Source organism: Anas acuta, chromosome 2, assembly GCF_963932015.1.
Source record: "Anas acuta chromosome 2, bAnaAcu1.1, whole genome shotgun sequence".
In the NCBI taxonomy this organism is placed as follows: domain Eukaryota; kingdom Metazoa; phylum Chordata; class Aves; order Anseriformes; family Anatidae; genus Anas; species Anas acuta.
In genome coordinates, this window is record NC_088980.1 from 96,309,983 (window position 1) to 96,717,074 (window position 407,092).

A 407,092-nucleotide genomic window follows, 5' to 3' on the forward strand; every position below is an offset into this window, starting at 1 on the left:
GCCAGTCTGTGTTTTACCTACTCACAATAGGTGCAAACAGGTAGCTTTAGAGCTAAAACAGGGCTTTCCGCCTTGTATAAACTTCAGGAATGCCCCAGGGTGGACACACACATCCATTTAGTGATTGCCCTGACTTTCAGTAACAAAGTTCAAAGTGTCTCCTTAATTGCGCAGTGTAGTTCCTGATTTTATGAAATGGTGAAAGAAAAGCACTTCTCCATTCGCTAGCACACCTGGTGGGTGAGGACCCACAGCCTGCATTTCATTACCTCCTCCTGGTAAAGGAAGAAATCAACCCTTCTCTGTAGCTCAGCCGTATCAGGAAAAGCTCCTATTGACAGAGACTATATTGTCCATGTGGTTCCTGCTTTTGAACATCTGTGCAATCATAATGATTTCAGTCAGGAATTCCATATTTAAGGACAGAAAGCACTGTCAGGTCTGACATGCTGGGTAACACCAATCACATCCAGTTCTTGTGCTGAGTCAACAAGCACAGGATAGGTAATTCAGCTCTAAAGATTATTGCCATGACACAAAGACTGACTGTATTAAGTAGTTATTAATCACTTAGGCAAAAACCAAATCAAATATTTAGATTTACAAATAAACTGGAAAAAAAAAAAAAGTTCCATTTAGGGAAGTGATGAATTCGAAGCTGTAAGGAACTGGTCAGTAGGTGGCACAAGAACAGCACAGGACTTGGCTGCAGCTGAGCGAGTGGCTTCATTCTGTGCCATTAATGCTGTCTTTTTCTTTCCTAAGTATTTTATAAAACCTATTGCCTAGTGATTTAACTAACTAAAAAAAATCATTGCAGTGAAGCCTACAGAGTAAGTGGAAATTCTCCTCTAAACAATAGCTACTTCCTCCCTGAGTGCAGTGTGCTCTTGACATCCACTAACATCACTATACCTTATTACCTGCTTTCAAGCATTAAATAAGATTGATTTCCACTGTACATCAAAATAGACATCTGATATGCCAAAGCGCAATGCTCTTTTTAGCAGACTTGTGGTTTGTTAACCTGAAAAAATATTGTTTGAATTGCCATGAGAGCATCTCAAAGACTGCAAGAGAAGTGGGGGAACATAAGTGCACAATAAGCCCCATCTGCTGATGGAAAAGATTCATTAACTATGTTTGTTTGTCAGCAGCACGCTAGGAAAAAGGTAGCAGGCCCACATGTCAGGGCTTGAGGCACCAATTTCTGGACACTGCCATTTGCAGGGGGCTCTCTAGAGAAATAGCAGCCACTAGAAAATTACATTGGGCTGAGAGGTCAAGGATGAGCACTGTCTTGAGTGATTACTTTTAATTTTGGAAACTCTGATGACTGGAAGCTGTTGCCCCACTGTAGTCCAGAGTGGCTCTTGTTGATTGGAGTTACAGGAGCAACACAACTAGATGTAAACTGGCTCAGTGGTTCCTATTTCTACTGTGTAACTGCATGTCTCTTCCTCTCCACAGAAGTTTTTGAAGTGAAGTGCAGCAAGATATGTAGTGTGTGCTCCACCATGTGACTCTGACAAGTCAACATTCATTTACAGAAAATGGGTTGGAGAAAATGACTTGCATATTTAAGTTTTTCTGAATTTCTCTTTTGCACTTTGGTGCCACACGACTGCATTCACATCACCCCAAATGTTGTAATGAAAATAACAGTGAATCGGAACCAATCAAGCATAAAAATGTTGGCTTCTGCTTGCTCAAGGGTAAAAATAGATCTACAAGTATCTTATTCTAAGCTTAGATGAGTTTCTGATTAAAAAAAAAAAAAAAAGAACAAAAAGGAGGACAAACATCAAATATTCAAGAAAACAAGCTATCATCAGCACAAATATACTGTCATTGTAACATATTTTCCTTAAACAAGCAAAATTGAATGCTACATAGCTAGTCTGTAACATTATTCTTATTTATTTGTCTGTATGATTATAAAAATACAATTATAAGCACCATTTAAGCACGAAGTGCACCAGACCTGTCATACCTTTCTCATTTCAGATCTAATTGCTATCTCCAGCCCACACATACCTGCTGTTATATCTCATTTATTGCTCTAAATTATTTGCACCAGAATCACTGCAATGAAGGCATGAAACTGAGATCACAGCTGTGCTGAATTCTAATCCCAAAGTGACTCTGCACCACTTAAAGTCACCTCAACCAGTATTTCCTTATTCCTCAAGCAAAAGATGGGCAAGAGGGGCAGGAAGACTAAATCTGAGACATAGTTTATTTAAGGCTGGAAATATTCTGGGATTGCCTAAAACATGCTGACCCAGCAATCCCTTCCAGCCTGGTATAGCAATGATTTCTGCAGAGCCAAGACATAGCATGGTCAGCCCTTCTTGATGGGAACAGGAATAGATGATGGTGCCCATTCAAATATCAGAAGCATGTTGGTGAAGAAAATAATCTAGGTTAGCTGCTCCCTGTGATGCCAGTGGTGCAGTCCACCACAGCATGTGGCTAATTCACTCTGACTGGTCTCAAGATGAAGTTATTGCAAAATAACTCAAGACTTGGAGCAAATTCTTCATGGTTTCAGAAGTGTTTTTACACTACCCATTTCTTTCATTTCTGATCAACACTGAATGAATAATCTGATGTGACTGATGTCTGACAAAATTAAATGGAAGCCTGCAGAATTATATAGCTTCCCTTGACAGTGATTTGGGTTTTATTTTTTTTAAACTTCCAGACTGTTCTGGGTTGTCACTCTGAATCCTGTGTGAATTCCTAGTGTGAATGAGGTACGCACGGTCTTTAATGCAAATTTCAGGTGCAAATATCACTGAGATTTTCATGTTTCCAACAGGGATTCAAAATAGCACTTTTAGCCCAGACTGGAATGAATCCAATGAACTTTAAAATGAAGTTTAAAGGCATCTGCTGGCTATTGTCTATCATTGCAATGAGTGCAAGAGTTACCTGGTTACATCAGACCAAAAACTCGCCCACAGCCCTTTGGGTGACCCCACAACAAGATTCACATTTTGATGACACCCAAAACTCAGTTGGTCACCACTCTCCAGTTACACTGGATGCATTTGGCATGCCTTGCAGCCCTCCTGGCCACTGTTCTGTACTCTCACAGCAGGACCTTGAGTCGGGAGAGGCTCCAGAGGTCCTACAGGGAGAAAACTGCCTATGGGCCTGCAATGCATCTTGTACACTCCACACCTGCTTGCTAGCTTTGCTCTTAGGATGTGCTGGTGTGTGTGAATGGTGCCTTCTTTCTTGTGATCTAGGGAACATTTATGGTAAGAAACACAATCATATTTGTTGATAGAAAGCTTATAGGTAGGAGATCATGTGCTTAAGTTATAAACTCATTGGTGTAGAGGCCATTTTACTGTGGTACAAACAAGAGTTCCTGCTTCCACACATTGCCTGGGCCTCAAACACAGGCCATGCTTTTGTGATGCAGGTTTCTGTATGGCATCCTAATACACACTTTTGTGATGCAGATTTCTGTATGGTATCCTGATACCAAGGCGCCGGCTGATGCTCTGTCTCCCTTGCGTCGTCGCAGGAGCTCACGTACACAGCAGGCACAGGGAATTAGGATGAAATTACGCCCCGTCGTCTTCATGCATAAAACATGGCGCGACGAAGATGCTGGGATGGCAGGGCCTCGGCAGCTGCCCACCGCATTCTCCCCTCTGCCTGGGGCTTCTCCTGGGGCTGCCGCCGGTCTGCCCGGCTGGGAGAAGGGAGTCCCGGGGGGCTCCGGGGACGGGCACTGCCCGGAGCCATGGACCTGGCCCCATGCCTGCAGTGGGTGCGGACGCGGCTCCGTCGACACGGGGCCCGGCGACGGCGGCTCTGCAGTAAGTGTGGCATCCGATCCCTCCTCACACCCTTCCCTGCTCTGCCCGATGGGTCGCCTTTGGGAGAGGGTGGCTTGGAAGTGTTCCTTCTTAATGGATAGGTGCTTCTTCACATTTCTAACGGAGTGTTAAGAGGGGATGGTGTGGGGGTGGATGGGAATATAAAAAATGAAGAATGATACCACCACCACCATCTTCTTTTTATCAGCTGCATGAATCAAACAGGTTTGACTGAAGGACACACAACCAGATTGGTGGCTTGTAAGACTGTAGAGACAATGTTGGGAGCTTTCCTTCTTCTACTGGTAGAAGCTGTGCACATCACCAAGCTAACATATATATGGCTTTTCTGGAAGTTGCTGTAACATATTATTCCTCATTTCATCATGGTTTTACTGGAGGTATCTCGCTTGCCTTCCATGGCAGATCCTGTAGGCTGCTATGCGTGTTGCTGTGCAGAGAGCCATGTACTTCTAGCTGGTGTACTCAGGCTCCCATCAGATGGTGTCTTGGAGAGAAATGCTGCCTGTGGTTCTGTAGAGACTCAGAAAGGGCAATGCCCTTGGTTTAGGCCATTGTAGTGTCTAGTCTGTCAAAAAGAGAGGTAGCACAGCGGATCAGGAGAACAGGGCGTGTTGGCTGGCAAAGTGAAGCATCCACTCTCCTATCAAATGGGAGATAGATTGTAAAAGGGATTTGGAAAAAGGATGCCATTCAAAGCACTCTGCCAAGAGATAAATATGATAAAATGAGTATGCTGCCTGTCAACACCTCTGCCTAGAGTTCATGTCATTTCCCTTCCCTAGTTCAGCCATGTTATCTGGAGATACCAAGATTGGTTTGAATCTTTCAGTCTCTTAGCATTGCAGCACAGGTATCCCATTATCTTCTTAAATATTGTTTTGTCGTGAATTCAGCTCCAGTTTGTCTTTCAGATTCAAAATATTGTTGGTAGATGTCAGAAAGACTGATTTTCTTAGTTGTTGGTTAATTGCACTCACTTGCTCACGGGTTTTCAGCATTTGCTTCTCTGGTGCACGTTCTCTGGTGTGCCGCAGCTTAAGGATCAATTTTATGGTTGTTAATGAAGTAGACTAAAAAAAAAAAAAAAAGGAACAGTTCTGCTTCATGTCTGCTTAGGATTATATTTACCTTTCACATCTGAGGTTCCCTACTCTTGACAAATACGTATTTGGTAGATAGTTTGGGAATGTATATGGAAACTTGTTACCACAACATTAATCTTTAAACATTAAATATCCTATGAATACATATGTACCTTACTCTGGCTGTCCTCTGAGTTAACAAGAACTACTGCCAAAGGCGTGCAGCACTGCTAAGCTCAAGCTGTAAGAATGGGAAATCTGAGAACGGCAGACACTGAATAATTGAAGGAGGTTCCTTTGGTTGACAATGGTGCTGTCTCTGCACATCTCCCAGAGCCCCTCTTTTGTCTTGCCTCTAGCTTTTGGGCAGCAGTGCAGTACTGAAGAGAAAGAAAAACAGTGAGACATATATGTCTGAAAAATATTAATTAGTTGAAAGAATGCTTGTTGGCTTTGTTACTAGAGGTAATTTCTGTCATCCTTAATTAGATCGCTTTAGCCTGCACCAGTGAAGGAGCACGGCTTTCTGTGAGCTGGTGTGGCCTGTGCTGAGGCCAGTCACCAGGGTCTGGTACTCCTGGCTCCTTGTGTCTAGACTCTGCTTGTCCTCCCTAGATGCCTTCTGCTGAGACTGCTGATGTTCCAGGAGATGGGACACTGTTCTGCTTAAAAAAGTGCATTTTAGAATTAAACAAACAAACAAAAAGAATCTAGTAAGGAAGCTACTTCTGGCTGGTTTCTGTAGTCCCTGTGAGCACAGGCTGTCACTGTACGTTCTTGTTAAAGCAGTCTTTCAGAGGAACAGAGGGAAGATTTTGCAGTACTTCTGTGCCTGCCCCTGTGGCCCCATTTTCCAGCTGAGTCCCTGAAGGAAGCTCCCTGCAGGCACGTGTGCTCATGGCAGAAATGCCTCTTTGAACAAAGACATGCTTTCAAATGATGAGTAAAGCTTTCCTCTCTGTCCTGGTGGATCTGGCTGTGCCTTCCAGCTGAGGGAAAGCAAGTGCAGCTCGTGCCAGAGAAGCTCTCTGACATTCACAAAGCTTGCTCTCAGTTTTCTCCTCGCAGCAAGAGCTGACTCCATTAACATGGGAGAAATTGGAAAGAAAGTGTAAGTTCATGATAGTGCTGTAAAAAATGATAATGGAACTAATGGCATCTGCTCTTCTGCTGGATGCACCAGTGTTCAAACAAAAAAAAACTGCTGGAAAGCTTCCCTGGAGGAGGTCATCTCTGTATCACCTGCTCTGTGGTCTCTCTGGGGTCTTGTTCAGGTTGAATGTTTTTGTTTTTGTTTTTTTCTTTTTGTTTTCACTTGCCCAACCACATGTGGTTCAGGAACACAGTAAGAAATGTTGGTTTCCAAAGCTGTTGGCCGACTGCTTTGACTGAAACTGGCCAGTTGGTTCAAAAACATTGATGGAAAGACTGATTAGAGTGTCATCACATGTACGAGGTTTCCTCAGGAAAGCAGGCTAAAAAGCCTTGCTCATGTCAGTGTTGGAATCTAAGACTGAATAATGCTAATAATGCACTGCAGGAGTGGAACAAGTCTTAAAGCTGCATTAGGAAGAGTCTGAAAAACAGCTGCTTGCTGTTGTTCCCCAATATGTACTTGGCTTCTGGCCACCGAAACATGTCAAAACCCTGGGGAGGTGGTTTCTCTGTCTTTTTTCCTGAAATGTAGCAGATTTGGTTTGCATAAAAAAAAAAAAAAAAAAAAAAAAAAAAAAAAAAAAAAATTCACATAGAGGAAGTCTGGCCCTTGGTGTTACTGCCTGCCACCACTACAAACCCATCCTAGGGCATTGCTATGTACCAGGGGGCTGACTATAGCATTTGCACATGGGATACATATATATATATATATTTGCCAGAATATCTACACCCTTCTGCTGCTAATGCAGCTCGGACAGCCTGTAACTGTTAGCAAAATGAACTGATGGCAGGCAAGTTTTCTCAAATCTTTGGTCAAATGTCTACACTGGGTTTTGATTTGCCTCTCAATGGCAAACAAACACTCAAACAAGCAAACAGAACCATAAAAACAAACAAACAAAAACCCTACACCAATCAATTGCCACCAAAAAAAAATAAAAATAAAAATAAAATAAAATAAAAATGGAGAAAAGTAAGAAACCAGGAGCAAAAAAAATCATCTGAAAAAAAAATGGCAAAAGTTCAATTCATATGTGATCTGCATAGCTTCACATGATATCAGAATGTACTGTATTTCATGGTACATATAGTTGGTTCATAGGGGGAACAAAAAGGAGAAAAAAAAAAGTTATAGAAGTCAATGGTGTAAGTGAAAGCAGTGCAGATATATTGTTTATGCTCACAAATGGAAGTAATCTTCTATAGGCTAATAGATGAGCCATACTTTAAACTACCCTTAAATGGCAACAAAAAAGAGCTCACTGTTTGTCCTACTCATTCCTGGCAATAATGCAGCTTTAAATGGTGTTTTTGTTTTGGGAGGGGAGGAGGAGATTGCTTTCCTGTAGACAAGCAGACTTTAAGCAGTATTGGATACAAGAGCTATATTTTGCCTGCTACCTCGGGAAAATGTTCTCTGGAAAGCATGCTGTAACGGACCCAGCAGTGGGACGCTCCATGCAGCACTGTGATACGTGTGTGGGCAAAAAGCCTTTCCACTTCAAGGGGCCCATTGAGAACCGACTAAGACTGATGGATTTCAGAAACGTCAAGGGCACGGCTCTTTGTCTTTGCAGACCTTTAACGTGTGGAAAGAAGAATATGCAAGTATGACTAATGCTTAGCCATTGCTGTGCAAAACCTCTTCCCACCGAGCCTTTGTTAGCGTGGTACCCATGTGATGCCTGCACTTGGTTCTTCACCAACTGACAAATCACAGTGGGCTTCTGGGTACCTTTTGAATCCAAATTAGCATGCTAAGAATTTCACATCAACAAGCCTTTGAATGCAACCCTAAAGACATTTCCCTATTTTTTTTTTTTTTTTTTTTTTCTTAACGTCACCTCAACACCACTCAGTGGTTTTAGGTGTGTTTCAGAAAAGCTGGAACTGCTTTGTTATTCACTCATTGCAGTCAGGGACTCTGACAGCTTAATGGTGAGTCTGCAGCAGCCCCCTGATAGCACAGCTGGCAAAGAAAATGTACATTTGTATAATGCAATAATTCACACGTGCAAATATCAAGAGTTCCTAGGAAACAGGTCATAGCTGCAATTAGCTGAACAAGACAGACAAAAACTTTGGTAACTTAAAGTAGTAGGAATGGTTATTTTGTTTGGTTTTGTTTTCCCCTCTTTGGGAGGGTTATGCTCTGCTTCATGGTTTTAGACTTAGCATATAAACCTCCCTCCATTTCATCCTTTTGGATACAAGAAAGTCTCAGCAATTCTTGGATGAATAATTAGCAAGGATGAAAATGCACACACAGAGCAATAGTGGCATCCCTCTCTCCTTCAGTTAGAAAGTATGGTGTTAATGCAACAGTTATCTTGTTAGGATGGCACTGCTGTTCCTCACTGATACAACACAAGCTTGCCAATATCCTCTGAAGCCTTTTCAAAAATGTCTTGGCCTTAGGAGGCAGCTACCAAATTAAAGGAAGGTGCTCAGCCACTCAGCATTTCCCACCATGTGTGTGACCTACAGTGAGTTTTATCTGGGCTCACTTCTAGGGCAGTTCTGTTCAGCATTTTTATGAACGATCTGGATGCAGGAGTGGGACGTATCCTCAGCAAGTTTGCTGGTGATACTAAACTGGGAGGTGCTGCTGACTCTCTGGAGGGATGAGAGGCCTTGCAGAGGGATCTAGATACCTTGGAGAACTGGACAATCAATCAGCAGTGTCATGAAGTCCAACAAAGGTAACAGCTGGGTTCTGCACCTGGGCAGACAGAGTAATGCCAGGCACAGGCACAGACTGGGAGCTGAGTGAGCAGCTGAAAGGGACCCGGGGGTGCAGGTCAGCAGCAGGCTTGGCAGGAGGCAGCAGTGTGCCCTGGCAGTCAGGAGGGAGAACTGCATTTTGGGATGCATTAAACATGGCATAGCTAGAGAGAAGAGGTGATTCTCCCACTGTATTTACCATTTATGCAGCCTTATCTTGAGTACTGTGTGCAGTTCTGGGCTCCACAATATAAAAAAAGATGATAATGTCCTTGAAAGCATCCAGAGGCAGGCAACAAAGCTGGTAACAGGGCAACGTGAAGAAAGGCTGAGGACACCTGGGGCAGTAAAACCATTGCATTCATAGGAGAGGACTTGATGGTGAACATTTGGAAAACCCACAAGCCTCTTCGCAGCAGGTTACATTACCTAATGCCCTGGGATAAATAGCTTTGATAACTCCTTACATAAAATCCAAAGGAATTAAATCCCCAGTGGGCTGAGGGCCAACTTCACTTAATTCCCACTTACTGTGTACTACCAGAAGTTGCATACTCCTTGAGTTACACAGAGGGGGAAATGCCCCAGATCATTTCATGGCAAGTGAGGTGTGCAGAACGCCTCCAGGTCTGAGAGTAACACAGCCCCTCAGGTCCTTCTCTGAGGATGAAGGGAGGGGAGCAGTCTAGACAATTTACATGGCTGTGTCACTGCATTTTGCTGAGTACAGCCTGTCAAACTTTCCTGAGAGATATTCAGGTGTGCAGCTGTGGCTTGCCGCAGCAGACAGAAGGAGCCCAGCACCGAGTCCAGCAAAGGATTGCAGGGATTTGGTTCATTTTCCTTCAGCCCCCTAACTGCTGGATATCCCTTTTACACCGCTCACTTGTGCTCCTTTGGTAGGCAACAGTGAAAAACAAGCTCAGGCTCTTCCAGGAAACAATTCATCCTCTATATAGGGGAAGGGCTGAAGATCCTAGGTTCCTCCACTCTCCTCCCTAAGAACAGTGAAGGCTTAGTCTTGTCCCAAAAATTTGAGAGGGATAAAATTAGTCAAGGTAAATCCCACTCATAGTGATCTGCTAAAGAGGATTTCAACCCTAACTTTTTTCAAAATAGGTAGGGGATTAGCAGTCAGCTGAAGAAAATAATGAGCTGGTATGGAGCTGGTCATTTAAACTGAGTGGTTACAATGTCCACAACACAGGCACCACAAACCTGTGCCAAATATAGCAAATGGTTTACGTAAGCTTTTTAGCTCTGTTAATCCTTTTGATCTGAGTAAGGAGTGACATGTTGGAAAACTAAGCTGGAAAGCAAAGAGAAAGTGATGAAAAGGAACAACAGATTATGTCTGAGCGGAGCAGAGGATGCCAGGGCTAAAGAAATGCAAAATACACTACTGCCTAAAAGCAGTAGTGCAGGCACCAGGCATTGAGGGGATGCTAACCTGAACTATGATTTGGGAAGTCCAGATATAAACACGTAACTTAGTTTTTAAAAAGATCAAAAAGAACCAAATTTAGGTCTTGTCAGAGGAAGACTTAAACCCAAGCAGGATAAATGTGTCATCATGGTGGACTCTAAGGCATGGTGTTTATGCAGAAACGGTTTTTAGTCCACTGTAGATCCTGTCCCATGGGCAGCAGCTGCACTTGTAGGGCTTGTGATGCCACCGGATCCTGAAGTCCTCTGTGCAAGTCACTTTCAAAAGCCAGCATGGGATGTAGTAGTCCATGGCTGAACTCTAGTAGTTTCATGAAATAATTAAATATGTAACAGTTTTCACTTTACTTAGGGTTGCCCATTTTTTTGAAGTGAGCTTTCACTTTTAAATTTCATGTCAATTGTTCTCCAGCATATCCATGAGAATATGTTTTCCTATTTGTGACAAGCACAACTCTCCACTTTCAAAAAATTTACACCACTTGTTCTGATCTGAGTGAAATTGGCTGGGATAAGTTCTTTGGATGCATGCTAACGTTTCAGAAAACAACTATTTCAGAAGACAACTACAATTGAAAATTAAATCTTCAATTTTGCTTGTAACATCCCAATTTTAGGCCACTAAAACAATGACTGAAAAGAGATGAATGTATTCCAAGTATTAGGGAAAGAGCATGCAATAAAAGAATAGCAGTAACCTTGTCACCAAGTTTGCAAAACTGCTTAGCAAGAGTATCTGTTATATCTAAGGCTGTAGAGCCGTATAATGCTTTTAAACAACCATACTTCAGCAAAACTGGGCCCCTTTATTTAATAGAAAATCTGAGATCGAACTTGAACCTTTGTATTGAGACAATGGCTGTTGCATTCACCAGATCACAGCACGATAGTGGATGGACCCACAGCTGGGGAGAAGAGTTCAACCCACTCGTGGCCATTTACAGGTGGACATCGGCATTTCCTGACAGGAGAAAACAGCCAGGGACCTGAGAGCCCAGTCAGGTCAGAGGAATCAGCATGATGGTGGAAAATATGGAAGATAAAGTAGCTCCCACAACCGGCTTTATCCTACTTATACCTTTCTATTTAAAAACTGTGCTGAAGGGAGTTTGGGATCTGAGAGGGTTTAGTTTTGGGGAAGGGATGGGCTGGTGCCTAATTAAATCACTGCTTGTTTGGAGCGGTGGTACAAAGCAAGGCTCCCGCACTGAGTTTCTAAAGTGTAACCCAAAAATGTCAAATCGACTTGAAACAGAGAAAAAAAAAACTTCTAAGAAGAACATAGAACAACTCAGTTTGCCTGTAATTGCTTATATTTCGTTTGCTTTCCTAGTGCAAGAATGCTGGATAAACTCACTATGGTTTAAAACTTCAGTAATTAATATTTTACCTGCATATGTATATTGCTTTTTTTTTAATATATCCAGCTGTTCAGAAGCACCAAAGTACTTCACCAAGCTTTTCAGCAGTTTTTGTTGTTGAGATGAGGTTGAGCTGATGACGCATCTGTAATTAAAGTTAACATTATACTAGAAACCCCCACTACAAGGTGACCAAGAGCTGTAGGGAAGGGAGCAGATGTGAGGGAGGAGCCCTCTTGGTGGACTAATGGTTCCTCAATGCCACCTGAGCCCCAGCCACCAAGGATTTCTGCCCCTTCCTTTTGACCGATGACCCAGGTAGAGGAGGGGAAGGCAGGGCTCCCCCAGGAGCTGCTGCTCCTCACTCCATTGGGAAATGCCATCTGTTTAAGTCATTCACTGGGAAGCATTTTTAGGTACATTTGGAGAAGTCCTTTCCTCATCTGAGCCACGTGTTGCTGTAGGCCATAGGGCAGCAGGGAGGGGATCACTGGGTGACCACCTGAAGCATCTGTGTTGACCGCTCACTCAAGGTTGGGCTCATAGCTTGGGCTGATGCTGCTTGGTTACACTCTGTGAAAAACTTCATAGTTCACTTTACAGCCACAAGGGTAAGAGATTTTGAATACAGATATAAATAAGAGCTGAGATTCCAGAGAGCAAGTTAGCAAGTTTTAAGACAAAAAAATGCATGTAAAACTGAATCCCAGCCAGCCTAAATAAGTCCCAACCACAATACCTGGAAAAACACTTGTAACCTCGGTGAGACTGTAGGGTCTGATGACACAAGCTTGGTCAGAAGATACAGCTGAGCTGACAGAAGCTGGCCACCACTGGAAACCACATTAGTGCTAATGTGAAACCACATTTGCAGGTTTAGACCTCCTAAATATATCAAAACACCAATCCCTCTTTGCAACTACCAGCAGAAGGTACCTAAGTACCTTTGGTATGCATGACTTTGCATGTTTTCTCCTCATGCAGTCCTGAAGGACCAAGCCAAGACTCGCTGCCAGCCGGGGCTCCCACTGCAGGGCCAGCTTCTGTGCATGCTGCAGAAACAAGGTGATGATAACCTCTGTCCTATGCTCAGGAAATGTATTTAGCAAGTCTCTTGATGCCATTGCAGGTGTTTATGCAAGAAATGTGGTGCTAGACTGAAGCTGGAAAGGTATCTGCTAATAGCTCTGCTTGCAACATGCATCTCTCACTTTGGGTGCCATCAGTGCAGCTATCACCCACCTCTCAAATTCTGGCTGAGCAGCAGAAATATCAACCCATGCAATGAATATCTTTGTCTGTTGATTGGCAATGTGAGGGTAGTTTAAGTTTAAATAATTTTAGGGGATGTGCATGCTCTTGGTTGGGTCTGCAAAGGCTACTTCGAATACAGCTAAAACAGGAAAACACAATAACCTCCAAAAAAATCTGTTGCTGTAGCTTTATCTGCCCGTCCTAGTAGCCCTTACTTCCTCCCTGTTTGTTATGCCTCGTTATTGTCTAAGAAGACCACAACCACCTATTATTTGTCAGTCAGATCACTCATTTTGGATCAGTCATTACTACTAGTGTTAATATTTTTACTAACCGAGAAATGTATCTTTAAAAAATGCCTTCATCTTCGGTGGCATCTTTAACCTGTTTTAGTCATTTTGATACATGAAAATGATGGAAAAAAACTTTGCTTTAAAGAATTTGGATGCTATTGTCATAATGCCATTTGTATTCAAATTTGTCTATTCAAGTACCTATCAACGTAGCCTCAGAAAAGGTCAGAGGGAGGCCTGGTAGACTGAAATCAATCATTTACACTGTGCTACCCTGCTGAATTAATCAATTAGAGGTCTTTCTGGAGTTCTTTTGTGTCACTTCCAACACTTGTGTATTGCTAGGCTATATATTCAAAGCGTCATGCCACATGAATTAGCTTTTGTGGAGGAAGTGACTTTCTTTTTTTCTTAAAAAAAAAAAAAAAAGACTATTTAGTAATTGCAGGAAACCAGTCTTGTCTTGTCATATAAGAGCTTCCCTTAGTAAATGGTGGAAGATGTATCTAAATGAAGGCACTAGGCAAAGAAAATCCATACCAGCAAGATTACAGATTATGATATTTTTATATACAAAGATTTGGAGAAAAAAAAAAAAAAAAAAAAAAAAAAAAAAGGAACTGAGGAATATGACATTATTTGAAGCTGATTATTACAACCTTAAAGGTTAATTGTGTTGAAACACTAAGAAAAGGGACCTTTATGATCTCTTTCTGCATCCTTACGTGCCGTGGTATGCAGCACCATGCATCAGAAACTACAGAGTTCTTCTTTGTCACATGAAGGTTGAATTAAGCATTGTAAAAGTTAGAGTAAAGCATTGTCTGTTCTGGAACTATGACTGGGGGCCATTATCTTATTTTTCTGGCATGGAAAAATGTGTGCATTATTTTTGTTCCATGACACAATTATTTTGGTATTATTCTAATTAGCAACCACAATTGCTAATTAAAATGGAAGCAAGGTACTTTGTCTCTCAGATATTTTCATTAAAGGTAATTTACTTTAAAAATGCAACAACAATGAAAGAACTAAACAAAACAAACAAACAAACACAAACAAACAAACCACACACACACACCAAAAAAAGGTAACAGGTTTGCTATATCTTCTGAGCTTAAATGTTCTTCCAGCACGGGCTCCATGTGTATGAGAGCAACATGAGCATGCTGGATGCTCAAGCAGCAGGCTCTGGGTGCACCTTACCTGCATGGGAAGGGAATGGCAGAGCTGCACTTGTGCATGGCCCCAGCAAGCCCCTCTCCTTAAACTGCTCTCTGCTCCATCAAACAACTCATCCTGCAGCATGAGTCACCCTTGGAAGGCCTTTCTCTGACTTTTGTTGTTTTGTGGGTTTTGCTCTTGCTGTCGATGAAAAGCAGAAGCTTAAGGCCTGCTTGCTGTGGTGGCAGATGGCATTTAGGGATGCTTTATTCCTTGAAGGCAAAAATGAGCATCCAACTTATGACCTCATTTGCGCAGTGACCTTACAACGTGGCTGTGGCAGAGATGTTGAGTTGCTTATGCCAGACCCCCCTAATTAAGCTCTGTTAAAAGAAAGCACCAAAAATAAGGGGACTTTATTTATTTATTTATTTATTTTTATCTCAGTTACCTCATGAGGGTTATTCAGTCATCTGGAAACGAATACGTCTCCACAGAAATACTCAGGTCAGAGCTGCAAGTATCCCGCTGGAGGCAGGATAAGTCTAAAGAAATGGAAATAAATTATCTGCCCAATAAATCTATACACCCTGGTAGGTCCACTTGCATTACTAACACAGAATAGAGCAACTACCTTGGTCACAACTCTTGGTGGCACATGTTGTTTACAGCAAATAATCAGGGGCTCAAGAGGTCCATGCCCTGTGAGATAAACTTGACTGCTGTTCCTTCCAGTCCTCATGGGTCCCACAGGAGGCTGTGACTGCTTACTTTCCCTAGGAAGGGGTACGGAGCACAGCCTGCAGCCTGTCCTGCCCACCCTGTACCCCCCAAGCAGGGCTCATACCTCCTCTCCCAGGCACTGGGTCTGAGGATCACCAGTGGACGTGCAGTCAGCTCATCAAAGATCCATAAAAAATCCAAAATCTCCCAAGGGAACTTTTCCCTCTAAATGTCCTGAGGAGAAGAAATCATTCTGGAAGCTGGGGCTTCCAGCAAGGTAGGCCTCATGATCAGCTGTCTAAAATTAAGCAGAATTAGGTAGAAATTGCCAGGCATTGAAAATGAAACAACACAAAAGAAGCAAGCCCCCCTGTAAAGCTGAGGAACAGAGCAAGTCTCCTATTGTTGGTTTAGATGAGCGATTAAAACACAGTAGGAATTTCCTTTGAAGACCATAAAAAGACTAAGGACTAGAACTTAGTCTAAGTAAGCCTAAGGTTAAGCTTACAGTGGCCTCTTAACAAAGAGCTCAGCTATATGCATTGAAGGGATCCGTGCATCGAGCCTACCGACAGGAGAACCAGATCTTCACTCTGGCCCTACCAGCTGGGTCTGCAGTCTGCTATTGCCAAGGTCGTCACAATCAGCTGGGTGTATCTCTTGTGCAGACACACAGAATGAACAATTAAAACAAAACAACCTTTCTCAAAACTCTCATAAACTCTCCTTTTAGCCATAGGTCTAAAAGAAAGAGATCAACAAAGTCTGGCTTCTACAGAAAGCACCTTCATTACAGAGTCACCCCCTCTTGGGCTCAAAACTTGTCCCCACATCTTCACAGATGGCATGTCCTTGCTCTTTTTAATTCAAAGAGGTATTTTTTGTCTCTTAGGTATTCTTCCTGTGGTTTGGGGAAAAGAGGAAGGTAAGTCAGGTGCAGTATACCCAAGAGTCAGCCTCTGAGCAACTCTGCCCCGGTGGATGGTCCCTGGCTCGCTCCACCCAGGAGCTCTGTCCCTGGGCCACCGACCACAACTCGAGTGCCAGGAGGCCACCAACACCCCATAAACCTCCTGCCTCGGGCTCAGTGAAACTCCAGCAAATATGTCATGTTGTTGGGAAGACAGTGAGCTCAGAGAATTAGCAGCACTGACTGAACGAATCTATGTCTGGCAGAGCTTGTGACACATGAAGCTTTCCTGAAAAATTTATGATCTGTTGTATACTACCAGTCATGACTCTATGAAAGTGTTGCCTGGGGGAGGTGAGACCCAATTTGCTTCTCATTGCCACGAAAAAATAATAATAATGGAGCATTCATTATCAAGTCTGTCCAAAAAGGAAAATTTTAAAAAGAGAAGACATAGGTAGAACAGAATTTCCTCTTTCTTCAGAGAAAAGAGAAGCCTGCCTCATTCACAATGCCTTTATGCCTGTTTGCTCCGAGAAAGGCAGCTGACAATCATCACAAAAGGATTTCCTCATAGTGCTCATTCAACATTTCTGTAATACACATCATAATGTGACTGGATTTTGCTCCTAAATATTGTGTGGCTTTATTTAGAAATAAAAATTAGTAAAATTATCAGCTGAAACCAAAACAGTCATGCTGAGATGTTGCAGCTCATAAAGCTAAAACGCAAGATAAGACAAACAAATACGTTTTTTTCAGATAATGTGGCAGACTATAAGGAAGGCATGTCTCATCCCACTTGAGATGTTTTTCTGAGAGCTATGAACCTTACAAGACAGCAGCTCCCTGCTGGAGCAGAAACGTAGTGATAGCTGCACCATGGATGCTCCATGCATGGATGCTCTGTGATACCCACCGCCACTGCTCAAACATCTTCTTGGCTTTGGCAAAAATAGAAAGACCAAGAGGGAAGCAGAGTGAATTTCTTGCAACAGTGAACAACCCCAAATACTGTAGGAAGGTCAAGGTCCTCCTGTTAGCACTGCCCTGAGTGTGTACAGGGAAGAGTTTTCTGCAAAAGTGGAAAGTGCATGCACTGAGATGTGTATCTGGAGGTTTGTTTGCTCTATGGCTCCTCTATGTTTATTTGATTTGTGTGTCATCAGTAGTGTGGTCAAGCTTTGGGGTGATTTGGAGGAAGCTGACTTGTTCTCATTACCTTCAGTTCCTGATTTCAGATTAATCAGCCGCAATACTTTCATGTATTTTAAATGGTCTAAAAATCTTATTTTCTGACTTTTTTTTTATATTTAAGTGACTTGCCACTGTTTTTTCTCTGTGAAATATACAGAGATGCTATAAATAAAGACGCTGATAGAAATTAAATCTTTATCTTGTGTGAGTGATGCTAAGCATCCACGACATTCATTAACATTCATCTCCATTTCCCTTTTAGACAGAGCTGCTGGCACCATCAGGCATGCCGGCAGACACCTATAGCTATTGTTCAGAAGCACTGAAAGTATTTTGAAAATGTTGCTAATTAAAGCCCAGAGCCACAAGAGGATTTAGGTGTGGCCAGCACCGCTGACAATTGTGTATTTTGAATAATAAAGTGACACAGCTGCTTTGTGCTGTGCCAAACCACGTGCTGGTGCATATGTTGGGAGTACCATGAGCACACCCAGGAGACCCAGCTGCTCTGGGGATTTTTTTGTAGGTTGGCTTTTCTTGACTGAAGACCATCAAAGGGGTCATGGTGGGAACAGAGGAATACTGGTGTCAACACCAGGGTGGGTGGCAGCACTACGAGGCTCACATAAATGGCTTAATGCTGCAAAGGAGCTTCCTCCTGCTTCCTGGGGTCACCTGGACACTGCACTGAAAGCAGCCTCAGGTCTGAGAGGTGCTGAGATCCTCAGTATCCTCTCTGGGAGTCAGTAGTAAGACTTCAGATGCATGTGCTTACTGGTGAATATTTGGTGCCTATGACCTTTGAGGAGCTTTGGCTAGACTGGGTCTCAATGCCATCAGTGGACTGAGGTGTCCAGGTCCAACCCAAGTTGCACTCTAGGTTCAGGCATGCTTTTTTATTTTCCTTTTTTTTCATCTTGTCCTTTATGAATAAGCAACCAGAATCATACAAAAGAGTCAGTGGAATTCTAGTTTAACATTTTCTAAGTCCTTATTGACACATTTCCACTGCACTTCATTCACTGTCTTTTGTTGTGTTTAAAATTACGTTTGTAGCAACACACGATTCTGAAAAATAATGTCCTTTCCTTTTCTTCCCTCTGAAAGTTTTATCATTGTAACAATAGTCACAAAGGATTCAGGATTGGTAAAATTAACTTTGGAACCGATTTCAATTTGAAGGATGGTATAAAGATAGTTTCACTGATAACCTATGTATTTTCTAGTGACCCTTTACAAGTAGATTAGTGGTTGTTAAAAAGCATTTTTAAATTGTCAAGAATAAGGCCAAAGATTTGTTTTGGACTGAAAAACATTCTGCTGGGATACCATTTAGGTGTGAGAGGTTTTACTTGCTAACTGCTGACATTTAATATTTAGCAATAGGAACACTTAGGGAGGAAAACACGGGAAATCTATGAAGCTACATTAAGTTACCAGAGTCTGTGGGAGGACCAGATGCCACATATGAAGTAGTAACTTTGCAATTATGCCTAATTATACAAATTGTGTAATGGAGGGGTCAGGAACATAACCCAGTTCTGAATTTCAGCATTTTCTAAGTCTGTTCTCTAACTGCAAGGTGGTTGCTCTGCCTGAAATGAGTCTTCTCACAGCAGTCTGTATTGTTAGATACACACGCTGCTTTCCTCAGTAAAACTGTTCAGTCAATAGCTCAAAAGGCTCTGTCATTTGTTGGAGAAACCAACAAATTAATAGTTGCAGTGAGACCAGACCAAAGGGGACCTTCTCTTATTCAATTACAGAGGTAACTGCAAATAAAAGACATGTCTTGGGGCCCAGAAGCTCTTCAGGTTGGAAGCAATATGCTTTAACTGCAAGACAAACACACTCAGAGTTAAGCAATAGCTTCAGAAAATTGCAGCTTATCCTAACAATGCTAATCATTTAGATGTCTTAAGAGAAAATGGTGGCTTGTGACTAGTGGGAAACACTAGACAGAAATAGGGTGAGGAAGTCATTAGCCCCTGTAATAGAGATAGCAAGAGAGGGGTAGTTATAAAGGAATTAGTTGGGATAAGACATAGGGGAATTACTATGTGCTATGGAATCAAATTTTCTATTGCATTAATTATTTTTTAATATTAATAGAATTACAAATTTTAGTTTCCACTCTAGTCTTCAGAAATATTTTGTAGGTAGGCCTACCTTATTTTTTTAGGTTTGGGGTCTGTCATGAGATACAGCAAGAAAGTCCCTCCAGGATGAAAGCAGAACTTAAGCACGGAGAGTTGTTGCAGCATTAGGAAGAATAACCCATTACCTTCCTCCTGTGCCCTGGACAGGCACACAGTTTTTGGGACACTTCTCTATTTTACGTTGGCACCCAGAAAGAGGAACTGATAGTGCTACTTAACACCCAATAACCTGGTTTCAAGAACAAGCTAGCCCACAAAGAAAGAATAGCTCCTGAGTTCCTGCTATGGCTGCATCTTATACCTCAGTCCCAAATGCCCTGAATGCTCAGAAATGGAGCATTAAGAAAGAGGTTGTCCTCTCCCAACTCCTAGAGGCCACTGCATGCCACTGTCTGAGAGGTGTGCGTTAATGGAATTGACCAGGAATGAAGAATAAATTAGGGAATTTATATAAAAGCAAAGGAGGAAAGCCTGTCAGACCAGTTAAATCCCAAAGAAACCATCACTGGCTGTGACGGTCTTAAAGAGATTTTCTTCTTGGCTACAACTGGGTTTCTGTAAAGACAGATTGTTGTTTGATGGGTTCAAGGAGGAGAATGGTGGCAAGGGAAGGAATTCTTGAAAAATGCCTTCTCTAAGCATTGAATTCTACCAGCACATATTTTCAAGCAATGGGAAGATTTCTTTTTTTCCTTTTTATTTTAATTTACTTTTTTCTTGGAAGAGGGTGTTGCCAATGGGCTGTGCTATGGAAGCAGCATCCTGCAGTATGTTATTTGCTTCCTTCCAAATCAAAATATTATGGAGTTGTTATTGCATATCCCTGCTGCAATTCTGGAAATTTAAACCCCAGCATTTGAGGGATCACACTCCTCCCTGCCATGTAAACTTTCTAAGCAGATTTTCTGCCAAATTTTAGAGCGTTCCAATTTCAAGTTATTTTGATCTTATCTCCATCATGTTTCCTTAGTGTGTCTTATCATTAAAGATTCTTTATTGCAGTCAAAGATTGCGCTCAATTGCAGCCAGGCTCTGTGAGCACAGGCTGTGCCGTTGTGGAGCTCCCACGTTTAATGAAGATGGAGCTGAGCACAGCTGGGCTGTTCCAGTAAATCAGCCTGAGGAGAGCCACAGGCTTTCCAGCTTTGGTTTGAACTGCTAGTTTTTGTCTCAACTAACTTTAACTAGTTTAGGTATAAAAAGGAAAGTGTTCTGGGTTGTGACTAGCATCCCTAAATGATACAATAACTCACGTATGGCTTTTTGGAAATGCCCACAGCATATTTCAGATCAATGAAACTGAAATACCTCACTCACAAAAATAGTGTATCATGCATGAAGTGTGCTGCAGTAGGTAGAGGCACATATTATAACCAAGGAAACCTATGGAAAACCAGCTTTAGGTGAAGAGCTTTGGCACTTCCCACTGTCCCATGGAACGGGCAGGAGTTTGAAGTGCTAACATCCCAGACAATAACTTTACAGGCACTAAAAGCAGGGGGCTTCATTTATCCACCTCAGAAGCATCTGAGCTTGCTGCTCCAGGGTGATGACAGTGCAATGACCTGGCCTGACACTGAACAAGAGTCTAAAGAAAATACTCCGTGACAACAGGACATCAGTAGCTATACCACACCACACATAAGTGAGGGAAAACTGGTTGCATAACCCCACAAAACTGGACATCACACCCTTGTAAAGCAAGCAGTAGAAACATGCATGTAGCCACACCAAGTCCTGCCTCTTACTGCTGATATCCAGGAGTGGCTTTAGAGAAGTTTTAATGACCATTTCGCTTCATTCATGATGTTGATAACACACAGAAAGAGTTTGTTCCTGTCAAACCCCCTGTGATACTAATGACGCAAGCAAAACATTTCCTTTGGAGGGTTTTTCTCCTTGGGGGCCTGCTGGAATTGCTGGTCCGTGCTTTGCAATTTTGGGTGAGCGTTCCCTTGCTCACACCCTCTGCTCCCTGGGATTTCAAACCCTGCGCAAAACTGTGTTCTCCTGCTGGGACAGCCATGCAAATAAACAACTTGCTGCAATTTTATGACTTCCCTCAATTTTCTCAGCGAGACATTTCTAATCAGCCGTTAACGAGAGCAGTACAGCATAGCATCATCTGTTTGCGCTGGTGGTTGGAGAGCTCTGCTGCTTGCAGCTGGGCATTGCACATTCCTTAATGTGTCCTAACTTAGATACAAACCTCCTCGGCTTTCATTTGCTTGATTACTGGTTTTAATAATCCTTTACTTATGCAAAGCATTTCCTTTGCTTGTGAAAATGACCAGCAACAGATGATGTGGGATGCGGTTTAGCTGAATCAACCCCCTCATTCCTCACCACACGCAGCACAAATTTTGCCCCTCTTTGTCATGTACTGAATGAGTTTTCCCACCTCCACCAACGTGGGACTGCTTCACTCAGACTGTCTGCTCTCCACCGCACCCTCTACCTCCCGGCAGCTCGTTCCCCGTTGCAGCTCAATGTATGTGCACTATCAGATGCTTCCTAGCTCGAGTGGCCGGCAGCAAGCAGAGCTGAACCAGAGCCAAGTGCGCGGGCTGTGGCCACACTTAAACATCCGAAAGCTCCCCTCCTGGCAGCAGCACAGATCAGGTGTGGTTCATTTTGCTTGTGCAAGGCCATCTGCGAGGTCAGAGCAGGACGGACGGGGTGGGAGGATCCCCTGGCAGGGCTTGCAGCAGGCGCCGGGGTGGGGGTGAGTTCCTGGGGGCTGGGGGCCACAAGCATGGGCTTGGTTTCACAAGGCAAGGGGTCTGCTCACCCACGGGAGTCATCATTTTTGATTTCTGAAAGAATCTCTGCTCTTGCACCATCCCTCAGGCTGCTGACTGCTTTTAACAAGGAATTCAGGGGAAAGGCTTGAGGTTGCTGTGAATAAAGGCTTCCTAAATATCCTGTTCAGGAGAAGTAAAGGAAAATACAATATATCAAGTCAATATATTTCCTTTAAAATTGATATAAATACAAATTATTTGCTAAAAGGTAAATGCTGAATTGTTGTTTGGTCCTAAACTGCAGCAGGACAGATTTAAGTTAGACTTTATGTTATTTTTTTTCTAATAGTAGATGTCAACAAGCAGTGGGACAGGCTGCCTGGGAAAGCTCAGATCCCCAGCACCAAATATCTTAGGGAATGATTGAGACTGTATCTGTCAAGAGTAGCCTTGCCTTGGGGCAGGAGAATGAATTTATGGAGGTCTCTTCCAGCCTTATTTTTCTATGATTTTACTTTCTACATTTTCTCCTCTGTAACTCTGTCTTTAACTTGATGTCCCCTGTCCACGATGGGTGGCTGTCACTTATAGGTCCTGTCCTGGGACTGAGAGGCGAGGTGGGTGTTTCACAGAGTTTCCATGGCCAGGAATCTTCATAAAGTTACAAACAGTTGGATCAATTATTTTATTTTATTTTATTTTATTTTATTTTATTTTATTTTATTTTATTTTATTTTATTTTATTTTATTTTATTTTATTTTATTTTATTTTATTTTATTTTATTTTATTTTATTTTATTTTATTTTATTTTATTTTATTTTTTATCTCTCAGCATTTCTCCTTCTCTTCAAAGACTGACTTATTGTCGACCTGATCTGAAGGAGTGTTTGCCATGAGGCAGAGGTTTTGAGGTCCTCCTGCCGATTGCATTATCAGAGGTGATACTTGGTCACAGTCAGGTTCAGCTCTGAAAGAATGTTTTGCCAAGCAGCTTCAGCAAACTCTTCCATTCACTTCCCACAGATTCGTTGGTGACTTTGAGTAACCATTTTCTTGGTTGGTGCCTGAGCTTTGTCAACTCTCAAATGTTTATGAGAGAGTTATATGGCTGCTGAGGGTTTTCTGGTGAAATGGACCCTTACAGACACCCCCTTCCCCCAATAACCACAATTTTCACAGTGAATGGAAATTATAGCTGATGGTCATTTCTGCCTCTACCAGAAGTTGCGTAACTTCACTGAGATAGTTTTGCAAAATGCCCTGTGAGAAAGTTGCTGGGGATCATCTTGAAGAGATTTTTAACTTCAGGTTAACTTCAACTTTCATGTAGGATTTCGGCATCTCTTTCCGGCAGGGAGTGGCTCTCTGAGGCCTTCTGGCAGGGAGTGGCTTTCCCACCCAGCTGCTGGGTCTCAGCTGGGCCAGAGGCTTTATATTTAGCTGATACTAAATTCCAGTTCCCCAAATTCTTTCCTTCCTTGTCACTTTTCTCTTATTCCTCTCCTTTGGAGAAAAATCTGGCTCAGAAGCACTCATGCTGTAGCTCTGGTACCCATGGCTCTATACCACTCTTCTTGTGCAGCTCAGTAACCCCATCACTTATCTATAACTTACAAATTGTCTTCATGACAGCAGTGATAACAAGTTAAATGATGTAAGAAGTTACCCTTGAGTCCACCAGAGCCGCCAGTGCTCGTAGCCGCAACCTGAGGTGCCATCACTCACACAGCCTGATCATGGGGGCCTCAGCAAAGCTTTGCCAAACTCCCAGCCCTGAGAGCATGCTGATTTCATGGGGTTTGCATTCACCCTCCAGTGTACTGGAAATGTATTAGTTACTTGATTCTTCTTTATTTTGTTTTTAATAGAAAAAAAAAAGTGTCTTGCATTCTTAAATGAGAATTTCAACTGCACAGAAAAAAGTTGTATAGCTCTGTATTTCCACTATGGGTATTTTGTGGGTCCCTTTTTGTTGTTGCATGTCAATTTTTATTTTTGTTGTGGTTGGCATCTTTTTAAAGCATAGTGATAGAAAATCTGTCTTTGGATCCCATTTCCTGCCACCAAAATCAAAAAACAACTCCCACCATTTCAACAGCAGGGGAGAGACCTGGTATCAGTAAACAGGTGCTTAGAAAGCTATACCAATATTTTTTTATTTCACATATAGTTTGAACTTTCATTGCTTTCAGTAGGTCAGACTAGACTTAATTTCCCAGTTGCTCTGTGATGATTAAGTCTACATATATCCCAACGTTTTGTGTGCTTCATCCTCCCCTCCCAACATAAAGACAGCTGTAACAGGAAAAGTTGTTTCTCCACCCACCTTCAGCCTGTGGTTGACCACTAGGCTGTTTTGTACCCAGCAGCTGTGGATGCTTCAGTCGAGGGTGTGATGCTGTGAATTTTCACAACTTGCTCTGGAAATGCCGAGATTGATAGCATCATTATCTGTCCCCAACACTTGGCAGCCTCGCTGCTGAGGGTGGTGAGGCTTCGCGCTGCTCTCTTGGCTGTCACAAGGCACTGTTTAACCACTGGACTGTCCCAAAGAACATCACCAAGACCTTGCAGAAAGCCTTTGGATGAGAGATGTTTGCCAGCTGTGCTCCGCACTGCCTCTGTAAGCACCAGGGTAAGGTCTGGCAAAGCTGAGAGCAGGAGATCAGGACAGTGGCATAGTGCTGCCATGTGTCAGAACAGCTTCTTTGTCCTCAGAGAAACACCAGGCTAGCTCAAAAACCACATACTGATATCTGTGTGCAAGGTGCGTTATTGTTGGCAGGACTGCTGATGGCTGCTATCCTCTTTTCTGGAAAACAAATAAAATAAATTAATAGGTTTTTGAATATTAGCTTGAGCATGGCTTTCAGTCTGGTGTGTTTTGTGTCTGATGGTTCTTTGGCTTACAGGTGGCTTGGGAGCCCACAACCCAACTGCCAGGATTGATTTTTGGTGTATCAGGCCCTTATAAGCAGGTCTTCCCATGCAGCAGGGGACTCCCAGCCTGCAGGCTCTCTGGCCTTCAGTGAGCTACCAGATTGAGGACATGTTATACCCTTGGATCTCCCTGTTCCAGCCCTTTGCTTCAGCACTAGATACTCAACAAAAGAGCAAGTTACATGCTAAGAAACAAAATGCAACAATTCGTCAAAGGGAACATTGCGAACATGGTCAGAAGTGAAACCAGGCAAACTGAGCAGAGGAAAGCTTTGTGCAAAACTTTTGTGCTGTTGGCTCTTGGAACAGGTTTCTGCCAAAGGGAGGCAATGGCTGACCTGTGGGGCATGAGCAGGGAGAAGTGTGGAGGGAAAGCCCCTGGGTTTTTTCCAGCCAAGCAGATTTCTGCCACGCTTCCAGCAGTACATCCATGCAGCCTCCCCAGTAACACCTTCAGTGTCTCTGAGGCCACCATGAGTGACTACTGAGCCACCATCAACCATCACCACCAGCTATCTGAAGAAGGACTGTCTTCTGCCTCAGAAGGCCACCATCTTCTGGCTCCTCGGGCATGCCCATCAGACTGCTCCTCCCATCTCCGTGGCTTCGAGCTACTGGTTGTGAACAAAATTTTTTTGTTCTTTGTTCCACATCTAGACAAACCTCTTGGTGCTGATTGCAGGTACCTATATCCCCCCCACTAAGGAGCATCAGTGTGATGTGTTTGTCCTCCCTGCGGTTTCCTGAATGACATCCACATGCCTGCTTTCAGAAAGGGCTGACCTCTTTTTTTTTCTTTTTTTTTTTTTTATTTTTTTTCTTTCAAGTTGCTGAGGTTTGTGGTTGGTTTTGTTTGTTTGTTTTTGGTTTGGGTTCTTTTGTAGTAAGGAGAGGGTGAATCTCTAGGGCTATAAAGAAACCAAAAGGATGTGTCTTCACTTATCCACTTTTAAACTTTCATGAAACCCCTGGCCCTCTCTCCTGTTTATTATTATGGTCTGTATTTCTGTCATAAGCAGAAGCAAACCTCTGAGTTCCCAAAGCAGGCAAATTTGAACTGTACACTCTCTAAACCCAAGCATAATATCTTCTAACATTTCATTTGGATTTGGGCAGTAGATCCTAGACAGGAAATCAGACCTAGGTCTTCAAGGTAAGGCTCAGATTAAATCTTTCATTTTACACTCTATGCAGATTTTATCTCCTAAATATTTAGTTTTATCCCCTAACTGCAAACTTCCTGGCTCTTCATTTTGCAAGTGATGAGAACAGGTCTAGTCTGGCAACTGTGTATCTTCTGAACAGATCACACTGTGTGCTTGTGCTGGCAGTCATCGCTTCCTTGATGGAGGAAATTAAAGAAATGAAGTTTTTTACCATCTCGGTGATAAGAGAAATTCAATACCTTCCTTGCCTACGCAAGCAGAGAGTTTCTTTTTAATCGCACAGTACAATGAGCAAACAAGTCTACTTCCAGGTCTCTTATCATGGATTCACCGCACCTCCCACATCCATCACATAGACTACATGAATAAATAATGTATGAAAAATACCTCCTAGCTACAAGTGGCATCCTTATTATAGGAACACGCAGCACTTCATACTGAGGAAGACTGAGGAAACTTGTTGAAGTGAGCTCTAAAATGTTTCCCATAAGAATTCACAGAATGCTGGTACAAGGGAGAGATGGCTTTTTCTCAGCAGAAACACCACTGGACAATTAGAAATGTGGACAAAGATATTATAACATAAGATAACATGTCACCACGGGTGGCAGGAATGGCAGAAGGTGTAGGCAGCCCTTACTCCGAGAGCACTGGGGTTGCCGTCTTACTTGTAGAGCTGCTGCTGAATCTGCTGGGAGGTGGTTATGAGTGCACCCTGTTTCTGCAGCCACTTCAGTCCTTGCTGGAGGGTTGCAACCCTGTTGCTGGCTGTCAGTCATGCAGGAGTTATGGCTTTGTTACTGCATTTAAATTGCAGCACTCTCAGCAAAGATGAACCTCCCTGTCTCCAATTTCCACACCCTCTGGATAAAGCAGTGAGGAAATACCAACCTCACAGGAAACCTTCCTGGCTTGAACCTTAGCCGTAACACCAGGAGCTGGTGTGTCTGGCTTTTATTTGCATTACCAGGTTCTAGCCTGGGGCTGGTGCAGCCATTGCAGCTTCTGGATCTGGGGCTGCCCCTTTGCAAGTTCTGCCCACGTCTCCTTAGGTGGGGCAGAGCCAAGGAAACATCACAAGGAGATACTGCCCCGTGGGCTGTACAAGCCCAGCTGGTGCCAAGCTACTGCCCTGGCAAGATTTACGAGCAATGACAAAAAATAAGAGTCAGAGTGGTATAAAACCCAGTCGCAAAAGAAAACTGCATTAATGCAGTGCATAGGGTCGTTCATATATCTGCTGTTGGGTTTTGCTGCATGCCCATGAAGAATCACAGCTTCTACATGTTTGGGTCCCATAAGTGTGCATACATGACTGCCTGGACTAACGTAGGTGGTTTATACATGTAGGTCATTCAGTCGGTAACCAATACACCTTCCTATTGATAAAATTACTAAAAATAGCTAGCACTGTAGAAGTTTCCTTCACGTGGGTTTTTTGTATCTTTAGAAAATCTCCTCTTTCTGTTACTTCTCTTCTGCTAGCTATGTCATGTGGGCACCTCATCTTTCTTACACAAGCATAACTGCCTCTCTGCCTTCTGCCATTCAAAGTGCACATGAAAAGAGTTATTTGTCCTCAGCTAGAGTTACTTGAGTGGAGCTGAGTTATTTGAGTCATTCATTCTGCGACTGAGTCCTTCATGAGCTTCCATTTGTATCTCAAAAATTCATCAAAGGAATTATTTAGCTGTTCACAATACATCCGAAGCAGCACTGGTACAATATATCAGCCCTCCCTGCCTTAATGTACTTGAAACACTCAATTTCCCAAAGTACCTATGTGCTGTATAGGAGCAGGGAGTAGCATCAGGAATTAGCAGAGTTCACTGCTGATGGAAAAGAGTGTCACAATTCCCCGGGCTGGTGTAATTCTGGCATTTTGCAAAACCATTTTGAACTGCAAAGTAAGATGAAAGGACTGAAAGGGGATCTGCTGCTTGACACTTCTGTTACTGAGAAACAGCACTGAAAATTAAATTTGTTCCTGAACAGAGTCAGGATGTCACTGCGTGGGGATCAGATCATGTTGGCTTAGCCCTTTCATGACAGTCTTTGGATTGAATAGTCTCAGCTTTTCACTTACAGGTGGTGCAAATCCAAATGCTTTTTACTTTGTTCTGGCTGAAATAAAATTTTGTCCTTGCTGAAAATTAATTATTGACCATTCTGCTGCTTTGTAATGTATTTATGTGCTCTTGGGGACATCTTTCTTTTAGAGCATGGGAGACATCATCATAAACACAACTCAGGCAAGAGAAGTGTCCAGCTCTGCTTTGTGATGCCTTTCCTCCAAGTAACTCAGGGCATGCTACCTACAGGCAGCACTGATACATGTATGTCCATTAGCAGAGCTTCTGAACATTGCCAATAAAGATGACCCTGATCTTCAGGATGGGCCACTGTTCTTACACAAATATCTTTGCTTAAAAGGCTTTCCTTGAGTTCAGGTAAAACGAGTACCAGGCAAGCCTGCATGGACACTATATGACACTATTGTGTGTTAGGAGACATGGTCTGAAAGGCAGAGGCTGTCCCATGCAGCACAGCTTTGCTCTGCCTTCCCTGTTCTCAGGAAAGAAGGCTTGAGCAAGGGCTGCTTGCTCAAGCGTGCTAAGGCCAGGTGGAGTCACTTGGCTTTGACTGAGGGTGAGACTGAGATGAAGGAATGGGAGAACGTGGGCTAAAAGCTCAGAGTACTGCTATTCCAGTAGTTCCCTGGAGAGAGAACAGCAATTAACAAAGTAAAACCCACAGATTCATAGGGCTGGGTCAATCCTTCAATTGCTGTTATGCTGTCAACATATTTCGTGGTCCTCCTACACTGAGTTACTTTCTTCTCATACTTAACCTTGACCACTAAGGGAAAAAAAAAACAAAACACAACTGGCAACATCCAGTTTGGTGATTCATTCCACATGTTACTGCAGCTCCTAAAACACATTCTACTCCAACGGCTTAATTGCAGGCTTATGGACTGCCTCAAAAGTTGAGGTTGGGCCTTGAAAATAGAAAAAGCCTTACCCAGGCACACTTAGAGAGGTAGGTTTGCATCACAGTGGTGGTCAAATGGTCAGCAAGCTGACTGAACTGCTAAAGTAAGCAGGGATTCTTGGGGGTTGTATTAATATCTTAAATTCAGCATCCTTTTTCTTATTTTGATCAGTCACAAGGCCCCAGACCCAGCTCAGGGATAAGCGGGCACTCTGGGAAGGGATGTTTGGATGAGCTGGGATTATGCATCGTCCAAGCCTTGTGGAGCAAGAGGAGAAATAAGAGACAGACTATCAGTCAGATGAGGCACTCAGAGGGTGAATTTCAACAAATGTGAAGGAATTAAAAGAAAACTTCTGTAGAGAGTTCAGTTTCTCTCTCTCTCTCTCTCTATATATATATATATTGCCATCCGGATAACCTCTTCAGAGAGGTGTGTTGTCTTCCAGGAGTGCATGTCAGAGATGTTAGGGAGGCTCTGTCACAGCTCATTAAACCAGAGGGCTCCAATCCTCTCATCATCATTCAGGCTGGAGGGAAAGCCTGTTGACGTAGTCTACCTAGACTTCAGCAAGGCCTTTGACACGGTCTCCCACAGCATTCTCCTGGAGAAGCTGGCAGCCCATGGCTTGGACAGGTAGACTCTTTGCTGGGTTAAAAACTGTCTGGACGGCCAGGCCCAGAGAGTGGTGGTGAATGGAGTGAAATCCAGCTGGCAACTGGTCACGAGTGGTGTTCCCCAGGGGTTGGTGTTGGGGCCCATCCTCTTCAAAATTTTTATTGATGACTTGGATGAGGGAATTGAGTGCAATGTAAGTTTGCAGACGACACCAAGTTGGGACGAAGTGCTCCTCCTGTCCCTGGGTTATATGCAAAATATAACAAAACATGCAAAAGTACTGCGCAGTGAGTGTGATGGAGCACTGGAACCGGCTACCCAGGGAGGTTGTGTAGTCTCCTTCTCTGGAGATATTCAAGAGATATTCTGGAGATATTCAAGGCCCATCTGGATGCCTACCTGGGCAACCTGCTCTAGGGAACCTGTTTTGGCAGGGGGGTTGGACCTGACAATCTCTCAAAGTCCCTTCCAACCCCTACAATTCTGTGAGTCTGTGACTCTGTGATATATATACACACAGTCTTTGCTTCTGGGAAGAAAAACACAGCAAAAGCAGAAAGATTGGATTCACCTGATTCTGTGTTCAAGATCCAAGTCCTGGCAAACAGCTCATGAGCATACCCAGACTTATTTTGTGGCCAGCTACACTGTGTTTCAGCGGGTGGGTCTTTGCCTGTCCACCCTAAGTGTGAATCCCATGCAAGGGGTGTGCGGTGCTGGAGGGGCACACAGGGTCACATTCCACAGCGGTCCCCATCCTCACAAACACAGTGTCCCAGGCACCTCTGGTCATACCTGGAAACCCCAATGTGAATTTATCTGGCCTGCATCTTTTTTAGCCTCCTTTAAGTCTTGAATTTACCTGAAAATTTGCCATCAAGATTCAGAGACCAGATTGAGATCAATTTAAGATTTGGCTGATGAACCAAGGCTCAGACAGCACTGGCTTTGCACTGGATATGTCACCAGCTGCGTTTTTTCTCTGCTCTACTCTGCTCTAAAAGATGAGCAACTTCAGACAGGCAGCCTTCATTTTCCACATTTCTCAGATGTTTCTGAACAACCCAGTTTCACTGATCCACAGCTTGGAGCTCTGCTTGGCATTTTCCTCCAGGGACTGTGAGAAGGAGGAACACCCCTGGTGATCAATACTGCCGTGGCCTCTTTCACTTTTCTCACATGAAATGCTTGTTTATTAACTGTATTAATTAAATTAATTTAATTAATGGTTGGATTTAATTACCCATGGACTGGGCTTCTCCAGCTCATTACTTTTAAAGTCTTTCCACACCTTCCCCATCAGAGGCCTGGAGACAACAGTTCCTGGGGATGGAGAATTTTTGGGTTTGAAAATGTGCGACCTTCTGGTCAACAACTACCATCACAAAAAGCAGGTGGTTTGGGGCACTGAGCAAAACTGCTGTGGAGGCAGATCTCCACAGGGAGGAGAAAGATTCAGAAACTGCTCTGTCAGTTTGGTCCATATGGTGAAAACCCTTGCAAAAAGGCAACAGACTTCATGTGTGCCAGTTTTGACATTGCCATCCTGTTTCCTGCCTGTGCTTCAGCATGCTAATTGCTTGGAAAGGGGTGAGGAGGGGACAAGCAGAAGATCTTACTCTCAGATCTTCGTGTAGGTGCTGTTGCTAAGAAGCACGATGAAAAAAAAATTAACCTTTTTTCCCTTTTGGAGGAGGGGTTGTAGGAGAAGGCTTTGAAGGACAGGACAGAACAATCCTTTCAGCTTCATCTTGTAGACAGTGAGGGAGATGTTATCACACACAACGAGAGGTACCAAGGATGAAGTAAACCTTCCAGCCTTCTGGTGGACAACTGTTGCCACTTAGTGCTTTGCAGTAGATGGCATTGCAGTGTGGTAGAATGCAGCAACAGCCTCGGTAATGAGGAATGGGGTGATTAGCCTGCAGGTAGACCTGTTAACCCACCAGGAGGCTGCAGCTTCTGCGGCCAAAGTGGGGTGTCCTTCATGTTTCTCTCTGTCACGTGTGGGTCCCAAATGAGGGGCTGCAGGAGCCTGCTGAGAGCATGGCTCCCTGCTCTAGGAGCCCCCTGGTTCCACATCAGCACCAGCACCTGGGCTCCTCCATCCCTGCAGCAATCCCTGGGCTGTGACCTTTGTTTCCCTGCCTGGCTTCAAAGCAAAATGGGCAGCATGAACCCGCACTGAGATGAAATATTCTCTTCCCCTGAGCCACCCCCTAAAGCTGTTTCAAAGATGGCAGCACTCTCCATGCGCAGAGCATTAAGTAGGGCATGCCGGTGCATCTCCCACAATAGCTGCTTTGTCACTTGCTGGAAGTCGCTACTCTGCTATCACTTTGCTATGTCTTGTTTGTTCTGCAACACCAAAGCTTGTACCAAGGTTGTCAGATCAACCAAGCGCTGTCCTGTACTGGAACAAAGAGTCTGCCCATGGAGATGAGCTAGTTTGTTTCAGATTTTCCTTCTGGCCTGCTTATGTCATTTTCTGTCAGTTGCGAATATTATTTCTGAACTGCCTCTGTATAAAATACTAACACCTGTTAGCACTTGTAGTTCAGGCTGAGCTATTTTTTATTTCCTTTGAGAAGCCAGCTCCATGTTCCTCTGCTATTTGGGAGAGTCTCTCACTAGCCTAAATATGTTGGGGGAGTGGGGGGGGGAGGGGGGAGTGAAGGGGGTGGCCTCTACATGAGAGTTAAGTCAATTAGAAAAAGAAAATTCAGGGGTTGCAAATGGGAAAAAAATGCACGAAATGCCGCATGTTGCTGAAACCCGTGTTGTTATTTTTATTCTTCTGTGCTGTCAGGCTCTCTGTGAGGTAGTTCTCTCAGCAAACAAGGCCAAGATGAAAGAAAGACTGATTAACAAAATCGAGGCTGCTGAAGAAACACTGATGCAGTGGGTAATTATGTTATTTCGAGCCAGCTATATATTCATGTAGCAGTGCAGCAGGATGGGAGCAAAACCCTTGTCATGTATCACCAGTAGAAAGCCTTAGGTGCATTTTACAAGTGCAATTCGATCAGCATACCAAGGTCAACAGAAGGCACAATAAGTACATGCTAACCCATCCTATGAAGGTGGGAAAGCTGTTCTTTATGTCCTATCTTAACCTACCGTACCTTCATGGGATATGGAGTTGCAGATGCACGTACATAATTTTAGGGAGTTCCTCATTCAAAGCGGAGTTCCTCATTCTATGGCTATTATCATTGCTTGTCCACTCAGACACCAACATTTCTTCCCTAAAGATATGGATCGGGGTCTTCACTTCTTTCTTTGGTGGTCACCAAATCTTTTGGTGGAAGGGAAGCGAGAGGTGTTATTCATTTAAAAGCAACCAAAAACACTAATGCTAAATTCGTCTGCTGTGATCATTACACCGTTTCTGAACTGCTAATCACTTCAGCAAAAGTGAGGCACTGCTAAATATATATATATATATATTCCTCTTTTCTGTCCTACTTTGTAGGAGTAAAAATGAAGCAATCCCTCCAGGACAGCTATTAAGAGCCCTGTGCACATGCAGCCCTGCGCATGCCCTGTATGTCTTGCTCAAGGAGGAAGGCAAGCAGGGCGGGGATGCCTTGCGGTGAGGTTTCCTTTACCACAGGTTCCGTTCTCAGCGATGCTTTTATTCTGGGGCTGCAGGAAAAAAGAAAAAAAAAAAAAAGAGAGAAGTAAATCCTGCTGTTGCAATTATTCGGAGAACTCGATCCCAGAGTGGCACCGATGTACCAAGAGTCTGCAAGTACAAAGTGGAGACATTTTTCAGAAAGAGTTCTCAAAAATGGGCTGAGAGCCAGAACAGAACATCCTCATTTCAACTCCGCGTACTTAACACAAAGTTCTCATCTGCTACCACATTCACAACATGCAATATAGGAGAGCTTATCCAACCTTTGGAGATAAGCGTTTGATTATCGTTCTAAAACCAAGACAAGCTCCGTGCTTTGGTTCTGACACAACCCCACAGCTGACGGTGCCACGGTCACCTGCAACGCACAGGAGGGAACAAGCAACTGCAGAAGTCTAAAAAACATATATCTTGGCTTTATCGCAAAATTTGGAATTAAATGCTCAGCCCCCCTGTGACCTTGGTATCAGGTTTGAGTAACATATGGCCTGGAAGTAAGCACCTAAGTCAGGTTTCACAGAAATCAGCAGCAATTTCCTATACCTGCCAGGCCCTGCTGGTGGTGCTCTGCAAGACAGCAGCAGTCACGTTAAACAGTCATTTATAGCATCTTAAAAGACTGATTACAAAATGCATTGTGGGCAAGGGGGGAAATGCTGAGACTTGAGACCATCAGTGTCCTTGTGATGGAAGGGGCTGGGTCAGACTCTCTTAGAAAAATGCACACATGCAACTCTTTCTAGCTCCTACAGGCAGGGTCTGTGCCATCACACAACCAAAGCTGCCCATCCTAACCATGGTTTGCAAGAATATGACAAAATGTCTTTAAAGATTCCTTTGGCAGAAAATAAATAAATAAATAAATAAAATAAAAATGTCTTGGAAAATGCCTGGGGTCAGCACTGTGAGAAACCATCTCACAGCAGCAGAACGATGTGCTGGTTGAAGCTGAAAGAAGTAAAGGACAATTCCTGAACTCTTTCCAATGACTGGATAAACTAGAAATGGGGAGTGCACAAGGAAGAGCAGTAAAGTCCCCAAAGCTGAATTAACTTAAGGTGAGGGAGAAGCATTAATCTGTTTGTTCCATTTGTTTGACAGTGTGACCTAAGTGTCCAAAATAAATGATCCTGAGCTTTCACTCAATTTCTTGCGGTTTATCTGGAAGGTGAGAAGAGGGTCCCTTATCTATTGGAATTTACTTTGCCTAAGATGGAAGACATTTAGCTGAACAATGAGATGAGTTTTTCCCCTGTATTTCCTCCAAACCCCAAGAGAAGTAGCATTTGGCAAAAATGTTTGATTAATAAATGCTATGATACAGAAAACTGGGAAATCTTGTGGATTTGGCAACATCATTGCAGTATGGTGTAGACCTCTTTGGTTGATTTTAGAATTTGTTCACATTGGTAGAAAGATTACATGGTTGTTATGTAACTCTTACTAAAAAATAAGGTTTTGATGCTTACAGGGATTGAGCATATTTACTGGTTTTGCTGGGGGTAGCATCAGATAGTTTGCATGTTATTGTATGCAGATTGCTTCTCTTTAACAATTTATGGAAACAATCTGAAATGCTTCTGAGAAAAACCCATGGGATTTAATCATCAAAGGGTGAAAATATCCATCTTGTAGCCTTTGTTGATGAAAATGACCTCACCAGATCACAGAAGAATACGTATGAAAATAACTAGGAGGAAAGAATGAAGATCCAGAAGAACAAGATCTGAAGATTTCTTACATAAAGGCAAAGTTGATAGGGTTACTTAAATTAGTCGAAACAGCAGAGATATTCCCATGCCAACCACGAGCCACTGGAATGTGCTGAACCCTTCAAGCAGCGGGACAACATAGCTCTCAGTTAAGTGTCACTGAGAAAGAAAGCCAACAAGTAGAAATCAAGCATTACTCAATAGCTGCTCTATCAAAATAGCACTGAGCATAACCTCAAGAGATCCCCTACTCCCACCACCCTTCCCTAAGGCAGAATCAGCTATTCTTATATTATTCCCGATAGCTACTTGTCTACTCTGTTCTTCAAAGCTCTATGGATGCTTTGCAAGTTTAAAGCAGTTCTGATTCACTCAGCACTGACTCACTCAAGGACTATTTTGCCGCTTCACTGCCTTTACTGTTAGAAAGCTTTTCCTAACTTGTTTCTCCCTAGTTTCTGCTAGTTTCTTACCTAATTTGCCTCTTCTGTTCTGCTGTCTAAATCCATGACTCCTTGTACACTGGTTGAGAAGAGGTCTTCAGGACTGCTTTTATTATTTGTCTCAATCTCCTCTCCCTCCAGCAAAGGGATTCCAGTTTGTCCTGTATTTTCCTTAATTTCCAGTTTTCTAGCCTTCTGATCAGATGTTGTTCTTCTCAAATTTGTCACCAAATAGTCCCTCTTCTCCTTTAACTGAGATACCCGAAGATGGCATCCTACCTTGTCAGAGACCTTGCTGACCCAGACCACAGTGAGAGAATTACTTCGTGTTTGTTTTTGATCACACCTGATGGCACATTGTCAGCTGTTTTCAGGTGTTAAAGCTGACTCACATTTGGCTGCCTCCAGCCTCTTTTCTGGAAAAAAAAAATGGTACTTAAGCACCCATCCGTCCAAAATGCTACTTAAGCTACCAGTCTGCATTTGTGAGGTTAATTATTCTTGCTTGAGCACAGTACTTCACAGCTCTCTCTCTTGGATTGCATTTAATTCTTTCCAGACCACTTCTCCAGTTTGTCAAGATTAGCCTGAATTTTTATTCTGTCCTCTAGTGTATGTACACTCCTGGGAAGCCAGGCAAATGTGATGAGTGTTATCATATCTGTTCTATCATCAACAGTATTAAAGTACATTGGATAATTCCAGATCCAAGGCTGAGCCTTGCAAAATCATGCTCAGCCATGTTCTTTTTTTTTGATAATGAACCACTGGGAACTAGGTATTGAGAACAATTTTCCAGTTTATGCTCATTCTGTAGGGGTTTCCTCTAGTCTGTCTTGCTTTCTCCCTTCAAACTGAAATGGTATGTTGCCTTCAGAAGGTAATAATTTACTTTCATAGGCCAAGTGATGCTTGATTGAAAAATGGGTAAGAGAGCAGAAGAAGAAAGCCAAAGTTATCTTTGATGGGCCTGGTGGGATGTGGTAGGCGTTGTGAATTGCAGTGACACACTTGAATGGACACACATACAAGTGACCTCCAGGGCATGTGACGGATTCACTTCATGCAACATGGGAGGCACATGAAGAGAAACAATAGGGCACCAAAAACACATCAAGTTCCTGCTCACTGCAATGTCTGCTGGGGCAGCAACTGCAAGATATTGAGCAGACATCCCCACAATACCTGAAACTAAGGTGTCTGAGATAGTTGTGGGCACTGGCTGGTCCAGGGGAGCCAACACACAGTTCTTCAGCCACCATCACTTTTGCATAGTTCAAGTCCATTAAGCTGCATCCCAAACTGGCACCATAACCTCCCAGGCACAAGGGTTTGGATTTCCTGGAGGTCAGCTCATACATTTATCTCCACTGCCTAAAACAGTACAAGGTTCCTCAGAAATCACTGTCTTCTCCTGTGGGTGACCAGTTCCTGAACCTTGCCCTTTTTTTCAGTTTTCCAAAATAGATTATTTGTATTTTGTATCCTCATGAAGATCTGTGCACAGGTCTAAAATTTGTAAAGATGTGTGGAATGGGTCTGTCGTATCTTCTACTGGCCTGGCCTGCTGACTCTTCTCCCTCACAGCAAAAGGGAGCATTTCTGCCAAGTTTTCTCTGGAATTGAATATTCCCATTTAAAAAAATAAATAAATAAAATAAAAAGTTTCAAAGTTTGGCAAAGAAAAAATTATACTAAGCTCAGTCAGTCACTGACACAGACTGCCTAAATATAATCCGAGTCCCCGGAGTCCCTGTAACTTGCAAATGAGTTAAGAGCTAGACATGATATTGTAACTCAATCCTCAAGGTTTCTAAGGAGGATGTTTATGAGGAGAACTGACAATGCAGCAATATCCAGAGCAAAACTTATACAGGTACTTTAAGTGCATGTGAGCAGTCCCTTCCCACAACTGATCAGTAAGTAGCTTCAAATATCTTTCCTATGGCCCTTTCATACTTGCTCCACCTTGCTCCACCACGGTCATCTGCCATTCCTTTATCACCTGCCTTCCCCCCCTGCTTTTTTCTCCTTGTTTGCTGTGTAGATTCTCCCCCTCGGGCAATTTTCACTCTTCGATAGCCCCATAAAAAACAAAACAAAACAAAACAAAAAACAGAGCACTAACAAACCCTTTGGGGCATGACCTTGCTGTGTCTTGGGCCTTCCCCTTGCAATGGAGCAGGAGGGGATGTGTATAAAGCAGATGCTGACCCCAGGTCCAAACCTTCTCTCCTGCTGCTGTGGACATGTTGAATCTAACATAAGGGTGAATTAAAACAACCCCATCTGACAGTGATAAATGGCATACTTTTTTAGACCTTTTTAAAGAAAAAACATCATGGCTTGTATTTGCAAATAAAATGCCAGAATACTGGATTTTTCTCCTGGGTCAGAAATCCTTGTTTTCACCCAGCACTGCTGTCTGATACAGATTAGTTGGTGTAGTACTTCATACTTCTTGTAGAAAATACAAACAAGCAAACAAACCCCACAAATGCAAAATATTTTCTTTCCTCAGCATGGCAAATATCTTCCTCAGGAAGGCCACCTACAAAGTGGTAGAAATGCTGTCCAAGAACCCAGCCCTTCACCACTGAAGGCAATTTTCCTGTCTACACTGTGGTACTGAACATAATTCCACTCTCTGGGGCTGCACGTTAACCACGATGCAACTTCTGCCCTCTTCGCAAGTGCTAAATGGTTATTTTTATCCCGTATTTAGCACATGACTAATGCATCCCTCTCAGGCCCAGTGTCCTTTCCTGAGGACACTAGTAAGACCCAGAAGTCTCCTCTGGAGAAGACGTGGCTCTCAGAACAGCACACACGTGGAGGTTCAACCTACACACCACCCATCAGCAGGGGTGGCAGGACAGGTTGCTGAGCAGGGCATTGCTCAAATAAAGTTGCAGGGAAAGAGGAGTAGGTTTAGGGCAATTTAAAAAGAGCTTCTCTAAAGGCTGCTTGCTCGTGCTTGATCCACCCTTGTTTTTGACATTGCCCTTGTCGCCCCCGCTCTTTGTTGACAGGCTCTTAGAGGATGGGTGGTGGCTTTTTCTGATAGCAAGCATCAGATGTGGTTACATGAAAACCACATACATGAGGGCTTTACAGTGACTGCAGAGCTGATTAGGTTGTTTTTCTTTCTTTTTTTTTTTTTTTGGGTGTGGAGTGGGGCTTCATGAGCCAACAGGTGAAAAGAAAAGCTACTGGGATTTGAAAGAGCTCAACAGGTTTGAGACAGAAGTACTTCTCGTGCATTCAGAGAGCAGAAGAAAAGCTGAGGTGTTACAAAATAAAGCTGGGAGGAAACCACTTTGTTAGTTTGGATGGTTGGGGTCAGTGAACAGCAGAGACATGGGCACACAAACCCGCAGGGCAAAACTACACCTCCCTAGATGCAAAGATGGGGCAGGGCAAAGGGGGCCAGGCACCATAGCGAGGTGGGCTTTCTGTACATGATGAATTATCCCACCTCGAGGGAAGGAGCAGTGCAATTGCCTCGGGGATGGGAGGAACATCGAATGCTGCGGGCAATGTAGGTGAGGTTGCCATCAGGAACCGATGTGGCAAACGGGAACGAATCAAAGCGACTCGTCTTTGTGCATTAGCAATGGAGGCTGAGTCATTACCATTCATCACCAGCCCGGCTGGTGTGCTCATTCTGGTGACAGCTGTTTTCGGGAGAGAGGACAGCTTTTGATGCCTTTTAATTCCCAAAACTAAAAGAAAAAAGGGCTGTCAAGGTAACAGGCATCCGGAGAGGCTGAGGGAAAGCAGTGGGTAAGGAAATAACTTTAAGTCTCAGGGAAATGCAGCACAAAAGGGAACTGCCACAATCACCAGGATAGTGTGGCTCGCTCCTTCATCTTTCTGAAGGAAGCAGTAAATGGCTAAAACTTCCCAAGCCCAATTTACAAATGAGCTCCCACTCCAAGGGCAGCACAGAAAAGTTAGCGTTTGTATTTTAGTGAGCAGAGTATTTTCTCCAGGTTTCTTTCTGTAAGGTTGGCTGCAGGGTTTGAGTGCTTTGCACCTGTATGTGCAGCATTGCTCACCTTAAGACTTACTTGAATGGAGCCCACCAAAAAAAAAAAAAAAAAAGTCATTAAGATCAGCAAAGCCTTTTTTAGCCCTCCCTGGTCCTCAGAGGCTGATGTGCTCCGTGGCACCCCATGTCTTTACAGGGCTGGAGGTTTCTCTCACCCACCTCCTGCTGTTTCAAGGAAATGATAGGGCAGTGGCCGCCCATTGCCAGGAGCAGCTCTTGCCAGGAAGCGCTTTAATGCAAGGTACATCCTGTGGCTGCCCTTCCTTCTGCACTTCTCCTTTCCCTTACCCCCAGCAGCCTTCTCACGGCCAGCTCCCACCACCCCAGTGAGCTCAGCACTTCCACCTCTGTCCCCATGTGTGCTTTGGGGACAGCCACGGTGGTGCCGTTCCCTCCTTCCAGATCAGTGCTTTTTCTCCCCAGCTCTCATTTCTCCATCACTTTATTCCTGTCGTGACATTTCTTTCCTCTCTCTAACTGATCCCTTCTCCTGCTTTGTTTCCTCTCAGCATCCCATAGTGGTGCTTCTCTCTTTTTACCCCTTTCTTCATTTACTTCCCACTGCTCAAGAGGCCAGAGAGCCTCACTGAGGCAGAGGGATGCTCCCCTGGAGCTCTATAGGCTGGAGCCACCAGACCTCATCAGAGATGGTCCCCACCTGAAGAAATTGCTGTGTACAGACTGGACAGGAAAGAGGGTGAGGGAGGAAGTTTAGTGAGAAGTGTTTTCCCCAAGCCTGTCCAGCGGGGCCAGAGCCAAGTCTTCTCTCCCACTCACTGGCCAGCTGTCTCCGTTTTCAGCCCTGCAAAAACCCAGCGGTAGAGCTTTCAATAAATAAATAAATAATGAAAAACCTAGATTAATTAGGGATGAGCTCATATCTGGAATGACTCATCTACTGGAAGCTGCAGCGACCACCACCACTGTGCTGGGAATCTCACTTTCAAGGGTGTGGTGACACATGCAATTACGAGACAGGGTAATCAAAGCTCAGTCCACTGAGTTATGCTGACAGCGGAGATGTTACAGGCTACCAGTTTCAGGCCCCACACCTGTATGTGCATTCACATTCACATGCACATGAACAACATGTGAGCAGCCCCAGGGAGCCAGCAGGACTATCCAAGGCTCAGGCATTACCTGAGGCCCAAATGTATGTTTGTGCCAGTCCAGGGTAAGTCAGTTTGTGGGTATGGTCCTCTCACAAACTGAGACCTGGTGGGAGAGAGTCAACTTGCTTCATAAAATTCAGAAAAGGATGATGGTGTGTTGCAGAATCAGCAATGACAGCGATGTCCAAATAATGTGCCTATCACTGGTTTTGTTCCAGATGTTTTTATATCATTCAGAAAGGTCTTTAGGCTTGACAAAGCTCCAAAGAAAGTGACTTGGGAAAACCTATCTCCTCTCCTCTCCTCTCCTCTCCTCTCCTCTCCTCTCCTCTCCTCTCCTCTCCTCTCCTCTCCTCTCCTCTCCTCTCCTCTCCTCTCCTCTCCTCTCCTCTCCTCTCCTCTCCTCTCCTCTCCTCTCCTCTCCTCTCCTCTCCTCTCCTCTCCTCTCCTCTCCTCTCCTCTCCTCTCCTCTCCTCTCCTCTCCTCTCCTCTCCTCTCCTCTCCTCTCCTCTCCTCTCCTCTCCTCTCCTCTCCTCTCCTCTCTTCAGAGCAGTAGGGAGGATGCCCCACCTCAGGGGCTGTGGGTTGCGACGAGGAGCGTTACTTGTATGAATGAGCCTGTTTTCATTGGGGCAGATGCGGAAGCTGTTACAACCACGATGTTTAGGAAACTGGTGAAAGGAAGCAGTCTCTCAGTAGCGTAGGGGCTGGTTCAGGCACTCAGCTCTGGCTGCTGCCCCAAGCTGCGTCCTCGCCGCGATGCAGCACGCCCAAGAAGACCCGACTGCACCCGGAGAAGAAGATGATGCCTTTGGGGAAGGTAAAAATCATCTTTTATTCAACTAATCCTTCTCCTGTGCAGGCTAGGGGCAGTTTTCTAGCATGGGTTGTATTTCTTGGTAAATTTGAAGTTCTCTGTGGGCTCCAGAGAGGCAGGTTGACCAGGCTTTCTTTTTTCCCCCTGAGAGAATGGAGAACAAAGGCACACCAGATACAAAAACAACAACTTCCACATTGTTCAGCAGCTTACTTCCTCAGCGAGGAGCTGACTGCAGGAGAAGAAAGCTGGGGACCACCAAGTGTGTTTGCTACGGCAGCTGCAAAGCAGCACGCTCGGCACTCAGCACCGCAGGTGCAGCTGCCCTTAAAGCAGTCGGGGCTAAAGGCGCCTGCCTACCTAAATCCTCTGAGCAAAATTAGCCTCCTCCTCTCTGACCGCCACAACACGGGGCAGGGTTTCTCACCCCCACAACTGCTTGATTGCTGGCTGCTTGGAGCCCGTGCCACCGTGTACACGTGTTTCGAGCACTGCTAGACCACAGTAGTAAAGACGGTGAGATAAGGCAGTCTGGAGGAGAAGGATCTGGCCCACGATGTGTAATTTCTGCTGTTGCTCTCTGCTCCCCTCTGCACTTGAGCAGAGGCTGGGGGGGACAGCCCGCTCATGCAAATCTTCCCCCGGCCCCTGGCAGTTTCCAAGGGAGCTGAAGGCACAAAGAGCCGCCTGGATCGGCTCCAGAGACTGTGAACCTTTAAACTCGCTCGCAGCACAGCTTCAGCAAACCTCATTTAAACAAAGCTCAGCTGCGGTTGGTATGGAAAACTTAGCCGTGAATGGTGCCAAATCGAGTTATCTGAGCCTCAGTGAAAGACATCAGCGCAGAAAAGAAAGCAGCCTCAGTGATGTACTGTCTGCGTTCAAATACATTTCTCACGTATATATGACCCCGCTCCGCGCCCTGTGACACAGTCCTGGCTCAGAAGGGCAACGGATTTGCAGAAAGGAGAGGTCAGAGCATTTGCATTCAGGCAAAAATCCCAACAGGCCAGGGAGGAGCTGACACCACCGGGCAAACCAACTTGCACTGAAAGCTGTATTCCCTGTGGCTCGCCCCCACGCAGGTGGAAGCTGCCTCTCATGGTAGCCCACCGCCTGCTCCCATTCAATATGGGTATTTCCACGTGGGATTTGGGCTTCATTGCTGTTTCTGCAACCTGTAGTCTATGCTCTTCATCAGAAATGTAGGAGGGAAGGACAGAGATGTGTGCAGGTCATTTGGCATGTATGTTGTTTAATCTAAAGGGAAAGATACAGCGCCCAAGAAATCTGTTCCAGCCTCTCGGCTAGGTTGTTTCTGGCAGGGCTGACCCAGTAATAGAGGAGTCTGTTTTTTTGAAGGCAGGGATGTTTTTTGAAACCTCTCCATGATCATTCTTGGAGCAGGAGGTTGGACTGGATGACCTCGAAGGTCCCTTCCAACCTGACTCATCCTGCGAGCCTACGAGCTGGTGCCTGCCTCTTCCACCCACCTGCGTGCAGCTGAGGACAAATTCACCCCAGCTGCTCCCCTGGCCAGAGTGCTGGCTCCCAAGCCTGGGAAACCCCAGACTAACAAGGCACAGTGCTCACTTTCCCTTCAGCCCTCCTTCCATTCTCCTGAATGGCTCAGCACGCCAACATTACATTTTTGGCTGTTATTTCTGGAGCGTTGCTGACCCTGGACATCCCAGCTCGCTCTCCTGGGCTGGGTGGGATTGGCGTGGGGAGGAGCGATGCCTGCTTTGGTTACAGGGCAGGGTGCAGAGAAATGTGTAGTAGCAGACACAGAAACCTCTTCCAGCCTGCCAAAATCTTGTGTGGGTCTGCTGCTGGCCCCTGTAGTGCTTCAGCTGAGCTCCTGAGACCACGCAGATGCACCAGTGCTAGGGGTGAGCCTGCTCTTCTCACCCGGGGTAAAATGTTCATCCCCCCAGCTAGGGGGAGGAGAAGCACAGCTCAGCATCCACCCTCCCCTCAGTACGTTAATCCTGCAGGGGGCTGTGCCAGCGCCAGTGCTCTTAAGCGTGCTTAGGTTGAGACGGGAAATTAAACCCATGTCATTGTGTAACTATACAAGAAATCTATTTCTGTCAGAACCTTGCTAAATCTGGTAGCACTGATCTGGGGGCTGGGTGTGCCTTCCCTGGTGCCTCAGAGGGAATGCGAAGCTGTGACACCTGAAACTAAAAGCTGCAAAGACGTATGCACCCGGCAAGGCCTGGCTGTGGGTTTTCAGGCCAGATGGAGCCATTTCTCAGGTGCCCAGCTTGGACTTTCAGGGTGTGGGCTTTCTTGTATTTTTTTATTTTATTTTTTTTTCACATCTGGCATGATTTGGAAATGGGTAGTGGCACCCATATGCCTTTTTAAGTTGTCCCAATGGTTAGCTGCTGTCACAGTTAAAAACTGCTACATCTTACTTTTGGCATTAATTAGTCCTGGTTTTGGAGTTTGTTGCCCTCTTGTCTAGGAGAGCAAAGAACTTGCTCTTGCTGTAGGTGTGCCCCATAACTACCCACAGGCTGTGACCACACCACTCTTGCCCTTTGTCAAACAGACTGCTGTCAATGAGTGTTTCTTCATAAAGTGTGAGATTTAATCTTTTAAGCATTTTCATGGATCTGCTTGGAACCAGCCCCTTGGGGCTGTGGACACCAGCATGGAGCAAACTGCTCCAAGACTGCTACACCAGGGACAAATCCAGAGGTCACCTGATCTGTTCTTAATATATATATTAAGAACATATATATATATATATATATATATATATATATATATATATATATATATATATAACATATATATATATATATTAAGAACATATATATATATATATATATATATAACATATATATATATTAAGAACATATATATATATATATATATATATTAAGAACAGATCAGGTGACCTCTGGAGAACTCACTCTCTCGGTAGTCTTTTCTCCCAGCCCAGACACTGGGCAATCTACATACTCAGTCAGTCACAACATAAAGTTCCCTTTCAGGTCATGGGCATAGAGTTAAACCCCATTGGGACAGAACCAATCTGTGCAGGGCCTCACTAGATGCAGGCATCCTTGATGACTCCTCAGTTGGGTTACTTCTGTCACTCATGCTTGTTTTGAACCCATCCAGCATGGATGCCCCAAATTGATCTACCCCACTTCAAGTTTCTTAGTCGAGCTTTCATGCAGTACCAAGTCTTATTTCTCACAGAAGTCCAAGTTTAGTATCAACACAATTATTTTCTATAAAACCCTAATGAGTGCTGCGGGTTGTATTCCATCTCCTTTAATTTTATGGCTTATGTGGCTCCTACATCAGCTGTTCTGTGAGGAGGCCAGGCTGCCACACCATTAGTGACAGAGCATTAACTCATAGTTCTCTGGAAATCCTGTGGTATCTTACAGATCTTTTTATACAGCTGCTTCACCCTTACCTTTCCTCACATCTCCTCATCCCACTAAAGCCTGCCTGCCCTTTTCAGGAGAGAGAAGAGTTTTAGGCCAGGGTTTGGGATCCGCTTTGAGGCTTAGCTGAAATGAAATGTAGCTACCATTCACAGCTACATGCACCACCTGGTGTATTGTCATGTAGCTGCTGATGTTAGGGAAAAATGAGGATGAAATCTTGGGTGTTCTCCTGACCACTGTGAGAGCAGGGATCCTTGTCCTGCAGCCCACCTCCATCCCTACCTGTCCTTTCAGCTTGTTTCACGTGCCGGGTGATGGAAAAGGCATGCGGCACGCTCATTGCAGCACAGGGGAAGGAAAAGTTCCCACTCTTCATCACCAAGGTAACAGTGTAGACTTGAACTAGATAGATTTTAATACGAGATGTTTGGCCTATAAACTCAGGTTTGAGCACGTTTCTCTGGGAACATGGACAGACCCATGTAGAGGTTAGCGCCGAAAGGAGGCCACACTCTATGGCACAGCTCCGCCTGTTCCTGTTTATACTCACCTGCTTCACACAGCTGCTGCTCGGGGCTTTGCTCCGTGGGCAGGCAGAGAGCTGTGCAGGCGGGTTTGAGCTTTTCTGGTGTGAGGAGGTGGTGTGGGATGCCCGTCCCCACCCCGGACATCCCCACACCCGCCTGCCCCGCTTCCAGCTGTCCCAGGGCAGCTGGAGTCCTATTTTTAATGGGGCGTCACAGCAGGGATGATTGAGTCCTTCAGGCCTGAAATTAAAAAATAATTGAAATCAGAGGCACTTTCTGCTTTGTTGTCTCCCTATTTTTCAATTAAAAGTCTTTGATCTTTTTTTTTTTTTTTTTTTTTTCCCTTTCTCTGTCTGGATGGTAACTTGTTTGGTTTGCATTTGTCGGCAATATTTCCGGATCACTATTAATAACAACAGCAAGGGGAAAAAAAAAAAAAAAACAGGTCAAATAATAAACAAGTGGCATTTAACCAGCCCTCAGAAAAAAAGGAAGGTACTTACAAGCCAGAGAGAGGCCACAGACAGTGGTGCTCAGGCGACCTTCTAGGCTTTCCAAATCAGCATCTCGCCAAAGTTTGAAGCAAAATTGCCTTCCTTTCCATAATTTTATTCACATTTTTTTGATCGCCTCCTTACAAAGCTCCATGAAACACATGGGTTTTTGTGTGTGTGTGTTTTGTTGTTGTTGGGTTGGATTGGATTGGATTGGATTGGATTGGATTGGATTGGATTGGATTGGATTGGATTGGTCATCTGGTCCCTCTATTAAAGTCACAAAAACAGCATGTGCCCGGAGCAAGCTGATGGCACAAACAACACCACCCCTTTAGCGATGCAGGGCACAGCTTGCTGCCTGCGAAGCAGCCTTCCGCCTGTGTGTGTGCTGAAAACAAAGGTTTGTGGCTGCTGCACCAGGGGCGCGACACACAGAGCAACCCGCTCAGGAAGTGCAGGGTTGAAGGCTGTGAGTAAAAATGAGAGCAAACAGCACCAGGACGTGAATTAAAGGGACCGGACAGAGCAGCCAGGCGCTTGGCAAGGTCGGTGAGGCACCACAAGGCCGAGAGTGGGCTGGTCTCCTGATGGTAGGGTTGTTGTCAGGCCCTGCAGAGTTTCAAGCAACATTTCCAAAGCTAGGACCTGCCATCTAAGAGCAGGAAAATGATAGTAGGGTAACAGATGAGGCAAACCCACTACGAAATCCTCAGCACAACAGGTGTAATGCTGCATAACTTACAGATAGGAAAGGGGGATAATGTTGGCTCACTCTGGTTTAAATGCAAGGAGCCTGGAAATTGGAAAGTTCAGGGACCTGGAACTTGGAAATGATGGTAAAAACACTAAAAGACAAAAAATTAGGAGGAGCCTGCCTATAATTAATAATGATCCACCCCACAGAGAAGAAAAGACACTGAAAATGCTCAAGCCCCCTCCTTGACCCAGGACCCTCAGTGAAATGACCGCCCTGGGAACCCAAACCCCAAACTTCCCCAAAAGCCTGAGGTATGTGCAGCGTTGCACACGAGCTCTTGCAACACCTCCTGTTTCATCATGTCAGCATCGCTCAGCACGCGGACTCCATGGAGCAAAAGGAGTTTTATTCGTATCCTTCTCACCCCGTGCTAGCTCGGGGTGGTGGAATAGCTCCACTGGGAGTGCGGATGTGACCAACAAGGCACTGCGGTTATTTTAGCACGCTTGCTGTGACTTTGTAGAATGAGATTGAGAGCTCCCTGTGAGTTTCAGATCCCCACATACTAGACTTCCTCACTTGAGGAGAAAAAATAAAAAGACGTGAGAGGATGCAGCTAATGTTACGGAGCTAACAGAGGTAGCACAGAGCAAATGAGATCTTTTTTCTGCCTCAAACACCACAGCTTCTTAGCGGTGAAGATGTACGGAGCAGAGAGAGCGCAGCCCGCCTCCTCTAGGGAATCATTGACTTCTGTGGTGGCATCTGGAGAAGCTGCCTTGTTTATAAATGGGATGGTTTGGGGAGTTTTGGTTACGTCAGGACTGGTGGATCAGGCCATAACGCGCACTGCTCACACTGAGCTGGCACATTTCCTTCCCATCAGCATCTCGCAGGAAGATTTTAGAGATGTAGATAGATTTGAAGCTAGATAGCATCTCTGAGATCCCACAGCAAACATATGCGAGGAGTGCCACACTGGCAATGCGATCACACATTTAACGAGTGAGGCTCTTTTTTTATTAACAGAGGGGTGGAAACATTGAAAAGAATCCATATAAAAATATTGCCAAAGAGAAATGAAGCCACAGGAGAAGCAGAGCCCTTCAGCACTGTTGAACACAGCTCTGGAGCTGGATGGCTATAGTTTGTTTTTTTTTTTTTAATTATTATTATTTATTTTCCCACGGGGGGGGGGAACAAAAACAAACAAACAAAAAAAAACCAGGCAGTTTAGAAGGTCCTGAGCTGCTCTGCCTCTCCTGCCACTCTGGGGAGTTTCCTGCCCTTTCTATTCCTGATGCCGGCCATGAGCCAAGGAAGAGTTAGCTTAATCAGCAACACCAGCCGCTGATTAGTGCCAAGCTGCTGTCGTTAATCGCTTCCAAAAATCACTGCGCCGAAAATAGTACCCAGGGTCAGATGCTCAAAAACTGGCCTTGTTTCGCTGGTATCACGTAACCTCTGCTGCAGCACCAGGCCGTGCCCCCGAGGCAGCACTATTTCTCTGCTTTACAGCTCATTTCATTTGTGATTGTTTGTTTAAATTCATTTCCCCTCGCAGCCCCAGTGGCACAAGAAGCTGCCCTTCACCTTCCCTGGAGGAAACATGTCCTGCATGTGGTTAAACACCCTCATGTGGAGGGCAGGCTGGACCAGCAGGCAACCTGCATCCCCCAAAAAAAGACGCACACACCGTGCTGTCCCAAGGGCTCAGTCAGCACTGAGGACCCCCCTCTGCTCTGGAATCCCAGCCCAAATATTTGGCAGATGCTCTTCGGGCTCCTCGCATGACACAGGCAGCGTGTTCGGCGCGCTCCCCCGAATGGCATTTCATGTGCGCTGCACTTGTTTTGTATCTGCTATATTTATGCCGCAGAAATATGCACCGATGAGGAAAAGGGGGCTGTGGGGGTGTCTCGGAGGCAGTCGGGTTATGGAGACTTGCGCTGCAGTCACCGTACTGCCGTCGGTCTGGAAGAGATTTCAGGGCAACCATGGTTTTACAGAGGATAGAAATTGCTCGGAGCCTTATCCCAGAGGACTCTTCTTGGGTTTCTGCTGCAAAGACTGTCATGTGAGGAGCTGGCAGGAATCCAGATGGCCACCAATGCAGCCTTCCCACAGGGTGCTTGATTCTGTAATTGTCTGGCTCCTTCCCCTCCACCCCAGCCTTTGCATCTTTCTCCTACCTGACCATCCAGGGTGGCTGCCCCATCCCTGGAGGTGCTCAAGGCCAGGCTGGATGGGGCCTTGGGCAACCTGGTCTGGTCACTGAGCAGGCTGAGAAGCAGGAATGTGCTGACACCTCCAGCTCGTCCACGAAATCCTCACCACCAAAACTTGCCCTGGAGAGGGGCTGGAGCCCACTGGGGTTGGTTTTGAAGGGGGAGAGTTCTGGGGGAAAAATGGTGTAATTGGTGGCACCTGGTCCCCTAAGTTACGTTTGTGAGGGCAGGTAGGCTGTGTGCCTGTGAAGGTGCCTCCTGAAGGGAACTCGCTGTCTTCAGGTGCAGGGACCTCAGACCACCACAGGTGCAGCAGGGTGTGATGAAGGCTTCCCTTTCTGTCCCTAGCCCTCTCCCTCTGCTCCCATATCTTGCTTTTCCTTGGTATGCCACGTGTGCCCTGACCACCCGGTGGTAATACACCCTGTGTAATATCCCCACTGCGTTACATATGCTGCAGTCATTCCCAAAGACCCAGCAGTGCCAACTACCTGGCCAGAGGCCCCCGGAGGTTGAATCTGTCCCAGAGCCACCCCAGAACATCAGCTCGAGTGACCTGACTTTCCCATAAATCGCCCTGAGACCTGCAGGTGGAAAGTTTTGCAAAAGCGACACAAAGAAGAAAGCAAAATGAGGAACTTGAGGGTGGAGCAGCAACACAGTGATGGGAAGTAGAAGGGGGGAAATGGTTGCACAGTGGTTACAGGGTGCAAGTGGTGAAAAACAAGTGGGTATCAAAAGCTTCTAGAAGGAGAGCAAGGAGAGTTAGCTACAGGGTGACTGATGGTGAGAGCAAGTCGGATGCACTGAGCAGGTTCATCTGGCAGAGAAGGTAGAAATACAGGCACGGAGCCAACCCAAGGAGCAGGATGGGCAGGGTGAGGTGCAGAGAGCAGGAGAGCTGTGGCAACACAGGATATTGAGCTGGGTTAAGTGATTGTGGGTTGGTGTAGGGTCAGCCTTGCCCAGGTTGCTTAGGACAGATTGCCCAGTTTTTTGCTCATGAAAAAAAATGTACACAAATAATCTGCCTTAAGGGCTAGGGGGGCCTAATCTGCCTCAGAAAACCAAAGCTCCAAGCCACTGTCTGGTGGCTGCTTCCTCCAGCACGTTGGCTGATCCGAAGACACTAACGAGAGGCGCCCATGCAAATTGCCCCTGCATGGTCTGCTGCCACCAGCCCCCGCTTTCAGGTGTCTGAAATCAGACAGGACTGGGCTGGGCCTTTGTATCTGCACAACAGGCATACGTCCCTGTGGCACTCCAGGGAATGAGAAGCAATAACCCACACTTGCCAAAGCCCTCAAAAAGTCTTCTCTCTGAGTGTTTTAGGGGGGTAAGGGTCTGTAAGAGGTCTGTACCCCCCCAGACCTCCTTCTTTCCAGGTTTCTCTAGAGGGCAGCTGCATTAGTCCTGAAGGCCATTGCTTTGGTCTTCCTGTTCTGCTGAATCAGGATGATGGCAAAACTGAAGTATTTGTCATTACATTCCCCACCCAGAGAGATGTGTAACATAACGGGGACAGTACCTAAAGGGGCCTACAGGACAGCTGGGGAGGGACTCTGTGTCAGGGGGTGTAGGGATAGGACAAGCGGTAAGGGCTTTAAACTGAAAGAGGGTAGGTTTAAGTCAGCTATAAGGAAGAAATTCTTCACTCAGAGGGTGGTGAGGCCCTGGCACAGGCTGCCCAGAGGAGCTGTGGATGCCCCATCCCTGGAGGTGCTCAAGGCCAGGCTGGATGGGGCTTTGGGCAGCTTGGGCTGGTGGGAGGTGTCCATGCACATGGCAGGGGGTGGAACTGGGTGGGCTTTAAGGTTCCTGCTAACCAAAACCATTCTGTGATTCAGTGATGTGTATCAGCCAGAAAATCCTGCTCAGACCTTGCAAGAAGCCTTCCAGGTGTCTGGGAGGAGCACAGCATTTAGGTATGCCCTAATCTCTTCCTTGGAAATCCTGATTTGCTCTTTGGCCTGGGAGCAAAGGCTAATAGAAAGCAAAGTGCTCCTGTAAAGCCCAGCAGGTAATTTAAGAACTCAGGCTTAGATCTCTCAAGTATAACGTGGGCTGACATTGCTGGGAACTGGTGCTTGTAAAGGTGCACGGGAGCTGGCAGAGGATAAAGTGCATGACAACTGACAGTTGCTGTTTTGGAGAGGTCACCGTGTTTTCAGGAGACAAAGTCAGAATCAGCTTTGCTGTTGTCACTTAGAAATTGCGCTGGGGACATTCATGCTGACCTGTTTTTAACACAACAGCAGATTACGCTGCAATACAGTGAATAATTTATAGGAGCAGTAGCATGATCAGAGCCACGACACAATGGCAGCTTCGGTTCCTGCCTAGCAATGGAGGGAGGCAGAGCTCTCTGGCATTTTCCACTGAACTAGCAAAACAAGACACACGTGGGATGACTGACCCGATCCTTTCAAAAGCCTGTGTGTCAGGATGAATGCGTGTTCAGAAGGGCTATGTGGGGCAAAGATTTTATCTAGAGCATCCTTGAACCTCCTCAGCCTCCTAGCAGCTTTGACAAGCAACAGCCCTGGGGAGCAGGGAAGTGGGAATGCATATGTAGGGGTGAGGGTGAAGAGAGGAGTGAATAAGATTTCCGTGTTTGCTATGCAAAACTCTATTGAGAAACCAAGAGAAACAGCTCATACATCCCCAGCACATGTATTTGCATAGGATCGAGAACATTTCCTTGAAAGAGGAGGCTGCAAATGAAGGAGGCGTTCGCGTCTGCAACCTTAGGTTCCAAAAATCTTCTTATCTTCCGATACGACTGACAGGGCCAGGGGGAATTTGCAACATGGGGCACACAGGGTAATTGCCAGGAACCACCGTAGGAGGCTCAAGGTTGCAGTAAGATGCTGCAATTAGCAGACGACACTGGAAACCTTTAACAAATTAACCAGACTTCCACAGTGAGAGCTGCCACCCCCTAAAAGGCTGAAATGGACTCAAAAGCATATTAAGTATGCGTGATGAGACATTTATAGCTTTCAGCATTGCCACAAATATTCCCTCTTCTCTTCCCCTGACATTCCACAGCCCGAAGCGTGCAGCTGCCTTTTTCCAGAAAGCAACTTCTCCGCCTTGCCCCCCCCAACTCACGTCCCATGAGAAACACGTGAAGCAGGGGCAGAGCTGGTTCAGGCAGAGGAACATCACAGATGACCCTAAAAATGTACCCTGGGACCTAGAACAGCACCTCTGTGTCTCTGGAAGTGTCACCCCCAGGACCACTGCCAAGCTCAGAAGCTTTGGGAACCTTCAGGTCCCAGAGGTCTGCACACTCCTGCAAAGAGCACCCATTTATGATTTTTATGCTTTTGCTGAATCTGGAGTGGTTTTCTCTCATTTCTGCTTCTGAGGGCAACAGGGTGCTGTTTATATTCGGCATACAATATAAATACCACATGTTCATTATTACTGCTGAAAATTACTTAAGATTATAGGTCAGCTGGAACTGGCAGCTCAGATTTTTTATTCAGCGAGCTGCCTTTTTTTTTTTTTTTTTCCCCTCCAAGAACAATGCTTTGTGAAACCCAAACTCTTTGTTGTCATTTCACAAACTCCTCTGTACAGTATCATCCTGTGTGTGGCAGGTCTCTGTGCTCCGTCGACAACATTTGCATTTGAAAGGGCGAATCTGACCCAAATGGGGAAAGACAGGGGCGTACAGGGAGAGTACCAGTACTGCCACCTCCCAAACTGTCGATTTACCAATCCCACAGCCTTGCCAGGAGTTCCCAAAAGAAGCACCTCTAGTTGTTTCAGAGACACAAGGGAGAGCTTGTTAAAGGAATCTGCAGCAGCTTGAAGTGTTGGAAGAGGGACAGCAGATTGCATATAAATATACATATATATAAACATATATAAAACCCCATATAAACATATATAAAAATAGTAAAAGAATAAGACATGGGTGTTTGGTACTGCTGTTGGGTGATGTCTGGAGTAAAGATAAAAAAAAAAAAAAAAGAGCTGTGGAAGAGAAAGGGCAAAGTCCTAAGGCCAGCAATAAATACACTCAGGATCCTCACCTATACTGAGATGCGTTTATAGTAACTAGGACTGTATATTTTGGATGGAAGACTGAAACTGAAGAAAATTTCCTTTTCCCTACAATCTCCGGGAAAATGCAGCATTTCTGCTTTTTCTTTTCTTTTCTTTTTTTTTTTTTTCTCTGCTTGATGCAGGAGGCTCAAAGGAAGAAATGTTAGTCCCATCTGCTGGCGTGCTCCTTCCTCTTGGACCTGGCACTTAGGGACATGGTTTAGTGGGTGACATTGGTAGTAGGGTGACGGTTGGACCGGATGATCTTGGAGGTCTTTTCCAACCTTAGTGATTCTGTGATTCTCTATATTCACCTTTAACTGCTGTTTGCAGCCCTCAATGTACCCCAGTATAGGGTCTGCTTGCGTACAGGTTACTGAAGGCAGCGGAGGGGCCGGTGAGCATCCTATGGATGGGGAGCAGAGACCTGGAGCAGCTACTCCCTGTCCCTCTCCTTTTGCTCAAACCGACTGAAAATAATAATAGTAATAGTAATAATAATAGTAGTAGTAATGAGAATAGTAATAGTAATGAGAATAATAATAATAAATCAATAATAGAAAAATAATAAATCGATAATAGTAAATTAATAATAATGATACATGAATAATAATAAATTAATGATACCAATAATAAAGCCAGGAAAAATCAAACATACTTGGCCCGGGGCCACAAGGAGCTGATTGTTCCCCCCCAAAAAACTGCAAAGCCAAGGGCAGCGGCACCGGGACGAGCCGGGGGGCGCCCGCGGGACCCCGCACCGCCCGCGGGGGCGGGCCAGGGCAGCGCAGCGCCTCCGCCTCCCCTTCCTCCTCCTCCTCCTCCTCCTCCTCCTCCTGCAGCTCCGCAAGGAAAAGCCGGCAGCGGCTGCGCTGGCTTGCCAGAGCGGCGGGGCAGTGCGAGCGGGGAGAGGCTGCTCCCCATCCTCTTAAAAAAAAAAATATATATATAATAATAATAATTAAAAATATTGAATATTATTGTATTATCGCCGGGGATGGGGCGGCGCTGTGGCCGCGGAGCCCGGGGCTGCGGCGGTGGGCGAGCGATGTCCCGGGGCGGGCTGTGAGCCGCGGCAGCCCCGCCGACAGCAGCAGGTACCGGGGGCACCGGGAAGGGAGGGATGGAGGGAGGGGTGCGGAGCTGCCGGCCCCGAGGTGCTTCAGCTGAGCCCTGCCGCCGGGAGAGAGGCGTCGGGATTTGGGGGAAGGAGGTCGGGCTTCTGCTGGCTCCGTCGTGTGCGCTTTGGGGCTGGGGATGGGAAAATCTCGGCTGGGGGGTGTCGGTGAAGGGATAGGGAAAGGTGCCTGGGGGAGCTGGTTTAATGTTTTCGTGGAAGTGCTCAGCCGTCTTCCCACCCCCCTCTCCCCGAGTCTCCTCGGGTCCCGTCTTTCTGTTTCCAGTGAGCTTTTATGGTATTGCTGGTTTGAGGCAAGCTCAGACCCTCCGAAGTTCTCCGTTCAGTCCCTGGCTCGTTCCCAAGGACTGATGCAAACGTTGTGCACGCTGGCATTGCTCTTCGGTTTACCTCTGAGTGCCCTGGCTGCCAAAGGTCATCCAAATCCCACGCCAGGTCTTCCTATCGCTGCTTTGCTGTCCCTCATTCAAAGTTTCAAAAAAAACCCTTCTGGAAGCTGTGCGTGTGGCCACGCTGCCTCCGCGCCCTTTCGCACACCCCTCTGTTACCAGCTCAGTGTGTTTCCAGCCTGATTTCTGCGTTCAGTAATTAATCCGGCCGCGCTCTGCCCCGCTCCTCCTAATTACCGTGTTTCAGCTGCTGTCACGCAGCTGGAGCCCCGGGCAGGGAAGGCTCCCGAGCAGGAACATTATCTTCATATCCCCCTGTGGCTAATTAGGTTTCGCAAGCGTCGCTCTCCTTTCCGAATAAACAAAATAAGTGGGAGCAGACCCAAACGGGGGGCTCGAGGAAGAAGGGGCAAGAGGAAGGTGTCTTTCCTGGAGAGGTTTCCGTGCTCGCTGCCCAGCCTCCTGTGGGATATTCCCTGCGCTGGTCCCCGCAACGTGAGCTGGGTTTTTGGAGAACGGCGTCCGCTGGGACGAGCGAGCAGCCCGGCTTTGTGACCCTAGAGGGCACACAGGACAGATTGCTCCACTCCAGCCCCAAGGCTTCAGTAAGTACGGGAGGGCAGGTATCGGACAGCAGGAGCTGTCTGAAGGCACCAAGCGCGTCTTTTCTTCTATAAACTCAGCATTTTCTTAGCCGGTTACTAAATCCTAGGACAGTCTTTTAAGATGGTGTCTGTGCTGCCTCTTGGTGCAGGCAAGCACAGTGTTGAGGACTTTAAAAACCCCACATCCATAACCCGATGCTGGTTTAAATGTTGACATCCAGCTGCGCTTCCTCGGTAGGGTGCGGGTGTTTTGTTTGCTTGTGTGCTTTGGTTTTCTTCCTAAGGAGCAACAGGTTGTGTTTATTTCCAGGTTCCTGCTCAAAGAACGGAGCAATTGGCTTTTCTGTGTCTCTGTGCTTCTCTCTAAAATAACAGCACGGTGACATTTTGGGGGTTTTAATAGAACTAATATTTCTCAAGCATTTGGGAATGCATAATGGGAGAAGTCTGATCTGTGCAGGGGACATCCCCAGCATCCCTCGGTGACCAGGCTGCTCTACCTCCTTGCGGTCTCAAGGCCCGTGACCACTTCATTCAACCCTATTTTATTATATCACAGAGCAAATGCTGAGGGTACTAGCAGCACAAAGCATGGCCCCAGAGCCACACAGGGCTACCTCCTGCTTCTTGATGCCTTTAAACCCCAGCGAGGAGGAAGGTAACCCCCCGACAGCACCCACCGCGGGGAGAGGTGCCAGGGGGAGGCTGCCCTGCTTCCCCACTGGGAAGGAGTGGGAGCAAGGCGGAAAGCAGCGGTCCCTTTTGCCAAAAAAGGGATGGCTGCTCTGGCTTTTCTATTTTTTTCCCCCTTGCTATAAGTGTGGCAGGGACAAGCAGCTCGTGGACAACCCACTCGCTGGGGTGCTTTCCCACAGCCGAGCTAAGGGGAGGTGGGCGGCTTGTGCCTGCAGCACTCAGCTTCGGCTGCGGGGAGATGAGGAAGGTGGGGAGGAGAGCGGTGCCTGCACACACACACCGCTTGTCACAGAGGACCAGGACCTGAATTAGTCTCAGATGGGGGCCTGTCATGTCACTTTCAGGCTGTGTGGTTCCTGGATGGCTCCATTAACACAATGCTAAGAAATCTGACTGTCTTCTCCCCTCCCAGGAGCTCAGAGGTCACTGGCTTTGCCCTTTCAATTTACAGTGCTTGCTGATTTTCCAACTGGGGGTGTTGGCTTGTTGAAGTGTTTTCTTGGTAAGAGATTTTGGAAATGATGGTGAGCAAGAGGACTCACCAGCTCCTTTCTGCACAGGCTGTGGCCTGAGGGAGGGCTGGCTGCACCCAGGGGAACAGCAGAGTCCAAGCAGGGGCTCTGTGTGTTTGCACCCCGCAGTGCCTGGTGCTGCTCCCATCTCACTGCCATGCTTTTATCACAGCCCAGGGCTGTGTCCAGGGGGTTGCATTCAGTTCCCTGAGTTTGGGCTCTCCAGCTGTTGCTTTTAAGTGCCTTTGCTCTGGGGCTGGTGCTGTTGGGCAGAACAGTGCCCCCGCTTCCCAACATGGCCCAGGTGCCCAGGACCAGGCTGTAGCCCAGCCACGATCAAAAAGCAGATCCCGGGATGTGCTGCCCCACTCACCCCAAGGTACAGAAAAGAGCAGGTCCCCTGGCACTCTGAAATTGCTTTTTGGCAGCCACAAGCACAGACCTTGCCTTGGGCTTTGTATGCAAGCTCTGCACCCGGTGGCCTTTGTAAGAAGCGAGTCTTCTAAGCGTGACACAGGAATTATTTTTATATTTTTTTGTGTGTGTTTGTTTGTTTCTCTTTAAAGTTGCCTTTTTCTGCTGTATTTTTATGTTACAAGGGTACCCTCTAATTTTTACCCCCAACCATCACAAAAGGAATGAAGGATTAGCACAGAAGTATCTTAGCATCTTCCCTCTCTTCAATGGGAGCCACATATTGAAGTTGACAGTTCCCCGGAACCAGTGCAGCCCATGAAGTAGCCACAATAGTACATTTAATCTGCCAGCCCTTTTAAAGTATTGAGAGCACTACGGTCCCTGATGCCTCTTGTGAGCTGACCTTGCCTGGCAGAGCCAGACACCTCCTTACTGCTCTGCCAGCCCTCAAGCAGCCCCGTTAACCACTGCTGCTGGAGCTCCCTAGGCCAGGCAGCCTGCTGGTAGACCTTCAGCAGCACCAAATTGATTTCAAATAATCACTTCTCCAAGGCACTCTTGTTTTGTAATTCAAAAAAAAAATATGCATGTATACTTAGCTGCAGCACCCGGAGATCTGTCAGACTTGATCTTGTCCTAAAAATATCACTGATGGGAAAACCTCAAGCCATCCATCAACTCCAAAAAAAGCTTGAGGAGCTGCAGCAGAGAAAATCAGTCATCACTGAGGTTCTGTTTTTAGCTTTTCTGTGTTTTCATGTCTATGAGCATTCATGTCCACAAAAGCTCAGGCTAGACCAACCCTACGTATTCTTACTTAAACCTTTCTGCTCAAGCTGACACGAGGAAGGAACCCATTTTCAGTGAAATCTGTTGGAGACAGACAGGCAAATAAGCACCTGCAAATGCTCATGGGAGGTTCATACCTCAGCAGGTGAGCAGCCAAAACCACTTGGTTTGTCCCTTCATGAGGCATCTCTTCCCTTTGTCAAATTTATCGCACACCTGCTAGAAGACCGAAGCAAAACGGGGAGAAATGTGGTAGTCTGGTGGGCATTTTCTAACTTTATGCAAGAGGGAAAATACCTTTTCTGTAATTAAGTAACATGACATCCTCCATTTAAGTATTTAAGTTAAGAACATTTGGTTTTAAAACAAGAAGGAGGGCATGTGTTACACCTTTGTGCAATAGCATCCCAGCAAGCAGCCTTTGGCCAGGGAGTCTTCCTGGGTGTGGGGACATCTTCTTCTCTGCCCATCACTTTGAGCATCATTGGATTATGGCACAAACTGCCATCCCGTGCACTTCCCCAAATGTACAGGCATGTTTGTGGGCAATGGTGCTGTTGAAAACACTGCTGCTGCTCAGTCAAGTGCATAACGTGTCAAGTCCTGCATGAATGAGTGCCCTTTCCTCGTCTCGTTCAGTACGTCTGCGAAGTACCATTTGTTAGCTCAAAGAAGGGCTTGGGTTTCTGCACAGAGCTGATCGTGGGCTAGGAAGCAGTTGGCTGTGAGGTGCTCTTTGATGCATGAGACGTGTTCCCGAATTCTGCGTAACACTTGCAGACCATGCCTATTTAGATATACACCCGGTCTTTTTAATAAGAATAGCCATCTGCCAAAGTAAACAGAGGTGACTGCTTGGCTTATTAGATGTTTAGATTAATAAAACCAAGAGCTGGGAATGCTCACTAAGTCATCTGTTCTACACAAAACCAACCCGAGCCCGTATTAAAAATGGTAAGACTTCAGCTGTTGCCGAGGCTGCAGGATAAGCAGCTTAAAATTTTGCCTGCATATACCAGAGCTTCGCTGTCTGTGCAATCTGGGGGTGATGCTGCCTTCCTCTCCCCAGATGGCAGTGGGCCACAAAGCCTTGTTTCAAATGCAGCCTGGTTTCCATGCAGGCAGGAGAAGGACTTGTAGTGCATGCCATATATTTCATTTCCAAGCCCTGTGCTTCAAGCAGAAGCTCTCTGGCATCTTTTTAAGGGTAGAGCCAGGGAAGCATGGGGAAAAAGCAGACACTTGTTAGATAATAGCAGTGCACTGCTCCTGCCCATGCTGCAGCATCCACCTCATGAATGAGGAAGGTGAAGTGAAGGCAAAGGCTGCCATCTCTGCAGAGCAGAGTGCCTCGCAAGTGTGTATTTTGTGATGGAAACACAGGCTTCCCTCTGGCATGACCAGCATCCTGCCACCAGGTAGGAAAGCCGATTGCTTCCATTGGAAAAAGGACAATGGTGTTTTCCCTCAGAGGAAACAAGAAATGGGAGAAAAATTGTTGTATCCTCATCTTTCTGTGCCTGGAATGACAGCCCATTATTACTGTTATGTGAGTTGGAAAATGCAGAAATGCCAACAGGGGATGAAATGAGGAAAGAGTAGGAGGACAGAGGAGGACAAAGTGCAGTGCTTTTCCTATAACATTTTCATTAGCCCACAGTGGCTCCAGTGGGTTTCTTCTTTAAATGGCAAAATAGGGAAAAACAGGCCTGTCCTGAGATCCGTGCACCCTTAATTTATGTAATGAAAAGTTACACGAGGTAATTACCTTGTAGTTCAGCAATAATAAATGCTGTCAGATCTGTTTCATCTAGCCTTGGTTTATCTTTAATGTCTCTGTATCTAAAAAGTCTTAAACGGTAACTAATCTTATAGCATGGCTGGAGTGTGTGGCATTTGAAACTCACGATTTCTCTTTTTTAACGTTCACTACAGATAAAATTTACCGATTTAACTGGACTAGCTCTATTTGGAGTACACTTAAGAGTCTCATCGGGTTTATATTGGCTACATCAGTAGCAGTAAACTATGTCTGTTCGGGATTGTTCTCCAGCACTAATGGCAACAGGCACAGACCAGCCTGTACCCACGGCATTGCGCTGCCCTGTCCTCCAAAACAGAAATTAAACACGCTTTCAGGACCCTGGCAGCAAGGAGATAACTTCTCCCTTAAATTCTCAATATCTTCTTCAAATAGTTTCTGTAAATTCATGCATGTCTATAAAACTGTCCTTCCTCTTGCTGTGGTGGGCTGTGACTGCTAAATGTGCCACAGCCACATGGTGACAGGGAGCTGGGCCTCCTCTGCCTTCTGGCAGTCCATTTCCATTTCTGCAGAACAGACCCATTGGTTGTCCAGTTGGTTGGCAGATCCCTTCTCCAGTACCAGCGTCTTTAACATGAGCTTTCCCATCAACCTTTACCCTGCACAAGCTCCCCTTAGCACTTTTTCCTACATCAGATCTTTTTCATCTGCTTTTCACAGCTCCTTTGATGTTTGCAGCTCAAGAATATGGTGGTGGTTTGGGGGAATTTGAGCTATTGGGTGCTATTAGATAAGTGCTGTTGTCTCCTATAACTTTGAGAGCTTTTAAGGTTTGAAAGATTGCAGTCAGAAGAACTCCTCCATGCCTTTAAATAAAATTAAAAAAAAATCCAAGTTATATATGACATCTCTTGTCTAATATAAGGTTCAGGTTGTAAATGTAGATGAACTGAAGCCAAGAAATGAGAGTTACATCAGAGCACACAGCTTCTCTTGATTGTGCATGGACAGTGTTCAACTGCGGGGTGCACTAAAAGAGAGCTTCAGCCAAGTATAAATGAAGTAGCACGGGACTTTTATGGCAATGCCTTTGAAATGGACACACTTGTGGAGTGTTCGAAAAAAATAAATATATTGCTGCGGTACTCATACCTGGGACAAGAATGTCCAGCTTTAAGGACGATGTTCTGCCCTAAAACATGGAGGGATGCATCTTCAACAACATATTAATGGGCAGTGTGCCATTAAAACACTCCTTGAATCAGAACTAGCATGTAAACGTCCAAGGCATTTTAAGTCTTCCTAATCCTGTGTATTTAAAGAGGAGCAGCAAAGTGTTTGTATCTCATTAGCGCCTGAAAGGATTTGACAACAGTGATGTTTTACTTTCAGGGGTGAAAATCCTGGCTCTCTTGTTTAATTTATCTCACTTGTGCTTATATTAGAGCATACCTGGAGTGGATACTGAGCATGGCAATGGTTTGCCTACCCTGGCTGGAGCAAAATGAATAATGTCTAGAGTAGCCCACTGGTTACCTAGACTGTCCCACGCAGAGCTTGATGCATTTACTTTCTTGTACATGCAAAGAGGTGGCCTCAGCTTGCTGTCCTTGTCTGTGCTGCTGCTGTCTGCACAAAATGAGGGGTGTAAACAGAAGTACTGGTGCAAATAAAAGAAAGCCACAGTCTTAAGGACTATACTAAACACGGCTGGGTCATTGCTTTTGTCTCCTGACAGTGGGAAGGTTTTTATGTTCACTGCTTACAGGGTCTGAGAAAGTCAGTCCACCCCACTGCTTACACTTGACATACAACTTTGGGACGCTGCTTGGTGTCATCATGTATTTTGGCCAAAGACTCCCACTGGAGTTGCACGTAGTTACATCAGGGCAGACTTTGCCCAGTTGCTTTCAGACCTTACTTGTGGGCTCACCCAAATTTTAGACCTGTAAAGGGCAGCACCACTTGTGGTCACCTGGGGCTGCTAACTCCCTAACTCCTACTGTTAATGATGACAAAAATACAGGGCAGATTTATGACTTTTTGTGATCTCTGCTGAGAAACTGCAATTCCACCTGATACATACGGTCAACTGTGCAGTGGCTCTCTGCTTAGGGTGGAAGAGGTGGTGAAGCAGCCAGGTTGCTGCTAGATGAATTAATCCCTGCAGCCCGTTTTACATCCTCCTGGTCTTACTACTTCTCACAAGATCGCCCCTTTTAGTTTATCTCCTGATACAGGGATAGATAGCACCGTAACCCAAAGCCTTGCAGATTTACCCCCATGCTGCATTGCTGAAATGACAGCTGGTATGATAGAGGCACAGGTCACTCGCACCAAACCACTGTTACAAATGCAGTGAAAGGTGGATTTCAAACATGATGATCATTCTCAGCTGGTTTTCACAAGTGCTTTTCTTTATGTTATTTTCTGGCAGTTGAATGGTAGGGGGCTTTGATTTTAATTAATTCTTTAATTGACAAAAACAATAATCAATGATGAGTAGAATTAGAGTTGACTCCTAATCAAAGATCATTGTGCACACCAGGGTTAGCTTAAAATGAATGAACATGAAATCTAATTAGACAGCCAGACTCTGATCTCTCAGTTACACTCTTATATGCTATTACAAAGCGAGTTTTGCTGATCTACACTAATACCAATTGAATATGATTGCTCTGTACTCAGACTGCCGTAAGAGAATGGCATTAAGGGCGGCCCTGGGTGTATTTCGTGCTCGCAGTTGCTCCAGCTGCCTGTGCAAAACAAATGTTGGAACTGAAAAAATGAGGTCAGCCACTGTGAACCCATCTGTCATGTGTGGGAGCCATTTAGTCTCAAACTTATTTTCCTTGGGTTTATTACAGTGAAATAGCTCGTTTGCATTTCCCTCTCCTTATGTTTTCAGCGTGTGCTAAGCCAAGGTTAAGGAACAGGGCTGTAGGTGTTTCTGGGAAGGGGGGTTAAGCAGAGGAAAGGGCAGCTTGTGACTCCACATGCCGGGAGCTCTGGAGAGGGAGCAGCTACAAGCAGGCTCCTAATGGAGCAAGACGGCACGCTGCTTTTGCCTCATCCACCATCAGTCATTATTTGTGTGCTAGCGAGGCCATGAGAGTTAAAGCCAAAGGCAGGTTTTTCTGTAATAATAAAAAAGAAAGTTAAAAGTCCCCACGTTGAATTTGGCACTGTACTGGTGTAGAAGACTGATGTGTATTGGATTTATGGAGTTACATTGCAATAAGAACATCAAGTATGTACTCCCTGTGTATATACAAGCACAGATTCCTTTGCCATTCTGCCGGTGACCTGGATTGTTAGCTTTCTTATTATTACGATTATTATTGCTTTTTGGTTTATGTACTTCATCCAGTTTGGGTGGGAGGAGCAAAACAAACAGCACGAGCTATTCCAGATGGTAGACAACTTGTGTTTCTACTCAGGGTGTCTAGTGATGAGCTAGCAAATACTGCAGCATTTCAGTTGAAAATATCCTTACGTACGGCATTAAAAAATGTTCTTATGGAAATGAAAAAATAAGTATAAATCTTGCTATTAGTATCAAGTTTTGGAAAATATATTATTTGAAACAAAAGCTAAAAACCAAAAGCTAAACCCAAAGTACCCAAAGCTAACATTCATGTTTATTAGAAATAGGTAATGGCGCCTTGTGCTTGCTCGTAGGATTTTCTGCATGATCAAGCAGATCTCTCAGCTACGACTTAAGCAGGGCTAGGAAGGACGCACAAGCACTTCTTTGAGTGTTATAAAAACTGAATCCACCCAAACCGAAGGTATTAAAATACATCTAATGAAAGAATATATCAGTGCAAACAAAGCTGTTGGCGAGAAGCGAGCACACGCCTTTGGGGAGATCCTGCTGGTGGGTCAGCAGTGTGAGAGGCGAGGCTTGGATGTCCACAGGAGGCAGGAGACCCACCTCGGGCTGTGCTGGTTTAAACTAAGAGCTGCTGATGCATGAGGTGGGACAGAACTTGCCTCCTTCTGCTGGGGCAAGAATAAGAGGCTATCAACCGCTTTGATGAACCGACCCAAGCGTGACCCGGGTGCTCCCAGATTTCCTACTGGAAGGAGAGGGAGCCATCTCGGCTATAGCTCCTTCTCCATGCAGTACTGCTTGCCACAGCCATGCTGATAAGCCCACGTGGCTCTTTTTCTGTGTGCTATAATTAATGTTTGAAGCTCACAGATCTGCTGGCCTTTCACCGGCTGATGTAGGCTTGGGAATTGTGCTTGTCAGTGTAGCCATATGCTGCTATTTAGGAATATCTCATAGTTTTGGACTTTGATGGAACGAATGCACGTGATTTTGTTCTGGCAACCCAGAATAGTTCTTCAGATGGAGCTCAGATGTCTGCACAACTCTGGCAAATGCTACCCTGCACAAGAAGTAGCAGCCCAGTTGCTGGGAGCATAAAAACTGCCATCAAAGTTGTAATTGCAGTAACCCAATGATCAATAGAAGACACCCTTCTACAGATGCTTCCAGGGGATCCCATCCCACAGAAATGATCCTGATACACCAGGAATTAGGAGCCAGTGCTCTAACACATGAGTTTTCATCCTAAAAATATTGAAACACGTGCAAGAGAGTTAATTTTCTTGTGAAAGCTTTTATAATGCTTTTGAGTGCTCTTACCCATATATTACTGTCAACTTTTTATATTAAAAAATCATCCCCAAGAATTTCTAAATTGTCATCCAAGATGCATACCTCTATGCCTTCTAGGAGTCTAGGGAGCATGGAAACCATAAATTCCAGGTGGCTGTTTGGGCTACTGGCCATGCTGGCCTCGTATTGCCAAGGTAATTCAACTAACTCCGAAGGAAGAAGTTGGAAAATGGATATTAAAAAAGAATAGATTTCAGACTACAAATGCAAGTGGCACCAGCTGAGTGCACGCTGAATGAGCTTAGAATTGCACTGAGACTGAGTTTAGAACTGAATTATGCTCGTTGGGTTTATTCATGCAAAGCAGAAAGAATTGGCTCGCTGAGAGGACATGACTTCTAGGGTATAATCAGTTTCTTCCCTTGTTGGATTTATTCTTTTGGAGGTGCTTGCTTCTAAATGGGATTTTATTGCAATAAAGTGTTTTCACCTTTGTAAATTGGCCAGCTAGTCTGACTATCAGAACATAATCCTTGACACAGAGGAGAGGTGAACATATTCTTTCCTTTCATTATTCAACAAGTTTCCAGTTCATTTGTTAGACATACCCCATTGCCAGGTTTTCTGAAAAGAGAGGTTCCTAGTGTGAAAAACTGAGTCAATTGGCTTCTGCTGAGATAGGTTTAGTGGACCCCCTCACCTTACCTTACCCTAAACAATTATCACCAAATGTTTTCGGTTTGCAGAGCATAGATCAGCACAGGGAACGGCAGACAAAACATCTCACTATGGGGATTGCATCTTCTTAGATTCAGAGTGGGCCTTGAAATGTGTGCCGCACAAAAAAGATAAGATAGAAACGAAGGGATTATCAAGGATCACTTCAGCCCATTGAATCCACTCTCACATTCCCATTTAATCAAGGATTATACATAATCCAAAAGCATCCCCAAAGCCTCTGTGCAACGAACCCTCATACAGCTTCCTAACACCCTACAGCAAACCCTAGGCCCAGAGCTGTAACTGTAGATGCTACAAGGAGAGAGCAGGAACAATCACGGGCACCACCACCACTCGTGTATTTATTGCTATGTTTGCTAGCACATGTGAAGTAAAAACAACTTCCCTCATCATATGGTGGTCTCTAGGTTAGTCATGGGGAAAAAAACAAGCAAAAAGGGTCCACAAAAAAGTCAGTCTAGATTTAGCAAATGTCATTCTCACTGAATTTCACCTCTCTTAGCTGGAAGTTCACACTGTTTATCAGATATTTTGGCATTACGGGAGGTGCAAGTCCATTCAGAGGGTGACTAAAAGGGGCAGTCCTGTGGAAGTGATGGGCTCTGTGGTCCCTTCTCCTCTCATTAGCTCAGGCTCAGCTGTTCCGACTGAAAGGAGAGATGGGGCTTTTATTTCCCCGGGGACAGAGACATCATCAATTATCTGCCATTCCCTGCTGCACACTGTCAGTGAGTCAGGCAGTGAAAAATACTGATACAATTTCACCTTATCCCTTGACACTGCTGATGGGCTAATCATTCAGCTGCCACACACTTAGCAGGGGCAATACTAATTACACTAATTGTGCTTATACACAGCGCATGTTTATATTCGCTAGTAAGCAGAGTGGTGGTTTTTAAGAAATGAAACATCAGTTGTTCATCAGCTACATAGATTTTAAAATGTAAGTGTACCTGTTGGGTTCACTGATGAGGCAGAAGTCTCAGATCTCAAAAGCTTTTAATACCATTTGAAATGTACAGCATGCTTTAGTATTGAGAGAAAAATGCATGTTGTATCTAGAAGATGGTAGCATTATATCAGATAACTACTGAGGATGGACTGAGATAGTCAATTTGTTGGAGCATCCCCCAAATCCCCTTTGGGGTGTGCATCTGTAGGGACACTGGTCAGTTCAGCAGCAGATCTGAGTCAGTCCTTGTGTGATGAGCCTTACTGAAATTACCCTAGTGACTACATATATGCATATAATCAGCAAACAGCCCTAGTACTAAATTCAGAGGTAGGTTTGTTTAGTTGATCTATTGCTGCTAGCACAGAGGCCTATGAATGGTTTAACAGGCAGGAAAATAAATCCCCCTCAACAAAGCGTTTTCCAACAATGTGACAAATACTCATCATCCAAAGCATATTTGCTAGATGTCAGTATCATAAATAATCCACGGACACGGTGCCCATGCGAATCTGGGCTAAAAGGCTGCTGCTGCTGCTAAAGAGGGTCAGTGCAGCAGCATGAGGTCAGCTGGAAATGTCTGAGATGTCAGCAATGTAAGTTTAAATCTTAAGAACAGATTGTGTTTGTACAGTGGAGGCAACCTCTAACCTGATGAACTGAAAAGTAATTGAACCCAACTGTGAGATTTCATCATTTCTGACTCCGTTACTTCCTTTTATCACAGCTTTCTGCTGTACAGAAATTCAACATACATTAATCACCAAGATTATAGATAACATATATTTATAGAGAGAGAGCATAAGCCAATCTGGGCTCTGACTTCTGAACATTTTATGCAAAAACAAAGCACAAGTAGCTCCAGGCAGGTCTCCAGTTTGCATTTCAATTGCACTTCATCCACACTTCCTTTTGGTACTGTGTGGAAAGGCTTCACTACTAAAGCATTGCAAAGCCTCCTGGGCACTTCGGCAAAATAAGTAAAATAAATAAATCAGTAAATTCCTTTTTTGAGATTATTATGTTTTTAAGCTTCCCCAAAGGAAAAGAAAACCTAACGCTACCAGTGTGCATGCAAACACTCAAAGGTTTTGTTCAGACCTTTGCCCTTCACTCATGTTAGCACAGAAGATATTCACTGTGCGGAGGATGCTAGCATTTTTGTATGAGTTTTGAATCCAAAGTACCTGTGTTTTTATAGCCAGCGTGGTCAGGACTAGCACCTGGTGTCAGGTTTGCTCTTGCTGCCCTTATTTCCCGAGGAACAGCTGATGATTGTGGGGCTGAATCTCCCATGAGTGCCAGTGGGGTAAACCCGTCACGCCTGCCTCTGTGCTCCAGGAGCGGGGCCAGCCAGGTTGGAAGGGCCTCCAGCTGTAAAGGTCTCCCAAAATGGGGCCTCGCCACATCCAGGCTGCTTACTGGAATAACCTCTTGCCCGTGCTAATCCCCCAAACGTGCCTGGGGATCATTCAAGGAGGTTTTGGTTGGCGCAGCCAGCATGAGAGAGATCTCGGCGGCTGTTCTTCCCCAGGCTGAGTGGGGACAAGGAGAGCTTTCCAGGACTACCCGGGCAGATCACAGCTACCTACTGGTCACAGCAGACCAGAATATTCAACTTAAATACACATATCACAAAGCCAAGCTCGTATCTGTGAGGGTTGCCCAGTCACACGGGAACCGATCCAGTTCTCACTCCCGAAGCTGGGAGGTTGATGCCGTTTGGGTTGTGTAACAGGGAGAACTTCGCATTGCTAATGGCGCTGACAATTCTGGAGCTGGAAGAAATATTTTTGGCAGAGCTCTTACAGAAATATTCCTGACAAAGCAGCTCTTCTTGGGCAATGCAGTCCTCTCCAGAGAGAAGTAGCTTACCACGATGCCTAACGCCACCTCCGAGAGTATTTGTCCAGCCTAGCATTACAAATTAAACACAACTGGACTGCACACAACATTTCCCCACATATTTGCTTTTCCAGTGAGTGTTTGCCGTGGAGGCACCATGTAGCTCTGCTCCTTATCTTCAATAAATAAATCTGGTTGTGAAGGCTCAGGCTGCAGATCTGTGGTCCTCACAAGTGGCTGCTTCCTGGGCACTCAGCTCTGGACTGTTCTTCATCTGTGGGGACTGCTTTAAACGTGAGGCTGCTTTAAATGCATCCGCTCAGCCCCGCAGGCTGCAGTTTCACAAAGCATCAGCTCTGCTGCCTGCAGGCAGCTCTTGCCCTGCTATTCAGTCCTGTCTCAGCCTCAACCTCATCCACAGCTGTTGGAGGTGAAATGAACAGGGGGTACAGGACATGCCAGGGCTGCCTTTTAAAATAGATGGGGAAAAAAATTTTTTTTTTTTGGTCATTTTCAAGCTGGCCTAATTTCTCCATGCATATCGCAGCATGACAGCATTAGCACCCTGTGAGAGATGGAGGTGGTGGGTCCAGCAGGATGGAGAACCACTGTCTCCTCCTTAGTTTGCTGATCCCTAAGCTGAGGCTGAGTGCAAATGCTGAGCTGGGCACTGGAAATGAGCACACACACATACCAAGACCTTCCTCTCGTGTTGCCAAGGCCCCCTTCAATGTGTGAAACAGAACATGTAAAACCCTCACCATCTCTGCTGTTTGCCAAGAAAATTCAACATCCTTGCAGGCACTCTTGTGGTTTATTCTGAAAAGAGAGTGATGGATCTCTGTAGGCTGGAGCAGGGAGTCATTTTTGTGCCCGGTCTGACAGCCCCTTATGGGGCTGGGTCACCCCCTGGGATGCCGGGCAGTCCTTGCCTTACTGCATGCTTCTTGCCCACCTTTTTACCCTGATGTTCCTTCTGTTGTTTTTCAGGAATATCCTCCCGGCTCCCAGAAATCATGTCAATAGGATCACATTCATTCTCTCCAGGAGGTCCTAATGGGATTATCAGGAGCCAGTCCTTTGCTGGCTTCAGCGGGCTTCAAGAGAGACGCTCCAGGCAAGTACTGTGCTCTTGACGGGAAGCTTCTGCATCAGGTGCTGAAGAGGCGCTGGGGTTTGGAAGGTGGAAAAGGTGGAAAAAAGTTTTCTAGGCTAAAATATCTCTCTATATTGTGTGTATAATCAAGCTGTTACCCTGAGTCTTAACTACCAAATACTTCCCTTCCACCCTTAATGCAGGGCTTCCTCACATGCCTCAGAGTTGTGAGAACATTTCAGAGAACAACTTTAATTCCCTAATTTATACAGCGATCTTTTCACACGTAAAGTGCACAGAAGCATGCTACGCTTCCCACCGCCCCCAGCTTCAGACTGCCACTACCTAAAAGTCATTTTTCCCTGTGAATTCAAAGTGAGTCCCCTTCCTTCGTGGGGCTGCTTCAGCATCCTGCTGGGAGGGGGGGGCAGAGCTTGGGGGCAGAACCCTCCCGTGCATCGCCTTTTGGCTAGACAGGACTTCAGGCTTTGAGCCAGGCATTTCCCAAGCCAGAAAGAAACCCCAGAGGCTACTTTATAATTAGCTTCCACTCGTGCACCTCCACACTGCCAGCTCAGGTCAGTGATGGTTGTTGGATGCTGATCTAGAGAAAAGAGTCCAAGGAGGCTCCTACATGCAGCACAACTCTCCTCTATTTGCAGTCCGTGCTCAACACCAGCAGCATGATGCTGCCCTCCAGGCACACGCTTAACCACCCCCCGGTCTTCCTTAGGAGCCCTCAGGCTTTATGCCTGATATTATCTGGGCTCCCCTTTGTATTTAGCCTCTTTATGGTGACGTGAGGCAGGGCAGGCATGGGATGAGACAGAGAAAGGGCTGCTGAGCCTGGGACTTAAGCCGGCATCCATATCTCAGAAAGGCAACTGGCACATCAAAAGCTGACAGCAAGTCCCAGGCTGCTCAGACCTCTCAACCTGTAAACAAACACAGCCCTTTAACTGGCAGGCACGTAAGCAGAATCGCTTCTGCTAGCAGAGATAATATCAGGAAGATTTCTTTAAGCTATGCTTCTTTGAGATCGTTATGATTTATAGGGATTTCCCCCTCTTTAATGTTCGCTTTGCAGGTGTAACTCTTTTATTGAAAATTCCTCTGCGCTCAAGAAGCCCCAAGCGAAGGTGAAGAAAATGCATAATTTGGGCCACAAGAACAGCACCACCCCCAAGGAGCCCCAGCCCAAAAGGATGGAGGAAGTCTACAGAGCCCTGAAGAATGGCCTGGAGTAAGAGCCTTTATTGTGCTTGCCGACTGAAACTCTGTGACATTTTAGAGCCTAGAATGACATCTCACAGGAGCAGAGATCCTTAATCATAGGCTAGAAGAATGCACCTGTTGCAGTCTTCATTGTAATACTTTTGATTGGAATTATTTGTAGGGGAAATTGGAAAGAATCCCAATTCCACTAAGTTTGATGGGAAAGATCCCAAGGGCTGGGATTTCAACTAGATATTTTTTTTTTCTCCAAATTTCCTTGTGTCATATCAGAGGCTTGTATCACCCTTAAGATAACGTCTCAGATGATAATGGGGCTTTTACCAGCCAGATAGGAGAGCAGAGATTGGAAGGCACCAGCCTGTAAACTAAGCAGCAGACAGCTTACTTGGAAGTGGTCATTCAGTGACAGGAAAACACCGAGCTCTTATACACAGTTAAAAAAACGGCTCCTACTTTTTCTCTGAAAGGCAGCAGGGAAGCTGGTTTTAGGACAGATCAATGCAAATGCATTTTTGTCTGAATGCGCACCCAGGGAGAAAAGCCATTTGTTGCAGAGATTTCCTTTTACGACTCTCAGCAATCGTCTCTGTTACGTGCCGCAGAGCTCACGCCTCCCTTCTCTGGTTTGTGTTTACAGCGAGTATCTGGAAGTTCACCAGGCAGAGCTGGACAAGTTGACTGCTCAGTTAAAAGACATGAGAAGAAACTCACGCCTGGTACGTGTCACGCTTTTTATTGGGTAGATGCACTACAATCTTTCAGAGGTACTGGAGCAGTCACAGGCTGGGAGCGGGAAGTCGGGAATTTGCATGTGTGCCGTTTGTCCCTTCCAGATCTTGATTTTCTATTTCTATTCACTTATAAATATTGCTTTCTCATGTTTCTCTGTTGCTCTTATGCTGCAAAATAAATCACCATTTCTTCTTCTCTGTTGCAGGGAGTCCTGTATGATTTAGATAAGGTACGTTACTCTCTTGGACACTTGTTGCAAGAAGGGTTAATGGTTGTATGATGTATGGAGCTGGCATGGGAGAACTCTCTCAGCCAAATCCCTCAGTCAGGCCAACACCACTGAAGCTTCACAATCTGGGCATTCACAAAGAGCAGGAGAAATGCTCCACAGGAGTACTCAGTTGGAGGTGGGCTTGCTGGTAGCTGCCCCTTAGGATGGATCTGGCCTGCACAGTCCTCTCCCATCCCTGCTCCTGCCAATGCTGGGGAATAACAAGTTGAAAAATTGAAAATATTCTTCCCCCTGGGAAATTCTGAGTAAAACAAAAGAAAAGATTTCAAAAAAGAGTTTCCTGAGCAATCTGTCTTTTTTCAGTCAAAATACCAAGCTTGTTTTTGTTTTCAAAAACAGTTTATTCAGGAAAAGAATGCATTTTGAAATGCAAAACCTCATCAGTTTTAATACAGGTTTTCAAAGTACTGAAAAAATACAGTTTTCCAAGCCAAAAAGTCTCACATTCCTTAACAACAACAACAAACTAGGAAATTTTCATCAAGGAAAACCTTGATGACCCAACAGAAAGCTTTTGTTTGTTTGTTTAATCAAGTTTTTTTTATATAGATGCCAATGAGATCAATTTTTTCATCAGCAGATTAATCATAGTAAGGTGTTGTAGTCGATTCTGGATTTGTGGGCAATGAAACCCTGCACGTTTTAAGGAGTTTCTCAGGCTCCTGGGGATCCAAAGACATGACCAAAGCTAGTAGAGATGTTCTGCTGCTGCATTCAGTTGTGCCTCACCCTCTGCTTCTCTGTTTCCTCCAGCAAATCAAAGCAGTGGAGCGATACATGAGGAGGCTGGAGTTCCACATCAGCAAGGTAACAAGCATCCTTAGCATCTGTCTTCTGCACCAGCTCTTACCTTATGAGGAAAACAAACCCTTGGCCAAAAAGGTGCCCCTCCACTCCAGTGCTGACAAAGCCTCTCCCACATTCAGTATTTTTGCTGTAGTCACTTGGGGGTCAGAGACAAAGAAAGGGTTTGCAGCTTCTGATGTCCAGCTGTTCTCCATGCCCCGTGATGCTCCCATGTGTTTTCAGCCATACAGAGAACATGGGATAAGACAGCTGCTGGGGAAAGTCTCTCTCACAGCATGCGTATTTTCAAACTATAGGTAGAAATGGCGTTACAGCTGAAAACAATCTAGTTCAGCAGTTGTTCCCACCGTGCACCATGGCTAGACTGGAGTTATTCCCAGTTTTCACTGCTAATGCTTCTTCTGCGTGGCTTGGTGGGCCCACATCTGCTTGATTACATCGGTGAGAACGAGTCTATCATACCCAGTAGAGGTACTCATGATTTATACCAATACATTTTCGAGCTGGACAAAATCCACAGCATGTATTCTCTCGGTTATAAACATATCTGCTAGCTATTAGTTACTTTCCTGAGCCTGACAAAAGAATGAATTATTTCTGACGGATGAAATGTCTTTTGAGAGTTGTTTGAAAAGCGTTCATGCAGCTTGAAGTGCTCCAATTATGACAGCCCATCCAAACCTTTTAATTTCATGTTCTCTTACTCTCAGAGCTGAAAAAGTCACCAGGCAATAGGCTGAAAATTTGTTCCCCAAACCACCTTCTCTCTTGCTGGCAACATGAATGGCAAAATTACTGCTTGAAGAACATTTCCATTCACGTCCTTCCCACTCCAGCTGCTCAGAGCTAATGGTTTCTGTGCTTATAATAGGAACGAAAAGCACCAAACGAGAGAGGTAACGCTGGTCAGCCGAGCACATTAGTTCACTTTCTGTAACCCACAGCAACAGAGGCAGGAAGAGCAGAGGTGCATGGCCTTAAAATTCACAGTCTTGCTCAGGTGGTGGCACACTGGTGTTTTTGAGCAAGCCCCAGATGAGGGCTCTTTTGGCAGGAAGCTGTGCCGTGCTGAATGAGGGCACCCGCTGTCCCTAAAATGGGATGTGAGGAGCAGAGAGCTCGTCTGTCAGAGTGGATAAGTCCGTCCCCACCACACAGGACGCCAGCACTGGGTCAATGCTCCACACTAACAGCAGGAGTAAATACCAAGGGACGACTATTTACAGGAGCTGTCTTTAGCATGGGGAATGGTGTGGACTTGCAAGGGAAATAGTGGTGGATATGGCTCCAAGAATCTTTTCCCTGTAACTTTGAAATGGCAAAATGCTGCCAAAGCTTCTATTACTCTTTGATGCACTGCTTCACCTGCAAAGCAGCTCCCATGTCAGCTGGAGATCCCTCATTAGGCGCTTCAGCCATCAGGAGTCCAAGTTCACCTTGTAAAAATCAATGTCATGCTTTGAAGCTGTCAGGAAGAGCAGTGCTGCTCCAAATAGGAGGTGACACTTTCTGTTGGAGGTTAAGCAGGCTTGGAAAAGTGGGAATCACAGCACACCTGGGTGGTCACATCGGGATTATTCCTAATGCAGAAAAACAGTTATAGACAGGAAGCCAAGGCACTGGAAGGTTTTCACTGAGAGAAATTCTGCTGTGAAAATCCACTAGTGAGGACCAGGGTGCATGGGGCAGTCACTTAGTGTCAGAGAGAATGAAGGGAAACAGTTATTCTAAGTAAAAAACAGATACCATCCTATCTTAGAAGGGTTGCTAGAAGATGTATCTTTCTCTATTCTTTTCTCCCTCCTCACCCTGATAAAGTCAGATTAGAAAGCCTATGTCTCCTGTATCTAGCAGCTTAACTTCATATAGATGAAGTTATCCCATTGTAGACTCTCACTGAACAGTTTGGATGGAGTAAACATGTACCTTTAGTGCAGGGATTAGGGGAAAAAGGAAAACCAAAGCATGAGACACATAAATCCATCACACTCTGAAGCTAGATCCGGGTGAGACTATAAATTGCATGCAACCAAGTTTTGCAGAACCTCCAGAGCTGCTTACTAAATATCTGGAGTCTACATCATGCCAAGGACTGAAGGAGATCACTAAAAAGTTATGTGAGTGGCTGTGGGGCTGAAGCTCAAAATATTTTCTTCATTTGACATCAGCTGTTCCTAAGCTTTTCCTGATTCTGGCAACATCTCCTAGTTCTGGAGGATTAGTCTCAACCCACGGCTGGTGTTAGCAATCCTGAAGGCATTGCTGGCCCTGATAAACGTGCCTTTTAATGTGTCTGCTCCCATTTAGCAGTCTGGACGTTGCACGTGCCTCTGAAAGAGCTCTTCCACACCAATACATTTCAGAAGCTTGCTGCATTCCTGCCATACAGCAGCAATTGCACGTGTCCCAGACTCAGAGGGGGAAGGCAGCACCAATAGCTAAAAGGCATGCACAGGGCAAGCAGGTGAATTGCTGACAGCATCTACTGTTGCTGTAATGAGATTTTTGCAGCAGAAGTTATTTTTATCTCATGGTGTCAACTGTAAGAGTATCACAGATTCATTTGCTTGCCCTGGATCTAATGGTTTACCACTTGTTTGGCTTCGTTTCCTTGCATCACACACTACTTCAGTTTGCTGCCTTTATTTTGTTGAGTTCTCAAATGTTGATTTTTTTGTTTTGCTTTTTTTTTTTTTTCCAAATACATCTTTGTTTTTCTCTCCAGGTGGATGAGCTTTATGAAGCCTATTGTATCCAAAGACGTCTCTGTGATGGTGCAAACAAAATGAAGCAAGCCTTTGCAATGTCTCCTGCCAGCAAAGCAGCTCGAGAGAGTTTGACTGAAATCAACAGGAGTTACAAGGAGTACACAGAGGTACATCTTCATTAGTTCAACTGTTTTGCTCTTGCACTGTTGGAGGTCACGGAAACTTTGCCACTGGCTTCAATGAGATAAAGGGGTTAAAAGCAAAATTGGTGAAGCAGGATTATTATTTCTTAATTTATCCTCAGGTGAATGCCTGATATAAAGATGGATGACATGAGCCCAAAGAGCTCCTTGAAATAATAATTACAATCCACAAGGCCAGGTTTATACCCAGGAACCACTGCACGTTAAGCAGTAAATCTGCCCCTAAGCTATGTATGTTGCAGCTATATATGCTCCCTCCTACCCTGCAGATGCCAGGGAGGCAGGTTGGCTGGAACAAGCAGATACCTGCTGCATCCCATCCAGTATTACTTGCTGTGATCACCACCTATTTTATTAAACAGGCAGTAAATTAAGAAGGGTCTAATGGTGTTGCAAACATCACAGCACACAAACTGTGGCATCCTTCCTCGATCTGAAGGAAGAGCTGGAAGGGGTCCAATACCCACCTCCCACAGTCTTTTTTTCCTTAACGTAGTTCACGTTTCTTGAGAGATTAATGACATGCTAGGAGCCACTTTGGCGCGGAGCTGCTGCTGGCACACATCCTGGCTGGAAAGGACTGGGACAGTGACCAGGTTACACTGCAAGGGCCACAACCGGGTGTTGCCAACACAGGGATTAGAGAGCAACAGAAGAGCACGGGGTTACATTCAGCTTCGGTGCAAGCAGGCATAGCTCAGCTGCTGTTTTTAGGGCCAGATTCAGCTAAACAGCTCTGGCATATTGGTTTAATTGCAAAACACCCTTCATCTGCGTAACAGAAACTTTTATTTCCAAATAGACCTTAAAAAAGGAAAAAAACAAAACAACAACAAAAGAGGGTTTATTTGACCTCACTATTCTGTCTTTCAACACAGAACATGTGTACCATAGAAGCAGAGCTGGAAAACCTACTGGGGGAGTTTTGCATCAAGATGAAAGGTAATTTCATCTTTTCACATTTCCTTTCTTTGAACAGCAGAAGTCTGTGTACGTTACAGAGGGCACTGAGATGCACTAGTTTTATATGGACTTATAATAGGTGTGCTTTTCCCTCACCGCACCAATTGCTGAGCCTTCAAACCCTGACTTGCACCTCTGCCCACTGGAAAGGTTCCCAGAGCTGGGAACATCAAAGCTTACGGAGAGTTTCGAGATGATGATTTTTGTTTTCAAGGGAGATGTGCTAATTAGGCTCCCTAAACACCCTTCCCAACAGCCAAAGTGATTCAGTTTTGAAGGCTGCTGCACCTTGTGCCTCTATCTCCACAACCGTTTAAGAAGATGGGTAGGAAATTATGTGAATACCACAGAGCTGAAGTTCAAAACACTTTCTTAATTTGACAGTGTCTGTTTCCACTTCCTTTACTTTTGCCAACTTTCACTACTACCTCTTTAAGCAAGTGGAAAAAAGCAGACCCAAGGGTAGTTTACCACTGAAAGACCTAGGTAACTCTGTGGTAGTCATGGTTTACTCCTTGTCTTTATGGGTTTTAATAATGTGGAATCAGTTTTACCGGAAGCCCATTGCTTTGAATCACTGGGCATCACTAATGCTGTTATTCCTGTAACATTAAATGTCTTAAAGAAGTGATCATGGGGGGGAATCTTTTTTGGATTCCATTTCCCTCTATAATTACAGGCATGAAAATAGTCCTGTAAAAATAAAAATTAAAATAAATAAATAAATCAGGATCTAAACATTCATGCACTTGTAATTCTCCAGCTGAAATACTGGTGATAGACTTTTTAGAGCTCACAAATCTTACACAGGGGTTTGTCTCTGCCTGCCCTGTCACACATGGGAGTTAGTTGTGTCCAACTGTTGCAGTGCATGAGATGTGATCAGATTAGATCAAGTTAAAATTAGTCACTCCGTGCTCCCATCATAGAGAAAATAAGTGCAGCAGCTTTTGTAGGTCCCCTAGCTGCATCCCAGAGCACCAAACCTGGCATTTTAAAGCCCCCAGTCAGTTACTGGAAAGGCAAAGATGCACAAATGCAAAGTTATCAGACGAACACACAGAGATGGAGCCAAATATTTGTATACAGAATCCCACAGCAGTGCAGTGTGGACACAGTGAAGTAGACCCAAGGCCATGCAGTGCAGGAAGGGAACTGCACCAGGTCGTGTCCCTTATGTGCTGTGAATGCAGCGCAACATAGAGTTCATGGCAGCAGGACTTGTTGCAGAAGACATTGGGGCACCACAAGTGACTGAGCTGAAAAGGTCTGGACCCTTTTCTCTCTTGCATGCCCAAGTCCTCCAGCAAAGCCCATGGGCTGCAGAGAAGCCAGGGTGTTGTGCTCAGGTGCAGAAGCAGTGAACAAACCACAGGCAACAGCTACTTCTAAACACAGTTCTCATAATGTGAAGGGGCCCAAATTAGAAAATAGCAGAGAGAAATGCCATATCATTAGGTATTCTCTAATTAGGACACCTAGGATTTCTGCCTAGATAATTTCGCCTAGGAACAGGAATCCAGTAGGACAATCCAGCCTTTACTGTTGGCACAGCTTGGAGCAGCTCTAGCACAGAAGCCTAGAGATCACGTAGCAGGCTTCCCCTTTTCATTGCACTGTGGCACATCCATCTAGTGTTAGGATCTAATGTTAAAATCAAAGTGTTCCTCTCCCCCAAGCTTATCTGTTCCCAGCCACTCCAGTGACAGTTATTTTTATTTTGTGTCCTCCATTGCACAGGCTGAAAGCAAGCCAACCCACACAGCACTGTCAGGAAGTAAGGGGCCCACGCTGCTTTTGTGTTATATATAATTTTAAGAAGTCTAATCATTTTGCAAAATGGAGATAATAATCTTGCCAGCAGGCTTAGATTGCTGCTCAGGATTAGTCAGGTGTTGAAATTAAATAGGAAAACCCAGTATGGGGCCATAGAAGTCACTGTACGCCTTGTTCTGATGTGCAGGGAAGGGTCCCTACGCCTCTTTGAAGCTCCAGGGTAGCAGAAGGTGAAAAATTCAGCCGTTTCAGAGTAATACACTCGTCCAGCATCCCAGGGGCTCTGCAACACCCATCCCAGAGCAAGCACCAGAGCCCACCTGCCCCACCTCCTGCACCCAAGCAGAGCTGTGCATGCTGCAAGAGCCTTCAGGCGGCCCTGCACACAAAGGATGCGCCCTGACACTTTACCACAGCCACCTAATGGCTCAGCCCCCTACTTAATTATACTGACCTCTTGGGAGCAACCTTCCATCCCACCTGCACTGCAAGCCCAGGACGCTGCCTTTACAAAGCCACGCTGCTTGAAGCGGTACAACAGAACTGTTGGGTCCTGCCACACATTTAGTCCCCGAGAGTCACCAAAAGCATGTTTCCTATGACAGTACATATCCACTGTGCCCACATCAGGCTGGAGAGCCTTGAGCAGCACCAACAGCCTCGAGAGCCCATTTCTAGACCCAGCTCCCACCCCACTATCTGCGCCCCCCTGCCCAAAACGGTGCCTGGCAGGGCTGGTCACCACACGCAGGCCTTGGCTCCACACACCCCGTACACGGAGCCCCAAGCTGCGTCCCCCCCTCCCCATCCACCGAGCAGAGAAAGGGCCTTTTGTTTTCCTCAGATGCTCCCAGTGATGTGTCCCAGCAGAGATCAAATTCCCTTATAAAAGCATGCCTAGGGAGAGAGGAGCAGCAGCAGAGCGCTAGTAAGTTTAAATTATTTATAAACAGTAAATAAATTAGAAAGGAATGGGTAATATGAGCCCTGAGCAAAGGCCTCTCTGTTCTGCTAAGCAATGAGATGAGTGAAGAAAACTGTTTTCTGGTCAAAGAAATGAAAGAGAAGGATAACCAGATCACACGGACTGGCCATGACTGTGTACGGCCCAGCTGTAGCCCAGTAAATAAAGCCAACACTAGGGTTCACCTTGTGTTTATTTTAACACACACACATATATATATATTCAGCCATGGTATTTTAGGATAAATGCAGTCCAAAGGCCAGAAAATGTCACTCTCCTCTCTGCCATGACTTTGTGAATGTTTGCAGATTGGTTTCTCTGGGTGTTGCAGCACTGCAGGCAGCCTGATACAAGATTACAAAAATATCTGCAGCTGCAGTAAGACTGAGCAGCTACAGAAAATGAAGTAATTATTTATTTTTTAATAGCAAAACAAGTGCAATAGCTACCAAATGAGGAGATCTGTGAGGAAGAGGGATTCCCTCTGTGGAGGGAGAGGATGAGGTGACTGGAGAACAGCCCGTTGCATCCTGCAGAAGAGCAGATCGCAAGGCCAGGATGGGGGCTGTCACTTCCCTGGGATTTACAGAGAGCCACAAGCCCTAGGAAACTTTCCATTTTGTACTCACAGTGCCAGTATAGAAATAGCATCGTGACATCCTTTTCCGAAAAATTCCCAAACGTATGCCACAAGTGCTTTGCTGCACTACCTCACCCTTCTGGGGAAAGGCAGGAGAGATCTTGTGTTACAGATGTCAGCCACGGCTCTTGGTGTAGTTACTGCTGAAAGACACTCAGGTAGCGTGGGAATGAGCCTGTTATGGATGCACCAAGCAGAAGGAGCCCTTCTCACTGTGTTTCTGTTAAGAAGTTCCACCAAGGAGCCTGTGTTATAATGTATAGCTCGGTCTGATTTGGGTTAAGCAGCAAGCACCACATGATAATCAGCAGCTCGCCTACGCCTCACGATAGTCAGGGCGTTAAGCTCGGTTTCTGAAGCCAGATGACGTTAGGAAGCTTGTTTCTTCTTTTTTATATATATAATTATTATAGAAAAAAAAAGAATTATGCCTGGAGGAAAAAAAAATGCTGGGAAGCGCGAACCTTTGATATGCACGAAACCACAATGCAATTTTTTTATTATTATTATTATTATTTTTTTGGCATAAAATAGAGGAAAGAAAACCCACACGTCCCTGCAGGGTGCGGGCTGCTGCCCTCTCCTGTCGCAGCACGGCAGCTGCCTGGCACCGGGAGGGATTGGGGGTGTCCTGGGGGGGCTGCCCACCCACTCTGACCGCTGCTCCCTGTCTTTCCTCCCCAGGACTGGCTGGCTTCGCTCGGCTCTGCCCCGGGGATCAGTATGAGGTATGTCACCCTTGGTTTCTGGTTCAATAGCAAAAATAATTAAACGAGAGGCAAATTTCTGTCACTTTGTACTCCATGGTGAATAAAACTTAGGGACATCTACACGCCAAGGAACAGCTGTTAGCTCTCCTGTAAACTCTCTGAAAAACATTGCTCTCTGTCTGCCTATATTAGGACATCGGTCACAAGACCTGAAAATTATATTTGGAGCACTGGGTGTTAGCTACTCCATGAACTACAAGCTTTTTTTTTTTTTTTTAATAAACACAAGAAAAAAGCCCTATTTCTCCCAGAATTAGGGCATGCTTCTCACCACTCACCATCTTGTTCTTGGCGAACATTTCTAATACTTCCAGGAAAAAAAAAAAAAAAAGTATATACCCCATCCCATGCATGCAGATCAAATTGAAGAAGTCCTTGCAAACATCCTTTACTGGATGCTGAGGCTTTACTCAATCATCAAGCAGAGCAGCAGAAAGACACAGAAACACCATTTCTCGAGACCCCAGTGCTACACGCTGTGAAGCTGTGTCAATATCTCAGGTCACTGCAGTGCTCCAGTTGAGAACATCAAGAGCTGCACCTGCAAGGAACTTGCAGCAGCTTGCTTACAGGTTCCCTCAACCTGCATTTCACAGATGTCTTGATCATCAATTCATTTTTCCCCTGTCATGTGCATGCATGGACCTTTTCCTCCTGGCTTGATGGGAATGGCAACACCTACAGCACTAACTCTTCCAACCTATCTCAGACCCTTTCCCCAATTCTGTTTCTGATACTTGTGCATCAAGAGAGTAGATTTCTCAAGATAATGAGAGGATTTTTCTTTCTCAGATTTTTATGCGTTATGGTCGCCAGCGATGGAAACTGAAAGGCAAAATAGAGGTGAATGGCAAGCAGAGCTGGGATGGAGAAGAAATGGTTTTCCTCCCTCTCATTGTTGGGCTGATCTCCATTAAGGTATGCACGCTCACTCCTTTACCTGCAAGCAAGGCAGAAGCCAAGAGGCTGCCTTCACATGTACCATCAGCAAAAATACAGAAGCAGATCATTAATTTTTTTGCAAATGCATTATCATTAGTATTTCCAACACATCTACTAGAATGAAATGGTATAGGACTGCCTGATCTTAGGTGCTACAAGACTAATCAGTCTGGGAGCCATGTGGGAGAGGTTGCATCCCTAGACTGGTGGCTTTACTAACACAACCCTTGCCTCACATCACTTTCCAGCAACTCTTAGTTATTTGCACCAAAGCAAGGGAAAATTAGAAACCAGATTGCTAACAGTATTCAGCAAAACAACAACAAAAACAAAACAAGAAAGTCCACTGATGATAAATTTGTTAATGCTACTCAGGTAAGAGAGCAGCATCTGTTAATCTGAAGAAATAGATGTCTCTACTTCAAACACACGTAGGGGACAGTTGGGCATGAGGTAGAATATTCCTGAGGTCCAACCCCAGCACCCTGCACAAACAGGAGCACTACACAAACTGTGCCCCTGATATTTTTGCAGCTTTTTCCACAGCAGTTCCCAAAATTTCTTAGTGTCTCAGCCTCCATGCCTTGTCCCCTAGGGAAGGAACAATCCAGTAGTGACCTTTTCTCCCAGACATGAGTTTTTCCACCACTGCTCCATTCCCTTACTGCCCCAGACGCCCCCAAAGTTCTCTTCTGGTTGAAAAATTCATGTGCTCATCTGCTTTCCTACCAATATACCTCCAATCCAAAGATGCTCATTCCCTAATTCCTGTATAAGAACTGTTATCAAAATTAGTCCAGGAGTTTCTGCTTAGGCAGCTGAAGCTTAAGTAGTGTCTTGAAAATCAAGGGAGATGTCCAACTTAGGTACTGCAAAAGCATTGTGAAAAAAACACAAGCAGTTTCAAAACACCGACAAAATAATCCTGGATGTGCCAGACAGCAGATTTGCATAGCAAGTCAAGCTGTAGCACGTGGTGAGTCACTCTCCTAAATTTAACGATACAGATTTAAGGTGGAAGGCTTAGTAAGAACACTTCCCTGTAGCACAAGAGCTATAAATGAGAGCCCCGGTACTGTTAAGGTTAACATGTAAATTCTCACTCCTTTATGGGCTCTCTACAAATGCTTTCACAATGAAGGTTCAGGAACTGACTTTCAAATAAGTAGCCAAAGATTTGTTTGTAGATGAGCTGCACATATAATTGTCCCTCTCTGAATTTTCAGGCAGAGATAGATATGTACACATACAAGTTTGAATAGTACTGTGCTCTACTCTTACCGTAAAAGCATATATGGAACTAGTTCCCCACTAACAAATTTGTGTAAATCATCAACAAAGACCATTGTAGATGCAAACAATTGCACAGATTCAGAGTTACAGGCCACAAATAGACAAGATCTCCCTTTGGGAGTTACTAGGTAGGCAAGTTAGCTCAGGGGATACCCTGATGAAAAAATTGTCAGTACTGGAAGATAGAAAAACACTAAGTACACCATGCCTGTTATTGGTCTTTCCTTACGTTCTGCTTATACTCACTGTAAAATACCAAATACATAGCTGGATAACCCTTGGTCTGACCTAGTGTGGTTGTTCTCTTCTGACACTCATAATAAATAAATAAAATATACCTGCATTTTGTAAGCATAATTATATGCAGCTATACACTTATTAAAAAACAAACAAACAAACAAAAAATCTATTTTCCCCAAAGAGGCAACAAACATCCATATCTCAGAAGCCTTTTAGCAAGGGGTCCTGACCAGGAAAAATAAAAACATTACCTTGTAATTAAGGTTTACAATACCTTGTATAGTCCTAATTATCCTGTTCTTCTCTCCTACAGGTCACAGAAGTGAAGGGACTTGCTACTCACATCCTTGTGGGAAGTGTTACCTGTGAAACAAAAGACCTGTTTGCAGCTCGACCTCAGGTGGTTGCAGTAGATATTAACGACCTTGGCACAATAAAGCTGAACCTTGAAATCACCTGGTAGTAAGTAAAAATAGGTTGGGTAGTCTCTGGGTGAAGTAGCTGTTTAAAAAAAAATATAATAATTAAAAAAAAAAAAATCAACTGAACAGAGAAGGTCTATGTGGTCTCTTCAATCCTTGTAGAAGAAACTGGTTTAAAAGCTGGCTTTTGTGGGTTTCATACACAGCCTGAGGGTGGTGGGAAATCTCTTGGCATTGTCCACCTGCATTGGGAGGCATGGGTAAGCTGACAGTGTTAGGATTCGAACCCCATTTTCAGTGTCTTTTAATAAAATAGGTGACTGTTGCTCCTGAAGAAACGTTTAACTTCTGCAGTCATGTATGCTGTTTCTTGTAATGCAATAAACACGAAGCCAGCAATAACAGCAACTGGTTTCCTTTATAATGCAGCAGCTCTGTTAACAGTAAAGTACCTCTCTCATTATCGTGTATGATGCTTGACAACTCAGATCCATGAATACTTTGCATGTGAGAAGAATTATATCAGACAACGCACCATAAATGATTTCTGAGAGTAAAATGCTTTTATCAGAAATGAAAACCACACTTCTGAGCCTGCTGACTAATTAACAACATTTTCTTTTAAACACTTCAGTTGGAAAAAAAAAAAAGCAAGCTACCTCTGGGTTTTGATGTGCTAATAAACCACCTTTTCAAAAAAAAAATCTTTCCATGGACCAGAAATTCCTTCTCATTTAGCCTAACAACTTTATTTTTCCTGCCTGTGTGTGTGCAGCCCCTTCGATGTAGAAGACTTGACCCCCTCCACAGGAAATGTGAGCAAGGCATCTGCTCTCCAGAGAAGAATGTCCATGTACAGCCAAGGCACTCCAGAAACGCCAACCTTCAAGGACCACTCATTCTTTGTAAGCCCTGCTTAGCTTCATGTTTATGTAATGAGAAACCCTAGAGCAGTTCAAACACTGCAAAAGCTTCGTTGCTTTACACGTCTACGCTTTTTCCCCTGGCTTCAGCAGGCTACCCTTTCAAATACTTATAAAGCAAGCGCAATGCAATTCTAGCTGCTAATCCTAAAAGAAGGTGACCATGATCCTGGCATCCTTGAGGCACCGTATGGCCAACTACAGCACACCTATTCATCTTGCCCAACTGCTATAATACTTGAGTAATCTTTATAAAATGCGTGTTCATTTTGTAACGGTAGTGAAACAACCATTACAGCACTATTATTTTTAATGTATGCCATGGTAAAATTTGCCTTTGTACCAAAGAGATTCATACGGTGCTCTTGCATTTTGCATGAATCAAACTCTGAATGCTTAATCAGGTCTGTGTATTAACCTGAATAGGCCATCTGTAGAGATATGAATTTTACAAGTGTTACGTCCCATGCCTGTAATTTCAGTACTCTGCTACAAAGCATTCAATTAACTTGCCCTTCCTCACACCCTGTTTGCTTTTAACTGCTGAAGAAATGGCTGCATCCCCTGCAAGACAGGCCAAAGTTGGCAATCTTAGATGCTCTGCAAGACACTTTCTTTGACAAGCTTCGGCGCAGTCGCTCTTTTAGTGACCTGCCATCGCTCAGGCTAAGCCCAAAGGCAGGGCTAGAGCTATATGTGAGTCCTGGTTTCTGTTTGGTGAAGGAGTCTTTCAGTCCCCGCGTGGCATCTCCGTTCCCATGCATGCTTCGTGTGTTAATCTCTGTTGCAACTCGCCTATTTTGCTGACTGATGGAAGGGGAGAACGTGACTGTGAGCCCATGCTGCTCGCATTAAATCAAAGTTCCTCTTGGTGTCTACAGGGATAATGGTCAGAAGCCAACCATCTGGGGGAGGAGAGCAGGGCAGGAGGACAAACCAACGTGGTATTTTTAAAAATGTCCTGTCGTACAAATTGATGTTAGACATTTGACGAGTAACGTGACTTTCAGCAGTAAAGGAGAGGCTGAAAGCATACCCATGTGGGGCGAAAGAAGAAATGAACCTCTGAGTATCAGTATGCTTAGGGAAAAAAAGCTGCTGGGAAAATGATGCAAGTTTTGGACGTTTTAACCCTGTGTCCTTTGCCAACATGTGAATGCCTAGATTTCCTTCCAGCAAATTGTCAGCAAAATAGAAGTTGTGTTCATCTTTGCTGTGCTTTTGTGTGAGTTTGCCACGTAGTGAAGGCTAAAAGTTGTTTCAGGACCCATCAGTGTGAAATTGCAGGCTTTGATTTATTACATTCTGGCTCCAGATAGGGTCTCGTATTTTCGCTCCTTACTGCTTTTTGCCTTTTCTCTGTTCTAAAAATTGCATAAAATAATAGAAGGATTTGTACTACAGCTCTGAGATGGTTCAAACCTGATGACAGGGAAGAAGACAGCAGAAATGTTATAACTCTCTCCGGTGTGCAGTAAGAGAGTTTTGCATGAGGCAGTACTTCATTAAAGCAAAACGTGTAGGTCAGATAGGCAGGTTGTGACACCTGCAGTGAGTTTTCCCCATAGCTCAGCCAGTTTGTGTCTCCTAAGTGATCAGTGTCCTGGTTAATACACTATCACACAATTTCTTCTGTTTCCTTTCAGAAGAAAATGATGTTGAACATGACTTTTCTGTAGCTCATGTTCAACAGCCACATGCAGAACATACTTTCAACATAAAGAAATAGCACAGCAATATCACCGTTAAAATGCCATGACACTGGAAACTTTTTGGAGCAGCCTGTTTTACAGTTTAGGGATTACTATCAGAAAATCAATACAGCAGAAATCTATAAGAGGTATGAAAATGCAGCCAAGGTAGCTTAAGTGCAACCCCAGCAAGGAGAGCTGTCCTGTAGGAAATAGGGCAGTGCCCCAGAACTGACACCAGAGTCAATCTGCTAAGAGCAGTGGTGCTTGGGGCTGTGTTCTGGGACACACTTACCAAGCTCTTGGCTTACCCTGCCCACAAAGAGATGCTGAACCCAAGCTGCCCAGCAGAACTCCTGCTGAGGTCAGGGGTTGTGACAGATGCAAGCACAAGTTGGGTTTGAAATGTTTGTGTTTTTTTTTTTTTTCCATCTCTCAAGTCTTGAATGCTTCTCAAATCTTTTTGTCCCACCTGGAAACATAGTATTATTTTTTCTCTTTCCAGTTAGACACACAAAAAAAAACATTTTCTCTTTCTCAATTATCCTTTCAGTCAAACTTGCCAGATGACGTCTTTGAAAATGGCACGGCAACCACTGAGAAGCGGCCTCTTTCCTTCACTTTTGGTGACCTGCCTTATGAAGACCACATGCCCCCTGCCAACTCACCGGGGTCCTCTTCTGCTCATGTCAGCTCCAGCCCCGATATCGCCGCCACCCCCACCCAGCGCCGAGCTCTCAAGCCTTCCTCCAAGAGCTCAAGCCCAGACTGCAGCAGCAGTGACTCCCGCAGAGACTCTGTCCCCGAACCTAAGGACCGGCCATCACAGGGAGAGGCAGCAGTGGTGGAGAACAAGGCCGTCCCCAGGGCGGCTTCTGAAGTTTGCCGAAAACCCTCTGACACTGGGAGTGATCGTGTCTTTATAGAGACAAACGTCCCAGTGTCCCTCCTGCAGGAGACAGATGAAGGTTCAGAGCTGAAGCCGGTGGAGCTGGATACCTATGAGGGCAACATCACGAAGCAGCTGGTAAAAAGGCTGACGTCCGTAGAGGTGCCCTTGACCCTGGAGAGGTTGCCGTGTGAGGGATCCATCAGTGGGGAGTCAGAAGGCTACAAGTCTTATCTGGATGGAAGCATTGAAGAAGCCTTGCAAGGGCTTCTCTTAGCTCTTGAGCCACACAAAGAGCAGTATAAAGAGTTTCAGGACCTGGATCAGGAAGTGATGCATCTGGATGACATCCTAAAAGTGAGTACGTTTTCAGAAAATACTACCCTAAAGAAAATCTGAGCAGGGTAGAATCTCCTCCCATTCCTCGCAAACATCAAAGTAGACGTTTTGGAGACCAGTAAAATACCTCAGTAGCGATAGATCTGCTCCTCTTGGAGCATCCCTTCACAGTGTTGTGTTTTTAAACTCGTGTCTGCAATGTACTGGCTATAGCCTTTTATCCTCAAGCAATGGATTTTTTACTTTACTGGAAACCCGGGGGAAAGAGAAAAAGGCACCATGGCAGAAGGTTAGTTAAATTATTCCCTTCTCTGAAGAAACCACTTGAGAACCTGTTGCCTGTGCCATACTGGCAATCAGATTGTAGCCAATCTTCTGCCTTTAAAATCTACGGGTCACATCCTTGGTGGGTGTAGCTTGACATACTACCCCTGAACTTATGTAGAGCTGTGCAAATCTACACCAGCTGAGGATCAGGCCTTGTAACTGTAGAAGCCGAATTTTCTAAATTGCCAAACCGATTTAGACGTACAAGTCCCACTGAACGTTGCCATTCCTACCTTGCCTACATTTTTTTGCAAGCCTTTTCCTTTTTTCCCCATCCGTTTTTAAAGTGAGAGACATCCTGTCTTTATACCCAAATATGTTGAAGAAAGAAGTAGAGGGTTTTGCATGTGTGTTGATAATGTTTACTGCCAATCACTGTGACTCATATCTCCCCCATGAATAATAACTCACGATGCAGTACTGTGCAGAGAGTGTTATATGGGAAATAATCATTTCAAATGCTTCATATTCATATGCAAGTTGGTCTGCTAGTCATTTAAACCTCATCACTTAAAAACATGGCTGAAGAGAAAGGAGAGAAGCATTTATCTTTTTACAAAAAGAAAAAAAAAAACAACTTTGTTAACATTTTTGTTTCCATCAGTGTTTGCAGCTGTATGGTACTTCCCCAGGTTGTTTATTTTTTCTGACAACCTGCAGCCCCTGATCTTTGCTCTATACCCCAGTAAGCTCAAGCAGGCAAAGCTACCATTGCTATTATTTTTTAACATCGTGACTGCTCTGGAGCTTGAACAAAAGAGGTCAGCTGTCCAAACAGCAGAGGGACAACAGAGACTGTTCATTCACATTCCTTTTATCAGAAGCTACAAAGGGATGGACACAGGATGGGGGGAGAGGGAGGACAGACATGTGCAGGCAGAAATCCTGCACGCCAGACATGGCCACTTCTTCCAGATCTACTCTCTGCATGTGGCGTATTGACCAGCTTGCAAACCAACACTCGGCATCCCCAGCAGCTGCGCTGGGCTCCCCGTGCCAAAAGGTGGAGCTGGAATCCAGCTGCAGCTGAAGAAAGCCCTCTTGGCCGTGTCAGATGGGCACAGAAAATGAGAAGCCCACATATCGCTGTTTGCCCTTGCCTGAAGAAGCTGCACTGCCAGCCCCAAAATGAACAGTAGCTGAAGCCATCCGTGCTGCAGGGTAGGTGGGATACAACCCCTACAGAGGTGCCATGGAGTATGTTTGATCAGTTAAAGACTGTGTGGCCAGTTTAGGGCATCAAGTATTGTAAATGCTAGCATACAATTTGTGCATACAAATTAAAAACAAAACTCCAAGCCTAGGGTAGCTGAGCCTGAACTCGGAGGCCAACTTGATTTTTTTTTAACAAAACAAAGCAAAGTCCTGGCTCTTACTCGGGACTGGAAGATGCAGCTCTGGAATTGCACCGCTGGCTCCTGGCTGTTTCTGGTCAATGGCGTGGGGCTCAAGATGTAAGAAGTCACTGCACAAACCAAGGACAGGGTGAGCCCTCAAGTTACTGACTCATCATCTGCTCCTGCAAGGTGACCTGGAAGCAAGTCCATGGGCACGTCTGGATGAATCTCCACATGGGACCAGGGCCTTTGATACTTCCCACAGCACCAGCAAGGCTGCAGTCACGTTTCTTCCCAGCAGGGAGATAGGATGGCTTCCTCCCTCTCTAGGTGCTGTTGATTCACAGGTTATGATACTGCCTTTTTCTGTCACCCAGGCATCTGATGTGTGATTGCCTTTTCCTTGATAAGCCACGTGGCTTCAACGGCCACAAAAGTCCTCTCATCCACCTGCAGATATGGGACCAAATTCATTCCTGGCTAAGCTCCGCTAGAGTTGCATCTGGAATAAATTCAATAGTGCCATTGGATATATACATATAACTCAGCTCCTGTACCTGTAACAGAAATTATGGAATGTGCCTTTCCTTTTCACCTTTCATTGCATTAACTACCGTCTCTCCTTCTGGAAGATGCTGAAAGCTGCGTCACTTGGACTCAAGATGTACTCCTTGTTTCTATAAAACACGCCAAATCTCACCTCTGAGGGTTTTCCTTTGGGGAAGAGAGGGGGTAGGATGGGGAGGGGAGGAGGAAGGGAAGGGTTTTCCAGTTCTCAGGCGTTGATTGTGTATGCTATGAATATGAAGGTTTGAAGTGAAATACCCAATAAAATGAAGTTTAAAAAATAAAATGAAGAATTTTAAAGTTTTAAGCTTTATCATTTATTTATTTATTTTTCTTTCAGTAGTAGCTAATATCTGGGGTTTTCATTGGTTCGTTCTGCCTTTGCAGTGCAAGCCAGCAGTAACCCGAAGCAGGTCCTCCAGTTTAAGTCTAACAGTTGAAAGTGCTTTAGAAAGCTTTGATTTCCTGAACACCTCTGACTTTGATGATGAGGATGGTGGTGGTGAGGAGGTTTGTAATGGTGGAGGAGGTGCAGACTCAGTATTTTCAGACACTGAGATTGAGAAGAATAGGTAAGTTTGTAGTAAGTGCCAGCTATGCTTACGCCAAACTGATACCCTAGCTCTTTGTCACTAACAGAGGATCCCGGTGCACACATTATTCAAGGAAGACCAACTAATCCTTGAGGAGTTTATAGGGTCAGAGGGTTTCCTGTGGCTGCTGTATACCAAACCTTTAGCTTCCAGGATCATTTTCTTCCTGTTCAAATATGCATAATCTGCCCCCACTTCCCCCAAACATATGGGTGAATTAAATTAAGCTGACATCAACACTGGCAGAGCCTCTTCCTTGACATAGGTTTGGACCTGGTTTTCCTTGGATGTAATTACTAATTCCTCTGTGGTTTTTCCCCCCCCTCCCTTTGTCTTTTCTCTCTAGCCGAATGAGTCTTTGCAGTGGATTAAGCTTGTCAATAACAATAACACAGGGCCAGATTTAAGCAGCATGGTGTAGGTTTCCTTTGGAATGTAAGAGTGATGACTGGTACTCTGTCCATGGCCCTGCGTGTTACCTGCCCTTCTTTCATCACTTCTGGTCTTTCTGAGGGAAAAAGAAAAAAAAAAAAAAAAGAAAAAGAAAAGAAAAAAAAAAGCTGTGTTGTTTTGTGTCGTGGTTTGCCATTGTTGTGTGACCGTAAGATGCTGTGTTTCAATCATTAAATCCTAAAAGCATGTTTGCATCCTCGGCACTGACACGAAGCCCAACAGGCACACGTGTGGCACTAGGCATGGAAAAAAAGGAAAATTCTAACTTGGTTCCCTAAAATCCCATGCTTTCTAACAAGGGAGTGATACATCTCACATCTTATCATGGCCTGTTCAAAACAGTTTTGAGTACAAACAAGCAATGACCATTCGGTTCCCATCCATCTCGCTGTGCTGTCTCCCTCCAGACTAAGACTTGGTGGGAAGAAAAACTTAGAAAATTGTGCTGCTTGCTACACTGGCACTCTGAGCTCAGTTCAGTCTGCATGGATTTAAGATCTGGCTTTAACCAGGCGCTTCAGCCTAAGTTCAACTTAAGCAAAGGAAATTTAAGTTACTGTTAAGCTAACTTGGAAGCTAACGAAAACCTTTAAGTTAAAGTAGAAGTTAAAATCCCATTTTTTCCCCTCGGGCTGATCCCCAGAAAGCGTGGATTCCTGCTTCCATTTTTAGATGCGTGTGTGACTCAGTGCAAAGATCACAAGTGCTGACACTTCTGAACTTGCAGCCAAGCACGCTTGCAGTCTGGGGACTGACCTTGGGCTTTGCATTTAAACACAGGGAGGATCATTTGTACACGACAAAGTTGGAAATAATGATTTAAAACACAGTGAGAATAGCTTGACCTTCTTACAGAAACTACTGGCAAACTCAGCTGTACACAGTGTGCCTAAAACGGCCTATGAAAACATCATGTCTCTTACTCCAGCAGTGGTTTTCCTTTCTTTTTGCAATGAGTCCTAAATTTGGCACCGGGAGGTGCCAATAGCCTCGATTCGCTCTCAGCAGCTCAGTGCTTGAGGTGGCACAAGCTGTAACGCTGCTTCGTCCTGGCCAGCGGGGGAGATGATTTATCAGCAGAAGGGTGTTTTCTCCCGGGCTCTGCACCAACGTGCGACAGCAGCCACAGGTTAAAGAGGCTCACTTGGCATTGCTCAAGGCAAACGAGCCAGGGCTCCATGGAAGCGACCTGTCCCCACCCGGCTCTGCACCCGGGCACCACTGCTCACGTGTGACATGATGTCTTCAGCACCGGGTTTCTGGCTTTCCAAGGGCTGTGTGGTCCCAGCGCGCTGCTTTCGGCTCTTCTCCCGTGCTCGTTGCCCGTCTCGCTGCGTGAGCCTGTGTCTGTCTGCCACAACAGCCGCTGGCCCCCACTGACCTCCTCCTCCCTCCGCAGTTACAGGCCGGAGCACCCCGAAGCCAGGGGCCACCTCAGCGAAGCCCTCACCGAGGACACGGGTGTCGGCACCAGCGTTGCCGGCAGCCCTCTGCCACTCACCACGGGGAACGACAGCCTCGACATCACCATAGTTAAGCACCTGCAGTATTGCACGCAGCTCATCCAGGTACCACAACAGCTCCTGTTGTTTCAGTCCCGGGCTCAGAGCTCGGAGCAGAGCTGATAAGCAAACCACGGGGCACAGGTGCTGCTGGTGCAGATCAGCAGAAGGCAGGGGCAGGCACTGCTCTGGGCAAGGAACCTCTGCTGGCTTCACCAGGGGATGCTCCTGGCCAGGAGGTTGCTCCCCAGTTTAGGTATCTCAGGTTTTCAGTAGTAAAGGAGGAGCCCGTGGCCCCACTGGCTGACCCAGCCCAGGGCTCAAAAGCCTCAAAAGCAAAACCATTTCTGCAGCATGAGGGGGAGAAGAATCTGCTCTAGATCATCCGCATGCAAAGGCCACACCACAGCAAAGGCAGCACATAGCAGTCCCTCTGGGAGATCAAAATCATCCATTCATACTCGAGACTAACTAGCACAGCCTTTTAGCAGGGTTCTTCAGAACCTAAGCACAATAAATGTGATCTTAAACCTCCAGCAAGACACTCTAGCAAGTGAGGGCATCAGGGTTTTGTTGGTGAATCAAAACGTATCACAACTTCTCTTTACAATTATTTGACTCTTCAACCTTAGATATAATTAGCTATTTTTATTTTTTTTCCCCCCAAAAGCCCACTGAAGCAGTACAGAGCAATCCTGATTCCAGTACCCTTACTGCTGAGCTGGACACTCTGCTGACCCACAAGCATGAGAAAAAGGGTGGTTTTGGCTTAAATACAAGAACATGCTGTAAATATGCAGCTGGGGGAGGCAGGCTTGAGCTTTGTCCAGATTCTGTACGAATGATACTGAAGTGGACTGCTGAAGAAAATGCAGGTGTCAGCAGCAGGGAGAAAATACCAAGCCCAGGGGAAAACACCAAGCAAATGCAGGCAGCGGGGTAGGTGATCGGAGCTGAAACAGAGCAGAGAAAGAGCAACCTGTGGCTTGCCTCCAGGCAGGTACGTCCTGGAAGTCCATGGCCTACGCTGTGTGAAAATCAGACTAATACTTCTTTCTGGCTTTAAACTTCATGATGACAGATTCCCTTAGCTTACCAGAGTGTATAAATCAGAAATTATGCAAATGGGTACTCAGGTGTCTGGATCTGGACACAGATGTTAAAAGTAGAAGTGACAGTGCACATCAACCAGGACCATAAAATACCACAGAAATTAGAAACATTTGAGATTAAGGAGATCCTATTAATCCAGGCAATGAATTTGCCTTTGCGCTTCTTTAGGTAGCAGGTGTTTTGGAGGATTTGTTCTGAGGTTTCAATGACTCCTGTTCTTCCTTTCCCACTTGTCTCCATCAGCAAATTGTGTTCTCCAGCAAAACACCATTTGTGGCAAGAGACCTCCTGGATAAGCTGTCTAGGCAGATCCTCGTGATGGAGAACATTGCAGAGATCAGCACTGAGAACTTGGGAAACATCACCTCCCTTACCGACGGTAAGAGACAAGTCAGGGGATTTCCTCTGGAAAGGCTTTGTTTGGGCATGTGTGCCTGAGGAAATAATCACTGCACAGAGCTCGCTGTGACTGGGGGAAATGCCACCACAGCAAGGGACATCTCACAGCTACAAACAGAAGCAGCAGTCACCAAAGTTGATCTTATTCTGTCTTAAGCATGGCTATCCAGAAATAAATATCCTGCTTGATATGCACGGGTAATTGCTGCAGTGGGGTGGGGATGCTGCCACCTCTGTAGAGCCAAATTTGACCTCCACCTCTCTTTCCTGAGGAAAGATTGGGTCTGCCTTGTTCCATCAAAGTCATAATACAATTCCTCAAACGGTTTATCCCAAAGACTATTTTTAGCCATCTCTGTGGAGAACTATTTAGATATTTGTGTTGTTCTTGCATTTATTTTAATACCTTGGAAGAGTTTGGCAAACACTTAGTTATTCACCCTCATAAGCACTCTGGCAGGGTGGGTAAATATACCACGGTGTATTTACTTCATCAGAAAATTAAGGTAAAATTGAGTGACTTACCCAAGGCCACAGAGCAACGCTAGGACAAGGGCCAGCCTCATGCAGACCATTTTTATTCCCTAGTATTTCCCCTCATATTTCACGGTATTTAAAAGGATGAGACATCAGTGCCCAGAACTGGATCAGGAGCACATTTTCTCACATATTCCTGTGGGAAAAGGAAACAACGCATTACAAACTTGGGGTCAGCATGTGACCACTCTCAGTGAAGGTAAAGACACAGGGTGATCTACCAGTGGGATGGGGTGGATTTCCTCCACTCCTATCACCTTTTCTATTTAGGATGGCAGTGCTCCCAGCACATCTGTGTTTCATGGTTCATTTTGTTTTCTCCTGCAGCCATCCCAGAGTTCCACAAGAAGCTGTCGCTGCTGGCTTTCTGGATGAAATGTACCGGTCCTTCAGGAGTGTATCACACATCTGCAGACAAGATGATGAAGCAGCTGGATATTAATTTTGCCACCACTGTGAATGAGGAATGTCCAGGGCTTGCAGAAACAGGTACCACCTGCTGAAAAAAAATAAATATACATATATATATTATCTGTCACCAAAATGGAGAACAGTTGCATACTGGGCTTTACTCAGCTGTCAGTGCTTTCTTTTCCAACCCCTTGAGGTCTGTTTGGGCATGGCTCCAAGATCTCATTTGAAAACTAATGCAAAGACTCTTGAAAGAGTTTAGGCCTGAAATAATCAGATCAGAATAGGAGAAAAGGGTAAAAACATCATTTTAAGGTTTATCAGGTATTAGGAAAGCATATTCCCAAATACAGATTTGTAAGTGATACCATGACATAGGAATCCTCTCACTTAATCCTATTTATGTCCATGCCCCATTACATTTCACTGGGATGAAATTTATACGCATTCAAGTATGTCTACCTGATGATAGGTTGCTGTTTGGGGTGGGATGTACCACATTTTGATCTCCAGCTATGTTGACCAGCTCTCCCTGGGCTGGAACAGGGGTGACTTGCTCAGAGGTGGGCATGTGCCCACCCAGGGCAGTGATTCCCTCCCTGCAGCTCTCCAGGACGGTGTCTGAGGCTAGCTTTCTGCATGCCACACACTCAGGCAGGAATGCCAGCAGCTTTGTTCTCACTAACCTGTCTTTCTGTCCCTGTCTGCCTGCAGTTTTCCGCATCCTGGTGTCTCAGATCCTGGACCGGACCGAGCCCGTCCTCTACTCCACCATGTCGTCGGAGATCATCACCGTCTTTCAGTATTACAACTACTTTGCAAGCCACAGCGTTAATGATCTCGGAAGCTACTTGCTGCAGCTTGCAAAAGAAGGTAGGGTATACAAAATACAGCGTCTAACAGGGAACAAATACATTGACATCCTTCTGTGCTCAGCACAAAACAGTTCAGGCCTGAGGGTGATTTTAGAAAAGAGGGAGGAAAGGGGGCAAGGAAGTGTAGACTGCAATTCCTGGCAAACCAGGTTTTCTTCTTTTCGAGTTGAGAGGCAGTTTGGGCAACCTTGCCTAGTTTTCCCTTTTATTTGGGCACACTGGAGAGCTTGTTATCAAAAGCCTGGAAGGAAAAAGGCACTTCAGCCCACTCCTAAGACACATTAGTCCTGGCTTTTGGTGGGAGACATCAGTCCCCTAGGAAAAACTCTCACAAAGATGCCCTGGAAGTCAGTACATTAGCTAGGATATTGGGTTTCCCGTGTTCTGGTGAGGATTTAAGTGCCATAGCATTGCATCTAGCCCACCTATTCATACCCTCCTTCAAGAATGTGAGAGAAACCGTCCTAAACTAAAGCCCAGACGGTTCCCTGTGCAGACACACCACAATGCTGCAATGCTCACATGGGGATTTTTCATCTGTATTTTGTGTGTGTAGTAAAAACTGAGGATTTATGGTGGGGAAAGGAACAATCTGAAATACTGAAAGGATAAAAATAGTAACAAAGACCTTCCTCTTGCACTTCTAGCCTCTGTGGTTCAGATGCTGCAGTCTGTGAAAGATGGAAAACTGCATCAAAACGTGGCCAAAATAAATTCCAATAACCTCCCACCACAGCAAGAAGTTCTGAGAGCTTTGGCTTTACTTCTCAATGAAAATAAAAATGAAGTCAGTGAGACTGTGGCGTCACTTCTGACAGCTACTGCAGAAAACAAGCACTTCAGGGAGAAGGTAAGTGGCAGAAAATCACCGATCACACAAGGGACCAGTATAATCATGATTTTTTTTTTTCTCCTTGTGTGTCTCAAATGCCTACATATATAAAATAATTGCTCCAAGCCTGATTTAAACTGATCCAGAGGGATTTCCCACCTAATTCTTCTGCAAATAGGCAGGTTTATTTCTGTCATTATGTCAGTCTGCTTCTACCTGTCATTATACTAAACAGGTACCAAACCAAAATTGTGCACATACAAATGCTGCAGTCTCCATCTGTCTTCCACACTCCAACATTTCTGCTGTCCTGTCTCAGACTTGGCTTCATGGCAAGGCTCCAGCATCATCAATGCACAAGGACGTAGGTTTCAGGGTTGTTTTTTTTTTTCCCAGAGGAGTCTGGCATCTATGGGATCTTCCACCTAAGACTGGAGTCTAGCACAGATACTGAAGGCAACAAGCAGGGCCAGACTAAACACGGAAATTAAAGAGATGGGAGAAGAGGAATAAGAAGGAGTTAGGGGTTGATTTCTACCTGTTCGTGGCAGACCTTTCTCTACTATCCTCTTGTTCCTTGTCAGGAGAGAGGGACAGGAAGGGCAGTTGGAAGAGGAAAGGTGGCAGAAGGAAGGCACAGGGAAGAGAAAAAGGGAGCTCACCCTTTGCTGCTCTTCTCTGTCACTCCAGTCCAATTTTTGCTTGCCTTCCTACTTCATTTTCCATTTTTGCAGCCTCTTGATATCTCATGCCATCCTTCCAACTCCCATGTTCATGGAGGCAGCATCTGGGGGAAAAACAACCTTCTCCTGGAATGGATGTATGTAGCTGATAGATGGTTCACAGCCTATGGGAAAGACCACAAAGCGCCTTGTATGAAGGCATTATGCACCCAGCTGCCAACAAGTTCAGCTGCTCATGTGTTTTTTTTGCTCAGCAAGTTAGTAATTTTTAGGGCCAGGGAGTAAAGTGGTCTAGCGGCTCTTGCCAACCTTGTAATAGTTTCTTTCAGTCCCTCGGGCTGAGTCCCATCTCAGCCTTTTCTTCACTACCCCTGCATTAGAAAGACCAACTCAAGGGTCAGCTCCTGGGCTGTTCAGACCTCAGGTCCCACTTGCTCTTTACCGACTCATGGTAGAAAGGCCCTCAGGGGTGCCAGACTGTGCTTCTCATGGATGTGAATGTTTACTCATCAAAAACTGGCCCAAGACAACACATTCCCAAGGAGCCATAATGAGTGGCCTGGCCTGGAGCCCCTGTAGGGAGTTACCCATCACCTTGCCTGCAACCAGGGCTGTGTCTTGGTCCCACATGCACACCGTCAGGAGAAGGGCAGCAAGCCCTCTCTGTCCATCAGGGTAGCAATGCCTCCAGCCTGCTGCCCCACGCAGCCACATTTTCATGGTTACTCTTCTTTATCTGTTTCCAGGCCTTGATTTATTACTGTGAAGCCCTAACCCAGCCCAACCTCCAGCTGCAGAAGGCAGCTTGCCTGGCTCTAAGATACCTCAAGGTAAGAGACAAGGGATTCGGTTGTGGCACTTGGTGTTACTTTAACAAAAGGACAACAGAGAGGTGCAAATGACAAACTAGAAATTGCAATAGCAACTGCCAGAACCGATACTGTCCAATACATAATCCGATATTGAGCATATGTGAAAACCTATTTTTCTTGAACAAGATGCTATCAGGAGTCTCTCAGAGGCGATGATAAGGGGCATTACACCTCTGCTGCATACAGGGTGCAGTGGTGCTTTTTGGTCTCTCAGGAGAAGGCAGACTAAGAGTCAGTGGTGGAAATGGGAACCAGAGATAAAACTTGAGCAGTGTGTCTCAGTGCATCTTGAACAGTGAGAATTTATTTATTTTTATTTCCAATTACTGGGAAAAATACTGCTCAGGGAACAGACCTTCATCTTCTGGGATCTTCAGAAAAAAAAAGAAAAAAGAAAAAAGAAAAAAAAAAAAAAGCTGAAGCCTTCCAAGAAGATATCACTACCTGTGAAGGCTACAACTGATAGGTGCCTACCACCCATGTAGATGAGCTAACCCAATTGCAGTCTCATCCTCAGCACAGAAATCAAACAGATCAACCATGCATGATGCCAGCCTCCATCTCCAAGGGGTTTTGCAGATCACAGCACGCTCTGTGTTGCTTGGCTCCATCATTAACTTCAGTATAAAGGTGCAGTCACCACTATGCAGTCAGTGCAGACTTGCCTTTAGTCAAGCACGGGTATCTAGGTTCAATACAGGGTGATGAGATCTAAGGGCTGTGGTAGATAATAAGTCTTGATTGGGAGCATTGCAGAACCCACCTATGGCTCTTGGATCAACACAGATACTGACTGTAGCTGAGAGGTGCTCCCACATGGCACGCCACCTGGCCTTCCCTTTCACTCAGCACTGTTCCTGTCATATTAAATATCATGTCTAGAGACACCATGACAGCTGCACTCTCCGAAGGCCTAACATTTTTGTCGCAGAGCAGAACAGGATCATTCCTTGCTTTCTTCCCCAAAGAACAGAGAAATGGCAAAAATGTGGAAACGTTGGTCAGCACCGGTGTCAGTGAGGAGCCTACAGAAATACTCAAGTGACTTGGCTGGCTGGCCAAAATGTTGCTATAGACACAGTTACGCTGGTGAGAACAGGCTTCTCAGACCTCCAGGCTTGCCATGCTCAGTGTGAAACATCCCCTTGTTGCCTCTCTCCCATCCTTCCCACTGCCATACTCGTACCTTGGCACATTTATGGCCTTGTTCCATAGCCTCTCACCCAGGCAGAAGTGTCAGATGTGGCTGCTCAGTGATACTTACAGTTGTAGAGCAAAGGGTAGAAAATTTAGTTTGCACTGACAGTAGAAAATATGCCTTCTCCTAGATGTCCATCCTCAGGGGAACCCCTAAAAACTGCATTCCCCGTGTTCCCAACAAGGCCATCCTCTAGCATGAGGCTTGAAACATGGAGGTTCCCATGTTGGTTTTGGAAAAAAGGTGAACATGCAGAGTTTGGTGCTCCAGCAGCTTCCTCCTACACAATTTCCTGGCCAAAGCTGGTGGAGCAAGAGACCTCATCCTACATGAAGAGGGAGAAAGCAGGGGGGTGGGGATGCTGTCATGAAGTTTGGTCTGTACCAGTGTCTGGCAAACCTTTTTAAGATGAGCCCAAGGATGCGAGATGGCATTTGCATATGCATAGAGAGTAGGAAAGGAAACGCAGAGGTATAACCAATTCTTCTACACAACGTTCTTAAATTAAAACACATTGTAATATGTAGTGTTAATATGGTTCTCTTTCCAATTTCCAGGCTACTGAGAGTATTAAAATGCTGGTCACGCTCTGCCAGTCTGACAATGAAGACATCAGGAAAGTTGCATCTGAAACCCTGCTCTCACTTGGTGAGTTGCCTGCTTTAGAGCAGTACTTCATTTTCTTTTCTGACTGAGCAGCATGTAAGATGCCTGCAAGACACAAGTGCGAGATTCTAAAATGAAAAAATGTGTTACCTAGAAACTTAAACAAGTTTAAAATATATGTTCTTATAAGTTGTTCATTCTGGAAATCATGAAAATGAAGCAAAAGGAAAGAAATTGAGCTGTCTGACTCTGGAGGAGGAAGTAGAAAAGGAAAAATAGCAAAGGAGAAGTTGACAAAAGAAATACTTCACAGTTAATTTGAAAAACAAGATTAAATATTCCACACAACACATTTATTAAGGAAAACTGTACAAGGAAAGAGAGTGACTGGCCTGTTTTTATACCTCCTTATATCCTACATGTAATTGATGTCTCTCTGAGGTATACCACGGCCTCCTTTCACATTCATCCTGGAAATCACATAGGTACTGTGATTGTGTTGGATGCCCTGTTAGTTCCGCAAGCAGCAGTGATGCAGTGATTGCTAACCCAGAAATGCTGTGCTGATGTAGAAGAGCAGCATCTGTGTCCCACGTCTCATATGGAGATGTGGTTAGAGCCGCTTCTTTAAAGTGCCAGGAAGCGAGAAGTGGATAAACTTTATATTGTCTAAATTAGAAGCAGATAAACAACATCCGCCTCAAGCACATTGCAGCTGCAGCTGAGCACTGTAGGTCATTTAGTAAGACAAGTTTACAGATACTGCCATCTAATCATACAAGCCACAGCTGCTTCTGTTTTGCTCTGAATAAAATAAGCAAATGAGAAGAGCAAATTAAGGAGTAATTTGAACATTATTTTTTCCAAGTAACCTTTATGTAACACCTTGAGAATCACGCTTAATTTTTCCAATTAATTTCTGAAATTGCCTTCAACAATATAACAAATTTTAAGAAGGGAAAGCAGTCGGTATATTCTAACAGCAGAGAATCCAGTAGTTTAAATGCTGTATGGCAATGACACAGCATGCTATTATGCTTTAACGTTTTGTGTTCAGGTGAAGATGGGAGACTGGCATACGAACAGCTGGACAAATTCCCCCGGGAATTTGTCAAAGTTGGAAGTCGACGTGGAACTGAAGCTACCACAGGTTTTTAGGTGGAAAAAGAACCTGCCTGAGCTTAACAGTCGTGAAGTAATTTAGCACGTGAAGTAGAAGGAATACTTTGAAGAACTCTGTGAGAATGTCCCAAAATGTAGCAATTCACATCTTTGAGGAGAAGCAAAATCTAAAATCCAGCTGAAGAGTTCCTAGTGGCTCCTCTTCGCAGCTTATGATGGAACAGTTGGATGCTGAGGAACCATACTTTCTTGACTGATTTGTAGTAACGTAATTGCAGTTATTCAGCAAACTTCTGTGGGTTTTTAGAATCCGGCATCTTCATATATTTTACTGGGTATTATATTTACTTTCTTGAAGTTGTTGTGAAAGCTTGAGACGTGATATATATCTGAAATGGACTAGTAGGAGGCTACGTGAGCAGAACTACAAAGCAGCTTTCTCTGCAACTCCGAGCCAAGCATATCCTGCCTCACAGTGTCCCCAGCAACACTCCAGTGGCCCACAACACCACTTTGCTGTCTCAGTCCTGAAATATAGAGCAAGTTTTTTTTTTTTTTTAAGTTTTGCCTCCAGAAACAGTGTGATGTAAACCCCTGAAGGTGTCACTTTAGTGACTCATTCTAAATGCCCCTACTGGTCTTTTATTTCCTTTCTCTTGCCCTCCAGCAACGAACCATTATTAATCCAGAGATTTCTGAGGGGGATCAAACAACCACGTAGGTTTTGAAAAACTAAATGAAAAGGTGAAGTGCATTTATTTATTTCCAAGAAGTAGTGAGTACAGCTAATTGTACAAGTCCCCACAGCCATTCTGTCCTGCAAGTTGCAAGCAGGATTGGATTTCATACACTCTAATTAGCGGAGGATAGCTTCTATAGAGCGATTTCAATATAAAGAACTGGAACAAACTAAAGTGGACCTTGGAGGCAGTAATAAACAGTGTGAACTGAATGCATTTGCTCCCTTCACTGCAAGAAAGAAAGACAGTGCTTCAAGCTGTTGATTATAAGCCTTAAGATAACAGAGGAGGTAAATAGGATTTAACAGAAGAGTGTTCCTGTACTGTGTTCATTATGCATGAAATGCTATTTAGGTGTCAATTAAAGTATCCAAATTTGCATAGACTACATAGAAAAGATTGCAAACAATTCACATCAAAAGGAAGCCTTGTGCGCCAAACACATTGGCAGGCAGAGTTTGTTTTGGGTTTTGTTGTTGGTTTTTGTTTTTGTTTTTTTTTTAACTGTGAATGTTACAACAATGTACATATCTGTATATTTATAAATATATATATTCTTCCTTTAATTAAAAAAGTACGTTTTGTACAGTTCAAAATGCTTACTTGTTTACTGAGGCATAGCGACTCTTTATACAGAAGGTGAAACAACCATGTTCTGGGTTTTGTACCACACTTGTCCCATCAGCTGAATTCTTCCAAGGTGTTCTTTTGTACTGACTTTTTTTTTTTTTTTGCCTTTAGTTTTGTGGCATTTGTACTCACCTTATTTCCTATCACATTTAAGTTATAATAAAGATTATTTTTTAAGTACTAAGCACATCATTCCATATGTATAGTCCCTCATTCTACCAGCAGCCTCTCCTCATAAAAAAAAAAAGCTCATGTAAAGCTCATGTAACCATCAAACTATCGTGGAGATCACCTCCAATCCTCAGTAGTAACTACCTACTTGGAACTGGATTTGGGACAAACCCAAAGTTTTTGTCATATATTAAAGGAAAAGGCCTGTAAGGAATACTTGTCTTTTCTTTTCGAGCCTGATAACCCCAGGATTTTATAATACAAAAAAAGGTAGCTATATTATACAAAGTCAACCGCTAGACTTCCTACAATGTAGGAACTTTGTTTTATAACATATCAATGTTAAGACTTGGAAGAACATTAAGATCTGACAAAACAATAAAAATTAGAGCAAGTGAACAATACACATAGCAAAGATCCCTGTATGAGGGATCTGCATCTTCTTGAGCAGTGGGAGAAATGGTGCAATACTGGCTTATGCTTTAGTATGCAGAAGTAGTGCACTTTCATTTTTCTGCTGGCCAAGGGAAGGTAAGTGGCAAACTGATTTAGAAAATTAAAGAGAGACAAACCAGAAAGGTAGGGAAAATAGAGGGATGAAACAATAGTGAAAGTGACTGCTTAGTTGTACCTCTGAGGTGAAGCAAAGCACATTAAAAAAAAGCAAGTTTTAAATTAAAATGGTACTTTGGAAGCAAGGTGAAGACTGTGTCCTCTCAATGTTCCTTCTCCAATTGTATCACATGTCTGTGCACACCCTTGCTCCCATCCCAGAGCATCAGCAAGAAGCATACTGTTTAGAGCAAAACGTGGAATATTCTTATATTCCCATATCACACAAAAGTTCCTACAATATATAACACCTACCAAAAACCTTGCTTGGTTATAGTTTTTACATCACAGAGCAGAACATAATTTTGCTAAGGGAAAAGCAATGAAGTCGTCAGACCACAGGTACTGCATTCCGAACCACTGCTTAGTTAGATGAGCTTACTTTCAAGTAAACACTAGCACCCAAAATTTCTAGGTACTTCTAGTTTAAGTTCATAGCAAAACAACTGTGTGTCATTCAAGATACTTACCAAGGAAGGTTAACAAAAACAGGCTCCAAGCTTTGACTGATTATGCTTTCCCTCCTACACAAAATGAGACCTATCGGACAGAACGTGATCCTTTTCACCTTCAGAAAATTTTGGAATATGGCACAGATCTGAGGAACACACGACTGCCTGTAGAACAAAGAGCCAAAGCTGTAGAGAGCATAGGGTTACTCATATATACGGGTACTAAGTCAAACAGAGCTTATAATATGTTTGACCTACTTTTTCTTCATTTCAAATTGAGTTTATTAATGTAAAGCTGATCCACTACACCCTTCTAACCATTAAAAAAAACAAAACATATATATATATAAACACACACAGCTCACACAAAACTGGCAGGAGCAAATTGTGCTCTCAAAACCAATGTGGAAATTCACAAAAATTTGAGTGGAAGTGTTTAGTTCCTGTTGTGGTACCTGACAGTTGTCACTGTTAAATCTGGCACACAGATGTACAAATGCTAAATTTCATGTTGAGTACTAGCACTGTTTTAGGAAAAAGGTAAATAGATCAGAATCATATCCTGACATGATTCATGACAACATATGGGAAAAAACAAACAAACAAACACCACACTGCAAACAAAACCAAACAAATCCCAGAAGTTTCTCCCCTCAGTGCTACGAACTCCTGAAAAAGTGAGCCTTAAACCTTCCAAAACATGAAGGCAAATAGAAAAGAACAAACCCTTACATTTGTCTCATAACTTCTGTGTTCTTAAGCTCCCAGAGCTCACAATGTTGCCTTTTCCTAAGGCATTAATGCAAGAGCTCTCCTCTTTCCAGTGAAAAAAGCCCAAATGCAGAGAGGTGAATGTTAACAAGACAGACACTTCCCAACTAGCAAAGAGCGAGCTGGCAAGCAGTAATTACAAAACCTCTTTCTTAGGGCTGCAGCTGGTTGACTAACAAATTTAAAGGTCCCGGCCACCCCAGAAAAGTAGGTTAGGAAAGAGTTGCTGTACCAAAATAACTCAGCAGTGGTGGAGTCTGAAAAGCTTGCCAGGAAAAGTGTACTCAGGAAAATGGGTTTGCCTGACATTTTTGTTGGTGGCTTATTCGTGCTATTTTGTCCTTCACACTATGAACTGCTGTGGCTTTCACAACCCCACCATGCTGCTATATATGGACCCCTGATGTGCAATCGTACCTGATGATAGGATCCACTGCCTTCAAATAGCTCAGATGCCGCTGAGGGTACCACAGAGGTATTGTACATTGTACCCAAGGTATCAACCCTGAACATGACTGACCACAAGAAATGGTAAATGAAGTTGTCAGAACATCCTTATTTGCTGAACTACTGTTATTATGTGAATGGAAAAAATACATTCACAGTACACAAACATGTTCTGAATTAGAAGCTGATAACAATGCAATTCAGTCGCAAGAACAGAGCACTAGTAGCACATGGGCTTGGCAGATTTTCAAACCTTCTGCTCGAAGTCTCAAACCCAGTTCTGAAACGAAAACAATCTTTGATGGCCCCTAGGGAAAAGTAAATAAATATGCAGTGTACTTGCTTGCAAAATAAATAAATAAACAAAAATCAATGATCAGCTCAGCTATTTGTGGAAAGGCTGCAACACATGACAACGCTGCAGGCACTCAGGTAAGCAATACAATGCCAAACATCAAGAATTTCAGTTGCCCAGCCAAGCAGTTATTACGGTCTAATTCACTTCTCTGTGCATTGTCTTAAATACAATGGGCATTTACACTCTAATTGTTGTTTTTGCTAAACCTGTCCTCAATTAAAGTGTTCTTCCTCACACAAACCTCCCCCAGCCCCATGTTTGCTTGCCTCTGCTAGTCCCTGCACAGCTGTTTCTTCTTGAAACATCTGAAATCTGCAAACGTCCTGACTCCCAGCGCTTCAGTCTTACATACCTGAAATTCTGTCCTCAGGACAAGCACATCTTTTTATGGAGAAGTGCCAGGACCCAGCAGATGCATCCCACATACGGGGAGCCTCAGATTCTCCAGTGAAAGACAAAATCGTGGCCGTAGCCTGTACCGTGAAAAGGGGTCAGCACACTGGTCAGGTTGCTGTACAAAAGCATCTACGACTTCTTGGAAAAATCACATTCTCCAGTTAGGTTCCAGAACTCAGACAACGTTGTTTGTAATTTAGCTGCATATGAAATTTGTTTTTAGTGAAGTTGATTTTCAGCGGTTACACAGCTGTGTTTCAATGTTACATGCGTTTCCCTACATATTTCACCAGAAATAAAAAGGTCAGAAGTTTGTAATGGAACTAGTTATAAACCCATATATAATTTCTACACCCTTGACAAATCTTTCACTCATGCATACAAAGTTTTTATACTTACTACATAAGACAATTCTACTCCATGTTTAAAAAATCCTGAGGAATATTCAAGTCAATAATTAAAACCCAACCACTTTAGAACATTTTAAACAGCGATGAGTTGCAGCAGCGCTAAGCTCCCGACAGTGTTTTTATATACCAGTATTTCTGATATTACAGGGAGATATTACTTGATCGAGGCCCAATGCATCTGTGATGGATAAAGAACACGTGTGGGTTCAGTTCCCGTAGCACCACTCATCTGACAGCTGGTCTTCTCCTGCAGCATGCTTTTTCAGGAGTTTCTGCAGCAAACTTCTGTGATCATGACCTGAAGCTAGTAACACCGTAACAGCTTTGCTTTAGAGGCTTGCAGTGCAAGCCTACTATATTATTAACTGACCCGTACATGTGTTTTTGAAATAAGATCTTCTGTTATATTTCGAGCCAAATGCTGCAATATAGGCAGAATACATGAAGGACATGCAAGATTTACTTTGCACACAGTCTATTTCAACAGAAGGAAAGGTACCCAGGGGACTGTCTTGCCTTTCTTATTTAAATACAAAGAATCAAGAAAGCTCACAATTTAAAACCAATAAACATTCTTCGTGTCCATCTTAATGGAAATAAGAAACCAGAGCCAGATCGAGATGATGCATGCAAATTCTGGATTTATGTTCTGACAGTCCTTTGTTCTAACACTAACACCTGTACCGCAGCAGTTAGCAAAGGAAAAAAGCTGCAGAAGCTGCAAACATTGCCTTGGTTGGATTGGTCTGACTGGCAAAAAAATTACGCAAGAGAGCTTTATTGTTTTCTACAGCTTTGAGAAAATGTGAAATAACTCCAGCTGTTGAAAAACAAAGCCACCTCTGAAGAACAGCTATAAGCTACAAATAACTTAAACTAAACTGCACTGCCTAAAAGGACTGTTCCAACAAGTGAAGTTTTGTGTTTCTTCACTTATTACTACTGAATCTAAGAAATAGTCACTTGAATGTATTAACCATTTCTCTTGAGCAAAAAATCAGGGTTATTCTACAAAACCGTAATCTAGTTTTTTTTTTTTTTTACTTTATTTTTGTTAAATAGAGCGTTAGTGCAAGTTAAAGGAAATACACTTGCCACTCTTTCTGCACTGTGATGGAAAGGATTATGTTTAGTCCTCCAGAGGACAATTGGAAGGTGTAATCTTTTTATGTTTCCAGGAAAACATGATGCTTTACCAGATGCCAGATTAAATGGAAGCCAGAAGGCTTCCTATAATGGTTCTGACATTCCTATTCAAATCTGTTGTGAAACATCTACCAGGTGACACCCACATGGACTGAATGATGTACTAAAGGAATCTACAGAAACCCATCTGATAGCTCCACAGGTGTTTACACACACCCTGAAGCACCCATTTTGGCAGGGCCTAATCCATAAACCCCAATCCCTGATTATTTCAGCCCCCTGGAACTCACTTGACATTAAGCTCTTCACAGGGTATTGCAATAGCCACCATCTTTTAAAGCCTGTCCAGGGAAGCCTCTGTTATTTGCAGAACTGCTCAAAGTTCACTCAGGAGTAGAAAACCTGCCTTCAATTTATCCTCCTTTCCACCTCAGCACAAGCAACTGCAAACTTTTTCCATATGGATACCAGATCAAAAGTTTAAAAGTGTGCCTTTTTTCCTTATAAACACTCACCAGTAAACATACTGCCTCATGCCTTGGTAAACACCGCAACAATACTTTGAAAACAGACACTGAGTCTCCCCTCAGAGCAGCTCTGAAGCGTAGGCTGCTTTGTCTCCATCAAGCTTTCAGCACAGCTGCTGAAAGACAGCAAGAACATCCCACCTCATCTCTTCATAAAGTGCCAAGAGGCCTTGCAGAGGGACCTCAATGCGTTGGAGAGCTGGACAATCAGCAACAGCACAAAGTTCAAAGGTAACCGCTGGGTTCTGTGCCTGGGGCAGAGCACAAGGCTGCACCAGGGTAGGTTCAGACTGGATGTTAGAATAGATTTACCATGAGGTTGGTCAAACCTTGGAAAAGGTTCCTAAAAAGGTGGCTGATACCTGGCACTGTTCAAAAGAGGTTTGAATAATGCCTTCAGTAATATGCTTTTCCTTTTGGTTAGGTCTGAAGCAGTCATGCAGTTGGCCTCCAATGGTAGTTGTAGGTCCCTTACAACCAAACTATTCTATAAAAAAAGCAAAGTAGTTCCAGAAGACTAATACATTCCACTTAAGCTCTCACACATCTTAAAAAAAAAAAAAAGGCTACTTTAAAAGGCAGAGGTAGTGTTTTATGAAGTAAATCTAATTAAACCTTAGGATCTTTTTGAGTTTTACTACCCATTATTCAGATTTTTGAAGTCTCACCAACAGCACAATTTTTATTTTTTTGCTTTTCCTTTCTCCTATCCCCCCCAAAACAATTCTGTTCTTCACAATTCCACCCAGGCCCTCCCCCCAAAGTCAGGAAACTTTCATTTACAGTAGCCGCATCAGACTTCTGAACCTGGAACTAGCCATTCCCCACTCAATGAAGATGCTTGTTTTATTAAGGTAAAGATTTATTTATCATTTTTCACATGTCATGTCAGACCAAATGGTATTTACACAACAGTTCAAAATACACAGTATTCAGACTTAAAACAAGCAATTAACTGCAGCCTGTAACAAGCTGTACAAGCAGTATTCAAATACTCACTGCTACATAATTCCAGTTAAAAACCATGATCTGTAATGCTCCCACAAGTTTCTATACCTGAAAAGTTTTAGTATATCCTTTCAAGAGGAAGACTGCAGTTAAAAAAATGCATATACACAAGCCCATTTAAGGTCATCACTCCAGCTGTCAGTACTTTGCTTCACCTGAAGTATCATCTGATACACTCTCCCTTAAACCACATGATACTTGTAATGGCCCTTCTTCAGAAGTACTGTCTGCATCATCTCCAGGGTTAAATTCTTCATTTTCTTCTTTGGATTCCTCTAAAGCCAGACTTTCCAATGTCTCAAGATTGTCAGCTTCTTGCCCTGTTAACCTCTGGAAAAATGCAAAGGACAGAAAGTACCAAGTTCACATTGAGTAGTAACCAGTGAAATACTGCATGAAGGATTGAGCAACCAAAACTAATTATATACTACAATCATTTCCCTAAAATTAAACTAACACATTCAGTTCACTTTTTAACTAGAGATAAAGTTTGTGTCTTTCAGTTATTCTAGATTTGAATGTAACTTCTAGCACTTGATTAACAAACTAAAACAAGTTCTTAACCTAGTCTGATCTTAAGGCTCAGCTCCATTGCCTTTTCTTCAACTAAAGCCTTAAATGAATGGCTTAAGGTAACTACTGAGGGACCACCAGTAAGTTACCCACTACATTAGCATCTTAAGTCATTTAATTTCTGTTAGTTTCACTAACAATCAGCACTGCCTGAAAACCAAGAAGTCAGGTGGAACAGATCAGTGGAGTCTTAGGACTAAACTAAACTAAAAAAAAAAAAATGTACTAAGTTAAAGTTAACTTGATCAAGTTTACTTCTGTCTTAATCATGTAGTTCAAAATAATCAACTTAATTACCACCTCCCTGGTCCAATTGAAATAGTCTGCCAGGCACCTAGCCTCTTATCCCAGAGGAGAGAGTTCAATCCATACAAAAACCACCATTAACACTTTCCAGGTTCCATGGCTCTGGTATTAGTCTGTCAGTTTCAGGAGCTGTTACAATCTCTTTCTGTTTCTACAGAATCAGTGACAGAGACACCTGTCCATCTATACCTTCAGAAGTTAACCTACTTTAGGTCTGCAATTTAAAGTACAAAATAAACACGCATTTTTTCATAAAACACTAGCCAATAGAATCAGCCTTAGTTAGTTTTTGCACTGAGACACAGTTGTCTTTCAAAACTTTGCTTGAGGTGCAGAAACATGCTCTCCTGGCCACTAAAAGCTTACATTTAATAAAAAGCTCTGTACAAAAAAAACTCGGTGTAAAGTATCAATTTCCTTACACGAAGATTTTTATCTATTATGCACTTGGACAGAACAGAATTTCATTAAATAAGCTTTTTAGAGTAGTCATTATTTGTTAAAATATCCTTGTTGATTTCTCACATCTTTTCCTCTACAACACTGCGTTTAAGTAGTTTACGTACCTCGATCATGCTGGTCATATAATGCACGTGTTCAGCCAGTGACATTAGCTCTTCATTTTCTTCCTTTAGGCGGGCAATTTCCCCATCTTTCTGCTCAATTTCTTTGTGCAACTGTGTTCAAAAAACAAGATGTTAAAACATAAGGACAACAGCCAGTGGTACCAGAGTTCTTTATCTTTCACTAGCTACCTTCTCATTCTCTTGAAGGACTTCATACAGAGCCTTCCTCCTTTCTTCAGCCACTTCTTTCCAGTATTGAGATGAAGGACTTTCTGAAGTAAGAAGATACAGTAAGTCCATGCCTAGTACTAAATTCTGGAGATCACCTTAAGATACCTAACTTGTACACAAGTGTTCCTTACACTACAAGAATAAGATTTCTGTGTAGGTTTTTCCCCACAGGATTTGTTGTAAATTTACAATTACAGACATGAGCTTACAGAAGACAAAAATCCTACACTGTATTAATGGCTATGCAGGCTGAGTCTTCTAGAAGCTGCCTCAGGCATGACAGCATGCTGCATAAGACAGATGGTCACATTTACAACTCTCAGCCTTAACTTGTACTTTGTTAAAGACAGAAGTCTTATTCTCAAGTCACTGTCCACACTGAACTTAATCAGTCTCCCATTAAACTCAAGATATTTTATACTGGTCCTGAGAAACTAAGAGGTTTCTGCAGCAGCATACTACATCAAGACAGATTTTCATTTTAACTCAGTCATTTGAGAACTTGTAAATAAGCTAAAGTAATGAACTACTGGACTTCTCAGCACTGCACACCATGAGTTTATGGGAACTGGTATCTGGAACTACTGAACAGCTACCAGATATACATAGAATATATACAGATATAGTATTTACCATACTACAGAGGAAGTACTAAGTACTACATAAAAACACTAAACATTTATCTAACTGACAAAGAAACCATGCTTCAAGTTAAAATGCTATGCTCCCATTAGGATATAAGTGGAAGAAAACATTTCAAGAATTACCACGTACTTTTAATGAGATCTACAGCTTGAATGATATCATCTGTATTCTCATTTTCTTGCCCTTTGTCCACAAACACCTCAGCTTTACAAGTTGAGGAAGCAAACTTGTTATTCCAGAGTTTCCTTTTGACTGAAGATTTCTTCTGCAGAAGACATACAGGTTTAACTTCAGAGCGAAGTTTTTTAAAAAACAGTTATTTTAATAAGTCAGCTTGCCCACAACTTCAAGCAAGTCTACCAGTTCCAGTTTCTTTACTAGTTCAAGCTTACAGACAACATCTTTAATAAACATGCTTAACACAAGAAGTGTCAAGCATTTTTTCTGAAGTACTCTAAGATCACTAGTTTTTAATAATGTTTATTACTAAAATAGTAACCCTTGGTGGCTAGTAAGCCACTAGTTAGTGGATTATATGCTTTTTTCATTAAAGCTCAAAATCATTTCAATAAAAGTAGAAATAACTACACAACTACAGCTGATTTAATTCATACCTCATTACCTCTGCCAACCAGGCAACCTTTTGCTGAAGGCTGAATCATTTTAAGAGTCTGTCTTGGGGAAGCACTGCATGCAGTATCTGTGAGGTATTTCTGAAAAGACAAACATTGCTTCAGAGAGTTGCCACACTTTTCTACATAAACAGAAACTCACGAGTTTATCATGCTTCTAATTACTGTAACCCATTGCTCATCTTTTCAAGAAATGATACTCAAGCCTACTGCAAGGCTTGTACAAAAAAAAGATAATTTATAGTAGAGATTATCTTAATCATATGAAGTTATGCTCAGTCTCAGCCCTTAGCCTTCGTAAGGGAACCTGAAAAAGTCATAGCACAAATATTATGACTACATTTCAAGGCTGTGTAAAATGCAGAGGAACACATACACTACAGCTGAAGCTCCCACAGCTGTACTTGACAACAGCAGTATCAATCTCTGGGGGACAGAGACAAAAGTCACTGCAATTGCAAGTTTACTTGGCAAAGGCATTCACATTACTTTAAGCAGTACCCATTTTTATTACCCATGAACACACCTCAAGTGGCATTCATTTAAATAGATATGTTGCTTTGATTATCCACTAAACTGGAGTTCAGGGCTTCCTTGCTTGGACCCAGATGGGCTATTGTTTTGTATAAACAGTATGTTTATCACCTTTCTTGTCATGCACAAATACCTATTTCCTGCATTAAAGATTCCTGATTGGGTTGGTTACATGGCCACCATGGGACAGCAAACAATGGCAGACAACCAAGCAAAAACAGCCGGAATACAATGCCACGCCAGCGTGAGAAAGTTACTGATTCACACTGTGCTTCGTATGACAAGAGTTCGCCTTTCCCACGGTAGTTTCTGCCACCAATTACCCCGCTGTTGAACTACAGGACAAACACTAACTACTGTGGGAACAGGAATCACACCGTGTGGCAGACACTGCTTGCTGCTATTGAGGATTAGATTTAAGTGTACTCTGCCAAGGAACTATTGACCAATGCTTGAGTTAACCCATGGCACATACATATTTGAAAGTACAAGAAGCATGACCTATCAAATGGCTGTTTTCATTAATACCATAAATTCTCATTACAATCTCTCTACCCTTATGACAGAGGGCTGGTAGACTATTTTATACTGCATTTGTACAATTCCAATTAGGGTCTACATTTAGCCATGAAATAGTCTTGTACCAAGAGTAAGTGAATTATAAACTTCAGTAACTTCTAATCAGTTATCTCAAAAAAAGGAAGTTAGTGGAAACATCAATTCCAAGGCAACTATAGTTCCTTAAGCTGGCTTGGAAAGAAGCCTACCTACATACTTCAGTTAAAGCATGCTCTGGTCAAGATGGATTTAACTCTGAGTTTCTCCCAGTAAAGGATAAAGTTTACAGAGCCTATTCTGCAGAGCCCTTATGGCCAGACTGAGTCAGTACTTGAAGTGCAACAGGCAGCTGGCATCTAGAAGTCACATGGACAAACAGCAAGCTACCTCAGTGTCAAACTAAAAAGGACTTGTGGAGCATTTAAAAGAGTAGCCGTGAACACGTATGCCCAAGCAGGACACAGCATTCCCAAGCCACTCTTCACACCAGGACATAACCCAAGCCAACAGGAGGTAAATCAGGTGGGAACACACAGCAACAGGTTCCTGTGCATGCCTTTAGCAGATACAAAGCTTGTGTCAGACTGACAGGCAGCTTCCCAGATACTGGCCTGTACAGTGCCTGCACAGAGCAAGTAGTATGTTCTGGGCAACCTTGATAAGTTTCAACTTTATGTGGGAAGTAATAATACGTTTTAACAACTATTATCTATTCTTTACATGTGCCTGTACCTCAGTTGCAACACGTCAGAGAGTGTATACCTGCAAAGATCCCGACGACTTCTCCACATTCAACTTTTGTTTCATTTTGGAATTCATGGGGATCCCTACAGAGACAAAACACACAAATAAACACAGAGATGAGCACACTTGGCTGCAACACCACCTCAGAAACACCCTAATACCGCAACATCACCTCACGGCCTCCCACCACAGCGCACAAACCCCACCCATCTCACACAGTTACCGACCCCTCACGGCCCAGAACCGGCCGAGGAGAGCACCTGGCCCAGAAGCGGGCACCCCCCCGGGGCCACCCCCCTCACATCGCCTCACGCCCAAAATGGCGGGAGCGCACCCCTTCGTGGCCCCGCCCCCCGCCGCCGCGCAGCCAATGGGGAGCCGAGCCCGCAGCCCGCCAAGCCCCGAACGCCGCAGCGCTGCCGCCCGCCCGCAACGGCCCCCAGCGAAAGCGCGGCTGCAGCCCCGCGCACTCACGCCCTCCTCACCCGCCCAGCGCCCGCTCCCCGCCAGCAGCAGCAGAAGCACACACGCACTCCCCGCCGCGGACCGCACCCTATGAAGCGGCGCGGCTTGCGGGTTCCCGCCTCCCCTCCCGTCACGTGACCACGAGCCAATGGCAGGCGGCGCTGGCCCCTCCTTGCCCCGCCCCACCTGTGGTGGCGGGAGGGGAGGGGGGGGGGCGGTGTCGTGAGGTAACGCCGCTGAGGCGTTTTATTTCTCCTCAGGTTATCTCCTGCCGTCCTGCCAATAAACATCCGCACAGTGAAGGTCGCGCTCCTCGCAGTCAAGGTCTCACCGCTAGCCTTGGACGGCTATCAATACTTTTTTTTTTTTTTTCCAGGCAGTACAATGAAGCTATTAGAAATTATTATAATTACAGGCTGAATTGCATGTTAGTCTTCAGTGTGGAAATAAACTGTATGACACGAGGACGTCTTGAGAGTCGTGGTCTGACAAAAATAATAATAATAATAATAATAATAAATCCTAATAAATCTCTCTCAACAAGTACAAGGAAATAGAGCTGATCTCCCTTGCGTAAACTTGCTCAGTCTCCCATTCAGTGGTGACCCATTTAAACTCTAATTGTCCTCAACATCCTCTGGCAAAGTGTTTCCAGCGCTCAAGCAGCCATTGTCTGAAGAGCCCCCGCCTTTATTTTTTGTTCTTTTGAGCCCGATTCCCATAGCTTCACTCCATGTCCCCAGGCCCTGAACTGGAAATGATAACAACCAGCCAGTCCTCACCTACCTCCTCCTTTCACAGATCCCCCTCCAGTTCTTTCTCCCGGGTCTGCTCCATCATTCCTGTTCCTCCCGCATTTTTTCACTCAGTCCTATTCCTATTATCTTGAATAACACAGTGCCATCGGCAAACTGTCACCTCAGTAACCTTTGCCTTTAAATAAAGTAAGCTTCACGAAGAAAACAAAAATAACACATGCAGAAATGTCTAAGTTACTATTGCTTTGTTACAGTTGTAAAAAAGTGTTCATGCTTTGATTTAAATCTTGTTGATTCTAGAATAAAATTTGAAATTTCCATATTGCAAAACACTAGCAGATACACTAAACTCAACATAATTCTTCAACATAATTCTTTCCAGCATTAAATCCCCTTTCAGAAATATGTGGATATGGGTAAAGTATACGTGAAAATAGAAATGATTTTAATATATGAAATATAAATACAACAAAATATTGTTATCTAACAATATAAATAGTCAGTATTTTTAATAAAATACACAGCATGAACTGCATTATATACATTTTTAAAATTATATGTGTGCATAGATTTATATGCATGAAAGGCAATGCAATTTTACAAAGCAATTTTACGGCCGTGATACAATATTTGTAATGCTAATGTTCTCAAGCGAAACCTACTCAAAGATTGCCTTTTCAAAATTCAATTTTAATTTATAAAAAAAACTTTTCAGGTAAACTTACAGCTCAGAAGTGGAATAACTGCTTTTGGAAATGTTGGTAATTGGAAAGGGCCAAGGTAATGGGCGGTGGTTCTGATGTGACAGTTCTGTTTGTTTGTCCTTTTAATCTGTTCCTTGCTGGAGGCATACGATCTGGAGTTTTATTACAAAGGTGCCACTCCTCCAATTTATCCAGCTGAAGAACACGTCCTGTAATGAACCGCTGTGTCTCAAGAGTTTTCCTTCTGTTCAGTTTCTTCAGTTTGAAAGGGTTTGTAAAGAATCCCTTCACCATGTCAGAAGGAACACCGAGAGCTCATTATTAGAAGCTTATTCATAGTCTGACTGTGGGAACCAGCATAATTATATATCAAAAACAAACAAACAAAAAAATCTCACAAAAAGGTTTCAGGTTGAATTTTTTTGGTAATAATTTCCATTTTTTGTGACTGAAGGTTACATTTAATTAGGGTTTTTTACCAGAAAAAAAATCTGTCAAGTCCAATACTGGCAGAATATACATTTCTTCAGATTGAGTGCAGTATACTGCCATTTCTGCTTGTTTTGTTTCATAAAAAAATAAAACTCGGTGTGATGAATACTCATGACTATTTGCACTTCAAGTGAGCCTGAGCAAACACGCTGAGGTTTCCCATAGAGCTCAGCCAATTTGTTAGATTGTTCACGGCAGCGGAGAATGTGTACTTTTTAGGGCTTTTATACTGTATTGCTGTTGATAAATGTTATCAGTTCTTCCAGCACATAATGTGTATGGAAACTTCCTAAGCATTGTACAGCACCGGAGGGTTTGGACTTAGCTGTCTGAATCAAGTGCTGGCAAAATGGTATTTTATTTGACAGTCGTATTGTGCCTTTTGTCAAGGCCTTTCTTTTAATCCACAGAATTAGCAAGCTCTGGGGTACTTAAATATTCTTTCTATTTCTATCCACTATGTTTAGTGCAGGTAAATTGCATTATTATTTTGTATCTCATAAATTACCTTATTACAGAAATATCACAAATGCTTTCCTGGGTATTAGTATTTAATGTAAACAACTGCTGTGACTTTTCTAGATCCAAAAAATTACGGCGGAGAGGTTCAGGAGACCCGGTGCAGCGCTGCGCCTCTGAAGCATGTGAACATCTTATCTCACTCCTGCTCTGGGTGCAAGCCAGGGAGTGGGAGTGAAGCCCTGAGGCTGGGTTTTGGATCTCTGAATCAGAGATTCCCAAAAACGGGAGCTGTGGCTCTCGGGATGCCTTGCTGCTGTTCTCCTGTCTCTTCTGTCGAATAAAAGTGCCATTTATTTTAGGGGATGAGACGAAAAGCTGAGAAATCCTGGGCTGCAATGAATTATTCGCAGTTCTTAGTCTACATCTCGCTCAGCTGCCGTCTTCTGAGAGACTTGGCTCCCAACGTAGCATCTTTGGGGGATTCCTCAGAAGTACCTAGACAGCTCAGAAGAAAACCATGGGCATCCTGAGCGGACTGAGCACGTACCGCTCCTGCTCCCAGCCTGCCGGTGTGCCCATGGAAAGCTCCCCTGCCATCCAGCCCCTGGGTGACACTAGGTGGCAGCCTGGCCTCGCTTTGCCCAGCGCTTCCCCACCCTCACTGTACTGGTTTCCCTGCCTCACAGAAGGCTGTATTCTAATAAAACTCCAAGGGAAGGATTATATACACAACACACTCCGCGTGTAACTCACAAGGCAAAGCAGGTTTTTCAGAATGGCCACTGCTGTAAATTAAATCTCTCCAGAGAGTTTGCAGTTTCTTTCTGTGCGGAAGAGAAAATTGCCCTGTTAATAGTGATCATTAGTAATCTGAGGGGAAAGATTAAAAGCAAAATCTACATCTCACCTTCTGAATTTTTCCTCAGGGAGAGGGCTAGGAATTGATTAATCAAGCTAATTCCAATTCTGTTGACTGACAGTACTTAGAATCCTGTTTTCAGACTCAATAATTTAAACAAGTTGTTTGGAATTTTACTCTTGTCCTCTCAAGCACCTGCTGAGCAAACACAAAAACTACATTGGAACGTAACTACCTTTGTCACGCTGGTACACCTGTCTAATGAAGACAAATGCATTTGCACAGCACTAGCTGAGAACATGTTAAAAATGACACAGCACAGTAACAGAGAGTCAATTGGCTTTCAGATACCAAAACATTTTGTCCAATGGAATTTGAATCGCAGGTTTACGTACAAATTGCAGGCAGAGACCCTCACTTTTAATATGCAGTTCAGATATTCTCAGAATAAATGCTACAGTTTTAGAGATGAGACATGTATTTCTTAAACAAAACCAGACCCATGCTGTTTAAGAGATCCTGACCACCAGACTCAAAGAGGCAATTGTCTGTGCGCCCATGTTTGTGGATGCTGTCTTCCCAGCTAAGGTGCTGAGAACCTTTAGCTATTTTTGACATCGTAACTGCACATACTCAGCACTCCTAAACAGGTCAGAAAAGAACAAACTGGACAAGTGAAAAATGAAAAACACACAATCATCTTTATTTATATATGTATATATACACACACACACACTCAAATGCAATTATCAAGATAGAACAAACCCATCAAAAAGTAGGTGTAGTTCAGCCAAAGTTAAGGATCAATACCTCACATGCCCAAGAACGTATGGTCCATTTTATGACCAGCGTCCTACAGCTCGAAGGCGGGACGCAGGGAAATGATGAATGAAGCTTAATGCCGTAGCGATAGCTGTGCGGTGGATGCACAGTTGTCCACAGCATGCTGTAAGGAATGTTTTCCACATCAAACATTGCCATTTCTCTAGACAAAAGCATTCCTGTTATGCCTTAGAAACTAATGTTTGCTCTAAAGATAGAACAGAGTGAATTACAGTATACTCTGAAGTACATGAAAGAGTTTTAATTGCCACTAATTTGTCTTGTTTGAATTTACAAAGGAATACTAATTTATTTTTGCCTCATGCATAAACATTTGGCACTGAATTAATCAGAGCTCTGTGTTTGAAGTGAGTAGCTTCAGGGCTGATACAACTTCTAACATATGCGGCCAGTACAATACAAAAGGGAAGTATAAACAGAAAGATAACAGGCTCCATCTCATCTCCTCCTATCTACGTCTGTAACTTATATATCAATTTGTTACAATCCTTTAAAAAATAAAACTAATTATTAAGTTGGAAATTTAGAGCATTGGCATTAGAGTGCACTCTTGCCCACATGCTTATCAGAAAACTTTTAATTCTGAAAACAGGAGATAGAATCTGAAATCATATCAATTTTGAAAAAATACATAACCAAGGTATTTAAAAATAAATAACCAAGGTGTTTAAAAATAAATAACCGAGGTATATAAAGTTATCAATCCTCTTTAATTTGCAGAAAAGCCCACAACGTATCATGTAACCAAAATATGAAAAAGTACAGTGCTTAACTTCTCTGAAAACAGCACGAAAACAGTTAAATGGAGAATAGAAATGCAAGTTTATCACAGCGGAAAATAAAATATATATAGAAGCAACCAAATATTTCAGACTTGCTGTGCTTCTCAAAACTATGTTTCTCAAGCATCTCTCTATCTCCCAAGGAAAACTATAGCAATAACACATTTTTGTGACAAGGACAGCTGAGCACTGTCACCCCTCTGCTGCTAGACAGAAGCCCGTGGGGATCTGCAGACCTTCGATTCCCCAAGGGCTACAGGACTACAGTGCCACCGTAGCAAAGTCCTTCTCACACTGAGTGGAAGAAAGACGAAAGGACACCAGCTCATTTGTATGTGCAGCTTTAACCAAGCTAACCCAGGCCGCTGACCGTTTAGCTCAGCCTGGATCTAACATGCACAAGAAACACAGTTTTTTGCTGTGCTAATGGGATTGAAACCTAAAAAAGAACCCTTACGTATTTTGCATATACTGCCACAACCTACTTGTCAGGTTTGTTTTGTATACCACCCACATTTCTGCCTCCTTTCCTTCGTGATGAAGTTTGTACTGATTGAAACAAGATTTGAAGAGAGAGGCAGTCTCTCATTAGACCAAATGACACAGCTGTAAAAAACACGCTGGCACACAAGCACACAAGCCTCTTTTATAAATGGTACAGAGTTGCATAACCTCATAGAAGCATAACAATATACAATTGTCAAGAAAATTATACAATTGTCAAGAGAACTGCACAATTGTCAAGAGAATTATACAATTATACAATTGTCAAGAGAATTACAGATCAATATCATTTAAACATTTATTTTGCTAGGTCTTAACTCCCCTGTCATTCAGTAGCAGCAATGCTTCTTCAGTAATAATGTCTGTTATTTTAACTAAGATGTTGATGTATTATTTTTCTATTTTTTTTTCTATTATATGAGCTGTGCTTTTTTATACTATATAATGTCCTTTTTCCTACTCTGTGAGCTTTGTCATTGTGCACTGTGGAGACAAAGAAGCACAACGTAGGACAAGACAGCTATTACTTACTTATGGCATTCTTAGTGCAGGTATTTCTGTGCATATGCTCATATATATATGATAAACACACTTTAATCATTTGGTCTATTAATTTGTGTAAACATTGCCAGGATATCTTTACTAGCCAGTAAGAAAAAGTCCTTCACTGAGTTTGGTAAGGGAGGCATAGGAGGAGGAGCAGCAACCTTTGCACAAGCAACTCGGAGCAACTTTAGGCCCTATCCCCTTCTGAATTTCTGGGAGAGGATTTGAGCGGCCTCTTGAAAGCCCTCAAAAAGAAATACCGTTCTTGTGCCAGCATGACATTAGACACAAATTTTTGGACTCACTCCTTTGCCCAGGGCTGGGCAGCTGCCCGATCCCTTGTGCATAAGACAGGAGCTGTGGCCGTATCCCTGTCCTTACAGCTCCCTAGGGAGGGCAGCTGGAGTCGCTGGGCTGGAAGAAAGCTCCTTCCTTTCTCCTTGGCAGATGGGCGAGGTGCCAGTTCCCTCAGAGGGCTTTCTGTGCCGGGGCAAATCCCCTGGCAGTATCGGTCACGGCAGCACAACGTGGGTCACAGGCTGAGCACGAGTCAGAGCTTAAAATAGCAGGGGACAGAGATTGGGGTTTCAGGCTGCAGCACGGCAAACAAAACTGCTCTGACTGCAAAAGGGGGATCTAAACTCAGCTCTCGTTATGGCCGGGCTGGTGTTTTCATTAAATAATGTTGGTGTTTTGAAATAGCCCCAGCAACCTAGAGGTAATGTATTACTACTTTTTAGACACCTTGCTCTGCTCACGGGGTTGTTTTCACTAGGCATTAACACCAGGAGTGAGCACTCTTCCAGCAGCCCCCAAAAGGGTAAGAAATGGTCTGTTTCTGCCCTGTTCAAGACAACGGGGGAGTGTCCCTGCAACAGGGAAGGCAAGATGGAGTGTCTGACTCAGAGGGTTGGCTAATGGCAGGGGAAGACGAGGAGATCTAAGGGCCGAGGCACAACAGCTCCCTGTGAGACGGGCACTGGGAAGGTGTCTGAGGGAAAGCGTGCGAAGGAGAGGTGAGCTAAAGGGAAATAGCCAACAGGAAGAGTCGTGAGGCGACAAAGGAAACCAGCAGAGACAAGTAAGAGCAGAGTGCAAATAAAGAGTAAAAAAATGACTGAAATTTACAGGAGTTTATCAGAGAATGCCCATCGCCGTGCTCTGCGGGCTCTGAAACACAACCAAACAAGCCAGGCAGTGCCTGCACTTGCCTTCTGCTTGTCATCTTGTGTAACACCCTTCTGCTTTTTGTGAGTCACAGACACCACCAGGGGGGAGGTGGAAGAGGTGCCTTCACCCCAGCGACCTATTTTTGCCTGTAGTGGCAGACAGACCTTGGCAAACAGCAAGTCGCAGCCAGCACGAGGCAAACCCGAGCTCCCCGCCATTTCAGGGGCACCCTCCTCCTGGGCCATTTTGGGTGGCGAGGCTTTCCCTGCCATGCCTAGGGGGGATGAGGAGGAGTGGATAGTCAAATGCCCAGACACTGAGGTGAAAATGTGTTTGCTGCCTCCTCGTCTTTAGTCTTGCAATTTAGAGAAATGCTGGCACACGTGAACCGTGCCCTCGCTTCTCTTTTGTGGTGGAGGTGGTGTGAGGTGGGAGGTGTAAGCCTTCCCTTTAGCACAGGAATACAAACGCCTACTTTTCTTCAAGGATTAGGCTGAAATAGCAACTATTTATTTCTAAAAAAAATAAAAAAAAATAATAAAAAATAATAAAAACAACGCGCAGACCTCCTCAGCCGCCACAGAGGCAGGGGGCTGCTGCTGCCAGGGCTGTGCTTGGGGGGGGGGGTCACCACCTCACACGTTATGGTCAGTGACTGTTTATTTATTTTTTATTTTTGATTCAGTTTGCTTTGCACACACAGTTCACAAAGTGATTTAGGCGGAATTAAGCGAGAAGGGGCCGCCACAGGGCGACGGGCAGACACCACACAAGATGGGGGGGGTAGCGAGGGGGGCATCGCGTCATGTGCTTCCCCCCCCCCCCCCCCACCAAGTGCGTTGAGCAACCCCATCCGGGGCCCTGCGGGTCACGGCGGCGGGGAGGGGGGGGGGGAGCGGCCAAGAGGGACACATTTTTTGGCGTGGCGATGGGTCAGAGCCGCCCTAACGCTGCAGTTCTCGCTTTTTAATGGTGTTAAAATGCGAGCCAGCGGCTGACGAGCCACCTCAGAGCTTCACAGCGAGCAGAATACGATTCTGTGTTTATGCCCCCCCCCCCCGGGGTGCGCTTGGTACGCGCCGGCGGGCGGGCACTGCGGGCAGGGCGGCGCCTGCGTGAGTCAGGGGCTGCCATCTTGCGGGCTGGGTGGCGGCGCGCAGCTCCCGTCCCGACCCGTCCCGTCCCGTCCCGTCCCTCCGCGCTCCCGCTGCCCTCCGAGGACCACCCGGGCGAAGGGAGCCCTCCGCCGGCGCCTCTATGCCCGCCGCCTTCCTTCGGAGCCACTAGCGCAGGGCCCGCCGCCTCCTCCTCTTCCTCCTCCTTCTTCTTCTTCATCCTCCTCCTTCACCCTCCTCCTCCTCCTCCTCCCTCCGCCACCATTTCCCCCGGCCGCGGGGCGCTGAGCTAGGCTATGGGGACCAGGCTGGGGCTGAGCGGCGGCAGCGCGGGCGGCCCGGTCAGCGCGTCCACCGCCGCGGGGATGGGGGGGCTGGGCGGCTTCGTGGCTTTCTCTTGACATGGCTCCCCGCCGCGCCGCCAGCACCGCCAGCGCCTCCTCCTCCTCCTCCTCCTCCTCTTCCTCCTCCTCCTCCTCCTCCTCCGCTGCGCCTCCTGCGCCCGCCGGCTGCGGGTAGCGAGCGAGACACGGGCTCGGCCTCCTGGCGGGAGTCTCTCGGCCTCTCGGTTAAGTTTGGGGCAAGTTTCGGGAGGGGGGTGCTTTTTTTTTTAATTATTATTTTATTTCCCCTCTTTTTTTTTCTTCTGAAGAAGGGTTAATAAGCCTTTCCCCTCTTTCTTAACCCGGTCCGACGAATTCGCTAAAAAAAACCCTTCAACCCCCCCCCCCCCCCCTCTGCCAACCAAACCAAACCACCTCGCGTGGGGAGGACAAAAAAAAAAAATGCCTGGAGAGAGGAAAAAAATCACCTGATAGTCGTGGGGGTTGCTTTAAGTAAAGGGGGTGGGGAGGTTTAAAATTGCAGCCTCGGCTTGCGATTTAAAAAAAAAAAATCTTCTAAATTGATTTTTTTATTATTATCTTTTGTTGTTGGTTTCGGCACCGAAATCTGTTTGGCGAGAAGAAGCGGAAGCGAAACCCCGCTCTCCATGTCTCCCAAGTCGTGACCATGAAGTGAGAGGGGACAGGCCGTGCTACTGTGGGTGTCCCGCCGCAGCCTCTGCAGGGAGAGGCCCGGGGAGAAGCAGGAAGCGTTGGCCATGCACAGCCTCGGCTGACTGTGCTCGCTGTGGGGCTCAGCAGCGGCAGAGAGAGAAGGATCCCCGGGGGATCAGCAGCCCAGGGAGCCTGCGAGGTGTTGGGGGATGTAGGGCTCTCGCGCTGGGAAGGAGTCTGGGTTCGGGGCGGCGGTTTGGGGTTTAGTCTCTAGGTGAGATAATACTGGCCCTTAACCCCTTGCCAGCTTCTCGTCCGTGGCCATCATGATCCCTCTTCCCTTTGGCAGCAGTAGCCTCAGGGCAGCGATGTGCCTGATGATGAGCAGGGTGGTGTTAGAGGTGACTCCGCTGTTTTTTCTCTTTGCTTCCCTGCGAACCAGCGCTGTGTTGTCTGTAGTTAATTTTGTTGTTGGCAGAGAAATGTCATACTTCCCGGGATGTGCACTCCTCCTTTGCACCCTTTTCTCTGCTCTCCACCAAGTGTAATCGTTTTAAAGGAGGAAAAAAAAAAAAAAAACGGGCAACATAGCAATAGTGGAAATCTGAGAATAATAATCAGTAGAGTCATGAATCCGGCTGGGGTAAAACGCAATTTGTAATATCAGCTTCGGTTTTTTTTTTGTAAGCAGAACAAAAATTACCCCCCCCATGGATTGGGCTTGTGCCAGTTGCTTTTTATTGTACACATAAATTGTGATAAGATTTTTTTTTTTCTTTTCTCCATTCTCACCCACTTATTCCTGCGGCTAAACTGTTCAAATTTGTTTTCTTTAAATTTTTTTTTTCCTTAGTTTATTGTCAAACCTGTTTGTTGTCCAGCCATGGCTGGACAACTACTTATGTTTCTTGACCCCTCCGATACGACTTTCTCATAAAATACTGCCTGAGGTGCGGTTTTGGGTTGCACTCGCGTTTTATCTATTCAGTCGTATTAGCAGGAATAAAATGACTTGTTTCTGTTGTACTTGAGTCTTATGAAAAAGTGCCCATAGCTTAGCGACAGTTTCCAAAGGCTTTAGTACCACCTGTATAACAAAATGGGGGACCCAAACTCCCGGAAGAAACAAGCTCTGAACAGACTTCGTGCTCAGCTTAGAAAGAAAAAAGAATCTTTAGCTGACCAGTTTGACTTCAAGATGTACATTGCCTTTGTGTTCAAGGACAAGGTAACTTGTTTTTTGTTTCTCTGCTCTTGTGTTGCAATGCAAACCTTGAGTTGACTGTGAGGGGCCAAATCTTACTGCCTGATGCATCTTAAGGATAGATCCTGACGTTTCGTTTAATTTTTTTACATTTCCTTATTGCTAATTTGTATTGTATTTGACCAGTTCTTGTGACAGTTTGGCTTTCCTTTTCAGATGTTTGTCATTTTGTAATGCAGAAGGTGCCAATGCCTTATTAAATGATCAGTTGGTAACTTCTGTGTTGAATAAATATTTATCTGAGTTGATGCTGTACTTTATTCAGCATAATTAGGGGCTGAATGGTGTAATGGTTTGCAGTGAAACAGTTAAGATGAGAAAGACCTGGCTGGAATGATTGCAAATCCTACTGTATTTATCTGGCTAAAGCAGAAGGGAAAAGCCAGCAGTTGAAGGGAGTGGTTGCAAAAGGCAGTGTCGAAATGACCTGAGCATGTAGACACGTGAAACTGCTGCTGACATCTTGAAAGGGAGGGAAGAGGGGAAGTCCTCGTTTACATGACTATGTTGTAGTGGAAGTCTACTGGATGCTGTACATGTGGACAATACTTCTAAAGTTAACTTTGAGCTGGAGTTGCAAGGGGGTTTCCACTGGATGTGAAGAAAAGGAGATGCTTAAAATAACTGGGGCGAAGAAATGATGAGTGAGTGAAGATATAAATAGACAAATACGCAAAAGGAGGAAGTGAATGCACATGAACACTAATATTGCTTAATCTGCTCAAATGTATAGTTCTCTTCACTCCATGGAAGTTACGTCGTTCTAATGGAGACTGTTCTCTAAACTTAATTGGGAAGTTTCCCTAAAATTCTGAAGTCCAGTTCACTTTTGTTCATCAATTCTCATGCAAACCCTGCTGTATATAGTGACGTATTTCTAGGTATTATCTCATAGTAATACAGAGACTATTGAGCTAACTTGTATTGAGAGTACAAAAGTTTATTCTTTTTTTCCTTCTGTGCTCTTTGTTCTAACAGATACAGTTTCCCAAGAAATATTAGGGTGTAATCAGTGATAATAATCAGATTTTCTTAGCAGATATGGGTCCTAATATGATTATATCAGCATCTGATTGGTTTTAGTTGTGACATTCAGACTGCTTTGTAGAAATTCATTGCAAATGTCTGTTTTAAATCCTATAAAGTTTGCATATGCGTAAGTGAACTGAGGATATCTGTCCACCAGTTCGCTTAAAGTAGGAGGTTAGCTCAGCCTGGCTTGGTCAGCAAGTATTTGCCTGTTACGTGTGTTCTGGGCAAGAGGGAGTTGGGAGTTGGTAAAATATACTTTGTTATATAGTTTGTTAGTAAGGTTAATGCTTCTCATGAGCTATAAAATCATATTTTTTATATTATTACAGAAAATTATAAGTTCTGAAATTAGCAAGAACTGTTTAGAAAGGATTGTAAATCTAATGCAGTGTGTGCTTTCTTTTTCAGAAGAAGAAGTCAGCGCTTTTTGAAGTGTCTGAAGTGATACCAGTCATGACCAATAATTATGAAGAAAATATCCTGAGAGGTGTGCGGGATTCCAGCTATTCTTTGGAAAGTTCCTTAGAGCTTCTGCAGAAGGATGTAGTACAGCTTCATGCACCCCGCTACCAGTCTATGCGCAGGGTAAAGTTGTTTTCTGTACCTCCTGAGTTTTAATTTGGCCATTAAACATTTGTACTTTTTCTTGTGAAACTTAAGGCTAATCCTGCTGCCTTATTTTCTTAACTATTCTGGCTGAAAATTCTGAGAGCATGTTTTTGTGGGGTCTGGTTTGAAGGGTAATTTAGCATGTGTGTTCTGAAATACTGTTTAAATCTGTAGTGCTCATGCTTTACCATTAATCTGTCTCATTGAAACATGTTTTGGGAATTTTCTCTTCTGCCAGCCTTTTGTATTAATAGGCATGGATAAATTATTGCAACAACTCCTGGTTTACAGCTAAGTGGTTTTGTTAGATGAATATTAGAAAGTAGATGGTCTTTCCCAGGAATGGTGGTTTTCTTAAATCTGGAATTGATATTACCTGGATATTTACAATAAAATTCAATGGGAGACAAAGAAGACTTGAGTTGTTTTGGGAGTAATACAGACAAAATCACACAAATGTAGGAAGTACCACCTTTTAACACAGTGTCTGTATAGATGAGGTGCTTATCTGTATCTCCTAATGGATGGGCTGTTAATACAGAACTTTACTAATTACAGGATGTGATCGGCTGTACCCAGGAGATGGACTTCATTCTTTGGCCTCGTAATGACATTGAGAAGATAGTCTGTCTCCTGTTCTCTCGGTGGAAGGGATCTGATGAAGCCTTTAGGCCTGTTCAGGTATCTTTTTTTTAACCCAAATAATTAACATTTGGGGTGGGGGGAATCTTAACCAGTCCGTTCATGATATGCTCTGTGACTTCTGTGAATGTTGAAGTATGTGGGCTCTCTTTGTGTATAAATCACACAATCACTTGAATTCCAAATTGTGCTTCCTATTATTATGAATTGTGATCTTGGAACAAATTGCTTAAATGGAAGAGGATCTGAGATGAAATTTCTGCATTACAATTTTGCATCGAGAGAAACGTTTCAAACACTTTAACTCTTCAGTAGGCATCTTTGGCTATTTACATTCAAATTTTTGAACAACAATATGTGTATTGTTTTCTGTATGCACTCTGCAATAATAAGTTATTGGCAGAAATGTGCTGTATTGTTGATAACAGATGTTCTGTCAGCTGAATCTTTTTTTATGGAGGCGGTTAAAGTTGCACCTTTGTTTGAATTGTTAATATCATTATTATGACTAACATCAGTGTTGGCAGGATGAAACTAGGGAAATCTTTTAAGTTTTGTGCCAAGGCTCAAGGGTGTAGTTGTTGCTACGGTTCCCAATTTCTTTTTTATAGATGAGAAAAGAAAAGAAGCAGAAGTGGTTGTAAAGCCCCAGATTGAATGAAATTCATTGTTAGTGTTTTGAGTTTTCGCATGGTAAATATTCTATCATTTTATCCCTCACGCACCGCAGGCCAAGTTTGAGTTTCATCACGGTGACTATGAAAAACAGTTTCTGCATGTTCTGAGCCGAAAGGACAAGACTGGAATTGTTGTCAACAACCCTAACCAGTCAGTGTTTCTCTTCATTGACAGACAGCACTTGCAGGTAAACTTACCCTGTTCTTCTCTTTTTCCTTTCTACCTAGAGTGAAAGCTTTTTAAGAATTGTCCTGAATGTTTTTTCTTAGGAATGTTAGTGGTTTTTCGTGGAAAAACTGATCATGTGTTCATGCTTGCATTTCAGCAGTTTCAGAGGAAACATGCTATAAATAGGACTCACGCATGCAAAAGCTAATTATAGGCCACAGATGTATTCATACAATTTTATGTTCTTGTATTAAAATGAAGTTATAAAAAAGAATTAGCAGTGTTTTGGAAAAATTAAAACATTGGCTTAGTTTGTGTGATCCTACATAAATTATTCAAGTGGGAAAATAACAAAAAGAATTTAGCTGTTACAGCATTTTGATCTGGTTGTGGTGTGTGTGAAATGGTGGCTTTTACATGCCTGTGGTGTTCACCCACAACCAGCAGCAAGCTGTTACTTGGGCCGGGTCTACTGTGGGTCTGTCTGTTAGTCTTGTGTGAACTTTCATGTTTAATAGCTTTTCTTTGGTTTTCATTGCCTCTAGACTCCAAAAAACAAAGCTACAATCTTCAAGTTATGCAGCATCTGCCTGTACCTGCCACAGGAGCAGCTCACTCACTGGACGGTTGGTACCATAGAGGATCACCTCCGTCCTTACATGCCAGAGTAAGGTACTGGCCAGCAAAATGGGGAAGATCACAGAATGCAGCAGTGAATTTCCACTTTCCTCACCACTTTATTCTTTCAGAATTTAGAAGAAAATGGACTCATGTTCAGAACACTATACATTGTGAAACTTGATCATCCTGGATTTTTTTTGTCATTTGTATCTCAGAACTTTAAAAAAAAATTTTTTTTAGTTGTTTTCTGCATGGACCTTGTGAAAGAGAGGATGCTCTGCACACTTCTGCACTGCATCAGCATCTTACTAAAATGTGAAATGAAGGGACTGTACACTGAAACAAATGTATCTGAAAGCACAAGGTGATCATTTGTGGTGGTGTTCCCATTTGTGCTGGTCATGTCCCCTAACATCTATGTTAACCATCAGTATTTGGAGGGTGAGAGGTGAATGTAACGGGTTTAAAAGCCTTATAGCTTTGCTGTTAATGATTGTATCAAAGAGCACTATCAGATTCATTTTAATGAACAGAGAAGTGGCTATTACAATAGAAAGTAAATGTGGGAAAGAAGTCTTCTTTTTTTTTTTTTAAAGCAAAAAAAAAAAGCATCTCATTTAATGTGTAGGCATTTTTTGCCTTTTTTATTTTGCTGGGCCATGTCTGAGTTTACTGGCACTTTGGTTTTGGATCTCTTTCCCCAAGTTGCTGTATAACTGTATGAAAGTATTCTTTTGAGTTGGATGCATTTATACAGATGAGGCAGACCTGGAGTCTGAAGTTGCTAAAGCAGCTAAAAATAAAGTAAAATAGTAGCTGCAGAAACAATGTTGGTAGAGGATTATTTTTTCTTGAGAGTTGAGACTTGTAGACTTGCTGGTGAACTGTGCAGGAAATACTGGTTTCTAAAACATTTCTTACAGAAAACCTGTTGAGGTTTTTTTTTTTTTTCTTTTTGGAATAGACATTATAAAACAATGTAAAATAGTGTTTGGAGTGTCAAAAGTTGGTTCTGACAGAACATTTTCAGATTGTGCAATGATAAAAGGAAGACTACTGTATAGTTTTGTTGACAAAGAAGGTTCTGCTTAAGGGTTGAGTACTTTACTGGAGTAAAACTGTATAAGCCTGCTCCCTTTGGATAAAACTAGTGCTTACCTGTTTAAAACTTGTATTTAGCTTTTGTTTGGAATTGGAAAAAATTGGAACTTAATAAATTAGGTGAAAGATGACTGGGTTTATTTGTGGGAATTCTATGAATTGAATTTTACCAGTGTCTTACCTCAGAAGCGTTACCTGTTGCAGACACTGAAAATACACAAACTGTAAAATGGTATTATGGCTAACGTAAAGATTAATGGCAAAGGTGTGCTTACGTATGCAGGGAACGTGTTTGCTTTGAAAAGTAGATGCCAGAAATAACTGCGTTACGGGCATGCTGTTGTATTGGTACATGGGTATTTCTAGTTCTTTGATCATAAAATAGTTTCATAGTAAGCGAATATGACCATTGTTACCTTGATTAGCAGAGCAAATACCCTCATACCTAATGCAAGAAGTCACTAAAGCGACTCTTGTTCTTCATTTTGGTATCTTCAAAACAACAACAAAAGCCTCAGTGTGGCTTAGCTGGATTTCTGCAGTGCTTTTCAAGTGTCAGCATTGGTGTGATCCTTAATTTATAGTTCTCTGTAATACGGAGAACAATGTGTTCAGTTTAATTGCTTTTGGTGTTTTGTATGGGCTGCAGAAGACACACTGGTTATTTGTCTACTCTTCATGACAGTGACCCCGGAGTTAAATGCTACTGCGCTTTTTTGGAGAAGAAATACGTATAATACTAATTGGTAAATGGTCTGTTCAACACAGCTAACAAATGCCATGTTTTGCTCTGCTATCAGATTGAATTAGATGGACATCTACATTGTGAATGCTGAAAAAAGGGTTAAGGGGAACAACAGGCTTGAGAGCATGGCAGTCTCAGACTGTATAAGTTTATTTTTAAATCTTTTGGCATCTTTGAAAGGCATCACTTTCCCCCCTTAAACAGGATGACTTCAGAGAGAAAAAATTAAATTTGAAATTGTCCCAGTCTTTCTTACTGGAGCATCTAGATTAAATTCAGACTGTTGTATTGGTTACTTTAGCAGAATGCCCTTTGGAAGTCAATGGAAGCAATGTTCATGGTTTTGGGCCTTGTCTCAGCTTAGTGGCTTTCTGGTAGTTCTTAACTTCAAAGTGTAGGTTTAATCTCACACAGCTAATGCTTACAACGCACAGTTTCTGTAAAGGTAATTACTTTGCTCAGTAGAGCTGTGTGTAAATACAAAAAGGCCTCTTGTATAAGACAGTTATCTTTGTTACCACATGCTGTCAGTTGCTTGTGTGGCTCCTGGTATCCTAGTACTAGGAACTGAAATATGCTCAGTATCACCTGGATATGTTTTACCAGGTCATTGCTTGAGGATTTGTCGTGCAAGCTTGGCAAGTGTGAATGGGGCAGGAATAAATGTGGAGGCAGCAAAAAGAAGTAGATAGAGGCCCATTAAATTTCTTGCATCTAGATGAAGTGTCTGGTGCAAGGAAGCTTGTGATAGGTGCTCCCTAGATAAGAAACATCTTAAGTGTCAGCATCTCGCCTGTGTATGGCTATACAGCTTATCTTGGCTTTTAAGGCTGCTTCAGCTGCATGAGTGTTATCAAAAATTGGTGGACATAGCTGGTTGTACAAGCCTTGTCCTAAGATAAGGAGTTGTAATAGGTCTGTCGCTGTCCCGCAGTTGGTGCACTTTGCCACGTCTCAAAGCAATAAGGTGCTTCTGGAAAGCTGGTTTATTACACTAGGGTTGCTGTGTTTAGTGATACTTCAGATACTAGTAATGCTGGGACTATTGAGTGCTTTGTGAAGAAAAAAAAAAGGGCAAAAACTTTAGATCAGGCTACTGATCTCTTGCTACATGTTGATGTTTTGCATTGCGATGCTAAACCTATTAGAAACAAAGCTGGTAGAAGATGAATTGTTAGTTTCAATCTTCTATACTTTTTTTTTTCTCAATCCCATTTCTAAAAGACCTGCTTGGCTGTACTTGAAACAGAGGATTAATCTTTACCACAGGTAGGTGTTGAGTGACCTTGTGAATGGTCAGGAAATGGCATTGCAGGAAATGGCACAGATAGAAACAGTGGAACCTGAAGAAGTGTTTCCAAGCTTGTTTTGCTCACCTCTTACCACTCCATGAAGAAGCCTAAACCTTACTGATCTTCAGACCCATCTGTTGAACCTGTGGTGGTGCCCTGCATTGGAAACTAAGCTAAGTTGCATTCCAAAATACTACATCTGCAGTAAGTGGCTGCTCTTAGTGGTGTTCAAATGTATAGTGCCTTGCTGGGACATGGTAAGTGTTCAAAATGGTATGTATTTCAAAGAGTATCGTGTTCTTGGTAGCATGTTTTAGTACGGCCTAATGTAGTAGTTTAAAAACACCTTAAAATTTGTTGTGAGTGCCATGAACTGCGTGTTGCGCATGCTCTTCTTTTTATGAGCTCTGCAGGTTTCCTTCCTTGCCCCACTTGGATTTTGCTGCCAGGAGAATGCTATTTCCTTGTGCTTGTCATGTGCTGAGTCAGTAACTTGTGTGGTTAATGAGCTCCATTTCATGTTAAATCAGGATCTCTGGGGGTTGGATGGTAAGAATAATCTCTAGAGTTTTTTTTTTTTTATTATTCTAATAGGCTGTTGCAGGTTTAATTTAAGATTACATCAAGGTTCCTGCCAGTAGCATGAAAGCTGTTTAAGTCAAGAATTTATGGAGTACATTTATGTACTCATGTAGCAGGTAGACATGTTATATGAATTTATTTCATTGCTCCTTTCTTTTATTAGCTTCTCCATTTTCAGCTTTGCTGTTAAGCTAGTAGCAAATTCAGCAGCTGCATAAGCCCGCAAATTCTGGGAGAGCTTTCTGGAATGAAGTAATGAAATGGCTATAACTGTTTTTGGGGGAAAAAAGTATAGCATGCAAAGTTTTGAGGCATGGTTACTAGCCTTAGTGGTGCTTACTTTATAATTCCTTTTGTGGAACAAATGAATCTTTCATTTTAGTAATCTTTACATACAAGCCACTCTTTCCCAAATAGTAAGGCCAAGATTATTACCTGTCCCTTAATACTACTGGTGCATGAGAAGCACACTTCATTGTGTAGGATTGGCCTTCCTTTGCACTGTACTACTTGATCCTATTTCCTTAGCTGTTCCCTGCTGTAGCACACAGGGGCTGGGTACTTTCTGTTTTGTATTTTAGTGTTCAAGTCTTCCTTTTCATGGTGCTCTTGGAAAATAGATGAACTCTTTATTGTCTGAAGTATTAGGAGAAATGCTGTTCCATCTACAGCAGTGGTGCTGCTTTGTTTTTTGTTTTTTTCCTGCAGCATATCTGGGGGTTCGTGAGGCTGACAGTACAACACCGACGCTATGGAGGGGTAAAGCAGCTTCCTTCCTTCCATTAACCTGCAGAGCAAGTGATACGCAAGTGTAATTTTTCTTCTGCATGACTGAAATGCTTTTTAGGGCTGAAGATATCTATGACCTAGTTTTTCTGCTTGAAAAACGAATTTACATATGGAAAGGTCCCTTAATTTGAGCACAGTTACTGGATGCCAAACCCCTGCTGAGCCTAGAGCATCTGCTCTACAAGCTGCTTTTTCCAGACTCCTGAAAAACTCAATCGAGCTAAAAGCAGCTACTGCTCCTTTTGAGCAAAAAATGTCAAAGATGCAGATTTCTTCCGCAGTGGTACAGCCTGGGTGGTAGTGTCTTAGTGAGCTAAAGTAGGGATTTTTTCTGGAGGACAGTCAGTGTGGTGGGTTTTACCAGAGCTTGCAGGTGATTTGCTCTTGTTAGGTGAGATCTACTGAAGCTGCAGTGCCCCCACAGACAGAGCTGCTCAGGACCAGGGTTAGGAGTCGTTCACTGAGCGCATCACAGAATCATAAGGGTAATAACTATCATTATGTTGTCTCTGAGCTCTTATGGAGCAACATGGGAATTAAAGCCCTTTTTCCTTCATACCCATGAAGAGTGAGGTAAGGGGGAGCTTTGGGGGCTTCTATTTCTCCTGACCAGATGGCTTCTGCAGATAGAGAAAAGATCTGAAATGGTGAGAGAGAAAATGCAATCAGAAGTTCCTACGTATCCCTGGCAGTGGCTCAGAGCCAGTAAGTTCAGCAGCACAGAACCTCGCTGCTGTTCACAACAGTGACTTCGCAGCCCGACTTTAATTCCTTCCCCCTCCCTGTTCCCTACAAGTGGCTTGTGCCAATTGGAGATTTGTAAACCAACTAACTCGTAATTAAATGGGCAGAGTAACCTAGGTGAGGCAGCTCAGCTGTGAGCCCCTTATATTGATTCCTCATCTTTTTCAAGGGATCTGTAATGCCATGGCACAACTTACGCAGGTGTCAGCCTGAATGCATTCATGCAACAGACAGCAGTGATGTGAAACCAGCACGAAACATTTTGCTGACCGATATATTGCATGCAGTGGAAAGCTGCAGATGCTTTAACTGATGAAGATGAACCTTGACGTGTTGTGTACCACGGTGTAAAAAAAAAAAAAAAAGCTTGGCCCTATGTGACCTCTAGATGTCAAGTAGTGTTGTGTAGGCATTTGGTATGTTAAGGGGAAAAAAAAACAATTTGGGATGAACAGTTTCATCGTTTGCAGCTGTGAGGTACAGAGCTTACAAATGTCAGTTATTGGGTATGTAATTTGGTGTACTAATCAGAATCACGAGAGGATCTTATCGAGTCACTTCATTTGCTTGTAAGGGGAGTTAAATCTGCTGTGATGGAACCAGGTCAACCCCACAGGAGATCTGCTCACTGTGATGCCAGGTGGAACCAAGTGCCGTTTGTCCTTAGTATTTTTTTACCACCATTTCCTTTCAGGCTCAGCTAAAATAAGATACAGAATTTTGAACATGCAGGTTGGAGTGGAAGCAGCAAAGAACACTTGGAAATGCTCGGTGACATTTGACAGCTTACTCCCAAAGCGAAGCAAGCTCATCGGTGACAACTCTTCCTAAGGTGATCTCCAACCCTAAGCTGTGAAATAAATGATGGGGTCCGTGCTGCTGCTGGTGGAGGGGCAACAGACAAGCATGGCTTAAAATAATCACTTTAATGAACTGCTTCTAAAACAATTGGCCCACATGTTAGTGATATCCCTATAACTAAAGGGGCAGTACTAAAATACTGTGTTGAATAGTCCGAAGGGAGAAAAGGATAGTTTGGCTATTTGTCGTGGTTCCGCTCGAGTGGGCAGCCGAGCTCCACCACAGCCGCTCTCTCACTCCCCCTCCTCAAAGAGGAATGGGGAGAAAATATGTGAAAGGGGCTCAAGGATTGAGATAAGGACGAGAAAATCACGCAATAATTAGTGTAACGGGCAAACCAGACTCAGCATAAGAAGACAGATAGTAAGATTTATTGCTCATTACTAACAAGCTAGAGAAGTGAGAAACAAAGGAAAGAAACCAAAAGCACCTCTCCCCCCATCCACCCTTTTCCACCTCCTCCCCCCGAGCGGCGCAGGGGAACGGGGGAATGGGGGTTATGGTCAGTCTACAGCACTTCTTCTCTGCCGCTCCTTCTCGGTCACTCTCGTCCCCTGTGCTGTGGGGTCCCACCCACGGGATGCAGTCCTTGACGAACTGATCCGGCGTGGGCTTCCCACAGGCAGCAGCTCTTCCAGAACTGCTCCAGATATGGGTCCGTACCACGGGGTCCATCCCTCAGGAGAAAACTGCTCCAACCTGGCTCCCCTACGGGCAGCAGCTCCTGCCAGATCACCTGCTCCTGCGTGGTCTCCTCTCCACGGGCTACAGGTCCGGCCCGGAATCTGCTCCGGCAGGGGTCTTCCACAGGCGGCAGCCTCCGTCGGTGCAGGGCCACCTGCTCCACCGTGGTCTCCTCCACGGGCTGCAGCGTGAAACCCTGCTCCACTGTGGTACTCCATGGGCTGCAGGGGGACATCCTGCTTCACCATGGTCCTCACCACAGACCGCAGGGGACTTCTGCTCCGGCGCCTGGAGCACCTCTCCCCCTCCTTCTACACTGACCTTGGCACCTGCAAGGCTGTTTCTCACTCCCTTGACTCTCCCGGCTGCTGTGTGTCGCAGCGTTTTTTTTCCCTGTCTTAAATATGCTCTCACAGAGGCGCAAAACAACATCGCTTATTGGCTCAGATCTGGAAAACAGTGGGGCCCTTCCCAAACATGGGGCGGCTTCTAGATCTTTCTCACAGAAACCACCCCTATGGCCCCCTGCTACCAAAGCCTTGCCACGTAAACCCACTACACTATTTCAGGAAGGTTTCCCTCGCAGCCTGTGACAGTCCTTGCCAGGCGTGAGTAGAAACAGGAGGATACTTTTGTTTACATGTTGAGGTTTGCCATTCCTAATTTGCCTGGACATTTTTCAATTGTAATTATGTAGATATGATGAATAGTATGTGATAGAATGAGAGCACTTAACTACGGTACCTTCCTGAGGCAGCCAGCTGGGACTGAGGGAACTCGTGTTAAGTTGCACTGGGACAGTTCTTACACAACCAGAGTTGCCCTGGTGCACAGAGCTCAGAGAGCATTCTCAATCCTTCAGCACGTGGATTCAGAACCTCCTTTGTTCTCACCCTCTGCCCTTTTACTTCTGGAAATAATCAAAATCACACTTGTGTTCCAATGACTTGTAATAGCTGGGGGAGCAGTCTGAATCCTTGCTATTTCTTTCGCCTCTTGCATTCTACTATACAGGGAACCTGTAGAAGACACTAGAGAAACTTGGGAAATGTGAGAAAAAGCATGGAGAAGAGAGTGAAGGACAATTAGAGGTGACAGAACATTTCATTAGAACAACCATAAACAGCAATTAGTAAACTCAGACGTGTCCGCTGTATTCAATCCTGTCTCTTCCTGCTAGTTATTCCAGAGGAACTGGTGATGCTAGATAAATAATTGATTTCCAGGCAGAGGAAAATATAAAGTGGGAAACAACCTGACCCAGTGAAGTGTATTGTTCTGGTCAGCAAAGATGAAGTTTGCACCTGTAGTAATCATCTCCTCAGATCTGCTTCAGTAAAGCGTTGCTTCTATAAATTGAATTTAGGGATGGTTCTGAACATGAGTCAAGTACAGAGGGGAAAAATCATAACGTGTTGCTTGAAGAGAGGATACTACTGTTAAAAGTACAAAGCTGCAGGCATGTAAGCTGTATATACTTCAGAGCCTCAGAGAGCTTCTACTGAGTACACCATGAGCAACTGTTTCAGACTTAGAGCAAAGATACACGTGGAGAGCCTGAGCCCATTGGAGGTTGTTTTTTTTTTTGACTTTAAACTTCCATTAAAGGGTTATTTCTATTAGCTGTTGCACTTGTTTGAAAACCATTTCAGAACAACTGATATATTAGTGAAATTGTTTATCTTTGGAAATCAGTCTGCATGAACAGGTTACTTAGCACAATTCATTGGAAAGTCTTTTGTTTTGGGAATGCACAAGAAAGTCCTAAATACATTTTCAGTCACAGAATTGAAATCACTAAGGCCAGTGAGTCAGCTTGCATGACAAAAAGATATTTGCACGTGCTTTACCAGTGTATTTGTGCATCTTCGCTAGAGCAGAACTAAGGTCATGGCTTATATAAACTTACACTGTGACACTGTGCCTGTAGCATTGTTATTTTTTGTAGTGTGATAGCCTTGCCAAGGATCATGTCATGTTTAAAAGCAGTTAAGCCTGTTCACAACACTGCATGAAGAGACAAGTCTTAGCCGATGAAACAGCAACTTAGCTCTACCAAATTCAGTGCAAGTCAGACAATCTACAACTTTAGCCTGATAAAAAGTCCTCAAATTATTTTCACACACCTCTAAGTCTCACCTGATTTTCAAACAAATGTAGACAGAACTTTAGGGAGGTAGAGTTGAGAAGCCCTGATGATGTAGCTGTACTTTCACATGCAGAAATCACAGAGAGGAGGAAGAAACTCTTCAGGTGAATTGACGTATGAGGGTTGCACTATACCCTCCTTCAACCACTCCATCCTGACAAGCTTTAACTTAACACAAAGAGGTAATAAAATCTTTAGAAGTTTGTTTTAGAAAGCTTTATTGAATATATTTTGTTACATCAGTGAATTACATTCAGTATTACCTTGCTTTACACTTTCCAACTGGTCTCATGTTATGCTTACAGAACTCTTCATCACCATTCTACAGAACAAATACTTCGTAAGCATACATTACTGTTGTTCAAATGTACTTGTGACCAGCCTGAAGACAGAGCTGCTTAGTCCCACAACTGTACCACAGTCAAAGGAAAACACATCTCTTAATGCTGTCATGCTGGCAAACCACACTGCTCTTCCAAAGGCTTTTTCTTTGTTACCTTGCCCCCCATGAAAAACATGCAAACAGATGCATTTCCATGCTATCTTGTTCTATTTTTCATCCCCGAATAGGCACTAATTTTAGGCATTTAACAACTTTGATAGTAATGAATTTGTTCATTTATCGTGAGACTGAGACAACTCACATTATATAGGTGATCAAAATTGTGTAGATAATGTCTTATTGCATAAATGTGAAAATGATTCTATACGGGATTCTTAATCCAACATTCGTATTTTTGAAGTCACTTGTATTAATTGCCTAGATACTTTGTATGTCTGCCTTGTGCAATTAACTTCCCTGTTGCCTTATTTGTTAAATCCACGGTGGCAAATGCAAGATTTCTTCCTTGCTTCAAAATCTGAGCTGTAATCAGTACCTCTTCTCCAATCTTAGCAGCTGAAGTGTATCTTCAATGAAGAACAAAATGAACAGGTAAGAGTCTGTACAGAGCACAAATCCACGAATATTCCTGCATTTTAGATTATTGTGAAGGGAATTATCAAAAATAAGCAATAGGCACATCTTTTAACTGCCTGCTTGAAAATCCCTGCTGCTTCAAGTCCTAAAGTCCCTCCTAAGTATTGCAGTAGTAGTTCAGTACAACAGTTCCCTGAAAACAGAGGATAGAAAGAAGCCCATCTCCTGGTTCTGATGAAAAGCCCTTTTTGGAACATAATCAACAGGGTACCAAAGATCTCAGTTACAAGCTCAGCTCCAAGTCCTATTCCAGCCACTGCTGGCTTCCTATGGCCTTTCTAAGCCAGCCTGGCTGGTTGAGCTGCAGGATGTCTCTGGAACAAATGTTCCAGAAGGTCATTTCTGTATGGAACCTAATTGTAAGTTAACTGCTTCTCAGACCCTGGCCAGAGAAAAGTCACGGAAATTTGGGAGGCTTTCAAACCTTCCTGGTTTAACTCTGTTTCCATTCATTACACAACTTTTTGTTTTCATTACGTGAGTGGGTGGGTGTGCTCTGACAACTCTCTCCGGGGAGTAAGAAATTATTCCACCACAAAAAGCCTGAAAAGGATCAGGAGGGATGTGGCCCAACCACGGTCTGAGGTAAGGGAACAATACTCAAACGTCAGAATTACACGGGAGAATGTGTAAGTGCTGGATATATACCTTCATCAACCAGATCACTTTTATGCATGACACCACGTCAGAAGTATGTCAGTCATGCCCACGGCTGGTGTCGCACAAGCCCCATTACTTGGCAGGGGGCAGGGTTTCAGTCTGCTTTCATTCTCAGAGGCTGCTAATCCCCTTGTGATTTAAATAAGTAAGTAAATAGCCCGTTTCTCCCTGTTCTTTCCATTACTGAAATAGCTTCCTCATGACAACTTTTTAAAAAGAGCCTTCCCCAAAAGGAAAAATCTTCTAGTACAGCAATATCTGATAGCCAACATCAACTGTTTATTGAAAGCAGCAGTCTGAAGCAATAGCTACAGCTTTGTTTAACCCAGATAATGTTTCCTAACTGTTATGCTACTCGATCATTTTGGATCACCTCCAGAGAGGGTATTTTCTTGAGATCTTAGGTCTTATATAATTGGGTAGGCATTTTTGATAGGGTAAGTAATTAAAATCTGGGCCTCTCATGCTGCTGCAAGGCAAAAAATGTATGAGCATTTCAAGTTTCCATTTCCAGTCATTTTCAGGTCATCACAGAGACAATGGAAAGGTCAAGTAGATGCTCCAGTCCCAGCCTACCAGTGGAGAAATCAGAAAGTGCTGGGGGGAAAGGAAGACATCTGGTAAAGATACACAGATCATTCCCCACGCCCTTTTAACATTTTAGACAGTTTTGATGAGGAGCTACTTCTCCAAGATTTTTAATGCTCAGTGTTAGTTATTCCAAGTAGGATTACTTCAGTTCCAAGCAGTCACAGTCCCTTCACTGAAAGTAACGAAGCAAAGCTGACAAGCTGTAATAGTGTGATCAAAGAAGTTTTCGGGATTTTTTCTTAAAGGCACTTTTTAAAAACTGCATTACAGGAAGAACTATTCTCAGTCTTTAACGGGTCTAGAATAAAGGAATGTTCCTCTCATGAGAAATTGACTCAATCTGTAATTTACCCTCCATATGAACAGAGCTAAAATGTTTCTTGTTTTAATCTTTAATGGACTAATACTATAAAAAATGTTTATAGAAAGCTGCTTGACCTACATTTTGTTGTTTGAGAACACACTAACGTATCTTCACAAGCAAACAAGTTGAGCCTGTTGTGTAAAACTAAAATTTACTGCCTAACATTCAGTGAATGAGTGGGTAACATCTCTTATGCACACATAGGAAATAAAAGCTTAGGAAACTCCAACTCAAATTTTGCAGCCTGGCAATATTGTCAAATACACTCTCCCTCACCCCCTACATAATTTCTCAAAGCAAGATTTCTGAAACCAAAGGCAATGCCTTTTTAAAGCCCGTATTACACCATAGAAGGGACGTGTAACGGAGTCAAAACCTTGTCGGGGAAGATAAGTTAGCATGTTCTGGCAAACACTGTGGATGATACCTACGTGATGTTCATGTCCACGCTGACCCCTGGTGCTGCTCTTTCCGTGTGCAGCAACGCTGCTGTTGATATCACATCCACGAGCGTGGCTGTCAAGCCTCCATGTAATGTGCCACCTCTGTTTGTATGTTCCTCCTCTACTTTCAATTCACATACGACTTTTCCTGGGGTTGCAGAAAGAAGTTTTATCTGTATAAACAAAAGAGGAATTAAGAGTTTACTGACAACAGGAACAACTCCAGATGCTGCCCTGAATCAAGTTGAAAGTAAATCCTGTTTCAATTTTGGATTTGTGAGACAAATTGAAAGACGAAAAATGTACTAATTTAACTGTCACATTATATGTTTCCATAAATTTTGACCAGAAGATTGCTTCCTTAGAAAAATTTGCATTTCTAGTGCAGATAAATATTTAAACCGACAATTTAACAAACCTTCAACACTTGCTATGCTCTCGGGAATTGCCTAGGAGACAGCATTCTGCTTTAATTTTCTTTTCCTTTAATCTGTTACTGAAAAGCCAGATTAGAGGGAACACAAAACTGCTTTGTACCATAGTTGTGAAGGTGTGTTTGTTAGCTGTGAAAATGGAAACGTGACCGACAGTAGTTTATTAATCTTTATACCGGAGCAACCTCAGCAAAAAGCTGTACTTTGGAAGGAGCGCTGGAAAAGATAATCAGATTGGCCTCCCTGAACTGAAATTTGTATTCCTGGGCAGAATCATACAACGCTGTGTCACACCATACTACAGCACCTTTTATTCTACAATAATGTATGTATACACTTTTATTCTAGCCCAGAGGTGTTACACAGAAAATTACAGTACATCTGTGGTACTGTGCTTCCCCATGTCATCAGCAAAGCTGGATTTTTGAGACCAAGAAGTTACTACATTTCAGTATTTTCAATTATTTTATTCAAGTTGCTTCAGCTGTTAGTACTATATTTAAAATCTGAAGGCATGTGCAGAACTGGGATAGGTACTATATATATATTTATATATTTACTCTTGCGGCTAATACTTTGAAGTACCTCTAGACTGCCACAAGTGAAATGTGGATGTATTTATTATAATTCCTACATTTTTTTCTAATTTTTTAACACCAAATTCTGTGTGTGGATTTTTTTTAAACTTAAATGTTTCCATACCATATCAAGCAGACTGACTTATTCTCTATGATCTTAAAAGAAATTAAGACTGAAATGTCTCCTATTTCACTATTGTTTATGTATAATGTGATAATAAAAGCTCAATTCCAGCTAAAATCCCTTTCTGGCAGAACAGTTTTTGCAAAATTTGTAAAGAAATGCTACCAGGATGAATGGTAATGGAGTACTCAGTCCAACTTCAAATGGAAAAAAAAAATGGAATTAAGCAGATGGGACATCGCTGAGGCAGCACCCTAGTATGAAAACAACACCATGACCAATGAAGATCCCAAGTCTTAGGTCAGCTGAGCTGTGAAGCAGTAACTGGAGGCCTATATTTCAGACAGAATTAGTGATAAGGGTCTTTTGCTGATGCTTGACGCTGGGAGCAGGCGGCTTCCACTGCTTTTAGAGAGTGCAGCAAGGCAAGGAAAGCATCTGGTCTCTGCTACTGCTCTGATCCAACACTCACTGCCTTCTCCCCTTGTCAGAAATAGTTTGGTATTTGAACACTTACACAGCTAGAGCTGCTGTTGGTACTTCTCAAAGCCCCCTGTGCTGTCCTCCCACACGTCTCAGTGAGAGGTACACTGCTCTGGCTTCCAGCTACTTTGCGAATGGGCTTTAAAACCCATAGACATTAAGCCTTATGTAGATACTTCACTGGAATTAAACCAGAAACTTGGTCTGATGCTAAACCTGGAAAGTTTCAGCCTAAAATCTGTCTTCTTCAGAATAGGAAAAAATTCAAGTCATATTGTAGTTATGGCAAGAAAGGTTTCGTGTTATCTCCCAGTGCAGCAGCAGATACTTCAAACCAGAACAAAACTTTTATTTTTATTAGGATTGCTTTCCTACTATCCTATTTCTAGAAGAGGATTGCAGAAAGAGTCAAAATGTATTCCAAAGCAAGGTAAGCAGCCCGCCTCCCAAGGCTCACCTCCTTCAAAAAGTGACCTTTTCGACCCAAACTACTGCATTCGTTCTCCACATAGTGAGATTTTAAGGTGAAAGGTGAGCAAAGCTACCCGGGTGAAGAGGTCACTAAGGACTGATTAGACTCGTCATAACTAGAGGACTCTTGTAATGACTCTTATATATGACCCGTATGTCTTATAGCTGCTTTCTTTAAATGTGTGGGATCACAGAGCTGTCAGGGAAAACATAAATTTTGAAGTGGCTGTATTTTTTAGGTACATTTACTTCCTCTCTGCACGTCACGGGTATGTAAACAAAGAGAAATCAGGGCACCAAAAGCAGGATCCCGGCGCTGCAAAATTTAGCGAGGATCCTCAGAGTGCCTCACGGGAAAGCCCTACACAACCCAGAGGTGGCACGACCCCAGAAGGCACGGCAATGTCCCTTGAGCTCTGTTTTTGGGATCATTAGGTAGCGTTACACGGGAGCTACACCGCTCAAGCACATCCCTCCACAGCAAGCCGTGCCTGGTACTTCCAGCCTGACTTCGAGGAGGGGCTGTCAGCACGGGCTCCTTTCTCCTTCCGAGCACGTTTTACCCCGCAGTCTCCCAGCCCTGAAGGTGATCATGGCGCTGGGTTATGGCGAAGGGAGAAACGCCCTCGCCTCGCCCCCTCGCAGCGCCGTACCTTGCGGAGCACCCTGTCGAAGCCCTGCGACTCCACCATGTACCTCATGGCTTCCCGCAAGCCCTCCGCCGCCAAGCCCGTGCCGCCCGGCATGCTGCCCCTCACCGCCGCCTCTCGTCCCCGGCCCGGAACGGCTCCAGCCCCTTCCGCCCGCCCCGTCCCGCCCCGTTGTGCCCGGCAGAAGCCATGGAGGTGGCGGCGGTAGGGGAAGAGGGGACCGCGATGGAGACGGAGGAGATGGAGCGGAGGAAGGCGCTGAGCGCCCAGTTCGCCGCCATCACGGGCTGCAGCGCGGCGGCGGCGTGCGAAGCCCTGGGCGGCCACAACTGGCACCTGGAGGTACCAGGGGGGCGGGACGGGATGGGATGGGATGGGATGGGGTGGGGGGAGCCGGGAGCCCTAACTCAGCTCTGCCCCTGTGCTTCAGAGGGCGCTGAACGCCTACTTCGAGCAGCCGCTGGAGGACAAGGACGAGGGAGGCAGGGAGCCGCCGCCACGCATGGACCCGGGGGGCTGGTGAGTGCCCGACCCCAAGATGCCCGACCCCAAGATGCCCGGCTCGTCCCGTGGTTATATTTCCATAAATCGCATCGCCCCCTGCATGTACACCCTGCAGAAGTCAGGGTTAAAGCCCCCCCCCTCCGTGCCTCTCACAGACCGACTGCCCCGCAGCACACCCACAGGGCTTGCTGAGATGAGGCGTGAGGGAAGCTGGTTTCTGGAGGGTTATTTGTTTTGTACATCCGCATTTAGTAGAAGAGCCCCTGTGGGCTTTGTTGGTATGAGTAAGCTGTGTTTGGTAACAGCATGCTTGTTTTTTCTTCATAGCGCTGTATATATGAAAAAAGCAGGCCTCCTAAATGTTAATGTTAGGCGGTCCACACCGAGTCAGAACACGTCTGTATGAAATTGTACAGGTCTATTTTTTTTTTTCTTCCTTTTGGCTTTGCCCTGCAGCTTCTGCCTTCAGCTGGGGCATGCGGGATGTGTTGGGAGGAGGTGATGGAGGCCTCGGAGGAAAGGGACCTGCTCAGTTTCAGACCTGCTCGCGTTTTGCTGCCCAGTGTTGGGCCTTCCCGGTGGGCTTTAAGCAAGCCCTTGCCCAACCATCTTGCCTTTGGTATTGGCAGCTTAAAAGCTGACTTACAGAAGTGTGCTAGGGCAGTGGTTGCAAAACTTTCAGGTCTGGTCTTGGGAGAATCCTGGAGGCTGAGTTGTGGTGTGTTACAAGGTAAAAGGGGGCTTGCGGTGCCTATCACCTACAGACAGGTGCTTGGCGTGTTGGCCTTGAGGAGGTGAGGCACGTAGGAGTGAAAAAAAGGTATTTTTTTAGCTGCTAGAGAGGAGCTGTAGTAGCTGGTCTATCTGCACTGCCTCTAGCATGACCTCTGCACTGCTGCTCATAAGCAGCGATAACCAAGCTGATATAGAAGAACAGGTTAAAGTTAGGTATTTGATAATGGAACGCTATTGCTGGTGTCAGTACTAGGCAATTTCATTTTCTCTAGGATTCCTGTTTTTCATTTTTCTAACAGAAAATGCCTTCTCCCTCCCCATACTGAATACGCTAGTGGGTATTAAGTGGATGGGGAACTGCTTCACTTGCTTTTTCCACACCTCTTGGGAGTCCAAGCAGACTTTGGTACTTCATCTCATTGTTATTCAGGTTACTGTATGAATATAAAATGGGACCATGAAAATTTTGAAAGATAACCTATCTAAATAGCCCTTAGCTCCCTCTGCTTTGTATGCTTTCCTTTTTGTGTTCTGTTTACATTATGCGTGTGGCAGTGGAGGCTTAGGTTGTTTGTTCAGCATGAAATTAAAAAAACACAATGCTACTCTCTAGGGAATAGATACATTTTGTTTCAAGGCCTTATTTCCATGTAAGCATATAAATTCTGTGGTTAAAAACAAAGGTCCGGTATCCCAACTTTGCCAAAATAGTCTTAGCTATCCTATTGAACATACTTTGTTTTAGATTCTCCCTTTACTGAAGGAATTCACATTGGGCCACGCTTTGGAGGAGTCGGGTTCCCTTTGGTGACGTGATCCCCGAGCAGTGGCTAGATTAGGCACTCATACTGTGACAGTACTATTCAGTCAGTCTTTATCAAGTCAACAGGGCCCAATAGGCCCCCAATAGGGCCCTATGTTTTTGAGGTGGGATTTGGGGGTGAATATTCCCAGAGAAAATGATTGTCAGTTTGTCAGAGTGAGTTTGCACATGTCTGCTCAAGGGGGACTCAAAAATTTTACCTGGTTATGAAGATGGGTGCATAAAAGCAAGTCATGGCAGCAATTCTTTGTTTCTAATATAATGGAGAGTGTTTACGTAACTAATATATACAGACTGCCTCCGGCAGGGTGAAAGAGTTGAATTGCTCAAGTTCATTGGATTACATTGGTTGCCATCGGATAACTTAAATCAGAATGGTAAATGTTATTTTGTGTCTATGAGGAGGAGGAAGAAGACGCCCTTAATTCTCCTATATTGTAAAGCACTATGTGATTGAGGTCCATATGTTTAGTTACTGCGCTTCTAAATTACATTAAGAGTTCAATGTATGTTAACTTATTTGTTGGGAATGTTTTAGATAGCCACCTGTAAGTTGTAATGGATGTAAACCACTGTACTTTCAAAGACATTAGAGGTAGTTGCAGGAAGAACAGTATTATGCATGTTGACAAACACGTGACTATCTTTTTAGTATTGACCTCACAGCAGATGCTAGCGATGCTACTAGTAATGTCAGCGACGCTGGTGCAGACTCAGGGCAACAAGATGATGACAGCAGCTTCTCACTGATAACCTGGAACATTGATGGGCTGGACTCCAGAAATCTACAAGAGCGAGCTAGAGGCGTCTGTTCTTACCTGGCATTGTAAGCATAGCTTCGTCTTTGTTGTGTTGTGTACCCAGCTTTAAAGCAGAAAGTGAGCTTCTCATTTTAGATACTTTAAAAAAGTCTTCATGCCCAAATTATATTAAAATTAGATTCAGTAATGCAGTACCCTTACAAATCCTAAATAGCTGAATAAAAGTTGATAATACTAGTTGGAAGAGGTCTGAACTTGCACAGCATTTCAAGGGTTACAGGTAGTGTGAGAACTACTTTAAAAATCTTTTTTAACGAACAATATTGTTTACATCAAGATGCACTCCCACATCAAGAGCATATTTCATACTTCCCACACATACGCAAAAAGAGGATGAAACTGGAAGAAACTTGATTGTTTTATTCCAGTAATATGAGTAACTTAATTCTAGAGCAAACCATTTGAAAGGTCAGTAAGGTTTTTTGTTTGTTTTGTTATTTGAAAAATGTCTCTCTTGCCATTACTGTTACTTGTCTATACAAAATAGCAATGTGCAAATTGAGATAAAAGCAGTAGAATCTGTGATCACCTGTTATACTTGCACCATTGGAAGCTTCACATTAATATATTTATGAGCAATTTAATAATTACGTAAAGTGGTGTATCTTCATACAGTAATTTATCAATGTTAATTAAACTGATTTAAACAAAATTTATTCTTCATATAAGAATATTCTTCATATAAATCCAGCAGAAAACCCTTAACTAAATCAAATTTTACTTCATTTTTATTAATCTGGGGTGACTTTATTCTTCATCTGTAAATAAGGCCTTAGGTTTGTCCTTCACTAGGTGATCTTGGAGGTCTCTTCCAACCTAGATGATTCTGTGATTCACCTTCTTAGAGCAGCATCGTAGCAAAAATTGTCAGGGACAGCTGTAACGTTGCATCTAAATGGGCACTTTCAGGACTGCTGTCCCACATGAACTGTTACTGATGGCACAGCTCTAAGGAATGAAGGAGCTTGGCGCTGATGAAACTGGATGAAGATCAAGACATAAATAAGTCATGCATTTTATTACCATGTCAGTACTGTATCCATAATAATCATTGTTTCATGCCTTCAACATTGGTGGTATGTCTATGCGCTACTAAATACAGTGGATAAGGTTTTTTCTTCCTTTTTTTTTTTTTAAATGAGGTGTCAAAATATGTAGGAAGATGAGGAAAAAATGCACCTGAAATCCCTGACCTTGTTCTGTTTGACATCAGAGTGTAACAATACTACCTTTCAGTAGTTAATTTAAAAATTTGTCTTGCTGATTTCAGATACAGTCCCGATGTCGTGTTTTTACAGGAGGTCATCTTACCGTATCTTTGTATTCTACAGAGTAGAGTAGCCAGTTACACTGTTATTCCAGGTAAGAAGTAAGCCTCAATTTCTTAAGACAGAAACTAGACAAAGTAAGCACCATTTGTAGCAGCTGAAAAGAGGAAGCTGAAGAAGGAAGGACTTGAAATACTTCCTGTGTTTTGATACCAGCATGTCATTTGATGCAAATTATCCCAACGAAAAGCTCGCTTGACTGGTGGTTTCCTTTGTATTTTTTCTGCATTTTGAAGGACTGATAGCAAGATTAGCGAAAGGAAGTGCTATAGATAAGTAGTTTGTTACACATTTGGATTAAAAAATCTGAAAAATTCACACCCACATTATGAACCTTTTAATTAATGATTTTGTTTATCTTACAAATTATTCTCCCAGTTCATAGTAAAGAGATCTAGTTAAGATCTTTAACTTCATGCTATATCAGAAGATAACTTTGACCTTTTCTTTCCTTGTTCCTCTTTAGGTAATATAGATGGCTATTTCACTGTCATTCTGTTGAAGAAATCAAGAGTGAAATTACTAAAACAAGAGATAGTAGGCTTTCCAACAACATCCATGATGAGGAACCTTTTGGTTGTGCATGTGAGTCAGTCATTATGTCCTGCAGCTGCATGTCTGTCTGTAAAGCAAAAAAATCACAGGAAAGGCTGGTCTGGCCTTACTCAAACATATGAACTGCGTTGCATTTGATGCTAGCAAAATTAAATCATTAAGTTACTGCCCACGCTTTGTTTTCCAGTCTTATAACTTCTGGAAACGAACTGGAAGCCTACTATCCTCCTATAAGTCATTTTTCTCCAATTTAAAATTAGTATTAACCAGCACTCTGTCATTCAGTAATTTACTTTGTGATTACTTTTTGTCTTTGAACTTCGTATCATGGTGTGGAAAGTAACACTGCTCTTTTGTTTCATGCACAGGTTAGCATATCTGGTAATGAACTTTGCCTTATGACTTCCCATCTGGAGAGCACTAAAGACCATTCCAAGGAGCGTGTGAAGCAACTGCAAATAGTGCTAAACAAAATGCAGGAGGAGTCTGAGTCCACCACTGTTATATTTGGAGGGGATACAAACCTCAGAGACAGTGAGGTAATTAAGCAACTTGGTTATTCTGAGGTGTTTTGGCAATATCTTCTCAGACTTTTCTGTTGTCTTTATGGAAAATGAACTACACAGCAGAGATCCGCAACTTCTTAGTCATGCTTTTTTGCTTAGTCGTGTTTTAAGAGTAAGAAGCTGAGGTATTGCTATGCTGAGGCTTTTGTTACAGCTGTAGCACAAAATGCTGAATTCTCAATATGTATTTCTGAGTAGGTGCAGGGGTAGTTAATGAAGTTTCAAATTTCAGAGCATATTCTGATTTTGAGATCATGATCTTTATTTGTTCGACTCTGATTTTCAGAGAGTTAATGCTAATAAAATAATTGAAGAGGGTGCTCTGGTGAAAGGTTTTGGGATTTGAAAATTCATCCTCCGTCATGGAGATACTCAAGATGAGAAGCCGTGTTTGGCTGCTGATCTTAAAAGTGAAAATTGTATATTATTAGTAAAGGTGAGGGTTTCATCCTTCCCTAATAGAGAAATTCTATTGCAGCGAGCTGGAATGACCTTGTTTCAGAGAACATGGTGTTGACCCCCGTACCTCAAAATTTCAGAAACAAGCACTTGTGTTGTAGCATATTTTGGATGTAGAAGGTATGACAGAAATTGGTCACGCTGTAGAGTCTACTGAGAAATACCAGAATTTAGAAATGCCTCTCATATATTTGTTTTTCACAACTGATGTTTTGCAGGGAAAAAAAAATGGTATTTTGACAACATAGTTCTGTTTTCTCCCCTCAGGTTACTAAACTAGGTGGCTTACCTAACAACGTCATGGATATGTGGGAGTTTTTGGGTAAACCTCAACACTGCCGCTATACCTGGGACACAAGCTCCAACACTAACCTGGGCATAGAGAATAAATGCAAATTGCGGTTTGATCGTGTTTACATTCGACCTGCAGCAGAAGGAGGAAATATTGTTCCACGAAGTATGGACTTGATCGGATTAGAAAAACTAGACTGTGGCAGATTCCCTAGTGATCACTGGGGTCTTTTGTGTAACTTTGATGTGATATTATAAGAAAGAAAAAGGATTGTATTGTTCGGTTTTAAGGGTTTTGTTCTTGTTTTACCAAAATTTTACTGTTGGAATTTAAGTAGGAAATATTTAAATTTTCAAGCATAGCGAATTCTCTGCTTTTGAATTTTGCTGGAATGTCTTCATTTAATGCCAGGTTTCCTTTTTCCTTATTGTATTCGTCTGTTCTTGAATCATGTTTTTAAACATTTGTTTTTAACAAAAACACATTCCAGTCTTAAAAGAGGAGGAAAAAGCTAAATAGAATTCCTTAATCACTAGGTGATTTAAAGAGTGCTTTTATTTTGTCATGTAACATAATCTCATAATAAATGCTGCTGCTTTTTGAAAATACTGTTAGTATGACTGCTTTGTTTGTTTTGTAACTATTTCTGTTACCCTTTACAACAGTGTCTTTTGTGGGGTGTTTTGTATTAGCTTCTTAAGTTTGTGTTGTAAATAGGTTTGTACCCCTTCAGGCAAGGCAATAAGGGAGCTGTGGAAAGAATGGGCAGATTCTCACAAACTAAGGGTTTCTTAAGTAAGAATTAAATACTGAATAGATTTACAAACAATGTGCCCTCTATATGATATGAAAATATGAAAAGGCTATATGTAATAAGGTGCATGGAATTTGTACACTTGGGATGTTATATACCTTGCTTTATGTTTATTAACCTGGGTATGAGTTGCAGGTTAAAAGATACCATCTTTCTGGTGAGCTTCTAAAAACAGAATGCTCTTAGAAAAGCAGCTCAAGGTCTAACTGACTTTGCAGAAGATAAATGGGCTTTCTTTCTCAAAGAACATTGTAACCGGTCTTGTGGAACCTATCATTTTATAGATGTGCAAAGTACCAAATGGTATCATACCAAGCTGATTTAAAATGAGAAGTCTCCTAAATTTCAAGCATGAAGTTCAGTGCACACGCATGGAGAGGAAGCACAGACAACCCCTGTCAATTGGTGTACAAAGTGCACCAAATGCCTGTACTAACACACAGCGTTCTTAATTACAAACAATAAACTATATATATGTTTGTCTAAAAATACATTTTTTTTCCTTGGGTCTTGGGGACTTTTCACAGTATAGGATAGGGGAAGGTGAATTTGTTGGTTCCTACTCTGAAAGAGGATCTTTAACCAATTTCATCCCAAGAATGGAAAGGCCAGAGGTACGTGTGTTTTTCCATTGATTCACGAGAGGTGACCTTACCAAACAAACAGATAAACCTCAGGATGTTAATTCATCTCCAGAGAAATCAGCTGGAGAAATCTCACTCTACATTCATTTATGCAAATGTCGAACCCCACGTTCCTCTTACTAAAGGTGAAAGAGGCCCTTGTCTTTTGGAAAGGGTGTCTGAATCCTAGTGTCTTGATCGCTCTCAGTGTATCCTTTTATTTTATAATAACTGAGTTTCGAAATCGAAGAGGAAGTAACTTTTTTTTTTTTTTAAACCACCGTTGAGCCCAAGATCTCTTTGTTTTACTCCCAAATAAATAATTCAATTAAAAAAGTAAAAAATAGATGCCAGAATTTATCTTCCTGGTTTAAAATGGGCCTGGCCCAGTCATGCCTTTGGATGTGCTGCATGTCCCTTTCTTCCTCACTAAAAGCAAAGAAATGTCATGAGGTTTGTTTTCACCATTTACATCTCCTCCCCATGCCGGGTAGTTACAGCCAAAGGATGCATGGAGAAGGTGATCGTAACTTTCCTAAAGTTCTTGGAGAGGGGAAAGTGCGATAAACTCATGCTTTGTCAAAATGAGCAGTTTTATGTCGTATCCTGCATTATGGCTAACTTTGCTTATGTGGCTGCATCTTCCCAACAATTTTGGAAGATAAGAAAAAAGTGGCTGATGGTTAGGATAGGTTTTTAATTTGGGGAGGAAAGAAGGAAAACTTGGGGGCTCAGAGCAGCAGGTGATGTAGCTCCATGCCTAAACTCCAGATTCATCTTCAGCACTGAGTATCTGCCCCCTGTTTTGATCAGCAGTCTTAACCTCTGAAATGGTGAGTGGGGACATAGCATTTTCATTAGGAACAAGCAGGGACAGAATGCTCTGTAAGGGCAAACTCATTTTTCTAATTACAAAGATGGGCAAGAAGAAGACTTTTTCAGTATAATTAGTGGTTAATCATTCTTTCAGAATGAGGAAATTATGCTCACAGCCTTTAAAACTCTTCTTGAACTACAGTAGAAATAATCAGACTTAAAAATTAAGATGACGTAAATGCTGCATGTTTCACTGACTATAGAATGTGAAGCACTATATATTTAATTAAATACACTTTGAACCACTTAGTAAGTACCCAAATTACTGACAATCAAGAGCAGTAAGAGCCCTTACATCAATTTGCCTCTTAATTTAATCAGTGATGTAAAAGATAAAATATCTGCTGAATGTGGCAACTAAAACGTGTAAGAAAGAGAACATAATTATTTAAAGGGGTAGAAACAGCAAAGCAAAACAAAGCAAAAGGTTTCTTAGGCTACAACTTGCAATTTGATTTCTTTTCCTGTTTCAGTGACCTAATACTATGGTGTCCATACAATCCAAAGGACTTGCACAAACATGAAAACGTGAGACAATGCAATAAGCGCTGGATGTTGAGGAAATCTGGAAATCATACGCTACTGGAAGCAACACTATTTTATAAGTACTTTGATGCAGATATTAAGATTATTTCTTTTTCTGAGGGCAGAGCCAGTCTTAAATACAGTCACAATAAAACGTCTTGCAATGAGTAAAAAAGCAAGAGATATAAATGGAACTAAAGAAATGTTAAACTTCTAGGGAGGAAAATAGTGAATGGATGGCTTTCCCAGGGTTTGTGTTTACTAAGAGTACAGTTAAGATTAATTAATGAAGATGCATAAAGAACACCTATTTATTTCTTGGCAACAAGGCATGCTGTGGAACATCAGCTCAAAGAAAAGAGAATCCCAGCAACTGCGAAGCCACCAGTGTAACACTGCCATTTTGGTAACAGCAGAGAAAACAGGAGGGTTAAATGGGTGTTGGAGAATATAGGGACCCCAAGTGAAGATAACACAAGCACAGCTGAGGGCAGGTAAGACAAAAGCTTTATCCCTATTTTTATCTTTATTTCTATATCCATGTACTTAAATTGTGAAGCTTTATCCATATTTTTATGTTTATTTATATACCCATGGATGTAAATTGACCTACTAACACAAATTGTTACCATAATACTACAGTTTTGACTAAGGAAAGGAGTGCAGGGGGCCTTGAGCCAGGGCTTCCCCGCCACCAGGATGTTCAGAGGGGCCATTAGGTGGTGGTGGTGGGCAGCACAGGTCAGAGGCAGGCTCCAAAAAGCCTCCGGATGTCCAGCAATTAATTGACAACTTCAGAGGGCTTTGGTCAAATGAAATGAATGGACTTACTGTGGAAAGGCAGCTGGAAGTAACCAGATGGGTATTTACCTGGTAGGCTATGTTTTGAAGCTTTGGTGGTCTTCAGATAGCACTGCAGCACACTCAGCCTATTATTTCATCAGCTTTAAGCCTACTCGTTCATCAGTGTTATGAAAGACAAGAACTGGCTCAGCAAGAAAACACCATCTCACCCTCAGCCATCCGTGGCAAACCTGCTTTCTTGGCCTGTTCCTCCACTTCATAGCATTTCTGGAGCTTGCAGACTGAGTGAACACCAGGTGCTGCTGATGAGCTTCTCGCCTCTGTCACTTCAGCATTTGCATGGCTCTGACACGTGGAACTCTGTCCTGTTTGTTCAATGGAGAAGGAAATCCGCATGCAAGAAAGTCAAGGGCACTGGAGCAGCTACTGCTGTGCAGAGAAAGGGAACAGAGAGGCAGCTGCTGCTCTTATCCTTTCCCTCCTGCTTTCTCCATTAGAATAATTGTTGGGAATTCACATTGTGCTTTTCACTTCAAATATGCACACTTCAGCCTCTGTAAGTTGGCCTAAACATATGCAAATCACAGAAACCGAGGAATCAAAATTGCCATGACTATATAGCATTAAAAAAAAATAATATATATATGTATATATATATAAACCGATTATTCCTTTAGGCACCTTCATATATATACAAAATAAAAATAAATCCAGTGTTATAGTTCAGAGATTTAATTCCTTGCTTTATACAGCAAGCACTTCAGTTATGGGCTCCCTATACCAAAATAAATAAATAAATAAATAAATAAAATGAGTAGCTTCAGGAAATGTCATTGTTAAAAAGTATGGGTAAGGTGGGAATCAGAAGGCAAGTAAAAAGATGAGGTAAAAACAGCTGTACATGTATGCTGTAGAGATGACATTTTTACATCTTTAGAACACTTTTCTTTTATACACCATTTTGTAACTCCTTCAAAATACCATTTTCCTGAGTCAAGTGTTGGTGATTCATGAGAGACAAAGCAGAACATGGCAACACACGGGCATTGCTAGCAGGTGGAACAGAGGATTTGGGGACATTGACAGGCTGGAGGTGCAAATTAGCCCAAGAACTTCACAATTAGAGTTTGAAATTCACAACTTTCTGTGCTTTATTTCACTTGAAGATGAAACCGTGCACTTGAAATGTTGCCCAGACCAACAAAGATAAACCACTTTTCTATGGAACAAGGGTAAGCAGAAAAAGGTGTATTTCCAAATGGAAATAGGCCAATTATTTTGGAGTGCAGTTGTAAAAACCAAAGAAATGCATGAACCATTTCTGCATGTCCTGCCTGCAAACACAACATAGTCACTCAGCAGAAAATGTAAATGAGGCAACTAGGACAGAGCAAAATTTGAGACAGAAATGCCTAATATTTTATTAAAAAGCTGTGTACAGGTACTTTTATGGTGATTTCAGATGAAGATACTTGTTAGCATGTGGGATTTCACCAGCTGAGCAACGTGGAGTCTCCAGCTCAATGTTTTTATGAAAATTGGTAAATTTATGAAAAGTGAAAAGAGGATGTGTAGATCTAGGTGCTCATCACAGAGTTGCTTACCTGTTCTGGGGAGAACATATGAATGAACTGCAAAGTCTCAGATTTCATTGCAATGAAGGGGAGTTTGTCAGATTTGAAAGGTCAGGCTAGCAAAGAAAGTAACTTTCTGTGGAAGGTTTTTGCAAATAAATTTTGTATTACAGTTATTTGCAGTCTAATTTGCCAGGCCAGAGGATATGTCGAATGATCTAACTCTCAATATACCACAGGATCAAGATGAAGTACAAATCATCATAGAGGATCCAATAATTCTGTTTCCATTGAACAGCTTCTTAAGGACAGTCTTTGGTCTTTAGATACACTAGTTTGAAAACAAAACAGTACTTTCTAAAATGTGTATTTCTCAGTGTCCTTTTAGTCTGGTGGGAGCTTGGTAGCTTTTCTTCTATCTGCCTGAGGTCCATTGAGCTGCTTAGACTGTACTCCTTCAAAGCCCAGGTCTTTGCAGCTCAGTTTATAAAATACTGTAGTTTCCTCTATTGACTGGCCGAAATAAAATAGTCTACGATGCATGAACAAGTCAAAATGAAATAGTAATATCCTTAGCAGTGAAAACTGGATTGGTAATACAATAATTGAACAGATTTATTGCCATCTCCTTGCGCTAGCCTGCTGAAACAGCCTGCTATTTTATTTAATCCCATATCAGAGGAATTATTGGCTGGTAATCCATTGTTAAACATCATGTAGAATGATGGATGAAAATGTCAGCTTTTCCAACTTCCTCAATTCGTACCTCATTAGCACATATTATTTATGATTCTCATAACAGGACCTGTAGGGATCTTCATGGGAAATGGAGACATCTGCTGTTGTTGAAATGAGATGAAATATACTGTAGTTTATGAATTAATAACTGGATGTAATAATACTTCCCCACAGTATTGATTGTCCTTACCATTTTACAAATGAATTGAATGCCTTAGCTTCCCTTGCAGTTCTTTCTTCTATATATTTCGCTGCTAATAATTCAGTGGAAAATATTAAAAAGCTCAAAAAAGACTATTTACAAGTTACTTTTAAGATATTAGTGGAGGAGTGGGGGGAAGAGTCTTTGAATATAAGGTAGTAAGAAACATTTTACAACTCTGTTGCTGTTTGCTGAGGAATCTGGGCACTTTTTCCCCCCATAAAGACAAATCAATATATTTCTCCAGCTATAGCAGAGTTACATTTTAAGGATACTTTCTATTGCATGTTGCCTCAAAGACAAATGAAAACAAACACTGATTCGTGGCCTTAGCACGGCTGATGGTGCAGCAGTAATCACGGTCATAGTGTCAACTGCTGCCTCGGTTATACTGCAGTTGAAAATCATTTTAAGTTTTAGCTCATAGACATCAATAAAGGAAAATGAGTAATAAATGGCTGCCTAGAGTGGAAAGGATTAGATCATATTTCAGATGAAAATTAAGATGAAATGTGGCTTTTATTTGCCTGTGGAATTTCCATTAACTGCATGGGAGGGAGGTGGATCAATAGTCAGCTGGCCATAGAAAACAGCAGCCAATGCAAAAGGAAAACTGCCATATTGTCGTCTTCATCAGGTAGTCTTCATTACACCAAACCAATTATGCATGTGTAAGCTGGTCAGCTAGGGGCTGACTTTTAATTCCTTCCAATTCTTCTAATGCCTGCTTTTATCCTGACTTCTAATTCCTGCTTTTATCTGTGGCCTTTGCTCACTTTGTTTAATTTGTTTTGTTTTGTTTACAGCTATGAAAAACCTTCAGTGTTTATCTTGGTTTATCCTTGTTATAGGTAATCCATTACTGGGAACTTTCTCTCAAGACTACTTTATTCACTCAGAAATTTTAAGAAAGTGCCATATAAAAACTTTCTTCCTGCTTAGTAAGAATATGCTGGTACCTTTTGTGGTTGTTCTTCTTCAAGCTTGACTGAACCATTTATTGTGTATCATTCAATAAGTCCTTGGAGAGTGTTTTCTTAAGAACATTTTTGTGCTTTTTTGAATGAAGAGGACTGCTAGCTGTGAAGAAAAAGCATTTTCGATGAGCTTCAGTCTTTCACTGACTGTTTTTCTTGTGTTGGGTAAGCCTAGCCAGCATCAATATCATCAGCCCAGTGGCCTGGGCTGGGCTCTGACCCTTTCTTCCTACTGCAATGAGAGATACTACATCCATTCTACAGTATGTGCCCTGCCTAGCCTTTAATTTCCCTCCCAAAAAGTGTAGAGGGTCTTACACTTTTTTTTTTTTTTTCCTCTCATACACACATCAATCCCACCTTGTCTTGAAATATCCATATATGTTGGCATCTTCCTATAATAATATCTCTTGTCATACATATAATGTCGTAATCGACAATATTTATGTCCACAATCACTGTGATTTCAGTACATTTTGAGATATTTTTTCTGTGTGGGATAATACATTCATTTTTATCTGCCTGTGAATGATTACTGGAAAATTGTACTTTGGTGCATGCAGTCTTTTTTTGGAAAAAGAGGTATGAAAAATATTTTTAGTTTTTCTTCATTGTTATGATGGAATGCAGATTACACATATAAATGATTTGTGATAATTTACAAAACTACTTTAACTACCTATATTTATAAGTGTTACAGCTCATGCAGTTTTCATCAAAACTGCTCTCCCTGTGTACCACAGAATTACTCAACAGCTTCCGCTTTCTTATTCGTATTCTTATCTTTATTCTGTTTGTTACTTTTTTTTCTTTTTTTTTTTTTCTTTTTTTTTTTTTCTTTTGTAGGCTTAGTTTAATCCACAATAAGGATTATTATTTTGTGTGTGTGTGTGTTTAATATATTCTTCAGTCAGGTAAATGCACTTCCTATGATAAAATCCAATGGTTTATAATGACTTTTTAGAGTTACATATACAATGTGGATTATTTTCTAACAAAAAGTTGTCATCGATCTTTAATTATCTTTGCCAAATTCATGTACTACTACTTTCCATCAAGTAGCCATTTTAGATAGATCAGGATACTTGTCATTGAAGGTGAAGGAAACTTCAGTGTTCAAATCTTATATCTCAACCTAGTGCTGTAAGAAAGGTAGCTCCATTTTTGCTTTGGTATACCACAACATCCATCTTTAAAGGGCTGTTTTAAATAAAATCTTCAAGAAAAGTCAACCAGTTCTGACTTTCACTGAACCACTTTGTCTTTGTGCAATGTCACCACTTCAAGACACTGCAATGCAATGAGAACATAGATGCCCTCCCACTGACAGTTTTTAGGAAACTTTTAAAATAATGTTATGGACATTATGTATGTTATGAAATAATGTTGCAACAAAGTCATGAGTGACATATCTGAAGAGGAAGCTATGGATAGCTCTGAAGCGCTCCCTATGCAACCACTGTCACCTGTACAGAACTAACGTATATAGCTTCTGTCATGAAAATATTCTGAATGTCAGGTGTGCAATAAGTGAAAACCTGGTAATGCATAACTTGGCAGAGGCCTTGCCATTGGCACAAGCCTAGAGAAGAACTCAACCAAGGACGTCTTTATGACCCAGCATCTGCTGCAACGGGAGACCAGGTAAATGATGGGTTACTTTTCCTCAGAAGTAATGCAGATCAAATACTTTCTAGGTCATAATATTTGCTGCAAGAAAGTCTCATGAAAATGCTGTATGCATCCAGTCCTGGCATGCAATGTAAGTTCTAAGTATTGCTTTTCTGTTCTTGTCTTTCAGAATCTGTTTGATGGTTCCTGGTTGCTAAGACACTGGTAATATGGTCTGGCCGAGTTTATTAAAATGTTTATAAAAGTGCTTGTAATTGTAGCAGTCTAAAAGCCTTGGCTGTTACTATAAGTACCACTCTTGGACTAAATCTGGTAACACTTTTTCAAAATAAATATTTTAAGCAAGTCTTGTGGTGGTGTGCATCTTTCTGATTAATTTATGCAACAACATGACAGCCTTTTTAATTGGTAGTGATTAGTGAACTTTCTAAATCTGTAAAACATCAAAAGGTTTAAACTTCCATTAAATACCATTCTATTTTTACACCACAACTCCCATTTAACAGAAGAAGAAATATATCAGCCTGCAGCTGCTGATATGGCAAACACAAAATAAAGGGTTTCTATTCCACCTAAAGTGCAGTAAGAGTGTTTCACCACATCATTTTTTATCTGATCTGTTCCAAACAGGAAAACTAAGAATATTTATCAGAGCATTATCTAGAGATCAACAATCTGTCTCTTGTTTTAAAATCTTGACATAAACATATCCAAAGATCAATGATTTAAGCTAGCATTGGCAGTCTGAATGGAGGAGTCAAGAAGAAATTGACTTCATTAGTTTCCTGGTCTGTTCCTCCAAGTATTTTACTCTAATATTATATTTGTTTCCATCCGCTACTTCAAATTAAAAAAAATTAAATTAACAACAACAAAAAACTATTTTTTTTTCTTGCAGATTCTTCTGCAAATTTGAATGTTTTGGCAATACTAACCTGAGTGAATTTGAAGATCAGAAAATACTTAATTCATACCAACAGCATGTACAAAATTGTGTGAACACAGCTACAAAACATGAAACCAAAACTGTAACCTTTTTAACACAGAATGAATCCCATAATAGTTTAATATTCAATCAGAAATTCATTTATTCTAGCTAAAACTTTTTTTTTTTTTTTCTGAAAAGGATTTTTTTCCATACCAGTGTCAGTAGCTGCACAATATTCTACAATATTTCATACTTTCCCTATACATTTTTACCTCAGAAAAGGTTTTCTTTACCTATATAAAAATGCCTCCAGCCAAACTGACAGATACTTATGTATTCACCTTTAAAACCCTATATTAAATTCAAATAACTCTTTTGTTCCTGCAGAACCGTACTACTCCTACAGAAATAAGAGCGCTGAGTGAGCAGTAAGATCACTGCACAGTGATGTCGCGGCAGACTGTGAACAATGAGAGGATGCAGTGCTCACTCCTTATTGCCTACCTGAGCCCAGATTTCAAGTCTTGAAGAGTTAATCTTTTGCAGTAACAACTACTCTCGATAGAAGCAGCTGACTCCTCAAGGAAGTTGGAAAACTGAAGAAGATACATATGCCAAAGTTTACCTCAATGTTCCTCAGATACTAAAATGTACCTCAGATTTCTGAGGTTTTTTATAAAGCAACAGAACTGAGAAGGCAGCCTTAAAATTGGCAGAAGGACATCCTGGAGACACTTTCACATGATAAGTGGAAGCCCGTGAGGCTCTAGGCAGGGCAGCCCCTGTGATAAGAGCAGGATAAATAAGCTACATATAATCAGAACTGTATCACAGGAGGTTGTCTGCAGACAGACAAACAGAAAGAAGCATGAAAAGGAAGAAATTAGATCAAATTAAAGTGCCATAGACTAAAGTGCCATAGACTAAAGTCCCATAGACTCCAACTGGAATTTGACGTAGTAAGTTATTAATAGGGAGCCATTACTCCTCATTTTATTTATTTATGTATGTATTTATTTATTTTTATTTGGGAAGGCATTGCCCTTTTGTCAAGATTAGTGCATTATAAAATATTTGCTCTACACAATATAAATGTCCCTACCTATTAATAAATCTCTGGAAAGAGACGCTAAAATTGAATTACATTAAATAGGAAAGTTCCAACAGAAAAGGAGACGTAATTAATGGGAACACAAACAAAGCAGAGACAGAGGAAAATGACATCCTTCCCATTGATCACTCTGAGGATTAATTGTTGACTTGGTATAAGGACATACCTACTATTACTGGTTTTATAGGGATGATTTCAGAGAATAAGAAATCCATGTAGCTATGAATATATATAGTAATGTATTGCTAGGAAATAATTACACTGATCATATACATTTATCTAATTAGTCAGTATAATTTTAAAGGCTAAAAGATAGAGCTTAAAATGTAATATACAACAAAGGCTTGTTAAACTCTTTCAGTATGATTGATAGATAGACAGACAGATGTTTTGATATTCATATACTCGGTTTACAGTGCCCAGGAAAAGCCACACTGAAAGTGAGAGATCCATTCAGAACAGCAATACCATAGAGATGCAGGAAATTATTTTTCAGATCTCATTCACATGATTGACAAAACGAGTAGAGGTACACAGTGAACAGGTGTTCTGGTCCTATCCATTTGCCAACATAACTAAGATCTCCATGGGTATCACAGCACTGCCTTCTGGCTTTCACAGACTTTCAGAGGTTTTGACTATTAATCAGGAATGTAAATATGAATTTATTTTGTTGAATCTTATAAACAACATATTACAGATAGAAGCATGTTTTTTCTCACAATAGGAAGTCTCTAAACAGACAAACGAACAAAAACAAACAAAAAGAAGTAAAATTCTTCTGTGCTTTTCTGTGCAGAAGAATTGGGCAGACCCATTCATTGGAAATAGTCCAGTGAAACAAAACACCTTATACCAATCGTCCAAAATCTTATCTACTCTTTGACACTGTTGTAAAAAACACTTTCAAATACTGTGTCCAACCTTGTTCAGGTGCTCAAGGGATTTTTAATTACAGTTCTCAAAGCTTGCAAAGCTGCCCAAACGAGCAAGCTTACTCTTTTCATCTGGCAGCACAACTACTCTTCTACCTCCATATCGTAGCATACGTTTAATTAAAGCCAATGCATATAATGGAGAGAGGAGATAAAAATCTCCTTCCCACAAATCAGCAAGGAAAACATGATTAAGAAGGTACTCCACAGGATGAAGAAAGTTATCTGTGTAGTTCCCCAGTTGCACTGGGAACTGGGTATCAGTGGGTAGGTGTTGTGTCTGTGGGGAGGTGTTGAGCAGCATAAATAGCTGCATGTATTAGCCTCATGAAATGCTTTGGAGAGAGGTGAGCTGTTGAAGGAAGATCAGCAAAAAGAAACCTACAGCAGATAAGGAAGGGCACAGAGAGAGGCAGAGAGGAGTTCTGGCTTGTTCTGCTGTTGGACTATCAATTGCCCCAGACATTTGCCAGATAGTAACAATGTTTCTTCATCATGATGAAGAGGATAATGTTGACTAGTGTAATCACAAAACAGCCATATCCTGTAGTTTATTCTGATGCTTACTTAAGCAAGTGTTAGGATGGAAAACACCAACAAAAAAAAATTCTTCCAACAGAATTTAATGTCTGACTTGAACTTGCACAGAAGTTAACAATGGTTAATCAAGAGCTGTTGCACTGCTTTTGAAAGTAAAAATAACCCACTGTAGTCTATGTTCATTTTTGATAGATACAGTGATCCATATAATTACACAGAGTAATGTTTTCGAGCAAAAGGGTAGGTATCAAAATAAATTAAAAGAGACATAGATAGTATGTGAAATAATTCTAAAGTATCTTTAATTACTGTTCCCAGATGATTTCATTTACTGCTTCAGACTACAAATAGTAGTCCTAACAGCTGGGTTCAGAAGGGTTACTGCATATTTCTGAAAGATAAAAAAAGCTCAACAAGTGCTGAATACCAGTGCTAAACATAAATTACTTTGTGATAAAATGCTGTGCAAATTAAGAAAAAAAATAGCAACAATCATAATTTCTTTTTCTACCACTGAAAAGTGAGGAAGAGGTCTCTCAATGAGTTGCAGAACAAAATAGTAAGGACGTCAGTTCAGGAGTTCTTACAAAGATTTAAACTGATTGCAAGGTACATCTAAGCTTCTTTATCTGGGTACCTGTGGTTCTTTGATCGTTCAGTTTAGCAGATAGAAAAGGGAGAAAACAGAATTTGAGAGATGATGCTGATGCACAGTAGCAAGTATTTAAAGCACAGTTCTAAAAAAACGAAGTCTGAAGTCACCTCTACTGACCTTAGGGAGTATAATAAAGCAGATTTTCTGCAGAATCTCAAGATTTCTCTCTTCCAGGGGCTGCACTGTATTTCAGAAACAAATAACCAACAATCAACAACAACATGCAAACAAACTCAAAAACAAAGGGTAGTTCATTAAAGCTTGAGAGGAAAGCTCAAAGGAAATTTTGTTGGAGTTTTTGCAGTTGCTTTTCAGGTTTGTCCTGGCATTAGGGTGCTCACATGGAGCTGGTTGATGTCATGCATACCTCACAGTGCTTCTCAAACAAGAGTCTGAAAACCTGGTCATGTCTATAGCGGAGATGACTCTTGAGTTAGTGACAACTTTGCATGAACCCACAACACTGAACTCATAACAACCTACAAATGTAGTTCAGTGCCCCCATAATCTATTAAATTCTTTCTCTTTTTAATTTGTGAGAAGTTACTGAGCTGTTGTCCCATACAAGATGTCTGAAGTCCACCTAGGAAAAAAAAAACTTTATAGGCACTACTTCAGTCTGCCTTACTCATTTAGGTTTCAACACTCATCACATAAAATCATATAAAAGGATTTTTCCCCACAATACCATCTCCAAGTTATTTCAATGTCTTCTGAAGTCTAGTGGCTGGGATAAGAAAAAAGATGAAGCTGTGAGATACTTCATGAACTCCCTACTTCTTCTGAAGTATCACAGCCCCAGGATTCCTACTTCAAGAATCTATGTTGCCAAGTAGTGATTTGCACATGAATGTCACTATGATTACTTGGCAAAGCTATTAATTGGCTTAAAAAAATGTGCAGAAGTAGCAGCCAATAATGACAATGCTTCCATTTAACTTTGTTTGGTTCAAAAGATATGATGTGACAACAGAATGCAAATTCTATTTTTGTGCATTTCCCAGTCAAGAGAAGTTGGTCTCTCACAGCCTAACTCCTTTAGTTTAATCCACGTGGGTCAGGACTTTGGATATGTACAGGGTAGAAAAGTTTCCAAAAATCTGATTAGTTTTAAATCTGACCTTGATTTATCCCTGATTTTATGATGGATTAATTGCTGACTCTCTTTCAGATCCATTTTGCTTTAAATCTACATGTTCCAAACATAGAGGAGAAGCTTATTTTTAATAATTCCTACAAGGACTTGCTACTGCAGAGAAAATATGTTTTAGAAGAAACATAAAACACCCAGTCTGACAATACTCAGTAGACTATTTTGCACTTAAAAGGCATTATCCCTTATGACTCTTGCTCTGAACTACTAAGTTTTGGTATACAGCTATCTACTCTGTAAATAATGTTCTCTCCTCTCCCTACTCCTTGAGAAATAATTACCAGTATTATGTGGCTGGGTTGTTTATCACATTAGCTTTGTAAACCCACTTCCTCATCCTCACATCCTCACATTTTACAGTTCCCAAGTCCTAAACAGCATTAGTACTTCCTCACCATAAACCCTAGTGTCTGTCACATGCAACTCTGTTAAAGAGGAAACCCCAAAAATTAAGACTTAAAAAAGAAATACAGAGAGAAAAAACTCATGCGTTTGATATTAATGAGAAAACTATTACTTGATTTATGTCTGCGAGTGTCCACCACATGCGTACAGGAAAGTGGAATATCATGAAACTAGTCATATCTATTGCCACTAATGAGTAATGTCAATGACGCTTTTAAACGCAAGAAGTTCCCACTGGATATACATCACAGCTAATTCCCAAACTACGGGTCCTTTACATGGGTTAAACCTGAACTATTACTTCATGATGTAAACTTTGCATTTCTGCTGGTTTTGCTACTCTGACTCCTTTCTTTTCACAAGTGTCACTATGGTTACATACAAAAGTGTATCACTTGTCATAGAATTGTAGAATGGGTTGGCTTAGAAGGGACCTTAAAGAAACACTTTATAAAAAAGAAGGAAAAGAGGGAGTCAAATTTTATCATAGGTGTGATTATCTACTGAAGTATGTAAAGTCACAGAAAGAAAAACCAAGGGCAGACTTTGGCCTGTCCATACAACAACTTTTCTTCTAGCAAGCTTATAAAGCAAAGTATGTTGACAGTTATTTTCAAAGTATATCCTTCACTCTGCATGATACCTTGCATAATTTCCCAGATAAAAAACATAAAATAAAATCATAAGGCTCTGCTACACTTGACCATTTTGACTATGCAAGCTTTGGTTGTTGATATACTGGTCCAGCTGTATACTTTTGGTAAGATTTTGGCTTATGCATGTAGTAACCTCACTTTTCACATTGAAATTTATGATCTTCTCATCATTTCCCAATCAAAATATTATCACTACATAACTACATAGCTAGCATTGAGATGAATCCAATCCTAGGCCTTAGTCAGTCATAGAATCATAGAATCATAGAATATCCTGAGTTGGAAGGGACCCTTAAGGATCATCAAGTCCAACTCTTGACACCGCACAGGTCTACCCAAAAGTTCAGACCATGTGACTAAGTGCACAGTCCAATCTCTTCTTAAACTCAGTCAGGCTCGGTGCAGTGACCACTTCCCTGGGGAGCCTGTTCCAGTGTGCAACCACTCTCTCTGTGAAGAACCCCCTCCTGATGTCCAGCCTAAATTTCCCCTGCCTCAGCTTAACCCCGTTCCCACGGGTCCTGTCACTGGTGTTAATGGAGAAAAGGTCTCCTGCCTCTCAACACCCCCTTACGAGGAAGTTGTAGACTGTGATGAGGTCTCCCCTCAGCCTCCTCTTCTCCAGGCTGAACAGGCCCAGTGCCAAATTACATTTATCACTGTTTTAGTACACTGAAATAACTGATGACAAAACTGGCATGAGTATCCCTGGAATAGCAGGTGAACATCATCTTCCTGCTCTCAGCCATTGCAGTACTGACTCAATGCAGCAAAAACATCTGACTTTGAAATGAAACCTAGAAATCAGAAGCATGCAGTTATCTAAGATGAGGCTTTATTTACCCATCCAAATGACGTGCTTTCCCCCCAGACTCTAGTGTGAAATGTAAAGTACATTCTGGGTCCTCACTACATCAAAATAATTTTGATTTATTATCTTTTACCCTTGTGTGTCACAGTCTGCTGGCTTCCCTTTGTTAAATGAGTTTGCCTGTATGATTTCTGCATGTTAATTTTATCTAAGAACAGTTATTACCCCTGCAAAAGGGAGTTCAGATTCTGAAACAAGCAAACAAACCTCCTCACCCTTATCTGAAAAGAGAGTATTTACCTCTTCTATGTATATAGCACCTTTGTTCCACCACACATTCCTTTTTTTTTTTTTCCTGCTCTGTTGGTCACTTTCCCATTTAGGGAAGTTTTCGCTCATTTCTGATATAATGGTACCTATCCTGGTATCATTTTGATGTAATGTTACCATCCCTTAATTTGAGAAATATCTCTTTTGACTTCAGAGGGAATTCATCCCTGAATAAAGGCATGAAGATCAGACCAGAAAAGTCTAGGAAATATGAAACACAACACTGAGCATTCTAAAAGGTCTCAGTGTAGCACAGTATCTAGCATTAATTAATACTGCTGGTGTAGTAGACCAAACCAAACCAAACCGAACCAAAAAAAAAGGAGGGGGGGAGGGGGAAGGAGGACATTTAGATAAATTCTCAAATTATATTTTTCCTTTTTTTTTTTTTTTTAATTTTATATTTAGAAGTAAGTCAAACTATTTGAACATTATTTTCCATTCCCTCTGAAAGTAGTTTTTTAGGAATTTTTCAAGTGTTATCCATTTCCTCAAAAATCTTGTTTTTTTTTTTTTCCTCTGGTAAATAAACTGGTTATCCACACATTTCTGTCCAGCTTCAAGTTGTACCATCCACTCAGGTAACAAATAAGCAGGCAATGTATTCTTATGACATTAATGAATTTGAATAAGAAACACGATCAGAAAATAAGTATTTGAAACAGAAAATTACGCTCAGTGTAGTGTTTAATTTAAAGGATTTCAGTCAGACTGCTCTGTTCCCTTGCAAAGAATATGTACCTTGACTTTACAAATATGCTGTCATATCTCAACAGGATGAAAAATAGTGAAATAAATCACAGAACAACATAAATGATTTTTGTAATGTGTTTCTCAGTGCTACTGAGCTGCCAATTTTCAGTAAATAGGCTGTTCAGAGCTATTACACTGCACCCTTGATGTTTTGTAAAAGCGCTTTGTGATTCTGCTAAAGGGGAATAAGCAGAAGCCAAGAAAAAGAACTGGCCAATTTAGGACTGGTGACAAAACCAGCAAAAATGAAAATGCATACTACCTAAAGCAGTTTCCAGTACTTTAACCAACATAAAGAGAGAGAAAGAAATCTGTTACTCTGACTGAGATAAATTATAGAAATAGCTTCATTTTCAGCCAGCAAGAGTGCCTGACCACAAAACCAGACATTAATGGAATTTCATTTGGACAGAGAGCAGCTGCTTGGAGAACCAAACCCATAAGGCTGGTGTGTGGTAAAACTGAAGAAGGTCTTTTAAAAAACATTTTACAAAATGATCCTGTTTTTCTGCACCCTTGATGCTGTAGCTCTAGGAAGAGGAAAACACAGCTCTGACAGTGATCAGCAGCAGCTGTCACATGCCCAGGGTCAGATCAAGAGCCACCAGCCTTTGCCCCAGAGGGTTCCAGCAGATACTTCCAACTTCTGTCATACACGTAGAGATTGAGACAGCTCTCACTGAAGGGGCAATGCAATTAATTGTCAACAAATTTTCATATGCCTTCTGAGATACATGCTGTTGCTATTAAAATGATAGCATTTTAATATCTGAAAAACAGTAGATAACAGAAGCTTTATACTACTGCATCTATTTTACATATTCTTCCATAAAAATAGTTTCCGCCTACGGCTAGTGAAAAACAAAAACAAAACTCCTGACTCTTCACAAAAAAAAAAAAAATAAAATAAAAAAAATTCTCACTACACTGTTCATAGTTTTTTCCCTTCAGGTTTTATGTTCATTTTGAAACATCTGAAACATAGCTGGAAGACTTTGGTGCTGGAAACTATTTTGTTCTGATAACAATCTTTGTTCTAATACATAAAGAGCATGAAGATAGGAAACAAGTTCTTGTTTTACCTGTTAGTAAACACTAAGAACATTACAGCAATATCTAAGAGTTTAACAGTTACGGGAAAAACTATGACCCTATTATACCACAGTTGCTGTAATTACTCATAAATGCTGAGAACACAGCTGGTATGAAGAATATATACAAGACACAAGAAACTAAAATACTAGAACCTGTTAGGGTACCTGATAACCTAATAACACAACTCCACGTCTCAGTGCTCAATTCCAGCACTGATTGCTTTTTTTTTTTTTTAAATTGATGTAAATTTTACTCCTCACTCTAATTATAATGAATAAAGTAATGATCAGCGCTGCAAAAAAATGACTTAGATTTGATGTTGACAAAGCATTAGTATGTGAATCTCTAAATCTGTAAGTGAGTGATGTGATATAAGTGATCAAATTGATTGAAATAATAATGTAATAAAACTAAAAAATGTGATGCAAAATTAAGATATGCGATACTAGACAGATTTATCCCTCCTTTCTCTTGAATAGCTAACTTATAAGACCTTCTTATGTCTCACCTCTACTCTACAGTATGTTCTCGAGCTTGGTAGGGGAGACTTTTATATATGCTGCCTGACCTACATTTCATTGCATGAATTTCATAGGAAATTGGTAAGTAATAATTCAGAAACTGGCACTGTATTTGAAGTAAGAAGATTTTTTACATTTTTATTTATTTATTTATAGTTTTATTTTTATTCAGGTCTGACTTTGCAGACTATCTCTTAATAGACTATGCCTCCAAAATATATGTTTCATCACCAAAAGGCAAATTTATTTTACTCTAAGTTTTATGATTCTTCAAATCCATTTTATCTCACTCAAATTTACAAAGATTTCTTCTCATTCTTTCCCGGATCAGCCCCTGTTGCTAACTTACCTGGCCATTTACTGCTTTGTTTTTTCAGGATTCTTGTGGGACATTCTCCTGGTTACTTTTAAAGTTCTGCAATAACTTTATTCTCTCTCAACACTTGTTGTTGTATTTTCCTGAATCATAGTTATTGTTTTGATATTGTTTCATTCATTTATAGTCCCTAAATTTTTCAATCTTTTCAGAATAAATCACACCTTGAAATAAACCTCCATATTGCCTATGTACCTGTTGCAGAGAATTGTGAACAATAAAGATGTTCTATTAGGAAAGTTAATGAAATTGTACATAATGATCTGAAAGTCATATTAAAAACAAACAAACAAACAAAAAAACTTTGCAAAATCCTGCATTTTAATGGAAGCACAACAACATAAACAGCTCACTGAAATATTTAAAGGAGTCACTACAGCTAGATAATCTCATGCTTTTTCATTGTCATAAAAAATGTCCATGCTATGTCTGTCTAGAAGTAATGTTCAACAACCCTGTACCCTACTTTAAACTCTCTTTCTTCTTTCTTGACTTTGCTGGCTCTTCAGACTAAGCTGTAGCTCTTGGGACACCTTGTCTACAGAGCTGGGTCCCAGACCCCAGTATTGCTATATCAGAAACAATAAAAACACATTTAAAATCTCATTCTTCCTCCGGCCCCATGGTACACTTCCATTTCTACAGTTATACATTCTAACTACTAGCACATACCACAGTTACTCCTTAGGTATTCATTAATATCATCAGCATTTAAAAGCTGTTTTGAGTAATAGAGCAGTGTGCAAGGAACATGCATAATTAGCTGACTTTGAATATTTATCCAGTTTTGGTGATTGAGACTCATGTTCTGTGTGAATATGACTGTATCCATACAGCACGTGCTGGGAAGTCTGGCCTAATTTGTGTGTAATAAAACATGGTTCATAACTGCAGAGCTCTGACTTACCTTGAGGTTGTTTTTCAGCTACAGGTTGTTTGCGACTGCGTGACTTTGCACTGGTGATCTTGGAGTGCTGTTCATGGTTCTAAGGCTTTTTTTTTTTTTTTTTTTTTTTTTTTTTGAGCATAGCGTCAGTTTGCAAACTGAGAATGAGAAAAAATGTAGTTGGAGGAGGACATCTAGTGACGTGATCTGTATTTACATGCTTAGCTATTGTGCAGCTGAGCCAGCTGGCTAGCAAGTTATAGAATTTTTGGAGGCACAGTGAGGATGCAGCTTGCTTTGCTATAGAGGAGTAGTATTGGCATTTTGGTAAAACACCATCCAAAACAACAGCAGCAATGTAATCACCTAGCTCTCAAATAAAGCTTCTTCAAATTAAATGTTGCAAAGATTTAGTGATTATTGCTGTACTTCTTGTATACAGGTATATCACTCCAGACGTGTATTATACTGGGATTAATCACCACCTACAAAAGTCATGTAGAACAGCCATTAAAATTCTGATACTTTTAGTGGTGAAAGCACACCACTGAACTACCAGCTGCTCATCATAGCAGTTACTCTGGAATACAGTGATAGTTCTTTTTTAAATACTTTCTTTAAATAGTTCATTTTATAAAATTCGCTAGAAAGCATGACGTGTTACACCTCAGATGAAAAATAAAGCAGTTGTTTTGCATTGCAACTCTCCTGAACAAAGTTTTATCACTGAAACACTGGAAAATAATAACGGTAAAAACCTCAGACAAATACAGTAACAATTCATGATACACAATAGTCATTGTTAGCATGTGCTATTGAACTGCATATTATTTGGAGGAAAAAAAAAGGCCAGATTTCACTAATATAAAATAAATATCAGTAACAAAGACCCATGAAAACATTCATAACTCAAATTTATACCATTTTGAGTGATACCAAAATATCACTTTAATATTTTTAGAAATAAAAGTTATATAAAATACATGAATACATTAAAATAATTAAAGAAAATAGTCAACAAATATGTATATATATATCAAAGATGTTGTTTAAATAAGGACTTATATATCTTCATATCCATGGGGAAAGTCTAAAATGATGTACACTTCCTTATATACTTTTGTATATAGGGGCTAAAACTCTCTGTACGAGTAGACCTGTAGGTGCATCTGTTATACAAGCAGTATAAAGAGCATGTCTCAGAAAGAAAGGATTGTCTCAAAATATGGCTGAAAATGCAGTTGCATTGTGGAGGAAGTAAGAGTTGATCAGTGAGGTCGCTCCCTTCAATGAATATATAACAACAACAACAAAATACTTGCAGCAGATGTATCTTCTGCTTTTGGATTTGTATGTATGTGCATGGGACTATATTCCTAGAATACATGTTATCAATGTTACGGGAAAAAAAATTACAGTGCAAAGCAACAACTACAACAACAAAACCAGCTCTGAAGAGCACCGTATTTAGAAAATAGCTCCTGGAAAAGCCCAGCATGGTGTTACCAGCAAACATCTCTCTACTATGGGAATCACCGCCTCTTACTCCATTTTGTAGGGCATATAGATGCTCAGGATCATAGAATCACAGAACAGTCTGGGTTGGAAGGGACCTGAAAGTCCATCCAGTTCCACCCCCTGCCATGGGCAGGGACACCTCCCACCAGACCAGGTTGCCCAAAGCCCCATCCAACTTGGCTTTGAGCACCTCCAGGGATGGGGCATCCACAGCTCCTCTGGGCAGCCTGTGCCAGGGCCTCACCACTCTTTGAGTGAAGAATTTCTTCTTTATGTTCAAGCCTTCTTTTAGATTAAATCCACTCCCCATTGTCCTATCCTTACACTCCCTGACACATTCCCTCCCCAGCTGTCCTGTAGGCACCCTTTAGGCACTGGAAGGCCACGGTAAGGTCTCCCCAGGGCCTTCTCTTCTCCAGGCTGAACAATCCAAATCCTGCAGCCTATCTTCAGAGGAGAGGTGCTCCAGCCCTGTGATCATCCTCAAGGCCCTCCTCTGGACTTGTTCTAATACCTCCACGTCCCTGTTCTGGGGGCCCCAGAGCTGAATGTAGCACTGCATGTGGGGTCTCACAAGAGTGGAGAAGCAGGGGAGAATCACCTCCCTTGTCCTGTTGGCCACACTTCTTTTGATGCAGCCTGGGATATGGTTGTCTTTCTGAGCTGCAAGCACACATTGCTAGCTCATGGTGAACTTTTTATCAACCAACACCCCCAGGCCCTTCTCTGCAAGGCTGCTCTCAATCCATTCTCTGCCCAGCCTGTATTTATGCTTGGGATTGCCCTAGCCTAGATGCAGAATCCCTGGACTTCCTTTTTTTTGGAAAAAAAGGTGGTTATATTTCCCCTCTTCCAGTCAGTGGGAACTTCCCTGGACTGCCACAGCTTCTCAAATATGATGGACAGTGGCTTAGCAACTAAATCCACCAGTTCCCTTAGGATTTGCAGATGTAACTCACCAGGTCCCATGGATTTGTGTACCTTCAGGTTCCTTTAATGAGCGTGAACCTGATCTTCTTCTACAGTTTTGCCCAAAGTCAGTCAGGAAGCCCATGACTAAGTAAGAAATAATGGGGTAACCACTGCGCTCGGCCAGCCCCTTTATAGTAGACTGGATTTCTCCTGCACAACTTTAGTTTTGATAAAAGCTCTGCTAATTATGTACAGTTTTTCAAGAACATGTTTAAACCGAACTGGTAATTGTCTGGGTTGAAGCTCTGGGTGATTCACAAGTGAATGTCAATTAAATCTCAGTCACAGGGCACATTCTGAGGGATTAAAAAAAAATCTGTTCACGTCATATTAGGAAATCACATCCCTGATTCTGGACTGAAACCCAGCCATTCATACTAGAACAAAACCAAAATGATAGCTCATGTTGGCATATCCAACACAATATGGCAACTATAAATCTGCTTTGACTTTGAGAGGAATTAGTCCTGTCCCACATAATATTATGCTTGTTATACTATATCATCCTTTCAGGTGGTCTCCTCTCACCTTCCTTCCTAATACAATTATTCATCAGAATATCTGATGTTTTCTGGGAAGATAATAGCAAATGATGGCCCTTCATAACATAAGGCAGTCCTCAAAGCATTTATTTTTTTTTTCACTGTCTTCTTATCACTGAAATAATCCTAATTATCGTAAACTTCTCTATAAAACCACTGCTGTCCCTGCTGCAGCCTGTTACAAAGGGGTGGTAGGAACAGCAGAGATCATCTTCCACAATTCTGCTCTTACCTGCCAGAGCTTTGAGGCTCTGAAGATTCTGACCCAGCACTGGGAAAAAGGTCTGTGGGAATACAAGTCCTAATGGGGATGAGCTGGTTAGATAGTGCAGGACAGAACACAAAACTGGTACCCGCTGTGACCATATGGTAGTATTAATTATTAATATTGTGAATCGATGTGCTCTGAGTACATTTACCATAATGATAGATCAAATTCAGTTTTCAATAACAAAATAGGGAAAAGGAGGACTTTGGAGGGTTTGGGAAGTAAAAGGAATAAATGCAAAATAGATTGCTTTTCAACATGCTATTTGTCTAATTTTTTTACTGCTTTCAATTATTGTCTTCTGATTCAGATTATCTTCTATTTCCACTAACAGCAAAATTTCAACAAGAACATAAACATTTGTACTTTATTAAAAACAAAAATGAACTAGGAAATATATATTCAGTGGAAATGAAGAGATAAAAAAGAAACCCTTCTCTCATTTCACTGCAGAGCCCAAAGCAAGTGTTTGAAGACATTTTTATGGAAATCAGTTGAACTCTGTACTATTGTCTATTTTAGAAGTTTCTCAATTATTAATATTGGGCATGTAAAGCATATGACCATTTGATACAGAGAGGAAATAACTTATTCTTTTTTCATTTTAGCTAATATAGTCCACTGAAATTGGCAGCAGCAAAATACTGAGTAACCTTTTAGGAAAAACTAATGTACCTTTCAGCCTTATTACCATAAATTATTCTTTAACTCAGTGAAATAAAAATTCCATTTCCCTTACACATTGACAGTTTCTTTCAGGGAAAGGGGAAGTTTCTTCAGCATGCAGACATTTTCATTCCAAAGTTTGCTAAACAGAATTACCATTGACATCTCTGTGAATATTACAGTCAAGCTTCTGACTTCTAATATTTTCAACCTGACAGATTTATTTCTTCTCAAATAATAAAATAAAATAAAATAAAATAAAATAAAATAAAATAAAATAAAATAAAATAAAATAAAATAAAGAAAAATCCCTCTGAAATATATAACTTCCTTGTATTTCCTGATTGTGAAAATTACCAGGTGCCATGCTGTGAGCATAGGGAGATTAAAGACCCTTGAGGGTGACCTTACGAACCACAAGGGTAGGGAATTGTGATATAGTGGTTTAGGCAATTTCATTGTAGCTGCTTGGTGCTAGAAAAATGAGAAATGGGTTTTCTATTACTAAATATAATGAATTCCCTTTCTGTCCTGTCACAAATTGTCAAACTTCATTAATGAGAAGAAAGATGTGGTACATAAAGAATAATATGAGTATACATAGTTAAAATGGAGAAATGCTGGATATTGCTAGAGGTGATTGCTGATTCTCTGCATCAAATATTGCAAAATTCTTCCTAAATAAGGTATTTCAAAATTAGCAAACATATCTATGTAATGCAACATCTATATTTTCAGGGTAATTTGTTATTTGCAAAAAAAAAAAAAAAAAAAAAAGGCTACATGCTTTTCAGGCACAGCTCAGTGGCTTCATTTCAGAATAATATTTAAAATATATTTAACTTTAAATCTGTGTGTATGCAATGGGATCAAGGAAACCGCTTTTAGCTAGAATTGGGTTTAAATACCTAGCTAAATCAAGTATAAAATACTTCATAATTTGCTACTACCACAACTTTAATTTTTAATTTTCTTTGTAATTGCTTTAAATTTGGTGTGGCTGACTCTGTTTTTGATGACATCAATAGCAGCAATTAATAGGAAATCTAAATTTCAGTTCTGTACAGGAAGGGTATTCCACCTTTGCAAAGTTTCCAGGAGCACCCTGCTGCTTGTGCCCAAATTTGACACAGTAATGATACTCTTTTAGGCAGACTTAGTTATCACTGAGTACTAGATATGGGTTCCCCCCTGCTTTTGAACCCCCCTGCTCCTCTGGGCATATGGAAGTGGGCCTTCCGTGGGCTGATGGCTCTTGGGATGGGACTGGGAGCAACCAGGGAAGGTATTATTTGGGTTCCCCCACCTGCCATTTTCTCTTTGCTCCTTCAGGGGTGTGCACAGGAGCATAACCTGAAAGAAAATGCATTTGTATTTTGATAATATTTGGAATGACTTATGAATATAATGTGTTATTATTTTTTTTTAAGCTATAAAACATTGTGAGATTTTCCCACAATTTTACAAAATAAAATCATTAATGTTCAATAAAAATGTATGTTGAATTTGTTAAAAGTAGGAACATTAGTTACAGTGTTCCACATTTCCTAAGTGGAGTATTTTGATTGTACCCTGTTCAAAACTAACAACTTGTTTGGAAACTTACCAGATATGCAAGTCTGAAAAGAAAAAACAAAACAACAACAACAGCAACAAAAACCAACCAACAAATATATCTATTTATTTCTCCCCCCATTTTCCTTTTTTTTTTTTTTTTTGTTTATTTGTTTGTTTGCTTTTGTTTTCAAGCAAGTAAGCTAAGATCAGGAATTGTTTACAAAGCACTATCTTCAATATTTAGTGGGAGAAGACCTTGCAGTGCTCTGTCAACACCAGCATCTTGGCTGCATGATAATCTTTAGCAACTGTGTGACTCCCTGTTTGGAGGTATCCTGGAAGAGCACATCCTTGAAAGAGCAGCTCCAACTGCGTCAGCCAAATCATCTCTACTGGGTACAGCTGTTTCTGTGGGGTGGCAAACAACTGAAGGGTGGGACTCCTGAGGATTAGCTTCTTTTGGGTGACTGCTGTTGTCCTGGTTTCAGATCGGACAGAGTTAATTTTCTTCATAGCAGCTGGTATGGTGCTGTGTTTTGGATTTAGGATGAAAATGCTGGTGACAACACACAAATGTTTTAGTTGCTGCAGAGCAGCACTCACACAGAACCAAGCCCTTTTCAGCGAGGAGGCTGGGGGTGCACCAGGAGCTGGGAGGGGACACAGGCAGGACAGCTAGCCCAGGCTACCCAAAGGGATGTCCCACACTAAATGCTGAACAGTAAAAGCAATAAAAGAAATACCACATGCATTTCTCTACTACTACTCTAAATCTGTGTCACACCCTCTTTAAAATACAACGTGCTTTCTAGGAACAGGAATATTTTTATGCATATTTGTATTTTATCAGTTTACTCCTACAGGCAGCTCAAAGTTCATATCTAAATGATCTTACAGACTGTATGCCTCCACTTAAAAACAGAAGAACAGTGAGAAATGACTATGTTTTGTGATAAATACAAGGGAAGGTGTTGGGAGAGCCTGAAGCAATGAACTTCCTTCCTCCCTGTAAATAGCAAAGGTGACAACATAATAGTAACTGTTCAAAACATTAATATGAGATGTAGAGAACAGTTTTGCTTATGATTCAAAGGTAACAAGTCAATACATAATTTACACTACATTGTATTTCATGTTTCCTGGGGACACAACATAACTTGCATAACACTTACTGACAGATGACAGATTGTATCCATAAACGATGCAAACGATGTTATGAAAAGTGCTGTTCACTATCAGTAAAATTAGTGCTCAAATAAAAAATGATTTTTTTTCTTATTTTTTTTTCAAGGTTATCAAGTTAAACCAACCCAGTCCAACGTAATTAAAAATGGAGCAAGAATTATAAACGTTATTATAAATATTAAACAAATATTCTACTGAACAGGGTGCCAAAAGGACAAGAACAGAACACAGATTTTGTTTTCTGTGTATTGTCACAGCAACAAAAAAATATAAGGTTTTCTCATCAAGTATGGCATAACCCTGAGCTATCACAAAAATAAACATAAAAAAACACAGCTTTTATATTATAGTTATTACAGCAGATAACTAATAAACTATGTCAGTCAGAACTGCAAGGCTTTATCTCATTTTAGTTGCTATGATAAAGTGAAGAAACATGCATTTAAAAAGAATGGGATCATATTAACTGTTAAATATTATTTAGATCTTGTCCCAGATTATTTATTTGATTTGGTTTGATTTGATTTGATTTTAATTATTGTTATTACAGAGTGGTGTATTTCACTGGCCAACTATCATAAACTCAGCCACAGATTATCTTCAGACTCTATAACATCTTTCCTCCACCATCTCACCTGAGGACGGGGGACTTCTTCAAGACACGGAGCTGTTTCTGCTGCCCCAACAGGCAGATGTTCCTAGCTGTGCCGAAAGTATAAAATAGCCTTTTACGAGTGTGAGGCAATGAGTGAGCAGAAGTAAAGCAGTTTATTATAGGAATGGTCAGCCTCAGGAGGAACAAGATTGATGGCCAGTATTAACAGCAAAGAAAAACCCAAGGCAGGATGCCAACTATTATACAACTTGCATGGCATGCATCTGGTAGCCCTGTCCCAAAGGCCACCTGAGATCTCATATATCTTGCTGTGCTGTGCTCAGATGACTGCAGTTTTTTCTCTTGCCACACACACCCACTGGGTAGAGATTTAAACAGGTAGTATTTTGTCTTTGCTTGCCTTGTCCTGCAAAAATGCCCATGAGGCAATTGTAATTTCTGGCTGAGAGACATCTAAAATGAAGTGGAGAGAGAATGGGGAGAAACTGGTAAAACAAATAAAAACATCCCAGGTTTATCTTTGCCACAAGCTAATATTTAAGACAATGGGCAGAAGGGCTATGTTCCTTCTATACCAGTTACTGCATATTAATGTGCATTAAACAGCCTAATTTAGTAGATGGCTGTGCCAGTCTTTAAGGTTGTGTGGGAGCTTCTTTGTTTTGTATTTTACCAATTTACTCCAACAAGCAGCTCAAAGATCATATCTAAATGATCTTACAGACTGTATGCCTCCACTTAAAAATAGAAAAACAGTGAGAAATGACTGTGAGAAAAACAAACAAACAAACAAACAAACAAAAAACAACAGTGAGAAATGAGATACGGCACTCAGGAAGAATTAAAAGTCCTAACTGTATTTATTTTCTGTAGACCTAAAGTGTAATCTGTCCCTGAGAAACCTGGTCCCCAGCAATTTATTTTTACTTGCCTTCTGAATTATGCTCATACTTTGAGGCAACAAACTATTCTTGTCAGCCATGAAAAAATCAGTCATATCTTATATAGGGAGCATTGAATTCATATGACAAACTTTTGTGTTCAGAATTGATCTACAGGACAAACAAGCTTGTGGAACACACTGAAAGTTAAAAAAAAATAGACAAAAGGAAGTCAAATACGTAAGCTGAGGAACTGGAAAACAATATGTACAAAAAAACATGGGCAAATGAGCCAGCCCTCAAAAATTTTAGCTTATTCTGAATCTAAAAACTTTTTTTACTCTTGCAAGCAAAAGTATTTCATTGTGTAAGGTTGACATGTCTTTGTTTCATGACCCAGAAGATGGCAGTAGTTCCACAGTATTACAAAGACATATAGAAGCTGTTTCCTCTCAAGACAGTCTGTGCCTTTTTTATAGCTAACTTCTGTTATTTTATCACTAAGGAAGTAAATATTCATCAGGATTACGTTGGTGCTAACATACAATTCATATCTAACAATTTAGGCAAAAAACATGGATTTTTGTTTTGTTTTGTTTTAATTTTAAATGAAAATAAAATGAAAACAGTTATTAAAATGCCCTATCAATGGCTTTCTAAAGGAACACACATATTTATTACTCAGCACTAGGGAGATGATAAAATCTGTTTTCTCTCAGATTGGAGAGCAGAAATTTGTGCTGCCAGTTCAAGCTTGAGCTAAGATATTTTTAAGACAGTGGTAGTTGAAGTTAATTTAACTGCAGCTGAGAGCTATGAGGAGACCTAACTATTTGAGCAAATGTTATTTGTGTCTGCTGGTGTGTAAAGTGAGGTACAGAGGAAAGCCTTTCTATTTTCATATTTGTGTTCCTATTCCTTTAGATTTCATTAGAAGTCTTGTATTTGGCTTTTTTCTTAGACTCCCCCCCCCCCCCAAATTTGAACTGTAACACAACAAAAGTGTTAGAGTCTCTTTTTGAAAGAAGTCTGTCATACCATAATTTCAGTGGAAATTGAAGATATGGGTCCTTAAGATTCAAAAGCCAGGTGACAACCAGAAAGACACTATCTGTGTTTTTATGTAGGTAGCAGCATTGTATTTTGTAGAGAGTTGGTATGGCCTGAGGCTTAGCCAGCCCACGAATCCCATGTGAGAGAGTACAAGAACACAAATGAATTATTTTCAACACATGTTGGCCACTATATATTGTAGAACACAACAGGTAGAAGTTCCTAAGTTGCTGGTGTGTTACTAAATTCAAAATACCATATTTGGTGAGTCAAGACCTCAACTATGCCTGACTGTGTATGTTTTACTGGGATGATGCCCCTTCTCTTTGCAAGCCTCTTATGGGTACTTAACACAAGAAAGACTTGAGTTTGATGGGGACTTTAGCTCTTACTCGATTAAAAGTAATACATTACTTTAATACCATCTTAAGGATTTCAGAAGGTTGTTTTTTTCAGTGGGTGTCTTTCAGACTTTATTTTTTATTTATTTAAACTTAGGAGCTGGCAATTCATCTCATTGTGATTAATACATTTCCCCCTGCTCAGTATGTGAACTGTAGAGTACATTAGAGCTATTTTGAGGACAATAGAAGAATTGTAAAGCAGCATTTGTGAAATTACTATGGTGAAATCCTAGCAAGTTTTTCTCTGACTGCTTCTCCTCCTCCTTCTTTTTTCTCTGAACTCAGTCAATTTCCTGTTGTGATGACTTGAGACTACTTCAAGGATGAGTAAAGAACAATTTAAAAGACAATAATCTCTCTTGACCTTATTTCTAAGTAAAAAAAAAATAATAAAAAAAAATGTGTTCAGGATAATGCCAAAGTCTTATCCAGCACTTCAGCTATCAGCAGCTGAATACATCTTCATTACCTTTGGAACGATGACTGGAAAGCTCAACTTCCCTTCCCAAATCCCCTTGTAAGTCTATAACTGTACTGAACTACAATGAGGAGCATATAAGGCATTAGAGGCTTGTGTCAAATCCTGAGAAGCCTGGTATTCACCCCTTTGAGAACAAAATTTCAAGTCTCAAAGCTTTACGTCCTTAAACTATTAGCAAGGGGTGAGAATGGCTTGCTGGAGGATGAATTTATGCTCCCTGCCTATGCCAATCTGTAAATAACCCAATTAATCATCAGTGTTAAAGTAATCCCAGACTTAAAAGATTCAGTGTCAGAAGGTGATGGTGGCTGATTTAATTGGGTCTTGAAAACACCTGAAAAGCAACAGAATGTGTCCCCATGGGTCTGGCATGTACTGGGTACGTATCAGGTGGCAGTTTAGATGACAGCAAGGACATTTCTTCCTGATACAAAACTGCTTAAGAAATGAATGAGTACAACATGACTGCAGAATAGAAGTAAAACAAACAAACAAATGAACGAACAAAAAAACAACAACAACAAAAAAAAACTTTTTTTTTTTTTTTCTAAGTTTGTAGAAGAGCTAATGAGTCTGTATAGCATCACAGCAGTTTTGGTCTAATTGTATTCATTTAGTGCTGCTCCACAACAGAAGAGACCACTGAAGCCCAGGTTTACACCCATGAGGCTGTTTCACGGCAAAGCAAAATTAAGCTCCAACAGATCTGGCAGTGGGAAGGGACACGAGGAGTCAGTCTGCAATCTCTGCAAATACAGAGCTGGAGCTTAAAGCCCTTGTTCGCAGAGGTGAAAATATGCATGCATTATCAATGGTTTATTCACAACCTAGAAGCAAATAAGTGAACAGTAACTCTTATATCATAGAAACATAGAATCAGAGAAGCACAAGGCTGGAAAAGACCTAGAAGATTATCTAGTAAAAAATTGATTAAAATTATTAAAATAATAATATTTATCAAATAAAATTATATTTATCAAAATTATATATTAACGATCTGGATGTAGGAATAGAAGGTATTTTGAGCAAGTTTGCTGATGACACCAAACTTGGAGGAGTTGTGGACTCGAATGAGAGTGGAAAGGCCTTGCAGAGGGATCTGGATAGGTTGGAGAGCTGGGCGATCGCCAACCGCATGAAGTTCAATAAGAGCAAGTGCCGGGTCCTGCACCTGGGATGGGGAAACCCTGGCTGCACGTACAGACTGGGCGATGAGACGCTGGAGAGCAGCCTAGAAGAGAGGGATCTGGGGGTCGTGGTAGACAGCAAGTTGAATATGAGCCGGCAGTGTGCCCTGGCAGCCAGGAGGGCCAACCGTGTCCTGGGGTGCATCAAGCACGGCATCGCTAGTAGGTCAAGGGAGGTGATTGTCCCGCTCTGCTCGGCGCTGGTGAGGCCTCACCTCAAGTACTGTGTGCAGTTCTGGGCACCACAGTATAAAAAGGACATGAAACTGTTGGAGAGTGTCCAGAGGAGGGCTACGAAGATGGTGAAAGGCCTGGAGGGGAAGACATACGAGGAACGGCTGAGGGCACTGGGCCTGTTCAGCCTGGAGAAGAGGAGGCTGAGGGGAGACCTCATCGCAGTCTACAACTTCCTCGTAAGGGGGTGTCGAGAGGCAGGAGACCTTTTCTCCATTAACACCAGCGACAGGACCTGCGGGAACGGGGTTAAGCTGAGGCAGGGGAAGTTTAGGCTGGACATCAGGAGGAAGTTCTTCACAGAGAGGGTGGTTGCACACTGGAACAGGCTCCCCAGGGAAGTGGTCACTGCACCGAGCCTGACTGAATTTAAGAAGAGATTGGACTGTGCTCTTAGTCACATGGTCTGAACTTTTGGGTAGACCTGTGCGGTGTCAAGAGTTGGACTTGATGATCCTTAAGGGTCCCTTCCAACTCAGGATATTCTATGATTCTATGATTCTATGATTTCATTAATCAAAATTATTAAAATATGCAGAAAGGGTTGCTGGATTTTCCTTTCATGCTCTGTATTAATATAAGCATAATTAGTTGTACTTGTACCTTGGAGCCCTGTGTTATTCTCTGTGTTTATGCAGTGCCTGCAGAACTTGGTCTGCCATGCACCAGACTGGGAGAGAGTTTAAAAGAGACCTTCACACACAGAGCCGGGATTGTAATACAGGGCCTTTGCTCTAACATAGTTGCCCATGGAAAGCTCAGCATAGAGATGGTGGAGCAAGTAGTAAGAAAGATATAGTTTCTTATGTATTCACTCCTAGCGTGATAGCTGAATAGTAGCTGAAGTTGTCTTTAGTTCCTTATGACTGGAAAAATGAATTTTTTTTTTCATTTTTCTTTCCACCTTTAAGAGTGAGGATGCAGGGATCTATAGACTAGTCTTGGTCCTCAGGAAGGTAATGCAGAAAATCCTTCTGGAACCTGTGTTCAGACACAAGGAGAAAAAGAAAATCATGATCCAGCTTGCATTCACCAAAGGCAAGTTGGGCCTGAGTAAGCTGATGACCTTCTATGAAGAAGTGAATGGCTCTGTTGACTAGAGGACAGTAGTGGATGTTTTCTCACCTAGACTACACCAACACTTTCTACAGTTTCACACAGTAACCTTACAACCAAATTGCTGAAATATGGTTTTCAGAGGTAGGTGGAAAACTGGCCGACCTGACAGGCTCCAAGGCCTGCAGCCAGCAGTTTGAATTCCCACAAGCAGCCAGTCTCTAGTGGCATCTCTCAGGGGTTGATGCTGCCACCAGTACTTCAAACATCTTTATTAAGGACCTGGATAACAGGACGCAGGGCTGCCTCGGCACATTCACCTATACCAAACTACAGGCAGCAGTTGATATGCAGGAGAGCAAGGCTGTCGTATAGAGAAATCTCATGAGAAATCTCAAAAGCTATTGTGAAGTCCTGCATCTTGGGTAGACTACTCCTATGCAGCAGAGCAAGCTGGGGGCAGCAGGCTGGAAAACAAATTCACAGAAGAGGTCTTCACTGACAGTGACTTGAACATCAGCCAAGTGTGCCCTTGCAGCAGTGAAAGCCAGCTGCATCATGGACTGTGTCAGCAAGAGCATAGACCTTGCTGCTTGCTATTGTGCTGCTAGCCCTTGCTCTCTCTTCCCCAGAGTGATTCTTCTCCTGGCATTTGAGGCCAACTCTGAAGTTCTGTCTTCAGTTTAAGTTCCCCACACCAAGAACAACATTGATAGACTGGAGTGAGTCCCATAAGTAGGTGCATTTAATATTTGAGACTCCTATGCAGTTTCATTTTTATCTGAAATAAATGGATTCTGTGGAAGTGCAACAGAGGTCACTTTGAAACCCTATGGGAATTAACTGTTAGCAGCTAACAGCTACTTTTGAGTCTAGTGCTATATTAAGGAAAGAATTCTCAGTTATAACTATTTTTGACCACTCTATAACACGTAGAAACTCCATTATCTTCTGTTGAACATCTAGGGCTTTTTCTTTTTATTGAAAATTCAAGTACAGCCAAAAATACATCAGCCTGGTCAATATGGAAATACCACAACTGGCACTTTCTCCTCAAGAGCTTCAGGGGTTGAAGGTGAAGACCTGCATAGTAATATGAGCACATCACTAGGGTAGAGGAAGGCATATTATGAAAATGAGAAGCTCCTAGCAAAAGCAAGTTGGAGGGTACCTTACACAGGTGCCTGTTGCATGCAGCCAGAAACTGTGTCGTTGTTTGAAAAGAAATAAAATGGTAAAATTGTATCTAAAAGCAAAACATTTGCAATACACTTTTGGGAAGGAATCATAGATGTTTACGATGATGGATTTTATTAACTACTTCAGTACAAATCAATTCAAATTCCTCAAGCTCACCTGCAACAACGCAGTGATGTGTTTTGTAAATGTGGCTGTTCAGTTAAATGGTTCCACTTGTACTGCTACGGTACATGAAGCTGAGTGCTAATACTGACTTCTTGAAACTCCCATGGGCAAACCAATCTTCTCAGTTGCTCAAGCAGGTATCTTAGTGCTATTTGCTCAGCTTAAGCAATTTACATTGTTTGCACAGCTCTTCCACTGAGGTATAACAGATGCCTAAGAGAACTATGGAGAAATAGAAATAAACCAAACATTTGCCTAATAAAGGAGACATTTTCTCAGATTTGCTGTGAAAGAGCATGTACTTTATTTAAACAAATCTGTTTTTTTCTACTCTAAGGAGTAATAGTTTAGCTTAACACTCAGTACATAGTAAAGCAATTACGTTTCATATCATGAAAGCAGGAATAAAACATTCATACTATGTATGAACTGTAATTAATTAGTACAATTTAAGCACTACTTTCATTTTGTCAGTGCTGAATGGGACACACTGAATGCTATGGAAGAAAAGTACAATCTCATAGCAATCTGTTGTCCTGAAAAAAACAGGGTAGCAGGTCAGAATGATAACAGAAACAAATGAAGCTCAAGACTTCACAAGGATTTAGTGTTACACAGGGGAACCTCAATTGCCAGTTTTGTACTCCTACATCAATTTTAGTACAACATCTAAGATCTTTTCTAAAAATCTGGTTCTTGATTTCACCTTGAAATCAGCCCATCCCAGAAATGCTCTTATTTATTATTTAATCTAGAAATGAAGAAGCCAAATAAAAGAAAATAATACATTTTCTTATCTTGCCTTGAATGCTTTCTTTGATCTTGCAAAAGAAGCCTTCATAAAACTGTGAACTAAAAAAGTGAGCTAAAAAGAGTTGAATTTACACTTATTTTCTGATTATGAGCATGTGTAGCTTTTTAATATTTCTTTTATATATATATATACATAAGCATTAAGAATTACAGTGTTTTGTTTTTCATAAACAATAACCTAAAAATGTAAGTGGATGCTTCATTCTCATACTTGCCCTTACACTCTCATGTGAAATACATATTCATAGCAATAAAAGAGAAATTAGAATAATAGGATCACAGAATGATTTGGGTTGGAAGGGACCTTGAAGATCATCAAGTTCCAACCCCCCATCATGGGCAGGGACACCTCCCACCAGACCAGGTTGCCCAAAGCCCCATCCAGCCTCTAGGGATACCTCATCAACACCTCTAGGGATGAGGCATCAACAGCTTCTCTGGGCAACCTGTTCCAGTGCCTCACCACCCCCTGAGTGAAAAATTTCTTCCTAACATCAAATCTGAATCTGCCTTCTTTTAGTTTAAAATCATTACCCCTTCTCCCATCATTATCTGCCTGAGCAAAAAGTTGTTCTCCATCTTCTTATAAGCCCACTTTAAGTATTGAAAATCTGCACTGAGGTCTCCCAGGATTTTTCTCTTCTCCAGGTTGATCATCCCCAGCTGTCTCAGCCTTTCATCACAGGAGAGGTGCTCCAGCCCTCTGATTACCTTTGTGGCCCTTCTTTGGACCCACTCTAACAGGTCTACATCCTTCTTGTGCTGGGGGTGCCGGGCCTGGATGTTTCCCTTTTTCCAGTCACCAGGGACTTCACCAACTGCCAGGAATTTTCAAGTTGATGGAGGCAGTCTTGGCAACACCATCTTCCAATTCTTTCCGGACCCATGGGGCATCAGGTCCCATAGCCCTGTACCTGTTCAGTTTCATCAGGTGGTCTTGAACCTGCTCTTTTCCTACTTTGTGAAGGGTTTTGCTCCACCAGCCCTCATCTTCAGGTTCATGGAAATGAGACAATGGGGAGCCTGACTGGCAGTCAATACTGAAGCAAGGAAGTTGTTAGGTACCTCAGACTTCTCTATGTTTCTCGTTACCAGTTCACCCTTCCCACCCATCATAGGGGGTACACTCTCCTTAGCCTTTCTTTTCTGAGCAATGTACCTATAGAATCCCTTCCTGTTATTCTTTGCATCTATTACCAAACTCAGTTCCATCTGTGCCTTGGCTTTCCTGATCCCATCCCTGAATGTCTGGACCGCATCCCTATGTTCTTCCCAGACCACATGTCCCAGTTTCCACTGCCTGTGCTCTCCCTGCCCTCTTTCTTATGCAGGGGGGTGGAAAGTTGTTGCACTCTCTTCACCAGGCCCATATCAACTGAGATCACAAACTCATCCAGGGTGTGGTCACTGCAGCCCAGTCTGCCTCCAATCTTAAGCTCTTTAATGAGTTTGTTTGCATTGGTGAGCACCAAATTAGAAATTAGACTGAATTAGAACAGCCACAAATCTAAAGTGACTGAAGGTTTGTGCTTAACAGATACTCTAAACCGGCCATTTGCAGACTTGGTGCATGGGTGTTTGCACTGGAAGGAGATTTTTATTAAGGAAAGGACATGGAAGTGGGTCTGAAACTCATTGATGTATGTCTTTCAAAATGATTCGCATTTTCCTTTTCTGAAAGCAATTTCCACAATGCATGCTAAGTTGCTGCAGATAAATATTTCTCTCAATCCACTTCATTTTCATCTTTGCTTTCACTGTGCTCAAGAAAATAAAGTGACTCATATCATCTATACCCTTCCAAGCAAAGAATTTGTTCTCCACATTTGGCTACCTCATTAAAGCAGCAAATCAGGTTTGGAGGTGAAAAAAAAGCGCAATTATCTTGGGTTTCAGACAAGGCAAGTTATTAAATAACAGCTGGGACACGGGTAAGGATATTTAATAACCTTGATTAAGACCTTCCTCTTTTTATTTTTTTTTCTTTTTCTCTCTCTCTCTCTCTTTTTTTTTTATCTTTATGCCATCTGTGGCTTTACATTTTCTTAGCATTGCATCTGCGTTTAAAAGAAAACACAGTGTGAGACTGGGTCTGGCACAATAAGTCCTGCAAATGTGTGTGTGTGTAGGTAGGCAACATAGCAGGATGATGTTTTCATCATGAAATTGCACATGACTGATTTTTTCAGTTCATGAGGTTGTACTAGTTGTATAATATATGCTCAAAGCAAAAACATATGTATTAATAGTCAACTGATACCTAGACTTTGTCAAACTAATAAATAAAATGTGCTCTAAAGAACAGATCATAAAATGTCATCCAAGTCAATTGCAATAAAGCGCGGCTGTGAAGGCAACACACAGAAGTCAGGGTACAGGACCTCAAACCTGAATTGTCATTTCATTCTAATCCTGACCTGCCTGTATGACTCCTCACAAATCATTTCAACTCCATTTCTCCTGCTTGGTCTACGTTATCTACATAGGTTGTAAATTTTCTTTTTAAGTGAAGGAGCTTATTAGAAAGAAGATGTGCTTTTCCTGTAAATTTTTATGGAAAGACAAGTAGCTGATGAAGGTGTCACCACTGATGGGAATTAACTACTTTATGGTGACAAACAACAGATAGGGTGATGTGAGAACAGATCCAACAGAAGACCTAGAAGGGATGGTAAGCATTTTATATTTGACATCATGTCTTTGATTTGATGAGGCTGCTTACAAGTTTCTATTTCAACATGTGCTTGTGTGAATTATGGGAACGATGTTTCAGTCTCACATTGGGCCAGTTACTGAGCAGTGCTGAACAAAGCTCAAGAAAATGATGGGAGCAAAATACCCTAGGAACTTTGTATCTGTCAAGGCTAACAGCTGTCCTTTTTGCTTATCAACAGCTCTGCTCCTTCTGGCTATCTTCGAGCTTGCAAGTTACACAAGAGGGAATTCTCTACGTGTAACCTGAATCCTCAGCCATGCTCATTTCTATTATCTCCTTTTTATATTTTTTATGCCCCTTGTTTTCTATTAAGCAATGAAGTCTCTCATTTTGCCTGCATTCACATCTGTGGAAAGAAGTCTTTCAGTAATTTCATTGCATGTGGGTCTTTCAACACTGCGATGCTAATATCCTTCCCTGAAGCAATCACAATTAAGTCTTTAGAGAGACTACTTTTAAAGTATACAATTACAGGAAGATCTTTGTAGATTTAAAAAGATTAAAGATTTAGAATAAGCCCAACAAATGAACTTTTTTTTTTTTTTTTGTTAAAATGAAGGTACCAATACGAACATAAGTTCCTCAGTGGGGCTGGAAAAAGCAAGGATCTTCTATTACAGTCTCAAGCAGAAGTAGACCAAGGCATAGCCAGTGTGCAGAAAGTTGCTCAGCATGCTGACTAAACACTGATGGGATACACATGCTTCTTTTCTGTGCAGGTGCATACTGAAGTAACCTTGGTGCATGACTTGCTTCTTCCTGAGAAAAAGTAAGCACTGCAGAGTACAATGGACACACAAAGGGCAATGAGTTCACCCTCCAAGGGAATGCAAGGATGTGTAAACGAGGGGATCTCAGATTGCTGTCTCAGGTGTGGTATTCTTCAATAATTTTAGTGACGACTTGGATAACAAATCGAAGGTCACTGTTACACAGTTGGTAAGCAATACTAACCTAGGGGAAAACAAACAAACAAACAAACAAAAAACCCCACAGAATTGAAATGGTCCTGACTAATCAGAGCTGAAATGCAATTCACTTCTTCCAACACAAAGAACTATTCATAGATAAGAATAAGCAAATATGAAATGTAAATGTATAAAATGTTGTGTTACTTTTAGAAAACATTATCTGACTTCACAGTCTATACAACCCTCAAGCTGAAAGCCCAAATCAGGAAGAATTACCACAAAGCCAGTGATGATTCTGTGTTTCTGTGTTGTTATTTTATACATTGCAATGGCAATAATGTGGTAATACTTTATTAAGGATCTTGACATATTAACTTAAATTTCAGCAAGTAGAATTAATTACTGGCTTCTGAAACACATTTAGGGTGCAGGTTCTTAAGGTATCTGCTCTTCAGGGATAGCTTTTTTGTCTACTTGGTACCAACAGTGCCAGCTATTCTAGGAACAGGGATCACAAGCTCATCCAGTTGTATGACAGATACGTATATTTAGATGTAAGTATATAGAGCACATTAATTTTATTTAAAATAGCTTTTACTTTTAAGTTAATGGGATTTTTCCTTTGAATAAGTTTAAAAGTTGCAGACATCAAGTGGGTATAAGTGTCATGACAACCAAGCAGCTGTATGTATGGCAGGTACAATTCGAGGAATAATCCCCATCTGTTAAATCTTACTTTTTGTTGTTATGGACACTGAAAGATTGAGAATTTCTAGAGCTGTACCTAACATATCAAACGTTGATCAGTTGGCACTAACTAACCTTAGGCACAACCACCACAACTTATTTGTTACGGTTAAAAAAGTGGTACTGAAAAAGTTGCAAAGTGTTGCTTCAACAAAGGTATGGCTTTTTTTTGTTTGTTTGTTTGTTTTAAAAAAGGTTTTATAATAAAAATAAATGCAGAGTTTATCATAAATACCCTATGGCTAGGTCACACATGCCATGCATATTCATAATATCTTAGGATCAATTACATCCAGCAGCAGTACTAAGCTTCGAGTCAGCAGAAAACCCAATCCACACCTTCACTTCCTTAATGCCTACCCACAGCAAGGGACTATCACAAATCCCAGATTTGAAGTCAGAAAGTCAGGGTGTATCAGTCTACAACAGCTCTGTTATTTCTGTGTGGCTCTGCATTATGGCAAGTAGACTCTTTTCTTTAAAATTGTATCCAGATCTCTTAGTGAGTTTGTTTTCTGTGTGCTTCACTATGTGCCATGGCATTTAAAGTCATATTATCCAATTGCAACAGGATAGATAACTTCAGAACACCACCACTTTCTGTTGGCTAAACGCTAAACATTCTTTCCTGCCTCCCCAGCTTACTTAACATGGCTGCTCTGTTGATTTTATCTGTGTTCTGTATCTTTAAAAAATTGTAGGCATTAAGGGATAGTTCATGCAAGAGAAGATAAATTAGATTTATTGTGATTTAGGACATAAACGGAAGTCGAAGTCCTCATTTAAAAGTGACAAGGTAGGATATTAATCAATGGGTTTTATGTGGGCATGACACTAATCAAACAATATCCTCTGCACAGGTAGTTCTATTGTGGGCAGAGCTTCCTTGACAGAGAAATTTTCTTGACAATTAAGAGGCCAAGGATTGGCAAGAGACATCTCATCAATGTTTTATTCACTGCTTTAAGTTTGAAAGTATATTTTTTTGAAGACTGCTTTTTCTCAAATGTGAGGTTTCAGTCTAGCCTAGACTAATTCATGTATCATTACTTGAATTCAGAGCTCTATCAGCTTTCATTATGTTGAAAAAGCATCTGTGTAATTTTTCTACTTCGAGCATTTTTATGCATGCACTGTTGTCTTGCCTCTTTTTTTTTGTTTGATTTCCTAAGTGACAATTACTGGAAGAAATTGGATAATAGCCATATCATCATATCTATAGCCTTAAAGTACATTTAATAACATCTCTCTCAATTGTTCTGTGTTTTATTAAGAATGACATTTCTCCCAAGAACTTTGGAGACACCAGATATTGAAATAAGAACAGTTTTAACTCACTTTTTATAACTTTTACTGTTAACAACATAAATATATGTCCTTTAAAACAGCAAAAACAACAGCAACAAAACAAACAAAACCACAACAAAACAACAAAAAATCTGTGACATGATATGTTATATATTAGCAAATTTAAATCTCCATGATAGGTAGTTGCCTCTTTGTGATGCACTTTTGCAAAATGGATATTTATTTGATGTTTATTTGATATTTACATAACAAATAATCCCTATTAAAATCTATCATCTCTTATTGCATCTTAGATGTGAATATAGCTAGTTTAGAAAATATTTACAAGCCACTGAAGTGGGATAAAATTCTAGCTAACTCACTAATATAGGAGAACCAAACATATTAGAAAAAATGAGTATGAAAATAGTAAATTTATATTATTTCCTAATTGATGATCTCAAAAAATGACAAATTATTTTAAATATCATTTTACACCACTTCAACTTTCTGCTATCTAGGAAGAACATTTCATTTCAATGAGTCTTACAAGGAACAGACACGCTCTTAAATGTTCCCCTGTGGTCACGCAGCCAGGTTTGTGTAAAACAAATGGTGGCCCTGGTCTTTTCTACAAGAAAGGGGTTCGCTAAAGGTATGCTGGTAGTTGCTTCAGAATGCTTAGGAACAGAAACAGTGCAATAGCGGCCACTGTTAGAGCTGCCCTGAAGCCATAAACTGAGCAGAAATCAGAGAAACAGATTTTGGAACAGGCAAGGTATGATTTACTGTTCTGTATGTATTAATGAGATAACATACAAGAGAAGCATTCATTTTTAGTCTTGTGAGAGTGAACGCTTTGCATTTAGATTAAGTTTACAGAGTATTTTTTTATATTGTATATTGAAAATCATTCAAAAGTTATTAGGTTATATGATTTTGTAATTTTTCTAATACTGATCTTAGAAATTTTAATACTTCTGTTTAACTGAGTTAGGAATATTGCCCTTAATGTAACAGACTTCAGGCATTACATTAGGATGAATTTGGGACCAGAAAGTAAGAGATACAACTAACTATATCAGTAAAAACAGATCTTAAAAATGAAGGAAAAAATCCCTTAATGGAAAGATGTATGATGTCATTGCTGCAGTGCATTGGAATAATAGAATATAGTCTACATTACTTCTGTTTTAAATATTAAGTGATTCGTGATGGATTTCATGAAACATTTTTCATTTAGTGTTTCATCATAATGTTGGTTGCATTTACTTTAAAGAAAGGTAAAGAATGAAATGAATATTAAAATGAATGTATGCATTCCTTGAGTAGTAAATCAAGTAAATCTGATATCAGAAATAAAATCTACATATTATGCTGGAAATAAAACTGAACATGGGTAAAATCCTGGCTTTGCTGGAGACAATGGCAAAGTTCCCAGTGTGTTCTAAAAGCAACAGACTAAATTCTGCTTTCATTAGCCAGGGCAAGAGGATGTAAAGTGTGATTTCGGTAGAATTGTTATGGATTTATCAGTGTCAATCAGAGAAAAATTTGGCTTAACAGCTTCGTGCTATGATGGAGAATGCCTACATTAACCATTTTTAATATCTTCTTGTTACATTGTCCTATTCAGCTCCAGCAGTGTCTTCATAGTAGAATGAAAATTATTAGTGGGTATTTAATGCATCACAAAAGATAAAATAGAAATTTGGAATTTGGAAAGAGAAATGTGACGAAACACGTGTTTGTATTCCATGTGCCCAATCATTGTAATACGATAGGAAAAAGAGAGCAGAAAGAAAGGGGAGGTGCAGTTTCACTCCATTTGTGAAATGCAAGAAAACTGATGTAGAAAATAAAATGGAATGGAGATTCAAAAAGGGCTCATGTAAAATAAAGGTAATGGGGGTCTCCAGAATCCTATTTGTAGCAATTTCTTTTAGTGGCCCAGCTGAACACACCATTTCTGCTTCAAATACTGTGCAATATTTAATTTGAATCAATAGATCTATAGTTATAAATCTAATTTTGTAAAAGCTTTAAGTGACAGGGGTGAGTCACATAGCAGGAGCAATAGCTCCTTTTGTGGGCACATTAACATCAACATGCCTGCCTTTGTCTTTCTCTTTGTAGAATATGAATCTTCCTGGTAAAGTGATCCTAAAGCAACATTATTTTCCTCATTTTTATTTATTAATTTATTTATTTTGGATTAGAGAGTTCCATCTTCCATTTCTGAATCCCTATTTATTTTTGCAGTGACCGCAGTGATGGCATTATGAACTGATCTAGAAATTTCTTATCTCTGTGAAGGAGCAGAAAAAATAACCTGATTCAATCAGTTGTGGTTAGAGTTTGGTTCATATTTTCCAATCTGCTTCCTTCATAAGAAAGCTTTCAAACAAGTACCAGAAGGTATAGCAGCCATAATAGCAGTGCTTGATATTTACCTTGTTGTTTTCTTTATGTTGTCCTTGTCAAATTAAACTCTTCTGATGTTTGTAATCTTGTGATGCAGATGTTATCTGCGTATATCCTATCCAAGAGATGGAAACAATCAAATACTCCAAGTTATCACATGCATTTTATAAGGTCAATGCATTTACCTTTCACCAAGTCTTTAAACTCATCAGGAAATGTGAGTTTTTAATGATCTTGGCCAAAATTAAGTGCTATGGAAAGGAAGAGAACAAGGGAGGGGGGACTTCTCATTACAAAAATGTTAGAACATCTGATGTAGACTGGACAATAAGCATTGCAAAGGTTTTCTGCTAGATGTGAGCAGGATTTCAACTATAGTTCAATGATTGGCTTCCTCATACCATAGGTGAAGTCAGGGGAGGCCAACACGTAAGAGAAAACTAAGGTTAGTTGAACCTAGAAGATAGATCCCGATTCTTACAGTGGATTCCATCAAAATCATCAGTTTTCTTGGGCCTACAAACAAGACAAACATTTAAGCAGTGAGGGTAAATGACCATTGGTGATATAATACATTTTTCCTCACTTCCAGTTTTTACATTAAGTGAGATTTTGGATTAGCTTTCCAAATGTCTCAGCAGCTCTCTCTCAGAAAACCTTACAGCAGAATTTCATGCCCTTGCACATTTACATGATCTGTGCCTACTTCCAATTACTCAGGTAGGAAAGGCTTGTAGAGAGTGTTATTTAGCTAATTTTAGTCATACAGGTCAGAAGAAACAGATGAACTTTCAGTGTATGAACCTGTCTCCCAGTCTGAAAGAGATGCCCCCTTCTCCTGTTTTAGACCAGAAAAACAACTTGTGTTCTCCAATGTTCCTGAACCCTCCAGCACATCATCTATTTTTTTTTCCAAACTATAATAATTTAACTAAAAATAATAATATAATGCTTTTCCTATATCCTTAGTCCATCCTCGCTGCCATTTACTTGCTGTAAACTCTGAGAGCAGTAGAAAGAAATTCTGAATGAAGCTTAACAACAGAGGGCAGTGTTAACTCACCATTTAAACCCGGTAGAGCCAGGGAACATCAATGTCCATTGAAAAGGTGAGATTGTATTTTAAACGTAAATAGCACAGGCCTTTGATTATCAAGTTTGGCATGCACTGCCAATAGCTAATTTGAGATAATTTTGTGGTAAATTATTTGATGAAAAAGTATATATTTGTATTGTATGACTTTTTTCTTTCTTTTTTTTTTTTTCTCTTCTCAGATTCTAGGTAGATAGAATGTAACACTTGTTAAGTACCCATTTTGTTTATGCTTTATTACAAGGCATTATAATACATTAAGATAAGAGATATCAAAAGCTAATGGATTTTCGTGGGATGAACAAAAACACAACAGAAAGACTGGTAGGAAAACAAATTTGACACTGTTCTCGTCTTAATGCATTTCAGTTTAGTAAGACTAATTCTACCTAATTCTATTAAAAGTGATTATTTACAGGTATATATATATATTTTCTTTCTTTCTCTTTCTCTGTCTTTTTTTTTTTTTTTTTTTCCTTTTGTCTTTTCCTAGTAATAGTGAAGTTATTGATCTCCTTATCATTTCTGGTACTACAAATCATCTTTTCAGGGAATAAAGCAAATACAAATCTTTGGTCACAGATAGGTAGTCCTGTAAGGGCACTCTCCAAGAAAGACAGTTTAAGCTATATTAGCTTAATTAAGCTATATTAGATATAGTTTAAGCTATGTATGTAAGTATACAAAACAAGACAGTTTTTTTTTTTTTAATGCTCATCTGAGAGCTCACTAAAAATATTTATTCATTTGCAAGTATCTAGTTTTATGAGTCTCAAAATTTTGTAGTAGCTCCACAGCAAACATTCAGTGAAGAACAGGAGCAATAATGCAAACCACGTTAAAATAAGCACCTTCTGTATTTCTCAGTCTTGCTGTATAGCTCATTATTTTTCCACAATCTACTACTCCTTCCAGAGTCCTGCCATAGTTTGGAGAGTTCATCCATGAACCTTCCCTTCTGGTCTTCTGGTACTGTTTCTTCAGTTCAGTCTAACCTTGACTTCCTTTTCATTATTCTGTGTGTAGACTAGGTATTGTCTAATAGCATTAAACAATGCTATTAGAACAGGTGGTTATGCTGTTTTGCTGTGCTATACCTGCATGAATTAGATGCCCCACTACAGTAAAATTAGATGTTTCTGCTTGTATATGTCCAGGTGAATGTGTATATACACATCACAGGCCAGCTGAAAAACCTCTGGTGCTCACTCCTCTGCCTGCTCATCTCTGTGGATTCAGAAGATTACAATAGAGTCTGATGGGAAATTACCTTTTCTTCTGAGGACACTTTAAAATGACTGCTTGCAGCCATCTTATCTACGCCATTTTTTAAAAGATTTTCATCAAATAATTTATAGTTTAATTTATGCTATCCATTAAAAACAAACAAGCAAAGGGAAAAAAGGAAGACTCAAGGAACTACAGGCCAGTCAGTCTCACCTCTGTGCCTGGCAAGACCATGGAGCAGATCCTCCTGGGAACTATGCTAAGGTACATGGAAAATAAGGAGGTGATTGGTGACAGCCAATGTGGCTTCACTAAGGGCAGATCATGCCTGGCAAACCTGATGGCCTTCTACAATAAGGTTACAGCAATTGTGGGTAGGGGAAGATAACTGACTTCATCTGCCTGGACTTGTGCAAAGTGTTTGACGCTGTCCCCAGTGATATCCTTGTCTCTAAATTGGAGAGACATGGATTTGACAGATGGACCACACTATGAAACAAAAACAGATAGCAGAGACAAGACCTTTCCACTAAACTGTGGTATAAAAATACAAACTGCAGCAGGAAAGATGGATTTGCCTATCAATAGGAAGGCACTTCCCTGAAGTGGGTGGGATTCCTTTACCCTGTGGTAAGATTTGCCAAAAACTTATGGCCTTCTCCCTATCTCCTTTTTCCACTTCATAGTTCTTGTTACATATATATATACTTCCTAGAATTTATATTAATAGAAAAGTTCATTGTTTAAAATATGAGGGTTAACATGGATATGTATTTAGAATATTTTTTCTAAAAATTAAAAAGACTCCACAGATGCAAGTGGACGTTAAAAAGACTCCACAGATGCAAGTGGACGTTAACTGCCTGCTGTTACAACAATTCATCTTCCATCCTGAATAATATGCTTAATCACGCCATAACAACAACAGCCAGCAGCATGTTGACTAACAGTGCCTGCATGCTGTTTAAAGACTGATTACATTGGTGCATGAAGACAGTCATAGGAATGGGTTTACATAGCAGCCAGAAACTTTATTAACATATAGAAGCTTTGGCTTCCCTGGTTTCTAAAGTTGTCACATATCAGTTATTGAAGAGCAGACAACACAGATGTTAAAAACTCAATAACAGATGGCAGTACTATGATATTGTTGTTTTCAGAGATTTTTGTAGCAATGGATATGGAAATAGGTTTTAAGATGTGAGAGGATTTACTTGATGGTTTCTAATAATGTAAAGAAGAGATGTTGGACTCCTGGATGTAAGAATGAGCTAAGCATCTACCCATCTACCTATCTATAAAAGATTATGTAATTCATGCTAATAGCACAACAACAGCATTGCACTGCTGGCTATTCATGTTAGGCTTGAAATACATGCAAACCAGGCAATGAATCTCCTTCAACATCAAGAGTCCTTATAGATATTTAAGATACTGTGATCCTGGAGACATTAAAAGGAAGATTGATATTACTTTTTTTTTTCTTTTTTTTTTTTTTCCAAACAGAAGGTATATTTTGTGTTTCTTTTCTTCTTTTCATAAATATTAATAGTTTGTACATTGGTAAGTGGATCTAGATGGTTTATGGGTTAAAAACTATGAGCATTTTATTGTAATGAAGGAATTACTCTTTTGTTATGAGCAGATAGCTGTTGTCCATTTAGTCCATTTTCCACAAAGACAGATAGACTCTAAGCATAGTAACAAACTGTTAAGGTAATGTTATGATGATATTGTTACAGAAGACAGTCATTACAGTAATCCAACTGCAAGTAAAGGTGTAAAAGGCTCTGGAGCATGGGTTAGAGTTTGCATCAAAAGTAAGACAGTATTTCGAAGGAATTTTGTCAAAGAAATGGCTCTAATGGAGAGTCAGTCATGGTTAGGAGAAAGAGTAGTGAAGCAAGAGCAGTGTGAGGGGCTTTTCTTTGTATAAGGATGCTTGAGGTATCCTGGTGGGAGGCACAGCCACAGCAGCACAGGAGTGTCACTTGTCTGTCACTGAAAGAGGAAAACAGATATCGTGGTCATATCAAGCTGCAAACCTGTTACAACAGCCGTGCGTGTTGCTCCATTGTAAAATCTGCTCTGTAAGATAACAGTGAAGTCTGTAAATCGTTTCTCTTGTGGTGTTATTGAATGCTTTGCTGTCTTTTACCAGTGCAATGAGCTGCATCCTTTATCAATCTGAGTACAGTCAGACAGCGAACATTTTCTTACGATTCTATTCACCACGTGCAAGTCTAATGGCAAGATAAATTCAGAAGCCTTCAGGAATGCTGAAGGAAGGTCTACATGCTCCTTGGAGACAAAATACAGTGCTATGCACTCTGTACATACACGTATAACAGATTATTAGATAAGGGATTGAAAATAAAGAATAAGAATAAAAAAAAAAAAAAGAAAGAAGGCATATGAAAAATATATTAGCCATATCTGTGTTGATCAAATATCTCACACCTCTGAACAGCCTGTAAGCAGCTGATATTTTTATAGCATGATTTCTCAACCCTCGAGCACTTTTCTATATCACTCATGCCAGACAGCCCTTTCAGAGAGCTCTTACTGCACTTCACTGGCCATTATCATCCATTAAGCAGAAAAAAGCCTAAGCCCTGTTAAGTTGTATCCAGCCATGCCTCTGCTTCTTTCTTCATAACAAAGCAGCAAAAAGTTGCAACCTGCTAATTGCAAGCTTAAAGCAGAAATGCCATGTTGGGAAAAAGGGCAGCTTGCTTTAGTTTAGTGGTTAGTGAATGGATTTTAGGTGAAAAATAAATCATTAAAAACTTATACAGTATTGTTTATTTCTGTTAACCTCCTTTCCCTGTTCTGGAAGGTATCTAACATTTCTAAGAGTTTTATGTGACTCATATAACTGCTATAAAGTAATGATTTTGAATATGTTTTATTCAAACTCTTCTGAAGTACAAATAACCCATCCAAAGATGCCACACAAAGAGGTTGAATTTAGGACATTTTGATCATTTCAATACGTATTTTAGCTACCAAGCTATTACTTTTTTGGATAGTGTAGTTCCTTTTTTTTTTTTTTTTTTTTTTAAAGTGAGCATCTGTGATACCAGGAAACATCAGGATAGCCTTAAAATGCAGGAGACGTTGGAAACATAAATACATATCAGAAAGTCAATTTAGTACCAAATCATCAGTAATATTCTGAAATGGACCATTACAGTTTGCCATTCCACGCAGACATTATTTATTGTGACATGTTAAATGGGTAACTTTAAATCTGTCACATAACCTCAGTACTGCTACACACAAGATAGAGAAATGAATATATATGTATTAGAGAGTGTTAGTATCTAATATTTCAATTGACAGGCATATCATGCTGATAATGTTGTTTAAAGGCCATTGGTAAGTAGAGCTAGTTTAACAGATGATTGCAAGCATGGTATTGTTATGGAAAGATGGGACTGGAAGATTTCATCATTGGAAAGGCAAGACAAGAATGCTGCCACTTAGGAGTGCCAGACATACCTACAAACTGAATAAGAGAAGAAATGGGAATATCTGGCTTGATAGCAACACATGCAAAGTGAGTGTCTTTTGGAGAGGAGAGGAAGCAATCACGATGACAACAAATTCCATAGTCAGTATGTATGAACAGCTCTGATGCAATCCCTTAATGTCCTCAGGTTGCTTTTCCAGTGTGTTATTAGATCAATCACATTGCACATAGACTGTCACTTCAAATGAAACAACCAGCCACCACAGAGAGACCAGAGTATTAATACTCTGAATGCAGAAATGTGTTCTCCAAAGTGTTTCAGAGTTTGGGGTGCTTGTCATTGCCTCCTTTGAGATTGTTAGCAAGGAAGGGAGTGAAAACAAATTACTTTAGCTGTAGGTCTCTCTTGTCAGGTCATAATTGGGTCTTTGCTACTACAGCAAGAAACTTCTGGGAAGTTCAAATGCTGACCTGTGGGACTGGACAACACCAAGGAAAGAAATGAAAAATCAGAGAGTGCTTTTAGCTAAACAGAAGTTTTAGCTTTATGGAGCTGAACACTGAAGATCCAGGATAAGTAAAGAGCTCATCTGAGTTCTTCTCTTCCAGTTACGGGAAATTAACTTTGAAAATTACAGGAAATTATTAGTTATAATGCATATATGTATAATTGATAACAGGGGAGGAGTTTATAGGTATTTTATAGCCCTTGAGCAGCATGATAAGATTCAGGATCCTTGCTGGTGGTTGATTTCTTTTATCTCTATCACTCTCCAGCTAGCTGATAAGCAGGCTACTTTTGCTTGGCCAGCTCCAGCTGGTACAGCAATAAAATGTAGCATTTCAGTTTATGCTTGTTTTCTGTAGCAGGTGCTGCTGTGAGATACCCATATAACTAGAACTACCAGTGCTTAGTTGTTTTCATCCAGGAGTAAAAACGTCCAGGAACACACAGGACAATCCAAATAATCTTGTTTTCATCATTTTCATCGCTAAGGCAAGCAATGAATTATTGTAGCAATCAAAGGAAAACCAAACTTGTAAAACAGGAGGAAAACTTATCCTGTTTTGTGTACCCACTATAGCACTAATTAAGATTCTTGTCATGGATATTACTGATGATATTAAGACATTAGGCAGAAGCAAAGCACCACATCATAAACTTTTATACTTCCCATGATGCTAATATTTACCTTGGTTAATGCATGCTTGATAACAAATAGATTTTACTTGAGCTTCTGTAGGACTAAGGGCCAGTAAGGACAGAGTTAGGACTAATGATTAAGTTTGACAATAGAAGTAATCAGTGTGGGAGGAAGCACTGTAGCAGCAGAAGCAAGTCCAGTTGGCTGTGCAAGACAGGCAGATGAGACACATGCAATAAGAGATTTGCAAACTCCCAGATAGATGTCACTCACAGCAGGAATTTACAGCAAGGTCCATATCACCTGCTAAAGAAACGAACTGTCATTTTACCCCTCATTGTGTAGAGTATTTCATGGGAAATAGTAATGTGAGGACTGCTTATGTGATTACTTTAGAACCATGTCACCAGTGGAGCAGTGGCCAATGTGAGAAATTATTTTCATACATATTTTTGTGTTTTGGATGTTCTTGTTCTTGTGTTTGGATATTCTTGTTGCAAACGGATGGTGCAAGGGAAAGAAAAGGCATGATAGCTTTAAAGCACATGTGAAATAACACAAAATTTATGGTGAGAACAGTGGGCTCCACAAAGGCAACAGAAGGCTATCAGCCATTGAACCAAGCAGTTCAGCTCATGTGTCCTTGTTAATGCTGCGCACTGCCCATGAAACGTGCCATATGTGGCTGGCAGTGGCCGCTGTCCTGCTGCTGGTTCTGCCATCTTTGTGTTTGCTTTGGCAGCTGCAATAGCATCATGGAGAAATATCTGTGGTTGAATAACCTTGCCTTTTGACGTTTTAGCAAATAAAGATTTATCTCATGTAATAGTTTAATGCATTCCTGGTTGCCAGGTGTCTCATGATCACTAACTGTGGTAAGAGCACTTCTGCTGGTAATGCAGAAGTAAGAGATGAGATCGAAACCTTAAGATGCCTTTATGGTTTGCTCTAAACCTAATGTAAACATAATGAACCCACGTTCTTCCATTGTAAATCTAAGACAAACTCATAGAAAGGAGGTCTCCTTTTTAGGGGGAGTCAAACAAATAATATTCAAAGGCCTGATTCTTTTCAACATTCAAAATTTATAAAATAAGTAGTAGGTGATGGAAAACAACTCTCCTGAAGGTCCTTCCTCTTTCTTCACACCTCTGAAATTCTAGTGCTTTCTATGATCTTCTAAAATTTCAAACTTCTAAAGTTTGAAAATTCTGATTTAGCTTGGGGTGACCATTTGCTTCATACATCTCTCTCTACTCAGACATCCCCACACACCATGTTAACTCTGCTCTTCCTTCCTTTTAGGGTGTACTCACTACAATTCAGTAGAAATGCCATCATATATGGAAAAGCACAGAATGCAGCAGTCGTCCATTTGTCTCTCCCTCCAGATATCAACACAACGCTCCTCTACACCTGAGCTTTCCTAAACAGTTTCTTTTTCCTGATAGTTCTTAAACACCAGGTCTACACATAGTTTATGCAAAAGGAGCCCCAGACTTCATACCAGTTAACAGGAGATGCTACCATCCCTTGGAAAATACTTTTTTTTTTGTACAAGTAAGAATACATAGAAGGATAAAGAGCTCCAAAAAAAAAACTTAAATACTGAGCAAGAAAACAAAAAAAACTAATATAGAGAGACTTTGGTCTCTGTCTGAATGAAAGAGAAAAACAGAATCAGGGTATATCCAAGCTCAAACCATATCCAAAACTAATAACGATGACCAATAAAAACTAAATAGAAAACTGATCATAAAATTCACCTATGAGATGTATAAGTCAGAGAGATTTCATTTTCACAAAACATTTGTTTTAATAAAAATAAAGGCATTGGATTAGGGCTTCTCCTATGTGCAGTATTTCTTGTTCCAGATTGTCATTTATTTCTGATAAATATGGAGACACATGTCTGGGAACAGGAATTGTTGCCCTATCACATTTCTGAAGTTGCTTTTGCTAACACAGTTTTATTATGAAAAATGACACAAATGTAATTGCTGAATTTAATATTTGCATTACTAGTCTTTAAAACTCTAAGAAAGAAATTTTCTCTCATTCATCTCAGGACCATTATCCCAGGGACCAAGATTTATTCCCTTTGAAGACAGTCAAAGAGACAAATAAGGAACAGCTGTTTGCACAAAGTTTTAAATTAATAAATAAATAAATACATGTGGTTCATTTCCATGCTGGAGACTTGGATCTTACACTAGTATCTGTTCCTATCATCCCACAGAAATCAAGGTTTGTTGGTTGTTTGCCCCAGAAGAAAAGCCAGTCCCTTTCAAATGTTTTCACTCCCACGTGGTTTCCCTTGTTCTGGTTTAATGAGCGAGGACCTGGGTTTGATGACAAAGGTGACTCTCCCAGGTGGCAGTTCAGAAGAAAGATGAGCAAATAGTTAGTGACACAGCTGAGAAGGTGCTCTGCTGCAGATTACTCATGTGCTTCAGAAAGCAATGTCATAATGCTCATTTTCAGGTAAAAATCACCCTCACTGTAAAATTTAAGTTTCTTTCAGTGTCCTCTATATCACATTCTGTGTATGAGCATAAGACATGTTTTAGCCAATATAAACTGATCTAAAATGATATTGCTACCAAATTGGTTGACCTCACACTTCCCCTGGCCATGAAGATACATTCCCATGTGATGGTGTTGTTTCAGGAGTTTGAAGAGCTTATTAGCCTGACTAAACACAAATCCTTTTCCTGCATATAAAGCTTGCTGTCAGTCATTGCACCAACTTCTACAGCTACACCAAGTTCTTTAATTGATAGAAGAGCAAGTGAGGGAACTCAAGACTGCAGTACAGATGGAGGCTCCAGCAGAGCCTCCCCAAGCAGAGCTACAGGCTGGGAGATGAGTGGTTGGAGAGCTGCCAGGCAGAGAAGGACCTGGGAGTGATGGTGGACAGTCGGCTGAATATGAGCCAGCAGTGTGCTCAGGTGGCCAAGAAGGCCAACGGCATCCTGGCTTGCATAAGAAACAGTGTGACCAGCAGGGCTGGGGAGGTGATCGTCCCCCTGTACTCGGCTCTGGTGAGGCCGCACCTCGAGTACTGTGTTCAGTTTTGGGCCCCTCGCTACAAGAAGGACATCGAGATGCTTGAGCGGGTCCAAAGAAGGGCGACGAAGCTGGTGAGGGGCCTGGAGAACAAGTCCTACGAGGAGCGGCTGAGGGAGCTGGACTTGTTCAGCCTGGAGAAGAGGAGGCTCAGGGGCGACCTTATCGCTCTCTACAGATACCTTAAAGGAGGCTGTAGTGAGGTGGGGGTTGGCCTGTTCTCCCACGTGCCTGGTGACAGGACGAGGGGGAACGGGCTAAAGTTGCGCCAGGGCAGTTTTAGGTTAGATGTTAGGAAGAGCTTCTTTACTGAAAGGGTTGTGAGGCATTGGAACAGGCTGCCCAGGGAGGTGGTGGAGTCACCATCCCTGGAAGTCTTCAAAAGACGTTTAGATGTAGAGCTTAGGGGCATGGTTTAGTGGGGACTGTTCGTGTTAGGTTAGAGGTTGGACTCGATGATCTTGAGGTCTCTTCCAACCTAGAAATTCTGTGATTCTGTGATTCTGTGATCCCTTTCCCCACTTTTGGTGGTACCATGTTCAGCTTGAAGGGATGGGGGAACCAGCCTGCTATCTCTAGTTCTGGTTAGTTTAGTAAAGGGAATACTAGCTGACTTTCTGCAATGACAGCTAGCACTTAAACTATGTAAAAAGAAACTCAAGATCTCATGTTTAGTTCAAACACTTCTCTTTTAGAGATTTGTTCTTCCTCAAAGCAGTTTGCTGCACAAAATTTCATTCCTTTTCTTCTTGTCATGTGAAACTGCTGTTTCATTGCTTCCATCCCTCAGATTCTTTCCGCCCTCAATATCATCAGTGAAATCACCTTAGGTTTATCCTGAGATAATTCAGGAGTATTTAACAGGCTAAGAATTGAAATTCAGGTCTCATGTGGTTCTGGTTTTGCAGTGCAAATTATCCCAGAAAATGTGGAAGAAGACTGCTGAAAATGTAAATTAAAGGAAGTTATTAGAAGAATCTGCACTCAGGAATATCAAAATAATATATGGAGAAAATGTGCAATGAGGCTGAAAATAAAGAACAAATTGATCCCATGGGTCAATCCTTCAGCTGCAGTGCCTGCGCCACACGTCAGGACAAATGTCTTTCATAAGGAGATAATCTGATAGATCTGTGGAGGGCAAACCATGTTACCGCTGCTGTAATGCCAGTAAATTCTCCCCCAGACCACTCCTGACAAGTGTGTTGTTCATTCCCACGCACTCCAGATGAGAAACAGACAGCCTTCCAGAGAGAGATCGCCAAGGACTTGCTGCAAATGAGAGGATGAGCTGCTAAAAGCTTTGTGCATATCGGTGCTTAGAGCCACTGAACTCCTCCAGATACTGACTTAAAGGAGATGAAAAAAGCTGCCCCTTGCAGAGTCAGTTCTGGAATTGGCAGGCAGTCACTTCTGAATAAACACTTGCAAGATGTGAATGGTGCTATTGGTTAAAGGATCCTAGGGCAAGGAGAGAAGTTTGCAGTCACTGAAGTGTGGAAGTCCTTTTGATTCAAGCTGCATGAGCATTGAGTGCTCCAGCAGGACTTCTGGCCAGCTCCACCAGTATTTATTCTTACTGCTGGGGAGTGTATGATTGATGTCAAGGGCTGAGCTTGCTCCATCTACATCATTTTGCCTATCTGTGCCAACAGATGTGAATAAAATGGGCAGCTGGCATTATTTTCTTTCATTGCCCCAGCTACCATTAATAAGGCAGCCTAAGAGCTGCCCTTTCTTTCTGCTTTTTCACCAGCTAACTCCTGGGCTGGGGTAACAGTGCTTTCCTTTCTCTTGGCTACATGCTGTAGCTCTCTACAATTTTGTTTTAACATGTTTAGAGGCTGGGACTATTTAATTTGTTCTCTAACATTTTTATTTTGGTTCCTGCTATGTGTTTTTTCTTTGTATGTCAGTCCTAAGAGAACAGCATTCAAAATGTGAAATGTGAAAGCATTAGGAAAGCTGTAAAAGTACAACGTGTTTTTCTCCTTGTATGCGATCTGAAAAAGTTGTTAACAACAAAGTCCAGAAAGGAGTTTCAAATTTGCCATTCTATTTTTTTTTTTTTTTAATTATTTATTTTAGTTTTCCAGAACCCACCCTATTCAAGCCAAGTGTTACCGTTTTGATGACATTAAAGGGTGCTTTTTGTAGCTAACAACAAGAGACAAACTGGTTTTCTTTGGTTGCAGTTCAAACAACTAGATACTCTGTTTTCACTTGGTTAGATGCAGGCAGCTTTTGGGTCAAGTCTGAAACTCCACTTGATTCATACAAAGGCATTAATAACTATGCAGTTATCACAGAGCCGTGATATATTTCAGTTTTGTAGCATCCCCGCTGAGTTCTCCAACACAGCCTGTTATTTCCAGACAGAGGAACCAGTGAAGCAGCAGATATGTGACTATGGATGGGAGAGAAAAACAGCAGTATGTTTATTTTATGTCTATTTTGGCAAGTGTATCCCTGTCAATATTTTTTGCTTGTAGAGTTCAAGAACTTCAGGAAATTATGACCAATAATAATAATAAACATATAAGATCTCTGATGTAGTTAGAAACATTCATAAGTATTGGTCTGGTTAGGTTCCAGGAAGAGCAGGCAATTCCACTTTTACCTGCAAAGCCTTACAGTATCATTCAGACAGCTACTTATGGAACATTTCAAAATCAGACATTCTTGCAGTTATGTGCCAGGTTGAGGAATAAAGAAGGCAGAAGGTCTTAGGGGAGATAACTGCTGAATTTATGCCTATGCAAAGTCAGAAGAGTGCTGCCTTCTGTTTAGCCCTGTCACTAGTTCTACATATGCATAGCTACAGTCTACGTGAGTGCACACACAGATAAAGAAGAAAGCAATACAAGATCAAGCTCAGTATCTCCTCTTTCACGGCTAACATGTGGCTACATCTTGAATCAAAACAGCTTTCTGTTGGTTGTGTCTTTCTTTGCTTGTTTAAGCATAATTGTGATGGAAGGAGGTATGGAAGCAATGAATTACACGAGGAGTTAAATTAGTATGGAATAAACAAACACTAGGTTACCACTGAGGACTTCTACTGTTTCAGTGAAAAACAAACATAATGGATTTATACCTTGGGTAATTTGTGTATAATAAAACTGATTAATGCTTCCTACAAAAATTAATGAGATGTCTCATTCATTTTTTACATTAATAATAAAGCAATTTATACAGGCTCGAGCTTGGAAATGCTGTTTAATTACTTCTATTATAGTGACATTATTCATCACAAAGTGTTGTTATTTGAAATCAAGTTCTAAAGCTTTAGTTTTTATTTGTTTGTTTGTTTGTTTGTTTGTCACCATAAAAGAGCAAGCTGGTTGTATTAGACATCTGTAACCCCAGTGGGGCATGTTTACTGCTTGTATAACCATCATGTTCTTGCTGTGGAGACTGGCTTTCAGTCTTTTGGTTTCATTTTTAATCTTAGAAATTATAGACTTTATCTGGTAAAGATTTACAGCCACAGACTTCTGCAAACATTCTTCTGAGAATTAAGTATTTCTCCATTGTCTTATTACTCCCTTTCAAATTAGCCCATTAAGCACCAAAAGATTATTCACACTAGATAAAGAAACATTGTAAAGCACTGCTGAATGCTTACCATCTTCTCTGCCAACATCTCAAACATAAAAAGTTAGCAGGGAGTTTTGTGTTTAGTTCAAGTAAATCAGAAAACCTGCCAGGGTGGCAAGCTGGATCTGCTCCCTGCCCCTCAGACGTATTTCAGGGCAGAGAGGGCAGAGACATTCTTTAGTACTTAAAATTGCACTAAGTCATTGCCCTGCTATGAAAATTTTCACTTTTTGAACATACTGAATGTTAATTTTAATGATTCTTCCTTTTCTCCCTTGTCACTGAGTTACTAAGGAAATTCCAGAGGGCAAATGGAAAGAAGAAAAAGGGAGTGATCCTCTCTTATTAGTTGCTGGAACAGATTCAATTTTATTACTAAAAGTTATTTATCTTTGAAGAAGACACATGCCAATTATCTTCAGTCCTTCTTATTCAGAAAGTGAAAATATTTGACATTTTATAAGCAGTCAGGAAAATTTTCATACCTCTTCATGAAAGCACCTACCATTTTCAAATACTCTTTTCAATACAGATAATTATTTAGCAGTTAGATCATAACAATCTTACTTATTTATCACTTAGAAATGTTGACATCCTGATACATTAAAGTTTTACTTCAGTAATTGGCATAATTAAAATATCTCAGTCAGGGGGCTTAATTTGAAATGTCTCTGTGAGCTAGATTAATTGCGTATTCACAGACTGAAAGTCACACAGAAGGTTTTATTCTGTACTGATCTAGTCTGAAATTAAATTTATATTGAACATACCTTGCGAGTGATTTATCCAAGAGAGTAGGGTAGTGTCTCTACTTTGAAGTGGGTAATGTTTCTAGTTTGAAGCAGAGGGATGTGATAAGGATACAGATCCTTTTTAACAGCTGATATATTAACACACAAAAGTCATTATGCTATTACTAAGCAGAGATGTCACGGAAGTAATGGGCAAAATATCTTTAAAACAGTGAAAGCTCATATGGACTGTTCTTTTATCATGTTTCCTTTGCCAGCAAAGTCGGCTTGTGAAGTTTCTGCTCCCGCCTCCTCTCAGCCCCATCTTTCCTGACTCCAGCAGGAGCCCTTTCCTATATGATGTGCAGGTACAACCTTTTATGGAGCACTTTGTCATTACAACGATCTCTGTCAAAATAATCATTCTTCAAAAGGAAAAGTATTTGAACATGGTCCTTTCACCAGTCTTCAGTACAAAAAAAACAGTGGAATTGGTGCAAATGAAGAACAGAAAAAGACACAATAGGGCCAGGTACAAAATGCCTCTCATGCAGTCTGCTTTCTCAGGAAGTAGGTCCAATGAAGCCAACATAGTTGAACTAGTGTGAAAATGAAGCAATTTAAAAATCAAGTGAGATTAGCTTCTAAATGAGATTATAATCAAGCTCCTTTAGCTTAATTATCTCAAGCCATATGCTTAGCTTTAGCCCTCTACAAGGGAAAAAGCAGGCACTCTGAGAAATGTCCTGTGAGCAGGTTCTGTCCCTCCACGCCTGTGGTTAAATACAACGTGTCTCTGTCCTCCACGACTGCCAGCTAACAGAGCTACACACCTGTGAGCTGGTGAAGAAATGCAGTGTTTCTGCAGAGATTTGTAGGTGCTAGGACACCTCCTGAAAACTTGCTAGCATCTCCTGAAAGACTATGCTAGAGGATACTGCCCTAGTGCCATATTTATGCTCTCACTGCAGACTGAACCCATTCTCTTAACTTGGTTTTTAAATGAGAACGGGGTTAGCACTGCATGCTTTTTTATTCACTGTCCCTGGAGGTCTTTGAAAGCTGTTTAGATTTAGAGCTTAGTGATATGGTTTAGTGGAGGACTTGTTTGTGTTAGGTCAGAGGTTGGACTAGATGATCTTGGAGGTCTCTTCCAAACTAGATGATTCTGTGATTCCCATGAGCAAAGAAAATTGACTTAGGAAGTTATGTGTTTCATATTGTTGATACAGTTTTGAGGAATCTTCTGGAGAGGGACAGTTTCACAGGAACTTCTGTGGTTTTTGGACACCAGGGCCCTGCCCTCCCCAGCACCCCTGTTCTTTGCTGTGCTTTCACACTGCCTCCTTCATGCTGGCTCCAGCACTCACCAGCCTACAGTGAGCTGTTTCAGATCATTAACCAAGCAGAAAACAATTCATTATTCTTTGTAGCTAAATATACAGTGCTTAGAGATTGAAAAAGAAATGAAATAAGTTTCAGAGCTTCAAGCACAATACCTACAGTTCCAGCTCAGCCATACCAGAAATCTGATTTTAAACCATTGTTACAGATCTGTAGAGAATACCCCACTGCTGTGATTTGAGCTGTTGATAGACTGTACTGCACAGCACAAGCAGAAATAGAGAACTTTGTGAATATATGATATCCTCATAACCAAATTAAACACTTAATTTTTCAGCTTAACTGCAAACCTCCTCACTGATATTAGACCTTCTTTCAGAAGACTGATAAAATCATTAAGCACCGGAGGCCAAAGAGCTGGGCTCTGCAGGCTGTCATAAGAAACACACTCATTCAGTAATGATTCCTTATTTATAATTACTATTGGGACTTGTCATTTAATCCGTCCTAAATTCATTACTGCCACATTGATTTTGTATCAGCCTGGGTAATTGATCAAAATGTCAAGCAACACCAAGTCAAATGTTTTACAAGAATAAATCTGCTACATCAAAAATATTACATTTATCAACCAAACTTACAGTCTCATCAACATGTGACTCCACTAGCAGCCTTTCTAGACCAAGATCAATGCCATTGATGAAGGACTAATCAGTTTATATATTTTCTTCAGTCTTGTTGACTATTGGTACAATGCTAGTTTTGTGCCAGCTTGGGGAGCTGGCTTCTTGGCCAGCTCTTGGGTAAAGCCTTTCTAGAACTGCTCTGTCTCTATTCATCACCCTATTCTGAGTGATAGTTTAGACAGACAATATTTATTCATCTTTCTTCAAGGGGAATGCATCATCTGTTTATTTGATTTTTCCCAAATGCAGAACATAAACATCAGTGAAAAATCTGACCTCTGATATATTCTTGAGAACTTTACAATACTCAATGACAGGACAATACCTCTAGACCATTATTTCTTTGTACCATCCTTAATGGTTTTTTTTTTTTTTTCTTCACTTATCAATTTTCTGTCATCTTCTTTGCATAACTTACAGTTTTTGATATCACTGTACAGATTTTTCCATTTGAATAGGGGTGGTGGTCTTGGTCTTATGGATAAGATTGTGATAGCTGGTATTACATGACCTTACTTCAAGCTAGCTATCAAATAGGCCAGCCAAAACACTTTTTATTAGCATAGAAGAGGGGTGGGGTGAGGATAGAAGATGAAACTTTAGTCATTAAACATTAAACATTAGAAGATTGAAAGAATGAACATTAGTTCTAGAGAATTTCATTTTTCTTGGATAAGTATTTTTTTTGCATAGCCTCTTATGAGAAGGAAGTTTATATGATCATGACAAGCATTTATTTGAGTGCTTGTGCATCTAGCTTTCCTTCCTTCAGACATCCACTAATATTTAAACCTACAGTTCAGTTTCCACTCAGTTTGGGTGAGATGCCCCCAGATTACCAACAAATTTATGAAGTTATATATGCTTATAATTAAAAAAAAAATATGAAAAATCAACAGTGTAGATAAAGCAGAAAAAGTAACTGCAGGGCTGACTACAATCATAATGTCCTGCTCCAAGAGATCTGTATGACGGAGTGGCATTATATTGTTCACAGCTGTGAGCAGAGCTGCAGCTAGAGTTTGTGTATTGTCAGATGGAGATCTGTGGGAAACCAGGCTTCCTTATTTCTTGTAGTCATGCATGAGAAGTACAGTTTGTTCAAAAATTGCTTCTCCTACTTGATTTGATCATAATTGCTTTCAACGTTGTGAATTGGCCATGAAAAGTACAAGGAATTTGTATGACCCCCTGCTATGTTTACTGGGAAGTTCTTATTTAAACCCTAACAGCTCAGTTATTAAGCTAAACCAACATATGCATGTAATAAACACTTCTGTAAAATAAGCCAGATGAATCACATGCAAGAAGTTTCTTTCTCTCCACTGAATTTTAAGGAAAAGTAGACAGTTCACAGAGAAACTCCACACAAAAACAGGGAAAAAGACCCTACCTAGCATGCACAGCAGTGCTCTGCCTTCCTTTATCTATGGCATCCAGACAGGAGTTAGGACATAGACTGGAAACAAAGGGCAGGACGTTACAGTCACCAGCGAACACAATGGGAACTGGTATAGTTCCCGTCTTTCCACAGTATCTTTCATCACAAAACAAACAAAGAAACAAAAAACAACAAAACCACAACCAACACTATGTGTAAATGTGTTGACATAGCTTGATCCAATCTGTTTCCAACCTGAAAAAAATATATGGGTCAGAACATACAGGTTGTGACAATTTACCTATCCCTCATCATAGATGAGCAGTATATAGTGTAGTAGTGACATCCTTGTATATAGGTATATGGGGGAGCAGTCGTTCAGCATAGGACATACAGTAATAATGGGTTATCTGGATTATGTCCAAGAAAACCATAATTTCCTTCTGTAAACCAGGAGGCCAAATATTGTAGTTCCCAACTATATAAAAAGGGCAGGTTGTGGGAGTTTTGCTTTCTAGAGCCAATTCTGGGTTTCCTATGTCATGGCTTATATCATTAAAAAGTTTTATGGATATGTTTCAGTTGATTAGCTTGTACAATACCAAGAGTTCCTTTGATAGCTAAGTATGTATTAATTACTGTTTTAAGTATGTATTAGTTACTACTGTTATACATCTTGCTGTGATTTGTTCATCTTTACTACACAAATTAATATTGTTAGAAATAGCACATTGATCAGCAAACAGTGTATTTTCTAATTAATTGCTTAGGCAAGTAATTAATTCTGGAAAGTTTTTGCTAAGTAGGTTAATATTTTTACAAGAAAGAGGAAAGCGAAGTTTCAGATAAAATAATTTGAAGCAACTTAACTCAATATATGACTTGATAAGAGTCTATCAACATGAGCAAGATAGGATTCAGTGAAAGGCTCCCTAAAGTGGAGAAAATGAGTTAATGATCTTTCACAGAATCTGAAAAATATTTTTCTGCTTAATGATATTTCCTCAAATTCTACTCCACAGAACTTGTGAAATTGCCCTACTAAATCATTGGACCTGGTCCTGTACTCCAGAAGAAAGAAAGAAACAAACAAAATAGAAACTAATAGAATTGGATACACTTGTTGGACATAGCAGAATTTAATATTTCATCTACACCAAAAGCACTTACATCACTGTAGTAGTGACAAATGATCTAGTGTATATGAAAGTTTAGTACCAACTAGCTTCAACTATCTTGTAAGAAAGAGTACTGTAAGCAAGCAGTGTTATTTTAAATTTTCAAATATTTTTATTAGTTTTAAATGTTTCCAAGAAAATAAAGAAGGATGCCTGTTCCATAGATTTTACATAGACCGTTAATTATGTGGAAAGGCTGAGCCTCCTGCTTCTCAGTTCTCTGCTGGGTTGGCAGCTGGAATGGGCTCCCTCAGCAGCCATGTAGAGGAAATGTCAGTGCAAGCAGGTTCTTTCAGGTTGTTTTTCTTTCAACTTTTCTCAATTATATTGTGTTCCAACTTTTCTCAATTATATTGTGTTCCTTTGGAACGAGGAGACCAGAACTGCACCCTTCAAGCTGTAGCCAGACCATGGATTCAAACAAGGGCATCATATTTGTTTTGTTACCTGTCTTTTTTTTTTTTTTTTGACCAGTCTTTTATTTAAATATATAAATTTTTTTAATTTATATATATATATGTATATATATATATATACACACACATATATATATATATATGTTTTTTTACAAAACGACCTCAACCAAACTCACTTTTAGCCACATGCTTCATGCTTCTGAATTCCAGCTATAGGAAACAGATTTACAGGACTTGTTACAAAACCAAACACCCTCCCCAAAACAAGGCAATACAAAACAACACCACACACAGAAACCCACAAAACCCAAACCATATTTCCAGTGGATCATTGTCCTGGTTTCAGCTAGTATAGAGTTAATTTTCTTCATAGTAGCTGGTGTGGTGCTGTGTTTTGGATTTGTGGGAAAACAGTGTTGATAATTTTATTTTATTTTTCATTTTCTTTCCTACTAAACCATCTTTATTTAAATCCACAAGTTTTACTTCTTTTTTCCCCCCAGTTCTCTCCCTCAACCCACTGTGGGGGGAACAACCCAACAGCTGTGTGGTGCTCAGCTGCCTGTTGGATTAAACTGTGACAATCATATTTATTGGGCATTTATTAATCATAGAATCATAGAATATCCTGAGTTGGAAGGGACCCTTAAGGATCATCAAGTCCAACTCTTGACACCGCACAGGTCTACCCAAAAGTTCAGACCATGTGACTAAGTGCACAGTCCAATCTCTTCTTAAATTCAGACAGGCTCGGTGCAGTGACCACTTCCCTGGGGAGCCTGTTCCAGTGTGCAACCACCCTCTCTGTGAAGAACCCCCTCCTGATGTCAAGCCTAAATTCCCCTGCCTCAGCTTAACCCCGTTCCCGCGGGCCTGTCACTGGTGTTAATGGAGAAAAGGTCTCCTGCCTCTCGACACCCCCTTACGAGGAAGTTGTAGACTGCGATGAGGTCTCCCCTCAGCCTCCTCTTCTCCAGGCTGAACAGGCCCAGTGCCCTCAGCCGTTCCTCGTACGTCTTCCCCTCCAGGCCTTTCACCATCTTCGTAGCCCTCCTCTGGACACTCTCCAACAGTTTCATGTCCTTTTTATACTGTGGTGCCCAGAACTGCACACAGTACTCGAGGTGAGGCTGCACCAGCGCAGAGTAGAGCGGGACAATCACCTCCCTTGACCTACTAGCGATGCCGTGCTTGATGCACCCCAGGACACGGTTGGCCCTCCTGGCTGCCAGGGCACACTGCCGGCTCATATTCAACTTGCTGTCTACCACGACCCCCAGATCCCTCTCTTCTAGGCTGCTCTCCAGCATCTCATCGCCCAGTCTATACATGCAGCCAGGGTTTCCCCGTCCCAAGCTAATCTTATCTGAAAGCTAATCTTAGATTTCAGTATAATTTCTCCTAATTTTCCTGGTACTGATGTCAGGTTTGTGGGACTGTAAGTCCTTAGATGAACAAAGCTCTTTTGGTAAAGTATTTTGTGCACAGGCCACCTTCAGTCTGCAGGCACTCAGGCAGCTCCAAGCAAGAGGTAAGCCACCTGTGTTATCAGTTCATGTGCTTCATCCTTGAGCTGTTTTAACAATTCAAGGTAAGATCAGTTTGGCCCAGGCAATTTGCTACCATCAATTTTGTTAAAATGCTGTATAATCTCTTCCTAAGTCACTTTAAGTTAAAATAAATCCTCTAAAGAGCCCCCTGCAAAGAAGAGCTCTAATGCAGGAATGTATTTATCTTCTCTGTTGTGAACTAATGTCATTTCCAGTTCAAACTCCAATCTTTGCTCTCTCAAAACTGAGCTGTAATGATATTTAGAATGTTGCCTTTCCTACAATAATTTTAGGATATCTTTCTGGAAAAAAGCAATAGAATTAAGGACTTAATCATGTCCTTGATCTGTATGTCACTAATGTTTTTAGTGCTTCTTTTATTATATTAAAGAAATAGTTTTGTTTGCTTCATTCTTGTTTATTATTATTATTTTTATTGAACTGTCAAAAGTAAAGCCATATTTGTTTTTGCTATGAATACAGTGGCATGTTATCCAGAGGTTTATTTATGTAAAATAAATGCAAATGATTAAGTGACAGAACTGGTAAGCAGAGGTATTTTGGTGGTCAAAATTTCTAGTTCTCTTTAAATCAAATGAAAGCAGCATCACATTGGGTTTATTTTAAATTGTAACTTGTAACTACTACAGCCTTCAGGCATCAGGATTTTGGGTTGCAAATATTACCAATAAAACTGCATTTCAAGGTGCCCAGGTCTCCTTTCTGTAATGTGCTTATGGATGGGCAGGTACTTCATCGTCAGTGATCTGGTACTTGCCACTGTCCAGCCAGGAGAGGTTTCTATGTGAACCAAAAAAAAAAAAAAAAAAAAAAAAAAGGGAAATTAACATGAGAGAGAGAGAGAAAGAGAGAGATATGCCCATGTAAGCTGCAATGAGAATGATTTAGGCAGTGAGATCAGCATTATTATTAATGTAGAAATTTTCATCTGAAAACATATCTTCTCATCTAAATATAAAATATGTTCTAGTTCATCCATCCATGCATTTCAGATGAGTGAGTGGAAAACAACCACTTCAAAGTGCTGGTTTTAAAAAGAAAAGAAAACAAAAGGAAATTAAAACCACAAGAGGAGTCCAAGCAGTTGGAATGTTTTTAATGATACCAAATACTAAGAAAAAGCAGCCTCTAGCTGCAGAAAATTGACCTCTCTTTGGAAACAGAGAGGTGGCACAGTATGGGGCTCTCAACAACCTGCCCAGGCACACAAAATGCTGAGAAGTTTCTGTGGCCTGGGCTTGCCTTGCTTTCTACTCTGAGGACTCCTGGCAGGTACAAAGTAGGTTTCATGTCAGGGGCTGTTATGGCTCATTTCTTTCTACTTAATCAGCAATGCAACTAAGGCAGAGTGCTAGCACTAGCTCCGTATTACTAAGTCATTTTAAATTTGCAGTCTTTCATGCTTGATTTTTGGCCCCATGATTACCCACTTCAAATTCGCCATTAAAAGCTGGGACCCTCAAAATAGTATAATGTAAATTTAGTGTCTCATCATTGCACCTGTTAAATATAAATTTATCTTTCAGAGTGTTTATTGAAAAAAAAAAAAGTATTTCATCCCTCTCTCAGACCTATTTATTTTATTGAATGTCATATAGATATTAAAAAGTTTTTGGTTAAAATTTATTTTCCCCCATTTGTTTCATCTTACCTGGGATGGGAAGATATCTTTGTACAGCCTTTACAGAGTCTTTCTTGATAGATACCAAGTCATGTATCACTTCAAACAATGTATTGTCTAACAAGTTCTACAGTGCCATTGACAAGGCTTACAGGAATTCATGCAGGTGAAAATGAACACTGGAATTCAGCCTTTCCCTTTGTGCTTCCACTGACTGCTTTTCTGAGTGCGATTACAGTGATGCATCACTCTCAGCATTCTCTGATACAGTTTAAAAAATAGTGAGAGCACAGTCTTACAGACATCAGATGAAAAACATTTTGTCTGGTATTTCCATCATTTTTTAGCATTTATATGTATTCACAATAGATTTTATCAGAATAATAAAACATATATCAATGCCACAGAATTCAAAAGAAAAAAAAAAAGGATATGATCATAACAAAAGACTCACAGAAATGTTAAAGTTTACATCAAAATTTTGCTTGCCAGTTTAATCATCTAGTAATTTGATTGTTTTGTAAGTAGCATGCTTTTCTTTACCTGCAAAACCATTCTAGCTTCTTCCCCTAAAGGAACTTTAATGTTTTCTCTTTTTATCTCAAAGAATAGATATGAATTGCCCATTTGCTCCACAAATTACCTGTTGGCAGCAAACCCAGATAGTTTTAACATCAAAGAATTTTTTTATGCACTTAATAGAATGTACAAGAGCCAAAGAAAGATAATCCCTCATCCAAGAAATGGCTATCTGCAAACACAGGTGGGATAGGAGACACTTAAGGTTAATGGCCCAGAAGAATGTTGCTCCAAAAATACATCCATCTTTTTCTTCTTTTGTGAGACTCCTAAAGCCACATTAAAGGTGTTAGTCTTCAGCTGCGGGTGAAAACTCAGTCTCAGACTATAAAACTTTCAGAGTTGTCACAGAAATATGTTCATTTTTGTTCTCCAAGAGCTAATTTCACATGGGAAGGTTAGCTGGACGTGGATATAAAAATGTCCCTACCAGTTCTCTGTGGAAATGAAAATCTTGTTTTCCTCTGAACATATCCTTTTTTTGGTGGAGCTGCCATGTTTCTTCACAGTTTACTAACTTTAAGCCATCAACAAAGAAGGGTTATTCTATATATATAGTACAAAGCTCCGGGAGCTTTGTACTAAAATAAACTTCTTATGGAAGCCTGAGCCTATAAGACCTTTCTACTACAAACACTTTGGGTACTGCACTTCTTTTGGTACAGCCAGTTTTCAAAAATAGTATAAAAATGTGCAGTGTAATTGCTAGAAGAGAAGCAGGTGTGACAATAACATTTTCATCAACAAATTAGAGAGCCTATTATTCCCTCCCTTTGAGGTCCACTGGCATTTTGATTGATTCTTGTTTGGGTGCAGATCCTCATCCCTGTAACAATACCAGTAGGAAATCATCCCTCCTTAGTTGCAAATATTGAATACCTGTCAAGATGGTAGCAATACAGCTTCAAAAACAATAAGTGTTTCTCTAAATGCATCATATTGAATGGTGCAGCACAAAATCTTTTGCTTTTCATTATCCTTTAGCAGTATTTATGGATGTCATGTTTCTAAATGTAATGACCATTTTTTTAAGAATGAAGACACCAATCAAATTTTCTGTTACCTGTCTAATACACAGTTTACCATTGAATATTGGATTATGAAGAGGAGGAACCTCATGGGTATGCTAATTTAATGCCTTGTTCTGTTTCCAATTTTAAAATAAATTCCCATAACTAAGCTCTGAAACTCTAGAGTCCTTCTTGCTGTGTCATAAAACGTATCTATTATAAAAGCAGAGTACAAAAATTGATGAAACACCTCAGATTTTTAATGTATTTTAAAGATTGCAAAAGATACAATTCTACAAATCATTATGAAAATCAGATTATGAAAATCTGTATTAAAAAATGCCATGTCTGTCATTAATAAGAAGTCTTATTGCTTTGGATTGACCCTCTATGGAGGAATTCTACTTCAAAACTTGTATGTATGTAGAAATGCTATCTTTTCCATGTGACTTATTTCTCTACATAATCACTCACTGCTGATTGTAATAAAGAAAATAAGTTCCTCTTTTTTATTGTGATTACTTGTGCAGAGCTGGTCTGGGTGGCACTGCACTTATATGTGTATATTCCTGTGCTTAACTGAAAGAATAATTTATTTTCCAAATCTCTAGCAGTGATAGATAAAAAGGAGGTGATTCAGAATATATTGACATAAAATGTTAATGAAAAAGTTAAGTAAATTCAGAGGACATAGAATTCATAGACAATGACAGAGAGACTTCTCTACTGACTTTTTCCTGTATCAATTTCCAGAAATGAACCTAATGTAAAACTCTATTTGATTTCAAAGAAAAAAAAGTGAATGATCTTAGCATTTTATTTTCTAAGTAAGGGTAGTTGGTTGTACTTTCCTGTTGCACCACTGGAAAATTAAAACATAATAACACACAAATAGATACTCCTCATCCTGAAACTCGTACAGAAGAATAAAGCTGACCATTCCTCTGTATTAAATATGCTCTTGCAAAGCTTAGAGAAACCTGACATTTCTGTTTTTCTGTTTCAACAGAAAAAGCTTAGATATGGCAGAGATTTAAAGGAACTCCCTCCTGCAGGTATCTGGGACACCCTGGAATCCAGGATTCAGTCTCTGAAGGAATGATGGAGGTTAGTGGTATTTGTGTACCTACACACTGTTCTGGGCCCAGCCTGAGTTACTCATGTCTAGGTCTCAAGGTCTCAATAGCTTTTTCAAATATATATATATATTTTTAAACAAAACAAAACAACAACAACAACTTTTTCACTCTAAAAAAATTGAATTTAAAGTTTGACATTCTCTTAGCATGGCAGACTGGCAGACTCGGCCAAAGGTGTAGTTTCCCCCACTTGCCTGTATTCTATTCTTCCTTCTCTGTCTCTGCTACTTTCTCTGTGGCAAAATTGGGTGATAAAAACACACTTCTAAAACTACAGGTGACTGAACAAAGAGACAGATCAGTATCTTCAAGGACAAGGTTAGAGTTGGGAGCTCCCGAATATCATTTCAGCTCAACAAGGACTAGCATTATTTCCACAAATAAGTAGAAATAGTCAGTAGCACAGGTATAAATGAGGGGATGACTGAGCAGAGTGAATTTCTACAAAAACAGATCTGAATAAGGTACTATATCACAGTCCAAGATAGAATGTTTTAACGATAGTAACGATAGTAAAGATTAAGGACAAGTGATGGGCAAATTAGATGAGGTGAGGCAAGGCAGATATCTCTCAGACTTCCTCTTTGTTAGCTATGCTTTCCATACAAGATTGGCTATATCTTATTTATGAATAATGCTGTCCATGCCTTGCACTGACCTGTCCAGTGATTTGTTTCTGTACTGTATGTCACAGTCCTCCTCAGTTGTGATACAATGTGTTAAGGAAGTACAGTCTGCCTTGTTGCATTCCTCTAGAAAGCCACAGCATTGGAGTCACATGATATTTAAACAAATACTTAAATCAATATAGAAAATGCTGGGGCTTACATTCTTGCCTATTTAGATTAACTTTTATGTAAAATAAATAAATAAAATTCAAATATTCATAAGGTAAGAAAAAAAAATGGAAGCTCATTTTGGCTGTAGGAAAATTTTATAGGAACCAAAAATCATCTGTGGGATTTGTATGCCTGAACAACATCCTCTAGCCAGAGAACATCTTTACAAATTGAGTTCTGTACTCTGCAGATCTTGAAAGTACTTGTAAAATTACTTTTGAACGTGTATTATTTGTGTCTTTTCAATCCCACTTCTGTTTCTATGTAGTGCTAAATTATACTTTTGCATTTCTGTAATTTGATATGTTGTCTGAAGCTTCTTAACATTGTTTACTGTGAAGTTTTTTTTCCTACATTTGGAAAAACAAATGTATTCATCTGGACTATCATCTGGATAGCAGTGGACACTATCCAGTAGTGGATAATTTTAATAAAAGGACAAGCAGTATGGCTGGTGATTTCCTCAGGAATTTATGTTTTAAATGCAAAGGTTGCTTTATATTTGAATATGAATACAACTTTGGCTTTTATAACTTTCACATATATTGCAATCTGTGTTTTGACAGTAAAGAAATGAACACACATTTAAAATTCTGAGATGCAACAAACATTGCAAGCTGAGCACACATATAACACTCTTGTGAACAGCAGCACTATTGCTTTGCTCATTTCACATCCTCTACAATTAATTTGAAAACATTGTTCTTAGATTATTTTGTTGCAGTTTTCTGTAGACATAAAAATGTAGACATTTGATTTTTAAGTAAAAACCTTACTTGATGATTTTTAATATTAAATAGGGAAAGTTCTCACAAGTAGAATATGTATTCTTAAAATTGCCTAACTTATTCATGCATAAAAAGGGATTATTCAGATAACATTATAGAAACAGTAATTTTCACAAGGATTATAATGATTAATTAAGTCATACAACATAGCTAGAAAATTATTTTTGAAGGATGACAACTATATATGATGTGAAGGACTCATGAGTATAGTCAGTCACTCTACACAAAGTACTTAATTTTCATGGATTCCAGGGCATTTATTTTCTCTGTCTCTCTCTCTTTCTCCCGCCATGTTACATTTATGTAAACCATAGTAAATGTATTATGTCTTATTATGCAAAACTGACTTTGTATGGGCACTATTATTTTGTTATAGGATTTTTTTCATCTTATTCTGATGCTGCTGAAAGTTATTCCTGAAGTTATGTAACCACTTGTACTAATATCCCCAAATAGTGACCATAGCTGCAGAAAAAACATCAACTGAAATTTGTACCTAGACTATATATGAAGGCAAATACATTACCCAGATATCACACAGTTGTTATTAATTTTTGAATTGGTGTGAAATTCTTTTAAAAGAGTGATGATGATCTAAAAGTAGTGTAAGGTTTTTGATAAGCTACATACTCTTCTCTCACACCTTTTGATGTATTTTTACAAGAACTGCAAATTAGGTATAGAATTTTAGTAGAATTTGAACAAACCAGGCAGAGAGAAGACTTGCATGTTTCATTAGGGAATGAGTGATCCTCTTGTGTTACAAAGCAATTTTTTAAACATAGGATAATTCAGATCATGCAGCAGACCCCAATGTAAGAAACAGAGATAAACAAAACAAATTTGCAAGTTGCTGACCATATCAATTTTATTCCTTTAGAACATGAAAGGCCTGATTTGGTTTCTCCCCACACATCTAGACTTGAAAATCTAATTCTTGCTTAAAAAAAAATTTACCATTGATTCTTTAGTGTTTTTATCTGTTACCTCTGTAACTTAACAGTTATTATTTTACATTATGTATCAGTTATTATATATCTAACTTATTATCTGTTATTTCTGTAGCTGCACACTTTAGTGCTCACAGTAAAGGACCAATCACATCATCAAGGTTGCTTCACTGTCGTTTTCTGGCATGGACCTCAAGTGTTCATTCTGAACCAGTCTGAAGTCAGCCTCCCTGCTGCAGCACCTCCTGTATCAGATAAGACAACACAATCACTTCGCTGTCACTGTTGGAGCACTAAAATGCTCTGGAAACAAAGACATGGGGTTGAAAATCCTGCTGGAACACAAAGACAGCCCTACTTTGTTCAATTTGTTTTGCTGCTGCTTACAGTATCCATATTTTCACATTGTCTATGACCCTCTGCTAAAAATACATCAGTGGAAAACCAACTTCTGTAAAGACTCTATTGCAAGACTTTATTTTTCACCTGATTGAGGATCACAAGGCAATGGTTATGTTATAGAAACACTTAGTTACTTAATTAATTTGCAGGGTTGTCATATTTAACTCTAGAAATGTGTACTGTAGTTTCCAGGAACATTATTTTTTCCTATAATTATATGGTCCATAGTATAATTATATGGTCCAAAACTGTGCATATAGTTTGGATTGTTTTCCACCAAATCTAGCTTCATTTTATATGAGACCAAGAGATGTTAATGTCTCTTGGTCTCAACGTAATGTTTTGTTTTCACAAAATGCCCTCTATTTAGCACAGCACCTGGAAAATGTTTCATCTAGTTGCTGAATGACTTTTGAACAGCTGTCAGTAATGGAGCTGTTTAATTCATCAGTGGAAAAAAAAAAAAAAAAAGTAAAAAATGAAAAATGTTGATGCAAGAGTACATGAGTACATTATGATTTAAATATCGTAACAATTAATATAAGGAACCAATAATCCCATCAGAAAATACGTTCTGGTTTGAGGATTGAGCTCTTTCTTTCAAATTATAGATGAGCTAATTTTAATTTATTCTTTGTTACACAAAACGATGCACATAGGTATTATATTCAATATATTCTACCCCGAGTCTGCACTGGAAGGAACAAAGATATTCTATGAAACTGTTGCACAGTATAACCATAAGAACCATGCTGTAATAGGAAGTAATTTGGTAAAAACATCCAAAAACATCAATGTAATATATATAGAGAGAAATATGTATATAAAGAAAAATATAGATATAAAAGTATAAAATATACAGCCCAAAATTTAGCTATATTTGTATTAGTTTTAAATTACACGTGATAAATATGAATGCATTAAATATTACATTAAAATGGTTTGAAATATGCCTCTATTGTTCTGAAAAATAAACTGCAACTCCAAATCTTTGTGTATCTGAGAACTATATTTGAAATCTGGGTATACATAGGTTCACTGGTATCCCAATGCCTTATGTTTGTATGTAAATTTCTTCACAATGATTCATAATAGCCAACATAAAGAATTATTAAATACTGATATTATTTTCCAATGGTCCTTTTGGAGCACACATGCTAATATTCTGGTAGGTCTAGCTTCTATAGCAGAGAAAATAAAATTAATGGATGGTCCTATGATATGAACAATTCAGAAAAAGATTTAAAATTGTGCTTCAGCCTTAGTTATGAAACCAATTCTAGGACTCCCTGGAGCAGTCTTAGCACAAGATAATTTTGAAGAAAGGAGACAAGGTGAACATTAATATAATCTAAAAACCAGGGAAGATGAGAAATGTAGGAAGTAGACTATTGATGATGACTTCACAGATCAGTCTGAGCTGTAAAACATGAATGCAACTTTTCCCCAAATTCTTATCTCTTTAGAAGTGAGATTTTGGTTTTGTTTTCCACCTAAATCAAATAATAAAAATGAAACCATGCAGAATATCTGTACTGGATTTATGTGGCAGAACATTTGTACTGGATTTATGTGGCAAGGGTTTGGTAGCAGGGATGCTGCAGGGGCAGCATCTGTGAGCAGAGCCCAGCAGCTGCCCCACATCAGGTCAGAGCCATCTCCAGCTGGCTCCAAAAGGGACCCAACACTGGCCAGAGCTGAGCCACTGAGCGATGTTGGTTGGGCCTCTGGGAGAGTTGATTTAAGGATGGAAAAAATCTGCTTTCCTACAGCAGTTGCAAGAGAGAAGTGAGAACCTGCCCTGCAGGCCCCCAGTTCAGTGCAGCAGGAGGGCAGGAGGTGCTCCAGGCAGGCAGCAGCAGTTCCCCTGCAGGCTGTGCAGGGAGAGGCCCCCGGTGGAGCAGGCTGTCCCCCTGCAGCCCATGGGTCCCCCATGGAGCAGATCTCCACGCTGCAGCCCCCCCGTGGGTGGAGGAGCCCCCGGTGGAGCAGGTGGATGTGGCCTGGAGGAGGCTGCGGCCCATGGAGAGCCCCCGCAGGAGCAGGCCCCGGGCCGCAGCTGCAGCCCGTGGAGAGGAGCCCCCGCAGGAGCAGGGGGTCTGGGGGGAGCTGCCACCCAACCATGGACCCCGTGGGACGGAGCCGTGTGGGAGCAGTGCTTGAGGAGCTGCTGCCTGTGGGCAGCCCATGTGGGATCAGCTGGGGAAGGACGGCACCCCGTGGGAGGGACCCCACGGGGAGCAGGGGCAGGGACGGACCCTGAGGGAGCAGCAGGACAAAGCATCAGGGACTGAGCGCAGCCCTCACTCCCCTGTTTCCCTGCGCTGCTCAGGAGGAGGAGGTGGAAGAGGGCAGATGGGGAGAAGACGTTTTTGCTTTCTTTCCTTTGTTTCTCACGTGTCTAGTTTGTTGGTAGTAGGCAATCACTCTTACTATCTCCCTATGCTGAGTCTGCTTTGCCCGTCACGAGAATTGTTGAGCGATCTCCCCGTCCTTATCTCAGCCCTTGAGCCCTTTGCATCGTGTTTTCTCCCCCTTTCCCTTGAGGAGGAGGAGTGAGAGAGCGGTCGTGGTGGAACTCGGCTGCCCACCCAATTCAGACCACCGCAGTTGCAAAGGACTGGAAAAGTTTTCCGAAGAAACAAGATGTTTAACAAGGAGATGCATAGTTTCCTTCTTAAGGCTTCCTGGAGAATTGGGGTTATCTCATATTCCCAGCTCAGAGGAAGAGAACTGTTGATTTCCCCTTCTTTTTTCTGACATGGAAATCAAAGGTGAGCTGCTCTCCAAGTGCGGGCACCGTATCAGAATCAAGCTCTTTTTGTCTGTAATCCTTTCTCAAGGAACAGATTGATCACACACCTTCCACAGATGTAGGGGAGCAGGGAATAATCTTGGAACTACTCTAATTCAAGTCAGTTTGGGCATAGTGGTACTTCTCTAGCTGTTTCTCAGACATACGCATTAGCAACAGAGAGTGTTGTGCCGTCACTGGGAGGCGCCTGCGGTGATGACTTCAGAAACAGACCTGAATGATGTCACCACAGCACTTTGGGAACAGCTGCCTCTGTGCACGTTTAGCCGGGAGGGACAGAGAAGGGTGCTGGATGTGATGAAACCACGTGAGGATTTGTGCATGTCACCTTGAGGTGCACAGAGAGGGCCCATGCCCTTCTGTAAGTGTTTTGATGCTTGGCTGGGGAAAACAGTGTGGTTTTGTTGTGAATGCTTCATTTTAGTATTCTGTAGTTTGTGTCAAGCCCTTAGAGAAGCATCAAGTTTGGTACTTTGCTCAATGATGGAGCTGCACAGAGTGAGAACAGACCCAACGTACGGGTGAGGGCCTCTGCACGTTCTCTTCTTCCTACGGACGATCAACAAATAAGGGGAGACAGAGAAGAGTGTGCTGTGGTCCTCCCATAGACCGCAAGTCCTAAAGCATAAACAAGAGGCTTAAGAGTACCCCTGTCACGTTAAAATTCAGGACAGCAATGGACTGCACCACATGGGCTGGCCTGTCGAGTAGTGTCTCAGGCTGTGGTGTATGAAGATGCACTCCATCTGCTTTCAGGGTAGCAATTGCAGTGGGCAAGCTGCCTGACCTGAACATTTGTCATTTCATTTTTCACATGAGTTTTGTTTGTTCCCCACAATTCATTCCTTCTTGGTCTAGGAAAATAAAATAAAATAAAAAATAAATAAATAAAATAAAATAAAATAAAATAAAATAAAATAAAATAAAATAAAATAAAATAAAATAAAATAAAATAAAATAAAATAAAATAAAATAAAATAAAATAAAATAAAATAAAATAAAATAAAATAAAATAAAATAAAAATAAAAATAAAATAAAAATAAAAGGATTTCCTTTCCATTAATTCCATGTTCTTAACTTGACAGATTTGGTTATTGACTTGGAAGGCAAATATCTGGCCAGACTGCAAGACTTGTGCTCGCAGCATGGGACAGCTCTCGTAAGGGTGATTCAGGGTAGCTTCTGGAGAACAAGACGTCAGATCTCCAAAACAGCTTTCTTTGTGCTACTGTAGGAAGGGCGAGTAAAAGTAAAGGTAAGAGTCCAGATACCATAAGAAGCGGAAAGTGTGAAGGAAACTTCCTTCTGGCTGATACAGCTCCATATCTAGTTGTCAAGTATGAAGAGAGCAGTTCTAAGTTTCTTGGGGAGAGGTAAAAAAGAAGAGACTGTGAGATTGTCAAAAGAAAAAGCGGGATTAGCTATTGCAGGAAATCATAGGATTCACTGGAAATAGAGGTTGGAAGAGTGCTTTAAGCCAAGACAGAAACGTTTTAAACCTAAAACCTAGGAGTTGGATGAACCAAGAAATGAACACATTTTGATTATGGAGTTGTGTCCAGTGTTATCTTGGGAAACATGGTTTCCACCTACAATGTATCTGGGGCTTGAAGTTTTCCTAACGCCCTTCTCTGCGTATTCCCTACTGTTTGGTAAGCGCTGAGGTCACACTGCAGACAGCAGCACGTCCTCTCCCCACTACTCAGCTGTCTGTTTGCACAACATGTCTAGCAACAGAATGGCTTGGACACAACTGCGCCTAGGAGCGAGTTCGTTCAAGCTGGTGGACAGCATAACCTTCAAAGTCCTGTTTCTGTTCCTAACAGGCTGGTACAGTACCATGTCACATTCGATGACTTTGCAGCATAGATGTCAGGAGTGCAGCTTGGGATCACCTCCTTCTACTTCGAGTTCAGTTGGAAGGGATGAGCAAGGAATTTGTCCTGGGTTGACGGAAATCTGTTTCAAGTCTGTTTTCTAACACTCTTCCAGACCCTTCTCCGTCCATCGGCCTGTCCTGCCAGCTCTGGTGTGAGTGTGAAGCTGTGGCAAGAGGGGTTTCCCATTCCTGTTTGACCTGGTGGACACCAGCTTTCCTAGGAAATTGCTGATGTTGCTGAGGAGGCGGCAGTATCAGAGGCCTTGCTGATGAAGGTACAACAACCTGGGGAGGCTTTGGCATTTCTGCACAATGCTGCTCCCTGACTGTCACTCCAGACTCAGATTTGGAAAGAAGCAAAGCAAGCTAGAGGAAAACTGGATGTCCAGGTAATTTTCGTTTCTTTCTTGTTTCATTCTTCACTTGTAAGAAAATCTAAGTCTTTAAACCGTTTGTTTGAAAACACAGCTTTATGGAAATGCTTCTGGGTGTGCTCCTTCACCTTGTTTGGAACCTGCTTCCCCTCGCTTCAGCTAGAGGACACCTATGCTCAAATTTATGCTTCCCATGAGAAAGCGGTGTTCTTTCGGTATTCTTTTCTGTGATGGTTGCAAGTGAGGTTGACAAGAGTTGTCAGTACGATTCTTCGTTTCCTTTGCAGTATCCAAAACTCCGTATTACAGCGGATCTTCTCCTCTGATCTGAAAAGCTTCACAGGCCAAAAGAGAATTGAGATGAAGAAGGAAATAGAGAATGCAGACCAATATTTCCAATTACCACCCGTAAGTATTGGGAAGGAATCGGGCGCAGTTCTGTAGTGGTAGAAGTTAATCAAAGTTAATCAAAGTTAATAAAATCGTGATCGTGCACTTGAAGGCAAGCAATGCTCTAAAAACAAAGAATGCAAGGCCCTGGTTAAGGGCAATCTTCAGGCTGCTTCTCGACCAGCAGCTGATTTGCTTCTTCCACACCCTCATCTCCACTTGCTTATTTGTTATGTTATTATTATGTTGTGAAGGTCGGAAGCGCACTCCGTGGTTTTCATCCCCTCTGTGTATCTTTTCCCTGACAGCAACTTCTGTCTTGGCTCTTCACATCCAGCCAGAGCAGTTTCTTTGCCTCCGCAACCTGCAGGCTGTCCTCTCGTGTGTACCTGTGCTGGACTGAGGGTAATGCTTGTAACGCACACAGATGCTGTATTCACTAGCACTTTGAGAAAAGAGAGCAAGAAGCTAACCTGCGCAGCAGTTTCTTAGGTTTCTGGATATCTATCTATCTATCTCTCTGCGCATATATTTCATTACTTATTTACTTATTTAAAGATCCTTTACATATAGTAGATCCTTTAAGAAAGCTTACTTGTCCTTCTCCTTTACTTGTTTTGAACGTTTACTTTTCTAACCAATCCTTAATGTTACAACATTGGATTTATTTAGTTCTCAGTCCTCAGAAGTTCTCAAAGCACATCAGTGATTTCTCTAGTTCTCAATCTTTCCATCTGCATTGAGACCTCTTATCTCAATTTAGGTATTAGGTGAAGAAGAACACTGCAACCAGCTGAAGCCGTATCAGCATAGATGCTTCTGTGCTAGGAAGTAATTCAGAGTGCTTCCATGGTGTACTTTAGACAGATTTCCTCTGGTCCTCTGGACTCAGCATCCCCAAGGGATATTTCAAAGCTCTCGGAAGGACCCGTCGTTCTCTCTGACACTGCAGTCTCCATTAGGAAGGGGTAAATAGTCCTTGCCCTTGTGCAAAGGAACTACTCAGTTAGCTGTTTCTAACCCAAATCTCTTTGATGTCTTCTGTTGACAGACACCACCCGGCTAGCCAAGCTAACCCATTGAAAATGGAAGGAGTGGGAAATCTTCAAAAGCCTGCTGCTGCTTCTAAGCAGAACTGCGCTGTAGGTGGGGACACAGCAAGAGGACATGTCCGGGCCACGGTGGAACTGCAAGGCACCTGTCCGAGCCACAGAAGGAAGTCAGCGATTCCCAGTTGGAGACTGTTGCTTGCCCAGTGACACAGCAGCTGGAGCGCTTCTGGTTGCTGCTGATGGGTTCCCGTGAATCAGCCAGGGATAGCAGCTATGAGAACGACTGAAGCAATCTGAAGATACCTGAAAGAAAGAAAAGAGGAGGGAAGAAGACAAGAGGGGAGGGAAGGGGAGGGAATAAAAGGAAGAGAGGGGAGGGGAGGGGAGGGGAGGGGAGGGAAGGGGAGGGGAAGGGAAGGGAGGGAAGGGGAGGGGAGGAAAGGGGAGGGTAGGATAGGGTAGTGTAGCATAGCATAGCATAGCGTAGGGTAGCATAGCGTAGTGTAGTGTGGTAGAGGGGAGGGGAGCGTAGGAGAGTATAGGGTAGTGTAGGGGAGTGGAGTTTAGGGGAGTGTAGGGTAGGATAGGGGAGGGGAGCGTAGGGGAGCATAGGGGAGGGGAGCATAGGGTAATGTAGGGTAGTGTAGCGAAGGGGAGTGTAGGGTAGTATAGGGGAGGGGAGTGTAGGGGTGTGTAGGGTAGTATAGGGGAGGGGAGTGTAGCAGAGTGTAGGGGCAGGGAGCATAGGGGAGGGGAGGGCAGGGGAGGGGAGGGCAGGAGAGGGTAAGATAGTGTAGGGGAGGTTAGGGGAGGGTAGGATAGGGTAGTGTAGCATAGCATAGCGTAGGGTAGCATAGCGTAGCGTAGCATAGTGTAGCGTGGTAGAGGGGAGGGGAGCGTAGGAGAGTATAGGGTAGTGTAGGGGAGCGGAGTTTAGGGGAGTGTAGGGTAGGATAGCGGAGGGGAGTGTAGGGGTGTGTAGGGTAGTATAGGGGAGGGGAGTGTAGCAGAGTGTAGGGACAGGGAGCATAGGGGAGGGGAGCATAGGGGAGGGGAGCGTAGGGAAGCATAGGGGAGGGGAGGGGAGGGGAGGGGAGGGGAGGGGAGGGAAGGTGAGGGGAGGGCGGGGCAGGGGAGGGCCAGGGAGGGGAGGGCAGGGGAAGATAGTCTAGGGGAGGTTAGGGGAGGGTAGGATAGGGTAGTGTAGCATAGCATAGTGTAGTGTAGCGTGTTAGAGGGGAGGGGAGCGTAGGAGAGTATAGGGTAGTGTAGGGGAGCGAAGTTTAGGGGAGTGGAGGGTAGGATAAGGGAGGGGAGCATAGGAGAGTATAGGGTAGTGTAGGGGAGCGGAGCTTAGGGGAGTGGAGGGTAGGATAGGGGAGGGAGTGTAGGAGAGTATAGGGTAGTGTAGGGGAGTGGAGGGTAGGATAGGGGAGGGGAGCGTAGGAGAGCATAGGGGTGGGGAGCATAGGGTAATGTAGGGTAGTGTAGCGAAGGGGAGTGTAGAGTAGGATAGGGAAGGGGAGTGTAGCAGAGTGTAGGGACAGGGAGCATAGGGGAGGAGAGGGGAGGCGAGGGGAGGGGAGGGGAGGGGAGGGGAAGCAAAAGAGGGGAGGGGAGGGGAAGCAAAAGAGGGGAGGGGAGGGGAGGCAAAAGAGGGGAGGGGAGGGGAGTGCTACCATAAATAAAGTTGACAAATACATGACATTTTGGATCTGGAGCCAAATATTTGTGTTGCTGAAGGGATGCAAGACACAGACTCCTGATGGCTCTTGAACAGGAGGCGTTTATTGCCCTTTTTCACTCCTCCATGTCCTCTCCCCGTAGCCCCACGTGCTGTCCACGCGCCCGAATCTATCCCACAGTTGGTCAGAGACCCTCAGGCACGTGCCTGGAGCCAGCCAGCAATTGCCCACTGCCCAAAGGTCCTCTTTAACACTGTAGCCAATTCTGGATCTCAGCCTTGCTCAAGTTTTTGTTTCTCCCGCTTGTTTCCTCATTACCTCTAATTCAGGGACCTGCAAAACAGCGCGAAGCCACCTGAAAATTCCCTCCCCACACGTTGCCATTCATTCCACAACCTGATTCATTGCTGCCAGCCGCGCCTTGCACAGTGCCATGAAAGGTTTGGCGTGCACAGAGCTGGCTGAGGATTTTCAGATATAACTTGCCTTAAGAACTGCATCGAGACTTTTGCTGGAAGGCAAAAGATCGGGTGATTGATTAACATAGGGATGGCAGCTGAGCAAGGGAAGCATCTTCCAGACTTCCAAATATTGCCTGTAGACAGAACTACAACTCCTCTGCTCTGCGGTTAGGAGTTTCCGTCACCTGCTTAGGAAGCAGAAGCAGTAACATGGGATTTAGAGGATCCCGCTGAAGCATCAGTGCCAGTTAGAGGAAACCAGTTAGAGGGTTTGAAGAGAGTTTGACCGGTTTTCCAAGGAACATGTACTAGTGCTGCATCTATATGCATAGAAATATCTCTACAGCTGGCTTGTATCAGACATAGAGTGGCCCTCAGGACTAGGGAAGCGGTTGTCCCTCTGTGCTCGGCTCTGGTGAGGCCGCACCTCGAGCACTGTGTTCAGCGCAGACCTTGAGGTGCTGGAGCGTGTGCGGAGAAGGGCTCTGAAGCTTGTGAAGGGTTTCGAGAACAAGTCTGGTGAGGAGAAGCTGAGGGAGCTGGGGTTGTTCAGCCTGGAGAAAAGGAGGCTCAGGGGAGACCTTCCTGTGCTCTACAGGAAGCTTCAAGGAGGCTCCAGAGAGGTGGGGGTCGTTCTCTTCTCCCAAGCCCCAAGTGACAAGACAAGAACCAAAAACCTTAAGTTGGACCAGGGGAGGTTTCGGTTGGTTCTTACGAAAAATGTCTTCACCGAAAGAGTTGCTCTGGTGGGTTTACGTGGCAAGGTTTTGGTAGCAGGGGGCCATAGGGGTGGCTTCCGGGAGAAGAATCTAGAAGCTGCCCCACGTTAGAGAAGGGCTCCACTGCTGGCCAGAGCCAAGCCAAGAAACGATGTCGCTTGTTCCTCTGTGAGAGCATATTGAAGAAAGGAGAACAAAAATAACAAAAAACAAGCTGCTTCACAGGGAGAAAGAGAGGAGAAGCAGCCCTGCAGCCCCCCAGGGGAGTGCAGCAGGAGGGCAGGCCCCGCAGGATCAGTTGGGGAAGGACGACATCCCGTGGGAGGGACCCCATGTGGAGCAGGGACAGAGAGTGACTGTGAAGGAGCAGTGGAGACAAAGTGTTAGGAACTGACCGCAGCCCCCATTCCCTGTTCCTCTGCGCCACTCAGGGGGAGGAGGTGGAAAAGGGTGGATGGGAGAAAGATGTTTTTATTTTGTTTTGAGTTCTCTCTTCTCTAGTCTGTTAATTCCATCCTATTTTCTCCCCCTTTTCTATTGAGGAGGTCGTGTGAGAGAGTGGTTGTGGTGGAGTTCATCTTCCCACCAGGGTAAGACCACCACTACACACACAAATATATATATATATAAAAGACAAGACAAAAAATGTTAAACATAAGTTTATCTTCTGCAGAAAGAGTCAAGTTAAAGAAAAAGGAAGGAAAGCATTGGAAATACTTTGCTCACATGTACATCATATGAAAAGCTACAGTTTGCAAATATTACATTATACTATGGTCATTGGTTTTCCTACAGTAGTGACTTAATGGTTGTAACAGTTGTATGAGATCGTGCTGTAAATTTCACAGGCTCCTGTGAATAGACACTAAATTAAGCCATCGATGCATGTACACTTGCCTGTAGACCAAGAGCCTTCTTGGCACCATACACCATCATGCTGTTTTCACATTCTACACTGTATTCTTGTAATTCAGGATATTTCAGCATGAGTTACACTTATACCCCACTGCAACATTTATTTTTTTCGTTATCGTTATTATTATTTATTTATTTATTTTCCCAAATGCGTGTTACTGGTTAGAGTTATTAGCCAATTTATTTGTTTTGAGTCTGATCTTTTCACATGAAGAATAGATTTTATTAGCTCCACTAGGTAGAATGGCAGTAGATCAACATTCTGTTACCATTGTTGCAACTAACAATAATAATGTCTTATGAAGGAACTCACTTCCTGTATTTTTATAGCCCTTTTCCTTTTGAGAATTAATTTCTTTAGCTTTCTCTTGATGCAGTTATGCAGTTTCAAAATTTCTTATTAAAAATGTCACAGAAGCAAACTTTTTTTTTTCTTTGCAACATTGATAGTTTTTGTTATGTAGCAAAGCTTTTTTGATGACAGCAATGAAATTCAGCATCACATAGATATGAACATTTTCATACTGCAAATCATCATTCAAGAACTGAGAAGGCATAGTTTGTTTTCTCTGCATGTCAAAAATAGGGAAAACAACATAGCAAGTCTTACTGTGCTGATTTTATAAGAAGAAAATACACAAATAAATGACCTGAGAAAAAAGAGGTCATGAGAAATGACCATGATGACTGCAGCACTTGTTTCGTGTTGATCTTCACTAAAAGAAATAAACAGAGGTCTAACAGAATTGGAACCATCAAAATCTCTTATAAAAGGAAAAATAGTAAAGAACAACGTTGATAAAGCTGATTCCAGTAAATAAAAATAATTTACTGAAGTGATCTTGGAGAACCTGTAAAGTGTGAAGTTGCAGAGGTGAAAATAATGGCTGTCTTTAAAAGGGAATAAAGGAGATCTAGAAGAAGCTGTGTATTATAATACAATATCTGCAAAAATAATCCAGTGAGTTATTTGGAAAGATATGGAAGGAAAAATAGGAAGTAGTATCAGAAAGAATATACTACGTGAAAGGAAAGTGTGGGGAGCTGTGTGTCAGTCTCACAGCTAACCAGTGATAGGACTAGAGAGAATGTACTCAAGTTGCACCAGGGGAGGTTTAGGTTGGAAATTAGGAGACATTTCTTGTCAGAAAGAGTAGTTAGCGTTGGAACTGGTTGGCCAGGGAAGTGGTGGTGTCCCTGTCCCTGGGTGTTCAAGGAAAGTTTGGACCTGGCGCTTGGGGACATGGTTTAGTGGGTGACATTGGTAGTAGTGTGATGGCTGGACCAGATGATCTTGAAGGTCTCTTCCAGCCTTAATGATTCTGTGATTCTATGATTTGTCTAAAAAATCCCTTAATAATACCAAATCAATCAAATCTCTCCTGTGATAGGATAAAAAGCCTGAGAATAGATTAAAAGATGTAGATATGCATATCCAAACACTAAATCATGCCTTTAATATTTAGTCAGGTCTTCTTTGATGGTGTCTTTTAAGTACACTTTAAAATCTCAAGTAGGTAATGCTTATTACAAGATGGGCACAAAACAATGGGAGCTTTTGCAATTCCTCTGATGAACAGGATCAGAGGATGTTTTATGAACCAGATGAATTATCTTTGGGTTGGGACATGCATTGGCTTCTGCAGTTAAATAGGGAAAATCACCTGCACAAAGATAGAAGAGGGAACTGGCTATTGTGGAAAAGGGGCTGGAGATTCTAGTAGCTTGTAACTGAACACATGGCAACATCGTTATACCCCTCTGTGGTCATACTGCCAAGTGGAAGAATTAACAGAACTTTAAGCCATCCAAAGGACTCCTGCTCTAAAGCAGATAGCACCAAGAAGATACAATATAGATATATATGATACAGATGCTGTATTATATGCAGCTGTGAACATCAAATTTTTAGTAACTGACAGAGATTTCAAAGCAAAAGCAAAAAGATTAGAGATCCATATGAAGGATTCACAAAAAGAAAGTGGATTCATAATTGTGACTGCTTAGCTGAGAGCTGAAAAACTGAATTAAGTTTTACAATTAAATGAAAGGCTTATTAGTAAAGATAAGGCAGTCATCTCCATGCTCAGGGAAAAAACAAAACAAAACAAAACAAAAAGAAAAAACAAAACAAAACAACAACAACAACAACAACAACAACAATGGTCTTCGATTTGAAGAAAGGATATTTAGGTTAGACACTGTGAAAAGTTTTATAATGTTGAGATTTTTTAGCACCATTGCTGACTGCAGAGACTGTGAAGTTAAACAGCTTTTTATAAGAACTTAGATAAAAAGATCTGAAATTGAGTGTAACTTAGTGTTATGCTTTAATAAAGACTTATTGTTTACTTCAAATCCTCTGCTTTGACATACATTTATGTAAAGGAGTTGGATATTTACTTTTTTTTTTTAAAAAAAGGTAGTTTATCACCATGATTCAGATTATTTTAATGAGTCACCTTTCTTCCCTCAATGTGAAACCAATTTAGACTACACAGCCTAAAATTGCACATAATACGGTGCAATTAGTTACACACTGATGAGGCTATTTTGAAGCAAAAGACAAAACATTCCTCCTCAAGACCTTCTCCCCCATCTAGCTACACATAGTTTCAGAGCAGCAGGCACATCGCGCAGCCGCCTGACAGTGCAGACTGGGCAGGCTAATGAGTTTTATGTAAGGATTTTTTCAGTCTAATTGCCTTGTTCAGAGAATCTGTGCAGAAGGAACTCATTCATCTGCATTTGTTTGAACCACTCTCTTTATAACCTTCCAGAAACATCACCTCTCCTGATCTCAGCACATTGACCAGCATTAACTATGAGAAATGATGAAAGCCCTTGTCTGAGCAACAATGATAGAAAGACAAGAGCCACACAGCACATCTAGTGCAGACCCCAGAACTCTGAAGAACTTGAAAGCAACCTATCTGGCCACTAAATTGTTGTAGATAAACTCTTGGAGGTGAATATTTCCAAAGGATGTCAGCCTCCTTCCATACCCAAGTGTCACCTGATCAACATGGGGTAATTTGAGCCTCTCCTCAACCTCATAATCGGTTTTAGCTGGTTAATGCTAAACCTCTTAGCCAGCTTCTGATTCTTGCCATGACTTCAGATTTATGCATTTGAGACCAACATACATCTTAGGAAAAGAGAAACAAATGTTCTTGATTCCTGGGGTTCTTCAAGCAGAGAATGTTTGGTAGAGCTGGACAAAGTGACGGAGATTCTCAAACTTCCTCTCATTTTCAGAACCAAAATTAAGAATTTCTGTAGACAGTCGAAATTTCCTTTACTTGAAAATGCAAGAAACATGGCACTTATAAAATAATCAGTTATAAAGATCAAATACTTATAAATATAATATTTCAACATTTTTCAGTAAATACAGAAACAACTATTAGATTGAAAATCTTATATAAAATATCAAAAGGTAAATGGCAAAATCAGTTGGGAAAACAACTATACCTTAGTAAATTTTCACTGAGAAGGACTACTAGATTACTGACTCCTTAAATTGCTTTGTTATATTATGCTGGTGGGATGAGAAATCATCAAGCAGTTCCAACTTGTATTATTTTAAAGCAAGTGATTCAGACAGCATGTATATTAATCCTGCAGATTGTTACATTTGAAAATCCTTGTTTTCTCAGTGAAGAGATGAGACACTTGGACACCAGCTGAAATAGATGTTGCAGAATAAATAATGTTTCAGAACACAAACCTAGTTTTCTAGGAGCCCATTATTCTCAGGTGGTAAGATGATATACCAAGAAAATTATAAGTTCAGTCATCAGATAAATAGGAAACAGAACAAGTGAGATGAACCACATTGCCTTGTGCACTCTGAAACTTTGATAGAATTGAATAATGGAATGAGTGACCTACTACAAGGATCGCCATCTGTCAGTAGCATCAAAGGTAACAGAACTGCAGAAAGTTTTAAATATCTATCTTCAAAAAAATGAAAATAAGAACATTGCTTACTAGCATCTATATATTTTGGTACTGTGAACATTGTTTCTGTCACAATGAAATAGGGATATTTGCATATTTATCTATAACATATTTTCTGACTTTTTTTCCCCATTGACAGTAACTGCTAGTATGATCTTGCAAAGATAAATCAGGAGGGAACTGCATTTGCCAACAGAACACATTGCAGATATGTTTTTCAAAATAGATTCTATCCATTTTATTTTATGATTCTGGTTTGTACCCACTTCCAATCAGAGCATCAATCCCATGAGATAGACCCAGGACACTGCACAAAACACATTAAGTGCAGCATATAGTAAACAACAAAATAGACTGGAGTAAAATGTGAAAAGCTATCAAAGGACAATGCAGATAGAGTTGAGACTATAGAGTCCCTGAAAGTGGCAAAATAATTAGCTTACAAATGTTGGTTACTTGCAGTTGCAACTTTGCACAGTTTGATTCAGGGGGTTTCATCTCTAACTTAGCTACTATTTTGGGGTTGTGGGATGGAGAGGAAGTTGAAGGGCTTTCTCAGAATGTCATAGAGCTGGTATGTTGGTGGGAGTTTGGATTCTTTTTTTTTTTTTTTTTTTTAAATAAAAAATCCATACCGGTGTATTTCAGGTACTGTTACATCATGTATAGATGATGCCTCACATTTGGATATTGCCTCTAACATTTACTTTCATAGACTGCAATGCCATTTTTGTCTTCAAACTTTGGTTGTCTCTTTGTTTTTCGAGTAAGCATTATCTCTTCAAAGCTATTTGTAGTCCCCTTTCTTTGCAAAAAAAACCCAAACAGTTCCTCTGTTCTTTTTAATTTCCAGGACAGAAAAATGTATGTGTGTTTTTAATTATTATTTGTAACACTGTGTCAATTACCATTACTTGAAATCTCAATGCGTTTCCTTTGAATTCACCCTCACTTATGTTATTTAACATTTTGTTAAGTGTGCTGATATAATTACCAGAAATTATGTTTTTCATGCATTTCAAAACACTGAATATACAAAGAAGACAATCTTTATGCAATCAGATGTATTCATAAGCAGTTCTGCTTCACAACGCAGGTACGCAACAAGGTTATTTACTTGGTATTAACTACCCTACAGCAGCTTTCACAATTAAAATGTAATTACAGCTTATAAAGATATGGTTTGGAGTCTTCTCAGCCACTAGGACCACTCCAAATTATATACAATGTATATACCATTTCTCCAATGTAGGCACTTCTACCCAATGTACAACATGTAATACATAAAGAAGGTTTTGCTCTGGCAATCACAGTGCATTTTTTCTTGGAGTTTTCAGTTCAGGGAAAACTTCGGATTTTAGAGCATCCTATTATGTTTTGTGCAATTAAATCAAACAAACAATAGTTTTATTATTATTTTTTAAGTATCTCAAATTAAACAGGTACCTTTCCAATTGGATTTATATAAAAACAAACTGAAAAAGCCATGTTTCTTCAATTATGATTTTAAGACTAAAGTTGCTTGAAGGAACTATCCACACAGTATGAAAAAAATAAAATAAATCAACGCTCTTATTGAAATCTGGAGTACTGAGAAACGTGGTTTCTCATATCTTTCTCAGAAATTATTATTATTATTATTATTATTATTATTATTATTATTATTATTATTATTATTATTATTATTATTATTTTCCTAATAGATCTTTTGGCATGCGATTAGGGGGAAAAAAAAGCTGTAGCTTTAGAAAGATAGTGCTAAAAAATAAGATAACATTAATTACTTGCTTCTGAATATGTGTATATGCTCTTATTTTTTATGCAAAACTAAACCACATAAATAGCTTTTAAATATACGGAATTTAAAATATCACTTCTTGGATAGGAATCACTATAGAAGTGAAAGTGCCCATATAAATCAGAGATACAATTGTGCATAGATATAATTAGATAAGTAGTTCTGAAGGATAGGTGCACATTAAAACTGTCTTATCTTCCTCAGTTTTTTGAGAGAGGCATTATGGACTTTTTTTTTAAAAAAAAAGCATTTTTCCCAGTCCTGACTGATTGTGCATTAAAAGAACAGAAATCTCAAGGCAGCAGCTTTACTTTTATGAGATTTTTTTTTTCCCCAATCAGTATAACAGGATCTCATAGTCTCAGATAATCTTTGTCAAGTACTGCCATTTGAGCATGTAATCTAGAAATATCTGCCTAGATATGACAGCAGCACGAATCTGAACAAAACCATTATCCCCAGTTTAGGCTTGAAGATAAATACAATATTGAAGCAAAACTTAATCCAGAACTAAAGTTTACATTTTTCTGTTTGCTTACTATTTACAGTTCTTTGCAAAAAACAAACAAACAAACAAACAAAAAAGTTTGTTAATTTTTGTTTTTGCTTTTCTCTTACACAAGTAAGACATATTCACTATCTGTCCTTAAACAGATGCTTTTTTTTTTTTTTTTTTTTTTTTTTTTTTTTTTTCCCCTAGGAATAAACCTCTCAAAACCACAGAAGGGTGAAGGCTGGAAGAGTGTTCAGTGTTATTATTTTTTAAAACAGCACATTTCTTTTTTCTTTTAAAGCTTTCTTCACTAGGCTTCCCTGTTTTTTCCACTGCCAGGGAAGCGTCGTTAGGCTGGATCTTCTATGACCTGATCAGTATGGCTTGTTATATAGTCCTTATTTTCCAGTATTAACATAGTCTGCCATAACACATATGCAGCATTCTGTTGCATTGAAAAAAATAAGGCAAAACTTCAATTTTTAGTAAGAAATGGGCTGCCCATTGTTAACTTCTTAGAAAATGGACATATACCAATTTATTTTCTGTCCTCAGCGAAGTGAAGCATTCATCCTAGAAGAACCAATGAGGTCTGGAAAACAAAAAGATTTCAGAAGCATTTTCTCAGCAGATGTTTCATTCCCTGCATGCAAATTCCTGTATTTTGTGAAGTGAAATTTATCCTTACACATCAAGAACATATAAAAAAGTCAAGCTCTGACATGAAGAGTCATCCAGAGATGCATACCTGTGGTGGGTTAACCCCAAAATTTGAGTGAGGCATTGCTGTAATCTGAGGGATGCCAAAGGAAAGCAAAACTCTGCTCTCACGTCCCTAATACGGCATCCAAGCAGTAGCAGGAGCTACTGGTGCAATAGCAGTTTAAGAATCAAGTATCGTTTTAACTGCCTATCTGCTGGTTTATATAGCTAGCCAACATATTTGCAAGATAATGTACCCCACATTGCTGGCCAAGCTGGTGCTTTATACTGATTCCTGAATTTTGAATCTGTCCCTTGAAGTTGCCAAATCAAACCTACAAAAGGGTTGAATTAGTAGCAAGTGCTCCGGAACTATTTTTATAATTTACCTTTGTTTTCCTCCTTTCTCTATTTTCTTTTCTGCTAAGCTTCAAATTTATTCCTATTGAAGTTAATGATAAAATTAAATTGATTTAACATGTGCCAGATCAAGATCCCAAAGAACATAAATGAAGTTCAGACTTCACATCTTCTTATCAAATTGTTTAACATCATTTAAGAAAAATAATTCTTTTCTGGATTCAGTCAAATATCACTGAACACCAGTGTGCTATTACTCAATTAAGCTTGCCTTCTCAGTGACTTAAATTTAAGCACAGATGATGGAGCATATGTGAGAAGCAGAAAGATCATAAACTTCCATGGAAGATCCTGGAATACATAACACTGGGATACTGTGAAATAATAACATTGAAATATGCCATTATCCATATTTATGCTAGCCTGTGACATTAGAGTTATGTGTTTTCTAAGTATTATTTTATGTGAAGAGTCATAATTTTAAAAAAATTATAAAAATGAAACATGCCTGTAAGACAGATCAGATACGGGCAGCAATAAATAACATATTCTGCCAAAATCAAGAAGACTCAAGAGAGTTGCTTTCTGGATGAGCCCTAGAGAAGGAAAAATGTTTCTCTAAGGGAAAAACAAGCAGTGCAAATTGAAAAAGAAAAATCCTAGGAATCTGTCTGAAGAAAGCCATCCCAGACAATAAAATAAGATTGCCTCATGATTGCCTCATGACAAAGTGAAGTTTCTGCAGTTTTGAGGAGAGCTTAAGTACTCCTTTATGAATTGCATTTCCTATTAGTCCTTCCTGAAATAAATTCAAAGGGATCTTGCATGTGAGTAGATGTAGCTCCATTCAAGCTGTAAGACAATGATGATTTCAATTAGTGTTAACACTGCTAATACAGTATGGGAGACACATTAAATCTAAAGATTTGCCATTTGTTTGTGGTAAAACTTTAACAACTACAGGAAAGAAAAATGCAATACTTTTACATAATTGCTTTAAAATATTTAACAAATAAATATTTGTTATCTAAGTAAAATGACCCATTTTTGCATACTCTTCACTCTCTCATATCTAAAAAAGAGCTGCTTTTCAGAAAGTTTGAATGAAGTAAAATCATATGAGAACTATGCCATATAAAATGGAATTATTAAATATATAGAGAACTACATTTAGAACTCACACTTATAAACAACAAATCAATTAGAGATGCAAACATGACATGCAGTAGAGCACTATCTGCATAATTTTCCATAGAAGTTGAATGGCTTTATTTCACTTTAAAAGAAGCCAGGGTAATCCAACTGCATTTACATTGTTCATTTCACTGAGCAAAGCTGTTGAAAGGAAAAATTCTGATTTAAAAACCCAACTAGACAAATTTTGTAAAAACAATGGCCTTGAATGGCCATTTATACAACACTTTACTGTTGTATAAAGAGCATCATAAATAAAAATCACACACTGTTCCCATATGAAATTCTAATGGATAGACCCTTGAGTTACTGCACACCCCACCTAAGCTTCTGCATCAAACTGTCTTACAGATAACTGATGGCACTATGCTAAATTATTACAAAGCTCTAATAAAATGTGTGAGGACTATATACTCACAGGTAGAAGTAGCCCCTCCAGAACCTGCCACTGAACCATGTCACTGTTAGGAACATACAGATTGGGTCCATGTCAAGGTGCATCAACTAGAAAGAATGAAAAGAAAGAAAACATAAAAAGTAAAAAGAAAAAGAAAGCACTCCAGCCTATCCAGCCTAGATACAAAGGATGAAAGGACCTTATCGAATCACTCTGGTAAAATTGTTAAACATCAGGGTCTTCAAATCTGGGTACCAGCTTCCCATTGTAAAACTTTGATGACTCCATTAAGATCCAACCCAGTGCTGTTAGCCTTAACCAGTAAAATAAAATAAAATAAAATAAAATAAAATAAAATAAAATAAAATAAAATAAAATAAAATAAAATAAAATAAAATAAAATAGCCAAGTGTTGAACAGTAAGATTTGAATCCAGGGAAGACCAAGGCTCTGCTAGTGAACAGAATAAAGAAAATCTGCCAAAACTAAGTTTCTATGCCCTCTGGAAAGTAAACTAGCTCACTACCTAACTCTTTGTTTCCCAGAAAGGCTCAGCTAGTCATTCTCTGATTATTTTCAGTGCCTAGTCTGGATCATTTTGTCCTGGCCAGATAACACACAGATAACACAAGATCAACAAAACAGAGCACAGAAAGACACCTTGTCCTCCAAAAGTCAATGGTCCTTATATCATCACATAAACCATAAAAATGCCTTTCTTCAGTTGGCCTACCATCATGGTAAAGACTTAGATGTTTCAAAATATTATGTGTGTTCTCATACATCTCCTAATTCTGGTAAAGGTGTCTCCATACTTCCTACACCATGCAGGAAGCAAAAAGACATATCTGGGGCAAACGAGCTGAAATTCCTTGTCCAAGATTATCCCTGATGACAATAAATTGGAACTGATTGGGCTTGATCTGATACCAGTGTGCATCAAGTTCCAGCTTCTGCCTTCCATCTGGGGTCAAATTCCCCAGAGAATAACAAAACTTTTAATTGTCAGAATAATAGCAGATGTTTCTCTGATAACTCACAAAAATGTGAGTTACATCATTCTATTCTGTTCATCTGCTCAACATGCCTCTTTTGGAGTCTATTTCTTTTGTTGTGCATTTGCATACCTATAACTCCTATAAGTATTACAAACCCATTTGTCATGTTATATGGTATATATACCCCTAGCTATTTGACATTTGTTTCTCAATACTACCAAGAATGCATGAAAATTTTGTGGACAATTGCATCCTCCATGAAAGAAATTCGTTTATTAGGGTTTATTTTAGAGAAAAACTGACACTACAGACGCCTTTGACCAAGTAACCATTGAAATTACTGCTACCCATCTAGTCATCCATCAAAATGGGTTAGAGACTGACTTTATACTAGTTTGTAAGGGCGCAGTATGCAATTGAACTGGAAAATAATGTAGTGGATATATTCCAGACAATTCTGAAATTATGATTGAAATGAGCACATTAAAAAAAAAAAGAGGCAGGCAAAGCAAAACAACCCAGTATTTGGAATTCATGGGGTGGGTTTTAAAACATATTTGAAAATATAGGGTTGTTAGGTAAAAACAAATTGTATAATATTCTATTCATATTACCGCTGTTAGTCATACTGTCTGTGCATATTCAAATAATTCTCTGTATGGTAAAATTGTGTATTAAGAAATACAGAGATACTGCTGTAATCATATTAACCCCAGCCTTGATAACATGAGTCATGTACCCAGACATGAAATGAACGGTTGGAAATAGAAGAAAAAATCCAGAAGCTGATGTTACTCAACCCCCAAGCCTAGAGGCAAGAGTAGATGACAAGACAGCATGGTCTGAAAGATGCTTGGTGTTTAGGAGAAGATGCCTGTGGCTTCTCTTCCATACTGTAGGATCCTCTAGGGACTATAAGACTACAGAGTCTCAAAGAATGAAGAAGCAGGACTTGTTAAGCGTAAAGATTGGTCCCCTATGAGAAAGAGGTGCCACTGGGCACTGAGGCACAAAGCACTACCCTGCTTGGGCATCTCTTTACTCCATGTGTGCTCCTCTCCCTGCTTCCCTGCTGCCTTTTTTTTTTTTTTAAGGGGTGCCATATGCTCCACTCATTGGTTCAGATTTTGCACACAGCGAGTCCATTTTTTTTGTCAGAAGCTGTTGTGAAACACACCAGCACTGGGCAGTACCAGGCAGTCCATGTCTTCCTCCTGCAACACCTCCATTACCAAAGACCTGCCAATTATGTCCGATTCACCAGCCCTGCATGGAGCACTCAGTTTCGGAAGAACACAAATAGTGCTAACAATCTGTTCTCAAGGCAAAACAGTTTTATTAAACTCTGGACATCACCTGAAGAAGTATCTGTCTCTCTCCCACTCCTGGGCTGAACTCTGGACTCTGTCTCTTCCAGATAACCGGTGCTGGTGCCTCCATCTCAACTCAATATCAACTTGAGATGCCTTCTTCGGGACTTGCTGGCATACCTCTGCCTTGCCCTGCCCTGCTTCCTCATGATCCTAGGACAGCTCCCGGCTGTGATTAGGGCACATCTCTTCTGAAGCCTGGCTGTGCTGGAGCAATGACTGCCTCTTGCAGGGTAAAACATGGTGCAGGGGCAGCTGACTCCTGCTTTGGGAGAGCAGGCAAGCATCTCCTGACACCACTCTGCCCATGGCCCAGGTCCCTATTCAGCCTCTGCCCCAACAAGGCCACAGAGCAGGTGCTTACAGCCCTGCTCTGCCCAGCCATGGACCCTGCCCAGCTGGGCCCACACATGTGCCCGTGTCCAGGTCTTGGATGATCCCTGTCCCCAGGGAGGTGCCCATTGCTTGGGGTCTGGTCTCCCCCTGTGCCTGATCTTGGTGGGGTGGTGGGATGGGCCTGATCTGGGAGGCTGCCCCATGGGGAGCTCCCAATGCTCCTGTCTCCCAGCCACAGGGAGCCATTGTCCCCACGGTGCCTTGATGTATATGCTACAGTTTCTTAGATCTTTGCTACCTAGTACAGGATAGATTATTATAGAAAAGCTAATGATCAGCCGTGGATAAAATGGAAAGGAGATAGCAGCAATATCCTTTAGCTCCCTTGTGAGAGTGAACTGCTGAACATGTAATTGGCTTCTTCATTAGTGAAACCTAAAACGACAGTTGCAGAAAGGCCCTTGGGGAAGAATTACTATAACTTGCTACTACTTTTTTTTTTTTTTTTTTTTTTTTTAAATAAAGTCAATATTGTAATAGGAATGAATTAACATACTGTAAAAAAAGTTTTGTTTCTAGTCTGCTCAGTTGAATTACATGAATAGAGATCATGGTGCTTCTGAACCGGAATGTGTTGACTTTCTTCTAAAATTTAATACTCCTTAGTAATTCACCTCAGCATTTTGCTGTTGGTCACTACGTAGAGGGTGGGACCTCTGAACTGAGAAACCTTGACTGAACTAAGTTGCTGACACAGTGAAAAAGTGTGGTTTATTTAGTTATTTATTTATTTGGCCTGATGGACATCCTCTGACAGTAAGTAGGATGGTGTTGTCCGTTGTCCCATTGCCAACAACCACAACCTTAAGAATAGGAAAAGTCTTGCATTTTGGCACTAAGCTAGTCCAGTAATTAAAATACTGACTGGATAGAAGCCCAGGTAAATCTTTTTTTTTAATTTTAATTTTTATTTTTTTTTAATTATCAGATAAAGTGATAAAAATGCCATAGTTTTGTAATTTCTCACGTTTATAGCACAGGTTTGTCTCCTAGAAAGAAAGAAGAAGAAATTATTACAAACAAACAAGGCATGGAATATAATGATCTGTCTCATATGTTGAGTAACACAACAGTTCTTATGAAAAATAATAATATCAGTAAAGACTTGCATGTCAGCTTGTATACAAGCACTGAGATAGCATTGATACCGTTTAACCTGTTTGCAGCTTTAATATTCTTTGAACTTATTATACTAAATTGCAGTCAAAAGATCTGCTAAGCAGGTAACAAACACATGAAACATATACATGTATGTATACCTCCATCTTACTGATAAAAAGTACTTTTGGGGCATCAATGTTTTCAGTTTAAAACAACATCTGTTATTGCAGGTAAAATTGGTTGGTTAACCAAACTATTAAAAGCAGATATAGCAGATATAAAACTCCATTTTATTCAACTGTTATTAGTTACATTGTGTGATAACACACAATGGTGTGCAATTAACTTCATGACTGCCCTTTATTATATCTCTATTACACACTATTTTTTGAGCAGTTTGTTACCAAGATGCCAGATTACAGAGTAAGATTTCTTTCCTTAAAAAATATTTTTGCCAATATGTTTTCACTTGCCTTAGGTATTTTTTCTTCCTGCAGGTTCTCAGATACCTGTTTCCTGTTTCTGTTATTTTAATTGCTGTGTGATATTATCTTATTTCCTGACAAAACTGGGACTGAGGAATGCTTGTCATAGTCATTCTCTCCTTACCTAACACAAGCTAAGTAATCTCTAATTTGTTAATTAATTGATTTGTGTAGCCTGGAAACTATGTATTGAAAAATGAAATGTAGTACAGTTCAATGTATTAAAGGCACAAAATCAAATGATTTAATCCTAGCAAGACAAACTAGAAGACTTTTGCCCTGAAAGGAACAGGTGCAAAGCAACAAGAAAATTATTTCTATTTAAAAAGTACTCTATTTCTATTTAAATTTTTATGAGTCATCAAGGAAATGAAAAGTGTTTCACCAGAATTTCCTGTCAAACTCTTTTACTTTTTTATAGGGAATGTTTTTCTACTACAATAACACTGAAATGGTAGCAAATCTTTTGCAAATTGTTGTACATTCATGACTGTTTAATTGTAAGTGGCTATTTTAACAGCTTAATATTTCTGAATCCAAAGTACCACATAAATTGCTTATTGAATTGCTGTCTAATTGTTGAAAATACCTGCAATTCCTCCTCAAGTCTTAATGTTGACCTTTACAAACTTGGCAAATTTGAAATAATTTGAAGACTCACTGGGATCTGTTTTTAAGTTGCCAGTAACCACTGTTTCTGTGTAGTAACTGTACATCACTTTTATTTAGGACAAACTATGATTTCTATAATACTCATTTATTTCCATACAATTTTGATGGATATAAGGCATGCTCAAAGTTCAGTCCTCTAAATGATGAGTCATTTGGCTTCTGTCCACCAGAGCAATAGTTGTGTAGAGTGATCAGCTTCTGGGTATAAGCATTAATATAAGGGAAACTTTTTTACTCTTCTTGTAGGAAATGGACATACCATTTATCTAGTCTTTGCTGGTACAGCCTGCAGTTGTATCTAAATGATTAAGGAATTGAAATTAGGATAGAATCATAGAATCATAGAATATCCCGAGTTGGAAGGGACCCATAAGGATCATCAAGTCCAACTCCTGGCACTGCACAGGTCTGCCCAAAAGTTTAGACCATGTGACTAAGTGGTACAGTATACATTACTATTCATAAAGTGTACAGTATTCATTACTAAAAGGTGTCTATAGCATTTGATATCTCCATTAAGCAAGAGTTATGAAAAATAACTGGGATCTGGAAAATGCTTTAACTACTATGACACTTGGATGAAGGGTAAAAAAGTTGGAAAACTTTCCTATATCAGTGTTATCAAAGCAAATGTTTACTTTTAATTTGATGAGAAATTTGATGTTTACTTTTAATTAATGAGAAAAAATGCATGGATTATTGTTAATTCTCAAATTGTTTTCTGCATGGAAATACCTGTGTCTTAATACAGTTGGTGTATACTTCTGTTCAGTATTGGTCATCTATATCACTTTGCAGACATGAAAATACATTAGAAATTACTATAATAAAAATTACTTAAGAGTAGTTTAACACTAAAACTATTTTTCCTTTTCATCATTTAACAAAACAGCATTTAAACAGCTTTACTATCAGAGAAGTATTTGGCAATCAGCTGAAGATTTTTTTTAAGTTATTTTATGAACAAATAAAAAAAAAATACAAGTCAGTTACATTTCTAAAACTATCTGGGAAAACAAAACAATACAAAACAAACAAACAATAAAACAACATAATTTGTCTTCCTATTGCATGCATTCTTCCAGAAAACAAGTGAATAGGAAGGTATAAAACGTTTCAGAACATGAAGGCTGATTCTTTGGATATACAAATGCCCACAAAATATACATTGCTTCCTGTTGAGTGGCTTAGGCATATTGCAGAGGATGTTAGAGCAAGTGTTTTGTTTCCTTTCATTGTTGTCTTATAGAAGCAAAATCAAAAATAGCTTCAGTATCTGGTAAAATTATGGGGAAGATTATTCTGGGAGTTATTGAACAACACTTGAAGGACAATGCAGTCATTGGTAACAGCCAACATGGATTCACAAGGGGGAGGTCATGTTTAGCAAACATGATTTCATTTTACAACATCACCCATCTAGTTGACTAAAGGAAGCCAGTTGATTTAATCTTTCTGGATTTCAGTAAAGATTTTAACTCTGTCTGTCACAGTATCCTGGACAAAACAACCAGAATACAGTTAGATAAAAGAATAATAAGGTGGGTGAACAATTGGCTGATGGGTCAGGTCCAAAGGGTTCTTTTAAATGGGGTTACATCAGGATGGTGACCTGTGGGGTTACCAGGTTCCCCGGGGCTCCATTTTAGAACCAGTCCTCTTCAATGTTTTCCTAAACAATTTGTATATACGACTTGAAGTTTTTTTCAGCAAGTTTGCAGACAATACCAAATTGAGTGGAGCTGTTGACTTTGTTGAGAGTGGTGAGGCCTTTCAGAGAGATCTAGACACATCGGAGAGTTGAGTAATCACCAACAATATGAAGGGACAATGCTGGCTATATGCACAGGCTGGGGGACGAGATGCTGGAGAGCAGCCCCACAGAAAGGGATCTAGGGGTTTGGATCAACAGCAGTCTGAACATGAGCCAACAGTGTGCCCTGGCAGCCAGGAGGGCCAAGCATATCCTGGGATACATCAAGCATGGCATTGCTAGTCGGTTGAGGGAAGTGATTGTCCCGCTCTACTCTGCGCTGGTGTGGCCTCATCTTGAGTACTGTGTGCAGTTCTGGGCACCACAGTACAAGAAGGACATGATACTGTTGGAGAGTGTCCAAAGGTGGGCTACAACGATGGTGAAAGGTCTAGAGGGGAAGATGTGTGAAGAGCAGCTGAGGTCCCTTGGTTTGTTCAGCCTGAAGAGGAGAAGACTGAGGGGAAGCCTCATGGCTGTGTCCAGTTTCCTCACAAGATGAGTGGAGGGTCAGGCACTGAACTCAACTCTCTGGGGCCAGTGACAGGACCTGAGGGAACAGCATGGAGCTGGGACAGGTGTGGGTCAGGCTGGGTGTTAGAAAAAGTGTCTGCACCCAGAGGGTGGTCGGGCATTGGGCCAGGCTCCCCAGGGTCCCTTTGTGGATTCCTTCCAATCTTGGGATATTCTATGATTCTATGAAAAGTCATTTTGGGGAAGAACAAAATATTTCATAGAGCAATCTTCAGTTTAAATTGCTGTTTTCTCATGAGATACATTCAAGAAACTGTAAGTGATAAACATCTAAATTTACTTCAATAATGTACATAAGCACGATTATGGTATCACTTTAGAAGCACTGCAATAATCACCTCTTTATGGTATAGGAATGAGTCATAAAAAATGTTCATAAATCATAAAACCAGAAAAGCAATAATCCCCTGCAGCAACACACTTCCTGAATGGAAAAAAGATTAATCAATGTCATCATTTATATAGCTATTGTCAAGCAAGTCAATAATAAGATAGAAAATGATAACAGTAGGTTAGGCTGAAAAATTTCCAAATGCAAACATCATTGCAATTGTTTCATTTTACTCAGCATTAGTTTCACTATAAATTCATATTAATTTTGAAACATTTTTAATTCAAATAAAAAAAAATAGTGGACATGAATTTTCACTCACTATAAATCTACAACCTTCAAGAAAGAATATTCATTTTTAATATATTGGTTTTGTCTCATCAAATCAATTTTTTTCCTTTATATAGTAGCAACTGAAACTGCAACAACCAAAATGGAAATTTTCTGTATATACGGAAAATATATACAGGCATTTATTTTGTTTCTTCTTTTCAAAGAAAAATATCAGAATAGTTTAGGGTTATAATCTGACTGACAATATGCCGTACCCCTACACATCAAAACATGCTGATGATCTTTATATATTAGAAAAAGCACATGTTCTAACCCAGTTTGGGACAGCTTTACATTTTTACAGACAGTTATGTTTAAGTAGTAGTCAAAATATGCAGCTTATTATTGCTTTACTTTAGTTAACAACTTCATGTCAAAGGTTTGAGCTTGTCATTGGATTTTCTTTTTAAGAAAAGTGGTTCTTGGAAGATGCAAAGGAGCAGCAATATGTACTTTTGTAAACACTGTAATTACTACCTTATCACTAAACTCAAATAGCCAATCCTGTCAGTCAGCATTGTTTCAAATTCTCATCTTAGACTTGCCACTTGATTTTTAAGGCTGTTTTTTTTTTTTTTTTTTTTTTTTTTTTTTTTTAAAGGAACTTTCTGTTCTCATTTGTGTTTTGCAGTGTCACCTATTAGATGTGTGTCAGGTGAGGAGGAGGAGGATATTATGTTCAAGTCTTGTGCTCACTGTTTGCCAGCTGTGCCTTTCCCAAGATGGTTGGAGACAAACTCACGTAAGGAGCTCTAGGAAACTTGTGCATGAAAAGGCTGTGAAAATGCCTTTCTCACAAATTCTCACTCTGGCATAGGAATTTGTGAATGTATAATGTTTATCTGTTTTTATCATCTAAGTCTTCCTGATTGCTGCATGCCTTTGAATTATCAAGGTGCTGTAGATCACTTACCATGTCACCTTTCTCTTACTGCTTACTCCCAGATTACTAAAGAAATCGTAAGCCATAGAAAGATGTAATTGCACTTATAAAACTCTACATATTAATTTGTTAACTAATCCATATTATTAAGGCCCACATTCCTCAATGAACTCTTCTCTAGATAGACTCCTAGGTCCTTAGGAGAACAGAAACATACATGTCATGCAGATGCTTGTGCAGGACTGAGTATGAATTTTTCAAGTTTCAAAAATCACAAACCTAGTTTACAAATAAAATGAAAGTTGTTAGCCATGCCATTTATAGGATGTTTGTTTGTTTCTGCAATTATTTTTTTTGTGTGTGTGTGTGCTACATACGTAAAAGAATAGTTATGTCATACTTAATTAAGTGAATTTGATTTCACTTTTGGAACAAAAATTTAACACCTAAGTATTAACACCTAACTAAGTATTATCCTATCACCTAAGTCTGCCACACATTGTTATATAACTATTATTACATTTCATGATAAAATTTATGTTACATAGGGCTTTTCATTGAGAAATAGAAAAAGAATAAATCCCATATCTATTAATTTTGATATGGAAAGTTTTTTTTTGTTTGTTTTGTTTTTTTGTTTTTGTTGTTTTTCTGTAAAAGGTATGGGTATTGCTTCTTTAATGGTTTTGGCTATTTTGTCTTCCTTTTACTGCTACACAGATCTTTAAAATTTATGCTCATTTTTCCCATAATTATAGATAAAGTAAACAAATGTAATTTAATGAACAAATAGATCAAACCCAAGCCTGTGCTGAGGGCTTTTAAAAGGTATAATTGCTCTGCATGTAAACAGTAGTAACACACAGGGTGACATCCCCTAAAAGGACCAGACAAGATATGCATTTCTATTGATAGGATTATGGAACTCCTGACATTAGCCACATGCTCTCTACCACTGAGATGAGGAGCCTATTAGTCTGGGAAAAGATGGGTTGAATGGTCATACATGGGAATGATTTACTGGCATACCTACAGACCTAAAAATTTCAATGTTCACTGGGGGATTCAGCAGAATATCTCCATAGTGGATTAACTTTAATAAATTAGAGATAATACTCTGTAGATTTGTAGCATCTCCAGACTGTCCTTGTACTACATTACATCTGAAGCTAACTAGCTTCAGATCAAATAACAGAACAATGATCTGAAACCTCCTGAGGTGCCAAGGAAGATCATGGGATATACCTGAATTCAGTGTAGGCTATTGCCAAAGACCAAGCCAACTTTTTTTGTGTAACTAATTGCTTGAGTGCTATAAAATATCCTTCAAAAAATACAAATAAAAAATGAAATAGAAAAAGGTTATAATACCTTAAAAAGAGGAGAACAATGGTACTTCTGAAGGAAGTTATGTGTCAGAATAAAAGACCTTAATTTGCTTCTGGGAAGATTCATTCATAAGAACAGACAATGACGGGGTAAAACTATTTTACCTCTAAATTCATTGTGTGTGTTTGTTTGCTTGCTTGCTTGTTTTTAAATGAATATTTTCATTAAGAAGGTTATCTGATTAATGACAAAAAATTCTGATTACTACAGTTTTTGTCATTACATTAAGAACTTTTTCCCTACATGATTAATCTGGCCTTACTTACATAATTTAGTAATGAAAAAGGTTTTGAGGTGTACTGTGTCTGGCTGGGATGGAGTTAACTTTCCCTACAGCATCCCATACAGTGTTGTGCTCTGCACTTGCAGTTAAACAGCTCTGGTTTCACACCTGTGTTTTTCCTATGGCTGAGCAGTGCTGGCTCAGCATCAGGACTCCCTCCAACCCCCCAGAGCCAGTGGGCTGGGGGTGGGCAAAAGGTGGGGAGGGGACATCACTAAGGCAGCTTACCTAAACAGGCCAAAGGGGTATCCCATACTATGTGGTGTCACACTCAGCAATAAAAATGGGAAAGGGCAAGGAGAGGAGGGCCACTTGATTTGAAGACATCTGTTCTCCCAACAACTGCTACGTGTATTGAAGCTCTGCTTCCCAGGACATGGCCAAACGTTTCTTGTTGATGGGAAGTAGAGAATAATTGAATAACTGTAGAGAATATTTTTCCCCCTTGCTTCCACATGGCCTTTGCTTGTTTTTCCCTCTTTCTTTTCCCTTTAATTAAATCATCCTTATCTCAACATATGACCCTTTTTATTTTGATCATATTTTCTTCACCCCTTTTCTTTTGAGGAGGGGGAGAGAGAGTGATTTTGGTGGAGTTTAGCTCCATGGAAGGGTAAAACTAACCACAGTCAGGGCATTAAGATTTGATTTTTTTTTTTTTTTACCCCAGGATCTTATGTACAAGTCCTGCACTCATTGCTAGGAAGACCATACAATTCAAAAGCTGCCTGCATGTCTGTGAAGTTAATTGAAATGAACTTAATGAAGCTGTTGTTTCGTGATGAGCTCTGCCAATATTGAGATCTGCTCAGACTCCTTTTCTTTGTTGATAGTCTTGTTGAAGTCCTTTGCACCAGTATTAGGTCAGACTGGCTTGCTGATAGCTGGCTCACTGAAGATGCATCCATTTCAGGCAAGGGGCGGTAGGCAGTCTGCTTGGTTCATTATCAGTTACAAGCTTCTCAAGGATTGAAAGTGATGGGAAAAAAATCAGTATGTGACAGAGGGGTGGGTTTTGCCCCTTTGAGCAACAGCTGATCAGGAAAACGCACCCTCTTTAAAGGGAATTTTACTTTTATTCCCTTTATGGGGACTGACACTTTATATGGGAAGTCCCTGTATCCCTTAATCACATTCATTATTTTTAATTTTTTCTGGTCACAGAACAGAAGGTTTATAATTTAATTATAACATTAACAAATTCAAGGAGAAACCAAACAGAACAAAAATATTTAGGAAGTTTTTAACTAAATGGGGATTTAGAAAGTAGAAAATCAAAGTGGTTGAAAAGAATATCCATGAAATATATAATATGACATAAAGATTATTACTATGTGTATATACTTTTCTATAGCAGTAAAACATTTTCTATGTGATAAGAACAAATGAAGTAAGTTCTACTGCATAGCAGGTAATCAGTAGGGTTATTCTTACATATCTACATATTGTTTATTTTCAAGTAATTCCCCAAAACTCAATTTGTCTCTGCTTACAGTATATGGCATACTTTTCTCAGTGTTCTAGCATGCTTGCGGTTCGTGAGTCATACAGACTAAAACATGATAAGAAGCAGATCTAAAATATTAAATTTGAGTAATTAAATTAATGCAGTGTAATTACAACACTGACCTTAAAATCTAGCAAATTATTTATACTCTTTGACTTTTATGTTGAAGACAATGTCCTAATGTCAAAGTCCATCATATGTTAACTTTAATTATAAGCATAATTAATGACAGTCATACTGCTCAAGATCAAGGTGATAGGAAATTGCCTGCATCAGTTGAGCATGAATTGTGTTCAAAGATATGACCAGCTTAGCCATGCCTGTCTTCTAATGATATTTCAGATCATTGCTATTATCATTTCTTTAAGCAGCATCTGAAATCTTCTCCATGTTAGGACAAGAATGAGCAACAAAAGGAAAAGAAAAGCAGAAGCAAGGGCATATCTGATGATTTCAAAAAGGCATCACATGAGAAAATCTGCAAAGAAAGCCACAGCTTCTATGGCAGCAGTGCTGAGCTATGCCCTGCAGCAACCAGCCAAGAAGATGCAAAGCTGTCTCCAGATAGCAGCACCAGAGGCATGTGTGGATGGTACACGATGTCCCCTACCCTAACTGTCCCACACATCCAGCTTCCCAGGAGCCTCCTTAGACATAGCATTCTCCTTTTATGACCCTTTTACAAACATCTACAAGAGGCAGGTGGGTTTCATCATGAGACCATACGTGCTGTGCTCAGACAGCACAAGGCCAGACTGCTTAGCTGTCCTAAAGAGTTTCTAGATTGACATACCTCACTGTTGCTGCTGACCATGTTCATAATTAGCATGAGATTGCCTTTTCTCTCTGGGAGAGGGGCAAGGTACAAACAGGCAAAAAGCATGAGAAGTTGTCAAAATTACATTATAATTATCCTCTTAGTAATAGTTATTTACTTTTATATGTAATTATGCTATTATTTAATACTTCATGTAAAGCCACTGTGTTCAGAAAGCAAAAATAATAGACCACAGTATGTTTTACTTTTCTAAGTGATTAAATATAAATCATAAAAATATTTACTTTGTTGCATTGTTTAAATTATTATTAAATTGTAAAAATAATTTTTCATTTAGTGATATGGAGTTCTGAAATAAGGTTAAAAAAACAGGATTCTGACATTAGAAAAAACAAACAAACAAACAAACAAAAAAAAACAGGATTAGAATACTGGAAAAAAAAATTCAAGAATTTGTGAATCTTGTTTTCCTAGTGATTTTAACACCACCTGTGAGGACTTTGCATACAGAAAAACATGCTGTGGGAAAAACAGATTCTGAAGAAAATCTCTTTAATGTTTTGAAAGTAAGCCTTTTGAAATATGGTGCTTGCATTTATTACCAATTGTTGAATAATGATTAAAGAGATTGTACTATGAATTTTCAATCAAAAAGTACCTTGATTTTCAAAATGTTTTTAATGAGACAACAACTTCTCAGCTATCTACCTCGTGTATAAATGTATTGCTTAAGACTTACAGAATTTATGTATTTCTCAGGGGGAAGAAAAATCAATTTCTCAACTATGTCATATAACAGAGGAGTTCTGGCTAAATACCCTGTTTTATTTTATGTATTTTATTCCCTATTTTTTATTTTATTTATTTTATTCACTCTTTTCTTTTCTTTTTTCTTTTCTTTTCTTTTCTTTTCTTTTCTTTTCTTTTCTTTTCTTTTCTTTTCTTTTCTTTTCTTTTCTTTTCTTTTCTTTTCTTTTCTTTTCTTTTCTTTGAATATGAATCCAGAGACAGCAAAGAGGTGTTTTTTTTGTTTTGTTTTGTTTTGTTTTGCATAGCCTTTTTTTTTTGCATATGTTAAACACATTTAACATAATGTATTATGTTAAATATGTCCTCTTCTTTCAGGTTCTTAGTATCAAAATGCTTATGAAACACATCAGATTTGTGTTTCATTAGGAGACACCCTCTTCATTCAGGCTACCAAACTAGTCATTAGTTATTCTGTACCAGGAGTTAATACAACTAAGAGTGAAGTTTTGTTCTCAATTTGATCACACCTCATGCTTATATCTTCATTCCACCATATAGTTTATATTTATGTATAAAAATAATATATGTAGATATATACTTTACATATGTATGCATATAGATATTAGTAGTTTATATGCGAATATATAAAATATATATATACATATACAGGGAAAATGAAATGCCTAGGAAGGTAATTAGCTACCTTCTAATGAAATATTTTCCGCGCAAATATAATACAGAATTATTTAAATTATTTAATAAGTTGAAAGCTATGTAAATCATTTGCAGCAGTCACATTGATAACAATGCTCTTTCAGTAACAACCACTTTGGAATGATGAATCTATTATGGTCCTGATTAGTCAGCTGGTACAAAATTGAATTTTGCAAAACTTCCTCTGTTTTTTGTTTTTTTTTTTTTTTTTTGAATGTGACTCTTTTTCTGAAACTAGAGTCACATAGAACCACTAATGCTATTTTCAAGTGCAACACAACTAAAAGATCAAATCTAAAGGCTGAGTTCTTGCCCCAGTAGCATCCCAAAGACTTTCACGAGTGGGATGAAGTTATGAAGAAAGGGGATAAACATTAGATAAAGATACATGGACATTAGAGACCAAATACCCAAAGCCCTCTTTTTCAAAATAAAACTTTGTATCCTGCTGGATCTGTACATTCTTAGGACAATTAGGACCATAAAACCCATTGAAAGTAAAGTCTCCTGCTCAAATCCCACTGAAAATAAACTATTTAGCAACTTAAAATTTTCCTGTTATATGATTGTAATTCTTTGACATCTAGAACTCCTCTGGAAATCTGGACCTCAAATGACTGCAGGTTGTACTTTAGGATTTAATTTATTTATTTAGGGTCACAAAAACAAATTGGCACACTATAAGTAAAAGGCACAATTTGCACATTTTCTAGTGCCTAAAGTAATTAGGAGTGGGGCAGCAGGATAACTTCAATGCAGCTGATGATGCCCATCAAACCATTAGGTTTGCTCCCACTGCCTAAGGAAAAGAACAGGCTATGTAGCATTAGAAGGCAAGTAGAGTGTTTTAGTGTTTTTTTGTTTGTTTGTTTGTTTGTTTGTTTGTTTGTTTGTTTGTTGTTGTAAAGAAGACGATCTCTGTTAATCAAGATGTTATTGAAAATCTGCTGGCATTAAAAAGATAGCTTCATGTGAGAGGTACTATACTAAATTCATCTCTGTCAGAACACCATTTGAATTAGTAAGTTACCCTAGGCTGAGTTTAGGCTGCCCATTTAAAAAACAAACAAACAAACAAACAAATGAACAAACAAAAACAACAAAAACAACAAAAAAAACACAAAGCAAATTTGAAGTTTAGTTAATCTTATTTAAAAAATAATGAAACTGAAAATGCAGACAAAAATAATCTATTTCCTTTAATGAACTGATACTTTGCAACGGATATGATTCTAGTTAGATTAAAAAGTAGTCTAAACAGGAGTTTTGTTTGTCTCTATTTTCAAAATTAGAATCTGTTACCATCAGTGCTCAGTTTACAGCCACACGTGAAAATGAGAAATCCAAAACTGAATTACTTATTCAATTACTTGCCCTCTATTTATATTCATTAAAAGAAAACACTTTAAAGGGATTACACTTCAGTCAATAAGATAGTTTCAAATGTAATTGGAAACAGGACAAATGAAAACATCGAATTAGGAAAAGCCTGAACTGCTTTCAGCCACCCAGAGGATTTTGATGTAACAGCAAGTGAACCATGGTATAACAAGAAACAATAGGTGTGACTGTCCATAAATAATAATAGTTAAATCATAATAACGGTATCCTGGTAGATACTGTATTGCCAACAAATATTTACAAGTTTGTGACATATAAGATGAAATCATTCAAGGAAATTGATATTTTTAACCTGTAACCTGTCACTTTCCATAAAGAATAAGGCAAAGGAAGTAAATGTGTGTGTGTCCATATTTAAAGAAATCCTGGCTTACATGGCTGATAAAGATTAGTCTTTCAACATTTGCATAGTTAAGAGTGAGCACATCTGGAGAGTCATTAAACGCTGACATCAAGTCCTCATTCAATAAGTGCAGAGCAAATATGGGCCATACAGCAAGCCGTCTGGCTTATGGTGGTAAGGTAGGAAGAAAGCAAAGAGAAAGAGGAAGAGAAAATCTGTGAGTGCACCCAAAGAGACTCAAAGGTTCTGCTGCCTCCCTCATCACTACCAGTGACAGCTGAGTAGCTCCTGCCTAAGAAACCAAGACCAGGCCTTCAGAAAGGCAAATGGAGACAAAGGAGGTTCTTTCCTGATACTATTTATCACTCTTTCTCAACCTTTTTAGATCTCACAGTAGTTACCGTGGAATTTTCTTTATTTTGTTTTATAACTTTTCTCTTACAGTGCTGTTGGAGACCCTTTTCCTCTGTGGAAATTAGCGTAAGCCCTTTCCTCTTACTGTTTTGTTTCTACCTGTTCTTAAATATGTAATGCCACGTTACAGTACAATTCTAAGAGTCCTGTGAGATATCAGCTCTAGTTCCCAAAGAAATTGAATGGAAATTTTCACTTTCTTGAAGAATGAGAAACAAAATGGAGGTAGAATCAGCCTCCTAATTCCTCAGGCTGATTCAATGCTGAAAGTACCCCACATACTAGTGAAAGAGCCCATCTATTTTTATTTTTAGAACCCTAAGAAGAAGTTACACCTTACTGCAGAGGTAGGAACTTTTCCCTGAAAAATTTTCCCTGCCGTGGTGCTTGCTGCATGTTATTGCTTGTTATTACCAGCAGCAGTGATGCCTTTCTGTAACGTACTTAGTATTGCTCCGCAGGGAAATAATTACAGGATTTTGGTTGTACTGAATCTAGTCCTCAAGAGAGACTGATTGCACGTACAATGCTAGACAGAATTTCCTCACTCTGTTTTCTCACTTCAATAGTTTACAGAGTATCTGCTAGCTTAGAAAAAAAAAATAACATTGAAAGTCAGTTTCCAGTTTTAATGATCTCATAAATCCATAGTGTGTTTATGAATGCATGGGAAAATATTCAAATATTTAGCTTGATATTACTGTTTTTTTCTAATCTATTTTTGACCAAAGAAAATAACGCAAAATGCATACAGAGCTAGCCAATTTTATTTGTTTCTCTCATAGCTCCTGTAATGCAAGTCAAAGTTTTATTATTTAAAGAAAATAGCACTTTGACTTTCTTGGGATCTGAACATAAACAGAAAGTAGACAGAAATAGTACAGACTACAGACACACACGCACACACAGAGACATTTACACTCCTACCTTTTCTTAAAATGAAGTTGAAAGCTGCAGTTTTGTTTAAGTCAATCCTTGATGCCCAAGCTGTATTTCTAAGAGAAGAACTTTATTTTTTTCCTGGAAAAAAAGTGTTAGAGACAGACAGATAAATAGATAGATATGGACACTTCTTCAAGAAAAGCTGAAGAATGAGATAATTTATTTCGCGAGTTTTTATTCTATTCCTTAAGCATCACTTAGCCCATGAAGTGGATCACAGGAGAAAAACACTTTTACAGTTAAAATGTTATTGAGCAATTTCTTTTGAAGGCTATCAAGGAAAAAAAGAGGTTGTGTTATTTATGCGTATAAGATACAAGTCTTGATTGCATTCACTTTATCAGCTGATACTCAAAAAAAAAAAATTAAAATAAAATAAATGCCACCACCAAGACCTATTTTAATGGTAAATAACCTGCAATGATCAAGTTAAATTGCACGTATATAACAATGTCGAAGTAAAATATATCATTGGAATAATACAGGCATGTTGGTAGTATTGCTGCTCATCAAATCTCTTATATGAAAGGATGACCATTTGCCTTTTCTTTCCAGTGATGATGATGTTTAGCTGACACATTTAATCAGTCAGTAGAATGGAGAAAATCTGTTTTGCATTCATTTTACACTTGCAAACTTTTATAAGTAGCTAGCTGGTCAAAAGAGGTGATTCTCCCACTGTATTTACATTGGTGTGGCCTCACCTTGAATATTGTGTGAGATTCCGGGTTCCCCAATATAAGAAGGATGTTCAGGTACTTGGAAGCACCAGGAGAAGGCACCAAAGCTGGTAAGAGGGACAGAAGGCCTGTCCTGTGAGGAGAGGCTGGGGACACCTGGATCATCCAGCCTGAGAAGAGGAGGCCTCGCCGCACTCTGCGATCTCCTGAGGAGGGGACACGCAGAGGAGGCGCCGGTCTCTGCCCTGGGATCTGAGGGCAGGATGCAGGGGAAGGGCACAGAGCTGTGCTGGGGCAGGGTCAGGCTGGGCATTGGGACCCGTGTGTGTGCCTTGAGGGTGCTCCAGCACTGCAACCTTGGCAGGTGGATGTATTTTCACTTGTCTCAGAAGACTTTTTTTTTTTTTTTTTTTTTTTTTTAAACCATTCTGTCATGTAAACGGATCTATCTTGATATTTTTCAGTGGCAGGTATTGTTCATAATCATGCAAAAAGGGGTTCTACTTACACAATTCACTGTCAATATCTTTACATACAATACCTACTTCTAAACTACATACTTGGTGTTCCTTCTTTAGGGTAGCACGGAAAGAGGAACACAGTTCATCTAATCCTAAAGTCAAAGTTTAGAATTAATCAGGTGAATGCTGCAGAACAGCCCATTTTTCCTTCTATGAGTATGAAGAGAGCCCAGCACACCTAATTTAGATGAAGTATGCTTTGTAGTTTTCTGAAGTTAACACAGTGAACACCATAGCAGGTGACCTGAATTTAATTAACATTTGTTTAGTGTCCCACTCAGGATCTAATCCATAGGTAGATTTCTATTGCCATTGCAAATTAATTTGAGGTTTTTGATTTTGAAAGAAAGTCTCTCATAGTTCCACAGAGATATAGACTTATAATTAATAAATAAGAATATACTTTCAAAAAGGTGGCTAGTGTTCATCTAGCAGCACAAAGGAAGTTCATCATTTTCATTTGAACCTTCACTCGAATACTTAATAGAGTATGCGTATCCTATAATATATGTCTCTGTATCCCAATGAAATGTCATTTGAAATGAAAGTATCATGGACAGTGTCTAGAAAAAATTTCTAGTGAATTGACTGGACTCAACGCTTATCTTTGAAAAGACTGTAGTTAAGGACTACTCCTAAAAACGGTTATTGATCAAGCACTTTATGCATATTATAAGTGTCCTTTACTACTGAGAAATAAAATCTATTTTACAGTGAACAGAATACATTTGACGTTTTGTCTTTGGTGGTGACATAAAATAAGGAGTAGTTGCAAAAGGAGATAATAGCCTTGGAAGATAATGAATAATAATAAAAAAATAATCAACAAAAGATAATGCATCTTACTGCTGCAGTACAAACCTTGTCAGATCATTTTCTATTTAACACGGTTTTTACAACATGGTCATAATGACCTGTCAATTACACAATTTTATGTCATGATGCTGCTTGTGTTTTGTTTTTGACTATATAAAATGAACTAGTACAGCTAATTTGAGAAATCCCCTCACAGGGGCAATAACAAGCAGAAAAGTCCTGAGAATATTTTGTTGCCTGTTGAAAGCCCTCCCAGTGTACTACACAGAGTTCTTGCTTTCCCCACAGTTCCTGAAGTACCATAGCTAACTGGCAGCTTGACTGTATCTGAGTTGATGTGACACCTGTTTTTATCATCCTTCACTGTGCAAACATCCTACAGATGCTTGTACTGGTGGACTTTCAGCAAAAGGAAGTGAATTATAAGTTCATTTGGAGAAAAGGTGTTAGACAGATGTACCACAGTTATGTAGTTATGAAGTAAAGGAATGGCAAGCTTACTCTCACGTATAAAGAGGTAAACGTGGTAATCACAGAATCACAGAATTTCTAGGTTGGAAGAGACCTCAAGATCATCCAGTCCAACCTCTGACCTAACACTAACAGTCCCCACTAAACCATATCCCTAAGCTCTACATCTACTTCTGTTTTTTCCATTGAAAAGTTTTGTGCAAACCTGCTATGAATTTTCTAAGAAAGAAGTCTAAAATGCAGGGAACAATACAGCAGTGGGAGTACAGCTTGATTATGCTAGGTGGTACCTTATTGATCTCAGGTAGGTTGTCTCTTGTGAGAATGTATGATTTGCATCAGAATGTTTGTCCTTTTTCTCATGTGTATGTCACTTTGGCCAAGAATTAATTTGAACAAGACTCTCCGATGCATGTGTATAGGGCACTACAATACATCACCTTAAATATGGAACTAATGAATTTTTAGCTGAAGTTTGATAGCCGTTGAAAAAGTGGGTGATTAATAGCAGTAGAAGTTTTTGTTGTTGTTGTTGTTTGTTTGTAGTATTGGCTTTAAAGATGTTGGTTTATTCTTGCTGAGGAGAAATCCCACTATCCAAGTTCTGTCAGGAAAAGCAATTTCAAATTAACATTAAGGGATACAGACCTTCTCTGATGAAATGAGCTTTTTATTTTTTATTTTTATTATTTTAATCAGAAGAAAAGGAATAGATACCTCTTTGTATTTAGACAACTAACCTTTTTTTTTTTTTCTTTTTTTTAAACTTTGAGTATATAGTGATCTCTGTTGAGTCAATTCCAACTAACATCATCTGAAAAACATTTTCTTCTTCCATGTTCTAACTTTCTGAACATTTCTTTTTGGCAATAAGATATTATCAAAGCAGATTGATGTGAGTACATAAATAACATAGCCCTGAAATTCTAAGAACTGTATCTTTGAGTTTTCTCAGAAGGTCAGATGCAATACCTGCATATACATCATTAAAGCTACTGGTATTCTTTATACAATGTCAATCATTTCTATGAAAAATAGCATTTTTTATTCTTCTTCTACTTCATTTACTTTTCTCTCACTTCCCACATTTTGTCTTATGAGCTTACCTATTGGTCTCCATATTATTGAGCCTGTCACTGTCTAGATTTCACTGTGGTAAAATCTTTCCTCACATCAGCACTCCTGACTTTTTCATTTCTACAAATCCCTATTACATGATTTCCAAAAATCCCAGATCTCTAGACTGTTGTGCATACAGACAACTGCAGTCCTTCCTTTCATTTCTCAACTGGCTCAAAGCCATTCAAAAGAACAGTCTTATCCTGTTGAAATGTCTGCTAGCTATTAAAAGCCTCGGGAGGCTAGAGACTTGTTCTCTTGGCATAAATTTGGAAGATGGGTTCAGGCTATTACTTTGCTACAGCTCCCATGTATCAATCACAGTGAGCAAGTCAAATGCTGCCACCTCCTTTGAAAGATGCAGGCACCAGCTTTGTCTTGGAACTCCTTAAGTCTTCATGGTGGTAACATTATCAACAAATTAACATCTGCCAAAATAATTTCTGACCTGTTATTTAGCTAATAAGTTGGTCAGAGCCCAACTTATGTCAGAGCTAAAACAACCCAGAAAGATTTTGAGACTAAAGAGTAGACTCCAGCCTCACAGCAAGGCACAGAGCACACCAAATCTATTTACTTTATATACCTACTCTTGCTAAAGGCTTGCTAAAGGCAAGCTATTACAGTCTGCAGAAGCAATTTCATGAGAAGTTAATTGGCAGGCATAGTGAAGTCTGGACAAGCATCAAACAGATACTGAGTCTGAGACAAGAGACAGCTTTCCCAGTGGGTACTGGAGAAAGTAAGCAATCTGGCTATGCTGGCTCAAGGATCCTCAGAAAAAGTAATGCTTTTATTTCTTTTTTATTTTATTTATTATTTTCTTTCCTCCCCAGAGATAAGGCTCCAAGAGGCTCCTAAGGCATCCGAAAGATTCTGTCCCCTCAGCATCCTTAATTTTTTTTCCCAACTCCTTGAAAAAAATATATAAAAAAATTCCTCAGACTTACAAATTACTTACTGAAGTTTCCATCCTCCTATCATCACTAATGCATTACCTACTTTTGAAGCAGCTCTTTAACTGTGTGAGAAATAATATGTTGCTGTCCTGAGGTCCCATCTATGCCGATGAATCTGTTGAGTGGCATGTAGTCAAGTGGTTTTTGTTTTTCACAAAAAAAAATCTGTTTTATGAGAATTCCACATATCAGTTATAGATTGTAAGGGAAACTGTATATGACATGAAGTTGTATTGCACCACTGTTAGGGTTGCCTGTCTCAGGATCTCTCTTTTTTGTACAAGCCTTTATACTGACTGGTGTCCAACGTCCTCTCAGTTCATAAAGCCTATGAACTGAAGCTAATATATTCATCAAATTGTATAAGGAGCTTTGTTGAAGAACTCATTAATTTTTTTTTTCTCGAGTATTTTGATGTCTTAGCAGTATGAAAATTGCCACTGCCAAACTTAGTGTTAATAACAGAAAAGGTTTGTTGAAAGCTAATTTACCAGGATACCTGTTTAATTGCAATATCCTATTTCATGTAGATGCCATTCTATTTATCCAGAAAGGCTATAAGGCTAACTCTGACATATGGTAGTGCTTAATGAGCCTCAGATTTTTCCATTTTGCTGTATATGCTTTCTCCATTAAATAAAGCAGTAACATAAATATGCATTTCTCTTGAACAAGCATGGGAAATAAGGTACCACAGTAATTATGTCTGGCCTAACTTATTTAACTTATTTGTTTCTTTGCTACTGACTCAATGCAACTTTGAACTTCCTCTCACAGACACTGGAGAAGGAGAAACTCCCAGATGGGGTACAATTACTAGGATTGAGCAGATGATTTTGTAACAGATACAGAACTGGTTGGATTTACCTCTGCAGTTTCAAGAGGATTCTGGTAAATATCCTGATTTAATCTAAAATATTTCCTACAGACTTGTGGGAAGATAACTTAGTTTCAGAAAAGAGCTTTTAGTTCAACTTAGTTTTAGTTGCATGGAAAATGCGATGGAATACATGGATATGATGCAACAATCACACAGAAAGCGATCTAAATGGAAGCTGTCTGATGGCTATTCAGCACTTTGTGCTATAGCCTCCTTGCCTCTGAACTTTGTTCACCATCAGCCTAGGGAGAAGGCAAAGCTGATTTTTAGGTAACTGTATGTTTCCTGTGTCATACCTCCAACCCTGTCTCTTACAGAGGAACCAGGGGAACCTCAGTCTATTCTGATTTACACTTATTTGCAGTGTACGGAGCATTTCCCTGACAGAGAATAGCTGGAGCACAGCAGGACTGGGCTATACTCTAGCCTTTTCCCAGGCTTTGCACTGAGCTGGATACTGTTTGCCACCATTCTGCCAGATCTACCCCCTTCTGAGGAATTCACAAATCTATAGCCTGTCTTCAGGTTAGGGCTGCTGTCCCCAGCAGAATTAGGGACATAGAAATCACCATATCAAATCAGAATAATGGGCTGCATGGTACAATATACTGGGGCCAGCTGCTATAGAAGTTTTTTCTTACCCAATTGTGGAAGATGACACATGATTTTGTGATATTACATTGGTGTAAGCAATTTGCTTACTTATGACATTAATATTTCCTTGCAGGTGTTAAGCTGGGAGGGAGACCAATACAGAAAGTGAGTAACAGAATAATGACAAAGAGGAAGGGCTGCCATAGGGAATACCATGGGTTATTAATGAAGCTATCACTGAGAAATAAGCTTTCATCTCGAGCACTCTCTGCTGGGAATGCAGACTCTTCCTTGCCAGAACTTAGAATCAGGTTATATATCGCCCCTCATTTCAGAGGATGAGAAGAGAACTTGATGGAGGGCCTTGTCAATAACATTTACAAGTGAGTTTAACATGGAGCAAAGCCCCTGACATGTTGTAAAAATTAGGATGTTTATCTGAGATTTATGGGAGCACCTGACTGGGCAGTCATTTGTAGTCTCCACTGTTTGGGGATACCACCAAAGCTTTTAGGTGGTATCAATATTGCAAAATGTTTGCAAGTTAAATGCAGCTATAGTTCACAGCGTGACACAATTTCTCATGTTTATTTTTTATGGCTGTTTATCACTGGTGACAGAGCCACCAGTGGTGGATGCAGTAGTGCAACACAGCAAGTTTCAAACACAATCCAAATAAAGCAGAAAGGATTTCTTTGACAGCATGGTATGGTTACCTCTGAAAGCATAGACACTAACAAAGTGAAGGTGATGCATTTCCTTGGTTACTAACTGACATGCACAAGATATTCCAATTTTCCTTGTAGAAACTAATCCTGTATACATTTCCAATCTCATGAATAAAAACCTGAAAAAGAATAGTGTTGGCCACAAAGCTGGAAGTAAGGCCCCATTTCAGGCCGTAGAAAGCAACAACTGCTCTAATTACTTTCCTGTTGATACATTATCATCCTTCACAAATCATCTTCATGACCAGGGTCTTGCCTGCTGGGTTCCCATGGGGAGTGGTGTAGGACGTTGCCTTCATCATGCCATCCTGCTGGGCACTTCACCTTCTCTGGGCACCACTGGCTCTGCCCTCCACATCTGGGGACCTTCCAGTTACATTTGTCTTGCAGCCTGGGCTGCTAGTTGAATGTGGTTTGTGTATAATGTCTGCAGAAGATATATTTACTGCAGATGTGGGCATATTGCCCATCCCCTCAGCAGCTCTCCTCCAGTAAGTCTGGGTAGCCATGCGAAGAGGACCCAGATGGACAATATTTCAGTACAGAGCAGAAATCTTCTGAGGATCCAGCTGTGTACTCAGTGCTAACCCTCACTGAAATATTGGCTGCTGCTTCTCTCTCTGTCTTGTCACTACCTTGATTTAGAAGGGAGGGATAAAGCAACTATCTTTACCTGTGCTGGTAAAGTGTTATCTGGAACAAGCAAGAATCAAACTTTTGTTTTTTTTTTTTTTGGTCATTAGTATTAATAGTTGTGACTATGGATGTGCAGTCACTTTTCAAGAGCCTGTTTGCATGCAATATCAGCATGTTTGCTTACTATTCCACTGTCGCACTCTAATTAAAAATTCTGGAATGGTTGGTTCTGTTAGCATCAGCTGCAAATTAAACAATTGTCTTCTACATATGCCCCAATCACATAATACAATACCCTGGAGAAAAATAAGCTTTTGTTATTGATGTAGGGAAAATAATATAGTTGGCAATAGATGGTGTACTGTAAACCAGCACAGAGCAATTTTGGTTGGCTAATTTTATGTCCAAAAAAACCCACCCACCAACCCCCCCAAATCAAACTGGTTCAAATTAGCTTCAGGGACGTGAACTTGACCCACAGTAATAATGTTACAAATTACATCCTCAATTAGCTGATCTTAGTTTGTTGTCATGTAAGATTTGGGTTTTAATTGATTTTTTTTCTTGGCTTTTTTGATACACTTCATTTTGTTTGAACAGAGATGCTTTGTGTTTTCAGTGTTTGGTATCAAATCTGTTCTCAGAGTAGGCTGGAGTGGTAAGAGTGAATATGCAGCCGCTGTGTGCCTTTTGAATATATATATATATAATATTACACTAGAAGAGTATAGAAAATCAAGACAAACACAAAGGTTTCCGTTAGAGATATCAACATGACTCCACATCATTGATAGATTTTATTATAATAAGCAAAAAAGTGTGTTTTTAAGCATGTTAGCTCTATCCAGTTACATCAACACAGCCAAAAGCCTCACTGAGAGGATAATTGTCTAATGATGCTAAAGAGTATGCTCCATATAAGATTTCTGTGCTCCCGCCACCCCCAAAAAAAATCCAGCCAAGATACCTGAAAAACAAAGAAACAACAACAACAACAACACCTTTGTCTTGCATGCATATATATTTTCTTGAGGCTACAAGAGCCTGCTGTCAGGCTCTTCTTCACATGGTGTCAGAGCCTTCCCTGTGCTAAAGTGGGACCAAACTGGTTGCCTCTGGTGATGCTACTGGTTAGCTTCCACAAAGCCAAGATTTCTGACTGAAGTGTATTCTTCTTAACATGCAGAGAAATCTGAAGCAAAATTTGTCTGAATTAAGTGATCTTTCCTACAGTTAAGCATTTTAATTTCTCCTTTGTCTCTCACATAGGTTATGTTGACAGTAAATGTAAGTTACCATCTTACTATGCACTTTGTTCCAAAGAGCTGTGGCTGATATATGTTTCCTATCTTTAACTCCCCAAAACCACAAACCACAAAGCAAACCAACTAATGAACAAAAAAAAAAAAAACAAAAACAAACAACAACAAAAACAACACCAATCAACCCCTGGAAGCCTTTTTCAAATTAGTAGACTTGACAATAATTATTTGATGCTGAAAGGAATTATCATATGTGCTTCACTGTTCCCATAGCAACCCATGAGAGATAAAAAATGGAGATAAAAAAAATTCTGTCTGTGGTCCTGGATGCTGTCAAGCACTGTTGGGCATACCCAGAGGGCTTCCAGGGACCAAGCAGCCTTCAGAACATCTCAGTAATACCGGACTGAAAAGCACTGTGAAAAATGCTACGTGCTTCACAGGAAAGCCTTTGCAGAAATATCCCCAAAATTTCAGTGTTACTGGATGACTAATGACAGTGGCAATAATTTCCTGGGCATCCTTCTGAGGCTTTCAGAGGACTCAGAGGAGCTTCAGCACTGTGTAGATGCTATATATGGAGGTGACTGCCAGAGCATGGATGTTGAGAAGGACAGATCCTTTTAAAACCAAAAAGTTCATGAAACAAAATACCAGAGAATTTGGATATATTGAGATAGACACCAGGACTGAGCAGCCTGCCTCCATATTCTTAAAGGTATGAAACATTTGCAGGAAGAATCACAGTTCATTCAACATGCTTATCACTTAACAGCCTAAAATTGCAGTTAGGTGCAAACTCCAAGCAGCAAGGTTGGACTGCTGCAGCTGTACATTTACATATAATTATGATCTGGGAGCTGCAACACTGCAGACATATCAATAATTAGTTTTGAGGCAAGCAGCAACTCAAGCCTGCTGAGAGGAGAGTCCACATTCTGGGTGTTTGGGATTTTATTTTTATTTTTTTAATTGATCATTTAAATATAATAAATATGACTAAAAATATAAAATATGATTGCTTGTGAGGAAAAATGGGTTATCTTGTGGAATTATAGACAGCTGATCTGACACTGTATATAAATAAGGTAAAAACAACAACACAGACCTTTTGGAATGTTTTTGCTCTAAAACTGTAGATTTCAGTCAACAATCAAACATAACCATCATGTCACAGCACACACTACATAAATATAGATTCACTTAACTCAGACTAAATATGTTCCTCTGTGATATGCTCAACTTCCTGTGTCATGACAATCCCTCATGTTGACAATCTATACTCATCCCCTCTGCACTAATATTAAAAAGAGCATGTAAAGCACATTTTTTACCTTGGGGAAGTGTTGAACTGAAAAAGTTTAATATCCTGTAGCAGTGTTATGGCTGGTTCATAAAAATTCTGCCTTGTGAGAAACCTGACAAGGCAGCAGTCTTGAGAAAGCAGTCTTGAGTCTTGAGAAACCTTTTTTTTTTTTTTTTTTTCATGAAATAAGGAGTAGGCTTGCTGGACTGCAATGTAACTGAAAATCTAACATAAAAACAACAAAACCTTTTTTTTTTTTTTAATATTATTGAATATCTACAAATGGAGAAAGGGTTTGGATCTTAATTTAAGAATACTCACTGTAGATACTCTTGGTGACAGGCTGTTGCACTGAACTTTCCTTTTTTAATTTACAGCTGATGACTTCATATAAGCTATTAAATGTATATAATATATCATAACATATGGTATATATATATCATTAATTCAACATCAGGGTTGCCAAACTCATGCCAAACTAGATTGCACTTTGCACTCCCATTGCAGGCATAAGTGAAATTACATCAGATGAGAAAGACCATTTTCTGTAGTGAACCTGAGGGGAAGGGTAACAAAAGCAGCCATATTCAGCAAATCTGTTGTTTTCCTGGTTCAGCTAATGCTGATTCAGCTTGCAGCACTTACGTGAAAGATACTGAGCTTTGGCTCCAGTATTCAAAGCGAGGGAAAATGTCACAGAGTCAGCCCCCAGAAAGTTGGGAAAGAACATTAAATTCCACTAACAAAAGCAGGAGCTTGGAAATAAATGACAGAAAGATTTCATTTTGTAAAATGTGCTACTTCCCCCCTACAATGTGGTTATGTGTCTGGGTGACACTGTTCAGCCCTTTAAGGGCTTCGTGGCATTTTCATTGTGGAGTCAAACTATCCTCTGCAGATCACAGTTTGGACTTTAGCTAAAAGAAAATCCAGTGTGAGTGTTGTGGCTTTTTATTTTTATTTTTCTCATGGTACTGTCAGTCCAGGTAAGGGAAAAAGCTCTATGACTCTTTTTTAATAACAAGCCTTACTCATATCAATAAAGTACATCGATTTTCTAGGTCAGCAGCCTGGAAGGAACGTGCAAGGTGACAGTTAAGTTACATCCACAAGTGGTTTATCAGAAGCAGTGTTTTGTGTGAAGGAGTATCGGAGCACCCCTGCTGTTAGTTCCTGCTGGAGGAGCAGCTGCCTTGATGCAGTTTGGCACTTCCTTTCTTTTAAAACACGTTTCCACTCAATGCACTTGGTGTGGCAGTGACCTTCTTACCCATCAAGTGTAAGTACACATGCGGCATCAGAGCAGACCAAGAACATTGTGAAGATGAAGAATAAAACCTCTTCTGTAGAAATAACTTTACTTTTTCCCATGTCTATTTTATAATCCTTGTCTGCAAGCTGTCTTTGTGTTTGGATGCTTCCTTCTTTCTCTGAGGCAAGCAACCTCCTCTCCATTTTCCTCTCTCATGAAACTTCACTTCTGGGTAGCTTTCAACTTTAATATAATTTTCTCCTCCTCGTTTCTTGTCTCATTCTGGGTGGCTGTGATAAAAATGAAATAAAGCCATGCTGACAAGATACACTCAAAACTGGAAAGCTACACTTCTGGTTGCTATGTGCTAGATTATATTAATTTATCTTGGAGAGACATATTTCCAAAGGCACATCAGTAACAGTTGGACAGTCCTTCTTGACCTTCTTTGCTAGTGGGGTGTTTTTGAAAATTGTCATCATTCATTGCGCTGGCAATGAATATTCTTTCTTTCAACAGTGGTATAATATTAATAGCAGATAATAACAGATAGAAGTAGCTGCATCTCTGCTTCCTCAAAGTGTTCTCCAAAATGTCAGTCATGCCTTGCCTAAAATGTCACCATTATTGCAATGCTTAATGCTATAGTGATTTTTTTCATTACTAATAAGACCCAAATAGAATGGTTCAGAAGTAATTTGAGTAACTCATAGACTTTTCTTTGATGTGTTGACTGAATTTTGCTAGTTCTGCCTCTTGTTCAAAAAATCAATATTATCTGTTACAGAAACCAATCACCGTGCTGAAGTCTTTGCAGATACATTTCAGCTCCTCTTGGTGTTTACACATTATCCCAGTAAATATGAGGTTTACACAGTAAATATGAGCACTAGACCCATGGCTATGTTATAGCTATAAATGTAAATACTACCAAAACTGTGAGGTGTTCATGCTACCAAGGTCTTACCATAAAGGCAGCACAAGTCCTATGCCTGTTTACAAATAGCCCTGCACATCACTGCATCACACCAAACCTGCTTCTGTCTCTGCCTAATTATTGCCATCAGTTCAGGGAGATAAGATCCAATTACGCCAATACTAAGTACCCTTTTATGCTCAAGGTCCCTTGCTTTAATATTTCTCCAAAATGATACCTGCAGTTATTTTAAACACATAACAAGGCAAATGAAAGGTAATAGCAATAATAAAAAGTTGCAACAAACCCACTGAATATGCTATAACATTTAATTTAGCATTTGGGGATTGTAAAACACACACTTCAGGATTATGTTTCCAATAAGCAGTGACTCTCTAGGACATTTAATTCTTTTTCACTGAGTTCAATATACCCATCAAAATACCCATACAGACCTAGGAAGGAATTGCATCAGTATTAGCAGGCAGTTTTACTATAAAACTGTGCTATTGGAAAGCAGTCAGATTGCACCATGTTTATAACTCGTTGATGAAAAAATGCTAGGATGTTCTCAATGCTCTGAACTCTGTTCCTGCATAAAGATGGTATACCTAATATAAGGTATCATATCTGTAGACAATAAAACCTTATTTTTTGTATCCACCATCAGTCTCTCGGAAATAATTATGTTTCAGAAAATGATAGAGTAACATTTGTTCTCGGCTCTCCTCAGGATTTTCCTCAGGCAGTTGCTCTCTCTATTGTCAGCTCTGTAGTTTATTTCCTACATTTTTCTTTACATTCAAGTTTAGTTTAGATTCCAGACCACCCTGCTGATTTGCACAGAGATAAGATTGAGAGAGACAGACTTGCACAGGGCCTTGATATTTTGTGCTTGTTGTGTATAAATTCCAAAGGGATTTGTGGCTTTAAGCTTTTAATACTTTTTGATAGAGGCTTTTGTATGAAGAAAGTAAAAGACAAATAAAAAGACTACTACTAGTACATTTTCTGGTTGTTTATTTAATTTGTCTTGCAAGGGATATGTGAGAAATAGGTGTTGTTTCAATCCATTCATATCGATTACTGAACTGAGAAATAAGTTTGGAAGTTTTGTAGCCAAAATGGAAGATGCCCAGGAATTGCCCAGGATGTAATGATATATTCTTATTTCACATTAAAATGTTCAGAAAGCATCATAATAAATAAATAAATAAAAATATATATAATTTGATTTTTCCTGGAGTATATGAATATCTGAAATTAGGGACTGATGGGAAAAAAAAAAAAAAAAAGAGAGAGAGAGAGAAACTAAAGAGATGCCAACACAAAACAGTATGCAATAAACAAGATCCTTCTTTTTGGGCCTCTTTTAGCCATGCCTAAAATTTCTGTGTCATGATGTTAAGAGTTGTGGCACATGCTGCTTTCTTCTAAACAGGCCCTTGTTAGGTGAAGTTGTAAGACGTGACTCAGATGGTGCTTTTAGCAATCAGGCATTACGTTATTAGATCAGCTCATACAGAAAGCTGTTATTTTTAATGCTTGTGTGTACTGGCCATTGTAGTGATGAATGGGCTGAAGCCACTAACGGGAGAAAGTACCTTCACGTCATCAGAGAACGTACATTAAAGGGCTGTTAGGGGAGTGATTCAGAAGTCATTACCTGTGAATTGATCAGAGCTATACATGTAGACTGCACTTAAAATTAAGATCATCCTTAAAAGCAGGAAATCATTTAGGATTCCAAGAAAGGAGAGATTCTTACAGGGATCCTTTTAGCTCACAAAGGAGAACCCAGAGACTGGTCTTAAAACTAATTTTGTGTTTGGTCAAAAATGCTACCATTGGTCTATTTGCTGTCTACAGAGCTAAGTAATCCATTTTAGGCTGGTCAACACTTACCAGAGTGACTTGATTAGCCTGTGGACTGCACCTTTCTCTCAAGAGCTCCTCAAGTATCAGCAGGGCTGCAGGTGGGATGGGTTTCTTTGGAGCCATATAATTTTGGGTCTGGATTTTCTTTAATTTCTGGGAAATGCTACACTTGTGCAGATTATGAGTGCTGTATACATGTGATACTTCTGGTCACCTGCCAGGGAAGGAACCTCAGGCAATAGAGCTTGAAGAAAGAGGCTCTCCTCTGTTTCTCTGCAGCAAATGTGGCTTAGATGGCAGTGGAAAACTTCAGTTGTTCATGAAGCAGAGAAAAGTTAGAGCAAAAGCTGGGCTTCAGTCAAAGCCCTAATTAAATATAGCTGAGCTTTGGAAAACTTTGGTCTGAGTACTGGTTCACAGCATCTTCCTCATAACTATCTTCCTTTTTTCATCTTCATTATAGTTTGTTCTAGAAAATAAAGTAACTGGCATGTGACAAGGCAATGTTTTCAAACTGGAGAGTGCAATTTATATAAGAAACATCTGCTCTGAAATTTGTGATGGGAATGCCAAATGCCAACAAACCTAATGAAAAGCACGCAGCAATTGCTAAGCCTAATAGCATTTTACCTGAATGGCTGATCTTTGCATAAACATCCAGTCATGGAAGCATAACACCACAGCTGGCCAAAACCCTTCTAATGAAACTGCAAAAGGAAAAAATAAGTGAATATCACAGACAATCATCTATTCAAACTGAGCAGGTATTAGCAAATCTAAACATTCAGTGCCTGAATGTGGTGGTTTTACCTTGCTGGGTCGTAAAACTCAACAGCTGCTTTCTCAATTCCCCTTCTCAGAAGAAGAGGGGGAAAAGAGAGTACGATGGAAAGAACAAGAAAAGGCTTGTGGGCTGAGATAAGGATAATTTAATTAAAGGGAAAAGAAAGATGGAAAACAAACAAACAACAACAACAACAAAAAAAAAACACAACATGAGAAAGCCATGCAGACATACAGAATTGCAGAGAGAGAGAAAAAAAATTATTTTCTACTTCCCATCAATGAACGAAGCTTGACCATATCCCAGGAAGCAGGGCTTAAGTGTAGTGATTCTTTGGGAGAACAGGTATCTTTATATAGAGAGCCACCCACTCTTTCCCCTTTCCCACCTGTTATTGCTGAGTGTGACACCACATGGGGTATCCCTTTGGCCAGTTTAGGCCAGCTGCTCTGGTGATGTCCCCTCCCCACCTCTTGCTCACCCCCAGCCCACTGGCTCTGGCGAGCGTTGGATGGAGACAGAACTGTTCGGCCATAGGCAAAACATTGGTGTGATACCAGAGCTGTTCTAGCTACAAGTGCAGAGCACAACACTATATTGGATGCTGTGGGGAAAGTTAATTCCATCCCAGCCAAACACAGTACACTGAGAAGTAGCAAACACTGCCTATGTGTAGAACTGAGGTTGCAAAGATGTACAAAATTATATTTTTTCTTTATTTCTATGAATTACCTAATATTGTCTTGCAAGTTAAAAAACCTTAATGAAATAGGAATAGTTACAGGAAAATCAATTCAGACAAACAATCAGTAGCAAAACCCAACATCCAAATCTTAAATCCCTTTTGTTACCTTTCCATATGATTGTTAGCAGTCTATTGGCTTTTGTTCCTCCAGAGACATCCTTCACGTCTTGGTTTTGATGAGGACAGAAGCCTAAAAAAGGTTATCTAGAAGCAACCAAGACCCAATTTTCAAGGTCTTCCTACTCCAGACAGGTTTTAAACCACACTGTAACAGGATGAATCAAATCTGTAGACAAATACTCACCAAAAAAAAAAAAAAAAAAAAAAAAAAAGGAATATTACAATCTGGACTTGGACCTTTTCTTTGCAGAACTTCTGCTAAATTGTGAGCAAACTATTTCCTCCTGTGTGATGTCCAACCTTTTTGGAAATTGTTGGTAGGGAGAATTACAAAAGCTGTAAGAATTCTTGGTGTCAAAATTTCATAATAAAGAATTATGCATTATGGTTGTAAAATTATTCTGAAGACAGCTTATCAGCAAATCTATCCCATTCTTCAGATCAACACACACAATAGTGTGTATATCTGTGTGTATGTTTGCATTCATATTTATATATATATATATGGAAACACATATGGAGTGTGTCTGTTCAGTGTAGTGTTACATTAAGCTACAACAGCAGAATATCCAGCTCTCCTCTTCTTGTCCATCTAACCCTCAGAGTTTAGAAGTTTCACCAGCTTTCTAGTTTTCTTTAGTTGCAAAGTTGCTAAATGATTCGGAGCGTCTGATTCTTAAATTTATGTTCCATACCTTTCTTTTTTTCGGTTGATAGACTAACAAAGAGTCTATAAATCAGAGTCTCTAATGGACACTGATTACAACTGAAGTTATGAAATCAAGATCATGACTTTACAATATGACACTGGTAATGGTCTATAACTGATTTATAGTTCATTATTACCGCTCCTGTTTGTAATGTGCTGTGGAGAAAAAAAAGACATTAGAGTAATGGGAATTTGCCTGAATATGAAGAAAATAAAACTTCATTAAAGACTTCCTATGTGACTGTATATAAATTGCATGGAATAAATCCATACACTTTTAAGATGGGTTACTTTGTGATTTTCTTGTCAGGCTTTAACTGGTTATTCCTTCATATTTGAATAAACGCTACTTAGTACAATGAAATACTTAAAGCATAGTAAACTTTTTCTGCATTTCTTGCATTTAGTTAACTAAATAAATTTGGTGATGAAATGATAATCTGAAAGTTATAGACTGAATTATATATGTGCTTGGTAATTTCAACAGGGTATCACAAGTATTACATGTTAACCTGCGTGTCACGAAATCACGGTACATTGCATGTTACAAGATCAGCTTGGAATTGACGAGTATCTCTGTTTCATGACTTCGTTTCATTCAGTGAATTTCAGAAGTGGACAATCAGTTAATACTAATAGCATTAAAAATTATCAGTCAACTACTTTATTCTGATAAGGCATAGCCAAAAGCCAATACATTTATTTTGAAGTCTAATAAATCATTTGACTGATGAACTGAAGATTTGTCTTTTTGGTCCTGGAAAATTCAGAACTGTTGATGGACCATAGCTCATCTGATCAGAAATCCTTAATCTGGGTTTCATTCTCTTAACGAATTCCACAAATTATTTGGAATTACATGAGAATTTTCACACTTTATCTTCAATATCTTCACAGATTTTTTCTGCATTATTTCTCTTAACCTTCTTTCTTCCGTTGATAGCTACATCTTCCTGGCACAATCAAACTGATACCCTTGACAATGAATCTTGGGATAAAGATAATTGTTGTGGTGAAGAAATATTAATGAATATCTACTGATGAAGAAATATTATTTTGTTTCCAGATGCTGACCTTTTATTTTCCATTTCAGTAACTTCAGTACAAAGTAAAGACCTAGGCTTGTCTTCATTTCAAACTCCAGCAGAATAACACAAACAAGAAAAATCATTTACTGCAGCTATTTTATCTACCACCACCACTAAAGATTAAAATGTCTTCACAGACTTTACAATCTGTTGAATGAAATCAGACCTATTTTTTACCTTTATAGACATTGTTTCTGTTTCAGAGAACTCTTCATAGCAATAAAAAATATACAAGAGGTGATAAAATTAAATATTATAATTCTTACTGTCACAATAGACTACTGTGTTGCCTATGAATGACAATGTTCATTTTACGACATCAAAATTTGTGAAACAGTGTATAAAAGAATCATTTAATATTACAGCCTTTGCTTATTTCTACTCTTATCTTCACTTTCCTTATGCTTCTCTGGTGTAGCACTTTTGAGAAAAACAATAGTGATTGATATAAGAACAATTTTTTTATGTACTATATAGTTATGATGTTATAAAATCAATATTTTACTTCAAAGAAAATTATTACCTCAGTTCAGCATGACAAAACAATATGTTTAAAAATCAGCAAGGCTTTATTAGTTATACTGCTGAATTGAAATCTGATTTTGTTACACCATTTATTTTACCTCTTTGTGAAATAAAAAGTGTCAGAAATCAAATACCGTGTCTCAATGCATACATTTTTACTGATGTCAGAATGTAGAAAAACATAAATAATGAAGCATAATAAAAAGATTTAGGGAAGACTGATATGAATTAAGTTTATCTCAGCCTGCTCTAGTTATTGACTTCACTTGTCCTTTAGTCTGTGGAGTAGAGCTTCATAGTAAGCCTCATGTTAACTCATGTTAATATGATTTTTTTTTTTTTTTTTTGGGGGGGGGGGAGTGGGGCACCTTTTGATTCAGATATAGCATAGAAATTAGCAAGATAAATTAGAACTTCTTGCAGATGTTGCCTCACTTCTTGGAGAATTTAACCATTGGGGATATTTAAGCTCCATTCTTCTAATCCGTGCTGGGGTTTATTTAGTTCTTTTCATTTCTGTAGCATGCTCTGGCTGGTGAGCCAGCAGAGTTTACAGCCTGTCAGGCAGAATTAAAGCTAGGTAGCACGTTTATCTGAACAGTTGCCACCATGGTCGAGTCCTTAATCTTATTATGCAAACAACAGTTAAAAACTTAAAAGCATGGCCATGCCCAGTGATCTCATGTGAGTGTGCCTCCACTTAGCATCATACAATGTCATCACAGTCACAGGGAAGCACTGAGGCTTGTCAACATTGTGGCTGTGTCCTGTTCCAAGTCTTGAAAGGGTCTCTGCTGAGCACCAACTGATTTTAGGTCCCTGTTGGGGTCAGCTATAACAGAGTGCATCAGCCAGTTCATTTTGGCATACAGCTTAATGCAGAACAGAATGTCAACTGAGATTAAGACTGGTTTACATAGATGACAGCTCTCTGTTAAAAGGCAGTGATCCCAGGAAATCTTTCTACAACTCAGGCAATATTTTATCATATGATAAATGGGCTTACACAACCAGATTTATTGGTATATTTAATACTTAAAGATATAGGCAGATTTATAACGAAGTTTTCTCAGCTGCTTTTTTGGCAAACAGAAAATGTATTTCAGCATTTTTAGAAATGCCCATAAGGGTCTGCCTACTTTTAGGTACGTAAAACATTCCAGGCACAAGGAAAATTGTGAGAAAGAAGGAAATACTTATGGATGCATAACAGATATATGGATAATTTCTTGTGCGGATAAAAAAAGGATAATCAAAGAGGATTCCTGCTTATTTGACATCAGTTCACAGTTCATCAGTGTAAAATCTGATAATCTTTTATTGATGTTATTGATGTTCGCCATATTTCGTTTTTTCTTTAATTTGAATAGCCATATTGAAAGAAGTAAATGTGCATTCATTTTTCTAACAAATTGCTAGTTTCTCTTTTAGTTATATGCCCATAAAAATTCTGATTAAAATCCATGCAGTGATTCATGGTCCACAGCATTATTGTAGCTCTCATAAACAGAGTCAGGCATTAACAGTTTCATACACCTAGCAATTAATGTACACGAAAAGAAATCTGATATAGAATGCGTAAAATTAAAGCAGAAAGTATACTCTTTAACAATCTATATTCTTACAAGATTTAATAAGGAAATTAAGATTGCCATCTTGCATTAAGCACATTCTCCTACTAACAGTTATGACTTGTTAGGCAATATTGCTTCTGTGAATAGTCAGTATGTTTGCTTTAAGTAAGTCAGTTTAGCCTTCATTTACCACAACACAGAGAATACTAAATGACATGTCAAGTTTTAAACATTACAGAAAAAAATCCATAGGCAACAAAAAGTTACTGAGCAAAGACTGGTATTGAAAGATGTTTTCTTATAAATTCTAATAATAAGGAAAAAAAATACATTTACATTACAATTTTTTCTTTTAAAAGAAATTCAAGAAATATAAACAAAAACTTAAACTAAAAAATAAATAAATTGCAGCCTGTACTCTGCATTTATACACACCTCCACTAGCTATATAAACGATTACAGTGTTTTTCTTGGGACTACACACTTATACATGTAGAATGTTGCATATGGCCAAGTTTAATGAGACACTTTCCAAATATTGTGTAGAAGAGTGTGAGAAAGAGAAATATAAATTTGATAATTTGCAATAGTATATATTTATCCTCTTTAAATTCACTTTACAACCTAGAAGTTCATCTTTTATTTTTACTATTTAAAGCCACTGAATATAATTAATTTGTATACATAAATTTAAATGGCTTGTTTTCACTCTATTTAAAAATTCATGACAAAAAGTTCTGAGATCTTCTCTTTATACAGATTGTAAGATTTCCTTGCACTATGCATCTGGAAAAAAAGGAATGCAGTAGACTAAGCTTTGAAGGCTAAGAATGAATTTTGAATTGAATAAAAATAGGTAAAGAATAAAAGAAGAAGGGGGGGGGGATGAAGGGAAAAATACAGTTCTATAGACCGAATTCCTTTTATTTAGATTACTTCACACTATTTTAGAATACTCTTTGCAGAGTACAGGTGAGTACTTTGGGATCTGAAGTATCCAAGGGGTATGGCTGGTACTCCCTGGGTGAGAGCAGTGCTAGCTATCATTGGAAATCTGACCAGCTCTTCTTTCTGTGAGTATGATACCACAATCAAAGGCCATTTCCAAAGGGAAAGAAAAACAAAACAAAACAAAACAAAAGCACTGATTTTTTCATCACTGAGTAAATCCTAGTGACTTGACATGCTGTAAGCAAAAACTGTCTTAATTTAACCTCCATTTATGAATTAAAATGATCATGATTTTGCTGCTATGATGATTAAAAAATTAGTCATACTCTACTGAAGCTGATATAAATAGCTATCACTTAGATAACTCTTCAAGAAACATTTTTCTATTGCATATACCTGAAAGGATTTGACAATTTTATCTTGCTGAATGAACATTAATCATGATTCCAGACTCAGGAGCATGCCCATGTCCATGTGAACTCAATCATATAATTAGGAAGGAAAAACTTAGATGCCAAATTAGTAAATGCACAATGACTCAGAACACACTATAAACATTCTCTAAAATCTGAGTTAATGAATTAGCTTCTATAGGAAAGAGATTGGCTTACACTCCTTGCAAGGTACAGAGAAGAATATAAGACACCTGCTAAACAGTAATATGCATCCTTTGGAAAGAAGAACCCAACTCTGTTGTGCTAATACTGAAATTTTGCAATAGGTTGAATTTGAAGTAAAATTTTCTTTGTACTAATTCCTTAAAATTTAACTTAAGGTCCTTAAATTCAAGTGTATTCTCGACAGCTGAATCCAAAGACATCAACTGTGTTGCAAGATGTGGCTGGGACAGAGTGATAGCAAATGGCAAGTGGGTTATGTATACATACCTATAAAATCTAAGTACCACTCAGGATTTTAAAAAGCTAAAAAGAGATAGCTTTTAAAGTTTTTGTATAAATTGTTATAATTGGAACCTTAGCTCTGCCTGCAGTATTTAATGTCACTTACATATTTTCATTGTCATATTGAGAATTTTCTCACATTTCATCTCCTAGCCTTCAAAAGGTAGGAGGGACACCAGCCCTGGTATCTGCACTCAGAAAAGATCTCTGGCAAATTTCAATGCAGCTATTTAAAGCATTTTAGTGAGAGGGGACCTAGCAGCAAAATAGTGTTTTGTCCTTATAAAAAACCCTGCAATTATTGAAGTGCTTGAATATGCTGAAAGAGCCACAAAATCCAAATTTCAGAGAGAAATAATCCTCTGCAAGGGAAAATGCCATTCAATGATCCATAAAGCAGTGAATTGCTAGAGGTTTAAGACCTCTGAAAGTTCTCTTTTCTGCACAAAATTGATGCGACTGCCAAGAGAATTTTAAAAAGTTTTAAGAGTGTAGGAGCCAGAAAACTCTGCAAGAACAAGAGAGATTAATTGCAGTACTGCTAGAACAAACCTGTAGTCTACGTAAGCTCTTTAGGATCCAAATACAGCAAAAGGATCATCTGCTTTGAAACATGATCTATCTCTGTTAGATCTTCTATACAAGGTACTAGAGACCCAAACACTTTGGACATCTGGACATTGTCAGGTGGAAAAGGAACAGTAAGGAAGAAGGGTGATGCTCCAACAAACAAAATCACATATAAAGCAAGTGTTTTAAGAGAATGTGAAAAATGTAAACTGAAACATTTTCTTATTTTCTTTCCCACCAACAGGACTGGGAAATGGGACTTTTTTTTTTTTTTTTTTTTTTTTTTTTTTTTTTTTTTTGGTTCAAATCAGTCTACATATTTCACTTACAAGTAAGACAATGGTTGGTACTTAGATGCTTCTTCAGCTATTGAAGTTGGTTTGATTCAAAGGAAAGGTTTCCATACATCTAGGCTTACCTTCACACACCTTTTAAAGTAGGATTGCCTTTGTACAGATTTGGATTGTTGTCACGGAACCAATTTTATGTCCTGTTTTCTAAATGTTAGTAGTAGATATGTTTGGAAATTTTATTTTCATTATGTAGCCACAGAACTACAAATAGAATTTGCAATCCTGCTAACACCTTTTGTTCTGTGAAGTTATTGTAAAATACTATTTGCCAGGTATTTGTCTAAAAATATTTAACCCACATACTAAACTAATTATCTGAGGATTTTCTTTCTGGAAAATATCAGTTTGTTTACTTCTTCTTGTTCCTGACTGAAAACACAGTATTTGCTTTAGATTATAATTTACATAAATTCACTTCATGTTGCTAGTACAAGCTACAATAATAAACCTTTGTAGTGGGTTTACATGGCAAGGTTTTGGTAGCAGGGGGCCAGAGGGGTGATTTCTGTGAGAAGGATCTAGAAGCTGCCCCATGTTTGGGAAGGGCCCCATTGTTTTCCAGAGCTGAGCCAATAAGCAATGTTGTTTTGCGCCTCTGTGAGAGCATATTTAAGACAGGAAAAAAACCACTGTGCCACACAGCAGCTGGGAGAGTGAGAGCAGTGAGAAACGGCCTTGCAGGTGCCAAGGTCAGTGTAGAAGGAGGGGGAGAGGTGCTCCAGGCGCCGGAGCAGAAGTCCCCTGTGGCCTGTGGTGAGGACCATGGGGAAGCAGGATGTCCCCCTGCAGCCCATGGAGTACCACGGTGGAGCAGGGTTTCACGCTGCAGCCCGTGGAGGAGACCACGGTGGAGCAGGTGGCCCTGCACTGATGGAGGCTGCTGCCTGTGGAAGACCCCTGCCGGAGCAGATTCCAGGCCGGACCTGTGGCCCGTGGAGAGGAGACCATGCAGGAGCAGGTGGCCTGGCAGGAGCTGCTGCCCGTGGGGGAGCCAGGTTGGAGCAGTTTTCTCCTGAGGGATGGACCCCGTGGTACGGACCCATATCTGGAGCAGTTCTGGAAGAGCTGCTGCCTGTGGGAAGCCCACGCCGGATCAGTTCATCAAGGACTGCATCCCGTGGGTGGGACCCCACAGCACAGGGGATGAGAGTGACCGAGAAGGAGCGGCAGAGAAGAAGTGCTGTAGACTGACCATAACCCCCATTCCCCCGCGCCGCTCGGGGGGAGGAGGTGGAAGAGAGTGGATGGGGGGGAAGGTGCTTTTGGTTTCTTTCCTTTGTTTCTCACTTCTCTAGCTTGTTAGTAATGAGCATTAAATCTTACTATCTTCTTATGCTGAGTCTGTTTTGCCCATTACAATAATTATTGCATGATTTTCTCGTCCTTATCTCAACCCTTGAGCCCTTTTCACATATTTTCTCTGAATTCCTCTTTGAGGAGGGGAACTGAGAGAGTGGCTGTGGTGGAGCTCAGCTGCCCACTCGAGTGGAACCATGACAACCTTCTGACAGATCAGAAGAGATGTCACACACACAAAAAAAAAAAAAAAAAAAAAAAAGTAGACTTTGTGTAAGTAATGGTAAATAGAAGAGACTTCTTAGAGTAAATGGAGTAAATGATGCGTCAAAATCACAAAACCAACAGACAGTTAAAACAGAGTAGAACCCTTTCATTATCTTTCAAAACATTTTTAAGTTATAGAACTTAAATAGCAAAACGTAATAATGATAAAATAATAAAATGTTCATTTTGTTTTAGGTAAATTTTGTCCCATTTAATATGTCACTAAATTTTGCTATAATATGGAGTACTGCACATGGAAAAGAGTGCTTCAGAGTAGATCTTCAGAGATCAGAAGTGTGTAGTCCACAACACTGGTAAATGAGATGAGAAATCATAAATGCTGGAATGCTGGCAAAAAAAAAATAAATTAAAAATGGTGCTGACCTACACATGCATTACAACAATAAATTTAGTGTAGGAAAATCACAAGATGAGATGAAATAGACGTATGGGGTACACGCATCCATGTAGCATGGGATGCAGGGCTCTTCTGTGAGGAGAGGCTGGGGCTGTCCCATTCTGGACACAGGTTTAAATACTTGCTTTTTTTCTTTCTCAGTACCCAAATTGGTAATTAAATATTTATGGTAAAATTGAAATAAATTAAGCTAAATTTGCCTAGCTGAGTCTCTTTTGCTGAAGACAATAATAAATAGAGCATAATCTTGGTTATAGATCAGTTATTTGAATTACATTGGCCTGAGAAATAGATTTAATCTGAATTTCATTTTTGCCTCTAATGATAATTTTGTCCTTAAATATGAGCAGCCTGGATTTGTCAAGATCTTTATTAATGCCTTGCAATTGTGTAGAGATTTTCATGGTGAAATATCCCAAAATATTTTATAAATTATAGCCTACTGGACATCCATCTTCCTGTCATTTATAGTATATCCAGCAATGGAAGGTTAAGAATAATTTTTGCAATTGAGGTGACAGACATACATAATTCTCATAGGCATTTCATTTTTTTTCATGCCATTCAACATAATTTTTTCAACTTATTTTTGGGAAAAAAGAAACAACACCATACACTGACTGCCTTCCAGGAACAAGAATTCATTACTGGAAAATTACCCCTAATATCTTCTCAGAAAGAACATTTTGTGGAGTCAGTACAGCTAGAGGTGGGAGCAGGAGTCATGAGGCTGTCCTGCATATGTCTCTGCCATGCCTGCAGCTGGGGCTCACCAGGCCAAGAGAGAGCTTGGATGCTGAATAAAGCAAATCATAGCCAGCCTCCACGATGCCAAGAAGCAGATAGCGAGTTCAGAGAACTTCCTCCCAACAACAAGGAACCACCTCAGATTGCCTACACGTGCTCTGAGAGGTGGCCAGGAAAGAATCATGGCACCCAATGATTTGGAGCAATTTCCCACACTGCCAATGTTAAATATGGTGGTGGGTTATTATCGCCCTGTATCACACAGTAGCTTTTCAATATAGGATACTAACAGCCTGTTAGGCAAATATTTACATGCACATACAGCTTTCCCAGCCTTCTGCAGAATGTTTTCTTCATTCACAATACAGCAATGACCTTTTTTTTTCTTTTTTTTTTTTTCTTTTTCTTTTTTTTTTTTTTTTCTTTCCCTGAACTTCAGCCCAATAGGAGAAAAAGAACTTTTGCTTGGATTTGTCAGTTCTGTGAGAAATACAGCTTAGTCTATTGTATTTTAGTATTGGGTCTACCTGAAACATCTCTAAAAAAATACCCGTATTCTGTCCTTGGGCAATATTCAGAAGTGTATGGTACACTTTGTAATCATACACTGTGAGGCAAGGTACTCTTCACGGTACCTGGTGAAAACAAATAGATATATAAATTCAATTTTCTTTCACTGGAACTTCATATAATAGAATGTGGCAACCATTTTAACAGTGTATTGTTTTCTGGGCATTTTGGGGGTGATCATTGCTCTCACATACCTGCTAGAGAAAGGCATACTCTTCAACAAATTTTTAATATCTCAGAATGAAGTTATAACAGCTTGTAACTAGACAGTTAAGAAATACTGCAATACGTAAATTTATTTATTTATTTTTTTAAATCTATTTTACTATATTGTATAACATATGTCAAATAAAACAATATATTCAGTTACTTTTTCAGGTTGAGGACAAGTGAGTACCTAAGGTTAACATTTTCAGGTAACAGTGCATGCAACTTTACCTATACAAGTAGAAAAAAATAGAATATTTTAGACAGAACACATTACCTTTTAGCACTCTTTGTCTTTTTAAAATTAGCATAAAAATTGCAAAGCCATTATATGAATAATTCATAATGAAGTCATCCTGGGGAAGATTTTCAGAAGCAGATTTTTTGTTGTCTTCATGCTCTGAATGCAAACATAAATGCCCTTAAGTGGAATATTTGTCTGTGTACACTGGTTATACGTTCAGTGGTTTCATAGAAATGGAAGCATATTCCCTACTCTGCTCCTTAAAATGGTACAACCAAATGATTTAAAACCCAAACAAATAAACAAACAAGCCAACAAAACCACAGTGATATGAAGTTCTATCCATAGCATAATTATTTTCTGGTCCTTTCACCCTCAGTTCATTAGGGATGGGATATTTGCTAATTCATGTTAACATTTCTCTAACCCTTCTAGTCTGTTGTCCTCAGCAAATCTGTTAAAGTGCATCTGACAAAGGAAGCTCAGGGTGATGAATAATCCATGACTATCAGAGGAGATGACTGGAAAAGAGGGGGAAAATGTACCTATTCTCTGCTTTAAGTGTTTAAATTCAGTGAGATGTCTCAATCAGAATCAGATTCATGTATTATTTCACTGTTTCTCCTCTACAGTGGTTTGCTTTCAGTTTTCAGGACATTTATGGAAAGTTTATTACTGAGCTTATTACCTGAGCTTATAAATTGTTGCAGGAAAGAAGTGCTTCCTACTCCATTTTTTTTTTCTCCCTGAAAGCATTTGCTCCTGGTGGATGTAGGTTGCTGTTTTAGGCTATGTTATTTTCCTCACATATTATGTATGAATCTTTGATCATTAAGTAGCGTCTGAGGGAATCACACAGAAATTAGAAAGGTCATTGATAATGAGATAATTTATTCTCCTTGTTCTTTTAGTTAATGACTAGTGATTTAATCCTGATTTTGAAATATACTACTAGATTGTACATAGTGCTCTAATCATTTAGACCAATTAATGCATTATATCTGCTCTTTTCAAATATTTGTTTCAATTATCTATTGAGAGGCAATTGTGGGAGGAAGAGAAGGTCTTTGTCAAATACACCAATATTTTCTTTGATGGTGGAAGAGAATGGCAGAATAACCAATAATTTTCAATGAAGGAATAGTGAATGACCTTCTTCCAAACCTGTTACCATCCATGTTAAAATCCCTTGGTTTTGGTACTGAAGATATTGTTATCAGTGTTACAAAGTATTCTAATTGATTAGTTATAATTACTACCACACAAACACATCAAACCACAGTTCTTTTACTCATATACACCTTTCTAACCAATTGGCTGGCTTTGCCTGCTCCCTGTGCCAAAGTATGATTGTACCAGAGAACCTGGTGCTAATTCAGCTACTATTAATTTCTAATTATTACTATGCCAGTACTTTTAAAATCTATTAGAGCTATGGATGGATTCAAGCTTGGCATGAGGCCCTCTACTTCAGTACCATACAGGTGCAGAAAGGGCCAATATTTATGTCCACTATTCATTTACCTCACGTTTCTATGTCATTTCACAGCCTCCTCTTTCTTTATCTGGATTTGGTCCATGTCCTACTCCAGTATGAGTCTCCATGGGACGTAAATAAATCAAACTAATTCTCAGGTAAAGTATTTGAAATTAAATAGTCTGATGCAGCTCAGATACACCACCTGAAAGACAGTGAAAAAGCCCTTGAATGTACAGAGAATTAACTTACCAGAGAATGTGGCTGCTAAACACTAAGTCATCAATTTTTTTTCCTTAGATTTACAGCTAGCAGCATTTGGGAGGGGTTCATTGGAGGAGCTAAACAGAGAGGTTAATTAGATTTATCTTCCAAATTTCACTTTAAACAAGGGAAGATCAAAGAGTCTTAGGAACAAATAACTCATATTTAAATATTTTAAAAAACATAAAGTAGCTCTGAAAGAGCAGTTCAAATGTTCAAAGTTGGCCAAAATCATGAAGTCTTATAGTTGAAAGTGATTGCCAGTTTTAAAACTAGGTGTTTGCATCTACATTTAATGATGCAAAACTACAGCAGTGGTAAAAATCCATGAATCCATAGATGTTTCTGCAAAGTATTAAAAAAATCCAAGGGGATTTTTTGCAACTAAAAGTAAAACTAAGCATTTTTTCTAGATTTTAACTTCTCACACTTGCTAGAAAATAATATTTATTTCTTCTAGTAGCTTTATATATTTCAAGGACTCTTTGGTGCCATGGAGCACTAAACTAGAAAATATTTTAGACTGTCTCTAAGAAACAGCAGCTGAATATTTCAAAAAATAACCTTTGGTGCAATTTATGATAATTCTAAATTAAAGAAGGCTCCAAGAAAGGACAGCTGATGAACCTTAATTTTTCCACAAGTTATAAGGCCACACATAAACCCTTACCACAGCGCAGCTGTTTACACTCATGCTTTGCTAATAGTAGGTTTTTTATGTAAAATATTCTTACATCAGTTTCAGTAAATATCTCCTAAATAGCTCAGCAGCTCAGGTTTCAATCTTCTGTGATGTGGTAATTCTATTAGACCTCCATCCTAGCATTATTTCCACTGTTCCTTTCAGTACTGGTATATTTTGTTTCTCTGACCAGTCAATCCCATTTTCAGGAGCCAGTCTTTCATATGGCTCAACTTTTCCAGTTTTTGAATGCTGTTGTATGTTCTTAATTTTGTTTTCTTACACTATTATAGAAAGCTCATAATCATCCTAAGAATAATTAAACTATTACTTGTCTTCTGTGAATCTACACTTAGAGAAACTATATTTCACTCTTTCACGCTTTAGGCATTTCTTTCATCTTTCTAGCGACCTTCACTTACGCTTTCTGAAATGTCTTCCATTTAATTAACCCTCTATTTTTTTTGTCTGTTAATTTGACATTAGACACCTCAGTATTTGACTTTTTCTTGTACAAGTCTCTGTCTGTAATTATCTTTCTGTTCTTTGACTTTAAAAAAAGAAAAAAAAAATGTTTGTGCCCTGAATCTGTACTGGTGACCTTTCCTGCAGTAAGCTTGATAACATCGCATATAACTGACATTTATTCCAACACCTCCTTTCCTAACAATTAGTTTCCAGGGTTCCCACAATGAAAATCTGCCATCTGTATTCTTTCATTTCTCGTGATTTAAGCAAAAAAATAAGTTCATCAGACACTCTCTCTGGGCTGCTTCGCAACATCCCGGGGAGAGCCTAACACTGTAAGCTACGGAGCAGAGTCTTCCTGTTGCCATTACACTTGCCATTTGGCTGCAGTAGGTCTGTCCACCATGAGGCAAAGGCACATTTACGTACATAAGCCTTCAGTTGCAAGCTTACTACAGTAACCTTAGACTCTGCTTGGTTTCTGTTGCATTCTCTCACCAGGGTCAGCAGCAGCAGGACTCTAGACCCATACAAAAGGTGCAGCATGAGATTTACAGGTGAAGAAACAAAGGATCAGGCCTCCCACATCTAAGACCCCTGCTCCACAACAGCTTCTTCTCAGACAATGTGGTTTTGTTCCACTCTGCTTAGTTTTTACAGAGTACTTTTATCTGGTCTTTTAAAATTTGACTGCACTGACTCGTTTCCCATAGCAGTTCCCTGAGCACAGCTGAAGTTAGTTGCAGTTTTCTTGTGATAGGTTACTTAATAATTTTATCATACCAAAATCAATTTTATGTCTAAGGTAGATGATAAATACAGTTTGCTTTCCAAGGCACAGATGAAATATAAGTCTTTGCATAGGCTTTGCTTAGACAATATACTCATGTGGATTTAATGAGCTATATAAAAAATAACATTTGACATGATTCTTTCAAGATCTATTAAAACATTTTCACATGACATGAGACAAAGCAGGACAGACTAGTATTTGCAGTGTCTCTTCTCAGATTTAGTTCCCACGTACAACAGTAACCAGAATACAAAGTAGGTTAATGATCTGAAAGAAAAAAAATAATTACTAATGGTACCAAGAAGAGCCCTGCTTGTTTCAGCCTTATCAGCTGATAAGCATAAAGAAAACTGCATTTGCTTTTATAAAGACTGCCTGTTTTTACAAATGATTTACTGTTGACTATGTGTTAAATTACTTCCTGGCAATGTCCTTTCCCACCTGTATGAAGAACCTTCCCAGGTTGACAAGCAGTGTGTCCAGACCAAGTTAAATGACAGAACGGGGTGAGTGATGTGGGATTACAGAGGTTCACAGTATCCCACAACCAAAAAAAGGAAAAGCATTTTCTTGAGAGCATACTGTAGGGAAAGCTTAACAAAATCAAACATATTTAGAAAGTCTCCCTTAGCAGTCCAAACAAGGATTTATTAATACTGAGACAGTTTTCAGCTGTGTGATATCCTGAGAAAGTGCTGCTATCAGCTGTGAGCCATCAAAACCAGAGGGATCAGCAGGTTTTCAGATCTCTTGTCTCAGATTCTCCTCCCCTATTTTTCAGGCAAAAGCCTTCATCTGAACTGCTTATTCAAAGCAGCAACAGATAACATTATTCATTCTAGTGCTTTATATGACTGGTGCTTCAGAAACTTTTTTTTTTTTTTTTTTTTCCTGGAATGACATAAGAGAAAATAAAGAGAGGTCAGTACAAATTCCAGGTTTCCAGGTCAGTACAAATTCAGTAAATCTCTGAATTTGTTACCAAGGAGTTTCACAATAATGTTATGACAAGAAAAAAAAAAAAAAAAAAAAAGAGATGTGGGGGTGTGAAGTCCTTCTCTTCTCTCCTTCTCTTTCTTTTTTTTTTTTTTTTTTTCCTTCAATTTTTGATTATTGGAATATACATCCATGAAGATCTAATTTTAAATGTCAGTACTATAAGTGGTTTTACCTTCAGCTGAAAAACTATTTCAGTTCCAGCTTCTCAATATAATGACCAAATATTAATAACATAAAACAGTAAGGATACTTTAGTTCACTTTATTGGTCAAAGGAAATCTCTCTGGCTATCAATAAACAGCATAAAAATTTCCCCAAACTAATAAAGAGTATATTATTTTTATCTTGGTGAAGCAGGATACTTCTGAGATATTAATGTTTTAGTGAGGATCAGGAAAACAGATAAGATACATAATGTGCAACGGAGATGATCAGACTTCTTTTTGAGGTCTTGCATATTAATTAAATTATCAAAATACGAAACCAAACATGATATGACCTCAAAATTTTCTTCATTTTCACTGTGCAGGAAACTGTGTTTGTGCAGAAAGGGGCAGAAAGGTTTGATCTAGAGAATCACAGGCTACAAGACATACAAGAAGCACCTGTTCATCTGGTATAAGCTGATATATTTTGTCCATTTTATCACGCCCAGCAGTACACTGCCCTTTACAATCATCTTTTTGCCTACATCTAGAATAGATTCAGACTAAAGAATATTCTCATAATGCATGGATATTTTATCCTTGAGTCCTGGGGACCAATCACTACAGTACTTGTATGTCCTCATGTATGTGGTAAGGTAACGAAATGTACACGTACTTATTGCAGTGAGCTGTCGGTATGAGCTATTGAGCAGGAATGCCCAAATGCATCTATTAGTTGATAGATGTAGTAGACAACATAATTTTGTTTCCTTGATTTAAGTGTGATCAGAAAGAGAAAGTGTATGGAGGAGAGACATCTCATTTTTCATTGCATGTTTTGTGTATAGCTTTCTGCTTCATGCTTTACAGTGATGAGACATCACTTGTTCCAAATGATTAACTTCAAGACGGCATCTCAAGGTACTAAACAAAATATCCTTATGCCATGTAGGTAGGTCAGATTATCCAATTACCTATAAACGTTGTTTGCGTTTCCATGGTTACTCAGGTGATTCTAGCATTTTTCTTCTACACGATTGGTTGCCAAGGATACAACAAGTAGTTACAAAATACAGCAGCTACAAGTCAAGATTTGCAGGGGTACGGTCCTTCTGCATTCAACAATTGCTTGTAGCAAATCTTGCTTGATATGGCATTTGAATCCTGAAGGCATTCTCAGCAGAGTTCTTCAAGTTAACCCAGTTAAGTTTGTTATAAAGGAGAGGATGCTCACCAAAGCTATCGGACTTAACATAACATGGATGTGAGACTGGAAAAGCTGCATTGCCTGAAATAGAACACTTGGATACCTTCTGGCAAAATATGGGCATATCCTGATCCTAATTACATTATTCTCAAACAGAATCCCAAACCAAATCAATGGAAATTGATTCAGAGTAGAATGTTTTCCACATTTAGGGCCAATATTGCCTTACCAACAAGAATAATCTCATGCACTGCACAATGGCTACTTGAATTGTGAATATTTGCAAATGTCTGCTGCATTGAATAAAATGACAAAATAAGACAAAGTCTATAAATACAAAAAGGGATAAAACAGATCATGTGTTTAGCTAGGTTTATGTTTTCCACCCACAAAATTGCAAAGACAATTTTATGTGGATGTTTATATGTCAAAGTATCTGAAACGCAGGCAGAATACACAGCTGAAATAACTGAAATATATTCAGAAATGGAACATTTAATGACCTACATCAGATAACATTAAAAACATAGGTGCTAGTTGTAATTTTTCACATCAAAATATTAAAGAATTAAGTCATATATTTTCATTAGAGCACAGTTGTCTAGGATCCAAGCTTTTCAGTTATTAAAAAATGAAACAATAAACCAATAGCTGGAATTTTCGGGTACATATAACCCAATAAAAAACAAACAACTTGCTGAAAATAAATCATTGTGTTGTGAAAAACTCCAAAACTTCTGCCTTGTGTTATAAAAAAATATATGGCCCTCATAGCTATATTTATCTTTAAGAAGACAAAGCAAAAAATAATTTAAAAAATATCACCTGTGAATGGGTGCAAACATAATATATTGCTCTTGTAAAATGACAGGTAACTTTTCTCAAGTATAATGTGACTTTGAATAATCAAAAATAACTTTCCTTCCATGAAAGAGATTTTCTTTTTTAAGGACCTTCATTTTCTGTTATAGAACAGTTATAGAACAAGAAAAGGTTTTTAAATACAAATATGTATTTTTTTTTTCTTTACTAAAACTGTCAATTTTTTCCTATTTGTGTTTTGGAAAAAAATGTGTTTTTTTTTTTTTTTTTAAATTTCATTTTATTAAATGAAATTTTGAAATTTCATTTAATAGAGAGCTCTTGATTATAAAAGAAGGTAGGAAGGAATTTCACATGAAAGATTGTCCTCAAAATAAAATTACACCATGGAATATAAAAACACGAAGCTCTGCCTGGACAATTGCAAATAGCTTGTATTTTCTGTTCTGGGCCCTCTGTCATTCCCTGTAACTATAAACAGTACAGATATGGTTATAAAATGGATCCTGATGACACCTTTTCTTTTTACAAAAACCTCTACCTGCTTTAATATCACTGTCCCAGCTAACTATTCCTTATTACAAGGGTAGCCTAGCCAGGTTGTTTCTAGTGGAGTATCTTTGCCAGCCTCTTTTAAGCTTGGACCTCTTTTTAAGTCAAGGAGACAGATGAGAAATCAGAAATGCAATTTTACTGTAATTAAATATGTGCAAACTATGGCAATGTGTTTAATTCCCCCGTCCTTTCCACAGCTGACTTGTTTTCTGACATGTTTATAAGGACTTCAGTGCTATGGGAATGAACTGTTGTGGGCAACAAACTTTCACCACTCAAGGGAAAGACTGCTGATGGATGCAAAGGTAAAAGAGCCACCATCTCAGCTCCTGTCAGCACTGCACTGCGAAGCATGGTCATTTTGGGTAGGTCAAGTTGTCGGTTGGACATGTGTATCAGGTTGCCTTTGCCCTACAGCCATGGGGCTATATGACACTCAAGTAAAAATATGAGAACATAGAAGAGGGTTAGTGAGCATGAAACAATGCTTGCTCTTAAAGGCTACAGCTCTTCAGTATTTTTGTCTTCTTGAAGGGCAAGCATGATATGACAGCATCTTAAAATATTACCATAATATTTTAAAGGAACTATTCTCAGCATGTTCAAAAAGCTTCGCAGCAGTAACACTGGGCTTAAAAACATTAACAAGAAGTCTCATGAAAACTAAGCCAAAAACCTCAGCACTTGATTTATTCAATCGTGTTTCCAAATAACTGAAAGCCCATAAAATCCTAAGACACGTTTTGCTTTTTATGGAAAAGCTCTGAGACATACCAGCAGGAGGGAGAATATCTGGAATTTGGAGTGGGTGTTTTTATTATTATTATTATTATGAAATGGCTTTTTATTAATTTTAATTTTAACTTATTTACCCTTGCAAGGGAAATGATGGTGTTAAAAAAGTGGGGTCTCTCTCATGGTCCCCCACTTTGTCATCCAGACATAGCCTCTCCCCTCCCCCTTCTTTTTAACACTCCGGTATTTTATACAGTGGATCACACAGAGATATATTCCTTTGACCTTTGCATGCTTTTACAAAGTATGATTCTGGTGTTAAATTCAGTTACTCCCTCCACGTTAAGTGAGAACAGTGCTAAGTTGATAGGACTGAACGCTGTGGAAGTTACACTCTCCTTTCTCTACTTTCAGCAGATGATAAATGTTAACTCCATAAAATGTTTCTTAAAACTAAACTAGCTATGCTGATACTGACCCTACATCTCCAAGTTTGGGAGTGTTGAGACTCTGAATTTTGGTTTGTTGTAAAATTGAGTAGCAAGGTTTCTGAAACTGGAAATTCACTTTTGAATCAATAGAATTCAAGTAAGAGCACATGTTCACGACTTGAAGACAGTTTCATTTCTCTCTCTCTCTCTCTCTCTTTTTTTTTTTTTTAATTTCCCAAAGTGCTTAAATTTCAAAAATGAGAAGAGTTGATTCAGTTTTTTATATATAACATATAAGAAACACTGGTTTGCACATTCCCATTTCATTTAAAATCATGACAAAGGATAGAGTTTATATCTCAACTTAAATATAGAGAAATTAGCTCTTTTCCCTTAAAGAAATAGGACATTGTTAACAACAACAACAACAAATTATATATATATGTATATATATATATTCCTTTTACTTCTGAATAAAATTATGCTTGATGCACCTGACTTTTTCTCCATTATTATGAGCTTTGTACACTTCTAATATTAACTATTTAAGCAAATGTTTACTCTGTATCAATCCAATAATGTTTGCAAAGTGCTACTTCTCAGATAGAAGGACAAATAATTATTTAATTGCAAATGTACCACATTGACATGTCAAACATATGATTCATGAAAAACAAACAATTAAAGCACTGTAATTAGCCCTTAATAACTTATTGTTCATTTAGTCCATTAACATCTTAATCTAGCAGAAGAATGGACATCACAGTAATAAAAATACAAGGGTCTTATCTATCTACTAACATTGATTTAGCATTGATCAGCAAACAAATGTTCTGTTTTAAGTTCATTTTGTGTCTTTTAAATTGATATTTTTTCAATATAGTTCAATATAATTATATAGTATAGAATGAGGCTGAGATATTTCAGAATTGTGTTTTGATAAAGAAGTCCAGCTGGTTTATCTGTAATCACGAGACATTTAATAACCCAGGGGGCAAGAAACCTAGTTAAAATGCAGGAAACCCAAGCTGCTTTTCAAGATAAAGTTAACTAACGTAATCTTTGGCTATTAGTTCCTTCTCCATTTTCCCTTGTTATTTCTTTGCCAACATCTGCATTTCAAACACAGGGGTTTGATTCAGATTTCTTAGTATAAACATCTAACACCATTTAAGAACTTCTGAGGTACTGAAGACACCCATATAGAGCTAGCAGATATGACTTTCTCTGTGAGACCCAGATCTTTTAGATGTGGTTGCTGGTGGTGGTGGGATAGGAGCTATTGCATGTTTAAGAGATTACTATGTGCTTATGGCTGGGCAACTAAATCGAAACCTAGATAGTTTTCAAATATAAGTTGTGTCACAACTAATTTATTTACTTGATATTTTTCAGCATGTGACTGAAGCTCAAAAACTTCCCATCAGCTCTTTCCACTTCTGCTGCTGCTGAACACAATTTGAATAAAAACTGCATATAAACCACATATAAATTGCAAAGATAGTAGTTGAGATCCAGACATCATTATAGTTGCCTTGTGGAACCCTTGTGTCCAAGCCAGTAAGCACAGCATTGCTTCCCTGAGGATCTAATGAGTTTTGTTCTGCATATATTGTGCGACATGGCTCTGTAAGGACAGCATGCCTTCTGGTTCTACAGCCATCCTGGGAATTGTGCAATAGTTTCTTTTATGTGATAAGAACATAAACATTATATCCTATTCTTCTGAAAGTTGTAAACTTTCAGGATAAGATTATTTTATTCCTGTGTTATCTGTTCTAAAATATTTTACGTTTTTTTTTTTTTTTGATTTACCTGTAAGAATAGGCAAGACCACCTGATGAAACTGACTGAAGAGGTACAAATCTATAGGGCCTGATGACATGCATCCCAGGGTCCTGAAGGAATTGGCTGACAAGATTGCCAACCCTCTCTCCATCATATTTGAAAAGTCCTCGCAGTCAGAAGTCCCTGGTGACTGGAAAAAGGGAAACATCATTCCCTTTAAAAAAAAAAAAAGTTAGAAAGGAGGACCCAGGGAACTACAGACCACTGAGCCTCACCTCTGTGCCTGGGAAGTTCATAGAAAAGGTCCTCCTGGAAGCAATGCCAAGGCACATGCAAGACAAAGAGGTGATACTACAGAAGGAAGGGCTGCCATCCAAAGGCATAAATTAGAGAAGTAGGCCCACGTGAACTTAATGAAGTTCATTAAGTCCAAGTGATGCAAGGTGCTGCATCTGGGTCAGGGCAATCCCAGACATGAGTACAGACTGGGAGAACTCATTGAGAGCAGCCCTGCAGGGAAGGACTTAGGGATTCTGGTGGATGAAATGCTCAAAGCCAGCAGTGTGTGCTTGTAGCCCAGAAGGCCAACTGCATCCCAGGCTACATCAAAAGAGGAGTGGCCAGCAGGTCGAGGGAGGTGATTGTGCCTCTCTGCTCTATGCTTGTGGAGCCCCACCTAGAGTGCTGCGTCCAAATCTGGAGCCTCCAGCACAAGAAAGATGTTGAACTGTTGGAATGGATCCAAAGGAAAACCAGGAAGATGATCAGAGGGCTGGAATACCTCTTCTATGAAGACAGGCTGAGAGAGCTGGGGTTGTTCAGCCTAAAGAAGAGAAGGCTCCAGGGTGACCTTATTGCAACTGTGGATGACTCATCCCTGGAGCTGTTCAAGACCAGGTTGAATGGGGCCCTAGGCATCTTGACCTAGTGGGTGACATTCCTGCCCATTGCAAGGGGGTTAGAACTAGGTGGTCTTTAAGGTCCCTTCCAACCTGAGCCATTCTATGATTCTATGACTCTTCACAAAGTCCTAATATTAATGGACCCATAAAAAAATAAAATGCTTTAAAAAGATGTGAAGAACAGTTTTATCTCAGTGGTTTGAAAGATTTTGCTTTTACACTAAGCATATTGAACCAAATCATGAACTGAGGTGGAAAAGTGAATAGAAAATGATATTTAATTAAATTTTAACAAAAGCCAAAAAAGCAAACTAATGTGAAGACAAAAGCCTGGAACAGGATAATAGATAAAGTGGGATAGCATAATCAGGTAATAGAGTAAAATGTTTTAATGTTTTTTTCATACTGAAAAGGCTCCATTCACATTAATTTCTTAAAATAATTGGCAAGGGAACATATATTGGCCAATAGCATATTCACATTGTACAATACAGATAATACATTTTATTAATAACTTAGAATTCGAATACTGTGAAATTTAAATTTTCAAATACTGGCATATTTATGAAGTCAGAGTATAACCATAGGAGATCTTTGATCTGTACTAGGTGTACATGAAAGCTCTGTGCTTGCTGGCAAAAATATATTTTTCAGTACAGAGGAGCACATCTTTGTTATAAGTAATTCCACTAATCCAACTTTTAACATTGTTCATAAAATTCAGACTCAATTCTCAATTATGCCAACAGTATGATTTAATTAAGAGTAAGGTTACCTAAGTGGTTAATTAGAACAATGTTTTACAGGTTTTAAAAAGTATTTATATTTATTTCTACAGAAATTACATACTTATGAAACAGAATTTAAAGTATACACTAGTACTCTGGGTGCTGGCACTAGTAATAACCATTTAAGCCATTATTAAATTAACCATTTAAGCTAGGATGTATACACATCTAGATATACATCTAATTCAGTGTATTCCAGTGCTCAAAATCTGTAACAGTATGTGTGGGGCTGCTATTATGCTGATAGTGCTTTGCCTTTGTTTCATTACCACATTATATACTGGTTCCATCAGGGCAATGTCATACATTTCAGATGTGGTGTTTTCTACAGTCAGTTATCTCACTTAATTTTCTGAAGGATCTGTCTAGAAACTCAACTATTGTGTTTTCAAAACTTGAATTTCTTTGGGGATTTTGTTTCTGAAAGAGTAACATTGGTAATCTGCATCAGCCTTTTATATCATTTACCTCCATATTCTGTTATTTGCTAGTTCACAGCTAGTTCTATGCAGTACTAATTAAAGTATTAGCAGGGCTTAAAGGCTTCAAATGGAAGCAGAACTTTATTATGGTGGTCACTATATATACACAGAGGGAGAGATAGCTACAACCACAAATAACTTGCATTTATTAATACAACTAAGCATGTAAAAAGTATTTTTGTGGAAAGACAAAAGTCATCCACAATAACAACAAAAGTTTATTTTTCAACCAAGATCTGATCTCCTAAATTGGACAATTGGACTAAATTTATTTATTTATTTTTTCCAAAATATGAGGTCAGACAAGGGGTAACTAAAGAGATCTTCAAGGCGGCCAAGAACTGAATTAAGTAATGCTTGCAGTTCAAAGTAAAAAAAAAAAAAAAAAAAAAAAAGTAAAAATTATTGTTTGCTGAGTCATTTGCTGATTACTGGTCTTACTAGTATTTAATCTGGGGGCAAAAAAAGATGAAGAAAAAAAGATCCAGTATGAAGCCACTGACCTTGAAGGGTCAACTGTCTGAAATACGTTTTCCAGCCAGTATTTTTTTGTTTCTAAATACTCATCTGATATATGAAAATGCAGCATAACAACACACAGCTTATTGCTCTGCAGTGCTTTTAAGTGGAGAATAACTTTTACTAATTTAACACAAAATAAAATTCTCATTTGAAGTATAATATTAAAGAATAAGGTTAAAGAATAAACCTCAGAATTTGACTGTTTTTCTAATTCATCTAAAACAATTAGGATTGGAAAAAAATCACAATGAACTATCTACTCAATGTTCATATAATCCATAGTTATACTAAACAAGACTGACCTCACTAGTCTCTTCTAATTTTATTTTATTTTTGGAAAACAGACTCCCTTTTCACTTTTTTTCTGTACTTAGTAATATTTTTAATACTTATCAGGACATTGAATTTTGAGTTTGGTTATTCAGTTTCTTTATAACATTTTCTAAGGTACATATTCAAGACTTTTCAGAAAAAAAAAAAAGTAACAAATATAAAATACTAATCATAATGCATTAGTTTGCACAAGCAGAAGCTAATTAAGGCACATGTCTTTTACATAGTCAAGCCTTCAAGACTTCACCTGTAAAGGTAACATTTTAGTACTTGTCTAACAGATTAGTAATTCAGGCCTTAACTAATCTTAGTATTGAAATTGAATTAAAATTAAAATTGTGTTGTAGTTCTCACACCTTGTCCAGCTCGTGCAATACCTGTTATTTCTTATATCTGAAACAGACAAAAAAAAAATAAAAAAAAAATAAATTAGTAAAATCCTTCCTGAAATAACTAATAACTTACACAATTAGTCTATGTACTCAGATGAAGTCAGCCTAGCAACACCAACTAATAGTCAACAGGAAACACTGCCAGCATATTTCATAACATTGTCATCCATTTTTTTTTCACTGATACCAATCATCTATCACATAGCCACTGCATGCTGCAACACCACCTTTAATCCTGTGTGTTAAGGGTTTCCCAAGCACTGTTCCTAAAACACAGATCCCCAAGTCTAACTTGTTCAAAGTGTCAGTGTTTGCGCTAATCCTTGGATAGACAGGAGAAGAAAAACCTTTCACCAGTACATGGTAAGATAAACATGTTGATGAAACCATTAATAAGATTTGCCCATGTAGTCATACACAAGCAGGGAAATTTAAAGGTCTCTGGGATTACTAAAAAAAACAAGATCCACAATTCACAATCCACACACAATCCACAGTATTCTTTTCACAGTATGAGCAGTTTCCAAGTGTGGATTATTTGTTTGTTCTTTTGTTTGCTTCAAGAGATGCTAGAAATAAAGATTTTGAGTAAAGTAACAGAAATGCATTAACTTGTCTGTGAAGGAAAAAGTTAAAAACTCATTTTTTCCAGCTTGTGCTGGCATACAGGCGTTTCATTACCAGGTTTATGGTCTAGCTTTCATTAGAAACTCCATTTGCCTATCCAAGCAAACTCAAATAAGTGCACAAGTTTAAGCAGAAATTTAAAAGAAACCCAACAGAAAACCAATTTTCAAAGCAGAGTCCTTTAAACAAAATAAAAACAAACAAACAAACAAAACTACACTACAACCACTAACAAAACACTGTCTGGATAAACAAATTTGAAAATAAATGTCACATTTCCAATTACATTCTTGTGTTCTTGTCATTCAAATACTATTATAAAGGTCACTTTATTGAAATTTCATGCCTGAAAAATCTATATGCATTTATTCTTGCTAGGTTTTAGAGATGGCCTTCCAGCTACCAAAATCGAGTTATGTTAAGGTCCCATGAAATGTGAGCAGTGCAACAAATCAAACTAACTGGAAATGTGTTTTGTGCTATGGTAAAATACACCAAATATATAATAAGTACAAACAGCTGATAACAAATTCAAGCTTTTTGAGTGAATACACTAAAACTACTGATAGAACAAATTATTCACATCAAACATATTCTTCTTCAGAAGAAAAATATTTCAATAAAAAGTAGAAGACTATGTAGAAGATTGTGCTTAAAGCAAGGTCTGAAAATCCACAGACTTGGATAAAATGTGTGGTGGGCAGGATCTTACTTTTGTTCCTTTTTCACGGAGCTTATTTTTAAGGCCTATTCTTAGCTGTACAGGAGAAAAGAAGGAACATCATGAATCCTAGAGAGTAAAATGCTCACAGTGATAAAAATACAGTTTCCATCTTTCATAGTGATGCAGCTTAGACAAAAAACAAATGACAAAGCTAATAGAGTCTGAAGAAATCCTTAGCTGAACAGTATTTTTCGCTATGAGACGAAGAATTAAATGCATGCAACACACTATTCATACAGGAAAAGTACATTCAACAGACGAGTAAACACATCAGGATATTCATTGAATGTATTCATCACTTGTATGATGTTGTAGCCTAGACACTGAACTGCAGATCTATATTGAAATATGGTACCTGGTGCAAGACATTTGTGCATAGTAGGGTTTCATAAGCCTAATGAGTCTTGCAGTTTAAAAGAGATGCCATACACACTTTGAGGAGCACTGAAGAATGGGGCACTAGCTAATGAACGTAATACTAAAGAAGCTGACAGATAACCTGAATAGAGGCTGAATACTTATTGACTGCAACAGCTGTAATAGTGGAAAAGAGGAAATCTCCTCCATGAATACTCATACTTTAACTTACTTAGGAGTGAAGTAATATCACTTCATATCACTTGTGATGATAGGTGCCTGCCTTCTGAAGGACCCCTAAGAGAGCCACAGTTACTTATCTTCAGCAAAGCCAGCTGTCTAGCTTTTCTATTCCCCCCTCCTACCCATATGCACATACAAAACAAGCAAACAAACAAATAACAACAACAACAAAAAACATCCACACTCTGGAATGTGAGGCATGGAAGAACTTTTAAGTGCTAAAAAATATGTAGAGGTTTATAACTGATATTGATATTGATCAATTAAATAATAAATTAATTAAAAATATATATTACCTCATAGTAAGCAAAAAGAGCTAGACAAATTGAATTTTTCCTGAAAACAGAGGTGTCTTTTAGAAGTGTTTCTGTAGATTATTGATAGTTGAATTGTTTTTCTCATGCACTGCAGGGAATCCTACCTGGTTTTACAGAGCAGTAAGGAGCTGTTTAACATGTACTGCAGACTCTCCACTGTTTTTGATAAGCATGCTGAGATGGAAATGTAACAGATTATTCCCCATAGAACTAATCGAAGCAACTTCATGTCTCCCACCTTTTGTCTTCCTATCTCCTTATTCCCTTTTTCCTTTAAGACTTTCAGTTCAAAAAGAAGTTGCCAAAAATCTGTTACTAACTATGGCAGAAGAAATTGTGATATCATGAAAAAGAAGTTTTTTATACAGAAGTGTAGGTGACACAAATTAATTTTGCCAATATATATGCAAAATTCAGTAGTTCCAGTGTGGTAGAAATGTGGTGTTTGAGACAACACCAGGAAATAACCATAAAGCGACCCTGGAAGATCTTTAATAGCAGAGCTTCCTTGGCTAACCCATTGTTCCACAATGTTAAATAATCCTATTTGTCATAATTGTTGTGTAACTATTGTCATAAAAATATAATAATTTTATCATTGAGTTCACCAGCTTCTTATCTAAATGGGAGGTGCTGAGCAAAAATAGGTAGTTGCAATGCATAGCAGCTTTCAGACATTATGTTCTGTTCACCATTAATTTGTACATTAATATCCACTTCAACTAATCACATAAATCAGCATACCATGAAATCCAATTCTATATGCAAATGCTTACAAATAGGGTTAGTTTCTGAACTGAATGACACAGAAAAAAAAAACACAAAACACAACAATCAAACAAACACAAAAACACAATCTACCAGTCAAGTTCTCTGTGCATAAAAGGATTTTAAATTTCATAAGTCAATAAGTCACTTAGTTTTGAATATAATTCCATATGTTCCACTAAAACAAACAAACAAACAAAACCAAACAAACCAAAACAACCGACCAAATAAACAAACAAACAAAAATAGGAAACCACCAAAAGAGAAGTTCTGAAATTCATTATGAGTCTTTAGAAACTTCAAAGGGTAATGGAGAAAAAAAAAAAAAAAAAAGAAAGAAAGAAAACAAAAAAGTAAAGAAAAAAAAAAGCCACGCTTAAAAACTAATAAAACAGAGTGCAAATCACTTTTTTATTTTCAGGCTTTATACAGTCTATGAAATAAAATGCGATGTCAGAATGCCCAGAGATATAGAAAAAGACATAATTTCCCTGATGAAATACCTTATTGTCCAGTTTATAAGGAAATATATTTACAGCTGAGGCAATACATTCATAAATACCCAAGGTAATGGTATACTTGGTCGTTAGCAGTGGCAAAGTTCAGTTTCAGACAAGCAAGCATTCCATTAGATTGAGTTTTCTTTTTCAAAATCTGATTAGAGGAACAAACAGAAATAAAACTGTGGTTACCCACCCTTTGAAATACTGCTTTTAAACAGATGGTGAAAAATGTTCCTATTTCTGGGTGAAAAACAAATACTGATAAATTTGACTTTCTCTACAGTGAAACTTCCCAAAGAGATAAACACAGACACATCACTGAGAGAAACAATGGGACTGTTCCCAAAGTAAGAGATAGAGATTGATGTGCACCTGACAGCCTGCCAAGTGGAGAAGACATGACCAGGAGTGTTCTGTTTTGCAATGCTCTGATTTTACTCTCAGCTGCACTAACTGCATCAGTACAAGTCATTTCCCACTGAGTGCTTCTGCGTCAGTCGGATGTAAGCTTCAGGATCCTATCTAGGGTCCTCTTGAGGCAGTCAGCACTAAAGGGCTGGGAAAAGGAAGGCGTGCTCACTGTACAAAGAAAAACATCTTCTCTTGCCTCCCAGCAGCTAACATCTTCTCTTGCCTCCCAGCAGCTACAATCTGGTTGTCTCATTGCTGCCCCAAAATGATGACCCTATCCTCTTCTTGTACTGAGGAGGATGAATGCACATAAATTTTGACAGTCTGATGGCTGATAGAGTTGTCACTTGTCATGAGGGTTTCCTCTTTTATTTCCATTTCCAGTTTCCCCATTTTATTCCATTTTGTTTCTAGACCTCACAAAGGCAATCCATCTGGGCCACTGGCTTTTCATAACAACTAACTTACATTTGCTTGCCATGCACCAGACTCAAATAAAACCTCACTATTGTGGCAATATATATAATCTAAATTTTGTCTCAGACTTAGTGTATTTTTGTTGCACTAATGATATACTATTTAACCCTGTGCAGTAGATTCAGCATTGAATGTATATTTCATATCATTAAAAATTGAATGCAAATATATATATATATGTATATTACAAGGAACTCCCATAAAGTGATTTTTTTCCAATCAAAAACTTCACATTTCAGCACTAAATAGATTATTTTGCATACACAGTACAGAAAGATAGTATGATGTGGGAGAGAGCAGGCAGTGCTAGCTCTGAGAACTCTGCAGTTGATTGAGACAAAGAGTAGCTTTGCATATACCTTGCCAGGAGAGGTAAAATATCTCATATTTAATAAAGGTGTCTTTTTCTATCTGGCACAGGTACCTAGATACACGTCAGAGTTTCAGAGAGAAACCCTTTCCAATGGATAACAAAGATTTCTTCACAGCCCTTCTGTTACCATTTTTAAGCAAGCACTTTGCTTCCAGATCACACAGATAAACAGCCTGTTCAGGGGAAAAACCTCGGACAGAGGAATTACTAACATATCTTCAGCCTCTGTCCTGCACCTTCCTGTCATTCATTCAGTCACAATTTCTTTTAGCCCACCTCTGCAGCATGAAGAAGAGCGACAGACTAACAGCCCCTTATGTCTGGCAGTCCTGCTGTCTGTGTATTTGCCGTTTTCAGATTACAAAGGAGCTGATAGCACAAAAGCATTCAGCATAAAACCCACTTATGATCTCTATGGTCTCTCAGTACAAAGATGGCTTGTCAAAACACGAGAGAAAAAGCCTGAAGTCTTTGGTGCCATGGAAACGGAACAATTAACAAATGTATTTTTCTTACTTCATCTGGAACTGCGCTTGAGCCAGTCTTTTAGCAGAAAACTGTCAAAAACCTCCCTGTGAGTTAGGTAGTGATGGGGTGGAGTGGACAGAAAATATTTCAAAGAGCTATTTGGGAAGCACAGAGCAGCTGGCAGAAGAAGCAAGGGCAAATGACTCAGGAAAGGAGGGAGCTTGGGGGGGGTGAGGGGAGGGGGGGAAGAATTTCAAGGTGAGAAAGATAAGCAAGATGACACCTTGAAGTTTTTACATAATGAAGCAACATTTTATACTACTCAGCAGCGTATATAAAAGGTAGGGACATGGGGGAAGATGCCAGGGATTGTAAATAGCCTTTTCTGTATGGTGTTTTGTAGCAAAGGTCACTCAATGTCCTTTCCTTTGGCACAGTACAACACCTCCAAGCAGCTCCTGTTCCACAGACCTCTGAAATAACAAGAGAATGATTTCTTCCCACCAACACTCCTCAGCTCAGGACTCACTGACAGCAGCTTCTGGGATTGCCTCTTTAAGTTAAACTCAACCAAAGGCCTTCTGCTTTATTTTTCCAACCCCAGCCATGTACCACATTACTTAAAGATGAAAAAAGGTCTGTAATACAGGACCACCCCTGCACCTTTTGAGCATCTTTGCATTTCAGTTTTGGGCCATGCTGTACAAGAAAGACATGGAAATACTGGAAAAAGTCCAATGGAGGGCCAGAAAGATGAAGGGATTGGAACATCTCTCCTATGAAGAAAGGTTGACTGGGACTGTTCAGCCTGGAAAAGAGAAGGTCAAGGTGTATAAATCCCTGAAGGGAGGGTGCAAAGAAGACAGAGCCAGGTTCTTTTCAGTGGTGCCCAATACCACAAGAGGAATTCAAGAGGAGGGATAGCACAGCAGGGCATAGGCCTGCCTTTTCTCATGGGACAAAGCCCTGGAGGGAAGAGGGGCCCAAGAAAACTGGTTAATATTCAAAGATCACCTCCTTCAAACTCAGGAGCGAGGCATCCTAACAAAGAGAAAGTTGGGCAAAATCACCAGGATGCCTGTGTGGATGAACAAGGAACTCCTGGTCAAACTGAAACAGAAAGGAGGCCTGCAGAGAGTGGGAGCAAGGACAGATAGCCTCGGACATTGTCTGAGCAGCCAGTGATTGGGTTAGGGAAGCCAAAGCCCTGATAGAATTAAATTTGGCCAGGGACACCAAGGCCAACAAGAAAGGCTTCTGTAAGTACGTCAGTTGTTGCGAAGCACGGACGAAAGCACGACAGACACCAGCAGAGTGAGATCATGCTTCACCATTTTATTGCCCGAATAGCCCAACTTTTATAGTGAATTTTACAGGGGCGGACAGTGTTTCACACCAGATTATTGGTCAAAAGCACTCAGACAAACAGTTATAAGAAAATAACACCACCTGCAAGAAAAGAACCCCCCCTTTTGATTAGAAGTCAGGAAAACAACCCCCTTTGTGCTTAACGGTTGCGTAGACCTAGTCCTTGAGGCCAGCTGCTGATAACAATATTTTCTGAGTTCCTTAATTGGGTGATGTGGGAGTCATTGCCGTGGGAGCTTCTCACAGTTACTCTGGCAGGTTGGTTTGCTCAGCTACAGCAGGCCCTGAGATTTCTAAGGCCTACCCCTGGTTGCTTAAAGCAACCTTAGATCGAACAATTATGCCAATTCCCAACAGTCAGTGATAAAAGAAGTTTCCTCTCTTGAAGGAAATGCAAGACCTTGTCACTCAGGATATGGAGGAGGCTGAGGTACTCAATGACTTTTTTCCCTCAGTCTTCACCAGCAAAAGTTCTAGGCACATAGCCTGGGCCCCAGAAGGGAATGGTAGGGACTGGAAGAATGATGAACCACTCACTATAGGAGAAGATAGGTCTGAGACCAGCTAAGGAACCTAAAGGTGCACAGGTTGGAATTAGATGATCTTTAAGGTCCCTTCCAAACCAAACCATTCAATGATTCTGCTGAGGTTTGTGCTTTCCTTAGTGCTTTGGTGAGTAAGAGGATAATGCATCTGTTTGACCATCTCTGTTTCTGGTAGTCTGCAATTTAAACATCTCTAGAGGGCCAAAGATTGAATTGAAGATTTGGCAGCTTTTGCTGCAGTTCTGGACAAACACATTTAAGAAAACTAATTACATATAACAAAGTCACAGGAAACACCTCTAACTCTCAAGTCCCCAAGCTGAAAACTGGGTGAGGATGGGAGCCTGTCTGAAGAAATTACCATATAATCTACCCTGATATTTATATTATTTATTAAGCATTCACCTTTGGCCATTGTCAAAAATAAGGTACTAGATTAAAGTTGGTCTCACTAAGTACAGTCAGTCTTCCAGCCTCACATTAGCTGCTGGTTCTGCTGGGCCATCTGTTAGGGCAGCCCACAAGGCAAGAAGCTCTCCAAAGCCAGATCATTTGCACTGGTCAGGACATATCTAAGCAAACGCTTCATCTTCAGGCAACAGTTTGACAATTGCTTTGCCTAGTTAGGAAGCTTATAGATAGTCAGGTAGGACTCACGAAATTTGTATGCTTTGCCCTAGGTCCCACGGTGATTAGTAATTCAGGTTGTTTTCCACAGTATAGCATAGGAAAAAAATCTATAATCAAGAATTTAAGTGTTAATTTTCAGAATATCAGATTCTTCACACACAAACTTTATTGCTGCCCACATTTTTACCTTCTCTAATCACTAGCTAAAATCTAAGTACTTGCCTTTCTAAAACCTATTTTTTTTTCACTTAGCTGTGAAATATGAAAGAAATGACATTGTATATGTTTCTTCCTCCTTTTATTTTCTAGATTTTCTTTATCATTGATGTCAGACAAGCTGATAAACTCAGTATCTTTTCTGCCTCCTCTGCTATCATAAGGGCAACATATATCTTCAGATCTGTCTTATAACACTGTTTTCTAGGAAAGCAGGATATTGACAGACCCCAATTTATCTCTGGACAATAATACTCCTTTGCTGCTATTCAGATACTCAAGATCTTTAAATCTATGTGCATGTTCAAACGAGCAGGCAATGCTTACTACTTCAGAAGGATCTTTCCCATTTTCAGGAAGCATTGGACTTGCTAACTGCTATTACTAGGTCTTCACTGTTCTGTCTAGCCCTACAGAATTCATGGAAACATCCATTACCACTAGGAAGTTCAGTGCTCACTGCATTGACAATGAAAAGTACATGTCTGTATCTATAGATATATTTCATATCTATACTATAAAATAAAGCACTATTTTAGATTTTCAACTTAGCTAAAACAGTTATATGCTTACATAGCATAGCAGTCTTCAGCCTTAGCCAAGCCATTTAAGCAACCCATATGGCTGTGCTGACTCCGTTTTCTAGAAGTATCTCATTTGAAATTCATTCTGATCTTATTCTGAGCTTTGCAAGAGATAATGAAGACATGCTCTGAATGTATTTTTATATAGCTCTAAGTCTGTCAGTATGCAACAACATACACACACTTAACTCCTACTAAATGCTTTATGAGCAGGGGCTTAAGTCAGTAAATTTACAAGATCAAACTTCAGGTTTATGTTTGATTGCATTCCACAGGAGCCAGTTAAAATTACTGCCTTTACATATGCAATTATGAATGCAACTAGGCAAGGTTATGTTGTCCTGTTAGATAAGAAATGCAGTTACTTGCAAGTTAATATCATTTTATTGTCTCCTACTAGTGAAATAGCAATGACATCTATATCTTTCACAGCCAAGCTTCTCATAAGCACATCTGTCACAATCTCAGAACACGCTGAAGATCTCTTCTGCTTCATGTGTGACTTTTCTCAGTTCTTTCTTCCCAAGCTTTGCCTCCCCTAGTGACATTCAAGGGCTCACTTCCCTCCCCCAAATGTATTGTCGAGAAGCAATCGACTCATCTTCCAGGAGTCAGAAACATGCTGTCTTGTACTAGCTGTTAATTTTAAGGAACCTGTGGTTTACAATGGCACTGACATTTACTCTAGAGGATTTGTGCTCCTGAATACATTTATGTAATTTATTTATTCTCAGCTCTTTAGAAACCCAAATAAAGGTAAATCTTGATCATTACAAGGTACTGGCCTTGAGTGTTTGTTAACTACTTCGAGGATCCCTATGCTTCTTGCACTTCTTCCACAACTACTGTGGCACTTCAGCCATCCCTGAATACTTAATAATCTAATTTAGTATGTCTTCAATGATTTTAGATAAATAGAAAGAAATATATTTATTATGTATCTCAGTGTGTATAAAACACATCAATTTACATGTGTATTCACTTAGCACATATCTAATATGCTCTAAGACACCTGAAGCTTAATATAATGAATTAAAACATGAGAATTTAAAAGAAAAAACAACAGCAAAATACTACAAAATAGACAGCTAGAGGAACATCTTTCAGACACCAACATTACATTGGATAACCAAAAAAAACACAAAGCACCTTCAAGATTATGTAAACAGACAAACAAGCAAAAGAGCATGAGAAAGAGGTAGGGAAAGGGAAAGAGGGAGATAGATCCAGATAGAAAGAGAAAGTAAAAAACAGGAAAGATTGTAAGCTTGCTCGTGGCAAAGCAGGATGTCAAACCAATGGAGTACACAAAAGATGCACTTCAGGAGGCAATTATTTAAATCTACAAAGGGCCCAACTCAGTTTAAATAATTACTCTGATACAATCTTATATTTCTACACATAAACCCCTAAAAAGTCTGTACTTTTAAATTACTACTTGAGCAACCTGAAGATGATGTTAAATTTCTGTTAAACTGTTAGTTGCCTAAATACAGGAATAGGAAATAAATAAATAAATAAAACCTTTAAAGATTAAAAAATGAAAAAATGCTTTGATTTGCTACCATTTCTGTATATATTTATATGAATGTTCAATTTTGATGAAAATTGGAGCCATTAAAGTGCATATTAATATTTAAAATTTCTTCAGTTGTCATGTAAAACTATTGCTATGTCACAAACCAGAAAAATATAAATTATCAATAGTATGTGTTTTAATCTGGTTAAAATCAGGTTACAATGAAGCAATTAATAAACTGCATTAGGAATTTATACTTCTAGTCCTATACTTTAGAACTTCAATGCAATTTGGTTTCAACAATCTAAACAGTGACAGACCCCATTTCAGCAGCTAAACTCTTATTAAAACTTTATCATTAGTTAATTTATTGCTAAGAAATACCTTAAACATTAGCAAGAAATTCAGCTTTTTTCAGCTTAATTGTAAGACTCTTAAAGCTTAGTAAACTGACATTTCAATTTTACCTTTTCATGAGCTGTGAAAACACAATTTAAAATAAATTCCAGTGTAAGTGAAATAAATATTTTTCTGTTTCACTGTATGCGTATTTCTCAAAATGAAGACTGTGACAGGCAAGAGACAGAGGACTGGAATGTCCTGGTGGTGTTTCAAATACAGTAGGTAAAGTCAAATACAGTGGTATTTGTATGTTGGTGGTGGGGGTGTTTGGGTTTTTGTTGTTGTTGTTTTTGTATTATACTATGTGACTGACATCTCTAGAAATCTTGTGTGAAATTAGGAGACTACTTAGTACATACATTGTGCTTACATTTTTGTTTGGATTTATAACCTGGATTGTGACAAAATGTGGATTTGGGATTAACAGAAAACTATGTTAGTGAACTTTCTATGCAGAGTGAAAATGCAGCTAAACACTTCTGGTGCATTTTAAGAGCAGACTTTGCGGAAGATAAGTTCTCACTGGAGTACCTCTTGGCTATCCATAGCACGTCTGTTCATTGTGTCTTGATCTACAAAGTGTACTCCATCTTCACATTTGCACACAGTTTTAATGTTTTTGATATTTCTAACTTGTGCCTTTGAGGATGACAGTAAAAGTATTGTGTGTTTTTGTCCATGTTTGTCAAAGTTAATTCTTCCATTAGTCAATTATTTCAATAGCTATGTTACTTTGTTGCTCAAAGCCTAAATAAAGAGCAGACAGAAAGAAGAGGAAAATAAGGACTTTTCCAACAGAATAACCATCAATAGAAAAATACAACATTTCCATTATCAGAAAAAAATACCTGCATGGAATATTCCCCCCTCCGCTGTGATTAACTTCAAAGACACAACAAAATAAACAGTATACTTGATGCCAGTACTTTTTCCTCATCTGATCTAGGACCCACATATGATTATTTACAGTCAGAGTAACCTGACAAACCAAACCATAGACCATGATCATTGATCATTGACAGCTTGCCCTCATTTAAGAAAAAAGGTTGTGTTAGACCCTTACATCTTTTTGCAGACAGATACATGCAAAAACAGGCTAGAGATGCTGTTGCTGAATGCTAAGGAACCCTTGCTCTGAGTATAGCAGAAGGCACTGAATTGCCTAGATAGAAATGGATTGGAAATGGATGGAAATTGCTCTTCCTGCAGCACAGAGAACAGAGAAGTGAGGTAGCACAGGACTTGAGTTAAATGGGAATGAGATGGGCTGTTTTATTTCAGAAGTTTATGGGTTTGGGATAGAAGCAAAGTAATCCCTTAGGATGAATAAAAGAGAGAGATTTTATATCTAGTTTAGACAAGGAAGGTAAGAAAAAAAAAATCAGGAGCTAGGAAGATTTAATGTTAATCATTGCCCTTTCTACTGAACTGTTCTAAGACATCTCTGAAATCTAAAAAAACCTGTAATTTCACAACCACTTTGGAAAGACATAAAGCAGGTTCTGCTGACAAAGCAGCCAGTCCCCGTCTCCTCTCTTCAAGTATTCGTTCTTTCTAGTGGCACCCCACATTTCTACTGGCACAAATGGTATTCGTGTAGCTACATGCCAAAGCTTCTGAAGGTTATACCAGCTTAAAGTGTTGTGGTTTAAGCCCAGCAGGCAGCTCAGCATCACACAGCTGCTCACTCACCCTCCTCAGCCCTCCTCAGGTGAGATGGGAGGGCGGGGGTGGGAGGGGAAGAGAATCAGAAAGGTAAAAGAGCAAGAAATCATGGGCTAAGATAAAGACAGCTTACTAGGTAAAGAAAAAGTTGCATGCACAAGCAAGACAGGAATTCATTCTGTACTTCTCATCAGCAGGCAGGTGTTTAGCCATTCCAGGAAAGCAGTACTCATCGCACTTAATGGTTTCTTGAAGACAAATGTCATCACCCCTGATGTGTCCCCCCTCTTTTTCCTTCTTTCCCTCAGCTGTTATTGCTGCCACATGGTGTGGGACATCCCTTTGGCCAGCCGGGGCCAGCTGTCCTGGCCGTGTCCCCTCCCAGCTCCTGGGGAACCCCAGCCTCCTTGCTGCCTGAGCAGCGTGGGGAGCGGGAAAGACTTTGGTTTTGTGTAAGCACTGCTCTGCAGTGACTAAAAGAGCAGTGTGTTACCATCACTATTTTCATCAAAAATCTGAAACATAGCATCATAGAAACCTCTGCAAAGAAAATTAACTCTGTCCCAGCCAAAACCTTGACAGGCAGCCATGAAACTCATGTTACAGTTTGACTGAATGAGAGTGGAATCTGGCTGACAAATACTAAAATGAAATTCATACATGTCTATAGCAAGTTGAAAAAAAAAAATAATTCTCTTGCTCTGTCATGTATTAGTGATCACAAACTCACATCTACCATTTTTTTTTGGTGTGTCTGTAAATCCATCTGTTCCTCTCTGAAAGGCTCATTTTTTATTCTCTTGTGCTGTCAGTATATCTATGTATTCACTTACCACTCTTTTCTGCAGTTGCCAACACTTGCAATTCAGAAAAAGAAGAGATCTGAGACAGGGCTCTTGAAAAAAGGTTTGATTTTTATAGGTAGTACAAGCCACTTTCTCTGCAGTATATCTTCTTTTTCTACTTTATATCTTTTCATTGTAAAGGTTATTAACTTTTTTTTTTTTTTTTCTTTCCTAGGTTCTCCTTGTCTTTGTTCAAACAAACAATCCCCAGAGAAGATTTACAAGAGGTCTAAGGTGGAGAGATGTTCTCAACATCAATGATAATAGGAAGACTTATAGCAGTTGTGAGTCTCATTATCACTACATATATTTGAGGTAGAATCTGATATAGAATGTGTTTCTATTTAAAATTTTCTAAACCAATTTTCTAAAGAGCAGCAGTTACTTTTACCTACAATTTGTCTGAGATTTCAAGATCCCTTGATCACAGCCAAAAGACTTGTCGTTCTTGCTTCAGAGTGGGAATCGCTGTTGTTTTCATAGTAGTTCTTCAGCTGGCAGAGAAAGGCAAAAAAAGAAGTCAAGAGATGGAAAATGCAGCTAAACAATTGGACTAGGAATACACAGACTGAAAAGGAAGAGTTGTCTGGTATACATTTTTTATTTCTTCAGACAAAGGTTGGTCTTCTGATTTGATTTCTTCAGATCAGGGTTGGATGCCCTTTCTTGAAGATCGATTTTACTCAAATACAAAGTTATTGACCTCAGCAAAACAATATGTGGATGCAAACCTAGTTTAAATGAGCAACATACAGCTGCAATCGCCTCACATAAACAACGAGAGTAACTATACCCATCAGGTCTAACACATAAGCTTTCTGCCCTTCTCCTATTCTGACTTTTCTTTGAGAAACCTGACCTGAGGTGTTACTGAATGAATGAAAGACTTTATGTCTTGTGCTTATGACTGGTGTCATAAATGAAATCTGTCAAAAAAAAAAAAAGATAATTTTTCTCCAAACTTAAAGTTTACTCATCTATAATTATCGTTAACTTTTCTAACTCTACAGAGAAGAAAATATTATATTCAATCAAAACAATACCATGTGCTTCATCTAATATGAAATGCACAACTTTAGTGTTGTTTAAAATGCTGGAACACTCCTGTCTATTAATAACTGTAGACTGATATTAACAGTCTACTAGTAAACAAAGATGCTCATTTATTTCCAAAAACCTCCCACTATCACACAATATAATAATTAAGAATGCTTGGTTCTAATAGCATCCTGGCAAGAAAAATGGGGAAAAAAAAGAAGCTCTATCAAAGCAAACACAGTTTCAAATATCAGTGTTACAACAACAACAGCTTGGGAATGAACAACCTACTCAGATTTTTCAATAAATAAACTTCAAAACCTGACTTGTCTAATCAGAATTTATTATTATTTTGTTTTAAAATTAGTTCCGTAGTGCTTTTTTTTAAATTATTTTTTCTCTTGCGTTGTTTGTCAAGGTAATCTCTCTGTAACAGCTTGATAGAGGCATGCAAAAAATCAATGCAAAAAAATTACAGAGTAGTCTATGTAAGTGAGGATCCACCAGTTTGCCCTTTCATACATTTACACACAGAGCCTTTGGAGTCACTAGAAAGCAAAGTGTAAAGGTAAGCAAATATAAAACTTAGAGCAAAAGCAAGCCCTAATTTAGAGAAGATTTGACTCTTGCATTGTTTGGACTCTTTTTTTTTTTTTTTTTTTTTTTTTTTGTGTGTGTGTGTGTGTGTGTGTGTTTTGTGTTTGTGTGTGTGAATTGTGTTGTCAGCCAGGAGGACAAAGATTCAACACAGATGTTTGGTTGGTGTGCAAGACATAGAAACTTTAGCCAATGTTTTACATAACAGAGGTTTTTTTTATTAGATCTTGTCTTAATTTGCCAATGCTGTAAGTAGAACTTCTGAAGGTCTTTTTTACTGTGAGCTTTTCTGTTTTGAAGAGGTAAAATTTCTATCTTACGAGTCTTATCACCATACTCTCTTGTTTCTTGATTGTTAATATTTACCTCTGGGCACCATTCAATCACTTAGCAATACAAGTCTGATCCCTATTAGATGCAAACATATAAATGAATTTCCGCTGAAATGCTAGAGTACACAATGTGGAGTTTATGTCAGTTTATGTCAGCTTTTACACTATTTGCAGAACTTTATTCAACATAAAGTTTGATAATAAGAAGTTATCCTGTCGACTTTTTCTGAAACAAAACCAGGAAAATGAATTCTTATCAGCAATTTGTACCATGAGGCTGTAGACTTTCAGATCTTGAATGATGAGCCTAACACCAGATTTTGTCATCAGCTGTCCTTGTTTATATCTATTTTATGTTTACAGTAATGAGCAATGTTCCAAGTCCGCCATTTCAGTTGGAACCAAAATGCATGAGATAAAATCCATATGCAGAGCGATAGAAATTCTAACCAGTGTTGCTAAAAAATACCATCAGAAAAATGTGTTTTCACATCACATGAAAGTCATCATCACAGATAAATTATGACAGACATTATGAAAAAACAAATGTTTATTATCCGTGCTATACTAGAAAAATTGGACATGTAGCTGCCCGTTGGCTCTCTAGAGAAATAAACTCTCTAAATAGAAAAATAAACTTGTGATTTCTCACCCAAACTGATGAGATTTGAATAATCCCTAATCATCTCATATAAGCCTTATTTTACTTTTTTCTTTCTTTTTTTTTTTTTAATTTTTTTTCCCTGTGCTACTTCTAGGACACAAACAAGAACGTTGCAAAGATCATTAGGCAAATACTTTCCTCAGAAACAAGCCCGTAAACTAATCTGATGGATAATGACATATCCTGATATATTTTGAAAAACAAACAAACAAACCAAAAAAAAAAAAACAACAACACAGGCATCTTTGTACAGTATCCTCAGATTTATTAGGTAAACAGGAAATATTTGCTACCTTGTACAATAAAGCATATTATATTTGTTCATTATACTTTGTAGTTATGAGCATACAGTATTGTCTTATATGCTCGACTTCACCAAAATCATCTCTCAGCTCCTAATACACAATGAATATGTGAAAATTTCATATGGAATAAATATTTGTAATATCTAGTTTTGTAGACACAGCAATCATCTGCTCTTTCACAACTGCACAATGCTTATATTAAATTCCTACAGGGTTGTCCAGTCAGCTCTGTATCATTAGTACAAGTTAATTACTGGCTCCATCTTATGGTTAAAGTGTTGATGAGTTTATGAATAAAAATTAAAATTATTTATCTCGGGACCCTAAGTCACTGTTCCTGCCCAGTCCCTGGCTCTCCCACATGGCCCAGGTCCCCATGTCAGCCACAGGGCTGTCAGCCCCTGCCCCAGCAAGGTGGCAGTGGGCTCCATGTCCCTTCAGCTCTGTCCTGCCTGGCTGTGGGCCTGGCTGAGCACATCACATGGATGGAGACCTCCTGGTCCAGACCCAGGGCACTGTCTGGCCATCAGTGGGTGTTGAAGCCCACTGCCCCAGGCAGAGAGAGGACTCGATGGGCCTGTGCACAGAAGGAGATATAAAGAGATTTCAGCTTACCCCAAATGGATCCAGAGAAGCTCAAACCTGCCCAGACTAAGGTCTAGTAGCAGGAGTAAGAGCAGAACTTTCTGCTGAATCCGTTAAGGATGTGACTCTGGCATTTTAATTAAAATGATGAGATCACAGGTAGCAGCCTGATGAATGTTTTATGTCAACTGTTGATGTCTTTAGCACAAGACATTGCTCAATTTTCGCTTAGAGCCTTTTTAAGACTTTCCTGTGTGACAATTTCCTCTAGTTGTATCTGAAAAAAGCCATGCAAAAAGCTAAGCATCAGTTTTTATTCATGCTCATAATGTAGCACTTTTTCATCTTTTAGGTTATTAGTTCTACTCCAGTTAACTGGAGACATCTGATCTAGATAAATGTAGTGGCATTTTAAAACATATCTGACCCCAACACTGTTGAGTGGTGTTCTAATATTTGTTTTCCTTGATTACTAGGCTATTTTTAAACTGTCTTCTTTTACTTTAGAGCCACTTCAGTTAGGGTCACAGGAACTCTTGAGTGTCTTCATTTGGCAGAGGAAAGGAGGGGTGAGTTATGATTAAATTCACCGTCATCTATCTGGGAAATCAAAAGGTGTCCATTAGATTTAAGAAGGAAAGGAGCTGTTTAACTGTCTAAAAGTTTCATACACAAGCTCAGGAAATAATACTTTGGGGCCTCAGAATTCTTAGAAAACTCTTTTTTAGAATTTTATTTTTTTTTCCACAATAAGCTGATATTTTTAATGCAAAGATACTTTATTCTTCAAACATTCTCCCTTCCACCCAGCCCAAATCAATACAGACCAGGGGATAAAGATTAATTTGAAGAGCTTGCAAATAAACGTGCCAGGGAGATCCTACATTTCCTACCTCTACTCACTAAAGAAAAGAACTATAAAGATCAAAATAGGATCTGGATAGGATTAGGATATAGGGTAGGATTTTCTCTGGATCATGGAGAACCTACTGTATTAAGATTAATTTATATAGATTGCGGAAAGAGGCAGAATATTCCTCCAAGTCATCGTTTCATGCTTCAGCTGCATGTGGAATGTTTTGAGTATTCCCTGTGTATCTGACTCTTAAAGTCACTAATCTCACATTAAAAAACATTTTTTTTTCCAAAAAAATATTGTGACATGCTGAAAGAAACACTGTACACTTAGTAATGCAACTCTGCGAAAAGGACATACTTTGTTCTAAGTTTACTAGAGTAGTAACACGTTTATGTATCAGAATTCTAACTTGCATTATTATCTCTATTTGAAGCTTCTCTTTATCACCCTTTGAAGTATTTGTCTCCAAGACATATTTTTAGTCCTCTTCTTGGACTGCCACTTAGCTTCTGAGATCATAAATGCAAACTTTTAACTTAAAACAAAAAAATATTTAATATTCAACATTAATAAATATTAATAAATATAATTAATACACATAATATAATATCGTGTGTATAATTAATATTAATAAATAGAATTACCATACACACTTCAATATTTAATGTTAAATAAATAAATGAACAGTAAATAACTTTGTATTTGTTGAAAACATAAAATGAGTGTCTGAAGTATGAAGTTAAAGTTGTGCTGCTAATTCTTTCTATTGTTACCGTAGGTTTCTGAACACTGGCCCTGGTTTAGGAAGAGTTTTGAAGAACATGTGCTGTTTTTCTTTTCTCTCTCTCTCTCTTTTTTTTTTTTTTTCTTTCTCCTCTGAAAGTACAGCATCAAGGATTGTGGAAACCCATTTCTGGGTTTCAGGAGTACTGCTCCAGTAAAAACAGCAAAGTGTATTAGATGCAGTATTTAGGATGTGCTAAGGGCTGAGCTTGTATGGAAAAAGTAAATAAATTCAAAGCATCCAAAATTTTTAAGACCTGCCAGGAGTGAGGATGTACTGGCCTGCACCAGGTAACTTTGAGAGGTCTGTCACTAGCAGGAGTCTTCCATTAGTTATATGTATTAGTTACACCATCATTTTCTTGCACTTTTCTCCTACTCAAAATAGGATAATACTATTTTTAACATCAATAAAAGTAGATGTTGAGAAACAATAAGAGATTAGGATACAAAACAACAACAAAAGAAGAAACTCTGAAGACAAATTTACCAAAATAAGCTTTAAGAATGTAGCAGATAGCTGTTCTCAGTGATTTAACCAAGGCTCAGCTTGGTTGACTGCAGTCACATAGCTCTTAGAGGTAAAACCTTATAACACAATTAACTTCACTGAAAACATTGTTAGAGGTAGTGAGGATTAAGCACAGCAAACAGACACGTGGAGCTACATAATGCTTTAGACACCTACTCCAGGCTGCCTGTTCCTAGTTTAATGGAACAGAATGTCTCAGAGCTCCTAATGAGTTGATAATGCTTGCAAAATAAGATGTTCCGGTGACATCTGTTTGATGTCTCTGTGGAAGATTTATTTGATTTAGACTGGTCTATTACATTTGGATAAACCAATAGTTTCTCTCACTTGCAGAGGTATATCATAGTATTAGAGCTGGCAACCACTTCAGCAAGATTTAGGGATAGATGCAATTATATGTGTTTGATTTACTACTACTACTACTACATGTAAAAGTATACTTCAAATATCATATAAATATGTCAGACATATCAATAACTAGTTCGGTAGAACTGTGATCTGGATTTTTTAAATAAAAATATGACTCATACGAGAAAAGGAATGTTAAGTTAATAATTAAAGAAAAAAAAGTTAACTGTTAAGGAAAGTTAAGTTAATACAAAGAATAAAGTAAAACCTAAAACTACACAATGATAAAAAATAGAGAAGAGAGAAGAGAGAACAAATGTTCTCCACTTTTTGCAACTGGCCTGATTAATACATATTGACTGCCTCTCAGGCAGATTATTTTCTAATTCCTTGACTGAATTACCAATGGTATCATGCAATGTTTTGCATTTTTGTTTTAATACATCACTTTTACCTGATTTTTTAGAATTGAGTATGTTACATTAAATTGGCATCAAATGTTGTCACAGAATATTTATGCATCATCTAGATATTTCTGGATATATCATTACTTCATAAATCCATAATCTATAACAAATGATCATCCTTTACTTAGTCTTTCCTCTCTTTTTTCTTTTTTTTTTTTCAGCAGTAGGGAGTCGAAGAGGTTTCATGAATTAATTTAAACCTTCAATTTCAAATTCTTCAAACGAGAACTAATGGGGTCAAGTCACATAGTGATAGACATTGGAGCTTTCTTGATATAAAGGTCAGATTTCATGACATCAAAAGCTTATTGGGAGATTTTCTTCCTCCTTAGAGCATATTTCATTTTCTGTCTTCACAAGAGTGTCATTCTGTAACATGGACAAAGACTGCACACACAGCAATTTGAACATGATTTTGTGGTGGGAGAGGGAGTTGGATCCAATTTCCACTGACATAATTGGAAAGATTCACTAATTCCATGGGAAGCTTAAAGAAAAATAAATGCATAAATAAACTGCTAGTAAAATTTGCTGACTGATAAATCATAGAAGATTCATCCTTGCCAATCCATCCCAAAACACTGCACACTAGAGAACTGTCCAAAAGCCGAGTGATAGTTTACAGGCCCAGTGTCATAATTGTTCTGTTCAAATAGAGAAACTGAAATCCCACTTACTTCTTTGAATACCTTTTACTGTGATATATTCGTGATTTTATCTTTTGTTTTCCTTCAGTAAAGTCAAGATGATTAATTTAACAATAACTCTTACGTTGCATAGGTGAAGTATATAAGTTATCAATACAACTGGAATAAGTATAACATAATAGAATTTGGTTCACAGGAAGAGTTTTCATTGTTTCTTTTAATGAAAACAAGGGATGACCTTGACTTAGTCATCTACATAAATATGCTGGATGTAAAAGAGAAGTTTTACCCTAATTACACTTCACTAATTTACTCTCTCGCTTTTCAGAATGATTTAGTATAATACCATTCTCAGCTTTAGAAATGTAGCCGTAAAAGTATTCTCCCTCTTCTTTCTGTCTTACACGCAGTTATTATTGGTAGGATAAAAGTAATTAAAAACGTATTTTTCAGTAACTGTTATTTGTTTTTTTTCACAGATTAGAAAAGGAGGACATGCATAGGTATTCAGTTCTTTGACCTTTAATTTGACTAATACACATTTTTTTTTTATAAATTTCTGTCATCAAGAAAATAATACATTCTGTTTGCATCTTTCTAGCCAGGCAGGATTAAACACTACAAATATTAATACAAAAAGAAAAGATAATTACAACTTGAAGTCAATTTTTAAAAATTAAGTACAGTATAGTTCCTCCTATAATCGTTTCCATCAGCCATGAAGCAGATATTTTATTACCATGCTCTTTTATTGTGATGGAAATTGATTTCGCTTAAAATCATTTGAAAGTTAATATTTCACAATGAAAAGTGGGGGAGGTCTCTGATTAGCATAGTTGGGTAAATCATAATCATCTGATTACTATAGGTGTGTAAATACTGTAAGATTCACATTAAAAGTGGGAAACTCCACTTTCATTTGTAATGAACCGAGACATTGATAAAATGTCTTATAAAAAGAGGAACAAAATCTTGTCTTTATATTAAATATATTAATATGTTAATAGCAACTATTGAATAAATAATTTAAATACAAGACTCTCTCTCATTTGACATTATAGAAAGTTTATGGATGTGGGAAAATTAGAAGAAGAAATTAATGAGGTTTCTGTGATTAAAAATCTTCCTAAGCAGTCTTGTATTCTTGAGCCTTTCTCTGGACATGATTTTCTGTTCATCATTTTCTGGACATATTTGTGGTATAGTTCTGCATTACTTTCAGAAGTAAGTTTTTTCCAACATGGGATCCTAATATGAGCATATGATATAATACTTCATATGAAAATTCCAAGCCCATGCTTAATTCTAAGTCCATACTTGGACCTACTTGCTCTGTCTCATTTTCTCACTGAGAAGCATTTCAAGTGATGCTGGGTTATTTCCCTGTATGCTTAACAGGGAATTATACATAAACTGTGCTTTGCAGTAAGGTGTCTTCAGACCTGGAGGTAAAATAAGCCTTTTTATTTTATGATCACCACAGGAGTTACAGAAAACATTTAACTCTTCATCCACATGAATACAAGAGCAGCAGAGAACACATCTTGGGACAGCTTTTTAGAGCAACAAGGAACAAGGTAATAGAAACATGATTCTGCAAGGCTTATTCAAGATATTGAGAGACAACTACATACAAAATAATGACCAAAGTCAATAATGACCTAAACAGAAGATTCTGCTCATTTGTTATATTAATAAATTAATAGATCATCAGAAAACTTCTCAGAAGGTATTCTCTATGTAGAGGTTTAAAGTTGGAGTCTTGAGTATATTCTCTTCAACAACACTGTTGTTCTTGAACATTTACTCCCTCTCCACCTATTCTTTTTTCTTCCTGCTCTGATGTTAATAATTAGGTACTACTTTTCGTCTACTGAATGAGACCATATTATCAGAATACCCTTGGATCTATAAAAACATATTTTGTCTTTACACAGAGTTGTGGGATTAATTTATTTGAATAGCTAGAGCAAGATGAATTTTACCTAAGATGACAGATGGCAACATATGGGGAGGAGTGAGAAAAAGCATTCCTGTGACTGCTGTGATGTTGAAGAATCACAGATTTCAGGGTTGAAAGTACACAGGTCTTTTCTTTGATGCTCAAGATCCCAGTTAGGCTGCTTACTTACCATGGGACAGAACAATGTCTTTGCTGTTCTCCTGGAGCACTGAGGGTCTGGGGAGGTGAAAACCAAGGGCCTTCTCTGTATATTCTTCAGTAGAACTAGTAGCAGTCTCTTTGCTAGATGTCTCTTTTCTAGAGATGCATGTAGTACATGAAGTACAGTCTAATTGCTCATATCAGGTTAAGGGGAACTCCTCCAAAATGACAGAATGCTGTGAACAGAGCATTATACAACTCCTGCAGGGGAGAAGAATTTAAAACAGCAGAGATTTTGACGCTCTTATTCCTAACTCACTCAGGACATTAATCAGGTCTATCTAATCAGCCAACCTGTATAAATCTCCCCAAAATTCTGACTGCTCTATCAGAAATGCAGTGGCAGATCATATATGTTCAGTATAGCATTAGTTTTTACAGTGCTTTTTTTAAGCAGAACTGAAATGTAAACATGATTGTGAGAGCACATAGCTTGAAAATATTTCCAACACAGTTTCCCTACAGGTTGGTAAAAAGCCTCAGCTTTGATTTATGGACTGAAACACAATTACTGCCAGGTGCTTTGAATGTGCCAGCAACAGTCAGCTTGTAGCTCTCATGAAAACTGTAATTTGCTATGCAAAAGTAATGCAGTGATTACATTTTAAGTAATTATGGCAAAAAATAACTAGGTGAAATGAGAAAAGCATGTAGTATCATTTTACTTCCTTCTCTAGCAATGGCAATACATATGACAAAGATTTCAACCATGTTAATTGCTGTACAGTATTTCCAGGATGTAGCCCAATTATTGAGTTACTCTACATACATCTTCAGATGATCACTTTTAGACTGAATAATAGTTCAGCTCTGTGATGAACTTCTTAATATCTGTATAGCTCTCATACTGTTAATTACAAAAATGAGGGTAAGAATACTAATAGAGAAAGGCCAGAAGGGACCATTTTGATCGTCAGATCTAAATACTGTGTCACGTAAGCTACTTAAGATACTTTACCACCTAGTCCACACATGGAGACTTAAATACATAAAATATTTTGGTGGAATATTCAAACATGATTTGAAGCAAGGGGAATATACTGCATTTGTTGATTAAGCATTCTAGAGTTATTTATACCCATGGTTTCATAAAATGCTTCCACTTTATTTACAGATGTAACTCTTCTAGTTTAATTTCACTATACTGGATCCTACTAACTCATCCACTCTTCTAAGAGTGGCATAGAACCAGGTATTTCTTTTTATGGGTACAGAGGTACATGAGGTAATTGAACTACCTAGTAACTGTCTCTCTTTGCTGAAATTTCTCTGTGAAAGCCTCTGTTTAGGGTGTCACAACCTAAGGTAGCTCCATGTTCTGAATTGACAACTTCAGGGCTTTTGCAAGTTCTTTCAGTTACAGAGTCAATGGTTACATTTAAATAGCTGACAATTTCAAATTCATCATTTGCCAGTTCAAAAATCAGTTCTTAAAATTTCCTCATGTTCTTCTCTCCTAAATGTATGACTTTTAATTTTACTGTATTAAAATTACCAGTTTTCTTGTGCTAAATTTACAGTGAAATTTAATGTAAAGTAATAATACTGTCTTGTTATCACCTCACCCAAAAAAGTGAAATCTACAAAAAATAAGCAAAATTTTTGTATTTTCTTTCAGAATATTAACATTAAACATAACCAGGTTGATAAAATCTCTATAGGTATTGCTAGAAATCTCTGAATTATCTCTGGAGCTCAGATGATTTATTACTAAACAAGAGATTTTACAGCAAATTTTACAGTTCATTAGATGTTTATCCGTGAATTGAATAACAACACAAAGGCAAACTCTTTCAAGAGGAGCATGCTAGAGCTTAAGCAATGTCTATAATATGAGACCTCAATCATAGTCCTGTAAATATATATGGCCAGGATGCTCCCATGTATCTACAAATGTTAAGTACACATGTCCACAAATGATTGTGCAGAACTGCACAAGATATTTGAGTAGGTAAAACTGATAAAGTGCACATCATTTTAAATGCATGCTGATAACATTTAATTTTTTTAAAAAGTATATTTTATTAGGCATAGAACTCACCGTGTTCTGGTTTCATGCTCATCTAGACATTTTTACTGTATTGAAATAGCCATTTCTCTTGGTTAATCAAGATCTACACACAAACATAGATTGATTTGACTGCATCTTTCCGAAAGTGTAGCCACACACAGGCTTTCATTTAATAAAATAAGTTTGGATTTCATATCACTGGAGTATTTTGTTTCTTTTCATATTCAAATACATGGATCTGGCTCTGGTTTTATATCTCTTAAGCAAAATGTGTCACAGAGATTGAAATTGTTTTTGAATAAGAAATATCAATGAGTTCAATCAATTTCAATTGACTTTTACCAGCCTGAATGGAGGATCATACCTCCTTCATTTACGTACTTGAAAGTGAAAATGTTTTTTTATATTAGTTAAGTTTTCATAAGGGTATTTTCAACCTATAACAACGTCTAGTCATGAAAGTCTATTGAGTATCACATACACTATTTTTTTCTGGATTTTTTCCTGAGGACAGTGCTTGTTTTCAAATATTGTGCAAGCATTTTGTAAGAAAATGAGGTTGTATTTCATATTATGAAGAGAAGCAAAACCAATACAGATCTATTGAAAAAATCACTTAAAAAATCATGCAAAGTAGAGTATATCTTAGAACAACTGCATGTTACTCTACATTCATTATACACTGAAAAAAACACAGAATTTTAATTTTTTGGTCTTCAACATTTGTATGCACTCTGAATATATAACACAAACACAACCTGTGTAAGGCAGAAGTGGATCTTTTCTCTATTTTTATACTTTCTCAAAACACAACAAATACCACTAAGTACAATGTGACACATCATACTGTGAATAAGCCACGAAGATAATGATGTTTGAAATAATGCATTTCCAACATTACTTTATATAAAGATCCCTCACTTTCCCTATAATGTGGGAGGTAAAGTGAGACTTATTTTACTATAGCATTAAATATACAAAGCTTTATGTTTATCTCTTAGAGATAATTACTTTTTTTTTTTTTCTAAATGGGTATATAATATATTATGAAAAGAATAATAATAACATTTTAAGAAAGATGTACATGTGTACAGTGAAAGTGAATATATACCTTGAAGCGTCATAACTTAAAAATCATTAAAATATCTTATATTGGGAAAAAAATAAATGTTTTGAAATATATATGTTTTTCTCAATGTTTAAATCTGGAAGAGACTTCAGAATGATTGGTAAATAATCAATGATCCAATTAATTTAATCATACTAAAGACTGAAAAACTTTAGGGCTAAAGATAGGAACACAACTGTAACATTAAAGTTTTCTCCTTATACAGTCATAGTAATTTCTTGTATGTAATTTCAGACATTTTTGTTAGGTTTATTGTTTTCATATGTTTTTGTTACCTACCTTATACATGAGAAAATGTTAGGAACTTCTGTATTTTTTGATATGAGAAAGAAATTTTAAGGAATTCTGAATGTTTCCATTATTGCATATCATAAATGTTTAGTACATACTTCTGACTGAAACCTATACATAATGTTATGACTCACATAGAAGAGACCATTAAGAGTTATTTTCACTTTGAACTAAAATTATCACCTCCTTTTGTTAAAATTTATTAAATGGATGATACATTTTCCTGTCAAGTTAGGTGCGAAAGTTCCCATCATTTTTCATCATGTTTGCAAATGATGATTCTGCATGAAACTTAATCTAGGTGATGAATCTTAACTGTTTGTTAAGTGCTGTTATTTTATTTATTATTTTTTTTTCATTTTGAGTATGGGTTCCAAGTCTTGTTTATGTATAATTATACACAGTGTGCATATGGATCCTTACATCTTGAAGCCTGCACTTATATCTTCAAGGATGTGAAATGTTTTAAGCTGTATTAGCTGAAGAAGAGCATTGCTGTAATTTTTTGTTCAGCTGACAACTTTTATCATGCTTTAAACTCTTATCCACAAATAAGTAGGGCTAACCTCGCATGAAGAACCTCAATGGAATTGTTTCCTGACCTCCTTAAACATAAATCTTTACAATTTCCACTGATGCAGTATTTTAATGAAATTTTCACATTTTTTTTAAGGCAACAACTGTTAAAACAACAAACAAACAAACAAAACCAACCAACCAACCAACAAACAAACAAAAAACACGCTGGAATTCTAGAATATAAAATGCAAAATTGGCTAGAAACCTGCTGAAATGTCCTAGTACTACTCCAGAAGATGGACAGAACTAAGCTCTTCTACACCCTCTGCTAAAGGTGTGCAAGAAATGAGACATTCTCACATTAGCATGAGGTGCTGCAGAAGTGGCACCTTTCCATGGGTGTTTAATACACTCTGCAGAGAAAACTGTGGAAAGAAAAAACTTCTGTTTCTCTACTAAGGCACGGTTTTAAGAAGGACTGAACAACTCCTGATACTTGATTTGATGGGATAGACTACTTCTATCATCAGTGTTAAAATGCATAATATATTTTCAAATTTTGGAGATACTTGTGAAACAGCACAAAGGAATACCATTTTGACACAATATATAAAATAAAAAATTTAGGGAGTTTAAATATTAATATGTGAGTAACTTTTCTTATTTGGACTCTCTAATTCTCACAATTTTTGAGAAATATTAATTAAGACATTAGTATAAATTTAAGTATTTTTTTAATTACACATGAATACCCTGCTTTAGTTTGAGAGGAATTAGAGTAATCATGCCTGTTGAGTATTTTAATTTGTATGGAATAATATTGTCTCCTTAATACAACAATATGGTGGAATTCACTGGGATTATTGATCTGAGTGGAAAATTCAACTGTAGTTAGAGAAAATATCTTTTTTTTTTTTTTTTGTGTACACTGTGATTAGTGTTTCTGGTTACAAACATGTAACAAAGCATATTAGACAAATAAGCATGGTAAACTTATTTTGCTCTTCACAAGAAACAATAATCAGTCAGTAAACTCAGAACTTAAAAGCAGGCATTTAGTCAGGGATAATTAGTGCCTATTTGCTGATTTTCTGCCCAAATTATCCATATTTCTGGCATAACCCCCTGCTACTTAAGGGCTAGATGCAGTTCACAGCATACATTAACACTGTTTTTACATTAACATCCTCTCAGTCACAGATGAATACATCAAAGCCATGGTAGAGACACTGATTAAAAGGCTTTAGTCAAGAAACCAAGTTTTGGAGTGGCAGGTGCTTGTTAAGGTTTCTCTGATAAGAGAGGTGGAAGTTTTACTGACACTCACCAGGAATCAGGTAGGGCTTCAAAAGTATCTCTTACTGCTGGTCTTCCCCACTCCCCCATCCTCAAAATTTCAAAGAGATGAAGTCCCATTGTTGACTGTCAAGCAATTGTGTTTTAAATTATTTACAGCTAAGAAAAAGACTTTTCCAGATGAAACCATAAACTCACAATGATAACCTTATATGATTTTTATATTTGAATTGTATTTTTTTATTTAAAGTAAAAGAAAAAAAATAAAGGAAAAAATATATAATTTTCAAAGCTGTGGGATCACCTAATATGTTATAAACTCATCTGAAGACTGATAGTTATTTAACAATCTGATTAGTACATAAAAAATCTGAAAGCTCAAAGAAACTGTAAAATTGTGATAGACTGTTTCCTAAGCTCAAATTTAACCCAGAAAATAGCTTGCTGTACAGATAAGCTCTTCTTCTCCAATTAATTAATTTCATATATTTCGTGTTCCTAGTAATAACGTCATACTGTTTCTTCATATGAAGGAACTGACACAATCATGTATGCAATATTATTCTGTCATTTTTAATTCAACATCTTCAATTTTATTTTACTGGTTCCAAGCAGATAATACTTGCATGTAAACATAAGCGTTTTCATGTTAGCTAACCCTCCATAACTGATTTGGAGAGACTCTCCCATAGTTATCTTTCACCACTCCGAACTTTTTTTTTTTTTTAAATCATGTTTGTGGAGAAAAAAGAATCTGACAGAGTATCTTGCCAACAATATTTAACATCTTCATCAAAAACCTGAACAGGGGACAGGAAATGCTCAGCAAGTTTGCAGATGACACCAAACCTGGGCAACTGCTAGATTCAATGAAAGGCAAGGCTTCCTTTCAGAGGAGCCTCAATAAGCCAGAGGAACAGGATAAGAATTATCAAATGTATAAAGTTCAACAAAGCCAAATCCAGAGTCCTGAAACTTGGACTTGGATTGACTGAATGTAATTCTGCAGAAAAACACAGGATCTAGGGAAGCAATTAGACCCTCTACTCAGTGCTGGTGAGACCATACCTGGAACATGCTGTCCCATTTCAAACACCCCAGTATGTGAGAGGGATGGCTGGGCTGGAGCAAGCACAGTGGAAGGCCAGGGGGCTGGATCACAACAGATGAGATACAGAGAGCCTCATTTTTTCAGGTTGGTGTTGAGGAGGCTGAGAGAAAATTTAATTGCCGTCTTTGATTACATCGTGATTGGTTAGACAAAAGACTCTTCTGGATTGCACAGAGAAAGGACAGAAGGCAATGGTCACAAGTTACATCATGGGAAATCCCAGCTGCAGGTGGGAATCCCAGTTGCAGGTTGACCAAAAGTTGTTGAATTGCCATCCTTGGAAATTTACAAAACGTGCCTAGACTAGGAAGTGATCCAGATCTGAAGGCAGCCCTGCCTTGAAAGGATGTCCAGAGGTTCTTTCAGCTTGATTTATTCTATGATTCTGTGGATCATTAATATAAATGGTAAATCATATAATAGTCCAGCGAACAATAATGTCCTCAAAGGATTGAGTACTCTTCCACTATTTCTTTAGAGGCTTACTGCTTAGGACATATTAAGAACATTTATAAAATTGCCAAAATCACTCATGTTATTTAAGAATTTTCAGATTCTGCCATTTACATTATGCACTTTGTACTGATTTTAATACATCCTTCTGAAATTTTCCATTTTAGAGTTTCTTGATATCAAACCCCTCTTAGAACTTTTAATGGATTGTTGTTTTAAAACACTTAAACATTGCTTGGAATTTCTTTATGAAACATAGTATTTTAAAATTAATACAGATACTGCACATTTAAAACTGTACCTCCATCTCAAAGTCTACAAAGTTAACAAAACATGCACACACACATATACACACATGCAAAAACTATAGAAAAGCTTCCTTCAGAGAAATCCTAATTTTGGTACAACTACATACAGGTCATAAATAAAACCTTATATAGCGTACACAAAAGTTCTGTGTATGCAGTAAGGTAGGCATACAAAGTAGTAAAAAGTCCATCATCACTCAGTGTTTTACATTAACAAGACAGATGAACAGATAAAATCAGCATTGCCTCTCTAAAGCAGTTGCCTCAAGTTGTACATGGGTTATTTCGACTCAGCATCATAGCACATCTTTACTTTAAAAAGAGAAAAAGCATTGTCAAAACAATCTGACAGAGATAATGAAAGTTTTCCTCTCTGAAATCATAGTACCATAGTATTTATTATCTCTAAGTCAGAAAATTCAGCCATCTCTTCACTTCTACAGAGTAAGATGTGAGAAAGTTCAGTGACTTGTCCATGTCCACGTATCCTTGTATATGTACATGAATGTTTATAGAACTTACGCTTAATGAATAAGAATGCAGACATATCACCAACTTTTCTTCTGAAGTATCTTTTAAAGGTCCAGGAGCTTTATTTGGTGAAGCTAAGATACAAAGGACCAGCTCAGTTTTCTTTCATACCAGTTTCATGAAAGTTTGCTACAAATGCAATGTCAGTACATTAAATAGCTTGTTAGCAATTAGCTTTATCAAGAATAAGCTAGGATAAAGCTCATTGTGCTTTGTTTTCTAGAAGTCTTGTTCACACAGCTGAAGAGCCAACATACAGGACTTTCTGAAGTTCACACGTGTGTACAGTTGGTAGTTGGTGGTGTATCTATCTGGCTCTTATTTTCCTTAGCATCATTCAGAGGTGATTCATTACCTAACTGGCACTTGAAGACTTGTTTGTAGGCCTTCCTAAAATTTTCAGAGAGAAATGCATATATAATCGGGTTCACAGAAGAATTGCTGTAAGCCAGGCAGTGTGCAATTATCCTGAAGATAAATGAAGCTTGAGTCAGTGGGAAAACTCCAAATTCAGCCCAGAGATGAATCACGTGATGTGGTAGCCAGGAGATGCCAAAAACCACTACCACCACCAACACAGTCTGTGCTGTCTGAGACAGGGAAAGGAAAACACAGATGTCTTATAAGCACTTATAGAATTAATTTTAAACCTGCTTTAAAAGCATTGTTTATAGAAAAAAAAAATCAAAAAAAAAAAACAAAACACAACAATAATACACTCTTAAATGTTTATTAACAATAATATTTATTATCAAATGAACCTCATTACCTATATGGACTTTATTTTGAAGTAATGCAAGAAGAATTCTAGCCTTGAAAATTCTGCAGCAAAAGGGAAATACATCTCCTTGCTCAAAAATAAAGAATGACGTTCCTCACTTCCTACACAAAATCCTAGCCTTTTCTGATTTGCATACAGGCTTGATGTAACAAAATAATAATATAGGTCTTTGGGGACTCTCATCCAGATCTAATAAGTTATATTTTAATTAGGTGCACAAGGATTTCTGACCAAAATTTCAAGAGATCTATTGTACATGAAGGCAGCTAGTGAAAGAGCTTAGAGCAGTCAGATTAAACCTTTGCTCAAGAATCTAAAGAGGAGCAGAATTATTTTGAAAATCTCTCATTTGAACATAAAATTTCCATGCGAGGATCATCCAACAGCATTCTGGAATGTGACTAGGAAAAAAAAAAAAAGACAAATAAGGAAGGAACTTGAATGTTCCTGTAATTGTACATTGAACACAAGGAGCAAAATATCCTTGGTGCTGCCTCATCTTTCAGTATTTTCACAAGAAAGAGATATAAAGCTCCTTAGATCCCTTCTGACAGCCACAGTATCAGTCATTATAGACTTTTCAGGTGTTGCAAGCATTTTTCCAAGGCACAATGGAGTTTGATTGTTAATATTTTCTTTACCTTTTGCTTATTTCAGAATCAGCTATTATTGCTTTGCAGTTGCTGAAAAAAATAATACATGTATGGCTCTAACAAGTGCCACTTTCCCAATAAAAGCCTAACGGCAATTCGAAAGCATATTATGTTATTGGTCATTATAATTACTCTATTAACACTTCATAATTCTGCAGACAACTTCAGCTCTTCTTCACAGGCCAAACTAGCCGACAATGTGATATATACTGCAGCACAGACAATGCCTCCTGGATTTTTTGCTAATTTATTGACCCTAGTCTATACTTTCTTGAATTGATTAATGCTTGGTACTAATTCTTTGACCTAAATAATCACCATGTGACTTAACTTACAGAAACTTGCAGGGAAAAATCTTAATTTCTGTGGCAACAGGCTGAAATAATCTATGGGAGAGATTTTACTGGTTAGCAAAATCTCACAACAGAAACCAAAGGACATACCTGTTGTAAATATAATTTTAGTCTCAAGGGTTCAAATGTCTTCACAACCTTTTTTTATATTTAGCCCTATTTATTTTAAGTCAGTTGATGCTAAAACAGCCACACAAATATTTTCTCTTTCAGCTGTCAGCAGGAAAGTAGTCTTCCTTGTGCTAACAAGGAAGTATAAATAAAGAACAGTTCATGCTCTGATCCATTTAATGCATTAATATTCTGGCTGAAAACACTGTCTGGATATTGCATGCACAGTTACTTCTTAAAATGTGTATTACTACATTTTTTTTTTCAAAATTAAGATGAACAAACAACAACAAGAAGAAGCCTGGCACCAGGAAAATCACTGACTCTTAATACTGTATACACTGAAAGCTGAGGTTGACCATGTGTCTCTTGTAACTATTGTACTTAAGGTATTTCGTATCAGCAGCATAAGTAGGTCTGCATAATGGATCCTCACAACTTCTGTTTTTTACCATTATTCCTCCTAAGCTTCACTTCAGAGCTTACCTTTCCACTATGACTATAATTTGCAACCAAGGTAACACTAAAGGGCAGCTCCTAATGGGATCTTGCTTATGGTTCCTCATTAGCAAATAAAAAGTGCCTGAAATGAATGATGCTAATATTGCTGCTTTGTGACCAAACAGCACAAAGAATAGCATTTAGGCACTTTCATAATTTAACTTTTTTTTTCTTTTTCTTTTTTTTTTTTTTTTTCCAGACATAAGGCAAATTAATTTTAAGATTCTACTACTAAAATTTTATAAAGCTGTGAATAAAGCTAGAAATGTAGAACTGGGTCTGAAATGCATTCTTGTTAACAAAATAGCAGCAGAAGAACACACAGTAACCAGATAGATAAAAAATACTAATGAAAACAGAGTTGCTTTGAAAACGTGAGTTATGGCCTTAGGATCAGAAAATTCTAAGTCAAAAAAAAACAAACATAGTTTTATGCTTCGTTTTTATTTGCCCTTTGCTCACTGAACCCTGAGGTGCCCAGGCAGTCTTGGACTTACCTGCAATGCCTCAAACTATGAAAGCAAGTTCATAGCTAGATCTGATTTTTATTTGAAATGTCAAGAGCTAGTCCTTAGAGGAAATGCACAGATATTTCCAGTTTGAGAATAATGTATATGAGAATAGAGTTGGCAACACAGAGAACACTTTTGAAAACTACACCTTTGGCCTTGATGAGAGCAAGTGCAAAATATTTATGTTAAGTGTTCTAGTGAATCAGGGATGTAATATTTTCAATTCTATAAATTAAAATCTATGACAAGATTATAATTTTTTTATTTTTTATTTTTTTTAACACAGAGAGTGCATAAATAATAGATTATTTATTCCCTGTTGAGCCCATGTATATCTCATCTACATTGCAGATGTCTGCATGCCCATATGGTAATAGTGATCAGATCAAATGAAGAGCTGTAGCCTAAGGGTTTTTTCTGACTCCACATTCATAAACTGAGAAGTTAGTCAAATGATTACTGTGGTCAAATCTGCTCAAAAGTCAGAACCATATTATATTATCTGTCAAATTCTCTACATAAACACATCTTTCAAATATTGCTGTAAATTGCAAAGCTAATATTCTGCTTTAAAGACCCTTCACAATTTTACTTGTAGCCAATATATAATCGAAGTCTTGAACTTAAAAGAAAAAAATGTTTTATGGAAAATCATAAAATAATCTAAGTTTCTTTTTAGCCTTCTATCAGGAAGTACAATTAATCTCAGTTGCAAGTCCCATCATACAAGCTAGGAATTCTTCATTAAAAATAAATCAGATAGTTTAAGAAAAAATAAAATATTTACAAGGTAGAAAAAAAGGCTGGTAAGGCAAAAGAAACATTTACATTAGAGAGAGGTGGTCTCTCCATATCTAAATTTCTCCAATTGCTCCAATGTTCAAAATACAAAGATCTCACGTAATGGCTTGACCCACTATGGTAGAAAACACAGATCAAAGAAGTTTCCCATCCTGCTGAGTTCAATGAGAGACTGAATATGTCATTAAATACAAATCCTCCTCTCAATTATGGCTTTGGCAACAAGCAATAGAATACCAAACTATCTTACCCATAAAACTAAAATATAAACAAATAGGAATTGTTAATGAAAGCAATCTACCTTTTTCTTGGATGCTTCTGACTTCTTTGACATGTTTCTCAACTTTTTATGCAGATGATTAAGGACCTGAAAAGATTAATTTGCATCTTGTATTTCACCATTTTCTAAAATTCAAAAACATTGTTTTTAGAGTATATTCTCCAGTACTGCATGAATTGCTTACAAACATCAATGATACAATTTACACATTTAAGAAGAGCATGGTATAAAATCTAAAGGAATTGTATATCTGTGTCTTTGTGAATCAACAAATACAAAGCACATCACAGCTGAATTCTAGTATCAAAATACAGATGTATTACATAACAAATACACATTATGATTGAACAAGGCAATAAATTGAAACCTATCCTGTAACAAGAATTAGCAATCATTCTTCTTTCATAAAAATGTCAATGCTTGTTAATTTAGAATGACCTTTACTGCATGTAACATAAAAAGTGTATGTTTTGAGTCAGAGATTTTCTGAGTCACCTGCATAATTTGCTTTCTTCAGATGGATGTTTGGTTAATATAATCAGGATGTTGGCACTATTTGATCTTCCAAAAAGACTAAGCTTTTTACAAATAATTTATAATAAGATGTATCTCACATGAGATACGATCTTTATGTACAATTTGATGATACTTGTCATATACCTTTCACAAATATTTTTTCACTATGTTTCAAAATGATATATCAACCCAGCATAGGGTCCAAATTTTAACATAAATGTAATGGTTTTCACATAAGGTTTTGGGCAGTGGATGCATAGTGAAGCATGCCCTTTTTCTGTAGTCTTTGTTAACTGAGTTTAATATATTCATATAGCATGATTTATAGGTATGTGGGGAGGCAGGGAATATGCTCTTCACCTGCATATATTTAACCAGTAGTAAATCACACAGAATCAGGAAAGGAAAATACTTAATTAAACTCCGTGGTTTAATTATAATATGGTAAGTGTGTGTGTGTGTGTGTGTGTGTGTGTGTGTGTACCTTTTTGCAAAAATTCAGAGTGAAGAGCTCAGTTAGATGATGACAATCTTGGGGTTAGAATTTACATAGCTCTAAGATTAACTGAGAACAATTAAACAGATAAGATCATCCAGAGTTAAAGTATGCATTAAAAAGACCTTTTGAAGGAATATAATACTGTACGTGTGGGTTTCTAAGGAGTTTTCTTGAGGTTTCTTGAAAGAGTATAAATTCTCTGTTTTCTCTGATTTCTGGAATGTTTTCTCTGATTTCTTTGGGATGCATGGCTAACCACTACCAGGACAGGACAACCAGAGAAGATGACACAATGATTTGATACCACTGTGGCATTTAAGTCTTACAAACATACAGAATGAGCTAAGAAAAATAGGATAATACTTGTGAGTAACCACAGATCACCAGTGGATTCCATTTTTTAAAAGTCTGCTCTTATCTATCAGCAAACCACAAAAATATGTAAATAAATAAATAAATTTGTGACATAACATCTGAAATGCAGTTTTGCTTATCTGTATACAAATGTGTTTGTACACTTTCCCTACTCTGCACACTTTCCCTACTCTGAAATGCCAGTCTGGCTGCCACCAGGCTAACCTGAGCCCCAGGAAGGCAGGAAAAAAAACGAATGTGTTTTCTCTGAGAAGCTCTGGCTTTGGCTGGATCCCAGCTGTTCTTCCTTCTCCAGGATGAAGAAAACAAACAGAAAAGCATAGAAGAGCCCCTGAGATGCAGCACAGGAGCAGAGATGTGTCCCCCAGGCTCACACATTCTTTATTTGCCTGCTGTCACCATGTACAGCACAGCTGAATTGTTTAGTCTGTGGTTGTAAAAACAAAAGAGCATGGGAGAAATACAGTGAAGTTCAATTTCCATCACTTTTGCTTAAATTATTGCCCCCCTTCACATAACTTAAATAGATGAGCTTTTTCTACTGGACCTTTGCAAATCCTGTCTCCTGCCACCTTGATACTTTACTAAACTGTGATTTTCACTCAGAATCTAATGCTAAAGCTAGACATACTCTTCCCAAAACTTAGTACTGCAAAATCTTCTTTTAAGGATATAAACTTTCTTTTTCTTTTGTTCTGAACCTTGTAACACAAGCTTTTGCATTGCATCTTTCTCTGTTCCAAAGAAAGATGCAGTAAACTAAGACATTATTGAATATTTTGGGATGTTGAAGATTTAGGTGATAACCTTCCAATTAATCCTTCTCGAGTTTCCCTATTTCGGGTTATGTATGTATGTCATGAAATAAGGATGTGCAGCCTCTGCAGTGAAAACATGCTGGCTCTGTGTGGTAGTGTACCAGATGGTATGCAAACCAGCAGCAAGAGAAATAGGCAGAATTTAATTACCTATCAACAGCCGTGGAACAGTACTCAGAGACCTACACAGAAAGCTGTAGAGGGATATTAAGAACCATGTTTATGCACAAACACTACAAGGCAAATCAAAGACACCACTCCTCACTGCCCTTTAAAAACTCTCTCTTCTTTGGGCCAAGGAATAATCAATTGTTCCTCTTACAGCCACTGTCACTTCACCTGGATGAATAGTAATTCTTACATTCCTTTCATTTTGTCTCAAGTTATTCTTCTAAAGAAAGTGTTCTTCAAAATGCCCACTAATGCATTTACACATGCATATTTAACTCACAGAAACAAATATGAGCCTTGCTGGAATAAATAAATAAATAAGTCACAACCTGTTCTAATCAGATGTTACATTTTAAATAAAATCATCTCTGTGGAAAAATTAGCTCTTTACATGAAACTGCTAACTCCATCTTTTGTGTACCTGTTGACCCGCAATCATGTTTGGCTTTTGGGGAGGGAATAGCTTTCCTGTGTTCTGGAGATGAGGATGGGGTTCTGGGGGATGAGAGATATGATGCTGTACCAGAGGGTGTAAGGAGCCTTGCAGGATTATGAGAATAGAAGTTCCAGCCTGGTCTAGACTGTAGTACCAAAACCACCACAACAGCATTTGGGAGGCCCTTGCTTTTGCCCTCAGACTATTTCATTTTGCTCTCAGCTGTTTCAGAGACTATCTTCAGATGGTTTGAGAGTACAGTCTAAGGGATGATGATGAAATGAAGCTAGAAAAGGGGTTTTCCGATAGGGAAGGGAAAAAATAGCCAAAATTATCTATGCTTATTCAAACAGGTCTGCCAAACAATATAAAAGTTTGAAGCCTGCACTGATTCAAAGCATGTTTCTTGTCTGGCTGTAAGCAATCATTCCACTGCCTACACCTTCCTTATTTGTTAGTTTATCCATTTAAACCCATGCTGCAGGAAAGCCAGCCCAAGGTCATTATCTAATAAGAGTGAACTGCTTGTTTAACAGAGCCATAATGTGAGCATTACATTCTGAACCATATTTTATAATATGAACCCGATTTAAATTCAAGTGCCTTTGACTGCAATCCACTTTTTGAAGTAATGCTGCTACTTTTATTGTCACACCAGATCCTTCACCCTCTTTCATTTAATAGTATGTCACTAACATGTCATATCCTTTATTTCTCTTTTCAGTGTAGTTTAGCCTTCTCCAATAAAGTTTTCCCTCTCTGCTCAGCAAAATTTAAGATATATTGTCTCATGCCAAGAACCATGTAAGTTTGCATATTATCTTGACTCCTATTTTTTATGGTTTATTTTTAACCAACCCTGTAAATCATACATGACTTTCATGAATTCAGAATGTTCAGGATGATAGATAATAATGGAAACATTCTTCAGGCAAGAAATAAATTAAAAAGTAGCTTTTAACATTATACCTCTATAAAAGGAAAAGTTTGTTAATGATTTTAGGTGACCAACCTAGAGGCTTGAAAGAGGTCTGATATTCAAGGATTGAAACCTTATAGCTAGGTACTCAAAAACAGAGGCACCCAAAATCAGTTGTCACATTGCACTACCGTGACAGATGTCGATTGGTAGAAGATCACTGTGCATCAGTTATCGCTTTGCCATTTAAGAGCACATTAGTGAGCAAACATATTCATGTTACAAAACACATACTAAATGTCTGTAACCAATAATATGCCAAGTAATACTCTAAGCTATAAAAAAAGAATACAGGCTGTCTATAAGTATGCAGTGCTATAACTCAGCTAATAACTATATAATCACCACTCCTCTGGCTGCAGTAGTAAGCTCCTTTAAAGAGTAGTTCTGTGAGCTGTCTGGAGCCAATTACAGCTGGCTTCCTAAGGATTTGTGATTTCTTGACTGTGTGATCCCAAAAAGCTGAGCCTTCTCCATGAGCAGCACTACACAAGACCTCTTCCCCATGTGACCTGTCTGGTGTTCAACAGCTGAGTGCAAACTGGCTGTCCTTAAAGGACAGAGAAGATTGAGCCTCTCCATCTTCTGCATTGGCTGCTGTTGTCACAAAACTAGGGAAATATTCCTTCTCACTCTCTCTCCTATATTCACTTCTGTTCCACATTTAATTAAAAATGGCATGAAGGTTTTTGTGGGAGAGAGGAAAAGCAGAGCTGTACACATATGACAGAGCATGGTCTCTGCCTTAAGACTGTATTATGCGAGATTGCCAGTTCTGATTCTGTGGCATATACTGTTATTTAAGCACTTCTGTAGTTTGCAACAGTATTGCTCTCCACTGGGAACAACACCCCCTGAAAATGAATCTCTCCTAACATAATTTAAGAGAGACTGAGAGAGGAAAAGAACTCAATCCCCCTTAGAGTGCCTAAAAAATGAGACTTTCAAAACTGAAAGTTCAATTGCAATTTGCTTAGAAATGAAACAGAAATGTCTTAAAGGAGCCTGGAAAAGGCAATATATTCAAATAGAGAAATGCATCTCCTTTGTCTTAATCTACTGTATCAGAAAATTGCATTATTTAGCTGATTCACAGTTCATGAAAACTAGGGAAGTCCATAAGAAACTAATGTGTTTAGATTTGTAATACTTCTGAGACTCTTACACGGCAGCTATCCTCTAACCATGCATGCATTGAGAAGCTAACATATTGGTTGTACTTCAGAGTATTTTAGTGACATCAGTAAGAGCTCACAGCAATCGCTTTGATGGACACCCGGGAGAGCAGCAGTGACTTTGACAAATGTAAGACTTAGCTCTGATTTTCAACTTTTATCATTCTTAATTTCTCCCTCTCTCTACCCCGTGTGCCCCACAATATTGCAGCTGGAGATGTGTCAGTGGTTCTGAAATGGGGGCAAGAAAAAGCCTTTATGCTGCAGGGTGCAAACACCTTCAATATAGCCTCATGAATCAAGGCATTTTTCAGCTTTATTGACACTGGTGGGAATACAAAGTATCTCCTAGAGTTCATCCTTTTATGTTGGATCCTCCAGCTTGGCACTGTGGCAAGTAGGATTGTATATTCAGGCTCAAAACACATCAATCCTCAGACCAGGCAAGGGTGAGATCTCAGCCTGGCAGCAATCAGAGCACAAGATTTTAGTTGTAACTTGGAGTGGCCTTGTTTTTATTAACTCGTTCTAGGCATGTATTTCACACAGGTTTGTTATTTTTTAGTTACACATATTCATATTGATACTGAGATACTTACTTTAGTATAAGTGCTTTGTAGCATGGTGTGTTCTGCTTAGTATGCTTAGATTTCCTTTTTTATTATTTATTTATTTATTTATTTATTTATTCTATGATATGCAAGTCTGTCTTAATTTTTAAAGATTTGCTTTCAATTTTCAGTCACATAATTACATTTTGAAGGCTGGTAATCTATGCTGAAATTGAAACACTTTGGCTTTTAAAAATAAAAGAATTCTTAATGGTTGGAAAGCTTCCTCTACACACATTCAGTAATAGTCTCCCTGCAATATTCATTATTTTCTTATAGCTCCAATGATCTAAGGCAACAACAGGTTTCTTCCCTCTCACAGCTCAGTCACATTCACCACTGCAGAAGAGATACCAGTGTATTTACTGAGGGAAAGCAGAATTCAGTTTATGCATGAAAACACGCATTTTCTTCTCCCTTTGCTGGGTTGGACTTTGCTTCTAAACTACTGTTTGTAGTGAAAACGTCCTTTGAGTTCTGCATAACTCAAAGTTTTAGCAAAGTTAAATGCCATTCCAGCACTTCCACAATTAAACTGACATAATTTATATAACACATACAGCAGAACAGAACATAAAATTATTTGTTCACATTAAATATATTAACTTTAACTATCCAGTTTGCTAATTAAAGTCACTTCTCAACACCTAAGCAGTCCTTATCTGCAAGAACAAACCTATCCTTGTGAACACAAATTATTGCCCAAGGATAAATCTGGACTGGAGATTGCTGCCACAGAAACAGGAGGATCTGGGAGGATCTCTGTGCAGCACAGAAGGTCACAGCCTGTGCTCCAGATCTTGTCAGAGAGCTGTGGATGCTACACTGAAGGCTGCAATTAACATTTGTAGAAAAACATCACTGTTGCCTCAGCAGAAAGCCTTTAAGCACCTCTATTCAGGCAACCTTACTAGCTGCTTTTTCCTACCCAGGTCCTCAGTCACTGCTTTCTAGCACCTGCCCGTGCTGAATTCAGAGGTAAACCTCCCATTCGCTTCAATGGGGGCAAGACCAGGCTCAGAGTGACCAGGCAACATGATGAGCCTTTTGCTCTTATCAAGTATTAATCAGATCAGATCAGATTGACAGGCTTGTGTCATATTTTGTCAGCACGCTGTACTTTAAGGAACTGAAATGCTGTGTTTGAAGCCTGAACAACTTGTTGCTTGGTTGCACATGACTTGAGTTAAACTCCTCATACAGTACTGCAAGGAAAGAGGAGAGTTCACAGAGAAAGCTTCTGAGATTTCTCAATACTTTGCAAGGAGGACGTCTGGCAAAGGGGTCCCTCTAATTGAAGGAACAACACCCCCCACCTGTCCCACACCCCATGCAATCCCTGACCTTTCCATGTCATACCTTGTCCCCCCCAACCCTCAGCTATAAAACCTGCCCCCTCCTTCTGCACTGCAAACACCCCTGCCCCATCACCTCCTAACACTGCTGGCTCCCACCAGTGCCATGTCCCTGCATGTTTCCAGAGATGTCCCTCAGGCTCATGGACACCCACCACCATGGTCACCCCCCACACACTTCTTCCATATGCCCTCCACCACTACCCGCTTGCCCCACCTTGGCATAGCAGAACGAGATGAGCAGCAGCGGAAGCAGATAGCCAAAGATGAATGTGCAGACCACATAGACCTTCTTGTGGCGTGGGTTGGGCCAGTGCTCCCAGCAAAAGGTCTGGTTGCTCTTCTCACTGTGGAAGAGGCGCTGGTGGTGAGCCACGGGCGAGGCCATGGCAAAGGAGAGTGCCCAGATGAGCCCAACGCCCATCAGTGCGTTGCGGGAGACACGCAAGGTTGAGGAGCGGCGGGAGTGCACGATGGCCACGTAGCGGTCCACGGACATGGCCGAGAGCGTGAAGATGCTCACCAGCATGGAGACGGTGAAGAAGTAATGGATGAACTTGCAGATGAAGGCACCCAGCACCCAGGTGGGCAGCACGTAGACCGTGGACTGGAAGGGGATGCAGAAGAGCAGGTAGGCCAGGTCGGCGATGCTCAGGTTGAGGATGAAGATGTTGGTGGTGCTGCGCCGCTTGCCCGGCTTGCTCCGAGCCAGCACCGTGATCACCAGAGAGTTGCCCAGCACCCCCAGGGCGAAGATCAAGAAGAAGACGATCAAGGTGATGAAGTTCTCGATGCCCATGCCGAAAAGGGGCTTCGCCCCCGCCTCCAGCAGCCCGGAGAGGTTCAAGTCCCCGCGGGGCGGCTCTGCCCCAGCTCGCGACTGGTTGAAGGGCTCCCCGGCATCCATCCTCCCCCGTTCCCCCCGGCCAAAGTTTCCTCGGGCTGAAGGCGGAGGCGAAGCCCCCCCCGGCCCCTCTCCCCCCTCCCCGCAAGCTCCGGGCAGGGCTGGAGGGGAGGAGGCAGAGGAGGGAGGCAAGGAGGAGGAAGGAGCCGCCGCCTACTCTCCTCTCCGCTCCGCTCCGCGCCGCTCCGCCGCTGGGGGAGGCGGCTCCGAAGGCTCCCCCGGAGCCCCCCCAGATGCTCCCGGGCCCGCCCCGGGGGGCGGCGGAGCCTCCGCGCCTCGCCGCGATGGGAGGCCGCCGGCTCGGGGACGGAGCGCAGGGCGTGGAGGGGGGAGCGGAGGAAGGGGGGTTGGCTTTTCTTCCTCGGTTTAGCTCCTTAATCGCAGCCGCAAGCCCCCCGCCGTGGCTGCCGGGGAGCGGAGCCCACCTCGGGAAACTTCTCGCCGCTTTTTGGGTTCGGGGTTGGGAGGCTCGGGAGGCAGCGCGCTGGCAGGTGACTGCTGCAAAGCCGCTCCAGAGGACGTGTGTGGAGGCGCCTGCATGAACCTCCAGCAGCTGGAGGACACTAAGAGTTGGTCCGGGCCAAACAAACACCTGGTCTCGCTGTTTTCACCTCCCTCGCAGGCTGCTATTAAATATTCCGTCAGAGGCGGTAGTTCACAGGATGAAAAGTGGCTGTAACTCCATCTAAGAAGGAAAGAAAAAAACGAAATAGAGAGTTTGGCCACTTTTCACATTCGCATCACGAAGAACGTGTTTCCAAATTTCACCACTGCTCTGCTATGTGTCTTGTTAGCAATAAACTCAGAGCTGGGCAGCTGCAGGGAATTCTTCAAGCTGCCAAAATTAGAGCAACTAAAAAGTTGTTCTCTTCAGAGCTGAACAAAAACTCCTTCATAAGCTGGGCGTGAGGTCTTGTAAATATGCACACACACGCATACACCTTGTCACTGAGACAGGTTTTCTTGAGAGTTTTAAAAACATTTGTTTTCAACTGTCGAGTTACATCCGATGGTACTGTTTTATCTCTCTTCTCAAGGGATCATCTTTACTGTTGTTAAAAATCCCCTCCATCGGTGTTAATATTGCACACTGTTGAAGGTAAAAGCTGGGAGAGCTGTGGCTTTCTTCAGATAGCCTCCCTTACATATCCTATTTACTCAAGAGCTTGATGCTACTTTGCAGCAGTTTTTATGTGGAAGCAGTAGGGTCAAAGAGAACTGTTCAGATGTGCTTTTTAAAGCAACAAGCTTCTGTTTGCTCCTTTGCAATCTACAATTTTACATTTTCTTTCTGCTTTTCCTTTTGGTACTTATGGTGTAGAGCTATTGACTTTGCAGATCTCGACTTGAATTAAACCTACTTATCATCTGGTCCATTACGTCCAAAGCAAAATGTATTCAGAGAGCACAATTCAGTTTCTATAGATTTAAGAAACTTTGATTTAGGTTGAACTGCTTCCTATATCCATCATGACTCAGTTTATAAGTTACAGATATATTAAGTAAAAATAAACCAGTGTTTCTCCTAAGAGATTTGAGGACTTTTTTTTTTTTTTTTCCCCTATGTGCATACCTTATCATTATGTTGACACGTTTGATTACTGTTAAACTAGATTTGAGAACAGACATTGTTAAACATTTTTAGAGTATATCAGATACTGTGGACTTCTCGGAAGTACTCCAAGAAGATTGTGAAAATGAATAGATGACTCCATAGATTTTCTTAGTGTTGCTGATGCCTGTGTTTACCACAATGAATTCCTTTAAAAGATGATATATATGAAGCTTATGTTTTGCTTTTGAATCATGTCTTGTTATCAGACATCACTCTTTTCTATCATGTCAGGAGTGAAAGTCTCACGTTGCTGAAGCCTATGCTAACATTGCATTAATAACAACTCTCAATTTGAAATATGTTATTAGTCCTCATTGCTCATGCCTCTATTTTTTTGAGAAATATGTTCATTTGAATAGCACAGTCTGAAAGGTGACCAAAGAATATTAGGTGGTTGTACAGACAAATAAGCCAGAAAAGTGGCTACAGAAACAAAATCAGTTTTAAGGGAAAGCAACTTGAAAATCCTGTCAGTGGTCTGTATGGAAGTGTTGTCTCTATTAGTTCCTCATCTGTTGCATTGCCAGTGTTGCAGCTCAAGCTTTGTTTGTCTGTTATGCATATAGTGTAACATATAGTAGTTATAAGTCAGCTGAGCATTAGGGAAAACAAACAAACAAACAACAGAGAACACAATGATATAGTAGCTTTCCTGTCATAGGAAAGGAAGATGACAGACCCACAGGCTTAAGCTTTTATACCAGTAAAGGAAAGTTCACAGTTTGACAGCACTCATGATTCCTGTTAAAACTGGTGTAAACAAACAGGTGTTGACATTTTAATCCACTGTTCTTATTATCTAGACTGAGTAAACAGCTAAAATTTTCCTAGAACAGCAAGTTCCAAAGGGAAAGTTCTTATAAAGTCAGTACAAATAATTATATAACTAAATATGTGAATTATGTGGACAAATTATCAAAAAAAAAAGTCAATACAAAACTTACATCATATTTCAGGAAAATAAATTCCGTCTCTTCACAAAGGAGATCTCTTAAGTATGTGCCTCATGCATAGACTAGTTTATGAACTTCAAATAGAGCAAAGCTGGAAGTGTTGGGCAGATAACAGGAAATTAAACGCCATTTTCTTTTGTTAGTGGACAGGGCCCAGTCTTCGTCAGGCATTAATACTCACCTCCAACAAAGTATTTTGACTCAACAACTTTCCATAGCAATCAATGGGGAAAATAGTGCAAGAAATCTATAAAGAAGCTGGGAACCTAAGCACCCTCTTAAGTCCAGACTTACATGTTTACCCTAGTGGCATAATCAGGAAGGTATTACTCAGAGAAAACACCACAAAAATGTCTGTCCTTTTTCTCACTTCAGTGGTTGGTTTGGGTACATTGATTTTCATATGGTTCCAGTGATAAAAATATTTGAATTACACTCCTAATTTTTAATCTCAGGAAAGAGAACTGATTATTTAACTGTCTGACAATTTGATTTAAAACATTCATTACCACTAGACCTTGTTACTATGTAATGTATATATATAATAAAGCATATAATCACAATATTTTCACAAAAATGCATTTATATTTGAAAATATGAGCCGTCAGCATGCCCTGGCAGCCAATAGAGCAAACCATGTTTTATGGTGCATTAAACACAGCACAGCCAGCCTGTCAAAAGAGGTGATTCTCCCGCTGTATTTAGCATTGGTGCGGCCTCACCATGAGTACTGTGTGTAGATCTGGGCTCCAAAATATAAGAAGGATGTTAAAGTGCTTGGAAGCACCCAGAGGAGGGCACCAAAGCTGGTAACGGGGCTGGAAGGCCTGTCCTGTGAGGAGAGGCTGGGGACACCTGTGTTGTCCTGGAGAAGAGGAGGCTGAGGGGTGGCCTCACCACGCTCTGTGACCTCCTGAGGAGGGGAAGTGCAGAGGAGGCGCTGGTCTCTGCCCTGGGATCTGAGAGCAGGATGCAGGGGAAGGGCACAGAGCTGTGTGAGGGGAGGGTCAGGCTGGGCGTTGGGAGCTGTATCTGTGCCCTGAGGGTGCTCAGGCACTGCAACGGCCTTCCTAACGAGCTGGTGGGTGCCCCGTGCCCGGCAGTGTTCAAGGAGTGTTTGAGTAATGCCCTCAGTCATGTGTTTCACCTTTTATTTAGCCCTGAAGTGGTCAGGCAGTTGGCCTCGATGGTCTTTGTAGGTCCCTTCCAATTGAATTATTCTATCCTATTCCATTCCATTCCATCCCATTCCATTCCATTCTATTTTATTCCACATTTTGATTATAAAACACAAGGCTGAAAGTAGGACGATTTTCAAGACTGACTTTTTTTTTTTAATTTATGAAACATGCTCAGGCAGAAGACACCCCAACTGTACTCCAGTATTTCTGTTTGCTAAAGTTCCTCAAGTAGAAATTCACATTTTAAAGACAGTTGTAAACTTTAAATATCATTCAAAAGCTAAACCAAAGTTCATGATTTAAAAATTGCCTTTGATTCACCTGCTATAAAGTTATTAGATTGAATAAGTAGAGTATTTATAGTCATTAACTTGCCTTCTATCTATATTCTTGGGAATAATGTAAACCTGAGGTCACAGATATCAATTCATTCAAATTTCCATAGTGGAGATGTGTCACTAATAAAATGAAGTTTATTGCTCCTTGCTGACATTTAGAGAGAAATAAACATCTGCCCCATCTCATCTGAGACATTGCCATTCCATCACGGAGTTTGTGCTGAGTTGTTTTCTTCTGATTCTCTATTCCCTTTATTAAATATCAGCTCTCAACTAGCCTCTGAAACAGCTGGGTGTTGCTGGTAGCACAACCAGCATTCTGTAGGCTGCTTTGTTCAGGGTCAGCTCTAGGCATCGGCAAAGCAAGCAGTTGCCAAAAGCTGTGAACAGGTCTACATCAATAAAAAAGTCGGAGTTCCCAGAGACCTTGGACACCATGGCTGTTTTTTGGGCAGAGAGAAAATGGATGCGTTTAGGGCACAGCAGCCAGTGGGGAGTAGATGGGAGACAACAAGAAAAAAAAAAAAAGAAACATAAAAAAAAAAAAATCACTGACTGCAGCACTGACACCTTGCTTCTGTGAGAACTTTAGTTAAGATCTATGGCAAATATGGACAAGGGTTTTTTTAGACTGTCTCCATGAAGTGGGAGAGGAGCCCTTCCCAGCAGCACCGCTTACCTCCCATTCATCCATCCCATCCAGCCAGCAGCAGCAGCATCCTTGGTTTTCTCAGGCTCTCAGCAGCCCCTCAGAAAGGTCTTGTGTGACAGCCACAGCCTGGCCTTGCCTTGACCCCAGGCTCTTCCTTAAGGGAAGGAAAATCCAATTTGCCTGCATTGCTGAGGAGCCTGGAGATAGCTCCAAACACAACTCTTCCAGAAAAATAATAGGAGGGAATTGCCTTTTTTCACCAGGTACCATGTCACAAAAAGTGTGTATTTTGATTGCTCCTGGGATATTGAAAGCTTGTTATATGGATGCCTGTGTAAGCAGAGCTTTATGGTTTCCAGAAAAACACTACAACTATACTTCTACAATTATGCAAGAGTCTTGTGCAGGTGCAGTGGAGAAAAACAGTTTTTGTTTTGTTTTGTTTTGTTTTGTTTTCTGCTGAGAATCTTCACTATTTCTGTTTATTCTATGTGTCAGACTGTCATCTGTCCTGTGAGGCAGGAAGAGAGAGCCCAAAGGCAGACTCATTGGTCTCCATTAAAATTATGATTACGTTTACCAACAGATCCTGAATGCATATAAAACATGTTTCCTGTCTTATAGCCTGACAAAATTAATTTCAGTTACAAAGTGCTAGGAATGACTAGAAGGTTGTTGGTTTTTTTTTGTTTGTTTGTTTGTTTGTTTGTTTGCTTTGTGTGTGTGTTATGTTTGCTGCCCATCACCTTACTACTGTTATGACTTTGGCCATGTCAGAATTCAAGGAAAGGACATCAAAATATAGAGATCATCATGAAAAATTAAATGTAGAAAAAACAGTTCATAGTTGCCATAGATCTTAACTAAAGTTCTTACAGAAGCCAGGTGTCAGTGCTGCTGTCAGCGAATTTTGCCAAATCCTTTTTCCAGCTTTCATTGTTTTTCTGATAGAAGAGAAACTGCTTTTATTTTCAGGTAATTAGTGAGAGTTTTTATTGCAGCGAGTGAAGGCAGCTTCCAGTTGATTTTGTTGGAGCCAGACTTTTCTTCTTTATTGATTCTGGTAACTACCTGAGTTGGTGCTTATTGATTTAGGCACAGCTGCACAATATTTTAATTTGTTCTGGGATAGGGCTTCATTCAGTGCCCAAATTATTAGACTGAAGCTGTTTTTCATTGTTCTAAGAGCTCATTGGGGATGTTATTACTTATAGTTTATTTGAAGTTTGCTCTATATCATGCTGAGATTGTCGTCCCCTCTCTCATCTCACAAGGCTCACTGAGTACAAGTAGAGTACTGTGAAAGAGAGTTATACTGGAGGAGTTCCTGCAGAATTAGAAGGCAAGCAGAAATCAGAAAAAAAAATAATATATATATATATATATATATATATATGTATATATGTACAACTTTTCTTCATAAATACCTATCTATTTACTTTTAGAAAACTCCAGTGAGGGAAACTCCACCACCTGTGTAGACGTTTTTAGTACTCAGACATAATTTACAATAAGAAAGCTGTTTGTTATAATTTCACTTACGTTTCTAGTGCTGAAATTTAAGTATGCTCCTTAAATTACCTTTTAAGCATGGTATATGAATATGAGAAACAGTTCAGTCTCTTTCCTTTTGCAGACACTTTTTAGTATTTGAAGACTCAAAGCCTTTGCTGGAGGCAGTTCAGATGCACCTAGCAGAGATTCTCGAAGGAAGGAGGTTGATCCAAAATGCAAAGACAGACTATGCTCATCCTTCTGGATGGAAAATTGCAATGCTTTCACAGCAGCAAGGCACCTTGGTGTAAGAGGATAATTTTTAGCCAATTCAGAGTATCATATAAACTGTTCTTTAGCCAATTCAGAGGATCATACGAAGCTTTTAAAGTAGATGCAAGTGTGGAGCATATTGGGTACTTTCTGTAGGTACCCCACTTTCACTTGTGTGTACAGCCCAGTCATGTTTGTCAGCATCCCTCAGCAAGAGAAGCTGTGGTTGCTTTCGGTCATAAAAACATCTCCTGACATTGTTTTTGAGATGCTTCATCAAGGGAATTAACCACCTGTGAAAATCGGCATACAACCAAGGTAGTTTCAAACTCAGCAATGAATGAGGGTGTGCATCAGAGAAATCAGAGCCAGAAAATTGTTTGGGAATATCCGTAGTCTTTTCTTGATGCAAAATAAAAATGTCTGTAAAACAAGTCTAATGCCCCTTCTTGCATGGTGAAAATCTGAAAATCTTTTTAAGTCCTCCTGGCTTCAGATAGTCCTGAAAAAAATTATTTACTTTGATATCAAATAATTACCAAATAATTATTCAAATTGACAAAACATATAAATGATGTGATTAATCTATAAAGTGAGAGAGCAGAACTGGCCCTTATGAGAAGGTTAAAGAATCAAGAGGTGGCTGTCAGAACATCCCCCTAAAAGTCTTACTCTTGAATATCTACTGCATTGGAATTAAATATATTTTCCCCAAAACATTCTTCTTGATGAACTTTTTAGGATATTCATCTGAAAAAATAGGAAATGATACTCAATGTTTTGCATTTTTAGCAAAGAGATTTTAAAATAAAATTTAATGCTATGGTAGACAGACAGAATACAAAAGAGCACCAGCATGCAGGCAATATGACAAATATTAAATTTTAAAGTAATGTTTAAGAAAAATATTTTTTATTCATTTTTTATGGATTTTTTCATATGTTAAGGAGTTAATTACCAGTGACAAAAGCTGTATCTGTCAGCAGAAAAATGATTCCTTCATTTTTTTTCTCTACTACACTGTTTTTCCATTAAGTTTTAATTTATTTTTATCATGAAAAGGAAGACAAATCAAATAATTTTAGATTCAGTTATCTGCTTTCTTCCTATTCCTTTCCTTCTTCTTCCTTCTAAGGGCATTTTCAAAACCAGCTTGTGAACCTTCTATTTGTACACTTGTGTTCCATCTTTGAGTGCTATTTTGCTGAGCTTCCAATCCTGTCCCATGCAGCAAGCAGTGCCCAGGAATGTTTAAGTCAGTCACAGCATCAGACCCATAGATTATAGAATTTGTCTAACTTTGTGAGTCTGGTTCTATTCGTTTAGTAAGATTTGACTCTTAAGTTCTGTGTCTGAAACCTGTCAGTGATATAATTTGGCTCAGCTGAAGCCCTGTCGGTTTGTACCAATTATTTATCTGATTTATGATGTTTATAACTCATTTCTTAAAACAAACAAAAGAAAAACAACAGCAACAAAACTTTATTTACATATTCAATTAAAACTTTAACAAAATAATCATTGTTAAAATGCAAGATTTTTAGTTTTGGTGTGGTAAACATAATATTTCTAAAAGAATAATTAAAACACTGAAAAAAAAAAGAGAAAAGTTTGGATACAGAAACTAATTGGTATAAACAGTTTCCAGTGATTTAAGTCTTATTCTTTATATTGTTTTAGTACATTTATATTGAATACTTTCAACTGAAAAATAAGAAACGTTTGCATACAGAGAGCATCCATAGCTCTTTTTGTCTCTATGAGAACATGATGTTCATTAAACAGTTTCAATAAAAAAGGCTGATTTTATTCATGAAATATGCTCTTTTGCTATTCTTATAAAAAATCACATAGTAGTTGAAACTGTAATTGTATTAGTTGCAGTTATCTAAATATTTCACTAATGTGCATTTTAGGAGGTTGCTTCTATCATTCGCAGTTGATTTCAGGAGATAAAATTAACTCTGATTTTTCCAATAAAATATAATAATAGTAATAATAGTAATAATAGTAGTAATAATAATAATAATAATAATAATAATAATAATAATAATAATAATAATAATAATAATAATAATAATAATAAACAACACATATTTTCTGAGATACAGAGAATCCAGAATAGTGTTGTTTAAATCCTCAGCAGAGCTTATCCAAATTGATACTAATGAAACCAAAATACTTCAGGGATCTGTTTTTGCAAGATTACTGCATTTTTTCTATTATTTTATATTGTGTTCTCCTCTAAGAGAGATGTTCACAATTATATAAGTTCTTTGCAGTGCTATAGAAAAATGTATCTGTGTTAGGCTCTTGTAATATTAATTTCTGTGCAAAAGTTCTGAAGGAAAATGTCAATGCTTGAAATTTTTGTTATATTAGGGTATTCAAAATAAATTAGTAAATTGAGATTTCTCTCTACTGCTTAATGATCACTAATCAAATTTTTAACAATACAGACAACTTCATATAGACCGACTTAAATCAACTGACACCAAACAAACTCATGGTTGTGTCCTTTGATTTAGCACCAATATATATAGTTTGTTTTTATATTTATTAGATCTCTAAATCAGAAGGATTTCAGTTAGAAGTCTGTGTAATATATTTCATGTAGTTTTCTTCAGCAGTGTCAGCAGCTTGACCTCAGTGCCAAATAATTTAGTCTTATTTCTGTTCAGCTTCAAAGGTGATGCATAAAATAGACTTGTTAAGCATGTGACCTGTCATCTGTGGCTGCCTTCTGGAAAATTTCATGTGCTTTCCCATATTTCAAATCATTCTGATTTAGTAAAAAGAATTATATAAAATTAAATAATGCTGACATTTCAATTTAAAAACATACACCTCCTTGTTCTTGTGCCTTTAGAAGTGACTTTTCATGATATCATCCATGGACATCCATTTTAAAATCTTTAAAAAATAAATAGCAATATTAAAATTGGCCACTTCACAGGAGTACCTGATCTTCCAAGATTCCATCCAAAAATTCTCCCATGCTAGTTTGAAACATCCCTGGTATTTAGTGAAAATCGACATCCACACTCCAGGTACATGAGTTTGTCAGCTGAGAGACAGTAGGGCACAACTGGAATAAGGAAAAATTTTGCCTGAATACAGCCAGATATAAACAATTGCTTAACTGAAACTATATCTTTAGATGTTCTATTTGGATCATTAACACTGATATTATGTATCCACCTACTGGTTAATTATATCTCCCAGTTCACATTTTCCAAACCCCAAAATGATTTGAGAAAAACAAAATGAAAAGCTAATGGATTTTTCAAATGTTTTTAGTTCATTAAAAGTATTGTAATCTAGATGAAAGAACAGTTGGATACAAACAGACTCATACTTTAATAATTTTATCGTACCTTAATTATTATTAAGGCAAGAAATTCTAATGAAATTACAGTCTGTAATTTGGCATTTAGTATACGATGTGGCTCTAAGTGATGTTTTTCTTTGGTATCCACCAGAGGGAGCCTGTTGAGTCGGTACAGAGAAAACAACATAAAAAAATGACGAAGAAAATTTGTTTCTTTCTTTTTTAAACGAAAATTATTATTATTATTATTTTCCCTGTGCAAGAAGCTTTTGCACAAGCTGATATTTTCACTGATTTCCATAATTAAATCTCTGTGTCTAACCAGCTTCCTGACTGAAATTCTGCAAGAGGGTGTTGAATGATACATCCTCATTTCTTTAAACCATCACCGTAACTTTATTTTATATATATATAGTAGTTGGTAATTCTTTATATATACACAGCAACTAAAGTGCTTCCTTTCAAAAACTGATAACTTGCCCTAACTTCTCATTAGGGTTATCCTTAATTCATCGTAGAGAGCAAAGTAAAGGCTATTGATCTGAAAACTCAAAAATATATTTTCTTCTTTTGGTTGCTGATATCAGAATGGTAACTAAGGAAACTAAGGTAGCACAGCCACATAAATGAAATTACAACATATATAGGTAAAATCTTCATTCTAGAAATGTTTTGGCAATAGTTCAATGTAAAAAAAAAAACATGTATAAATGGAATGACAGAAAAAAAGAAAAAAAAAAGAAAAAGAAAAAAAAAGTTTATTCATGTCCTTTTCAGTAATTTCATCAATAATCTGGATTGCAGAATGAAGAGTACACTTGGTAAATTTGCAGACAAGTTTATTGTCATTACATTCAAGATCAAGCTTAGAATATAAAAGAATGTGAAAATAACTGAGCACCATTATCACTTCCTTTGTGGTGGAATGGTATGTACACTAATACAGTGACAACAGGTGAGAAAATGATGCTGCACAAAAATGATCTAGGGGTCACAGTGGATTTTAAGCCAGGCTATGAGTAAACAACACAATATTGTTATGAAAAAGTAAAATATACGCTGGCATATATGAATAAATCTGTCTTCTCGACTTGTGCAAAGTATTTAACTGTTCCACACAACATCCTTGTCTCTGTTTTAGAGAGACATGGATTTGATGGATGTCCATCGTGGTGGGTAAGGAATTGGCTCACACTCAGAGTTGTAGTCAATGGCTTGATGTCCAAGTCCATGATGAGGGTGAAGAGGAACTGAAGTTGTGGATGTCCCATCCCTGGAAGTGTTCAAGGCCAGGATGGATGGGGGTTTGAGCAACCTGGTCTAATGTTAAGTGTCCCTGCCCATGGCAGGAAGGTTGGAATCAGGTGATCTTCAAGGTCCCTTCCAACCCAAATTATTCTGTGAACCTATGAATACAAAATTATTGGCTAAAACAAAACAAAGTATTATTAGATGTCATTTTGTGTTTTATGAACAGCTGAAAATACATTAATAGAATAATGTCATTACTGAAAGCCTTACACATTTTTTTTATTGTTTCAATCACGTAAGACTGCTATCAATGTGATATTACATAATCTTTTAACTGCATGTTAGCTCACTATATAAAACTGGTATTGGGGATAATTGCTTTAAAAATTTAAATATAATCTTTTTTAAGTAACTTAATATAATCCTTAACTTAATATAATATTAATTTAAGTACTATTTCATTGTAGTTGTAGCTAATCCACTGAAAATACCCCACAAGAGCAATCAATGATTTATGAGTAGATGTGCTGGCATTTTGACTACCACACAAAAGTTGAACTTCATAAAACTCATAATGATTGCATGGTAAGAGAAATACGAGCACAGTTTGTAAGAAAAATTGTACTCGTTTCCTCTCAGACACAAAAACTGTTTTTCATGTAAAACCATATCCTCTGTTCCTAACATCAGACTGAATGATTACGCCTTATACTCTAAAAATACAGTAAAGGTACAATATTCATCTACATATGTGATGGTTTCTTTCTGGCAATTTCTCTGTGACTTTAGGTTCTGAATGAAGACTAATGTGCTGAAACAACAAGCCTTCAGAACCTCAGAAGAGAAATAGAGCTTCCGTTTCTGAAACCTGATGTTCCTTGCGTTATGGTGCAGACTCTGATTCACAAGTTGTTTCACAATGTGACAAGATCTGTGAGAACAGAAGGGAATTAAGGTTTCTCTATGGTTGGAGTTCCTGCACTGTTGCAAAGAAATTTCTTTTCATTTGTCACAAACATTGTAGGGTAACAAATTATTTGACTTCTTAAACAGGTCATGATGGGTTTTTCAGCTTTGATGAATTGTATTTGTAAGTCAGAAAAAGAAACCAGTTACCCCTGGGAAATTGCTTAATGCTGGAAGACTTAGTATGAAAGATATAGACTGAATTCTTCCCATGGCAGCTTTTTATGCAATACTGAGGAAGTAAATCAGAATTTGTGTTTTCCTCCTTTGCCATTAGTAAATTCCCAAGGAGTTCTTCAGATGCTCATACATATTGCTGGCCAGAGACATATGAATACCTAACATAGAAAACAGTCACAGCATTTTTTTTCTTCTAGACTTGATGGCATCAAGTAAAGTGAACTGTGTCAGTTCACTTGGTCATGGTTGTGAGTTATCATTCCTTTGCAAGTAAGCAAGTGAAAAGAGTTGTTTCCTCATCTGTTCACACAAAGTGAAAAGGAGATGATTAATATCAAGAATAGAAACCCTGAGCTCCAACTTCAAATTGCAGACTCGTTCAAACATGCAGCTGTTTGATTCTTTCTAAACAATTCCATTTTTTCAGCAATTCTAAAAACTTTTCTGGGTTTTTATTTGTCCTAAAAAGGAAATAACGCCTGTGATCAAGTAATATCTAATTACTTCATATATGCAAATACTTGATGCAGGAAATGCAAATATTCAATTACTATTCAGACAGTCATGTGGAAAAAGCCAGTAGATGTAGCTAACTATACAACTTCTATAGATAGCAGTACTATAGGATATCTTACTGATTTCAGTAGAATCAACAGAATATCTAATTGTGTGCTTAGGTGTTATTTCCACCAAAATCTCGGAAGATATTTCATTAAAACTTTTTTTTTTTTTTTTTCCCATTTCATTTACTGTATATAGCATGATACTTCTACACACACACACATAAACACCAAAAAAAAAAAAAAAAGAAATGGGGAAAAAAAAATGGTTTCCTTTCAATCAGGATACTTTCACCACTAACAATAGTCAAACCACAGAAATGGAGTTCTTGCACACTTGGGAAGATTTATAAAAGAACACTTGTTGCCTTTCATGATTGGAAGAGCAAAAGCATTATAGTCCTCTTCACAGATGAAGATTGGGCTGAAGTCAGTTCTTACGGAAGTGAGCATTAGTTGTCTGCAGTGCATTTGACATTACAACCTGTCAGGGATAGAAAAAAAAAAGAAAAAGAGACAGAGAAAGTGAAAGGAAAAGAAAAAGGGAAAAAGGGAAAAAGAAAGAAAAAGAAAAAGAAAAAGAAAAAGAAAAAGAAAAAGAAAAAGAAAAAGAAAAAGAAAAAGAAAAAGAAAAAGAAAAAGAAAAAGAAAAAGAAAAAGAAAAAGAAAAAGAAAAAGAAAAAGAAAAAGAAAAAGAAAAAGAAAAAGAAAAAGTGGAATTGTGACTAGAAGTGGGAGAGATCAGGGAACAACTCGCTGATTACAACTATGCACCCATTTTCTTAAAGTCTTTCAATGTAGGGAAACTTCAGGGTCAATTTAAAGCTTTAGTCCAGTGCCTTTAATTAAGCATTTATAGCATTCATTAAACTTCTCCAACATGGACATCAACTGTCAGAATAATTTTCAGTGAAATTTTAACACAAGGACCATTACCAGTAAAGAAAGAAATAGCACACCAAAAGTCAGTGTTAAGGAAAGCAAACAGAACACAGCAATTTATCAGTTGCCCTGAACTTTTCTGTATGACCTACGTGGGAGATATTGCCTATAAGCCCTCATTATATCAAAAGTGAAAAGTCATTTGATTCTGCAGTATTGAAATCAAAGGGAATACTTCCATCAAGTTGCTTGGAAAGAGAATCATATGCCAAAACAATGGTTAATTGTGGTTTCCATATTTTCTGAAAATAAAGCCTAAATAATACTAGACAGGATTGATTTTTACAGGGCTGGTAAATTTTAGGTTAATGTTCCTGTATCTGTCTCTGTATGGATTTCTTTTACTTGTGTAAATTATAAGAAAATAATAATAAAAATGTGCCCTTGCCACTAAGAAGACTGACAGTATTCTTGGCTGCATTAGGAAAAGTATCTCCGTCAGGCCAAGAGAGGTAAACCTTCCCCTCCATTTAGCATTGGTGAGGCCTCACCTGGAGGGCTGTGTCCAGTTCTGGGCTCCCTGCTACAAGAGAGACACAGGGCTCAGTCCAGTGGAGGGCTACTAAAATGATGAAGGGACTGGAGCATCTCTCCCATGAGGAGAGGCTGAGGGAGCTGGGCCTGTTCAGCTTGGAGAAGAGAAGGTTTAGAGATGATCTAAACACTAGAGGGGATCTAAAGCACTTCTAAACACTAGAGGGTATCTAAAGCACTTTTCTACTGTGTGAGTGACAGGGCACTGGCACAGGTTGTATAGAGAAGTTGTGGAATCTCCTCCTTGGAGATCTTCAAATGGTCCTGAGCCATTTGGGTGGCCCCGCTTGAACCAGGTAAACTCCAGAGTTCCTTCCAACCTCAGCCATTCTGTGATTTTGTAACATTGCTACATTGCCTCTCTGGGATAAAGTTTTCACTGATTATTTATGAGGGATTATGTTACTGTTGGAAAGGAAATATCACTTACTAGGATTTCAAAGGCAACATGAAATTTGAGGAAAAAGCAGCAAAAACTGTAAAAAGAAAAGGGAATCTGCTTAAAAATATTGACCTATGATGACATTAAACACTTTGCTGGTATTATTCATTCTGTGCAATGAAGGGATGTCTGAACAGACAAGAGTAAAATCTGTAACAATAGCAGATGAAATCAGGCTGCAAGCTGCAATGCTAAAGGCTTGGTAGCTGAGCTTAACAGGTGCAAGAGCAGGCATTGACCTGATGACCTGATGGAAAGCAGCTCCAGAGAAGGACTTATGAGTCCTGGTGGACAGCAAGTTAACTGTGAGCCAGCAAAGCGCCCTTTTGGTCAAAAAACCTTGAGCAAGCAATGAGTCCTTGTGGTCACCCTCTGCAAGTTTTTGAACAACACCAAACTGTGTGATGCAGTCAACATGTTGGAGGGAAGAGATGTCATCCAAAGGGACCTGTGGACAGGCTTGCAATGTGGCATGGGCCTGTGTGAACCTCATGAAGTTCAACGAGGCCCAGTGCAAGATTCTGCATCTGGGCTGGGGCAATGTAAAGCATACACATAGGTTGGATGGAGAAAGGATTGAGAGCAACCCTGATGAGAAGGACCTGGTTGATGAGAAGTTCCACATGAGCTAGCAATGTTCACATGCAACCCAGAAAGCCAACCGTATCCTGGGCTGCATCAATAGCAGCATGGCCAGCAGGTTGAGGGAGGTGATTCTACCCCTCTGCTCTGCTCTTGTGAGACCACACCTGTGGCTCTGCACTCTGCTCTGGGGCCCACAGCACAAGAAGGGCATGGAGCTATTAGAACAAGTCCAGAGGAAGGTTATGAGGGTCAACAAAGGGCTGGAGCACCTCTGCTATGAAGACAGGCTGAGGGAGTTGGGTAGTTCAGCCTGGAGAAGGGAAGGTTCTGGGGAGACCTTCTGGCGGCCTTCCAGTACCTAAAATTATACTAGGTATAATACTAGCAGCAGTTTTTGTTTCTGCGTTTGCTGAGAACAGGTATTAAGACATTCACTTAAACAACAGTTCCTTATGGCTGACATTTCATTAGTCTGCATATCCCTCCTGAACAGGTCTGCTCAGATTAATGAGTATGACACTCGGTAGTGGATCTGCCCTGTATCTCTTTTGCCAACAGTAATGTGAACTAGTAGAATGAAGTCTGAAAAATAAAGAAGCATTTGCACAAATAGTTCGTAACTTTTATTCTTATTCAGTTGATGACACTATTATTTGACATGTAAGAATAATAACAATCAGATAGCTATCTTCTCTCATTTTAGTCTTTCATAACAAAAACAGTTTCATAAGCCTAATCTTAGGGATTGGAAGCGGTGTTTATAAGCATATTCATAAGAAAAATGGATTTGAGCAGTGCTTGTCTGTGTAAGCCTATTAATCATCCCTGCTGAAAGTCGCTTAAGATTCTGTGTTAAAGAAATAAGTCTCAGTGGGAAATAATGATGTTTAGCTACTTGCATTGCTAGAATCACTTAACAAGTTATTAAAAGTCAGGGCCATTCATACTGAACTTTATTAATCACATAAAATATAGATATAGCAATGAACCCAGATGCTATTTACTTCAAACTCATAATGATGTACAATAAGCCTTGTTATTCTCTAAAAATTAGTAATTAGCTGTAGCAGTGGGTCTTTTTTTTAAGAAAAATGCTAAATATCTTTCCTCTTTTCTTCGTATGCATTATACAATTTCTGTAAAGATGCAGAGAAACAATGAGCAGAACTGAAAGTTATTTAAATTAATTTATTTGTCAGTTATCTGAAGGAATTCAAGTCTAGAAAATACCTCCTAGCTCAAGTGCATTGCAGACAATCACTGCATAAAGATAACGTATGCTCCTATTTTGTATCATGGAGCAGCAGTAATTTATTCATTATTCCTGAAGTATATCTTTAAAAACACCCAGTTTTATTTATTTCCTTTATCCTTAGGCTATGTTTCTTTATGACTGCTGATTAAAAACAAACAAACAAAAATTTTTAAGAAGATAAAAAACTTTAAAGAACACTTAAAGAATCTAAATATAATGTGTCAAATCTGTTCTTTGATTTTCTACCTAAACTTTAAAACTTCAGGTTTTATGTAGTTAATTTCTTTATAAGCATTTGGGGGATGAAGAATTCTGTCTGTGCATGTGTACATGTGTGTGCTTATGTTGCAGCCCAGGAAACAGAAATGTTTCAGATTTCATTAAGCACATAGACAGAAAAGTGTTAATAAGTTTAAGATTCTAGACAGTATAAAACTAAATTTATGTATATAAACCTTTCTAACATAAATCTAAGGAATCAACAACCACAGAAGTCTAGCTGCTTTGCCAAGACTCACACCAAAATTCAGTCTCTGAGTATAAATTTAAGTAAGAATCCACATTACTAGGCTGATACTCACAAAGCTAGACATCACCGATGTAATTTTCCTATTAATTAGTAAAACAACCCTGCATTTTTATGGCTTTAGTTTTAAGAATTCAAGACTTGTTGAACCAAAATATGATCAGTTGAGGCATCCAGTCTGGTATTTGCAAACCCCTATTTCGTATTATTAGTCAAATTTATGATATGGTGTTCATTTTCATTCTCAGGGAATTTAATTTGAAAATATTGAGCAATGATGGGTTTCCTTTGTATATCAAGAAAAGCATAATCAGCAGCAAAGAATCCCATTCTTTATACATCACATCATTACTCATAGTAGTCAATCTAATAGGTATAAAAGTAAACATTTTCAAGATACATATTTAAAAGAGCTTCTCAGTAATTTATATGAATGGGGATATTGTGATAAAATATATTCACCTGTACAAGGCTATGTTCTGTCGCTTGTTGTATTCATTTTATGTAAATCAATCATTAAAAATATGGTGACCAGGTAAAGCTTTTTAAAAGCTCTTGCTGACTTGCTCACCTTGGCAGAAAAAGATTAAAAGCAAATTCTGACCAGTATCTGCACTTACTTATGAGATCAATATACACTATTGAAATTTTAATGAGGAAGCAACTTTTTTTAATGCTGGGAAATGACCTAATTTATGTGCCTGCACTAGGGAGTCTAAGCTTCATGTGTAAACAAAAGATGAGTTCAGATAGTCTAGAAATGGCCTCCAGAGGTCACTTCTCTCTAATGACTACCACAGAAAACTAGATTACAACAAATGACTGTATGCACCATATGAAAAATAAAAACACAAAGTTAAAAAAAAAAAAAGTTCCAACAGATTAAAAACATTATTCAACCCAGTTGCTCTCACCTACATCAAAAATCAGCCACAATTTCTTGCAAACACATCAACTACGGTAAGGATGACATACAAGTGCTAATGACAGTGCATTACATAAACACATTCCAGCCTGCTTTCCTACTCTGTATGCTTGCCTCATGCAATGTGATGTCTAAAAATTAACATAGGCATCTCTGATATGACTCTTTTTGATAGTTTACCAGAAGGATTTATTTCTACAGGAGAACTACCAAATAACAAAGTAAAATAATGATTAGTTTGTATAATTGTAAGAACTGTAAGAAATTATACGTTATATGCTGTCAATATTTATATTAAAATAATCATTGTATCAGTTTTTGAGTCAGTCCTAGCAGAGCTATACCAAAATACATTGAAGATATTTTTCAAACTGTCCAGTAAAGTCATTGGAGCACAAAAATGTAGGTGAAACTTCCTCCAAGGAAATTCATATTTAGCTTTTCTTGTCTTTTTCTTTCTCTTCCCCACCCCTTTTATTTTATTTTATTTTATTTTATTTTATTTTATTTTATTTTATTTTATTTTATTTTATTTTATTTTATTTTATTTTATTTTATTTTATTTTATTTTATTTTATTTTATTTTATTTTATTATTTTATTTTATTTTATTTTATTTTATTTTATTTTATTTTATTTTATTTTATTTTACTTTTTAATTGTATTTTATTTAGTTTTAGACATATCCTTTTGTTTCTATGTTATCCAAACTAATTTTAAATTTTTACTGATAAACAACTTCTGTTTTATATGCAACACTTTCATTTTCACTCTCTCCAAAAAATAGTGTTCAAGTAATTGCATATTTCCTAATAAATACATTATTAAATTCACCAACAGACCCTTAGGTTTCAAATACGTATATACAAATCCTTATACTCCTGGTCTCTTCATTCAGTTTGGCTACATTGGTCCATATCCCCCAGAAGAGCCATGGGTTGTCCTTCTCAGAGGTAAATTTATTTCCAAAAAGACAGCTCAGGAATGGTTAGCAGAAAGTTTGTTCTGGATGATGCATAATTGTGCAGGACCTGGGAATCTTTCTGGTAGGTAGAGATAGCTCTGTACTCAGCCCCGGCATGGTTCTGCTACCAATACTGAACTATGCTGATAATCTTTTAAGCAACAAAATGTTTCCATACAAACTGGCTGACCCTCTAAATGATTTAAACCAATTCCTGAACACCTATTGTCTCCCTTGGCTACAAAGTAAACTTTATTGACTTACTTTCAGGCTACAGCTGTTCAATTCTTTGAGAGAATAGGAAAGAACTCACTGAAGAGTCAACATTTCACTGTTCAAAGCCAAGACATTGCTATTTATTCAAATATATATGATAATCAGAAGTAGTGTAATTTTACTTTCTGTAATTAGTGATATTATGTGAAACATATGTTTTTGTTCCAAAATATATTATAAACATTGTTAGTCAATTATTTTTGATTTAAACAAAGTAAACAAGGTTCTTGAACTCCATGTTAACTGTTGTGTGTGTTTTGTTTTGTTTTGTTTTGTTTTCATAGATGTCAACATGTTAGCAGTGGTCTTCATATATTCAGTAAAGGCACTGGATTATGTGGTAGAGCTAAACTGGTAAAACCGTCTCTAGACTGCTGATGTGAACGTGCACAGGAAATTATCTTTACTTAGAGCACTGAAAAACTGCTGCTTGCAGAAGGATTTTTGTCAGAAATAAGCAAATAAAACATTTGTTTCTGAAAATGTATCTGGAAGGAAGTTATTTAAATTAAAAGGGAGGGAGGTCTGACAAGGGAGACTTCCTTTGGTTCAAGACATTTTCTGCTTTCTGTGCATTCAAACTCAGAGGCTGACTGTACTGCTGGTGATTACTTGATTACCCACAAAAGTGAAAATGAATCTTGTTCCAAAGTTTTGAAAGTATTGTATTTGAGAGATGTTGAAATTTGAGACCAACCTTTATAGTCTAAATTTTGTTCTTAACTCTGAACTATTCTGATAAACCCCAAAAATCTAATATATTTTTTTTATTTTCCAAGGGGAAAAGATCAGAAGAATTAGTATGTACTAAAAACCTCTCTCTTACTTGGCTAAGACAATCACTCATTTTTGTTAAATCAGTAGATTTCCTGTGTACTTTATCCGACCTTATGAAGTATTCTGTAAGATTTTTTGAATATATGTATAATGTATATGGATAAAGCACTATTTTGGAATGGTAACATACAGGTAATTTAAGTGGCTGCTTGCATGTATCCCCTCTTAAAGCCAGATGAACATTTGTGTGAATTGCCATTCATGAAATTCATTTGCCTGTTAATCCCATACCACTTCAACTAAATGGTCTTCACAGTTTTTTAATTTTAATTTTATTTTTTTTTTTTACTTTCAGATGTGCATCTGACTAACTGTAAATTGTGCAGATCATCAGACACCCAAAGCCACTCAAAATCATATTGAAACTTACAGTGCCATCCTCTGTTTGCAGAATCTTTTTCTTTCTTTTTCCTTTTTTATTATTTTTTTTTTCTCATCAAGAGAAGTAGGAAAACAGTGAGGAAGTCTATGGAGCTCTTGGAGCTTTCTTGGAACTAGCTTATAGAATAAAAATAATCTGAGAATTTTACTGCCTTAAAGAGTGACAGTTTTGTGATTTAATACCTATAAAAATGTGTTTATCTGGAAGGAAATAATTTTGCAGACATATCCATTAACTCTGTGATAGCATATAGACTTAAGGAGAAATCAATGTCAATATTACCTGGTGGTATTTCCTTGGCAAGAGAAACTATGGATAGTCTTCAGTTTATTATCAGAAGTACAAGCTTTCAATTGTAAGGCAGACATAACTTCAAGTGCTATTTTAAACTTGGATTACTGTACAGTATTTCTTTTTTATCAGTTTTAGTCATTTTTATTCTCATTGTATAGCTTAGCTATGCAATGTGTATCTCTTGTGTATGATGTATAATAATATTTTTTTCAGGTAAAAGCAATGCTGAAGAAAAAAATAAAGCAGAGAAAATCAAGACTCACAATCAATTACAACTACTCATTCTTTAAACAGTAGAAGTTCTGAGATTTCCTCAAGCAGGAAGTAAAATTAAAAGACCACTTCAGTCTTCCCAACCTTCACCTTGCAGAGTCAAAAGCTGCTGAAGAAGTGGGCACATCTCCTTTTTTTACAATTGTTGACAGTAGTATGAAAATAATTTGTGAAGTATTACTATGCATTTTCTATTTTATTTCAGCACGATACTTTTGTATGTGTAAACATCATCAAGTGTAGGTCAAATACCAGTGTTTTCTGTGGTAGCAGCTGACCATTTGAAGCCCCATGGCCTGACATGTGATTGCTACCCTTGAACTGAGAGGTTTCAATGGCAATTTACAGAAGTCACTGACCTTCATTCTTCTTGTTAATGGGGCTGCCTTCTAGCATCAAAGGTCCAGTGATCTTTCACCTACCTCACTGAGAATAAAGTTGGATCAAAGTTGGTGTTTTGACAACATTCTTCCTCACCACATAATTCTCTTGGGTCGTGCAGAGTTTTTTGGGGGACTTTGTTTATAACTAAATTGCCATTGCAATTTCTACTTGAAAGTATTTTTAATGAGCATGAAAAGCATCTGTAACAGTCATGACTGTGAAATACCAATTTCAGCTTCTTCTCATCTTTATAATTATTTTGTTCACTCTGTCTTGTTTGTTCAGTTATAGTAATTGTGTTATTAATATGCTTATGCTGATCCCTTGTGCTCCTTAGTGGGCTGCCTTTTCTCCTCAGACAAGATTTATCTTAAAATCAATATGTTCCCCTCAGACTGAAAATGAGGAATTTCTCATTTGAAATTCAAGTACAATATTCGTGCTAACATACCTAGTGTTTTATGTCGACTTCATAAACTAGAGAGCCAATTCCTCAGAGAAGATGCAGAAGCATGAGCAGTTCTCAGCCTTCTCCCCAAACAGCATGTGCTCAAGGCAACTTTCTTGTTCTGCTGAAAGTTTTCTCATTGTTATTTAAACTTAAATAACAACTAAACTGAGATGAAGGTTGGCTTTTTTATTTTTTTATTTTTTTTTTGGAATTTCCTGGTATGAGAGGCCTCGTGGATTTTGCACTCACAGGCTGCATTACAAAATAATAATAATAACTAATAATAATAATTTAAAAAAATACAGTCCAACATAAGATTTTAGGTTCTGGAAACTAATCCTAAAATCTCTGTTTATTCCAAAGGTAATTCTAAAATGAGTTGAAAATGTTACGGATCTATGTTGCTATGAATCTACTGTAACTGAGAGACTTGTGGCTGTCTTCCCACCATACCTAGTCTGTGTGACAGCTCTTGATACGCTTGTGTGGTAGTGAGGGATTTGAGGACCAGGCCACTAGAAAGGATGCTTTCTGAAGAAACACTTGACTTTCTTTTATAAGCTTTGAAGTGGGCACTTAAGAAAAAGACATAACTGTTGGAAAAATATTAATTTCACCTATAAACATCTACATGCATTGGAATTTTGGATTCCTGCTGCCCTTGAAGTGAGTGGTGCTTATGCAGAGCTGCTTATTTTGTCGAATAGGCAGTTATTGGCAATAAATTACAACTAGAAGTAGCTTGATTTGCTGGAATTATTTTCCCTGAGTTTCACAATCTTTTAATTTGATTTCTCTGGTGACTTGAGGGAGGGAGGGTGTGGGGTGGAACTGGGAGGTATAGGTAAAACAGATTTATTGGGCTTGTTTAAGAAAGTCTTTTTATGCAGCAGGGAGTAGGAGTCAGGTTAAAGGAAAGGAAAGGCAGAGAGAGAGAGAGCTTATAGGGTTCACTTTATTTCTTAAGTTCCCCTTAACTTCCACTCCCAATGGAAAAAGACTTGCTGTGACTGATCTATGGAAAGACAACCTCTGTAACCACCTGTTAATCTATTGCTATTTAAGATTTGCACATTAATATAATATAGGTGATTTCTGATCTGGGTGAGACAAGAGCCAGAAATGGCCACATTGCCTATGATTTACAAGTCATGATACAATGATTCGTTTTATTAAATTTCTTTGTGTATTTTGTGTTTCTTTCATGTAGGAGGATGAGAGTTAAAAAAAATAATAATAGTAAAAAAATAAATAAAAGGCTAATATACCTTGTTACCATAGATTTTTCATCACATTTTACTCAACTGCTAAAGAGACATGACAAAGGCCTGATATAATTTTTTAATTTACTTTACCTAGTTGAATATCCTTGAACACATCAAAAAAAAAAAAAAAAGGCAATACTTTTGAAAGTGTTTTATACAAGTTATTCATAGGAGGTAAGATCATTATCCTTATAGTCACATGAAAAAAAACCATCACTAGTGAATTTATTCTTTATTAATTATCCATTTCCTTTGAATCTCCATGGTGCTAGAAAAGACTTTTGTATGTTTCAGTTTACAAAGGCTTCTAGAGCAACTCTCATCCCCTATTCTGACTGAAAATTGTGTTTGATAAAAAACACTGACTCAATTTAATTTAAAAAAGTATCTGGCCTAATAACCTAACAACTCCCAGTGAACCTTTATTATTGTACATAGGAGCAGAAGAAAGATATTCTTCTGTATTTGACAGTCCGACATATGGTCTTTCTGGGTTTGGGGACACAGAAAGAGAAAGTCAATCTGTAAAGTTAGCATAAGTGCGTTTGGACACAACTGGATATTAGACGTGTTGTTAACTGATAGTGGAAACGCTTGTCATCCTTGAAGTGTAAAGGAAGACTATGTCAAAAGGGAAAACAAAAATTATATGTCTTCATAGGTAGATGTAACCTAGCTTCCACAGATAGAGGTGTAGCTATTAATGATTTTCCTTCTGACCAGCTTCTAAAAGCTGCTGCAGGACCAGCAGAGGCATTCCTAGTGAGGATAGAGAAAGAGAAAAGTCTTATCAGTAATGGCAGTGATGTTCTACTTTAAAGGATGAGAATTAAATGTCCAAAATGGAAGAAACAATGACTTTCATGGCTTTGGGGTAGCTTGCTTTCTAGAAATTCAGGAAAATAATTAATTATTTTTTATTTTAATTAACTCCAAAAGAGCTTAGTTTCAAAAAACTGCAGATGTCAAGTTTAGAATCTCATACAATAGCTGTACTTTTGAAACATCTATTCTCCAAGCCTTTGAAACAAAAGAGGAGGCATGCAATTATGTATACTAAGCATGTTTTTGCCCCGTATTTAAGGACAAGAGTAAACTGTCAGCATTGAAGAACCTAAAATTTCAAATTTTATGAACATTTAGCATGTCAGAAAATGTCTCCAAACCACATTCATTTCAGTGTACCCTCCAGCCATTAATTTCAGATGTATCTTGTTTTTATGACATGTTAAACAGTTACAGATGTATTTTTTCTGCAGCTTGATCGCTTTTGATGTTGACTAAAGTCAACTCTAGTTTTCATCTGAAAATGCCCAGTGTCTTATGACTTTAGTTTCTCTTGAAGTCAAAGATGGCTCAAGTGCCTCACTACAGGTCAGCAGGCTATGGGAACAGTTATGGGCCTGACTGGTAGATGACTTGTATGTCTGAACACACTGTCTAAGGTAGCCCGTGTCTCCAAAAGACCACGTAATGCAAGTGTCACACTGTACTTCCTCCTGTCATTTTTTTTTTCTGTGTCTCTTTGAAAACTGACTCACTTTTTATCAATGTGAGATTCTTCAAACATTCTTCAAGTATATGTATGTATCACGGGAGTCAGGACAGCTGTTTCTTTCTGGAAAAGTATTCCTGTTGTATTTTAGCTGTGAACATTTTGCTATATCACCTTCAAAGATAGAAGGAATCTGCATTATTTACTTTCTTTTACTAAAAAGCATATTACAGGGGTTGTTAAAATATAAATGAAGATGAGAAGGTAATTATATAGAAAAATTGGAAGTTTATGGAGGAGTTATGTTCCAGGAAATCCCATGTAGTACATAGCAAGTCATTGCATAAAGTTCCTATAAAAATGTTTGGGACAAAATCTTTGAAGATTTGAAGTAAAAACTGTAGAAAGTCATTCTACAGATCATAATTTAGTGAAGACTAATAGACAACAGTTCTGTTTATATTTCTATAAAATTAAAATAAAATGCATAAGTATAATGCCATTGCCTGTTCTGAGACCATGCAGTTTACCAGTGAGAGTGTTTTGGGTGGATTATTCTGTACAGTGCTTCTTAGATATACTGATGGTAAAAAACACAGCTTGCACAACCTTTTATACAACCTTCCATAGGATGACAGAACCTTTGATGTGGCCCTTGCCTTCATGGTTTGCTGATGGCTGCCTCTGCATATGTATATCACAACCAGCATTCTACTTCCAGTCCCTACTGCCCTCAAGTTAGGGCAAAGTTAATAAGTTAATTAATAGTTAATAAGTTAATAAGTTAATTAATAAGCCACTTTCAGTGGCAGGAGGAACACCAGAAGCCTTGCTTAAGGCCACTCACTCTTGCACTGAAACTTACCTATGGGCACCTAGCCAGAATTTTGCACTAGTTGCTACTTAATGCCAATTTACCTTATATTTAATCCTTTCTCCTTCTCCAGTTACTTATCATCATGAATCCAAATCTGCAAAGTGATCCTAAATCATATCCCTGATATATTTTTCATTATTTCTGTTGGTATGTTCCACCTACGGCAGGTCACATCATCAAGAAAAAAAATGTCCCAGTGTGCAATATTTAACAGTGCACATAGCAGCTGTTTTTCTGGAAGCATTGACTACCTCTTGCCCTTGACATTTGCAGTTTTTGTATTAAAAAAATAGTTGAGAAAACTTTACTGTATGTGATTAACATTCAAGGATAATTGCAGCAATATGTGAGCTAAAAAGTGCTTGAGATGCAATGCATGCAGTGATGATATTGTCTTCTACAAATGCGCAAGGAAAGAAAATAATTTTAGTAGAGGAAATGGCTTTATGAGGAAGGGCACAGTTCTTATTCAAAATGGAATAATCTCATATGGCTTACAACTCTTACTTTAACCTCATTTGTAACTTGGAATGCCTGCAATAATTTGATTTGTCACCGCAAAGCTTTAAATCTTTGTCTTGTTTTTCCTTTGTTCATTCTAGATAACATTTTGGAAACAGCAAGAAGTTTTTTTCAAAGTCTGAAGTATGTTAGAAGACTATGCACCCATTCAAAGTGCCTGTAAAAAAATATTTTCTACAAAGTCCCAGTAGGAAGTACAGTAAAATAAGCTTTTAGCTTCAGAAATAAGGAAGTGTATGAATATTTGTTAGGGGACATTAAAAATAAATGTTATAAAAACTAGGGAAAAGAAAATCAAAACCACTATTCTCACTGATATCTTTTAAAAAATATGTTCTAACAGAAATAATTGTTTTCACACAGACTAACAGCTTACAAATGTCTTTTGAGTTCACGCACAAACACGGACTGCATCTTTTCTTTAAGAACAAAATATTTTCTTTAAGAAGAATACTTAATGTTGGAAACGTACTCTTACAGTTAAAGCAAGCATCAGTTGGTGCAATGACTGCAAAATCATGAGTCAGTAACATGCTGCAACACTGTATTGGCTAGGGATATCAAAATTCCTGAGCCATTTGCATTAAATTTCTTCTAATTTGTCAGGTTAGATCACAAGGATTGCTCATTTTTGCTGGATAAAATAAAATGTCATTTTTCTTACCTTCCTTTACTTTCAGATAAGGATATTTTCAATAGAATATTGTGGAGTTTAATAGGCATTCTTATATAGGCATTCTTATATTCTTATATATTATTATATATAAGAATACATATATAAGAATATATTCTTATTCATGAATGTGGAGTGTTGCTTTTTTTTTTTTTTAAGAATTATTGGCATTAAAATTGGTCAAAACAGATCTTTTACTTCATGATTTTTTTTACATTCTCAATTCCTTTGTAAATAGAAACAAAACCAAAAATATTTTTATTGCAACAAAATATGATGTATTTTAAATTAGATAATTTAACTTTAAAAAGAAATAAATATAAAAAATAAGCACTGCACTTATAAAGTGCTGCTTTTATTAAAACATTTCATACCATACTGCAGTACATATTGCTGCTCCCAACGTCTCCATAAAAATTGTACCATATTGTGCACTTCTAGCATGTCATGAGCTAATGTAAGAATGAAATGGAATTAAATTTGTTTTGATATCGTTTCTCAAGTTTTCCAAAACAAATGCATCTCCATTTGTAATTTCTTGGTTGTTGTTTTGGGGAAGTTTTGCCCAAACTGGCATCACTTTTCATGGAAAAAGACCTAGGCCTAACCGAAATGGTAGTTTCAACCAAATCTTCTTTGCCGACCAACTCACCTGCCATGTATGACCTTCAACAGAGAATGCTGTGCATTATCTTCAACAGAGCACTGCCTGCTGCCTTCAGGTCAGTGGCCAGGTTAAGTGGGTGGCTTAGTACAGTAGATAAGGAGCACAGCAGGGCCCTGGAAGTCTGCTGGCAGTAAGGCTCTCACCCCTCTTTCTAGCCAAGTGCACAGTAAAAGCTATCCTTTATAAAGCCAAACTGTTTATTCCTCTTATGCATCTTTTTTTCTACAGAATATTTCTATTTGTTTATCATGTTGGCAACATGGTGCAAAGTTGAGTAGAGGTTTCTATCAGAGCTTAACCCATTTCCAAGTGAAGACGCCAAGATTTTTCCAGCATACTGAGTTTTGTTTGAAAGAAATCAAGTGAATTCACATGTTCTGTAAGCACAAAGGCTAAAATCTATTTTCAGACTACATCATCACAGAGAACAACATGTTCTCTGTTTAATGTGACTGTAGTGCCTGTAATAGAGGATAAAACACAAAGTATTTCTTTGGAAGAGAAGCTCTATTAAAAGTATCATGAAGATAGCCCACAGAATTGTATTCAAGTTATCAAGTATGTGATGTCTTACAAAAATAATTCAAGCTATAAGGGAGATTATTTTTTCATTGTTTAAAAAACCTACACCAGAGGAGAGTAAGGCTTGTAAGGCTTTTATCTAGCTCCATAATGTCATAGAAGGAAAGTGGATCAAGCCCCAGGTCTGTGTCAGATGTTGGGGAAACATCAAACAGACGGGGAAACACTGAGTATTGAAGACATGACATATGGTTGTAGGATTACATTTGCAGAATGCTCATGCCCACTTACCAGAGATAAAGACAAACAGAAATTATTCCCTCTCTACAACTTCCTGAGGAGAAGCGGAGAGGGAGGGGCTGGTCTCTTGTCCCTGGTATCAAAGGAGAGGATGCATAGGAACAGAACAAAGCTGTGCCAGGAGAGGTTCAGAACAGATATAATGAAAAACGTCTTTACCATGAAGGTGATCAAACAGGCCAGAATGGGCTTTCTAGTGAGGTAGTTGGTGCCCTATACCTTTCAGTGTTCAAGAGGCAGTTGGATAATGCCCTCAGTCATGTGCTTTAACTTAACTTGGTTAGACTTGAAGCAGTCAGGCAGTTGGCCTCAAAGATCTTTGTAGGTCCCTTCCAACTCCTCTCCTCTTGGGCGATGAGACGCTGGAGAGCAGCCTAGAAGAGAGGGATCTGGGGGTCGTGGTAGACAGCAAGTTGAATATGAGCCGGCAGTGTGCCCTGGCAGCCAGGAGGGCCAACCGTGTCCTGGGGTGCATCAAGCACGGCATCGCTAGTAGGTCGAGGGAGGTGATTGTCCCGCTCTACTCTGCGCTGGTGAGGCCTCACCTCGAGTACTGTGTGCAGTTCTGGGCACCACAGTACAAGAAGGACATGAAACTGTTGGAGAGTGTCCAGAGGAGGACTATGAAGATGGTGAAAGGCCTGGAGGGGAAGATGTACGAGGAATGGCTGAGGGCACTGGGCCTGTTCAGCCTGGAGAAGAGGAGGCTGAGGGGAGACCTCATCGCAGTCTACAACTTCCTCGTAAGGGGGTGTCGAGAGGCAGGAGACCTTTTCTCCATTAACACCAGCGACAGGACCCGCGGGAATGGGGTCAAGCTGAGGCAGGGGAAGTTTAGGCTTGACATCAGGAGGGGGTTCTTCACAGAGAGGGTGGTTGCACACTGCAACAGGCTCCCCAGGGAAGTGGTCACTGCACCGAGCCTGACTGAATTTAAGAAGAGATTGGACTGTGCACTTAGTCACATGGTCTGAACTTTTGGGTAGACCTGTGCGGTGTCAAGAGTTGGACTTGATGATCCTTAAGGGTCCCTTCCAACTCAGGATATTCTATGATTCTCTCCTCTCCTCTCCTCTCCTCTCCTCTCCTCTCCTCTCCTCTCCTCTCCTCTCCTCTCCTCTCCTCTCCTCTCCTCTCCTCTCCTCTCCTCTCCTCTCCTCTCCTCTCCTCTCCTCTCCTCTCCTCTCCTCTCCTCTCCTCTCCTCTCCTCTCCTCTCCTCTCCTCTCCTCTCCTCTCCTCTCCTCTCCTCTCCTCTCCTCTCCTCTCCTCTCCTCTCCTCTCCTCTCCTCTCCTCTCCTCTCCTCTCCTCTCCTCTCCTCTCCTCTCCTCTCCTCTCCCAAACAAACAAATTTCAAGTGATCTTCCTAGAATGCATGCAAGACAATTTACTTGCAGCACCTGTTTCATATACCTATTCCACTCCCCAGAAAGACAGAATTTTATTTAATGAAACTACTCTGGCTAAGTTGAAGGCTCATGCACCGAATATTCCAGAGTATTCTGCACCCATATCCAACAAGCCTGGTATTGCCCACATAGTACAACAGTATTTTTTTTATGCAGAGCTCTTTTATCTGAGAACTTTTTGCCTGTCCCTAGTGTGAAAGGGCAAATTCTTCATTCCTCATTCACAAGGTTATTGATGTAAGGAGAGTGCCTCTTAGTAAGTCTTCTCTGAGTAATGGAAAATAAAACAACTGATGCAAAATTAACTTCCTATTATTGCTCCTACTGCTGCAATAGAGTCTACAGTCCTAGAATAAATCTCATGTGCAATACAACTGCATTGTTTCTACTGTCTGAGAGATCTGGTAGCCCATGAATATAGGCAGGACAATATTAGTACCAGTCAGCAGAAAAATTTCTTTTAGGTTCCCTAATCTGCAAAAGTGTCCAACTAATAACATTCCTTTATTATTTAAAGAGATCATAGGAGAGTAATACAGCCAAGAACATTCACTGTGAAGTTTATATCAAAACTGGTGGACCCACAATTATTTTTGAGTCATATGCTAACCTTGTGTCAGAGCAAAACACCTCAACATGCAGTGACTATAGGCTGTCCACCGTTATCTATCTTTTCTGAAAATGAAAAAACATATCCAGAGACCAGGTTTTATCTGATCTCCAGTTGGTTTTCTATGCAAGGGCATTTAGTACTTCTTGTTCTGTTCTCTCCCTCAGCTGTCTGCCTCTTAGCCATTAGGGCATACAAAGAGAGACAACCTCATCTACTCAAAATGTGCTTGAGTGCTGACCTAGTATTATCACATTTTACAAAAATGATCAGACGTCATAAGAGGATGTTTTTTAAATAGTATATGCTTTTGCTAAACAGCAATTATTTAAGCTAAACTGCTCCATTCAAGTATCTGTCTCAAGCACAGAGTTTTGGAGGAGGGAAATCTCAGCCCAGATGGTTCAGTTGCTTCTGAGAACAGGGAAATGCATACAGCTTATCCAAATTAAAAATAAATCTGGTCATCTCCTCAGAATAGTGCTATATTTATATTTGTTCAGGAGAAGAGAGGAAAATCGTTGGCCACTACAAAGCTCTCTGAACTCTACTGGCTTCCTGCATGGAACCAGTGCAAGCACAGAACAGGAGAGACCAAAATCAAATGTGCAAAAATTTCACATTTTCTTGCCAGAAGAGCTGACCTTGGCCCATTCTACAAGTACTTTTGGTGCATGGAATTAAGGAGCTTTTCTGGCACATGGAATTAATTTATTTCAGCTCCTATGCAAAATAAATAAAGAAAAAAATAAAATGTGGATCAGCCTAATATCCCTGGATTGATGGAAACTTTCTTGATATCTTGGTTTACATTTCTACTATGCAATATTGTTTTGTGCTGCTGCTCTGTAAAGCTCAACATCCCTCCTCTTAAAATGAGCTAGGAACTTAACATTAATGTGAGATTCTTCCTGTCTACAGAAAGGAAGCCAGAAAACACCTCTTTGCTAACACTGGCCCTAACAAAGTATGAACAAATCCAAGGGGTTCAAAAAGCATTCAACTAACACAGAGCAGGTAGTAAATGAAACAGTTAATGAAGTTTTAAAGATCTCGTATACTTAATTATTTTAAACTGTATCCTGCTCATAGACTGGTACTGGAGGAAGTTAAACAAAATTAATTAGCAGGTATTTTGGCAGTCTGTTCAGTTCAATTCTCTTGCTACTTCCTGCTAGGTCAGAGTATCCAGAGGGTAATCATGAAAAAGCTTCAGAAAATTCTCTCGTTTGCATGGCTATACATCTCTTACACCCTCACTGCACATATTATTTTAAGACCTAGCTGAGTGGATTTTGCTGTTAGAGATGCAAGTACCCACATTACCCACATTAGTAAGGTTAGGAAATAGAAGGAACAATTTCTCTTTCTCAATTACTTAGAGAAAACCACAATACAGCCACAGCCTTCAGGTAGTATTTTGTTACCTGACTCACCTTATCCTCTTAAAATGAAGGTGTAAAAATACTGGCTTAACAAATTAGGATGATTTCTCAGGATAAATGAGGAGATTACTGTTTGAGACCTCTACTTATATAGTCCTTGCAGTGGACACCATATTTGGTGGAAAGAGGTATCACTACTGCAAATCCAATGCATGATCTTCTTTTTAGAATATGGAACCCATCTTTTGGGTGACCCTAAAAGACCGGTGCTAAACTCTTAAATCAGAAGCTCACAGTAGTCTTAAGAAGGTTCACAGAGGAAAAAGCCTAAAACAACAGATGTGTTTGGTGCATGTGTTTTAACTGTATTTCAGTTTTGAAGAAACACCAGAGGTAAATGGTGTGGAGTTGTGCCTTTTCCGAACATCTACAGACATGCAATGGGAAAGCTGTCCCAGATCCACAATTAAAAACTGCAGAAGGCCCAACCAATGGGAAAACCTCCGATTTGCAATATGACTTCATGCCCTGACATTATTACATCAAGTTCTAACTCTAGGGTCCAATGGAGCAACTGCTTGTTGCAGGACAAAACACCCAGCACAGGGAACAGCATGCCAACTGCAGCCTCTAGAGCCCTTCAGCCTGCTTTTTCACTAACACCAGCATTTCATGGCTGACAACCCTTATGGCAAATCCATGGGTTCCTGTGGAGCTGTGTTCCTTGTTCCAAGAAAATGCTCCTTCCATTGTCCATGGTTGTATTTTCTTGTGAGATGGAAGCAGCTCCTTGCTGTGGGCAGTGGGCTCTATTCCAATTACCATTTTTTTTTTCTTCCTTCCTGTGTTCCAAAACAACGCAAATGCACATATATACGACAAACAAAAATAACAACTAAATATTTTAATCTTGTATTATCTTGGTAATTAGTGACCCATAATAATCTTATTCTCTGCAGTGTTTTTACTCTTAAACCTTCATTACTTTCACACATATGCACAAGTCCACTGCAAAATCTTGTAAGATCAGCTAAAAAGCACTAGCACTGCTACCAGAGAAGATTAAATCTAAGTTGTTGATGGGTTAAGATTTAAACTTTTCTTTATCAAGTAGAGATATGAATTAGTCTTACATTTGTTTCTAAAGCTTAACTATTGTGCTAAATGTCTTTTGAGTGATGTTCTGTATACAGAGAATAAGCATATCTTGAGGCCTGTGGTCTGTTTTTTTAAAATGTAAATATTACACAGTACAGTCCTTGGATCTGCATAACATCACTAGAAACATCTGCAGAACTTCAGCTCCCCCTAATCTTATTACTTTCTGGACAGCTATAAACTGATGCCTCAAAATGCAGCACTTACCATAGGCATAAAGGTTTATTCTCACCAAACAGAACTCTGCTGGAGAAGCAGTCCAGTAACAACAGCAGTGGTAAGCTAGGATTTGTAGCATTGTTGTGATGAAGATTAATATGAAGTCATTCACAATCCTTAATTTTTTTTAAGTCTCAGTCTTCTACTGTGACCCTTCAGATACTAGCATGTTTTTTCCTTAAATCATCAGCTAATCACATCACTTTACAGCACCTTCTACAGAGTTATTGTTCTCTCTGTAGATGATTTAAAAGACAGAATGCAATGAAAATATATCCATACTTTAGCTGTTTTAAATCTTTGCAGTTTTTAGATTTGTTGCATGACTTCAGGTGCTGCATAGGCAAGCTTTCATTCCGACTTTTTAGAATATTTGGGCTTCCAATATTTTAGTAATTAGAAAGCAGTTTTAAGTGCACAGTCTGATTGCCTTTTATGTTTATGGAAGACCATTCCATGCAATGATGGTTGTTATGTGTGACTTTTTACAAATTATATTATTTCTGGAAATTTAAATAAGAATTTTTAGCTTATTTTTAGCTTAATATTTTTAGCTTAATTAAGCTTGTTTAACCATTATGATTTTATCAATTAAAGGTTGGTTTAGCTGAAACTAAAGAAAACTGTCATTATATTCAGTCTTTATTCATAGAAGTCTAGCTTCTGGAAACATGTATAGAGGTGTTTTAACTGGTTTTAGTGGTAGAACTAATGCTATGGGCTGAATCTTACACAGGAGGTAAAAAAAAAAAAAGGTGATAATAATAGTCCTTTTAGGCTTAGCCTTGAAACTTAGTCTTTACGTCAATGTATAGGGAGACAGATGTGCATTTAGAAATATAGAGTCACTTAAGTTGGAAAAGACCTCCAGGATCATCAAGTCAAAATGTTAACCTAGCACTGCCAAGTCTATCACTAAACCATGGTAAGCAGCACATCTACATGTCTTCTGTATACCTCCAGGGATGGTGACTCAACTGCTTCCCTGGGCAGCCTGTTCCAATGCCTCACAACACATTCAGTGAATGTTGTTTTCCTAGTATCCAACCTAAACCTTCTCTGGTGCAAACTGAGGCAATTTCCTCTTATCCTATTGCTTGCGGGTGGGAGAAGAGACCTGCCCCCACCCTGCTACGACCTCCTTTGATGTAGTTGTAGAGAGCGATAAGGTCTCCCTTGAGCCTCCTTTCCTCTAGGCTAAGTAACCCTAGCTCCCTCAGTTGCTCCTCATAAGACTTGTTCTTTAGCTTTGTTGCCCTTCTCTGGACTCACTCGAGCACCTCCATGTCCTTCTTGTAGCAAGGGGCCCAAAACTGAACACAGTACTTGAGATGCGGCCTCACCAGAGCCGAGTACAGGGGGACAATCACTTCTCTAGTCCTGCTGGCCACACTGTTTCTTATGCAAGCCAGGATACAGTTGGCCTTCTTGGCCAACTGAGTACACTGCTGGCTCTCATTCAGCTGGCAATCCACCAATACCCCCAGGGCCCTTTCCACCGGGCAGCTTTCCAGCTGCTCTTCCCCCAGCCTGTAGCGTTGCATAGGGTTGTTCCCCAAGTGCAGGACCTTGCACTTGGCCTTGCTGAATTTCATACAGGTGGCCTCGGCCTATCAGTTCAGCCTATCCAGATCCCTCTGCAGAGACCTCCTACCCTCGAGCAGATCAACACTTGCACCTAACTTGGTGTTATCTGCAAACTTACTAAAGGTGCACTCGATCCCCTTGCCCAGATCATTGATAAATACATTAAAGGAAACTGTCCCCAGTGCTGAGTGCTGGGTATACCACTTGTGACCAGCCTACAACTGGATTTAACTCCATTCACCACAGCTCTTTGGGCCAAGTCTTCTAGCCAGTTTTTTACTCAGAAAAATGTTCGCCTGTCCAAGCCATGAGCAGACGGTTACTCCAGAATAATGCTGTGGGAAATGGTGTCAAAAGCTTTACTAAAGTCTGTATAGACAACATCCACATCCTTTCCCTCATTGACTAAGTGTGTTACCTTGTCATAGAAGGAGATCAGGTTAGTCAAGCAGGACCAGCTTTTCATAAACCCATGCTGACTGGGCCTGATTGCCTGGTTGTCCTGTGTGCTTTGCATGATGGCTCTCAGGATGATCTGCTCCATATCCTTCCCTAGCACTAAAGTCAGACTGATGGGCCTGTAGTTCCCTGGGTCCTCCCTCCAGCTTTCCATGCATATGGGCATCACATTTGCTAGCTGCCAGTTGACTGGGACCTCCTCTGATAGCCAGGACTGCTGATAAATGATAGAAAGTGGTATGGCGAGCTCTTCTGCCCTTAGTACCATCAGGTGCATCCCATCTGGCCCCATATATTTGTGAGGGTCTACTTAGAGGCATGTAAGTGGTGTAGCAGGTCACTACTCTTTTCCTCTTGGATTATGAGGGCTTCATTCTGCTCCCCATTCCTACCTACCAGCTGCGAGGGCTGGGTACCCAGAGAACAACCAGTCATACTAATAAAAACTGAGTCAAATAAGACAATAAGTACCACAGCCTTTTCCTCATCTCTTGTCACTATATTTCCCCCCACATCCAATAAGGGATGGAGATTCTCCTTAGTCCTCCTTTTCTTATTTGTGTATTTATAAAAACATTTTTATTGTCCTCAATTGCAGTAACCAGACTGAGCTCAAGTTGGGCTTTGGCCCTTCTAATTTTCTCCCTGCACATGACATCTTGGTAGTCCTCCTAAGTGGCCTGATCCTTCTTCTAAAGGTCATTAGCTCTCTTTTTCTTCCTAAGCTCTACCCAAAGCTCTCTGTTCAGATAGGATGGTCTTTTTCCCCGCCAGCTTGTATTTCAGTACATGGGGACAGCCTGCTTCTGAGCTTTTAGGATTTCCTTCTTGAAAAGTATCCAGCCTTTCTGGACTCCTTTGCCCTTCAGGACTGCCTCCCAAGGGACTTCACCAACCAGTCTCCTAAACAGACCAAAGTCTCTCTGGAAGTCTAAGCTGGCAGTTTTGCTATCCTGCCTTCATACTTTTCCAAGAATTAAAAACTCTATTAATTCATGAGCACTATGCCCAAGACAGCCTCCAATCTTCACATAACCCACAAGTCCTTTTTCTGTTCAGAATCAAGAGGTCCAGCAGTGCACCTTCTTTAGTTGGCTCACTCACCAGCTGTGTCAGGAAATTATCTTCCACACACCCCAGAATCCTCCTAGACTGTTTCCCTTCTGCTGTGTTGTATTTCCAGCAGACATCTGGTAAACTGAAGTCCCTCACAAGAACAAGAGCTAGGGATTGTGAGACTTCTCCCAGATGCTTACAGAAAATTTCATCTGCCTTTTCATCTTGGTTGTGCAGTCTCTAACAGACTCGTACAATGACATCTTGTTGGCTTTCCCTCTGATTCTTACCCATAAACACTCAACCATTTTGTTGCCATTATTAAGCTCTAGATAGTCAAAACATTCCCTAAAATACAGGGCTAGCCCACCACCACTCCTTCCTAGCCTATCCCTTCTGAAGAGTTTTCACTTCAGGCGTGAACTCTGTCCAAGATCAGAAATTAATTGGACTGAAACTTCAAAATTCATCAACAAACCTTTAAAATTATGCATGTGGAACAAGGTCAGCAAATCAAAGGAAAACTGAAGTTGGATAAAACTTCTGAGTAGATTCACATACTGAAAGCCAGTTTTACTGGAAGTAGTTCAAATGCTCTGAAGTCTGGTAGCACAACTGCAACCATCCTGTGTAGCATAAAGAAATGCTCATTCTGATACTTTTAGTCCACCCTAAAAGTGTTACATGAAATATTCCCTTATGAGCAAAACTGATGTTGCCCACAGATTTGCAAAGTTTGCAAAGGAAAGGAGCCTTTTCGTCAGCCAAGAGCAAAGAGAATTTCAGAACACTGAACTTTGTGCCTTTCATCTTACAAGTGAATGACCTCTTTCTACACTCAATGAATAAAAAATACAGGAAGCAAAACTATCTGCTGATTTCTTTTATTATCTCTTTAAATCCATTTATCAGTGAGGATATGTTCTTCCAGTCAGATGTAACAGCTAAAGCTTGAAAACAAGAAAAATATAAAAAACAACAGTGAAGAAGAAGTCTAAATATGCATCAGTTCTGTCAATTTAAATGAAATTTATCTTCAAAGTTAGTAGCATAAAAAGATTGGTGGAAGAAAATGTTGATTTATGAGATGAATTATAAAATATACCAGGCCTGGATGCTTGATTAGATTCAATCTACAAAATCCTATTCCATATATTCACATGTAATTTAAAGGTAGACGGTTCTTTCTTCTAAATCCACAGGCTGTCAGGTGCAGATGATAAACAAGAGAAAGTACAGTGCTTGTTACAAAATGTGAATGTGCTACTCTGCGGTAACATGATTTGACCTGTACATGTTAGATAACTGTTCAATGATTTTTGACAAAAATAAAAATTCAGCCTGTGAGTAAAAAGGCCTTTGCTGCTTCAGTTGTATGATAAAGTGAATTGTTTTTGTCTGGTTTTATATCGTGTCATATTTAAGGTCCTGATAATGTTGCAAATTTTGTGCTATAGGCTGATTGCATCATTAATATAGTTCTAACTGTAACTGTCATAAAGCCAGTTTGTAGCCGCTATCCCTGATATGCATGACTGCAGTTATAGTAATCTAGTCTCCCATTTCAGCAGTATAAACAGCCTTATGGAATAAGAGTCTTTTTTTTTTTTTTTTTTTTTTTTTCTTCCATAATCACACATTAATGCAAACTGCAATTCTTATTTAGAAAATCTGAGAACCCATCAACATACAGGCAATGTACTTACAGTGGGGATTACAGTTTTGTTCTACACCAGGGCTAAAAATTTTAATCTAAGTTTAATACTGGTTATAGGATAAGAGGCAGCCCTGGCACAACCCATGGTGCTGCACAGCAATGGCCACCCTATGTATACTAATGGAATTCTTCACAACTTCTCTATTAAAACCCCTGGTTGGATGACATCCATGCAGCTGATTCTGGAATCTCTCTGGTTACCTTATTCCTTATCTGGTTGACAGCTTCTTCTGACGCAATCTCAGATCTATGTAAATGTCAAATCCCCAAAATAAATTGCCATGAGGACAGAAACAAACTTTTAAGGGACTATCTTGCAGAAGAACTTTTTGCTTAAATGTAAATCTTGCATAACAGAGTTGCTTAAATCTTAACTCAGTAAACCCAAGTGTGAAAAAGTGTTGTATGTTTGTAACCCCAAGCTTAGAAAGTTTCCTTTAGGAGAATGAGAGAGACAATTCTAAATACATCTTCTTTTCTGCTGTGGTAGCACATATGCAGACTAATAACCTCATTACAGTACCAAAATGGAAATGGAAAAGTACTGCAACTTGTCCTTTTAGATCTATCTACAAGCTTTGTTATAGTTCTTTCTCACTTTCAGAAATATGTGACCTTCAGGCTGCAACTTTGCATTCCCTGTTTTTGTTTCAGGTTATTTTTTTTTTTATCAGAGACTTGAGCTAGACCAGTTGTGCCATCTGAAACTGAAACAAGGAGAATATGGAGGTTTCTTCATAATGTTTATGAAAAAGGCGAGAAAAGCTCTAGGATGGTAATTTCCAATCATATCTTCTCTGGAGAATACCACACTGCACACAGTGTCACACTATAGTGTGGGGTAGGGTGACAGAAGAAGCAGTAGCAACCTCAGAGTTTCTGTAGGGAATTATTACCATTGGCCACGAGAAGCTCTTGTAGCTGTCACTGTCATTCTTGCAATCTTGTCTGCTTTTCTTGTGGGCATACAGTGTGCTAGTTATGTAGAGAGAGAGTTTATATAACCACACTGTATTTGTTCATGGAAGCGTAGTTTCTCTAAGTGAAACTCCTATTGGCTAAATCAAATTCTTCTATTCTCTATTCTATAAATACAAGCTAAATCAAGGAGACCTGTATTTTCTACTTTTAAAATGTGACACTAGAGCATTTATTAAGTACTTTGAAAGTAAATTGCAGACATTTCAGACTGGGTATCTAAATTAAAAGAAATTTCTGTCTTCAATTTATGGCTGTATGCTTCATCTTGTGAAAAAAGAGACTACTATATCTTTGTATCATGTGAGGTGAAGGCTGTGAAACACCCTAGAGCTGCATTACAAGCAGCATAAAAATTCATGAGAGGATAAAGAATTCTCCCTTTAGAACAGCATTTTTACAGTATACTTTTGACAGTATATTTATCATATTTATATGATAAATATGGCATAATAAGGCATCACCTGCATGTTGATTAACAGTAAGTAAAACAGACAAAATGATGAATAGCTGTTTATCTATAGAACACCATCCAGCTTGTGTGCTGAACAAGGCAGGTGTCCTGCTGGAGAATATCATTCAGTTATGCAGTTAGACAGTGGCAGTCCTTATCCTTGCATTTCTTAACTTTAGAAACCCTGACTTAATAGCTCTCCTATCTTTCGGTAGTTGATTCTGTAGGTATTAAGTATTAAAGGAAGACTGAAGTTTTGTAATATGGTAAACAACAATCAAGAGATCACATATCCTTACTCAGCACTCACAAAATAATGACTTCTTTCATGTCTTCTAGTAATACTTCTACAGAAAGAATCAGAGGAAGATTCAGATATGTTACAGGAGAATTTAATGACTTTGCAGTGTTATATCATTTCTACATTTTTTCCCTTTTTCTTCTTCCTGCAAACATTCCTTTAGCCTCAGTCTTTTCTGCTTCTCCTGTCCCAGATCTGTCTCAGATCTATCCCAGATGGACAAGATATAATTCTTTCATCAAATGGCACAAATATGGAACTAAATTGTCATATCAGCTTCAGATCATCTAGGCCAATTTAATCTTTAGGGAGCATATTCTTTTCTGATAAAGAAGAAAACAGGCAAGGAAGAAGAGGAGCTGAAGTGGGAATTTACAGGAAGAGCGTAAGCTATGGCTTTGCTGTTCTGTGACTTCAGGGCTGTTCTTGTTAGTGGCAAGGGAACTTTTGCATGCCTAGACAGAAGGAAAAATGGCCAGGGATACAGATATTCTTAAAGAACAAGATAGATGTATGGACTAGAATGTACTAACAACCCCGTATTTTGGTAGGAAGAACAAGGAACTAGACTGCTTCTTTTGCTACAATACTGGAATCTCCTGAGGCTAAGGTACATCCAAGTGCATTCTCAATAGTTATAGCTGTTGCACAGTTTGCAATGGAACATGTCAAATTAGAGCTACTGAAGGAGTTACTGTCCTCAGTAGGACTGGACTGTGAAAGCCCCTATCCTGATGTACATTTTAATTTAACTGAGTAGAGGATTCAAAACATTATGACTGATGTCTTCCCAAACCCTGCATTACCCACAGAGAGAAGCATATGAAGAGGGTGCTATTGAAATTAGTCTTAAAAAAAAGACATTACTGCTTTTAACAAGCAACAAAAAAATAACCAAGTAAAGCTAGGGGTAGTGTTCTCATTAATACAAAATCCCTTTTATTTCTACATCTGTCAAGTTTTCTGAAAACTCTTAGAGATGGATAGAATTGACCTGTAGCTGGCTGGATTCAAGGTGGATGTTTGTTCCATATATTTGTGAATGTCTTGCAGCCAAGAAAGATATGATTATTTGAAAGAAAAAAAAAAAAAAAAAAAAGGAAAAAAAAAGGAAAAAATAATTTTAAGGAACCTCCTAAAATAGATTATTTCTTGCTACAAAAACTCTCTTCTGACTGTCCACTGTGAACATAACAGGGGAACATCTACCTACAGCTGCACTGCATATAGCTTGTGTTAGCATAACTCACCCACACCCACAAAGGCATACAAAACTATTTCCAAGGCATTTGACTTGTACTGGCATTGTGCCATCTAGAAATAAAAACCAAAAGGAAAAATTCCTTTCAGTGACATTCATTGACCTAAGCCAGAAACAAGGTAAAAAGATATGCTTTTCTCTTTCATTCTTGTGAAGTTAGAGGCAGTGCCGATTTTAAAATGTGACTGAGGCTCTGCAGTGGTGCAAGTCTCTCTTACTACTTCACATTCAGTGATGCAACCAGAGTTTCCATTAATTAACTTTCAAGGATTCAACCAATTTAAAGCTTTTGGACTATGACAATTATCTGAAAACACTCCTACAGGTTTATTTTCTTCATTTACCTTTGTTTGCTATCTCCATCTCATTCAGAGCAGTCGGAATTGGTTTGCTTCTCTCTTCTCTGGAAATTTACACTAGAAACCATTGTTAGAATCAGAATCCTGATCTGAGAGTATGATGAAAAATGTTGCCCTCCAAGTTGGAAATTGGAGAGGAAAATGTTCACGTATACGTAAGAATTGTACTCAAACAGCTGATTACATCTTCTCTTACACCTTAACAGATGCTTACACCTTTTAAGGGAAAACTTTAAACCTGAGAAGCAACAGTTTCTACATTTCCCTTGGGGATAGTGTACTCTTCTTTATTTTGCTTCTCTACAAACAGTTCAAAATTTTATAGTAATGTTGTCAGTCATACGACCAAGCAACCTTGCATGACATTACGTGTTCAAACCTCCCCCCCCCCGCCCCAATAGATCAAGCCCTGAATGTAAGACCAGACAAGTAAATAATGCCAACATGTAAAACTAACTTGTAAGTACATTAATTTTGGAAGATTTTTTGGCCTTTTGTGGGGCTTAACTGTACTTGAGTGAGAAGAATGTATTCTAGTGTGAACTGAAATTATACCTCTATGCCACAATGTCTTTTTTTTTGGGGGGGGGGGGGGGGTGTAGGGGGTTGTCATAATTCCTTGTGGACACCTGAAGGAGTTGCAAAATAATAAAATTTAGGTGAAGGAAAAGTTCCTTCTCTTAGTTGTTGTTGTTGTTGTTTTGTTTTCTTTTCTGCACAGTCTTAAATCAAAGGTCATGTTTTCTTGCCTTTGACAGTTTGTAAGCATGCCAGAACATTTCACATTAGGTAGATCATATTTGTCTGAAATGATAATATCGTACCTATAGTCTGCTGCAGGCTCAACAGTAGCCTATGCCTCAGGTACTGTTTTATGCCTTTGCTTTTGTTACTACATTCTTGTAAGTCTTCCAAAGGAAAACAAAATTATCCTATTCAGAAGAAACACCATCCAGAAGAAACTTAGACCTGTAGAAACTGTAGACTGCAATGAGGTCTCCCCTCAACCTCCTCTTTTCAAGGCTGAACTGGCCCAGTGACCTCAGCTGCTCCTCATACGTCTTCCCCTCTAGGCCCTTCACCATCTTCGTCACCCTCCTCTGGACACTCTCCAACAGTTTAATGTCCTTCTTGTACTGTGGTGCCCAGAACTGCACACAGTACTCGAGGTGAGGCAGCTCCAGTGCAGAATAGAGCAGGAAAATCACTTCCCTTGACCGACAAGCGATGCTGTGACTGATGCACAACAGGATACAGTTGGCCCTCCTGGCTGCCTCCACTGCTGGCTCACATTCAACTTGCTGTCAACCACGACCCCCAGGTCCCTCTCTGCAGGGCTGCTCTCCAGTGTCTCGTCGTCCAGCCTGTACGTAAAGCCAGGGTTGCCCCGTCCCAGGTACAGGACCCGGCACTTGCTCTTGTTAAACTTCATGTAGTTGGTGATTATCCAGATCTCTCTGCAAGGCCTTTCCACCCTCAACAGAGTCCACAACTCCTCCAAGTTTGGTGTCGTCAGCAAATTTGCTCAAAATACCTTCTAGTCCTACACCCAAATCGTTTACAAAAACATTGAAGAGGACTGGCCCTAAAATGGAGCCTTGGGGGCCCCCCCTGCTGACCATTCACCAGCCTGATGTGGCCGCATTTACCACAACCCTTTGAGCCCTGCCGGTCAGCCAATTGCTCACCCATTGTATGATATTTTTGTTTAGCTCTATGCTGGATATTTTGTCCCATAGGATCCTATGGGAAACTGTCTAAAGCTTTACTGAAATCCAAGAAGATAACATCATCTGGTTTCACTTGATCAACTAGATTGGTGATCTTACCATAAAAGGAAATCAAATATGTTAAACAGGACCTACCCCTCATGAACCCACGTTGGCTGGGACCAATGACTTCATTGTTCCTAGGTGCACTTCAATCACTTCAAGGATTATCTTCTCCATAATTTTATCAGGCACTGATGTGAGATTGACAGACGTGTAATTGCCGGGGCCTTTTTTCTTGCCCTTCTTGAGCATTGGTACAGCATTTGCCAGCTTCCAGTCTACTGGGACCTCTCCAGATTCCCAAGACCATTGAAAAACAATTGAGAGAGGTCCCACGATGACATCATCCAGCTCTTTAAGCACCCTGGGATGAATCCCATCCAGAGCCATGGACTTGTATGGATCCAGGAGGAGCAGCAAATCCCACACACGTTCAGGGTCGGTTGGGAGTTTGTCATCCCCACCGTCTTGGTCCTCCAGCTCAGGGCACCCTGGGTCCCAAAGCCCATCATCAGCATTGAAGATGGAGGCAAAGAAGGCATTAAATGTCTCTGCTTTGCTTATGTCCTTGTCTGTGAGGAGACCTTCCCCATTAAGTAGTGGACCTATGTTTTCCTTGGTCCTCCTTTTTCTGTTCACATATCTAAAAAACCCTTTTTATTGTCTCCCACAGACATGGCCAGCTTCAACTCTAGTTGGGCTTTCGCCACACGAATTTTCTACCTACAAACATGACCAGTGTCCCTGTATTCCTTCCACATAGCCTGACCCTCCTTCCAGCAGCCATACATTTTCTTTTTTCGCCTAAGCTCCAGTAGAAGATCCCTGGTCAGCCAGGCCGGTCTTCCGCCCCGCCTGCCTGCCTTCTGATATTTTAGAATTGCCTGATCTTGTGATTTTAGGAGGCAGTGCTTAAAGATTGACCAGCACTGATGGACGCTAATGCCTTCAAAAGCAGTTTTTCAGGGGACCTTGCTAAAGTTTTGGTGGCAGTTTTCCTTCTCTCACCAAAAATTTTAAACTCAACTACTTCATGGTCACTATGACCGAGACGGCCGCCAATTGGCCAGATTCCCCACAAGACCGTCTCTGTTCTCCAACAGCAGATCTAGGAGGGCACCTTTCCTAGTTGGCTTCCTTAGCACCTGCACCAAGAAGTTGCAGGAAATTTTGGAACCTCCTGGACTTGCTTGGGTCAGCTGTATGGTAATCACAGTTGACATCTGGCATGTTGAAGTCCCCCATAAGGACAAGGGGATTTGATCTCAAGGCATCTTTTAGTTCTGCAAAGAATAATTTATCAGTGTTGTCATCTTGGCCGGGTGGTCTGTAATAGACTCCCACAACATCCTCTTTATTTGTTCGTCCCTTAATCCTTACCCGGAGGCTCCCAACTTTGCCATCGCCAACTTGAAGTTCACACAGTCCAGCCCCTGCTTCACATACATCGCCACCCCCCCCCACCTCGCCTACCCTGCCTGTCCCTTCTGAAGAGCCTGTAAACATCTATTGCAGCACACCAGGCACAGGACAAGGAACACAAACTAATTTGCGCCAGACTAATAGGTGGTTGGCTCTGAGCTTGGAGACTGTAACACCAAATCACAGAATCATCTAGGTTGGAAGAGACCTCCAAGATCACTGAGCCCAACCTCTGACCTAACACTAACTAGTGGTCCTCTGCTAAACCATAATCACTAAGCTCTACATCTAAACGTCTTTTAAAGACCTCCAGGGATGGTGACACAGCCACTTCCCTGGGCAGCCCATTCCAATGCCTAACAGCCCTTTCTGTAAAGAAGTTCTTCCTAATATCCAACCTAAAACTCCCCTGGTGCAACTTTAGCCCATTCCCCCTCGTTCTGTCACCAGGCACGTGGGAAAACAAACCAACCCCCACCTCACTACAGCCTCCTTTAAGGTACCTGTAGAATGCAATAAGGTAGCCCCTTAGCCTTCTCTTCTCCAGGCTGAACAATCCCATCTCCCTCAGCCGCTCTTCATAAGACTTGTTCTCCAGACCCCTCACCAGCTTTGTTGCCCTTCTCTGGACTCGCGCAAGCACCTCCATGTCCTTCTTGTAGCAAGGAGCCCAAAACTGAACACAGTACTCGAGGTGCGGCCTCACCAGAGCCGAGTACAGGGGGACAATTATTTCCCTAGTCCTGCTGGCCACACAGTTTCTTATGCAAGCCAGGATGCTGTTGGCCTTCTTGGCCACCTGAGCACACTGCTGGCTCAGTGTTGGTACCACACCAATGTTTTAGTTGTTGCACAGCAGTGCTTACACTAAGCCAAGGACTTTTCAGCTTTTCGCTCTGTCCTGCCAGAGGGCAGGCTGGGGGTGCAGTAGGAGCTGGGAGGGGACAGACCCAGGACAAGTGACCCAAACTGCCCAAAGGGTTATTCCATACCATATGACGTCATGCTAAACAATATATAGGGGTGGCTCACCAGGATGGGAGGGCTGTCTGCTCGGGGATAGGCTGGGCATCGGTCAGCAGGTGGTAAGCAATTGCATTGTGCATCACTTATTCCACACGCATTAGTAGTAGCAGTACTATTATCATTATTATTACTTTTTTTTTCCTGTCTTAATAAACTGTCTCTGTCTCGCCCCACAGGCTTCATTTTCTTATTTCTCTCCCCCATCCCAGAGAGGGAGGGAGGAGGGTGAGCGAACGGCTGCATAGTGCTTAGCTGCTGGCTGGAGGAAATCACAACAACAGCAATGTAGTCATGTAACCAAATTAAAGCCAAAACTTTCATCCCCTTCCTTGACCAGAACAGGGAGTTAGGATCTGGATCCTGGTACTTCTACGTGATAGCTTATATGCAGCACAAGTAAATACTGCCGTCAGAGGTCATGGGGCTAGATTTTGAAAAGTCCTGCATAGAAAAGAGATCTCAGAAAAGCAAACTTAAATAACATTAATCTCAAGAAATGTCATTCTGATTGCTTTATTCTTTACATGTCATGACTAGACAGAACAAAATTTATGAGAGCAATTTAACCTTTAAGGTCTTTTTTTTTTTTTACTTAAATTAATTAATTTATTTAATTATATATGTTTATTTATCTTATTTAAATGGGCTCCGTACAAATTTTCCTCTCAGAATGACTAACAGAAATAGGACCCTTGTGCACCTCTTGTAGTTAATTCATTAGCTCAGCTGTAAGCACTAAGCACCTTGTCAGGTTATTTCTCTTAGCAATAAGGAGCAATTGACCTGAAAACACTGAAGCCAGGTAGAAGAGGCTATTCCATAAAATCTCTTGGCTCCACCCTTGTTAAGTGAAATCTGCCAGCTGGGGATCATTTGACCTCTTCTATATAGGAAGCATGAGGAGGCACAAGGGGAAATGCTACCACAGGGGAGTTTGATGCTTCAGTGATCTAGGGTGCTTTTCAAGTGCCACGGTGTATTGAACTCCGTGTTCACCAAGTAGGCGGATTTTTATTCATGTTATCTGCTGTCTCTGAAGAATAGCTTTATGATGTTCCAGTACTGCTCGTGCCTTCTCAACACAGTAAAAGTCTCATGGTGCGTATTCACTGGGAAAAAGCTTGGAAGTGCATCAGGTTCAGGAGTTAAAAGGTACGTGTTGCTGGGCCGCCGTTCGGTTGCTGGGCCGCCGGGTCCATCTAGTTAAAGAGAATTTATCTTCCTCCCAACCTATACAAATGAGTGTCTCAGCTATCAGGGGTACCGTCCTTTTGTGCAAGGAAGATGACAGAGTGGGAGCAAACTCTGTGCCACCCTGTGGTTTTACTTACTTGACCAGCCCCCAGATCTACCTGCAGAGGATGAGTTGGCTGAACAACTCTGACAGTACTAATAATGTCTTTCCTCTTCCCTAGAGGCCTGCTCCTCAGCTGTGGAGAAACTTTTGGAGAAACTTGCTGCTCCAACTTCCAGTGGGCAGTCCTCTGTCTCAGATCTGTCCCAGTTCATCATCTAACATGTACTTAAACTGCCCTGTAAGTGTAACATATTAGCAATGTGCAGTAGATTTCTGTGTTTTTATGCATTTAATACTTGAATCCATGCTGTCTGTGTAACAGTCGCCACAGAGATGTCAGTTTTTCCTGACCCTGAAACTATATGCCAAGGGCAGTACATGAGCATCAGTGTAAGACTGGAAAATTTAGGAAGAACAGAGTTAAGTGATCACTATAGAGGCTGCTAGTTCTTTCTTCTACGAAGAAATGTCCATGCTATCACCAGCAGTAAGTTCAGGTGCACCTTTCAGGCTTCTCCTTTTTACTACTGTTCTCTTCATTTCCTGCTCTGGGGAAATGAGTGACATTATGGATAATGAATATACTGACTGAAACTTCTGTTAGCCATTAAGTCATATTAAATGTACTCCCTGTGTGTGGGTGGAGGAAGCTGGGTCTTGTTAGAGGTTCAGAATGAAAGATCAATGTATTAATTAATGTATTAGAAAATGACAACCAGAATCTCTGGATCTGACTTAAGGCTGTATTATAGCTGTAATATCTTATACAACTATTTTTCTAGATGTAGTCAGAATTCATTCCATTAGAAGAGTCTTCATACTCGCATGTTAGAATAGATCTAATTTCTGTTAGGTTTGACATTAATAGTTTATATTTATCCTCAGAAAAGATAACATATCTGTTTATCTCTGTATATCACTAACAAAATGATAGTCACATCAGTGTAGAAATGAAGGTGAGAGCTAGGAAGAATTATTTTCCATGTTCTTGTAGTAGGGTAGCCAAAATACTGAAAAACTGAAGTATTCCATTTATGGTGACTGCCTTTGTTTAGGAAAGGCTCGTTATCTTTACTCTGTGGCACTCTAAATCTTGGTGAGTAAACAGGTGAGGAAATTTTGCAGCTCTTGGTTCCATTGCTTTATTGCTTTTTTGTTATTGTCCAAAAAATCCAACTAAATGTTTTTGCTGTGGTGGTGGTTTTTTGTTTGTTTGGCTTGGGTTTCTTTTTTTTTTATTACTAATTTTTAAAACATTAGAAAGTCATATTCATGAAGACATACTTCTTGAAAGGTCACACTTTCTCACAGAAAAATGTTGTGTGTATTGAAAATTAGTTCAGGGTTTGGGATTCATTAAGAGATTATACAGGTAGCAAGGACATAAGGAGTTACATGGCTGTCAAAAACTACTGTATTTAGAGTCTGATGTAGCTAAACTGCAATGTCAGATAATTATCAAGGTTGCAACAAGACTTTCATGAAACAAGACTTTCATGAATAAGGGCTACCCCACTTATCTGTAAAGATTTGCACTGTGTTGTGGAAGAGTTGGCATCTTTCACTGAAATATTTGGAGGTGGGTAACAAAAAATATAAATTAAAAGTTCTGGTGTCTGATACAACACATGCCTAGGTGTTTATTTTTCTTATATTTATTGTATATCTTGTCACTTCAAGGGTTCAAATTTCAGCTGCCAGCTAAAGGAACAAGATGCAGTATTAGAAGCTAGCTAGAAGCTTTGCTGTGTTCAGCCATTTTTTCATTCAGCTATTTTTTTTTTAGAGTACCTCTGACTTTGCTTCCTCTTTCCCAAGCTTTCTGTTTTCAGTGTTGTTAAACACTATTTTCATTCATGAGATTTAACTTTTTGGTTGTACAATCAATAATTGGAGTCTACAGAATATGGTAAATACAACTCCCTTTCACTTCTTTCCTGTTGCTTGCATATTTCATTTCTTGCCTTTCTTTCATCTCTTTAGATTATAAGCTTTTTCAAGCAAAAGTATCTTTTCATATGGTTCACTTGGTTCATTTTCTCTGGAATTTATTTAGTTCTCCTTAATTGTATTTTAATTGGTAATCCCAAGACAAGAATCCTTTATCACTTTTACAAACAGTTTAAAACTACAGGTAAAATACTTGTTTAACTATTTTTAAGACTTTTTTTTCCCTATGCATTTTTTCTTCAACTCTGAGGGTAACTGCTGCTCAGACTGCTACTTAAATTCTGAAATTATTGACAGTTTGTTGCCACTTTCCAGATGTTGCTAAAATTCAATCTAATATTTAATGATTCTCATTAGAAATGAAAAATTCTTATATCCATTAACTTAAATGTACTTTGGCAAGAGCTGCTTATGACAGTTATTAATATTCTGCTCTCATATTGCTCATCTCTGAGTGACTGAGACTACCAGCGAGTATTTTGGGAAGCATATAATTAATGAGAACCAGGAGTATGCTTGGCTAACTGAAAAAACATTAGAGGAAGAATTAAATGTCCTCTGCTGAGTAATGTTATTTTATCTAAGGAAAGAACAGCTGATGTGCCTGGATGATATTCGCCTTAGCATCATTTAATTCTATGAACTCACAAGAGATTTTGCGTTTCCTGTTAGAAGCAGGAAGGGCAGAACATCTAGTGTTATGGTGCTTCACTTGGGATCCTTTGTTTACCTGCTGTCCATTACAGTTACTGTTTTCTCCTTTCCACTTCAACATTTCAGTGTATCGCAAGCAAGGTCTAGGAAGTGGACAGGAATAAACTTAGGGGTCTAAATTGTTGTGGATACATTTCAGATGGGAGTTTCAAACTCACCTATTTTCTGTATTGAATTTGAGTCTAGAGTCTCAGAAAATACATCGCCGTTCTCCTGACACTTCCTCAGTATTTCCTTCCTTCTTGTTTTCAGGGTGCTGCAGGGACCACAGGCATGGGGGGTTCCCAATGGGGGTCCATCAAGGCCAGGCCTAGCAGCAAGGGCCCATCACACTGCTGGAGCTGGGCCACCACAGCAGACCCAGACACAGGCACCTCCCTGGGGATGGAGATGAGCTGAGGACATATCTGCCAGCAAGAGGGCCTGGCTTTGTGGGGCCCATGGCCAGGCAGGGCAGGGAATAATGGCCATAGAGCTGAAGTGGGGTCCTAGGCCATGGAGGACAGGCAAGATTGACACCAGGCCTCATAACATTGGGCCATGACATTAAAACAAATGAGTAATTTAAACTTCTTTCCTGACATCTTCTGGCCGCCAGACCCTAACCACCCACATTTCCCCCCTCCCTATGCACAAACAAATTAGCTAAAATATAACAATCTTAAGAGGTAGACATCATAACTTAAATAAAAAACATAAGGCACAATAACCAGGAGAAAACTAGGAGGTAACTGGTAACCCTGAGTAAATACACTCTTAAAGTAGTCGTTGGTGTTCTACCAACATAATGTAAACTTTCTCTAACCAACTTTTAACAAATGACACAAGCTTATTTAGTATACAAGGTCCAAAGATAAGATCACACAAAGGCATCGCAGCCCCCCACCCATGGAGGCTGCTTCGCTGTTGTCTGGATTCTGCCAGTGTGGAACTCTCAGGCTTAGACAGGACGCTTGCCAACTTATTGGCTTCTCTTGTCACTGGGGTATATGGATTACGGGGGTGTCCGATGATTCGTTCCTGTGAACAGAAACTCACAGTTTTCATTGGTCTTATTTTGAAGGTCTGGTTTGATGGACTTAAGCGGACACCATTTGACCCCTGCCATCTTTTTTGACTGCAGCATACCCTTGCCCTGTCAGAACTAATTTCCACCCTTGTTCCCATCCTCCCAGCTCGTTTCTAACTGTAACTGATGGGCCTTCTTCTAGCGCTTGAGTGGCCCAATGTTTTTGGATGGGTCTATTCACCCTCTCTCCCCTGGGGAATTGATTTAGTGCTAACAAAGCGGTCGCTAGCAAGCGTGCTTGGTCTCCTGAGGGAACGGTGGTGGTAAAACCTTCTGTTTTTGCTAATACCTCCAACTTAGATTTCAGAGTTTGATTCACTCATTTGACTATGGCTTGTCCTGTACTTTTGTATGGGATGCTGTATATTACTTTCTGACAGCGCAGCAATCAGGATATCGTCCATATATTGGATGATAGTCGCGGTTGGGTCACTGCACTGAACTGGCGCCAGCACCCAATCCACCGTGATCTGGCAGATAGTAGCAAGTTGATCATTCCTTGAGGCAGCACTTTCCACTGGAAGCGTAAATTTGGGCGTTGGCTGTTTGGAAACACGACAGAGAAAGCAAACCGCTCCTTGTCTTCCTCATGCAGAGGTATCGAGAAAAAACAGTTCTTAATATCAAGGATGGCACAAGGTTGCCCTTCCAGTATCATAGAGTTCATAGGCAACAACGTTTGGACAGGACCCATTGGTTGAATTATCTTGTTTACTTCATGCAGGTCATGGAGGAGGCAAAATCCTTCAACAGTTCGCTTGGGTGTTACAAAAACTGGAGTGTTCCATGGGCTAGTAGAAGGCTCTATATGACCTGGTTGTAGTTCACTGTCGACTAGTTCAAGAAGAGTTCGAGAAGAACACCCATTCAAGGCTTCGACAGGGACCACTGCTCAACCCACACTGGGTCAGAGGATTTCCACTTCAGTCTAATCGGTGGAAGTGGGTATGCGGCAGTGGCCCTTACGGTAAATTTGCCACCCTGGCTTTTAATAGGGCTAAAGCGTCCCTTCCCAACAGGGGAGGGACTCCTGACATGACACATGGGAAGAGAGTAATGGTTTTCTCTGGTCCCTTTTCAGTGTGGAGTGTGATTGCAACTAACTGAGCACTTTTCCGTGCTTGGGTTAATCCCCCAGCTCCACCCACCATGGGGGCATCTTCCAATTTCCAACTTGGAGGCCAGCTCATCTCAGGGGTAACTGTAACGTCTACTCCAGTATCAATCAGAAAGGAGACACTAATGGTGATGTCATTTAAGGTATCATAAAGGGAACAGATCCCCCACGCCACTGGCAGGTTATCACACTTTATTGCCAGGGCCACCCTGGGGTCTCACCCCCAGAGGGTGGTCTTTGCTGTCCCTAAGATAAGGACAGGTTTGGCTGGACAGTCAGTTAAGCCATAAAAGTGGTCGCCTCTTGAGGGTGCAGTGGGTTCGGGGGCACCACGCCCCATCCGGGGTTGGCATAGTTGGACTGCCTCATGTCCCAAGTGGGAGAGGGCTGTGCGTGGCCCAATTGCCCTCTCCCCCTCCCGTTTCCCTGGGTTTTATATCTGCATTCCTTGGCAAAGTGCCCTTTCTTTCCACAGGTCCAACACGGTCCTCTGGGTCGGTTTTGGCATGGGGGGAGCGCTGTTGGCAGACCCCCCAACTGAGGGCAATTTGCTGTGATGCGACCTGCCTGGCCACATTTAAAACATGCCATCATGTTAACTTTTGTGGTGAATTGTGGTGTGAAAAGCTACCTGGATTGGGGTTAGGTGCTCTTCTTTCACAACATGTTTAATCATGTCCGCGATGCTAGACCCTGCTGGCAGTGATCGCAAGATTTCTTTGGTTGCTGAATTACACTGCTGGCATAGGCATTCTGCTATGACTGGGCCTTTTGCCTCCACGGGCAGTGACGAAGAGTCGACCGCTGCCTGGAGACAATCTACAAATTGTGTAAAGCTCTCACTTTCACTTTGTTTTATTGTTGACCATGGCGATGGTTTGGCAATAACTCTAGAGGCTGTACGAATAGCTTCTCTGGCCACACGAGTAGTTGCCATAACTTCATAGGCCTGCAGGCCCTGGGCTTGCGCCTGGGGGGTGATCATTGTTGGGTCCATACCCATTAGCCACTGCAGGCTAGAGCCATATAGTGGATGATCTGCCCCAGTTACTTGGGCCAGTTGTCTTGTACACTTGTCCTCCCATTCTTGTTTAAAAACGATCATCCCCATCCCATCAAAGATCAGTTTACAAGTTTGTTTTATATCAAACGGGAGCATATCGTCTCCCCTGAAAACACCATCTATGAGGGTGGAGACCATTGCAGAATTAAGCCCTTTATCCGTGATGGCTTTAACAATCGCTTGTACATCCTTAGGGTTTATTGGTGAGTGGACCCTCTGTCCCCCATCCATCACCCAGACTGGGAACGCTGGTGTGGCCGATGGAACCCAGTCGGCGCATGCAATCTCAATTTTCCTCCAATCCGTGAGAGAAATTTCTCCCCCTCGCGGTTCTGCTTTATTTCGGATGGGGATATTTTTGCTTTTGACTCTATCTGTCCCTATTTCCTCCTCCTCCTCCGAATTTGAATCAGTATCTGATCCGGAGTCGGAGCTCGACTGACTGGTCACCTCCGAGTTCCAGTACCCTCCCGTCGAGTCCCGGCCCTGCCCACCACCCGTGCGGGTGGGCTGCTCCCTGCTCCGGCCCTGCCCCACCAGCCTTGCGGGCGGGCTGTTCTCTCCCCCGTGGCTCGCCCTGCCGCCTTCTCGGCGAGGCGTTTGCCCCACAAGAGCATTTTTTCGGATGGCCGTTTTGATCGGCTCTCTGCCCCTCTCTCGTGCTTCTACCTCCTCCCTGGTCGCCCCCACAGCTGTTCTCTTTCTCGTTCTCCTCCTCCCATTTGCACGTGTTAGTAAAACCTAGCACTTCTTCCCCGCTCCTGCCAGAGTCATCTTCACCCCACCCTTCATCCTCTAGTTCGGTGCCGTACTGGGGCACACATGGCGGTAGTCTCTCCCAGATATCCACAGACTCTGGTATTATGTCTTTCCACGTTGCAGAAGAGCCTGCCAAGGTGAAAGTGTGAGTGAGTGAGTTTCCAGAAAAAGAATAGGCTTGGCCAGTAAGGGGCATTCTTGTTGTCACAGTGTAATCGTCTTCAAGATTCATGGTGCTTGCTTGTATGTTACAGGCAACTACAGAAAAATGTAGATGATTGAGAGAGGGTGAGTGTTCTTCTCTTCCACTCTCCATAATGTTCATGTTTTATACTGATTTTAGTTAGATAAATAAGGCAACTTTTTGGATTTCCAATATTTCACTCTTAGCCACTCTCCTGAGAGTGGAGAAAGCTGAACTTATTATCACACAACTAAGAGGAACTCATAAGTCACAAGAGCAGATTCTGATTCTTAGTGTTTTTACCACATGCTTCAAAATGATATATTGGGAAAGCTTCCTAGAGTGGAAGTGTCAGAGTGCCCATTTGTTCCCAAATCTTGTACGGAAGCTTTGTCAGCCTGCCATAGTTGTATACCACTGGATGCAGTAATAGAGGCATGTTGAACACAGGAGGGGGGGAAGGGGGAAATAGGATTATGCATATCCACCTAATTATTGTTTGCCTACAATACATTTTTTCTGAAGGCTAGAACAAGGTATTGAGTGCTAGATGACAATATACAATTTATGTGGGGTAGAAATAAATGTATTTTATTTAAAACTAATCAAAGCCTATAATAGAGTTTGTCATTTATTTTTTACCTTCTCCCCTTTCCCTCTTACTCTTCTATAAATGGCATTGGAAGTTTAAGAAAGAAATTCTGTAACATTTTTCAATAACTGTTTTCAACTAGGAGGTATGCAGGAATGCAAAATATTGTATCTTCAGATTCATAAACTAGAACCAAGCTATTCTATTACTGATGTCAGCTTTACGACTTGTACTTCATAAATGTATAAGATACATACTAAAACAAAGATGCTCATTTTTGACTGCTTTTTTTTGTGAGATGTACCATCCCCATTGCATAGATCTCAAAATTAAGTTCAGAAACTTTTTAATCTTGATTTGATTTCATTGTCTTAGTTCATACACAGTACTTGGCCATGTGCACTGTATGCTAAACACTGTGTAGTGTTTTCTACCTCAGAACTGGAAGCTCAAACTACATCACTTCAGATGACATATGGGAAATCTAGCAAATGTCTTGTTTAATTTTTCTATATCTATGAAGAGTGACTCGTGTTTCCTGCCCACACATATTTGCGCAAATTTCTTATTGCCCTTTAGCCACAGTGTGCCATGGTGTCTTCCTCCTGATTTGAGGCCTCAGCCAACACTTACCAGTTATGTAATGTATGATGCTTTCTCTTCACCAGTGACCAAGTGCCTCAGGGACAATTTGCTTATAGGGAGTCATCTTCTGATTCACAGATGATTCTGTCTGTAAATTCATTCCTGCCCAGAATGTTACAGATTTTCAAGATCAGGGGACAGAAATCACCAAGTTCAAGGGATCTAGTGAGAAAAGGAGAAGCAATTTAATAAAACAGATGAGCATGGGTTGTTACATTATTTTAATTTTTCCCCCGAATAGCTTTTGCATAGGACTTTGGTTTGTAGTATTTGGGTGAGATTAAGTGTGGATTTCAAACACATGCCCAAACTTCTTCAAAATTTGATATACTCTTAGATCTGACAGTTTAGTTTCAGTAAGAGGTGCATTTTCTTCAGCCAGTCACGGGTAAAGTTTGTGGGTCTAAGCAAGTCATTTCATCTTGTATGCAGTTGTCTCTTAATTTGTCTTGTTCACCCAGGCCACTTATTCCCCAGCATAATGACCATTACTGTGTCTTTTGACTCAGCCATTATGACAGGCAAATATAATCTTGGCAGGCTCTTGCAATGTTGTCATAACAATAATTTAAAAATATAATAACTAATATATACTTGGAGACAAAACATGAACTTAATGATTTATAAAAACTTTGCTTTTATAAATGATTGCAGAATATAGAACCATTAAGGAAAAAGCCTTTTCTTTTTCTTTCTGGGCAGTGGAGTCCTACACTAAAGCCTACATTTCAAGAAAAATACAGAAAGTTAAAGGCAAAGTAAAGGGACAGAAGTGCAATTTCAGAGCACGGACTCTTGTGATACAAATAAATATGAAGTCTAAATGACAGCTAAATGCAGGAATTTTCCCATTTTACTTTTGAATGAAACACAATACTCTGTGTCCTTTAGAAAATCTCCTGCCTTTGGGATATTGTTTCACAGCTCAAAAAGAAGATCCCAGGGGGAGGCAACAAGTTATAAAGATTTTGGAAGTGGTCTGCTGCATTGGATGATGATGTTGTAGACTGACTGGTTCATTGAATGTTTATGCCTTATCTCCTACATAGTTTTCACTCTAAAGTTATGGACCAGCTTGTGTATTATGTAGTTTTATTTTTTAAAGCATTCATTCAGCATTTAATGCAGTGGAAACCAGTAATGATACTTTGATATTTTCCCTGCAAGCTTCAAATTTAACCATCTCTTGATGTCCATGGTGCTGGTCTTCCATATAATTTGCATGTCTGAAAGCCAGCTTTCTTGAACTCTGGAAGGCTCAGTGCCATGACCACTTCCCTGGGGAGTCTGTTCCAGTACTCAGCCACCCTCTTGGTGAAGAACATTTTCACAGTATTCAGCCTGACCCTCCTCTGTCACATCTGTGTGCTGTTCCCTTGGGTCTTATCACTGCTAACCACAGAGCAGAGATCAGTGCTTCCCCCTCCACTTTCCTTGTGAGGAAGCAGTAGGCCACCATGCAGTTTTCCCTTAGTCTCCTCTTCTCTATTTACAACATCCATGAGCAGCACAGTTACACATCCTTATAAAAAGATATACATGCAGAAATGAAATAAAACCTTGTCTACTGTACTTAAAATAAGGTTATGCAGGAAAAGTCTTTCTCCCTTATTCACACGCTACTATGCTTGCTTTGAGAAGGTATTATTTGGGGCTTGGGTTTTTGTCTCATGTCTCAGGTTGCTTCTGCTCAGCAGCCTCCACCTGAAGCCTTGCTGAGTACAGCTTCGGTAATCTTCCAGTCTTCCACCAGTGAAATATCTTCACCTTCAGGTATGCTCACATCTCAGCCTACTCCCCTTCCCACCCTTTGATGGAGTGTTAGTTCTCCTCTCCTTCAACCCTTCAAGGACATCCAGACAGATCTATTCTTTTACTCTAAAACTCATCTTAATCCGGACAATCAGGCCATTTTTCTTCATGAAAAACGGAATTGTTTTCCCTCTTTCATTATGTATATATTGCTTTGTTAGCCAAGGGATTGCTGCCTATATATGTCTAGCTAGTAGACAATACTTTCCTTCAGTGAGTAAAATTCTTGCCTCCTCTCTTTAAGGACTGTTTGCCATGTTCTGGTGTGGAATGTAGCTTTCACTGTGGTATATTCAATATCAATCTGTACGCTAAAACCATAATCAAGGTACTTATACTTAGATGCTTGTCTTCATTTCATTATCGGTGGAGTCCTGCCTGGAGAGACAATGAATTTTGGTAGCTGCCCTCCAACCTCCTACTCCAAAGCATACAATTATACACAATAATGGTCTAAGGATAACAAAGATATGTCATTTAAAACAAAAGAGGCAAACAAACAGGAATATGACTGTATTAAGAAAGGTGACTAAGTTGTGCATATAAAAATGATAATAATACAGTGACTATTGATCAAGTTAAATAAAAATACTGAAAAATCCAAGCCTTTGTAAAATGTTGCATTTTGAACACTAGACAGAATGAGTACCATCAAAACCACATCGGACAGATGTAATTCAGCCCTGTATTTCAGATGTGGAAATAACAGGTTTTGTCTGAAGTGAAACTGGTATCATTGAAAAACTGCATAAAGTAGGAAAATGTTATTTGTGAAACAGAGCTGAAAGAATAATCAATACCACAGACTTTGATAATGCTGTCTTCTAGACAATCATTGTTTTTTGGGGGTGCAGCATAAATCATCTACCTGAAATATAATACCTAGAAGAATTAAGCTCCTGATGGTGTTAGTGGCTGAATGAAAATTTAATTTTCTCTAGTTACTTCTGGGGAATCTGATGTATATACATGAGCCTTCCCACTAATGAAGAGAGAGGTTTGATGAATGGCTAAGTTGGTGAACTGCCTCTGTGCCAGGGAACTGACAAGAATCACAGAAGTCTCTCACCTACTATATGTGCTACCTCAAAAATGAGCAACTGTATGACCGTTTTGTTTTAGCCTTCTTAACCACTTGAGGTACTTGACCTGAACAACTATGACAGGAAGTCTCAATCAGTGACTTCTTTTTTACTATAGGGAACTCATAAAAATGAGGAGGAATAGGGATTTAAACAAAAAACAAAAACAAAAAAAAAAAAAAAAACTTGATTGCATTCAGAAAGCATTGGCAATATTTACACAATTCTACTGCTAACTTTTCATCTTATTCTGTAAAGAGATCAAATTTGACAATTTCATGGATCTGGAGGAGGCTAAACAGTTTCATAATCAATAAAACTGATCTTAGGCAAAACTGGTCTTAGGCATCAAAAGAGCTAATGGGCATGTCAGGTGCTAATAGTTTTGCATGAATTCTGTGTGGGACATCGTGATTATACAGGTATTGCTACCTTTCTAAATGTCTTTTTTTTTTTTTTTGGAGCAGAAGTTTACTGAGGTAGTGCTAGCGATAAAGCATCTGTATGCCTGGTATTTGAGTGATTGCTTTCCTTGTAGATGAATCATCAGAAGTACCCTGCCTTAGAAAATGTTCTCAGTTTCTGCAGTGGAAAAACTAAAAAAAATACTTTGAAAAAAGAAATCAGAACAAAACAAAAAAACAAACGTTATTCTTCTGAAGGCTTGAAATAATTCTAGAAATAGTTATTTTTAAAGCAAAACGTTACTTCTTTTTCCTTCCTTTCCCAAATCAGCTGCATTCCCAATGACAACCTTTTTCTTTTCTTTTAAAGGTAGGAAAAAATGAAGGAAAGTAGCTGGAGTTTTTCCTGAATTAGACTAATTTTAAAAGAGCAAAAGGTAAATTATACTTTTTCTTAAGTAACAAGATCCCAGAATATATCAAATGAAAAGAAAATCTTTTATAATTTTCCCCAGAAAAGTGTAATGTATACTATTTTTATCTCCTTTCAGAGTAGTTCAATCTGAAGCCTGCCATTATAGATGAAAAGCTAATTTTCAGACTCGGCAGAAGCTAGACATTGAATTGGACCATAAAAGCTGAGGACTTAACTCACAGATAGCCATTAAATGGAACAACTGTAACAGTTTCTGTGGAAAAAAGGCAGGTGGCAGTGCTATATTAGATAGTTTTCTAATCATGCAGACAGTCAGTGCCCCTTTTATAGACATATTAGTTCACCACCTCTCTTGAGCAGTTCATGCACTTGTGAAAGACTCTTGATAAAACAGATCCTTATACAAAGACAAATTCACCCATCCTCACACCTTGTACTGTCAACAATTTGCAACTAATGTTATTGTTTTTAATAGCAATGTTTTTGGAAAAAGTACTCCCTACCACATTAAGAAGTTGCAAGTTCTAATCCTAAAGGGGGGTTTGTTCAAGTACAGGCAAGAAATAATGGTGCACTGTGTCACTAATTTTCTATACTACTGGGTAAAGTAGAAATACTTGTTTTCTTTGTGATCTAAAATTTAAGACATGGATACAGAGGGGGAGGGGGAGAGAGAGAGGAAAAAATTGATAACGAAAAATTTTTCTTTCAAATGTAGTACTTTGTGAAATTGGCAAGTATTATTCTATTTTTGGAGAAACAGACTTCATTAATAGACAGTGCTGAGTGATAGACATGTAAAGTATCCATAGGTATTAGTTGATGCTTGATCTGTTTTATCCTAACCTAATATTTCACTTAAACGGCAGCCTTATGACAGAAGTTATCATTAGAATTCTCTTTTGTCTACTTAATGAAATGGTTTCCAGCTCTTTTGTAACTACTGTTATCATCCTGAATTAAATCTCTGACAGCAGGCTGGATGCCACACATGACAGAAAAATCAATTCCCCTCCCTGAAGAGCTTAAGGTCTGATTAAGTTCCTGTTAAAATCAATGGAAATCTGTTCATTAGCTTAAAAGAAAGGGGCTGATTACATAGGTCCAGATTTCGAGTTTAGGACCACAGTTGCACACTGCTCTGAATAGACATCTTCAGTGAATCTGAGCCCAAGATGACATTCAGCAAGCTGTTCTTTGCAAGGAACACCTATTGAAAGCAATTTTTTTTCCCTCACCCAAAAAGAAGCTTTGCAGTGAAAAAAAAGTGGAATGCCTTTGGTACCATGCACTGCATTCAGCACAAGCAGAACAAAACATAAGATCTCCAGTGAGGCTGGAGAGATGCTGCTCAGCTTGTTTGTTGTTCAGCTTCAGGAGTAGGAAAAGAAGCCCGATCCTGAAAGGCACACTCTAATTTTTGCAGTTTAATTTCAACAAAATAATTGCAGAAACTAATTGCAGACAACAATTACTGTTTAGATTTATCAATAATTTTTAAAGTCATGCATAAAATTCAAAAACAATTATTTAAATAATTTCTCTCCCTTTATACTGGAGAAAAAAAAACTAACCAACTAAATGCCATGAACTAAATATGTCTGCTTATTGTTAAAACAGATATTTTTTCCCATCTGGCTGCAAATTAAATTGTGTCGGAGCCCATAGTTTGTGCCAAGCCAGCAGGAGGTAGACATTTTCATTAAACACGTAGGTAGAACAGAATTCTTCAAAGGTCTTCATGAACTACAATCCCACAGCAAGAGAAATTGATGTAGTCAAAAGAGAAAGGGGAAAAAAAAAAAAAAAAAAAGCTCTTTAAAAGTGTAGTAGCTGTAATAAAATTTCTTAACATCAAGATGAACACCCAAGGCCTTTTTGTGCTAAATGCTTTTTCCAACATGAAAGTAAAAGATGGTTACTACTACAAAGACTTTCAATACTAGACAAGACAGCAGATGGACACAGGCAGATGGGAAGGAGTATAAAGAGATGAATACTATGGGTCACAAATACTGTCAGTCAGCTTGTCTCAGTACACCAAGAGCTTAACCACGATCGTGTTGTGGGCTGATGTGTTTATTTGGGGCAGAAGTGAGTGTTTTGTGGTCTGGTTTGTTTTTTGTTTGTTTTTCATATATATGCATTATTGCAATTGATGGTATTAAAGCAACTTGAAGCAGGATAATGAGATAGCTCTGCAGATGTTTACAGGGAGAATCGAGGGTTCAGGATAATCTCAAAATGTCAACTCTAACTTTCCCTCTAAGGATTTGTGTCTGTTTTAGTGCATTATACGCTCAATAAATATATGACTTCAGAATTTCCTGCTTCAGGCTTCAGAATTTCCTGCTTCATACTATATTTCTACCTTAAGTTTGGTAAATTTAAACTCTCAGATAATTTTAATTGCATGAGGCTTTGGTAATGGTGGTGAGGTGCATGTCAACTGTAAAACTAAAATTTTTAATGTAAAGAGGCATTCAGTGTAAGGGTCTTGTATCAAATATGTACCTGATTTAACTTGGATTAATGGGTTACTGCTGTCAGTAAAATCACATTTTCCCTTAATAGTCTTTGTACAGTAGAACACTTTAGTATTCTTCATTCTATTATATGTCCTTCCAGAATACATCATTTTCTCATGCTGTGAGAAGCTGACATTTGATGCAAAAATTATGCACCAGCTACATTACTAACAACAACAACAAAAAAAAACAACTGTCTCCTGCTATTCTGGACAGGCTGGTGGCTCCAGTACACGTTAATTTGCAATAATATTTTGACAAAACTTAGCTTTAGACAATGATCAAAACAGTACAGTAAATCATGTTTATTTCCAAATGTATTTAATAGAATTTATTTTTGCTTGTTTACCTTAAAATGACTATTTTAAGGTTATTTTAGCTGCTTCCTATTTTTTGTATTTATTAATATGAATATTGTATATAAATATACCTTGAAAAACTTTTATTTTGTTAACTTCTGAGGACTTTTACATTTTTTCAGGTTTTCAATTAGCTTGATAGAAAATCGTGGAAGAGAAACATAGCCATGGCCTAAAGTCACTCTTTTATCAAAACTGACATTTAATGAAAGATTAAGCAACGTTTATATCATGTGAAGGAAATATTACACAAAGTAATATTGTTAACTTATGTAGCATTAGCTTAATAAAGAAGAATCAAACAAGGCAGTTTTCAGAAAAAGATTTCCTTGGCCTAAAGCAGAACCATAGATAAGACTAATCTACTAAAATATTCTCACACTGGTATTTTTACAGGGATGGTGTTAGCCATTGGCAGCTGTTCAGCTGTGATTCATTTTTCCAATAATTTATATCTATCACTGTTTAATTACAACCTTTAGCTATAAATATTAACCTACACAAGTTTTACTGTTTTATAAAGAGTTTACTGAACACTTGGGGTTTATACTTTAAGTTTTGACTTTTTTATTGAATTATAAAAATATTTCACCAGGTATTAGTATATTCATTGTAATTCTAAGCTCACTGACTCATTGATTTGCCTGTTCCCTGCTGGAGGTGCTGCTATTAAGTTAAAGTGTTCACAAATACATCTTGATCTTTTTGGCTCCCATTTGTTTTGTTTCTTCTTGGAAATTCAGCTTTGCACAGACAAGTAACTAGCACTTGTTTCTGTTTTCCATTTTAAGTACTTTTTTCCTTTGAAACATCAAGTTTCCAGTTTACATCATCTGTCTTGGTGATGCATCAGATTTCAGTCTTTCTACAGCTGTGTAAGCTGTACAACAATGGAGAAAACATGGCAATTTTTTCATTTTGGAAAATATGAATTCTTCTAAAATGTTGAACACTGCATGTTCCATTCTACTCACCAAAGATAGCACAGAGTCACTTGTGCAATATTTAAGTAGTTAGTTCTGCCTCGTCAACACTGTTGTCAGATCTCTACTTAGTGGCAGTCCTTGTGTTCAAAGTTTCATTTCCAGACACAAACCAACATCCTCATTTCAAGTACAAGTAGAACTAAAGCAGAGAGAGTATATTTGTACACAATATTTTTCTTCCAAAGTTTAGTCTTCACCTAATTTTGATTCCCACATTTAAGAAAACAAACCTTCAATAATCAGTTCTGCTCAGGAAAAAATGGCAGAAAGAAAATGCTTAGTGTGAGAAACAGCTCTCTCAGCTACAGTTACTAAACCACTATTCTAGACTTGCATAAGAAATTTAACAAAAAGATTCCTTCTCAATATGTAATATTTGATCTCATGAAGAAGAGAGGGGCTTTGCCAGCCATTTGGGCCACTTAATGTTGCCTCCATAAGTAAGTTAACATCAGTGGTTGCACCATGGCTGCATTCCTTAACTCAACAGTAAGCATCATCATGCCTCCTGATCCTCATCAGGATATTCTGGGATACCCGAAAGATCACATGTGTGGCTTTTATGGCATCCATTCCATCTGCAGTGCAGATGGCTGAGTTTGAGGGTGCATCAAGAAGCAACATCAAGAGAGATCTTCAATTGCACCTGTGCACTGCTGCAGACAGAACATGTCCAAGGCTGTAGAAGCACATTCAGGCGCTCCACCATGCTTTTAGTTAACTGTTCCCCACCTGTGAACTCATTTGCTGCAAATGAAATTACCTTCTTTCTGCCATTATTTGTCCCGTATTTCATTCGTATCTTGACCTGTCAAATTACTTTCATCCTTTCTGAATTGATTTCTTCCACATATTTTTTTTCCCATCCTTTATATCCAGATCATATCAAACAAGAAAGGAATTTACACAGATAACCGTAAAGTATGTCCCTGTCAAAATGCATCTCAGTCCAAATCTTTCTTCAGTCTCTAAGTATTCAATAATGCTCACTAGTATCACTGGTTGTTGCTGAAGTTCACTGTTATTGAAAATCAGGTCATGTATTTGGGTTTTCAACATGGATTTAACAGGTCATTTTAGGCACCTACTTTCAAAAATCCTCATTTATGTATTTGTGCCAATGACAGTTATACGAATTTGTGGATGTATAAGAATGGTAGTAGCTCCCACCTCCAAAACATTTTGAGCTATTTCTTATACTAGTATTGTGCAGAAAGTTGCTTTCTTTATATAAAAACAAACAAGCAAACACGTTTTGCAATTTATGTCTAAAAATCCAGATGGGTTGTTAGCATTTGGAAATTAGATCTGCCATGCAGGTTAAAATGAACATCCAGTAACATTGTCCTATCGTACCTCACATTTATTTTGTTCAAGAAAGGGAAAGCTTGGCTTAGTCAAATCCAGAGTTGATCTGAGGTGAAAATTTCAGCATTGGCTGTGGAGATAGGATAGCAGGGCTGCTCAAGCCCCTTTGAAATTTGCAGGCTAGTCCTGTATCATTTGAATGGTTGGAGACAGTGAATTTTCAAAGTTGAGTCTTGTGGCATTGTGACTATGAAGCAGGTGTCCTGAAGACAGATGTGTGGAAAAAATATTAGAAATATTTAGCAAGGAATTGAGGGAAATGCTATTCCATTTATTTTTGTTCACAAAGATGAGACCAGAACTGTATTTTCAGTGATTACTGAATATTGTGTGTTCAGACTTCTTTTTTCTTATTTTCATGGTCTTGTTCATAGCCAGTCTAAATAGTAGTCTTTTATTAATATTTATCCTGAATTCTCCATCTCTGAATTTGGGGTAAACTTTAGTGCTAAACAATGAAGTAGAATACACACTGTGAAAAAATGAATTACTACAGAAAACCTCTCTCCTCCTACTTGTCTATTTTCTTACTGCATAGCATAAGTCAGTACAGACCTGCTGGTCAGGTGTAATAATCACCAGGAAGAGACATTGCCCAGCACAAACTGTGATACTGTCAGGCTCATCTTTTAAAATCCTACTCACATCAATGCTTTCTGGACCTGCTTCAGTGTTTCACGGTGGTGATGCAACTCCTTGCAAGGGTATTACATCCTCATTTTTTAAAAAACCAACTTTACAGGCACAAATGACTTCCTTTTGTTGTTCACCTTCACTTTGAACATGTAGACTTTGGGGGAGGGAATGCTACATGCTGCCAACTCTAGCTGAAGTCAGTAGCAGAACAAAGTCATGTGCACTTCATTAACGTGTATCGTAAGCACAGTGATAGAATTCCTTATTTACATTGCACTAGCTCTTTAATCTGGTCAGACTGAAAGAAAAGATTAGAGAGTGGTTAGCACACTGCCGTGTCTGAAAGCGACACATAGTTCCCAGTGGGGAAAAAGAGAAGGCAGTGTAAACAGGTATGTGCCCTATAAATGTTCACTTAGCATAGATTTATACTGAAAACTGCTTCTTGTTTGAAATCCCTCTAGACGATGCAATAGCAAACCAGAAAAATTAAATGATTTGCCGTCTTGTGAAACTGAAGCCCAGCTGCAGGTTGTCATTGTTTTTTTTTTTTGTACTAGCAGGGGAAACAGTGAAGAGTGAAAGGCATTGGTTCAACTACTAGATTTTTTTTTTTCTGTTTTCTTTCTATGCTGATATTGCAGCAGCTGTATTCAGGCACTCTGGAGTGCGTTTTATTTGTGAGACTGGTTGACTTCCTCTCATTGGAAGCGCCCTGAATAGCAATAAAGCCATGCTTTGTAGACGTCTGCCCACACAGAAACTACAGCTTTTTCTCTCTTTAGCAGTAGGAGAAAGTGTAATGAAGGCTATCATGTTTCAGATTTACAGAATATGTTTTACTTAGCATGAGACTGATCTGAGCACACATTAAATTCTCCTGGAAGACATATCATATTCTTCTGTATTCCGTGTTTTAGTTTCAAAATGCAGTGAATTCAGGAGCTAGATGATCCAAAATTATCTGCAACACACATCTTAGCTACTGCAGATTTTCGTTTCAAGAATTATACTGTTTCCAGGAAAAGAGTATTGTCATTATATCACATATTTTAATATATCTCCTATTTCCCTTACAAAAACTATTTTGCAGATTTCAAATACCAGAACCTTAAGATTTTGTAAAATAAATAAATAAATAAAATTTTTGAAAAAGTAATTTTATTGTGGGCACCAGGCAATCCTTCTTAATGGTAATTACACTAAATCTGTTTTTATATTCTACACCTGTTTTTTCCCGTTACCCTTATGAGAAACTTTCACCTGGGGAGTTGCAAATGTTCTTTTTTAGAACTGAGCAAAAGCATTCTTCCTTTCTGTTTTTTATGAGGAGAAGTAAAAAGGCTTCCAATTAGACAGCTCTGTGTATAACATTTCCAGATTCAGTAAGACAGGCAGTTTTAGTTTTCAGAAATGAGGATGATTTCTCCAAATGGCTTACGTAGGCTTGCATTAGAAACAACCAAGGACTTCAGCAGATGGCAGCTGGATCCGAGAGAATGGATCTTGCAAACGTACAGAGTCAGGCAGAAATTCCTCTGACACTGAGCCCAGTAAGGGCTGCCAGGTTAAAAATATTTATGCTGAAATAGAGGAAGTGTTCTGTGGGTCATCCCATAGAGAAGTTCCAGTCCTGAAGAACATGCAATGCAGAAGCCAAAGTGTAAAAGTGGAAAGACAGAAGATGAGATGAATGAGAAGAACATATGTCATAATGATATAAGAACATATATCATAATAAGAACATATATCATAATGAGAAGAACAGAGATAGAAAGTAGGTAGAGTCCTTGGTAAGTCCCTTTCTGTCTATCTGAAAGTTAGTTTTCTGCATGCCCACAGTAACCTTATCAAAATCTACCATGGCTTAAGATAAGAAAAAAAAAAAAAAAAAAAAAAAAGGCAATACACATATATAATATGGATGTGTATGTTTATGTGTGCATCTGCAAGTAATTTGTCAGAACACAGACACTTTAATTTGTATAAGTGAAGAGGAATTTACACCCAGGATTGCTTTCTATTCATTCATTTGCAAATCAACTGCACACATTAGGCATGTTTTCTCTACTGATTAAGTGCTAGTGAAAAACAGAAACGTGGTAACGTGCTTAACAGTACATAAACATCAAATATTTTTGACTGGCTTTTCCATCAGCTGAAATGTTTGTATTAGAATAAACAGAAGAGGAAAAGATGCTTTTATCATAAAAAAAAAAATAAAAAAATTGTTTGACTAGGACTGTAGCAGCATATGAAATCTGTTTGAAATACCCTGTCAGATGATTAGTTTTACAGAAAATGGAGTTGTCAGAGGCAACAATTAGTTGAAGACAAAAAAATACAAAATGGAGAAAATTGTTCTGAAGGTCTGCTATATTCATCTTCACAGACCTGTGCTTCTAAAGCTACCCAATACACAGCTTTTTGATCTTCTTCAGCAAACATGATATTGGTGCTGTCATAAAAATAATGCTCACCTTTATGATTTGAAGATCAATTATGTAGGTAAACATTTCAGAGCAAAATCTCTTGTTAGATCCGTATTTGGTTATTTCTATTTTGCAATGTAGTATCACATCTGTAAATGACAATATTTCTGTAAAATATCACTTTTCTTTCTCATTCAGAAAATGCTATATTATTTGCAAGGACTGTCAATGGCTGTTATATTGTCATCCACTCACTGTTATCTTCATCCAGTGGGGAATCATAATTTACAAGGAGAAAGATTTTCTTTTCCATGCATATTTATGGTAAGGTCATATGCCTTAATATCCATGGTCAGTAAGAAACTGAGTTCTGACAAGATTTCTGAAGAGGATCTTTCCATTTGTGGCGGCAGAACATCTCTTTGATTTCAAGGTTCATTTAGGAAATAAAATGTGTGTTTTTTTAGACTCAAAGTCTTCAGAAACAGTTGCTTTTCCACTGTCCCTTTCACAGGTATCTGCTGAAGAAGGACATATCTTGAACCATTTTTCTGCATATTTGTCAGAGCAGTCCTAATGTTTAGCCACCACAACCATATAGAAATTCTCAGCAATCAAATCTAATTCTGGGATACAGAATTAGAACTGAATGATGCTAAAGCATAGCTCTCAGTCTGTGACAGTGAGCAGCATCTGCATATAACAGTGTTGTGTCCGAGATCACTCAAACAAGCACTTACTGAAAAAAAAAAAGAAAAAAAAAAAAGAAAAAAAAAAGAAAAGTATGAAGAAGTCATTCTGGTTCTGCTTATAAAAGCATTTTAAGCCTTGTGTTGTTATTTTTATGGATTCGTACATAATAATAGGTTTTATCAAATACAGCAACTTCATCAGTCTATATAACAAATATTTGACTGTAAGACTTAAGTGAAAGTGTTATCATCAGAGTTCACTGAAGGTCCATTTATGAAAAATTTTAAATGAGAACATAATTGGGTCTAGATTATGTTTCCTCCACACGTAGTGCTTAATATTGTTAATCTTGCACTGGCAATTACCACCATCTCGGTGATGGTTCCTCATTACGACATTTTGCTGTTTGCTGTTTTCAGTTCTTGAAAGTGAATAGCTGTTCTTTCATCTTAATTCAACAGCATCCTGCGAATTTTAATTAAATCATTATTTGAGATTATATGACACTGCTCTGGTTACCTATTATGAGGCTTTCATATCTATAAGGTTTCATACGGAAATGATAGTTTCCTTAGTAAGTCTAATCTATTAGCCAACCAGGTCACTTGTAATAACAGGTAATTAATAATAATAAATGACCAATTCTAGTACAAAAATACATAGCAAAAATTCTGCTTTCTTTCCATTGCCTCTCTCTAATTTACATGAAGAAAACTTGACAATTTTTTACTGGAATAACTTCTACTGAATTTTACTAAATAAATTTTAAAAAATAATAATATCCAGATTAATTTCCCTATGTCCCTACATTCATGTTTTCATTTATTCAGGTAGAGGTCTTTACAGTGGCCCATGAACAGGCCACTGTTATGGGATGAAATAATAGCATGTGGGGAATGCTAAAATAAAATTAAAAATTATTTTCTCCGTGCAACGAGAAGCAAATGAAAGAAAAAGTGGCACTGGCTTTGTAGATCTGGATGCATAAGCATTACTGCTGAACATACATGTTTTCTTCATGAACAGTAGCAGAACAGTAAGGGACAAATCAGCATGTCTAAATTTCTAGCTACAAATGTTGTCCAATGACTCAAATACTTGTGCAGAAGTTTAAATTTTTTAAGTAAATGATCATACTGACATCCCACAAAATGCTGGAGAAATAAAGGAAGGAAACTACAGACTGAGAAGTAGGGAGGTGATTAGCACATTAAGAGAGAGTTGATACATGTACACCCTGTAACAGGTGTAAAAGGGCAGTATTTTTCCAAAAATTTTATTTTTCAACATACTGTATGACAATCTACCACATTCTGCAATTGGAAATTGTCACACCTTTCTACACCTTTAGGCCTCAATAGGGTAAATGTGCTTAATTGTATGTAGTCTCTCTACTATGATTTATTAATTTGTTGCCTGTGAGTGCTGTCAGATAAGATTTTGCATCTAATTTTACATTCAGATTGTATGCAACAAAGGCAGAGGTTACCACCTAACCACCTTTAGTGTTGCATTTTTAAAGTTGATAAATATCAGTTTCTTTGTGTCATGCTTTTTAACAAGGTTGCCATTTAGAAGTGAAAATATGTGCAGTTTAACTATGAAACTCCTTTCATGTGCTCCTCAAATTTCCATGACACAAAGCGGTATTTTTCACAAGTGAAGGAATGTGGAGAAAGAGAGTGACTCAAAGCAGTACTGTCTGTACTCTAAATAGAAATTTCCAAGACTTTGAAGTGCTTGTACTGGTGATATTCCATCTATTCTTTTCCTCTGCAATCCTTCTTTCCATCTGTGATCTTTTCTATCTCGCACTTCAGTGTTTTATCTTCAGATTCTCTATGGTAGTCTTCGTATTTATAATAAAGGCTCACACTGGAAACTTCTCACTAAGAGGAATTGCTTGTGGGATGCTCCTTTCATACAATGGAAATGTTTATCTAAATAACTGCTTATCTGTAAGATCATACAGTTTATAAAGCAGCTCAAAATATTTTCTTAAACCTCCTCCATCTTCAAAGATGAATAGCAACCCCCAAAAGATTTACATATTGTGGAGTCAGTGGGTAGTTGACATAATAACTCTCCATCTGTTGAGGTTTAAATATGAGGCACTTGACAGGTGCAACAGATAAGTACAGAAATTGCCAATGAACCTTCCAAATAAAGCAACTTCTTCAAAAAATCTATAAATGCACTTCCTATTTTTGCATGAGTAATAATAATAATTAAAATCACATTTGAACAGGATGGAAACTATTATTTGCCCCAAACATCTGGATGTGTGATTGGCTCTCCCCAAACTCGGATGAAATGTAAAGGGCTGTTCTCTTCCCCTGAAATATCACCCTGACCATTCATGCTTCTGAGCTTCTCCCCATAAATGTGGCCTAAGTTTGTGTGTCTGAGGCTAATGTTAACACCATGCCATGGGACAGTGGAAGCACATCCAGCACTGCCAGG

General features: G+C 39.8%; 6 protein-coding genes and 3 long non-coding RNA genes across 16 annotated transcripts; 3 read left to right on the top strand and 6 right to left on the bottom strand.

The window, feature by feature from the left end:
* Positions 1 to 41,417: 41,417 nt before the first annotated feature.
* On the top strand, positions 41,418 to 101,391 carry RIPOR2 (RHO family interacting cell polarization regulator 2). Its single transcript, XM_068671312.1, is given in 23 exon segments — positions 41,418 to 41,579; positions 68,470 to 68,596; positions 69,663 to 69,818; positions 70,449 to 70,527; positions 70,749 to 70,772; positions 71,589 to 71,642; positions 74,368 to 74,517; positions 75,432 to 75,495; positions 79,581 to 79,624; positions 80,459 to 80,584; positions 82,455 to 82,603; positions 83,339 to 83,468; positions 85,731 to 86,423; positions 89,024 to 89,208; positions 91,082 to 91,250; positions 92,541 to 92,676; positions 93,561 to 93,722; positions 94,359 to 94,517; positions 95,167 to 95,369; positions 96,781 to 96,864; positions 98,662 to 98,752; positions 99,768 to 99,802; positions 99,804 to 101,391. Coding segments are annotated over 23 exon segments (3,192 nt in total). The 5' UTR covers positions 41,418 to 41,518; the 3' UTR covers positions 99,915 to 101,391.
* On the bottom strand, positions 70,164 to 82,540 carry LOC137850853 (uncharacterized). Of its 2 annotated transcripts, none has more exons than XR_011092839.1 (3): positions 82,393 to 82,540; positions 76,071 to 76,209; positions 70,164 to 75,357 (listed from the first exon to the last, which is right to left on the bottom strand). It is a non-coding gene; the product is annotated as an uncharacterized lncRNA (long non-coding RNA). The 2 variants fall into 2 exon arrangements; XR_011092840.1 differs by having other exon boundaries at positions 70,164 to 73,222; positions 82,393 to 82,537.
* Positions 91,276 to 93,628, bottom strand: LOC137850855 (uncharacterized). The gene is made up of 3 exons (XR_011092844.1): positions 93,491 to 93,628; positions 93,222 to 93,369; positions 91,276 to 92,137 (listed from the first exon to the last, which is right to left on the bottom strand). It is a non-coding gene; the product is annotated as an uncharacterized lncRNA (long non-coding RNA).
* On the bottom strand, positions 96,026 to 106,880 carry LOC137850854 (uncharacterized). Of its 3 annotated transcripts, none has more exons than XR_011092841.1 (4): positions 104,366 to 106,880; positions 103,626 to 103,713; positions 102,456 to 102,602; positions 96,026 to 96,198 (listed from the first exon to the last, which is right to left on the bottom strand). It is a non-coding gene; the product is annotated as an uncharacterized lncRNA (long non-coding RNA). The 3 variants fall into 3 exon arrangements; XR_011092842.1 differs by having other exon boundaries at positions 103,170 to 103,713; XR_011092843.1 differs by lacking the exon at positions 104,366 to 106,880 and having other exon boundaries at positions 103,170 to 104,353.
* Positions 106,881 to 107,333: 453 nt separating this feature from the next.
* On the bottom strand, positions 107,334 to 331,780 carry GMNN (geminin DNA replication inhibitor). Of its 4 annotated transcripts, none has more exons than XM_068671321.1 (7): positions 331,775 to 331,780; positions 112,308 to 112,372; positions 110,436 to 110,534; positions 109,951 to 110,086; positions 109,135 to 109,217; positions 108,946 to 109,056; positions 107,334 to 107,830 (listed from the first exon to the last, which is right to left on the bottom strand). In XM_068671321.1, the coding sequence occupies exons 2-7, from the start codon at positions 112,362 to 112,364 to the stop codon at positions 107,639 to 107,641; spliced, it is 678 nt and encodes a 225-aa protein (XP_068527422.1). In that variant the 5' UTR covers positions 112,365 to 112,372; positions 331,775 to 331,780; the 3' UTR covers positions 107,334 to 107,638. The 4 variants fall into 4 exon arrangements, with proteins under 4 accessions (XP_068527422.1, XP_068527421.1, XP_068527419.1 ...); XM_068671320.1 differs by lacking the exon at positions 331,775 to 331,780 and adding an exon at positions 112,842 to 112,924; XM_068671318.1 differs by lacking the exon at positions 331,775 to 331,780 and adding an exon at positions 112,775 to 112,866.
* C2H6orf62 (chromosome 2 C6orf62 homolog) lies at positions 121,410 to 128,233 on the top strand. Its single transcript, XM_068671313.1, has 6 exons — positions 121,410 to 121,557; positions 121,956 to 123,215; positions 124,692 to 124,868; positions 125,451 to 125,573; positions 126,265 to 126,399; positions 126,926 to 128,233. The coding sequence occupies exons 2-6, from the start codon at positions 123,087 to 123,089 to the stop codon at positions 127,049 to 127,051; spliced, it is 690 nt and encodes a 229-aa protein (XP_068527414.1). The 5' UTR covers positions 121,410 to 121,557; positions 121,956 to 123,086; the 3' UTR covers positions 127,052 to 128,233.
* ACOT13 (acyl-CoA thioesterase 13) lies at positions 136,150 to 141,867 on the bottom strand. The gene is made up of 3 exons (XM_068671315.1): positions 141,729 to 141,867; positions 138,974 to 139,158; positions 136,150 to 136,857 (listed from the first exon to the last, which is right to left on the bottom strand). Exons 1-3 carry the CDS (start codon positions 141,819 to 141,821, stop codon positions 136,701 to 136,703), a joined length of 435 nt encoding a protein of 144 aa, XP_068527416.1. The 5' UTR covers positions 141,822 to 141,867; the 3' UTR covers positions 136,150 to 136,700.
* TDP2 (tyrosyl-DNA phosphodiesterase 2) lies at positions 142,156 to 148,414 on the top strand. Its single transcript, XM_068671314.1, has 5 exons — positions 142,156 to 142,244; positions 144,440 to 144,613; positions 146,403 to 146,521; positions 146,860 to 147,030; positions 147,784 to 148,414. Exons 2-5 carry the CDS (start codon positions 144,553 to 144,555, stop codon positions 148,063 to 148,065), a joined length of 633 nt encoding a protein of 210 aa, XP_068527415.1. The 5' UTR covers positions 142,156 to 142,244; positions 144,440 to 144,552; the 3' UTR covers positions 148,066 to 148,414.
* Positions 313,562 to 338,221, bottom strand: GALR1 (galanin receptor 1). 2 transcript variants are annotated; one of them, XM_068671316.1, is made up of 3 exons: positions 336,461 to 338,210; positions 329,330 to 329,395; positions 313,562 to 325,906 (listed from the first exon to the last, which is right to left on the bottom strand). In XM_068671316.1, exons 1-3 carry the CDS (start codon positions 337,148 to 337,150, stop codon positions 325,589 to 325,591), a joined length of 1,074 nt encoding a protein of 357 aa, XP_068527417.1. In that variant the 5' UTR covers positions 337,151 to 338,210; the 3' UTR covers positions 313,562 to 325,588. The 2 variants fall into 2 exon arrangements, with proteins under 2 accessions (XP_068527417.1, XP_068527418.1); XM_068671317.1 differs by lacking the exon at positions 329,330 to 329,395 and having other exon boundaries at positions 336,461 to 338,221.
* Between the last annotated feature and the right edge of the window lie 68,871 nt (positions 338,222 to 407,092).

What these genes read in the sequence shown, in the direction of transcription:
- GMNN (XM_068671321.1), bottom strand. Translation starts at nt 112,364, where the DNA reads ATGAATTCCAAAATGAAACAAAAGTTGAATGTGGAGAAGTCGTCGGGA. An exon ending in AGTCGTCGGGATCTTTGCAG is followed by an intron (nt 110,535 to 112,307) that starts GTATACACTCTC and finishes TTGTCTTTTCAG; the next exon opens with AAATACCTCACAGATACTGC. An exon ending in ATATGACCAGCATGATCGAG is followed by an intron (nt 107,831 to 108,945) that starts GTACGTAAACTA and finishes GCATTTTTCCAG; the next exon opens with AGGTTAACAGGGCAAGAAGC.
- C2H6orf62 (XM_068671313.1), top strand. Translation starts at nt 123,087, where the DNA reads ATGGGGGACCCAAACTCCCGGAAGAAACAAGCTCTGAACAGACTTCGT. An exon ending in AAGCCTTTAGGCCTGTTCAG is followed by an intron (nt 125,574 to 126,264) that starts GTATCTTTTTTT and finishes CACGCACCGCAG; the next exon opens with GCCAAGTTTGAGTTTCATCA. An exon ending in TTGACAGACAGCACTTGCAG is followed by an intron (nt 126,400 to 126,925) that starts GTAAACTTACCC and finishes CATTGCCTCTAG; the next exon opens with ACTCCAAAAAACAAAGCTAC.
- ACOT13 (XM_068671315.1), bottom strand. Translation starts at nt 141,821, where the DNA reads ATGCCGGGCGGCACGGGCTTGGCGGCGGAGGGCTTGCGGGAAGCCATG. An exon ending in TCGACAGGGTGCTCCGCAAG is followed by an intron (nt 139,159 to 141,728) that starts GTACGGCGCTGC and finishes TTGTTTATACAG; the next exon opens with ATAAAACTTCTTTCTGCAAC. An exon ending in AGCGTGGACATGAACATCAC is followed by an intron (nt 136,858 to 138,973) that starts GTAGGTATCATC and finishes TCTTCATTGAAG; the next exon opens with ATACACTTCAGCTGCTAAGA.
- TDP2 (XM_068671314.1), top strand. Translation starts at nt 144,553, where the DNA reads ATGGGCTGGACTCCAGAAATCTACAAGAGCGAGCTAGAGGCGTCTGTT. An exon ending in GGAACCTTTTGGTTGTGCAT is followed by an intron (nt 146,522 to 146,859) that starts GTGAGTCAGTCA and finishes TTTCATGCACAG; the next exon opens with GTTAGCATATCTGGTAATGA. An exon ending in CAAACCTCAGAGACAGTGAG is followed by an intron (nt 147,031 to 147,783) that starts GTAATTAAGCAA and finishes TTCTCCCCTCAG; the next exon opens with GTTACTAAACTAGGTGGCTT.
- GALR1 (XM_068671316.1), bottom strand. Translation starts at nt 337,150, where the DNA reads ATGGATGCCGGGGAGCCCTTCAACCAGTCGCGAGCTGGGGCAGAGCCG. An exon ending in TCTCGTTCTGCTATGCCAAG is followed by an intron (nt 329,396 to 336,460) that starts GTGGGGCAAGCG and finishes TAATCTTTTCAG; the next exon opens with GTCCTTAATCATCTGCATAA. An exon ending in CAGAAGCATCCAAGAAAAAG is followed by an intron (nt 325,907 to 329,329) that starts GTAGATTGCTTT and finishes TCCCTGTCTCAG; the next exon opens with ACAGCACAGACTGTGTTGGT.